The sequence below is a fragment of the Cercospora kikuchii genome (assembly GCF_019650295.1).
Source record: "Cercospora kikuchii DNA, contig_00004, whole genome shotgun sequence".
NCBI classification, from domain to species: Eukaryota; Fungi; Ascomycota; class Dothideomycetes; order Mycosphaerellales; family Mycosphaerellaceae; genus Cercospora; species Cercospora kikuchii.
The window spans coordinates 2,636,947-3,124,533 of record NW_025408585.1 but is presented as its reverse complement, the minus strand read 5'-3'; the positions used below and the strand labels follow the sequence as shown (position 1 = coordinate 3,124,533).

General features: G+C 52.9%; 180 protein-coding genes across 185 annotated transcripts; 90 read left to right on the top strand and 90 right to left on the bottom strand.

Annotated features, from left to right (window-relative positions):
- Positions 1 to 492: 492 nt before the first annotated feature.
- CKM354_000745200 (uncharacterized protein) lies at positions 493 to 1,635 on the top strand (the record flags this gene model as incomplete). The annotated part of the gene is made up of 2 exons (XM_044802800.1): positions 493 to 533; positions 588 to 1,635. The coding sequence occupies 2 exons, from the start codon at positions 493 to 495 to the stop codon at positions 1,633 to 1,635; spliced, it is 1,089 nt and encodes a 362-aa protein (XP_044658735.1).
- Positions 1,636 to 5,318: 3,683 nt separating this feature from the next.
- Positions 5,319 to 6,786, bottom strand: CKM354_000745100 (uncharacterized protein; the record flags this gene model as incomplete). The annotated part of the gene is made up of 5 exons (XM_044802799.1): positions 5,319 to 5,467; positions 5,521 to 5,655; positions 5,711 to 5,839; positions 5,894 to 6,522; positions 6,608 to 6,786. The coding sequence occupies 5 exons, from the start codon at positions 6,784 to 6,786 to the stop codon at positions 5,319 to 5,321; spliced, it is 1,221 nt and encodes a 406-aa protein (XP_044658734.1).
- A 2,315-nt stretch (positions 6,787 to 9,101) lies between these two features.
- Positions 9,102 to 10,708, bottom strand: CKM354_000745000 (uncharacterized protein; the record flags this gene model as incomplete). The annotated part of the gene is made up of 2 exons (XM_044802798.1): positions 9,102 to 10,127; positions 10,181 to 10,708. The coding sequence occupies 2 exons, from the start codon at positions 10,706 to 10,708 to the stop codon at positions 9,102 to 9,104; spliced, it is 1,554 nt and encodes a 517-aa protein (XP_044658733.1).
- Positions 10,709 to 11,271: 563 nt separating this feature from the next.
- Positions 11,272 to 12,699, bottom strand: CKM354_000744900 (uncharacterized protein; the record flags this gene model as incomplete). The annotated part of the gene is made up of 1 exon (XM_044802797.1): positions 11,272 to 12,699. One exon carries the CDS (start codon positions 12,697 to 12,699, stop codon positions 11,272 to 11,274), a length of 1,428 nt encoding a protein of 475 aa, XP_044658732.1.
- A 1,877-nt stretch (positions 12,700 to 14,576) lies between these two features.
- On the top strand, positions 14,577 to 15,466 carry CKM354_000744800 (uncharacterized protein; the record flags this gene model as incomplete). Its single annotated transcript, XM_044802796.1, has 5 exons — positions 14,577 to 14,644; positions 14,707 to 14,734; positions 14,864 to 15,061; positions 15,124 to 15,258; positions 15,317 to 15,466. The coding sequence occupies 5 exons, from the start codon at positions 14,577 to 14,579 to the stop codon at positions 15,464 to 15,466; spliced, it is 579 nt and encodes a 192-aa protein (XP_044658731.1).
- A 2,409-nt stretch (positions 15,467 to 17,875) lies between these two features.
- CKM354_000744700 (uncharacterized protein) lies at positions 17,876 to 19,098 on the top strand (the record flags this gene model as incomplete). Its single annotated transcript, XM_044802795.1, has 2 exons — positions 17,876 to 18,050; positions 18,101 to 19,098. 2 exons carry the CDS (start codon positions 17,876 to 17,878, stop codon positions 19,096 to 19,098), a joined length of 1,173 nt encoding a protein of 390 aa, XP_044658730.1.
- Positions 19,099 to 21,826: 2,728 nt separating this feature from the next.
- Positions 21,827 to 23,151, bottom strand: CKM354_000744600 (uncharacterized protein; the record flags this gene model as incomplete). The annotated part of the gene is made up of 4 exons (XM_044802794.1): positions 21,827 to 22,202; positions 22,253 to 22,588; positions 22,812 to 23,033; positions 23,102 to 23,151. 4 exons carry the CDS (start codon positions 23,149 to 23,151, stop codon positions 21,827 to 21,829), a joined length of 984 nt encoding a protein of 327 aa, XP_044658729.1.
- A 1,837-nt stretch (positions 23,152 to 24,988) lies between these two features.
- On the top strand, positions 24,989 to 27,675 carry CKM354_000744500 (uncharacterized protein; the record flags this gene model as incomplete). Its single annotated transcript, XM_044802793.1, has 5 exons — positions 24,989 to 25,440; positions 25,966 to 27,051; positions 27,107 to 27,353; positions 27,403 to 27,451; positions 27,500 to 27,675. 5 exons carry the CDS (start codon positions 24,989 to 24,991, stop codon positions 27,673 to 27,675), a joined length of 2,010 nt encoding a protein of 669 aa, XP_044658728.1.
- Positions 27,676 to 29,469: 1,794 nt separating this feature from the next.
- CKM354_000744400 (uncharacterized protein) lies at positions 29,470 to 30,169 on the bottom strand (the record flags this gene model as incomplete). The annotated part of the gene is made up of 3 exons (XM_044802792.1): positions 29,470 to 29,609; positions 29,669 to 29,940; positions 30,072 to 30,169. 3 exons carry the CDS (start codon positions 30,167 to 30,169, stop codon positions 29,470 to 29,472), a joined length of 510 nt encoding a protein of 169 aa, XP_044658727.1.
- Positions 30,170 to 30,865: 696 nt separating this feature from the next.
- On the top strand, positions 30,866 to 33,097 carry CKM354_000744300 (uncharacterized protein; the record flags this gene model as incomplete). The annotated part of the gene is made up of 1 exon (XM_044802791.1): positions 30,866 to 33,097. One exon carries the CDS (start codon positions 30,866 to 30,868, stop codon positions 33,095 to 33,097), a length of 2,232 nt encoding a protein of 743 aa, XP_044658726.1.
- Positions 33,098 to 34,141: 1,044 nt separating this feature from the next.
- CKM354_000744200 (uncharacterized protein) lies at positions 34,142 to 35,489 on the bottom strand (the record flags this gene model as incomplete). The annotated part of the gene is made up of 3 exons (XM_044802790.1): positions 34,142 to 34,256; positions 34,317 to 34,918; positions 35,070 to 35,489. The coding sequence occupies 3 exons, from the start codon at positions 35,487 to 35,489 to the stop codon at positions 34,142 to 34,144; spliced, it is 1,137 nt and encodes a 378-aa protein (XP_044658725.1).
- A 5,929-nt stretch (positions 35,490 to 41,418) lies between these two features.
- CKM354_000744100 (uncharacterized protein) lies at positions 41,419 to 42,226 on the bottom strand (the record flags this gene model as incomplete). Its single annotated transcript, XM_044802789.1, has 2 exons — positions 41,419 to 41,880; positions 41,930 to 42,226. 2 exons carry the CDS (start codon positions 42,224 to 42,226, stop codon positions 41,419 to 41,421), a joined length of 759 nt encoding a protein of 252 aa, XP_044658724.1.
- A 2,539-nt stretch (positions 42,227 to 44,765) lies between these two features.
- CKM354_000744000 (uncharacterized protein) lies at positions 44,766 to 47,003 on the bottom strand (the record flags this gene model as incomplete). The annotated part of the gene is made up of 7 exons (XM_044802788.1): positions 44,766 to 44,789; positions 44,838 to 44,956; positions 45,008 to 45,923; positions 45,987 to 46,039; positions 46,104 to 46,125; positions 46,316 to 46,480; positions 46,716 to 47,003. 7 exons carry the CDS (start codon positions 47,001 to 47,003, stop codon positions 44,766 to 44,768), a joined length of 1,587 nt encoding a protein of 528 aa, XP_044658723.1.
- A 304-nt stretch (positions 47,004 to 47,307) lies between these two features.
- CKM354_000743900 (acetolactate synthase regulatory subunit) lies at positions 47,308 to 48,488 on the top strand (the record flags this gene model as incomplete). Its single annotated transcript, XM_044802787.1, has 3 exons — positions 47,308 to 48,006; positions 48,110 to 48,329; positions 48,388 to 48,488. The coding sequence occupies 3 exons, from the start codon at positions 47,308 to 47,310 to the stop codon at positions 48,486 to 48,488; spliced, it is 1,020 nt and encodes a 339-aa protein (XP_044658722.1).
- Positions 48,489 to 49,312: 824 nt separating this feature from the next.
- CKM354_000743800 (uncharacterized protein) lies at positions 49,313 to 50,368 on the top strand (the record flags this gene model as incomplete). Its single annotated transcript, XM_044802786.1, has 1 exon — positions 49,313 to 50,368. The coding sequence occupies one exon, from the start codon at positions 49,313 to 49,315 to the stop codon at positions 50,366 to 50,368; it is 1,056 nt and encodes a 351-aa protein (XP_044658721.1).
- A 362-nt stretch (positions 50,369 to 50,730) lies between these two features.
- Positions 50,731 to 51,768, bottom strand: CKM354_000743700 (uncharacterized protein; the record flags this gene model as incomplete). Its single annotated transcript, XM_044802785.1, has 1 exon — positions 50,731 to 51,768. One exon carries the CDS (start codon positions 51,766 to 51,768, stop codon positions 50,731 to 50,733), a length of 1,038 nt encoding a protein of 345 aa, XP_044658720.1.
- A 580-nt stretch (positions 51,769 to 52,348) lies between these two features.
- Positions 52,349 to 53,440, bottom strand: CKM354_000743600 (ornithine carbamoyltransferase; the record flags this gene model as incomplete). The annotated part of the gene is made up of 1 exon (XM_044802784.1): positions 52,349 to 53,440. One exon carries the CDS (start codon positions 53,438 to 53,440, stop codon positions 52,349 to 52,351), a length of 1,092 nt encoding a protein of 363 aa, XP_044658719.1.
- Positions 53,441 to 53,819: 379 nt separating this feature from the next.
- Positions 53,820 to 56,651, top strand: CKM354_000743500 (uncharacterized protein; the record flags this gene model as incomplete). Its single annotated transcript, XM_044802783.1, has 2 exons — positions 53,820 to 55,527; positions 55,627 to 56,651. 2 exons carry the CDS (start codon positions 53,820 to 53,822, stop codon positions 56,649 to 56,651), a joined length of 2,733 nt encoding a protein of 910 aa, XP_044658718.1.
- Positions 56,652 to 57,757: 1,106 nt separating this feature from the next.
- Positions 57,758 to 60,679, top strand: CKM354_000743400 (uncharacterized protein; the record flags this gene model as incomplete). Its single annotated transcript, XM_044802782.1, has 3 exons — positions 57,758 to 57,776; positions 57,905 to 58,062; positions 58,115 to 60,679. 3 exons carry the CDS (start codon positions 57,758 to 57,760, stop codon positions 60,677 to 60,679), a joined length of 2,742 nt encoding a protein of 913 aa, XP_044658717.1.
- A 313-nt stretch (positions 60,680 to 60,992) lies between these two features.
- On the bottom strand, positions 60,993 to 62,015 carry CKM354_000743300 (uncharacterized protein; the record flags this gene model as incomplete). The annotated part of the gene is made up of 1 exon (XM_044802781.1): positions 60,993 to 62,015. The coding sequence occupies one exon, from the start codon at positions 62,013 to 62,015 to the stop codon at positions 60,993 to 60,995; it is 1,023 nt and encodes a 340-aa protein (XP_044658716.1).
- A 380-nt stretch (positions 62,016 to 62,395) lies between these two features.
- Positions 62,396 to 62,923, bottom strand: CKM354_000743200 (uncharacterized protein; the record flags this gene model as incomplete). Its single annotated transcript, XM_044802780.1, has 1 exon — positions 62,396 to 62,923. The coding sequence occupies one exon, from the start codon at positions 62,921 to 62,923 to the stop codon at positions 62,396 to 62,398; it is 528 nt and encodes a 175-aa protein (XP_044658715.1).
- A 547-nt stretch (positions 62,924 to 63,470) lies between these two features.
- On the bottom strand, positions 63,471 to 64,354 carry CKM354_000743100 (uncharacterized protein; the record flags this gene model as incomplete). The annotated part of the gene is made up of 3 exons (XM_044802779.1): positions 63,471 to 63,499; positions 63,551 to 64,248; positions 64,305 to 64,354. The coding sequence occupies 3 exons, from the start codon at positions 64,352 to 64,354 to the stop codon at positions 63,471 to 63,473; spliced, it is 777 nt and encodes a 258-aa protein (XP_044658714.1).
- A 764-nt stretch (positions 64,355 to 65,118) lies between these two features.
- On the top strand, positions 65,119 to 65,736 carry CKM354_000743000 (uncharacterized protein; the record flags this gene model as incomplete). Its single annotated transcript, XM_044802778.1, has 2 exons — positions 65,119 to 65,339; positions 65,400 to 65,736. 2 exons carry the CDS (start codon positions 65,119 to 65,121, stop codon positions 65,734 to 65,736), a joined length of 558 nt encoding a protein of 185 aa, XP_044658713.1.
- Positions 65,737 to 66,215: 479 nt separating this feature from the next.
- On the bottom strand, positions 66,216 to 69,326 carry CKM354_000742900 (uncharacterized protein; the record flags this gene model as incomplete). The annotated part of the gene is made up of 1 exon (XM_044802777.1): positions 66,216 to 69,326. One exon carries the CDS (start codon positions 69,324 to 69,326, stop codon positions 66,216 to 66,218), a length of 3,111 nt encoding a protein of 1,036 aa, XP_044658712.1.
- A 1,193-nt stretch (positions 69,327 to 70,519) lies between these two features.
- Positions 70,520 to 72,312, top strand: CKM354_000742800 (uncharacterized protein; the record flags this gene model as incomplete). Its single annotated transcript, XM_044802776.1, has 2 exons — positions 70,520 to 71,190; positions 71,241 to 72,312. 2 exons carry the CDS (start codon positions 70,520 to 70,522, stop codon positions 72,310 to 72,312), a joined length of 1,743 nt encoding a protein of 580 aa, XP_044658711.1.
- A 203-nt stretch (positions 72,313 to 72,515) lies between these two features.
- CKM354_000742700 (uncharacterized protein) lies at positions 72,516 to 74,240 on the bottom strand (the record flags this gene model as incomplete). Its single annotated transcript, XM_044802775.1, has 3 exons — positions 72,516 to 72,955; positions 73,021 to 73,351; positions 73,407 to 74,240. 3 exons carry the CDS (start codon positions 74,238 to 74,240, stop codon positions 72,516 to 72,518), a joined length of 1,605 nt encoding a protein of 534 aa, XP_044658710.1.
- A 544-nt stretch (positions 74,241 to 74,784) lies between these two features.
- On the top strand, positions 74,785 to 75,849 carry CKM354_000742600 (uncharacterized protein; the record flags this gene model as incomplete). The annotated part of the gene is made up of 6 exons (XM_044802774.1): positions 74,785 to 74,830; positions 74,883 to 75,366; positions 75,430 to 75,480; positions 75,537 to 75,585; positions 75,675 to 75,725; positions 75,775 to 75,849. 6 exons carry the CDS (start codon positions 74,785 to 74,787, stop codon positions 75,847 to 75,849), a joined length of 756 nt encoding a protein of 251 aa, XP_044658709.1.
- Positions 75,850 to 76,216: 367 nt separating this feature from the next.
- On the top strand, positions 76,217 to 77,206 carry CKM354_000742500 (uncharacterized protein; the record flags this gene model as incomplete). The annotated part of the gene is made up of 1 exon (XM_044802773.1): positions 76,217 to 77,206. One exon carries the CDS (start codon positions 76,217 to 76,219, stop codon positions 77,204 to 77,206), a length of 990 nt encoding a protein of 329 aa, XP_044658708.1.
- Positions 77,207 to 77,275: 69 nt separating this feature from the next.
- On the bottom strand, positions 77,276 to 79,077 carry CKM354_000742400 (uncharacterized protein; the record flags this gene model as incomplete). The annotated part of the gene is made up of 3 exons (XM_044802772.1): positions 77,276 to 78,566; positions 78,627 to 78,827; positions 78,878 to 79,077. The coding sequence occupies 3 exons, from the start codon at positions 79,075 to 79,077 to the stop codon at positions 77,276 to 77,278; spliced, it is 1,692 nt and encodes a 563-aa protein (XP_044658707.1).
- Positions 79,078 to 79,697: 620 nt separating this feature from the next.
- On the top strand, positions 79,698 to 80,216 carry CKM354_000742300 (uncharacterized protein; the record flags this gene model as incomplete). The annotated part of the gene is made up of 3 exons (XM_044802771.1): positions 79,698 to 80,004; positions 80,055 to 80,119; positions 80,196 to 80,216. The coding sequence occupies 3 exons, from the start codon at positions 79,698 to 79,700 to the stop codon at positions 80,214 to 80,216; spliced, it is 393 nt and encodes a 130-aa protein (XP_044658706.1).
- Positions 80,217 to 80,320: 104 nt separating this feature from the next.
- Positions 80,321 to 81,363, top strand: CKM354_000742200 (uncharacterized protein; the record flags this gene model as incomplete). The annotated part of the gene is made up of 3 exons (XM_044802770.1): positions 80,321 to 80,920; positions 80,974 to 81,143; positions 81,207 to 81,363. The coding sequence occupies 3 exons, from the start codon at positions 80,321 to 80,323 to the stop codon at positions 81,361 to 81,363; spliced, it is 927 nt and encodes a 308-aa protein (XP_044658705.1).
- A 370-nt stretch (positions 81,364 to 81,733) lies between these two features.
- CKM354_000742100 (uncharacterized protein) lies at positions 81,734 to 82,679 on the bottom strand (the record flags this gene model as incomplete). Its single annotated transcript, XM_044802769.1, has 2 exons — positions 81,734 to 82,519; positions 82,572 to 82,679. 2 exons carry the CDS (start codon positions 82,677 to 82,679, stop codon positions 81,734 to 81,736), a joined length of 894 nt encoding a protein of 297 aa, XP_044658704.1.
- Positions 82,680 to 83,463: 784 nt separating this feature from the next.
- CKM354_000742000 (uncharacterized protein) lies at positions 83,464 to 90,729 on the top strand (the record flags this gene model as incomplete). Its single annotated transcript, XM_044802768.1, has 3 exons — positions 83,464 to 89,457; positions 89,512 to 89,820; positions 89,881 to 90,729. 3 exons carry the CDS (start codon positions 83,464 to 83,466, stop codon positions 90,727 to 90,729), a joined length of 7,152 nt encoding a protein of 2,383 aa, XP_044658703.1.
- A 1,798-nt stretch (positions 90,730 to 92,527) lies between these two features.
- CKM354_000741900 (uncharacterized protein) lies at positions 92,528 to 94,591 on the top strand (the record flags this gene model as incomplete). Its single annotated transcript, XM_044802767.1, has 5 exons — positions 92,528 to 92,630; positions 92,683 to 93,359; positions 93,417 to 93,567; positions 93,627 to 93,959; positions 94,014 to 94,591. The coding sequence occupies 5 exons, from the start codon at positions 92,528 to 92,530 to the stop codon at positions 94,589 to 94,591; spliced, it is 1,842 nt and encodes a 613-aa protein (XP_044658702.1).
- A 949-nt stretch (positions 94,592 to 95,540) lies between these two features.
- On the top strand, positions 95,541 to 98,906 carry CKM354_000741800 (uncharacterized protein; the record flags this gene model as incomplete). The annotated part of the gene is made up of 1 exon (XM_044802766.1): positions 95,541 to 98,906. The coding sequence occupies one exon, from the start codon at positions 95,541 to 95,543 to the stop codon at positions 98,904 to 98,906; it is 3,366 nt and encodes a 1,121-aa protein (XP_044658701.1).
- Positions 98,907 to 100,501: 1,595 nt separating this feature from the next.
- Positions 100,502 to 102,118, top strand: CKM354_000741700 (uncharacterized protein; the record flags this gene model as incomplete). The annotated part of the gene is made up of 1 exon (XM_044802765.1): positions 100,502 to 102,118. One exon carries the CDS (start codon positions 100,502 to 100,504, stop codon positions 102,116 to 102,118), a length of 1,617 nt encoding a protein of 538 aa, XP_044658700.1.
- A 1,320-nt stretch (positions 102,119 to 103,438) lies between these two features.
- On the top strand, positions 103,439 to 104,752 carry CKM354_000741600 (uncharacterized protein; the record flags this gene model as incomplete). Its single annotated transcript, XM_044802764.1, has 1 exon — positions 103,439 to 104,752. One exon carries the CDS (start codon positions 103,439 to 103,441, stop codon positions 104,750 to 104,752), a length of 1,314 nt encoding a protein of 437 aa, XP_044658699.1.
- A 785-nt stretch (positions 104,753 to 105,537) lies between these two features.
- On the bottom strand, positions 105,538 to 106,125 carry CKM354_000741500 (uncharacterized protein; the record flags this gene model as incomplete). Its single annotated transcript, XM_044802763.1, has 2 exons — positions 105,538 to 105,553; positions 105,608 to 106,125. 2 exons carry the CDS (start codon positions 106,123 to 106,125, stop codon positions 105,538 to 105,540), a joined length of 534 nt encoding a protein of 177 aa, XP_044658698.1.
- A 1,401-nt stretch (positions 106,126 to 107,526) lies between these two features.
- CKM354_000741400 (uncharacterized protein) lies at positions 107,527 to 109,557 on the top strand (the record flags this gene model as incomplete). Its single annotated transcript, XM_044802762.1, has 1 exon — positions 107,527 to 109,557. One exon carries the CDS (start codon positions 107,527 to 107,529, stop codon positions 109,555 to 109,557), a length of 2,031 nt encoding a protein of 676 aa, XP_044658697.1.
- A 519-nt stretch (positions 109,558 to 110,076) lies between these two features.
- CKM354_000741300 (uncharacterized protein) lies at positions 110,077 to 111,207 on the top strand (the record flags this gene model as incomplete). Its single annotated transcript, XM_044802761.1, has 2 exons — positions 110,077 to 110,093; positions 110,157 to 111,207. 2 exons carry the CDS (start codon positions 110,077 to 110,079, stop codon positions 111,205 to 111,207), a joined length of 1,068 nt encoding a protein of 355 aa, XP_044658696.1.
- A 570-nt stretch (positions 111,208 to 111,777) lies between these two features.
- CKM354_000741200 (uncharacterized protein) lies at positions 111,778 to 112,716 on the bottom strand (the record flags this gene model as incomplete). The annotated part of the gene is made up of 1 exon (XM_044802760.1): positions 111,778 to 112,716. The coding sequence occupies one exon, from the start codon at positions 112,714 to 112,716 to the stop codon at positions 111,778 to 111,780; it is 939 nt and encodes a 312-aa protein (XP_044658695.1).
- Positions 112,717 to 113,230: 514 nt separating this feature from the next.
- CKM354_000741100 (ATP-dependent RNA helicase MTR4) lies at positions 113,231 to 116,522 on the top strand (the record flags this gene model as incomplete). The annotated part of the gene is made up of 2 exons (XM_044802759.1): positions 113,231 to 116,295; positions 116,342 to 116,522. The coding sequence occupies 2 exons, from the start codon at positions 113,231 to 113,233 to the stop codon at positions 116,520 to 116,522; spliced, it is 3,246 nt and encodes a 1,081-aa protein (XP_044658694.1).
- A 2,012-nt stretch (positions 116,523 to 118,534) lies between these two features.
- CKM354_000741000 (uncharacterized protein) lies at positions 118,535 to 119,422 on the bottom strand (the record flags this gene model as incomplete). The annotated part of the gene is made up of 1 exon (XM_044802758.1): positions 118,535 to 119,422. One exon carries the CDS (start codon positions 119,420 to 119,422, stop codon positions 118,535 to 118,537), a length of 888 nt encoding a protein of 295 aa, XP_044658693.1.
- Positions 119,423 to 123,589: 4,167 nt separating this feature from the next.
- On the bottom strand, positions 123,590 to 128,359 carry CKM354_000740900 (uncharacterized protein; the record flags this gene model as incomplete). Its single annotated transcript, XM_044802757.1, has 7 exons — positions 123,590 to 123,839; positions 123,911 to 124,780; positions 124,838 to 125,098; positions 125,154 to 125,838; positions 125,888 to 126,322; positions 126,383 to 126,575; positions 126,713 to 128,359. The coding sequence occupies 7 exons, from the start codon at positions 128,357 to 128,359 to the stop codon at positions 123,590 to 123,592; spliced, it is 4,341 nt and encodes a 1,446-aa protein (XP_044658692.1).
- Positions 128,360 to 128,536: 177 nt separating this feature from the next.
- Positions 128,537 to 132,215, top strand: CKM354_000740800 (uncharacterized protein; the record flags this gene model as incomplete). Its single annotated transcript, XM_044802756.1, has 11 exons — positions 128,537 to 129,235; positions 129,282 to 129,892; positions 129,948 to 130,058; positions 130,110 to 130,165; positions 130,399 to 130,432; positions 130,480 to 130,664; positions 130,712 to 131,555; positions 131,606 to 131,791; positions 131,844 to 131,994; positions 132,046 to 132,144; positions 132,198 to 132,215. The coding sequence occupies 11 exons, from the start codon at positions 128,537 to 128,539 to the stop codon at positions 132,213 to 132,215; spliced, it is 2,994 nt and encodes a 997-aa protein (XP_044658691.1).
- A 166-nt stretch (positions 132,216 to 132,381) lies between these two features.
- CKM354_000740700 (uncharacterized protein) lies at positions 132,382 to 133,485 on the bottom strand (the record flags this gene model as incomplete). The annotated part of the gene is made up of 1 exon (XM_044802755.1): positions 132,382 to 133,485. One exon carries the CDS (start codon positions 133,483 to 133,485, stop codon positions 132,382 to 132,384), a length of 1,104 nt encoding a protein of 367 aa, XP_044658690.1.
- A 927-nt stretch (positions 133,486 to 134,412) lies between these two features.
- CKM354_000740600 (uncharacterized protein) lies at positions 134,413 to 135,993 on the top strand (the record flags this gene model as incomplete). The annotated part of the gene is made up of 1 exon (XM_044802754.1): positions 134,413 to 135,993. The coding sequence occupies one exon, from the start codon at positions 134,413 to 134,415 to the stop codon at positions 135,991 to 135,993; it is 1,581 nt and encodes a 526-aa protein (XP_044658689.1).
- A 3,389-nt stretch (positions 135,994 to 139,382) lies between these two features.
- On the bottom strand, positions 139,383 to 140,057 carry CKM354_000740500 (uncharacterized protein; the record flags this gene model as incomplete). The annotated part of the gene is made up of 1 exon (XM_044802753.1): positions 139,383 to 140,057. The coding sequence occupies one exon, from the start codon at positions 140,055 to 140,057 to the stop codon at positions 139,383 to 139,385; it is 675 nt and encodes a 224-aa protein (XP_044658688.1).
- Positions 140,058 to 140,476: 419 nt separating this feature from the next.
- CKM354_000740400 (uncharacterized protein) lies at positions 140,477 to 141,856 on the bottom strand (the record flags this gene model as incomplete). The annotated part of the gene is made up of 1 exon (XM_044802752.1): positions 140,477 to 141,856. One exon carries the CDS (start codon positions 141,854 to 141,856, stop codon positions 140,477 to 140,479), a length of 1,380 nt encoding a protein of 459 aa, XP_044658687.1.
- Positions 141,857 to 142,972: 1,116 nt separating this feature from the next.
- CKM354_000740300 (uncharacterized protein) lies at positions 142,973 to 145,105 on the top strand (the record flags this gene model as incomplete). The annotated part of the gene is made up of 1 exon (XM_044802751.1): positions 142,973 to 145,105. One exon carries the CDS (start codon positions 142,973 to 142,975, stop codon positions 145,103 to 145,105), a length of 2,133 nt encoding a protein of 710 aa, XP_044658686.1.
- A 248-nt stretch (positions 145,106 to 145,353) lies between these two features.
- On the bottom strand, positions 145,354 to 146,665 carry CKM354_000740200 (uncharacterized protein; the record flags this gene model as incomplete). The annotated part of the gene is made up of 3 exons (XM_044802750.1): positions 145,354 to 146,032; positions 146,081 to 146,245; positions 146,310 to 146,665. 3 exons carry the CDS (start codon positions 146,663 to 146,665, stop codon positions 145,354 to 145,356), a joined length of 1,200 nt encoding a protein of 399 aa, XP_044658685.1.
- Positions 146,666 to 146,893: 228 nt separating this feature from the next.
- On the bottom strand, positions 146,894 to 148,039 carry CKM354_000740100 (porphobilinogen synthase HEM2; the record flags this gene model as incomplete). Its single annotated transcript, XM_044802749.1, has 1 exon — positions 146,894 to 148,039. The coding sequence occupies one exon, from the start codon at positions 148,037 to 148,039 to the stop codon at positions 146,894 to 146,896; it is 1,146 nt and encodes a 381-aa protein (XP_044658684.1).
- Positions 148,040 to 150,338: 2,299 nt separating this feature from the next.
- On the bottom strand, positions 150,339 to 151,809 carry CKM354_000740000 (ethanolamine-phosphate cytidylyltransferase; the record flags this gene model as incomplete). Its single annotated transcript, XM_044802748.1, has 2 exons — positions 150,339 to 151,567; positions 151,677 to 151,809. The coding sequence occupies 2 exons, from the start codon at positions 151,807 to 151,809 to the stop codon at positions 150,339 to 150,341; spliced, it is 1,362 nt and encodes a 453-aa protein (XP_044658683.1).
- Positions 151,810 to 152,191: 382 nt separating this feature from the next.
- On the top strand, positions 152,192 to 152,907 carry CKM354_000739900 (uncharacterized protein; the record flags this gene model as incomplete). Its single annotated transcript, XM_044802747.1, has 2 exons — positions 152,192 to 152,465; positions 152,549 to 152,907. 2 exons carry the CDS (start codon positions 152,192 to 152,194, stop codon positions 152,905 to 152,907), a joined length of 633 nt encoding a protein of 210 aa, XP_044658682.1.
- A 289-nt stretch (positions 152,908 to 153,196) lies between these two features.
- On the bottom strand, positions 153,197 to 156,124 carry CKM354_000739800 (uncharacterized protein; the record flags this gene model as incomplete). The annotated part of the gene is made up of 1 exon (XM_044802746.1): positions 153,197 to 156,124. One exon carries the CDS (start codon positions 156,122 to 156,124, stop codon positions 153,197 to 153,199), a length of 2,928 nt encoding a protein of 975 aa, XP_044658681.1.
- Positions 156,125 to 156,956: 832 nt separating this feature from the next.
- Positions 156,957 to 157,335, bottom strand: CKM354_000739700 (uncharacterized protein; the record flags this gene model as incomplete). Its single annotated transcript, XM_044802745.1, has 2 exons — positions 156,957 to 157,105; positions 157,167 to 157,335. The coding sequence occupies 2 exons, from the start codon at positions 157,333 to 157,335 to the stop codon at positions 156,957 to 156,959; spliced, it is 318 nt and encodes a 105-aa protein (XP_044658680.1).
- A 765-nt stretch (positions 157,336 to 158,100) lies between these two features.
- On the bottom strand, positions 158,101 to 159,792 carry CKM354_000739600 (uncharacterized protein; the record flags this gene model as incomplete). The annotated part of the gene is made up of 1 exon (XM_044802744.1): positions 158,101 to 159,792. The coding sequence occupies one exon, from the start codon at positions 159,790 to 159,792 to the stop codon at positions 158,101 to 158,103; it is 1,692 nt and encodes a 563-aa protein (XP_044658679.1).
- A 293-nt stretch (positions 159,793 to 160,085) lies between these two features.
- CKM354_000739500 (uncharacterized protein) lies at positions 160,086 to 160,604 on the bottom strand (the record flags this gene model as incomplete). Its single annotated transcript, XM_044802743.1, has 3 exons — positions 160,086 to 160,142; positions 160,215 to 160,446; positions 160,507 to 160,604. 3 exons carry the CDS (start codon positions 160,602 to 160,604, stop codon positions 160,086 to 160,088), a joined length of 387 nt encoding a protein of 128 aa, XP_044658678.1.
- A 1,021-nt stretch (positions 160,605 to 161,625) lies between these two features.
- Positions 161,626 to 164,273, top strand: CKM354_000739400 (uncharacterized protein; the record flags this gene model as incomplete). Its single annotated transcript, XM_044802742.1, has 3 exons — positions 161,626 to 161,856; positions 161,910 to 161,945; positions 162,117 to 164,273. The coding sequence occupies 3 exons, from the start codon at positions 161,626 to 161,628 to the stop codon at positions 164,271 to 164,273; spliced, it is 2,424 nt and encodes an 807-aa protein (XP_044658677.1).
- An 84-nt stretch (positions 164,274 to 164,357) lies between these two features.
- On the bottom strand, positions 164,358 to 164,693 carry CKM354_000739300 (uncharacterized protein; the record flags this gene model as incomplete). The annotated part of the gene is made up of 1 exon (XM_044802741.1): positions 164,358 to 164,693. One exon carries the CDS (start codon positions 164,691 to 164,693, stop codon positions 164,358 to 164,360), a length of 336 nt encoding a protein of 111 aa, XP_044658676.1.
- A 1,630-nt stretch (positions 164,694 to 166,323) lies between these two features.
- On the bottom strand, positions 166,324 to 167,091 carry CKM354_000739200 (uncharacterized protein; the record flags this gene model as incomplete). The annotated part of the gene is made up of 1 exon (XM_044802740.1): positions 166,324 to 167,091. The coding sequence occupies one exon, from the start codon at positions 167,089 to 167,091 to the stop codon at positions 166,324 to 166,326; it is 768 nt and encodes a 255-aa protein (XP_044658675.1).
- Positions 167,092 to 167,750: 659 nt separating this feature from the next.
- CKM354_000739100 (uncharacterized protein) lies at positions 167,751 to 168,653 on the top strand (the record flags this gene model as incomplete). Its single annotated transcript, XM_044802739.1, has 1 exon — positions 167,751 to 168,653. The coding sequence occupies one exon, from the start codon at positions 167,751 to 167,753 to the stop codon at positions 168,651 to 168,653; it is 903 nt and encodes a 300-aa protein (XP_044658674.1).
- Positions 168,654 to 168,959: 306 nt separating this feature from the next.
- On the bottom strand, positions 168,960 to 170,402 carry CKM354_000739000 (TOR complex subunit LST8; the record flags this gene model as incomplete). Its single annotated transcript, XM_044802738.1, has 4 exons — positions 168,960 to 169,681; positions 169,732 to 169,976; positions 170,300 to 170,321; positions 170,381 to 170,402. The coding sequence occupies 4 exons, from the start codon at positions 170,400 to 170,402 to the stop codon at positions 168,960 to 168,962; spliced, it is 1,011 nt and encodes a 336-aa protein (XP_044658673.1).
- Positions 170,403 to 173,357: 2,955 nt separating this feature from the next.
- Positions 173,358 to 174,386, top strand: CKM354_000738900 (uncharacterized protein; the record flags this gene model as incomplete). Its single annotated transcript, XM_044802737.1, has 1 exon — positions 173,358 to 174,386. The coding sequence occupies one exon, from the start codon at positions 173,358 to 173,360 to the stop codon at positions 174,384 to 174,386; it is 1,029 nt and encodes a 342-aa protein (XP_044658672.1).
- A 2,457-nt stretch (positions 174,387 to 176,843) lies between these two features.
- On the bottom strand, positions 176,844 to 180,161 carry CKM354_000738800 (exportin CRM1; the record flags this gene model as incomplete). The annotated part of the gene is made up of 2 exons (XM_044802736.1): positions 176,844 to 177,635; positions 177,726 to 180,161. The coding sequence occupies 2 exons, from the start codon at positions 180,159 to 180,161 to the stop codon at positions 176,844 to 176,846; spliced, it is 3,228 nt and encodes a 1,075-aa protein (XP_044658671.1).
- Positions 180,162 to 180,860: 699 nt separating this feature from the next.
- On the top strand, positions 180,861 to 181,343 carry CKM354_000738700 (type 1 protein phosphatase-activating protein YPI1; the record flags this gene model as incomplete). The annotated part of the gene is made up of 1 exon (XM_044802735.1): positions 180,861 to 181,343. One exon carries the CDS (start codon positions 180,861 to 180,863, stop codon positions 181,341 to 181,343), a length of 483 nt encoding a protein of 160 aa, XP_044658670.1.
- Positions 181,344 to 181,747: 404 nt separating this feature from the next.
- On the bottom strand, positions 181,748 to 182,233 carry CKM354_000738600 (uncharacterized protein; the record flags this gene model as incomplete). The annotated part of the gene is made up of 2 exons (XM_044802734.1): positions 181,748 to 181,896; positions 181,951 to 182,233. 2 exons carry the CDS (start codon positions 182,231 to 182,233, stop codon positions 181,748 to 181,750), a joined length of 432 nt encoding a protein of 143 aa, XP_044658669.1.
- A 358-nt stretch (positions 182,234 to 182,591) lies between these two features.
- CKM354_000738500 (uncharacterized protein) lies at positions 182,592 to 184,853 on the top strand (the record flags this gene model as incomplete). Its single annotated transcript, XM_044802733.1, has 2 exons — positions 182,592 to 182,691; positions 182,803 to 184,853. 2 exons carry the CDS (start codon positions 182,592 to 182,594, stop codon positions 184,851 to 184,853), a joined length of 2,151 nt encoding a protein of 716 aa, XP_044658668.1.
- A 3,135-nt stretch (positions 184,854 to 187,988) lies between these two features.
- CKM354_000738400 (uncharacterized protein) lies at positions 187,989 to 188,945 on the top strand (the record flags this gene model as incomplete). Its single annotated transcript, XM_044802732.1, has 1 exon — positions 187,989 to 188,945. One exon carries the CDS (start codon positions 187,989 to 187,991, stop codon positions 188,943 to 188,945), a length of 957 nt encoding a protein of 318 aa, XP_044658667.1.
- A 2,702-nt stretch (positions 188,946 to 191,647) lies between these two features.
- On the top strand, positions 191,648 to 192,563 carry CKM354_000738300 (uncharacterized protein; the record flags this gene model as incomplete). Its single annotated transcript, XM_044802731.1, has 3 exons — positions 191,648 to 191,686; positions 191,736 to 192,473; positions 192,525 to 192,563. 3 exons carry the CDS (start codon positions 191,648 to 191,650, stop codon positions 192,561 to 192,563), a joined length of 816 nt encoding a protein of 271 aa, XP_044658666.1.
- A 154-nt stretch (positions 192,564 to 192,717) lies between these two features.
- On the bottom strand, positions 192,718 to 194,494 carry CKM354_000738200 (uncharacterized protein; the record flags this gene model as incomplete). Its single annotated transcript, XM_044802730.1, has 6 exons — positions 192,718 to 192,941; positions 192,996 to 193,439; positions 193,491 to 193,732; positions 193,783 to 194,002; positions 194,052 to 194,363; positions 194,413 to 194,494. 6 exons carry the CDS (start codon positions 194,492 to 194,494, stop codon positions 192,718 to 192,720), a joined length of 1,524 nt encoding a protein of 507 aa, XP_044658665.1.
- Positions 194,495 to 195,373: 879 nt separating this feature from the next.
- CKM354_000738100 (uncharacterized protein) lies at positions 195,374 to 197,242 on the top strand (the record flags this gene model as incomplete). The annotated part of the gene is made up of 4 exons (XM_044802729.1): positions 195,374 to 195,473; positions 195,522 to 196,141; positions 196,200 to 196,817; positions 196,886 to 197,242. 4 exons carry the CDS (start codon positions 195,374 to 195,376, stop codon positions 197,240 to 197,242), a joined length of 1,695 nt encoding a protein of 564 aa, XP_044658664.1.
- A 259-nt stretch (positions 197,243 to 197,501) lies between these two features.
- On the bottom strand, positions 197,502 to 201,491 carry CKM354_000738000 (Elongator subunit IKI3; the record flags this gene model as incomplete). Its single annotated transcript, XM_044802728.1, has 1 exon — positions 197,502 to 201,491. The coding sequence occupies one exon, from the start codon at positions 201,489 to 201,491 to the stop codon at positions 197,502 to 197,504; it is 3,990 nt and encodes a 1,329-aa protein (XP_044658663.1).
- A 343-nt stretch (positions 201,492 to 201,834) lies between these two features.
- On the bottom strand, positions 201,835 to 202,198 carry CKM354_000737900 (uncharacterized protein; the record flags this gene model as incomplete). The annotated part of the gene is made up of 3 exons (XM_044802727.1): positions 201,835 to 201,860; positions 201,933 to 201,965; positions 202,021 to 202,198. The coding sequence occupies 3 exons, from the start codon at positions 202,196 to 202,198 to the stop codon at positions 201,835 to 201,837; spliced, it is 237 nt and encodes a 78-aa protein (XP_044658662.1).
- A 1,265-nt stretch (positions 202,199 to 203,463) lies between these two features.
- On the top strand, positions 203,464 to 204,475 carry CKM354_000737800 (uncharacterized protein; the record flags this gene model as incomplete). The annotated part of the gene is made up of 3 exons (XM_044802726.1): positions 203,464 to 203,695; positions 203,782 to 204,218; positions 204,275 to 204,475. The coding sequence occupies 3 exons, from the start codon at positions 203,464 to 203,466 to the stop codon at positions 204,473 to 204,475; spliced, it is 870 nt and encodes a 289-aa protein (XP_044658661.1).
- Positions 204,476 to 205,450: 975 nt separating this feature from the next.
- CKM354_000737700 (uncharacterized protein) lies at positions 205,451 to 206,166 on the bottom strand (the record flags this gene model as incomplete). 2 transcript variants are annotated; one of them, XM_044802724.1, is made up of 2 exons in its annotated part: positions 205,451 to 205,806; positions 206,046 to 206,166. In XM_044802724.1, the coding sequence occupies 2 exons, from the start codon at positions 206,164 to 206,166 to the stop codon at positions 205,451 to 205,453; spliced, it is 477 nt and encodes a 158-aa protein (XP_044658659.1). The 2 variants fall into 2 exon arrangements, with proteins under 2 accessions (XP_044658659.1, XP_044658660.1); XM_044802725.1 differs by lacking the exon at positions 206,046 to 206,166 and having other exon boundaries at positions 205,451 to 205,987.
- A 190-nt stretch (positions 206,167 to 206,356) lies between these two features.
- CKM354_000737600 (nicotinamide-nucleotide adenylyltransferase) lies at positions 206,357 to 207,367 on the bottom strand (the record flags this gene model as incomplete). The annotated part of the gene is made up of 1 exon (XM_044802723.1): positions 206,357 to 207,367. The coding sequence occupies one exon, from the start codon at positions 207,365 to 207,367 to the stop codon at positions 206,357 to 206,359; it is 1,011 nt and encodes a 336-aa protein (XP_044658658.1).
- A 242-nt stretch (positions 207,368 to 207,609) lies between these two features.
- CKM354_000737500 (uncharacterized protein) lies at positions 207,610 to 209,973 on the bottom strand (the record flags this gene model as incomplete). The annotated part of the gene is made up of 1 exon (XM_044802722.1): positions 207,610 to 209,973. The coding sequence occupies one exon, from the start codon at positions 209,971 to 209,973 to the stop codon at positions 207,610 to 207,612; it is 2,364 nt and encodes a 787-aa protein (XP_044658657.1).
- A 1,551-nt stretch (positions 209,974 to 211,524) lies between these two features.
- CKM354_000737400 (uncharacterized protein) lies at positions 211,525 to 212,298 on the bottom strand (the record flags this gene model as incomplete). The annotated part of the gene is made up of 1 exon (XM_044802721.1): positions 211,525 to 212,298. The coding sequence occupies one exon, from the start codon at positions 212,296 to 212,298 to the stop codon at positions 211,525 to 211,527; it is 774 nt and encodes a 257-aa protein (XP_044658656.1).
- Positions 212,299 to 212,379: 81 nt separating this feature from the next.
- CKM354_000737300 (choline-phosphate cytidylyltransferase) lies at positions 212,380 to 213,771 on the bottom strand (the record flags this gene model as incomplete). Its single annotated transcript, XM_044802720.1, has 1 exon — positions 212,380 to 213,771. The coding sequence occupies one exon, from the start codon at positions 213,769 to 213,771 to the stop codon at positions 212,380 to 212,382; it is 1,392 nt and encodes a 463-aa protein (XP_044658655.1).
- Positions 213,772 to 215,194: 1,423 nt separating this feature from the next.
- Positions 215,195 to 217,037, bottom strand: CKM354_000737200 (uncharacterized protein; the record flags this gene model as incomplete). 2 transcript variants are annotated; one of them, XM_044802718.1, is made up of 7 exons in its annotated part: positions 215,195 to 215,484; positions 215,536 to 215,625; positions 215,736 to 215,996; positions 216,049 to 216,340; positions 216,391 to 216,464; positions 216,527 to 216,845; positions 217,002 to 217,037. In XM_044802718.1, the coding sequence occupies 7 exons, from the start codon at positions 217,035 to 217,037 to the stop codon at positions 215,195 to 215,197; spliced, it is 1,362 nt and encodes a 453-aa protein (XP_044658653.1). The 2 variants fall into 2 exon arrangements, with proteins under 2 accessions (XP_044658653.1, XP_044658654.1); XM_044802719.1 differs by having other exon boundaries at positions 215,195 to 215,625.
- A 5,706-nt stretch (positions 217,038 to 222,743) lies between these two features.
- CKM354_000737100 (uncharacterized protein) lies at positions 222,744 to 224,843 on the top strand (the record flags this gene model as incomplete). Its single annotated transcript, XM_044802717.1, has 1 exon — positions 222,744 to 224,843. The coding sequence occupies one exon, from the start codon at positions 222,744 to 222,746 to the stop codon at positions 224,841 to 224,843; it is 2,100 nt and encodes a 699-aa protein (XP_044658652.1).
- Positions 224,844 to 226,573: 1,730 nt separating this feature from the next.
- CKM354_000737000 (uncharacterized protein) lies at positions 226,574 to 228,393 on the bottom strand (the record flags this gene model as incomplete). Its single annotated transcript, XM_044802716.1, has 2 exons — positions 226,574 to 226,596; positions 227,781 to 228,393. 2 exons carry the CDS (start codon positions 228,391 to 228,393, stop codon positions 226,574 to 226,576), a joined length of 636 nt encoding a protein of 211 aa, XP_044658651.1.
- A 553-nt stretch (positions 228,394 to 228,946) lies between these two features.
- On the bottom strand, positions 228,947 to 233,143 carry CKM354_000736900 (uncharacterized protein; the record flags this gene model as incomplete). Its single annotated transcript, XM_044802715.1, has 3 exons — positions 228,947 to 232,044; positions 232,102 to 233,068; positions 233,120 to 233,143. 3 exons carry the CDS (start codon positions 233,141 to 233,143, stop codon positions 228,947 to 228,949), a joined length of 4,089 nt encoding a protein of 1,362 aa, XP_044658650.1.
- Positions 233,144 to 234,135: 992 nt separating this feature from the next.
- CKM354_000736800 (uncharacterized protein) lies at positions 234,136 to 235,563 on the top strand (the record flags this gene model as incomplete). Its single annotated transcript, XM_044802714.1, has 2 exons — positions 234,136 to 235,140; positions 235,189 to 235,563. The coding sequence occupies 2 exons, from the start codon at positions 234,136 to 234,138 to the stop codon at positions 235,561 to 235,563; spliced, it is 1,380 nt and encodes a 459-aa protein (XP_044658649.1).
- Positions 235,564 to 235,785: 222 nt separating this feature from the next.
- CKM354_000736700 (uncharacterized protein) lies at positions 235,786 to 236,745 on the top strand (the record flags this gene model as incomplete). The annotated part of the gene is made up of 1 exon (XM_044802713.1): positions 235,786 to 236,745. One exon carries the CDS (start codon positions 235,786 to 235,788, stop codon positions 236,743 to 236,745), a length of 960 nt encoding a protein of 319 aa, XP_044658648.1.
- Positions 236,746 to 237,896: 1,151 nt separating this feature from the next.
- CKM354_000736600 (uncharacterized protein) lies at positions 237,897 to 239,297 on the top strand (the record flags this gene model as incomplete). Its single annotated transcript, XM_044802712.1, has 1 exon — positions 237,897 to 239,297. One exon carries the CDS (start codon positions 237,897 to 237,899, stop codon positions 239,295 to 239,297), a length of 1,401 nt encoding a protein of 466 aa, XP_044658647.1.
- Positions 239,298 to 239,540: 243 nt separating this feature from the next.
- CKM354_000736500 (uncharacterized protein) lies at positions 239,541 to 241,333 on the bottom strand (the record flags this gene model as incomplete). The annotated part of the gene is made up of 2 exons (XM_044802711.1): positions 239,541 to 240,898; positions 240,949 to 241,333. The coding sequence occupies 2 exons, from the start codon at positions 241,331 to 241,333 to the stop codon at positions 239,541 to 239,543; spliced, it is 1,743 nt and encodes a 580-aa protein (XP_044658646.1).
- Positions 241,334 to 242,878: 1,545 nt separating this feature from the next.
- Positions 242,879 to 257,146, top strand: CKM354_000736400 (uncharacterized protein; the record flags this gene model as incomplete). Its single annotated transcript, XM_044802710.1, has 2 exons — positions 242,879 to 243,322; positions 243,377 to 257,146. The coding sequence occupies 2 exons, from the start codon at positions 242,879 to 242,881 to the stop codon at positions 257,144 to 257,146; spliced, it is 14,214 nt and encodes a 4,737-aa protein (XP_044658645.1).
- Positions 257,147 to 259,644: 2,498 nt separating this feature from the next.
- CKM354_000736300 (uncharacterized protein) lies at positions 259,645 to 260,580 on the top strand (the record flags this gene model as incomplete). The annotated part of the gene is made up of 1 exon (XM_044802709.1): positions 259,645 to 260,580. The coding sequence occupies one exon, from the start codon at positions 259,645 to 259,647 to the stop codon at positions 260,578 to 260,580; it is 936 nt and encodes a 311-aa protein (XP_044658644.1).
- Positions 260,581 to 260,869: 289 nt separating this feature from the next.
- Positions 260,870 to 261,343, bottom strand: CKM354_000736200 (uncharacterized protein; the record flags this gene model as incomplete). Its single annotated transcript, XM_044802708.1, has 2 exons — positions 260,870 to 261,198; positions 261,268 to 261,343. 2 exons carry the CDS (start codon positions 261,341 to 261,343, stop codon positions 260,870 to 260,872), a joined length of 405 nt encoding a protein of 134 aa, XP_044658643.1.
- Positions 261,344 to 262,052: 709 nt separating this feature from the next.
- On the top strand, positions 262,053 to 263,020 carry CKM354_000736100 (uncharacterized protein; the record flags this gene model as incomplete). Its single annotated transcript, XM_044802707.1, has 3 exons — positions 262,053 to 262,211; positions 262,324 to 262,444; positions 262,557 to 263,020. 3 exons carry the CDS (start codon positions 262,053 to 262,055, stop codon positions 263,018 to 263,020), a joined length of 744 nt encoding a protein of 247 aa, XP_044658642.1.
- Positions 263,021 to 263,851: 831 nt separating this feature from the next.
- CKM354_000736000 (uncharacterized protein) lies at positions 263,852 to 265,357 on the bottom strand (the record flags this gene model as incomplete). The annotated part of the gene is made up of 2 exons (XM_044802706.1): positions 263,852 to 265,224; positions 265,324 to 265,357. The coding sequence occupies 2 exons, from the start codon at positions 265,355 to 265,357 to the stop codon at positions 263,852 to 263,854; spliced, it is 1,407 nt and encodes a 468-aa protein (XP_044658641.1).
- A 713-nt stretch (positions 265,358 to 266,070) lies between these two features.
- CKM354_000735900 (uncharacterized protein) lies at positions 266,071 to 269,421 on the top strand (the record flags this gene model as incomplete). The annotated part of the gene is made up of 1 exon (XM_044802705.1): positions 266,071 to 269,421. One exon carries the CDS (start codon positions 266,071 to 266,073, stop codon positions 269,419 to 269,421), a length of 3,351 nt encoding a protein of 1,116 aa, XP_044658640.1.
- Positions 269,422 to 269,743: 322 nt separating this feature from the next.
- CKM354_000735800 (uncharacterized protein) lies at positions 269,744 to 270,079 on the bottom strand (the record flags this gene model as incomplete). Its single annotated transcript, XM_044802704.1, has 1 exon — positions 269,744 to 270,079. The coding sequence occupies one exon, from the start codon at positions 270,077 to 270,079 to the stop codon at positions 269,744 to 269,746; it is 336 nt and encodes a 111-aa protein (XP_044658639.1).
- A 252-nt stretch (positions 270,080 to 270,331) lies between these two features.
- Positions 270,332 to 271,854, bottom strand: CKM354_000735700 (uncharacterized protein; the record flags this gene model as incomplete). The annotated part of the gene is made up of 2 exons (XM_044802703.1): positions 270,332 to 271,693; positions 271,750 to 271,854. The coding sequence occupies 2 exons, from the start codon at positions 271,852 to 271,854 to the stop codon at positions 270,332 to 270,334; spliced, it is 1,467 nt and encodes a 488-aa protein (XP_044658638.1).
- A 1,737-nt stretch (positions 271,855 to 273,591) lies between these two features.
- CKM354_000735600 (uncharacterized protein) lies at positions 273,592 to 274,095 on the top strand (the record flags this gene model as incomplete). The annotated part of the gene is made up of 1 exon (XM_044802702.1): positions 273,592 to 274,095. One exon carries the CDS (start codon positions 273,592 to 273,594, stop codon positions 274,093 to 274,095), a length of 504 nt encoding a protein of 167 aa, XP_044658637.1.
- Positions 274,096 to 274,659: 564 nt separating this feature from the next.
- CKM354_000735500 (uncharacterized protein) lies at positions 274,660 to 276,543 on the top strand (the record flags this gene model as incomplete). Its single annotated transcript, XM_044802701.1, has 1 exon — positions 274,660 to 276,543. The coding sequence occupies one exon, from the start codon at positions 274,660 to 274,662 to the stop codon at positions 276,541 to 276,543; it is 1,884 nt and encodes a 627-aa protein (XP_044658636.1).
- A 2,616-nt stretch (positions 276,544 to 279,159) lies between these two features.
- CKM354_000735400 (uncharacterized protein) lies at positions 279,160 to 280,260 on the top strand (the record flags this gene model as incomplete). Of its 2 annotated transcripts, none has more annotated exons than XM_044802700.1 (4): positions 279,160 to 279,909; positions 279,969 to 280,001; positions 280,070 to 280,153; positions 280,219 to 280,260. In XM_044802700.1, 4 exons carry the CDS (start codon positions 279,160 to 279,162, stop codon positions 280,258 to 280,260), a joined length of 909 nt encoding a protein of 302 aa, XP_044658635.1. The 2 variants fall into 2 exon arrangements, with proteins under 2 accessions (XP_044658635.1, XP_044658634.1); XM_044802699.1 differs by having other exon boundaries at positions 279,969 to 280,013.
- A 1,547-nt stretch (positions 280,261 to 281,807) lies between these two features.
- On the top strand, positions 281,808 to 283,773 carry CKM354_000735300 (uncharacterized protein; the record flags this gene model as incomplete). Of its 2 annotated transcripts, XM_044802697.1 has the most annotated exons (3): positions 281,808 to 281,828; positions 282,252 to 283,343; positions 283,444 to 283,773. In XM_044802697.1, 3 exons carry the CDS (start codon positions 281,808 to 281,810, stop codon positions 283,771 to 283,773), a joined length of 1,443 nt encoding a protein of 480 aa, XP_044658632.1. The 2 variants fall into 2 exon arrangements, with proteins under 2 accessions (XP_044658632.1, XP_044658633.1); XM_044802698.1 differs by lacking the exon at positions 281,808 to 281,828 and having other exon boundaries at positions 282,648 to 283,343.
- A 2,650-nt stretch (positions 283,774 to 286,423) lies between these two features.
- CKM354_000735200 (uncharacterized protein) lies at positions 286,424 to 287,260 on the top strand (the record flags this gene model as incomplete). Its single annotated transcript, XM_044802696.1, has 1 exon — positions 286,424 to 287,260. One exon carries the CDS (start codon positions 286,424 to 286,426, stop codon positions 287,258 to 287,260), a length of 837 nt encoding a protein of 278 aa, XP_044658631.1.
- A 694-nt stretch (positions 287,261 to 287,954) lies between these two features.
- On the bottom strand, positions 287,955 to 291,206 carry CKM354_000735100 (uncharacterized protein; the record flags this gene model as incomplete). The annotated part of the gene is made up of 1 exon (XM_044802695.1): positions 287,955 to 291,206. One exon carries the CDS (start codon positions 291,204 to 291,206, stop codon positions 287,955 to 287,957), a length of 3,252 nt encoding a protein of 1,083 aa, XP_044658630.1.
- Positions 291,207 to 293,090: 1,884 nt separating this feature from the next.
- CKM354_000735000 (U4/U6-U5 snRNP complex subunit PRP8) lies at positions 293,091 to 300,394 on the bottom strand (the record flags this gene model as incomplete). Its single annotated transcript, XM_044802694.1, has 3 exons — positions 293,091 to 295,595; positions 295,741 to 295,785; positions 295,844 to 300,394. The coding sequence occupies 3 exons, from the start codon at positions 300,392 to 300,394 to the stop codon at positions 293,091 to 293,093; spliced, it is 7,101 nt and encodes a 2,366-aa protein (XP_044658629.1).
- Positions 300,395 to 300,837: 443 nt separating this feature from the next.
- Positions 300,838 to 301,399, top strand: CKM354_000734900 (uncharacterized protein; the record flags this gene model as incomplete). The annotated part of the gene is made up of 3 exons (XM_044802693.1): positions 300,838 to 300,861; positions 300,948 to 301,085; positions 301,211 to 301,399. The coding sequence occupies 3 exons, from the start codon at positions 300,838 to 300,840 to the stop codon at positions 301,397 to 301,399; spliced, it is 351 nt and encodes a 116-aa protein (XP_044658628.1).
- A 1,894-nt stretch (positions 301,400 to 303,293) lies between these two features.
- Positions 303,294 to 304,561, bottom strand: CKM354_000734800 (uncharacterized protein; the record flags this gene model as incomplete). The annotated part of the gene is made up of 3 exons (XM_044802692.1): positions 303,294 to 303,868; positions 303,937 to 304,260; positions 304,312 to 304,561. The coding sequence occupies 3 exons, from the start codon at positions 304,559 to 304,561 to the stop codon at positions 303,294 to 303,296; spliced, it is 1,149 nt and encodes a 382-aa protein (XP_044658627.1).
- A 3,105-nt stretch (positions 304,562 to 307,666) lies between these two features.
- Positions 307,667 to 308,257, top strand: CKM354_000734700 (uncharacterized protein; the record flags this gene model as incomplete). The annotated part of the gene is made up of 1 exon (XM_044802691.1): positions 307,667 to 308,257. The coding sequence occupies one exon, from the start codon at positions 307,667 to 307,669 to the stop codon at positions 308,255 to 308,257; it is 591 nt and encodes a 196-aa protein (XP_044658626.1).
- Positions 308,258 to 308,790: 533 nt separating this feature from the next.
- CKM354_000734600 (uncharacterized protein) lies at positions 308,791 to 310,606 on the top strand (the record flags this gene model as incomplete). Its single annotated transcript, XM_044802690.1, has 2 exons — positions 308,791 to 309,175; positions 309,264 to 310,606. 2 exons carry the CDS (start codon positions 308,791 to 308,793, stop codon positions 310,604 to 310,606), a joined length of 1,728 nt encoding a protein of 575 aa, XP_044658625.1.
- Positions 310,607 to 311,988: 1,382 nt separating this feature from the next.
- Positions 311,989 to 312,768, bottom strand: CKM354_000734500 (uncharacterized protein; the record flags this gene model as incomplete). Its single annotated transcript, XM_044802689.1, has 1 exon — positions 311,989 to 312,768. One exon carries the CDS (start codon positions 312,766 to 312,768, stop codon positions 311,989 to 311,991), a length of 780 nt encoding a protein of 259 aa, XP_044658624.1.
- Positions 312,769 to 314,025: 1,257 nt separating this feature from the next.
- CKM354_000734400 (uncharacterized protein) lies at positions 314,026 to 314,529 on the top strand (the record flags this gene model as incomplete). Its single annotated transcript, XM_044802688.1, has 2 exons — positions 314,026 to 314,301; positions 314,365 to 314,529. 2 exons carry the CDS (start codon positions 314,026 to 314,028, stop codon positions 314,527 to 314,529), a joined length of 441 nt encoding a protein of 146 aa, XP_044658623.1.
- Positions 314,530 to 315,775: 1,246 nt separating this feature from the next.
- CKM354_000734300 (uncharacterized protein) lies at positions 315,776 to 316,649 on the bottom strand (the record flags this gene model as incomplete). Its single annotated transcript, XM_044802687.1, has 2 exons — positions 315,776 to 316,374; positions 316,433 to 316,649. The coding sequence occupies 2 exons, from the start codon at positions 316,647 to 316,649 to the stop codon at positions 315,776 to 315,778; spliced, it is 816 nt and encodes a 271-aa protein (XP_044658622.1).
- Positions 316,650 to 317,599: 950 nt separating this feature from the next.
- On the bottom strand, positions 317,600 to 319,164 carry CKM354_000734200 (uncharacterized protein; the record flags this gene model as incomplete). The annotated part of the gene is made up of 2 exons (XM_044802686.1): positions 317,600 to 318,585; positions 318,645 to 319,164. 2 exons carry the CDS (start codon positions 319,162 to 319,164, stop codon positions 317,600 to 317,602), a joined length of 1,506 nt encoding a protein of 501 aa, XP_044658621.1.
- Positions 319,165 to 320,151: 987 nt separating this feature from the next.
- Positions 320,152 to 323,275, top strand: CKM354_000734100 (uncharacterized protein; the record flags this gene model as incomplete). The annotated part of the gene is made up of 2 exons (XM_044802685.1): positions 320,152 to 320,547; positions 320,603 to 323,275. The coding sequence occupies 2 exons, from the start codon at positions 320,152 to 320,154 to the stop codon at positions 323,273 to 323,275; spliced, it is 3,069 nt and encodes a 1,022-aa protein (XP_044658620.1).
- A 2,406-nt stretch (positions 323,276 to 325,681) lies between these two features.
- Positions 325,682 to 327,195, top strand: CKM354_000734000 (uncharacterized protein; the record flags this gene model as incomplete). The annotated part of the gene is made up of 9 exons (XM_044802684.1): positions 325,682 to 325,708; positions 325,764 to 325,825; positions 325,885 to 325,952; positions 326,001 to 326,022; positions 326,073 to 326,108; positions 326,166 to 326,579; positions 326,654 to 326,891; positions 326,944 to 327,026; positions 327,084 to 327,195. 9 exons carry the CDS (start codon positions 325,682 to 325,684, stop codon positions 327,193 to 327,195), a joined length of 1,062 nt encoding a protein of 353 aa, XP_044658619.1.
- Positions 327,196 to 328,109: 914 nt separating this feature from the next.
- On the top strand, positions 328,110 to 328,883 carry CKM354_000733900 (uncharacterized protein; the record flags this gene model as incomplete). 2 transcript variants are annotated; one of them, XM_044802682.1, is made up of 1 exon in its annotated part: positions 328,110 to 328,883. In XM_044802682.1, one exon carries the CDS (start codon positions 328,110 to 328,112, stop codon positions 328,881 to 328,883), a length of 774 nt encoding a protein of 257 aa, XP_044658617.1. The 2 variants fall into 2 exon arrangements, with proteins under 2 accessions (XP_044658617.1, XP_044658618.1); XM_044802683.1 differs by having other exon boundaries at positions 328,380 to 328,883.
- A 342-nt stretch (positions 328,884 to 329,225) lies between these two features.
- CKM354_000733800 (uncharacterized protein) lies at positions 329,226 to 331,115 on the bottom strand (the record flags this gene model as incomplete). The annotated part of the gene is made up of 1 exon (XM_044802681.1): positions 329,226 to 331,115. One exon carries the CDS (start codon positions 331,113 to 331,115, stop codon positions 329,226 to 329,228), a length of 1,890 nt encoding a protein of 629 aa, XP_044658616.1.
- A 616-nt stretch (positions 331,116 to 331,731) lies between these two features.
- CKM354_000733700 (uncharacterized protein) lies at positions 331,732 to 333,175 on the bottom strand (the record flags this gene model as incomplete). Its single annotated transcript, XM_044802680.1, has 2 exons — positions 331,732 to 332,184; positions 332,237 to 333,175. 2 exons carry the CDS (start codon positions 333,173 to 333,175, stop codon positions 331,732 to 331,734), a joined length of 1,392 nt encoding a protein of 463 aa, XP_044658615.1.
- A 1,938-nt stretch (positions 333,176 to 335,113) lies between these two features.
- CKM354_000733600 (uncharacterized protein) lies at positions 335,114 to 338,284 on the bottom strand (the record flags this gene model as incomplete). The annotated part of the gene is made up of 1 exon (XM_044802679.1): positions 335,114 to 338,284. One exon carries the CDS (start codon positions 338,282 to 338,284, stop codon positions 335,114 to 335,116), a length of 3,171 nt encoding a protein of 1,056 aa, XP_044658614.1.
- Positions 338,285 to 339,370: 1,086 nt separating this feature from the next.
- On the bottom strand, positions 339,371 to 340,024 carry CKM354_000733500 (uncharacterized protein; the record flags this gene model as incomplete). Its single annotated transcript, XM_044802678.1, has 3 exons — positions 339,371 to 339,724; positions 339,782 to 339,932; positions 339,987 to 340,024. 3 exons carry the CDS (start codon positions 340,022 to 340,024, stop codon positions 339,371 to 339,373), a joined length of 543 nt encoding a protein of 180 aa, XP_044658613.1.
- Positions 340,025 to 340,269: 245 nt separating this feature from the next.
- On the top strand, positions 340,270 to 341,382 carry CKM354_000733400 (uncharacterized protein; the record flags this gene model as incomplete). Its single annotated transcript, XM_044802677.1, has 3 exons — positions 340,270 to 340,847; positions 340,899 to 341,135; positions 341,193 to 341,382. The coding sequence occupies 3 exons, from the start codon at positions 340,270 to 340,272 to the stop codon at positions 341,380 to 341,382; spliced, it is 1,005 nt and encodes a 334-aa protein (XP_044658612.1).
- Positions 341,383 to 342,071: 689 nt separating this feature from the next.
- CKM354_000733300 (uncharacterized protein) lies at positions 342,072 to 342,989 on the top strand (the record flags this gene model as incomplete). The annotated part of the gene is made up of 2 exons (XM_044802676.1): positions 342,072 to 342,276; positions 342,334 to 342,989. 2 exons carry the CDS (start codon positions 342,072 to 342,074, stop codon positions 342,987 to 342,989), a joined length of 861 nt encoding a protein of 286 aa, XP_044658611.1.
- Positions 342,990 to 343,668: 679 nt separating this feature from the next.
- Positions 343,669 to 344,977, top strand: CKM354_000733200 (uncharacterized protein; the record flags this gene model as incomplete). The annotated part of the gene is made up of 4 exons (XM_044802675.1): positions 343,669 to 343,868; positions 343,956 to 344,325; positions 344,385 to 344,695; positions 344,761 to 344,977. The coding sequence occupies 4 exons, from the start codon at positions 343,669 to 343,671 to the stop codon at positions 344,975 to 344,977; spliced, it is 1,098 nt and encodes a 365-aa protein (XP_044658610.1).
- A 307-nt stretch (positions 344,978 to 345,284) lies between these two features.
- On the bottom strand, positions 345,285 to 346,830 carry CKM354_000733100 (uncharacterized protein; the record flags this gene model as incomplete). Its single annotated transcript, XM_044802674.1, has 5 exons — positions 345,285 to 345,466; positions 345,533 to 345,695; positions 345,744 to 346,054; positions 346,111 to 346,445; positions 346,496 to 346,830. 5 exons carry the CDS (start codon positions 346,828 to 346,830, stop codon positions 345,285 to 345,287), a joined length of 1,326 nt encoding a protein of 441 aa, XP_044658609.1.
- Positions 346,831 to 347,431: 601 nt separating this feature from the next.
- CKM354_000733000 (uncharacterized protein) lies at positions 347,432 to 349,142 on the top strand (the record flags this gene model as incomplete). The annotated part of the gene is made up of 4 exons (XM_044802673.1): positions 347,432 to 347,473; positions 347,529 to 348,326; positions 348,385 to 348,614; positions 348,668 to 349,142. The coding sequence occupies 4 exons, from the start codon at positions 347,432 to 347,434 to the stop codon at positions 349,140 to 349,142; spliced, it is 1,545 nt and encodes a 514-aa protein (XP_044658608.1).
- Positions 349,143 to 349,224: 82 nt separating this feature from the next.
- Positions 349,225 to 349,997, bottom strand: CKM354_000732900 (uncharacterized protein; the record flags this gene model as incomplete). Its single annotated transcript, XM_044802672.1, has 2 exons — positions 349,225 to 349,291; positions 349,348 to 349,997. 2 exons carry the CDS (start codon positions 349,995 to 349,997, stop codon positions 349,225 to 349,227), a joined length of 717 nt encoding a protein of 238 aa, XP_044658607.1.
- Positions 349,998 to 350,706: 709 nt separating this feature from the next.
- Positions 350,707 to 351,812, bottom strand: CKM354_000732800 (uncharacterized protein; the record flags this gene model as incomplete). The annotated part of the gene is made up of 2 exons (XM_044802671.1): positions 350,707 to 351,226; positions 351,286 to 351,812. 2 exons carry the CDS (start codon positions 351,810 to 351,812, stop codon positions 350,707 to 350,709), a joined length of 1,047 nt encoding a protein of 348 aa, XP_044658606.1.
- A 612-nt stretch (positions 351,813 to 352,424) lies between these two features.
- On the bottom strand, positions 352,425 to 354,632 carry CKM354_000732700 (uncharacterized protein; the record flags this gene model as incomplete). The annotated part of the gene is made up of 1 exon (XM_044802670.1): positions 352,425 to 354,632. One exon carries the CDS (start codon positions 354,630 to 354,632, stop codon positions 352,425 to 352,427), a length of 2,208 nt encoding a protein of 735 aa, XP_044658605.1.
- A 193-nt stretch (positions 354,633 to 354,825) lies between these two features.
- On the bottom strand, positions 354,826 to 355,707 carry CKM354_000732600 (uncharacterized protein; the record flags this gene model as incomplete). The annotated part of the gene is made up of 3 exons (XM_044802669.1): positions 354,826 to 354,939; positions 355,000 to 355,048; positions 355,610 to 355,707. The coding sequence occupies 3 exons, from the start codon at positions 355,705 to 355,707 to the stop codon at positions 354,826 to 354,828; spliced, it is 261 nt and encodes an 86-aa protein (XP_044658604.1).
- Positions 355,708 to 355,877: 170 nt separating this feature from the next.
- On the top strand, positions 355,878 to 357,924 carry CKM354_000732500 (uncharacterized protein; the record flags this gene model as incomplete). The annotated part of the gene is made up of 2 exons (XM_044802668.1): positions 355,878 to 356,057; positions 356,110 to 357,924. The coding sequence occupies 2 exons, from the start codon at positions 355,878 to 355,880 to the stop codon at positions 357,922 to 357,924; spliced, it is 1,995 nt and encodes a 664-aa protein (XP_044658603.1).
- Positions 357,925 to 358,395: 471 nt separating this feature from the next.
- Positions 358,396 to 360,253, top strand: CKM354_000732400 (uncharacterized protein; the record flags this gene model as incomplete). Its single annotated transcript, XM_044802667.1, has 5 exons — positions 358,396 to 358,483; positions 358,541 to 358,748; positions 358,816 to 359,125; positions 359,193 to 359,458; positions 359,560 to 360,253. The coding sequence occupies 5 exons, from the start codon at positions 358,396 to 358,398 to the stop codon at positions 360,251 to 360,253; spliced, it is 1,566 nt and encodes a 521-aa protein (XP_044658602.1).
- A 368-nt stretch (positions 360,254 to 360,621) lies between these two features.
- CKM354_000732300 (uncharacterized protein) lies at positions 360,622 to 361,281 on the top strand (the record flags this gene model as incomplete). Its single annotated transcript, XM_044802666.1, has 1 exon — positions 360,622 to 361,281. The coding sequence occupies one exon, from the start codon at positions 360,622 to 360,624 to the stop codon at positions 361,279 to 361,281; it is 660 nt and encodes a 219-aa protein (XP_044658601.1).
- A 391-nt stretch (positions 361,282 to 361,672) lies between these two features.
- On the top strand, positions 361,673 to 362,461 carry CKM354_000732200 (uncharacterized protein; the record flags this gene model as incomplete). Its single annotated transcript, XM_044802665.1, has 1 exon — positions 361,673 to 362,461. One exon carries the CDS (start codon positions 361,673 to 361,675, stop codon positions 362,459 to 362,461), a length of 789 nt encoding a protein of 262 aa, XP_044658600.1.
- A 404-nt stretch (positions 362,462 to 362,865) lies between these two features.
- Positions 362,866 to 363,930, bottom strand: CKM354_000732100 (uncharacterized protein; the record flags this gene model as incomplete). The annotated part of the gene is made up of 1 exon (XM_044802664.1): positions 362,866 to 363,930. The coding sequence occupies one exon, from the start codon at positions 363,928 to 363,930 to the stop codon at positions 362,866 to 362,868; it is 1,065 nt and encodes a 354-aa protein (XP_044658599.1).
- A 363-nt stretch (positions 363,931 to 364,293) lies between these two features.
- CKM354_000732000 (uncharacterized protein) lies at positions 364,294 to 365,396 on the bottom strand (the record flags this gene model as incomplete). Its single annotated transcript, XM_044802663.1, has 4 exons — positions 364,294 to 364,338; positions 364,392 to 364,793; positions 364,846 to 364,942; positions 364,996 to 365,396. The coding sequence occupies 4 exons, from the start codon at positions 365,394 to 365,396 to the stop codon at positions 364,294 to 364,296; spliced, it is 945 nt and encodes a 314-aa protein (XP_044658598.1).
- Positions 365,397 to 366,206: 810 nt separating this feature from the next.
- Positions 366,207 to 367,150, top strand: CKM354_000731900 (uncharacterized protein; the record flags this gene model as incomplete). The annotated part of the gene is made up of 3 exons (XM_044802662.1): positions 366,207 to 366,624; positions 366,681 to 366,768; positions 366,820 to 367,150. 3 exons carry the CDS (start codon positions 366,207 to 366,209, stop codon positions 367,148 to 367,150), a joined length of 837 nt encoding a protein of 278 aa, XP_044658597.1.
- Positions 367,151 to 367,986: 836 nt separating this feature from the next.
- CKM354_000731800 (uncharacterized protein) lies at positions 367,987 to 368,943 on the bottom strand (the record flags this gene model as incomplete). Its single annotated transcript, XM_044802661.1, has 3 exons — positions 367,987 to 368,237; positions 368,289 to 368,519; positions 368,571 to 368,943. The coding sequence occupies 3 exons, from the start codon at positions 368,941 to 368,943 to the stop codon at positions 367,987 to 367,989; spliced, it is 855 nt and encodes a 284-aa protein (XP_044658596.1).
- Positions 368,944 to 369,670: 727 nt separating this feature from the next.
- CKM354_000731700 (uncharacterized protein) lies at positions 369,671 to 370,975 on the top strand (the record flags this gene model as incomplete). Its single annotated transcript, XM_044802660.1, has 11 exons — positions 369,671 to 369,784; positions 369,848 to 369,876; positions 369,919 to 369,999; positions 370,058 to 370,089; positions 370,141 to 370,206; positions 370,262 to 370,272; positions 370,407 to 370,506; positions 370,559 to 370,660; positions 370,715 to 370,725; positions 370,788 to 370,803; positions 370,863 to 370,975. 11 exons carry the CDS (start codon positions 369,671 to 369,673, stop codon positions 370,973 to 370,975), a joined length of 675 nt encoding a protein of 224 aa, XP_044658595.1.
- A 5,611-nt stretch (positions 370,976 to 376,586) lies between these two features.
- CKM354_000731600 (uncharacterized protein) lies at positions 376,587 to 377,078 on the top strand (the record flags this gene model as incomplete). The annotated part of the gene is made up of 2 exons (XM_044802659.1): positions 376,587 to 376,679; positions 376,746 to 377,078. The coding sequence occupies 2 exons, from the start codon at positions 376,587 to 376,589 to the stop codon at positions 377,076 to 377,078; spliced, it is 426 nt and encodes a 141-aa protein (XP_044658594.1).
- A 603-nt stretch (positions 377,079 to 377,681) lies between these two features.
- Positions 377,682 to 378,231, top strand: CKM354_000731500 (uncharacterized protein; the record flags this gene model as incomplete). Its single annotated transcript, XM_044802658.1, has 2 exons — positions 377,682 to 377,823; positions 378,053 to 378,231. The coding sequence occupies 2 exons, from the start codon at positions 377,682 to 377,684 to the stop codon at positions 378,229 to 378,231; spliced, it is 321 nt and encodes a 106-aa protein (XP_044658593.1).
- Positions 378,232 to 378,515: 284 nt separating this feature from the next.
- Positions 378,516 to 379,160, bottom strand: CKM354_000731400 (uncharacterized protein; the record flags this gene model as incomplete). The annotated part of the gene is made up of 4 exons (XM_044802657.1): positions 378,516 to 378,568; positions 378,617 to 379,023; positions 379,073 to 379,098; positions 379,152 to 379,160. The coding sequence occupies 4 exons, from the start codon at positions 379,158 to 379,160 to the stop codon at positions 378,516 to 378,518; spliced, it is 495 nt and encodes a 164-aa protein (XP_044658592.1).
- Positions 379,161 to 381,396: 2,236 nt separating this feature from the next.
- On the top strand, positions 381,397 to 381,894 carry CKM354_000731300 (uncharacterized protein; the record flags this gene model as incomplete). Its single annotated transcript, XM_044802656.1, has 1 exon — positions 381,397 to 381,894. The coding sequence occupies one exon, from the start codon at positions 381,397 to 381,399 to the stop codon at positions 381,892 to 381,894; it is 498 nt and encodes a 165-aa protein (XP_044658591.1).
- Positions 381,895 to 382,957: 1,063 nt separating this feature from the next.
- Positions 382,958 to 383,314, bottom strand: CKM354_000731200 (uncharacterized protein; the record flags this gene model as incomplete). The annotated part of the gene is made up of 1 exon (XM_044802655.1): positions 382,958 to 383,314. The coding sequence occupies one exon, from the start codon at positions 383,312 to 383,314 to the stop codon at positions 382,958 to 382,960; it is 357 nt and encodes a 118-aa protein (XP_044658590.1).
- Positions 383,315 to 383,945: 631 nt separating this feature from the next.
- CKM354_000731100 (uncharacterized protein) lies at positions 383,946 to 384,485 on the bottom strand (the record flags this gene model as incomplete). Its single annotated transcript, XM_044802654.1, has 2 exons — positions 383,946 to 383,977; positions 384,254 to 384,485. The coding sequence occupies 2 exons, from the start codon at positions 384,483 to 384,485 to the stop codon at positions 383,946 to 383,948; spliced, it is 264 nt and encodes an 87-aa protein (XP_044658589.1).
- Positions 384,486 to 387,795: 3,310 nt separating this feature from the next.
- Positions 387,796 to 389,629, top strand: CKM354_000731000 (uncharacterized protein; the record flags this gene model as incomplete). The annotated part of the gene is made up of 6 exons (XM_044802653.1): positions 387,796 to 387,900; positions 387,954 to 388,272; positions 388,322 to 388,613; positions 388,668 to 388,784; positions 388,847 to 388,865; positions 388,919 to 389,629. 6 exons carry the CDS (start codon positions 387,796 to 387,798, stop codon positions 389,627 to 389,629), a joined length of 1,563 nt encoding a protein of 520 aa, XP_044658588.1.
- A 144-nt stretch (positions 389,630 to 389,773) lies between these two features.
- Positions 389,774 to 391,602, bottom strand: CKM354_000730900 (uncharacterized protein; the record flags this gene model as incomplete). The annotated part of the gene is made up of 2 exons (XM_044802652.1): positions 389,774 to 391,324; positions 391,375 to 391,602. 2 exons carry the CDS (start codon positions 391,600 to 391,602, stop codon positions 389,774 to 389,776), a joined length of 1,779 nt encoding a protein of 592 aa, XP_044658587.1.
- Positions 391,603 to 392,270: 668 nt separating this feature from the next.
- CKM354_000730800 (uncharacterized protein) lies at positions 392,271 to 394,142 on the bottom strand (the record flags this gene model as incomplete). The annotated part of the gene is made up of 1 exon (XM_044802651.1): positions 392,271 to 394,142. The coding sequence occupies one exon, from the start codon at positions 394,140 to 394,142 to the stop codon at positions 392,271 to 392,273; it is 1,872 nt and encodes a 623-aa protein (XP_044658586.1).
- A 1,440-nt stretch (positions 394,143 to 395,582) lies between these two features.
- CKM354_000730700 (uncharacterized protein) lies at positions 395,583 to 397,219 on the top strand (the record flags this gene model as incomplete). The annotated part of the gene is made up of 5 exons (XM_044802650.1): positions 395,583 to 395,776; positions 395,826 to 396,213; positions 396,263 to 396,306; positions 396,356 to 396,686; positions 396,737 to 397,219. 5 exons carry the CDS (start codon positions 395,583 to 395,585, stop codon positions 397,217 to 397,219), a joined length of 1,440 nt encoding a protein of 479 aa, XP_044658585.1.
- A 520-nt stretch (positions 397,220 to 397,739) lies between these two features.
- Positions 397,740 to 398,328, top strand: CKM354_000730600 (uncharacterized protein; the record flags this gene model as incomplete). The annotated part of the gene is made up of 2 exons (XM_044802649.1): positions 397,740 to 398,035; positions 398,130 to 398,328. 2 exons carry the CDS (start codon positions 397,740 to 397,742, stop codon positions 398,326 to 398,328), a joined length of 495 nt encoding a protein of 164 aa, XP_044658584.1.
- A 394-nt stretch (positions 398,329 to 398,722) lies between these two features.
- On the bottom strand, positions 398,723 to 399,496 carry CKM354_000730500 (uncharacterized protein; the record flags this gene model as incomplete). The annotated part of the gene is made up of 2 exons (XM_044802648.1): positions 398,723 to 399,158; positions 399,222 to 399,496. The coding sequence occupies 2 exons, from the start codon at positions 399,494 to 399,496 to the stop codon at positions 398,723 to 398,725; spliced, it is 711 nt and encodes a 236-aa protein (XP_044658583.1).
- A 210-nt stretch (positions 399,497 to 399,706) lies between these two features.
- On the bottom strand, positions 399,707 to 400,994 carry CKM354_000730400 (uncharacterized protein; the record flags this gene model as incomplete). Its single annotated transcript, XM_044802647.1, has 2 exons — positions 399,707 to 400,684; positions 400,734 to 400,994. The coding sequence occupies 2 exons, from the start codon at positions 400,992 to 400,994 to the stop codon at positions 399,707 to 399,709; spliced, it is 1,239 nt and encodes a 412-aa protein (XP_044658582.1).
- Positions 400,995 to 403,428: 2,434 nt separating this feature from the next.
- Positions 403,429 to 405,727, top strand: CKM354_000730300 (uncharacterized protein; the record flags this gene model as incomplete). Its single annotated transcript, XM_044802646.1, has 4 exons — positions 403,429 to 403,505; positions 403,562 to 403,601; positions 403,746 to 405,266; positions 405,320 to 405,727. 4 exons carry the CDS (start codon positions 403,429 to 403,431, stop codon positions 405,725 to 405,727), a joined length of 2,046 nt encoding a protein of 681 aa, XP_044658581.1.
- A 260-nt stretch (positions 405,728 to 405,987) lies between these two features.
- Positions 405,988 to 407,454, top strand: CKM354_000730200 (uncharacterized protein; the record flags this gene model as incomplete). The annotated part of the gene is made up of 3 exons (XM_044802645.1): positions 405,988 to 406,100; positions 406,150 to 406,237; positions 406,297 to 407,454. The coding sequence occupies 3 exons, from the start codon at positions 405,988 to 405,990 to the stop codon at positions 407,452 to 407,454; spliced, it is 1,359 nt and encodes a 452-aa protein (XP_044658580.1).
- A 205-nt stretch (positions 407,455 to 407,659) lies between these two features.
- On the bottom strand, positions 407,660 to 409,840 carry CKM354_000730100 (uncharacterized protein; the record flags this gene model as incomplete). Its single annotated transcript, XM_044802644.1, has 1 exon — positions 407,660 to 409,840. One exon carries the CDS (start codon positions 409,838 to 409,840, stop codon positions 407,660 to 407,662), a length of 2,181 nt encoding a protein of 726 aa, XP_044658579.1.
- Positions 409,841 to 410,155: 315 nt separating this feature from the next.
- Positions 410,156 to 410,977, top strand: CKM354_000730000 (uncharacterized protein; the record flags this gene model as incomplete). Its single annotated transcript, XM_044802643.1, has 1 exon — positions 410,156 to 410,977. One exon carries the CDS (start codon positions 410,156 to 410,158, stop codon positions 410,975 to 410,977), a length of 822 nt encoding a protein of 273 aa, XP_044658578.1.
- A 693-nt stretch (positions 410,978 to 411,670) lies between these two features.
- Positions 411,671 to 412,455, top strand: CKM354_000729900 (uncharacterized protein; the record flags this gene model as incomplete). Its single annotated transcript, XM_044802642.1, has 2 exons — positions 411,671 to 411,792; positions 411,846 to 412,455. 2 exons carry the CDS (start codon positions 411,671 to 411,673, stop codon positions 412,453 to 412,455), a joined length of 732 nt encoding a protein of 243 aa, XP_044658577.1.
- Positions 412,456 to 413,701: 1,246 nt separating this feature from the next.
- On the top strand, positions 413,702 to 414,730 carry CKM354_000729800 (uncharacterized protein; the record flags this gene model as incomplete). Its single annotated transcript, XM_044802641.1, has 1 exon — positions 413,702 to 414,730. One exon carries the CDS (start codon positions 413,702 to 413,704, stop codon positions 414,728 to 414,730), a length of 1,029 nt encoding a protein of 342 aa, XP_044658576.1.
- Positions 414,731 to 415,512: 782 nt separating this feature from the next.
- CKM354_000729700 (uncharacterized protein) lies at positions 415,513 to 415,977 on the bottom strand (the record flags this gene model as incomplete). The annotated part of the gene is made up of 1 exon (XM_044802640.1): positions 415,513 to 415,977. The coding sequence occupies one exon, from the start codon at positions 415,975 to 415,977 to the stop codon at positions 415,513 to 415,515; it is 465 nt and encodes a 154-aa protein (XP_044658575.1).
- A 427-nt stretch (positions 415,978 to 416,404) lies between these two features.
- CKM354_000729600 (uncharacterized protein) lies at positions 416,405 to 418,676 on the top strand (the record flags this gene model as incomplete). Its single annotated transcript, XM_044802639.1, has 2 exons — positions 416,405 to 416,497; positions 416,556 to 418,676. The coding sequence occupies 2 exons, from the start codon at positions 416,405 to 416,407 to the stop codon at positions 418,674 to 418,676; spliced, it is 2,214 nt and encodes a 737-aa protein (XP_044658574.1).
- A 3,366-nt stretch (positions 418,677 to 422,042) lies between these two features.
- CKM354_000729500 (uncharacterized protein) lies at positions 422,043 to 422,597 on the top strand (the record flags this gene model as incomplete). Its single annotated transcript, XM_044802638.1, has 1 exon — positions 422,043 to 422,597. One exon carries the CDS (start codon positions 422,043 to 422,045, stop codon positions 422,595 to 422,597), a length of 555 nt encoding a protein of 184 aa, XP_044658573.1.
- Positions 422,598 to 422,691: 94 nt separating this feature from the next.
- On the bottom strand, positions 422,692 to 423,474 carry CKM354_000729400 (uncharacterized protein; the record flags this gene model as incomplete). Its single annotated transcript, XM_044802637.1, has 1 exon — positions 422,692 to 423,474. One exon carries the CDS (start codon positions 423,472 to 423,474, stop codon positions 422,692 to 422,694), a length of 783 nt encoding a protein of 260 aa, XP_044658572.1.
- Positions 423,475 to 426,407: 2,933 nt separating this feature from the next.
- On the bottom strand, positions 426,408 to 427,468 carry CKM354_000729300 (uncharacterized protein; the record flags this gene model as incomplete). The annotated part of the gene is made up of 4 exons (XM_044802636.1): positions 426,408 to 426,506; positions 426,572 to 426,773; positions 426,831 to 426,940; positions 426,989 to 427,468. The coding sequence occupies 4 exons, from the start codon at positions 427,466 to 427,468 to the stop codon at positions 426,408 to 426,410; spliced, it is 891 nt and encodes a 296-aa protein (XP_044658571.1).
- A 3,748-nt stretch (positions 427,469 to 431,216) lies between these two features.
- On the top strand, positions 431,217 to 433,204 carry CKM354_000729200 (uncharacterized protein; the record flags this gene model as incomplete). The annotated part of the gene is made up of 2 exons (XM_044802635.1): positions 431,217 to 432,659; positions 432,716 to 433,204. 2 exons carry the CDS (start codon positions 431,217 to 431,219, stop codon positions 433,202 to 433,204), a joined length of 1,932 nt encoding a protein of 643 aa, XP_044658570.1.
- A 749-nt stretch (positions 433,205 to 433,953) lies between these two features.
- Positions 433,954 to 435,216, top strand: CKM354_000729100 (uncharacterized protein; the record flags this gene model as incomplete). Its single annotated transcript, XM_044802634.1, has 6 exons — positions 433,954 to 434,209; positions 434,283 to 434,363; positions 434,426 to 434,574; positions 434,665 to 434,730; positions 434,794 to 434,862; positions 434,926 to 435,216. The coding sequence occupies 6 exons, from the start codon at positions 433,954 to 433,956 to the stop codon at positions 435,214 to 435,216; spliced, it is 912 nt and encodes a 303-aa protein (XP_044658569.1).
- A 232-nt stretch (positions 435,217 to 435,448) lies between these two features.
- On the bottom strand, positions 435,449 to 436,442 carry CKM354_000729000 (uncharacterized protein; the record flags this gene model as incomplete). Its single annotated transcript, XM_044802633.1, has 2 exons — positions 435,449 to 436,228; positions 436,326 to 436,442. 2 exons carry the CDS (start codon positions 436,440 to 436,442, stop codon positions 435,449 to 435,451), a joined length of 897 nt encoding a protein of 298 aa, XP_044658568.1.
- A 608-nt stretch (positions 436,443 to 437,050) lies between these two features.
- CKM354_000728900 (uncharacterized protein) lies at positions 437,051 to 438,694 on the bottom strand (the record flags this gene model as incomplete). The annotated part of the gene is made up of 4 exons (XM_044802632.1): positions 437,051 to 438,008; positions 438,066 to 438,230; positions 438,287 to 438,467; positions 438,529 to 438,694. The coding sequence occupies 4 exons, from the start codon at positions 438,692 to 438,694 to the stop codon at positions 437,051 to 437,053; spliced, it is 1,470 nt and encodes a 489-aa protein (XP_044658567.1).
- Positions 438,695 to 439,216: 522 nt separating this feature from the next.
- Positions 439,217 to 440,215, top strand: CKM354_000728800 (uncharacterized protein; the record flags this gene model as incomplete). Its single annotated transcript, XM_044802631.1, has 1 exon — positions 439,217 to 440,215. The coding sequence occupies one exon, from the start codon at positions 439,217 to 439,219 to the stop codon at positions 440,213 to 440,215; it is 999 nt and encodes a 332-aa protein (XP_044658566.1).
- Positions 440,216 to 440,559: 344 nt separating this feature from the next.
- CKM354_000728700 (uncharacterized protein) lies at positions 440,560 to 443,130 on the top strand (the record flags this gene model as incomplete). Its single annotated transcript, XM_044802630.1, has 8 exons — positions 440,560 to 440,603; positions 440,655 to 440,777; positions 440,841 to 441,672; positions 441,735 to 441,859; positions 441,916 to 442,064; positions 442,119 to 442,291; positions 442,352 to 442,532; positions 442,580 to 443,130. 8 exons carry the CDS (start codon positions 440,560 to 440,562, stop codon positions 443,128 to 443,130), a joined length of 2,178 nt encoding a protein of 725 aa, XP_044658565.1.
- A 45-nt stretch (positions 443,131 to 443,175) lies between these two features.
- Positions 443,176 to 444,156, bottom strand: CKM354_000728600 (uncharacterized protein; the record flags this gene model as incomplete). Its single annotated transcript, XM_044802629.1, has 2 exons — positions 443,176 to 443,672; positions 443,772 to 444,156. 2 exons carry the CDS (start codon positions 444,154 to 444,156, stop codon positions 443,176 to 443,178), a joined length of 882 nt encoding a protein of 293 aa, XP_044658564.1.
- A 550-nt stretch (positions 444,157 to 444,706) lies between these two features.
- On the bottom strand, positions 444,707 to 445,284 carry CKM354_000728500 (uncharacterized protein; the record flags this gene model as incomplete). The annotated part of the gene is made up of 2 exons (XM_044802628.1): positions 444,707 to 444,827; positions 444,881 to 445,284. 2 exons carry the CDS (start codon positions 445,282 to 445,284, stop codon positions 444,707 to 444,709), a joined length of 525 nt encoding a protein of 174 aa, XP_044658563.1.
- Positions 445,285 to 446,135: 851 nt separating this feature from the next.
- Positions 446,136 to 448,201, top strand: CKM354_000728400 (uncharacterized protein; the record flags this gene model as incomplete). The annotated part of the gene is made up of 2 exons (XM_044802627.1): positions 446,136 to 446,885; positions 446,951 to 448,201. The coding sequence occupies 2 exons, from the start codon at positions 446,136 to 446,138 to the stop codon at positions 448,199 to 448,201; spliced, it is 2,001 nt and encodes a 666-aa protein (XP_044658562.1).
- A 141-nt stretch (positions 448,202 to 448,342) lies between these two features.
- Positions 448,343 to 449,110, bottom strand: CKM354_000728300 (uncharacterized protein; the record flags this gene model as incomplete). Its single annotated transcript, XM_044802626.1, has 2 exons — positions 448,343 to 448,897; positions 448,997 to 449,110. The coding sequence occupies 2 exons, from the start codon at positions 449,108 to 449,110 to the stop codon at positions 448,343 to 448,345; spliced, it is 669 nt and encodes a 222-aa protein (XP_044658561.1).
- A 733-nt stretch (positions 449,111 to 449,843) lies between these two features.
- Positions 449,844 to 451,148, bottom strand: CKM354_000728200 (uncharacterized protein; the record flags this gene model as incomplete). The annotated part of the gene is made up of 1 exon (XM_044802625.1): positions 449,844 to 451,148. The coding sequence occupies one exon, from the start codon at positions 451,146 to 451,148 to the stop codon at positions 449,844 to 449,846; it is 1,305 nt and encodes a 434-aa protein (XP_044658560.1).
- Positions 451,149 to 451,889: 741 nt separating this feature from the next.
- On the top strand, positions 451,890 to 453,854 carry CKM354_000728100 (uncharacterized protein; the record flags this gene model as incomplete). Its single annotated transcript, XM_044802624.1, has 1 exon — positions 451,890 to 453,854. The coding sequence occupies one exon, from the start codon at positions 451,890 to 451,892 to the stop codon at positions 453,852 to 453,854; it is 1,965 nt and encodes a 654-aa protein (XP_044658559.1).
- A 446-nt stretch (positions 453,855 to 454,300) lies between these two features.
- CKM354_000728000 (uncharacterized protein) lies at positions 454,301 to 455,473 on the bottom strand (the record flags this gene model as incomplete). The annotated part of the gene is made up of 2 exons (XM_044802623.1): positions 454,301 to 455,001; positions 455,056 to 455,473. The coding sequence occupies 2 exons, from the start codon at positions 455,471 to 455,473 to the stop codon at positions 454,301 to 454,303; spliced, it is 1,119 nt and encodes a 372-aa protein (XP_044658558.1).
- A 1,173-nt stretch (positions 455,474 to 456,646) lies between these two features.
- On the bottom strand, positions 456,647 to 457,315 carry CKM354_000727900 (uncharacterized protein; the record flags this gene model as incomplete). The annotated part of the gene is made up of 1 exon (XM_044802622.1): positions 456,647 to 457,315. One exon carries the CDS (start codon positions 457,313 to 457,315, stop codon positions 456,647 to 456,649), a length of 669 nt encoding a protein of 222 aa, XP_044658557.1.
- A 2,185-nt stretch (positions 457,316 to 459,500) lies between these two features.
- CKM354_000727800 (uncharacterized protein) lies at positions 459,501 to 460,412 on the top strand (the record flags this gene model as incomplete). The annotated part of the gene is made up of 1 exon (XM_044802621.1): positions 459,501 to 460,412. The coding sequence occupies one exon, from the start codon at positions 459,501 to 459,503 to the stop codon at positions 460,410 to 460,412; it is 912 nt and encodes a 303-aa protein (XP_044658556.1).
- A 983-nt stretch (positions 460,413 to 461,395) lies between these two features.
- On the top strand, positions 461,396 to 462,045 carry CKM354_000727700 (uncharacterized protein; the record flags this gene model as incomplete). Its single annotated transcript, XM_044802620.1, has 3 exons — positions 461,396 to 461,672; positions 461,731 to 461,893; positions 461,949 to 462,045. 3 exons carry the CDS (start codon positions 461,396 to 461,398, stop codon positions 462,043 to 462,045), a joined length of 537 nt encoding a protein of 178 aa, XP_044658555.1.
- A 13,391-nt stretch (positions 462,046 to 475,436) lies between these two features.
- On the top strand, positions 475,437 to 478,574 carry CKM354_000727600 (uncharacterized protein; the record flags this gene model as incomplete). Its single annotated transcript, XM_044802619.1, has 1 exon — positions 475,437 to 478,574. One exon carries the CDS (start codon positions 475,437 to 475,439, stop codon positions 478,572 to 478,574), a length of 3,138 nt encoding a protein of 1,045 aa, XP_044658554.1.
- A 2,564-nt stretch (positions 478,575 to 481,138) lies between these two features.
- On the bottom strand, positions 481,139 to 482,230 carry CKM354_000727500 (uncharacterized protein; the record flags this gene model as incomplete). The annotated part of the gene is made up of 3 exons (XM_044802618.1): positions 481,139 to 481,790; positions 481,840 to 482,087; positions 482,144 to 482,230. 3 exons carry the CDS (start codon positions 482,228 to 482,230, stop codon positions 481,139 to 481,141), a joined length of 987 nt encoding a protein of 328 aa, XP_044658553.1.
- A 1,890-nt stretch (positions 482,231 to 484,120) lies between these two features.
- CKM354_000727400 (uncharacterized protein) lies at positions 484,121 to 485,752 on the top strand (the record flags this gene model as incomplete). The annotated part of the gene is made up of 5 exons (XM_044802617.1): positions 484,121 to 484,550; positions 484,608 to 484,732; positions 484,828 to 485,192; positions 485,244 to 485,373; positions 485,429 to 485,752. 5 exons carry the CDS (start codon positions 484,121 to 484,123, stop codon positions 485,750 to 485,752), a joined length of 1,374 nt encoding a protein of 457 aa, XP_044658552.1.
- A 671-nt stretch (positions 485,753 to 486,423) lies between these two features.
- Positions 486,424 to 487,092, top strand: CKM354_000727300 (uncharacterized protein; the record flags this gene model as incomplete). Its single annotated transcript, XM_044802616.1, has 1 exon — positions 486,424 to 487,092. The coding sequence occupies one exon, from the start codon at positions 486,424 to 486,426 to the stop codon at positions 487,090 to 487,092; it is 669 nt and encodes a 222-aa protein (XP_044658551.1).
- Between the last annotated feature and the right edge of the window lie 495 nt (positions 487,093 to 487,587).

The window sequence follows — 487,587 nt, the reverse complement described above, 5'->3', positions numbered from 1 at the left end:
CAGCAGCTCTCTCATCGCTGTTCATGCAAGGTGTTTACGGCGCGACATCGCAACCAATCGTGACTTGAACCGGGTTCTTTCTCCGACAATGCTCTTTCGGTTGCGAGTGAGCGCCTCCTCACTTCCTGTCTCTCTGAATGCGTCACGTCGGTGGGCTCGACCTTACAGCCACATCCTGGTATCTTGCACTACTGTTGTAACTCAGCGTCCGGCCCGTAAAGATGTTCTCCACTTCTGGTCTCGACGACAGCTGTCTGCCGACCCGGATGCGCCTCACAGAATGCTGGCCATCAACAACATGGGTTCGTCACGCAACTTAAATACTGCGTCTGTCTCTTGTCGCTTCACTCATTCGCTGCAACTCCAACAAAGTTCATTCCTGCACACTGTCCTTTGCTCAAGCACGCAAGATTCGTCAACTATTCGACCCAACGCAGACCGACACTTCACCACACCACCTCCCAATATCCCTTGCGGATTCTACTAGAAGCCATGGCATCCTCTTTCAATCCGTACCTTTCACAACCCAGCGTGTATGTCGTGGCTCACACCACCATTCACTACTCGATCTTAGCTGACCAGTATAGCAACCCCACTCTACCTCCAATAGGATCGTTGATGGAGTTGAGGAGCTACTTCCCATGCCACCGTTGTAGCTACAGATTTCCAGACCACAACCAACTCTGTGCGCACGAGGTCCATTGCACGATCGCCCAACCAACACAGCGTAGTAGCCGCCATGATTCGATAAACTCAAATCACTCTATCGTCTCCCCAATGGAATGGTCTGACACACGTAAAGCCCCTGCATCATCATGCTCTTCATCGGCTGCTTCAGAGAGTGACCCTTCAGAGATCATGTTCACACCCAACTCCAGCAGAGCGTCTTCAGTCTTCCAACCGCACCATGGATCACGAAGAACCTCACGTGCAGACGTCAAGGCAGTTCGCCGTCAACGTCGGCATTCTCCCGAGTCACTGCTCGACGACCAAGGAAAGAAAATCAAGAAGACCAAGAAGGAGCAGATCAACCGCAGCAACCAAGCTGCGGTCATGTACCGCATGGAGGACATGCTGGAGCAGTACTGCGGCTGGGCCAGGAATGAGCAGAGCGGTGGTAATGGTAACAGTGCCGGGTTGAACGGCAACAAGATCAATGTCCTTCGTGCTCAAGAGGCCGTTGCACTCAAAGTTATACACGCTGCCCGTTGCCTTGCCATTCGCTCTGGAACTCTGGCGAGCTTCGAGGCGGAGATGCAGAGTGCTGCCGATGCCGCTCTGGAGCCAGATTACAGACCTGGTCACGATACCTTTCTGGAGCTGCCTCCAGGAGAAGTACCCTGCAGCCACGAAGAGACCAAGTCGAAGAGGTGCTCTGCGCATGACCATCCTGACTGGCGCGAATGCCGCAAAACCCGTGCGGCGGCGATCATGAGGCGCAACGAAGATGCCTACCTCACCTCACTTGGTATCACACGCCAACAGGCCCTCTGGGGCTCTCAGCTCGGGTCGTCGCAGCTGAGAGCTACCGCACCCACGCGTCGTCCATCAGCACTGAACAATCTAGCGTCACGAACATCGAGCCTTCACATCAACGGTAGCGCTCAGCAGGGCAACACTTCCTTCCGCCGCTGAGGCCCGTGCGGCAACCAGTCTGTGACACATTTATTTGAGCGGATTTCAATCAAGCGATTTACATTTCATGGGAGGCTAGCAAGCGTGGGAGGTTCCTTTGCGGATCTCGAAACAAAAAAGTCATCACTTTCTCGGCGCTGATACCCTTGGGCGGCAAGCTGCATTACGCATGTATTTATTAGCATTTCGAAACCTTTGTCCTCGGTTGGGAGCGTGGGATGGCATAGCACAGATTTTTGGACAGGTCACAAAGTATATACGACGATGATGGGGTGGGCAAGCAGGATTAATTTTGTATCATAGGAGGAAAAATATTGGAGGACACAATTCACGACGATCACGACAGACGATGACGAAGACGAAGACGGAAGCGACTGTAATTCGGTGGCTGAAGGAAGACACTTCCGACGGATGGAGGAATCGGATGGACGATGTATATGACAGACAGCAATAGTCTGGTCGAGTGGATGGCGGGAAGTTGTTCCTGCAGCGCATGGTCAGGCGAGCAACAGAGTCTTGTTGTCTTGTTTGGCTGGCTGCAGGAACCAACCTACCACGACATTTCTCACACGCAGCGCGATAATGCGAAAATACCATTTTGTATCTGGTACATGCTTGGGCTCGGTTCCTGCTTTCTTCCCTTCCCTGGTTGAATGCTCTGCTTTGCAGGTAATAAGCGAGTTATCGATGATGGAACAGTAGTGCCTCTCTGGGCAAAACTATGACAGCGCATCGAACAGAAATGTGATTTGTTCTAGCTTCTCGCGCGGAAGAACGAGCGCATCGCCAAAAGGAACTGTCGTCTCTGCCCTCGTAGGCTAAGAGCACATGCCTATTCGCATCCGAACGCTAGACTAGCATCTTTCTCGTCGGGCCGCGAATTAGTGCGAGCGCTAACTAGGGAGTATGTAGCTAGAGGATCTGGTTCTTGCTCTTTTTGTGTCTTGTGAGCAAGAGAAATCGGTGCTCGTGCGGCCGCAGGAGATCCTTCCGATGATGATGTGGGGGCTGTGAGATGCTGTTTTGGGAAGGAGGATGAAGATGTACGATTGTCTCAGGGAATGGAGTCGTGGGTGCGTTCTAGAAACACATCGTTGGCGTGGACCTGGTTTCGGGTGTCTTCGCCACGAGGCGAGAACTGTGGTTCTGTGAAATGTTGAACGGGAATTGACATGCGGAGGCGTGCACTGCACGGTGGGTTCGTGGCATGTCATGCACTCGCGTATGCGTATGCGGATGCGTATGCGGATGACGACTTTGGTTGAGAGAATGTGCTGGGTGCCATGAACTACTGCAGCAATATCATCATCAGACTGGCCCAAGTGGTCGTTTCGCACGCACGCACGCGCGTGGGTGGGAAGTGGGGTCGAGAATCGTTTGTCAGAGGTGGAAGCGGTTCCGAAGTCCGGCTGAAACAAACGAGAAAGAGAAGTGTGAGATCGAGCCCTCTGGAAGAATGGAATGGCTTCCACGCGCGTGTTCGTGGACGCCTCATGGCTTGAAGGATGCCGGCACACGGGCCGGTAGTTAGTCTTGAAGGTTGTGGAGACTTGAAGTGAAGACATCACATCACTCGGCAGTTCCGATGCTGGTGGTGCTCGAGCAGGTTTAGTGACTTTCAGCGATCTCTGCGAAGAGCTTTGAAAGGATGTGATGAGCTCGACCTGGACCAGATAGTAGCTGACATCCACGTGTCATGTCCTTCTTCATTGGGTGGAATTGCATCCCGTGTGAGCCCAGCCGCGTTGATGAGTACAACGTCTAGCTGATGCGGACATCCGTTTGGTACTCGCGAGGAAGAAATCCGAGCATGAGAGGCACACAAAAAATGTCTACCTTTTTTGTCATGCGACTCAGACGTCTCTCGGAGCGAACACATCCAACAAAGAAGCGAAAAAGTGACGAGTATTGATACCAATTATTCGTTGGTTCCGGGCGCTGATGTTGTGATAGCGTGAACACGTTGGTTCTGCGGCTATCCGTTTGGTACAGAGTGCGTGGCCGCGGGATGTGTTACAGAAGATGCCATTGTTCTCTTCTCGTCCAGCCTCGACTAGCCCTGCTCGTGCATTTTCGGACTGCGCACGAGCTGTGGGTACACGCGAGGGACGATCCTTCAGAAGTGTCGGAGCTGATGCTGTGTCTCAGCAAAACAGACAGACTTTCTTTTGAGCTGTTCTGTGTCATGGACGACGTCGGTACCGCATATGTGCGCAATCTACTGCATAATGTGGCAGATCAGGTGCGCATGCCCGCATATCAATCGCTTGGGATTGTGGCTGCGGCTTGCAGCTCGAGCTGTCAATTCTGTTCCCTGTCACTCGGTTCTGCACGAGCCGAGAGCTGGAACAAGGATCGCTTTCACACTTCCGTGGGTATGGCTACAGGGAGCGCACCCAACTCCTGTTCCTGCGTTCGCGCCCACCGCGGACTATTTCATATGCGGGTCCGCATCGATTTTGTCTTGCACAATGCGTGGGGGAGAGGACTTGCCGCGCTGCCTCTGCTCGCATGTGGGATGTTGCAGGTCTTTGCGCTGGCCTTTGTGTAATGGATGGACAGCGGTGCATTGTGTGCCGTCGTAAAAGCTAGCCTGGTGCAAACATCGACGAGCGGCAGTCCGTAGGTCGAAAATGAATATGGCGGTGTTCGGAAGCAGAAATTTGTCAGCTCAACCGCCTCTTGATGCTGGAACATCGTCCACAGAAGTGCTGTCCAGGTCCTGGGAGGTTCTTTAGCGCTCAGCTGCCTTCTTCACCGAGCTTCGGTCAGAGCGTTGTTCTGTGTTGTGCCGTATTGTGGGTCGAGACTGTCGCAACGACTTTGAAAAAAAAAAGCCTCGGAAGTACCTGCGAATTCAGTGGGATCACGAAGTGGAAGTGACGGCGATGCACGACTGCACACGGAAGTGGCCATCTCCGGAAGATTTGAGAAAAAGGGCAGGCGCGCAGTATTGCTTGCCCTGCAGTCAATACATGCCGGACAAGTCGCCGTGCGGTACAAAGGCAGCGCAGCAGCAGCTCGGCTTGGTGGACAGAGTTCGATGTCGTTGAGGTAAATGTCTCCTTGCCCAATATGAAGCTGTAATAAAGAGAGCCTACTATCTTCTCGTCCGCCATCAGCTTTCAGTGCCCTCCAGTAGGGTAAGAGAAGAACTCACCTCCGCCGCTCCACACAGCTCTGGACCTTGCGCTGGACATATATACACGCTACCGTTTCTATCTTGCAGGGTAGCTGATCATCGAAGTCCCCGCCGTGCTGTACCAGGATTGTTCAGCTTCAGGCCTTCCGCCCAACTCACTTTGGCACAGGATCTGCTTCTGCTCTCCCGCACGGCCCCGCCGAGTAAAGTCAACAGCTTTACACCCATATCGTACCACTCTGCCTTTCCTTCAGCTTCTTCCATCATAACAAATCGCCGAAAATACACAGACGCCCTTCATCCAACCGGCCGGCAAGACAGATAAATATCAACAACAGCAACTCCTCAGGCGCCACGCATGCATGATCATTCGCTGCGTCTGAACCTCCAACACTTGGACGGGCTGCGCTTCGCGAGATGCAAAGGGGTTTGTCGAAAAAACGAAGAAGCAGGTCTAACAGTGCTGACAAGAAGACGATTTGTGTGTGGGTGTACACAGTAGAAGAAATCGACATATTAACTTTGCTTTCGTTCATCCTGTTCATGCGTTGCCGGGCTTCTCCTCGGTATCGATGTGCCAGACAACGTAATTCGGTAGACCGTAGACGCCATATCCGGCTGCCTTTGCCATCTTTGCGAAACCTTCCGTCTCGGCTTGGTTCTCGAAAGCATAGCAAGGGAAGTTGATACCTGAGACGCAGTTAGCACAACACCTGCAGAGACTTCCATATCCATGTACATACCAGATCGGTGAACATCAGCTTTCACCACGATGTTGACACCTCCGATACCATCAAGAGGAATCTCAACATCCTTGTTATCCCGCCAGTCGCCCATGCGGGCCATGTACTTGCGGCCGGTGTCGTACTCCTTGTAGCCTGAGACAGCATTAGCGAACTATCACGTGATGAGGCTGAACGACTCTCAACGCACCTTCAGCGAGCACGACGTCTTTTGGTAGGGACTTGGCCAGCTTAAGGCCCTGGTCTGACTCTTGCCAGGAGTTGTAGTCGAACCGGCCCTCGATGTCGCGTCCATTCTCGTATCGATGGAACCAGATATCTGCCCTCTGTTAGCTCTTTGATCTTGCAGCGGGTCCAGTCCCATTGGACGTACTGGGTACAAGAATGTCACGATCATGCGCGACAAAATCCTCAATGATTCTGCTTGGGCTGTCCTTGATATCCACATCACGCCAGTACACCCAGCTATGCTCCGGTTTCAAAGCAGCGGACAAGAGATAATTCCTGGCTTTGCCCATAGCTTTTCTTCGTGGTCCTTGTGCTGCAAAACCATGTCTGTTCTCAACGTCCTGGCCCACTGCCACGCCAAAGTCCTTGGAAACAATCATTGCACTCCTGAACGGCATATTGTCTGTCCGCGACTGTATCCTTTCCAGCTCCATGCTCAACACAGCCAACGTGTCATCTGTGCTATCGCCCACGAGGAATGCCAGATCGATGAGTTTATGGGGATACGTCAGCTGGGAGAGAAGGTCGAAATGTTGCTCAATGTATGGAGCAGCGTTCCGTAGTGGTGTCAGGATGAGGACTCGCTCCTCATTCGCAACAGCTTTCGGTGTCGATTCGATGGGGTTCAGGTCGATGTGTTGTATGCTCGAGCTGTTGATCTCGATAGGCTCGTGGTGGTTGAAAATGACCGGTGTTTGCAAATGTCCCGCCCATTGCGCCTGTTCATTCGGTGTCATCTGCATGGGCGATTTTGCGGGACCGAAGCAATAGAACCTGCCACAGCGGTTAGCGCCTGCTCGTGGCGTGCGGCGTGTACGCCTTGGGGCTGTATTCCCATCGGCTGTCCCCTCACACGTACTTTTGAAAGTCACCAGCTGTCCCCCTAACGCCGTTCCATATTAATATGATTATCCCCGCAATGGCTACGAAGAGCAGAAATCGCGTCCGGGTCAAGAAGTTCCATATCGCTCGGGTGGGAGGGAGTCTTGCGCGCGCACTCTTCCATGTCATGCCACCACCGCCCTTGGGGAGCAGCATTGCGGGCGCTGGAAGCTGAGCGCCTAGCGGCGTCGACACTCCGCGTACGCTGCTGCTTCGCTGGCGGACGGTCGGTTCAGCCACGATGGAGGATGTCAGACGGCACGCTTCGGCTGATGTGGAGAGCGGAGAGGGTGAGATCGGGATGGGAGTGCGAGGGTGAGCGGTGGTCAATGGGTGATGGAGTTTAACGAGCGGCGAGTGGTGCTTCTTGCATGGCCTCCAGAGCACAGTACAGTAGGGGTTCGAGACGATGGGAAAGCGCAGGCACGGGCGTTGTGCTTGGCGCTTCCAGCTTCATTCGCGGCCGTGTCGCCATCGCTCCGCACACAGACACTCAGCTGCACCACGATTACGCATTCTAGAAGCTACACCACACCCTCCACCCCCGGCTCCGCGTCCGTCGATACTCTCGCCATTGCGCAAGGAAAATTCCGCTGCCCTCAGCAGCGCTGATGCTCTGTCACAGATTGCGAAGTAATTCTCCTGCAACGCGTAACACTGCCCAGAAAAGCTTCGATGCGGCCACCGATAGCTTTCCGCGTGTGCAGATACTGGCGCGGGTGGGTACGAAGCCTCCGTGAAAATAGCATCATCAGAAAAACAACTCGCCACCTGTCATCTCATCCATCCGCGCTGACTGTGCTATGCAGCAGCTCGATATAGGACATCCGCTGGTCGACAAATTCTTGCAACAAGATCTGCGACAGATGTCGGAGAATATTCAGCCTTTTCGCGGCCTGAGACAAGCCTCATGTGAAAGGCTTGCATCCTTCATTGTCACACGCCGCCAGCAAGCACCTTGAAACGCTGCGCCGTCCTATGTGGTATAAGCAAGCACTGCCAATAGCATCGTGGACTCGTCAAGCTGCTGTTCTAGCGCGCCGTTCGCACGGGGCGGTTTTTTTTTTGGCCGGCTTGTGACCTACAACACGATGCTCATGCTGCACTGCTCGCTTGCATCGACGCCACTTCGTCCATAGTACGAAGATGCATCTCCAGTTCGGGAGCCGGTGTGTTGAGCATCTGCCAACAGCTCTTCGCATGCATCGGGTCTTCGTGAATTGGACTCGTGACTTCCAGACGGCCTGCGCTACCGTGAGCCACTTGCCCTCGCTCCATCAAGCCCATAGAGAAGATAGAAGGCCCTCGTTCACGGAGACCACAAGCAGAAGAGCAAGAAGAAGAAGTTCCCATGACCTCCATCGCATCCCTGCGTTGCCTCGTTCGTGGGTTCCACGGAAGCCGCGATAGACCACGGAAATCTTTGTGACGCTGTTGACAACACCCGGGCATGAACAGCAAAGATAGTCATGTGTACACCATATTTACACAGTATGGGCATATTACATTTGTCGAATCAATACCGGTGCTGTCCTCATACGCCCTATATTTTGTGCGCATAGACGCGGTTGATCGTTTAGCCTGGCGGCATTGACCAACATTGCCCCCACTTCACAGTACATCGTTGCTTAAACCGAGAGTTCTTGACAAGGCACATCCATAGCAACACGATAAATATGTAGTCTATTGAGTGATCCTTGACCTCTCCTTGGCCCCTTCCAAACTTCCTCAAGATCATCTTTCTCACAGCACATCAGACTCCAGTATAGCACCAAGCAGATCATCACCTAGACCACCAGACAGCATGGGTAAAACAGAATGGATGGCAAGACATTCACCTTATTGCAACCTCATTGCAGTCCACTGACCGAATTGGGTCCAGGTCATAATCCCCGACCACCCCAACTCTCTCGAGAACCGACTCCGCATCAGACCGTACGCCTCCTGCCTCTCACACACCACCTGCTACCTCCCATAGAACACCTCCTTCCTTCCTCTGTACACAAGCAACACTATCGCCACCCATATTCGATCTCCAATGCTGACGCTGACCCTCCTCGTAGTAATCACCTCGAAGGCATCAAACAAAAGATCCAAGATGGAGTAGTCGTATTCGGAGGTGCCTCACTCGAGGAACCAACAAAAGAAGGCGAAAGCCCAAAAATGAACGGAAGTGCTTTTCTCGCTGTGGCAGAAACAAAGGAGGAGATTGTGGAGTTGGTGAAGAGCGATGTATACTACAAAGAGGGAGTTTGGAATGCTGAGAAGGTAAGTTTGTCATGAAGTATATTTCTGAGGCTGTGCTTTACTCCTATGCTAATAACAATGTCTTGCTGAAACTAGATGCAAATCTTCCCCTTCCAAAGCGCCGTTAGGATGCCAATGAAATGAGGAAGTAGCTTCGCAGCTCTGCTCCGCTATAGAAAGAGACCAAAATGCCGGTCCATTACAAGATTCTCATAAAAGTGCCTTTATAGCTTCGCCTTGACTTGACCCTCGGACTTTAACATCGCATCTGCAATATTTCTCCTTTGGATCTTGCCCGTCGCTGTCTTCGGCATAACCTTCACGAAGAACACTTTCTTTGGTACCTTGAATTTGGCCACCTTCTCCTTCATGTACTGAATCAGCTCGTCTGCTGACAAGTTCTGACCTTCCTTCACCACGATGGCAACACCAACATCCTGCCCATACAGGTCGTCCGGAATCGCAAAGGATACCGCCTCGGCGACTTTGGGATTCTGCGCCAAGGTGTTATCCAACTCGATTGGGCTGATCTTCTCGCCTCCTTTGTTAATGAGTTCCTTGATGCGGCCTGTGATGATAACGTATCCATCCTCGTCAAGATAGCCTTGATCTCCGGTCCGGAAGTAGCCATCGGGAGTGAAAGCTTCCTGGTTGGCTTTTTCGTTGTTGATGTAGCCTTTTGTGACGTTGGTGCCTTTGATGGAGATTTCACCTTGTTGGCCACGAGGAAGTTTCTTGCCCTCCGCGTTAAGGATGACGACTTCCACGCCTTGGCCGATGCCGACAGAGCCCGGCTTGCGTTTGCCCTTGCTGGGGAGTGGGTTGGATGTCATTTGGTGAGAGGCTTCGGTCATCGCGTAGGCTTCTAGGACGGGGGCTTTGAAAGCTGCTTCGAGGTCGTGGAAGACTTTGGGACTAAGAGGGCTGCTGCAGCTGCGAATGAAGCGAATGTTGGGCATGGGGTTGGGCCATGCAGAGGGAGTTTTGAGAAGAATTTGGTGAATTGTTGGGACGGCCGTATACCAGTTGGCCTTGTGGGTCACGAATTGGTTCCAGAATGTGCTGGCGGAGAAGGCGCCTGGGACAATGACAGAGCCGCCTGAGGCGAGCGGAGCAAGGAAGCCTGCCAGGAGACCGTGGACGTGGAAGAGCGGCATGACGAGCATTGTGCGATCGGCTGGAGAAAGCTCGTAAGTGTTCTTGATATTAAGCATTGTCCTGGTCAGGTTGCGGTGTGAGAGAGGCACAGCCTGTCCGTGTGTCAGCAGTCATTTCTTTGCCCGTAGTATTTCGAAGGCCATACCTTCGGTCTGCCTGTCGTGCCCGACGTATGTAGCACAAGCGCAGTATCTTCCGGCTGAGCCTTCTCCAATGTGACATTTCCCTTTCCAGCAAGCTTGCCATTGTCCTTGACATCCAGCACGATCTCCCCCGTCTTCACATCCTGATAGCACTCTGCCACCGCAGCGTTATATCTCTTCGCAGCCTTCACCGCAGGCCCATCTGCCTGACCCTGAGGAACCAACACCAGCGCTGATGACAGGTCATCGATGTAAAACTCGAATTCGCTCTGCTTGTAAGCCGGGTTCAACGGCGCAGCAATTCCTCTCTGCCACGCCGAAGCCAGGAATGAAACAATGAAGGCATAATTATTCGGTATCGCAATCGAGACAGCAGCACCAGGCGTGATCCCTAACTTCGCAAGCTTCTTCTGGAAAGACAAGACATCGGCGTAGAGCTTCTGGTAGCTGATCTCTTGAACGGGTGGTCCGGGCACCACAACGGCCGTCGCGTTTGACGTGCTGGAAAAGGCGTTGGATAACGTGGACATGGTGGTGAAGTTTTGTTGGTGTATGATGGGAAAAGAGTGAATATAGGAAACAAAGAAACCTTCTCCTACTGCACCGGCACACTACCAATTTCCTTATCTAGTCGTGATGTCGCAATCGCGTGATGGTGTCAAAAAAAGTTGTTTTTGGCATTGATGCCGAAGACGCGGACAGCGGAATCCGACGTCGGCGGAAGCCGCGTGGGATTTGGCGTTCTTGCCCGATGACGATCCTCCAAAAACATCAAGTATGCGTCGCTATACTATCCCATTTAACAGCTTCTTGGCTGAACAGTCCGCTCACTGGTCTTTTGTCGCGCTCGACAGAAGACTTTAGGCTCATGTGAATCTGAAGGAGACGCCAGCCGTCCGCACAAGGAATTCCTCAAATCGATAGTTCATCGGGATCCAATTCGACAGACGCTGCACAATCAGGCAGTGTCGTGTTCATGTCGTAGTTCAAGATTATTGCTATGATAAGCTGGGAATGATTTCCACATTGACGCATACTCCAGCTCCTGACCTGCGCCAAATCATGTTGTCTCTCATCGGACTTGCCAAAACGCTCAAAACAATGCCTTCGCTGCCACACTCAAGAGCCAGCTCGCGTCCTGCCAGCCTGCACTTACTTCTCCTGCAGCCTTTTTGCCATCTTCTCCCAGCGGTGCAGGAGCACGCTGTTTCGTCAACTTATCTTTCTCCTCTTTCCTTCTTTCCTTTTCTGCTTCCATCCTCCTCTTCGCCTCTTCTGGCGTCTCACCCACCGTACCGTCCATCTCGGGTCTCCTGGCAGCATCAGGATCAACGTCATCATCTGTCGTCTCCGCTCCCTCATTCCCACCGAATAAATTGAAGTTCATGACTTTGTCAACAACGTTGCCCAACCCAAACCCTTCTGTCTGGCTTAACCTCGCAATCTCTTTCTCTTCTTCCTCCGTCTCTTCGCCACGCGTGTCTTCCCTCTTCACAAAACCTGGCTGCTCATCCTCCTCTGCCATGGCACCACCGCCCGCATAATTGTCAAAATATCCTACGTTCTGCGGCCGATCAGACGAGAATCTCCTTGGCGTCCTCGTGCCCACAGGACTTGCCAATCGACTTGTCCTGTTACTAGCAGGACGAGATCCATAGCGGCTGCCCCATGCACTGCGACTTTGTCTAGTGGACACAGGACTCCCCCCTTCGTATGCGTAGCCGGAGTTGCCATATGAAGAGCTTTGTTGCTGCATCTTCGCTGTACTCGCTGCAAGAGCGGCCATCTCTTCGTAATTGTCATCCTCGTCATCGTCTTCTGAGTCGGTAGGCGGCGCGAGGGATGTGGAGGTCTGCCGCGTTGTCATCCAACTTTGACCTTTATCTTCACGGACTAAAGCACTGGCCATGGCACTGGTATGTGTGAGCCAGCTATCGGCGGATAAATCGGTGTCATGGCGTTTCTGTGTGGGTGTAGCAGCTCCACTTCTGCGACCGCGAGGGTTGTATCTGTTGTTTCGTTGCTGCGGATGTAGAGGTACGCCTGGACCAGACAGACGGTGCGCGACTTTCCGTGCGTCGCGATCATGTTGATGGCCGTGTAGAGCAGCTTCACTTTTGGCTTTGGGAATCTGTCCAGAGCCAATGTCGACGCGTAGAGCATCTCTGCCTGGGCCGGAAGCATAGTTTGGGACATCACTCTCCACATCTGCGTCCTCACCGGTATCGTAGAGACTGCCTCTTCTGCTCAGCCCGCCACCTAGATGTCTCTTGCTGTTGCTCCTGCTCAATATGCCGGGTGTGGTGGGCGCAGATTGTCCTTGTAGATAGCTCGGGTGCTTCCTGACATATTCTGCTTCGCTCTCTGCATCATATGGCGTTCTGAGAGGACTCTTGACAGGCAGGTCGCCTTTAGAAGCTTCGTATTTGGTTGAGAGGGGTGCGAGTCGGAGGTTGGCGAGATTTGTTGTTGATCTTTTGGCTCGCGAACGAGATCGCGGTGTGCTGGCTCCTGAGGCCATGCTGGATGTGTATTGCGTTCTCAGCTGCTACAGGTTACATGGGAAGAGTTGGGAAGGCATGTACGTCGAGTTCACTTTCCAAGAGCAATGCTGCAATCATGCAGGGATCTCTCCCCACACATCTGGAGATGCTGCTTTCACAAGCCCAAGCCGAGGCCCGCGTAGCCAAACTTGGAAATTTGGGCGAGAGCGAACCACAACGATATGATCTTTTGATGCACGACGACATATTGCTGATTTGCGATCACTTATGAATACTATGGGCGAGTATGGCGTTGGAGACACGTGATGGGTTGCACAAAAGCGCGTTACTGAGTGCGGACCTGCTTAGGCATCTGCGCGGGACAATATATGCTGCCTGTAAACTACACGGCCTGTAACAAGCTCTAGTTGGGTTTAATACTACTTCCCTCCCATCTCGGCACTGAACAGACGATATGCGTCGGAAAATGCACTGGGCTTCATCATCCTTTGAAGCGCTAGAGATTATCTGGGGAGTGTTCAAGCCGATAGCGAAAAAGTCAACATCCGCCATCGCAGTGTCTTCTTGCCTAAGGGCCGTAGAATATTCACGACGCAGTATCTGCACTCGTGTTCGTTGTTCGAGGCGTTGTAGTAACGCTCCACGATGATCATAGTCACCGTTCGACTCGGGCTCGCGCTGGTTCAAGCTGCTGCTTGTGGCCCGCGGGTTCCATGATAATTACTGTGCATGCAGATTCGATCACACTGACAGTTGATGACTGCTGGCCACGCGGTGCGGCCCTCTCTCGGGGAAATGCGATGCTTGCAATTATGCAACTCCGCACGAAACATGGGTTGAAGCAGATTATTGCGGGTATGATTGAAGTCTTGGGGCTCGTGGTCTGCAGGAGTACTATGTAGATGTCAGACACGGATGAGGCATTGTGTATATGTCTCTTGTTCTTGATGCCTGGATGGACAATGAGAAATAGGTTTAGCACGTATTGCATTAACTTATGGTGGCTTGTTTGTACGAGCAGCAACTCGCAGAGTGTCGTATCCGAGCCCGTGATGTTCGCAGGAGACCAATGCTCGTAAAGAAAGAAGCTCTGAGATGAGCGAACAAGCATTTATCGACTTGCACACAGATGCACATCTGCGACGGTAGCCTTTTTGCATGAAGCAGTGGTCTGCGGTTGAAGCGCGGCAAATGTGTGGTCGTGTGCCTGAGGCGATACGAGTAGTGGGCTGACGAGTCTCAGCTAGACGGGGGTGGTGATTGTGGCGCGGCAGAAGCTAGAAGACGAGCAGCGCTGCCTGTTCGGGATGGAGATGTGCACGGTGCTGCGTCGCACGAGTGGCGGCCTCAATGGCGGAGACGGCGGCGACGGGTGTGAGTGGACGTGAGACGTGAGCTGGAAACAGGCTGTTGTGGGAAGCGTGTGCTCGCTCCGCGCGGCGTGGCTCGTGACCAGGATCTTGGTACTGCAACGTGCTTTCAAGCCGACGAGGCTTTCGCTGTTGCTATGGTGCTCTTCGCCAGCAACACGCCTGCTTCCAGCGACTCGTACGCTTGTGACAACAACAAGAGCATCGTGACATTGCATTGTCGTTCCAGTGCAGAGCATCACTGCCGCCATCCACGCCCGCCGGACAAACGCTCGAGTGCGGTGTGCAAGTTGTGTCTCGCAAACACAGCCCAGCAGCAGGAGCAGAGGCCAGGCGGGCGCTAGTACCCGCGGCGACAAGTTGAGGGCAGGTCTCATCAATCCATTTGCGACTTCCCTCCCTCACGCCCTCCCCGTCCACCGCCCCCAACAACACCACTCTCCATCATCGCCACCACCGCGCTCCGCTCTCGACCTCACTGTTCACTGCCAGCCGCCCGGCGCGCTCCTTGATCCGTCGCGCAAATGGCGGAAATCCGTCGCAAGCTCGTCATCGTTGGTGACGGTGCCTGTGGAAAGACCTGTCTCCTCATGTGAGTCTCCAGCATGCCACCGCTGCTCCATCCTACCGCCAGCATACTGACGACTGCGCCAGCGTCTTCTCCAAGGGTACCTTCCCAGAGGTTCGTCCACAACACCCATCCCGACCCCTAATCGCCGACCGCGTCATCTCTGCCGATAAGGGCCACCATCTCCGCCAGAGCTACGACATCCTTTCCGACCAGTGCATTTACTGACACTGCAGCTTCTAGGTCTACGTCCCAACTGTCTTCGAGAACTATGTCGCCGATGTCGAAGTGGACGGCAAACACGTTGAACTAGCACTTTGGGATACTGCGGGCCAAGAAGACTACGATCGTCTCCGACCTCTGTCATACCCAGACTCGCATGTCATTCTCATCTGCTTCGCCATCGACTCCCCAGATTCGCTCGACAACGTCCAAGAGAAGGTATGCGGCGACTCACGTGCCTCGCACTGCGAACATGTATGCTGATTGGCTGCAACCTACAGTGGATCTCAGAGGTCCTGCACTTTTGCCAGGGCCTGCCTATCATCCTCGTTGGCTGCAAGAAGGATCTCCGATACGACCAGAAGACGATTGAAGAGCTGCACAAGACGTCGCAAAAACCAGTGACACCCGAGCAGGTAAGCGATGCAAGGAGAAACGAATAGCAGCGACCCACACTGACACAACCCACTCCAGGCTGAGGATGTCCGCAAGAAGATTGGCGCTCAGAAGTACCTTGAATGCTCTGCCAAGACCAACGAAGGCGTCAGGGAAGTCTTCGAGCACGCCACACGCGCTGCTCTCCTTACACGAAAGAAGAAGGAGAAGAAGTGCTCCATCTTGTAAACTACTCACCACATTGCCATACCCAGCCGAACCACTGTCTTCCGAACTGTCTTACCTACCCTGATACCTCGAGAGAAACGACGGCAAATTGCAGCTGCATTACTCGGCCTTTATAATCTGCAGAAACGACCACAAGAGAAGCGAGCGAGCGCGTACGCATGGAGGAGAGTGTCTATTTTGATGAGTCCTGTCAACGGACGGTAGGCCGGAGCACACATATTGCGTAGATGACGCTTGGAGCGAAGGCCCTGGAACAAACGAACAGGACGTGTGAAGGCCCGAGGGAGCGGGCAGTTCAGCTGGCCGAACCCTCGTTTACAGGTCAGCAGCGGGAGTTCTCTTGAGGTGCCGTTTCCTCTTGTTCTTTAGAGTCATATCATGGCAATACTGTGCTGGCGTTACTACCAGGGAAATTGAATGCTGTTTTCTACCACTGAGAGCGTCCTCTGACTTTCATATCACCATCACTAATCAGGGAATGGAGGGAGCAGATGATGAGATGAGATCCTACGTTTTGCTTGACTCGTGTAGGCAAGGTGGAGGATCTGATCATGTGCACAAGAACAAGCGCACTTTCCGCGCGTTCTTTGCCAGACCTGAAGTGACCGGCGAATAAGGTGGGCAAAGCAGAGCACGTTCTGAGACCCAGTCCGCATCTGCAGTACGTTGTGTGGGAAGAGAGAATGTATGTTTTGGACACAATCGCGCTCATTTGTGGTCGGAGCAAGCACATGCTTTCTTGAAAGGTGCCTCGTGCTTGATCAGTTGAACAGGCAGTGAGCTTAATGAGGTCCTCAAATACACCGTTTTACCACCCAGGCAGTGCCTGAACATGTTTCTTTGCTATAGCAATTAGTCTGCCAGTACCATCTCAGTGAATATAACTGCATGCAGCGCTTGATCACATGCTGCAACAGTGTGTATGCGAGCGAATCCTTCAATGCCGGACGGCGAGCACCTGGACAAAGACCTCTTTCGTCCACCGACGACAGCATCGAAGAAGAGTCAAATGCTTGCCTGACTGTCACGCAATTCTCGCTGTCACGTTATCTTAAGTCGAGAAATCCGGCGGAACACACGACACTTATCGATCTCACAACTCATCACTCCACGATCAGGTACGATGAGCTCGTAGGGCTGAGACACTCTGGACGTTCTAGAGCGGGAGTCGCTCAGAAGCAGGCTTTCGGATCCATCGATTCGTGGGTGCGCCAGCCGCGGAGCGAGGGAAGACAACCACGCGGCCGTGAAGAAAGGTTGCCAGCATCACACCGTCCGTACACAGGGTATCGGTGATCCTGCTTGTGAAAGCCGACTTGCTCTGGAAAATCCGCACGCTTCCGCGTCCGCGACGCATCTGGCATTGACGTCCATACGACCGCTTCCTTGGATTGCGTCAAAGGGACCAAGAAAGTGGATCGTCCATCGCGTATTTCCTGCTTCGACCAGATCTTGTCCGTCGCGACAGAGTGCTTCGACCGGGCGATTGCCTTTTGCTGCCTTGCACGCGACCGACCTAGGTTCACAATCGGAGGTCAAGCTGGAGTGAATTTTCAGGCGACATCCTGGAACCTTCCCTGACGACACTCCCGCAAGAGCGTGCCTTCAGTAATCAGCAGTGGGTGAGCGGGCTAGCGGTGGTAGTGGCATAACAGACTGATTCACTACTACCGCGCGGGTTGGTAGCGGGCAACTAGTCCGCGAAGGCGCCCACCGCACGGCTCACTCCGAAAAACGCATTACCACAGTCGCGAGTGGACGACATCGCGAAATCTACGTGCACCGCGCGCCAGAAACGCAGCACACACGCACCAGACTGCCATTTCGACCATCTGCCCACAGCAGGAAGTGCTGGAGCAGCCCTTCGCCTTCCTCCTTCGCTCCTCCACCTCGTCTCGATCGATCACCGACACCACCGCCGTCGCTTCCCTGCCTCGACGGCGTCACGCGAGCCTCATACATCTCCAACACGACAACTCGGTGAAGGGACGCCTCGCGTACACACCACAATAACTCTCGTCATCATGGCTCTTCCTATAGCTTGACCACAGCTCCCGAAGGTGAGTCGCAGACTTGTTCCACTCGACACGTGCCCGCCTCTCATTGATCGCTCGGAGGGGCGGGGCGGGGTGAAGGGTAGTGAATGGCGATGGGCGTGACGCCTTCCGTGAATCGCAATACTGATTGTCTTCACAGGGCGGCATCAACCGGCCTTTTGAGACCTTGACCTCAAGTGTCCTCAAAAAGTCACCTCGCGCATACATACACCACATCCATTTATCAGAAACCGCATACACTAAAGCCATCGATCTCGCGGTATAGAGAGCCGAGCACCCAACCCCTTCGAACGAAGCCGCCGTCTGCAACACGTTCGCTCCATTGGCAAGGTCGACACTTTGATACCACGACATGCCATATCTGCGCGACAGCTTCCTCAGCGCGGTGGATCCCGCAGCAACGGTGTCCTCCTCGGACAAGTCTACAAAACACGACAGCTCCAAGATGAGCGTCACAAAGGAGAAGTCTTCTGCCATGTGCCAAGCCAATGGAGAAGTAGAGGGTACAGGCAATGCATGGGATGGTGGTATGTCGCGTGTGCGTGCTGCGATCCGCTGGCGTGGCTGACCGTAATAGTCCCAGCTACCTCGTCACAACCTCCAACACCACCAGAGTCGCGCTCGCCAACGCCTCGAGTGACTTTGATGCCATGTCCTGTGCGGCTACTACCCCTCGTGCCAGCACCCAACTATGGCACTGTGGTCGACAACACCATGTACCGCAGTGCATTCCCACAAGCTCGCAACATCGAGTTCATGGAGACGTTAAAGCTCAAATCGATACTCACCCTTGTCACCAAGACGGAATCCTGTAAGCACTACGACCAATTTGTTTGGCAACACGGCATCAACAGAAAGATACTCGATGTCGAACCGAACAAGGAGGGCAAAGTTAAGACCAACTTTGACACTCTCTGCGACGCCGTACTGTTCGCCCTGAATCCAATGCACCACCCAGTGTATATCCATTGCAACCAAGGCCGCCACCGCACAGGTTGTGTCGTCGCTTGCATCCGCAAGATTCAGCAGTGGCCGATGGACGAAATTCTCCTTGAATACAGGACTTACGCCGACCCCAAACCGCGCGATGGCGACATTGAACTGATCAAGAGCTTCGACCCGGAGCTCGTTCATCACTACGGTCGGCGTCACGGTCTCCTAAAGGGCTTCAAGAGAGACAGCAGAGAGCGCGTTGATTCATTCAACAGCGTCTACGAATTGGCTAGCTCTCTACCGTCGCATAATACTGCTTCGATTTGCAGCAGCGACTCGAGTGAGACAAGCGCGTCCAGCGACAAATCCGATGGACCTTTGCTTATGGCAAGCCGGTATTTATCGAGTGAGAAGATGGTTCAGGCTGGTGGGGATGAACAGGAGCTCAGTTCAAGCTTTCAGCTGAACTCGAGCGACCGTAGTTCTGGCATCGTGGTTCCTGGGCTCGATGGAGACGACGATCTGGCAGACACGTTACTGATCGCAAGCGGCGAGAGCGGGCGATGTTCGGACACTGAAGATGTCAATATCGTCGCCACATCTGCCACAACTCCTCCTATCGCGATTCGAGGCCGCTCATAGGAGAGCTCTTTGGCCGCTTCGCTGGACTCGATATCTGAGCCTCCTTCGAGCTGCTTTGACTGCGACCTCCTGCCAGTCGATCTCGAGGGGCGAGCACCTTTCCTATATTCAGGATCCTCAACACGGTCCCAACGAGGCTACGCGCACTCTCCTTGAATGACCGAGCGACAGGATCGAGTGGGCTGTGTGTCTCTTGGCAGTGACCAAGATAATCAGAATATTTCCTTTGTTCACTTGGGCTCAGTCGCTCCTCTATGCTCCTCCGGCGAGCTTGATGGGGTTTCGGGTTTTTGGATTTAGCGAAGGCGCTGGTGGTTCAGTGTGAGAAAAGAATTTCGCCTCCCTCGATATGGGTAATTTTGCATTAGAGAAAGAATACGGAACAGCACCATGCCGCGCTGCTGCTGCAAGGGCAAAGGAAGTCGCTTGGTTTCAGAGGAGGAGATGACGTGGATAGTTGAATGAGTATACATCTCAATGATACTGCTACACTGCTATCGATGCTATTGTGCTTCCTCCTGTTTTCAATTGTGAAGAGAAACGATCGTGAGCCTTTTTGGTCAAGGCACTGCAGCATGTACACAGCGGCTCCTCTTGCGAAAAGCTTGAGCGATTATGAACTTCGTCGCGAGAATATACGCGATAGCTCATCCCACGCTCAGGATTAGCATGCTCCTTACTCTACTGCCAGAATTTGATTGTGGTCTGGACGGTCTCTGTCGAAATGCGTTTTGCACCAGCGCCTGCTTGAACACAGCTGGGGGGTATATGCATGTGACAAGACCAGAAGAAGCACGACTGATAGTGGATCATCGGAGCTGCGGCGCTTACTTGGCTGGCTGCTGCCTCACAGCCTGTAACTTAGGGCCGTCTTGCATATACTATAGCTTACTACTCACCGCACCGATCACACGACAAACCGCATACATGGAATTGAAGGGTCGTCCGCGTGGAGGCATGGATGTAGTTAGGAATCACGTTATGCTGTTTCGTTCTTTCGCTTTCGCTCATTATTATGTATCTTTCATCAGCGGGTGAGTGCGTGTGCGGCGAAGCAAAAAAGTGGAGACCCAGGATTGTGATCGTGCATCCGCTTGTGCATGCAGAATTGGGTCAAATTTCAATATATCTTGTGCCTTGTCGGGTCCGGAAGTTATGTATGTATGCAATAGACCCTATCGTCTACTTTAGGTGTGGCTGTGCTGTTGTGCGTGCTAGACAAGGGGATTGCAGTGGAGTGGACACTCTTTTCAGGCTGCAATGTCGTATGATCTTTTGGCGATCTTTGGTGTGGATGGGAATGATAGGGCGAGTAGAGGCTAGGCGGCTTGTTTCACAAGATGGAGTTCGTTCGGGACTTTCTTGGAATTGAAATCATTGTTGTCTGCTGTGCCGTATCGTATGTTCGCCTCTTCTACAGAAGGTAATCTCGCCACGGCTCGTCCTCGATTCGGCGCGTGGGCTACGGCACGAAGACGGAAATCTGCTGTGTAACTCGACTTCTCTGGTAACTGGGATCGAGCACGCCAAACTCGAAGAGGAAGGTGACGCGGAGTAGGAGTCCTGCCCGTCAGCGTGCAGAAGATGATGGTGTCGTAGAGGATTCGATAGCACTGTAGTGGGGCCCCATGAAGAGACGGCGAAGTTCATGCGGGAATCGCCGAAGAATGTGGAGGTCCGTTTCCTCCTTTGGCCTGCGGGGAGGTTACATCGTCTGTGGCAGTGGAGAAAGCTGGTAAATCGGGACCTTTGGAGGTGTGCTGTATCAGCTTCGGCTTTTTGGTTTCGGGGTTCTGCACATCTCCTGCTATGAGGACGATAGGTTGATGTTCGGGGACAGTTGGAATGTGCTCTCCATGTCCTTGTCGCTAAAGACCTGTCCAACGTTGTGGAGCTGTTTGATGAGGAGCATCAATGGATCACTATTGATTCGCGTAATCCTGCTGATTTTGCTGCCATCTGCCGCTAGGAATGCCAAGCCACACCCCGGTCTATCACCATGTCTTAACGTTCGCCAGCTCTGCCTCTTGATGAGTCTTCAGAGCTCGTGGCTGTTAGGTCAAGCTTCTGTTCAGAGGATGCGTTTACGTTGTCCGAGGCATCACGTCGTGCAAGCTCCCGCGGACCTGCGGGAAGTGCGCCCAGTCTAACCCAATGAGGCAATGAGGCAGCAGTCGCGTGGTGTAGGCTGCATATCTGCAGAAGCAGAGGCGCGTTGTCGAAAGCTCTCCGCTGAGCTGTAAGTGGGCGAAAATTGGCGAGCGACGCAGTGCTGGTGCAAACCGTATTTGCATCCGAGGGAGAGGCGTTCGTGAGCTGAATGGCTGGCTAAGTCTACGACTTGATCACCGATTGCATCCGAGGGAGCGTCCACACAGTCAGGTGGGCAGAAGTCTGTTTCGCTGGAGAAGGTATCATTCATCTGAAGGAGGACGCTCTTTCGAGCATCGGCGCCAGGGTAAGAGGTGGCCGATGTGCAGCTCGTTCTGCACAGTTCTGACGATGAACTTCTTCGTAAGCCGAAGCCGCTGTGCTGATAGCGACACTGCGCAACGTTGCCACTAGGGTCCGGCAACCCATTGGCCTGTGCTCTGGGATATACCCAAGCATTGTCAAGCGTACCAGGAACAGATCACTTGTAACAAGACACCGGCCCAAGTCCTTTGTCGCACAAGGGGAGCTTCCGGAGCAGCTTCTTCAGCAGGCAGGAATAGATGACGTGCACCTTTCACAAGTTGCCTTGGCCTTGACCTGGTTTCCTGCCCGCCGCTGGAGGGGGCATGCGGATACCATACCCTTGCTGAGGCCTTGACTTCACCTCGTCGATTCTACCCTTTGCAAGGCTGATGCCAGGTACTACCCAGTCGCCGCAGCTGCACTGCATACCTTGCCATGCATACTTGCCTACGTTGGTCTTGCACTTGGGACACTCGAGGCGTCCATCCAGTTTACCCTGCTCTAGCTCTGGCCTCATCCAAGACAGTGGGTCCAAGAAGTAGTGTGCGCACGCTGTTGATGTGGTCATTCGATCGGGTGGCGTCCCGGACTGCTGATCTTGCTGTGGTTTGTGACTGACAACGTATTGCGAAGTGGCCAAAGTTCGTCTATTCCAGTCAATACCTCTAGCACCAAGATTGGAAGCCTGCTCACTCACCTGCACTTTTTGCATCGCATCTCAAAGTCTGAAGTACCAGTTCCAGAAGAGTGCTCATCCTCGAAACGAATCTTTTCTGCTTCGGGAGCTTGACCGCATGCTCGACTTAAGGCGACCTCCTGCAGATACAGCCAACGCTGATAGGCCGGGACTTCTTCTATATTTTCAGGTCTTCCCATATCGTGGTAAAGCTGCAGCTGTTGCCAGAAACCATCGTTCGGCTCACAAAGCGGTCTGCTCACACGCAGCTGTGCCAAGGCCTCATCCGGACTGAGTCCGTACTTGTGCATGAGGTAAGCACATACGCATGTTGCAGAACGGGACTTGCCCATGGCACTGCATTACCAGGTGTCAGTATGACTGACATTGCGTGGGATGTTTCTGAAGGTAGGATGAGAGAGTGCCGCATGTGGCACGTTCATGCGTGACTGCGTCGAGCCAGCGACGTGGTACATGAGAATCATGTTGTACGAGCGTTGCACTCAGCCACAAACCTTGCTTGCTCTTCATGCGGAAGGTGGACTACTTGAATAACGGAGCGGCAAAGGATGGAACTTACCAATGCACGAGCACGCCTCCACCTGCATCGAGTCCAGCCTGAATGAACTTGTTGCAGTCGTCGAAGTGCTCCAGCAAGTTTTCGTCGTCGACATCGTCGACTTCTACTACCTTGTGTTGGCAGTCCTCGAACAGTGACTCCTCCAGCGGTAGGCGGAGTACAGAGAGGACGTGCGTGATGTTCGATGCCTGTAGCGCTTCTTTTCGGCGTAGAGTGAAGAGCCTGGCACAGATCAGAGTCTAGACGTGGCGACGCAGGCGGCGGGCGCGCGGCAGGAGCTGTGGACGCACCCGCCAATGTACAATTCGAGATCGCCATGCACTTTGTCGAGAAGCGGCATCTTGGCGGCGGTGCTGTATGTGAATCGGAGATGGGCGACCTTGGTGGTGTGGTGGTGGGCAACGTGCAACGACGCTGCTGAACAAGGATGTGGCGGCTAAAAGTTTTGATCGATGACGCTAGTCCTCATAGGGCTGAGAGGTGAAGATGAGAGGGGAGATGACAACAGTGCTACAGAGGGCAGAGCGTACGGCGTCCCGCCAAGACCAGTGGCAGATACACACTGTCAGCAATACGACAGAGCATGTGCGTCTTTGGCAGAGCTGAGCTGAGCAGCTGTTGATGGCACACATTGCTTGCCTTTTTCCTTTTGCTTCCCCACGTTCACGCACAGCCAAAGGCCTCGGGTCCGGTGGGTGCATCGCTGTTGCCGGAGCACTTGCATGTGGCACCAAGCTACATGCTCACACACGGCCGCGTCCGCGGATGATGCCAAGCTCACTACTGGCTACAATTGTCGCTGCAGTAGGAGTGGATCATGGCGCCGTGAACCAGCCATCTCAAAGGCAATGATGTGCTCCCCGCTACTGTACTCTGCTGCTGTAAACCCCCTGCACTGCACTGCTCCAGTGAGAGCAGAGTCCAGCGCACGCGGCGCCAACCCTCGGCAGATTCGGTGCAAGCATGTTCTGCGTAGATTCAATAGCCGGGTCTAAGACCACGCCTCAGCTGGCGGATACAGTAGTCGAAGTTTGCGAGCAGCAACTAAAGTTAGGTGCTGCACCCTACATCACCATTTCATCCATTTTTCCGTGCTGCATCGCGATGGTTACGAGCGTATGCAGCGACGGTGGCATCGAGGCCCGCAACAACACAGTAGCAAACCTTGCTGGGCCGCCGACAGCCCTATTTCGTGCGTGCAGGAGGCGAGCAGCGAACAGGCGGTAAACATCCCGCGTTGCATGCGGCTCAAGACCAACGTGTGGACTGCATGCAGCGACGGCGGCCATGTCGCTTTGCCGGCAGCAGGGTCCGTGGTGGATCGAGAATGGTCACACCAGCAAGCACGTCGACGAGTGTGCTTGCGCAGCGTCGCGCAGAACAGCGCTTGCTCATGCTCTACTGTATACACTTCCCTAGCCGCGTAGGGCGTCTTCTTGCTTTGGCCGGAACAGGGCCTAGCTCCCACCTTGTTCGTGCGCTGCGATTCCTTAAGGCGTCGGCGTACAGCCGTGCCCGTGCTGCCCATCACCCTCTTCCTGTGTAACCTGACGAGCATCCTGAACAGCATCTCCCGCTCCGGGCCGACGAGCACGACGACCGTTTGCCAGCAACTCCCCCAGCGCAGAGAGGGCATTGCACGAGCGAAGCAGAGCTGTGCGGGAGGCGTCTTCCTTGCCTGGCGGCCCTGGTCCAGCCTACAGTAGCCGCAGCTCCAACGGGGGAGCACTTGTGGCTGTGCTGAGGGTATTTCGAGACGGTCAGCAGCAAGGCAAGGCGGGCATCCACTCAGCAGACCACTCACCCCTTCATCGCGCATGGCTGCGGACTCGCGGTAGGGCTGACGGAGCGAATCAGTGCGCGCTCCAACCGCTGGCGCACCTGCCGCATCGCATCGGCCCTTTGCACCTGCTGCTGCTGCTGTTGCGCTGCTGCTGCTGCTGCTCAGCTCGCACGCCCGGCCGGCATTTTGCACGTTGCACGGTGGCCCATTGCTCGTTGCAAGCCGCTCCGAGCTGTGACGGCGTGCACGCGCTTGACAGGACGCCGCTTGCCACACGCACTGCGGTGCATTTGAAGGCCTGACCTGACACTCGACAACCCACGATCCCACGGATGGTGGAGCTTGGGTGCTAGCAGCGTGTGCCGCCCATGAGCCCGCAACCTGTCAGATCAACATGTCTGGCATACCGGACATTCACCTCAACCACGAACGCTTCCACAGCCCGCCACGCCTCCACCGCGCTCCAGCGCCCATGGCGATCCCACGAGCGCAAGAGCAGCACGTCCCGCCGCCATTGCCTCCTCCATCCTTCCTCCCCATCTCGCCCAACCACGACCCAGGCTGGCAGTGGGGCAACGATCCGAATGGCTCGGACTTTGGACGACCAGCTTCAGTCAAGCCCGGCAGCAGTCTGCTAGGTGGGGCACCGGCGAGGACGTTTGGTGGCAGGGCGGAGAAAGAGAATGATGCTGCATACCACCACAACATCGATTGGGCACGTCGTGGGAGCTCCATCTCCACGGCGACCACCTCGACCGTTACGGGCAACATCAACGACATGGCAGAAAGTGGGAGCTTGACGCCGAGCGACGATGGCAGCATGTCACGGCCAACGTCAAACTACAGGTGCGTTCGTTCGTCTTCATTTTATTCACGCGTTGCATGCGTTCTGGGGAAGAGGCAGGTGCATCCGCCGTGACCTGACCCAGTCTTTTTTGTCTCGAGCTTCTCCAGCCCTATGTGCTTGACAACCATGTTTCATTTCCATGCACAACACGGTCACCGTCCAACGAGCCAGTGAAACTGGTGACATCGCTCGCCACGCGGCTGCTTCGTTGCACTGTCAACTCGCAGTGCGGTTCCGACGCAGCCACGGGTGGTGGCGATCGAAAAAGCGCATTCGCACTAGGACTGGGCGGAGATCTTGGAGCGGCGTCGCCGAATCTGGATGTTGAACAAATGTGCTTGGCTCTGGGTGCGACGGCACAGCCGAAGCCTCGAATCGTGGAAACCAACCACATACCAAGAACGGATCGACTGCAGCTGACTGGACGATGCTTTCTTCGCATGTCACCAAAGTTTCTATTGCAACGTCTTCTGCGTCCTTCAGTCCCTCTTGCACGGCACAATGCTAATGTTCGACAACTACAGGCTCCATGGCGAGAGACACCTCGAACAGCGCACGCTGGAAGCATCGTCAAACACTTATGACAAGCAGCTATTGAGTCGCATTGGAGGTCCCAATGGCCCGCCGACACCGAAGCGGACCTCGCTCTCCTATTCCAGCGGGAATGCACAGGAGACTGCACAGCTGGCCCACGCAGAGAGCGAGCGTCGGACTTCTCAGCTGTTGCGTCCGCTCTCGATGCCTGAGCGCCAGCAGCAACAGAGTTCGTTGGATTCTCCCGCTAGCTCGCGTTGGCCATCCTCCGGCGCAGTATCTCCAGGGTTCACCGGCTTCTGGCCTGAGGGTGGCCCCACAGAGCACAGCCGTTTCCAGCCTTCACGACACAGCAGTATCACATTCGAGGACAGCATATCGCAACGAGGGAGCTATGATGCGTCTATGTACGCACAAGAAGACTTTGTGGAAGATAGCCACATGCGCGATCTTCACATCCAGGACCGTCTTGATCGAAGTCCCGGGTCCGATGCACGTGGACAAAAACGCCGCGCATCATCACCACCGCGAGACCTCTCCCGGGAGGATCGCTCCTCGGTGAGCAGTGCTTCTACGCACAGTGAGGCTGCTCAGCGGCGATCTCTGTATCACCAGCCACGAATATCGCCCGCCTCTAGATTTCACCCAAACAATTCTTCGATATCCTCCGCGTCCTCGTATGGTCCAAGACACGGCTCCCTAGGCTCGTCCCTTGGTGGACTCAGCATACCCAGCACTGCTGCAACTAGCTACTCCTCAGGCCGTATCTCGCCTGGTGGGCTGTCTCCTGCCTTTGACCCCACCGATTCCAGGTTCAGTACGCAGCTCAAAGGGCTGAGCCCGAATTCAGCCATCGCTGCTCCTCACCAGAGAACGCTCTCGCAAAGCTCGCAAGGCCCACAACCGATTGCTTCAGCGGACAGTGCACCTCAATCACGCCATCATTCGGTGTCTCAAATCCACGGAGCATACATCTGCGAATGCTGTCCGAAAAAGCCGAAGAAGTTCGACACGGAAGACGAGCTACGCTTGCACGAATCGGAAAAGCAGTACACATGTGCTTACTGTCCGAACAGGTAAGATGGTTCAGACAAGCTCAGTGTACCGGATTGCTGACTTGTGATTCGCCAGGTTCAAAAACAAGAACGAAGCGGAGAGACATCAGAACTCCCTGCACCTGCGACGTCACAGTTGGTCGTGTGCTGCTCTCGCTGGTGTCGAGGCCGCCTTTCACGCCTCGTCCGCTGGCAGCGGACATGATGTGTGTGGATACTGTGGCGAGGAATTCCCCAACCCACCACAGTGGGATCTGCGGGCCGAGCATCTCAACCATGTGCACAAATTTGGCGAATGCAACCAGGCGAAGAAGTTCTTCCGGGTAAGTAGATCGGTATCCTGGTACTGACCGGCTGAACTGACATATTTAGGCTGACCATTTCCGACAACACTTGAAGCACAGCCACCAAGGCACCTCAGGTGTGTATCGACTTGTCACTCAGATACAACCCGCACTAACAGTTACAGGGAAATGGACAAACATGCTCGAGCTGGCATGTATGAAAGACGAACCGCTCCCCGAAAAGCGTGTTACGCAATCCAGCCAGGCTGCGCCGCCCGCAGTGCTGGTCTCTGCGAATAACAGCCCACCCAGCACCCAACCAGCCAATACGACAGGAGTGGCGTCCGTGGAACCAAGCTGAAGTCCACGCAACACCACGCCGAATAAATGAAACACTTGAGATCTGAAAGCCCTTGCAACAGCAAGCTAGCCTCGACCACGAGGTTATCAGCAAGAGCAAATTTCGGATGACCACGTACTGTCTGTCTACCACTCCGAGAGCTCATTTGGGTGCGAGCTCTACTTTGCTCGGGTACAGTGCTAGGATCGAATGACAAAACAGACCTCTATAGCTCGAACTCGTGGGGCAGATCAGCTGCGAAGTCAAGCGCCTCACTCCCACGATCGGAAGCTGACCCGCTTCCATACTGGTCACAAGTGCTCGAGTCGACAGCAGCTTGTGACCGTGAGCTCAGAATTTGACTCACGATGGCAACTTCCGTCGTGGAATGCGAGAGCATCGCGGCGGACACGCACTGTGATGCCGTCAGCCGCTCTTGGCAGGCTGACCTGCATCTTCCAGAGGACGAGCGGACTTCCAGCCACAGCCTCGTGAGCCTGCACCGAGAATCCTTGATCGCTTCCACGAGATTTAGACGTACAAGTTTGGGCAGCCATTGTGGCGGTTGACCTCTCGCGCAATGCAATCATACTTTACCACGGTCAATGGCGTACTGGAGAGGTAGAGGAGGAGGAGGAGGAGGAGGACCGCTGGCCTCGTAGCTTTGACCATCAGGATCGCAGGTGCTGCTTTAGCGCTGACATTCCGAAGCGGGAGGATCGATGAGACTTTTTCTCGCTCGCGTGAACGGGTGGAGGCACGAAGGAAGGGTTTGGGTTACACGGGTGATGGGTAGATGTACGTAAGCAAGGCAAGGCAAGCAGAAACAATGCATAGATGCGTGAGCACGCATTTTTCGGGGCCTTTGTTATTTCCATCTTGTCGTACGACGCAAGTGTTATATAGCAGGATGGCTTTTTTTTGGCCGTCAGATGTATAAGCTGCGAAATGCATACTGAATTGGGCAGTCGGTGAGCTCTCTGACGTGCATGGAAGTGCTGCTGCTTGCTGCGGAGGTAGCAGCTTTTGCGAGTGCTGCTGCTACTGCTAATGCTACTGTTGCTGCATATCAGGCGTGCTGCAGCGTGCCGTGTGCGGATATCACCGAAGACAACGAGAGGTGTAGAAGAGCAATTTCTTGGTCATGGTATGGTCATCTCATGCTGGTATACGCACGAGCTCTTGGGAGCCAAGAGATTGTATGCATGCACGCTTGCTTTAATTGAATGCTGGGTGGGCACGCCTTGCTTGCATTTCGGCTTCGGAGTGTCTGTCCGGCGGTGAGGTGCGTTTTGTGGGTTGAGTTGGTACCGGAGAATGTTTGTGGGGAGTGGATGATGTGGGAAGGGATGAGGATGGGCGGTTTCATGTACAGTAGCTGTTTCTGCTTGTTGGATTGTGCATGATTCAGTTAGTGTTGTCAGCTTGCATAGAAGGTGTGTCATTGGGGTTGACCTTGTTGACACCAAGTTTGACCTTTTGCTGGTTTGGACGTGGCAGGGGATCTATGACTTGTGAGAGTTTCACTCAGCAGATCGATGTTTCGGTAGAGGTGGGAGGACTATTATAAGACGAGCGCCTCGTTCTCGACGCGACGCGACTTGGGACGTGATTTGAATTGCTCTTTTGTGGAGTTATCATTTTGCCTACGCCCGTTATGCATCCAGATTGAAGTTTCCGAATCTACATATGATTCTCCCAAAATGGCATGGTAAAGTCCCATCAGAGATAGCCCCCATGAAAAGATTCCCCCATGCGCCGCAACGCAATGCTTTCAAGTAGATTTGAGGCCGATGGTATTTCTACCTTGTTTGCTCAAATAGCTAGCATCGCGCCGAAGGCGAGGAGTGCGCTCATGCCGAGCACGTCCATGCCCAATCTCACGCTCGAAGCGGCGCCTGTGGACTCAGCAGTGCTGCCGCTGTTGGTGGCAGATGGGTTGTTGGCGTTTGAGCCTGAGAGGAAAACAGAGGTCAGCCGGGTACGTCATGCAGCAGGTGTCTGGAGAACGTACCATATGTGGTGCTGCTTCCGCTGCCACCAGTCTCTGAAGCGGAGCTACCACTGCCAGATCTGGTTGCAGTAGGCGAAGAAGACTCAGTCGAGGTGGAGTCCTTGTCGTCGTCATCCTTGTCAGGGAATGTGACCTCTTCGCCATTCGTCTTGCAGATATCTGCGAAGTAGTCCTGCGCGGTCTTGAGGTTGTCCCCGCAGTTGTCGGACAGGTATGAGAGGGCTTTCTCGGAGCTGCAGATGGTCTTGAAGTCTGATGGGTCAGACTCCGTGCTGTAGAAAGTATTAGTTCGAATTCTCTTGCTCCCTCTGGTCTTGTAGCATATTCGCGCCCATTCTACGCGTCTTTCCTCCCCAAATGCTGGTATCCCACTCTCTTCTAACCTTCCCGGGATCGCGCTTACTTGACTGCTGCAATCACGCATGCTGGAGGCTGTGCTGCAATCGCGACCTGCGCGGCAACAGACAGAAGGGCAAGGACAGCGGTGGACTTGACAAACATGTTTGCCGATTATCGCGTCGTAGTAGGTTCGAAGGGTGGAGTTTCGTCTCGTGAGCTCAAGGTTCGGAGTAGGTGCGACCTGAAAGGAATGGCAGGCGCAATCGAAGAGGATCGTAAAGAACGTTGGTGAAGGAGTGGCAGCACGAATGCTGGGATTGTGTATGGCGGGTATAGCAGTGAAGTGGTCGTTACGTCGTTTGGGTGTGATCTTCTGCACCAAGAGACGGCGAAAGGGGCTTGGTACTCTGGGGCGCATGGACTCCACGCCTGCAGGGCTCGCGCCTGCACGTGCTGCGGGCACAGATCTCTCTTTCATCCTCGCGACGACTTCGCTTCTACGCTGACACACTTGCCATTTCCCTTTGCAAAATTGTCGAGCGTGATATCGAGATGGGAATGTCAACACCGGAAAATCAACACTTCTCTGGGACACGTCGCACGACAGTGACACTGCAAAGCGAGTATCTGCAGCCGCTCCTGCAGCCACAGTCGTGAGCTGTGCGGCCTCGAGGCAGAGACGGTAGGTTTGGGCTGTGCTGCGATCGTCGCACTGCTCTACGCTGGCGATGGCTGTGTCTGGCTGCGACTCTGCTCGCTCGTGTGTACTGATATGCAGATAAACACCCATGTTCTCCCACAACATGACCCCCCAATCGATATATCGCCCTGTGCAATTGGCATCTAGCGAAGCATGCCATGGCTGCAGCTCCTCCTCCGTCTAGTGGCTCGGCGCAAGGCTGCTTCACTCCGCCTGCCGCTCCCGAATCCAGCACATCGCAGAGTCGCTCGTCCCAACGTCCTTGGAACTCACTGACAGCGCAAGGAGAAAACACCGGCAGTCCTGGTACACAGAACAAGACCTTGCAGTCATTAATCGTAGACGCCGCGCGCATAGCTACTTGCAGCGCCTTATCTCCCACGCTCGCCACGACATCTCCAGCTTCTGCTTCGGTGAAATCATCAGTCTCAAGCTACACACCGGGCTCGACCCAGCAACAGCACATCGCCTCGGACCCTCAACTGCCCGAGGATAGACATGCTGCTCCCGAACAGCACGCTGCCATGGCTTTGATTCCCGAAGCCCGGCCTGATAACGACTTCCTCGGCTTCTGCCGTGGCGCCTATAACTTGCAGAATGGCGATCGAGAGGCCTCGTTACAGAAAGCCAAGGAAGGTGGAGCTTATTCACGAAGTGGTTCCTCGACCAAACAGACGAATGCCTACTTTCAAAAATGTCGAGAACAGAGATGCGCCTTTCGAAGCAATATTGTAAGCCCGGATCCGAATCTGATACGCACCAAAGTTCTCGAGTTTCCTGAACGAGGCATGAAAATACGATGGACCTTTCTTGCCAAGTCACACGTGCCGCAGCGCACTGTGATGCACAATATGCATGCCTACAAATGCATCTTTTGCGTCTACCTGAGCGCGCCAGAGCCTGCAGTCTACGCCGGAATGGACGCTTATCTTGACCACATCAACAGCGTGCACAGAGGACAGGAAATGCATCCCGTGGTGCAATACAAGACTCGCTGTGTGAGCAATAGGATCGCAGATGATCGCGAGGAGTTCGACATCAATCTCTGGCCCGCCAATGATGGCGACAATTCGAAAGTTTCACAGTGGCTCTCTGATGATTATCTTGATCGCAGTATCAGGCCAAGACAGGGCACAATGGACTCCAAGCACAGCCATCACCGCAGTAATGCCAAACCTGCGGATGCAGAAGACGAGTCAGACGAAGATGAAGAATCAGATGGAGTCGCAGGCGCGTCTATGTCTGCTCGCGCAGATCAGCTTTTCGCACCTTCACCACGCTTTAAGCATATCAACCCTGCTCTCAACCCTTTGGCACCGCAGCAGGCGGGAAGCAGTGCATGGGACGAGGCAGACGCGAATCCATGGGCCGAAGCATCGTCGGCTGGGCCCGCGCATCAGCCTCGTCAAACGAGCTTGGGTAGCCAGAGCATAGCTCCTGATGGAGACCAATGGTCTGAGCATTTGAAAGAAGTTTATGCACCTGAAATCCCACCACGATCGGAGCTACGGCCGCAGGAACCAGTGAGACAGATAGAGCAGGCTTTCTCTCAGTCAAGTCTTTCACACTCTGGCGACGAGAGCATTACTACCTGCCTGAACGATATCGTCCAGATCTATGCTGATGCGCATGCCATCTTGAACGATCTCGCACAACAAGCTGCACAGTCTTTGCGACTCCCTCCATCACCACTTCTGACATTCGCTGTCGCAGACGCGCCGCCGGAGATCGAGAAATTGCGACAGCGTGGCCTGGCATTGTTCGGCCCTTCTTTCGATGCTGCAGAGGACGCCGCAATCAGTCATCTCCAGCGCACATCGAGACAACTGTACAGTGGCCTATTTCGACCTCTCAGTCAAGCTGCAAGGAATGCGAATTTCAACGACTACACTTCACTTTTGCAAGTAGCAGAATACGGCCAGCAGACAACAGTGGCGTTTCTGAAGCAGAGACTCGCGACATTCAATGCCACCGGAGGCAGCAGCCCGTTAGCACCGCAAAGGTCGCCGCATTCTTTACAGCCTCCACTTATTGGATACCCTGGCTACTCACCAAGTCATTCGCGCGCCTCCTCACAAGACATCCCAAGGCTGAGCCATTTCTCAGATGACAGTCAGTCTGGTGCTGAATCCGAGCGCCAGCCCTCGATAGCATCAACAGGTTCACATCAACCTCCCACTCAGCTCGCGGTGCCAGATGGTCGAAGGCGCAGTTCGATGCTAGGCTTCCTCAAACACGGCGTGCGAGCGAACAGTGACCAGGGAAAAGCAGAAAGTCCCAGGAGTGGAATGTTGAAGTTGGATTTCAGACATCGGAAACACAGCGATGGGACAAGTCAGGGTGCGCCGAGGGCTGTTGAGTTGGATTCTACGCCTGTGCTACCACGATGAGTAGAGTGCCTGGTTAAGCCACATAATGAGAGTAATGCGCTTCAAACATGATACTTTTGAAGCAACAAGGCAGCCCAATCGCTCCCACCTTCTCACTGGTCGCTTTACGGAGCACTCCAATGCAGTCACTCACGAAGAGTGATGTTGGGGCGGCCTCACAGAGCTTCGATCTGAAGAGACTCTTGTCCTGGTCGCCGACTATAATCGCCATGACAATATTCGTGCTACGTGGACTCTAGAAACGATAGGAGTTGAGGTTGCCATGAAGCATTGCCTTGATGAAATTCAGACGCTGCAACCATTTGCACAAATCTCATGCGTCAACGACCAGTAAAGCTACAATATTCTTCAAAAGTGCGACACCAAACAATCGCTTTAAGAAGTCTTCTTAAGACAGATAGCCTCACACAACCCAATGGCATACACGCGACTTGCCTTACCATTCAAGCCAGTCTAACAGTGCCGTAAGCGAAAAATGTCCAAATCTCACCTAAGACTTATCATCTCACCCTGCCAATCCCCCAGACAAACCATCTTCCACGTCACCGGAATATTCAACGAAAGCCCATTCTTCACCGTCTCATCTCCAGGTGTGAAAGGTCCGATTTGCGCCTCTTTATCCTCGTCGTGGCTGAAGCTAGAGACTGGCGACTGGATTCCGAATGCAAAGTCAAACTTGAAAATGTACTGGTACGAAGTTTTCGATGCTCATCATGCCCCGTCTTGTGGGGTACTTCGTCGCTAGATCGAGGCAGTCGCAGTGCGGCATCCGTATCTGTCCAGTCGTACTGTCTTGTACTTCCAGACTGTGCCATTCCTTAATACTACTATCAACCAGGTCGTTACCTCTGACAACACTCAACTCAGTCTCTATCATGTGGAGACCGAACTGCGTAGTACATTATGCATCACCAAAGAAAGATGAGTACGGAAAGCACAAAGGGCCGAGCGAAGGTGGAGTCAGATTCATGTGGTAAATTACACCACACCGATCAATGAGAATATCAATCGACGATCAGGCTTCTAGGCTTCTCCCAAGAATGCCTATAGGTATCTTGACCCCCTGTTCACATCGCTCTCCTCATTCTGAGGCACATTGGGTTGCGCATGTAACTCATGTCGTGGTACAGGGGCATAGAAATCAGAATGTTCGGACGCCCTTTGCCATCAATTCAGTACAGTTCTCAATCGCATGTGGCACGGTCAAAGAAAGGCTTACAAATTGCTGTTCCGTGCATTCAACCCGGGAGGCGAATACGGCTGATACGTTCCCACCACTGGCGTAGAAGAGACAGTTTCCGGTGACTTGGACCTTGACTCCGCGCCGTACGGAGGAAGAAAACCTCCTGGCTTCATGCTCATTACACGATGTTCGTGTGCTGGGACATATGTGATGCCGTCGACTGTCATTTCGTGTGGGGCGTGGCTCTGCCTGTGAGCTGCGTTTTCGCCTTGTGTTCGGTGCATCGATTCTCGAAGGGCTTTCATTTGACCGCGATTCCGACCGAAGTAGAAGATGAGAGCACCGATAATCGCGACGATTGCTACGCTAGCTATTGCGATACCGACGATGACACCAGTTGATAGAGCCGGTCGGGAGTCGTTAGGAGCAGCAGCGCTAGTAGAGGCGGTGGGTGAAGCACTCGACGTAGCGGTTGGTTCGGGATTGGATTCGGCGAGGACACTTGCTGCGACAGCTGACAATGATGCAGAAGCCGATGCTGGAAGAGTTGCGTCCGGATACAGAACATATTGTGCCTCTTTGGCCATTTCGATTTGTGCTGTGAGATTCGTATCTCTCGTAGGATTGATGACACCGAGCTAACGAACGTAAATTAGTTGGTGGAACAAGCATTGGAATATTGTTGCTTCAGGAGTACATCGTGGAGACAGACATCGAAGGCGCATGTCTTCAAGCCAACCATGTATTCTCAAGAAACTCAACAATGTCAGTCCGCCGCGATCGACTTACCATGCCCCAAGTAACGCAAGAACCAGGCGCACCGCAATAATAGAACACAGGGTCCGTATTATTGATAGTCAAGTTCCAGTACGTCGGAAGTTCATTGGTCGCCTCTGCTTGTGGTGGTGAGGCGAATCCAGTTCGTCCATCGACAGCTCCACTTGCGACGCACGGCCATTCGTAGAGTGATTGTATCACAGAGTGATTGCCAGAGGAGAACTCAAACATAATCTTGTCGCCTGGGCTGGCGACGACCAGGTTGGGCACAAATTCATGGCTGACTTTCCCGACCGTGACCAGGTGAACGGTGATTTCGTCTTCCATGAAGATCCGATCGCCTGTGCCGTTGTTGGGTCCTGTTGCTCCATTTTGTGCATAGACGAGAGCAGTGTCTGCCAGTAAAAACGTGAGAATGTTGCGAAAAGCCATCGTCCTTCTGCTGCGCATGTCGATGATATTTTGCCAACGATGAAGATGAAACAACAAGTGCGAGAAACCCTGGATCAGGCATGGGAATAAAGGAACGAAGGCGTAAGCCTCGAACCAACCGCGGGTCAGATCCGAACATTGCCATGTTCAGCAACACGTTTCCGTCAAGCCTGGCGAGGGGCGTGCATGGCCAATGGCTCGGACCAGATCGCTTTGAGGTAAATCCTCCGTCGCTTTGTTGTTGTTCAGCTTGCGAATGTAGGATCGTTGAATTAGTGGTTCAGCCTTGCTGCTGTTACATTGCATATCTGCAAGCTGATAGGCTGAGTCTCGATCTGCATACTCCAGATCATCATGTCAGATGGAATACTGGCATTGCAGCGACTCTCTGTGCAATCATTACAGCTACCACAACAATCACATAAAGACAACAGGATGTGCTGACTCCAGTTCGGTTCTGAGCGATCAACACCCGTGAGCAACTCATGAAGAATCCGGGGCGGAAGTGCTCAGCCTTGCGTACTTGTTGAGGATCTGCGGCGAGGCTGTTCAGCCTTGCGCGATCCTCTATCTTATTTCTGGCTATCATCTAGACCAAGCGACCTGGTTTGCCGCAGGTATCATCTGCAGATCTTTGCCCTGCCTTGACTCGCACTGCTGCTCTGTCTCAATCCACTGCACATGGCAGTATCGTTAACAGCGAACGAATTGAGTGAGAAGGTCGCTGATCGTGGCTTTTACGAAGGATATGATGCAACGTGTTCCAGCAACGACCAAGGTGGTGTATAGTGGCATTTTGTTCGCTGCTAATTATTGGAAGGGTGACGATCAGGCTGAGTTTAAGGTTGATGGCCGGAATCATTGGTCGTGAGCAGCTCTTAAGTCGGGCTGTGCTGATCGTGGACATTGCGTTGGCAGACACTCTCGGAGAGAAGAAAGACCGTATAGAAATAAGCCATTGCTGTCCCTACGGCTCACGAAATACATCCCTAGGCATGGAGCATTTTGTTGAAGACCTGAGAAGAATCAAGAGGATTCAACTGCTCCAGCCAATCTTGAACGATGCGTCTATCGATCTCCCTCCATCAAAGCTTTGGTACATGACCGCTCAATGGGTCAGAAATGTGTAATTAATTGGAGACAATTCAGATCTAACCATCACTAACACGTCTGGCTAAGTTTCTCCATCGTTCGTGCACAGTCTGTCTTCGAGCATTCGGAGCTTCAATGGCTCGGGGATGCAACGAATCGGGGGACGAACAAAGTTGTGGGCAACTTTCGTTGAGGCTGATGGGTCGTTCAATGAATGTTTTCCGTTCAGTTTCCAACTATTTGGAAGCTCAATGGCTTAAATAACCACTGGATTTCATGGAAAGAGGCAAGATTCTGCCTCAAATGCTTAAACCCCAAAGTGCAACTGAGACTTCCCCTGATTAGTTACCCCGCTGTTCTCGGGCATATGGAGACTGGATGCCTCAGAGATCTGAAATGGATTGCGAGCAGGCACGAGTCTGACTGAAATTGCTGAGGATCATCAATGCTCTCTGCGATTCGTCCTCTGGCTTTCTTGGGGTAGATCAACATGGAATGACTCGAGACACTGGATTGGATTGGAGAAATTGAAGATCTGAATATGAGACTTACACTTAAGTCTCGCTCGCTGCTGTTCTCTGCCACTTGTTTCCCGTCGCTTCTCGCCCCGTTTCCACATGCAACGACTCATTGAAGCCGAATGAACTCGAGACACGTTAGATCTTGCCGAGGCTCCCGGAGGCTGACCGGTGCTCTCTGCGGCTTGTCCCCTGGTTCGTCTCCGCTAGATGTAGATTGCACGGCTCAGGGAAGTGGAATAAATTGGAGATGACGGTGACTCTGATCGTTGCTTCCACGCCCAAGTCATACCTTCCATCAGCTTCTGCCACTTATAATTTGTCCTTTCTCAAACCGTTCGAACATCCACTGGGACAGAAAAGATGGATTGATGAGAGTCACTCAACGTCAAACCTTTCAGTTCCTGCCTGACTTCCATTTCTGGTCACCCTCTCGATGCTTGATTCCCTGTTCATTCTCGGTATCCGCATATCAGATGGCCTAGACGGGTACCATGGTTTCGAAACAACAAAGACTTCACTGTTGGAAAATACGCCCAAGTCCCAATTCTTGTCACTTTCTCTCAATTCCTTCTCTGACCGTTCTCACGCATCTTGACATGAGGCGGCTTAGGAATGAAGTATAGCATGGAGAAAACCAAAGTTTGAGTATTCAAATTGCGACTAAGTCCCTCGTTCTGTTTGTTTCTGCCGTCGATTTCCTGATCTGTCGTGCAACATCCGGACACTTGATGGCCTAAGAAAGTGTTGCAGCTTGGAGGGAAATTAAATCTGACTCTCCAAATTTGACTGAGTCCCAATCCCCGTCACTTCCCAACGTTTCTCTCTCTCTGAATTCTCGCGCTTTCAGAACTCTGATGGCCCAGGAGAGTGTTATTGTTCAGAGAAACGTGAAAATTTGTCAACCTCTGCCATTTCCCCATACGTTCGATCTTGCATATCCGAACATCGGATGGCCCAGAGAAGTATTATAGCTCAGAGACAAATGGAATACGACTCTTCAAATCACGACTAAGTCCCAATCCCTTTCACTTTCCGACATTACTCTGTATCGAACGTCTCACAAAGCTGGATTTCAGATGGCTTGGGAGAATTTCATAGCTTGGAGAGAGACGAGGATCTGTCTTTCTCCGTGGATCTCTCAACCGTTCGATCTTGAATATCTGAATATTTGGCGACTCAGGGCAGCGTTGTAGCTTGGAGTGAAACGAAAAGTTGTCGTTCTCAGTCATGTTTCTTACTATTCACTCTCTTGCATCGAGGCTTTACGTGGCTCAAGGAGGCGCTGTAGATCGGAAGCGAACGACAATTTGCCACTCTCTGTCATCTTTTATCCTGGTCGTTCCACGTATCCCAGCATCGAATGTCTCAGGGAACAGCTATAATTTCGAGACAACCGAGAATTCTTTCACTCTCTGTCGTGATCTACTCGCCGTATTCCTGCGCGAGCCGACGTTGAATGGCTCAGGTGAGGTTCATGGTGTGGAGACAAGCGAAAATTTAGCCTTTTTGAGCGTTTCTTACCGCTGCGCTCTGTCGAACATCGACTGTTTCTTCCTGACGGTCTGTAGATCGAATGGCTCAAGCACGTGCGAGACCTCGGAAATAAAGGGAAATTTGACACTCTCCCATACCTTTTCCACGCTCAGTCTCGTGCGTTGGGATATCTAATGGCTGTGTAAAATGTTGAGACTCGGAGAAAGATGGAAACTCAAGCTTCCTGAATGGCCGAAGGTATGCTCTCCGTCCATCATGTTTCATCGCGTCTCGACCGTCAGCAAACGGGGCGGCTCGGAGACATGCAATACATCGGAGATAACCAGAGACCTAACCCTTTTGATCGTCCCTCCATTGGTATTTCTCTGTCTGTTCCTGGCGGTTTGCATAACGGATGGCTTCGAGATGTGGTATTCCCTGGAGAGAGGCGAGAATTTGACCGTTTCAATCGATCGTGACAAGTCATTTCCGCTGATTATTCTCTTTCTGTCCTTGGCCGTCTGCACACGCAATGGCTCAGGGACATGCAGGAAATCAGAGAAAAGCGGAGACTTGATCGTTCTGACCGTCTCTCCATTGATCGTTCTTTGTCCCTCCCTGACCATCTGCATATGGAAAGGCTCAGATACGTGGATACCGTCGGAATAAGCTGGGTTATGACTCTTTTGAACGTCTCCGAACTGTCATCTCTGTCAATTAGCGTCCGTGAGTTCCTGACAGTCTGCAGACCGGGTGGCCTGCAGCAGCACGATTTTTGCAGAGAAGCACATGATTCTGGACATTTTGGTCGATCCTAGCTGATATCTCTCCCGTGTACTCCTTAGCTGTTCCCGATGATCCACACATCGGATGGCCCGAAGCAGCATCTTCTTCTAGAGAGTAACGAGAATTTGGTACCCCAATGGAGCATTACTGGCAATCTCTAGCAGTGGTATCTGTCTGTTCTTGGCCGTCTGCATATCAAATGCCCTGCTGCAGCAAGCATTTCTAGAGACGCACGAGGATCTGGCCTTTTCGAACATCCATAGCTGGTCTCTCCGCCGTAAAATCCTCGCCTGCTCCCGACGATCTGCAGACCTAATAGCCCGAAGGAGCATGTTGCTCTGGAGAGTAACGTAAATGTGGTCCTTTACATGACTACAACCGGCCATCTCTGCCAGTAACTATTCGTTTGTTCTGGGTTATCTGTCCGTCAGACGCCTTACAGTAGCATGATATCTCGGAGAGTAACAAGAATTTGCCCCTTTTGATAGCTATGATCGGCCATCTCTGATAGCAAATACTCGTCTGTCCTGGTTCGTCTATATATCAAACGGCTTACAGTAGCACAAAATGTTAGAGAGTAGCGAGAATTTGGTCCTTCTAATAGCTATAACTGGCTATAACTGACTATCTCTGACAGGAAACGTGTGTCTCATCTTTATCGTCTGTATACGAAACGGCCTATAGTAGGTTGGAGTTTCGGAGAGTAACGAGAATTTGGTACTTTTGATAGCTATAAGTGGCCATGACTGGCTATCTCTGACAGTGAATATATGTCTGGTCTTTATTATCTGCATACGAAACGGCCCACAGCAGCGTGGAGTTTCAAAGAGTAACGCGAATTTGGCATTTTTTATTGACCAAATAGGCAATCTCTGACAACAGGTGTTTGTCTGACCTTGATCGTCTCCATATTGAACGGCTCACAGTGGCATGCATTTCCAGAGAGTAACGAAACAAGCTGGAGGAGGACGCGAGACTTAGTCGAATTCGATGCATTTGTCGGTGTATTCTCTTTTCAATGTCTCGCCGTTCGCAGTCTCTCGTGCATGGCGAAGGCCTGTCGCCTGGGGTTTCCTACCCCTAGCTACATTCAATGCTGCATCATTTCAGAAAATGACGGAAAAATTGGAGGAGGACACGATACTTAGCCAAATTCGAATAATTTGACGGTGTATTCTCTTTGCAATGGCTCGCCGCTCGCAGTCTCTCGCTCAAAACCAAAGCCTGTCGCCTGGGGTTTGCGACCCCTAGATGCATTCAATACTGCAATTTATCAGAGAACCACGGAAAAAGCTGGAAGAGGACGCGATACTTAGCCAAATTGGGCTCATTTGACGGTAAGTCCTCTTCTCAATGTCTCTTGGCTCGCAGTCTCTCGCGTCCGGCAACGGCCTCTCTCCTGGCCTTTTCGATCCCTGGCAGCATTCAACGCTGCAGCTTGTCAGAGAACGACGAAAAAAGTTGGAGGAGGACGCAAGACTTAGCCAGATTCGATTGATTTGACCGTGGATTCTCTTCTCAATCTCGCTCGGCTCGCAGTCTCTCGCGAAGGTTAAAGCTCTGCCGCCTGACCTTCCCGACCCCTGGCAGCATTCAATGCTGCATTTGCCTCGAGTCACTGTCATTTTGGCTGATAAAGAAGGAAGTTTCCAGGACAGGCACGTGATTGAATAGAAATTTTGCCTCTAGGAACGCTTCTAGAGAAAGTTGTAATCAGGCAACAAGGCTAGGGGATAGGCACTAAGAGCGTTCTAGAAGCAACAGACTAGGACACGAAGGCACGGAAAGTTAGGTTTGGAACACTGAAGTCCATTTTCTGCTGCAAATGCTAGGAGCGTCCTTGCCTCCAATACTGCGCCAAGCTAGTTTCGCTAGAACTCATCCCTAGTCAAGCTCTAGACGCTGTTTCGTACCCTTTTCCAAACGTGTGGAAAGCTAGTCTGTTGCTAGCACTCTCGCCTCATTTCAACCATCAGTCTTGTCTCAGTTCAACCGTCAGTCTTGCCTCAGTTCAACCATCAGTTTTGCCTCAGTTCAACCATCAGTCTTGCCTCAGTTCAACCATCAGTCTTGCCGCCCTTTCTACCACCCTTCTTCGTCGACTTCTTCTGTTTCGACACCTTGTTCTCTTCGGCCTTCCTGTCCTTCAATCGCTGCGACTTGGTGCGATACTTGAGCGCAGGGCCATAGTCTTTCAGCATGTCCGACATTGCAGCTGGCTTTGCGTCGCAGCTGGGAAACCAGGGCCAGTATCCTCGATCGTCCGCTTGGAGTCTCAGACCGGATTCGATGCTCAGCGGCAATATGCTCAGGCCTGAGACCTTGCGCTCGCCGTCCATATGACCCCATTGAGCTGAGAGGAACCGCACACGGTACTGGTTGCTGTGCAGGCTCGCGGTGATCTCGGCCGCGAAGTACTCAATGCCTTTAGCCTTGGGCTTGGCCAGCACCAACAGGCCCTTTCTGAGAGTCTCTTGCTTCTGTTGGCCCAAAGTGAGGAGTTGCGTACGGTATGGCTCCTAGTAAAGGTGAGCGGAAAGCTTAGTTGAGGACTCGATGGACACTTACATCGACAATGGCCGTGTCGGTACGGAACTCGCCACGCCGACGAGATTTGTCCGGATGCTCGAACAATGCGTATGATGTGTAGGAGCCAGCGCATGGCACTTCGTGCGTACCTGACTTCGGTTGGCCCTCTTCGAGAGCTGCTGCAGGAATGTGACGCAACGGGTACACTTTAGCGAAGTGCACCGACTTGTCCTCGCTGCACCACACAGGCTCGCGAGTTGGTTGCGCGGCGAAGTTGGGCACGAAGTACCACTCGGCGGGGGGATTGGCGCCCTTCTGTGGCTGTTTGGAAGCCATGTCGAAGGTGCTTTGATGTTCGACAATGTTGGTGTCAGGTGTGGAAGTTGCGGCGATGGTTCGAAGAGGGTAAGCAACAAGTACTCTGGAGGGGTGAACAGCGCGGGTGCGAGTGGGGCTTGGTTTTTATAGAGTCACGCGTCACTTGAGTGGCGTTCGTATGCGATGCATGTGGTTGACGGCGAACGCTGAGCTTTACTTCGCAGCCTTCACTTCGCGGACTTCAGGGCGCGAGCTTCGTAACACCTTAAGAACGCCGCGAGCGCCTGGAAGGTCCGCGCAATGTGCAATGATGTGCTCTGGCTCGCAACGAGGCATTTTGGCCACTGCCTCTCGTGAAGCGCGAAAGTCTTGGCATATGCATGTGCAAGTGAAGGTGAATGCGCATTAGCGCGTTTCACAGCTCTCGCCCGTGATGTGCGCGAGCACGCCAGCGCATGACTCAGCGGCCACTTGTTTGCCATAAATATTTTCTCTTCCCTCCGCGTCGCCCTCTTCTTTACATCCACCACCAACCCTCTTGCTGAATCTTGCTGGACCCCCTGCCACCTTGACCTTTGCTGCCGGACATGGTTCCGGGCTGGAGAGTACTTTCAGCTTTCAACCATCATTGTGTCTTCCCCTGCTTGTACTAATACGAGCCCCGCGAACCGCTCCAAAAGGTGTTCTCACCCGAGTCGAGCATTGCTTCCATCAGAGGTCAGCGGCGTGCCACGAAGACGAAGTCCAATCCTTCCGAGTGGTGAGGCTCTTTAAAAGTTCTGCAGGATGGTCCGCCTGCAGTCGAGTTCCCATGGGTCATCAGCAAGTTTCAAGAGGGTAGCAGGCTGGCAACTGCTTGTTCGTTCACTGAGGGCTTCTTGTCGGGTACTGGGGGCTTCTTGTTGGGTACTGAGGGCTTTTGAGTTGGCACTAGGGGCTTTAAAACACACACGATCAGAACCTGAAAGGTCTGCAGTCAGTCGAGGATACGAGGGACCTCCACCGTGCTTCACGCGCGCTCATCACATCTTCGGATGTTGACGAGAGAAGAGAACTCCACTGTCAGCGTGCCTGGAAGAGACGGGTGACCATCATTGCACTTCCGCACCTCTCTCGGCCGTTCGTATACGCTGGCAGCCGAAACAGACCGCCGCTCGAAGAAGGCCTTTGTCTCAACACAACCGCCTGAGAGATCGCGATTTCACAACTTCAACTCTCGGTGTCTGCCAAGGCAACGAGATGCGAAGACTCGCGAGCACCGGAAAGATTTCTGCCCATTCGGTTGGCCGACTGCTTGGGTCGTCGTTCGCTCTCTTCTTGTTCGTGATCAAACCCGGGTCACTCCTGTGGTTTGGCACAGCAGTCGAGCAGCACCACTGACTGCATTCAGCCTTCATGGCAGAGGCAGCACCACTGACTGCACTAGCCTTCATGGCAGAGGCAGTACCACTGACTACACTCAGCCTTCATGGCAGAGGTAGCTCAGGCACTCAATTTTTTGAACCAAACCATTTTTTTTATTACTTTTTCATCGTCATGATCGCAGGCGCGGTCATACGGAGAAGAGGCGACAATCTTCGACGGAGCCTTGACCAAGAGTCCAGGTTTTCAAGAGCGATGAGCATCTATGTTTGCGGTTTGCGACTCGATGTTCATGTGCGACAGTGGCGAAAGCTGGTGATGGGCGAAAACGCCAGTTCTTGAGCACCCGACATTCGACACACGAGCTGGCAATCGCTGACCGATGATGGAGGCTCTTTCTAGACGACCTCGATTCTTCCAGCAACTGATGCTAGAATCTCATCTGCTCGGCCGCCCGCTCAGTGACTACCGCCACTCCCACCCCCCCGACCCTTCGCATCGAAGTCCCTCGCCAACAACCTCATCACACACAGCTCTTCTCCTCACTCCAAACCGCCAATCCCGAATCCATACCACAGCGCTCCTGCTGCAGTCGCACAAAGGCTGTCTCGGGAGCAAGGCCCGCAACCGCAACCGCAAGCACACAGCGGAACGGGCGCATCGGACCAGAGAGAACATCCACTGGCTCCCGTCGCAACATTATCCAGCCAGACAGCAGATCCATTTCGAACGTCACGTTCTCCGATTCATTGTTCGCAACGAAGCGCAGCAACAAAGAGAAACACAACGACTTTGTTGGGACATGCTGTCGGAGATGAAAGATCAGAGGAGGCGCCGATGGGCCGAGCGAAAGAGAAAGACCGCCTCTCGGCGCGATTTCGACACACGGCTTGGCCGATTCTGCCGTTACAAGGCATACAAGGCAGAGGAAGATGGAACAACACGATGACACGCCGAACAAATGTGAACAGAGGTACTAAGGTTCAGAGGCATTTCTTTGACTTTTCGGATGCTGTAGAACATTGCAGTGTGCCAACTTTCCAGCGCTGATGCTTGGAGCAAATTTCAACTCCTGTTGCCCATATCTGGACAATGTGCTCTTCAAATAGAAGCACGCAGCTGAGGAGTGCTCTTTCCCAATTCCACACGATGCGCTCTGGGTATCCTATCCATATGTGACATGGCCCGAGCTGCACTACATGCCCGGTGGAGGAGGGACCTGATGCATGTCAGCCGTGTTCGTGTAAATCTCGTCGTTCGTACTTACAGCACTGTAGGGGTTGTATGCGCCTGGAGGTCCTGATGTAGCCTGCTGACCATCCTGAGGTGGCGGCGGAGGCACTCCATTGCTGTAGTCGACAGGGGTCTGAGACGGCTGACCATATCCTATGGCGTGTCAGCATTTTGTGAGTGTTGCAACGAAAGGGACGGACTAACCTTGGTACTGTGCAGCAGCGGCTGCGGCACCTGGCTGCATGTACTGAGCCATGACTGCGGCATAACCACCGTAGGCAGCGTAAGGATCAGCTTGCGGGTTTGCAGCATAGTATGCAGCCCAGGCCTCGTACTGCTTCTGCTGCTCAGCCGGATCTGTTGGCGCTGCTGCTGCGGCACCCTGCTGTGCTGCTGTTGGGGATTGTGCGCTACCATAGCCTTGTGCAGCTGCTTGAGCATACTGGTCGTATGGGTTCGCCTGCGCATAGGGATCTGGCTGGCCGGTAGCACCGTATGCGCCCCCGTAGGCGCTGCCTCCGCCATTCCCGTAAGCGCTGCCACCTCCGTACGAACCCGAGTTCTGGCGGTCGCCACCACGGCCGTGGTATCCGCCACGATCGTCTCCGCCATATCCACCACGTCCGCCTCCAGGACCTCGCGCAGGACGCTCCTTAAATTCTTGGTATTGCTGGCGCACGGAATCGAGCAGTGACTTGCACATCTCCTCAGCTGAATCAACCATGGCCTGCTCTGGACCTGCGACGTGCAAGTACATCTGTTCATCACTCTCGCGGCCAGTATCGTGTTCCATGAAACCACTTCCACGACCTTTGATCTGCACACGGCATCTCGTCTCTTGCTGAATATGCTTCACATAACTGCCTCCGGAGCCTACCACTTGCGCGCGCAAATTGAATCCTGGAATCGGTTCGAGGTCGATGGGAATTTGCTTCTCGGGCCATTTGCGGCGGCCTAGGTGGTCACGATCGGGCTGTTCTCGAGGCTCCTCGCGGCGACGGAAGCGACGTTCGTCGATCAGGTTCGGCAGCTCCTGCTGCATGAGCTCTTCGATCTTCTTCACGGCTTGCTCCAAGCCATCCTTGGTCGTGCTCGTAACGTGCAGGTAGAGTGGTGGATTCTGGTCCCCATGTTAGTACCGATCAACAAGCAGAGCCAGTTGCCCTCGATTGCCAAAACTCACCGCTGCCGTAGCCATGCTCTTATCGGGGTAGTAATTTCCACGAGTAGTGACATCTTTATGCGATCAGTCTGGGAACCTGTAAAGTCAAAAAAGCGTTTCGTGCGTGTGGGAGCGTACCGGCGCCAGTTTCCTCTTTAATCTAGATGTCACATTGAGGTCAGCAGATGCAAATGGGGGTGGCCGTCGGTGGCTGTGTTGCGCTAAGCGTAAGTCAAAGTGCTTCTCCTCTAACGTTTGTTTGCTACAAACCCAATGCTGTTGGTCTTGAGGTGAAGGAGGGGAAAACAGGCTGTGCCTAGGAGTATCAGTGGGATCAAGTGAGTATTTACCATCTTCTGAGTGCTGCCTTTAGTCAACGTGTAGCGATTGCGCAGGTCATTGACCTCGATATCCTTGATAAAGTCACCATCTTGCTGGTAAATGTCGTTGCTCAGAGAAGAGCCTGCTGCGGGGGCTGATGGCGACTTGGAAGCACCGGCTTCGGCTGTAGATGGCTGCGATGCGTCAGTGTGTACTTTTATATCCAATGCCCTGCCTGCTGTCAATCTGCCCAAATCGATCAGACGTGGAAAAGAGAAGGTCCAAGTGAGACGCTACAAGCTGGTTGCGCAAGAGGACGTCCTGGGCCATGCTGCATGACTACTACATGGCGCAGATGGATTCCGGAAGCCGGAATATGCGAGCATGTCTCCTCAACTGGCGTATGAACACTGCCATCATCGTCCTTACCTTGCGGATCGGCGGCACTTCGACCTGCTGAATGCCTTTGCTCTTTTGCAATGAGGCACTAATGCGGGCAGCTGCGGCTGCAGCAATCGCGGCCGGGTCTTTGGCCTCGTCCTTCTTCTCGCCGGCAGCTGGCGACTCCACGCTCTTCACAGGACTGCGCTCGCGTGCGGAGGCCTCTGGATCCTTAGTCGAGGGGCTGCGCGAGCGGCGGTCAAAACGCGACTTGCGCGGCGGCTCTTCGCTGGGCGCCTGGTCGAAGCGGGATCGCTTGCGAGGTTCCTCCGACATGGTGGGGTGTTGTCGCCAATCTGAGCAGTTGTCGACAAGTGGATGCTGTCAAGAGGAGGCGGAGCGGCGCATGGCAGGGCGGTGGAGAGATGGAACGGCAGAAAGTAGAGTGATGCTCGAGCTTTCCTCGAGATTTCGGATCGTGCAGCCGGAATTCGGGCCACCTTCCCTGTCGGCCGGGCTGTGACTCTGCAAGGTTGCAGCTCTCCGCACGCCGAAAGTCTGGCGTGAAAGAGTGTCTGGCGAGTTGTAGTAGCACAGCCAGTCAGCCATTGACACATCACCGCGCCTCACAGCCCTCACAATGGCCTCAAAACGTGCTGTCCAGCTGCTCACACGCCAGCTGCAGTCTGCTCCTGCCCGTCAGATTGCCGCATCGCAAGTCCGCCATCAGTCCTCATCGACGTCCGCAATCGCGTACAAAGCCCTCCATCGCCGCATCGCTCCGCTGCCCACTGTTGGCCAGCCAGGCTCCTCCAGCATCTCGCCTGCCGCCGCTGTCTCGTCCATTCTCTACGAGACTCCTCTACCTGACAAGGCTCCTCCCAAGAGACACGTCCTCAACTGCCTCGTCCAAAATGAGCCCGGTGTGCTCTCCCGTGTCTCGGGGATTCTCGCAGCACGTGGTTTCAACATCGACTCCCTTGTCGTATGTAGCACGGAAGTCGCAGATCTTTCGCGTATGACCATTGTGCTGCAAGGTCAGGATGGCGTTGTCGAGCAGGCCAGGAGGCAGCTGGAGGATTTGGTCCCGGTGTGGGCTGTGCTGGATTACACTCAAGCACCACTTGTGCAGAGAGAATTGCTGCTGGCCAAGATTAGCATCCTTGGACCAGAGTACTTTGAGGAGCTCCTGGCTCACCACAGGGAAATGACGGGCGATGCGACATACGGAAGCGTGGACTCCGCGGCTATTGGCGGTGGAGACCTTGGCAATATCGATGGTCAGCCAGAGGCTACCGCAACTTCACCATCTTTCGAGGAAGGCGTGGATATTGCATCGGTGAGTCTGCCCTATGCAGTGCTACCCACTGCGCACGAGGCAGCCGTGTAGCACATGAGAGAGGGCAACACTATCCTGAGTTGGGCACTGACTGCGACATCAGGACATCGACTTCCATCCACGAAACCTGGCTCCATCCGAGGCCCTCCGAATGAAGCACCAGCATCTCGAGACCATCACCTATCTGACTCACCAATTCGGCGGAAAAGTGCTCGATATCTCCACAAACAACTGCATTATTGAGCTCAGTGCCAAGCCGAATAGGATCGACTCGTATATGAAACTCATCTCGCCGTTTGGTATTCTCGAATCGGCGCGAACAGGTCAGTAAAATCGTCATCAATGGAGCACTATTCTGTGCAAGAAGCTGACTGCCTGCAGGACTCATGGCATTGCCTCGATCTCCACTCGAAGGCGGCGAGAGCGAACAGACGAAGGAAGTAGAAGAAGTCATGGATGCTGCTGCACTTCCTCCTTCATAGGCGAAGTTGGACACTGCGACATTGGCTCCTTTTTCGGAATCTTTCCACATCTTCGTCATATTCTGGTCATGGGAACGGACGGAAGACAGGCTCATGCATTGGTTAGCAGCGGTGTTTGGGTGTACAATACTGAATGTTCAGGGTTTGTCCCACAGAGGCCGCGACAAGCTGGAGCTGCTGTACATGGATGTAATGGATTCACTTCGATTCGGCAGAGTTACGGCAATCGAGCCTTCCAGGCCGGGTCTAACAGCACACTCAGCAGCACGCAGTATGACGTGCAACGCATCGTACTGCTCGAAGACATGCGCGTGGCTCTGCATGGACGTTTCTGGCCTCCGCAGACAAGAACCGTTCAACGATCTTATCTCGGTGCCTGAAGTCTGCCGACGGAGAACCCCGCACAATGAATCTCAAAGCCATGCCCATACCGTTGTGTGGTGGAGAGATGCAGGTACCTGAGTCTTCCATTTCTTTCCGTCTAGCCTCGGCACAACCACGTTTCTCTCTCTGACGTTGTTTGGTTGGTTCAAACATCCTCCATTCGTCCCTTCGCTCCTTCTAGCGCCGATCTTTACCCCAACTCGGCTCAATGTGGCGTCCTGTCGACTCTATTTGCACCTCATGGCACCGCCCACTGGCTAGCCCTACAGCGGAAGTGTCCGCAAGAATCTGGATGCCTTCGGACGTCCCTCAAAATCACATGCATGCAGCGTGGTGTCGCAATCCCGAGAACGACTTGTGGCGATGATACTTAAGTGACTGACTTCGTTTGTCTTCCATACCACTAAGCTCTATCGACATCACGCATAGTCACAAGCAAGATGGTAGTCGAACGAAACCCCAAGGACTCCATGAAGTCCACATGGCGCTCCGATCCAGAAAAGAAAGGCTGGTCCTTCCACCACTACCTCTACAACTGGCTCTCTATGAACCCCAGTGATCTGGACCGCGCAACACCAGTCCACCAAAAATCCGACAAGATGCCATACATCCCCGAACTCGAAGCTCACAAATGGGTCCTCCCACACGCTCTCTGGCCCTTAGCCCTCCACCAACTCTACACATGGTACTTCAGCAAACCACTCCACTGGATTCCAGCCTTCATCTTCTACTCTGTCGCCTACAAAATCAACGCCATCCACGAAATCAATATGATGCGCAACCTCGGCCACACCTACGGCTTCCTCGACGGGGACAAACACGCCCGCGACGAAGTGCCGGACCACGGTGTGAAAAAAGTCTTCCGCTCCCTGTCTTCCACCTCAACTTTCCGCCCCTTCATGACGGTCTTCCTCGCCTACCGTACCGCGTCCAGTCCCTGGGACTCTTTGAGTTTCATCTACCTTCCGCTGGAACTAGGCCTCTACGGTATCGTCCTCGATTTCTTCTTCTACTGGTACCACCGCCTCATGCACGAATCCGATTTCCTCTGGAAATTCCACCGAACCCACCACCTCACAAAACACCCCAACCCGCTCCTCACCTTGTACGCCGACACCGAGCAAGAAATTTTCGATATCGCTATTATCCCTTTCCTCACATACGTCACTCTCAAATACGTTTTCCGCTTTCCTATGGGATTCAGTGATTGGTGGCTCTGTCACCAATACATCGTTTTCACAGAGTTGTTCGGTCATTCTGGACTCAGAGTTTGGACGAGCCCGCCGAGTACGAATGGGTGGTTGTTGAGCTATTTTGGAATGGAACTTTGTACGGAGGACCATGATTTGCATCATCGGCAGGGGTGGAAGAAGAGTCGGAATTATGGGAAGCAGACGAGGGTTTGGGATGTGGTTTTTGGGACCGCGGGGGATAGGATTGAGATGAAGGATGGGATTGTGGATTGGAACAGTAAAGTTAAGCTGCCGTGGTGGTAGGTGATTTGTTTGGAGAGGAGAAGGAGGGAATGGAGTGGAGGATATACCCAAGATGTTTATAACAATGTGTTTCTGTTGTAGTTTTATTTTAGCGAGAATGAGGATATGTCTGAGAGTGTCATCAGAACAAGTTTGCTTCTGCAAGTTCAAATTGTGATCTCTGCACCACCTTCTTCTCACTTGCTCTCGATTCTTCGCTCAAGTATTTCTACCTGTGCGCTCAGTCAATCGGCGGCTTTGAACGAAACAGCTCTTGAGGTTTCTCTGCCAGCCACAGCATTCTAGCCTCTAATTGCCTAAACCCGCAGCCTCCATCCTCACTCTCGTACGGTGACACATGCACTTGACTTCGTCACTTGCACTCAACTCCCTACACCGCCTCTCTCTCCATAACTTCTCGCCTGTCCACTCGACCTCAGATCCAGAGCCTTACTCCTCCCCTCCCCTCTCTTTCCCAAGCCTTCTCCTTCTCTCCATCCATTCTTCTCGAGCATCTTCTTCCCGAACGGCATATGGATTGGAATATCTTCAGTCCGAGGAAGCGTCTCCCATGTCATGGGCTCATCATCATCTTTTCCCTCGGAGCTGGGCGTTCGTTGCTGCGTTCGTTGCGCACTGGTAGATGTGCTGGCCTTCGAGTGTGTGGAATGAGTAGATTTGGCAGGGTTTGACCAGCTCGCTTTCAAGTGGGATTTCGATGGACGAGTGAGATCGGCTTCCCACGGCGCGTCGAGTGGTAGGACTTGTCTGTCGAAGGGGGAGATGCGAGCCCAGGTGTAGGTCGGGGACGGATCGGTAAATTGTTGTTGGTTCAGTTCCTGCTCATTGAGGAGAATGTAACGAGGCTGTTTTCTGGGCGACTGCTGTTTGTCCTCATCCTGTCGATTTGCGCTTCGCGATGATACAGCGGGTGTCTCGCCTTTGCAATGCTCATTCGACGCCAGGGCTCTGGCATCACGGCGCCGAAGCTGAGCACGAAAAAGGGCTAGTAGCTCTGCGTCTGCTTCAGAGCTTTGCTCCTTTGAGACATTTGGACGTGAGAGCACTTGGGGCTCCGAAGGTAGTTGAGAGGATTGCACAGAAGCACATTCATGGTTGCTGCTGAGGCTGCCGTGCAGTGGGGAGAAAGGCGTGGCTTCTGGCGAAAAGAGGAAAATGCTGTTCTGAGCTGTTGGCTGACTAGGAGCGAAGCTCGAGGCTGCTGACGCGGTGAAGATCTTGGTCGCGGCGACAGGTCTAGGGAGAGGATGACCGTCTGTCAGTGATGGCTGCTGCGGTGGCCGCGCAGTCGTGCGAGCTGGCTTGCTACGCCCTTCGAAAAGGACTTCATTCTCTGGCGACGCGGATCGCGTGCCATAGTTGTGGGCCTTCCGTACAGTGTCAGATTCGCTGGAGGACATCTTTCTCAGGTGCAGCGAGCAACAGTGGTATAGGTGCGTTCGTTCGAGGTAGTAGTCAGGAGTTAGTAGTCGGCAGATGCGCGGCGGCGTCCAGGGAGAGCAAACGATCAAGAGTCTTGAAACGCGTCGGTCGCGCTGGCCGTTTGCTGATACTGCATTAGCTTCTTCTTCCAGATTCGTCGAGGCCACGACGGCGGTTGATCGGTGTGGGCAAGTGTTTCGAAGTGTATAGGGATATTGAACTTTTTACACATGCTAATACGCTACAAATTCTACGCGTGGCAGCAACGATTCCGATGACCATGGCAATTCGCCTCGTGACGACCTCCATGAGACCAGTCAAGCTCCAAATATGTCAAGCGAAAGCCGTCCAAGAACCAGCCTACAGATGCTTCGCGAAGCAACGGGACCTCTCGCCATCTGAATCAGCTATCGGACTCGACAGATTGCACCAATGTTTGCGGCTCCAGCCAGTATGCCAAAATCACAGGACCACGCCAGTTGAATGCTCAATTGCAGACAGTGCACTGGTCATTCATGACACTTGACTCGTAGTCCGTGTGGGATTGAATTGTCGCCTTTAAGGTGAGGACTTGATGTTTCCTTTATTCACGACGAAAGCCTCCAGCGCAGAAGTTGCTGCCCAAAGCCTGTTTTCGGCCTCCTGGAAGACGAGCGAAGCGGGCGAGTAGAAGACCTCGTCCGCGACTTCTTCCTGATGTCGTGGAAGGCAGTGCATAAATCGCCAATCTTGCTTGGCCCCACCACGCACAGCGAGGTCTTTTGTGATCTGGAAGCCGGCAAAATCGGCAAGCCTCTTCTTCGTCTCAGCCTCCTGACCCATGCTAACCCAAGTATCTGTGACCAGCACGTCGGCATTCTTGACGGCTTCCTCGGGAACATTGGTTTCCGTGAGCTTGAAGTTGGGATTGGTGCTCTTGATGATGTCCCGCATGAAGGCTGGGATCTCGTATCCTTTTGGTGTGGCCACGCTGACCTCTACGCCCAGCTTGGCGGCACCAATGGCAAGATCGAACAGCACGTTGTTCGCGTCACCAATCCATGCGATCTTCATGCCTTCCAAGCCCAAGCTCTCCTGATTCCAGCTCTTGCTCTTGCTACCAAATGCCTCTACAAGGGTCTGAAAATCGGCAATAGTCTGAAGAGGGTGGTAAAGATCTGACAGAGCATTGATGACAGGCTTGCTGCTGTGCTTTGCCAGGTCTGCTACATCGGCGTGAGCATTGACTCTTGCTACGATAGCAGAGACCATGCTGCTGATGACGAGGGATGTGTCGTAGAGTGACTCATTCACACCCAGCTGAATGTCGTTCGATCCAAGGAACATGGGATGTCCGCCGAGCATTTGTACAGCAGATTCGGTCGAGACACGGGTTCGGGTGGATCGCTTGGTGAACATGAGGGCTACCGTTTGGGCAACCAGCTTATTCTGAAGGTGAGCAGGAATGCTCCCCGACTTGACCGAAGCTTTGTATCTGGCTGCATTTCGAACGAGCGTCGTCAATTCTTGCGGTGTCACGTCGCTGATAGAGAGGAAGTGTCGGGGCGCGAATGGCGATTGTGAGGGCTGGGCGGGCGAGGAGTAGAAGCGCTTGGAGGCATTGGCCGCACGGCGCAGGGTGGAGGGACGGCAGAGTCGTGTGGGAGCCATTGTGCTATGCTGTAGAAAATTAATTGGAGCTGCAGCGTCGAGCTCCAATGCAGCGCGGTACTTGAGCTGCACGCCGCGCTTGGCGCTTCTGACTCCCTCCGCCGATCGTCTCCCCGCCTTCACATGATTCGTCGTCGCCCAGCATGATCCAACCGCAGCCGCAGTCGAGCAGCCTAGCAGTCTAGTCACTGATGCGAACCATCACCTGACCCGGTCACACATCTCCTACGCTTCCATTGCCCATACCCATCCTCGTACTTTCTTTGTTCCTTCCTGTCGCCGGCATCCTCGCCTCCATCGCATGAAGGCCTCCTCGACGAGCGTCGCACGCTGGTGACGTAGCGATCAGCCCGACCACGACACGAGCACGATAACCACCATGGCCGATTCGCGTCGCGAGGATGATGAGGCCCAGCAGCACGAGAGTGACTTCGGGGCGTCGGAGAATACACCACTGCTGCCCGGAGGTCAAACAGAAAGCACCGAACAGAGCCGACCGCAAAACGACTCCTCCGCCTCATCGCTATTACGAGGCATCCAAGGCAGCAAAGGCGGCCGCAAGAAGAAGAAGCTACGGTGGCCGAGCCTGATCGCCTTGCTGATACTATGCATTGTCGCTGCATTGATCATCATCTTCGCCTTCGTGGCACCGACAGCAGTTCAGCAATATGCTGCCGAGGCTATCGTATTCGAGCCCACGAGCCTATCCATCGACTCCTTCACCGCGACAGGAGTGCGTGCAAGAGTGCAGGGAAACTTCAAGCTTGATTCGACAAGAGTCAAGCAAGCCTCAGTGCGAAGGCTCGGGAAGCTATGCACATACATCGCCGAGGAGGTTGAGACAGGAGAGGGCAACATGGCCGTCTCGCTGCCCGAATACGGAAACGTGCTTCTGGGCGTGGCACATCTGCCCCCAATCAAGGCTTATATTCGTGATCAGCACATCACCGGTATCGACTTCTTGACTGATCTCGAGCCGGGTGATGTCGACGGAATCAGAGCCATTGCCAACGACTGGATCGATGGCCGGTTAGGATCATTACGCGTCATGGGGAGAGCTCAGGTCCCGTTGAAGAGCGGGCTAATCAGCCTTGGCCAACAATTCGTCCAACAAGAGATGACTTTCAGTGGCGACGAGATTCCTTCGATACCCGCATACGACATTAAGAAGTTGAACTTCAGGGAAGTGGATATCCCTACCGGCAAGGGAATGGCCGCAGATGTGTCGATCAAGGTACAGAATGACTTCCCAATCGACTTCACTGTGCCTCCGCTTGGCTTCGGTATCCTCGTAGACAACTGCGAAAAGAGCGATCCATATATCATGCTCGCAGATGCCATTACCGAGCAGATCCACATTCAGCCGAAGAAGAATGTCGTGGCCAATGCAACTGGAACTGTACGTGAGCTGCCTTCTGTCTTGACACAAGACTGCCCAGGCACGTCCATGTCACCACTCGACATGTTCCTCGGACGCTACATACATGGCAAGACTGCCACTGTCTATGTGCGCGGCTCTGATTCGCCCTCGCTCGACATGCCGGGCTGGATCACAGATCTGATGCGAGACATCACAGTGCCTGTGCCTGTGCCAGGCCGCACTTTTGGTCATTTGATCAAGAACTTTTCCTTGACAGACACACACTTCAGCTTGCCTGATCCATGGGCGGAGCCGGGCACTCCAGCCAGCAATCCACGCATCAGCGCCAATGTCCTCGCGACCATCTCTCTGCCGGAAGAGATGAATTTCAGCATAGACGTGAACAAGGTCCGCGCCGACGCAGACGTGTTCTACAAAAAGAAGAAACTCGGCCGCCTCGACCTCAGCAAATGGCAAGACGCCAACAGCAATCGCATTGATGCCCGCGATGACGAAGGCCCGACTCTTCTGGTACAGAGTGCTGTGAAAGATGCTCCGCTTGAAATTCAAGACGAGGACGTCTTCACAGATGTTATCCAAGCTCTTATGTTTGGCACGAAGACGGTGGTCATGACCATCAAAGCCGAAGTTGATGTCGGCGTTGACACGGCGTTGGGAGATTTTGCAATTCGGAAGATACCCGCGGAAGGCTCAGTTCCCATCAAGCGTAGGTCTTAACCTCGCCATATATTGCACACTGTGTACAGCATCATGATGCTACGACTGTACGTTTTCTAGAAGAGTAGATAGGCTAAGTATGCTATAGCTATCTCGCGACCTCAACCTCCTCCCGATGGCCATGATCCGCCAAAACATGGCGGGCAAGATCTCATAGGAGGTCTTAACCCCAAAATTACTGATCTCAACATCGTCAATACGACAAGATCGTCACTGACTATCGTTGCTGGCGCCAATGTCACTAACCCTACCAATTATACTGCGAGCATTCCGTATATCGACATTCACATCATCAAGAATGGCTCACTGCTAGGGCACGCCACGGCAAGAAACCTGTCAATCACGACCGGCCTCAACGCAGGTCTCTCAGTTGAAGCTGTGTACGCCCCACTCGACATCAGCGGCCCCGAAGCAAGAGCTGTAGGCCGTGAGCTCATTTCCCAATATATTTCCGGCTGGAACACGACCATCACATTACAAATGCACGAAAAGTCCATTCCCGCGAACCCCAAACTGAGCCGAGCGCTCTCACGCTTTCCAATCGAAGTGCAAGCTCCCAAACTCGGCGACGTCGCGCCTCCAGACGACGGCGATGATGACGGAGACAATGATCCAGAGGAACCTCCCGACGACCCATGGAACCCTGACGGCGACGACGAAGACAACGGCGACAGCAAGAAACGCAAATCTTCCTCCGGCCCACATTTCATCCGCGACGCCACAATGCATCTCCTCTCCTCTTCCGCTACGTTCCTCCTCTTGTCACCTCTCCAACATTCCACTCTCGTCATCACAGATCTTAACGCTACAGCTTTCTATAATGATGACCCAGCTTCGAATCCGGATTCTTTGGGAGATCCGGTAGGGAATATTGTGTATGATGTTCCGATTGCTATTCCGCCTGTTAAGGAGACGCCCGATGGAGAGGGTTATTTGACGCCGAAGTTGCCAGTTGAGTGGCGGTTGGGCAGTGTGGGGTATGGTGCTGTGAGGAAGGCGTTGGGTGGGGAGTTGAAGTTGGCGGCGAGGGCGGATGTGGGGGTTAGACTTGGGAGGTGGAGGGAAGACTTGTGGTATATGGGACAGGGGCTGGGGGTGAAAATTAGGTTGTGAGGTGGGAGTAAAGGGGTGGAGGACAGGACCGTTATGAAATCGTGGCGACGGGTATGTTGATGAAAGTTGTAAGAGAATGGCTTGGATACTTTGTATGGCGTAGCGGCGCACAACTGTGTGAGAGAGGAGTTTTGAGACATGATAGATCCTGTGTACTAGGCATATATAAAAGCCTGTGAGAATATAATGAGATGATCAATGAGCAACAGACCATGGCATCAAGCTTCATCTAAAGTACTCCAGCCTGAGCTGCGGTTCTGCGCATCCGACGCAGGGAGAATCCACGAAATCGTACATCTTGCAGGTCTCGGGTACGGCCAAACATTGACACGACACGACAGTTCAATCACTTATGGAAATGTATCTCAGCAATTAGACGCAAAATCCTCAGAGCCGATGCTCAGATTCTGCAACACGAGTGAGATGGTCTTGGCAGACCTTGGGGGTTGCTTTAGGCTACGAAATTTGAACTCGTGACTGTGGTGAATGCGATGTCGCCGAGCCTTCGAATGAGCCAGATGGGTCCCTTTCGACAGAAGGAAGAACGCTACCCTGAGCAGGTATTGCTGGGGGATGAGGGAAGGAGTTGCTAGGCCAAAAAGGCCGTTGATCGTGTGCAGTACGATGAGTATCGCTGAAAGCAGGTCGAAGCAGACGAGGGCATGCAGCGGTTCTTCACGGCAATCGTACCATTCTGTACGACAGCACAAGCCGACATTGCGTACTGTTGTTGCGTGGAAAGACGATGTCGGAGATGAGAAAGAAGCGCGTATGAGACGAGAATTTCATCACGATCTTTTCGCGCCAAGCCTCGCTTACAAAGCGCGCTAGCGAAGGCAGGCGTCGCGTGCTGCACGCGTTCAACGCGCTCCCATGTTTGTGGCAGGCGCGACGGACCTCCGCTATATCTTCTCCCACTTTGTCGTCTCGTTCTTCTTGCACGAACACCATCCTCCCACCACTCTTCTTCCCCCTCCTCAAGCATCACATACCCTGCTTGAGAGGCTCAAACTCCATAGCCAACCACTTTACGCCTTCTTGGTTGGACGCTTCTTTCGAGATATCCCCGTCACACTCGAGGCCAGACCTCGTTGCCGTTGACGACCATGTTCGTCTACAAGCGCGGTATGTGTACCACATTTCCACCTGCATGGAGCGGGGGTATGGAGGGCAGACAGCAGGCCTCTTCGCCACGACCCACGAACAAAGCCCGCCATCAGGCTCGAGGAACACCTAACTGACGCGGTTTTCAGATGGCCGCAAAGAGCGTGTTCAATTCGACAAGATCACAGCTCGTGTGTCGAGGCTCTGTTACGGTCTCGACCCGGAGCATGTTGACTCCACAGCCATCACCATGAAGGTGATCAATGGCGTGTATCAGGGTGTCACCACCATCCAGCTTGACGACTTGGTACGTGACGCGTTTCCACCTCCACCACTGCATGGCTAATGAAGACCTTCAGGCGGCCGAGACAGCGGCATACATGACCACCACACACCCAGACTACGCCATCCTCGCCGCACGTATCGCCGTCTCCAACCTCCACAAGCAGACGAAAAAGCAGTTCTCTGCTGTGGTCTCGGACCTGTACCACTATGTCAACCCAAAGAACAAAAAGGCATCGCCTATGATCTCAGACTACACATACAAGGTCGTGATGGAACACGCAGACGAGTTGAACTCTGCCATTGTCTATGACAGAGATTTCAACTACCAATACTTTGGTTTCAAGACGCTGGAACGCTCATACTTGCTCCGCATTGATGGCAAAGTTGCCGAGAGACCACAGCACATGATCATGCGTGTGGCTGTTGGAATCCACGGCGACGATATCGAGGCCGCCATTGAGACCTACAACTACATGTCGAACAAATACTTCACACACGCTTCGCCTACACTGTTCAGCGCTGGTACGCCGAATGCACAGTTGGCTTCATGCTTCTTGATCGACATGAAGGATGACAGCATTGAGGGTATCTACGACACACTGAAGACTTGCGCCATGATCTCGAAGAATGCTGGTGGTATTGGCCTGAACTGCCACAAGATCCGTGCTACTGGATCATACATTGCAGGCACAAACGGCACATCCAATGGTCTCATCCCGATGTTGCGCGTCTACAATAACACTGCCCGCTATGTCGACCAAGGTGGCAACAAGCGTCCTGGCGCGTTCGCCATCTACCTAGAGCCATGGCACGCAGATGTCATCTCCTTCATGGATCTCCGCAAGAACCACGGAAAGGAGGAAGTGCGTGCACGTGATCTATTCTTCGCTCTTTGGATCCCAGATCTGTTCATGAAGCGTGTCGAAGCCAACGCAGAATGGACACTCATGTGCCCCAACGAGTGCCCTGGTCTCGCTGATGTGTACGGTGACGAGTTCGAGGAGCTGTACACCCGCTACGAGAGAGAAGGTCGTGGACGTGAGACTGTCCGCGCTCAAAAGGTCTGGTATGCTATCTTGGAAGCCCAGACTGAGACTGGTGGACCTTTCATGCTCTACAAGGATGCTGCCAACCGCAAGAGCAACCAGAAGAACCTCGGAACGATCAAGAGTTCCAACTTGTGCACTGAGATCATTGAGTACACCGCACCAGACGAGGTCGCCGTGTGCAACCTTGCATCTCTTGCTCTGCCAACCTACGTCGATCTTGAGAACGAGCGTTTCGACTTTGAGAAGCTCCACGAGGTTGTGCAAGTCGTCACCAAGAACTTGAACAAGATCATCGAAGTCAACCACTACCCAGTGCCTGAGGCGAAGAAGAGCAACATGCGCCACAGACCAATCGGTCTCGGTGTCAGCGGTCTTGCTGATGCTTTCCTGGCTCTACGCATGCCTTTTGAGTCTCCAGAGGCCCGTCACCTGAACGTCCAGATCTTCGAGACCATCTACCACGCTGCGCTCACCGCATCGTGCGACCTTGCTAGCAAGCTTGGTCCCTACGAGACGTACGAGGGCTCTCCGGTTTCAAAGGGCGAACTTCAGTACGAGATGTGGGGCGTCACACCTTCAGACCTCTGGGACTGGGACGCGCTCAAGGCCAAGATCGCTCAGCACGGTGTCCGCAACTCCCTTCTGGTTGCACCAATGCCTACTGCCTCCACATCGCAGATCATGGGCTTCAACGAGTGCTTCGAGCCATACACTAGCAACATCTACTCTCGTCGTGTGCTTGCCGGAGAATTTCAAGTCGTCAACCCATGGTTGCTGAAGGATCTCGTCGACCGTGGATTGTGGTCTGAGAACATGAAGAACCGCATCATCGCCGACGGCGGTTCCGTGCAACGCATTCCGAACATTCCGGACGACCTCAAGGCGTTGTACAAGACTGTCTGGGAAATCAGTCAGCGCAACATTGTTCAAATGGCCGCGGACCGCGGTGCCTTCATCGATCAATCTCAAAGCTTGAACATCCACTTGAAGGAGCCCACCATGGGCAAGATCACCAGCATGCACTTTACTGGCTGGAAGCTTGGCCTCAAGACCGGCATGTACTACCTCCGTACACAAGCCGCGTCTGCTCCGATTCAGTTCACTGTTGACCAGGAGATGCTCAAGGTCGCAGACACGAACATCTCCCGCACTGGTGGTGCCAAGAAGCGTATCGGAACTGGTGCGTATAATGCAGTCAGTTCGCCGAAGCCTGCGGTGCCAAAGCCAATGTACGAGAACACGGAGCCACAGAAGTCGCCCATCGCGCCTGAAGACGTTGTCACACCTGCTGCAACACCTCCACCAGAGAGCGAGCGACCTCAACCTAAGAAGAGAACTTTCGGTCGCACATCTTCTGCTGTTGTCAACCCACCTTTCCCTGCCGATCTCGACGATGGAGACAGCCCAGAGACGCTCGCTACAGATGGTCTCGATGCTGTGCCCAAGCAAGAGCAGCTTCCCGAGCCAGCAGTCAAGACTGCTGGTCAAGAGGAGGAGAAGAAGGATCCTCGTGAGGGCGACATCTATGCCGAGGCCGTGCTGGCTTGCAGCATAGAAAACCCGGAAGCATGCCTCATGTGCAGTGGTTAGATGGTGATGATTGTGGATGTTACGACTTTTGTTGCATTGTTTGTTCATGGGATGGCGCATGATGGAATGACTGATGGACTCTGAATATGGATTGTTTGGGTGTTGTTTGTGATCGCTGCCGCTAATCGTTGGCATGCTGTGCTGCTACTGTATCAAGATATACAATAAATCATGTTTACTGCAAACCCTCTTCCAACTTTTCGAAGCTCTCGTTTGCTGATCTTCCATCTTTGCAGCTGCGCAGTCGAGGGAGACACAGAACTTGCTTAAAGCACCTTCTCTTAGCAAAAAGACTTTTCGACGCCTCAGCCATCTATCCCTTTCCCACCTCATGGACGATGCCCTTCGATGAAGCATCGTCCTTCATTCCCTCCATCTGCGTACCACCTGCCTTCTGTTGCTCCCGCTCTTCAACCTCCATCTGGCTTTTCAAATACTCCTGAATCGCCAAGATATCCTCCTTCGACCTCTCCTGTGCATCGTTCTCACACATCCTCACCAAAACATTTCCCACTTCCCTCTCTACCTGCGCCACCACAAAACTCGTCCCTTGACTGACAGGTGGGAGAATTTTCATGATCTCTAGAAATCCTAGAACTTGCGACAAGCATATCTGGCTTTCGAGGCGTTTTTGACGATCGCTGAGGGCGCGGAGCTTTTCGCCTTCGTGGAGGGGGAAGGTGTTTAGGAGGTGGAGGGCTTGGTGGGTGTTGGGGTGGTAGAGAGTTTGCAGGGGAGTGAGGATTTGGGCACCGAAAGTGTCGGGGTTTAGAAGGAGGCGGGCGTGGATGGAGCGGACGAGTTTGGTTGTTGTGAGGGTTGTGAGGAGGGGGTGGAGGGCGTGGATTGGCGAGGGGTTGCTGGTAGGCAAGGGTGGTGGTGGGATTGTGGGTGGAGGGTATGGAGCTGAGACGGAGGTGAAAGGTTTTGGTGGTAAATGAGAGAGGCTCATGGGGACGAAGGTATTGTGCGTGGGTTCTGGTTTTGGTTGTTGGTTCTGAGAACGTTCGACTGGCAGTGGAGGTGGTACTGCTCGGAAAAACGATGACTGTTCGTATGTTTGATGATGCCGGAGAGGATGGTTCGTGAGGTCGAATGGCTTTGCTGTATCCTTGTTCTCTTGGTTTCCTGTCATGGATCTTCTTCTTCGTGGTTTGTGTGTTGGTGTGTCCGTCTGCTGGACGGGATTGCTCTCGTTCAGTCTCAATGCACTCAGATTGGGCTCTTCGGTCATGGAGTCGCCGGCCTCCCTGTCGTCATCACTGGACGGTGTCAAGATCTTTGGACTTGACTTTAGGAAGGCTATGGCCCCTTCGCTGAGTTGTTGGTTACCCATCGAATGCAACAATGATCGATTGTTGCACCTAAAACTGAGACGTGCTGCTTTGATGTCAGTCAGAGGAGCGTAAGACAGATGTCTCAATCACTGTTATATGTAGCAATGCTTGTCACAAGGAATGCTCAACGGTCAAAGAAACATGTCATTCAAGTTAGTGTTAACAATATTTGTGAATGTGGAATCAGCAAACAAGACTCCCTTCGAGCTTTCTTCGATGTTCGCTGCATACTGTTACATGGCGACGAGCCGCTCAGAATCGCATTGTTTCGATTCAAACTCTAGACTACAGCGCACATTAACTCCACTTCGGCATCGCTAGACCAGCTAGTGACACACCAACCCATGTCCTTGCATCGAACACATCCATAGGTTTTTCATTACTCCTGATCAAAGTTGTACGATTCTCTCTTGCGTTTCAGTCCCACAGCTTCCCTGTCATCTTCCGCCATCTCTCTGGTGGCCCTAGCCAACTGGTCCTTCTCACCATCTGCTCGCTTCCTGTCTCGTGTTCGTTGTCTGATGGGACTGGCGGACTTCAAGCGTCGATTGGCTTTATCGATTCTGTGGGACTTCTTTGAATGGAACGGTGCTCTCTTTTTCTTGGACAATTGTGCCTCTTCAGGGTCCTCTTCAGCGGACAGGTTGTCGTGTTGTTGCTTCTTTGTCGACGAGCTTTCGTTAGGTGAGTCCGTGCGCGATGACTTCCTGTCGGACGATTCCTCGGACAATGATCTTGTGCGAGATGGCTCCTCGTTACTTGAAGCGTTGCTCATGGTTTCCTGTTCGATTGCATCGACAGGTTGTTCGATTGTCGGCGAATTTTCACAGCTGGGAAAAGCTTGAAATGCTGCTGCTTGTCTGATCAAGCGCGAAGGATCGCCTTTGCTTGGAATCAAGTCAGACATGGTAGTGCGGAGATGGCTTGAGTCTAGTGCTTGCTAGAATGGCGGTTTAGATTTTGCGAGTGAAAAATTTTGGGATTGTTGAAGTGAATGTTGTGTTTTGCTGTGAGGCCTGCCTGGGAGAAGAATTGTGAGAAATCGGGGAGCGAAAGGGACTGATATACACTCAGCTCTGACACACGCGTTACCTGTTCTCGATCATGGAAAGATCACGTTGTCGCCTGAGACCTGCCTCAGACTAGCATCAACACATGGCCATGCCGAAACAATCCTCGCGTTGGAGAAGGTTTGTGATTTTGCCGGCTCCTAGAGTCGCATTCGTGGTTGGAGTGGCTTTCCCTAGCCGCTCAAATGTCGCACTCGATGCCGCAGTGTCGCTCTCGGCTCCTGAAGCTGTCTCAGAAGCAAATGTGTATGTCTCGCCTTTGGTAGGACTATTATGACTCGCGCTATTTTTGTCCGAGACTGTTTTCTTTCTACATTACATGCAGAGTTCGAACCGGCACATTCGAGGATGATGCAGCTGAGTTCTACTTCCCAGTGCAGCGCCTCACATGTGTCCAACGACCAATCCGGAATCTGCAATGAATCAGCAAACGTCAGTGCTCAAATGGATATCCAGAAGCTCACCAATATGTATAGCCTGACCTGTCCAGCTCGTGTTCTTGGCAACATCAACGAAAGCCTGCGCACAATCGTCCAGCTTCGTCTCCTGCTTGAGCGCCGACGCGTCCGTCAATGCCTTAATCCTTTCATCTCCATATTTGTTCCCCCAGTCGGTCAACAAAAGTCCTGGTAGAACAGCGTTTATCCTGACTTTGCCGCCGCTCTTCGGCCCTTGTGTGTTGGCCATACACTTCATCATGTGTATCTGCGCGGCCTTGGTGACACTGTACGGCATGCTGCTTCCGCTGAGAGATTTCCCGGCAACGCTCGAAGTCATGATGAACACTCCTCCATCTGGGTTCTTCTGGAAGATGGGCATTGCCTCTCTCAGGAGAGCAAGATTGCCTTTGACGTTAGTATTCCAGCATTTGTCCCATTCTTCGTAGGACATTGATTCCAGATCATCGAACTTTGAGAACCTCGTCCAGCCGGCATTGCCAATGATGATGTCGAGACCTCCGAATGCTTTCACGGTTTCCTGGACGCATTTCTTGATATCCTCGACGACGCCGCCGTCTCCTTGGATGACCAGAGTCTTGACATTGTATTTCGATTCAATTTCCTTCGCGAGTTCCTGAGCTGGAGCTTCTTGACTGTGGTAATTGATCGTGACGTTGCTGCCCTCTGCCGCGAATTTCCGAGCGACTTCTGCACCAAGTCCTCTGTGTAGATGTTAGATTTGCTCATTTGTGATCTTCGTTATGTAGTGCATGCATGCCTCGAGCCTCCTGTAATCAACACGTTTCTGAGCTTCAATGAGTACGGCATTTTATTGTTGTCTGCTGTTATTAATCTGCGCCTCAGCAGCTAGAAGGCACTGTATATGCTAGGGTCAGTCAGCATGAAGTGAAGTAAGAGTGACCCCGCGTGGCACAAGCTTCGGCAATAACAACCTTGGCCGAGGATGCTTCGGAAACAACCTGGGAACATCACCTTGTGCTTCAACACTTGCCTAGATGCTTCACATGTCTTTAAGATGTAAAGAGCACCGCATGCTATGTCGAGATATTGATTGCAGTCGTAGCAATGGAATGGAAGATCTGGAATTCGCGTCAGGCGCAGAAGGCTGGAATGGCCAGACCCGGTAGGCATGACTGCGTCGCAGCCGATCAATACTTCAAGCAACAACACGCATAACGAAGACTCCCTGCTGTTCCTGGATGTCTCGAAGCAGCGGCACCTTAATCACGGTGATTGGACATCCCCAGAGGCCCGCACCCTATAAGAACGGAACGCGACCAGTCATGCCAAGCTCGATCAACAACACACGACCAGTGAAGAGCCAGGAGGCTGTAAACTCTGATATAAGTTTAACCTCAGGCTGCACTCAGCCTCGCAGATCCTATCCACACATACCATATTGGGAAGTACGATGTGTGAAGAGCTGAAGATCGTCCTGTTCATCTTGTTTAACAGATCCTGCCTTGGCAGTGGTATATTTTGAAACGCGGTGTCGGTTCTCAGCTGTTGTAAGAAGTTGTCTACACTCTGCAATCGACATCAATTATCATTTCTGAGCTGTGTTTTTCAATATGTCTGCCAAAATAATCTCCGCTTCCATCTTGTCTCTGCTCGCAGCCGGTGCAGCAGCTCAATCTGCCTCTGCATCTTTCGCAGCGACCAACTGCCAAGTTCAAGATGGTTCGCTTGTCTGTACAGCAGCCGGCGACCAGTATCGCGTGACCGACGACGTCGACCTTTCCAATCCACCGACGAGCTATTCGGTTTGCGAAGCCCTCTCGGAGACTACAATGTAAGAGCACTCCGTTCGAGCAAAAGGTATACCACAATGTATCTGATGAAAGATGAACAGAGAATGCGTCGGAGTCGACCAAAACGGGACACCAACTTCAAACGTACAACTCGAAGCTGTTGGCGCAAGCGGCAGTGGAGGCTCAAACAGTGAGAGCGCCATGCCAACAATGACCGAGAGCGCATCTGAGAGCATGACCACAGGTGGCGGAGGGTCTGCCGAGACAACAGCGATGGAGAGCGGTGCTTCGACGACTGGAACTTCGCCGTCTGAGACAATGAGTGGAGGAGCGAGCCAGAGCTCCGCTCCAGCTGCGGATGGCAACTCGGGTGTTGCGCTTTCTGCAGATTCGGCTTGGGCGTTGTTGGCTATGCTGGGCGCTGCTGCGATGGTTTAGATTTGGTGACACAGGAGGGGCGCAAAAGAGCAAGTGTCTCAGAAGGCAAGAGCGCGCAGACGTAGAAAACAATGTGTACAAAAAGAGCTCATATCAGGGTTGCGTAATCATACTTTGTTGATTGAAGAATATGTCACCGACCTGTCAACGAAGAATATCGTCAATGGCGAAGTCGTAAGCCTCTATAAGTCCAAAGTCCACACCGCAACATCGGCATTCTAATAGATTGACGGGGCTGCCCGTGCGCCTTGCTGCCGGTATCATGGCCGGCGCTGTGCATCTTGTTGTCGCTGCTGCTGTCTTTGCATGCGAACCTGTGCCTTTGCTGCCTCGGCGACAAGCTGATCTTGAATTCTCTGATAGTACTCGCGTGTAGGCTGTTGACCTGGACCAAGCTGCATTTCAATTGGTGTTGGGGCGAGCGATTCTGCTTGTGGCGGGAGCGTGCTGTCTGAAACAGTTGATTCTGCATCGCCCGACTAATCAAATGTAAAATCATCGAGCTCCCCCATGTCCATATTTAAGCCTGCAAAGATATCGTCATCCTGGTTGGTCATTGCATTGTTCTGTGCATTATTCTGTGCGTCGCCTACGCCCATGCCGAAATCTGCAAGGAACTGATTGTTTTGATCCAGGTTCATCGCATCGCCGTCGACAGTCAATTTAGCCAGCTCGTCAGCAGATGCGTTGTTGAGATTTGTCAAATCAATTGGCTGATCCATGCCTGACATTTCGGCATTCGAAGCCATGGCAGAAGCATTGGTGGCCATTGTCGCATCCACGTTGGAAGCGCTTGTGTTGTTGTCTAACGCGAGGCCTAGGTCTTGCATCATCTGATCGGTGCTTTGATCTTGCATGGGCATGGGCATGGCTATCGCTGGCATCTGCGCCGCAAACGACATTTGAGCTTGAACTCGTCGGCCGAGTCGTACCAGAGTCTCGGCGTAAGATTTTGCGAGGTCTAGAATGGCTTGAGCATCACCACTAGCGATACGTACGCGTGACCGCAATTGGCCCGTAGGTGAAGTCCAGTGAGTAGCCTGTTGCGCTCCCATTGGTACCGGTGCAGGCGCACAAATCAGAGATGTGCAAACGTCGAGAGCGATAGGAACGTTATTGTACTCAGTCTTGTTGACCTCTGCGATAATAGCATCCAACAATGTCTGGCTATCGAGCAACTGACAAGCTATTGCGAATGTCCTGTGCGTGTAATGCGGTGGCGGATTCGGTGGGCTTGTGGAAGTGGACGACCAAGCGATGAGTTCTCGGATTGCTTGTTGCACGCGGCCTTGTAGGCCCTTCTCGTCTTGCTGCCATTGATCTAGCTCGCTTTGGCGAGAGTGCAGCGAGCGTTGCTGGTTGAGATGGGGTTTCAGAAGCTCCAGTAGCTCATTTGCTTTCTTGTTCGGCTGCTTGCGGCAATATTCCTCAAGCGAGCAGTATAGCGGCGTTGCGACCATGGCGAGGACTGCGCGATGCATAGCTTGTGTCTCCGGCGCATTACTTGATGGATTCAACAATTTTTCGAGGACTTGTATGAGGACGTCGGCGTCATTGTGATCTTCCCAAGAGTGCTTGGCCAGCCACCCAAGGCCCATCACCAGGGATGGCAGCAGGAACGGCTCGAGGAGCAATTCCAATCCAGACTTGAATGTGTTCATCGACAAGACCTGGGAGCGACAGGCCAGGATGCTCTGCTCAAACAGTGTAGGAACGAGGGTGTAGAATGATTGAGGCGAGCACTGCCGCATGACCTCGTCACCGATGCCACTCGTATCTCCATGTTCATCTACGGCAAAGAGGCCTTCGATCCACTGGGTCAGCTGCGATGCTTGCTCCGACTGAAGCTCGCCGGGTGGTTTGCTGACAGTCATATCTTCTAGTAGCCTAGCAATGAAGCTGTCGCCCAGAATACCGATGTCGGCGAAGGACAGGTCATAACGATAGATGACGGCGAGCGTGAAGAGCAATATAGAAGCAAACTCTTCGTAGGCCGGGGTGAACTCGCTTTGGTCTTGATCGTGCGTCCAGTCGTTGAGAAGATTGCAGAGCGGCAGCAGTAGCATACCAGGCTGCGTGTATTGCATGACAAAGTCCATGTACGGTATCCTCCTGATCAGCTTGTCACACACTGACTTGAGGGACATTGTGTCTTTGCTCATGCACATATTGTTGACCGTCTCTACGACACATCCTGCGATTGCTCCAACATTGCCTTGCATACCGGCCAGCTCTTCGATGTGCTCAGCGAGCTTGCTGACATTGTTTGCGCACTGCGCTACCAGACTGTCTTTGTTGAGCTTGATGACCCTCGGTAGTGCCACTGATTCTTGCAGGATCAAGGCTACCGTCTGCTCGTTCACAAGTCCGTGCAACACGCAGGCTTGCAAAAATTCCAGTCTCGTGGTCTTCAGACTATCCCGAACATCTGTCGCGCCAGCAGAGATTGGAGGTAGAGGGTCCATAGAGATCATCCCACCCGGCATGAGCGCCATTTGTATGCAAGCATCTGCAGAGATCGCTGGCTGCATGTTATTCGCCAGAATCGCGATCAAGACTGGCAGTTTGTTGCAAATGAAGGAACGGACCACCTTTGCATTCTGGCGAGGTTCTTTCGTCAGCATGAAATTTGTAAGGACGTCGAATGCCGCAACAAGTAGATCCACGACAATGGACTGAGGGTTGTCAGAGGAACGGCCTTGTATGTACGTGAGTATCGTCATGTCGTCCGTCAGAGGTCGAGCAGCGAGTGCAGCGTTGAGCCACACAAAGATGCCAGCACGAGATCGCACCACGGGAAGCTCCTCGACTTGCGCTAGGATCTGCTCATCGGAGAACTTGTACTTCCCGTCGGCATCCATTTCCAAGTACGGTGGGACGTTAAGCAAAGCTCGTAGCCGCCCAGCCAGTTGTGAGTTCATCCACTGAAGCACATTCACGTCGTAATTCTGCATCTCATTGACAACTGTCGCCCGGCGTTCTTTCCACCATCGGTATTGTGTGACCTTTCGCATTCCTTTGTTTCCGAGTGTAGCCAAGGTGAGTTGTGCGAGAGCCTCATAGATGCCATTCAGTTGCGCATCCATGGTCTGCAGCCCGGAAAGTTGTTTGCCGACAACATCTTCACCAACCACTTTCAGCCATCGGTAGATGATGAACACCAGATCCTGTAGCGCGACGGCGGATGAAGGTAGATCGCTTGTGATGTGAAACTGCGTAATAATCATGAAAATTCTCTCCTCGCAAGTCGGCATGCTGAATTTCGTATTGGGCGAGGTCTTGGAACGGACGTAACTCGAAGACTTGAGGAGCGCGGAAAGCAGGTCACTCGCGGTGAAGTAGTCGTTCTTGAGCAAAAATTCGGCGTACTTGAACACAAGCACATCATCAGGGTTGCCGTTCGCAGCCCGAAATCCGAGCAAAGTGGTCGCAATGTCGCCAGACCGGGTTCGATATCGCATCTGAAGTTCTCTGAAAGCCTTCGCAAGCTCCTCAGGTCGGTAGCGCTTGAGAATGGCCTTTTTGAACAGCGTCTGCCACGTCTGAGCGGCGACGCTCTTGGGCGGCTCCATGTCGAGGTAACGTGGCATCTTATCGCGCTTCAGAGATGCGGCTTCTTGTTGTGTCGCTAATCTCGAGTTCTAGTTGTTTTTGTGGTCATCCCCGTGATGTCGTGTGGTGATGATGTGGTGGCTCATGATCAAAGGGCGAGAGAAGTTGGAGGTCGCGATTCGTGATTGAAGCAACGACCGCGATCAGCCTAACCGCATTTGGACAAGAGCGGACTTGGCTCCGCTGGCTACGGTATGGAGCACGTCGCCTGTCTCCAACTCGCTTCACTTCCACAGCACCAACACATCGCGACCGCCATCGAACGACAATTCTTTTGCGACTTGCACATACGGCTCTTGGAATATGGCACAATTCTTGGTCTTCCGCGTCTGTGAATGAGAAATAAGCCACAGATTTGGGGCTCGGGCTATATTTGACCGGAATCAACGGCAAAAGCAGCACGATGCAAGGAACATGTATAACACTTGGAGCATGTCCAGGATTTTACGAACGTGCCATCAATTCTGCCGCGTGTATGAATTCGGTCAGGCTCTTCGTGCAATGAGCCCGTCGGAGGCAGGCTTTGTCCCAACAACACAGAGAAGTGTGTAAGTCGTCTCATGACCTTGGGCACGGGCAGTCATGCCAGTAAGCCCGTACACATGTCACATAGGCATGAGCGACCTGAGCCTGATGAGAGTCTTGGTTGTTAGTACAGATGGACTACGGTTCGGAGAAAGTCACAATGTCGAGCTCGTGAACATTGACAACACCAGTCACGGAAACCGGTCTCGTCCAAGGCAATGATCAACGGTATGCCCATAACACGTGTCTCGCCACCTGACTGTGTCGTTGCATATCTGTCACGCTGCGTTGAAACGAAGTCAAAAGTCCTGAGCCATTCGCGTCTCGCTTACGGTGGTCGACAGGAAGCTAGCAATGCACAAATTTGGTCGACGGCGATGTATAGGCTCGACGCCATCCCGCTAGCGTGGCCAATGCAGCATGATAAACCACGCTGACGATGTGTCATTGTTGTGATAAGCAAGTGGGAAAAGAGGCAGGAGCGAATATGCATGCTTACGGCCGATCACCAGGCGATTTGGACGATCTCTTGGCAGAAGATCTGCAACTCATGCTTCACAGTAACATTTCGAGTAGGTGCACGGATGGGCTTTGACAAGGGGTATCTTGCTGCGTTCAACGTGAGCCGCACGCCCTGGATCAAACAATGCCATCAGCATACCTCAAGAGCCAACACGCACTCATGGAGTCGAGCTGCGGCACGAAGACTACTAACACCATGGAGAACGACACGAACGTAAAAGCAGAGGAAACAGCTTCCAAGAACACCAGTATCATGACCTCGTCAGAAGAAGCGGACCACACAAGTCAGAATTCCGAGATTGAATATCCCAAAACCTCGAAACTTGTTCTCATACTTTGCCTTTGCGCCCTTTCCATATTCCTCGTGGCTCTGGACAACACGATCCTCTCAACAGCGGTCCCTCGAATCACTTCCGAGTTCTCCAGCCTCGAAGATGTGGCCTGGTACGGCAGCGGCTTCTTTATCACCATGGCTGCATTCCAATCTTTGTGGGGCAAAGCCTACAAGTACTTCGGGATCAAAAGTGTCTTCTTGACAGCCCTGTTCGTATTCGGCATTGTCGGCAGCGCCATATGTGCAGCTGCTCCAAGCTCCGTTGTGCTCATCCTGGGGCGCGCCATTGCTGGTTTCGGTGGAGCTGGCATCAATTCTGGAACCTATCTCATCGTGGCACTTGTTGCTCCGCCAGCGAAGATGCCAGCTCTTCAAGGCGTCATCTCTGCGAGCTTCACGATAGCGAGTGTGGTTGGGCCGCTTTTAGGAGGAATATTTACCGAACAGGTGTCGTGGCGCTGGTAAGCTGTTCAGCAGCCGTATTCCAGAGCAAAGAGCTAACAGAAGGCAGGTGCTTTTGGATCAATCTCCCTATCGCTGGCGCAGTAATGGGTTTCGTGGCCATCTTCTTCGCAACTCCAGCCCACGCCAAACCGCCTGCGGCACCCTGGAAGGAGAAGCTCCTGCAGATGGACTTCTCAGGCGTGATCCTAACGCTGGGTGGTGTCATCTGCATTCTGCTTGCACTTCAATATGGTGGTGTCGAGAGACCATGGTCGTCATCCGAGGTCATTGGCCTCTTGGTGGGAGCCGCAGCAATTTTTGCAGTGTTCGCTGTTGTCGAAGTACGTCTGCGAGAGCGGGCTGCGCTCAGCATCCGACTTCTCCGCACCAAGACGATCGGCTTCGTTTGTCTGCATCAAATCACTCTGAGCAGCTGCTTCTTTGTTCTCTTGTACGAGTTGCCAATCTACTTCCAGGCAGTCGACGGCGTCAATGCAGAACAATCAGGGATTCGAACAATCCCGTTCATCGTCAGCAGCTGTGCTTCGGCAATTGTTGCTGGAGTTTACATGTCTGCAACGAAAGAATTTCAACCACTTCTCATTGTCGGAAACACGATGGCGACTGTCGGAAACGGGCTACTCTTCACGTTGGGTAGCAACAGTCCCGCAGGACACTGGATAGGATACCAAATTCTCGCCGGCTTTGGTCTGGGTCTAGGCGTTCAGACAGCGATCGTTGTGTGCCAGAGCGTTGTTGCGATAGCGGACCTGGCCACTGTAACGGCGACCATCCTGTTCCTACAGCTGCTGGCGGGCTCAATTTGGCTGGCTGTAGCGCAGGCACTACTGAATAATCGGCTGATGCAGAGATTGACGGAGAGCTTTGGGGCTGCGCGGGCTCAGAACATTTTTGCCGCTGGTGCCGCAGAGCTGAGAACTATCTTGTCTGGGGAGGAACTTGAGACGACTGTCGATGCTTACATGTTCGGGCTGAGGGATGCATATATCCTATGCATTGCTCTCTCCGGCTTTGCTACTGTTGTTGTCATCTTCATGACTATAGTGCATAGAAGGAAGTTGGGAAGAGATGTCAGGGATCAAGAAGCTGGGACAGATGAGAAGAGCAATACTTCGTAGCTCTTAGTCTGTAGCATGGCATAGATCTCTCATGAATCATGACTCATGAATCACGGCTCATCTTTGGTACCTCCTCGCTCGTATCGTTCTTTGCTATCGAGGATAGCTTAGTACCGGGACTGGGAGTTGTCAAGTTCGAATCCTATTTAGTGACAGCTTCCATTTTTAAAAATGGATCTACTTTTGACATAGACTACGGAGATCTAATCAAGACAGCCCTTTACAACCATTCGCACACCCTTCGTGTCTTTCTTTGGCATCGGTACAACGATATCAAGAGCGAAGTCCACATCATCACGAGTTGTTTGAAACAGTTCCAAATCGAAGCGTCGGAAGAGAGTGGCTAGAGCAACATAAAGCTCCATGTACGCCAAATTGAGGCCAATGCAAGCTCTCGAGCCACGGCTGAACGAAACCAGGTAATTCGACAATGCTCTAGTTCCGTCTGGGCCCTTGGGGTTGTTGAGCCATCTTTCCGGACTGAATGACTGTGGATAGGGGAAGACTTTCTCGTTGGAATGCATGTGGTAGGAATCCATACCGACAGTGACCCCAGGTGGGATGACATGTCCGTGGAAATTCCATGGCTGCAGGCGATTGACTCTGGGAATGCGTTGGACTTGACCATATGACAGTCGAAGACCTAAGAGGAAGCAAATGTCAATACGATCACTGGGTGATGAATGTGAACACTGAAAGGCTACTTACTTTCCGAAATCACGCCTGAAAGATAAGGCAGCTTCTCCAACTCATCCCAATGTAAAATGTCTTTAGGGTCTGGTATAGCGGTCTTAAGTTCAGCTTGGAGATTGGCGAGCACTGCTGGATCGTTGAGAATGTAGAAGGTGGCGACGGTAAGTGTCCATTTTGTGGTTTCCATGCCGGCACCGTTCACACTGATCGCTTCATCTGTGAGACGCTCGAGCGAAAGATCCGATTTGGGTAGTCGAGAGTCGATGATGTCGTGGAATAGAGTCGGTGTGGTGGAGACTTTAGTGTCTGTGCCGCTCAGAATTCCTCGAACCTGAGCACGAATACTCTGCGTGTAATGTAAGCTCTAAAAGAAAGCGGTTGTTTCGTTTGATGAAAATTACCTCTCTGAAGTCCAAGATGGGCTTGAAGGGGGGCAAGAGAGCACCAAGCACTTTGTCGGGAAAAGTACTCATGGTATCGTTGATGAACTTGAAATGTGCATTCCAATGAGCCCCCCAAGTAAGGTTTTGCAAGCCTTCTGAGAGAGGCGACCTGAAGTCAGGCATGGCAGAACAGTTGATTGGTCGACCGAAAGCCAGAGTTGAAACAGCATCCATTGTCAACGCTGACCAGAGGTCACCAGCATTGATGATCCTACCAGTTCCAGCGTACTCGTTGGCCAGACGTCCAGAAATCTGCTCCGTGATTTCGGACAGTTTGTCATGAAGACTTCGAATGCGTTGCTTTGAGAAGAAAGGATTCAGAGCTGCTCGGCGCTCACGATGTTGCTCGGCATAGGTCGTGCTGAATGTTGCATCCGGAATTCCAAAGCGATATTTAAACTTCAGAGATTTGTCCATTGGTCTGCTCAACGTGCTTGCACAGTAAACTTCACTGTAGAACTCTGGATCGTCGAGGTGAAGCTCTGTGGGGGTGATTCGAACCACAGGTCCGTACTTCTCGTGAAGCGATTTGATGTGTCGTGTAAAGGCACCTCCTTCTCCGCCATTTGCGAAAAGGTCGTAGTAGACTTCATACCAGTCCGATGCCGCTGCAAGTTTTGGGCCGGGAAATTTTGCCAGAGGACTAAGGAATAATCTGTAAATAACGAGTGCCAAACAGTAGATGGTGTAACAAGTGATGGTGATGGCAGCCAAATTCCTCATGCTGGGTAAGACCCATCGTCCTTCGACCAATGGAGCACTGTCAACAACACTGTAGTTGATTGCACCCATGTCTGCTATCTGATGAGTTCCTCAATCGAGTTGATAGTGCAGCAAGCACAATGGAATGATGCCTTATCATACGAATGCGTGCTCAACATTCGGTGTTGGTATACTGCCAAGGCGGTAGACGCATTCCCAAACCGCAATCAAGCAGCCACCGTCAGGCACAGGATGCTTTCTGACGGCGTGGCTTAAGCATGCATAACGCAGATAAGCTTGCAGCCGGTGAGCGAGTAGGCGGAAGGGTCCAGCACGTGGGAATGATGTCGATCCGCGCGGCAGCTCGCATAGCCGAATCGGGAAGGAGCAAGTGAAGTGGTATGTTAGGATCGGCATCTCGAACTGTTTCAAAGCTGTGTAAGCAAAGTAACGCATCTGCCTGAGGCCAATCGATCAGCTTGTACGCTCCCCAACGATGGTTTGTAATCGGACATGATGACGCTCCCGAATGATGGTTTGTAATCGGACACGATGAGGAACCTCATATTATTTGAGTGAATCTCAGTGGCACACTCTCAAAGCCTGTAACACACTTACTGTCGCTTTGATCAACATGGCTGGCTCTCCAACTGTTGTCTTCGTTACCGGTGCTGGACGAGGTGAGGCAAATATTGGTCAACGTATCTTGAACTTCGGCTGACACAGCGTGAGGCATCGGCAAAGCAATCACCCAGGCATATCTGCTTCGCCCTAATCACGTCGTCGTCGGCAGTGTTAGGGATGCGGCAAGCCAAAAGTACGATGAGCTCAGGAAAACGCCAGCCGCTGCAGGTTCCCGCCTCGTGCTTGTCAGTCTTGAGAATGCATCCCTCACAGATCCGCAAAGAGCTGTAGAGGAGGTTGTAAAAGCTGGAGTCTCGCATTGCGATATTGTGATCGCCAACGCAGGCATCTCCCCAACCCCAACTGGGCCCGATACAGTGGACATCAAAGACGTGATTGACTGTCTGAATGTCAATGCCGTATCCCCCGTGCTACTATACCAGGCTATCAAGCCGCTACTGCAGAAGTCGACAGCTCCGAAGTGGCTGACGGTGTCGAGTGCAGCCGGATCCATAGATCGACTGGAGGCTCATGGTGCTTCTATTGTTACCGCTTATGGCATGTCCAAGGCAGCAGTGGACTTCCTCACAGTGTAGGCCAAGTAAAGCCGATCCTTCAAGATTAAGAGTTGCCACTAACGCATGCTGGCTTGCAGTGCCATACATGCCTCAAACCCAACCTGGATCGCATTCGCAATTCATCCTGGGTATGTTTTGTGAACATTCGCTCGCCGGAGATGAACCGCACAATTGACTCACATAGCCTTGTGCAAACTGATATGGGGAACATGGGTGCAAAAATGATGGGTATGGTAAGTTGGGTGCTGCGGGAACCAGGCTGAGACACCAGACGGAGGCGCTCAAGGTTCAGTTGGTCGCTAGCCATGCTGACTTCGTCCAGGAAAAGGCACCGAACACCTTGGAAGAGAGCTCCAGCAAGACTATCGATTGGGTATGTGGCCAAGAGGTCCAGCAAAAAGCCTCAACTGACAATTGTGTAGCTTGATAACGCCACGAGAGAGGCTACCTCGGGAAAGCTGTGGAACGTTATTGATGGTACGGAGATTCCTTGGTAGGCAGGTGCGGAACGTCGCTGCGACGAATTGTGGCAGCGCAAAAGAATGCCCTATGTGCAACATTGAGGGATCTTCGGCGCTAGTTGCGTCGTTCGCCGAAAGCACAGCTGTCACAGCGATAGAGCACATGAAGAATATTCATTGGTACTTGGCGTTCCGCTGATCCCCCCCGATCCTCCCGCGTCCTACCGAAGCCATCCAAGCCACCCTTTACGTTTTGGCGCTACACGTGGTTAGGCTATCTAGCAATGCTACCAGCGCAGGTAGTATGGCGACTTCCTGGAGGGAGCTGCATGAAGCATATAGATAGCCTGCGCCGCACTCGAATCAAGAAATTGTTCCATGACAGTAATTTCCGATCGACACAATGCAGGTGGAGAGCTCATCTTCTTCTGGTGTCTCTGCTCGACGAAGACTGCAGAACCGGGAAGCACAGCGTCGCTTTAGAGGTAGGGCATGCCAGTGCTCAGCTTTGATATCGTTACCTGACCTCTGTACAGAACGAAAGGCCAAGGAACAAGAAGATACTTGGATAACGTCCTTACACTTTGATTCGGGAAGAGCTAGTACCACATGGCAAGGAGGACCAACCAGCGTGACTGGTAACCAGTTTGATGAGAACTTCGATCCATATACATTCCAAGAGGGTTATGTTGCTCATTCAAACCCGATCAATTCACCAATGCCCGAGCAAAACACATTCGATGCCGCTTCGCTGGGCTTTCCAGCGAATATGCAGTTTCAACAATCTGGTTACGAAACGCCTCCGTTCCGATTGGACGAGGGGACTGTAGGCCTGACAGAGTACCATGTTCCGCTACCAGATGCGTCAGACAGCATGTCAGATCGTCAGTGTTACAGCAACATCCCAACTCGTCCTGCCACTGGCCAGCGTCGTACGTCGAGAAAATTGGACGACTTCGAGTGCTCAAGAGTAGACTCTGTAACATCGATGGCCCAGCGCTACAACAAAGATTGCACACGCATCAGTCCAGGATCATCTCGCAGGCACTCCACGGCAACGACTCCCTCGAGCACAACGAGATCAGACGAAGAGGACTCCGCTCCGAGAATGCCTCCACTTCTCCATGCTGCAACTCGATCTCGCAATAGAGGGATAGCGACAACGCTATTGAAGCGTGGAGCAGTGGGTGTCAATGAACGAGATGATTCTGGAAGGACGGCCCTCCATGTCGCATCAGAATTGGGGGACGCAGCAGTAACTTCATTGCTGCTTCGGCACGGGGCAGATCCCGATGCGCGAGACAAACATGGACAGACGCCATTATATGTTGCTGTGTCGGAGGGCCATGACCAAATCGTTGAGATGTTGTTGGACCCCATAGAGCGTGCTTGAGCGGCATAGCGTAATGAAACTATAGAGACAAGAAATGGACAGTTGATCATGACTGGGATACGTGACAAATCATGCTGCAGAGTTGCGGCACAGGCGACCTTGAGAGTCTTCCTTCCACTGCTCGCTGCCAACGGAAGTCTTTCCATAGAAAAGACCGCTTGGATCGTAAAGTTGTTTAATCTCCAGCAGCCGAGCGTATGTCAGTCCGTAAAACTCTTCTTGCCAATTCGCCTGCTGCCAATTGCCTTCATTCATGTAGACCCCGGTATTTGGTGTCACTGTCTCGATAGCTGGCATGATGTCTTCGAAGAGCTGACGTTGAAGTACCGAAGCTTCAGCCCAATGATTTGTGTTGTTCCATGCTGCTGCGATGATCACGCTCACAAAGGCTTCTTTGAAAGCTGGCTGCATTGCGTTGTTCGCAATGGGTGCGGCTACTCGACTCGCGCCATTAGCGCTCAAAGCTCGATTGGCGAGAAAGAAATTGCCGTCTCCAACGACCTCGCGCAAAGCGCTGTTTATAGAAGTTGCATTCGCACGCATATTCTCCTGTGAGATGAGACGACCTCCTAGGACGGGTCCAAGGGTAGAAGTCTCCGTCAGTGGCCGGATGACTTCAGAGTATAGATCGTAATAGCTTCTCGATTCGGTGATCTGCAAATCGATCGTTTCTGGTCGCAGCTTCCCGGTGGAGGTATCTGACAATGCTGAAAGCATGGGTCGCAAGGTCTCCGAGAGCCTTTGGCTATCGAAGTCGGGGGCGAGTATGCCAACGACGCCCAATGAGCTGTTGGAGATGATATAGTCAGCCACTATGCCGTGGTCCGTGGTCAACGTCTGGAGCTGCTGATGAAAGATGTCAACTGCTGCCCAGTACTCATCGAGACCTCCAGCGTTCGTTGTGTTGATTGCCATCTCGGCAACTGCCAGCTGTCCATCAGGAAACACTCTTGAAGTCATGGAAATGACAACGCCAAAAGTCCCTCCCCCTCCACCGCTAAGCGCCCAATATAGGTCAGAGTTTTGAGTTGGCGTGGCAATAACGTAGGTGCCGTTGGCTGTCACGACTTCCCACTCAAGGACATTGTCAGCTCCAAAGCCGTATAGTCCCGTGAGGAGCGAGTGGCCTCCTCCTTGCGTATAGCCCCCGGCAGGAGTAACAGTTGGGCAGCTGCCCGCTACCAGTCGATGCCCGCGTTGCGAAACAAACTCTGCGGCATCGCCTCCCATTACCCCAGCCCCGAGCTTGACAGCAGGTCCTGTGTAGTACGGAGAATTATATTCAGATATGAAGGCCTTTTCGATAAGGTTGTGGGTCCACAGAGATAGGGCTCCTTTTCCGGTGCTCTTGCCATACCAGCTGGGTCGGATCAGTAAGTAGCTGTGCGAAGCAATGCCAGAAAGCCAAACCAGGACTTACTCGTGTCCCGAAGCCTTGATGACCAGCCTGAGGTCATGCTCACGAGCAAAGGTCAAGCCATTTTGCACATCGGAGGTCGTGCTGGCGTTGATTGCGTACGATACGTAGTTTCCGAGCTCGCATGGCAATGCGCGACCAGTGAAGGGCGAGCAGGTGTTGTTCTGGAACCAGGTCGCCATGAATTCGGAAGGCTCAGGCACCCTAATACAGCGTTAGCTTGGTGAAGCAGGAAGCGAGGGACGCAAACTTACATGGTATTAGGAAGGCCGAAGACCTGTTGCAACTGTGCACATTGCTCTGCATCGTACGTAGGATCATGACAGACTTGAGCCAACGGAGATGCGTACAGCAGCTGTCCACCAACACTGCTATTCAGGCTCGTCCACATCTGCGGAGACGGCCATGCTGCGTCTCCAGGTATGACCCTACAAGCTGTGAGAGAAGCGTCCATCGTGCGCGGTTTGAGTTAAGCAAATCCAAAAACAGCGCTGCTGAAGTGAAATCTCCAAAACTCGATGCATCCCCATCAGACAGTATTCTATGAGATACACGTGACTAGGAGTTCGTGTTCGCGAGCTCTCCTACTGGCACGAAATGCACAGTGGCAAGCCGACGGCCACGGAGACCCGGCATCCTGACTGCAGGTTGCTGACAGTATCCCGCTGTAGGCAAACTCAGCCTTGACGCGGATCCGTAGACCATGCTGGCGCCGTGTTCAGTGGCGGTTGGCGCGTAGGTGACTTGGTTGGGAGTACCAAGACGTGAAGACGAGATTAGAGTTGTTACTGCTCGCATTCGCGTTTTTTAGCGTCTTGGCAGTGAGGCCAAATTGTCCTCCTCGGCTCCTCCTCTAGCTCTCCGAATCCTGCACATAATCACATCATTCACATGTGACTGCTTACTTGCTCCAGGTGATGATCTTCTCCGAGTCATGATGATTGCAGATCATCTGCATCATCGAATCATAACCACAATTCGAATATGACGAGCATGGGTATGCTATGAAAGCCTCGACTCGTCTATAGTAGTAGACATTGCTCGCAGTAAGTCCATTCGTGCGTACGATTCATCATGCAACTCGCCAACATCAGCATTCCCAGCGGCGCTCAGGTGCTTATCGCTCTTCCTATCCTACTCTGTGTGTTGCAAACGTACCGCTATGTCTACAATCTATTTTTCCACCCACTTCGAAAGTACCCTGGACCGGTGGCATGTCGAGCCAGTACCTTGCCAGCAATTAGGCAGACTGTACGCGGGAACTATCTCTACTGGCTTAATGATTTGCACCTCAAATATGGCGAAGTCGTGCGAGTTACGCCAAATGAATTAAGCTTCACGGGCCCGAACGCTTACAGAGATATTTATGCGCACAAACAAGGTCGGTATCAGTCTTTCCAACATGGCAACATACTCTGACACTGTTCGAAGGCCACAGACTCCCGATCAAAGATCCGAAATTCTACGATTTCGCGAACGGCGAGGCTCCAGATGTCGTCAGCTCTGGAGAAGTCGACCATCAACGCATGCGCCGCGTGTTTTCCCATGCGTTCTCTGACAGAGCTTTGAAAGCGCAAGAGCCACTTTTCTTAACGTACGCAAACAATCTGGTCCAAAATATTCGCGATGGCATCGAACAAGACCAGGATACCACATTCGACCTCACGAAGCTATTCACTTACACCACTTTTGACATCATGTCCGACTTGGCGTTCGGAGAACCACTCGACCTGCTGAAAAACTCCAAGTACCATCATTGGGTAGCTTCGGTCTACAGTGTCTTCATATTTGGCGCTCTTCTCCAGTGCGTCAGGTATTTCCCTGCCCTAGAGCCGTTCTTCCTCCGCCATTTTGTGCCAAAAGACGTTGCAGAGAATCGACAGGTCAGCCATGTCATGTCCCATGCCCGGGTTGACAGGAGACTGGCCAAGGAAGAGCCTCGGGTCGACATATGGGGTCTTGTGATGGAACGTGAGGGCGAGACCGGTCTCTCAAGAGAGGAGATGTACAGCAATGCCCACCTCTTTATGATTGCGGGAACAGAGACGACAGCGACTCTTCTTTCTGGCTTGCTATACCATCTCCTGGATCGACCAGAGACACTGCGACGTCTCAAAAGTGAGATAAGATCTACTTTCGCGACCGAAGGTGATATTACGATCGAGAAACTCCCAGTGCTCAAATACCTCCAAGCATGTCTGGACGAAGGCTTGCGCATGTACCCACCCGTACCAGCAGCCATGCCTCGAGTTACAGTAGAACCAACTGTCATCGATGGCAATGTTGTACCTCCTGGAGTAAGTTACCACGAGCCCACGCCGAGAATAATCTCTGCTTACGAGACATACAGTTCAGTGTTGGGGCTACCACGTTATGTGCGTTCCGTAACCCGGAGAACTTTCATCTCCCCAGCGAGTTCCACCCTGAACGATTCCTCAATGAGTCTCCGCTGTTCGTCAATGACAGAAAATCGGCCTTCCAGCCATTTTTGACTGGACCTCGAGGATGTTTGGGCAAGAAGTAAGTCTTCAACTTGTTAGTCTGCAGTCGTGATTCTCTGCTAATCACTTTGAACTCATTCAGTATGGCATACCATGAGATGAGACTCATCGTAGCGAAGCTGCTTTTCAATTTCGACCTCACCTTGTGCGAGGAGAGCACAAACTGGCTCCGTCAAAAGATCTTTCTGACTTGGCAACGAGCACCATTGCATTGCCAAGCAAGGCCAGTAGGACATTGAGTCGGATGGAGTAATAATTTACCTGCATTATGAAACACATAGAGGGAGCCAGTTAGCAAATGTCACAGCTCTGCCTGAGAGTCATCCTTTTGCAATAAGTGTCAACAGCAGATCTTTGCGAAGCCGAGTTTTGATACCGCTTTGACATATGCCACTCTCGCACTCCGAGGTTGCGGAATTCGTGGAACTTCGAACTGCCTCTTCGCATGACGTTCACGTGTGATACAATAAATTGCCACTGCAGTTGTTGGGAGAAGCGAAACTTCCAGTCTAGTTCAGAATCACAGTTAAAGAATGCGTGCGAAAAATTCGGGGGAGATAGATATAGCTGCACAGTTGCCAGAGATTGTTCTTGAACTGTGTCCAAAGATTACATACACTTCAAACTCTGTCGAAGAAAGTTGACCTGGTTATCCAACACTCTCTCAGAGTCCTGCCCACTCATGATATTCATGTGAGCTTTACCAGGAATTGTATCGAGACGTTTCGGTTCTGACAGGATGTCAAAGATCAACTCTTTCTGCAATTCGGTTGGCGAAATCAAGTCCTTCTCGCCTCTCACCACCATGCTTGGTGTAGGACTAACAAACTTCAACAAGGGGAAAGGTTGAAATGCGGCGATGTGGTAGTAGCTTGAGAGGGTGGTTTCAGGTGCGAAACTTGGCTGCGCCTCCACGGCTTTCGCGATGATATTGAAGACGTCTTCATCTTCGAACCCGGTTCCAAAGCCAGCGGGCTGTTCGCCAGATTCTGTCAGCATAGGCAACATGGCTGCAGAATTGCCAGCAAGTCGAGATTCTCGATCCTTCATAGCTTTTGTCAGGACAGGTCGCCATTTTGAAAATTCCCAGACTGTCAATGGTGCAACGGCAACAACGGCTTTGGCTCGCTTGTCCACAGCAGCGGCACAAAGGGCTACCATGCCGCTGAAGCTGTAACCCCAGAATGCAATGCGGGTCGGATCGACCATCGGATTCCCCTTGAGGTATGTCAAGGCATCATGATAGTCTTCGATGTTCCTGACAGGATTACATTCGTTTCGTGGCAAGCCATCGCTCTTGCCAATCGTGCGAGGATCAAAACTCAGTACAGTGAATCCAGCTGCGTAAAAGTATTCGGCTACGTCAGCAACGATAGTCTCCTTCGTCATGTTGAACTGTGTTCAAATATCAGTACAGTTCTACAGCAGTGAGGACGGGTTCACTCACTCCGGGAGTCATGATGATCGCTGGTCCACGCTCAGCAGCCTCGAAGAGCCAGCCGCGTAGCGTTAACCCATCCAGTGTCTGGAACTCGACATCTTTGCGACCCTTCATCTTTGATTCTCGAATGGACAAGTACTGGTGTTGAGATCGATGGTAGTAACTTCAGTTCACCAAGGAATTTCTGTGCGGGTAGCTAGGCTAATCGTGATGAGACTATCGCAACATGGCAGTCGACATCGTTATAGCGCACGATGCATTAACAAATTGTCGCGACCATTCGGTGCCCGTTTGGAATGTCTAACACCAAGGCTGATTGTATGAGCAACCCGAGTATGCAACACTGCAGATTGTTGATCTCGTTGTTGATCCCAGGGTAAGCACAATAAATTTGCTTACGTGCAGAAGCGAAGCTTGGGTTTCGGCGCCATGTCGATCTTCCACGCCACAACCGGTGGCTGTCAGCAGGCGAAGCTTCGCCGATTTACCAGAATGGGCAGGTTACATGCGGAGGAAGTATGCGATAGTCCTACGTGAAATCGTGCTTCGTATCAACATGCGTGATTACTTTGCAGCCTGCGCAAAGTCAGCGTGGTCTTGGACAAGGCTCAGATTCCGAGCTGCGATGCCACAGTGCTGACCAGGACCATGTCGTTGGAAATTGACGCAGCATGTGCTGACCATGTGCAAGCCACGTGCAACGAAACATCGTAGGCGGGTAGTTCGGAGACTCGAGTGTGCCAATATATGTCTGAATGAGCTTCAACTTCTTGAGGAGGCCATAGAAGTCCATTTCGAATTCCTGTATCACACAAAGGCCTCACGGTCTCTGAATCAAACCTTTCGAATGCGCCCACAAAGTGCTTCTCTCTTGACTGACCGATAACACGAAATAATCATGTCTTCCACCTCCTCATCGGCATCAGCCTCACTTGGCTCGTCTCGAAGAAGCAGTGAGGACGAGTACGAATGGAGCAATACCCGAGACTTCGCATACCTCATCGATGGCGGGCGTCGTACACAAGTCCCAATCGCTGTTGTCGGCATGAGCTGTCGACTGCCCGGGCACAGCAGCTCTCCAACTAAGCTATGGGAGTTCTTACAAAAAGGTGGCGTCGCAGAAAACGAGCCACCAAGCACACGGTTTTCCCTTGCTGGTCACTACGATAAGACGACACGTCCCAGAACCATGAAGAGCCCAGGTGGCATGTTCATGGAGTATGTGGATCCAGCAGTCTTCGATGGGCAGTTTTTCAACACTAGCCGTGCAGATTGCATTGCCATGGAGCCACAGCAAAGACAAATGCTCGAAGTAGCATACGAATGTCTGGAAAACGGCGGTGTTCCCCTCGACAAGATTAGTGGCACCAAGACCGGGGTGATCGTGGGGACGAACTTCATTGATTACAACTCCATCCAGGCTCGAGATCCCGAGGACAGGGCCGACTCCATCACAATTGGTCTCTCTACCGCGCTGTTGAGCAATCGAGTTTCTCACTGGCTCAACGCGCAAGGCCCCAGCATGACAATCGACACTGCATGCTCAGCCAGTCTCGTTTCAGTAGATGTCGCATGTCGATATCTTGATAGCTTTCAAGCCGATGGCATGATCGTCGGAGGAACGAATCTTTGGATGAGCCCGGAACACAATGAAGAGGTCGGTCTAATGCATCAAACGCAGTCCGCATCAGGCAAATGCCACAGCTTTGACTCCAAAGCGGATGGATATGTCAAAGCCGAGGGCATTAATTGCGTATACCTCAAGCGTCTCGATGATGCTATTCGCGATAACGATCCCATTCGTGCTGTTATCAGAGGAACAGCTTCCAATGCATCTGGTCGTACAGCGGGTATCGCCAATCCAAGTGACCTGCGGCAAGCTGATGTTATCAGAGCGGCATATAAGAATGCGGGAATCTCCGACTTCACTGCGACGCAGTTTCTTGAGTGTCACGGCACTGGCACACTCGCTGGAGATCCCATTGAAGTGAAGGGAGCGGCGAACGTCTTCGCTCAAGGGCGCGAAGCGGGTCGCGAACTAATAATCGGCTCGATCAAGGCCAACATCGGGCATTCAGAAGCTGCTGCAGGTATCTCAGGTCTTTTGAAAGCTATCATGGCTGTTGAACGCGGGATAATTCCCGGCAATCCAACTTTTCTCAATCCAAATCCAAGAATCGATTGGGAGACTTCTCGTGTTCGTGTCAGCAGAACCTCGCTAAAGTGGCCTCGAGGGTCGACTGTGCGACGAGCCAGTGTCAATTCGTTCGGCTTTGGAGGCGCAAATGCCCACGCCGTTATTGAGAACATTCCTGAACAGAGAGCCAAGCATGTCTCTTCTTACCAACAGGTAACAGCCAGCTTTTTCGATGACGAGGAGGATGATGAAGAACCGACAATAGACCGCTCGGTACCACCCACTCTACTGGTGTTTTCTGCGAACGAGCAGGCATCACTCAAAAGCTATGCCAAAGCACTCTCGACACATCTGTTGAACCTAATGGTCGGCATTGAGCTGCCTCATCTGGCCTACACATTGTCTGAGCGACGCAGCAGGCTGTACCATCGTGCTTTCACAACAACGTATTCCAGCAGAACGAACATTACCGAGGATTCTCTTGTCATGGGCAAGCAAGCATCATCAGCGCCGAGGATCGGGTTTGTCTTCACTGGCCAAGGCGCGCAGAGATCGCAGATGGGCGCCGAGCTTGTGGAACAATTCCCACTCGCCAAGGTCGTCATTCAAGAGCTTGATAAAGTCCTGCAGGCTCTCCCTGAACCTCCAAGCTGGACACTGCTGGAAGAGTTGACGAGTCCACGCAGCGGCGAAGCGTTACGACAGCCCGAGTTTTCTCAGCCTCTTGTGACAGCACTGCAGCTCGCTCTACACGCTGTGCTACAAAGCTGGGGTGTACAAGCAACTGCAGTGGTTGGCCATTCGAGCGGCGAGATTGCTGCCGCAGCTGCTGCCGGCTTGATTTCGTCTGAAGATGCGATAGTTACAGCTTTCTATCGTGGCCAAGCAGCAAAGAAGACCACTGCAACGCAAGAGCCTGTGGGCATGCTCGCGATAGGCATCGGAGCCGAACAGGTCCAATCATATCTGCGGGCCGAGGACGGCAAAGTCCAAATCGCCTGCTTCAACAGTCCAAGCAGCTTGACCATGTCTGGCACAGTGGCAGCATTGGAGAAGCTGCGTGATCGTCTTCAGACTGACGGCCATTTCGCCAGAATGCTTCTTGTCGACTTGGCATATCACTCTGATCACATGCTCGAGATTGGCGAGACGTACGAGGAAATGCTGCTGGGTGGCAAGATCTGTCAATGTTCCGAGCCGAAGACCAACCCAGAAGTCCGCATGTTCAGCTCTGTGACCGGCAAGCTATTGGACACCGCCGAGAAAGTCGATGCTGCATACTGGAAGGCCAACATGGTATCGCCTGTCCAATTCTGCCAGGCCGCAACGGAGCTACTGAAGGACACTCAGCTAGGCGCTGACTTCCTGATCGAACTTGGGCCAAGCGGCGCCCTCAGTGGACCAGTCTCCCAGATCAAGAAGGCAATAAGCTCCGAAGCTCCATATACTTTCGCACTCGATCGTGGCTCAACTCAAGCTCTCTTCAAAGCTGCTGGCCATCTGTTCATCGCTGGAGGCGACATCAACTTGGCCAAAGTCAACAGGATCGAAAAGCACAATGCAAAGACTGTCATTGACTTGCCAAACTACGCCTGGAACCACTCCACTCGCTACTGGCACGAGACACGTGCAAGCAAAGACTGGAGGTTTAAGAAGTTCGTCCATCATGACCTACTCGGGTCCAAGATTGGCGGCACTGCTTGGCAAGCGCCGACCTTCAAGAAGGTTCTCAAACTGGCCGACATGCCATGGCTGCGTGACCACAAGCTGGGCAGCGAAATCGTGTTCCCGGCAGCAGCTTATGTGTCTATGGCGATAGAGGCAGTGTTCCAGACGACCATGTCGACAGTGTGGGATCATCAACCTCCTGCACAATACCGGTATCGCCTCAAGGACGTGAAGTTGTCTCGTGCTCTGGTCCTGGAGGAAAATGCGGAAACTCGCTTAACCCTCTCCCTCACTCCAGTTCAGGGTGGTACCTTGCGCACTTGGTATGAGTACCGCGTGTGCTCAGAGCAAGAAGAGCTCGCCATGGATCCAGTCCACAGCACTGGTTTCGTGTGCATTGAGACCGACTATCAACAGGTCACGCCATCTACCCGCGCCACTGAATCACTCGAGCTCCCTACACCAGCTCGCACATGGTACAAGGCACTTGCTGATCTTGGATACAATTTTGGACCTTGCTTTCAAAAGCACTTGAGAGTCGAGTCCACCATCGGCAAGCGAAGCACCAGATCCGATGTTGACTTGCAGCCACCGCCATCAACGGATCTTGGACAGTCACATTATCCAATGCATCCTGCCGTCATGGATTCCTGTTTCCAGACCGGCTCGCCATCGCTCTTCAATTGTGATCTCCCGTCATCGAATGCATCAGTACTCGTACCAAAGATCATTGACAGTATCGTACTTGAAGGTGGTCGTGCCCTGCCCGTGGAAGGTCGAGCTCTCTCGTCGGCTACCTTCCTCGGAGTGGGAAACAAGGATCAGTCGCGCAACTACGCCACAAATGTCGAGCTATACGACCCGGTCGATGGCTCTTTCCTATTCGAAATGAAAGGTCTCGCCTCCGCAGAATTTGCTGCTCGTGAGGAAGAAAATGCTCATGCCGTCACCCATCTGGCATGGAGCCCAGATGTAGATGCATTGTTCGCGTCTCCGTCAGATGCGCCGGCTTCGAAGTGGCTGAATGCTCACACTACCCAGGACGTGCTCAATCTGGTCGCACACAAGAAGCCCAGCCTGAGCGTAGCGGAGTTCAACTTGCTAGAGTCGGACGACTCAAGTTTGTGGATGCCGACAGCGACGGCTGAACATGCCATTCGTTCTGCCTGCTCGCAATACATCTTCGGCGTCAGCGATCCAAAGACTATCATCAAGTTGCAAGAGGCTTTAGCATTGCAGTCCCCAGCGCCGCAGTTCCAGCTCACGGATATCTCCAAGCCAGCTGCTGTGCCCTCGGATGTGAAGGTGAACCTGGCTATCCTCAAAGCAACAGGCTCTGAAATCAGTCCAGAATCGATTCTCGCAAGTCTTGTTACATCAGTTGCCCCTGGAGGCTTCATTGTAGCCAGCGGTATGAGCCAAGAGCTGATGAATTCGTTGGGTAAGACCATGAGCCTTTCCGATGGCGCAATACTCTGTCAGATGGACAGCGACAAGGCAGATCAGCGTCCAATTATCAAGCATCTGAGCATGATGCCTCCATCGGAGCGTGCTGATGCCTTGATCAGTGGTCTTCACAAGCAGCATTGGGTCATAGAGACCTGCTCTAATCCAATCGAAGATGTGAAGGGCGCCGACGATGTGGTTCTTGTCGTTGACGAGTTGTTCGACTCAATCGTTGACAGATTTGACGAGAAGCAATTTGAAATCATCAAAACGATGGTTGAGCGCCGCTGCACCGTGCTCTGGGTGACCGCCGGTGGTCAACTCAAGGTCACAGATCCCAACAAAGCAGCGGTTGTCGGTCTCTTCCGAACTGTTCGAGCTGAGGAGCAGGTCAAGCTGGTCACACTTGATGTGGAGTCTGCCGATGGCGATGCGACCATTGCTGCTATCTCTTCGGTTCTCGACAAGCTCTGCCTGTTTCCCAAGGCAGACCAAGGTCCTATGGATAGCGAATTTGTGGAGCGCGACGGCATCATTCATGTCAGTCGTCTGCTTCCAGATGACGCACTTTCGGCACTGCAGAGTGATTCGCTGCGAGCCCGGCCAACTATTACTGAGGACCTCCATGCAAGTAAAGTCATGATCCAGCTACGGGCCGAACGACTTGGCGACCTGGATTCCGTCCATTTCGGCGAAGCTGCGACAGAAGCCAAGGCACTTTCTCAAGGCACTATCGAGGTTGAGGTAGTATCTGCAGGATTGAACTACAAAGATGTGGTCGTGGGTATGGGTATCGTCCCGGGCGATGAGACTCAAATGGGTCACGAAGCAGCCGGAGTGGTTACCCAAGTTGCTGATGATGTGTCCAACTTCTCAGTCGGAGATCGTGTGGTCGTCTTCGGAAAGGGATGCTTCGCCAATCGTCTGCATACTACTCCTGATCGAGCACATCGCATCCCAGACGATATGTCTTTCGAAGAAGCTGCAACTTTGGCCGTCGTGTATTTGACAAGCATGCACTCTCTGTTCGACCTCGGCGGACTCTCGGCAGGCAAAAAGGTTCTCATCCATTCTGCAGCTGGTGGCGTGGGCATTGCAGCTGTACAGCTCGCTCAGCATGCAGGAGCCGAAGTGTTCGTCACAGTAGGCAGTACCGAGAAGAGAGCCTATCTCAAGTCGACTTTCGGCCTTCAGGACAAACAGATTTTTAACTCACGAAACACGGACTTTGGAAAGGCCATCATGACTGCCACTGGTGGGCGAGGAGTCGATATCATACTCAACTCTTTGACTGGAGACATGCTCGATGAGTCGTTCCGTGTCCTCGCCGACGGGGGCATTATGGTTGAGATCGGAAAGAAAGATATCATCGAAAGGAACAACCTGACAATGATGCCTTTCGATCGGAACATCTCATTCCGTGCAGTCGACCTTTCTCCAGAGCGAGCTCCTGATGCACTTGTCGCAAGACATCTGTCAAAGTTGTTTGAGCTAATCAAAGCCGGACGCGTCAAGCCGATCAACCCAATCCATCGTTTCTCCTGGACAGACATTCCTGCAGCGATCCGATTTCTGCGTCCTGGCAACCATATCGGCAAGGTCGTCTTGTCAGATGGAGCGGATGCGAAGATTGATGTTCCTGTAAGTCGGGGTAGCTGCGAAAAGCTCACGGAAATCTACTAACACCTTTTGCAGGTTCGAAAGGCTCAGACCCCACTTCGTTTCCGTGACGATGGGTGCTATCTCATCGTTGGAGGACTACGCGGCCTTTGCGGCTCCCTGGCGGTATACCTGGCCAAGTCTGGTGCTCGTCGTCTTGCAGTCATGTCTCGAAGCGGCTATGCGGACGATAAGTCGCGCGGCGTCCTGAAGCAGATTGCTGCTCTGGGCGCTCATATTGACTTGCTCACTGCCGATGTGACCAAGTCAGAGGACGTTAGACGAGCTTTCGCCGAGACCACGGTTCCTATCGCAGGTATTATCCAGGGTGCCATGGTCTTGCGGGTAAGTGACCGAGATTTTGAGTCATACATTCCGTGATCGCGGTGGCTGACGTTTGTGCAGGATCGTCCATTTTACCAGATGACGTTCTCGGAATATCATGAAGCCATGGCGTGCAAGATTCAGGGCACTTGGAATCTGCACGACGCCGCAGCGGAAGCTGGGCTACAGCTGGACTTCTTTACCATGCTCAGCAGTATCTCCGGCGTGATTGGAAACCGCGGACAGGCCAACTACTCGGCAGCAAATGTTTTCCTGGACGCCTTCGCGTACTTCCGCCGCAGCCAAGGTCTGAGTGCCTGCTCAGTAGACCTCGGAGTCATCGAGGATGCGGGAGTGATCGCTGAGAACGCGGACTTGCACAATCAATTTGATTCCAAGACTTTCGCAGGCATCAACGACGGACTTCTGCGCAAGATCTTGTACATGTCCATCTTGCAGCAGACCGGTCCAGCTCCACCCAGCAAGCAAGCAGCGACACAGATGATCACCGGGTTGGTGACGCCCCAGCCTGCGGACTCTGTACTCACGGACGATGCTCGCTTTGCTGCCTTGTTTACAGGAAAAGGTGACAGCGGTGGGTTGAGCGGCGCCAAAGGTGGCAATGCGGAGGTGCAGGCTGTATTGCTCTTACTCGCGAGCAAGACAGCAGAGCCAGCAGCAGTACTCAAGGCCACCATTGATGCAGTCAACGGATGCTTTGTGCGAATGCTACAACTTCCAGAGCCCATGGATCCCGCTCGTCCTTTGTCGGTCTACGGCATCGATTCACTGGCTGCGGTAGAGGTACGAAATTGGGTACGGACAGAACTGAATGCGCTGGTGACAACACTGGACATTCTGAATGCGTCTTCATTGACAACTTTCTGCGAGAAGATCATTGCCAAGTTGGCAGGCGACAAGGCAGAGTAGCTATCGAGAGTGATTGGGTGTGGCGCATTTGCTGGGGTTTGGTGTTGTCTGATCGATGGCTCTCCGGTGGCATTCTGTTTGGCGTTCCTCGGTTTCGGTGCAATAGATTTCTGCGATACTGTTAAACAGCATCAGTGACTTTTACATTCTTTTCAATACTCATTTCGCTAATTCCTCATATCAAGACCCGTCTACAATCTGATTGAGAATTGATTCCAGCTTGGGGTGTTTGTCGATAGCGCTATCACTTTTCGACGAATCCACAAAATCTCATAGCGGAGAGAAGCTTTGCTCAGATTCAGAGGCTTTTCGTTCTGGACACTAGCTGGATGCAGAATGGCCAATCTTCGAGAGCCGCTTGACGAGCTCCCAGACTTGCAGAACCACTCTGCCTTCGGCTTTGGAAGGCGGATATGTCCTGGCATGCACATCGCAGAGAGGTCATTGTACATCCTCATTGCACGCATTGCATGGTTAAGCTCAATACAGCCAAGGACTGACGAGCGGGGAAACCATATCTTGCCGCAGGAGAACGACTATGTGACCGGCTTCGACGTAGGTGTCTGCTTTTGGGACTCCGCTGTATGTCAGTCTGCGCCAATGCATACCAGTATGTCTAGGTGCAACCGAAGCCTTTCGGTTTCGATCTGCAGGCTCGGCCGGGGAGACAGGCAATCGTGGAAGAAGAGTATGATTCCGTGTGAGCATCGCGATGATGAAGCGAAGTGCAGAGAAGCTACTACGCCAGTTGTTGATGGCAGAAGGAGTCGATGTTCGGCGGAGAGAAGGAGATTGCGGGAGCGCGTCGGCTTCCCATCATTGTCGTGCACGGATCAGATGCCAAGAGGTCGAACAACCTCACTTCCTGTGCAACAATCTCCCTTCGTAAATTCTAGACATCTCTCGCATCGTAGAATTTGGTCAGCTCGCCCAAGACTCTCAGGACTATCGCAAAAACTCTCTGTCTTCCATGCGTCAGGTTCCTCCCGAACATCAGCAGCAAATTTGCGAGACGCGGAAAAGTGCAACACCTCGATAATTGTGTACAAACCCCAGATCACGCAGGACTCTGCTGGTATGCGAGAACGCACTTCCCTTGCTGCCTGCATTGTTACGAGCACATGCATCTGTAGCGTGGTTGGTCATCAAGTGAAGCGGCAAAACAAGTTTACCCGAATATCCTGATAATCCCGAGAGCTACCATTGTTCCCGCGGGCGACAGCACAAGCCTGAGCATTAGCCTCGTATGCAAATCTAGCTGATAGCCTGGAGCGCTCGTCTCCCTCGCTCTACCTTAGCGCCGAAACAGCATGCGACACGCGAGCTTGCTGCAATGCAGGCCTCAGATTCGTCAACGACTTCGGTCTCGGCTGGTTCAACTCGGACGCATACCCATCAAGGCGAACCTTGTATCACCACAAGCCCAGCCATGCAAGCTTAAGAGCGTTAAGCCGCCTTTCGGTCAAGCTTAAGTGGGGAGTCTATGCCACATGAACATCACTCTTCCCGAGTGGTGGAATCTGGGGTAGTATGGGGAGAACTCCAGATCAACAGCGATTCATTGCTGCCAATTGGTGGCAAACGTCTTTCACTTCCCGCCTCCACACACAAGTATGTGTACAAAGTAATGAGACATTCTCCGGATTGACAGCAGCCTCGTGCTGGTGGAGAATGGCCACGATGGACGAACAAGCCATTGAGCCATTAGCGCATCTGAGGAACCAGCGTGTGAACCTGCTTTGAGATATATAGCATAAGACATGTCGCCAACTTGATCCCGTTCATCAAGTTCCTCGAGATGCATCTTCCCACGCTCAGCATCCTCAGCCTCGCCACACATGTTTCAGCCTCGCTGTATTCTGCAGCAGGTGATGCACTTGGTATCAGTGCACGTTCCGCACGTACGTTCGATGAGACTCTCACGCAGATTCCTGACTGATGGACTATATGCAGGCGGCTATGCCCCAGATCTTGCCATCACCGGTGGAGTGCTCACATCGAAATGGGTCGAAGGAACGAAATACACCCAAATCGTCGAATTCGTGGTGACCAATAACCACCCGGCCAACTCCCTCACTCTCGCCGACACTTTGAACATTACTTTGAAGTCAAATAACCTAGAACTGGTTCAATCTGCCACCCTCACACGCTTGGCACCAAAGCAGGCTGCCGTAGTGCAGCTCGGCGTTCGCAATTTGCGCAACACACCTGCTGGCTCTACATGCAGCGGCACAATTGTTGCGACGTACGGACAAGGATATGGCCCTGTGATCACCAGAGATCAGACGATAACCGGTATTTGCGGCATACCAGACTACACTGCAGACACTGGAAGTCTTAATCATCACTGGAATCCTGACTGGTACAACAACGTGAAATTTGGTATATTCATTCACTGGGGACTTTACTCAGCGCCGGCATTCGGCAATGCGACGCCTGTTGAAGACTACTCAGAATGGTATTGGTGTCGCCAGCACGATCCAAACTACAGAACAAAGACATACCAATATCATGAGAAGACTTATGGCAAAGACTTCAACTACGATCAATTCATGGCAAACTTCACAGATACCGGCTACGATCCTGTAGCATGGGTCAATCTATTTGCAGCAGCTGGTGCTCGATATATGGTAAGCGAAGCTGGTGAAGGGTATCTTTCTGTTCTGAACAAAAACTAACGCTCGAAGGTTCCTGTCACGAAACATCATGATGGTTTTGCACTTTTCAACACATCGCCCCAGGTCAGCAGACGCTCGTCTATGTACTACGGACCAAAGAAAGACCTCATCGGCCCTCTGCTTGCAGCAGCCAAGAAATACCAGCCACATATTCGACGAGGTATGTTCCAGCAGCATGTGCCAAGCTGCGCCCATATCAGTTGCTCATGATATCTCCAGGAACCTACTTCAGCATGCCAGAATGGTACAACCCTCAGTATGCTCAGTACAAGAACCCCGACCCCAACTGGGCAGGCGGTTGCTTCGGAGCTGATAATGTCAACCCGTACACTAAAGCTCCACTCGAATACACCGGGCACGTCCAGGTGAACGACTACGTGACCGGTCTGCAACTACCGCAGATGAATGAGTTGGCATACAACTACGAGACCGAGCTCATGTGGTGTGACATCGGAGGAGCAAATAACGCAACCATTTTCGCGTCTAAATGGCTCAACTGGGCTCGCGATCAAGGACGACAAGTGACATTCAACAATCGATGCGGTATTGGAGGTAAGTAGATTGTCGCATCCTTGAGAAGGATCTCAATTGACGTTGTTGTCTTAGGGGATTTCCAAACTCCCGAATACGCCACCAACACCGACACCGTCGTCGCCAAATGGGAAAGCAATCGCGGAATGGATCCTTTCTCCTTCGGGTACAACTACCGCACACCCGACAGCGAATATCTCAACGGCAACGATATTGTCCAAAGCCTCGTCGATATCGTCAGCAAGAATGGCAATTTCCTCCTGGATATTGGCCCGAAACACGATGGAAGCATTCCAGATATCATGCAGAAAGGCCTCAGAGATGCCGGAAGCTGGATCATCCCGCATGGAGAATCTATCTATGATACGAGGTACTGGAGCGTTACTCCTGGAAAGGATAAGTTCCGGTATACCACCACGAAGGACGCTTTCTATATTCACTACTTGACCAAGCCAGGATCGACCATCACCATCACGGATCCGGTTCCGTGGTTGCCTGGTGACACTGTTACTGTTCTCGGTGGTTCACAGAATGGTAAAGCCGTGCAGGCTACGAAGTCGGGCAACAATTTGGTGTTGCAGCTGAATGATGCAATCATCAATGGCGATAAGTATGTCTGGACTTTCAAGCTTGCGTACACGAGCAATTATTAGCGGCGGAGAGATGGCTACGATCGGATTGTTAGATTGAAATATGTATATACATGAATCAATGCATAATGAGGGATGTTGAGGTCCAACGTGTAGGCCGGGTCGTCCAACGGTGCTGTAAAAGCTTGGCGGATGCAAAAAACTGTCAGCTTTACACCTTGGAACTCCGCAGGACAAAGCCATGGTGGTCAAGTTGAAACATGCAGACAGAGCATGTAATGTCTCATGGCAGCAATTTTCCGGTCGGCTAGACAGTGTCGCAGAAGTTGTTGGCCGCTGCGGTAGGTTTGCCCATTCTAGCTTGCACTATGTTCGACATTGCTAGTCCTTTGCAGTAGATTCAGAATGTGTCGGGAGGCAATGGCCACTGCGACGAAGCTCTTTGTTTCGTCTTTCCCATCACGCTTTGCCAGCCCAGCATAGAATTGTGTCGGATGGAGTGCTGTACAGCAGTCAGTATGCGCTGCAATCTCAACAGACCAATATCTCTCCTCAATCATGTGTATACTTTTACGAAAGCGTCATTGTTCTATATCGAAACACGGTCCGGCCGCCCCACGCTTCATTCACTTCGTTCTTTTCTTGGCGGCATCGGTCCGACGATTATTCCGGCAACGCTAGTTACGCGCTCGCGGGCAAGACAGGCTCCACTCTTGCTTCCCAGTCTCTGTTGTTTGCCCACTGCTCGCTCGACACTTGCTCGTCTCCAACGCCGACACTGTCAGAAACTGTAGGCACAACGCTACCATCATTCTCACCAGAGTATCGATCGTAGCATTGTAAGCCAGCACCAGCGTTTCTCCTTATCGAAACCCGCGACAACATGGACTCGAGGCGACACATTCATCGCATCTGAGCACAGAAGATCTCATCGATCTTCAACATCGACTTACTCAGCCGTGCCTGCCCCCTTCCACCACCTCATCACCTCCTATCGAGGAAGACCGAAGACATGGCTCGTCTCAACCAGACCAACTATCGCACCCACTCGAGCGTCAAGCCGACCGAGCGCGAAGTTCGTGCGTACCGGGTTGAACAAGCAGACCGGATACTTCTGGAACGAGTCGCCAATGTTCGTACCACCCTCATGCAGCCCAGAGTCGGCAAGAGATCGAGTGCCGCGCCATACGCTCCTCGCAGCTCGAGTTCGACCACCAGTACCTCCAATGCTGTCCAACATCATGCCTCAACAATCTCGAGCTACAGCGCCTCAACGTTTCAAAGCTCAACCCAGTATCAGCCCGCCCGGAGGCAAGCCAGACGACAGCAATTTCGCCCCTTAGGTGGCGTGCTCAACACCACCTACTCGTCGGCAGCTCACCTACGTGAGTCCAAGTTGTATCTCGACGCACTCGAGCGGACGGCGCAACACGAAGCGCGGATGAACGCCGAGTCTGAGGCGATGTTCCAAGAAAACAAGCAGAGACGTGAGGAGTGGGCGGAATGGACGAGGAACCTTTACCATTCGGGGGCTGTGAGGATGGCCAGCGAGAAAGCATCGACAGCTTCTGTCGCCAGCATCGCTCAGTCTTCAGTCATCGTCGAGCACGATCAACAGCTTGCAGCAGAGAGCGAGGGAGTGAACTTGACCGGACTCCGGCCCCAAGAGACTCATGGCGAACAAAGTCCACCAAGCGATCAAGTCGTAGCTCAGGAGGCTGATCACATCCAAGCAAGCGAGGCACAGCAAGCAGAACAAGTCGAGTTTGGTCAGGTAGGAAGCAAGAATGAAGAAGTTGCCCAGTATCCGCCGTTGTCATTTCCACTGAAGGTCAAAAAAGTGAAGAAGCAAATCATCGTCGGCTCAACATTGGCCGCGACTTTTCCAGCGGCATCTCGCCAAGTCTTCCAGCGAGTGTTGTATACCGACGGCACCCGTGTCTGGATCAAAGTTCAAGTCCAAGGCAATGGAATGGTGGAAGCTGAGGCTCTTGAGGCCTTGCCACAAGTTCGCAAGCGCTCTTTACTTGTTGAGGACGAGCTTGAAGAACCACGCAAGCGCCAGCTCACAGCAGACCATGCGTTCCAGATCGTCGAGACTCATATATTTGCTGATGAGATGCCCGCGGAATATCGGAACGAGGAGCGAGATGAGATCGATGGCTCCGTCGTCCACGTTGGAGAAAGCAAAGCAGCCTCGCCAGAAGAGCGTGATAAGAAATCCGCTGTCGTGCTCTTCCAAGAGGTAAGCACAGCTTCCAAAGATGAGCGTGGTCAGGTTGAGCCCGCTATCAGTTCCCTCGAAGAAGTCAAAAGCGCCTCGCAAGAAGTGAGCGGTGAGGCTAGTTCCGGTATCTTCCACGCCGAAGAAGTTGGAACTATCTCAGAAGAGCGTCATGAAGATGACACCGCCATTGTTTCCCACGAAGAAGCCGAAGTCGCTTTGGGAGAAGAGCATACTGAGGCTGATCCTGTCATTTTGCACGTCGAAGAACTCGAGGCCACCTCGGAAGAGGAGCGTCCAGAGGAAGTGATCCTAGACGATGCTACATCCAACGAAGTAGTCTCAGAGGACGAAGAAGAGGAAGTGATCCTAGACGAGGCTACATCCAACGAAGTGGTCTCAGAGGACGAAGAAGAGGAAGTGGTCCTAGACGATGCTACATCCAACGAAGTAGTCTCAGAGGACGAAGAAACAGACGACGAGTCAGACGAAGAAACAGACGACGAGTACGGAGAGGACCCGATCATCGTCAGAGGTGGTACCAATCCTTATTGGCGCCCACAGAAGGGGAAAAAGAAGATCACATCCCAAATCGAGAGCGACGTAAACCACAAGGGCGAATGCGTCGATTGCGGCAAGCAGACATACCGTCGCCCTCATGTCTGCTATAATCAATATCCGGAAATGGCTTCTTCCTATCCATGGTACGGTCGCCAGGCTGGAATTCATATTGATGCCGAGGGAGCCGAGAAGATACCATCGGCGCTGAGATACGCCCCTATGCTGACAGGACAGCGTGATCTCCATACGGCAGGAGACCCACGCGTGCACGATGATCCTTACGACGATGAATTGAATCCGCGGCTGTTTGATCCGGCTGTTGATCGAACCTTGCCATCGTGGGATGATGCCGAAGCGGGGCACGCGTGGTTGCGCGAGTGGCAGGAATTAACACGTCAGTTGGCAGTTATAATGGCGACGCAGCCTGGGACTGAGCCTGTGGTCCCTCTGGTTGGTAGAGGCACCTGCGTGTCAAAGGAGGCCATAGGGCTCGTACGGAATCGCCAGATATACGAAGCTGCGATAGCCATGAGAGAAGCAAATGCTCGAGCTCAGCAGAGCGCCACTGAGGGTGGCAACGACGTGAGCGCTATGAGTACTGTACCAGACAACGCCCCAACTGGGCCAAGAGACCAGACTAGCAGAGGCTATTACGCCGTTCAGGCCGAGGAGCTTGATGACGCAGCCATGGACACTGAGGCAGGAATTGAGATGTTGCCGCAAGCTGCAGCTGGCCTGGGGGTATTCCACCAGCAATTCCGTGATCCAGATAACGGAGCGAGCAGCCCTAGAAGTGGCTACTTTGGAGACGTGGACATGTCTGGCACTGGAGCCGTGATCGAGGAGCAACGAACGACTTGGAGAGAACGTGCGGCACTGCGAGAGAATGTCCAAAGGCGCGATGTTCTTCTGCCTTTCTCAGCGCCCACTGGTCCACGCAACCGCAGCGACAGCCGCCACCGCCATCAAATTGTCCAGGAATCGTCGAATACACACTCTTTAGGCCAGAGACAGTATTTCCGGCGTCCGGCTCAGAGTCCAGGAGATAAGGACGGCGATATCGACATGATCGGTGATACGCCGTCCTCTAGCCAAGCACTAGCCCGTCATGGTCGAGATCGACCTCAAGCTGGAGACCGCTACGGCAACATTAACATGCCCGATGCCTCAGCCGCTCCGCCTCAACCTCCACGACGGCAGAACCATCGTGCCCGTGGCCGTCGCCAAGATGTCGATAGCCAGGGTAATGTTATCATGAGCGATACCACAACCACTCAAAATCGTCAACCACTTCGGACGCGAGACACCAACGTCTCGAACTTTCGCCGTCCTGCTCCACAGCAACATCATGGCTCGCAGCGTAGCCTGAGCACCACGCCAACAACGCAATACGACCTCGAACGCGAAGAGAACACGCGTCGCCGAGAGGCAGCGAAGGCTCAACGCCAGGCTGGCACGAGAGGTGCCGATCGTCCACTGCGTCGAAATGCCGTACCGAACAGGACCGATGAGAACGACAGCGTCGGCTTGAGAATCAGAGGCGCTGCCAAGGAGCGAGGTGAGAGTATGCGTGATGCACGATACGCTGATTGAAATCAAGGCCGGATTGTCGAGAGTGAGGTCCACAATGGTGCCGGCATGAGGCTTGCTTGATGAATGAATGTCGCCCGAAGCTCGTATAAGACGAAGCCGATCAACGCCACTGATCTGAACGACGACTTGCCACCCTGCACAACAATGGCATTTGAGGCCCAGGCTGATCGGAGAAAATTTCCTGGTTGCTGGCCACCAGAAAAGGAAACGCCCGCCAGCATCTACGGCATCTGCTGGACTGGAGGAGGTTGCTGTAAGCACCACCACTACCTGCAGCCTGTCAGTATTCTTGTCATGCAACTGGGCCCAATAAGAGAATCGAAAACGAAAATACAACGAAAAAGAAACGCCAGAAAGTACAGTGTCTGTAGGGCTCGAGGAGGTCGCTGTAAGCACCACCACTTCCCGCAGACGTTGAATTTTGTTGGCAGGCAACTAGGCCTGGAGAGGAGAGCAAAATAAAAACAACACAAAGAGCCGCCGGGAATTGCAGTGCCTGAAGGGCTCGAGGAGGTCGCTGTAAGCACCACCACTACCCACAGGCGTTCAGCATCCTTGGTGTGACACAGGAACTTGAGACGAGAACGAAAACAAAAACAAAAGCACGACCAGAAGAATCGTGTCTGTGGCCGCTCGAGGAGGTCGCTGTAAGCACCACCACTTCCTGCAGACTTGCGTTCTTTCTGGCGTGAAAAGGCGGGCCAACAAGGAAGGCGAAACCGAAGGGAAGAAATGCAAGAAAACACGGCCGATATGATCAGATCTGCATTGCTTGAGGAGGTCGCTGTATGCACCACCACTTCCTGCAGATCCTCAGCATCTTTAGCGAGTGAGTGTGAAGTCGGAATGGGACCGCAGAGCGAATGTTAGCCAAATTGAAGAGAGATCGGATGAGATCGTGGTATCTGTGAGCTGGTGGGTCGGTGTAAGCACTCTATCTTGGTGTGCGGAGCTTGGACGTGTATTGAACAGGGAGCCTGGGTGTAGCTGATTGCTATGGGTTTGGCGTTTGAAGTTCTTGCTGTTGCTCGATGACCGGTTGGATTTTGGCGTCGTTCACGTTCCTGATGTCAAATTAATGGCATCGTCATGAATACTCTCTTTGTGTAACATTGTAATGATGCCATCTCCGACTCGTATTCGTCCATTCGAGCAACGCAACCTGGAAAGCTGACTTTTCGCCGCTCTGAACGGACTTTGCACGATATATGAGCAGTAGTGAGGCATTCCCGGTTCTGACAGACGCCATCGGCACGTGTCGAAGAGGTTTGACAGGTTATCCGACCAGTCAGGAGGAAATGTCGTCTCTAGTCATGGCGTGCAGGAAGCTAGTGCAGGGCTCTGTGCGTGGTCCAGGGGCAGAGTCGGCATTGGGGCCCAATCACCTCGCCTGTCCGGCAGTATATTGGAATAAATTATCACCGCCGCTCCCCTCAATCGGGGAACCGTTGTTGCTGGTTTGGGCCATTCGGAAGACGTTGTTTCAGCGCGCATACAGCGACAGTCCCAGGGAAGCGGCTGTGGGCCAAGGAGCAACGGCGGTGTGGAGAAGCGCCGTTTCGCAATCTGAACCGGAGCGGAATCTTGTTCCTGCCATGCCGCAGCTGGCGGGCTCCTCGTCGGCCGCGTCTTCCTCCTCCACCACCACCTCGGTCTTTGCGCGCTTCAAGAGACAGCAGAGCAACGGCGGCAGCAGCCATGCCAACAAGAGCGTGACGAATCTCAGTGTGGATGCCGACGACGGGCCAGTGGAGTGGAGAGGCGGCAAGCTCATCCAGCACGAGCGAGCGCCGCGCACCGCCCACCACCACCCGCACCGCCGCGACAGCAGCATCCTCAGCCTGACCACCAGCGTCACCGACAGCGCCAAAGGCTTCGGCGCCAATGTGCGGCGGAGCGTGAGCCTGCGATCCCACCGCACCAACGGCAGCACCAGCGGCTCGTCCCTGGGCAATAGCACTGCGAGGAGTCCGAGCATAATCACAACACACCAGTCCTTCACGCCATTGACACCGGATACCACGATTGAGCAACCCGAAGGCGAGGACAAGGCCTTGTCTCCTCCCTCACACGCGCCGCCTGCGCCTCCCATCGTCAAGCGGAAGATCTCCCTCACCGCCAGAGGCCTCTCCCACAAATTTAAGTCAACCGAGAACCTCCACCGTCTCCACAGCGCCTCAACTGCCGCTCCTTTCTCACCGCCTAAATCAGACCCTCGCGCCTCCATGCTGGTCTCTACACAGCCTGCCCATGCCCCTCTGGGCAGGAAGAACTCCGATCAGAACCGACCTGGTCTACAACCTCAGGCCAGCTTCACGCGGGACATCTCGTCCTCGCATAGCAATGGCGCGCCTCTACAGCCGGTGCCTAGCCTGCCCCAGGGCATGGCAGCAGCAGGACCTCTGAACCCCAGTACAATCTACACACAAATACACGAGACGTCAGCGAAGCGCATCGCGACGATAGATTACATGAGGAAGCTTCACGAGGGGGACATATTCTACTTTGGCACTATTCACTACTCGCAATCAGCGCTGCATGGTATGCCTTCGATGCACGCGTACAAGCTTGGACGGAGAGCGACGAATTACTTCTTGCTCGGCCACAGCCTGCCTGCGTTACTGGATCTGAACTCCAACACACCGCTGGAGTACTTGCGAGCACTGTCTGCTCTCCTCACCGAATTTGAGACCTACCAATCGCTCTGTGGATGGGACGCGAGCGGAAACGTGGTTAAGAACAGCCGTATGGGCGGAATGTTCAAGAGTGGCATACGAGGCAGCAAGGGCCGTCGCTCTAGTACCGCGATCGCGCCTCTTGACCTTTCCCTCGAGACGAAACCAGATCTATTGGGGATCGCGCACAAAGACGCCAACCCGCACTCTCCTTCTGATATGTCCTCGACTATCAACCCCACAGGCCACGAATTCCAGTTCCTCCTCACGCCTCACATCCCGTTCGAGCCAGATTTTAGCACGACGCTCGGGACGCTGTGCGATACTCTTATGGATGTGTACGGCAAACTCATGGATCTCGTTTCTGGGCCCGAGCATTGTAATCCCACACTCATTGACGCCTTTTCGAAAGCAGACAAAGCGATCAGGAAAATCATGGTGGCGAATGTGGCGCGAGAGTTTGAGGATACGACGAGAGCGAGCGTGAAAAGCGAGATTGCGGGGCTGGGCAAACTGACGCTCGGCGGTCTCATGTAGGACATGGGCTGCGAGCGTCAATTGGTACTAATGATGGAGAAAGGAGAGGAGGAACATGAAGTGGAGGAGAACGCGGAACTGCAGGAAGAAAGGCTTTCAGCGTCGCTGCATAGGGATTTTTGAGATTTTGCGCAATGGACACGACCACGGATATATTGGAACGACGACTATGACACGGGAAACTCGGCCAGGTGGATTCGCTGGGAATGGCTCTGGCTGTGTAATACTGGATGTGATACCCCTTTTCATTCTATCTGCACAAAGGCGTCTAAGGGAGTCGGCAACGACGTGGGATCTTATTGCGATAGCAGCCGCATCTGGTCGGGACACGGAAGTGCAGGTAGAGGCTGGACACGTAGTGGAGGACTGTTGTAAACTGATAAAGATAATGCACATATTCTTCGTCAACTTCGATCTCGATGATTGCAACTCCTACCGCTCAGTGCGCAGTGAAGATTACGAGAGAAAGTGCACAGGTTGCCTCCTTGCCCAGCATGTACATGTACCCTCGTACCCAGCAGCGTGTACCACAGCTGGCGGCGGACAGCGTTTCGTGGCACAACCAGGTCAGCTGCAGGTACGGATTTGCGCATTTTGCGCACGTGTGACGAGCGCGTCGAGCTCTGTGCATCATCGCTCCGCACTTCACCTGCACCTCGTCCGCGCAGTGTGGTATATGCTGTAAGCACTGCTCGGCTTAAGCCACAGTCCACGGCAACTCGGCCTCTCGCCTTTGCATCCGCTCGGCTTAAACCACCGCTCTGCGCTTGTCCCGCCTGGCAGAAGGGCACATGATTGGCACGGACGCCGAAGCCACGGCCAACCATGACCAAAATTTTCCAATGCCACTCAGCACTCGCAAAGCCGAATGGAACGGGTTATCAGCAGCGCCTCGCACAACGTTATGCCGCGCACTGCATACGACGATTATGTCTGCGTCGGCGTGGACCACGGCGCGAGCGCTGCGATATCGCTGCAGCCAAACCGCAAACGGGCGCGGAATCAGGCGGTAGGGCGCAAATAACATCAGAGTCGCTTCGAAAAGCAAGACGAGAAATGCGTGTTATGACTCCCCTTGCGGGGGGTTTATAGGTAAGACCGTGAACCGCCCGCTGCCACCTCGCCTTTGTCTGTCCATACGTCAAGCGCCCCTCTGTCTGCCCGCCTTCTTATTGTGCACTGCCGCCTTTTCGACACTGCTCAGTTGCAATTTCCAGCGAACCATTTGCCTTTTCAAGGAAGCCTAGACTTCACCACCAGGTGGCCTACAGTCTACTCAAAAGCGTCACTCACAGCACGACCCAGCAAGACATCACCACCATGGCACCAGTCGCTCTCACCCCAGATCAGTCGGGCACATCGACGCCCACCTCGACATCTGCCTCTGCCCTCACCCAAGCCGGCATCAAGCATGCTCTCAATGGCAGCGCCGCCGCCAATGGCTCCGAACAGCAGCAACCCCTCGACACATCCCTCATGACCTACACCTACACATCAACACCACGAAACGTCCCCGAACCAGACTCAGCGGAGACCAAAGCCCAGAAGACCTGCACCGACCACATGGTCTCCGCACGATGGACCATCGAACACGGCTGGGACGCACCTGAGCTCAAGCCATACGGCCCCCTTGCCATCATGCCCAGCGCCAGCGTCCTCCACTACGCAACCGAATGCTTCGAAGGCCTCAAACTCTACCGTGGCTTCGACGGCCGTCTCCGCCTCTTCCGCGTCTCACGAAACTGCCAACGAATGCTCAAGAGTGCCCGCCGCATCGCCCTCCCAGACTTCGATCCAAAAGAGTTGGAGAAAATGATCATCGCGCTTTGTGCCACGGATGGAGACAAATGGCTGCCAAAAGAACGTGCAGGACACTTCCTCTACATCCGCCCCACCCTCATCGCAACAGATGCCGCCCTAGGTGTGCAACGTCCCCGCGAAGCTCTTCTCTATGTCATAATCGCCTGCTTCCCAGATATGAGCAAGAGCATTCCACCTGCCTTGAACGGCTCCGCAAATGGCACACAAGCCAAGCCTGGTCTCAAACTCCTCGCTAGCAACGAAGATACCATCCGTGCCTGGCCAGGCGGTTTCGGTTACGCCAAGCTCGGTGCCAACTACGGTCCTTCTCTCGTCGCCCAAGGTGAAGCCCGCAGCCGTGGTTTCGACCAAGTCCTATGGCTTTTCGGCAAAGAATGCTACGTCACCGAAGCCGGCGCATCGAATTTCTTCCTCGTCTGGAGAAACCGCGAATCAGGTAAACTTCAACTCGTCACTGCTCCGCTCGAAGAACGCATCATTCTCGAAGGTGTCACTCGCGCGTCCATCCTCGAACTTGCGAAGTCAAGACTTTCCAAGAAGGTTGGCGATTTGGAGGAAGTCGAAGTTGTCGAGCAGAGATTCACAATGGATGATATTCTGGAAGCTGAGAAGGAAGGAAGATTAATTGAGGCTTTCGCTGCAGGGACTGCGTTTTTCGTTGCGCCAATTGGGTTGATTCACTTCCGGAATAAGGATTTGGAAGTTCCGATGAGTGAGGGCGAGACCGGCGCTTATGCAAAGGCGATTAAGAGTTGGTTGGTGAACATTATGTATGGCAAGGAGGAGCATGAATGGGGAGTTCTGGTGAAGTGATGTTGTGGTTTTGCTTCCTGGAGGAATTGATTAGTGAACTTTCCCGGCAGCTTAATGCTGGGGTTGGTCTTTGAACGGAAAAGTGCATTTGGATGGCGAATGGGATCGTTGTTGGATGGGAGCGAAACATATGACGGGCTTGCTTTAGATTTGTGAATAGTTTGGTATGCAAGCTATGAAGGGACATGACGGCAGAGTTCTTGAGTGGTTTTCCTCCTTCGTGCCGTTGAAACCATCTGTTGCAGATGTGTTCTGACGCTCTCTCGGCTTTGGTGGTGACGTTGGGGCCTTAGAGCGCTTCCCGTGCCCATGATTGTTCAGGTAAGTGGAGTGCGGACTTACTTGAACCAGTTGCCGCAGTAGGTGCTGCACCCGCCATGTGAAAAGCACAGCAACTGGATCTGGGAAGCATTTCAATTGCTGTGCATGCTGTCCTGCTGCTGTTGTTTGTCGGAACGAGGATGCGCGTGTAGGCCTACCGCTCGCATGTGGAGAAGATGGCTTGCCTTTGACTAGCAACGTATCAACACGGCCGACGACAAGAGATTGAGCGCCAGAAGCAGGCGCGCATGAATTCGGGAAGTCCAAAGACATGTCCATCCCCGTCGCCAAAGTTCAGCGCACCTTGAGCCAGTTCACTGTTGGGTCGTTGTACGTCGCGACACGATTGCGCGAAGAGAATGGGGTCTAAAGCGGATCGTTGCATGCTTTCCTCAAGAGTCGTGATTGCCATTTGGCGTAGCTTGCCAGGCAGTTGCGATTTCTCGACCTCACCTTCTCGATCTTCACGTCTGTTGCTCCCTATAATCTCGTCAACAAACCATAACCCAGCTACTCGAAAAGTCACCAACTTACCCAAACGCGACTTTGAGCTCTTTCACCGAGACTGTGGCGAGGTACACTGTGAGCACCGGTACGTTCCTCTTTTTGGTTTCACTTCCCTGAGCCTGGCCCATCACCTCAAACGCGTCGTCCGAGGACTCGTCGTCTTGCTCGCCGCCACCACCACCGGTGGCTGCGTTGGGACCCTTCTCACCTCGCTTGATCTTATTGTCGCCATGATTCCCACGTCTCGGAATTTCATCCAACCTGGAATTCAGAGCGGAATACTGGTACACAGGTACCCCTCTGGCCACCAGATCGCGCTTGGCGATTTCGACAATACTGATCAGCTTGCCTGCTGCTTTGGGAGAGGTAGCTGTGATCGCAACTACAACGGGCAGTGCGGCAGCGGTAGTGTCATCCTGGCGTGTGGTCATCATGACCAGCTTTCCAACCACGGCCGAAGTGCGGCTCGAAATTTGGGTTCCTGATGCTACCCCAAACTTCTCCAGGGCATACTTGCCCTGCAACGACGACTCTTCAAACGCCATGTTGCTTCAGAGTTTTCCTTCCAGCCTGCCTGCCTAGCAACAGCAAGTCGGGGTTTTGCGAGCTACGCGGCGTTGGGGAGAGTTTGAAACTCTCACTGCTGGGAGCTCTCGAGATTGGAAGCCTGGCGCGCGAGTCGGAGTGCAGAGCCAAAGAAAGGATTCCTGCCCAGCCGCGGAGGAGAGTTACTTGCTCAGAGTCGCGTCAACCACCACCGCGTGCTGGATCCGGTATTCCGGAATAGTGGTGCACTTATGGCCTGGAGCGAGCACGTGACGGGCGCAATAACAAACAGGAAAGCTGTCGCATGTGAATGCAATCGCGGAAATTTGCCAGTTCGATGTTGATGGCTTCCTATGGCTTCCGCGCCAGTCGATAACTCAATGTTGTGCTCAGACCGAGCTAAAGGCGATAGGCGAGAAGCCGGAAGAGCGAGCTGGCTGACGTGAAAGGCAGACACCCCAGCTTGCGACGACACGCCGCAGGTTGTCCATTCCAACGAGAGCGACGAGTCACAACATCTCGACCCCGGCCCATCGCGCAAACAAACACGACTTTTCCCGCCCTGCTGCGTCGTTTGTCGCTGCAACGACGCGGGCCTTGCTTACGAGCGCCGCTTGGCGATCGGCTTGGAAGCACGACAGAACATTCGGCGACGGTGGTCAGGGGGAAATAGGTGGTTATCGACCGTCCGAGGCAGCTTAGCCCCATCGCCGCTCCGCCCGAAGAAATCCAGCTTCGCGGCGTGGCGCAGCCCCCCCGGCAGTGGAATCGCCTCCTACTGGCCGGCGGCGTGTGCTCCCTCGCGTCCATGCTGGAGTCTATGATCTCAAAGCAACGGCATCTAGGCTGAGAGCGGCCTAGCGTCGAGCTTCTGTCGTGTCGACTGTCGCCTTGTGTGCTTCCTCCCACGACTTGCGTCGTTTCTTACCACCTCTGGGACAAACGTCCAACACCTTCGACTTTGTCGCAACACCGTTCGGCGGCGCGAATCTCCTTCTAGACTTCCTCCTTTCTACTTTTGCGATTCATAGAATTGTCTTGTGTTAATAGCGACTACTTCTAATACTTTACCACCTCGTGGCCGCGCGCTGACGACCTCCGAGCTTCATCGCCCCGGCCTGATCTCCGCCCCGACCTCACGCCCGACCTCGCCAGAGCTTGGAACGCGACGTTGGACTGCCGCCACCACCGGTCAACGCCTACCCGTGACTGAAATAAGTCACCTACCCTCGACTGGACCCTCCTCAGACCTCGACGGTCTCGCACAATCACTTGCGACACACTCATGCGACGCCGATAAACCCGACTTTCCGTCGCAAACATAATTGACAAGAGCTCTTTGGAGGCAGCAGCTTCTTGGCTTTCAGTGCGACGTCGCTGGAGCCTTGCGCGCCAACAACATGCAGAGCATCTTCCGTTTGCCCTGGTGCAGCGAGCACCAACTCAAGCTATCTGAGAAGGCGAATCTCGACAAGATGCGGCCCATGGTAGAAATACCGGTGTTGCAAGACTTGAAGAGAAAGCGCCCAGATGGCTCCGACGCGGTCTCTGCCGGACAAACGATGCCCATCTCGAAGAAGCAGCAAATGGACTTTGTACGACAATTCTCGCCGAGCACCACTTCACTTCAGGCTCCTGCACAGAATCCACTCAACTCTTCGACTCGATTCGCTTCTACGCCACTCCTGCCAAAACCAGTGGCTGCTCCTGCGACTGACGCCGACCTCGCGACTTCTACACCGGAAGTCAAGCAGCTCAGCCACCCAGCCGCTACGCAGCCATCCGCAGCCCTGCCAACTCCAGCTACTTCCACGACACCGCTACCAGTCAAGGAGACCACGCCTATCATTATGGATACAACGGTCGACAAAGCTGCCCAGCTCTCAAAGGCCCAGGTGATCATCGAGACTGAACTCAATATGCAGATCCTCATGAAGCACAACGAGCTGCGCTTGATTGAGCAAGAACTGGCCAAGTGCCAGATCGCGCTCGAGCAATTGAGGCGATGCGAGCTGCGACCTTATCCTGGCTCTGAGAAGCCTTCACTGGCGGCCTCAGAGGGTAAAGGTCCAGCTATCGCCACTCTTCCCGGACATTCTGTACCTTCGCATCCTGCGCCGTACGGTGTCACAGACGGCCCTTACTCGAAGCACTACGCGCAGTGGCTGCTCCGTGATCCACAGTTCGACTCGGTCTCACCTGAGGCACTTGCTCTGGCTGAAACACGTGTCCAAGCCTCTGGTCGGCCCGTTCGCAACAGCACTAGCAGCTTCCATGCTCCTCGAAAGTCCGCTAGTAAGACTCTTGGCACCTCGACCAGATCGTCGGAATCTCTCCACAGCCTGCCCAATTACCCTGCTGCGCCAGTCAAGGACAAGTCGCAGCCACTGGTGCTCACTCGCTCGACTGACGGGCAACTGGTCAAGCTCATTTGCAAGAACTGCCACCGTGGTAATTTCAGCAGCATTCAAGGTTTCCTCAATCACTGCCGTATAGCACACAAGGTTGACTACAAGTCGCACGATCAAGCTGCAATCGACTGTGGCCAATTGCTGGATGCGGAGGAGAAGGCGAATGTGCCACCTGAGACCTTAAAAACTCACGCCCCGAAGCCAAGTGTTAGCAGGGTGTCGGCATCGTTAGCCTCGACTCCTGCCAAGGTTCAGCCCATCGCAAGTGGCCTTGTTCATCCGTACATCTCGAACTCTCCTTCGTCCCGTCCAAATGGAGCGGCAAATGCGAAGGCTGTGCCGAATCTCAAGACTCCGGTCCCGTCGTCTCACAAATCGGCATCGTTCAAGGCATCTGGTCAAACTCCCATGTTATCATCCCTATTCCAGAAGCATAATATGAAGGTTGATCTTGATCAAGCAGTTGCAGATGCAAAGGAAAAGGTGGATCTGAATGCCGATGTTGAGTTGTTGTCTCCGGACACAATCTCCGACCCGAATTCGCCGGCCACTCCATTCGGTCCCGGTGCACGCATGCCGATGGGCAACCATGGCTATTTTGGGCAACAGCAAGGCCGCAAAGGCTTCGGCAGCAACACACAGCGTCCACGCCCTGCACCGATTGCGCCGGCGCCAGCTCGCGACTTCCACTTGCACAGCCAATTGTCATCGCCGCAGGACCTTACCTCCGCCACTCTGAGCCCGAACACGGCGGACAGCAACCCTGGCATGGTTAGCGATCACGAGGATGACGATCACTCGATATCCGAGGAGGATGCGCCGCAGATTGAGATGCCTGATGTGAGACCACCAATGGAGACTGTCGGCCGCACTTGCGGAGAGCAGATGGAACTCGATGTTGTCGATGACGTGGAAATGGGCGAACGTGGTGTCATGATTAGGAGGAATAGTATGCCTGGTAACGATTTGCACGGTTTCAGGCCTGCTGGGAGCCCATCGCGGAAGATGGGCGGTAACTAAGAATGAAGACATGGCTTTCTGGAATGTCTGGTGTTACGATATACATGTCGGAAATGGTGTGTGTCGTGTGCTGCGACTTGTGTGTGTGTTATATATGATAGAGGACTCTTTTGGGGCTCGCTTTGCTGCGTAGCTTTTCAAACCTCGCTCTCAGTCTGGACGGATAGCTAGATGCTTGATGGACGGAAATGAAACAACTCTACCCTCTGCAATTCTGCGATTACTTCTATTTTCTCATTATGAGTGAAGTGAGATTCAACTGATCTTCTCTTTTCACATGCTAGCAAAATGCATTGTTGATCCACCGCGTTCTGCTTGCAGTGTCGATCACGCTTGTTGATCTTGGGTCGCATCTTGCATCGGCCACTTGGTCTGGCGTTTTCGGCTGGCCCGTCCGAAACCGAGCGCCAAGTGTTACGTTCACTTTCGCCGTCGTACAGACCACGTTCCTACCTTTCTTCGCATGTTCGCGCATGAACAACACAGCAACAAGAGTTTGACGAAGACGGAACCGCGAAGATGGTTTCTTGGGGGACGTAAGTCAACCCATCCTAATCTCGAAAACACAACGCGCGCAAATACTGACCTCCATCTCACAGAATCCAATCCCTCGTCCTCTTCCTCGGACCACTCATCCTCCCCAAAGCAATAGCTTTCTACCGAAGCATCAAGAACCGGCCTTCGAATGCCTCTTCAATCAAGCCCTTGTCCTCCAGCGCCTCAATCGCACTCGGGATCCTCTTCACTTCTGGCGTCGTAGCTTTCCTCTCTACACTCCCCATCTTCGCACCCGAGAACATTTTCCGCCTCACTCAAAGTCGTCTCCACACTTCTGGCGGAGTTCTCTTAACTCGACTGGGAGCTTTACGACCTGTTACGGGAACCGATCAAAAGCTCCGCGAAGTTTTTGACGCTGGGGGATTAGAGGCGAGGTTATTGTATGTGAGATATGGACCTAATGTCTTGATCGAGAATACGCTGGGTCAAGTTGGGGAGATTGATATGGGGAGGAATTTCTTTCTTTATGCGCTGCCTGGACTTCTAGGACCGCATCTGGCGCATTTGTTTGCGTTGGGGATCGCGACGAGTGGGACGTGGTGTGGAACTGAAGGAGCGAAATGGAGGACTATCGCTGTGATTTTGGGGATGGTTGTTGCGGTGTTGGAAGTTTATTTTGTGGTGAATTATGATGATGCGAGAAATTTGAGGAGTGTGAGGTATAATGATGTGGATTTCTTGTTTTGGAAGATGAGGGTTTGGAGGGGGATTGGGGTTGCGGCTGTTGATGCTGGGTTGGGGTGGTGTGTTTGGGCTCAGGCTACGGGGAGGGCGTGGGTTGGTGGGGGGTCGGCGGGGGAGAGGTTGAGAGATCAGGTGAAGGTTTTGGAGGGGACATTGTTTAAGGCGAGGGGGGTGGGGGTTGTTAGGAACGGAGTTGTGAGGGATGCCGGGTTGAGGAGGAGGGTGGATGATTATTGGATGAAGGAGGGGGAGGTGATGAAGGATGTTATTGAGCAGCCGGAGGTGCTGGAGGCGCAGAGGAATGCGTTGAAGAGGATGAATGCTGCGGGTACGGCGCAGGAGGCGGAGGCATTTATCAACATTCTACTTGATGGCCCGTCGCCTCAGCAGCTACCTGCAGGAAGATAGCGAAGTTGATAGATTGTATGAATAGCATGTTACAATTGCTATTCTAGGGTCCAGCTAATATTGAGAGCAAACGTCCGCACTGCAATAACCCGTGGACAGGCAGTCATCACACATGTAATGTTTCATTACTGCTGCAACTCATCTCACCAAGAACAAGCCGGACTGTTGGGTCGGCGAGTCTTGGCAGCGTCTGGCCTTTCGGACACATCGTGTCGGCGTCAATGTGACTCCCACCCGACCAAACTTATCCTACACCACTTTTCCGGCCCTCCGCGCGTTATTTTACGGCGCCGGACATTGCAGCCTCATCTCCTGTCTTGGTCCCAAACATGGCGCTGTGGCTGCTGACGCGCCCACATGCAAGCCACTCTCTGGAGACGTGTTCAGGTCGAACGAAGTGTTCACGTGGAACACCATGGAATTGTCTGAAATGGATTGTGCAAGACCTCGTGTTCTGCCCGGACCACGTGTATGTGGTAACACTGGCTTGGACGACGGACGTCCGATGGCCATGTGCGGGATAGTCCTACTCGTACTGGGCGGTGTGCACTCATCCGAGGATGGCCGTGTTCACGGACGAAGGGAATGCCAGGAATTGTGCTTCTTCACAGGAGCCGGCTCGCAGCCTGGCAATTCGGGCAGAGCATTTTGCGTGTCCGGAATGTGGATTAACGACTGTCTCGTTTTATTCTCTGCGCTGTAGTACCGAGTCCTAGGCGCAGGGGCCGCCGCAGTCTCAGCAATACTGTAGAGAGAATTGGATATGGTAGGATCAGTCGTTGATCGCCTTGAGATGGTGGGGCGTGGGAGCCCTGGTAATGGCGAGATTTGTCGAACTTCGGGTGTGCTGGGTAGTGGAGATACTTGTCGAGCGGGAGGTGGGTATTGCACGGGCGACAAGCGTCGGGAGCTACTCCCACTAGATAGAGACAGCGGGGAGACCTTCCGGGATGGGACGTCCAGGGTGGTGGGAGATGGCGGCAACCAGCCACTCAGCGGGGGAGTGGTGCTGCTTCCGGGAACAAGACTCGAAGGCAGGGGTGGGACCTCTGGGATTTGAGGCACGGAAGATGGGGGTGGAGTGTATGCCTGGTATTGTGCATTGTTTTGATTGCCATTGCAGCCTCCGTTGTTGTTGGTGATCGTTGATGTTCTGGAGAGGCTGGCAGTATTCGCGACCGTCGTGCTTGGGGAAAGTGGCGATATGACATGGCTTTCCGTAGATGAGGAGCGAGTGCGTGTTGTGGGCTTGATCGATTTCAGTGTTGGCGAGTGACCCATCTGCGGACGATGCGAAGCCACTTCTTGCACAGGAGGGTCTCGTTGTTTTTCAAGGTCTTCATCGCTGACAACCTTGATTGTTGGTGGGAGAAAGAACATCTGAGTGCCCAGACTCTTATCAATGTTCCGTCGGCGTCGCTTGCGAACGAGATAGACAATTGCCAGAACAATAAGTGAAGCTACGGCTACTGAGCCAGTAGCAATGCCGACCACAACTCCATACTCCATGTTCGCAGCTGTACAGCGATAAGCGTGCAGAAACGAGGATTGCTGCGACTGTTACACAAGGATGCTGGAGGGGTGAAGAAAAGAACCAGGAAACCCAACAACCTCTTGATAAGACTCCTACGGCTCCTTCATATGCACTGACTGCTGCGCCGACGCTCCATGTGTTGGTTCGCATGGCGACGCAGTGGTGGTTCACGAGGCCGTGAGGGCGCCGATGCTGGGCTGAGAGGCGTCCAGAGGGCCATGATCAACAGCGCCTCCTCTCACGTGCTTCCGCCTCACAATATATCTGTTTATAGCATGCAAGTGAAGATCGGAGGAAGAGGAGGATGGCGATGGCGGAGGCTGAGCCAAGCACGAAGGTTCGCGCGGTGGTCTGTTCGGGAGGTGCCGTTGCTGGTCTTGGCGGTGCGCTTCAGGACTTTTTCCGATCCAAGATGAAGTGACCTGCAGCACGACATCATTACCTGGCACAGCCAACGGCCCTGCCACACCGACACCAGGCTGCGCGACGATGGACGACGACTTGTTCGACGTGTTCGAGGACAAGCCTCAGGCGGCCAACACCAAAAAGGCCGGCAAGAAGAGGTCACTGAACGGTGATGTCAAGCAGAATGGCGGCGACACGAGCATGACCGACGCTTCGAGTGTGTCGCCAGCAGCAGCCGGCTCGAAGACGGAGGCGAGGGACTTTGCTGGAGACGCCAATGGCAACACGCCAAAAGGAGACGACACCGATGCCCGCGGGCAGAAGCGACCACGACTGGAGGACGAACCCGAGCCGGTGGTGACAGACGAGTTTGAGACAGAACAGCAGCGCGAGGTTGCGGCGGCGGCAGGATTACAGGCACAACAAGAGGGCAGTGCCGTGACGATCAAGCATCAAGTGCGCCATCAAGTGTCCCTGCCGCCGGACTGCGAATATGTGCCCATTTCACAACACAAGCGGCCAGAGAACCCGGCGCGGACATGGCCCTTTGCTCTGGATCCTTTCCAAGAGGTTTCGATTGCATCCATCGAGCGCAATGAGAGTGTGTTGGTCTCGGCGCACACTTCAGCAGGAAAGACAGTGGTGGCAGAATATGCGATCGCGCAGTGTCTGAAGAACAATCAGCGTGTCATCTACACGAGTCCCATCAAGGCGCTCAGCAACCAGAAGTACCGTGAGTTCCAGGCAGAGTTCGGCGACTGTGGGTTGATGACTGGAGATGTCACCATCAACCCTACAGCGACCTGCTTGGTCATGACGACTGAGATTCTGAGGTCTATGCTGTACCGCGGTAGTGAGATCATGCGCGAAGTCGCGTGGGTGGTGTTCGACGAGGTACACTACATGAGAGACAAGACGAGAGGTGTTGTGTGGGAAGAGACGATCATCCTGCTCCCCGACAAGGTTCGCTACGTCTTCCTGTCCGCCACTATCCCCAACGCCATGCAGTTCGCCGAGTGGATCACCAAGACGCACAATCAACCATGCCACGTGGTGTATACCGACTTTCGACCTACGCCTCTTCAACACTACTTCTTCCCAGCTGGTGCCGATGGCATACACCTGATCGTCGATGAGAAGGCTGTGTTCAGGGAGGAGAACTTCAACAAGGCTATGGCTGCGATCGCAGAGAAGGCGGGTGACGATGGATCCGATCCAATGGCGAAGCGCAAAGGCAAAGGCAAAGACAAGAAGACGAACAAGGGAGGCCGCAAGGATGGCCCGACTGACATCTACAAGATCGTCAAGATGATCATGATGAAGAACTACAACCCCGTCATCGTCTTCTCCTTTTCGAAGCGCGAGTGCGAGAACTATGCTCTGCAAATGTCTCAACTGGCGTTCAACGATGAGTCTGAGAAGGCGATGGTGTCGAAGGTCTTTGACTCGGCCATCGAGATGCTGTCGGAGGAAGACAAGCAGCTCCCACAGATCCAGCACATCCTGCCACTTCTTCGTCGTGGTATTGGTATTCACCACTCAGGCTTGCTGCCCATCCTCAAGGAGACGATCGAGATTTTGTTCCAGGAAGGCCTGATCAAAGTCCTGTTTGCGACCGAAACCTTCTCCATTGGTCTCAACATGCCTGCCAAGACAGTTGTGTTCACATCTGTGCGCAAGTTCGACGGCATCACGCAGCGATGGGTAACACCCTCGGAGTTCATTCAAATGTCTGGCCGTGCTGGTCGTCGTGGTCTCGATGAGCGCGGTATTGTGATCATGATGATTGACGAAAAGATGGACCCACCAGTCGCTAAAGAGATTGTCAAGGGTGAACAAGACAAGCTTAATTCGGCATTCCATCTTGGCTACAACATGATTCTCAATCTGATGCGTGTCGAAGGAATCAGTCCGGAATTCATGTTGGAGCGCTGCTTCTTCCAATTCCAGAATGCAGCATCTGTCTCAGGCTTGGAGAAGCAACTCACTGAGCTTGAGCAGAAGCGTGCAGATGTGATCATCGAAGACGAGCCACAGGTGAAGGAATACTACGATCTCAGGCAGAATCTGGACACTTATTCTGCTGAGATGAAGCAGGTTATTACCCATCCGCAATATCTGTGCAAGTTCCTGCAATCTGGTCGCCTGGTTAAGGTGAAATACAAGAACTACGACTTTGGCTGGGGCGCGGTCGTTAATTTCGTCCGCGTCAAGCCAGGCCGAGGTCAGAATGAAGACGATGTCCAAGCTGGGCAGTCTGTCATTGTCGATGTGCTTCTCAACGTTGCTGCTGACAGTACATCGGTCCCTTCCAGCCAACTCAAGGACGATTTGCCACCTGGAGTCCGCCCTTGCGCACCTGGCGAGAAGGGCAAGATGGAAGTCGTACCAGTCATGAACGGCATCATCGACAGCGTGGGACACCTTCGCGTGTTCTTGCTTAACGATCTTAGAACGACTGAGCAACGAAACACCGTTCGAAAGGCCCTCGAGGAAGTGGCTCGTCGCTTTCCGGATGGCGTGGCGATTCTCGACCCGATCGAGAACATGGGGATCAACGATGATGGTTTCAAAAAGCTACTACGCAAGATTGAGGTGCTTGAGCACAAGTTGCTCTCGCATCCACTTCACAAGAGTGAGAGACTGGAAGAACTCTACGAACAGTACGCGTCCAAGATCGCAATCACGAGCGAGATCAAGGAGGCGCGGAAGAAGATGTCAGATGCGATGGCTGTTCTTCAGCTCGACGAATTGAAGAATCGCAAGCGCGTGCTTCGTCGTCTGGGCTTCACCAATGATGCCGACGTCGTTCAGCTAAAGGCCCGCGTCGCTTGCGAGATCTCCACTGGTGATGAGCTGGTGCTTTCCGAGCTGCTGTTCAATCGTTTCTTCAACGAGCTCACGCCAGAGCAATGCGCGGCCACCCTTTCAGCTTTCATCTTCGAGGAGAAGAGTGATGAGGCACCAGCGCTCAAGGAGGAGCTGGCTAAGGCTTACAGAGAGATCCAGGCACAAGCACGTCAGATCGCCAAGGTCTCGATGGAATGCAAGGTACTAGTGAACGAAGAAGAGTACCTTCAGTCCTTCAAGCACCAACTGATGGAGGTTGTGCTCTCCTGGTGCAATGGCGCATCCTTCGCCGATATTTGGTGAGTGCTACCTGAGCCCTTACTTTTTCCCGCTAACAACATCTAGCAAAATGACCGATGTCTACGAAGGGTCTCTGATCCGACTTTTCCGCCGCCTCGAAGAACTCCTACGACAAATGGCTCAAGCCTCCAAGGTCATGGGCTCCGAGGAACTGGAGAAGAAATTCGAAGGAGCCTTGGGCAAGGTTAGACGCGATATTGTCGCCGCACAGAGTTTGTACTTGTAGAATGCGTATCGGACATACAGGACACTTCAGCACGAGACCACCGGGACTGGATATGGGAAAGAGGCGTTCAATAAAATTGTAGTATGTAGTATCCGAACGATTGCTATTGCCGCGAAAGGCTTTAGCCATGCCGGGCCTGACCTTCGTGCCGGAGAGATTGCTGTGAGCCTTTCGGGGCTTGGTGCGATGCAATCTCGACGATGGTGCCGAGGAGGCTGGCGGGACCTTAGACTGATTTCTTCCTTGTTCCCACGGCTTGTCTTAAACCAAGTCGGACATCTCTGAGCAGGTCTACAACTGTCACTCATTATGCGGACTTGCCGCGACCTCCGCTACATAAGCTAGCTTGAGGTTCGCTGGGCGTGACGGTCAGGGTACGAAACTCGTCGTTAGAGTCGCTATATTGGAGCAGTGCTCGGGTAGGTCATCTTTCTGCTTAGGCTCTAGGTAGTTCGTGGACGGTAGGGCAGATGTGTCTGCCGAGGCGTCTGCTACGAGACTGGTCTACATGTGCGATAGCACGAATTCGACCAAACTTGGCTGGGTGCGAAGAGGTTGGAATGGCGAAGGAGGAAGTCCTGTCGGGGTTCAAATACCATCTGCATGGGAGACACAACAAAGACTCCAGGCCGAATAGTACCATTCACGAGCGTTATGTCAGCTGTCGATAAGGTTCGCCTATCTGGGAACAAGTTCGGACGAGTTCAGCAAGATGAGCCAGATGCTTGGGGTCTCTTTGCCCCAAACTTGGAGTCGAATGGATCTGAGCACGATGGCCTTTCTCGGTGTGGTCGCTAAGACTTGACTCGGATAGAACTCTCTTCTGATGCGCCCTATTTTGTCTAGTCTCAGCTTGGAAAAGCGACTTTCCTATTGTCGGGCGACCTCCAGTGCGGACTATTCTGGAGAGGCTCTTCGACAAGCCGCTTGGTGGCTCGCAGTCTTAGACTATCTCTGGCCCCTGAATTGGTTCTAACCTGAGATCTGGTCGATATTTGCACAACTTTGGAATGTATCGGCCACATCGAAACACGCCTCCAATTGTAAAGGAAAGCCATGCCGTACTTGAATGTTCATATAAGAGAAGCGTGTATCTGGAATTTTATGAGGCAGATCCAACCACTGTAATTCACAACTACAAAGCTCCAGTAGCACCGACCACATGAACAGCATCAATATAAGACGAGCTCCCATCCAATCCAGTCACAACGCCGAAGCTCAGATTGCCATCAACACGAGCTTTCCTGTCCCCCACTCGAAGTCTGCGAAAACATCGAAGGAGTCGCTCAAAAGTACAACCTACACGAAAGGACAAGATCGAAAATGTTCCAAGCATTCAGGGTTTCCATTTGTGTGAGCGGAACGTTCCAGGACGCCCATGCAGTCATCTACATCAGCAAGACCAAAGACCACGGTATCCGTTATCACCTCAAGAAAGCCGACCGCGGAGATGCAGGGTCAGTAGAACTTGAGGTCGCAGGGTGTCCCGCCCCAGTGTCTTCTCCGATGTATGAATACGAGACCTGCGTCCGCAACATCTTCGAGCGAGATTTCGAGATTTTGAAGACTTTGTGTGGCAGCGTGGATGTTCGGGTGACGAAATCGGGTGATGGCAGTATCCCGTGGGCAACGGAGGTCATGGAAAGAGCGACTCAGCAAGGTATCTGTTGGTGAGAAGAGAGTACAGTCTTCTCAAGCGAGATGGCGGAAGGGGTGATGCCTGCGAATACGTTGATAAATCCTATCACGCGTAGGAAGTCGCCGAAGAGAGCTTATTGGGCGGTATCTCAGTCCTAAAGGGCGATAAATGTCTATGCTTTCGACGTACGACCATACATACCTACGCAGAATATCCAAATGGGCTCAGCCCCGACCCCTTAGGGATCACCCCTTCCGCCATCTCGCTTGAGAAGACTGTACAACAAACTTGATAGACAATTGCTGGGGGTTACGATTCGAGGATACTGTGAGACCTGTCTCTAATTTTGTGGTTGTCTAGCAGCCGAGCGCTCCTATCTGTATCTGAGCCAATCGTAGTAGAACATATAAACCCAAAACTCGTCATAATACGGCTGCACGACTTTCTCGAGCTCATAGCTCCACCACGGAGCCTCGAGACCGAAGAAGATGGGCGATTCAACATACTCCCACCACTCGGGATAGAATCCGGCAATCTCCCAATCAATAATCGTTACCCGAAAGATTCCGCTGCCATCGTCGGGGTTAGTGCCCAGCTTCGTGAGCATTATGTTCTTTGGCGCGAGATCTGCATGGGTCCAGACGGTACGGTGGTTGCGCAGGACTTTGCGTGCCATGTTACATATGATTTCGGTAGTGGGTATCCACTGCTCGCCGTCCTTCTTCGCGCGAGCACGCTTCATCAACGACTCGACAAAATCGTGGTAGGTGGCGAAGGGGCCAGAGTATTCGGCTTTGTCTTTGGGATTTTGGTCAGGGAACATCATGAATAGATTGTGGATGTAGGGTTTGTTCCCCACGGATCCAAGGTAGCCTGGGTCAGGTATATTTCTGTATTGAGTTACCTGCTCGTGAACGAGTCGGAGAACTTCTTTTTTGTCTATAGGGGAGAGGGTGGGAAATGCTTCCGCGAGGGTCTGGCCTTCAATATAGTCGGTCATTATATACGGCGTTTGCTCGCCGAAGCCGTCGTCGAGAGGAAGGTAGCCATGGCCGTAGCATTTGGGAACGGCAAGGTGAGGGTAACTCGCAAGAAACTCCAGGTTCCTTGCTTCGTGGAATGAGGTTCGTCCTCCGTATTTGACTGCATACTTTCCAATCCGCACCACTTTGCTGCTACCCTCTTTCTGCTCGTCTTCGAAGATGATATCCTTGCAGGCGAGTATCTCCTCGGGGCCAGGAATGCTCTGAGTGTCAGCCATGGTCGTGCCAGAGGAGTGTTGTCAGTGTAGGAGCTAGTGCCAAGTGGGTTGTCTCCCGTGTTCGTGAAGTAAGCGGGAGGAACTCGATCACCATTAGGACAGTCATCGCATTTATCGGTCCCAGCCGCGTGCTCCCACACAAAGGAATTGCCTACTATCGCACGTATTTTCTTTGTGTCGACATCAATGCCAACGCAAATTCCCAGAACGACCTCGATTCGCTGCATCCGGCCGGACGTGGGACAAAGACTAAGCCCATTGCCTACTTCCCAAGTCAGACGCACGGTTGCTGCGCTTCGGTAGTTCTGAGGTAGTTGCGTTGCTAGGTCCTTTTCGCGGAGTATTACACAGCTAGAGACAAGCACATGAGCGAAGCCACGCGTCTAACTTGTAAGGTAGCCCATTGGCCCTGTTGCGTGAAGAGTGTACCACTCGAGGACTCGTTCGTATGCCTATCTGCCGCTCCTGGCGAGCAAGGAAGTGGGTCGACAACGATTCCTGGAGGTAAAATTGTTGCTGAGGTTGGACGCCAGGTCATCGTATAGGTGAGGCTCAATATGTGGCGCCCTGCTTCGAGTATGGCATGAGTGTGAAGATGCTTGACTGTTATTGCGGTCACCTACAAGTATGCTTGTTTGTTTGTCTTTGCAAGTCCGAACTGCTCTTCGCGAATGGAGTTAGTCTAGCTCGTGCAGGTTGATCCTGGATAGTAAATTTGACTTTACCTGTGCCGCTCAAAACACATTCTCGCTTATCCATCTTAGGCATGAGCCAGCAGTGGCATTTATGTCTGGGCACTCGGGTCTATGTGCGAAGGACATCAGCCAAGACGCCGTCATCGTCGTGGCTGTACGGCGCATGCACCTCCAAACACATGAGTCTGCCCAACTTCTAGGACTCACTGGCTTGCACTGCATGATCAAGCATCATTCGTTCTACGGGGTTCCTATTCGACTGGACATGTCGGCCACAGATAGATGTACGTAGTCAGCAGTTCAAAACCAACGAAATCGCCAACTGACACATCGAATAGCATCGTGTCCCAACTCAACATCTGCAGACCCAGCAGCCGAGATTCGTCCAGCATGGCTGGATTAGATCACCACGCCTCTATGCGGCTTCAATTTACAAGTTGAAATTCCTCTTTCGAACCTCTCTAGTACGTATCAGCAGTTCTCAAGAAGCCCCGGTGGGATCGTTGAACATGATCTGATGAGATATTTTCAGGCTGCTGCGTTGAAAACACAATCCAAGAGTCGAATGGCTGTTGGATTTATTGTCAGCCTGCAACCAACCCATTCGCTGGTTGCATTAGCGACAGCACGAATTTGACAACGCCTCTTGCCATTGCGTGTAATAATCCGTTCATCTCTGAGGCTGCCTCAGGCCAGGCGTACGACATGGATGCCGTTCATGGCCTTGGACTGCTGTTATTGTGTTGTGGGTGGTAGTGTCATGCGCAAAGTGCAAGATTGATAGTGAATTCAGGACGAGATGCTCGTCGCTTAATGCTCCAGTGCGGCATATGATTGAGGTTTCGTGGATGATGTGAAGTCAGAGCAGAATGGGCTCGGGCCCCGAGACAGGCGGAGCAGGGGCACGGCAGGGGTGACATGGGTGACTGAGGACCCAGGTCTCGGCGGGCTCGCGACATGTCTCCCAAGGGACCCAACCCCCGAACTCACTTTTCTAAAGAATTTGCAAATCTCGACAACGTCCGATAGCGGCGAGGCATGTAGTAGCTCAAAAGAGAGCTCTCCACGCGACGAGCCGCTTGGTGTATATTTCAGGCTGGCAATCACTGCGGCGGCGGTGATGCAGAGGTGTGTGTTCGTGTCGGCACGAAACTGAAGCGTCATTGGCTCGTCGTCAAGACAGCAATTTTTCTCGAAAATGGGCCATTTGACCCAGTGCTGCGGAGAAGATATACTACTTATGGAAGGCCCTATCATTGACGTTTGATGATGTGAAGTCAGCGCAGAGTGGGCTCGGAAATCGAGACAGGCAGGGGTGACTGATGACCGAGGTGTCGTGACGGCTCCGCGACATGTCTCCCGACCTCCGGACTCGCTTTGCAAAGAATCTGCAATATCTCGACGAGTAACGATAGTAGCGAGGCATGTAGCAGCTCAAAAGAAAGCCCTCTACGCGACGAGTCGCTTGGTGCGTATTTCAGGCTGGCAATCGCCGCGGCGGCGGCCATGCAGAGGTGTGCGTTTCTGTCGGCACAAAAACTGAAGCTTCATTGGCTCGTAGTCAAGACACTCGAATGTTCTCAATTCTGTATATCTGCCAAGTGCTGCGGAGAAGATATTCTACTTATAGAAGGCCCAAGCTGTCGCGATGCGGTCTTCGCTGCAGGAACACTCTTCTCTCACAGCCTCTCAGCATCACATTAGAACTTACAGTCCACGAACATCGTATTACAGCCAACACCGCGTAGCCTTGCCTACTACCATTCCATGTGCTAAAAGCGCAAGGCCAGAAGCAAGGCTGGCAGAGCTTGACATGCTGCATGCTTGTAATATTTATGTTGCGTCAGATGTTCAGTGCCGGTCAACCGTTGTCGATAAAATTGGTGAAGATTGAATCGCGCTAATGACATGTGGTGAGGACGGATTTACTTGTTACAGACCACGCGCAGGTTGGTCCAATGCGAATGGGCAAGCGGAGAGTACGTACGTACCAGAGGTTTGCCATCAATTTTACACGAAGCGGAAGAGAATGTCCGCAGTAAGTTAAAGGATGACCAGGGACAGCCTCAGAAGAAGCTGTGCTTTGCCGATGAACCAATCAAAATCGGCTTGCCAAGATGTGACTTCCGAACTTTGGACACATGTACGCACGACAGTCGAACATGGAAGGACTGTAGACAAAGTACTTTCCTGGCAGAGAGCTAATACCTCCTTCCAGTCCGGGTTATCCTCCTTGCCATGCTTTTCTCGATCTTGTTCGAACAAACTCATCCAACTCACACGATTCGTGGACCGGCAAGGCTGACCTCCGGCACTATAAGCACAGGATAGAACCGGGCAACATGGGCACGTCGGAACCTATGCGCCCCGGCTGTTCGTATACTGACTGTGTGGTGGCAAACGTGACTTGAGGACGGTTCATCCACATCACGGAGTGCCACGGGCGCAATGTCGTTTTGGCGAACTACTCAGCCTGTTACTTCCGTAGCTCTCCGGCTACAGGCAGGTCTTGGTTTGTCTGCGCCGACGCCGTAGCGAAGATACTTGCACCACGCCATGAGATGGTGCCTGCCAGTCGCGCCGCACAAGAGCTCGCGTCCGGCATCCTAGTTGGCGATTTGGGAATGTCACAAGCCTGTCGCATCTTCAAGCCACTGTGTCCCATGATAGACACAGTTCAGACATTGCGGTCTACCTGAGCCAGATGGCGGAAGGGGTGGACCTGATGTTTTGGGACTGAAAACACCTGGATTGTTCTGCTCTATCAAATGCGGCATACACATCTTGACCGGGCCGATTGTATATACCAAAGCAGATACTTTCTACCGCAGCTGGCACTACTGAGCACAACGAGGGAGTAGGCACCGAGAACTGGCCCTACTCTAATAACGAACCAATAAGAACGCCCACCGAGGGGGGACCAAGTCATGTAAGCATGCTAAGCTCAGACACACATTTGATCGATCTACGAGTCCTCGGCACGGGATTACTGTACACACGACACTGTGGCACACTGCCCATTGCGTGCATGCACGGCCAACAGTCGACCGACAAAGGCTCGCGAACATAATCACACGCCACGCGACACATGGACAGCTCAGGTGAAGTCTAGAGTAATTTAACAACATATAACAATTGACATTGTGTGGACACGTGAGCCAAAACGAAACACAAAAAGATCTACGGCTGCATTCGCAGTCCGCGCATAAACGCTAAGTTACTGCACATGTAACAATGATATCTGTGCACCGCGCATCGATTATGCGTGAAGCTTAGAGGAAAGGCGTCACTCCATCCGAGCCGGTCAATTCGGTCTATGGCCGCTCGGCGAACGAAAGCAGATACCTCTCGCAAGTTCAGTAACAAGTCGGAAGTCAGCACCTCGGTGGTTGCATCTTCTTCTTGGCAGTGTTCAAGCGTTGTTGCATCTTTAAAGTAGTCGCAGCTAACTCTTCCAACTATGATCCGTTGGCTACTTGAAAACGAACTTCTCTCTTCGGTGCCTCGCTTCATGCCTAAGGCGGTCATGCTGTCTCCTGAAGTTATTGCCGCAGACGGAACACTTGAATGGTTTCTCGTCCGTGTGAGTGCGGAGATGTGATCGAAGATTGGAAGGGCGAGTGAAGATCTTAGGACACATGGAGCACTGCAAGTTCGGGGCGGTCTTCGCCCGCTTCTCGTGTGTAGCTCCACGCTCAAGATAGGGTTCCACATCTTCAGCTCTTTCCTGCATTGAGCCCCAGTCCGCGTTGTGTGAGTATGTTCGTGCGAGTTGGGCGCAGGCTGGGCCAACTGAAATCTATCCGACGGTTCCTCAACCGAAGCAAGACGAGGATCCAGCACAATTTCTGATACAGATTCGGAGGGACTGGACCGACTTGAAGGACCCTCGTGTGGAGCTCCCACATGATCTGGAATATCGGTTTGCTCGTTTGGGAGTCTTTCCTCTGTCACAACTCTACCATGTTTCTTTCTCACGTGACGCGAGAGTTCTCTGGCAGCAGGAAAGCCAATGGTGGCATACATGCAGGAGAAGTATGGGCAGAAGTGCGAGCGTTCATGCTTGTCCACATGCGCTTTTCGTTCTTCAGCTTGACTGAAACCTTCAGAGAACCATTTGCAGTATATTCGCGGACATTTGAACACATTAGGCCCGTAGTGGTTCTCCAGATCTTCGTGCGAAGTCATGCTTTCCAGAGCGGCGCGGACGAGCATTAGTGTTTCAAACAGGTCCAACGTCTCAACACTGCTTAGGTTCGCCGAGTTGGTTGTCATTAGGAAGTGCATGGCCGACATTGTCTGCTCCACCTTATCACAGATCCCCAAGGTTGAGATATTGTCGCACAACTCCTCGATCTTCTTGGTCGGTTTCGCGCGTTTCCGTGGTTTCTTCCAGTGATGCTCAAAGAATGTTTCAAGTACTTGTACTAGCGCCCTGGGCAGGCCTTGCCCTTGGTCCGTGTCAATTGCATTTTCGAGATGCGTAATCCAGCAAGCCATAGTGTAGTCCAGAAAACCATATGTGCCTGCTTTCGCATAGTCGTACAGCTGTCTTTCGGTACACTGCGCGGAGAACGCTGGCAGAGTGAAGTAGTTGAGACAGAGCTCGGTCATCTTGCAGTGCTCGAGGTCCAGGTCCACGTACCCCTGATTGAGTATGTACCTTGCACAAGCCGATCAGCAACGCTCCCAGTGGCTTCCGGAACAGGTTACATCTTACTGTTTAGCACTATGATGAACGAAGTCTACGTCTCCGTTTGGCCGCTCATCCAACAAAGCACCACATATCCGTTTCAAGCTCACCCTGAATTGACGGTTTTCCAGATCCACGACTCCAAGCTCACTGTCGATTGAAACCGCAACTTGGATCTCGCGCCACTTGAGAGGCCTTATGGCGCAAGCCACCCAGGAAAACAATCGCTGAGCATTGCGGCTGAGCGGCAGCTTTGCATGTGTGACTCTTGTGAGCACACGCGCATATCTGGTGAGGATTCAGTCCCGGTATCTCGAAGGAAATCCAGCCTCGCAATACTTACATATCATTGAGTTCAACTGGGAAGCTCCTTAATTCGGCGAATAGGTCTGCCTGATTCACCTGCTCGTGGAAATTTTCCATGGCAACGTGCGCGAACAGAAACATGCTTTGCGCGCGAGATGCGGTCTCGGTCACGAGATAGTGGGTTTCCTGCCAGTTCAAATTGAACTTGGATTGAATCCTGTCGCCCCATGACTTGCAAAGCGCGCCGATGTCAGCGTTGTGCAGTTCTCCGCCTATACGAATGGCAGGTAAGCTCGCAAATAGCGATCGCGTTGATGCATCATCTTGGCTGAACATAATGCAGCGACAAGAATTCGGTCCAGATCTCGATTCCTCGCTATGTCTGATCCAAAAGTCGGCGATGTGTTTCTGCTCCTTTTCTGGGCATTCATCGATACCATCAATCACGACGCACACGTTGTCCGTAGCATTCAGACAAGCCTTCAGAGCCTCCTTAGCCAGCTTCGTAGTCCGAAGAACATTCTCTCCTCGTTTTGCTGCCATCTCAAACAGATAGTGCAGTAGTGTATCATCTTGTTGCGAGAGTTGATGAAGCAAAGAACGAGCCATTGCCAAGAAAGTATTCTTCTCCAAGTTGTCATGCTTAAAGTAAAAGAAGATGACTGTCGCAGGTGAGCCGGAGGAACATTCATCTACCACGAGAGAAGCTAGGACGGATTTTCCTGCGTGTCGTTAGCAGCACATCGACATAATGCTCGCTTCCGAGCCTACCTGCACCCGGGATAGCATTAACCCAAAGTAAAGGGGCCTCATCCGCTTCCACGTCATTCCATCTGCGGTAGCGTGAATCATCCAGCAGCCATCTCCCACTCCCTGGGCAACACTCTCGCACAGATCGACCATGATCTTGGTCTGACGTGAAGTCTGGAGCGGAAAGCCAGTTGATCACGTGCCCGCGGCGCCTAATGGCCTCATCCGAACTTAGTTGCTTGAAATGTTCCTCAGCCTGCAAGCCCGTTTGGCTAGTCTGCATAAGTAATTGTGCCAGTTGCGTATTGGTATGCGTGATATGACGTCGAGATTCATCCAGCTCAATGGACTGGGCGCGGTCTTGGAGGAGCGACTTGTATTCTCCCAGAGTAGTAATGAGCGCGCTCAGCTGCCTCTCAAGATGCTTCCAAGTGGCAGCGAAGAGCTGTTGCCAAGCTGAATCGAGTCAATAACAGAACACTAGTATTGGTACATCGCGGTATTTGCCTCACTCACCAGGCTTCTTGAAATAATGCAATGCCAACCTGTGAAAGCCGAACAACCCGTGGAAGAGCAACGCCACAAGGTCGCGTTGCTCAGAGTCGTTGCCTGACAAAGTTTTCACGTGGTTCGAGGCAGGCATACTTTGTCCAAGTCTTTGGTACAAACTCAATAGAGCGTCAAACGCATCGAGCGATGTGTGGGTAACCTAATCAATGTTAGACACGAGTTTCGTGGCCAGTGAAGCAAGCCTAAATCATTGACCAACCTCCATCAGAAACCTGGCGGACGCCTTATCCAGGTTAGTCAAATCCTGCGGCAATTCAGACACTGCGTTACACATACCCATATGTACGCGACGAGGTTTCGCACGTCAAGATAAAGGTCAGCAAGTTCCTCGTATGTGCTCGCTGTTTGCAGAAATATACGCAATCTGCTCATGTCACGCATGAGCCCCATTGTCCGTTGGTTCTTCTGTATTACAGCTAGTGATAATTCGAAGGTCTTTCTGTCAGTCATCGCATATTCCAGTATCTCTGCACCAGACAATTCATTCTTGAAAGATTGGAAGACCTGATCGAGTAGTCGCTGGCCATTGCCGATCTCGATGTCGTCGGCATGGCTGTGTCTCGGCTCTAGCGGTGGTTCGGGACCTTCCTCGGCTGCTTTGTTGTATTCGTATTCATGTTGGTCAGTAGTGGCAGCGCTTGAAACATTGTTGGATTCCATCATGTAGGATCGTGCGACTTGCGTAGCACTCGACAGTTCACTTTCGATATCCAAGCCACGGAGAGAAAGCATGGAGCAAAGGATCTCACAGAAGCGTCGGCCTTCGTGGTTCTGGTCTCCATTCGACGCGGCAGTGCCATTCGACTTCCATCGAGAGACAAGGCATGTAGCGGCTGCCTGAGTTAACAATGCGCGTAAAGTGCACTTGTAGTTGGGTTTCATCATCGAACGACCTTCTTCATCGAGTAATCCAACAAGAGCATAGACTTTGTCTCTGCGATCACGACACTGCTGGTGCTGGAACGCTATCAGTGCCTCGAAGAATGGCAACCCTGAAGAACCAGAGAAGGCATCAGTATCCTGCGAATTCCTTGCCAACCATTTGACGCGATTGTGGGCGAGTCTGACAGCCCATTGCCAACCGTCGCGGATCTGACCTTCTTGAGCGCTCTGTTCGGAGTAGTGCCTGGGCTTTGCGATTTTCCAGCTGTCCCACCAGCCGGTGTCCTCGGCGTCACTGAGGAATTGCTGAGAGCGTGGCAATGACACCAGACCAACAATGGCGGCAAAGTCGAACAAGAAATTTCCGCACCGAATTTCGACCACCTCGCTGAGCAGCAGCTCTTGCACAATCCAAAGTCTCCTCCAGTAAGCCCTGGAACAGAGAAAACTGAGCCCGACAAGTGAAGCTGATTGCCAGCATCCATGACGGAGGTCAGCATCTGCTAATTGGTCGCGCAAAGACTCGAGATTTTCTTCCTGCTCATCTGGGCAAAGTCCTAGCCACACGACAGTCCTAGACGCGTTGCGGTACACATCTGACATCACTTCAACCTGACAACCTCGCTCTTCCAAATCCAACTGGTTCAGACATATGGCGTCGATGCAGATTGGTGTGCGAAGGCCCGCGATCTTATCTGTTTGAAGGAAGTTCGAGAGGTTTGTGCGTACTGCAAATGGTTGACTGTCAACATTGATCTCTCGCACGTCTTGCTCTGTTCGAGCTTCGCCCCAGCAGTATGAAAGTGCAATATACTCAGTGGTTGGCAACTTTGAGACATCACAGATTTCCAGAGAGGCGTCTGTGAGTACCCGAGTATGGTCGCTGCTTCTGCCCCCGAGCCGCAATAGTCGGACCTGTACCTTTGAGTCTATCCATGGGTGACGAAAGGCACGGTTGTGGTGGTGATCTACATCGTTATCTGCTGTGTCATTGAAGCCGCTCAAGGCATGCTCAGGGGAGCTCTGTGAGTCTTCGGCCATAGTTGACGGGACGTGAGAAGTGCATCGCTGGCAACGCGAGTGGAAATGAGAGACCAAGGCTGGGTGCGGCCTCAGGGCGCAGCCTCAGCCGCCAGCCTTGTCGCGGCGCCCTCCTGCTGGGCAATGCGCGCCGGCGGTCCTTGCCAGAAACATGTTCACATCTGGCGCGGTGCCAATATGCATTCAGAAAGTGAGAGTCCCGCACAATTCATGGAGGACAGTGAAGGAGACGAGGAACAAGGCAGAAGTGATGGGTACCCGGCCAAGCGGCAGCGGCTCGTGGACTTGCCGCGCAAGGCCTGCTCTCTTTCGACAACACCTTCAACGCCGAAACATCAGACTGGTCTTACTGCACTGCCCAGTGTTGAGAAGATACAGGCATACTCTTCGACATGTCACATCATGCCGTCAGAGCCAAACGGCGACCACGCCGACGTGATTTTCGAGACTGCAGAGCGTCGCGCTATCGAGACTGGCCACCTTGAGCCCGCCGATGCATCTGGCGAAACACACGAGCGAAGTAGATTTGACACGGCTCTTCAGATTCCCCGGGATAATGTCTTGACGCAGCATGCCACGCCTGCACAGGAGCAAGAATTTCAGAACCACGCTCGCCTTGCTAGAAGTGTTGCGAGGGATGCTCAAAGCAGTATTCGGCCTCGAGGCGCATGGTCCAGCCAGGCTCAGCAGAGTTCAGCGTCTACGTCCGTCAGTAAGAGTCAGGACTTGTTGATTCACGCAGACACGTTGGAAGTTATCGACACTGAATTACCTGGGTCGGGAAGAGATACGAGCGCTCGGCTACCGCATGTTGAATCAGCGGCGGCCGGCCCGACAGCGACCGCAGGACGATCTGATCTTGTCTGCTTCGGAATGGTAATCATGTTCTCCGTCAGAATTTCATGGGCTAATGCTGATATAGATACCCCATGCTGCCTGTGATACGCTGTATATCTCCACACATGTCACTACAGAGGACGCCTCTGCGAGTGGCCCGGCGACAACGTATTTACGATTCAATCTCACGGTGAGAGACGGCAGGTTATTTGTCGGCACTCCATCTGGTCGAGAAGTGGCACATCTGAGCACTCGACTCACAAGGGCGTTATTAGAGATCATGAACCTGAACGGCGTAGGATGCGAGGTATTCGTGGAAGGGGGTCAGTTGACTTCATTTCTGGACGCAGCAGCAAGAACCAGAAACTCAAAATTTCTATACGTGGACATCCATATTCTTGGTCCTATAGAATCGTCTCAGCGGGTAGGAGTGTCTCTCTCCTTGAACGGGCTATATCTCCAAGATCCCCGGGTAACCTGCGATACGAGAGAATATTTCAATCCACAAGTGTTGGATCTGCAGGTTTCCCAGCCGGATATAATGCTTCACGAGCTGTTCATGGAGATGACCACAAAGCGACGCAAAGCAGAACAGGGCAGCGCCTGGAACACCGCGCTGGATGATATGTCACAGCATGCGCTTAATGCCAACGCGGTAGACGTCGATGTTGCGATCGTTACCACGCCCATTCTGCCGCAAGACTGACCCTCCTGTATTAGACGACGTGGTCGCTGACATGTATCTCAACAGGCACCAGAAAGAAGCCCTTGACTTCATGCGTCAGCGAGAGATCGGCGGAGAAAATTTGAATTGTAGCATGCGATTCTGGATTCACGATAGAACCGAGAATGACCGTGCAGTGTGAGTACTGTTCATGGACAAAGTATGAAATAGTTGCTCACTTACCAATAGATATCGCCACAAGATCACGGCCGACGAAAGGTTCCAGCAGCAGCTCGAACCACAAGGTGGCATCCTTGCCGATGAGATGGGCTTAGGAAAGACGCTGACTGCAATATCACTTGTTGTCAGCTCCCTTGGAAGAGGCAACCATTTTGCGAATCAATCTTCGGCGCAAACTGCCTCACAACTACCGGCTTCGTGCTTGCGTAGCAGGGCGACACTAGTGGCAGTGCCTTCCGTCCCCACGTCCAAAGCCTGCCTGTGTACCATTCTTGAAAATTTGCTGACATTCACACAGAGCTGATGGACTCCTGGCTCGCGCAACTTCAGCAGTATGTCGCTTATGGCATAGTCGACTGCCGTTACTGATGGTAGGCAGACACACTGGATCTGGCAAGCTCAAAGTATCAAGATACCATGGACACGAAAGAGCACGCCTTGCCGATGACCTGGTCGACAACGACATTGTCATCACAACTTATGGAACGATCGCGAAAGAGTACATCAAACCGCGTCGACGGGTTCTATACCACATGTGCTTTTTCAGGATTATTCTTGATGAAGGTTTGCCATGTTACCAACTGCGCTGGGGTTATGCTAAATGCTCACAGCACACATCATTCGCACACGACGGACCAAGCTTTTCGCTGCCGTTGTGGAACTGGAGGCAGCACATCACTGGTGTCTTACAGGTACGCCTATTTCGAATAAGATCGATGATCTGTATTCGCTTTTGCACTTTTGCCGAGTCCCGTTGCTTGGAAACGATCTGATATTTCGTCAACACGTCACGGTCCCGTCCGGAAAATCAGTCCAGCGCGGTGGCAACATCCTGAGAGAGACACTGAAGCCTATTTGCCTGCGGCGAAATATAGGCATCATTGGGCTTGCTCGACCAGAAGCCATTGAGAAAGAAGTCATATTTTCGCCGGCCGAAGAAAAGCATTATCATCAAATATTTGAGACAGGTAGAGGAGCCATCGATGCAGCTGTGAGCGGACACACAGGCAAATCCACGCGGATAATCATGCTCAAAATCCTGCTCGAGCTTCGTATCTTCTGCAGCCAAGGCACTTTTAGACAGAATGGCTTCCTGGCCGATGGCCAGCCTCTGGACTCCGACGAGCTTTTCACATTACTGGAAGAGAGCGAAGATGCTTACTGTGCTTCGTGCAATTCGAAAATCACTGGCATCAATCAGGATGATGACGATGGCGACTCCGGCGTGCTCGGAGATTGTTCTCATATGCTTTGCATGACATGCCATAACAGCCGAGCTTCAATCGGACCGCCGAAAGAATGCCCCATCTGCAAGCGGACGTTCGAAGTACAACTTGTCAACCCGAGCAGCGATACACCAAATACACCAAGTGCCGTGAAGAAGCACTGTAGCAAGTTGAACGCACTAATGCAAGACTTGCAGTCGTCACAGAATGCTCAAGCGTTAGAGAAAAGGTATATTGATTTTCCACCATGTCATTTCTGATGCTGATGTCTCGATCAAGCGTCGTGTTCTCGTATTGGAGAAAGACCATCGACCTCGCAGCAGATATCTGCTCTCAAAACGGCATACGAGCTGTAGTCGTTCATGGCAAGACTCTGCAGGCTGATCGCACCAAGATACTGGAGCAATTTGCAGAAGATCCGACAATATCTGCCTTGCTCATGACGATTGGTACTGGTGGCCTGGGGTGAGCTCCGCAACTTTGATTCAATGAATGCAGCATTTCTAACCTCGCTCAGCCTCACCATCAACGTCGCATCACGAGTTCATATACTGGAGCCGCAGTGGAATCCCTCCGTTGAGGAGCAAGCCATCGGCCGTGTGGTCCGTCTAGGTCAGGAAAAGCCCATTACGGTAATTAGGTACATTGTCAATGAAAGTATTGAGCGTGTAAGTAGCGAGTAGAACCATGTGAACATTTCGATACTGACTGGCTGGCAGCAAATTCAGGGTTATCAGAAGCGTAAGAAAGCACTCGCTGCAAGTGGATTCGGCCACCACAGTGACAACACGTCGACCGAGGAGACTGTACGCTTGAATGTGAGTCTGATTTTTGGAAACTTTGTACCGCACTCAGCTGACACCTTCTCAAGGCGGCATACATTGCTTAGCCTTATATGCTGTTATTCAACATGATATGAACATTCTCTACTAGAACTTCCCATTCACAGCTAACCACAAGAGCCACTGACTGTCTTCTACGACAAAATCCGAAATTGCCTAGCACCTTCCCTATCTATCATAACCAACGCCTATTCCAGTCGGAGACCTCCAGACTCATTTCTGTAAGAGTGGCGCAAGCCTACTCTTGAGCAACCAATCGCGATCAAAATCTATGCCCGCACGGATATACTCTCGCCCTGACTTGCGATAATATCTTGCATCGGCCTCGGTGCAATCCCAGATCGAGCACGGCATGAGAAATTCCCACATCGACCCTACCAGGATAGCCACCCTGCACAAGAGCGCCGTGTCTGCGATGTTGTTCCCCACCTTTTGGCGATAGGCAGTCAAGAAACCTTCCAGCAAGGCTCTCTCACCGCCATACTTTGCTTCAGTCACGATTGCCTCAGCGATCCACATCCGAAGGTCGAAGGCTGGGTCTCCATAACCGGCAATCTCCCAATCGACTACTGTAATGCGCGGTCGGCTGGTATCGTCGCTGGGCCTCAGAAGCGTGTTCATCGGTCTGAAGTCGTATGCTGTCAGAGTGCGAACTTCATCTGGAGCATGAAATGCGGCAGCCGCTCTTTCTATTTCCTCCGATGTGAAGCTGGGGTCTTCAGAAAGTCTGGTCCGAAGATGGTCTTCCTCCAACTTAAGGACAGAGTCCCTCGTAGTGCTATCCCATTGCTCCTCATCTGGATTTCCGCGACCAGCACGATGCATTACAGCAGCCCATCGACCAATCCGTGATCCAGCATCTCGAGCATCCAAAGTCTGATCTTTAATATACGCAGACCTGAGATCTGTCTCACCGGCCCAGCTCATGATGACCGCTTGATCTGTGCTGCTGACGAGGCGTGGGATTTCGACGCTGGGCTCTTCCGCACACACGCGTGCGAGTGTTGCTGAATCCATTGCTTTGGCCTCATTGGACATCCGATCTGGCGACATTTTGATCTCTGCTACACTTTTGGCTGTGTCATCGCCATATTTCATGATGCATGCCTGAGAGATGGAGCGAAGTGGTAGTGTTGGCCTCGAACTTGGTTTTTCAGGTGCGAGACCTTCCAATTTCCAGATGTAAGCAGATGCTCCTCCTTGCAATGGCGTGGCTTTTTTGCATTTCAGGTCGTTTTCGGCGAGGTATTCGTGTACCGACTTCTGCCATGACGGAGGGCGTTCAACCACATGGGTTGACACTTCAATGCTGCCCATGATTTCTATCCGTGAAAGGTGTTTGAGCAGAGGATCTAAATATACCCTGCAGACACCACTTTCTGGAGAAGCGAACATATATGATGCCTCTGACTTCGGCCAAACTGCATTAAACAGCTTTGCCTGCAAGCCAAGCCAGAAATGGTTATCGCAGTCTTCGGTGTAGTGCAATGATTGACACAATGACGAAGCCTTCGAGTGCTCGAGCGATAGACACCGCTTCAGAGGGACTAATGCGAGACCGCCAACGCATATCACATGCGACTGCTCATCTTGCATCATTGACATCGCACATATTCCAGGAGGCATGCAAACCTGTGTTTGCCTCTTTTGGGTAAGTGGTCGTGTGCAAGTGTGCCTGTGCTGGCAATATGCTGATCCTCCGATCCAAACAGAGCGATGGATGTACAAAGCAGCGGATCGCGCCTCGCGGCGTTGCTTGATCTGCAGATCTCGGACCACTCACCGACTCTACCAAAGCGCGAGGCTGCTGCACCAGCTGGAACATTTTGCAGCCGCTTTTCAACTCGTCATACGATCGGCAAAAAGACCCCAACTCATGCGCTTTGAGTTCGACCAATTCCCCCTCTGCGTGCAACATACGCCGTCTCAACGCGGAGCGACAGCAATGACTGTATGCTGTCGTAAGTGCCGTAGCGGTGCTGCAGCTGCCACAGGCAGGTCTCAGCACTGAGTTTCCGCGGCCATCTCAACTTCGCCTATATGGCCAAATATGCCGAGAACGCTTAACAGTGTTGGCGATTGAATCTCGACGATCAATGTGCAGAATGATGGTGGGACGCTGTGAATGCCCTTTCGCGGCAAGCGTTTACACGAAAGCATGCGTCTCATCCGTGCGGCCATCGCCTCACACTTGTCGATTTTGTCGTTGTTTCAGGCCTGCCGTCTCCTCTCAGCGCCGCCAACATGTCTAAAACGGAATCCGAAAATGCACGTAGAGAACCATCTTCAGAAGGTGCCAGCACATATTATGCATCAAGATTCAATGAAAAAGAAGATTCCACACATTCACAAGATGGAGCCAAGCAGCAACAATCAACAAGAGACGTCGAGAAGAACGAGGGAAACGATGATAATTCAGACGGGCAGGAAGACAGAGATCCCGACCTGGTCACTTGGTCTGACAGTGACCCACGCAATCCGCAAAATTGGTCAACAACCAAAGTCTGGTGCAATCTGGGCGTTATATCATTCTTTCGCCTCCTCACGCCTCTCGCATCTTCAATGATGGCGCCTGTCATAACTCTCGTACTGGACGATTTTGGCACGAATAATGAAACGATCGGTAGCTTTGCGGTCTCAATATACATCCTCGGATATGCAATAGGCCCTCTGATTCTTGCTCCACTGTCTGAGATCTATGGACGACTACCAGTATACCACGCGAACAGTATCTTGTTCACGATCTGGAACTTAGCATGCGCGCTCTCACCGAACATTGGAGCTCTGCTCGCATTTCGGTTCCTTGGCGGTCTCGCTGGATCTTCACCTGTCACCATCGGCAATGGGTCAATAGCAGATTGTGTGCGCAAAGAGAAACGCGGCAAAGTCACTGCAATCTTTACAGCTGGACCTTTACTCGGCCCCGTGGTGGGACCAATAGCTGGAGGCTTTCTGGGTGAAGCTGCCGGCTGGCGATGGAATTTCTGGTTGCTTACCATAATCTCCGGAATCGGTACCTGCGTCTCATTGTGCCTGCAGCAAGAAACTTATGCTCCGGTCCTGCTCGAGCGAATTACGAAGAAGTTGAAAGCCGAAACTGGGAATGAGAAGCTGCATCATCAATATTCAAACAACCTGACCAAAGCGGAGGTCTTCAAGAGAGCTATCACACGACCCTTGGCCATGCTATTCACCTCACCGATTGTGTTTCTGACATCGGTATACGTCGGACTTGTCTATGGATATACCTATCTGTTGTTCACAAGTTTTGAGAGAACCTTCCAGACTGTCTACGGGTTTAGTGGTCGTACCGTAGGCCTGACATACCTTGGATTCGGTGTTGGCTGCGCGATTGGCCTGTTTGCCTTGGGAGCACTGTCAGATCGGCTCGTGGTCCATTACTCAAAGGGCACCGAATGGAAGCCAGAGTTTCGACTCCTACCACTTCTTCCGGGCTCTTTAATCGTCCCGGTCGGATTGGTCTGGTATGGCTGGTCCGCAGAAGCTGGCGCACACTGGATCGTGCCTATCATCGGTACAGCGTTGGTCGGGCTCGGAACCCTGGCAATCTACATGCCTGTTCAGTCCTATCTCATTGATGCATTTACACTGTACGCATCATCTGCTGCGGCTGCAAACACAATTTTTAGATCGATGCTTGGTGCATTCTTGCCTCTTGCTGGCCCATCACTCTATGCGGCTCTCGGACAGGGTTGGGGTAACACATTGTTGGCCTTCATAGCTCTGGCTTTCACTCCAATGGCTTGGATTGTGTTCAGATATGGCGAACGGATCAGAAAGAATCATCCGGGAAAAGTCAGCTGAGTTGCAATTTCGCCGCCCGGAATCACGAATGATTGCAGGGGACACCAAGGACACCACACCTACCATAGACGCTAACACCTGGCATGATCACTAATCAATTGAGTTTGTTCGAAAAGCCGCAGAAGCGATGGGTCCCAAATAGAGAATATTTACCGCTGTTTTGAGGAACGCTGTTCACTATACTCACGCACTCGTGTACAGACTCGATCCCTGTACGGACAAATGGTACAACGGAATGAGTCAACCGAATGGGAAGGATACTAGGCATCTACCGCGAACGGACTACTCGGTAGCCGAATATTCGGCTTATGGCTAGTTCGACACTTATGCTCGCGTTCTAGAACTATACACCTGGGCGATCACGAACGCAACCCCTTTACCAAACTTCCTCACAGGTTCTACACCGGGACAAGACATTAGAAGCTCGAGAATAGTATACTCTCCGAGAATACAAGCCATGCGATGTCGAGCCACTGATCGCACGAGTAGGATATAAAAGGCCCATCCTCCTCAATGTCGCTCGAGCCATTACAGAAATCCTTCCACCACTCCCACTTCCACCCGATCGAAAATCTTGTCAAAATGTGGTTCACTCTTCTCATCGCTCTTCTCTCCCCATCGATCATTATTTCTGCTGCAGCTCAAGCCCGAGACCCCAGACGCGAGTGCCCTCCAGCGATGATAGCCGATTGCGACTCCCGGGGGTGGACTCTGAGAATTGAGGGAGGAGGTTGCTCGTGTGGACCATAAGATACACACACACACACACACGATGCTCGCGAAGATCAACGCTCCTCGATAACACAAACGTCAGTGCCACCATGAGTACTATTCCAGACTTCTTAGACAGGCGACTTGATCTAACATCTCGAAGAACTCCAAACGATTTTGGGCTGCGAAGGAGTCAGATATCGAGATCGAGGGAGTGACGGAGCTTTTACATCGAATGTAACCCGCTTGTGCGACTAGAGACGTCCCTATCCTAGAAGACATTAATGCTATCCGAGTTACGCTTGCAGCCCTTAATTCTCCATATTCTTCAATATTCAAATATGCGAAAACAGTATCCCCAGCCGAGTTCAACAAACAGCTATAAACTGGCCAAAAACCGACTGAACGTCCGGTGTCGAGGCATAACCAACGGCATTATCATACGCAGTACACATTGCCGTGCGGAGATCGAAAGTGTAAAAATTGCAAAAGGGAGCGTCCACGCACGTTTGACGGCAGGCCTCCACTGAAACTTGGGTACTCACTCTGGGTGGTGTCCCCCCTGAGCCCACGAAGGTGGGACGGACTCCGCACGTTTGCGAATAACTGTAGCCGCCTGTTTGTGGAAGAGGAAGACGTTCGTTAGCGTGATGATTTCTCTCGAAACAAGGAGGCGTGATTGCTTACTGTTGCAGAAAGTGCCGCTTGTGCAGCTCAGGCATGGTACCTGCGAGACAGTTGATGTGGAGAGGACGGTGGTGGAGACTTCGGATGTTGTGGCAGTCGTGATTGTCGATATAGTGATCGTACTGATGATAAACTCCGTGGTGACGGCGGTGACTGATGTAGTCGAAGTGGCCTGTGTCGAGACGGTCGCTGTGACTGAACTCGTTGTCGTCGAAGTTGCAGTGGTTGTAGCAGTAGCGCACGGTGCAGCTTTTGTCGCGCAGGAGCAGAACGTCTTGACTGCAGAAGCTGCCAACTTCTTGAATGCATCAGGAGTTGGACAAGGTGTGGCTCTTGCAGGCTCACGACGGCCGACGGGGGCATATCGTCCTGCTAGCTTAGGGCGTTGGATGAGGGTATGGTATTGCAAATCATCGCGAGCTGGCTCGACGTCCGGAGTGTCACGCTTGTCCTGCAAAAGTGTTAGTCGGTGCCTTCTGTACTAGCAGCGACCTTGACCAACATTGGTAGTAGAGCAAACGGTTGCAGTCGAAGTGAAGGTAGTCGATGTACTCGTCGAGGTGAAAGTCGTTGTAGTGGTAGTGCCGGTGAAGACGGTAGCTACGTGATTGAGATTGGCGGATTCATTGCTGTAATGTGATGTAGGTAAGTACTCACAAGTGGAGGTGGATGTTGCACTTTGCACTGTATCAGTCTGCACCGTCGTTGTCTCGGTTGTCGTTCCTTCAGCTGGTCAGCACTCACTCCAGATGGTACTTTTATAGACATGCTTACCGGTTGTGGTCGTAGAAGTCGACACTGTTGTGAAAGAGGTCGCTGTTGCGGTTGTCGTCGATGTGGTAAGGCAAGGGACTGCCGGAAACTTGGATGTGCAAAACGATTGCACGGCAGGAAGTTTGGACAATGGACAATGGGCGGAGGGCCAAGTAAGGATTTTTGTTGCACACGTTATTGCTACTGCCAACGGCAGCGACTAACGAGGCCGGAACGAGGGCCGCGATGAGAAGTTGAGTGTACATTTTGTACAAAGATAAACAGCGAAGGTAGCTGGACCGTACCCTTTGGCTGGATCTGCCGCAATTATCACTGGGGCATGTCGAATTCATATATGAATCGCCAGCTGGGTGCAAGCAAGCCACAAGACGGGCTGTTGGCTAAGCGGATCTAGAACAGCAAGAGTGTGCCGACGACACATCATTTACGCTCCGTCTCGTGGCATTGGGGTAAGACTCTTGGATTTCAGCGAAATTGGAGAGAGAGCGTGAACTGATCACTTGCAATGCAGCAGACATGCGCATTCATTCCAGCTGCACGTTGTGCTCCAAGTGTTTTTTTCTTCACAGGACAATGGCCAACATGCGCTGTAGCACTGGAGACTCGCGAATACTCGAGCGGTATTCAGCCAGCCTCAATCGCTGCAGGAGCTGTAGTAGAACTCTATTGTATCCTTAGCGTAAAGTGGCGCTGCTCCGCGGGAGGTGAGCCCGCTCGTAGAAATGCTGCACTTGGCAACCACCACTCATGTTGCACGACATGTCCTGTTCACAATGGCTTGCGTTCTGATGGTGACAGGACTCTGCGGCCGGTGTAGACTGAGTCCAAATCAAGCCCGTGCTGATGATACATACATGTGCTGCAGGATCCATGCCATGCACGCCTAAGAGGCGGCACGTGTTTCGGTCGACCCAGCCGAAAGAGGCAGGCGGCTTATCAGCTTGATGGACCATTCTGGCTAAACGGCGCCGAACTCACAGACACCTTGTCTCCCTTGGAGCAAGCGTGTCGCGTGGTAATAGACGTCCTACTTCCCACATCGGACCAGTGGATACAGCTCGAAGTTTGATCGTGCAGCTGAGGCAAAATCCTATCCAAAGCATGCCCACATACGGGTGAAGGCACGTGCGTGTAGGAAGTAGCACTCCTCCATATTGTTCACTACCTTCACTCATCCAACATAAAATCCCAATTCCTCAACATTTACCAACTCCCCCTCAAACCACAACCTCCGTCTTCAAATCAAACATCTCCGGCCTCGTACTCCTAAAACTCTCCCTCTGATCCAACCCCTCCCAAAACTTCGCCAACTCCGAATAGTCCTCCTTCCACCCCTTCCTCACTCCCGCAAATTCAATATGCCCAACCGTACACACAACCGCAATATCCGCGATCGTCATCACATTCCCATCTCCCAACAAATACTCCCCCTTCCCATTCTTCTTCTTGGCCAACTCCTCCAGCGCCCTCATCCCCCCATCAATCTTCCTCTCCTGCCTACTCAACCAAAGTTCAGACTGCTTCCCCTTCTCCCTCGCCTTCTCAAAATTCGCAAGAACAAACGCATCCAAAATCCCCTCACAAAGAGTTTGGATTTGCCGAGCTTTCAAATCAGTATCCAGATCGCCTGTCAAGAGTGAAGGAGCTTTATCGGCGTATTTTTGAATAATGTATTCTTGGATATGAGCGCTATCGTAGACAGGTTCTCTACCATCATCGAAAAGGAGAATGGGGAGTTTCTCGAGAGGGTTGTATTTTGGTGTTTCGGTCGTGTCGCTGTGCCAGGGGATTTCGTTGCGGATGGTGAAGGGGATGCCTTTTTCGATCATGGCGATGCGGTTCATTCGGGCGAAGGGGGATGGGGTGGCGCTGATGAGGGTTATTCCTGCCATGGTGGAGTCTTGTTTCTTGGAATTTGGCTGATGGAGGTGGTCGTTCAGCTGTTTTGCGCGTTGCATTCTGTTCGTTAGAAGTGAAGACAGGACTTCGAGGTTGTTGTACCTCTACAATTACTTTTGATCAGCATTGCATACGTCACATTGTTGGAGCTATCACTCCAGAGCTCCAAATACTTCGGCAAAGCGGTAGAATCTTCTTAGTGCTGTGTGTAGCTCGTTCCACTCTTTGGAAGAGCATTGATTTTTCAAAGTCCTACATTAGTGAGCGACTGAGAATTGCCTGAGAGCCTTGGCAGTAAAACGTCTCATTACCATAGTGCACAGAACCTATCAACAAGAACATTACCTGCCTCCGTTAAATGCAGCAAACAACGAATGGGTATAAAACGATATCAGATAACCAACAAGACACCTCAATAGTCCGCCTGATGCAAATTTCGGGTCTCAGTCCTGGCAATACCTTTGTACATGTCATGCCTCTCCACGACTCCCGGTTCTTTTGCAGGTCGCAGCACCGTGGTAGGACTAGCAAATGGTGTGTCGACCGCTTTTCCAAACGTCTCCACGACCATAGGTGGCTCGTTGGTGCCCTCACTTGTGTGTGTCTCCATCTGCGCGAGACGATTTTTGACATCCTCATCAAGCTCCAGTTCAGTGCCGACCGATTTGCTGCGAATACGCCCGAGGTTTGGTCCGACGTCAGACATGGAGCGAGGAGGGTCGAGATTGTCATCTGTTTGTGCCGAGGCCGGGCCACTGATGCTGTGACTGTGCCCTACGCGATGCTGATCCTTCTTGCCGAATGGTTTGAACAGCTTCAGCAAGCCAGGCTTTTTCTTGGGCTTTTCCTCACCGTTAGCATCATTGCCTGATTTGAGAAATTTGGCTTGCTCTTTGGAGACGATGTAAGATGACACCGCAAACTCTCGCGCCTCGCGGCTGATGTTGTCCAAGGCTTGCTGTGTGGCTACCAGGTACTCGGGATAATCAGTCTTGCAAATTTCTTGCAGCATGCGGAGCTTAGATATGTCTTGTGCAGTTCTCGTTCGGTCAGGGATAATATGCCAGCCAAACATTCGAATGTCCATGCGCATGGCTCTATCCACCTTTTCCTTCACATCAAGCAAGTTGATCAACGAGTCCACCTTTTCTTGCGTGAGGTCAATGAAATGGCCAAATTTCCCGACATCAGCGAGCATCCAGGGTGTGTAGGTCAGAGAGTTGTTCCGCCTCGTGTTGATGCGCGCAACATCCTCAGCGACCTCTCGGAGCAGTGCATATTTCTCTCGAAAGCCTTCCAGCCGATTCATGTCCATCGCTTGCTCGAGCACGGGTCCAAATCTTCTCGCCGGCTTCAACCCATACTTGGCCATCATTTCTTCTCGCGTGGTGGCAGCCGAGCGATCTACAATGGCGCTCAGTGTCTGCTCGATAGGTGTCCTGAGTTCGGGATCGTCCAGCCGTGCGTCTCGCGCATCGAAGAATGTCGGCTCCTTCAAGTCTGGATATGCCAAGCTGGGGTGTCTGGGAACTTTGCGATCTGTGACAGACGCTGGAGGCGATGCTATGCCCACCACTGCTCCCCATATCAACAGACGGGCCTGCTGCAGTCCCAGGCGTGTCAACTGTAGCTGCTCCTCTTTATCCCACTTCTGATTCGCGTGTATCAACCCAAATGCCTCGACACAGCTACTGAACAAGCTGGCGAGCGCAAAGGCGCCGGTGAGGAGGGCTTCATGTTCGGGGTTCTCTAGTTGTTCGACGTGGTCCGATTCTGTCTTGTCTGCGGCCATGGTGGTGCCCGTATAACTGTAGCAGTGGTGGCGTGAGGATGCGGGCGAGTCAGTGCTGTACGTCAGAAATCTCAATGGTGAAGTGACACAGATGGGCGGCGCACGAGGGCGGCAGTGGGTATATAGTAGGGCCGCAGGGCGTCATCGGCGCTTCTCAGTGCGCCATTTAGCAAGTGCGCATACTCAGCAGAGGCATCTTAGCTGTAGATCAGAGGTGCGGCGCGAGGGCAAAGACGGCGATGGTCGACAGGCGCTGCATGACGAGCGGGGGTGGTGGCCAGGGACAATTGGTGTGGCGTTCTAGACCTTGCCAGTCAGAAGCGCTGCTCGCTCTCGCCAATCTGGCCGACATGAGTCCGGCATTGTGGTGAACAGAAATCGTCGTTCTCAGCGCGAAGAAAGCGTGCACATTTTGCTTGCCAACCAAAGTGAGTGGATCGCAGACAAAGGGAGGCTGTTCGCCGCCAAGCTCGACGCTGGCGGCCACGCCATCGCTGCCTCGTCCCAGGCAGAGATTCCCAACGAGAAGGAGGGAAAAAGAAGTCTTTGTCTGAGGCAGCCCAGCATATATCTGGACCGTATCATGCTTCTCTCAGGCACACTCAACCTTCAGCATCCCGCCGTTCATGTTGCGCAACCTGTTCATGATCGCGGACAGTGCATCGGCAATTCCCGCAAGTGAGCCATTGGATCGTTCTTGACTGAATGTCAAAGTCAACGGACAACACAGGTAACACAAAGTGTTTAACATGTACTTCACGTTATAATGCTTCGATTATGCTAAGACAAGCCTTGCACAAGTGCTCGTCTTCACCGTCATCGGATCATATCTTATCTACGGCATGATCCGGCGGCATGTGGCTCACACAACCAGCCAGTGACGTGCTCCATTTCGGGAGCCGAGGCTACGAATCTCATTCTCTCGACCGTAAGAGCTGTATAAACATCGGCTCATCTATCTGTGCCTTGGCCCTTGGGTATTGCCCTGTCTCGTGCGTCGGTAAGGCCGAGGAACTTGCCTGCTCATCATCAGAAGGAATAAATATCTCCATTGTTCTCACCCGCGTGGAAGTCTTTCACTAGATCTTCACTTTTCCTTCACACCATCTATCCATCATGGCCGCAGAAATGCCACAGTGGGTCAAGGACCTGAAGCCGTCCGAGCCCCAGGGAACCGATCTCCTCGCTCAAGAGCGCAACAAGTCCAAGGTCAACAGTGCACAGCTCTCTGTCTTCCTTCACGGCAAAGAGGCTCTCGAGCGCAAGAACCGGATATTGAAGGTTCTGCAGGCAGAGCCAGTGTTCAACAAGGACAACGACTACTTCGATGGACGCGTGGACAAGTGGGAGAAGGGCCTGGCGAGGTCGAAGAGGTTGACAACGATCGCTTTCCAGAACAACTGGAATGATCTGGACAGACGGGTCGCAAACGACTTGATTAGTGAGCCATTGCCGTATGGACTGCACGAGGGCATGTACTTGGTGACGCTCCGTGGACAGGGTACTCCAGAGCAGCAAGAGAAGTACTTGAAGCCTGCAGAGGCATACAGGCACATTGGATGTTATGCACAGACTGAGCTCGGCCACGGCTCAAATGTGCGTGGATTGGAGACGACCGCAACATGGAACGCAGACGACAAGACCTTCACCATCCACTCGCCGCACCTCACCGCTTCGAAGTGGTGGATTGGTTCTCTTGGACGAACTGCCAACCACGCCTGCGTGATGGCACAGCTCATCATCAATGGCAAGCCATACGGCCCTCACCCATTCATTGTCCCAATCAGAGACCTGAAGACGCACCAGCTTCTGCCAAACATCTATGCCGGAGACATCGGCCCAAAGGTCGGATACAACACAATGGACAATGGTTTCCTGCTCTTCAACAAGGTCAAGGTGCCTCACGATGCTATGTTGGCACGCTTCTCTGCCGTCGATCCTAAGACGAGCAAATACATTCGCCCAGCTTCACCAGCACTCGTGTACGGCACCCTCACATGGGTCCGCAGCACCATTGTCCTCCAATCCGGCAGCACTCTCGCGCGTGGTGTTACCATCGCCACTCGATACCTCGCTGTCCGCCGTCAATTCCAAGACCGCGATGCACCACAATGGGAGAAGGGCGAGAACCAAACTCTCAATTACACAATGGTGCAGGCCCGTCTCCTCCCACTCCTCGCCGCCACCTACGCCCTCCACTTCACAGGCAAGGGCATGATGAACCTCTACGAAGCCAACCAAAAGAACATGCAAAAGAAGGTCACCGACCAAAACAGCAAGCGCTCCGCCGGCCCCGAAGAAACCACCCCAGGCTCCGACCTCCTCGCCGACCTCCACGGCACCTCCTGCGGTCTCAAATCCCTCTGCTCCAGCACCGCAGCCGAAGGTCTCGAAGTCTGCCGCCGTGCCATGGGCGGCCACGGTTACTCCGCCTTCGCCGGCGTAGGAAGCTGGTACGCCGACTACCTCCCCACCGTAACCTGGGAAGGCGACAACTACATGTTGACCCAACAAGTCGCGCGCTACCTCCTCAAATCCGCCCGCAGCGTGCTCAAAGGCAACGAACCCAACAACGACACAACCGAAATCTTATCCTTCTACCTCAAACGCCAGGACACAGGCGCCGCCTTCGACATCCTCGGCAAAGACGACGACATCGTCGCAGCTTTCGCTTGGAGATCCGCATACTTCACCTTTGAAGCCTTGCGAGCCCGAGACGAGGAGAAGAAATCTTGGAATTCTCTCTTGGTTGCATTCTATAACCTCTCTCGCGCCCACTCGCAATACCTCGTCGTGAAGAACTTCTACGAAACTCTTCACCACGCTTCCTCTTCATCCTCATCCGAGACAACCCTCGACCCAGAGACTCTCACCCTCTTGCACAAACTCTTCCGCCTCTACGCACTCCACACTCTCGTGTCTGAGAGTTCCGAATTCTTCACTTCGGCCGCGTGCACAGTCGCTCAGATCCGTCTCGCACGAACAAAGACTGTCATGCAATTGTTGGAGGAGATTCGACCTCATGCTGTGCGATTGGTTGATGCGTGGGATTTCCCAGATTGGCAGCTCAACAGCTCGCTGGGCAGATATGATGGAAAGGTCTACGAGGACATGTTCCATCGTGCTGCGCAGTTGAATCCACTCAACTCCAAGGTTGTGGATCCTTACCCGGATAGTCCGGTGTTGTATCGCAATGATGACACGACGCGGTATGCAAATATTTTGAAGGGCGGCAAGGCGAAGTTGTAGATCATGTTGGGAGGATCAATGTTCATGAAAGGATGTATTATTGAATCATAGCAAATATACACTGTTCGGCGTTGGTGCTGAGCTGAAGAATAGAGTCATTTTCATTGAAGCTACTATCAGATACGTCTCTCATAACGAGATTCCGTGCATACTTCCCATGTTTGTCGTTCACATAGCGAGCGACTCGTGCGACAAGTTTTCACTACCCTCAGTGTTTCTAATGCCGGGGCCAACCATCATCACTTCCCTTAGTACCCCAGTTGCTCAGCAACGTTGTAGTAGCCGCCTTTTCCACGCTCGGTAGGCATTGCGACATTGGTCATCGTCGCAGTCTCTTGTCCCTTACTCTTCTCGGCTTGCCAGTGAGCGCGGCAGTAAGGACAAGTCACCGGATGCTTCGCTTTCTCCCACTGCTTGAAGCACTGGGCATGAAGATTGTTGCCGCAGGAAGCCTTGCACCAGACCAGTTCCTCGCCCTCCTCGAATTCCATGAAGCATATTGGACAATCTCCATCGGTTGCCTTGCGATTGCCATCCTTCTCGCTCTCTTCGGCGACCTGAGCAGGAAGTGGAGGCGAGTTGGCGAAGATATCCTTCAGCTCGGAGTGCAGAAAGCTGTTGCGATACTGCAAGTGGTCTGGGATGCGAAGTACGGTGTGCAGAGCGTACAGAGCATGCTTGCAATGCTCCTCAGTGCCCTTCCTCTCGAATATGCTGACTGGACAGTTGCAGGTGACGATGTGAGAGACACGGATGGTGTAGACGTTTCCTTTGCTGCCGGAAATGAGAAGTGTTTCGACCGGGCAGTCATCGTGATGAGCGTGGCAGTCTTCTTCGACATCCCGACTGCGTTCCAGCACCACCATGCGCTCAGTTCTGGCTTTCTCGCGTGCCTTCTGGTACTTGTCCGAGTCCTCATCGATGTCACTATAGAGCGTAAGCAGAAGGAGTGGATTAAGTGGTAGTGTTACGCACGACAGGATACGAGTCTCTTCTTCGCCCTCCTCCAATCTCGGAATAGCCTTGATGCGAGCTTCGCCTCGTCTCTCAGCAGCATCGGCATGCCAATCAGGCTTGGAAGCCTTCTCTGGTCTGGGCAGCTCCCAAATCTTTGGCTGCTTGCGCATGCGTCCAGGGATCCTGTGCAACACCTTCGTGAGCAATGTGAAGTGACTGACTGAGTCCGTCCGCACCACAGTCTTACCATTCGATCATTGTTCCCATCGGAGCAGCGCCGTATGGTTGCCGGCCATCATTCTTCGCGCCTTTCTTCTTGGTGCTGGTCTTGCGCTTCTTCGAAGGTGGTGACAGTTCCTCGTCGTCCGTGAACGGGGCGTCATGTTGGTCCAGAGAAGCGTCGACGTCGGACTGCGACTCAGCTCTGTGTGCATTGAAGGCATCGACGTTGCCAGACTTCACAACTGGTCTTCCCTTTCGCTTCTTGCCGCGAGATGGCTGTGCAGCTTCTGCGAGCTCGGTCGCTTTTGCTTGCTCTTCGGCAAACGCCTTCACTTGTTTGCGAGCCCGACCGGAACGGCGAGGTGCTTCTTCGACTGCCATATTGAAGTGTTGCTGGTCGAATGAGGAGTTGGAATGGTGGGTTATGTTGGGAAAGTGAACTTCTGGCAGGAGCTCAAGGCAGAAGTGCAGTGGCCGTTCCTTCCCTTCCATTCACAACGCGTCGCCGCGTCAAATTCCGACGAAACGCACCGAAGACAAAACGGCAAGAGCGAAAATGCGACTAGAATTGAAAGAGCTCTACATACTGTTTCGCTGTAGCGGACTCTCTCATGTCTCCAGCCAGTCCAAGAACTCGGGCGTAAAGTACGAGACCACAATCGTCGCGCCGGCCCTCAGAATGCCCTCTGTAGCCTCAAATGCCATCGTCTTCAGGTCAAACACACCAGCCTTTGCGGCCGCGTGGATCATCGCGTACTCTCCGCTCACATGGTATGCAGCCACTGGCATGTTCTTGCCGATCTCCTTCGCGTCCGAAATGATGTCCAAGTATTGTGTCGCCGGCTTCACCATGATGATGTCTGCACCTTCGCTTATATCTCGTTCGATCGCCCTCCTTGCAAGTCCTCGTCCACCAGGCGGCAACTGGTAGCACTTTCTATCGCCAAAGCTGGGGCATGATCCTGCGGCATCTCTGAAAGGCCCGTACAGACAGCCGCTGAATTTGGCCGAGTATGACATTAGTACTATTCGGTGCGCGATGCCAGCCTCGATGAGCTTGAGCTTAATTGCCCGGATACGTCCGTCGTTCATATCGGAAGGCGCCACACAATGGGCACCAGCTTCGGCGTAGGCGATAGCCACGTCTGAGACCCGATCCACGGAAAGAGCGTTGTTGAGCGAGCCGTCCTCGTGCAGAATACCGCAGTGTCCATGAGATGTATATTCGCAAAGGCATACATCTGCCGTGATGAACATTTGCGGGAAGGCTTTTCTGATCAAGCGAATGGCTGAAATGACAGGGCCTTGCGGATCGTCTGCTGCGGTGCCCAGAGCATCCTTAGCCGTTGGCGCGAGAGGCACACCGAACAGGATCACGCTCTTCAATCCCTTTGCGACAAGAGGTTGTAGGAACGGTACGACCCTGTTCAAACCCATGCGCTTCTGGTTCGGCAGGCTCGGGATGCCGGTCATCTCATCTGGGTTGTCCGTGATGAAGAGTGGGTAGATGAGCATGCTCTTGGTCAACTGCCGCTCTGCTTGCCATGCTCTTGCCAATGGATGTGAGTAACCTCCATGAAGCTGGCTGGAAATGTCTCCACTTATGCTAACACTCGTGGCCGCTGTCGAGGCGTATGATCGTGCTCGCGAGTATGTGGATCGGGTGTCTTGCTGGGAGTTGCGGGATATGATTGTATTGTCCGAGTTGGGTCGTTCGCGACGGGACAGATCGTTGACCAAGTTGGAGAAGGACATGGCGGCGGTTGTCGTGCAAGTGGTTTAATTGTTGTGTATTGTGTACTCGGCGGGAGTCAAAAGAGGGACTGCCCCTCTTATGCTTGGTCTATTCCAATTGCGCTCGTAGCCGCGGCTGAAGAGGGTCTGCGTGGAAGGAATGACCTGCAAACGATTTGTATCGGTGTAAAAGTCGGCGAAGCGTGATGGCGACAGAGATTGAAAGGAGCTGAAGCGGTCTGACAGGAAGCAGCTGAGCAATGTTTCCCACTTCCTGGCCGTGGCGGTATCGTCAACTTTTGTGGTTCGAGATTGAGGCGAACTGCAGGTCAGATATTCGCGGGCGCCCATTCGTCAACCCTGACGCAATGCTGGTCTTCGGAAGAACCCTCCGCCGTGCCGCGGTCCTTCCACCACATCTCCGCGGCAGACCTCCTCTTCTTGACGGACTGCAAACAAACCAATGATCTCAAATGCCGCAGAGGTGTCTGAATCGATGCTTGCGTCGCTCCTATGCGTCAGATCAACATCCATCCTGGAGCAGATGAGGCAAATAGAAGAACTGGACACGCGATATCAGCTTTCATATGTGGCATCCTGGCAGGCATCTCTGCGTAGGCAATCTTTGCTCTGGAAAGCCTGTTATGTCAGAACGGCACTGAGACCGCTGTCTGCAATGAGAGCCACACCGGGATGCTGACTCCATCGGCCAGCAGGAGAGACCACAACATGCCCTTTGAACTGTTTACAACATGCTTGCAATATGCTTCACGGCTTCATCACGCGAGTTTTGATCGACCTGGATTCATCTTAGCAAATCTCACATGCCTCAAGCAATTCACTTCTGGCCAAATCCAGAAGTCTCCTCGGCCACCAAAGTTTCACAAGCAGGAACCCTAGGGCCTCGAGCAGGTCGCGTGGCTCTAAGAACACTCATCTGATAAATCACATGCCTTCTGATTCTTCAAAATTCACTTCTGTATCAGATGCTTCTCATTATTCACCTTCCCAACAAGCATAAAACTCAGTAGAACTGGCACCGATTGACCTCTATCATGTCGGACACTCAAGTTGACGCCGAGCCGCCTGATGCGGCGTCTTGGCCGGGCCTGGAGCTCATATCAGAAAAGTAAAGCTCTCCTCAGCTGAGCGCTCCCTATGCCACCACAGTCAGGAATACCTCGAGTAAGCAGCATTCGGCCAACGAGAGAGCATCTAATGTAGGGACGACTTGCCAGTTCTCCCCTGCTGAGCACTTTCCAAAATTTCTCGCAACATTATCTCTGCCAAAGTTGGAGCGGTAACTCAGGGTTTCCTTGTTGTCAGAAAGCAGCGCCTTTCTGCTACTGACCAACCTACAGATTAATCCTTCATTCTATCATTCACATGCAGACTTGATCGTACGGAACTAAGCTTTCAAGATCACAAGCTTCAATTCACTGCTTCCAAAGATTCAGTTTTCTTCTGATTTTATATGACAACTGCCATTCACTTGAGCATAGACCATGAAACAACTGATCCGACTGCAAAGCTACCGAATCAATTTACCATTTCCGTCAAGCGCTGTGGCTAGAGTGTGTTGTTGTTGTTTTCGGCTTTCAGCGTTACTCTCAGTGTCTTCCCACTTCATCAAAAGGCTTTCACTCACGCATGGTCTAAGTGTCAGTAGCAACAAGAAGCCATGAGCCTAGTCGGATGAGAGCCTAGTCGGATGAGAGCTAGCATCGCTGGAGTGGTTACATCACTGTCAGGAGAAATTACACCTCCCACATTTTTCCGCCTCTCTCACTCGCCTCTCAAAATGGGGCTCTACTACAAGGCACGACTCCCATCCAAGACAAAGGGAGATGCGGAGCGAGACAGGCAGCAGCCAGCAAGAAGCTCCGGAATCTGGGAACCATGCACGCCCAGGAGAGGCCAGCTTGCCAATGATGAACAAAACGTATTGATCTTGAGAGATAGGCTGCATTTGTTCCGAGTAGTATATTCAGTCTCAGAGCGCATGAGCCTCCATTCAGCAAGTGACTACATCCCATCATTTCGTTCGGGAAGGATTCTAGTACGACTTGCTCCTATTCCGTCAACGATCTTCTCTGCCCTACAGCTATGAACAAAGCTATCGAGAGCGCAGAATTTCAGCTGGAACCCTTCTCATGCAAAGCAGAAGCATTCGTCCTTCACAGCCTCGTTTCTTCCATTCTACACTCGCGCACTTGCAGTGGGGTATCATATTACACTACACTGTTGAACCACACACGCACAGTAAGACACACAACACTGAAGAACTCCTCGCTCAGCTATAACGAAACGCTAATGTCATTCACGCTCGAACACTGCCCCTTCCTTCTTCCATCTCTTTTCTCCTCTGTTCAGCTTCCCCAACACTCTTGACCCCCTTCTTCCTCTGCCGCTCCTCGTACTCGTCTCTTCGCCCCAAAATCCTCTGCACAATATGCTCCGCGTTGACATCTTGGAACTCATGTTCTGGTGTCTCAACAAAAATGCCCAAAGCTTTTGCGTCTCGGTAGGGATCGCCTTCTTTCGCGCTCGGCGGCATGAAAGCCGTAGGTCCGTGGTACACCGAATCGGGCCTTCGACTAAAGGGTAGAGATTCCAGGAATCCCACGCTAGGTGTGTACGGAGCCCCAAAGACAACGCCGTGCACATATGTGCATTGGACCACACAGAGGCCTCGTTCGAAAATATTCATGATTGGGTAGTTCGCTGCGCGGTGAGAGTTAACGATTTCGTCGTCGTGGACTCCTGCAATGACGTACGCAGGTGCGTAGTCAGATCCAGTCAGGTCGATTCGTTGCTGTACAGCGGCTTCGTTGTACCATCCTCGTATTTGCGCATTTTCTTCTTCCAGTTTGATGACAGTCTCCAGGAATGCAATGTGCCCACTGGAGAACAGATCGAACCCTCCGTCCACGTAAACCAGTCTCTGCCCCGGCCGCGGAGGTATTCCTGCTACCAAACTCGTGAAGTTCCCACTTCCAGTCCTGCTGTTATCGGGCGTGAAAGCGTACACGACAACGAACGGGTCTCTCCCATTAGGAGCAGCAGCGTATTCGATGAAGCGTTTCTGCATGTCTTTCCCATGCTGTCTCCTTTCCGCCTCATTCCACTCTGGCCTTCCTTCTTTCCCCTCCACGCAGTCACTCAAATTCTTAATGAAGTGATCTTTCGTCCCATCCAGCATTCTGCCCACGAGATCCGTCGTGCTGATTCCCGGCGTGCGAGGCACAATCTTCATTCTCCCTGCTCTCTTCACAAAACGATAGCAATCCTCACCGCTCGCATCTGAAGTGATGTCATCGCCATGCGTGACATATTTGCACCCGTAATGACTGATCCAGGGAATCGAAGTAACGTAAGGAGCGTGCGGGATACATTTCGTGCTGAAGCGGCAGGCATTCACGGCGGCAGTTCGTTCGGCGAGGGACATGACTGTGGGGCCCTTGTTGGCGAGGATGTCTTCATCGTTGTGCAGGCCCACGAGGAGCTCGTCGCCGAAGCGGCGCGATTGCAGCATGACACCTGCATGGCCTGATCAAAGAGAGTCCGCTGATCAGCCATGTATTCTTTTCTTTGCGGTTCTTGTGGAGGACAGGATATCATGCAGAATTTCATGTAGGCAAGTAATAGGCAGTAGTACCATGATGGAAGAAGTCAAAGCAGCCGTCGATCCATAACCGATCTTCCTTGATGGGCACGTCTTCTTGTGGAGGAGCAGGCCATTCGCCGGTGTCGGGCACAGTGCAACCTGTTTCGGGGTCTCGTTGTGGCATCGTGATGGAAGGGTGGAATATGTGTACGGAAGAAAGAGACGAAGCCGAAAGATTGGTACTATGATGGCGCCATGAAGTGAAGTACGTTTCTCGGTCGCGCACGCAAGCAGATAAGGGCGGTCAGGCTGGGAGATATGAAGGGATGGCGTGTGTCTCGGAGGTGGAGTCCTAGCGAAGGGGCCAAAGTCAATGCAATAGTGCAGGTGCCCCGCCATGCGAACAACACATGCAACGCACGGACCCTGGCTGGTCTTGCGTCACAAGCCAACTTTTGAAGTGAAGCACCACCGCCGCGTTACACCAGCTTCATCGACCAAACTTCACCAACACCGACATCGCCTCTCTCCTCCAGCTCTGCCGCGGCGACGGCAACTCCGCCATCATGCCCTCCGTCATCCTGGTCGTCTTCGTCGTGCAGCTCCTGCTGTCCCTCATCAGCACAGTAGGAGCGCAAGCCATCAACGACCTCGCCTGGTACCTCTTCACCCTCCTCCCGACCCCACAATCCCGCGCCGCCAAAGAGAATCTGAAACTGCGGAGCGAGGTCGTCCAGCTCGAGCGCGAACTTCGTGCGACCTCCGCGCAAGACGAGTTCGCCAAATGGGCCAAAATCCGCAGACAACACGATAAAGCGAAAGACAAGTATGAGAAGCAAGGTTCGTACACTCTATACATACACCTGCAGCGACTGCGATCTCGCACTCATAGAGCAATATTGACTTAACAATCTGCAAAACAGCATCCTCCCTCACCTCCTTCCGCTCAACCTTCATGTCCATCATCTCCAAACTCCGCTGGGTCGGCACCCAAGGCGTCAACTTCCTTCTCAACACCTACTACTCCAAAACACCCATGTTCTACCTTCCACAAGGCTGGGTACCCTATCACGCCGAATGGCTGCTGTCATTCCCCCGCGCACCCGTCGGGGGCGTATCCGTGAATGTCTGGGCGATTGCTTGCGGAAGCGTGATAGGGATGGTGATGGAATTGGTGGTGGCAGCATTGGCGTTGAAGAAAGGAGAAGGGAAAGCAGGAGAGAAGGTCAAGATACCGGCGAACACTCCTGCAGGCGTGGGAGGCAGAAAGAAGGAGTTGTGAGAGGACGAAGGACAGACTGTGCAAGCGTGCAGCAACAGTCGAAACAGCCAAATTTTGAAAGAAAGGGCACAGTGCACAACGACTCCGATGATGTTTCATGTTCATTCTGCCATTCTCATGAGCCCAATCCCCCAATCCCATAACATCATGACACCAGGACCTCATGAACAATCCACGATGCAAGTTTGCGCATGCATCAAAATTGCCTCTGCTCAGGCGACCAGAAATGAATGTCAAGCCCTTCCTCCAGTAAAAAAACCTCGACTCAAAAGAAACCCACTTCAACCGATCACTGCTGTTCCTGAACGACGGCAATTTCCTCATACCAAACCCCATGGCTCTCCCAATCCACCTTACGGACCCGCTCCAGCAAATCCACAATAACAGCAACATGCGGGACGAATTCCGCCATGCCGCTCGCGGCCAACTTTTCTGAAGCTGAGCTTGCAGCCCGAACCCTGTCCGCACTGCTCTCTGCCGAGAGACGAGACAGAATATGGGTCTTGAGTCGCTGGAACAAGACCTTCAAGACCGGATCTGAGAAGCGAACGCTATTGACTTGCTGTGCGCCGCTGGGAATGCTGACTTGAGCCACCTGCGCAAAGAATTTGTTGATGGTACTTTGCACAGAACGTTTCGTGCTCTCAGGCATGTTGTGCGCTGTTTCGAGGACCGAGAAAGCCTTCTGAGCGGTTGAGGGCTCGTCGGTATTCGTGCTCTCGTATGGCTCCGCGGAGAGAAGGGTCCATAGTCTATTGGCCTCGTTCTTCCACTGGCTTCGGACGTCACGCCTAAGGAGGTTCTTGGTGGTGAGAAGAATGGCTCCGATCACAGCAATCCTGATGGCTTTCGTGCGAAGCTTCTGCATGCGTTCCAGGTCCAGGTGCAAAGTCTCGGGACATGCCGTGTCGTCGAGCTCATTCGAGGCCAGGGCCAACTCCACCAAAGCATGGGTATAGATCTTTTGAGGCGATGGCCGATCAGCTGGGTTTCTGACATTCTCCGGATCTCGTCGATCTGACTCGGCTTCCAGAGCACGGCGGGACTGGTGCCACCATCGCTTGGTATTGGTGAGGGTGATCTGATGCGCCTCAATATCTCGCCGGAACATGCGTGCTTCATACCCAGCGGCCTCCTTCGTCAGCGTTGGAGCTGATTGCATGATCATGAAATTCGTGTAGTCGAGACTCAGACAGTCGACCATCTTCAATAGCTTGAAGAGCTTCTCAATCATGCCATCGAGCTCATCGTTCTCCGTACGCAACTCTTCAGCCAGCGTCTTGACTTGCTGATCGCGAAAAGGCGCACAGAGCTTGGGTAGGACGTTAGCCATAAAGCCGAAGAATCCAGGGTAGCTGAACACCCCCTGCTGACACTGCCGTTGAATATTCTCCAGGTCCAGTGCTCCGCAGAGCATCTTGTGCATGTTGCTACCAGGCTTAAGCATCCGCAAGAGCTTCTCCTTGATGTTCTCCGCGGCAGAAACAGTCCATCGCGCTCCATTTCCAGCTTCAAAGCCGACCTTCATACTTTCGCAAATGCTGCGGTACATCTGCTCTCGCAGTTCGCTATTCTTGTCCTCGAGTTTGTAGTCCTTGTCGATCGCAAGCTCGTGCGTTAGGACTCTGTTGCTCGGCATCGTTGTGAACAGCTTGTTGAGTTCGCCAGAGCCGATGGGGACAGGCGCGAAGGCATCTTCGACCGCTTGCTCAGAAGACACTGCAGCCTCAGAAGAAGGTTCGACACCTCGTGGTCTCACTTCGGCCGCTGGTCGCTTCTTAGGCCTTCTGCGTCGGCTCTCCCGAATGGCCTTCTTGATCAAGAAGTCTGCTCGGTCAGGACCAGCCAGCTTCCTGATTCTACTCAGAAGCATGACCTGATTGTCACGAATGCCTTCACGATAGTCTCTGGCGACCTCGCCTCGAGTATCGTCCTTGACGGTCTGCCAAATTGCGTCAAGCTCGACAAAGGAGGCCACCATGCCTTCGATTAGAACACTAGAATCTTGGAGCCTCCAGGCAGCAAACGCGGAGGTATACGTGGTATAGGTCTGGTTGAGAGTCTCATGCTGTGTCTCGTTGGCAGTGAAATTGTTCCACGTATCGAGTCTCGCAACAGAAGCTTCGAAAAGGCTGGTCAACTCTGAAGCTTTTGCGATTAGGTCCGACTCCTGGGCACCAGTCTTGTTCAGAAGTACCGAAATGGGATGAGCAACGATCATATACGCGCTCAGGAAAGTTCTGGTGTTCAACGCAGCATTTGCATCGTTTCCGTCCTGCAGGCCAAGGTGCATCAACATGTCAGTCGTGGCCTGGATGACCTGCTGACTGGCCACCAACTCTGTCATCTCTTCAAAGGGCGTATCCTTGGCTCTTGCAGCGGTCAGTCCGAGTTCTCTAAAACGAAGGACAGGCTGCTTCCTCCGGTGCAGGCGCCACGCTCGCTGAATCCGGCTCACGGCTGTCTCGAGATCAAGGAGCAAGACTTCTGCGATTTCCTCAACGATAGCATCCTCCTCCACATCAGCAACCTCCTCCAGCACGGCGAGTTTCTTCTCGGCACTATCCGCACGTCTCGCTCTCCTTGCCTGGATGTTGCGCTGGTACTCTGCCCTCCTTCTTTCAGCCTCAGCGTGCCGCTCCTCCATTTCCAGGCGCAAGCGCGTTTCTTCTGCCAGCTTGCGATCCTTGACCTCCTCTGCGATGCGCTTTGCGCGCGCCACCTCTTCGGCACATTGTGCTGCAACCTTTGCTAACAACTTCTCTTTGGCGGCTTGCGCGGCAAGGGCGCGTTCCTCACTGCTGGTGCTGTTGCCTCGTGGTGCAGCTTTGGCGAGCGCTGCTCGCAGTCGCACTTGCTCGGCATGGGCAGCTCGGTCGGCCAGGCGCGCCTTCCTCGACTCGATGATTGACGCCCGTCGCAGGTGTTGGGCAATCGTGGTAGACCGGCATCCCGTCGAACTGCGGCGCAACGAGCGGCCTGACGTGTGAGAATGCGCCTGCGACTGGGCTGATGATAGCGAATTCCTCCGAGAAGATGCCGCTGAAGACTTCCGGCGCGTCAGCTGGTTGCGGTAGAAGCGAGCGGCGATGTGAGGGGGAGGTGCGTAGACTTGTCGAGGCTCTTGGTCGGTCTCGGTGTCGTCGGCCATGTCGATATTGGTGTCGGCGGGTATGCGGTCCACGCCGGTGGGATGCGACATGGTGGTGTCTGCCATCCGGTAGGAATACTGGTCGACGTCGTCGGGTCGTCAGGTCAGCAGGCAGTTGAGTTGAGGAGAGGCAGGGTGGCTGGCACAATGACGCCTTCCAGCTGCGTGATCCTGGCAATCGCTTGCACGAGCTCGTGGAAGCCTGTCGACGGCAGATGACTAAAACCACACTTCTACTGCTTGGTCATCGTGAAACTGCATAGTAACGTGTTGGAGATTGCTGGGTCGGCGCCAGGGCTCAGCATCCGCTTTCACATGTTTCATGCGAACGAAAGCGGCAAGTCTTTATTCCACGCGGATCCCAAGCAGCGCATGCGGCCGAAGCTTTGGACGGCTTTGCGATCTGCGCGGAAACAGGTCCGTTCATATTCATAGACACATACCATGGTCTGTGCCAACTTCGCCACGTGCATGCACCATGGTACGGCGCTGGCTAGAACGAAACGATTCAATCGTCCCAAGCAACTGCAATTACATGAAAGAATGGTTCACTTGGACGAAATGGGGTGTCTCATTGCCGCTCCAGCCCGCTCACACCGAGGAAGAACTGCAGTCAGGAAGACGTTCTCCCAAAACCAACATCAAATCATCATTCATAGCTTATCTGTCGTTATCCAAGGCAGCTGTTTCCCTTTCGCATGACCACAGCTCCATCCATTACTCCAAATGTATGCACCCGGTAAATGGGTATTGCCAGATTCTACAACGCGCCATGTCCACCATGATCCGTATCAGGCGTGTCTTGCCTTGCTCTCCGCAGTGCTTTGCTCTTCCGCAAAGGCCCTACTGATAGAGGTTGCTCGGCAATGTCCTTGCTCATCTCACACTGACTTGTGATCTAAGGGATTGGCTCGTATCCTCCAGCCTTGTGCTGCTGGCGGTTGCTGAAGATGAAGTAGATGATGGCACCGACGATGGGAAAGAAGAAGACGACGATTGCCCAGAGGAGCTTGTGCGAGACGGGACGGCTGGACTGAAAGAGCTCAACTGTGAAATTGTCAGTATTTAGTCGTGGCAAGCCGGATTGCAGAACGCAGTGGATACATACCCCAGATGATGATGTCGATCACCAACACGATGAAGCCGATGATGCCACCACCAGTGCCGTATTGCCATGCGTCAGTCTTGGTGGCATGGAGCAGCTCGCTGTTCTCAAGCGGTGCGGCGAAGGTGAGAGCAGCCAGGCAGAGCTGGAGGAAGGCGTTGAAGAATGCCATGCTGAGAGAAGCTGTCGGGTCGACCGTCTGTTTGCTGCGAGTACTGTCGGGATCGCTGTTGTGATCAGTGTGCTGGTGTGGTAGAAGAGAGTAGGAGGGAGCGTGCAAGGCAGCAGAATATCACGGTAGTGCAGTCAGGTGTGTTTAGCTCGAACTATGGCGCAAGCAAGGCAAGCGAGCTCTCTGGTTTGTCACTTGCTGCATTTGGGGCTGGTGATGCGGCGGGCGTGTCATCGGTCACACGACGCCCATCGACCATCGAGCTTGCCGCGCCGATGTGGCTCGTGCTCTGCGCTTGCCGTTTCCAGCCGCTCCGCAGAACTTGGCCTCTGCCATTCGAATGGTACAACTGACAAACTCGCGCCTACGCGTCTGGCAGTGTTCCACGGCGGGACACAAATCCCCTCCTATCGACCCGAGTGATCACAGCGGCGAGAGCAGTGGGCTATACGATGACCTATCCGCGATAAGAGCTTCCCAGCCGAAGATTGAACAGCATGATGCAAGTGAGCTCTGCACATCAGCTACCTCGCGGCGCTAGCAAGACGAATCGATGCGCGGATAGCTGTATGAGGGTGCTTGAAGTGTGGTACCCCAACTCAGTCCGTGATGAGAGCTTCGAGACGCCATCGTATCGATATCGAAACTCAGCCATGGCATCGAATCCAAATCCATAACATTACCGGATACAGACACGAGCTGGAGTGATGAAGGACGCATTTGCAAGATACCACATGTGAATGTCCCCCTTGCTGGGCCACAATTTTATTCCATCTCTGCCCACTGCTTCCATATTGCGAGATGAACGGGATTCGAAGGATTTATCATGCTGAGCCGCCCTTGGCCTTGAGCATGCCGGTGTATCGCCTCCGCGCCTGCAGACGGCGGACACCAAGATGCATCACCTTGGCTTCTTCTGGTGCCAATATCTCTTGTGCTGGTTACATCCATGTTACCCAAGTCCTGCTGCGCACTGGTCTGCATCTGTGCAGAGACTTCGGGGTTGTCTATACACAATTTCCAGACTTGAGCTCGCCGCTGACAATACGAGATGAATGCGGACAAGTCTCTTCCCCGGCATGCTAGGACATAGCGACTACGCATGTTGTCGGTATACATATCGCAGTAAGCCTCGGTCTGTGTGTCATCCTGGATAGTGAAGGACGCAGCAAAGTAGCTGCCACGTCCAATCTCTTCGTAACATGATTCGCAGAAGTAGAACTCGTCCATTCCGTACCACCTTCGGCTCTTCACAGGCGAGGAACCTGGGCACGGCGGTAGCAAAGAGACGCGCTTCACGTATCGCGCGAAACCATTGGTATCTCCAACGAAATTCATCCTCCGCCATTGTAGGAGGTACTGCCGAGATCGCGAGGCTACTGCACTGAAGTCACAAATCCTCTCGGTGCCAATCGGGTACCGCTTCCTTCGCAAGACGTGTCCATATTCTGTGGCCGTGAAGAGCCCGGAGTAGCAAGCAACACAAACGTCGAACTCCTGTACCTCGACGCTGGAGTCGTCCGGATCTGGTAACACGTACCACTCTACATCAGCATTCGCTCCTGTTGAGCACACCGGTTCTGCTATCATCTCGCTGACATGTTCATGCCACAGGTCGTACCTCTTCGCCAGCAGTGCGTCGCTGCAAGCCCTGAACGCTGGGCGTGTCAAAGTACACGTGCATTCCGTCTCTGCTTCGAGGGGCAAGGAGTTCACTTCCTCGAACTTCCCAGCAACAGCCAGGCCACCAGCGTAGTTTAGGAAGCACGTCTCGCACACCATCATCTTCGCAAGCCGCTGCGGTCGAGCCGGCCTGAACCATCTGCTCGATCCTCTCATCACTACTGGTCCACTACAAGCAGGCGCCGCAAGGCTTCTTCGACAAGCGCCTACGAAGTCCTGCCATGCAGTCCTCGCCGCATATTGCAATAGACTTCTCCTGATGAATGGAACGGCCAGGTCGCAATTCCACATATCATCAACGCCATGTTCAGTTCGATCGCGCAAATAGAATCGTTCCGCCCACGACGTAGCAACAACCCAATCTTCAAAACAAGCCTCACATACCACGAATCCCTCCACTTCCCTCAAACCCCACCATTTCAAACCCTTCCTGCCTCGCACTCCAGTTTCCCCTTCACACATCGGGATCTCAGATCGTTTTCTCGCAGACGCTAGAAGCACATCTGCATTTCCAGTTCTCAGTGTCTTCTGCAGAAGCTGTTTCGCTCGCGCGGTATTGAAATCGCAATATGATGTCGTTCCTGGAAGTGGATCATCGTGGAACCGCTCGCATAGAGTGATGAGCAATGGCGAGGATGCTATGTATTCTGTGTAGCATTTGGAGCAAATCCAGAAGTTTGGAACATTGGTGAAGCGGTGCCAGTGGGTGGGGAAGTCTATGCCGTTTGGGGGTGAGGGGCAGTGGAGGAGAGCAGAGGATGGGAAGATGGACATTGTCGACGTTGCTCGTGATGTTTGTGTAGAGAGATCTTGATTTATTGGGCTTGACTGGGCGAGTGGGGTCAATGGTAGAGCTAGCTCGATGAGCTATAGCGTTTTGAATCGTTCATCGAGATACAGCAACTTTGAACAAGATTATTGGTATGGCAAGGCGCGCGATGTTGATCTATGAAACTCCGGGATTCTTGACGTATGGTGAGTCTCTATTTACGTACTTCTGTTTCGTGTTCCAGGTCATCATCATAATCCCCACTCTCATTCAATCCATCAACCCCCCACTGTTCCCATCACAACTTTGCCAATACTCCCGCCCTTCGACTCTCATTCGCAAGTCTCTGTGCCACCTTAAAAAAACCAGATCCATTAACATCATACTCACATACACAATTATAGCGACAGCCCAGCAATGAACTTACAAAAAACGTCTTCCCTCCCTCCTCAGTCTCAAATGTAACAGTCGATCCTTTGGGGATATAGATCACATCTCCAGGCCTTCCAACAAATCGTTGACCAGATTGGTCTGAAACGATAAAAGTTCCAGAGAGGACGTATTTGTATTCGGAGAAGCCAAAGGTCGTGGTAGCTTTACAACCCTTCTCGAGCGTGAAGAAACCGGATGTTATTGGGGCTTGGGGGTCTTGTTCGACGCTGCATGCAGGATATTAGGACTGTGAGATATGAGGCCGTAGAAGTGCGGCAAATGGGTACCTGGAATGAGTGTCCCCGATTTGGATATCTTTGTGTTCGTTGTATTGGTGGAGCTTGGCGTAGTCGCCTGCCGCGAAGTGTTTGAGTGTTGATGCCATTGTGAATTTGGCTGATGATGAAGTTGTAAATTGAGAGAGTAACGAGAGAAGGGATAGTCGTTGATTGCTTATCTAGCCATTCTGGACAATGCCTTTTGCGTGCTTGCAAGGGTTTCTAGAAGTTCATAAAGTCCCGGTGTGTAGTCTTTCCTAATTTGGCACTTTAATCCTTTCAAGTTGAGGACGTGTATGGAAGCACTTTATGTGGTCGCGTAGAGGTACTGCTTGAGTCCTCTACAATGATGTCTTCGGCTGTCGTGGAATAAGAGTTGTTTGGACTATGCAATGTTTTCACTCCGACTTCTACAGAGAACGAATTGTTCATGTCAGCCGCAAAGCAGCATCTCGCAATCGCAAAGCTGAGAAAACGAGAAGAACATTACGAATCCATCTGCTAAATTCCGGTACTTGGGAGCTTGCTGCTGAATAAGTGCTGCAATGTTCGACCACTGACAAAAGACTGGTACTACAGAGGCTCGCATCTCGCGGGATGCCCGGGTGAGGTTGCATTTCTGCCTTCGGTCGCCTCTTGCCATGCGCACGAAGCCTTTTACGCATCGGGGGCAACGGCAGCGCTCGTGTCGAAGCAGCCAGCAGGCATCGAGCAGACACGATCGGCTTGCAGATTGGGGAAGTTCTTGATGATCGACCGCAAATGAAGATGTCTCGAAAAGAACAAGCATTGGGTTGACCCGCCAAGCACCGTCCTCGGCTCGCGGCATTTCGCTCCGTTCTGTCCAAGCTCCTCTCCTCTTTCTCCCTCTCCGAACTTTCAACATCCATCTGGGGTTCACGTTACATCACCACCGACCATCATGGACGCACTTCAGCCGCCGGCCGGCAGATCAGCGGTCATTGCTCTTCTCACCATGCGCGCTTGGTGCCGTTCCACAGCATCCGTCCGTATTGAGGGCGGGGAACCCCGGTAGTGGTCAGGTACATGAAGCCTTTGATGGCCAAGTCTCTGACCCGCGAGATGCCTATAGTTCTTCCCTTCGGCTTTCTCGTGGTTGCTACCTAGATGGGTTTCCGACACGCCAAACTTGCTGCTCTTGCGAGCTCATTGTTTGCCGCCCACGGTCAAGCACAAGTTGACATCTTGTCTTTCGTCGATCCTCTCATAGGAACGACTAATGGCGGCCATGTCTTTCCTGGCGCAACGCTGCCGTTTGGCATGGCAAAAGCTGGGGCTGATGTGAATGTCGAGAATCAAGGCGGGTTCAGCACTGGAGATGTGACTGGGAACATCACGGTACGCATGTTCCAGCTGTCTACAATGCTTCGAGCGCTGACTATTGAGCGTAGGGATTCTCACACATGCACGATTCGGGCACAGGAGGAGTAAGTTTATCTTCTTTCAGCATCTTGCGCATTCAGATGATGATAAAACACTTCTTGGAGACCAATTGAAATTTCATGAAACTTACAAGCTGTATCAACATTTCTGATGAATATCATACATGCCCACTACTATGTTCTGCTAGTGTGTGAGTATCGGCTAACAGATCACAGAGTCCATCATTAGGGAATTTTCCACTTTTCCCACAGGCCGGCTGTCCCGACGATGATATCAATCAATGCGTCTTCCCATACGACTTGCGCTCAGTGCCTCGCATCAATGATTCCGTGGAAGCTCATCCGGGATACTTTGCTGTTTCTATGCAGACCAATATCCATACTGAAATGACGGCGACGAACCACACAGCTCTGTATCGCTTCAACTTCCCAGAGCAGCCAGTGGAGAGGAATGCCACACTCAGCCCGCTTATACTAGTAGACTTGATTGATCTGCCGCGGTCGAGGATCAATGGATCAATTTCTGTCGATCCGAGCTCTGGTCGTATATCCGGAAGTGGCGTTTTCTCCCCTAGTTTTGGAATTGGCAACTACGAGCTGCACTTCTGTGCCGATTTCTCCGGTGCCGACATTCGAGAGACTGGAGTGTTCATGAATAATCGTGCTGGAACCGAGCCCAAGAACCTCAGCGTTGTGATTGACGGGGTGAACAACTCCCCAGACCTTCTGCCTGCTGGCGCTTGGACGAGATTCGAGGCGCCCAAGGAGAATCGTCACATCTTGGCAAGAGTAGGCGTCAGCTTCATCTCTATTGATCAAGCTTGCCACAGCGCCGAGACCGAGATCCCAAACTTCGACTTCAATGCCACCTATGCAGCAGCCCAAGAAGCTTGGCGAGATACGCTTGGAGTCGTTGAAGTGAAGCCCGGTGGAGTTAACGAAAGCTTGCAGACTGTGCTCTGGTCTGGGCTATATCGTGCATCCATTTCGCCCCAGGATTACACCAATGAGAATCCGTTGTGGAACAGTACCGAGCCTTATTACGACTCGTACTACTGCATTTGGGACTCTTTCCGCAGCATTCACACTCTGATCACCGTTCTGGATCCGTACAGCCAGATTCAGATGATTCGCAGTCTCATCGATATCTACCGGCAGGAAGGATGGCTTCCAGATTGCCGAATGTCGCTGTGCAAGGGCTTCACTCAAGGAGGGTCCAATGCCGATGTTGTTATTGCAGAATCATATCTGAAATTGAGACAGTTGGCTGCGGACCATGGTGTTGACTGGAACACTGCCTACGAAGCTGTCGTCAAAGACGCCGAAGAAGAACCTCAGAATTGGGCGGTGGAGGGCCGAGGCGGTCTGTTGAGTTGGAAGACTCTGAACTACATTCCGACCGACGATTATGATCCGTATGGCGTGGGACCCTTCACGCGCAGCATCAGCAGAACTGTCGAATATGCCTATGACGACTACTGCATTGCAGAGATGGCTCGCGGAATGGGCAATACTGCAGACTACGAGAAGTACCTGGCCTCGTCAGAATACTGGAGAAACATGTGGAAGGCCGATCAAAACAGCAGCATCAACGGCACTGATACTGGCTTCGAGGGATTTTTGATGCCGAAGTTTCTCAATGGCACTTGGGGCTATCAGGACCCGATCTTTTGCTCCCTCATCCTGAACTTTACCAGCTGCTATCTCAACCCAGATGGACACGAGACATACGAGGGGAGCTCCTGGCTTTATTCTTTCTTCGTGCCGCACGATCAAGCTTCCTTGATTGCGACCATGGGTGGCGCCCAGACTTTTGTGGACCGTCTTGACTACCTTCATGAGTTCCCTGGTCTGCTGTATATCGGTGATGAGCAGGGCTTCCTACCTGTTTATCAGTACCACTACGCAGGACGGCCTGGCAAGAGCGCCGAGAGAGCACATTTCTACATCCCCTCACAATTCAACGACACAATCAATGGTATTCCTGGAAACGATGATAGCGGAGCCATGGGGTCTTTCGTGGCACTGTCTATGATGGGCATGTTCCCGAATCCCGGACAAGATGTCTACTTCATAACGCCGCCGTTCTTTGAGGAGGTCAGCGTTACCAACAAGCTTACCGGGAAGAAGGCCACAATTCGGAACATCAACTTCGATGCGGAATACCAGAACATCTACATTCAGAGTGCTACCTTGAATGGTGAGCCGTATACGAAGAATTGGTACTCACACTCGTTCTTCTTGGAGGGCGGCGTGCTGGAACTCACCCTCGGACGAAACGAAAGCACTTGGGGCACGAGACCGGAAGATCTGCCACCCAGCGTGTCGACTTCAGCAGGTCATGAACGCAACGAGTTCAATTATTTCATGTAACCCAAAATACAGAACTGATTGATCGTGAAACCTGCCAAAATCATACATCATTTCTGTCACTCATCATTCGTTTCTTCATATCATCTATCGCACCACCCCGTCACTTGCTCTCTTACTCTCCTTCTCTGCCTTCTTCTTCCTCAACTTCTGAAAGAAGCCATTCGGACCTGTTAGACCTGTCAAATTTCCGCCAGAACTCTTCCCTTCGTTGTCTCCCATTAATTTGTCTGCGGCGCCGGGTTCGCCGCTCTTCAACGCAGCCATGACTTCTGCAGCTTTAACGCGGGCTGCAGCAGCTTGATCAGATGGCATAGCTTGCGCGTCGAGTGTATTGGTATTGGGCGCGAAAGCGAAACCGGAGTCGTTCCAACTTGAGCCTCCGGAGGCCATGGTGCCTGGTGGATCTTTGCGGTCGGTCATAATTGCGAGTTTTGAGTGTGGGATCGAGTTCTGGGTTCCTAAGTGTCTTGAGAGTACTGAAAACCTGTTGCTTGATCTTCTCAAAGGCTTGTAGATCCAGTCGAAGTCTTTTGTATACTTCTTCTTGAGGCCGCTCGTTCACGTGCTTTGTTCGCTTAGTTGGTGGCTTGAAGGTAGTCGTGCTGACTACGCAGCATTCGCTTCGGTTCAAGTCTCGATGATGAAATGTTGTGTTTTTGAGATATTTCGCTCTAGAGATATGTCAACAGCATCGTCTCTAAAGTATCACTATATAGCATTCCTAGACTGTTGCTTTTCGTGCTATTTTGAGCCCATTGTCAATTTTTCCACGAGGGCACAGCGCGATCGGCAGGGTGTCACACGCGGCTTGGTGGTTCAAGGCTGTGCAGACGTCATGCCGGCTACCACATGGACTGTTCACGCGGCCTCTCGTGTTGTTTTGTGGCATCCTTCAGGATTGTCCATTGGCAGCAAACGTGGTCGATGAGCGTCTGGACCGAGCAGGGCGAAGCTGAGGCAGGGGCCGCACAGCCAAGACTGTTTTGGTTGACGGGACCCGAGCTCCTGGTACAGTCGTGGACTTCACTGCTGCATAGACAACAACTGAAATGAGAGCGCGTTGAAGAAAGAGCTGGGAACAAGAGATGAAATGGATGGTCTAGAGATGAAGATGCTTGCAGGTGAAGAGCTGAGGAGCAGAATGCGATATGACTGAGTGAGACTCAGAATGAGCCTCTTCAGTGGAGCACGCGTCGCTGTACAGGCGAGAACACCAGCGGTCTTCTCGATACGCCATGCAGTGTAGACTCGAGGCAACGCACATAGAGGGAATGCGTCCGCGTTCCAGTTCCTAGGCGCCTCACCACCCGCCATGACCACCGTAAATGGCCGGACGCCAGCCCACCAGTCGAGCGATGACCATTAGAGAAGCGTATGATGCGCTACACACCCAATGTCCATGTAACAAGCGGAAGAAGGAGCATACTGCAGAGCATCGCGAGACTTTAAGTCTGCGCACACCGAGGCAGGTGCTGTCGAGCGCAATTCACCTCGATTCATCCTTCACCATCGTACATCTCATATCCACCTACTACGACGTGCATGGAAGAGCTCTTTACCATTCTCGAAGGCTACAGCCTGAAGTCCGCGTTTGGCAGTAGTTCCAGTGCGAGAAGAAAAAAAACCTCGACTGCAACCCAACCGGCCACCGGTTCGAACCGCTGACCTGCGCGAAGTTCGCGTCAAAACAGCAAAACGACAAGTCGACGATCCTGTTTATGGGGATCTGCCGGAACTAAAGTCGACGATGAGTCGCCAACTTGTCTGAATAAGCAGTAACACTGCCTTCATACAATTGCTGACAATGCCAGGCTGTGAATCGGGAATCATTCGTTACATTGGCATATTCTGAACTTAGCATGACGAAATTCTACCATCGTGTTTCCAAGCTCTGCAAGATCTGTGTCTCTCTAGAAATTGCAGCTGGAAATGTCATCATTCCAACGCATCTTGCTCTGGATCGCAGGCCGTCTACGTGACAGCACATTTCACCTCAGATCTCATCCTCAGCCACCACCGGTCTTCTCAACCTGGACTGCGTCTTGAAATCTCAGCACGGGTCCAGCTCGCCATCGAAGAAAGCGTCCAAGCTCGCCAACTTCGCTTCCATTGAAGGAAATCCTGTCTGCTCCCAACCCTTCTCCTCCTTCGTCACCGACACAACAGCACTCACCGTATCGCGTCGAGTTCGAATGCGCGGACTCGGTCTTGGCAATCGTGAGGTACGCGGCTTCATGAGCAGCCCATTACTCAAGCCCTCCTTGGTCTGCTCCAATTTGAGCACTTTGCAAACCTCTATCTCCTCCTCAGCAATGGTCGGCAACTTTGAGAAAGACCCCGAAGCGACGCAGGAGTCTTTTCTGGAATGGGCGCCACGGCTTGCACGGTCTGCTCGATCGTTGACTTGTTTGGGGGCCACTGCATCGTCCTTTTGCCTGTCGCTGGCGCTAATCGCTTCGACGAAATCTTGCTCAGCCAGAATCGTCAAATTCCGAACTCTTTGCGATCGCTCCTTCGCCGATAAAGTGTAGTCTCGCATGATGGCGCGCATCTTTTCAATCCTGCTCTCCAAGTTCTGCGGACTGGCAACGACGGTGGATATGCTCGGGAGCCTGTGCTGTGCAAGAGCGATCACTGGAAATCGCTGCATTCTCCTCATGACTGGTCGTTCCATCGTGGGTGGCTCGGGCACTCTGAAGAAGTCGGCTTCTAGGGTATCTGGGTCGGATTTGATATTGGCCAGGTCTACCTCCATCGCAAGGAACGCTCCTTTGTCGGAGAATCGACCTCTGGCATGTGGCCGCAATGAGTTCTTCATGTCGTGGTCGCCTGACCTGGCCATACTTGACTTCACTTGAGTGAAAGCTCCAGCCTGTCGCTAGGTGGTGTTCAGTACTGTCGTTCTCTGCTGCGGAGGTGAGACCATAGACGTCCCCATCGCATTGATCAGCCTTGCGATGAGCACACCAAGTCCATACCGTTCGCACACCAGAGGGAGAAAGCGCAGAGCAACATGGTCAAGAAAAGGTGCTGTCGCAAGAGTGGATGAAGATCAGATGCTCGTTGCTTGCAGCTGATCAGATATGCTTGTGTGTGAATACGCTCGTTCTCAGCTGCTCGAATCCGCGACAGCTCATTCGGAGTCGAGTATTGCGACCAGTCTTCTACTGTTACGTGCATGCATGTGCGCGTAACAGTTTTCAATCCAGTGGCCTCGTCCCACGCAGAGCCCATAAGAAAAGCTGTCCTCTGTCCTTAGGGCAGAAGTGGGTCGAGCAACTCCGGCGCAAGCTTCGAGCCAAAGATAAAAAATATAGGTGCTACCCTCATAAGCTACAGCCCCTCAAGATTCTCTGGCCTCATTCACCTTGCTTAGCCACCAGACTTCCGGACAAGAAAGATTCTCAGGACACCGATTAAGAAGAGAGCATCTCACAAGTTACCAACTCCACACAAGCACCGAATAGAACAGCCATCATGCATTTCACGAAATTCCTTCTCCACTTTCTGAGCTTCATCCAAGCCATCAAAGCGACTCCTACACCTGTTGGCGACTACACCGACACTTTCGAGTCCGGCGTTCAAGAAGGCCATCACCTCCTTCGCCGCAACCCATGGCCAGACGCACTATACCCACGCGTCCGTGTAGTCCGCCACACCGGCTGTCGCCACAACATGACAAATTACGCCCACCTCCAAACCCGAGACATCCAAATCGACCGCTGCATAACCTTCGACGCAGAACTGAGAGATGCCCACAACGGCCGCGACAGATGGCTCGACGAGCTCAAAGACAAACCCCTTGTCACAAAAGAAGACGTCGAACGCGCCAACCACCCCGAAGATTACATTTTCTCCGGCCTATACTGGCAATTCCCCAGCGCCAACAAAAAACATCTCCTCATGCCCATGGAACGCTGCAACGTTACAGTCTTCTCCGAACCAAAATGTAAACTCAACTCCCGAATCGTCAAAATGACCAACGAAGCCTCCGACGTCTGCGTTCCCGCTATTGGCGGCAAATCCATCTTCGTGGACTGCTACTCATCAGACGAATTGAAAAGTCTCAATAAAGCTGGACTAGGCGCGACGGAGCAGTGGAAGAATACTGCGATTGTCAGGTACGGACCAGCGAATGCGACTGGTTATCAACAACAACTTTTGTTGCCGCCGATTGACAAGAATGTCAATAAGACTTTTGATTCGCAAAGCGAGGAGTGGCAGAGGACGTGTCAGGGGAGGAAGAACACGCATAAGGCGATTTTCAAGGAGCGTATCCTGAGGTGTGGCAGGAAAACTTTTGTTAATGGGGACGCTTGTGATTGGCAGAGTTTCGGTCATCAGTGGCTTGGGGACTTCGGTTTTGCTGAGAAGTGCTAGAGACAAGATGGCGCGTGGCAAGAGGATAGGAAATTGAAGAGAGAGCAACAGCTCACGCTTTGGGTCTTCTGATAGTCGTAGCAACGTCCATATTGGTGAAATACAGTTGGAAATCAAACCACATATCCCATTCCACGACTGACAACGATGCGGATGCGCACTTATGTCAGAAATAATTCGTACTGACCACTTTGTGTTCGCGATGCAGTGACATTGCCAGTGCCTTGTCCCCTGAGCAAATTGTAGTCAACGCCGTGGCGCCTGCTGCTCCCTCCATACAACTCTGTCCGCATCCATCAATACCGATCACCTCGTCTCAGAATAGTCGTTCAGTGCGACGCAGACAGCGCCACGATGGTGCCCGTTATACTGTCGAATGATGTTCTTACTCGCCAGCTCCCACAACCTCGCGTAGTGATCACTGCAAGCGGTGACGAGATATGCAGAATCTGCCGAGAAAGCGCAGTCCCACACCCAGCGCTGGTGGCCGTCAAGTTCATTCTCGAGTGGGAACGCTCCAGTATTGTCTTCACCAGAAGCAGGAATGACAGCACCATCTTCGTCTGTCGTCTCTTCTGGCGATGCGGCCTTCTCCAGATCAACAGTCCAGATCCTCGCGGTGTGGTCGGCAGAGCAAGTGGCGAGCTTGCGAACGTCCGGCGACAGCAGGACTCTTGTGATATATGTGCCATGTGCTTTGAATTTCGTGATCGGGATGAGGGTAGTCATGTCCTTGACAGTGACAAGTCGCCATACAAACACAGCGCCATTTGTGCTTGAGCTGACAGCAGCGCAAAGAAGTGAAGCGTCGGTGGCCACAGTGACTGAAGCGATACTTTTGTCTTCCTCTGGCACTAGCTGATGGCTGCACTTGTTCTCTGATAGATCCCAGATCCGGAGGTTACCTCCACGGTCACAGGAGATGAGCTCGCCTTGATTCGGGTGAATAACGACGTCGTTCACGGGGACGCCATGTGAGTAGTTGCGCTGGATGTGGCCACTGCGAGTATCCCAAATCTTCACAGTGCCTATCACATGTCATTAGAGACAGCTGATAGCATGTGAGTCGGTCACTTACCGTCTTCTGAGGATGTTACCATCCATTTGCCCTCACAGTGGAACGCAACCCCGGTGATGTTGCCCGTGTGGCCCTCAAATGTGAGTACTGCGGCGGGATTTGTGGACTTGATGTCGTAGAGCTTGACAGTATGGTGTCCTGCAGCGGCGAGGAAGCGTTTGTCTGGAGATATGCACAGCCGATTGACTTGAGAGTCAGGGTGCGGAATGGTCCGCGAGCAGATGCCACTGAGGGCTTCCCAGAAGCTGCATTCAGGTGTTAGCAAGTTCCGCACGGATCAATACTTTGACTGCCGCGCTCGTGAGCCTCTGCATGTAGATTGTCCTTAACTGGGGCGTATGGGAGGGCGAGGCCAAAACTTCAAAACTTGAGGAAGTAGAATCGGTGGCATTTAGTTCGCGAAATATTCGTCTTCGCGCAGGGTACTTAATGTGAGTCTCGGTTCGAATTTGCACGACCTTCTGCCCTCGAGATAGCGATCCAGCACACAACGAGTGTTCTTGCATGTTGGCCCGGACTGGACAGAATTTGCGATGCGTCTCGAGATGAGGACAATGCGACTGCTTACCGGATGGTGTGATCGTACCCAGCTGGCAGCCCGATCAGCCAACAAGTCAAAGCAGATACTCGCACGACATCGCCGACCTACCGGTACAGAGGATGACAGACATCTCGATGCGACCCCAGTCTCGATGACTGGGCTGGCTTACACTTTATGGAAGGCCAATCGCCGCCACCAGTCGCAATGTGGGCGGCGGATTCAATCCGTGGGCGACAAGGCTTCTGCGTCGGTGTGCTTGCGGCGCGCGTCGATTCCAAGAGGCCCAAAGTACTCGTTGCAATGCTCAATCAAGTGTTGTCGAAGGCGATGAGATGTGTTGTCTGCAGAGACGATGCACATCTGCGGGATGTGAGGGCCGAACCAGGATTTGGAGAGCGCGACTTGCTGCATTGCCAAGGCGCTAGTGAAGCTTAACGCGACTCCCACCTTTTGCACAACTTCGAAAAATGATGGGAAAGAACGACGAGGTCGACGCCGAGATATGGCAAGGCCAAACGAGGCAACACGTGAGAAGATTCGGTGTGCCAAACTTTCCGGACTGGAGAGAGAGCAATGAAAGATGAGATCCGGCACTCCAGAAATGAGAAATCTGCAGAAAGGAGGCCGTCCTGAAAAATCCAAAAATGAACGAATCACCCGAGGCCGAAAGACTGGAGGGCTGCGAGCTTTAGAGCTTACCTACCGGATGCTACCATCTTGGAGCATTTCGTCCCTTCATGAGCTGGCGGCTGGCAGATTCGCCGAGAGAAATCTCATCTTGTCTCGCCGTTGGCGGCTCATGATGCAACGAAGAGTAGGTGTCCTTCGAGTTGAGCTGGATCAAAAGTTCAGCCATCTGACACATGCTTGTTGTCGATGACAACGATGTATACTTGCAGCAGCTGTATTGCTGGTGTTGGCTGCTAAAGGAAGCTGGGACGGTCGAGATGTGCTGTCGTGGCCCTCTCTTTTCGCGCGGCCTTGATCGCAGTTCTGCAAAAGGCGTCATGGTATTGAGCTCCCACCATCAGCGTCGATTATATGCTCGCCTGATCTTCGTATGGACTACTCAGGACTTTTGCCAGCCGAACACACGCGACCTCTGGTGGTAACGGAAGAGCTATGTTGCCAGGACTCGGTCTCAAGCTGCTTCTGGGCTTGGCAGGATGCAATGATTGGCATTGATGATCGCAATAATTCACAGCACTGAAGCTTCATTGACGACATGTGTGACGAGCCCGATTATCAGAATATGCTCAGCATATGCTGCATTCTTCGACGACTTTGCCGGCTCTGATATGTCTTCCATGTCTTTCGTGTCTGTGGATTAGTGCGTAGATTGCTGAGATGCTGAGCAAATACGGCTTTGCAACATCGCTATACTTATGTTGAGGAAATTGGATGTGATCTCCTCGAACCCGCAGCGGCTCGGTGTCCAGTCCAGAGAACTTCAACTACTGCTCACGCGCCGGTATCAAGGCTATCCTCTGCGGCCACAGCCTGTGCCCCAAAAGCCCGCTCGTATCCCATCTTCAAAGCTACTGGCGACAGGTTGTTGCAGGAAACCACGTCCACTGCTCCTTGCGACGGACCGCATTCCATGTAGCCACCCGTCGACCGCGGAACGGGTTTCACGCCTTCGCCGTGGCACGAGGTAGGAGAAGTGTATGGTCCGCGACAGTGTTCGCGCGATGTAGCTTCTCCTTCTACACGTGTCTCAGTGCTCGTGAGCGGCCTGCTGCGCGCGCGCATGCGAATACCGGTCTCCGAGTATGTGTCCTCGCTAGCCAAGATCACGAGAGCAGTGGGCTGAACCCAATCGTTGGCAGCTGTGGGTGCCTGCTTGCAGCGGGCTGCATCTCCGCAGTGATGCTGGTGGCTGTCGTCGTGTTGGGCGCGCTGCTGTTGCGCGAAGGCTGCATCGAGCGCGTTGGAAGCACATGGCTTGACGGAGCCCCAAAGCAGGGGAATTTTGATGAGGTTCGTTCCAGCGCTAGCTGCGCAAGCGCCGCCGTTGATGAGTGTTGTCCAGCTGCGAAGTCCTGTCAAACACGTGTCTAGTGTGGAACCGCGGGCAATCTGGAGCAGAAGGAGATACGAGTGCAAGTGCATGGCGAGCCTATCGTGCATCTACAAGCCACCCCCACGGTGTTTCTGTGATCTTCATGGAAAAGCGGTTCTTCTCCAACCCATGGAGCCTACTGTAAAGCACTTGCAGTGCGGCACATGCTGACTTGCTCTTCGGCTATCAATTTTGAGTGGATGGGAAAGAACGAGCTGCTCGGATACCGCTCCTCGCCCGGACCTCGACTGCAATCACCCAAAAGCAGCTACTTGGCTGGTAGTTATGGTTCGAACATGGGCCATCTCTACCGCAGATGCCCGTGCTGCTCCTGCGTGGAGATCTTGGGACGCTCGACCAAGCGATCGGTTCGTGTGCTCGAGCTTCGGCACACGCTCAGCTCCGAACAGCTACAGCGCAACGTTCATGCGTCGTACGGCTTCCGGAGAAACGGGAGGATGATCGCGTGGCTCTGCTCTACATCACGGTATCCTCAGATGCACAGCTTTCTCAAGGTCGTGTTGCATGTATTTCTGGAGCGAAGTCGGACAGGGAGGCGCAGCTACATTCGAGTTACAGAAGAAGCGTTCCATGGAAACCTCTCTTGAAAATTTCATTCACCGGCCTCATTTTGCTTCACAACGCCGCCGACGACGTTGTCGACATCGCATCGAGACGCCGAGAACACGAGCTTGGAGTGCTGAAGCGTGGCTATCTGCACATACCCATATTGTAAGCCTTCGTAATGTGACATCGCTGTCATTGTCGCTGGGGAGAGAGTGGATCCCCTTTTCGCTCACCTCTTGGAGAGTACCAAAATTTCGAAAAAGACACAGTAGGTCGGACGCATTGCAACAATATATGCTACAGTGCCCCCGCCCTCTGGCAGTCGAATTACAGACAGATTTCTGAAGCCGACCACGTTGAATAAGCGAACACCACAGCTCTTTTCAACACACTCTCCAAAGCTTCAACCAACACCACGCCAAGCCAGTCGGATCGGGGTAGTCAGAACCTCACAAAATGTCAGCAGAGATGGACTTTTTCGCAGACTTCAACTACCGCTGCCCTTATTGCATGCGGGAGTGGTTTGACTCTACCCGCGCGCTATGTGAATGGTGCGTTCCTGAAGAATTTCCGCTTGGCGACTTCGATTTCGACCAGGCAGCCGCGCCAATGCAACCGCCCATGCTAGGGCAAACCTTTCCGGCCGTCGACGGAAACTACTTTTCGGGTGCTTCTGACTTCAACGCCCTGACCACGCCAAGCTTGCCTGGAAACCAGCAGGTCAATGCTCCGACTCTCGATGGAGCAAATTTTCAGGATCGCTCCGCCCTCGCCAATCTGACCGAGCCACGATCGGTCAATGCGCAGCAGGAGGCCACTTTGGCCTGGGGTGGAGACAACGCTGCTGGGTCCGCCGGCTTTCTTGCTGCGTCACCTGCAGCTGAGGTGCCAGGTTTCCTCACGCGTCCTCAGACAGCTGAGACGTTGTTTGGAGAGGGTGCGGTGGCGCAGGTGAACGCTCACCACTTGCTTGCGGGCCACGTGGGTGAGCAAGGTCACCAAGGGGTGAGTCCTTTGGCCACTCCGGCAGCTGCAGCTCCCGCCCAGGCCACCGGTAGAAGGACGACGCGGGCGCCACGGAGGACACTTGCCCAGAAGACCCCGGAGGAGAAGACGCGCCAGCTCCAGAAAAATGAGTACCAGCAGGGGCCCCAGCGCATGGCAAAGCAGATCACGAAGCTTTGCAAGTGGAACGGAGGCATGGTTCGGGACAAGCAACTGATAGCCAACTCCAAGAAAGCTGTGCGCGACTGGGCTCAGCAATATGGCCTCCGCTGGAAAGATGGAGACCATTTCTTCGAGCTGGCTGCAGACTCTCGTCCTGTTGCTGCCGCTCACATGCAAGCAGCCCAGGATTGGGTGTCCCAAGGTGGTGACCGGAAACTCTGGAAGACTCCTCAACACTACGAGGACGCCAACCTGAAGAAGCTCCCCCTTGCTTGGGTCACCAACGCGCACGGGCTCGGAGGCAGGCCTTTCGGATAGTCGAAAGCTGCCATCGTGACTCTGTGCGTGGCTGGTCGTCAAAGCCACTGGACATACCGACGAGTCGACCTGGAGCTTTGCTGAGCGACGGAGACAGATCCCGTGGGCGGTATCGATGTTGCATCGGTGATGCATACATACAAGCATCCCGATCACTAACTCTTGATCACCCTGCCTGGCTATCCCATACTGAGCGATGGCCTGCAGAGGTGTGACACATCACAGATCCATTTCCGAATGAACCACACCGACCGTGGTATCAGGACAAGAAACGGATCGAATCCGGAATCCTTCATGGAGCGGAAACACAGCAGAGCGTATTGACTGCTGTTCTGAGGGAGCGTATTTGACCCTCTTAACTGGATTCTTCTCTGGCCGAACGACGCCGACAGTGGCGCTAGGACAAGACATGGATCGACTCTGGATTTCTTCACGAACCGGAAACGCAGCGGAGCGTATTGACCGCTGCTTCGAGGGAGCGTATTTGACCCTCGAACTGGACCTTTCTCTCGCCGAACGACACCGACCGTGGTGCTAGGACAAGAAATAGGCCGACTCTGGAACACGTGAACGACCGGAAACGCAGCGGAGCGTATTGACCGCTGTTTCGAGCGAGCGTATTTGACCCTCAAACTGACGCGCACCCTGCCTGGCTATCCCGTATTTGGAGATTGGCTTGCAGTGGTGATCCTAATAACAAGACGATCTCTGCCTGGACAGAAGCGACTACGACACCAGAGCGCAAGACGCATCCCACTGACGATTAGATTGGCGCTAGAGGCAGTAAGTCGCGACACAAGGGCTACTGACATCCAGTGAAATCTTCGCACTCACGACCTTGGATTCAGCTGAAGTTGGTCAACCTGCCTGGCTATCCTACAGTGATGGCTTGCAGGGGAACTTCATCTACAGCTCTGCATCCGCGCGTCTTGTACTAACTGCGCCGTTCGAGGTAATGAAGCAAAGCGCGAGGCGAAACACAGCTAACCAGAGATAGCTTGTAAATGAAATAATGTGACAAACCTACGCCTGGCTATTCCGTCTCATTGGTGATGGCCTACAGTGAGTGCAGCTCGCTTTCTTAACTATCGTCATACTTTTCGTAACTCTGTATTTCTGAAACGCTGTGAGCTGCTTGATCTCTCGACAGAGCACTGGAACTTCACGACGACGAGCACGGAGACAGTAAGCGCTGGGCCTATGACTCCATGCAACTCGAGCGATGAATGCTACCGAGTGGCCAGACGATCCGCATTATGCAGATCATATCATTTGTGAAGCATTTCGTTTCTGCCCCTTTCTCCACGCGACTTGACGTTTGCGTGCCACGGTGGTTTCATCTCCTCCAAGCTACGCGATTTACCACCTATCAGAAGCATTTGAGTTCTTCTCTTCTTTCTCTGTGCAACTCGCTGTCTCTATGCCACCGTGTGTCCATCTTGTTCAGTCCGCCCGAGTCGCAAGTTGCCAGAAGCAACCCGGTTCTCCCCCCTTTCTCCATTTCGCTGATAGCTACGAGGCTTCCAAAGCGACCCAAGAGCTCCATTCGAACGAGCACAATCTGCCAGAGATATTTGAGACTAGACTCTTGACTCCACGCGGCAACCACAGTCCGAGCCACTTGATCTCGCCCTCAGAAAAGTTCTTGTACGTACAGATTGCCAGAAACTAATCACACTCCACAGTGTTTCCGTACCGATCAGCCTCTGGCTACGCCACTCCATATGACTACGACTAAGATTATCCACAAGGCAAAATTTCGGAGTCATCACGCTGGCTTGTGCTCGTCTCTGTTCCTCGAGCTCACTGCCTGCCAACATATCTCTCCTTCCACGGATGTTTCTTCTAGCTCTAATTTGGAAGCACGATCGTAGCCGGCCCATGCTCCATATTCACGGTACGTACAAAGCCGCTCAGTATCCCCCTCGGCAAGGTTTCTCAGCACGGAATGCGACAGAGTCATGAGCAGGAAGCACGAATGTAGAAGTACTTCACTTTCAAACTTTCCATTTCTCCGCGATCGACGCGCTATGCTATTTTTTGTTTGTTGGAAATCTACCGCTGTCGCTCTACATCTCCTACAGCTTGCCGCTCCCAACGGCAACTACAGTAGTCTCATGCTCTTTCGTCAAACTCTTTTCTTCTTTTGATCTTATAGTTCGGCCGTTCCGCGCGCATGTATCTCGTATCATCCCTTCGATTCGCCTGCGCGCCATCATTTCACTCTCTCCAGAGATGTCCCAAGGAGCAGTTTTCGGACAACGCAAGCCTACCTCTGACCGCACTCGTCGTGTGCAGCCGTCTCATGCGTGTCTGCCCTCGCTCTCTCGAGCTCTTTTTCCACAATTGAATGTATGAAAGGTATCGAACAATTTAAGCAACCCAGCCCAACTGTTCCAATGCATCATTTTCCGCGTCTATACTCCGCCCTTTGCTCAACTCCACTTCTTGATCAAGTCACAAGTCGTCTTCGTCAAGTTCCGAAGGCTTGAGAAGACCGCCGACCTTAGACATGCGCTCGCGCTCGGCATCCTTGGCGTCGCGAATTGCCTTCTCGCGATCCTCCTGGAAGAGCTCGGCATTGTCACCGGCGAACTCCTTCAGCTGAATGAGGAAGTCACGAAGGATCAGCTTGAACTTGGGCAGGTCTTCTGTGCTGTCGAAAAGCTGCTTGATGAAGTTGGTGATCTGTGCGGCCTGCAGGTTCGGGAAAGCATTGCTGAGCAAAGACGCGACAAAGTTCTGCAAGAAGTCTTTGTTGGTGGTGCCGGCGGTAGCTTGGTCTGGAGTGTAGATTGGCTGAGAGATCTTGTTGGCACCAACGAGCCAGAAGAGTCGGGCGAGCAGCATCGACTGGTACTTGAAGCCGGCCTTGTGGTCGGAATCGGTAAGGACGAAGAAGACGTCTTGCAAGATAGTGGTGTAGAAGCTCTGGAAGAAAGCATCGCACGTCTGCTGGTCAGTGTGGTTCGCCATGTTCTCGACCAACTCGATGCACATGTTGAGACCCTCGCCCTCGACAGCGCGATTGTCGTGCTTAGAAGCCCACATGCAGCTGTCAATGACGAGCTTGAAGTGAGCCTGGTCGAGCTTGATGAGGGCTGGAAAGCAACGCTGGTTGATTGCACGCAGCAGCTTGAAGAACTCGACACGATGCTCTGGGTATTCGGAGAAATCCTTGTTGATCATGTCGAGAGTGCATTCGAAGCAATTGTCGAGGATCGCAGGCACTTGTTCGGTCATCATGCCCTGTGGGGTCATGTCAGCGTCGTCGAGCTTACCTGTCGTCGCGAGTGCGCGTACGATCATGTATTTGCTAGTAGCCTGGGTCCAACGTACCTGAAGTTTCGTGATCAAGACAGTAATGACTGCCAGGACTTCCGCTTCGCGTGCATCTGGCACGTTATTCTTGTAATCGAGGAGGATTGCTTCAAGCAGCTGAGGCACAAGCGTTGTGTGCACCATCTCCAGATCGTCTGCCTTCTCGACATAGGTCGTGATAAGCTTCAGGATCTCCTTCTTGATGGTCCTCAGACCGCGAACTTTGGGCATCTTGGTGGCGATGTTGCCATCGCGCTGCACGGCCTCGTCGATGAGTTGTGATGATGCGCGGTACATGGTGAGCATGTCCATGTAGATCCGGCCAATTTGAGGATAGAAGTACGCTCCGATACTGCTGCAAGCTGCGACATTCGTCTTCATGATATTGCCGACGACCTTGATCGTCTCGGCATTCTGCAATATGCTCGGGTCCTGGTGGGCTGACTGGATGATCTGGTCCCAAGCAGCGTTGGGCAAGCTCATCAACTCACCGATCAGGCGCTCCTGAGTGTTCTTGTGGCCCTGTGCGCTGATCATGTAACCGCATGCCTCGTAGAAAGTATGGACCTGCTGGGGAGACAGATCGCAGGTGATCTTGCGCATGGTCTTGACAATCTCATCGATGAACGGTTCTGTCTCGCCAGGCTGTTGGATGACGAAATGCCGCTTGCACTTGTTGGCAATCTTGATGAACGTATCGCAAGCCATATCCTGCACACCCTCGTGCGTCTCGTGCATGAATTCGAAAAGCTTATTGACGACGGTCTTGAGGAACTTCCAGTGCGCCTTCAAGAATCGTGGGTATTGTCCAACAATGTACATGATGTTGGATGCCACAACAGCCTTGTTGTCCTTGCCGCGCTTCATTTCCGTAAGTCCCAACAGGTCTTTAATGACAGTGACCAGGAAACGCTTCTCGGTTTCTTCATTCATGGCACCGGAAATGGAACCGATAGCCCAGCAGAGCGTGTTGCAGTTGGCCCAGCTCCACTCTGTACCATCGACTTGGCGCGCCAACTTCTCGGACATGATCTGCTCGGTGTCGACGACGTCAAGATGTGTCAGGAACACTAGACATTCTCTCGTCGTCTTGTAGAGCTGGATAGTGTCCGACTCCTTGACGAACTCACGCACAATCTCTCCTTCATCGTTCTCCACAATGAGCACCTCCTCAGGGCGGACCATCTTCTCGATCATGACTTGTCGCAGGTTGGAGAGCACATCGGTGTACTTGTGCTTGCGAAGTGGGTAATTAGCCAAGATTTGTGGGTTCATCGCGCCGCCTCCATTTGCCATTCCACTCATGTTGATGAGTGGATTCATCTCTGTGATGGGAATCTGCTGCATTTCGTCGTACAGCTCACACACCAACTTCGTCCAGTACTCGAGGCAGATCTTGAAGATCTCGCGGTCGTCAATCTGACTTATCCGAATAAGGTAGAAGTGACCGTGAATCAAGAAGTCTCGATTCGGTAACGCCTCGATGAGGCTGAGATGGTTGCTGAAGAAATTGCACAAGAAGAGTGCGAGATTCTGGACAAATTCTTGGTCTCTGCCGTTGGAAGAAGCGTATGTCTGTTTGAGATCTAACGTAAGAGGAATGATCTTGGAGATGGTGGTAAGCGTCTCAGTAAACATTTCCACCAGCTTTTCGTTCCAGTTTTGCTCGGTCTGCAGGCTGCCAATCTCGGTCAAGCACTTGAGAGTAATGTTGCGGAACTCAGGCACCTCAAGGAAACGGCTGCGCAAGAGCTCGATCAGCGACATTTGGGTACCGGGCGGGGTCTCGAAGATGTAGCCGAGTGGAATCCAGTTCAAGAAGCGCAATAGCGTCTCGAGTGTGGCCTTGATCAGACTCGGTTGGTCTGCGGTCCGTAGAATCTCAGAGCAGAGCTGGTAGATGCTGGTAAACTCGTCGCACATGCTCTGCTTGAGCTGGCGCGTCTTGGTACTCGTCATCTGCTCCGCTGAGAAGTCGAAGACTTCCTCTGACAACAGTCGCAGAATGGCCATGTTGTTCTCGCATATGGGAAGGCTGCTGCGGCATGATGTGACGATCTCGTTGATGAAGGTGGGCCAGTTGTGCGGCCACTCTTGCTTGAGAATGCTGACCAGTGTCAGGTTGAGCTTGTTGAGCAATGCGCGCTCCTTCTTCAGGCTCTCCTCCGAGCTGCTCTGCTGGATGATAACGTTGACGACGAAATTCCGGATACCCATGCACTGGTCTCGCGGCAGCACCTTCCACCGCGTCATGATCACGTTGTCGAGCACCTGCAGCCCGAGGTACTTAGTCTGAGGGTATTGCGCCTTTTCGAGGATCTGGTCGACCATGAGCCAGGCATCGGGGTTCTCTTTGAATTGATTGAGTGAGGCTTGTGCCGCCTTTTGCTGGTCACCACGACCCTCGTAGAAGGCGCGCACCGTGGCGTCGAGCTCTTCGATTGTGGTCGCCATGTTTGTAGCTGGGTGTGGTGGTCACCACTCGAGTTCGGTGTTGGGTGTCTCGCAAGCAGGCGGGTGCTTTGAAAAGATGAACGCGCAGACCGCTTGGAGGGTGGCTAAGCGGGGTTCATGCAGCGGTGACAGCGGCGGGCGGGATAGTAAATTGCGGTGGTGGTGCACGTGAAGGAGAGGAGTCTGCCGGTGGTGGGAGCGGTGTTGAGTGGAAAGCTCTGCACTGTTAGTGTGCGAGAGAGGTGGGCGTGTTTGTGCTCTGGCTGGCCAAAGTGGCGGGTGCCGCGTGCTAGCGTGCGTGGAGAGGAGTGGAAAGCGTCACTGCGCGCGCTGCCACGATGACAAAGCGGCGGACTCGAAGCCGAATAGATTGTGCAAAGACCCGCCGTAACACTCGCAGTAATCGCAAGAGCAGCGGCGCGGTGTTGTCGGTGTTGCTGGGAGAGCGAGCTTGGTTGTCTGCTGCAGGTGGCTGTCCCAAGGCGGCTCTAGTCGATTCGATTTGGCGGCGGGGTTTGCTCTTCCACGTGCCCTGCAGCAACGGCGTCACTTTTGCTGCGAACAAAGGTTCCCTCCTGCCTACATCACCTAACCGACATTGTGCGAGGACAGCCTGCCCATGTTCACCTACGACTTCAGCACGTGTGTGTACTCGTAATACCACCCAGGACACACAGTAATCGCGAGATATATCCAACCATGGCTCCCCATCCCCAAACACATCTCTCCGCTGCAGGCTCTCGGTCCGGCACAGCGACACCTACATCGGGCAGTCAAACGATCACCGCAACTTCCAGCTCGCAACCGTCTGCCACACTCCGCCTCCGAGGCGCGTCACCCGCGTCTGGAACAGGCCCACGCGTACAGTGGGCTGAAGATGTCATTGACAACGAAGGCATGGGGAAGAAGAGTTCCAAAGTTTGCTGTATCTACCACAAACCTCACGAGCCTGGTGACAGCGACAGTGATTCTTCATCCAGCTCGGACGATGATAGCGACTCTGAACCCGATTTGAGTAGAGCGAGGAGAGCTGGAGAGGGGGGCAAGAGAGGGAGGAAAGGCAAGCACGAGCACGATCACGGCAATGGAGAAGGGAGTGCGAAAGATAGGAAGCCGAGCCCGAACGCGTACGAGAGGCAGCCAAAGTACAAAGGAAAGGGAAAGGATAAGAGCGAAGGCTGAGGATAAGGTTTCCATTCGGAGGATATTCTGTTTATTCTGGTCATCTTCTATGAGACTATCCGGACATCATTACCTGGGCAATCGACTTGCCAGGGCAGTCCGTGTCCACATCCGCTTGGCATCATAAAATATACGCCTCGCAGCTGTCTGGGTTCCGCGAGACACGACACTGGTGCTTCTACCAGCCTGTAGAGTCTGCAGATCAGGACGCTGGGATGTCGGTGTGTCTGGGGCCGGTAATAGTACCATCAGGCTACTCCGACAGCTTGAGCTCCTTGAACATAGAGTCGGCCATTGCAGCGGCAGCAGACAACAACACTGCCTCAGATCCGACTGCTGAGAAAGGCCGGCCATGCATGGGCAGTGAGAGTTTACGACAGGAATTCGCTTCGTTCGGCAGCGCCTCATTCACCGGCCTGGCTCTCCTGCATCGCCTTCTTTGCGTCTTCGGCCTGCTCGATCGGAATCCGGACCAGCGTCTGTGGCAGCTGCGGCTCACCGCTCGGCTCCGTTAGCTGCTGCTCATCGCCCTCTTTGGGCTTCGGTATGGCAGCTATGGCAGTGTCAGCAACAAACCAATAGATAGAACGCGGGATATGGTACATACCACTAGCCATGTGTATCGCTCTGAGCACAGTATTCCAGTTCGCCATGACCGCAGCCACAGCTTCCGTGCCATTGCTCAGCGTAGCCAGCTTCTCTTCCAATTGCTGCATTTGTCCTGCCAGACCAGCGGAAAGATCGCGTAGCTGCTTCAGACTTTCCAGCTCCAACTTCTTCTCGTTGATGCGCGATTGAATGACTGAAGACTGCGAGTTCGATGACCCGTGTCCGCCCAAGCCCGAGGATGGGCGCATCATGCCGGACGTCGGTCGCGGTGCATACGACATTCTTGCGTTACGGCGCGTCGTGTCGAAGTGGGTGCATAGAAGACCCTCCCCGCGTTTGCGCCCAGGAACGCGTTCAACCAATTGCTGAGCGTTTGGGCGGGATGAGCCGCAGCTAGCGAGAAAGCTTCCTGTTTCTCCTCACAACGCGCATCTGTTTACACGGCAGGAGCTGCACGATAAGGTTACACGAGGACTCGATACACAATTTGCGATTGCTGCGCCTGTCATATTCCTCTGGAAGTCTGGATACCCACCCGAGGACCTCTGGCAACCTTGCACACCACCATCACTACCACCGGTATCGAATTTCGCACAATCGATCATCTCATACGCGCGGGCGCACGCGCGAGTTTCGTGCATGGCGCGGTTGAACGAGCCGCCCATTGCACCTGCTCCGACGACAGCGACGAGTCTGGTCGCAGGCGTTGGCGCTGCAGGAGCAGAGAGTGTTGAAGTCTGTAAGTCATCCTCGTCGTGCCGACGCCCCCAGCCACACACATTTCAACGCGATGAAATGCGCACGAAATCGAAACCTCACAACTTGCCGCCAGCAGCTGATTTGGCCGAAGTAAAACGTAGATTTATTCGACAGAACCGCGAACTCGCAAAGAACAACTCGACGCAATCCCTACGCATCCGAAGCTTGGAGCTGGAAGTCAGCAAGCTACTGAGCGACAATTTAGATTTGAGGGAACAGGTGCTCAGTCTACAGAATGAGTTGTACGATGCGCGGATGCAGGCGAGCAGCGCTGCGGCACGGAGGGTTAAGCAGGATTTGAAGGCGAAGCTGGCAGAACTCAGCGGACTCATAGATGGCATCGATGAGGGCGATGATGCGGTCGAGGAAAGGGACCTTCCCGAAAAAGCTCGCATTCTCAGCCCGAGCAGACAACAGTATCGCGAGAGACAACCCTTGGCCGAGCTCATGCAAGATACGCAAATGCCAACAATCACCGAGAACAAGATGTTCCCAAGACGGACTCTGGAGGAGCTGGAGATCAGGGAGATCCGTCTTAGTGGAGGCAGTACTGCAAGTGGGAGTCCAGATCTGGGGCCACCACCTGTTGCACATTTTGACGACCTACCAAAGCTGAGCCAGGAAGACCCTGTGGAACCAGAGGATAGTGGCAGCCAAGTGGAGGAGCTGCTGCCTTCGATCAACCTCGAAACTCGCCGGAAGAGAAAGGATCCATCTCAACCACGGGAATCAAGGAGATCCTCGATTCTGGCACATAGTCCCGACAAGACTGATGATGCCCCGACTACCATACTCAAGACAGGTGCCAAGAGGAAGCTGTCTGATCGCGATAATGACAAGCCAATAAAGCCGCCTGCGCAGGGAGACTTCACGTTCAGCAGAAAACCTTCTGCGACGCAACCAGCACCCGAGGAGACAGAAGTACCAGCCGTTGCGATTAAACCACCCGTGGAGTACATTGAGAGACCGTCGTCGCCCGTAAAGCCAGGAAGGAGGGTTCTTGGCGACAAGAGCACCAATATGTCGCCTGTCAAGACTACTCGCAAAGTGACCGAGTCAGCGCAAGAGGAGTTGAAGAAACCAGTCGAATCCAAGCCTACCGTTGACCGTGAGCGTGCACCATCACGCAGCAGTCGAAGGCTATCCTCCATGTCGGCAATTCCGGTACCTGCTCCTCACGACGACGATGCACCCGCGATAGCAGAAATCGCTCCATCTCGACCTTCCTCCACCGAGGTGATACCCGAGACGCCAGCCAATCTCGATGTCTTCTCGCCCGCTACTTCGCAGCCGTCTGAAAAGAATGGAGGCCGCGATACACCTCCGCCGGCAGATCTTTCATCGATCAGTAACACCACAGAAGGCAGTCAGCGACCTTCTCGGAGGGCACGATCAGCAGTGAACTACGCCGAGCCATCCCTTGTGGCGAAGATGCGTCGACCTGACAAGAAGATGGCGGATGCCATATCTGGATTGCAGGATCCGCGACGGGTCATGAGCACATCTACTACGACCAAGAGAACTGGCTCGGGTGTTGTGAAGATTAAAGAAGAAGCCGCAGACGACTCATCATGGGGCGGCCTCCCGCATACTAGCAGCCTCAGCAGAGAGAGTATGGGTTCACCACTTCGGCATCTGACAACTGACGACCGGCCACACATCTCTCCACGCCCTTCACCTCGTGCATCGCCTGCCCGATCTTCGGCTGGTCTCTTGGGCGACATTGGAGAATCCATCGATGTCATACCCCGCTCCCCACGCTCATCCACAGCGGACTCCATCTCGACTCTACTCGCGAATTCTAGGAAAAGACGCGAAGCTTTAGATAAGAGGATCAGTCCGCCCCCGGACCAGGTTGACGCTGCGACCAAGAGGCTGGAAGAGCTCGACCTGTACGACTTCAAAGAGTCCAGCTCTCCAGCAAGTGTGGACGATTCGTCATCGACGAATGGCAAGGTCGGCGGAAGGGTGATTGCGGCACACAGACGGCATAGCAGTGTACCGAAAGCTACGCCAGCAGCTACGGTTACCGCTGCCACGGTCAAGAGCGCGAGTGCCAATGCGAATGCTGGGGCAACTGCTTCTACGACTGTCGGACACGGCTCGCGGATGGCGAGTAGAAGACGGAGTATGATGGTGTGAGAGGAATTTGACATTTTCGTTGATATTGCTGTTCAGCGAGCGAGCGACTTCTGTTTAAGCGATCGTTCTTTGCTTCTATTGCCCGGATTGCTGTACAGAGAAAGATTTTCCAAAGGGTCACTTATCGGAATGAATGGCGGAGAGAGTGATTAGAGAGGTGCGGGATACAGTGGCTTTGCTGGATCGGAGGGAAGTGGCTGGGAAGGGGGAGCTTTCATCGTTCTTATTTGGTTACACAGAAACAATTGAACGACCAAGCTCAATTCTTCAATTTGCTTCACACACTTTTCGCTGAGATGCATCCTCTCCTCCGGCCATGTCTCATTCGTGCGAACATCTGCTCGATGATTTGTGCTAGTTCTCCGCGATCGTTGAAGGTTTTTGAATGGACTCACTCCAATTCATCATGTGAAGCGGTGCTGTGCTGATGATTGTTTCCTTGTGCAATGTGTCTCCCTGATTAGAACCGGCGACAGCATGAGCTGTGAGGTCGCAAAGGATGTGTCTCGAGACTTTGTAGTGAACAGGAGAACTCGAGGGAGGGTTGTGGATTTGGAGGAGGGAATCGAAGGAAGTCAGCCTGAGATTCAAGTCGTTGGATGGTCGGGTAAAATTGTCTGAGTGGTGCGAAGTATGATATAGTGGTAGAGACAACGATTCAATGTTGTGAGAGACTGAATTAGGGGGAGAAGGTGATTGAGAATGTATGACCTCAGGCTTTGAGGGTCTGACGTTCCGGAGAGTGTGCAAGTGTTGGAGATTGTAATGTGGTCAGGCCGTGAAGGATTGTATTCGGACAGCTCGATTCCAGGGTGCGAATCGTTCAGGTTGCTGTAAAGTTTTGCGTTGGTCTGCTGTGCTTCGTAAAGGTGGGCTTTGCAGTGTTCAATAACATCGATGAGGGTACGGCGAGCGAGTTTGGCGAGGGTGGTTGAAAGGTCAGTATCTGTCGTGAGTCCATGCTCGATTGCAAGGTCGATTTTTTCGTGCATATGATGAAGTCGTCGATATCTGTGGGAGAGCACATTGTGATCTTGTGAGGTTCTGAGGTCTTGGGACAGTTGCTCACGTCTCTCTGTTGTCGGACGTCGAAGTGTTTCAATTGGTCGGCGCCGAGCTGACGATTTCTGGTTATTGTCGAGCACTCATTTGCAGACATGGCACAGCTTTTGTAAGTGGATTGACTGCTGTTGTGAATGGGCGACGGCAATGGTATTCTCCACTACATTTACGGCGGCAACCAGATGCTAGATCAAAGTATGAGTGCAGCAACATTGTTCAGTGTCTTCTGTGCAACTCCGGCTTCCGAGAAAGAAGCGCATAGTGTCGGAGCTTGCTCGCCCATAGAAGACCTGAGCAAAGCAGATCAGGTATCACGAAGCAGGTGACCATGAAAGTGACCAAGCTCGACGGAAGTGTTCACCACGATAGGCCATGTTCAGCCAGAGCAGAAACTCCTACCAGTATGCTGTTCCCTTGGAAGTATCCAATGCAGCATATCAACATTGGTCATTCGCGGCGGTCGTGCGGAACTCGGATTCGTTGCGCCTTCACCAGATTGAGCAACATTCATGCTGCATCGCGTTTGAGAATGTTCGAGAACCTAGCGACTCCACGCAATTCCTCCGCGACAGCTTTGAGATCAGATTGACCAGGTAGCACAGTTGTGCGATGAAGCCTTTGAAACTGTCATGTAGCTGTTGTGACACGGACTGTGTGATATGCTGGACCAGTTGTTGCAACACCCTGTAGAAGCAGTGAACTATGTGACCACGATCATCAACGGCGGCATATTCGAAGACTTGGCTCCGATGCATTTGGAAGCAACAATTTGCGATTCACGTGCCCACTCAGGATCTCATAAGACCCGCAACGCGTCGTCGATACCACCGGCGAGCCGGGCGGTGTGGTTCGGTCTTGGCTGAAGAACGGCGTGGCAAGATGAGGCTGTCATTGTCACAATTGCCTCCGAATAATAATGCTGCCTGTTGCGTGGACCCGGCTCGGGTGTTGAAGCGCCCGGTGGACCAAAGTGAAGAAATCGAACATCACATTGACCGCCCCTGTCTCAGTTCAGCATGACACATTCTTGGGTGGCACTCCAACGCGTTATGCATTTTCTGTGCACCGAATGATGCGCTGCGGGTACTCCGAACTGGAGCGAGATTCGTGCACAGAGCTGTGACATCTCCCAGAGCTTGAGTTTCTACAATGTTCTCCGAGACGAGTCGTACGCGCGCAAAGCCCCACCGCGCGCTTGGTCAGCGTTTCGAATGGACGCCATGGAAACACGAGCTCGGTCGAATTTGTAGGTCAACTGCCACAACCACAGGCCAGAGATTAGCAGAGTGTGCACAGGAAAAATGAGAAGATTGGATGTGCCAGAGAAGAGGGTGTGAATCCTGCTTTCGCTACTCCTGAAACGGTGCTTCGTGGTGATGGGGGATTTGCCAGAAAGATCTGGATTGAGCTCGTGTCGTGAAGCATCCCTGCTGGAGGATTGCGCGTTGCGCGTTTGACAACTGCTGGTCCCGGCTTCGTCCCATGTCTCGCGCAGCCCATTGGGTGGTGGACGCAAGCGCGCTCAGCTCGTGTGTCTCTCAGTATCGAAAGGCATTCTGTAAGCTCTTTGGTGTATGGAGAGAAGTGCTGTGATCATGCATCGGAATCAGGTTTCTGTGATGTCAGCAGGAGAGCAGATTCGTATTCAAAGTGCTTGAAGAGACCCACCGGACGACGCTCCAGTCCAGTGGCACGGGCGCGGCACGCGACAAAAAGTCTAAAATAGATGCTGGGCGGAAGTACGAGCCCGAACAACCCAGCAAGATGCTGCCCCAAAGGTGGCGCCCTGCGGGTTTTCTCTTCACGAGCTGATGCATCCACGACCATTCCTTTCTGTCTTCTCATCACCGACCTACCGACGCCATCTTCCATTCACTCGCTTGAAATCTATCTTGTCGTTTTGAAAGAAACACAAGACTCACCTTCGCTTGACCATCACTCATCACACTTGATCACCGCCTGAAGCCTACGTCAGCTCCGCCCGGAAGACCCGTCGGCGTTCGTAATTTTGAGCTTGCGGCCAATCGTGATCTTCCTGACTAGAGTCTGTTGAAGACCAGAATTGCTTGGCATATGACACCCCAACCACCCTACCAGGCCTTCCCAGCATCCGTCATGCTCGGTTTGTTCCTTGGATTCGCCCAGATTGGAGCAGACGAACTTCCTGGCGGTATTGTGCCAAACAAGAGACAGGTCGTTGGAACAGGAGTCACTACCAGCGCCGCCGAAACAACATCGTCAGAATCAGAAATGTCGAGCTCGACGAGCAGCGCCCCGCCGGAGGAGACGACGAGCTCCGCACCAGCAGAGACGACTCCCACGACGCAGCCAGAGACCACGCCGACAGCAGAAACGACCCCGACAACAGAGGCAGCGCCCTCAACAACGAATGTGCCGACTTCGATCGATGTCACCACCACGAACGCCGATGGCTCGACTGTGACTTCGCGAATCGCAACATCGACGGCAGTGGTACCGACCACAGCATCGAGCGAAGTCGTCGACCTGGGCTCCACCACAATCAATCGCTCCACCCTCTCTAGCGCCACCGTAGTCACCGCACCACTCGTAACCTCTCGAACCGAACTTTCGACCTACACTTCCGTCTTCACATCAGATGGCTCAGCTTTCACAACCACTGGCACGACTCAGCGTGTCATTGCCAGCACTACTGGCTTTGCGACGTCCACAATTGCACCTTCAATCCAAGACGGCGGCTCCAGCGGCGGAGGTGGCGGATTATCGTCCAGCTCGCAAAAGATCATCGGAGGAGTCGTTGGTGGTATTGGAGGAGCGATACTGGTTGGCGGCGTGGCGCTAGTAGCCTGGAGAATCTGGGGCAAGAAGAAGGCACAGAAGGAAGCCGCAATGGATCCATTCTATGGTGGCGGCGTCGATTCTCAGAATGACAGTGTGAGGAAGAGTTCGCCACAACTTGCCAGTGGGACCGGACTGGAGAGATATCAGCAGCCGCATAACAATCCGGGTGTCGTAAATCCTGGAAGTGTGAACACGGCGAGCAATTTCTAAGAGCGAAATCTCGATTGCTTTGCCAGAAAGAGACGACAGATCCATTCTTGGATTTTCTGATTTTGTTTTGCTGCAATTTGAGCGTAATGATGGGAGAACGGAATTGACATCATTGGAAGGCTGCATGGACAGGCGAGCTGCTTGGAAATAGATCGGATGGGAACATATTGATGAGACGAGATTGCATATTGAGAGGTGTCGAATTGTCGAAACGGCTGCGATGCAATAGAAGGAGAAGAGTTGAAATGACGATGAAGCAGGGGAGCGATCCCTCACATTCTCTTGTGGATATTTCCGGACGTATAGGAACTGGTAATCAGAAGAAGAATATTGAGATGATTGTAATGAGCCGGTCTTGAGGTCTTTCTTTGCCAGTTCGAGGTTCAAGGAAGGCGGGTGCGCAGGTGTGGGCACTTCTTGATGTTGCTGATGTTTTGGCAGGTACCTGGGCTGTGGAATGTGTTGGCATTTCCGTCATCGATTCTGGACGAGTTCTCGAATCGCTGGACGCATTGCCGACTTGAGTCGACTTGACTTGCTGCGAGCGAAGAAGGCGCCGGGTCTTCACCAAGTCCTTGTGGCTCAGCCGTGTCGCTGCTGGCTGATTGTGTTCCCGTTCATGTTCGGTTCTCGCTGCACGTCGTGGCTGAATTGGAACTGGTCAATGGGAGGTCATGATTGTTGCAGACGCGCTGTCGAGGTGTGTTGAGTTTGCTGTTGCCGGTTGGATGCTCTTTCCTTCTCTTGAAGTGTCTGTGCTCTGAGCGACGACTTCACCTCCTGTTCACCGCGACATCTAATGTCACCACAACACGAAAAATAAACCATTACTGGCCAGCGGATGACTCGTATATGCTATTGGGTTTCAGAGGTGGGATGGTATTTCACGGTATGGAGCTCACAGGTCACAGCCTGCTCTACCGCGGGCGCTGGCCCATACGTCCGGCCGCCAGACAAGCAGTATGCACACTTGTGTAATCGCATGTGGCTAACAATATTGGCTTGACGATACGTTGCCTGCATAGTGTATGTATCTCAGCTGCATTTTAAGCAGGATGGCCACCTGAAACCGACTTGTTCGTCAGTAATAGAAATGCCACCTTGCGAGCTTGCGAAGATGGGAAATATCACTCAGTGAATTCCCGGGTTCTCGACGACTGAACATTGGTGAACTTGCACAATCGCTGCTGCCCTGTGCTCTGGACTGAAAGGTAGACTGCTCGTAGACGAACTGAGACGCGTCCTGGCAATGGTCTGCTTCTGGCTTTCTGCAGATATATTTGACAAATATGGCACTTCCTTGCATCAACGTATTGCTCACCATCAAGCCAGCTCGTAATGAGCTATTGCTTCTGGGATCGTAAAGTTTTGACGATAGACATATGCTAAAAAGAATTTTTGCCTCAAATCGATGCCTAGACATATGTTTTTGCAGGCGCATCATCCGATCGGCCAGATATGGTCGCTGTCTACAGACTCGGGAGTCTTTGTCGGAAGTCTGAGATCAACCTGGAGGCATGGAGTAGTTCGATGTGAGATGATGAAAATTTCCAAAGTGAATGATATCCACAACAGTTTGCAAAAGGTATTTCTCGTCTTGCCCATGAACAGCAAGCTACTAAACAACAAAAAGAGTCGTTCCTCGCAGCAAAAAAGCAAAAAAGACAATCTGAATGTTGATGAGAGTGGCTAGTCTTGTTAGTTCGTGGTTTTGGAATTGACCTCTTTGGTAGAGCTTACGATTCGAACCCACGCCCTTTCGGACTAGCGGATTGAAACCAACTGAATGATTTCCTTAAGCTAGCGCCTTCTGGATGGTTGTTAGCGACTATTCGGAAGTGAAGAAGTCGGAGGTGAATACTCACAGACCGCTCGGCCATCTCACCGTGTGATTGGATGTAAAGTGGGCAGAATTTGTCGTATATAGAGGCTCAACATTGCTCAGAGAGCATGAAACTAGCCTTAGTCGCGACAATATCTTTGGCTGTGTAATGGGTGGGAATTCATCGGAAGTTTTTGCCTGTGCGTGGTTCGTGCGCCAAGTGAAGACTTGGCATTTTTCCATTCTGATGTCCCACAGCCATACAAACACCATCTCAAGGTCACCATATGGACTGCACAGCGCTCGCAATATTCGTCTCATGCCCCTGGGCACTTGCATGCAAACGTAACAGGGACTTTGAAATTTTGCATGCTCGTACATGAGGTAGCCACGAGACGAACACCCACGTCACGTCTCGTGGCACACGGTGCAAAGATGGCCCAGTCGAAGCAGACAGTGCTTCGTACACTACTCATCGATATCACAAAGTGCTCGAATTCCAGTGATTTGCTTCAACCCGTGACGAACACTGGACGCTGTTCTGACTGGGCGAATCTCAGACAACACTTTCCTTGCATGCAGAGTTGAGGCAGGAGCATACTGTATTACCCTACCCGGGGAGGAACTAGACATCGCCTTACCTTCCATACCCCGCCTGAACTTGAGAGCGATAGCAAGCTGTATGAGCTGCAGCCTCCAGATCTGCCCCACGGTCTCGCGATAGTTGCTCACGATGAAGCCTTGGTCCTGCATTGCAAGTCCTATTTCGGTCATAGTCCATTGCCGGATTGCCTCTTCAGTGCTTCCAGGTTCTTCTACATAACCAACATCAGCAGACTTCCCAATTCACCAACTCTTCAGTATCGTTTCATAGAGGATCATGGCTTCAATTGGACGTCTTGCTGGCAAAGTTGCCATAGTAAGTGAACGAAGTGCCATCCATGAATCTGAACTGATACCAACAACAGATCACAGGCGGAGCATCAGGCATAGGCCGAGCAACAGCCCTCGCATACACAAAGGAAGGCGCAAAAATCGTATGTGCTGATATCCGAGAAACCACTCGCTACAAAGGCAGCAACGAAGAAAATGGCACAACAGTAGAACAAGTGAAAGCGCTCGGCGGCCAAGCAATTTTCAGCCCTGTCGATGTCACCAAACCAGAATCTGTCGAGAGCTTGATACAATCCGCAGTGAAGGAATTCGGTAGATTGGATATCATGGTCAACAATGCTGGTGTCTCACTCGAAGCGAAGAATTTCCGTCCTGTCTGGGAAATCGAAACGGACATTTGGCAGGGAACACAAGATGTGAACTCGACAGGAGTCTTTTTCGGGACGAAGTATGCTGTGCAACAGATGTTGAAGCAGGAACCGCATTCTAGTGGTGATCGGGGTTGGATTATCAACACTTCTTCTATCCTCGGCTATGTTGCTGCAGAGCATACCGCAGCTTATTGTGCGAGTAAAGGCGCTGTGCTGAATTTCACCAGGGCTGCGGCAATAGATTGTGCACCTCATCGGATTCATGTCAACGGCCTGGCGCCAGGTTATACGCAGTCTTCGATGACAGGACCGTTATGGGCTGATCCTGTTGCAAAGGCCAAATTGGTAGAGAAGCATCCTTTCCGTGGTCTGGGCCAGCCTGAGGATCTGGCGAAGGCTGCTGTTTTCTTGGCCAGTGAGGATGCGCAGTGGGTGACCGGGGTGAGTGATGGTGCATCAGTCTGATGAGAACTGCACTGACTTCTTAATCAGCATACACTTCCTGTGGAGGGAGGTTACCTTTCGCGGTAGACCGCAATAGAGAAAGTATTCCTCCAGTAGCGATTCCAGAACAAGGCCAATGATGATACTTTGTGTATCATAGTTGCATTGAGATGCTGGAGAAATAGAATGCTTTCATTCAAACGAGCTTCACGCAACCTGAACACTATACGCAAATTGCAGCTCAATCAACCCTGTCCAAACGATCCACAACCATCTCCTTGGTGTCACCGTTTGCAGCAGTATCAGGCGCAACGATATCGGCTCCTCCAATTGCATCCTTGATGTGAAGAACAACCTTGGGCCCAGTGAACAAACGATCAATTTGTTCGAGCGACAAGTTGCGTGTCTCTGGGTAGAAGAAGTAGATCAACGGCAAGAAGCATGCGTTGAAGATGGCAAAATAGACTGTTGCTTGTCAGTGGTGTTGTCCACGAGCACATCATCACGGACTTTGCTTACTGTAAGTTTTGTATCCGATACTCTTGATACTGACAGGCGTGATCTCAACAACCAGGAAGGTGAAAATCCAGTTGCTAGCACTTGCCAAACTGGCAGCCTTCGTTCGAATGGCCAAAGGCGCGTACTCCGCTGGCAGTAACCATGGAATAGCAAGCAGACCGACAGCGAAGAAGAAGTTGAACAAGAAGAGCATGATCGTTGCAACAATGCCAGAGGAAGTAGAGCCATCCCAAACTGTTCCAGCAAGGATTGCCATGCAGCATGCTTGTCCAGCACAGGCGAAGAGCATGAGTTTTCGGCGGCCGAGTCTATCGAGGATCCAGATCGGAGGGAGTGAGGAGAAGAAGTATGCAATCCCGTTGAAGCCAGCGAGGAGTAGCGAGAGTGAATGAGATAAACCGACTGATTGCTGAAAGATAACAGGGGCATAGTAGGTGATGAGATCTGTATTGCTGTAAGCATTACGCAAATGACAATGTGTAAAGTATTTCTTACTGATGCCGCTGAGTTGCTGCATGAATTGGCCTCCAATACCCAATAGAGTGCGGTACCTGAAGCGCTGCCCGCCGTCTTTGGTCAAAGCTCGGAAGCCATTGCCAGCTGCCGCAGCACGTTCTTCATCAACAGCATGTTTGATATCCGCCATTTCGTGATTCACGGTATCTTGGTTCTCGGAGGAAAGACGGAGGCGTGAAAGAACGTCGCGAGCCTCTTCGAATCGATCGTGCGCAATGAGCCTGAAAATTCGTCAGCAATACGACCTGGCTGATGAAGGATCATGACTGACCATCTGGGCGATTCCGGACACGCGAAGAGTCCCGCAGCTGTGACCAGAGCAAATAAAATCTGAAGAGCCAAGGGGAATCGGAACTGAGATTCATTCTCGACGAAGCTCATCCCGTAGTCGACCCAGTAAGCAGTGGCGACTCCAAAGATGTTGATCGCAAGCTCAATGGACAGTCCTTTGCCTCGCTTCTCTGCTTTCATGAGTTCGGAGTGCCACACAGCTGGAAGTGGTCAGTGTTGTTTTTTGCCATTGAACCCCCATGAACCTACGAATTGTACTCGTGTTGATACCATTCCCAAGCCCAGCCACGATGCGACCGACAATCATTTGTGGAATGCCATAAGAAGCGGCCTGGAGAGCAGCACCAATGCTTAGAACAAAGCAGCCAAGCCATATGCAATTTCTTCGTCCAAGCTTTTCTCCAAACAAGAGACAGAAGATACTGCCGAAGAAACAACCAATTTCGTAAATGGCTACGACTGTGCCTTGGAGGGAGGACGATCCGGTGCCGGTATCCGTGGTGTCAATTTCTGGGAATTGTTTGGTGAACGCGACGCCTGTCAACAGGCCAGACATAACACCTTCGGTGCGTCAGTGGACGCGCATCTCAGCCAAATCCCATCATCCTACCTTGATCATAACCGAATAGAAGGAAACCAGAACCGGCCACGGCCGTAATGGCCCAGTTGAGAAGGCGACCAGACAGAGGCATGATGTTCAATGCTGTCGAGCGTGCAAGAGCCAGAAGACCGGGATAGCACTCCTACCTATACTTTTATGTCTATCGCGTATTCACCCGCATCATCGGCCTGCCCACGTTCGCCCACATGGCGAACCCTGGTCGGTATGGGGCAATTGATGGAGAAGTGTGGGTTGTGTAACCCTCTCAGGGCACGTTGGGCGCGTAAAGATTCTTCATCGGCATCCCGCATGCGTGCAAAGGTTGCGACTTCATGCTCCGTGCCTATCAAGGAAGATGTTCGGCAACGGTGGCCTGTGCTACTTGAGTTCACCATGGGGAAACTGGTCTTGTTTTTTGAGTCCTCCGCGTTCAGTTCTTGTTGGAGATTGGTCGAAGTTGGGGCCGCATGTTTGATGCAAATGCCGAAGATGCGCCTCGAGGTGCAGTACCATGTCCCGCTTGGTCGTCGAGGCAATTGGAAGCGCAATCCGACATGTTGGTTGGGATCCTAGGTGACGTCGAGACAAGAGTCAAAATTGTGGACAGCATTATGCTTGTAGTTGATTTCCATCTCTTGGCCCTACAAAATCTAGTCTGGCTGTCGAAGAAAGACTACAGAAGTACATACGTGAGAGAAGAAGTGACGATGCTCACTGCTGGCCCGAATTCGGAAAAAGGAAATGCCGATCTTGGCGACTATGATGCATGCTTTCCTATTCGATTACTCGCTAACCGAGGCCCATCACTCATCTTTACGCGCTATGGCCGAATATCGTTGGTACCTCTCAGAGGTGGGGAGGGCCGCAGTGCTGACATGTCCTTTTCATCATTGCTATTGCATAGCTAGTTTGTTGAAGGGTTGTACCACATACGGAGCGTTGCAGGACCGCCCCAGAGGAATCCATCAAGATGCCGACCAAGTCCTCATACGCCGATGTCACTGTCCCAGATGTAGACATTTGGGGGCTTATGTTTGATCGCAAAGATCGGGACTTTGGTGATGACCAAGGTATGTGCCGAGTAGAGCAGCTGTAAATCACATGCTAATTTGACGCAGTTATTTATCGATCTGCCCTAAACACAAAGAGAGCTTACACGTTCGCGGACGTCAAGGCAGCAGCTACAGCATTTGGAGAAGGCCTCTGCAATCTTTGGGACTGGCAACGTGGCGATACTCTCAATATCTATGCACCAAACGACATCGATGTCGGACCAATCATTCTCGGTGTCTTCTTTGCTGGAGGCATCGTGTCCCCTGCAAACCCAGGCTACTCTGCAGACGAACTTGCCTTCCAGCTCAAGAATTCCGAGAGCAAGGCCATCGTCACTACCAAGACATTCTTACCCTCCGCGTTGGAGGCCGCGAAGGAAGCAGGCATCGACCAAGATCGTGTCATCATCCTGGGCGAGGAGAAAGATGACACGCACCGTGTCAAGCACTGGACCAACATCCGCAAGACTTCAGGAGCGCAGCGCTACAAGAGACGAAAGGTCAAGGATCCCAGCAAGGACCTGGCGTTCCTTGTTTATTCATCAGGCACTACAGGTCTTCCCAAGGGTGTCATGCTCTCGCACCGAAACATTGTCGCCAATCTGAACCAGATCCACGCCATGTCGGGCACATACTACAAAAGTGGCCAAGACAAAATTCTAGCCGTGCTACCTTTCTTCCACATCGTAAGTCAGCAGATTTATTGAAATGGAGAAAATGACTGACCCTTGTCTCTCTCACTAGTACGGACTCACAGCCCTTGTACACCAGCCTCTTCACCGCGGCATCGAGCTCGTAGTCATGCCAGGCTTCGACCTCAAAATCTTCCTCGAATCTATCCAAAAGCACAAGATCACTTACATTTACGTCGCACCGCCGGTCATTGTACGACTTGCACGGGATGATACAGTGAAGAATTACGACCTCAGCAGCCTCCGAATGATGACTTCCGGCGCCGCTCCACTGACCAGCGAGCTCGTGGAGACAGTGAACTCAAAGTACAATATCAAGATCAACCAAGCGTATGGTCTCTCTGAATCTAGCCCGATGTCACATTGCCAGCCGTGGGAGGAGTGGCATTCTTCCATCGGATCTGTGGGCAAGATCGCTCCCAATATGCTGGCGCGGTATGTCAGTGCTGAAGGAAAGGAATTGGGCCCGGGAGAGACTGGAGAGCTTTGGATGGCAGGCCCGAACATTTTCCAGGGATATTGGAAGAACGATGCCGCCACGAAGGACTGCATAGAAGTCGTCGACGGACACCGATGGTTCAAGACGGGAGATGTCGGCTTCCAGGACGACAAGCACAATTTCTACATCACGGATCGCGTAAAGGAATTGATCAAATACAAAGGTTTCCAGGTAAGACGAGCCTTCCCCTTCTCCTTAATTCGATGTCCGTGCATGTACTGACCACGTGGGAACTCTAGGTCGCCCCCGCCGAGCTGGAAGGCAAACTTCTGGATCATCCTCTCGTCGACGACGTCGCCGTTATCGGTGTCGACGACAAATCCCAGCATACCGAAGTTCCACGTGCATACATTGTGCACAACAAACTCGGAAAGGACGCAGGTGACCCAAAGACTGGCAAACCCACGGATAAGGCGGCGAAGGATGCGGAAGAGATCATAGAATGGTTGGGCAAGAAGGTTGCGCATCACAAGAAACTGAGAGGTGGAATCAGGTTTATCGAGGAAGTCCCGAAAAGTCCGAGCGGGAAGATTTTGAGGAGGGTCCTGAAAGAGAGGGTCAAGGCGGAGGAGAAGGAAGGCAAGGCGAAGTTGTGATGTTGCTGCCGAGTTTAGGTCTTGTCTTTGCTGCAGGTGTTTCCGGCGACAAAGAATGGACGCGAGGCCGCCAGATCCTGTTGTATCCATGTATGTATCTGTGTATGTATGTGCGCGCTGTACCATTGAAGCTAGTCGAGCGTCTTTCATTTCAGCCAAGCCGGTGCGATTTTCAGTACAAATACCTCTTACCAGCAGACCACCGGTGATTGGAGCACAAATCGAGAGGGTTATATTCATGCTACAACAGCTTTTCAATCTACCTTTCCAGCAAGCCTAGTCTCTCAAAAGCCTTGATGACAGGCTTCTCCTTCCTCTTCGCAGTCAATGCCTCGAACAAAACACCCTCGCCACCCCACGGCCGATGCATCTCGGGCCCCAGGCCCGATTGCCCTGGCTGCTCTTGCTCCTGCGCGGTCTGGACTTGCTGCTGAGCACCATCATTAACCACGAAGACCTCATCCAAGCAATCCCGGCATGCGGCTTCCACATCTGCAAACGCAGACTCGACAGCAACAGCTCTTTCCCGCATACATCTCCTCATTAGTCCCTCAACAAGCCGAGCCACATCCGCGCCAGTCTCATTCAGCCTCTCGATCAATCTCTCGATCGAATTGACCAGATATTCCTCTTCATATACCGTACCCTTCTTTCCTCTAGCCCGCTTCCTCTCTTCTTTCCTGCGATTCTTGGATGTCTTCCGTGTCGCATCAGTTGCTACAGATCCGAGCAGATTGCTCTTATTCCCAGTGTACCGCGTCATAAAAGTTCCGGCGCTCGTAGTTGCATCTGTGGGAGCGAGGGAGATGTCATCGGGAATATCTACATTCGCTGCAGCGCCAGAGCCGTCGAGGAAAGCCATCGGGTCATCTTGTTTCTTTTGTCGGAGATCACGGAGGCGAGGGAGTTGATGTTGAAGCTGAGTCTTCATCTCGGCGAGGAGCTCAGTTGTGGCTGCAGAGGTCTCGATGAGACCAGGATCGATGACGGATTTGAGCAAGTCAAGTTGTTTGCGTTGGGTTACCACGCGAACAGCCTCTGCGAAAGCATAGGCTTTGCATAGAAGTCTGCAAGCCTCGTTGAGATCTTTGAGGTATTCGAGGTGGATTGTTGCAGCTGAAGTAAAGTCTTTCGACTCCTCGCAGCCTTCTGCAAGGTCGTGTGCAGCGGCGAGGACCTGCTCTTCAGGCATATCCGCTGTGCATGAAAGACATTCTCGCCACAGAGAACCCACGCTGCGGTATGCTTCGAATGCGGCAGAATAATTACCGATGTACTCGAATGCGATACCGGCTTCCTTGTATCGATTGCGCGAGAGCAGGAAGTCGGCATATATCCGCATCAGTTCCGTCAGTCTCGCGTTGTCGTAGCGGTAAAGCTCAATCGCTTGACTGTACAGCTCGTGCTTTGCAGCATAAGCTTTGACCTCCTCGAAGGCCTCGAGGGCATGCAGGTGGCCTAGAGCTTTGACATGTCGCTTTAAATCGTTGTCAATGGCGAATCGCTGACGTAGAGGCTCCATGTCCTTGAGCGATTGGAGATATGGTAAGTATTCCCGAGGGTCTTTCTGTGACTGCTGTGCCACAAGTAATGTGACCTCCAGGTCGTAGATGCCCAGCGCGGTGTCATAGAGCCTGTTCGCATCCGCCAGGAAGCAAATATGATCTACAGCTTGCTCCAGCTGATCCTGCTTGCCGTCTTTGCGAAGCGTCGAGACAAGCGCGAGACCGGCAGGAAGATCCGGAGGATCTTTACAGACATGCGCTGTGATGATCGACTGCAGATACGTCTCTTCTTGGTTCGAAAGTGCTTTGAGGAAAGCATCGCACACTGTGTTGACCTTTGACGTTGTCGATCCTGTCGATTGTGCGATATTGCCGTTTGTGAGCCCATTCACGCCTGATGGAGAGCCCTGCGACTTCAAAGTCTCCTTGTAGATCGTCTGGCTGACATCCTCCTCGGACAGCGAGCTGAGGAAGAGATCGATGTATTCGACTTTCTTCACTTGCTTGATGAAGAGCTCAACATCATTCATGAACTGCTCAGGCGCATAATCGTGCAAGATGTTCATATCCACTCTCTGTGTCCGGCAGATGAGGAACGCCCTCTTGTACTCTCTCTTGCTGATCTCATGTCGAATACCCGCTAGCACCAAGGCTCGCGGGTAGATTGTTTCCAGATTGCCTCGTGGCATCTGCAGAACGAGGGAATATGCGCTAGGCATGACTGTGACCAACTTCGCACCTCTTTCAATATTTCTGCACCTTTCATCTTTCTCAGGCTCATCAGGCGACACCTCGAGCTCACTGTGATTTTGCAAATGCACAAACTTCAGCAGATGGTTGCTGGTCGTGTACACAAGATGCGTATGAGTTACAGCAAACGAGGTGCACCCGGTGATTCTCAACTTCTGCAAGTTGCTCTGGACGTGCAGCAACCCGCCCGCTGTGAGACCGAAAAGGATGTCGCCGTCGTCGCCGTGCCACACTTCCACCTGTGGGCAGGCATTCGGGAGCGTACCGACAATCTCTTTCGTCTGAAAGTCATGAACCGCTCCTTTGCTATTCTCGAACAGTATCCGATCGTGATTAGTAGGTCTGAACAACGAGACAACCTCCGTCTCGATCCGCATATCCGATGTACCAAAGTCCGAGACAGTGCTGATTCGCGTGCCTTCTTCAGCCGGTGTCGAGGATGCCACAACTATTCCGTCATCCGCATCGAAGCAGAGCTGTCTTCCTGCTGTGCCGGGTGGCAGATCCAAGTGCAGAGACTCTAGTATCTTGGCTTTCCTAACCGGCTTCGCGCTATAATTGCAGTTCAGTACTGAAATCCTATCCGAGTGCAGCACTCCTACCCGCATGCCGCTTGGATCAACAGCCACATCTATCGCATTATCGGGCAGGTCAATCTCGTCAAATGCCATTGGCGGAGGTACGTTGGCAGTCCGCAGCGGCGTGATCTTCAGCCTTTTGCCATCAATGACAGCCGCGACACCGTAATCAAAAGGTGGCTTGACACTTCCTCTGGATACCTCGAAAGAGTAATTGAGCCATCGAAGATCCTGACCAGTATGAGACGCCAGCTGCAAGGGTTTCTCGGAATGCCAGTTCGTTTTCACTGCATCGTCTCCCGATGGCGTTATCAAGATCTCCTGCTTGAGGTAGTAGTGGTAGTTGCCCATCGTCCATAGCTGTACTCTGTCCTTCATACTCACGGCCAGGACGCTAGAGTCTGAATTCCACTGCAGGTCAATCTTTTGCCCAACAGTATCGCATTCGTCCTTGGATAGCCTCAATTCAAATTCGCCGTGCCGCAGACCATTCCTCTCGAAGAATACCACATCGACCCGGCCTTCTGCCTCCCGTCGCTGCACGCCAGCAATAATCTGTCCACTGGGCTTCCAAGCAACAGCACTCTCCAGCCCATCGACAGGTTCTGAAGCTGAGTCGAGAATACCTTCTCTCGAGTAGACCCGCACGACTCTCCTCCTCAACTTCTCCCCATCCTCTCGACCATCCACTTCCGCCACAGAATTCACAGCAACAAATTCGCCATCGCCTCTCCAGCTAACGGCAACACTCTCTCCGTAGTCAAATTGGCTCAAAATACCACGATCCATCACGTCCTTCACAGTCGGATCCTTCAGACCCTTCGCTCTCGCACCAGGACCCAAAAACTGCGTTTCTTTCTTTCCCCACCCAACATCCACATGCAAATTTGCACTGTGCAGAACATCTTCCGGACGAAGTTCAATCGCAGATCCGTCAGTCGTACTCTCAAACTCCCGATTCATGAATAGAATCGTTTGTGCTTTAGTGACGATGACGAGGAGTTCTTCATCCGGTGACCATTCCGCGGCAGAAATTCCCACGTCTACAGATCCGACAATCTCGATGAGGTCTTGGCCATCTTGAGGGTCTTCGCGAACAACTATAATGTCTCCGCCGGCCAGGATGAGAGATATGTTGCCTTGGTCCGTGTGGCTGTGGATGTTTAGAATTTTGTCGTATGGAAGATCTGGGTTTGGGGAAGGAGCGTCCCAGGATGCGACGAGCGCGCCATCGGATGAGAGAGCATTTTGGGTCTTATTGTAGCGCTTGAGAGTTATCGCTGGATTTGTGGGCGTCGGCCCAAAAGCGCAGATGAGACTTGAAGGGCCGTCCCAGGCTGTGGCTGTGAGTGGTGATTCGGAGTCAGAGGCGGGAAAGTGGAAAATTGAGTGCGAGATGTTGCGGAGGTTCCTCATGTTGGCTGATCAGAAGGGCATGTATTTAGAAGTCGTGCAGACGTGGATCTCATCGCATCATGTCGGGCTGGAAAGTCGTTGGACATTTCACAAAAAGTTCACATGCACGAATTGAAGTTCTGAAGTCACGGAGCCAATGCCGCAGCCAATCACGATGCGCAAAAGTGTCAGATAGGTGGGAGCAAGAGGAAGCGCATTGCTGCTTGGTCGTCATCCATTGACATATGAAATGGCTCTAGAAGTATCTGTACAGTGCCATTGTTTCTAATTTCCTGCTTTCCAGCCACTCCTCGATGCGCTTGAATACACAGAAGCTCACTACTTCCTTCCCAGTTCCGCTCGTCTATTGGTTCTTGTATGTTTGCCAGACTGTATACCTTGTCAGTGCCTGCCTACCTAATACTGCCTGGAGCAATAGGCGCAGCCCAGTCCTGCACTTACCAGCAATGCCGAATGGAAGTCCAAATCCAGTAGCTGTTCTCCCTGTCAGTGTCTCCCATCCCTCTGCTTTTGCTCTTCCATGACCCACCCATGAATGCCCAGTATCGGAAGGCAAAGAATCTGGTCAGAGGGTTGAACGGGATGTTGCTCCGTGGACCCTCTGGGTAGTGGTATGGTGAGCCGAATTGTGGGCGGGTGGTTGTGAAGTTGCGGCGGAGAGCGGCAGTTGGTGCGCAGCGCGCGATGACACGGGATTGGGCGAGCATCTTCGAGCTATATTAGCAGAGTCTGAGGTTTTCGGACTGAGGATCGTACTGTGGTGGTGTGGCTCGTCGTCTTGGTGAGAGTGGAGAGTGGGAGATCGTGGTGATGTTGCTGTGCTTCGACCTTCGCTGGTGACGGTGATCTTTCGGAAGGAGTGAGCGGAACCTCCCGCGCAGAGCCGCATCTCTTGTGTCTCTACAGCACTTCGACCAGCTGTTTCCAGTGGCACCGTGCCCGATCTGCCACTTGATGTGTAAAGCACAGTTGATCTCCGGTTTCGAGCATCGAGCGCGTTGGTCCTGTTGGGTCCTTACTTCACTGACCATCTCGTAAGCGCCACACGACCCAGCTGCTCAAGCGAAGAGCACGGTTGATCGGACGGTACCTTGGGCAGCGCGAAGAGCGCGCAGACCGGCTCAAACCCAAGAAGCTACATCCCCGAGTCGATGTCGACCCATCATTGGAATCAACCTTCGTCTTCACGCGCTCGAGCTGGTCAACAGCAGTCGGCCCCAGTTCCAGCGCTCATATGGCCTTTGCAACGCCCGGGACCAATAGAAGCAGAACAAGCTTTCAAGCATTTTCGCCTCACGGACACCGATAGCTACTCGACAAAGCTCACTCTGGGTACCTCGCGAAGGTTGCGCTGTGGCGCACAAATGTACCTGAGGCTCCCAAATGAGCAGGAAGCTGAAGGCACCCCGCAAGATATGATGGCGAAAATAATGCTCAGCCCGAAAGGGTTAAGTGACAGGAGCTGCTACTGGGGCATCCACCGTCCACCGCGTGACGGTATCGGCGTAATGAACTCAGACCAGTGCTAGCGGACTGTGGTCGTGCCGCAGAACAGTAGGGGCGATGGCCGCTCATCCACGACGCTGACAAATTGTAGCCATATCAATGTTGGAGGCGGCAACACTACAGCTGTGACGCTTGGCAGAGTAAGTCTTTGAGTGCTACGACATGACCGCTGTTTTAGGAGAGCAAAATCCTCACTTGCCTCCAAGACCGCTCGACCGCATGGTCCGCAAGACGCCACTGCAGTTCTGGCTGTTCTCGAGGCGCATGTGCTTTCTGACTCCGCACATGTCGAGCTGTGTTCCTCACTGCAGCTTCACTTCATTTGGCTGCCTGATACCCGACTTGCAAGCACACCACTTCTTACACTCTCTTGTCCGCTTTCCAATCAACCTCAACGACTTACACTACCCAGGCCTGACTGACGGATCGTCAAGATACAGCGAACACTTACTACAGCACTGCCGACATGGCCATCAACGATGTGTTTCCAGGCATCGAAGTCGCCGTCATGGTCGACGGTGAGCCACTCCAAGAGTACACTGAGACTGCTTTCGAGCCAGAGGAGAAGACGGTGACTCGCTACGTGGAAGCCAAGTCAAACCAGACCTTTGCGATGCGCATCAGCGTGGCCGAGGGTACACCTATGAAAGGCAATTGTCTGACATTTTACATCCACATTGATGGCAAGCGTGCCGCTGGTACGATCATAACTTCTCCCGAGGTTCAGAGTCAAAGTCACACCTGCACAGTGGAAGGCCGCTACTCACCATCCACTACGCTTCAGCGCTTTTTTTTTTCGACTCGTTGGATGTGGCAACAGACGGTAAGATGCTCGCCGAAGAAGCTGATCGGCTCGAAAAACTCGGCACCATCGAGGTCTTTGTCAACGAGGAGATCACATTGGACACGGTTGATCAGACTTACGAGACTGCCTCGGACTTAGGCATCGTGTCCGAAAAGGCATTGAAGGGCCGTGCGCTATCGCACAGCGTGGCATTCGGAGCGCCGACAGCCACAGTCGCGCCGCCATGCATAAACACCAAACTGGTGAACGAGTACGAAGAATTTGCCATGAAGATTGTGTTCAAGTATCGATCATTGGGAAATCTCAAAGCCGAGATGGTCATTCCCCGCACACCTTCGCCACCACCACTCGAAGAGAAGGAGCAGCTGAGTCAGGAGGAAGTTCGCGAATTGCAGAAACAGATGAGGGACCTGAAGGTACGACATTCTTGCGCCCGCGTTGGAATTAATGTGGTAGGCTGACAACCAGAAAGGGAATTTCAGCGAATCTGAAGCGTGAGCGTGGTCGGACGCCATCTGTGATTTCTAACAAGCGTGCCCGCAACATGCCGCGCGCTGGCGATACTGTGCTCAACTTGGAGGACCCTGGGGCTCGACAGGTTCCGACCGCTCACTTACCACCACGGAAAAAGTCACAGGTTGTCGATCTCTGCGGCGACGACCACTCAGACTGAATTCCAGGTATTACTTCATCCACGACACGATTTGCTACAACAGACCTGCGTCACACCGAGCACCTTTTAATCAGTAGGGAAGCACAGCGAAGCAACCAGGCACGCTGTCAGCTTCTTCCTTAATCTTCCACCGAGAACGACTACCCCGACATAATGGCCAAGCTCTTTACGCTGACGGCGGTCGTTGGGGCATCTCCCGGCATGACCATACTCTTACGGCTTGGCTCAAAGTCGTGGTGTCAAGGTATGGAAGTATCGACCCGAATAATTTATCAGACGTGGGCGCAATGCCTATTCGTACGAAGCCTTTCCAAATAACAGAAAGTTCAATATATGAAATTTGCCGATGCAAACGATTCCTTCACTAGAACCCCTCCTTCGCTCAGCTCCTGCTAGATTGACAAATGCCTGCGCCCCGCCCTTCTTCCCCGACGCGCCTACCAGATACGCCGTTCGAGAATGCCTATCGCATCATTTCCCCTCCTCCTCATCACAAGCCGATGCCTCCAAACTTCCAGTGCAGTCATGAAGCAAATGATGAATTGCACAGCCTTGCCAGTCACATTCTGCACACACGACGTGTCGTACGCCGAAAGGATCCGTGAATACCTCGTAACATTCTCGTGAAGGTAAAGTGTTCGACTCGTGATAGCAGTCGAAGTGAGATTCTGAAGTTGGCGGATCAGTTCGGGGATGTCGAGACATGGTTGGTTTTGCTGCGATTGGAGGATGCATTCTGTGATGGGGAATATCGAAATGTTGGAGGAGTAGAGAGGCTTTTGTACTACGATTGCTGAAATTGGTGACAGCAAACCGTATGAGATTGAGAGGTGAGATCTTCAGATATTGGTTTCACGAGAGATGAGATCGATCTCTGCTGCTCTCACCTGATCGCACTCCCACAGCACGACCTCGAAAATAATCGAGCAGAGAAACCCTCCCCACGTGCCGTGTGCTGGATCTCTCTCAAACGAATCATCTCCCCATAACCTCCGCCCCACTAGTCTGCAACTCATCCTCCTCCATCTCATCCCACCAAGCATCCTCAAACGGCACATCATCCTCATCATCCACAACCGCAACATTCTCCGCATCAGCGAAATACCACACCAACACCAAAGCACTCTGCCACTGCCCCCCAGCAATCCACTTATACTCATCATCCTCATACCCAAACGCCTCAGCAAACGCCCGATCCGCACAAATTCTCCTATGCGCCCCAAACCTATCCCCTTGTTTCTGCTCCAACCCAAACCAATAATCTTCCGCAAGCTCCATGATTTGCTCCGCGTTGGTAGGTGGGGGATATTTTTCGGACCAGAGAGCTGGAGCTATAAGATTTCGTTGTTGAGCTTGGATGTATTGTTGTGAGAGGGGTCCTCGGAGAAAGTTGAACCAGTGTCCGCCGTTTGAGAGGAGGCAGTCGGAACATGTTAGAGCGTCGCAGCTCCAGCAGTGCATGGGGACGCCAGGGTTCTTTTCTAGACATCCGGTGCATACCCAGCTTGCCATGTGGCGGCAACGATTCGCAACTGTAAATATTGTCCCTCTCGTCCGGAAGCTTGCATACAGTGGTGGTCTGGTTGTTTCAGCTGCAGATGGAGGAAGCTTGGAGAGCTACTTCTAGTAATATGGGTAGATGTGCATGGTAAGCAGATTGGGCTTCCGACGTGTATGCTGTTATACAACATGAAGTGGGAGCCTTCCAAGCTCTTATTGGCTCGTATGGCACAAAGAGCTCAGCTCGCGTGATTCCGGTGTAGACAAGCTCCTACGTGGCAAGGGAATTACCGGTTTGGGTTAGCGTGGCGAGAGAGCTCCAGGTGAGCAGCTTGCAGTTCATGTCGGCAATCTGAAGGCTTGTGGGTAGTTTATTCTCTCTCATGCCATCTTTGCTCCTCTGTCATCATCCTGGTATAGCTCCTGTCGCTGTACCCATTCTGCTACTGTTGGAGTGCACAAATGCTTGATTGTCTCCCAGTCTTGGGCTTTGGCAGCCTTCCGAATCTTCGTACTGCTTACTCCGGCTTTTGGGTTGGGGGCCACGAGCTCGACCTGCTTCGCCCATTCTGGCTTCCCGCCATCTTTTGCCATTTCTCCATCCTCAAGCTTCTGTGCAAAGGCCTTCTGCTCCTCGACCGTACCGTAGTCATCATCAGGACGTAGTGTGACACGTAGTCTATGTCCGGCATCAAAGTACGGGTTCAGAGCCGCGAAAGGCGGATCGAAGTCCTTATAGTATTTGGCACCAAAGAATCTCGTCAAGGTGTCGAAACCAACAAGATGAATGTGATGCGGCTTGTCTGGATACCATTCTTGGCCCTCTGTCTCAATCGCTTTTGACTTGTCTGTGTAGTACGGAAGCTTTGTGACGCCAATATCAATAGCTAAAGGGTCGTACTTGTCGGGTTCCTGCTGGAAAGAGTCTTGTAAGTCCCGGGCAAAGACTGTCATCATAGCAAGGCGTTGCTCAAACGAAGCAGGCGAAGGGGCCTTATCTGCGTTCATGATTGCAAAGAGTAGTAACAGACGATGAGGCTTGGCATTATGATCGGTAGTGGCTCGCTCCAATGCAGATTGTGCGAGCGTCTTGTGAGCGATCGATGGCGGGTTGAAGGAAGAATCTAAGATGAACAGCGTCTTTGGCGACCGGTCCGCAGTCGGCGCCGCTGGTTTCTGCGCTTCCTCATGTGATGGGGATATCGTCTTGAGTACTCGGAACTTCGCCTCTGAGCTCTGGAAGGCCTTCAGGCTACTTTCGAGCTCGGGCACGAGCTTGCTGAACGTGTGAAGTCTTGTACGCATTGAGGCGTCGGTCATCGTCGTCACGCGTCTCCCAGGCTTGTCAACGAGGGTCACTGGTCGAAATGCCTTTACTGTTTCTCCGACCATGCTCTGACGATGGAGTCGATGTCGCGGAGAGGAGAAGAGGCTCACAGTGATGGAAGGCTTCATTGACGAAGTGGGGGCATTATGCTTGGCGTGGGGCTCAGTATGGCCCGCTTCAGATCATATCATTACTTTTCACTTGCTTTTCTATCGTACACACCTCATAAGTGTCATCAAGCAGATCGCCCTCCCGATCCGCTGTATCTCTATCCTTTTTGATCTATTCTCTAATTCTCCAAAACTTTTTAGAAGCTGAAAAGCCCACTCCTTCTCTTTCCGAGAGGATAAACTACCAAGGCGCTCAAGAACAACCCAACAGTAATACCAACTGCAATTTGAATCATCGAACCCGCAACATTAAACACCAGCTCATTCGAGCTGGCTCCAGTGACGGCACCAATCTTTTCGTATCCACTAGCGCCGTTGATCGTGGAAGTCGAGTTATTGATCTCATTGGCGACGCGAAGACCGCTCAGCAGCCCGCCAGTACTCGCAAGACCTCCAGGTACTTGCGTGAAGATGGCTGGAACCAGAATAGCTGCCGCCACGCCATGACGGAAGCGCGAGTACAAGTTCGCTAAAGCTCCAACAGCAAACGCGCCCAGAGTACTCGCGATCTGCGGGCTTTTCGCGAAGCGCAAGCTGCTGTAGTAATTGACTACGTAGCCAGCACAAGCCACGATGACCATGATAGGCATCTGCTTCCACTTCGCCTGGTAGAGGATGCTGATGCAAATGACGAAGAACGGGACAAAGGCAAATCCGTATTCAGACGGAAGTGGGTTGCGGCATTCAAGATCGGACGTGGCGTTCTTGTCAATCAGGCCGTACAGAGCTGAACCAATGGTGATACCAAATCCAAGGAGCAAAGAATAGACCACTCCGTAGACGATCCGGATGGAGCCAGGAACGATGGCCCGTGCCTGCAGTTCCAGCGATGAGGACAAGAACATGTATCCGGGCAACAGCATGACAATGCCACCTTGTGCCAAAGCGGAGAAGCAAAAGAGACTGCCACCTCGAATTGTGCCAAACGCACGAGCCAAGAAGCTGACGAGCACAGTCGCGCTCACTTCGAACACATTGCTGTAAAGAGGTGACATGGGCGCCACAATGAGCTGCAGTGCTCCAACCAGACAGCCAAAGAAGAAGCAAAGCGGTAAGTCGATCAAGCGGGCGTTGAAGGAGAACGGAGCGGCTGTCACGCTGGTCATGCCGAACACGAAGACCCGGAACCAGGGGTGGAATTGCGGCTTCCTAGCCATCAGTTCGTCCAGTTGGCCAGTGCCTTCTTCCACACTCGTCACATCGTGAATGACCTCCTTGTATACCCGATGGACGTCCTTGAGTTTGCCCAGATCAATACCTTGTGCAAGTCGGACCAGCTTCACTTCCGTGGTGTGCGTTGTCGCATCATCAAAGGAGATGATCATGCAGCCAGGGATATACAAGAACTGGGCCTCGATTTCCAGTGCTCGTGCAGTCATGGTCAGATACTCCTCCAGTCGGTGAGTTGGGGCTCCATACAACATCAGTGCTCTACACATCTTGAGAATGAATTCCTGCCGAGCAAGAATGCCAGAAATGTGCATCTTGACCTGCGTTTCTTCTTGCTTGAAGAACGCGCTTAGACGATGCGCCATGCTCGAATCTCGCTTCTTCTTTGGCCGCGGTACTCTGCCGTCGACCTTTGGACCTGCCGGCGTAGCCAAACTATTGGATGCTCCGATGAGAGTTGCCAGAGTGTCCCGGGATTGCTCATTCTGTTCATACCACTTCCTTCGACCAGGAGTGCTCGTTCCAGAAGCGGACACGGAAGACTCGGATCCAGTCTTGCGGTGTCCAGGAGTGGGCGGCGTTTGCATAAGATCTCGCATGCTTCCCATATCAGATTGCTTGTGAAGCTTCAGAAGCTGGGAAAGCACACCCCCACGATACTTCTCCGGCTTGGGAACATTGTACGATCCGTCCACATATCCATTGTATATCTCCTCATACTGCTTCTGTGGCTTCTCGTCCTTGGGCGCTGCCGTCTCCTCGGGATCGGGACCTCTCTCCAGATCTGTAGCATACCCATCAGGCGCAGGATAACCTACCAACGTGTCATGGCTGTAGGTACGTCTATGTCCATCCTCGTCGTGGGCATATGGCTTCATCGCAATGTCTCCGGAATTTCCAAGTAGTTCAAAATCGCTCTCGCCGTCTTCTGTGTATGCTGTAGACTCAATCGAATTCCGAGAGTACGGCGGTGAGTCTCGTCTTACTCTTTCCGCCATTGCATTCCCTCGACTCTGCGCCTCAGCAGCAGCTCGATCTTGAGCATGCTTATCATTCTCATCATTGTTTCCCAGCGTTGGTACGTTCTCTTTCGACCTGTCTCGCAGTATGGGATGTGGCCGTTTCGAATCCTTGATTTGATCTTGTGTAATGGCAGCAGAAGGGAAAGTAGGCTCATGTGCAGCAGGTGGCGACTGCGCTGCAGCGCGAGAATTGAATCGAACTCGCACTAGTCTCTCACCACCCTCTCCCATTGCATACTCGTACTGAATATCCGGGTCGTCATCCAGTTCGCCCGGACTTGAAGGCTGTTGCGGCGTAGGGCGATCCATATTATCGGAGATGATGAAAGAATGAACGAGAGTAGCGTATCAAACTTACAATGAAGACCCAAGTGGCAGGTAAGACTGAATCGCTGTCAATGGGCAATCGGAGACCAGCGATGTGTACAGGCTTCATCATCTCTATATAATGAAACGGTTGTGGAACATTCGCGTTCCGTCCAGGGATCATGCTCAGGACTCATTGTCTACATGGGGTACATGAGCGTACGCATGTGAGTGATGCAAGTTCTTGGTTCCTGGATTCCATTTCCAGACATGTTTAGTGTAAAGAAGGCGTGCCGAGCGCAAGCTTTTTCTGGTAGTTCGTGTTACATAACACCTGCGCAAGCCGAGGATCGTTATAGGTGCCACTTGTCGCCGTCTGCCGGAGCATGTCCGGAAGTAAGGATGAATCCCTGACGCAGTTCGTGTCAGCGACAGCTACAAGAGTCTGGCCGCGTCGATTTCGATGGAAGCAGAAACGGATTTGGGCGAGAAGCTGGGCCCACGATTGCCTTCGGACTTGTCTTGGGAAAATTCTGAAAAGCGAGAACGCGTGTTGTTTTCCGACCTTCGGCTCGGCTCCCGGCATGCCGCGTTTTTCTCCACACAATGACATCTGGGGCAGGCGAAATGACAGAAGCAGCACCCACCGCCCGTATTCGTCACACTCTCTCCGCTCCACCTCCTCGTCACAGCAGCATGTTCATCAGCGATCGCGTCACTTGAGCTGTCGTGGTCTTCTTCTGGCCTTGCTGAACGCTGCGTTCATGACTCAGCTGTACTGCGTAGAGAAACGCCGAGAAGCTCGCCAGACGGCGTGCGAGAATAGACCACATTGTACTCACTCCACCACATTACGCAGATGCCCAAGCACAAATGTTGATCCCAATTGTCTCAGAACAAGCGGTGAATGAGAAGCGGTAACAGCCAATCGGGCCAACACAATCGGCACACGTTGACGAAAAGAACTCATTACGACAAAGTTCAGAGCACAACGGCTCCTTCAAATCGCGCCATATAAGGCTACAATCCATCAATTCCATACTGAGTACTATCGATGTTTCGGGGATGACAGTTGACACAAACTTCCAGAAAAAGCATCGTCGTCCCTGATGGTTGTGCAACACTCACGGGATCATTTAGCAAACGCTATATTCTCTTTGTTGCTAGCATGTTGCTGGAAGGTCGCAGGTTTGACTCAACCTACTTGCTTGAGGGAAGATGAATGATCCGTTGCCAGATCATAGTGATGGCATCTGATGCCAACACGACTCAGTCCACGACATTAACGAAGCACATAGTGGCAGGTGTTACCGATAGTACTGCAGTATACCGAACGCCCTTCTAGACCACAGCAAAAGAGCAGCAACAGCCACACATTTGAGGTTAAAAGCCCGACTTGATCAATTTCTCCATTTCCATTTTGATCCAAAGGCCTATTAATATGTACACCTCCGCCCAAACTTTTGGTTCCCTTGTGTTTCCTTTCCCATTACCATTGCCCAGATCACATCCACAAGTGGTACTCATCCATGCAGGCACACATGAACTTCCGCCTTATCCCCCAAACCCACCCATCTCCTCATCCAACTCCCCAATGGTCTTCTCCCAACTCCTCTCCGCCGCCGAAGGATCCGTCTCACCCTCCGTAGCATCACCATTCGACGTATCAACCTGCTCCACACCCGACAAACCCTCCATCCCCGGATCAACAAACCTCCCATGCTCATCAAACAAAGGCTCATCCAGAACAGGAACACCTCCGACATCTGCCATATCCATATTGACATTCAAATTGGCAGACAAAGAGTCCAGAATTTCTTGCTCCGACATGAGAGGCGGCACAGGGTCCAAAGACGAAGCCGGAGGCGGAGCAGCAGACAACCCAGGAACCTCCTGCCAAAGTCCCGCCCCAGGAGCAGGTTCTTTTCCTCTGGGCATGACATCCGCAGGATTGACTGTCATCGTCGCACCGGCATCGAGTCCAGCAGGAGCCGGCTGAAAGAACGAAGGATGAAGCGTAAGATTCTCCAATCTTTTCATAGTCAAAGAAGCTGAAGACTGAGAAGTAGCAAGAAGCTCGTCCAAAATATCGTGCGCTGCTGCGAGATTGGCAGCATGAGTATCGGCAGTAGCAGCATCATCAGCAGGTTTTGCAGTATTAGAAGTTGTAGTTTCCACCAAACTGTCCTGTCTATTATGTGAAGTGGAAGAAACAGGTGTAGCAGTAGTAGAAATGGGTCCAACTGATGGCGCGTGTGCCGCAGTAGGAGCGGGAGCCGAGAACCCCAAACCAGGAGGATACAGGATCGTCTTCGGAACCTGCATCATCGGCGGAGCAGGACCCCCGAGCAATGTCGTCGAAGACCCGGCCGCCGCCGTCCCAGGAGACACAAGAGAATCTTCACCCCCCTAAGAGTGCAACGTCTCCAAAGGATTTCTCTTCTCCACCACCGGCGTTCTCCCATGCCTTCCCCTCGCATCTCCATCCATATCTTCATCGTCCACCGGACTTCTCTCAGGCGAATCATTCGGCGACTGCGCTCTGCTGTCCGAAAGATTCCTCCTCTTCGATCCCTCCATCCATGATTTGACACCACCGATCAAACCAAATGCCACACCGGCCGCAAAGTCCAGATTCTTGCCGCGCGAAGGTGTCAGACTCCTGCCGCTGCTGCCCGCGGCAGTCTCAACTCTCAATCTATCAGAAGCCGAGACGGCAGGAAGCGGAGAATCGATGCCATTCGCCGTCCCACCACGACCATTCTTAAGGCTCGGGGTGGCCGAAGGAGCAGGACTGCTAGGCCTGCTAGGCTGCCACAATCTGTTCAACTCGGAGCTCAATTCTCTTCCAGTTGTGCTCCAGTTCTGTCGGATAGTATCCCTCAGATCCGAAACGTGTCGTTTGATATCCATCTCATTCTTCTTCAACCAAGAAATGTTCAACTCTTGTCTCGTCGTTCCTCTCTTCAGTTGCCGACTGATGTATTTCTCGTAATCTCGTACAATTTTGGTGATGATGCCAGTGGTGCTGACGCCTTCCGTTCGCTGTGTGACAAGGAACATGCCCTTCTCTTTGATCGGTGCGTAAATGTCGTCTCCTTCAGATGCGCCGTACGGCAGATCGTCGTGCGCGACGTAGTCGATGTTGTGCTTTTCTAAGAATGGGACGTCGATGATCCAAGGACAGTCCTCAATCACCTCGTCAACCCATCTGCAATGTCTGACGCTCTCGGCTCTTTCTTTGGCGCTCATGACAGTGAGACCCTTCCTCTTGAATGTCTCCTCGTCACCTGTGACGCCGACGATCAATCGAGTGTTTGGGAATGCGGTCTTCGCCTGTTGCAGAACACGCATATGTCCGAGATGGAAGAGATCGAAGACACCATCGGCGTACACGCGTACTGGGCGGTCGGTGGGCGGCTTGTTCGTCTTGTAGCCTCCAGCGGGATCAACCAGACCGGCTTGCGGAGGAGCTTCCATACGCATTGTGCCAGCTTCTCCCGACTCGCCGGTACCATCAGCTGTAGCATTGATGGGCATGGAGACGCTGCCTCCGGTCTGAACAGCCATCGTAGCAGGCTGCTTCTCATTGCCATTCATGCTCCGTTTCGAGTTGGCGCGAGTGCGCTTCGCCGGCGGATCCATATTGCTCTTGCTCTTAGCAGGGCTCGCGCTCACCGCTGCCGCAGCAGGTGCGTTGTCTTGCAGCTCGACGTCGAGAGGTTGCTGCTGCGAGTTCTCGACCTCTGCGCCGTTCTTCTCCGCGGCCAACGAAGCCGCTCTCTTGCGCTTGGGCGCCATTATATGTTTCGTGTCGAGGGGAGTATCGCGTCGAAGGTGCAAGTCCGATAACAAGTTTCCCCAAGCAGGAAATGGGCCGAGTTGTAGAAAGTAGGCGCTCCTCGGAAGCAGGTCCCTGATTGGCGTTTGTCTGGTCCTACCTGCCGCGGCTGTCAAGACACGCAGCAAGAAAGAGAACAGATGCGAGCTGGACGTAAATAAGAAGAGACAGAATTGATAGACAGCAGAATCCAGGAGAAGACAGTGGACAACACGTTGTGTCAGTCTGCCTCGCTAGCGGATTGCAATCGAATGACGATCACGCTTTGCCAGCACGCGTTCGCAAAAGCTCTCCCTAGTCGCTGTCTTAGTGTCGACGTTCCCGGCCGCGGATGTGTGCGTGCACGGCCAAGACCCGCAGGACTTCGCTCCGATAGATTGAACAGTGAATTGATGGAGATGACCAGGTCAACAACAGCTTTCACATTTCCCTTCAGCAAGACGACTGATAAACGATGAGAGCGTCGCCAAGTCACATCCCACCCACCAACCCCCAAGCAGGATTTTCACATGTCAAGCTGCAGTAGTCAATCTTCTGACTAGCTTCTGACGTTATCGAGCATCTCGACGCCGACTGGCAGGACGGCCAGCCAGCGTGGCAGCCCGACAGCCAACCTTGGCAGCAGATGCGTGGAGCCGATGGACGGCATCTGGCAGAAATCGATAGACCAACAAGATTCAGATCTCGACAAGCGTCACTTGTTACACATGGCTGTATACAAAGGAAGAAAGTATACACATTAGGTACGATTTTCACATGCTGATGCCGGAGGAACAGTCCGAGGCCGAGCACACGGTACGTACATGCAAGACACTGCAGTTTGTGTACGACCTCTCTCCAGGAAAAGCAGTTAAGCAGGCGACAGCACATCGAGTACAATCAGCGTAGAAAACAGGTAGCATTCGCTACGTTCCAACATGATATTTGTACTACAGCCGGAGTCAGTCAACCACTTCACATGCACAGTTCATCGCACCAAAAGAAACAAGCCTGCCCTCAATGCGCCCACGCGGAACGCATTCATCTCGTAAATTAGGAAACTCCGCTTTGAGTCTTATGATGCCACGTCGTCTCGCGTTCTGTGCTTTGGATTTATTGATTTTGTGGTTGATCGAATGCAGTAGCTCAGAGCAGATGTGTTGGAGGCGGATGAGGTATGGTGGACTGAGTGTACGGGAGGAGGGCAATGGCGCATATGGGCGTTGTCGCTCCGGTTAAAGCGAAGCGAGGAGAAGAGGGAGAAGAAAGATCGGAGTTCTTGAATTTGATGAGTTTTGTTGGTCATATTCGTGCTGGGTCTCGGGTCTCGTCTCGCAAAAGGGTATCAATTCCATGAAGAATCTTGCCTTGGAATGCAAACTTGATTAATGTCATTGAAATCCATCACTTCGTCTTCTCGTTGCCATCTTGCCCGCCGGATGCGCTCGCGCTCGGCTTGTCGTACAGGACAGGTAGGATCTTCTCTGGCACAACACCAGATTGGCCAGACGGCTGTTGCGTGTTGCTGTCTTGGCCGGCGGCGGGCGGCGCAGGTGTGCCCTCCCTCTGACTTCGGTCTTCATTGTTCTTCTGCTGGTTCCTCTGCACCGCCTCTTCGTCTGTCTCTTCCAGGGACGCGTCGTCCACTTCGGTCACTCGATCTTCCATGTCGACATCGTCGTCGCCACCGTGACCTGCCACAATCTCAGTACCGTCACCGAGAAGGATGATTCGCCCACCCCGACCTAGCATTCGTGTTCGTTGATCCATGTCCATGTCGTAGTCATCAGGTGAGTCGTCAAAGCGGTGGTGCATACCAGGTCCTCTGAGCTCGGCTGGGAGAATGTTAGCTGGTGGTACTGCGAGGGTCACAGACCTCGCCGAGCATGATGGTTGAATCACGGCGTCTGTCGATGGCGAGGGTACAAGATGGGTCATGACTTGCCGTATTCGGGAGGCGCGCAAGGCCCGTCTCCATTTGCGACTCGCTCGCCAATCTTCTTGTACCACTCCTCCTTGGTCTGTCCACGGAGCAGAGCAATGACAATCATAGTCATGTTGTCACAGCCCACGCCACCAGTTTCCGAGTTGGACGCCAGACAGTTGTCCATCATGTTTTCACAAATCGCGTGCAACTCCTGCTTTGCAGCAATGCCTCTTCGGACGAACTCCACGACCGCTTGTGAAGACTGGCAATCCCAGATTCCTGCAACAGTGTCAGCTCTTACTCTCGCAAGACCGTCCTCGATCCAGCTCACCATCGCAGGCAATGACGAGGAACTCATCCTCGACGCCCATCTCGTGCACAGTCACATCTGGATATGCCGTGACAATCTGCTGCTCCGGTGGAAGATCTGCACTCTTCTTGAACTCAAAATCACCAATGGCTCTGCTGAGTGCGAGATTGCCGTTGACTCTGCCAAAGTCGACAAAGCCGCCTGCTGCGCATATACGGGCCTTCTCGCCTTCATTCTGCGGCTTGTGGTCGAACGACAAAGGTTTTGCGCGCCCTTTGATTCCCAAAACCGATCTCGAATCGCCGGCATTGCCCTGCAGAGGTCAGTTTCTGCAGAATATGCTCTCCCTCTTTCCAGTCATACCACAAAGATTTTGTCGTGCGTGATGATGCCCACCGAAGCTGTGCAGCCCGAGACTTCCTCCTCGTATTTGGGGTCTGCGCATTTGTCAGCTTGGTCCTTCCTGCTGTAGGTTTTGCTCCGAGAAGTGCAGTCATACCGCTGAGGATTGCCCGATCAATGGCCAAAAAGCCATCCTTGAGCGCTTGCTCAAAGTCCTTGCTCTTGAATGAGTCCTGCTTTGCCACGATCTCGTGCAGGTGCTCGCCCGTATACAGTGCTACCTTGTCTCCTCCATGTCCGTCGTACACGCCAAAGAATGATATCCGCACGTCTGAAGTTGCCGGTTTCAGCTCTTTGTCGCCTTCGAGTGGTTGTAGGTCGAGGATGGCGGCGTGGGCGTCCTCCATGCTGATGCGCCAGCCCTGCATGGCACTGACGCCAAAGGCGACGCGGTCATCTTGGCCTTCGTCTGATTTCTGCGCACGTCAATGTGTCAGTCGCGGTGGGAGAAAGTAGTGTGTGGTAAGAGTCATGCCCCAGCGAGTCAACGGAGGGGCCGCACTGCAATTCTTCCCACGCAGGCGTCGTCGGCGGAGCGGGGCGGTGGTGGCGGCGGCGGTGAGGGCACGTACCTTATCCACAACGGGCTCCGAGAGCGTCTGTCCCATTTTGCAGGTGGTCTGCTCTGCGAGGTGCAGGTCGAGGGAGCAGGAATTTCGATCAGGACGGTATAAAGTGGGGGTGCTGTTTGACACTCGGGTGTTAGGTCGATGAGGTGGTTTGTGTTTGGATTTTCAGGCCGGTGTGGCTGATCTAGACGCGCAGTGGCAGTGTGCGACGCAGGGTAGCGCGGGCCTTTGTCGTGGGCAGAGTGCAGGCGGGCGGCGGCGTGCAATTGTCGTCGATCTGACGTCGGGGTGTTTGGTGGTGGGAGAGCGTCTGTGTGGTGCCGGGCAAGGCAGGCAGGCAGTAGCAGTCGCTCGCGTGCTGCTTAGTGGCTCGTTCGGCGCGACAGAAAGAGGGACGAAAGGGGCCTGTTCAAATGACGATCACGACGCTGCTCCGCTGCTCCACCCCAGCCCGCTCCCTCTCAAAGGATTTGCACGAATACCATCCCACCGCTGCCCGACCACCTCGCCACGGACGTCGTTTCCCACTCGGCTTCACCCTCCTCCCGACCGTGCAGAGAAAATCTTCAGCGCTTGCAGAGCTGCAGACGACGAGGCGGTGTCCAATGTGGCCATCGTACGTGAGGCTGAAGCCGGGTCCAGACACTTGCTTGCAGCTACCGAGGGGGTTGGCGCCTTTCTGCACCTCACCTCCATCCTCGATGCACAGACGCGTCTTGCACATGCACGGTGGCTGGTCCATACGGTGCCACCTGCTGCTCAAGGCTCCTCGCACTCAACATGCAGTCACAGCGGTCTGTTGAAGATATCCAGTGCCATTCCCACTGTAATGGCTTCATGGTTTAGTGATCAGATCATTGAGATACTATGATGGGCATCCTCGTGTCGCTCACAGACCACAGTTGGAACCGGCCACATACATGAGCGCACCAAGATTGGTGAGAGACGATCAACGCGGACTTATTAAAGGTTTCATGCACGACCAGTCGCGAATCACTTTCTGAGATCTTCCTTGCTTGCTTTATGCTCAATCCCTTCTCGATAAACAGCACATCTCTGTACGAAAAGCAATAGCAGTAGCTAAGTCACCGCAAACGCCGTCGTAGTAACAGCAGAAAAGCTTCAGCACCACCAGGACCGGACACATCGATAGCAATGACTCTAGCCTCAACTGCACGATCGCATCAACTGTGTTGCAGGCCTGTTGATAAATCAATGGGCGCATGGTCTAGAGTTCAGTACGGAAGTCCATCTCAAACGTTTCCAGATATGAAAGCCCCCGATTCCTTTTTTGCCGCTTCCTTCCACGCCGAACAGTTCTCGAAAACAAATATGCAAGCCGTATGAGATTCAATTGACCTTCATGCGACCACCATTTTGGTACATTCTTGCACAGCTCTTTCCGCACACGTCGCTTCGTTCGAAGAATTCGCATATCGATATTGTATTCGAGTGCCTTCATGCCTAGTCGCGCACAAGCTCATTGCATCCCTCTCCCGAACAAGAGCAAGCAGTCAGATGTCGAGAAGCCCATCTTGTGTGAATTCCTGCAGTGTCAGCCGCACGAATATCTCAATCAGCGTGCCCGGAGCAGAAGTATGCGATCATCAGCAATGACGAATGTGTTCAATGGAAATCTGTGCGAATTCAAACAGAATTGGCTATGCCACTGAAACTTGAAGAGAAAGAGTGATCACAACTTACCTCCATCCTATTGATCACATGGCACGGATATATGTGTGAAGTGCTCGCAAACCATCCTACCGTGTAACATGACACAGGTATAGAAGAGTCAATACGAGCAAACATGCTCAGATCGACTTCTCATCTGATACGAATGCTGTAACTGTGCTGGTTGTCAATACTGTACGAACATGCCTGGTCATATCCGATCCGAATTGTCTTTCACAAAAGATAATGCTCGAGTCAGAAACATCGCGCGGCGCTAGTGAACGTTGCCCACATCAGTGTGGGCGACGATGGAAGCTTGGTCCTGGTCGGGTAAAATTGCAGTGTAGAGTGGTCAAGGATGAGGCAATGGGCAATGGCCGCCGTTCTAGGAAGCTGAGGTGTTGGACGCGGACATAGGTCGTTTCCAGAGACGTCCAGTGACTTGAGCGTCTTGCAATACACGCTTCCTGCCTCTATGGCCTGTCTCGTGTGCAGCTGGTGAAAAAATTGCAATGGGTCGCCCACAATCAGTACGCTTTTGCGAGGTCCGTTCACAACCGCATCCTCTTGGTGACTGAATTGCCATTCTGAATGTCCTATGGCCCAACTTGTTTCTACAGTCCTGCTCACTTTGCCGGCGGTGCCTACTGCTTGTTGATGGCAAGCTTCGTCAGATCGAGAGGAGTCCTCAAGTGTAGATAGGTCCGGCCTCGTGCATTGTCCGCCGGCTGCCCGGGAGCTGCGCGGTCGAAATGTTTAGAGCACTGCATCGGGCAGTTGTCGACTCATGAGCATTTTCGCATTCATATTGGCCGCAGAAATCATGTGTGGTCGTTTGTCAAAAATACCGCGAAGGCGAAAGCAAAATGGTCACTGGCCACACGAAGGATAAACCACATCCGGTCAAGCTGAATAAAGTTTCCTTGCCGATGTTCTGCGGCTTGCATTGGGCTTGAACTCCAAATGCGGATGTGTAGAAATCATTTATCCGCATCCGGTGCTCGAGTTGTTCTCTCAAACAAAGTGTCGCGAATCGATTCGAACTCTGAGCAGATGGGGGCCTGAAATTCTTGACTTGCGCTTGGAGGGAGCAAGATGACGTGATAATGAGTATATGACAGGAGGAACGTGTGTTGAAGAGATCCGGTAGCTCTCAGACAAGCCGTATGATGAGCCGATATTGGGCTTTTCAGTGGCAATACACTGCTTGTTGGGTACGATGAAGTAAACAAGTCGATCACATCGCAGATGCGGAAAGACTCCGATGGCCATATATTATACCCTCCGTGGTATTACGACAGACCGGGGGCGAGACGGGGCGGGGTTGAACTTACAGTCTGGTTGTTGCCATGGCTAGGGTTCTGTTGTAGCACCGTTGAGCTCTATTGAGACTTTTATGCTTGACTCGTCAAAGTATCGACTCTGGTTGTTGTGTCTGTCCCACTCGATGGAAACATGAAAGCCGTTTCATGGTAAGATCTCAGACGATATGCTGTAGCCTGGCGGAAATGTCATCAGCGGAAGTGACGGTGGTGCTGGCTCCCGTGCTTCGAGTTCTGCAGGCCATCGGATATCAGGATGGCGAGCTGCGTACATGGCGTCGCAGGCCATGCCGCAGTCAGACAGGAAATGTGGAGGCAAGCTATTCGTCGTCAGTGGAGATCAGTCACGGCGGCACCACAGATGCGGTGCTCCGATGGTTGTTTGTCAGTGCACGGCTTGACGTCTTTGTATAGCTTCGCGCAGCCACACAGTTGCTCGCGGAACACAGCGGTGCTGAGATTGGCGAGGCGAGGCGAAAACAGCCCTAGCATTGATGAGGGACAGGTGCCGAGAGCATGGAATCCTTGCATCCGGTGGCAGAGTCGACGGACCGGACAAGGTCATTGTCGCACTCTTCGGCAGGCGGCGCGATGACGGGCGAGCGCAATTTCGGTGAAGGCAACAATGCAGCGCACCATCTGCTCGAATCATGGAAGAGTGCAGCGGTGTCGGCTGCACGTGGAAGCGTGGTCAAGAGTGAGGCTGTTGCTCGGGTGAGGGCGTTGGGTTGCAGATCTGCGTTCCCGAACAACCCCGTCGCGCCGTGTGCCGATGTCAGAGCGAAAAGCATCGAGAGTGCCGTGCAGCGCCATCGCATCGAAGATGTCGAACCGAGTCGCAGGCGGGTGCAATGTGCGGGAGCAGTGGCACTGGCACCATCTCCAGATGCACGCTGAAACTCGACCTCTGACAGGGCGGACTAGTGAGCAGGCTTGGCGGCGACGCGCAGCGAGTGGCCTCATCATTCGTGCGATGCAGCTGCACGACGACGGAGCGATGGCCACACGCAGCGAGCAGCTGCTATTACGTGCGGGTGGCCACAATGCATGTCGCGTGACGTTGGCCGTGTCGAGCGGCGTGGCCGGGAAGGACGTGGTGTTGTGTGGCGGAGTTCTGGAAGCTGCAGGTCGTCAGGTACACTTTGCGCAAGTTTGGCCCGTCCCAAGACATGTCCCAGGAGACTCCCCGCGATGCAGAGCATGGAGCGAGCGTGTCGCGGCCATGGAGTCTGACAATGGTTCAGCGGCACGTCATACGCCGAACGGCACAGCGACGGATGGGATGGGCTGCGCTGCGATGCAATGCAAGTGACGACGAGCACACGCGCTGCTTTGGCGAGTGAAGTCGATAATGAGGCTCTGCAGGGCAGGATCCGAAATAAACCAGCCACTAGCGCCTCGCAACTGCCGCGCCGAGGAAGCATCGGGGTTGGGTGATTTGCTTGTCCAGCATCGCCGGCGTCATCTGATGCATTCGGGCGTGTCTCGTTCGCCTCACACGCATATGCACCATCGCGCACCAGCAGCGGCGCGCTGCACCACTGGCTCGCCACGGACAGTGCAGCAGCGAGTGCTGCTCGTCGACGCTGCGGGCGCGCTGCAGCATCTTCTCTGCTGGACGAGACGCACAGTCTGCACCGCACCCACTCTCCGCGCGCTGCACGACCCAGGGATGGCGAGCACTGGCTAACCTGATCGATGTGCAACAGCCTGGGTTGGGGCTGGTCGACGAAAAGCCCGAGAGCATATGATGAGAAACAGAATCACAATGGGCGCAGATGGCAGTCGTTGGTAGGCACCCCCTTTCTGGCGCGAGGGCCAAAACGAGTTTCTTGGAGCAAGTGGGAAGTATGCGCAGCGTCAGCAAGGATGGGCCGGAATTGACATGTCTCTGGTCAGCGCGCTCGCTCGCCGTGCCTTGCTTCTGCGTGTCGCCGTCTGCGATCCCTTCTGCTCTGCGCATTCTTGCATGTACCACCGCCAAACCTAAACTCGGCGCAGCCGTCGAGCCAGTGCAGTGCTGTGCAGCGCGCAAAAGCCCTAGAGCCTGGCGACGCTACCCGGCCGGAGCGTTTCTTGTCTTCCATCACACCTGCTGGCTCGCTGCCTCCGCTACTGCGACTGTTGCTGCTCTCATCCTATCCTACCAACATCCATCCCGACCCATTCGTTCCTTTCGTCTTTCGCCTTTCGCCTTTCGCCCTTTTCTTCTGCACCACTCACCACCCCGTGTCACCACTCTCCTGCCTCCAGCGCCCAAACTGCTGCTGCCGCTTTCCTTTGTCGACCGTCTGTCCGCTCCCGTCCGCTGGTCACACCCATCCACCACCACCACCACCATCACTGCATTCGCGCTGCTCTGCTCGCACGCCAATCCTCTGCACCACGGCACGACCGTCACCTCGCCCATCCCGAGGACATCGAGCTACCACAGGTGAGCCACGCCCGTCCCTCTCGAATAGCACCCTCGCCCTCCCAGCCCTCGCGTCGGACAGCAGCTGTCGTGATGCAGCCTGCCGTGCCGTCATGGCTTTGTCTGGAGCACACTCGTGCCATGTACTGTGCTGACGAACCTGCTGCTAGCCTGCTGCTACTGCTACCACCTCGACCCGTCTGAGACACTCACACCCGTGGGCATACTTAATCCGATGCTCCATCCACTCGTACTACCGGCCTAATCCACTCTTCGCGGGTTTGTGAGGAAGAAAGTGAACGACAAGTTGCGGCACTGCAGGCGGTACACGCAGCAGACATGAAGGAGAGCCAGAATCACGAGTTCCGAGAGCCTGAGGGCGTCTCGTTCTCGAGTCCCACGCACGCACGTAGGCAATCGACATATGCTGCCGAGAAGGGCCTCGCCGCCGTGCAGGGCAAATCGCAGAAACAGCAGGTGACGGAGGCGCAAGATGGGTTGCAGGCGCCCGAGACAAATGGAATGGCATATTCGCCCGCCCAAGCACCCACTCCCTTACCTACCGACATCGACTCCGTACCGCCGTCTCCAATGAGCCTGTCATCAGCCGAACCAACCGACGAGGATATCAACTCGGACATTCGTGCCTACCTCAACGAGGAAATGGACGATGGCCCTCAGCATGCAACCTGGTGCTGGGAGCACGCCGATGCACGACCACCCATCACGCCCGAGAGCCTCGCCGAACTCGATATGCCCCGAATAATCAACAACCCGAAGCTACGACACGATGTGAACTTCGATCGGGAGCTGCATTTCCGCCCCAACCTGGACGGATCCAAGGGAAGGCAAAAGATGCTACAGGCAGATCAGTATTGGAGAGCATTGGAAGCAGAGCTAGTCATGTGCAAGCTGGTTCAGATCAGGAGAGCACAGTCACCGGAGAATGAGGTCTACTGGAGTCGAATAATGAAGGGCTCTCTGCAACGGCTACCGAACATCTTTGCCGCCATTCGAGACATACTGAAGACGCTGGTACCCGACTACGATCAGAAGGCTGTATCAGAGAGACTCGATGTGGATCACATTATGCAGCAAATCGAGAACGGAGTTTGTGACCTGATCGATCTCGGCAACTGGTTGGCCAAAGTACTCAAAAACCACTGTGCCCCCATGCGGGACACCCTGGTAGACAACATGCAACGGGACATCAAACGCGGAGCGATGGAAGGCAAGCACGAGAAACTGGTCAGCGGCCTGAGACAACTCATGACCATTCTCGAGGCTATGAAGTTGGACGTTGCAAATCACCAAATCCGACACATGCGACCTCTACTCATCGAGGACACGATCAATTTTCAGCGGAGATACAACAACCACCGAATCAACGTTGGCAAAATCAGCCTTCCCGACGCTCGATCGTGGTTGCAAAACAACCTATGCGATCAAAGTTCAGGCCTGAACGCACTGGTTTCAGGCTTGATCCGCGACATGCTCCGCAATGAGTCAAGCAATATGTGCCCTCAAACTTTTTACCTGGATGCTGACCGGATACGGGCGTTGCGAGTCGAACTGCACAGTCGTGTGTACCACCAGATCTGCTACGACGTCTTGCGCGATCTGGCATGCAGGCGAGGGACCTGTGAAGCCAATCTCATGCGAGCGAGAGAGTCTCTCCAGAGTTCAGTTTCTGCCATTGTCGGTGCCTCAGGTCGCTTCATCGACAGACTGGACAACATCGCTGTCGAAATCGTTCGCGTGCTACTGGTCACCGAAGGACAATACCCACCTTTCGACATCAATCTCCTGAACTACGCCGAGCACAGGCTTTCCGAGTCCCTTCATGCCAGTTCAGACTCCTTTGCACAACACTCGGAGGAGCTCCTGAGAAATCTTGTACCCAAGCTACAGACACGTGTGCGAAGCCATGTGACTATGCCTGCGCTCGATTTACAGGACATGCTCGTGCCAGCGCCCATCACTTCCAACCGGAATTCTATGGGATTTGGTGCTGTATGCGAGCCAGTGCCTCACACTACCGTCGGACCCATCGACGCCGATGAGGACATTATCCGACGATTCACACACATCCTCGCCCTCCACTGGCAGGTCTGGGGCGAGCTCGTCTATCAATGCGAAGAGCCTTCATCGCCTGTCTCTGACCGCGAGGATGATAGCAACTCCGAGCACGGCAGCGAAAGCACCATGGTTCAGTCCGCAGCACCTTCGCCGACCATGCCTGTGGCACAAGCTGTATATGCGCCGGGTAAGAAGTGGCTTCCTGTTAGTGTCACAGTCACAGACGTCCCGAGTGGCTTGCCCACACCCGCGGCCAGTCCCGATGCTTCGGGCGAGCAGGGTTCGACATCTGGTGATGCGGACACTCAGCCGAGTGACGATGCACCGGACGCATCACAACAGCAACGGCAACATGCCTGAGCAAACAACCATTAGCAACAAACACACGACACATTACACGCTGGACATCCAGCACAACACGGCTCGAAGCTTTACGAAGCAAAGAGTGCCGTGCATGCCTATCGGCTTAATACACTCGGGCTCGGCCTACTTCTGAATTTCTTTCCCATCATACTGTACACAAGCATGCCGCTGTGTTTCTATCGATCTATCTCGGAGCGGAAGACTGCCGATCCCCTCCAACGAGCAGTGGATACTGGCGATCATTGCATTTAGACTGGCAAAACGTCCAAGACAACATGGACTCTCGTTTCTTTACTCATTTGGAATCGGTTTTAGCGTAGGCGTTTCGGGGATGTACCGTTTTTCCAACGGGCGGGCGGCTGTTTCTTCACCCGTTCATAATCACCAATTTCTCTCACACGACCACCACAGCGCTTTCCGGACGGAACACCGCTGCAAACGGTCGGAAGGATCACTTGGGCATACCGAGGGTGGTCCACTCTTTTTTATCTCATCTGGGGAATCTTGTTCTGCATATGGGTACGCGATGGGCCTTATCAGAGGCTTTTCTGGTTTCACCGGCTCTGGCTCTGCTGTCGTTTTTAACTTATTTTTTGAGATTTGTTCTGGGATACCCGAATATGGCTTGCTGGGCGGAGGAGAGAAGGCAAGGGAAGAAGGGATTTGCATCATCAGTTTTCTGCTATTAATTTTGGGGTGGCATGTGTGATTTCAAGCAGCAAGCAAGCAAGAATGGAGATTTAAGGCAAGGTAGCGAGTGGTATCACAACACTAACTCACAACACTACTGTATGTGGTAGTATATTGTGATTAGAGAGGAATGGAGAAGAAGAATACTTTTTGTCGGCGGCGTTGGTGTCTGATCTTTTCGACTTTCTTCCGTGTTGACTTTGCTTGACCCGTTTGATCTTGTCCACTGGCGGCGAGAAATATCCGCCGCCATTGAGCATTTTCCCTACTTTGGTGCACGTCAGGCAAGGGCACCCAGCAAGTGAGGTCTGTGCTATTGAGTAATCATTTGATGATTGCAGTTCTAGATCCTTTTGTCTCCCGGGAACGCGGCAGTCGGAATTGTCCTTCCCCCTGCGGCTATTGCAGAATCCTGGAAATGGCGACAAAATTGCTCGAAAATCTGGTTCGGTACGATGCGATGCGATGGTCATCGCATGTGCCGTTCGGAGATGATGCGCCTTTTTCCATCCGCGCCGAATGTGAAAAGTTGTGGTTCTGTTAAGAGGGTGAATGGTTTGTAGGTTTGTAGGACGATCGGCAGAGGGATATATGGGGATGAGGACGATTGCCGGGAGATGGGGATGGGGATGTTTGGTGTGGCTATTTTTATGTGTGCAAGTGAAACTTAGGCAAGAACGATCTCTGGCTAGGCTGGGCAATGTCTATTTTCGTGTGGAGAGTGAAACTTATGGTATTTTTCTTTTTGAATAGTGATCTGTGGCGGTGTGGCTTGGTTCGTTGCAGGGGAGGTTAGGAGAGCTGGTTCTATGGGATGGGACGGCGTGGTATTGGTGACAGGGCTTAAAGTGTTCGGTTTTGGGTGATTAGTGATAGTGGTTGACTTCATGTCTTGTTGTTGAGATGTGGCAGGTGAATGTTATGATCGGTATTGGAAAGGGAAACATGATTGGGTGCGATGTTCTTGATCTTTTGTGTTGATGTTGTGCTATATTGTCGTGTGCTACCAGAAATCAGACCCACTAGATATGTTGCTTTTACGAACCGAAAGGAGGCATGACTGTCGTCAAGTCAGAGGTACTCTCTGAGATGTTGCGCGTTTTCAATTCGGCACCAAGACATCATAGCCTGTCAGCAAAGGTGCCTCATGCCAGTCCCAAAGCGCTCCATTGAGAATCCACGAACACACCAGCAAGGGAACAAGCACCGGCGCCAATACTAGCAACACTACTACCATCTCACCTATGATCATGCTCCAATCAAATGCGATTCCAATGCCTCGTAACCAACCTCCTTCTCCCCTACCAAACTCATCCTTTTCATCTCTGGGCTCAAATTCCCCTTCTCCTCTCGCTCGAAACTTCGTCTTGCGATCACCAAGGAGCTCATATATCGCCATCTCCGCACTTCTCTGCAGCGCATTTCGACGCTTTGCGTCCCAGCCCGGGCGATAGTAGTGCGAGAATGTCGGTGGGATATTGAGGATCGCGAAGCTGGTGTACAGATATAGTTTCCTGGGGAGAGAAGTTCGAGGGACGGAAAGCCAGTCTGCGAGTGTCTTCCCCATGAGCCGGCGGGATGCGGCTGAATGGTCTTGGAAGGTGAAAGGCGAGGGCCAACGGTTCACGACGCTGTATAGCACGGGAAGTGTTGCGGGAGTGGTGTAGATATCTGGTTTTGTGCCGTTGGCGGAAGTTGTGGCGAAGGTTTGATGTTGGATTTGGAGATATTTGGGAACATCAGCTTTGTTCATGGGGAAGTGTACCGCAGGTGGTGGGAAGCTTTCTCCTGCGAAAATGTTGACGATCGAGCAGGCGGTGAGGCGGGAACATTGGTGCCAGGAGGACATGTGGGCTCTGAGGATCTCGGTGTCGATGCCTGGGTGAGATTTGTGAGCATGAGGACCTCTTAAGAAGCTAATTCCACTGAGATGCTTACCCATGTAATATCCTATCACTTTTCAGAGAGCAGTGTAGTCTTCGCATTCTTGCAAGCTGGGCATGATGCCGACTTTCATCACATTCAACAACGGCGCGCCACTGAAGCTGGCTAAAGTTCCAGCCATGTCTTCCTGACTGAGCGGGACTCCATCCCGGTCTTCACGGTATGGAGGATCAGACAGCTTCGACATTTGTCCTCGAACTCTGGCAAGTAATCGACTACGCATCGTTGCATGGAGCAATCTGACACGGACAGCTGACCTCCAGCCAGAGTTATCAATTTCCATCGCGTCCTTTGACATACAATCCAGAACGAATTGTGTCGTTTCCATGAGTCGCATGTACGTGCGATCATTGCTTGCTTTTGAGATTCGCGGAGCTTCACCCTCTGGTGTTGAGCTCATGGGTGGCACCAGATAGCTTGTGAGATTCAGCAGCCTGGAAATGCTGGGTGATGAGAAGCCTGCTGCTAGACTGAACTGTAGCAACGAAGCCAGAATTTGTGGTGCGTAGCGATAGAATACTGCTTGTCCACGCAAGATCTGTTCGCGGTCGTAGCTGAATTGGGTCTGATCAATGGAGGTGAGCTGCTCCCAGAGAGCTGTCACCTCTTTTGCTGGCTTTGGTTTGTTCGCTGCAGCTTCGAGTCTTGCAAGTAAGTCTGATCCACCTGCATCTCCGGAAGGACCTTTGATTTCGTGTAGAGCTGCATCTGCGAGAGCATCGCCTCGAGAGCGCCAAATTTGCATTGTGCCGTCTGAGATGCAGTCTTTATCCCAGCGGAAGACGTGGTCCCATGCTTCAATGATATCTCCTGCAGCATAGTCATTACTCTCTTCTGGTCGTTGAGTACGTTTGTACTGGGCTTCAGGTACGCGGCCTTTGATCTTCGCATCTAGATAGAAGTATTGAGGCATGACGAGGACTGGGTGCTCGAATTTGAATAACACCTTTTGCACTGTGGTCAGTGGAATCAGAAAACTAGGTTGTGACGAGAACTACTGTTTCTTAATAATGCTGCTTGCAGTTGGTGGCAAGAGGTGAGGTGAGGGGGATCTCTCATGCAAATGCCACGCCACATGAGCTATCGCTGCAAGCCTCCAACTTTGATGATTTAAGTGTGGTGGGATCCAGCTGCAAGTCTCGCATCGCATCTTCGCACAGCAGACAAGCGAGCCGCATTTTCTTCTCTTTGCACTCTGTCGGGACCAAATTCGTATTCGATGTGCAGAGCTACCCTTCGCGAAAGCCGTACATCCGCAGGTATCGGGTAGTGTTTGGCATGTGAAGAATGGACTTGGCATTTTTTTCAAAGATATTACTGAGGTTGGCTTCTATTCAAAAACTCGTCAATCGGCAGTGTGGAAGTTTCTGGACCAGTACCGGAGGTACCTGCTTCATCTCGAAGCTCTATCATATTTTGTAGGAAATCGCACAGCAGTACCTTCCACCAAAGGAAGTTTGCCGAGCCTAATCGCCAAGCACTTGATGCAGTGCATTCGTCCGATAGCTCTCGCTGTCCCTCAATAACACCTGATGAGTTCCTTTTGCAGTGCATTTGCCATCTTCGATCACGAAAATGCAATCTGCCTTCTCGATGGTGTGCAGCCGATGGGCGATAGCAACAACAGTGACCTCGCCGCTCTTTCTCACATTCTCCAATGCGTCCTGAACCATCTTCTCAGACTCGCTATCGAGTGCTGAAGTCGATTCATCAAGGAGCAGAAGTCGTGGCTGACGTAACAACGCGCGAGCAATGGAGAGTCTTTGACGTTGACCACCGGAGAACTGGTTGCCATTGGGGCCACAGCGGGTATCGTAACCATCAGGAAGAGCCTTGATGGTATCGTGGATGTTTGCCAGCCTACAAGCTTCTTCGATCTCGGCGTCAGAAACATGTTCTTGATCTGGGCGAGCACCAAGCGACAAATTGAAGCGCAAAGTTCCTTCAAACATAACGCTTTCTTGTGGCACGAGAGCGATCTCGTTTCGGAAAGATGGCGAGATAGAGGCGCCAATGTTGCGGTCATCAAGAGTGATGAGACCTGATGATGGGCGGTAGAAGCGTTCAATGAGGGAGATAATGGTACTCTTGCCCGCTCCAGATGGACCGACCAAGGCGGCGAACTGGCCTGGCTTGATGTTGAGGTCCAAGCCTTTCAGAACTTCAGTGTCAGGACGAGCCGGGTAGGAGAACCGGACGCTGTCGAACTTGACGGCGGTGCCTCCTGTACGTGGAAGGTCGGGCTTTTCTGCGCCCTTTTCGATATCTTTTTCAGTCTGAGCTGCATAGCCAGTGCTTGCTGCTAGTTTCTTGGGAGATGTGTGAATATCAGACTTGGTCAGAGTATGATTCTGCCTGCCGATGTCGAGGAGATCCAGCAGTCGGCTGGCTGAAACCCGAGACTTGGAGAAATCCGGCGCTAGAGCGAAGAGTTGACCACATGTCTGCGCGCTGAAGAGCAAAGCAGGGAGTACGATGAAGAATTCCTTCTGGCTGGCGTATCCTTCGATGATGTTCCGCGAACCCCAATAGTAGGCCAGAGCATAGACAAGGTTAGCCACACTGTAAGCAGTGGCGAGCCACGCATTACTGTGCAAGATAGACTTGAGCGTAGCTTCGTATGGCTTCTTGAGAGCACGGTGGTAAATGTTGACCGCCTCTTCCTCCAACGAAAAGATCGAAATTGTACGAATCGAGTTGACAGATTCGACAGCAAGGCCTGTTGCGCTGGCAAACGCAGCACCGTGCTTCTCATGGAACTTGGCAAAGACACGCAATCTCATGATACCCGATCCTAGAAGCACAGGCACGCAAGCCAGAAGAACGATGGCGATGCGCCACGCGATGGCCAGTGAGAGCGCTACACCGGCAACGCTGTTGATAAGGATGGAGAAGAGCGTGCCAAGAATTGTCCCAGTAAGACCGGCCAGAGCATTGGCGTCGCTCGTAATGAAAGACAAAAGGCCAGCTGGATCTCGACCTTCTGATTGATGCCAATCAGCATCCTGACCGAGAAGTGTTCGGAGCGAGAGGATGCGTATCTTGAAAAGCGTGTTCTCGCCAACCAATCCAAACAATGAGCCCATTGTGAGGTTGGCAAAGAATTCGATGATAGCGAGAATGAAGAAAAGCAGACCCCAGAAGTGGCCGGCGGAGCGGATGTCAGACGGTTCCTCACAGGCACTGAAGCTGCTGATTGTGTGACCAAAGATGACGGCCTCTCCAGAATACGAGCCTCCAACGATCGTAGCGGCGATGAAGGCAACGAGGAGGTAAGTTGACTGCGACCGGGTCAAGTGGCCAACACCACGGATCGTAGACCATACGCCTCGCTTCTTCTCTTTGGCTGGCTTGTCCTTTGCCATGTCCTTCTGCTGGTCTCCAGTTGCAGTGTCCTTTCCAGCCTGGTCTGTTTTCTCTTTCGATGAAGCACTTGCGACAGACTGTTCACGGAGCACCGCCTTCTCGTCGATGACATCGCTAGAAGAAGATCTTGATGAGATCTCATCTTCGGGACCCCCAAGGAGAGCATTTGAAGCATCTGCTTCTTGGCTCTGGCTAACGGTCTGCAAACGGACCATACTGGCATAGACATCATCTTTCGCGATCAACTCAGCATGTGAGCCCTGCTCGACGACTTTGCCACTTCTCATGACAATGATGTTGTCTGCATGCTTGACTGTAGACAGCCGATGCGCAATGTTGATCGTTGTTCGGCCTTTGGCAGCTTCTCGAAGCGCCCCTTGGATCAAACGTTCACTCCTTGAATCCAGGGCAGACGTGGCTTCATCCAGAAGCAGGATTTGGGGATCGCGTACGAGTGCTCTGGACAAGGCGATACGTTGTTTTTGTCCACCAGAGAATTGGTTTCCAGAAGAGCCCACCTTGGTAGCAAAACCATCATCTAGTCGTTGAATAAACGTTATCGCATCGGCAATGGTTGCTGCTTTGATCACACGATCAACAACATCTCGAACAGCTTGTCTTTCTCCTTGAAGCACGCTCGCAAAATCGCCGCTCTTCTTCTCACGAACCTTTTCAGCGAACAGAGCAAGGTCGCCGTTCAAGACTGCATCGATCTCTTCGTGACTCGCGGATGAGTTTATTGAACCATGCGCGATGTTCTCCAAAATGGAACGATCAAGAAGACCTGGGTCTTGCTGAACAGTTCCGATGAGACCTCGAAGCTGGCCCACGTTCATCTCCTTGAGGTTGACCCCATCCAGAGTGACGCTACCGTCCACTGGGTCATATAGTCGAGCAAGCAGAGCGGCCACTGTAGATTTGCCGCTTCCAGACTGCCCTATGATGGCTGTGTGTTTGTACGCGGGAATGGTGATGTTCAGATCCTTGAGGACTTCGACATCAGGACGGCTCGGGTAGGAGAATTTGACATTTTGGAAGGTCAGACCGCCCTCGATGTGATCAAGTCGTCTTCCGTAGCTGCTGTCAGTGGGATCAATTGCCGGCTTTCGCTTGATTGCATTATTGAGTTTATCTGAAGCGCCAGCTGCAGTTCCGAAGATCTGCAAGAATGGAGCGACCTGGCTGAGGATGAAGGAAGCTACAAGACAGTCAGTCAATTATGCAAATCAACGCAAGGATTGAAGTCGTGACAAACCATCAATCAGCAAGAAGATCACAGTGTAGACTGCACCGATGCGAGAGCTGCCGTTTCCATCTTCAACAGATTCTGCTATTCCTTCACTTCCGCGCCAATAGGCCAGGGCGTTGGTGGAATAAGCGATAAAGTATAGCAGTCCAAGTTGCACTGCGGCTGCAATGGCCTTCTTGGAACCCTCTTTTCGGACGCCGCCTAGATACTCGGTGAATTTGGCCTCGAGCCGTGCGTTCGCTCCGAAGGCGTGGACGATAGTCAACTTGCTCAAGCTTTCTGAAGCGATTGAGGTAGCAAGTGCAAGCTGATCCGACACTCGTCCTGTGAAACGTTTGATAAAGTAAGATCCAACAAACGCCATCAAGAAGTAAGCGGGCACCAGAGAGACGAGAATACCAGCGAGCTCGGCATACTTCATGAAGGCCACAATGTACGAAGCAACAAAGTACGAGACGCTCGCAATGACGATTCCAACCTTCTCCGATGTACCCGTCTGGATCGAGTTGAGGTCGTTGGAGAGCCTTGACGATACATCCCCGGCAGGCAGCTGATCGAAGAAGGCCAATTCCTGGCGTAAAAGCGCTCGAAGATATCTTTCACGAAGCCGTCGGACTAGTCGCTCGCCAAAGATTGTCCAACAGTTGGTATAGATGTAGATGAAGCACCAGTTTGCGATCGTGACGTAGCAGATGTAGGCGACCTTCTGGATGACAGAGTCGCTGAGACCCCCCGTAGATGCCGTCGCATCTTGTTGGGCACAGTCGGCACTGTTGAGGTCGTTGATGAGTTGACCAAACAGGATACCCAGGAGTGGAAATGGAACGCCCGCTGCAATGGCTCCTACGATACCACCGATAAGGAGGAAGACATCCAAAGCCGTGAAGCCGGGACTGAACAGGAGCCGGAACCACGTTGTCGCCTCTCTATACCAGGGCTCCTTAGGCTGTTCAGGCTCTGTCTTTGCGACAGCCTAGGTGACAGCGTCAGTGAGAAATGTGACAGCTATAGGTTTACCACGTACCTTCTGCCTCTTGAAAATGCCCATTTTCGTGTTTCAATGCTCTACAGAATCAGGCTCGGCTAGGAGCCTCCCTCCATGTCGAATTGCACCACGTCGACATGTGACTTAGGAGACTAATGGCGCCTGGGCGCTACAATGTCGTGGGACAGCCATTGCTGCGGTATCGGCCTTAGGGCCAGCTCAGAGTGCGTCTGTCCCTTCTGTGCAAGGACTTTCTCCTTAGCGTGGATTTCACATGTCTATTGGTCGTACGAGAAAAACCTGCGCCGATCGTGCCTATGTGGGAGAGCACAAGCGAACACGCCACTGCAGATTGCTGCTCAACCGCCGCGCTCAAGCAACCGAGTCTGTAACATCGCGTCCACTTTCCTGCTAGCTGATCCGATGTTTGAGCGACGTAGTTGGCGAGGTATCGGGACCGTGTGCACGCCTCGTATAGGATCGGGTTTTCGATGAAAGAAAGACAATGTGGTCCGGATATCAGGGGACTTGGTATGACCACTGTGGCGGTAAAGGCGGCCCTGTGACGGCATTCGACGGCTTGTCGTTATTGGCATAGCTTTTCGCCCTGCGTAGCGCTTCTCAGAAATCGTTCTCGACTGCGACATGGTCTCTGCTCGTGGGGTGGGGTGGTTGGCAAAGAACTACTGCAGCTAACAGAGGTGGAGCTTAATGAACACCCCTGTCACTCGGTTAAGGACCGATATCTGATCCGTCGGTTAGAGCGGCGCACTATCTTGATCCGCCAGGCGCCACCCGAAGTGGTCAAGAGCTCCGTCTGCAATCAACACCACCACGGGTCGTCGTCATTGTGCGCTGATGGGTAATTTTGGGTTCCCGAGCTTGCTGAGCAGACGCGAATGCGAAAATGGCGTGAGGAACCAGCGCGGCACCGGGTGCCTCCATCGCGGTTGACGCGAAAGCTCCACGGCCGACAGCAGCAGCCCGAGTGAAGGTGAGTTCCCACGCATTCGTGGTTACTGTTTGCTCAAGTGTCTGCTTCAATCCTAAGAATCATGGATATCTCTCTGCCCGCGACCTTACGACTCCCACACCCATATCTCACTACATACCAAATAGACGAGGTCGATCGCAAACAGGCTCCCACGAGATATGGCGGCAAGCTGTTACGAATTCGCCATGAACCTCGGAGTACCGGTTCATCGCCGACACGGAAAGATGCCACACTTCCTCCAGTAGACCTTCATAGCAACATCTACTTCTCCGACCCCGCTCAGGACCAGCCCAGTGATGGTCTACCACCAGAGAGCAACAATTTCTTCTGGGGTCGAGTGAGAAGGGCTCCAAAGTCGGATCTTGTATGGAACGACAATTCTCAACCTACAGTGGCCCAGCTGTGGCTCATAGTATATTGCTTGTTCACTCTCCGGCCAGAGTTGGAATACTTCCGGGTAGAACTCAAAGGTTCTGGTCACCGCGAGCTGTCTGAAGAGCTCAAGCATGTTGGACTGGCTGTGGAACACCCTCTGCCAGAGAATCGCGAGGTACCAGCGAGGCCTGCAGAGAGCACTCCAGGAGCTTTCCCCGATGAAATTGTACTTCTCCGAGGCAACTTCTGGCAAGGCGCAGGATCGCCATTTGGTCCACGGCCAGTATGGGCTCCAGCTACTGCGACAGTTTCCGGGAAAGCCTTGGATCAGTATCCAGTCCTGCCGGTGGACTACGTCGCAGACACCAAATTTCCAGAACAGCGTGTCCATGCCTTCCATCCACGGAGACCTGCGAAACCTGCACCTGGGTCGATCATGTACAGCAGATATATCCCCCATCTGGATCAACATTTCAGTATGATTGCTCTGGATTACAACAATCCCGAACATCTTGGATTGTTCAATAAATGGCAGAACGATCCATTCGTGGCTGCGGGGTGGAATGAGACAGGGACTTTAGAAGAGCATAGGAAGTACTTGAAAAATTTACATGAAGATGGACATGTTATCACTGTGCTTGCGAAATTCGATGACACCTACTTCGCGTACTACGAGATATACTGGGGAAAGGTGAGCTTCACCGAATGCCAGCAATGATACAGTACTGACAAGCTCTAGGAGGACCACTTTGGGGTCTATTGCGACGCAGGCGACTTCGACCGTGGACGCCATGCGCTCGTTGGCAACACGTCATTCCGCGGTCCACATCGAGTCTCTGCCTGGTGGTCGAGCACAATTCACTACCTCTTCCTCGACGAACCCCGAACACACTGGGTGATTGGTGAGCCGAAAGCCACGAACTCGACAGTCTTGAGCTATGATTTGATGTGTGGCTTCAATTTGACGAAATTTGTTGACCTCACGCACAAGAGAAGCGGAGCCATGAAGGTCAGCAGGGAGAGGTTCTTTCAAATCTGTCCAGTGTACTGGAACGGAGAGACAAAAGTTGGCGGTACTGGTATACAATTGACTGCGATCCAGTCCAAGTTGTAAGGAAAGTCGATTGCAATGGATAGTAAGCTCTGTAGCATTGTATATCCAACATTTACGGATTAGATCTTGTGCAACGAACAACATAACCCACCAAGCTGTAAGACTCAACTTTATAGTGGGCCCGAAATTCTAGATATAAGGGTTCAGCAACTCCCGCCTTCAGCTTGACAATCTGTCCATACCTTCTTCAAATCACGTGTGACGACTCAGAAATAAGCCAACATGCCTGCGAACATTCTGTACCAGTATCCCGACAAACCAGCCTCATGGAACGAGCGCGATATCCTCATATTTGCTGCATCGATAGGCTGTGAACCTGACGAGCTGCAATTCGGCTACGAACTGCATCCTAGATTCTCAGCCTTTCCGACCTACCCCATTGTCCTCACATTCAAGCACAATTACACAACTACGACGTCCTTTGCAGACCATTTCTCAAGACACCTGACGCCTCCAAAGGATTTCATACCTGGTTTCCCAGCCCTAGACATCAAGCGAGTCGTCGATGGAGAACGAACACTGCAGATCGTCAAGGAACTACCCAAGACATCGGAAGGGACAAGATTCATCATCCGTTCCAACGTCATCGGAGTATGGGATAAAGGCGTGGGGAAATCGACAATCGTGAAGACGAGTCATGATCTCGTGGAGCGGGTTGGCTCTGCACAGCGAGAAGTCTTGTATGCTCGCATGACCGAAACCGCAATCTTCATGTCGCAAGGCGGATGGGGAGGGCCTAACGATGGCAAACCTGCAATTTCTCCTGCTCCGCCGGCAGATCGTGCACCGGATGCCAGAGTGAAACATCACGTTTCTCCAACCGCACATCTGCTCTACAGACTCAATGGGGATTACAATCCGCTGCATGCTACGCATGTGGAGGAGGCTGTTGTGCAGCCTACGCCGATAATGCACGGGTTGTATTCATGGAACGTCGCTGCGAGACTCATACTGAAGACATTTGCCAATGGAGAAGCCAACGCTCTGCACAGCTTTCAAGCCAGCTTTGCGAGCCCTGTGAGGCCCGGAGATATTCTGGAAACGGAAATGTGGGAGCTGAAGGAGGCCGCGGAAGGGGTTCGGACGATCAGATTCGAGAGCAAGGTTGGAGGAAAGGTCGTACTGGCCCGTGGATCGGCAGTATTGCATGATACCGACGATCGCACGAGGAGCAAGCTGTGAACGCGCGCGGCAAGGCGTGGCTGACGCGAGGTGTCGGTTTTGGGCAGAGCAAAGTTCTGACTCTCAAGATCATCAGCACACAAGGTTGGCCGAAACGGATCCTCCTCTTCGTGTTTGTATCGCTACGGCAAGCAAAACGCTCTCAGTAGTGGCCTGTCTGCATGACACGTCATGTGCCTCTCGAGCACAGTTGTTGCGTACCAGCGCCGAGGGACAGGCGTACGTACCTCGAAATTTCAGTTTCTAGCTGCATGGTGCACGAGCAAAGTAGTCGGAAGTTTGAAGTGCCCTAGATCCGGCACATTGCAGGTCTCTCACGGTGTCGCCCAACGCTATCTTGCGGTGTCTCGAATGCAAAAGCAAAAATCAGCTCTCGGCAAATGCTCAATCTCATTGCTCGAGTTTCTCGCGACTATGGCGGAATTTTTCCAGCGCACTAAGCGACTTCGGCCAGGTGGAGTGAGGTGGGTGGAGATTCAGGATCTAATCAGATTAGATCACAAAAATGTGGCGTCGTCGCGTGGGTACTGTTGCATGGCAGGCGTGGGTCTTGCGGTAGCCTGCAGTTTATTAGCTCAAGCGAGAACCTCATTAGCTTGATGCGCCAAATGCAGACGCTAGACTGTATGCGAACGCGGACGCTCTGAGTGATCGACATGCAGGTTCTTGTGATGCTTAGCCGTTTCGCCCATCGCGTTACCTCTCGATCGGCCTGGAGGATTGATTCTGTGTCTTGTAGCGGGATGTTTCTCGGCACAGTAGTCAGCGACAAGCCCACCGGCTGAAGTGGGCATACGAACATACGACAATGAGACGATGATTTCCCACAGCGAGTTGCATGGTACGTCAATCGAAGGACGTTTGGCAGTTTCGTCGGGATGATTCGTTCAATGAAAAAAACGAATCCGCCAAGTCGGACGAAGGACCCAAGGAGCTCGCAGCGATCGGTGAGCTGGCCATAGCGTGTAGAGGGTCCAAGAAACGTGCATCACGCTGCAGGCCTGTATCCGAGTCTCGGCAGGATCGAGCTGCTGTCGTACCACTGAGTGCTTGCCGGCCATGGGCTCCATTGGAAGTCGTCCAGACGTTGCAGCATCTGCCCTCGACAGCAAACACCTCTGAGGACACTGACAACCAGAAGCACAGCAATCATGTCCCTCGCATACGATCAAACAGATTTGCGCAATGAGCGACCTGCTCATCGACCATCGAGAGAATCCCCATCATCCCAGACCTACGATCTGCTATGTGTGGGATTTGGCCCAACTTCGCTTTCTGTTGCTGCTTCGCTAGCAGATGCGAGAACACAGGCACGAATCTTGTTCGTAGAACGGGAGAGCCACTTCAATTGGACACCGGAGCATGTATTGCCAGACAAATCAATCGGATCCAGCTTCCTGCACGATTTGACCACATTGGAAAACCCGCGCTCTGAGTTCACCTTCGTCAACTTTCTCCAGGCCACAGATCAGCTCATGCATTTCACGAACAACTCGAAAATGGTTCCCAGTAGGCGACTCGTTGCCGCATACTTCAAATGGGCAGCGGAGCGGGTGAACCAACGTGGCTGGATCCAATACAGCAAAGAAGCATCAAACATCAAGCCTGTGAAGGTTGATGCGCTCAACCGGGTGACGCGATGGGCGGCGGAAGTCATCGACGTCAAGTCTGGCGCAAAGTCGACAGTCCAAGCGAAGCGAGTCGTGCTTGCTACTGTTGCTGAACCGCATCTGATTTCCCCGTTACGAAGTCCACAGCTCCAGCACCTGATCTTGCATTCGAGCTCCTGTGCCCAATTCCTGCAGAAGTTGCCCAGTCTTCAGAAGACCATCAACATAGCAGTAGTCGGAGCTGATCAGGAAGCGGTCGAAGTCTTCAGCCACCTGCACACCTCACGAGGCAAGCATAATGCGACTCTGATTCATGCAGATTCTGCTCTGCGTCCAAAGGACAACAGTCCAAGGATTTCAGACATCACGACCGAACCGAGCCAGTTGATGCAGACTCCGCCGGAGATTCGACTGAGGCGTCAGAACGCGGAGGTGCATAGCTCTCCACGCGTAGATCTGCAAACACTCGAAAGCTTGTACGAGGCGCAATACACCCAGAGGCTCCAAGAACCGGATGCGACGAAATGGCGTTTCCGAATGCAACCATTGAGTGAGGTGGTCGGGGCGAAGCGCGATGGAGACCAGGTGCGTTTAGTGACCAGGAACAACAGGACCGGTGAAGTGACCACTGGTCCTGCGTTCGACCTGGTCATCTCTGCGAGTGGCTACGAGCGCTCTCGGGATGCTAAGCTGCTGTCCGCTGTCTCGCCGCTGTACGACACTGGCGCCTTGACGGTAGACAAAGAGTACAGGGTCAACTTCCGGCGCGATACTGTAGATCGGGCATGCGGCATATGGGTACTTGGAACGCTGGAAGATCCGAAAGAACGTGTTGACGATTTTGCGTTCATGGCGGAGCGTGGGGCCAGGGCGGCGCGGAGCATACGCGCCTCTCTGCGTCAGAACGCGGACGAGCACTTTGCGGGGTCTGCATTGTTGTAGGAAATAGCGGGTAGATTAGGAAATGTAGTCGGTGATGGAATAGAAAGTCCACAAGATGCACCCTTGCACGCGTCTTGTTGTTGGTAAAGTCTTGGCGCGTCAGCGTGCGGAAAGAGCACCTCACGAACTTCGTGGCACCAGCAATAATGACCAATTCATCGAACACTCATACACATTCATCACTCCATCTCCAGGACTATATACCGCAGCGCCCATAACACCACCGCAGATCATTAAAATACCTCACAGTCGAGCCCTAGGCGCTTCCTCGCTGCCACCGGTGCGCAGCAGCAGCTCTTGCCCAATTTTACGCATCTCGAACTTTTTGATCTTCCCACTGCCGGTCACCGGTATATCAGAAGTCACGCCATCTTCGCCTAGCCAGAAAATATGAGCGGGAGCTTTGTGACGGCCCAGATTCGTCCTGGTCCACTTCCGAACCTCCTCGTCCGACGGCCTCTGAGCTTCTGCGGCCCGTTGGAGGAATGCGGCAGGGACTTCTTGATATCGAGGATGCGGTAGCCCTACGACAATGGCTCTGTCAATTGCTGGGTGCTGCACTAACCGCTCCTCAATCTCCAATGGATAGATGTTTTCGCCACCTCGGATGATGATGTCCTTGAATCTCCCAGTGATGGAGCAATACCCATACTGGTCAAAGACTGCTTCATCGCCCGTATGCAGCCACAGAACACCATCTTCATCGCGGGTCATGACCTCTGCGGTCTTTTCTGGGTTCTTCCAATAGCTTTGTTGCAGCTGATAGCCGGCCATGCACAGCTCGCCACGTACACCCACAGGGACGATGTTGCCATCTCTGTCAACGATCTTTGCATGCGCATGTGGCATCAAAGTGCCAACGGTTGTTAAGCGCCGATCGATGCTGTCGTCCACGAATGCATTGAAGCAAGTTGGCGACGCCTCAGTCAGGCCATAGCTGCTCGTAAACTCAGTCATGCCAAAGTCATTGACGAGCAGCTCCATGAGATGGCGGGGCACCGGCGCACCAGCAATAATGCCGGTTCTCAGACGACTGCAGTCGAAGTTGGCGGGTCTCGGAAGACTGAATAATGTATCGAACATGGCAGGAACCCCATGCAGAGCAGTCGCCTTCTCCGTGGTAATGGCCTCCAATACAGAGGGGCCATCAAAAATCTCGGACGGGTACACGATCTTGGCGCCATGTGTTATGCACGCGAGCAAACCCAAGACTAGACCGAAGCAGTGAAACATCGGCGGAGGGCAGCAGAGGACATCTTCGTGCGTCAGACTCATACGATCTCCAATGAATCGCGAGTTGTTGAGCAGTCCAAAGTGAGTCAGCATTGCTGCTTTCGGATGACCGGTCGACCCGCTTGTGAACTGCAAGTTGCAAGTCTCATAGGGACTGATGCCGCCTTGGATCACCTTTACGGGATCTTCTGGAAGCCTAGCGCCGACTCGTATGGCATGCTGGTAGTCCAAGAAGTCTTCGCAAGCTCCGTCCAAAGTGATGACTTGCTGCAGAGCAGGTAGAGATCTTGTGTTGTCTCTGAATTGCTTGAGCATCGACCGGTTGTCTTGACGTCCAATGAATGGCGTTGCAAACAGTACCTTGGATTCTGCCAGACGTGTCAGCCTTCTATCGATACAGTGTCGACGCCAGCACTACCTGTATACTGCATGGCATATTCGGCTTCCGCAGTTGTGTACGTGTTGTTCAGAATGACGAGAATTGCCCCTATACGCATGCATGCAAAGAAGACAGATGCATATTCAGCACGATTTCCGGCCAAAATTGCAACTCGGTCTCCTGATTGAATTCCTCTGGCGTGCAGATATCTCGCAAGTTGGGAGCTATGGTCCTTCAGATCGTAGTATGTCCATCTCTCGGAATTCCATGGTGTTACCACTGCCTCTCGGTCTCCGTACTTCGACCATTGTAAGTCGAGAAACTCTCCCAGCGATAGTGCTATCAAGGGCGGGTCTGAAGGACCGTGGAATATGGAGTCTTGTCTCTGGTGTTTAGAGATCTCCTGTACTGCTTGGGTCAACATGTCGTTGGTTTGATGGCCACTGGAGTCGCTCGAATACCGGATCTAGACGATCAGATAACGCTGAATGTTCGCGAAGCCCTGATGGATCGACCTTAGACGAGCCAGCTTCAGTAAACGCATCACCGACACCGGCTTTGAGGACAATGCGCGCCGCCCTGAATCAAGCGAACTGCACGGGTGCTCGCATCGCTGTACTTCCGCGTGGGCTCGGAACCGCCTTGTGTAGGCTGTCGAGTCCATGGCGATCTTGTCTCGGCGCACTGTACGTGGGATACCTCGGCATGCAATGATGGACCTAGAAACGTCACAAACAGTTTCACCCAACACGCGGTAGCGTTGCATGTGAAGCACGCCCGAGGGGATCGCGTCGATCGGGTATTCAATTGGCGTGATGGTTCCACTGTTGTCTTTACAGCCATCCTTGCGTCAACGGCTTGTATCCACGTACGCCCCATTCCTGGGCTCCTCTGGCAGTTTGCTCGTATTCCGTGTTGAGGAACAATTGGCCTTGGAGTACCGACGGCCCGCCAGTCAAGCACCACCACACGGCTTATCTCGCCCGGTTCACTACTACCGGTCTGGTACGGCTGACGAATGATCCTTCAGGAATCGACCATGAGACGCCCATGACGTCGGAAGAGCGTCGATGGCAACATTGCTCGCGATTTTCTTCGGACAAGAGCTCGTCTCTCATGATCCAATGAAGTCAGTGGGGTTTTCTGAGGACCTGCCTGAAAACGCAACTGGTACAACGATTGCATCTTTCGCAACGATGGATAAATGCACGCACTAACCTGGGGCCCGCAGCAAAATATTAATCGAGACCCTCCTTCCAGTCGAGACTGAATCATGCACTGCACTTGAGGTGGAGCACAGCAAAAGAGCACTATTGCTAGGCTCGGATTTCTCTCTGAGAGACGGTCACTCTTTTGCCCCCTCGAGCGTCCCAACAAACAAAATTTCTACCGGCGGGGTGGGCAAGCGACAGCTTGCGCTCAGCTGTATGGTTGCAGTTGTTCCGCGCTAACAATCTCGCTACGGAAAATCAAGCACAGACTTGAACTCGAAAAGCCGAATTCGCTTAACAGGGATCTGTGCATAGCGTGCGCCACAGCCAAGCCCTATCCGACTGGCATTCTGCGGATAGATTATCAGATTGATAACTTTATGGAGACGTCCCACGTCAGTCTGCTTTTTGCAGATGAAGTGGGTCTTAGCGTGCTGCCCACATGCCGATGCTTCGCCGATGGACGTGCGCTGTTGGCAAGACGTGCCGACAGCAGGAGAATACCTGCTAGGGCAATCGTTCCGCATGCGCACTGTCTCATGACAGTACCGATCGCGGCCACATCGAATCGTGCGAGAAGCAGAACCGCGCATTCGCGATATGGCACGATGGACCAGGTCCGCGCACTGCTGGACGCGTAGAAGAGCGAGAAACGGTAGGTACAGGTGCCGCCTTTTACCGGAAGAGAGGAGCTGGCTCCCGTTATCAGATCTTACCGTCTATCACACTGAATAGAACATTTGCTACCATACGAAGCAATGGCGGCTTCTACTACATACAGATGCAGACCCACAAACTTCCCGCGGCTGGACACTTTCGAGCAGAACAATCAGACATCAGTAGCATCGAGGCAGACTCTACGAAGACAATGGACCTATCATACCAACCCAGCCGCTGCACCAAGAGGGAAGACTGCACTTTTACGATGCTACTCGCGCTTCATTGCGGATTTCACGGGCGAGTCAGAGATCTGCTTCCAGTTCTTGCTTCGTGAGCATGTTGACCGAACATCAAGCCCAAGTGTTGTGGAAGCGGAATTTGACGATCGAAGCCAACAGCAGCAAGAGAACGATAGGGACTCAGAATGCTGCCTCAATGTGAAGGAAATCGATCAGACTCAAGGTCCTTTCGGCTTTGGTTTGGAATTATTAGCGGACCTGGAGCACATGGATACGCTCGACCATGCGCCTCAATTGGATTGCGTAAGTCCTCATGTGATCTTAATAGCGCACTGCAGAGACTGATACTCACATTAGCCACTTGTGATCCAATACCATGCCACTCTTCTCACAGTGGTCGTGCATTATGACAAAGATCTGATTGATCAGGACTACATTGACGTGGTGTTCCAAGAACTCATCAAGCGACTGTCAGTGACGGCACCAGAAGGCACAGAAGAACTCCGTCTGTCTGTGCTGAATCATCCACCTCAGTCGCATCCATCAATCACCAGCCAGGGCGAAAAGCAGAAGAAGCCTGCCGACTTACTTCATGCCGGATTCCAGCTATCCGCTGCGTCGCACCCCACGCAGCTTGCTCTACACTTCTATGACGGACGTTCTGACAATGCTGGAGAAGAAGCATTCACTTACGCACAACTCGACAGTCTCACAACTGCGCTCGCGATCAAGCTCAGAAGACTCGTGCGAGCCTCCAGAATCCCACCAGAGCAGCAGATCATCATTCCAGCGTATATGGCAGGGTGTGTTGCGTTCTACGTATCATGGTTAGCTGTACTGAAGGCTGGTTACGCATTCTGTCCTCTTCCAGTAGATGCGCCATCTGAGCAGCTGCGTGGCATAGTAGAAGAGGTTGGTGCGTCGGTGGTACTCTGCAACGGCCCTCAGCTTGGCGGCCGTCCATGGGATGCCTGGTACTGCGACGATGACGAGCTTGCGACTTGTTACGATGTCAATGAATTCATCACACGCTATCGCAAAGGCTCGCTTTCGCCTATGCTATCCAATGACACTTTACCACAGGTATCTCCCTCGGACCTGGCCTATGTAATGTACACAAGCGGATCAACTGGAAAGCCCAAAGGTGTCAAAATTCACCATCTGGCTGCTTCATGTTCGATCATCTCGCACACCAAATTTCTCCCAACATCTTTCATCCGGGACGGCTTCCGCTGGTTCCAGTTCGCGGCGCCCACATTTGATCCGTCAATCATGGAAATCTTCGTAACGTGGTGGACTGGAGGAACTCTATGCAGCGCGCCGAGGGACCTCCTCTTGACGGATCCGGAACGAGCTGTGAACAAGCTGGCAGCCACCATCATGATGGCGACTCCTAGCATGGCGAGTGTCCTACGGCCAGACAGAGTACCAACACTTCGCCATCTCTGGACCATGGGAGAGAAGTTGACCCCGAAGGTCATCGAGAACTTCTCCTCCGACTCACCTTTATGGTCATCAGAAACCAGTCATACTCCTCGTCTTCAACGACATCGGCGACTACTCAATGCATATGGACCTACCGAAGCATCCATCAATTGCACTATCGTTTCAAATTTCTCGGCCTTCGAGCGAGGTTCTGTCATAGGCAAGCCCATCGACACCTGCTCTATCCTCATCATCGATCCAATGTCCAGGCAGCCAAAGCCTGTGCCCATGGGATTTGCAGGTGAACTGGCGATCGGTGGCCCCCAAATTAGTCAAGGATATCTGAACAGGCCCGAACAGACTGCTTCTGTGTTTGTGACTAGCTCAGAATATGGTCGATTGTACCGGACAGGAGATCGAGCCCGCGTCGTCAAGAACAGCAAAGGCGAGCTGAGCGTTGAGTTCTTGGGCAGAATCACCGCTGATCAGGTGAAGCTCAGTGGAAGGAGAGTGGAGCTTGGCCAGATTGAGAATGCTATTGCTGGTGTACCAGGAATCGCAGAAGTGGCAGCGATCGTTCACAGTACTGGCTCTTCCGATCAAGGCAGCCAGCAAGTTCTCGCTTGTGTTGTGCCAGATCATTCTGTGGCGCACGAAGACCTGGAGGCAGATTGCCAGCGAGCTGCCGAAGCTGCTCTTGCAGCATTCATGCGCCCTGCAATGTACGTGGTCCTCGAAGATATGCCACGCTCCAGGTCCGGTAAAACAGACCGGAAAGCTCTGGGCGTAATCGCAGGCAAGAGGTGGGCTGCCAGAGCTCAACCACATAGGAAAGACGATGAGCTTGAGCATCCGAGGAATAGTACATCAGAAGATCCTGTAATGGAGGCCATTGTGACGATCTTGAGCGACATCAGTGATGTCGATGTTAAAGACATACTTCCCACCACGGAGCTATTATCCCTTGGGCTGGACAGTCTTCGAGCAGTCCGCTTTCTGCAAAAGCTGAGAGACAGTGGTATTACCGGGTTGAACGTCGCAGACGTTTTGAGCAGTCGAACTCCAGAGGGTATCGCCAGTCGTGTTTCGACCGAAACCGGTGCTGACGCGGTACCCGAATCTCAAACCAATGAGTGGGATCAGGAACTTGCACAATACAGCTCTCAACATCTGGAATCATGCGCTCAACAACTCGAAATTCCTCTCGACGAGATAGAAACGGTCCTGCCAACCACTGCTACCCAGTCTGGTATGATCGCCAGCTTCTATCGAAGTGTGTCAAGGCAGGGAGGCTCGCCATCCAGAAAGAGCTATATCAATCACTCGATCTACCACGCAAGCCCAGGAGCCGATATTTCCAAACTTGAGCAAGCTTGGCGCAGTGCTCTTTCTGGGCCACAGATCCTCCGAACAGTTTTTCTGCCCGTGGATGACGACCTGGCTCCTTTCGCACAATGCGTTCTCTCACCGAAATCTGGTGTCGCTTCTTTGAGCATCCACAGATTCATGTGTTCAAATGCGAAAACCTGGAACACAACAATATCAGAGGCACAGAAGGAAGCGGAATCTGCCATCACGCTAAACAGGCCGCCTTTCCGTGTCTCGATCATACAAGGACCCGAGCACTCGGCGTTTCTCTTGTCTTTGTTCCATGGCGTCTTCGACGGCGGTTCACTCGAACTGATATTGCAAGATGTCGAGACAGCATATCACGACAAACCACGACTCAGTCGCACTGAGATCGGTGTCGCCGTCCACAAGCACTTCTCATCGGCCACTCAAGCAAGTGTGGATTACTGGCAGACTGAGTTCGGCAGTCATGATCCAGTACCGTTTCCTTGCGTTTCTGCTTCAAAGCCTGAGACACAGAACCAGGATGCGCAGGTTGAAGAGGTCATCGGCCAAGCCACAATGGAGAGTGTCTCCGCCGCAGCAAAAGCCGCATCTGTCTCTCCCCTCTCCATCCTGCACGCTGCTTGGGCAGCTATCTTGTTCTCATACACGGGAACGACTTCAGATATCTCATTCGGCAGTGTACTTTCCGATCGCCTCGAGGATCAGCTGAGTATCTGCCACGCTCCAACGTTCACTGTCGCACCTGTCAAACTCGGCCATACGGATGTCACACAGAAGACTCTCGAAAACCTGCTCAAACAATTGACAGAGAAGAACGCCGCATCTCTACCTTACATACATGCTCCGCTCAGCTCTCTTACTACTGCAGATGGCTCCCTACCTTACGACACGCTGCTCGCCTTCCAAGCATTCGACACGAAAGGTGAAGACGGCTCAATCTGGCACAAGGTTGAACATCCTGCAATGGAACATGACTTTGCAATCATGATTGAGATTTGGCCGACCTCCCGCGGAGCTTTACGCTTCCGCGGTACTTATACTCATCAGCATCTCGATCGACAGGCTGCACGTGTCATGCTCAGTCAGCTTGACGAGCTCGTTGCGGGTATCTGTGATGATGCTTCCAGAACTCTGCTGGACGTTCGTTGTAATCTGAGCCAACAACTGATGTCTGGCATCCTGGTCATCGAACAGCCAAATTTGCCGGAGTCTCAGCTTATCCTGCAGAGTCGATTCGAACAGCATGCAGCCACAACACCAGAGAAGTCAGCTCTGGTCTTCCGGAATTCTATCGATCATCCGGAGAACGATATCGAATGGTCGTATGACAAGCTCTCAAGGATGGCAACGGCTCTGGCTAAGACTCTCATAACGAAATTTGGCACCGTCATCAACGAACCTGTGATGATCTGTATGGAGAAGTGTCCCGAGCTTTACATTGCGGTACTGGCTGTACTCAAGGCTGGCGCTGGGTGGTGCCCAATCGACCCATACTCACCTCCGGCACGGCAGCACGCCATTATGGAGCGAACTGAAAGTCGGGTGCTTCTGCTTTCTGCAACTTCGTCCAAAGTTGAGAGATCCGCGATCCCAAATGGCGTCTCGACGCTCGAAATTGACCTTGATGCGATCGAAGCAGAACTCATCTCAGGTCCAAACATCGAACTCGGTGTCACGCACGATTCTTCCGGCCTTGCGTACTTGATTTTCACATCTGGAACTACTGGTCTGCCAAAGGGCGTTCCAATCTCTCATACAGCTGCCGCGACTGCGATGAATGCACTGGCAGAAGCAGTACCAACAGAAACATCAAGTGGCGAACTTCGATGCATGCAATTCTCACAATACACCTTCGACGTCTTCGTGCAGGATCTCTTCTATACCTGGAGTGTTGGCGGTGTTGTCATTTCCAGCACCAGGCAACTCATGCTGCAGAACTTTGCAGACATAGCCAACGATCTCAGGGCCACGCATGCGCATCTGACTCCCGCCTTCGCTGCTACACTTTCTCGCAGCAATATCAAGACTCTGGAAGTCGTCACTATGATTGGCGAGAAGCTCACAGAAGCCGTTGCAGCTGACTGGGGCCGCGATATGCGAGCATTCAATACTTACGGCCCAGCGGAAGTTACTGTGGTCTCGACACTGCGTCAATTTACTGGCCAAGCAGATACATATCACAGCTCCAATGTTGGTGTGCCGCTGTCGTCAGTTGGGGCGTATGTCGTCGACAATGGCCAACTTGCCGTGCGAGGCGCCATTGGAGAGCTCGCATTGACCGGTCCTCAACTGTCGTCTGGGTACTGGAATATGCCAGATGTAAATGCGAAGAAGTTCGTATGGAACGAACGACTACAACAGCGCGTCTACCTCACTGGTGATCTCGTGCGCCACTTGGCCGATGGCACAATCAATTACGTTGGACGAGACGATGATCTCGTCAAGCTTGGTGGGCAAAGAGTCGAGCTCGGTGAGATTGCATTTGCACTCAAAGATGCTGACTCGCGAGTCGAGAGATTCGAGGTCCTATTGTGCAAGCGTAAAGAGGCTGAAACCAAATCAGTCGTTGCTTTCTTGGCTTGTCCTTCGATTGCTGGTGCTGATGATGAATACGAGGCCATTCTTCACCCGCTTGCAAAGGACGTTGCAGCTAGCGCGAAGCAGTATGCAACTTCAGTGCTGCCGCCGTACATGATCCCCAGCAGCTTCGTTGTGGTCCCCAGGATACCCACAACGGCATCTGCTAAAGTTGATCGTGCCAAATTGACGTCGATCTACCATTCCATCGATCTCAACTCATGGGAAGACAATACAGGTGCTTCCGCCATCTCGACTGCGAAGGCGACTGACATACAGTGGCGTTCCGCGAACGAGCATGTGCTCCAAGTTATTACACAAGTTCTGCGCATTCCCGCCGAAAGTCTACGGCCCAACAGTAGCCTCGCAGCTATTGGCATAGACTCAATCGGCGCCATCAGACTGATTCCTAAGATCAACGCCCTTGGATATGGCCTATCTGTCGTAGATGCATTTAAGTGTCGATCTTTGGACGACCTTTGCACCATTGCGAACGCCTCCAGACGCGCTGACTCGCCGTTGGCGAGTGAGCAGCCAGAACAGTACGTTGAGGTAGGCGTTCTCCAAAGCTTCGATTCACGGTACTACCGAGCAGTTGCGAGACGCATTAAACAAGACGAATTCACTGTCGTCCCTACCACCGTGCTGCAAGAAAATCTGCTGGCAGAGTCGTTGAGAGATCCGCAAGCTTATTGGAGCAGCCACGTCTTCCGTCTCAATGAGGATGTTGATCTTGCTCGCCTACAGCGCGCATGGATCAAAGTCGCAAGGCAGACTGAGGCGCTACGCGCAGGATTCGTCCCCAAAGCTGAGCTTGGCGAAGAGTCGGACGAAACGCGGAAGGACAATTTTTCGTACTTGCAGCTCATTTATGATGAGCCGCAATTCGACTGGAATGTCCATGAGATCTCTAGCGACGTCTCAGAAGCTGCGCGGAAGCGTGTCAAAGAGGCTGCTCAACAGAAACATGACCAGCTATTCCAGCAGCCGCCTTGGGCAGTCGACATTTTTGTCCGGGGAGAGGAAAGAACGTTGCTGCTCACCATATCTCACATCATCTACGATGGACCATCTTTGGCATATCTGGAGAACGACGTCAAAGCTGCGTACGAACGTACCCTCAAGACTGCTTCGAGAGCATCCTTGTCTGAGGCAATTTCATCGAGTTCCGCTCTGGATGCAGACAGCGAAACAGCTATCGACTTCTGGAAGAACAGTCTTCGAGAGTTCGAATCACCTACTGCGCAGAGCTTTGCGACTGATGACAAGCTGGTTCATCGCATCAAGTTCCAAAGATGCAGCACACCTATGGAAATTCTCCGCAAAGTCGCGTGCGGATTAGGCCTCAATTCGGTTGTCACGATTTTCCGCACTGCGTGGGCACTGCTCCTCTCCGATCTTCTTGAGAGCCCGCACATCGTGTTTGCGGAGATTCTCTCAGACAGAGTCATGGACGGGAAGCTGACCGAAGTTTTCGGACCGTTGATGTCGACTGTGCCCGTGCTCTTCAGGCGACAGAAAACGGCAGCAGAGACGCTGGTACAACAGGACAACTTCTCTAGATCAGCTTGGCCTAATCGAAACATTCGCCCGAGCACTATCAAATCACTCCTGGGATGTGGTCCGAGCACGATGCTGTATCCTGCAGTCTTTGCTTTCCATCCATCTGCAACTCAACCAATTCAAGAGCACCAGGGACTGTGGAAGCGTCTCGAAGATATCACCAACATCGAGGTGGAGCACCCGCTAGCACTGAATGTTTGGCAAGAAGCCGATTCCACTCTGCAATTTGAGCTTGCCGTGGCGGACCATGTCCTCAGCGAAAACGAACATGACCTGCTACTGAGGCAGCTTGACTCAATGGTCACTGTTCTGGCTGAGAACTCGCACTCGCCAGTAGCTTCTCTGACAGATGGCTTCCCCGATGCCCTCATTTCACGAACAACACCTCGCAGGGATACTGCATGCCCTTCCACCAAGTCTGCGACATTCTACGTAGAGCACTGGGCTACTCAGCATCCGGACTGGAAGGCAGCCGAAATCGTAACCACGTTAGATCCTGACTGCACCGAAACGGAGTCGTGGAACTATGCTGAGCTGAATGCGGAAGCGAATCGCGTCGCACGTTTCCTTCTAAGTAATGGTGTCACAAAGCAGATGATCGGGATGTGCATCGGTCGGACGCTGATGTCGCTGGCTGTTCCGCTTGGTATCTTGAAAGCTGGAAATGCTTATCTACCAATTGATGAAGCCTTACCAGCGGAGCGCAAAGAGTTCTTACTTCAGGACAGCAACGCAGCATTTATTTTCACGACACCAGAACTCATCGACGGAGTCCAGATCCCACAGGCTTGCAAGCTTGCTAATGTAGAGGACATAGCATTCCTAGATGACCTTGCAAAGCAGTCCGCCGACGATGTGCTTCATCGTTGTGAACCTCGGGACAATGCATACTTGCTCTACACATCCGGTAGCACCGGCAAACCAAAGGGTGTGCTCGTCAGTCAACAGAATTTGGCATCTTTTGTCGAGGCTCAGTCCGAATTCATCTGCGATGTCACCACAACCAGAGAATTAGCCGGCCGTGGCAAATATCTTGGGCTCGCGAGTCGCGCTTTCGATGTGCACATAGGCGAGATGTTCCTGGCGTGGCGACACGGATTCGCGATTACGACGGGATTGAAGTCGATGCTACTGGATGACCTGGCCTTGTGCCTGTCTTCACTTCATATCACGCATGCCAGTTTCGTGCCGTCTCTCTTGGATCAGACTGGCCTCGATCCCGAGGATGCGCCCGATCTTGTCTTCCTTGGCGTGGGTGGCGAGAAGATGTCTCCCAAGACGAAGAAGAGATGGGGTTCACTGGCAAATGTGGGATTGATCAATGCCTACGGCCCAACCGAAGCCACTGTTGGATGCTGCTCGGGTCGCTTATATCCCAACTCCGATGCACGAGACATCGGGATGCCACTTGGAGACTCAGTTGGCCACGTTTTGATTCCTGGCACTGACAACTATGCTCTTCGTGGGATGCCTGGAGAGCTTTGCTTCACTGGCAGTTTGATCGCAAATGGTTACCTCAATCGCCCAGACGCGAAGGGGTTCGTTGAAGATTTCCGTGGTCAGCGCATGTATCGAACCGGCGATATTGTCAAACTGAGATATGATGACCACATTCTCTTCTTGGGGAGAAAGGATGATCAAGTGAAGATCAGGGGTCAACGTGTGGAGCTTGGTGAAGTTGCTGAAGGAGTTCGCGAAGCCTCTGACGAGCCAATCGATACTGCAGCTCTTGTCGTCAGACATCCGGAGCTCTCTCGTGACCAGCTTGTTGCTTTCACGGCGGCGTCTGGTGCCGTGAAGCGTAAGGGCGACGAGACTCCGCCTCAAATTGACGTGTCACAAGTACAAGGAGCCAACACGAAGTTGCGAGCCAACTGCCAAAAGTCTCTGCCAGTTTACATGGTCCCTGACGTGATCGTGCCACTCGATTACATACCTCTTGCTCCGACGTCTGGAAAGGTCGACACCAAGACTCTCGTCAAAACGATCTCGGAGACACCAATGAGCACTTTTGCTTCTGGTCATTGGAAAACAGGTCAGAAGTCTGCAGTCGCGCGAGAGTTGACTGAGTCCGAAGAGCGAGTGTGGGACATCATTGCCCCGGCGCTCAAAGACAAGCCATCCTCAGTCACTCCAGCGACCACAATATTCGAGCTTGGTATCGACAGCTTGTCAGCAATCAGTGTATTCTCGCGGCTCCGCAAAGCTGGATATGAGTGCAGCGTGGCGATGGTGATGAGAAATCCGACCATCGAGGCACTGGCACAAAGTTCGACCCGCGCGGCTGGCGAAGATGCAGAGAAGCACAGATTGGTTCAGTCTCAGCTTGCAGACCTCGAGCAGAGTCTGTTGAACAGCGACGAGCTTGAAGTGGAGCGTGGTCACGTTGCAGCTATTCGCCCTTGCCTGCCGTTGCAAGAGGTTATACTTGGACAGAGCATGCATCAAAACCCTGATCAAGGCAAAGGCGGAGCGTATATCAACCACATGACTTTCAAGATCGATGGCAGCATTGACGTGGAGCGCCTCCAAAGTGCTTGGGCAACACTGATTCAGGACAACGAGGTCCTCCGCACCTGCTTTCTGCACAAGAACGACTCATTCTACCAAGTGGTGCTCAAAGCTGAAGCTACCTGCACAGACTGGAGAAACAACAGATTTCCATCGACCAGATCTCTCCATATTGTTCAGCAGCAAGTTGAGGAAGATGTAATCCGCAACGTCTGGACGCAGCCGCCTTTGCAGGTCAATTACCTACAGGACCACGACAACCTATTACTGGTATCGATTCACCACGCTATTTACGATGGACACAGCTTGTACCTAATGTTCCACGACTTGGAATCCATCTATCACGACCAAGCCCGTGAGACTAGACTGTCATCTCAGCCGCTGGTCGAACACATCGCGCTACAAGATCAAGCACGAGCTCGGGCCCACTGGTCGACGCTCCTTCGAGGCTGGCAACATGCCAAATTACTGAGCGATGTGGGCAGAAGCAACTCAACACTACAAGAAGTTCAGCGTCATTTTAATGCAAAACTGTCCACCTTGGAGAGTCAAATCATAGGCTCTTTGGGTGTAACGCTGTCCAGCGTTCTGCAGCTTGCATTTGCAATTGCTCTCTCGCAGATGATGCAGAGCACAGAAATCATTTTTGGCAACGTCCTATCTGGTCGCACGATTTCGCTGGAGAATGCCGACAACATCATGGCGCCGTGCATAGCAACTATTCCCGCCCGTGTGACTTTCGCTGACGCACGGGAGCAACAGCTGAAAGAAGCGTTGAGCACTCTGCAGAAAGACAATTCTGCATCGCTGGAATTCCAACACGCATCTCCAAGAGACATCCAGCGCTGGTTGAAAGCAGACAGACCACTGTATGATTGTCTATTTTCGTTCGTGCGCAAGCAGCAAGGGGCGAGCTCAACAGAGCAGAATAGAAGCCTGTTTCCAGACGTGACACAGAATACCATCACAGTCGACTACCCGCTTGCGATCGAGTTCACTGCCAACAGTGAGAAGGACTCGCTTACTGTCGGTCTTGGGTACATTGCCCACGTTTTTCCCTCCGAGGAAGCTTCCTGCGACTTCCTTGAGAAAGTCGAGTTCTTGGTGGAAGCGATCCTTTCGCGAAGCCACGAGCCGCTGTCAGCTTTTGGAGTGGCAACCACATCCGATTCCACTGGTGGCTCAGCACAAGATGTACACTCCATGGACAGCACCGAGGAAAGTGCCTACAGCCCTCTCGAGCTCGAGCTGAAAACCCTTCTCGGTGAATTCGCCAAAGTCGCACAAGATCAAATTCGCAAGGACACGCCGTTCATTCATGTAGGCGTTGATTCCATTTCTGCGATCCGGTTTGCAAAATTTCTGAGAACGAAAGGCTTCAAGAAGGTGTCCTCCGCCGACTTGATCAGAAACAACCGCGTGCGCACATTGGCGCAGTTCTTGGCAGCTCAAGCTGTAGATGGAGAGCACCAGAGCCAGGATGACAAAACCAGGGTCGACGATGCAGCACAGGGACAGGAGCAACTGGTCAAGTCCACTCTCGTTAAGCATGGCATTCTCTCGGCTCTTGGCGATAACGACCTACCATCGGCTGAGAGCAGGGAGGACGCAATCGAAAGCTTCTACGCATGCACACCTCTCGTATCTGGTATGTTGACACAAAGTCTTGCTTCCGATGGAGCATATTACATGCATCATCACGCTTTCCGCTGCCACGAAGGCATCGACATCGACCGCATGAAGGAGGCTTGGCATCTTTGTATCGAGGACTGCGACGTGCTCCGTACAACATTCCACTGGCTTCCAGAGCTTCGCGATGCGGGCAGCCCATGGGTAGGCGTCGTCCACGAAAATGACAAAGGAAACCTGAAGAAACCAGATTGGAGGCAAGTCGAAGTCGAGAACGCTCATCAGTATTGGTTGTCGCTGTCGTCTGAGAAATCAGACTTCTCTCGTCGAGTCGAGAGTGGCGAGCCATTGGCGAGCGTGACAGTTGTGCAAGAGAGCCTTTCTGACGACAACAAAGCGAATGCGAAGCGTTCACCGGTCATCATTCTCACTCTACACCACGCGATATACGACGGTATCAGCATTGGCATGCTCTTCCGACAGCTGGCCGCACGGTATTTTGGGAACCAGATCCCGCCATCCATTACGCCCTACTACAAAGCCGCTCAAGCCATTGCCCGAGTCGCAAAGCCAGCAGTCAAATTCTGGGTCGAGCAAGTGAGAGGATATGAGGGTGCGCCAATCATCGATGATTCAGCATCAAGCGAGTTCCATCTTGCAGAACGAACGATCACGTCCGAGCCACGATCTTTGGAGTTGGCATCTTTGGGAGACGACATTTCTCTCAAGGATGTACTAGTGGCAGCGTTTGCCAAAGCACTAGCATGCCTGCACGGACGACGTGACGTCGCATTCGGACATGTCATGGCGGCGCGGACTGGTGTCGAAGTCCATGAGGAAGATGGATCAGGCGACACCGAAATTGTGGGCCCGTTGTTCAACACCGTTCCCTTCCGCGTGTCGATGAAAGACTCTCTGCAGAGCAACCAGGAGCTCGTACAGGCTGTACGCGAAGTGAACACCGGCTCTCTAGAGTATCAACACGCATCTCTAGCAGAAATACAGAAGAGCTGGAGGAGCGATGGCAACAGCAACATAGATCCAAGTGCTGCACTGATCGACAGTCTATTCGTGTACACCAAAGTGGACTGGAGCGCTGATGGACCTAGTTTACTCACCCTGGGCAAGCCGCTCGAATCGGACACAGCTCCAGTGCCTTCCGAATACCGCTTGAACTTTGAAGTCGAGCACCTTCCTGAGGGCGTGACAGCACGAGCACATGCCTCCATCCCCAAAGCGGAACTCGAAACGTTGCTTGATCATTTCCAATCCTCCGTACAAGATATTCTTCAGAAGCCCGAGCGATACGCAACGGCGTATCCAGAACAGTTGCGAAGCCTGCCGCTCAAGCTTCAATCAACTGCTTCAAAGAGCGTTGGCTCGGTGTCCTTTGATAAGCTTGCTGTTGAGCAATACGCAGACACGATCCGCAAAGCTATGGCGGAAGTCGCTCAAGTCTCGCCTGAAAGCATCACGCTTGAAGCAAGCATCTACTCTTTCGGCATCGATTCGATCGCAGGCATTCAGATCGCATCCCGATGTCGCAAAGCCGGTCTTCGAGTCAGCGTTGCGGACATTCTCAGCGGTGGCACACTTGGGCGAATCTGCGAAATCGTGGCTGGCAAGCTGAACAAAGCTGCCGACAGCTCGCAAGCAACGGATGCTGCTGAGCTCGTCTCTGAAGAGCAGACTCAGGCCGTTCTGACCCATCTGGCAATCGACTCGACCGACATCGAAGAAGTCCTGCCGCTGCTACCTGGTCAAGAGTACCATCTTCAAAGCTGGCTGCAATCAGGAAGAACGCTATACGAGCCAGGCTGGACTTTCTACTCGCGGACTCGTCTTGACGCAGACAAACTGCGCGACTCGTGGAACAGATTGAGGCAACGCAACTCTGTCCTGAGAACCACTTTTGCAGCAATTGCAGACAACACCATTTTCCAAGTTGTGTTTCGAGATGGTGCCATCAAAGATGACGAATTCGTAGAGGTCAAGAGCGACAAGAATATGGTCGAAATCGTTAAGGAAAAGGCACATGCAGAAGCCCGCACTCCATCAGACCTCTTCTCGCCTCCCATCCGAATTCGCCTCGTCAAAGCAGCAGACGGCGATGCGGTCATGCTTTATGTGCATCACGCTCTCTACGATGCATGGAGCATGCCACGACTCATCACAGAGCTTGCAAACATCTATCAATGTCATGAGCCAGACGCTGCACCTTCTTTCTCTGCACTGGTTCGCCATACGATACAGTCCCGTGACCTGGATGCAGAGGAGAGATTCTGGCGAGAGACTCTCACTGGAGCAGAACAGGCAATCATTCCATCGACTCCCGGGACGAGTGACGACCAGGACCGCAGTCAGAGCTTCTGTATGATCGAAAGCACGACGGCTCTTCTTGCGGATATTGAGCAGGTCTGCGCCTGTCATAGCATTTCACCGCAGCATGTCATGCTCGTTGCGTTTGCTCGCGCCCTGGCGAACGTCACTGCGACCTCCAGCCCCATGTTTGGCTTCTTCCAGCTCGGTCGCAGTACTGCATTCGATGGCATCGAGCACGTACTTGGACCCATGGTGAACACGCTTCCGTGGTGTGTGCCAGAAGTGCTCGAACGGGATGTTCTCGACAGCATTCGCAAGATTCAGCAAATGCTCAGCGCACGTGTCGCCTACGAGCAGAGTAGCCTGCGCATCGCTGTACAAGCCGCAGATCCAGGTGCTACTCAACTTCCGTTCAATGCGTACTTGAACGTCTTATGGAACAAGAATATCCTCGTGGGATCTGAGACTGCGCACGAAGAAGACAGCCTCTTCCAGCCTCTTGCATTGGGTGTTCCCACCGATTATTCTTCACCGCAGGCTCTATCAGGACGCACAGCGGTAGACGCAGTCGATACGAGCTTTTTGCAGTCGCATCAAGTTTTCGTCGATGTCGGACCGGGGGAGAAGGGCATCGTGTTCGGAGTGAGAGCGGATGCAGCGTTGATGAGTGTCGAAGGAATTCGTGACTTTGTTGGAAGTATTGAGCAAGAAGTCGTTGCTTGTGTGGATGCATTGCGAAAGTAGGATTTGCGGCGCATTGTGTCATTGGGTGGGGATGAAGCATTTATGAAGGCGCCAGTGGTATTTTAGATCCTCACTATGACTACTTACTATATCCATGTTTTAGCACATTCATCTGATCGAAACTCCACACGATATAGAGTCAAGGCTCGGCATGAATGGAGTTGCGCACCCCAGTAAACCCATTGGCGCTTAATCGCCCTCGTCAGACCGCATGCACTTCGGCAACGCGCCACTAGTCCATTTTCTAAACATCTATAATTACTGTGAGCACAGCCGCCCACACCAGGGCGGCATAAATGCAGAGGGCGATACTCAATCATAGAAGCGAGGTATCTTCCAGGAAACATTGCTGTCCACCTCTCCTTCACCTAACATTCACAGATCCAGCCAAGCACAACATGACAACAGTATCAGACCCAACTGCAGACATGCCTTCTCTGAGCATGGTCTACACTCGACAAGACCGTTTCGACAGTACTCTCAACGATGCACGGCTTTCCGCCGGTTGTTTCCTACAAGCTACGAGAAGTGGTATTATGCCCAAAGAAGCACACTTTCCTCTCGGACAACTCGACAATCTTCCCCACGAGCTCCTCATCGAGATCCTGCTCCACTGCGATCTCGTCTCACTAGCGACATTTCGTCGTGTCAACCGCCGAGCAACACAACTGGTCGACTCCACCGCCCAATACGGCTCCATCCTCAAGCATTGTCCAGACATAATCCGCGCTGTCCTCAGCATCCAAGCAACTTCATACGATTGCCAGACATTATATCAAACCCTTTGCACAACGCAATGCTCCAGCTGTGATCGCTTCGGCGACTACCTCTATCTCATCACCTGCAAAAGAGTCTGCTATGCTTGCTTCACCACGCGGACAGAATACTTACCTTTGGAAACCGGTCTCGCATCATGTCACTTCGCGGCGCACAATCCTCCTCAGCAGGACTCCGGCAAGACATTTCGCGACCACCTGCTCGAATCAAACATTCCAAATATTCTGAGCTTACCCGGGCGCTACGCTTCCACATGGCCCGAAGACCGGAGTAAAGTAGTGCGAAAGCGTGTCCGACTCTTTGATCGCAGAGCGGTGATGAACGGAGACGCTACGAACGAGCTTCCAATGCTGGACAGAACGACTGGAGAGCCGAGGAGGTTTATGGCGATTATTTCGGCGCCGCGTTTGTATGACCGGGGACGGAAAGCAGATTTGGGATATTTTTGTCTTGGGTGTAGAGATGGGAGTGATTCGAGGGATAGAGAGTCTTGGGGTAGGATCAAGTATGCAAGGGAGGAGATAATAAAGCATTTTGAGGCGTTCGGAGATGTGAGGCGTGTGAAAGGAGTGCCTGGGAGGTTCATGCATATTAGGAGGATGAGCTAGACCCCAAAAGCCTCAAGCCCGACCGCTAAGTGCTGATACCCTTCAAAGATACGTTTGATGGATGTATCGCGAGCTTCAGCTTGCCTCCTGTTAACATCATCACAGCTCCTTCTTGCGCATCTCATCTTTTCCTGGCGGCACCAAGTGCGTCCGACACATGTGCTCAGCCGCGGTGAGGGACTGCTTGGTGAGTGGGTCGCATTTGACGTTCGTTCCGACGCGCTTCTCACATTGGATGAACTCTTCTTGTTTTTCGCAGCCGCAGCTGTACTTGCGGTACTGTTGAATACACATCGTTTTGGGCTGGAGAGGTGATGGCAGACTTGATCTGAGGAACCTGGGGCATGTAATTAGTGCCGCCGACTTGGGAAAATCGAAACTCGCGAACTGCGAGGCTTACCAGGGAGTCTGAGGGCTTGGGAACGACGTTATGGCTTCTCTGGGCCAGAGGCTTGTTCGTATTGTGGTGGTAGCGCGTTATCGCCCAGCAGCTCAGTGCCTTTGAGGTCCCTGAAGTGCTGGCAGAGTCGCTGCACCTGTGGCTGAGTGTCTCGCAATGTCGTGGGCTGCTGTATATGATCCGTCCAATGAGTCATCTGCTGCCGAGCGTGGCTGATAGCATGCCTGGGCATCTTTGCCTTACCGTTGGCGCCTGATCTCACTTGAAGCACTTTTATGGGCTAGGCGATGGCACGTTTGTTTGCTGTGCAGCAGCGTGTCTTGGCAACCGGCCAGCAGCTGCCTTGAAGTTCAGGAAGGCTTCAACCTCGTGCACAACAGATCAACTTCCTCTCAGCGCGGCACGCACGACGAGGACAACAACCACTTGCTGCTTCACCTCAGCACCAGGCTGTTTTCGGCCCGGCACTTGCTCTCGCAGCTGGCGCCTTTCGATCAGTTCCTGTCTCCGCGTTCACGGAAAGAGTGAGTAGCAGGCAGAAGCAGGTGTCAAGGACTCCTTGCTCATCTTACTCTTGTCACAGAGCTGACCATCAGTGGTCAGCAACACTCACCTTCGCACCTTCGCACGTCCGCATACTGTCACCGCACAGTGTAGTTGCCCCTGAAGTCCCTAGTCCGCCGAGCAACTCATCACCAGCACCACTGGCCATCATGGGTGAGCCTCGAACCAGGAACACCCACGTGCGCCTCCTTGCCTGCCGTTATTTGGGAGACCCAGATGGTGAGAGCGACTTCCGTCTTTTGGTCGACGGTAAACACATCAAGTATGTCACGGCGCCACCAGAAGCCCTCCCAGAGAACCCTGAAGACCCGGAATACAACCCGTGGTTTGACATGACGACGGAGCGATTCGTTCTCGGCGAGTTTCTCCCACATATTCCAGCTGGTAACTGGAACCGCGGGTATGTCGCCAAAAGACCTGAGACGGCCGCCGTGCAGTTCGTGAGATTCGATGCCATCACGTTCGAAAGCGTCCGAAACATTTGGCATCCGACCCGGTTCAATGAGCAAGACTTGCCTGAGTTGCACTACGCTAACCGCGACCATGAGACCCTCAATGGGGACCATCGAGTCCAACTCTGCACCAGCCCGAAAATCAACGATGGCAAGCGCGTCATCGTCAAACGTGTTGTCTGGCCAGAGCCATCGTGTATGCGCGACATGGAAACCGAAACCAAGATCTACAGGTTTCTCCGAGGAAGTGGCATCGGACCGAAATTCCTCGGTCATCTCGTCGAAGGCGAAGAAGGCCGAGTCATCGGATTCGTGACCGAATATGTCGAAAACACGAGGATTGCTAAGGGGACCGGAAGATCTGCCAGCTTGCCAGAAGGCTTTAGCGAAATTGCACCAGCTTGGGATAAAGATGAAATATCCTCATCACGAAAATTTCCTCGTGCCAATGGGGGAGGGTGCAGAGGGCAGGGATGCGGTTTTGATCGACTTCGAGCACGCGATGCAGAATTGTTCGAAAGCGGAGCTGGACGAGGACATGGAGGCGTTGCGGCGGAACCTGCAAAAGGAGGACAGGTATCTGGCTCACAGGATGCCCGAATATCCCTTTACCGTGTGCTTCACAAAAGATGAGAAGTTCCTTCTTGATCGTAAGTGAACCTAAGTGTTCTATGCTCTAGCGGTATGTACACGTACCAGTACAGTGTTTCTTATCTTAGCATTTTCATGTCGCTCTCGATACTTTCCATTGCTGAGTTCATCTTGTCGCGAGGCATAATTTCTCCTGCCCAACGCCCGCCTAGCGAAATCTCTCATTGCACGTGGGACTTTCTTTCCCTCTTCCTTTCCGAATCGTGACTCAATCCAGCACGTCCATAGGTCCTCGCATTCCTTTTCTGAGGCTCCTGTCCATTTCACTTCTTCAACCAAACATGCTCGCGCCTCCACTCTCAATTGCATCAATTTCAGCCTGGCTCCACGCTGTCCGGTGGAATCTCTTTGGCAAATCGTTCCTATCAGCGAATTCTCCCTGTGCTACTTTGATCGGCCCTAACTCCTTTGCGCTCTTGCCGCCAATCGCGCCATAGTGATTCAATGGTGCGGCTGCGGAGCCAGAAGATGGTGCATTTGGCTTTTGTTGGCCGCCTTTGAGAGGTCCGTGTTGAATCGCTTGTTGTCGGTAGTTGGCGAATGATGAGGGAAGATCGTGGGATGGAGATTCGGGGTGTGGCTTCGGAGTGTGGTCAACTTCTGTGAAATGGACTTGTGGTTAGTAATTTGTCGATCGCAATGGCGAGCGTTTGCACGAGAATGACGTACGCTTAGGGATTGATCGCTTTCCCAAGAAGCGGATCATGGGCTGGCGGTGCTGGAAGAGCCGCCGTGTGGCCTGCATTGTGCGGTTCTGTGTGCGTGGATGTAGTTTGCGACGAGGTGTTCGAGGTATGGAAGGTGGTCGGGGATCCGATATCCTCCGTGGGGCAGTTTACGGCGTGTCGAATAAGGTTTGCGGTATCGCGGAAGGGTTTGCAGTGGTCCAAGAGAGAGTCGATGGAGGTGTGCAGGTCGACGAAGCTGCGTGTTGGTCGGTGTGCGCGTCAGAGAATGAAAGGGCGTGCGTGAGAGTAGAGGTGGAGAGTGGGATGTGCTTTGTAGAACTAGTTCATGTCGGTGATTGTCGGGAGTCGACAGGCGTCCATGCGCGCATGTGGAGTCCCCGGCGAAGCTTGCTCAAATCTGGCAACACGACGCGCGCGGCACATCATCGTCCTCTTCACATGCAACGAATCAAACTCTCTCGCCAGCAATTCGGCTCCTCGGATTTTGTGGGCATCCTCTCGAGTGAATGTTTGAAGCAGCTTGCACAATTGCCAGACACTTGCTTCAGCAACCCGATTCCTGCGGCGGCAGCAGCATTCTGACCAGCACGTCGGAATCGATCAAAAAAGAAGTCTATTCCGCCCGCTCTCACGCCATTGTGCCATCGCATCATCACTAAACATCTCCACTGTGTCGTGCGAATCCCTTCGCCCATATCGACCCCATATCTCCGAAATCGGGCTTTGCACCAACCGCCGGGTCATCCTCGACACATCACTACCATTATGCGGGAGTACTTGCTCTATTCGCAAATTCCGGCCGCGCGAGAGGAGCAGGTCCTGAGCATCCTGGCCGGGATCTCGAGTAATCAACCCACGCCCATCAATGAGCAGATTTTGCTGTATGCCCAGCTGAAGGCCCAAGAGGCTGCCGTTTCTAAGAGGGTATGTTTTCCAGTCTTGGAAGTCGTTTCAACCATCGTTGAGCAGCCGCCGTTGTTTTACTGCCGACAGCTGAGGTGCCCAATGCTTCACAGAGCTGACATAGTTTTTGCAGCAACCGCAGCCAAAAGCTACTGTTACACAACCTTTGAGCTACCATAGACTCGTACGTGGTTTTAATGTCGATGGCGATACTGCAACAAATGTTCAGCCATGGACTTTCCGAGCAGAGTCGGGTGAGTTGCAATTCCTACCCTTCAAATCTATTCTTCACTGTCGATCGACACTCGATTTCCCTCGACTCGCCTGTCCACAAGGTGACCGTTCCACTAACTACCACCCCCACAGTCCCTGACACCGGCATAACAACCTACATCTCCCGCAACACAACGTCTCAGCCCGCAACCCCAGAGCAACTTGCCCTCTTCAAGCAACCCCAATCCTACCATCTCAAGCGCCAATATGTCCAATCCGGCTCCCGATTTGTTCATCACAACCTCATCATTAAAGTAATTCGTTTCTACTCAAATCCACCAGAAACCTCAACGCCACCGCAAGATCCTCTAGCGGAGACCTCAGCTCCAAGAACCCCGAGCCAGCTAAAACTCATCGATGCAAGCGGGAGTTTCATCATCGAAGTTTCCATTTGCGTAGAGGATCCGACAAACAGTTCGTTGACAGAGGCAGCCGTGGCGGAACTGACGAGGTTCAAGTCAACACTCGATGGGGCCATTGATTTGATCGCGCCGGATCGATTGCTGTTAGATACGAGGGTTAAGGGCAATCCAATGGGTATCGCGTCGGGTGCTTGAAAGAGGGTGCGAGATGTCCACTAGGGAGGCCCCGGCACCTCTTCTGAACGAGACTTTATCAAAACATCCAAGGGTCACGAAAGAGCTTGCTGACTCCAAGTGGTCCGTGATGGCAAGAAAAAAAAACGTTCATTATGGTACAGCGATTCGCTTACCGGACCCTTGGGGGCGCAGAAGCAAGAGTTTCGAGAGTCACCATTGATGGCGAGAATGGGCACTGCGTTGCCAGGTTTCAAAGCAATAGCTCAAAAGGCCGCCTCAAAATCCACGATTCATGGTCCGATCAAGCGGAAAGGCCTGTGTTGCCAAGATACGCAGCCATGAAGGCAGGACGCGAAAGAGAGCAGGAAATGGTATCATAGAAGTCACCTGCATATGCAAAGGAAAGACTTGTGCGCGACAAATAAAAAAGAAGCGATTGATTGATTGATCGATCGATTGATTCCAATTTCCAGACTCCACGACTGTGCCATGCTGCCCGGGTATCGTGCTGTTGGTCCCCAATAATTCACCACGTTCCTCGCGCCTCGACGAAAGGACATCCTCTTGCATAGTAACACAGACTGATCGAATCGCAAGCAAAACTCCGGATCGAATACACGTACATCCACCCCATCAGCTCCCCATGCGCCGTCCTCAAGAATTCAGATATTCCGTTCTCAACACCTCCAGCCTTCTCGCTCGTAGCCGAGACTGCTCCGTCAGGTATCTCGTCCTCGCATGATCGGCCATCAAATCCACGCTGAGCGCCCTTCCCCTCGTTCGCCATAGAATACCATTCTCTTCGCCGCAATAGAATACGGCATCGCAAGGGACCTAATCTTGTGCTGGTTACTTTTTGGCGCTGCTGCCAATGGGATCCGCCGTAGCCTCGGCATTCTCCTTAGTATGTTCCGTCTCATCCCAATTGCTGCTTCGACGACTCAAGTCCAGCGTTCCGGCTGCGCTGCTTTGCCGCAAAAGACTCGGGGTATAAGCTTGACCGCCGATGCTGCCCGGGATACTACCATTTCGGACATGATGACGATCAGACTCATTGTTCAGGGCTCCTTTCGTATCGACACTTCTCACACTCGCGACATCGTGAATGCTCTTGGCATCGTACTGCGAACGCGCGTCCATGCCGCTGATCGATCGTGCGTCGTCTTTGATGTTCGTGATGGAACGCAGAGATTTGGCGTCACCAGGTCGGTTGTAGTAGGAGTTGCGCTCAGACTGTAAGGCAGATGTGTGCGTGCCTGGTAGTTCCCGGACGAGGCCAGACGAAGAGTACACGCTAGCGCGTTCCGCACTGGCTGATCCAGGCATGCCACCGATCGATTGACGAGAAGGGTCTTGTCCGCTGCTCAGCACACTCAGTGGCAGCGACTCGCGGCTGCCTCCGAAGGTCGACCCAGGGGCTAAAGCGCGCACTGACGCGTCTGTATCCATGCTTCTCCGCCGTCGCTTGCTCGAAGATGCCAGAGTCAGGATGCTGGCATTGTCCGAGAGCATGTTATTGGCCGTGGCCGAACTGTAAGTCGCAGGGGTGTTTGCGACCGAGGCGGCGGTAGCATCGGCATGCAAGTGTCGCGGAATTGCGGACGCAGTCATGGCCGCAGATGGTGCTGGCGACACTGGGTATTGATGCGAGAAGTGGGTGCCATTAGGTTGACTCTGACTGTTGTAGTGTGTATGTTGCGAGGAATTGTGGTGTCCAGCGGCATTGGACATTGACTGGATCGTAGTCAAGGTAGTCGCCAGAGAGTGATCGCTGTGGTTTGGCGAGCTGAAGGTACTATTCGCACCCGCCGTACTCAGTGCGCCCGCGCCCGTGGAGGTCGTTACCGCTCTGCTGTGTCCGGCATCGCTGTGTACTGTTTCTGGGTTTGTTGCCAGCGTCGGAGCTCCACTCTTGTTGCCATGGCCGTTATGCCCCTCATCCTCCTGCACTGAGCTTCCTGGGAGCGAGGAGAACGACGCGCTCTCATATTGCTCTCGTCCCGATGGGCTCAGCGAAGGTTGGCTTTCTTGATGCGGTTGATGGAAATGTCCAGATTGCGGGTATGGGTTGTTCTTGCCCGACGACGTGTTATTCTTCTTGTGCTTGAGGACATTTCCACCACTGCCCTTCTTGCCATTCTCTTCCTTCTTCTGATCGCCGTGTTTGAAATTGGTCAGGCGTTTGACGAAATTGGCGAATGGACGGCGCTTGTTGGGACGCTCTACGAGGAATGTGTCAGCGGTGGGTTTCCGGATGTGGAATGCCATGCTGCAGAGCATGATACATGCGCCTTCGTGTCAGAGGGGAGAATAGCGCTTACCAGGCGGCCTGCTGTCGACTTCGGCGGTGGCCATGCTACTCTGAGCGCACGGCGTCTGCCGGTGGTGTTGGCTGCGCTGTCCCGTGTGGGAAGGAGGAAGCCTGCTGCGCAACGGGGATGATCGGAGTCGTGCGGAAGGAGACAGGTGGTCGCTTGGCAGAATGAAGCTGGCGGTGCTGTGAACGAGGCGGGGAGATGCTGGCGAGCAGGTGCGGCGATGCTCTGGATCAGAAAGCTCGAGCTGTTTGAACCCTTTGAGAGCTCCCTGCTGCTCGTCTCCTGAGGATTAATTGGACACAACACGTCGTTTCGTTCGCTGAGAGGAAGATGAGCGGCGGCGGGCGGGGCGGAGTGATGGCGGTATGTGTTATCAGAGGAAGCAGTGGGCGGACAGCGGACAATGGGGTGGTGGGAGGGCAGAGGCCTGGACGCGCTGGTGAAAGAGCACAGATGGAGCACCCGCCATCTGCAAGCAAACTCCCTGCAGAAATCTGATGTCACGCTCCACGTGCTTGTGTTTCAGGCTAGAAAGCGCGAGACCCTCCTTAATTTGACTGCACCTCATCGTCGTCGCTACACACTGCCACCGCGGTCTACTGTCTTGTTTTCATTATCTGCCACCTGAGTCGCCGCCCATCGCAATCATCAGTCGTGGCTTCTGGTGCTTTCGAAGCAGGACAGCATCTTAGCGAGCATCATGCTACACTTCACGTGCCACTTTCCGACCAGGACGCGCCATCCGACGCCATGATCGGGCTGCCCGTGCCACCGAGGCGTGATCTTCAGCATGGAGAGCCCGCAGCCCCTGGGCCGCCCCGTATCTTGCCATTGAGCGCGGAAGCCGTCGCGCAAATCCACTCCTCGAAGCACATCACCACGTTGCAAGGCGTGGTCTGCTCGTTGCTTGAGAACAGTCTCGATGCTGGCGCAGACAAGGTCAGCATTTCCGTCGATTGGACGCGCGGTAATTGCTCGGTCGAGGACAATGGTACCGGCATTCTGTCAGAGGAGTTCCTCGAGAATGGCGGTCTAGGCAGGATGCACTGCACGTCGAAACGGTCTGCTGCTCGTCAGCAGAATGACCCGCTGCATGGTTCTACTGGCACTTTTCTGGCAGAGCTCGCAGCTATGTCACTGCTGGAGATCAGCTCGCTTCCCGAGAGGGGCACCATGTCGGGCACATTGACCATGCACCACGGCAAAGTCATCGCCCGGCAGGTGAGAGCTGCAGATACGAGCCTGGTCGCTACTATCCACCAAAGTCATGGCACGAGTGTTTCAGTTCGTGACTTATTTGGGAACATGCCTGTGCGAGTGAAGCAACGTGCGCTCTCCGCGGATTCGGGCAATGATCATGAGAAGGCTTGGCTCGAGCTCAAGCGCGATATAGCTGCTCTGTTACTTGCATGGCCTAGACCATGTTCTATCAAGGTACGAGAACCCGACGCAGAAGCGCACAGGGTCACGTTCAACAGCGGTAGTGCTGCTAGCCTCACCAAGCGAGGCCTCGGCCAACTGGAAGGTAAGTCCGTTCAACACGATCTGAGAGATACTCTGCCGGTTATTTTTCAAGCTTCACTTGCGCCCACGGAATCGCGAAGCAGATGGGTACCACTTTCTGCTTCTACGAGTCTGGTGTCTTTACGAGGAATGATATGTCTCGAGCCTTCGCCAAATAAACAATGCCAATTCATCGCTATTGGTGTTTCCCCGTGCGCTTGGAACGACGCCCACCACGATTTGTACCACGCAGTCAACAGACTTTTCGCAAACAGCAGCTTCGGCGCATCGGAAAACGGCCTTCGGCATGCCAATACTTCACCCAGACCAAACACAGTCCCGCGGAAAAGTCACGGAGAGAGAGCACAGAAGAGTCTCGATCGACATGCCATGTACGTCCTTCAGCTTAGCTTGCGCGAAGCGAACCGCGCCGTCGATGTAGACGCTGCGGCCACGAGCGAAGCGACTATGAAGTGCCTCGTGGACATTCTCGAAGCCGCAGTACACGCGTGGCTCGAAAGCAATCTCTTCCGTCCTCGAAAGCACAGAGAACGTAGAGATGACCGCTTTCGACCATCGACAGCCGCTACAGGGAGAGATTCACGAACAGATCCCGGACTCCCGATTCGACGCCCTTCGTCTGCGCGGTTCTCCGCCGGTGGTGCAGGCCCAGCAGACCTGGATGAAGACGCTGTCAAAAAGTATGGCCGTGTCATTGACCTGTCCACTGAGCTGCATGCCACTCGGCATAGCCCTGATCGACTTTCGATTGAAGAAGATGCTCGGCATAATCTGACTCGCCTGCGAGCAGGCCCACCGCGAAACAAACATCATGCCGATCCTGTAAATGCGAAGCCTTGCTCCGAAGCCAGAGACAGCTTTTTACGTGTTCTACCTGGCGCTTCTATGATTCACAAATCCAGCCCTGCGACGCCTTTGGCTAGCAAAATCCGTGCGCCGCCACTTCAAGCTGGAGATCTGAATTCGAAAAAGCCTGTCCCGAGCACATACGATCCCGAGGCCCCTTCAAGCGACAACTTTAGTAAGATTGACGAGGAAGAGCTTTTGCGAGCGGAACAGGCGTGGCAGAGTCAAGAGCGACATACATCGCCATCAGGAGAGGACATCACGACTTGGGCTGATCCCGTCAGCGGGCAGATATTCCATGTAAATTCGCGTACTGGAGTAGTGCTGCCCACCGACAAGAACGCAACTGACTCGCTCGATCGCGACACCGGCAACCTACGACATTATGCGGCCATCAACACCTCCGTGTCTTCAGCTGGCAAGCCGATCAGTTTATCTCGTCGCAGCGCTCTCGCCAAGGACAGGCCAGCAATAGCGTCGAGCGCTAAAGAGCCCTGGCTTCCTGGCTTCTTGAGAGAATGGAACAACCCAGTATTTGCCAAGAAAGACGAGGAATCTATAGCGACTGCGTCAATGTTTGGCCCAGGCCTCATCGAACAACTCGAGGAAGAGCTGAGACCTTGCGCTGGTAACAAATACCGTGAAATATTCGCGCGACATTCTGTACAGCGCAGTGTAGGCACGACCTTATCTCGATCCGCTCTGCAACACACAGAAGTCATCAGCCAGGTGGATCAAAAGTTTATCTTGGTTAAAATGCTGTCGCTAAATTCTGAGCGCCGTACAGAGAACGAGACGGATTCAGGCTCCACTTTAGTCCTTGTTGACCAACATGCTGCTTCCGAGCGTATCATTCTCGAGGAGCTCCTTTCAGAGATGATGGGTTCGTCGACAAGTGGTAATGACAACCAGCCGGGCGTCTCGGTCAGATCTGCATCTCTACAAAAAGACACTACCCGCGGCAAATCTCTAGTCTTTGAGATATCGGCCCGCGAGCAGGAGCTTTTCACTCACTATCGGGCTCACTTCCAAAGCTGGGGCATAACATACAACCTACCAGCGCCCTACCTCACAAGCAGTCTCGAGTCTCGGAATCACAACTACTCCGGAGACTCGGCGCATCGCCTCATCCTGACTTACTTACCTACTGCCATAGCCGAACGCTGCTCCAATTCTCCGGCCCTTGCCATCGAACTCCTCCGTACCGAAATCTGGTCTTTCGTCGATGGCGGTCGGAAACCTGTTCCCCCAACAAAGCCCCGTCCTGTTTCAGATAATGAAGGAGCAGATGATCAACCACCTTGGATCTCCCTCCTCCCACACATTCCAGCCAAGATGCTCAGCATGCTGCATTCCCGTGCATGTCGCAGCGCCATCATGTTCAATGATGTTCTGACCAAAGAAGAATGTACAGTTCTGATGAAGAAGTTGGCGACTTGTACATTCCCATTTGTGTGCGCACATGGGAGAGTAGGCATGGTTCCTGTTATGGATTTGGGGAGGAGTGGTGAGATTGAGGGATTAGGTGGCATTGCCGCGCGGGCGACGGGCAAAATTTTTGATGGCGGAGATGATGGAAAGCAGACCTGTAGAGGAGATTTCGTTGAGATAAACAGATTGAAGGAGTTTATGCGCGAGGCAAGGAAGAGGCAGCGAGGTGGCACTGGTGGAGACGATGCGGAGGACGAGGACGTGGAGATGTCCGAAGCCAGTCCGCATAAGTTTAGTTGACTTGAGAAGTGTGTGTACGAAACGACGCAACAGTCGCACCAAGATGATTTTCTCATTTCTTCTATGCCTTGCTCAATCCTGCCTGGGGTATCAGAGTCTATCTATGCTTCAACGCCTGAGCACTTTAGCTCTTACAGCGCAGTGCCCGCTCGAATCGCCCACGCAGAGTTCCTGTCTGCTGTCTGCTGTTTGTTTGCTATTCGCTACTCTGCGAGACTTCTGGTACTGCAGCTTTATAGGCGAGCTTATGGTTGAGCGTCAAGAAAAGTTTCTGCCTCGCCCATCTGAAGATGCGTTCCAAACTCGAAGACTGCGACGCGCACTACATCAAGTCGCGTGACTTTGGATGTTCCTGATACGGCTCAAATACCGGATCCGGATTCAGACCGGCGATGAGAGCCAATCGATCGTGATGCATGAGAGGTTGAGGGGAGAAGTGGTGAAGAAGTGTATCAGAGCGATTCTCCTCACGATATTGCTCGCCGTGCTGAAATGTGTCGTGACGGCTCTCGCATCGATAGTTAGAGTCGTATGAAGGTGGTTCACTGCTGCTTTCGATGAGCGCCAAGCGATCCTTATGAATTGGCATCGTGAGCCACTCCGGTTGCGAGTAGCGAGGCTTGGAATAGTCGTAGTTTTCGTATCGTGTTGCTGGCATTGCGGTGTGAGAATGATTTTCGTGGTCGGGGGAGTCAGAAGGTCTGAGACGACTTGTCAGTGTCCGATCCCTTCAAAAACTCGGGAAGGCAATGCCATTTTCTATAGATCGACGCCGAGTTCATGTTCTTAGTACTCACATCTCGCGGTCGTGTCTCAGCTGCTCTGGCAGTGCCGATGCACGGCCTCCTTTCTGTTGATCACGACAATGGTCGGCTGCTGGTTGTTGTCGAGGTTCCTGCGACTGCGCCTCCTAGATGAAATCAGAAGCTCCCCTCCGACGGCGAACCTTTTCTGGGAACAGATCGCCCCCGCCTGCGGCCGTTGTAAGTTTGTTGGCGAAGAGGTCCTGGCGCTCTTTGCTCGCGCCAAGGAATGACACTTCATTTTTCGCTCCTGCGCCCTTAATGCTGAACCCTGTGCTTGGCTCTGCATTGAGTCGTCCTGCTTGAGAACTTCCGATTCGTGCAAACAGGTCTCGTGGCTTGTCGTCGCGATCTGATCGACCTGGTTGGCTGTCGTAAGCACTAGCGTCTTTGCCGGCACTGATGTGGAAACCGCGAACGGCAGCCACTGCAACATTCGGATTGATCGTCTTGTTGTTGCAGGAGCTACTGCTAGCGGAGGTATACTCACCTGATGCTGCCTTCTTTGGGAAGAGATCGACTGGAGACTTGCTTCTGTTGTTACCATTGAGGGCCGAGGCTTTCTTACCAGGGAACAGCTCTGCCTTCATGTTCTGCTTTGCAAGGCGATTTTCGTCTTCTGAGCGTCGACGCGGTGCCGGCGGCGATCGCCTACGTGCAGTCTGACGATACGGCTGGTCTTCGCTGAATCCGAATCTACCATCTCCGTCGCGCGTCGGCGATCTACTCCTTGATCGATCTTTCAGTCTGCCGCTCGATCTATTGGCAAATAGATCCGCTTCCTTTCGTGGGCGCCTGCTGGAATCTCGGTTCGCGAACAGGTCTTCTTCAGAACGAATGCTCGGCCGCCGCGCTGGCCCATCCGGAGGTCGTCTTGCAGCCAGTGATGCTGGATCGTCATCGTAGAGGTTCACATCGAACGGCTTCTCCGCAGTTGGGCTACGCGTGCTTCGCGATCGCTCACGTCTACCATAACCTCCCCTGCCACGTCCACGTCCTCGGCCTCTGCCACGACCTCTGCTGAACTTGGTCTCCGGATCATGCTCAGGGTGGTGGAGGTAGTATGCGCTCTGAGCCGCGGCATTCTTCACTTTCTGATCGGAGACCAGGGCTTGCCGTATGCTCAATTCCACCTCGGGGTGTGTGATCGGGGCTTTGGCTGGCCGCAGTTCGAGTGGGTCCTCCACAATCGATTCTGATGCAGCTAGTGTGCGAAGCGCTTCTTGAGCAGCTTCTGCTGTGCTGTAAATGAGGTTCGCGCTATTGTCATTTACCCACTCCACTCTGCGGAATGCGTCGCTTTTGAAGTGATCGCGTGCGAAATTCTCGACGTCCTGTGTATTCATGTTGGACAAGCCCTCAATATGAACCTTGGTCGCGGCGATCTCTGTCTGGGAGAATTCGCCGTCTTCTATGCTGTCGATACCGTTCATCTGCTCGTTCTCGCCTTCTAAGGCCATTGATGGGCGCTGGGTCATATTGTTAGTCTCACGTGCTCATTGCTTGCTCTTTTGTGGCGACGCACCGCATCCAGTTCTGCGGCCGCCCTCTGCATTGCTGCCAATTCCGGATCGACCTCGGCGTCCATGTCGACGTCCATTTCGAAATCCATGGTGTCGTCGGTCGTCATGGTGCAGTGGGCCGCCTCCACGTCGGCGGAGTAAGGCGAAAGTGCGCGCGTCTTCAATGCGATCGGTGGTGTGGAGTTTTTTTTGGAGGTCGAAGAGGGATTCGCGCGCCGTCAGCAGGAACACGCGGCTGGACTCGGTCGCTGTCGTCGCAACGTTGGAAATGCGGTATCGCTTGTCGCGACAGCCGTGAAGAAGTGAGAGATTGGCGACGGGGTGAATGTGCTGATCTCCGGTTGGTCGATGCGTTTGATGTCACAAGCAGTGTGCTCTGCTTGCTGTCGTGAGCGTGGAGGTGAAGGCGCTTCAGCTGCCGATGAAGTAATGTGAGGCTGAACCCTATCGGCTACCGGCCCGAGCCCCAAGCTCCATGCATGTGCAGATGTGCAGCTCGTGCGTGCCAGTTTCGTGTCACAACATCAGTCATCATTGAAGATCGTGGAAACTTGATGAACACAGTCGCATATGGTTGTTATTGCGCGTGACAACTGACCGCTTTCGTCAATTGTAGTACAATTGCCCTGACCAGCGCGTTGCAGGAACCACTACCGCAGTCACGAAGAAGGAGTGGCGTCTCATCGAGCGTTAACTCGCAAACGAAACTGCCGAGGAGACCATCGACACCTTTGTGCAGCAATTGAACATGAGGTTTTTCGTCGAAGGCTCAAAGTTCGCTGCAACTCGGCGTCCGACAGTCACGCTCCAGACTGCTAGGAAGGTGCAAGAGACCTCGTCATTCTCGAGGGTCGAATACGCGACCAATTGCTGACCGAGAGGCGCAAATTGCTTGCGACCCTCTCAAGCAGAACGTATAGGCAAATTCCCGAGGCAATCCCATAGCCTCCGAAGATGATCAGAGCAAGGAAAATAGACCAGGATGTAGACATGTAGGTGCAGCGCAAGGTTGAAAAGATCAGGGCAGGGACCACCCACGGCCACCACATCGTTCAGGCGGCAAAGGAGATTGTGGCCAAATAGACTTCGTCCTTGCATGGCGGAGACAGCGGTGCAGCGAGCGTTGCTCGCATACTGTAGAGTTGATGCGATGTGGATGGCATATCGAGGACGACAAATCACGCATGTCAGTTGACGTGGGGGCAGGAGAGAGCATCTTTATTGCTCGTCGGTGAACGTGTCCTAATGCAGAGTAGCAATGGTATCGGCTTCGAGGATTTCGTTGCGTGCCAATGTACAGTAAGGTGTACGGTGGAGGCCAGGATGTCGAAGCAACATTCAACATTGTTGCATGCACTGACCACTTGAGCTTGCACATCGCCAATTCATGACGCGCTCTTCACGAGCTGCAGCGACGGGCCGAAATTCCGTCACTATGCTGCTGTTCCCACTTCTATCTCCATTGTATTGTGACACTCGTGAGACCATCAACGTAGCTGAATCACGAACAGGATCAGCATCGCCAGGATCTAGAAATGGCCCAAAGTCTGCGGCCGCAATCGTCCTTGGCGACTTTCTCTGCAGCTGTCCGCTGCTGCTGTAGAGCACATTCGACCACCGCGGCACCATGTGCAACAGCCATTGGGCAGAGATTACAACATGAGCGCATCTCACAGAGCAGAAAGAGCAGACATGTGGCCTCGATATCCCCAAGTCAGCGAACGCGATCTTTCAGCTCCACAGCACGCACACACGATCCTGCATCCTCACCGAAGTCACGTCCTCCGAAAAGTCGCGATCGCGGGCCCGCGAGCAAAGAGGACACGCAGACAGATTTTGCGGCCATGAACATGCTCGGTAACATGGCTCCACCTTCAACAGCTGTCGATGCATGCTTCGATGACGGCTTCGCTCTCGATTCCGGCCTCAAAGTCACCAATGCAGGAGTACTGCTCGTAGGAGGTGAAGCTTTCAAGTGGCGGCCATGGGTTCGGCAGGGGCGTAAAGAAGGCACGATTGGCGCTGGGTCCGCTGGAGACGACAACAAGGGCGTGTCGAGCGCGGCGGGGAAATTGAGAAACCCCAAGGGCATGTTCGAAGTGGACAAGAGTATATGGGGTGTGTTGGATCTGGTGTGGCCTAAGCCGGATCTGTTGATCCTGGGGACTGGCGAGAAGATTGTGCCAGTGAGCCCGCAGACGAGGAGAGACATTGCGGAGTTGGGCATTAGGATTGAAGTGCAGGATACGAGGAATGCTGCGGCACAATTCAACATGTTGGCTACAGAGAGAGGGACACAGCAAGTTGCTGCAGCATTGGTACCTGTTGGATGGAGGGAGGGAAAGTGAGAGGAATAAAGCGCGATGTGAGTGTGTCAGAGGCGCCTAGCAGACGGAATCCTCGCGTGCTGCGAGGCAGAAGCTAGAGAGGCCTCGCCAGCCTGCACAATACAGGTGGCACGGCATCGCACAATGAGTTGCCGTGCGATATTGTCTCACCAATTGTGGCGTGAGAGTATGTCAGCATGCCGGAAGCAAGCTGAGAGCATCCAGTTGCCACTTTTGTGCTAAAAGGCAGCTCCCGTGAGACGTGGACATGCAGACACGAGGTGCAACAAAAAGGTACTATATGCCATACATGTACAACAGTAAAGTATCAATGTAAACATAGAATGGTTCACATCTCCAAAATAGCTAGCGCAGCATCAAATGTCGCATTGTCAAGTCGTGATTGGACAGATCGTTGCCTTATGCGTTCATGGTCCTAAGTTTTCCACCTCAGCTACTGCTTCACCTCTTCTGACAAGTACTGAAACTTCGAGAAAGCATCCCTACTCGACCTCCAAGAAGCACTCCGGTTCGCGACATGCAATAGTACAGCCCAGCGATATATTACATAGATCGACACCCAACATGAATCCCGAAGCAAGCGGAAGCTCGGGCAAGCTCAGTATTCAAGACCACAAATCAAAGAAGCATCTAAAGATATTAATCCTTGGAGACTCCATCACACATGGCGGAGAGGGTGATTACACATGGCGATACCGATTGTGGCAATGGTGCAACCAAGAGAAGCTGCTTTATCCTGGAGATCCATTCAACGCCGAAGCTGGCAAGCGTTCGAAGACACTAGTTTCGTTCGTAGGTCCCTACACTGGCGTGAAAGGTCCCGATCCTCCCAATATTCCCCATCCGGCTCCTCTTCCCGGCGAAGACGATCCTTACAATCATCCTGCAGTCCACATTCCGTGGGGCTATGCGCACGATGTGAACCTGAAGTTCAAAGCTGGCTCACGCCACTTCGCAACATGGGGCTATCAAGCATTCCAATGCAAAGATACCATTGCAGACGTGGTGTCGGACTGGCAGCCAGATCTCATCCTCAGTCTTCTAGGCTTCAATGATGTCGGCTGGTGGGTTTCAGATGCGGATGGCACATTGGACAGTTTGCACACAATCGTGGAGAGAACACGAGCTGTGAAACCTGACGTTGACTTTGCTTTGGGTAATATTGTAAATCGTACGTATATGGAAGGGAGAGAGGATTTATTGGAGAACACGAAGAGGTTCAATGACCTGCTTCCAGTCAAGGCAAAGGAGTGGTCGAAGAAACATAGTCGAGTGGTAGCAGTGGATGTTGCGAAGCATTATGACTGTGGACCTCAGTATCGCGACTGGGCTCCTGCGGCATATGATGGCTTGCATCCGAGTGCGCTGGGAGAGTTTCAGATTGCTCAGGCGTTTTCAGAAGCTTTGCATAAGGACTTTGGATTGGGAGAGAAGACGTTGAAGGTTCCCAAGGATGTGCCAAAGCGCAATCTCCGCGATCCGAAGGATATCGTCTCGAAGAGTACGCCAATGGGTATCAATGTTACCTGGCCTGAAGTCTTTGGCGCTGCATATGAGATTCGCCATCGAGATCTACGTTCCGAAAGAAATTCCTACGAAGAAGACTCAGACGACTCGTGGAATATTATCCACTCCAACTCTCCTCGAATTGATATCGAAACCTCCAAAGACTCGCGTCTCGAATTACAAATCCGCTGCACACACGGCTTCGAACATGGTCCTTGGTCCCGTGTCTGCACGTGCTCGTGCACGCATACTCCCATTCCCGCTCCAACCCACATCAAGACCCGGCCGATTCGTGGCGGTTTTGCGATATCTTGGACACCTCCGGAGACTGATCGCGTGATTAGCCGTTATGAAGTCTTGTTTAAAGATGATGATCGTGGTGATGCGTTTCCTTCTTTGCAAGGCTCGCTTGGAACGAAGAGTGAAATTAGAGGCTTGCCAGAAGGGGATGTGATCGAGTGGATTATGGTGAGAGGATGGTGTTCGAGAACAAAGGGAGGCAAATGGGTGGATGAGACGAGCATTGGGCTAGATGTGACAAAGGATGTGGAGTGGGTGCATGGAGAATGGGGCCACGGCAGAGCTGTCAGGGTTGGTGCTGCCGGTGACGAGGGAACTACAGCCGGGAATGATCAACCGATGTCTTTGGCGAGACCACTGAATCTGAGAACAGAAGAAGCCGTTGAGGGCAATACTGTTAATCTTGCTTGGGACTATGAACACAGTTCGTCCGCAAAGAAGGATATCGCTGGTTTCCTGGTCTACGTCCGGGCATTGACGAATAAAGATCATGTTGCTGAGACAGACGGGCGTGTTTGGCGAGAGACCAAAGCAGATGTGTTCTGCATTGGAGGGAAGTGGAACTATGAATTCAGCGTTAGTGCTGTGAATGGGAATTGGGAAAGTGAGAGGTCCGGAGGCGTGATTCCCGCGAGAGAGTAGGACGAGAGAGCGCAATCGACAAGAGTATTGGGCTGGACTGGAAGGGCATTGGTGATGTCTGTTGATATACTCTGGACACATGTACAGAAGTTCCAAAAAGCGGAATGAGAAGGCCTTTTCGAATTTCTGTTCCTAATGAACGTACAGCTTTTGTTGTGGTTTCTTTCGTAAAGGATGAGGGATAGCCGATAGTTGTGGCATATGGAATTTATCGTGCACGTCACAGACTTTGCATGGTCGTCTTCTTGAGACCTCGTATGCTAATCTGGCGCCCTCGCGATGATGGTCGCTGGGGTTGCGCAGCTGTTTGTCAGCCGCGCATGCCCTGCAAGCATGGTTGTCTAGAATGGCACAGTGCTCCTTGCCGAGTACTTTCGCAGACACCGCAACGCTGGTCGTTCATGCCTGTCGAGTTCGCATCTTGCTCTACCGAATGTGCTGCCCTTGATCACTTACGCAAGGCGAAGTCGGCGGCGGTGTCATTCGTGCTAGCGCTCCTTTTGACGTGAGGCGCAAACGGACGTGCAGCTTGTAGCGCACGGCATCAGCGCTGCAAAGACGTCCAGCACCGCAGCAGTGGCAGTACATCTGGTTGCGGTGTTTGCAGATCGACGTGCTTGTGTTTTACCGCCCGGTGTCCTTGTAAGAATACACCGCCGGCGGGAACATTTGCTTCACAGTCTAAGGACATCCGCGAGATCACAGATGGTGGCGGTACTGTGGCGCTCAGAACGAGCGCCGGTGCTGTTTGGCTTCTTCATCAATTGCAGACTCGCAGTCTCGCATATGCTCCGTCTTCTAGTGTTAGCAGTGCTGTTAGAGCCCGCACTCTGGACAAGCTCTGTGTAACGCTCAATGTTGTGTTTGATGCCAAGAGGAGATTTTGATGGTCGCTCTCACAGAACGCCTGCGCACTTGGACTGCGTGTCGTCGCTGCCAATCCACCTTCGTTCTGCTCCTCTTCCGCCGACTCGCGATTGACGTGTCCAACTGATACAGTTCGTGGCAACATTCAGATCGTTCCGTCGTCCTGGCAAGTCTACATGACTCGGCTTGAAGCTCGTCCACGCGTATCCGGATCTGGTTGGTCCCGGGCGACACAGCCGTGCCCGGGCGTCACCGTATTTCTGGATATTCGCCACAGCACGGTGTGTCGGGGCAGCTTGGGCACATGGCCCAGCAGCGTGTCAGTGTCACAGAAGCTGAAACGCCATCTCAAATCATTGTGGTAGCGCACCTGAAACGACTCCGACAACCGAGCGAGGCCTGAACTGAGAATTAAGGTTGGCTCGGCGAGTGCTGCCTGACTCTCGTGACCTGGTGTGGCGGACATCTTCATCCTCCTCTCCACCACGGCACCACGGCCAAGACAAAACACCGGACCAGGCTCGCGCACCGCGCTCACTTGACATGGTGCAATTCATCCGCTTCCAGACAAACCCGGACGACCATCCGACAGGCCTGGAGCTCCATGCGATTCGAGGCGGAGGGGGAAAAGAAATGTAGCCTTCTCGATCGAACACGCCGTTACGTCAGGATCTCCGCGCATATTGAACATGCCCCTCGGCTAGCAATGAACCAGCCGGATAGAGCAGTCATCCTGGTCACGCGCTCCAGGCGACGGTCCAGCTTGTGCGCGCGGCCTGCTTGCGATGCGCAATTCCCCCGCTGTGCGAGCCGTCGCGCGCGGTGATTGCAGCGAATCGACGTCCGGGCTGCTCCCGCCGATACCATGCTGCAGCGTGAGGTCAAGGGAGAGACGACCCATTACTCTCGACCCTGCACATGAAAGGCCAACGACGAATGAGCGGACGTCGGCCCAGCGCGCTGACAGCGTCAGGCTGGCCCGGGGCGATTGCTGCTGCGAGCCATCACTCGTTCGCCAGCGCCCATCGCGATGAGGAATGGCATGGCAGCAGCAGCGTCGACAGTATGGCCCTACCCTCTGCCCTGCCACGATCGCTCTACCCCGCACCGCAGCACTCGCTCTGTGCGATCCCCTCGCTGCATTCCCAAATGAGACGTGAAGCCTGCTTTTTGCGTCGTCTCGACGACGTCAAATGCCCGTGGCCCTCGCGCCGCATACGACAGCGCAGCACTGCTGGGCCCCGGATGTGCATGCAACAAGCCTTTGCTGCCCCAGATCTCGCCGTCGTCTGCATGGACCTACGGCCGCTAGGCGGTGCTAGACATCGAGCTAGACGCAGCAGGCCACCATTTCGTTCGCGCCCACGCCTCCTCCAACAACAAGCTCCCTGTACTGGTTGGAGCTATCGCCAAAACTACCTCTCCGCTTTCGTGAAGCTTACCTCTGCGCTCGTCATTTGACGTCCACCTCTCACCTAATTGCCAAATCTGCCGTGCAGGACGACTAGCAGCAGCAGCAGCAGGACCGTCTCTCGTCGACCTCGTCCAGCGTCTGCTGCACATGCGCCGGTAGACGCTGCTGCTTCGGAGCCTGGCGGAGTTCGTGCTGTCGCACCGTTCGGCGACTCGCAGGCCAATGTCAGCCGTCCGACACATCTGAGAGCCATGCGGATAATACCTCTCGAGTCAGAACAAAACCGAACGCTTCCACAGTAGCCCTGCCCAGGAAACATCCGCCGCTCTGCCGCGATGTCGTATGTCACTCCTCTTGTTACCGACCCACTCATCACTCCGGGTCCACATGATCCTCATGTATCATCGCAAACACATAGGCACGAGCTGTGTAACAGCTACATGGCCAGTGCGAATGCTCTTGTAACTATGTACACTAACAACATTCCTTACAGCCATCAGCAAGTGAACCAGCAATCGGACGCGAAATCCAACCTGACGAACCAAAACACATACTCGGCGTCGCCGTCGCAACTCACATTGCCCAGCGACCTGCAGTCGATCCAGACCCATCTTGGTCTGCCCAATCCGTACCAACAGCAGTACTCGTATCTGGCCAGCCCACACGATCCCACCGGTTTCACATTTCCTCCTCCGCCCCAAGGATACCGGCCACACCAATTACAGACCCATCACCCTCCCCCGCCGCAGCACTTACAGCAAATCTCGCCTACCAACTCGCGCAAGCGTCGCGCGTCGGAACTCGAAGGCCTGCCGGGGTCTTCGAGCAGCAATGCGAGCGTCTTTGGAAATCCAGTCGGTCTGCTAGGCGGCCCGGGTGACCTTGACCCGGGTGGACTGGGTGGGCCACCACCGCAGCCTGTCGCGCCCACTCCACCGGTGAAGAAAGGGCGCACAAACACCCCATGGACGCCAGCCGAAGAGCAGAGACTCAAGACGCTACGCGATGCGGGCAGTAGTTGGAGTGAGATTGCGAAAACCTTTCCCACCCGAACGGAGGGGAGCGTGAAGAAGCATTGGTACAAAGTGCGCACAACTTGGACGATACTCTTACCAGAGCACCGCGACTGACAGTTTCTCCGTAGGACATGCACTATGCTGAGTTCGCGGAAGACGAGGTCAGCAATTTTGTTCGCCTCACAGCGATGATTAGTGCCAGAGATCGCATCAGCTAACGGTGTCGCAGAGTGCCGCACTGCTCCAAGCCATCAAAGACTATGAGAACAATAAGTGGAAAGTCATTGGCCAGAAGGTGGGCAAGCCGGCGAAGGTGAGGATCGATTCCCGGGCGCGATGACGACGGGTTGTTGGCGAGAGACTGACCTTCTTATGTAGGCTTGCGAGCAGTTCGCGAAGGAGCAAGGCTGGAAAGTCTGAAGATCAGCAATGGTTGCTTTGATGGTTGGCGCATATAGCATATGGTCTTATTGCATGCGCGCGCGCTTTTGGAAAGAGATACCCACGCGCAACTGGCGATGCGCGAAGCTTGGATTTGGCGTTCAATGTTCGTTTCGAGGGTCGACTTCACTCTTCCTTTCTCCTGAATGGCATGCGTCTCGGCGAGGCGTTTGGAGAGTTCATAATGGAATATGAACGCTCGGTAATGCGAGATAGCATGCGGACTTGATCTTGTACGGATACCAGGCGAAGGGTCAAAAAGAAGGCATAGGAATTGGGTGTTATGGCAGTGGGTTGCCGATGGGTTTGGGCTGAGTTGCAAAACAGGAGCATTATCGTGTTCTTACAGGCGAGTTCAACGACGGCATTGCGGTAGCAGACGACGGCACAGCAGTAGTATTATGGAGGGTAGTCAAAAGCCGCAGGAAGACCTGACGTTCTCATTCCAAACCGCCAGACCCACACTTCCTCAGCAACAACCACTGCTCCGTGCACTCGCAGCAATGTTTGCCACACGCACCGGGCGACCCTCAGGCACCGCAGAGCAGCACGCAGGCGTTTCATCGTCTCATGGCATGCGAGACATCGCTCTGAAACGGTCTGGGCACCACATGAAACGTAGCGGCCTGTGCCACGCCACGAATGCCGTAAAGATGGTCCCGAGCGCAGTTGAGCAACGTTCAAGATTGCCGAACATGTCAATCGTCTGTCAGGTGGGTTTCGCCATTCTCCGGATAGGGTGGCGAATTGGCGAGCGAGAGAGAAGTGCCCGGCGATCTTTCCACCGCGCTCGGCGAGAGCCCTTGCTCACACCGCCGCACAGCCTGTCTGTCGGATGTCGCAGCTGCCGACCTCACCTCTCACCTCGTCCTTTGGACCGCGAGGCGACAACGCATCACCAACAACGCTGCGCATCGCGTACCCAATGCATGCCAACTGCCGGCGGTAGAGCTGCATTGGGCGTCGCCTCATGCATACCAGTATACGTCAACAGCGTCGGGAAGCTGCCCGAGCACTGCCATTCGAGCGCCGCTGAAGGGTCCGCCCGCAGCGGCATTCTCTTCAACCCTGCCTATATCAGGCTATATGTGGAAATCATCGACACTGACTCGCAGACCCTCACGGCTAGCCCTCGCCTTCGAAGGGTCCAGAACTGGCTAGCGCGGGCGCCCATTGGCACCGCAGCTGCTGCACACTTTCGGAGGTCACGATGCACACCTGGACGACTGCGGAAGCGTGGGCTGACAAACTCATCCGGTGCTCGCGGCACAGAAGCGAGCGCAGGTGCTATCTTGCGGGCAAAGGCAAAACAAAAAAGCAAAGAACTGAAAGCACCGCCGACCTCGCTTCCTCGGAATTGCACAATCTTGACAGGAATATCCGCTTACGAACCAACCTGAGCTAAGCATACACCACATCTGGGGAGACTGGGATGTTGCTTTGAGAAAGCGGGTGTGAAACTATGAACAGCCGACGCTGAGCGGCAGAGCACTCGAGAAGGCACCAGTGGGCGTGACCTGACGGCCATGAGGCTCTGCGGCATCCTGGTATCGTGGACCCTTCAGCCCGCGGTGGTGGGTCTAGCTAAGCAGTACCTGCATGCGCACCGACGAATGCTCTGTCAAGCCCGCGACATCAAGGTTCATCCTCTGCACGTTGCGTGTTTCAGATTGCTGCACTCGTCTGTCTACTGTCCCGGGTCGAGCCAATCTGGCACCTCAAACGCCCAGGTCCGCTGCTTGGGTGTTGATGCAGCAGAATGCAGGTGCGGCGATCAACTTCATCATGGCGTTCACTGCCCAAGTGCTTATATGCCATGCCAGCCCTGCCCATATTCTAGACGGCAGATCACCTTTTCCTTATTATGTTTGCACGTCTTATGACCATACTCCCTTCACATTAATGCTGCCCTCCCGACTATCGTTGTAATAGCTCGACGCGAAAGCCTGTACTAACATTGCGCATTGGAGCGCGCACACCAAGCTCTTTACGATCACTTCACGACGACGGCCACGAACATCGTGTCGTCTCCCGTCGCTAACGACATTCACCAACCCGCGCCAGTCGAGGCACGCTGCCTGAGCGGAGAGCTCTGGCAGCCTCCATGTTCAGTAGCAGCTGTGGCGCGACCCTATGACTTCTCCTTCGACTTCAGCGGGCATGGACCGGAGCAGAACAATACAGAAGTCCCGCCGGTGACACAGGCCGAATACCAGCAGTTGCTGCAAGGTTTCGATCATTCGTATCTACAGCCACAGCAACCGCAACAAAATGGACAGGATTATGCCCAATATGGTTCACCTGGAGTTCTCCTTCCCGGAGAGCAGCATTATGCGCTCAACCAAGTGCAACCACAGCAACAGCAGATGCTTGCGCATCAAAAGCCTCGACAATTTTCGCAGGTATCCGCGGCGTATTCATCACACCAAGGCACACCTTACCAGAGCCCACCGAGTATTGCGCACCAGCCCAAGGGCATTCCCAATGCTCAGCCTTCCCGAAAGAGAAGCTACCATGAGGAATACACCTACGAGTATCCAGCTCTCCAGCAGCTCCAGGCTCATGCTTCCAGTGGGACTCAGATGCCGGTTGAACTCACACCTCAAGGGCAGCACGCCCAACTTCAAACCGGGGCGGTCTCATACCAGTATCAGCCACAAAGGTCTTCCTCTGCGCAGTCCCATTCACATTCGAGCACTCCGCAGCAGACGTATGCAGCGTATCAGCAACAGCAGACCGCACACCATCACCACCGTCTGCCAAATCAGCAACCTCCGAATAAGATCCAGCGCACCTTCGGCCGTGAGACGCCAGAAGATGACGAACACGGACCGCCAAGCGTTGTTGGGCAGCCTGGCATGCCCGAGCCGGCACCTCGACCCAAAGGCCCCAAACTCAAGTTCACTCCGGAGGATGATGCTTTGCTTGTCGAACTCAAAGAGACCAAGAACCTTACTTGGAAACAAATTGCCGACTTCTTTCCCGGCCGAAGTTCCGGCACACTGCAGGTTCGATACTGCACGAAGCTCAAAGCTAAAACCACAATCTGGACAGATGATATGGTAAGTGTTTGCATCTGGGCTATCCCCTCCGTCAACGTCGATAGCGATGAGGGTGTGGTCCTCTCAAGTGACTACGAACAATCTGACTGATTGATAACAGGTTCAACGTCTCCAAAGTGCCATGCAGGAATACGAAGCCGACCGTTGGCGCATCATTTCCGGCAAGGTTGGCAACGGCTTCTCAGCCACAGCGTGCAAAGAGAAAGCCATGGAGCTCGATGCACCCGAAATGGAAGACTCCGAGTTTGTACGACCTACTCCACAACCACAGCAAATGCATATGCATTATCGTCCACAATATCACGATGGTATCACGACAGCGACGAATCTCCTACAGCACCAAGACTCGACAGCTTCGAACAACACGGCAACTAGCAGTACGACAGGACCACTTCCACCTTCATCGCGTATCCACAAGCAGGACGCGTAATAGCCGTACGACACTATACCTATTACCATCCCATTTCACAGGGATGATCCACCTGGACCGAGAAGAAGAATTATTCACCACAGCGACAGCGTCACCAGGCGTTTGGAGAATAAGCGACAGGCGCGCGTGTACAACATCGAGCATTTACAACGGGAAAGTCTTTCTATTTGTTGAGAGCTAAATGGGCAGCTCCGACCTTGCTTGCTTTTTGCGTGTTCTGGTTTTACACGACATGCTGGACGTGTCGTTTCTAATGACGAATTGTTATATACCCCAAACCCTAATGATATGACCTTGTATTACTAGCAACGAAAGAGAAAAAGACGAAACGGGGCTCTATTGTACTATTAGCTTCGCGTCTTGAAAAATTGCGAAGGAAATTTTAGAGCGTAGAGCGAGCTGGGGAGTAATGTGGGCAGTTTCTCCCCCATGAGCTCAATACTACAGCATTACGCAGCAATGCAATGTTGTACTCAGTATAATACAGAACATGGCAATGCTCGACGAGAAAAGATCACACTCTGCTTGCATCTCTCTTTCGAGCGAATGAAGACGGCAAATTGTTCCATGATGCGCAGTTCAGCTGCTGGCCCGCACCTCAACTGACGATTGACGTTGCTCGGGCGGCCACGCATAGGATCGGCACTCACTCAGGGTCTTCGGTGACTTTCAGTTTCGCCTACTCTTTGCATCCTGAGATCGCCACTTGCTATTGTTAGCTGTAACAAAGTGGCAATCCTATGATGGCAAGTGTTGACAGGAGCATGAAAAATTGTCGACTGCAAGTTCTGTGCGCATGAGTGGGGTCCGTCGTCAGAGTTCTACGGTAATCAAAGTTTCGTTTGGTCGACCGGGCATCAACGCTGCAAGTCACTATCAGATTGATGACTGAACTGACCGGGAGACTAACTATTGAGCTGTCTTTTACGTTGGGGTAAATGTCGTCAATGGGTAGAGAATGGCCTATCATGATGAAGGAAAGTTGCTTGACGACGGCCGTACGCTATGACGACCAGCACCACCTCGAGACGGACCGCTCATCACAAAGACGTACACCAAGTCGAGATCTGTATCTTTAGCGTAATCTGCCTCGGTAGGTATGTGCCGAACTACACGGATGTTGAGCGCATCGTTACCCGGCTCGCTGGCAAGTGCCTGGAAGTGCCTGTTGCCAAGTAACCTTCAGGTCTCCCACCCTGCACAAGTTCTCCCGATAATGTTGCAAGGCTACGCCTGTGAAGAAAGGACGAATGCAAAGCAAAGTCGAATTGAATATGGAGAACTGGAAGATGAGTAGCGACAACCAGAACTGAGGAATGCAGCAGTAGGGCTAGCAGCAGACACCAGAGACACGCCTTTTCGGTCGTTCTATCCTCAGCCTGGAGCACTTCTGATGATACCCAGACATCGCTCTCTTTGCCTAATCAGGTCACCAGAAGATGTCGGATAACGCTAGCCGGACAATGCTTGGCTACCACCACCACTTGCAGTACCAACCAGATCCCTAGCCCAGAGCTGCAGTATCGCTCTCACGATCCTGAACCCCATCACTGCCCAGCCTTGAGCCCAAGCAGTGGACTTCAGATCGTGCTCCCTTTCCAGAAAGGACCCACGAGTGCGAGTGCGCACACATGCCGCGCTGCCTGAGAAGCGTGCAGTAGTCGACCGGTCCACCAGAGTGAAGCGGTCCACTTCGCAGCATGAGAGGTGCGGTTGGGCTCCGAAAAAATCTACCCCGTCAGTCATTCGCATCTCCCATGTCGATCGTTGCCGGCGTCATCGATGGAACCGAATGGTTGTCTGTACCGTTCGTGCTGGTGGATTTCGGCACATGAGACGCGAGCGGGTGCGATCAAGAAGGGTGAAGTTGAGGACGGGACGACTTTCTTTGGTTCACTGCCGCCAATCAGGAAGTCTTGGCGCTGTTGAAATGTGGCGTGTGGCGGTGCTGACTTTCCGAATCGGTATTGCTCTATCAACGGTTCGAGGCCACCGCGACCAGTTCACTCGGATTCCAATATGCTCATGGCATCAACAGAAAGCTGCTTATTCGATTTGCTACGACGATTGATACGTAACAACCACAACGAATGCGTCAAGATGTTCATGGTACACCGCAAGTGGCCTCACGCCGTCGCCCTGTGTGACTGCGTGGACCAATGTTGCCCCTTGGAAGCTACCACAACATCAACAGCAGCACCGAATGTCAAAATACCAATCTGGCAACATTAGGCAAGAAATTAGATGACTTTCCTCAAGACTTCGGGCCATGAGTCTGGTATGCCACTGCCTACTGGGTACCGCAGAAGGTGCGATTTGGCCTCAGAACCAAGAAGCTGCCTCCCATCCTTCTTTCTCCTTTCAAGAATTTTAAATACTGTCTCTACCTGCAAGTTCCTCCTTTCTCGTAGAACTTCTCACCATACTACAACACCAGCAAGATTCATCGACGCATTGTTCTACTCGCTTCAGAGCATAAGTCAACACACTCGATATCTCAACCCAGCAAGAGTAAAGACCTGTCTTCGCCCATCACGCAAGAACCAGCAAGCACGGTCGCTCCTCCAACCAAACCTCAGTACAAGACTTTCAAGGCGCAGACAGCGCTTTCAGAAAAACGATGGCTCCAATGCTGTGGACCAGAAACGATATGCTGCTGCTGTTGCAAGGGCGTGCCGGTGTTATGCCAGGGCATGCCGGTGTGATGATATACGAGGACATTCGACCACTACTCTCGTCTGTACGCTCGAACACAGCCTGCCGTATAAAAATTCATAACTGCCTCCACAAAGAGCCAAGTGTCTACCCGAGATACAGGGATATCATCGATTTCTATCTCCCCTCTCTCCAGGAGCTAGAGCGCCCGCGGAAACCCGCAAAGAAACCAGGAAAGTCCCAGGTCAAAGAGGACGCCCAGGCCTCGACGCAATCGCAGGGAAATATCACTGGTGCAATAAACACTGCTCAGGCCTCGACGCAGTCGCAAGGAACCATTGCTGGTGCAGTGAACACAGTCCAGCATGAGCATTCGAAGGAAGAGCCCGAGGACTCGGATGATGAGCCAGAGTATTCAGAAGAAAAGCCGGATCCTTCGCAATCAGCTCAACAGCACGAGCAAGAAATCGAGGACGAGGAGGACGAGGTCGAGGATGTAGAGATAGAAGGCGCGTCACTTCCCTCCTATCTCACCATCTTGGAGGAGTGCCTCAAGGAATGCCACTTCACCGAGAAAAAACCTCCTGCCTCTGGCTCCATTCCTGGACTCGGTCCGTTCCTGGGAGCCAGACTTAAGGGTAGAGACGTTGCATTCTTCCAGGCCGTAGAAGCACATTGCCTGAAACTTCAAGCAGTCGAGAAGACTAGAAAGCTGACTGCAAGGGAGAAGATGCGGCTGTGGGAACTCAGAGAGGCCGCCGGACAGCTGAAGTACTCGTACCACATCTCCCAGACGACGGATGAGAAGACACACAATGAAGACGAGGGATGAAAAGATTATGAAACGAGGACGATGGACGAAAAGACCACGAAATGAGGACGATCTTTAATGATAATGAGTAACGTGGCTTCTTTCGCTTTTTGACAAAAGTTATTGGTGCTATTCAGGTTACAGATTGGAGGGGGTTTTGGAAGACTTTTTTGCGCAGAGCCCAGACTGTTCATTACTCTACACAATTGGCTAATACAGTACATATGTAGTAATAGCAAAGAATACTACTCACTCTTGGAATTTACTGGTCTCAGCGACCATTTGTTCTCATAGACCAGGTCACACGTACTTTGATAGAAAAGTGTCCGTCCCTCGGATTTCACTTTGCATTGCCCCTTTCTTGCCCATTCCAAAACAATACAGAAAGCCAGGTCAATACAACACAAAACTTACAGAAGGAGGGAAGAAGCCAGCCTCGCAGAGAAATGATACGTTGATACATTCGTGCGAACTTCGTCAAATCGTTTCGAAAAGTACAAATGCCATAAGACAAGTCAAGTCATCATTCATCATCAGTCAAAATCTTCATCAACGCTCCGCTTCGTCAATGAGCTGAGCCGGTCGTCAAATGCCCCCAAAAGTTCATCGTTCCTCGTTTTCCAAATGTGGCAGCATCGCACTGCGGTGGCATGCCTTTCCTCTCGAATCCTTCCCGTTCCTAGTGACCATTTCCAATGGATCCAAAATCCTTCCCTCATGACCTCACGCCACCTTCATGATAGACCCTGGGTCCAATGCTTTCTCTTACTCTCATCCTCCTTTCCTCCGCCTGTCTTTCCGCTGCTCTTTTCTTCTTCGCCGCTAACTTCTTACCCAAAACCGAGAAACCAACATACTCGATCCTCCTGCCACCAGTGAAAGGCACTTTGAAAATGATCCTTCTTTGCTGCTGCGGCGGGCCCGAAATCGAAAGTCGTCGTAGAAGTTCTTCAGAATGCCGGTTACGGAGACTGGGCATGGAAGACGTCGATGAAGGTTGTCGATGCTGCTGGTCAGGAACCAGATCTGGCCGAAGGACCAAGCTCGGGTGTGAAGCGTTAGCTCTTCGCTCCACGTAATGCCTTCTGTTGTTCGAGCCGTGTCGATCGATTCCCAAACTGTTCCCCATCAAGAAGCCACCCGATCCACGGAAGCCCGGAAGCCGTTTCGACATGGCGCGAGGAAGAAAGAATGCTGCACTCCTCCTTTTCTGCTGCTGCTCTTCGCCAACATCGCTCGTGTCGCCACCAGCGGGCAGAGGCTCGAAGTCCTCTTCGTCTTCAACATCACTGTCATCACTGTAGCCCTCCCAAAAGTCCCTGGGCTGCCAGAAAGAACTCAAATACGTAGGTCTCTGCTGCACTTCAGCCTGCGGGATGCGGCGCGGAGGAGCAGACCTGCGATAAGAGTTTTGGCGGCCGAACGGGACGGGTTGGTTCAGGGCATCACTGAAGCGACGAATTCGGTCTTTCAAGCTAAGCGAGCGTTGAAGGTTGGGTCGTGGGGTTGCCTTCTTGCGGGCCTCTTCGCTGCCAAGTTCTCGCTCGAGCTCGTCAGCAGGCGTTGGAGGAATAAATTTTATGACAGGGGGCTCGGGTGCTGCGCGGGGGTTCGTAAGTGGGCTGTCAACACTATGCAGCGGCTTCCCGATCTCATCAGCGGGCGTGACAAACGCTTTGAACCGCGGACTCTTGATGTGAGGGATCGGATTGCCATCAATGTCGGAATCGTCCTCATCAATCGGCGGGTAGTCTGGGATGCTGACATGCCGCGCAGTCTGAACCACAAGCAGACTCTTATTGTTGTGTGGAAAGAAGGTCACACCCTTGGCCTCGCAGAGCTCAGCCTCCGACATGGCTGTGCCTGAGACTTGACTCATAGGTGTGATGGTCGGGTGCAGTGACCGATAATCCATGCTTTTCCGTCGCGGAGATTGTGTAGTGTTGAAGCTGACTTCGGACGATTCAGGTCGATCTCGCATCGTCATCCTCTCTGAAGTGACCAGTCGAGGGCTTTGCTGTGATTCCTCCTTGGACACATCGTTCATCAGTTGCTCTGTAATGGCAGGCTGCACAGGCTCGACTGGAGCAAGCTTCACCTCTGGCACGTGCCCAAGACTTGTTCGCCGCACTTCGTTATTGCGATCCAACCGGTTTTCCGCAGACGACCTTCTGAGCCGTGGTGAAGGCGGAGCTGCTTCTGCCTCCGCGAGAAATGCATGGGTGTTAATGCTCAAAGGCCGAGCCGAATCGCTGACAGATCGAGGGGTGTGATCGAGACTGCTGTGTCGAAGTGATCGTCTCAGCTTGTGCGGATTGCCCAGAACGCTAGCGGGTGCGACCTTCGGAGAACGATCTCGCATATTACTATACGAGAAGATCTTTTCGCCGGTTGATCTGCTCGCGCGGGGGGCAGGATCAGCACTCTTGCCTTCTGTTCCTCTTGTAGACGGACGTCCATTCGAGAGCACATTCTCCTTGGCGCTAGCTACATCCTCACTGTGTCCAAGGCTGCCCATCGCCCTTTTGTGGCGGAGGCGATGGCTGTCGGAGCTGCTGATCAGACTGACATCGCCACGAAGGGAGTCTCGCTTCTGCGAATGCCTCAGCTTGCGCTTATTCTCCGCCGGCGCGACAACTCTAGCTGGAACACTGCCATCAGAGATGGCGCTGTGTCGCTTAGCATTCTCCTCTTGGATCATCTTGTACACCACATTATTCTCTTCCAGGCTCTTCTCCTTCTGTGCCGTAGAAGGAGGTGTGGGGACGGTGTTAGCGGGAGGACTTGGTGTAAATTCCTTCGGAGGCTTGACTTCCTCCTCGCGTGGTGTCAATATTTGTCGCTCCTCAGCTGGAATGGGCGGCAGCGCAGTCAATGGAGCAGGGTCTGCATTGTCCTCTTTGATAACATCTTCTAGACGCTGAAGAATGTCTTTCCCCGATTCTGGGGCTTCCGGTGCAGCGGGCTGGAACACGGGCTCTGCATTCCTGAGAAATTCTGAATCCATTTCCCGGGGCGGCGGTGTTTTGGACATGCGCTCTGGCTTCTTCCATTTCTTAATGGACCCAGCGGATGCATAGAGCAGGAAATCGTCGGGTCGCTTAATCTCGTCGCCAGGCTGGAATGGTCTGCGTAGTCGAGGAACGGCCGTCACAGCAAGCTTCTGACTGACGCTTCGGGTAACAGGGGACGATTTAGCATTGGAATCGGATGTGCTGCGCTCATCGCTAGCATCGTACGTGACCGTTTTGTTGTCCTTTTCGCCCTCGCTGCCATCTGATTCGAGATGGTAATTTTTGACGCGCGCGGCTTTGTCACTATCGGTGTCGTTCACCGCACGCTCCTCGTCCTGCATGGCCAATACCTGGTTCGATAAGCCCATTGCGCGAGCCATGTCCAGCCAGCTCTGTTTTGGGGTGCTCTCGACTCCAGCGGGAAGCATGGTCGCATGCGCATTGCTCGCCTGTGAGGTGCGCCCTTCGGTAGCCGTCTGGAAGGATTCGGCATAGGAGCTCTCATACTTGGCCATTGCTGGACGCGGGATCGTCAAGCCATCGCCTCCGCGCGTTGGGGGTGACGGATCCGGTGTAGGCGGGCTGTTGCTCAGATTGACGGGCGTGCTAAGACCCGACTTGTGTCTTTCCAACTCATTCCTAACCCGATCTGCAAATACAGGCGAAGGGCTCAGCCTCCTTGGGGCGGAGATGGGGTCAGCAAGCTCGCTGCTGGTCATGGTGGGAGGCGTGGGAGGGAAGTCGGAGTTGTTCCTGCTCAACGGCTTCGGAGGTGTGGTGGCCATGCTGTCGTTCACATGATCGCTCTTCGCAGAGTCGTCTGAGGGGATGTCTACGAAACTGCCAGGCATTGGACGTCGCTCTGCCCGAGTCGTGGTCTGTTTCACACTACCATCCGCGCTGCTCCTCCCTTCCGTGGTGGTGTGCGCGCCATCTGGGGGTGGCGGGTCCATAGTGGGAGGTTGCTATCGAAAACGGTGGGACATGTGTTCGTGGCAGGAGGTTTTTCGTCGAAGAAGAATTACGGTTAGTGTTTGCGGAGAGTTTAGAGTGGGACGCCTGGTTGTTCCGAGTCAAGAGTAAGGTCTGGGCGAGAAGAAAGGTTCGGTGGTCGTTATAAGCTGGGTCGTGGGCAATCGTGTTTGAGAGTCTGTACAGGTGGGTGTATATCGTTACATATGCATCGGCTGGTGTCTGTCGTGGCACAATGGCTGGCGAGAGCCGAGTGAGGGCAGCGGATCGGTGGAGGTCGTCGATGGGAGCGGACAGTGGTGCGCGTGTGAAGCAGCGCGCAGGAGAAATGTGAGCGGGGATCTGGGATGTTGGCGCTGGTGGTGGTCGTGGTCGGCCGTGCAGGCCGGGCTGGGAAGCGTAGTCGTGTGCAAAGAGTGTCGCTGTCGGTCCGTTGCCGCGCGCGGTGGGCAGTTGGAAGGGGTGAAACGGCGTGGACGCGATGGTCAAGGTGTTGGTTGTGGTGAGACGGCGCGCGCCCGACCGCTCGAGGCGCAATGATGGCACCAGCACGACGCCAGCCAGCCCGTGTCTGCTCGCTCGCTCCAAGTCTCTCGTTCTCCAAAGACCGCTGACGTCGCCGGTCACGTGGAGCGAATCTTCATTTCCCGTCCCTCAGCCCCTTCATCATCACGAGTGTAGGAGATATACGACACGAGACGGGAGGCTGCGAATTTTCAGCGTGGTCTGGCAAAGCATCGGCGCCGGCGACGACGACGACGATACGACGAGGCCCGAGTGACTTATTATGCAGCGCGCTGGCTGCACTGCACGCATCCTTGGCCGCCGCAGCCTCGTGGTGCGTCCGCCCAATGATAATCCCAAGAAGTGCAGTCCACTGCAGCAATAGCTGCATTTCCGCCTGCAAAACGCATGTATTGCCCCCCATTCTGCCTGCTTTCTGACTGCCATCGCTTCGGACCAAAGGCCAGAGTCGGCTTCGAAATTTCTCCAAACCTGCCGTGCTTCCCCTGCCGTGCCACCAAATGTCGTCGTCCACTGCATCTCCCGGCATACGCCTGCGCGGAGTCGGACCTCCTTCGAGTAGTCTTCCAGAATCTACCCACCGCGCCACTACGTACCTCCCTCGCACACGAGCTTACGGGCGGACCTTCTTCCGGCCGCGCATGCTATCGCCCCGACGAGCGACCTTGCGAAATGACGGGCGGGGAGTTGGCAGCGATGGAGCCAGTTCAACCTCGACCATGTTCCAAGGCCGGGCAATATCATCATCGTCATCATTTCCCTCAGCATTGCCGTAGACTGGAAACTACTTGTTTGTCTGCAACATGTCGTGGGACTGCGATTGACTAATGGCACAGTAATGGTACCTGACGTGGCGTCGTCATCCTCACCTGAGCCCGCCTGGTTCGCGGGTGATGGCTGAATGGTTCTGCATTCAATGCTGTGCGAACTGCTCCTGCATAATCGATGCAGGCAACCTTTGCTCACCGCTCTGTTGGTACTCTCTGGTCATGCTCGGCCGCCGCCAATTCAGAGGCTTGACCATGGCTCAGCAGTAGCATCTGAGTGATGATCTCAGTTAGTCCACTGCTTTTACGCGACTGCTCCTGGGCAAATGGAAGATTGTACACATTGAGCACTTTTTATTGCCTACTATGCAAGACAAGCTCTAGATTCCATCGACGCAGCAATGTAATGTTACAACTGCAATCACCTTTCCCTTTCCACAATTCTCCCAGGCCATATCTAGGCGCCCCTTGAACGCCTTACGCTGATGCTGTCCGAAAATCATGTACACTCATCGCTTTTCGTTCGAGCTTTCCGCCTCATGCTCAATTCACATCTCCTTTTCCTAACCTCCCTTATGCCAGATTGTCGCTCCTGTCGACCCAAACATCCTCCAACTCAGCGAAATTTTGGAAATGGATGGGCCGATGCACATCATCATAGAATCGTCGCGGAATGCCCACTTGCACAAACACACGACCCTTCTCGCGATCACCAAAGCCAGATCCCAAGAAAGACCAATTCCATCTCTCATCCTCTGGCACCAAGAAATATCCTCGGATCTTGTCCGACAGAAGAAGCTGAGATTTCTCACCGAAAGCAGTAGAGAATCCGGCAGGCTGGTCGGATGACAGGTCCTTGTTCTCTGCGCCCCACTGGTAGCCTTGAGGTGTCAGAGACCAGGCAGAAAGGGATACGGACCCAGGTGTGAAGTTCACGGTCATAGTCACAGTCTTGCGATCCCATGATGGGTGAGCCGCCATGAGTTTGGCGTGCTGAGTGACGTCCTGTGCCGTCATGTAGTTGGTCTCGTTGCCTGCGGAAGTGTGGATGACACCCAGAGGCTCGAGACCTTGCAGCATCTCATTCTCCGGCAGGTTGCGTGGGAGCTGAATGTCCCGCGTTGAGCCAACTTGCGGCACCATCACGATTGTCTTGATTTCCTTGACTTGCTTGTTGTCCGGTGGAGACACACCGTAAAGGTAGCCAGCGACCTGCACACGAAGATCTGCAACGGCAATGAAGCGCTTCAGGATATTCTTTGGCATGACGTAGGTGAAGTGGTGTTCATCGTCGCGGATGTCTTCAGAGGAAATGTAGATGTTGTTGGCGCGGGTCCGCAGGTTGGACGTGGCGATGGCTCGCGTCCGCCACTCAGTCTTGGATGCAAAGGACTGCTGCTCGTATGCCGATGTTGTAGTAACAATCATCTCCTCGCCAGCCACGTTCTGCGTCTTGGTCGTAACAGCAGTAAGTTGAGCTTGATCCTGCTGCTGCTTCTCGATTTCTGCAGCTTGTTGACGTTGCATACTTGGTGCGGAAATTTCCATACCGAGAATGATGTCTCGGATTTCGCTGTTTGTGAGCGAGGAGGTGTTGACATTGTTCTTCTTGCCGTAGTCATTCAAGATGAGGTCACGCAATTGCACTTCGACCTTGACCCAGTCATCGTCGGACAGCGAGGGCCAGATGTGGTGTTCCTGCGTAATGACAGTCTTGTCGGGTCGCAGCAGCAGCTTCGTCTTATCCTGGTTGACGTGCAGTGCACGCAATATCAGGACCAGACGGGAGAACGCGGTATACGAAGAGATGCTCTTCAGCCATTCATCGTAGAGATTGAACAGCACCATCTGCGGCTCAGTGGCACGCAGAATCATGTCTCCTAGCTTCTCGACCTTCATGGCAGCCTGGAAAGGAAGTTGGAGCTCTGATGCACGAATGCTGATATTCGGGAAATCGAGCAAGTGCACTTCGAGTGGATCGAGGAGACCCTTTCGCGTGACAATGAGCTGCTTGGGCTGTTCTTCCACTGGCAAAGATCGGATAAGTGCAGCTACTTCTTCGGCCGTCTTCCACTTGGCGAGCTGACCAAGGCGCTTCTGACCAGCCCAGACACTGGTGTGAATGATCTTCAAGAACAATTGGCCAGTTCGAGGGTTGAAGATGAAGATAGCACCGTTGATCGGCTTGGTTGTCAAGTTGCCTTCGAACGTCTTGTGGATCGTAACACGGTAGACATTGGTGTCGTCGATGAAGAGCTGGATCTGGTTGCTGAACAGCTCTGAGTAGTTCTGAGAGTTGAGGAACTCCTGGTTACTCTCAGATGCGTACAGCTGCAGACCCTTTCGAATACGCTCGCGGAGCACGTACAGTGCTGGGTTGGCTTTCATGATCTTGGCCATGGCTTGTTGCACCAGCTGCTTCAGACCAGGGAAGTACTGTCCATAGGCAGAGTACAAGTTGTACGCCAAATCAATGCCGATCATCAAGCCGGTAGCGGAAGGATAAATCGACATGCTGTCGGTCGTGTAGTCCAGATACTTGGCACGGACGTATCGCTCGATATCGTGCGAATCGTAGTCTCCGTATCTGAGCTGTACATCGATCCAGAACTTGTTCGTAGTCGTCAGGCCCATGTTGTCCTTAGTGTCGTACAGCAGGCTTGGCTGGCTGACACTCCACTTATGGGACGCAAAGAGGAGGATATCGGCACAGGAAGAGTTCATCTTGTAAGACTTTCGAGGATGGATCGTCTCTTTCTGCACAGTTTCAATGCCCAAAGCCTCGAGTTCCTGGTCGAAGACTTGGCACAGATCCATAACCACGGACTCGTGGATCTTCTGCCACAAGTGGGCACGGAAGATCTGGATGAGCGAGATCTTGAGCGTTGGAATCTTTCCGTGCAAGAAGATACCCGTGAGATCCAATTGGACTTGGAAACCGACGTAGACATTGGCACGATTGATGGTAGGCGACCACCAGAGTGTGAACCGACGGTTTGGAATTTGGTTGAGACCGGATCGTTGGGCGTTCGTGAGCTTCTTGTATTTCATCGATTCTTCAAACCCGGAGGCTTTCTCCTGCGAAGCTGTTAGCACGGAGCCACTGAAGATGCAAATGTGCATGAAATCGAAGGCAAGCGGTGCTTGGAAGGAGTGCAATAGCAGACTTGATCGCAGGATCGATGAGGATGATGCGCTGCATGAAGGGGAACAATCTGCTTACCCAGAACAAGCCCTCCCAACTAGGAAAGGCTGTAGCTTTAAATAACTGCGGAATTTGTTAGCATGATAACCCAACATGGAACAGAGTCAGGAACATGACATACCGTGTGCTCCAGAATGGTCTCAACACCTCCCAGCGCTTGGATGACATCCGTCCGATAGGCATTGAGATTCCAAAGTTTTCCGTCATGCCTCTGGCTTGTCCACCAGAATGGATTGCTCTTCATGTGCTGATAGATCTTGAACTCCGTCCGGGCTCTGAAACCCTTGTCAAATGACAAAGTACTTCGGTCCTTCTGGAAAAGTGTGTTGATACGAGGCAGACCACGATCCCAGGAGTCTTCCAGATCCTCCAATGTCAGACGTCGGTTCTGTTGGTTAGCTTCAAGTCTCTTCTGCGAATACTCAGTCCACACGCGTTGCGAGTCGATGAACTCCGCTTCCCAAGGAATGATGTAACGGAAGATGTTGGGAATGAGGGTCTCTTCATCGTGACTCATGCCTGCGCGGAAATGGCTGACACCGCTGTCGGTCTGCTTGGACCAGCGCTTGTCCGAGGCTGGGATGAGAATGTGTGAACCAGAGATCATACCAAGACCACCCAATTCCTTGGGCGTGTAGAAGACGGCTGGTGGGAAACGCGAAGGCATCTTGGAATTCAGACCAATCTTGACACGAGTCTGAATCTTGGTCTCACACTTCACAATTGTATCAAGTAGCTCAACAGTACTCACTGCGGCTTCACGATAGTACGTGAACAGTGCAATGAGGGTCGTGTTCCACTTGTTGGCGATCTTGGTGAAAGTTGTGCTGCCGGAGCTCATCAAGATCTGACGAATTCTGTTGTTGAACTTGGCGATGTCCTCGGCGGTAACTTGCAGGAACGCATGGGCAGTGCGTTCCTTGGTAGCATTGTCAACAAGGGCCCAGACGGAGTCTTTGGTTGGGAACTCGTCGTTCTGGTTGCGGATTTTTGGCAGGATGCGAACCTCGAATCCGTTCATGGCAAATAACAAATTTGGGTTGTCCCTGCTGTACACACTGGCGAACGTGTCGTCCCACTCGATAGTGGTGATAGAACGCGGCAAGCGGTTCTTCATGTCCCAGAAGACAGCACGTCCCAGGTTGACATCGTGTCGCATCAAGCGCATGCGTGAGTCCCGAGGCCAGCACTTCTTGTTCTTATATCCAATGACGTTCTCGAAGTTTGGATCTGGCTGTTCGGTGAGGAAGCGTTGTATCAGATCACGCGACTCGTCAGCACTGAAGCGGAAGAAAATCCAGATCTTGTCGATGTAGCGGGTGTAGAGTCGAATGGGGTGACGACTCTCTGTGGCCCTGTCCCGGAACTGGAGGAAGTCGTTCGGCGCATTTGGCGGACCAGCCATTTCTGATGCACGCTGCAAGCCAAGCAACAGCAGATCGATGATCAAGCCGTAGTACTGGAAGACGAAGGCGCTGAACTGGAGTCCTCGAATCATACCATAGCTGTTGGTGTGATTCATGTCCTTGTAGTTCAGCTGAACATTGTTCTTGGAGGAGATGTAATCAGCCAAGTTGTGGTCCATGATCAGTCGCAGCAGTCTGTTAAGGAGCGTGATGTCGATCTTCTCATACACCTTGTCTAGTCTCGTTTCGAGCATGACATTGCATTCGCCTTCATCGACACTCCAGACATTAGACAAATTGTTGATGCCCTGCGCCCACTTGTAGGTGAGGAGAGGGGGCACTTCAGAGTCAGAGGGCTTGATCCACGCTGGGAACAAGCGCCGCTGGTCTGCTTGGTACCAAAGGTACTGGTCAAGATAGGCATCTGTGATCTTCTCGATGGGTTCGATATCGTAAACTGGGTTGATCGAGCTGTAGTTGTCGTTCATGTCGATACCGACTTCTTTGAATGAACGCTGCGTCAGCAGGAAGCGCTTGATGCGCGCCAGTGTCGTGCCAGGACTGTCATATGCTTGCTCAATGAGTGCAAGTTCCTCGCGCTGACTCTGGTTCAGTCTGCCCTTGACCGAGTAGGCTTCTCGCAGACGCTCAAGAGCCAGAATCAGAATCTTGGTATCATGCTTGTAGCTGACTGATGGGAATGGAATAGGCTGGAATTTCCTGCTCTCCAACCAGTGTACTGCAGTTGTGAAGATGGCGACACCCTCTTCGGTGCTGACATAGGGACCGTCTTTGAGATAGTTGTGCTGACGTTCCTGCTCAGCCTTCAACCACAGACGAGTCAATCGACCAAGATTCTTCTTGGCCACGGTCTTGTCCACGGTTGCACCACGTCGAATGCGCTCGCGGTTGTAGTGTGCAACGGATACCCACCAATCTGCTTTTGACTTGACGTATCGCAAAATCACATCTTCGATCGGCTTAGGCAGACCGGGCACCTTCCATGGGATGTTTGACTTCCAGCATCTCCATGCCTCTGACAAGTGCTGCAAGACCGTGTTGACCTTACTCTGCTTGATGCCTTCCGGCATCATGTCCATCAAGTCGGCCATGACAGATGCGCGGAGTTCGAGATCGAAGTGCGACTCAACACGTTGCTTAGTGACTGTCTTTGCCACACCTTTCGAGTGACGGCCCTCGAACTGTCTGCTGAGCAAGTTGCCAAGCCATCGCTCCAGTAGAGGGATGATGCCACGCAAGAAGAACAGCCAGACTCTCCACGCAGGAGCCCAGAAACCGCAGCCAGGCCCCTTGCCAACTGGTCCGCTGTTGAATCGGTAGTAGATCAAGTGCTTCAAGTCCTTGCACGATCGAATTTGGTGCATAAGCTTGTACTTATATCGATACATACCGGTGAGTTGGCCTACGTGGTTGAAGGCGTAGAGTATGCCATCTGCCAGCTGGAAGGCGTCGATGTTGCCAAGACGGTATTGCACTTGAGCATCAACGATAAGCTTCGTCAATCGAAGGATCTCACGCATCAAGTGGAAAGCATTTCCGAAACGCGATTTCTTTCGCTCTTTCGTTGTCAAAGTCTTGATAGGCTTCAGGTTGAAGTTGTAGTCCAGGTGGAGATAGGTCAAGTTCTTGCGGTGGATGAGCAAGTTCAGCATGTTGAAACCTTGTCGGCAGACCTGAAGACCGGCCTCTACCCAGTCGATGGTGGTCTGCTGGAAGAATTTCGTTCTCTTCAGGTTGCGCCCAAGCAATTGCTTGTTCTGCGCCTTGGGTGGTTTCTTGTGCAGCTCGTTCAAGACATATGTCTTTAGCAACTTCTGATAGGACACTCTGACCTTGACAGGCTGACCAGCTGGAACGTGCTCCAGATACCACTGCTTGACCAGCGGCACATCTTGAGCTCGCACCATTTTGCCTGACCGCCTGTCGAATGGATATGGCGCCCACCACAACGCGATAGCTGCCGCAGTATCGTCGTTGTACAGATCTTCATCCTCGAGGAATGGTTCGACACCTTCTGGCATGACAAAGCCACCATCTTCCTCGTCCGGCTCTTCATTGTTCCCTTGCCCAAAAATCTCGTCTTCGTGGCTGATTGTCAGGTTCTTCGGCATCACTTGCCTTGAAGAAATGGGATTTATGACTGGGTCGAAGTAGAAAGGCGGCAGATTCGGGTCCTCAGTCTTGACGTAGACTGTCTGCGGGTAGCTGTAGACCCCGAGCTTGACAGATCTAGGCAAGCTGTTGTACAGATATGGGAAGGCGACACGGTACTCAGTTCGGATTGGAGCGCGGAAAATGATTCGATCAATCGCGTTGAATTCGCCAAAATCTTCGTCGTTCGGGTCGATGTCCTTGTAAAGAGGTTCGAATCGTGGTCCCCCAGGAATCGCCACATTCAGCGCCTTTGCGGTCGCAAAGGCTGGCATGTCGAAGAGGTGGAAGTAATTCTTGTCGTTGATGTCCGACAATAGCGGGTCGCTCAATCGATGCAGCGTGGCCATCTGCGGTAATGATAGGTTCCACTCCTTGTAACTCGGTCCATTGACATGGCTAGTGTCAGAAAGCGGGCGATGATCGTAAAACCATTCGAACACAGGCTCGTCCTCATTCTCGTCCAGCTCCATCTGTATTGGCTCCAAAGGTTCGACGTCCTCGATGTTCTCGCTCCAAGAAAGCGGCGGCTCCTCGTCATCAAAAGGCGGAAATCGCATACGCTTGAAATGCCGTCGATCGCTCTTCTCTCGTCGCATGACCACCCACATCGTCGCCCACTGAGCGTGAAACACTGGCTCGATGACTCTCGGAATCTCGTTGACTAGTGTCAAACATCCATTGACGTGGTACAGGACCTTTACATCCCGACTGCTCTCCCATGGCATAGGCATATTTTCCAGCAGCTTCAGAACAGCATGTGGCATGAACTTGAGCGCTCCAAGATAACTTCTCTTATCTGCGCTGAACTTCTTTTGCGACACATCTCCAATGTCCTTGACGATCTTTCGCAAGTGCTCTGGAGGCATGTCCGCTTTCTGTGTTTCCACAAAGCCACCCCGTCGCTTCTCTGCAAAACGCTGCCTCTGTTGTCGCAGCCATTTCTGCTTCTTCTGCTGCAGCTTCTCCGCATGAGGGTCCTTGGGCGGCGCAAACCCAGGTGGCGGAGGGGGAATACCATTCGCTGAGAGTCCCGGCGGCGCTCCTGGAGGCGGTGGAGGTGCCCATCCCGGCGGTGGAGGAATGCCGGCCATGCTGATGGTACTATCAAGATGTCGTGCAAAGATGTTCGTTGCTGCGGCTTCTGGCGCCGAGCTCGCCTTTGGTCTGATGCTGTCCTGCTACGCCACGACGCGATCCCTCCAACTCCACGCGATCTTCGAGAAGTCAAAGGAGATGAAATCGGGACGCGCTGTGGCCTGCGCGATTGTGGTGGTGGACAGCGAGGTGGCGTTCGTGTCGTTCACGTCGCGCTGCCGCAGTTTTTCGAGATGCAGGATGCGATGCGCGATTCATGAAGCGGGCTGTTCCGGCTGCGTTGATTGGTCGACTCTGTTTCGAGCCTCCACCTCGCGATTCGGTCTTGGCACCCTTCGAAATCTTGCGCACAAGTCCTCCGCCCGTGAAGCGCACCGCAAGTCGACAACACTCCGCCGAACACCCATCCACCCAGCGACCCCCGACTTCGACAATCACAATGGGCTCCAACAGACTCACCTTCGTACGTGCGATTCGAATACCGACGATGCTGCGGCAGTGGCAGGAGTTTGAGGGAGTGTGTTTGGGCTAATTGGATATGTTGAACAGCGCCGCCGGGTGTCTTACAACACCAAAAGCAACAAGACCCGCATCATCAGAACTCCTGGTGGCGAGCTTCGTTACTTGCACATCAAGAAGCGAGGAACTGCACCCAAGTGTGGTGACTGTGGCATCAAGCTCGCAGGTGTACGTCTATCCCGGTCTACCCACCTCGAACGAGCCAGCACGACATGAAAGAGGACGAACATGCACAGAAATCAATGGGAAACATGAGGAAGATGGGACAGAGGACTGACGGAGGTGAATTATAGGTCCCAGCGCTCCGCCCACGCGAATACGCCCAGATCTCCCACCCAAAGAAGACCGTCCAGCGCGCATACGGTGGCTCGCGCTGCGCCAACTGCGTCAAGGACCGCGTCACCCGCGCTTTCTTGATCGAGGAGCAAAAGATTGTCAAGAAGGTCATGAAGGAGGCTGAGAAGAAGCAGGCCCGCCGATAGACGTCTCAGCTTTGATGCTCGGTAGGGAAGGAGGTGTATGGCGCACGAGGCAGGAATGGATGCATTGACACGACCACATCGCATGCATGGCCAGCTCGCATTTGAAGAAGCTGGGCCGTCGAAATGGATGGGAGCACATGACACGACGCTGCCTGGGCTGACATGCCCACTTGCGTATCCAATGCGCTATACTTGAGCTGCTGAATGAAATCCGTTCGGTCAAAATGAAACAACGCTGTCGCCCCAAGTCACGGCACCCACCACTAGACTCACTCGCGGTCGCTCACTTCCTGCAGATTTCATGATTATGACGTTCACAACTCTTGTCGATAGAGGTCGAGACGAAGTATACACACTGACAGACAGGTCCTGTTTAGCATCACGGTATTCGAAGCCTCCATGGCTACTTCCGTTGTCGAAAGCACGGCAACCGCAATGCTGTACCCATCACCCGGGCAATATGTCAACATGTACTTTGCAGTGCAGCGGCTTCCTTTCCTCTCCACAACATACGCTCGTTACTGCAATGGGACCACAACAAGAACAGTACAGGCAGGAACCCACTGCGCCACGTCAACAATGCCCTTCTCGCGATGTGCTCCATTTCTCCTTTCTCCGTGTTCTACCAAATTCAACTACAGCGACAGTATCGAGACCCAATCATTTACCAACACTGCAGCAATTACATCCGCTACTGGCATATCCTCAAGATCAGCATTATTGCAGCGCGGCCTCGACAGCTTGACTCCTCACCCAGGCCACGAAGGAGTTGTCTTACCACCACAATACTGCACGCTCTGGATCTCGCCTCATTTTGAAGCTCGAGGTGAGTCTCATGGATGTGATCGTGTGCTGGACCGAACTGATCACCTTTTGAGCAAGCCAGCATGGGTCTACAAAAGTGCCAACGTGCTCGTCACCGTCGAGAGAAACTGCCTCGTGAGAGTCGCCATGGTCCGCAGCGCCCTCGTGGAGTGAAACGCTCCAGAACCGGAAAGCCCCGACAAAGAAAGACCCGACACCCTCGCCGACGTCCGCAGCCATACTACACATACTTCGGCAACATGTTTGACGAGCCGGAGGGCTGGATGCATCGCAAGTATAATCGCATAACCGATCGTAAGTTGCGCTTCCGCAGAAAACATACCAGACGAAGTTGGAGATAGCTGACACCAATCTGGGAACTTAGTGCCACCAAGCGACATGCCACTGGCCGAAGTCATTCCGTATTCGATCCGCGGATCGACCTCCAAGACCCGGGCCTTCGGGCACGGTGGCAGAATCCCATACAGAGCCTGGCGGATACCCACAAATGTTCATCTGGATTGGGCTGTGGCCGAGAAAGGATATACATGCAGACAAACGGCACGACTCATTCAGGAGAACTAGTACCTCTCCAATGTGGAGGAGTAGAGGGTTAATGCTTGCCCGCTGCACATGAGAGAGCATTGATGGGCAGAAACTGAGGTGATGCTGGGTGCCAGAGAAAACATTCGGACGACTGCTCAATCGGCAGTAGAGGCAACATTCGCGACTGCAGATGATGACGAAACCAACTGAAGAGTGTGACGTGCATGTTCCAAAATCCCCATCTGTCTCATTGCAGCCATGTTGTTGGTCGATGCTGATAGCAGTACATCCCGACGTTTAACTGCTATGTCTTTGCAACCTCGCAGCAGAGCCGATTGTGGCCAGTTTCAATCAAGCACAACCGCGTTGTGATCATGCAAGAAGACGAATCAGATCTGGTATTTAGTCTGCGTTGGGCCAATCACTGGAGCTTTCTGGATCTGGACACTCTTTCGCTCACTCCATCAAGGTCAGTCCAAGACTTCGTGGTGATTCAACCTCACGTCTTCTCAGACTCAATTCGCCCCTCACCCATGAGGCGATCTCAGATTCCCAACTTCTCGCTCGCCATCTCCACCCCCTCGACCCTATTCTTGATCTTTTGAAATGCAATCTCTCTCGCAAAATCAGGTCCCGTGACAAAATTCGGTTTCGGATCAATCGAAAAAGGTGAAAAGCCGCAATCATCTGTCGCACCCAACTGATCCTTCGGGATCCAGTTCGCAGCTTCTACCAATTCCGCACAAATCTCCTCTGGAGTTTCCACACTCGGATCCTGCGGACTTGTCACTCCGATGAACGCTACTTGCTTCACACCATCGGCGTCTTCCCGAACATGTTGTCCGATTTGCTTGTACACAGAGATCTTGTCCTTTTCAGTGGAGAGCTGGATGAGGAAGTAGCCTGCGTTGATTTGGAAGAGTGAAGGAAGGAGGGTAGAATAAGGGACCTCAGCGGAATGGGCGCTATCGCAGTCACCGCCAGGACAAGTGTGGAGGCCGATGTTCTGACGCTCAGCTGGACTGAAGCGTGACAGGACACGGTTGTTGAGGTTGACGAAGGTCTGAAGGAGATTCTCGTTTGTCCATGGATTCCGAGGGTCATTCTTGGCTGTAAGGCCTGAGAAGAGAGAGAATGAGATCATTACTGATGTGAAAGAGCAGACAAGTGGGTGGGTGAGAACTTACGACCTTCAGTGAAATCGATCGAAACGTGTTTTGCTCCAGCTTCGAAACAGCCGCGAATATCTTTCTCGCATTCATTGACGAGATCATCTAGGAATTGCTCTTTCGAATATCCTTCGACTTCTTCTTTAAGCGGATACAAGAGATACATCATGCTGGGAGAAACTACTGCCGACTTTCTTGCTTTCCCATTGGCAAATGGCGCCGACTTCTTGAAGTTGTCGTACGCGTAGGCCTTGTATCTGAATGGCCCTCGAGCGAGACGAGGCAGCTGGCGACAATGGCCATCATCGAAGAAGGCCACAGTCTGACCACCACCCGCGAGACCTAAGATCAGAAGTCAGTGCCGAGGGACGTACATCATTGCTCATCACATACCATCTGCCAACCCAGTGCCGCCGAGAGTATCAGTGATAGGATATGTGGCGAACGAACTGGCACGTTGCTCGCCATCGGTGATCAACGCCTCTCCGGTCTCAGCCATACGCATGAGTGAGTCTTGTACAGCTGCATCTTGGACTTTCTCAAACTCTTCTTGCGAGATCTTGCCAGCGTCGTAGTCTGCGTACGCTTGCTGCAATCTCTGAGGACGAGGCAGACTTCCTACGACTTCCGTGGGAATAGGCATGACTGGCAGACGACCTTGATGGACGACTTTCGTCTAGGATACAAGGACTCTCAGCTCCAAGAAGCACGCGAAAATGTCCTTTCGAATGACACAGCGGAGGTGCATCGGGCAGCAAGGTCCGAATGTCCTTCGCCCTGGCCATCTCACAAGCCATCACGGTGCTTTTCAAGGCTGAGGGCATGCTTGCGGCATTGTTCAAGTTTGCTTCCAGCGACAAAGAAGAATTGGTCAAGTTCGAGAGGGCTTGAAGAGAAGCCGCTGTTCTGCCGGGCCGACTTCAACTTGGTGTCCCTTTCGCCGACAACATTGCTCTGTCCTTCATTCAGCGCCATCTGGCATTCATCGGACTGAGAAAGCACGATGTCAGGACAAAATGAGTACGACTCAGAGAGACTCCGGGTCTCATCGACTTCATTCACGGAGCTAAAAGTCTCTGAAGTAAGCGAACGAAAGAGACCGCTGGGCATCACCACGGACCCGCAGAAAACAGCGACAATCCTTCATTGTCCTCGCTCTATTCATGACTACAATCTCTCCTTCTCGACTTGAATGAGACACATTCCTACAATATAATTCCTCATTGTCGATGCTCGCTTTCACGTCATGTGTGTATCTAGTTCTGCTCCGGTCTCTCCTCCAATATCCGGACACTTGTTGCAGCGTTCGAGCTCAAGACCGATAGGAATATGCGAGGCTCGAGATGCCTATCGACGACCAGGTCCGTAGCTATGGCCTCGGCGGTATTCATGGCGATACTCGTGACGTGGTCGCTCGCCCGTCTGATAGCTTGCACGGCCGTAATAGCTTCCGTACATTCTTCTCCCGCCAAGGTAGGGTCTTGCGTATCCGCCGCAATGCGGTCTGTAGTAGGTGCGTCGATAGAATGGAAGGCACATTTCTGAGCTTCTGACTGATGCTTTGATGGTGCTAGTATTGTATTGCTCTGTGCAAAAGAGCTTCAATCGGCTTTCCAAGCAACTTTTGGTAGGACGATGCCGAACGTCATGACGAGGAGACCGATTGTACTTTTGAGTGTGCTATGAGGAATGGCTTTGAATTTCTCAAGTGATAACAGTCATTTGAGGCTGGGCCCGGGGAGCTGAAACAAGAATATATGACTATAGCGGCCTTGTGTCGCGCAATCAGTCATGCTTCAAGGTGAACCAGCACTGATCAACCTCAGCTCCAGGTCGGCACCGGTTCGCCAGGCATCCAGGACTTCGACAATGGGCACAGCCACGAACGCGGACCGCGAATCGCCAAAGATGACCTGGGTATGGCCACCCAAGCGCGGTGATGCGCATAACCTTCTGCGCTGCTTGCCATGGAACAGTCGATCTCCAACACAGGCAATAGAAGGCACAATCACGGGATGGCGGATTGGAATCTTGCTGAGCGCGATGTGGCGGATATTGCTGCCTGGTTGTCGTTGCCAAATGAGCTCGAAATGTGCAAGGCAGACCCTGTGTGAAGGCCACTGTTGGGTCAGTCTTCGACCGAAGACGCATCGAATAACCAAGTTGATGGCTTGCAGCATTGTCGATGGTTCAATAGCAGATCTGGAATCATTTGATACAATTAGTCATATCGTCATCGTACAAATACATGATTCTCCCAATGCCGTGCTGGTCAATCGCTAAAAGTGCAGTTCCCCCGGGCGCCAATGCTCTCTCGTGACTCTTCTCTCTAATCGTCTTACTGGACCGTATCGTGACATCGTTTTTCGTCGTGATGGATTTGGACTCTTGTCCAGGACTTTGCTATTGATTCGCAAATGTTTAGCAGCGACGGCCGCCGCCGAAACGCGATCGAGGTGGGCATGCTGCGCGTCCTCGTCCTCCGCCAAAGCCTCCCATCATTCCTCGACCTCCTCCCATCATTCCTCTTCCGCCTCCCATCATTCCTCCGCCTCCCATGCGAGGGCTGCCATAGCGTGGCTTCTCCACGACGACTGTTTGTGTGCGTCGACGGCGGAATGGCAGGCACATGATTGATTCTTTGAGTGTAAATTGGTGGTTGTGTTGTTAATGCTGTTTGTAGGTGATTTTCTTGTGGTTCTGGTTTGATATGAAGGCTATCGCTTTGTTGTTGATGGCATCAAACACTTACTTCCCTTGCGGTGTTATATACGCTCTCGTTCACTGCTCTCACCTACCTGTCTATGTCATATGCCATGATTGTTGTTCAAGAACATTCTTGGATTTCTTGACAGCGAGCCTGGACCGATGTCATTTGATCCCAGAGTGGCGAATGCTTGTTGGCATTTCTTGCGTTCAGACTGGCCAGCTCAACGACGCCAAGAGAAACGCTGTATGAGTGCGCAAGGGAAAGCTTGGTGTACACGTGGAACTGCGCCGCGGAAGTTATCGTTAAGCATTCAACTTGTGTTGAGTCCGCGGAGAGGTGAGATAGGGGACTGAATGACCAAGAAATTATCCTCGAACATTTCTTTGCCGACGTCAGAAATGGCAGGATTGAGAACGACGAGAAAAGGGCATTGGGACAGGTGCTCAGCGTTTACATGGCCGCTGCTCACACTATGCAACTGGATAGAGTGACGTCTTGTGAGGTGATGTTTGGCTGGGTGGTGGTATCGGTAGTCGTCGACTGCGTCTTCGTCGTGGACTTTGGTCGCTGTCTAGAGATGGTGTATACAGACCAGACACCGCTTCATGGCATTTGTGACGACATTCTGGACCCCTCTGCAGGTTTCAGCCCCATTTCCCCAGAGCTCGGCTGAAGTCAATTCTTGGTATGGCTCCACTAGCGCGGTGGCGGGCAACCATCACGACATTTATGTGGCACCTGCACACAATAGGCTCGCTGGCGAGCGATCTGTCAGGCACACGACAGCCGAAAGTGTCACGCTGTCAGTGTCGTCACTGTGCGGTGAGTCGTGGTAATGTTCGTAAGGAGGTGTCGTAGGTGCGAGACAAGTCATATTCAACTACAACAAGACTGCTGCACATCAGCGACCATTGAAAGCTCCTTACAAGATCCACGCTACAGTATACTTGACCCACTGCGAATTACTAGCGCCTGTTGTGCCTTGAAATCCTGTACCAAGGCAAACTCAGCTCGATCCTTCCATTCGATCCTCCACCAATGCCTTTCGACCCTGCGATCGCGGGCATCTGCGCGACGGGCGTGACGAAGCTGGTCGACACTGCCATTGGAGAGAAATGCATTCACCACGCCCACAAAATCGCAGACCCTCGCGAGAGGAGGGACTCATCGGGAAGTCGGTCTCGAGATCGTGCGTCAAGTTCTGCTAGCGACAGGAAGAGCGAGGAGGACTGGTCCAGGAAATCGTACTTGCGAAGTAGTCGACACCAGCAGAAGGCGGCGCCAGAATCCCGACGGCAGTACGAAGAGGAACCGCTCGACCATTGGTCGAGGAAGACGTATTTTCGGAGGAAGAAACACCAACAGCAACATGAGCCACGCGGTTCCTGGCCTGAGGCGCAGTATGAAACACCTGCTCCGCCATTGTCGAAGGAAGAACGACGAGCCGCCGAGGCGTGGGAGCAGCGATGCGACACATTTCGAGACGCGAAGAATCGCTATGTGCCGACAGCGCCCCATCCCGCTGCTCCGGTCATGTCGTGGGACGAGGAGCGAGTGTACTCGGATGTCGAGCGTGCTGTCAGGGAAGCGACGAAGAAGGCATCTCTGGAGCAAACCCGAGTACGATGATCAGATTGTTGTTGGGACGAGGCTAATTTCCATACCGTCTGAGTACTTCTCAGCACTCTCGAATCAAGCATTCTCTTGGGTCCCATCTTGGCGGGCTATCTTCTCTATACTTTCCCTCGTGCCTTCTTGATCTGCTCATACCTTCCAGCTTCTGCTCCACCACCAGCGACAGATCGCGCTTCCATGTGGTCGTCAAAGAATGCAGCTTCAACGCTGCCACAACGCGCTTCTCCTCCCTGGCAGCCGGCGATCCTGCACGCCGATCCCGTCTTCTCTCGGGGATAAATGGGTGACGTTGCATGCGTCACAATGTGGTATCCGACCACAGGATTCAACAGACAATGCATCTCAATGTATTCTATTTGAAATCTCCATCCTTCTGTTCAGGCTATTTCACCAGCGGAGCCGCACAGGATATTCAACAGCCGCGACCTCAAAGTTAGCTAGGATTGCGCGGCGGGATCCCTGTGGACGCAACGATATCGCGATATTGAGCCTCTTTGCTTCATTCACCGCCGTAATAGACCCCAGAGATGAAGACGGGATGGCTGCTCGCGGCCGCTTTGGCACTCTCAACATCTGCGCAAGCATACTCCTGTGCTCCCAACGCAACCACGGCGAACGCGACGTACCAAGGCCTGTACAAGGATCAAGTGGAGACTTTCTTGGGTATCCGCTATGGACAAGACACGGGAGGCACGAATAGGTTCAAGCCACCGAGACCATTTGTGCCTTCAGGTATGATCGAAGCGAAACACCCAGGCCCTGCTTGCCCTCAGCTACTGGGACTGAATGCGGTCCCGCCGTACTTGGGCAATGTAACAGAGACCTCGGAGGACTGTCTGCGATTGAACGTATATCGACCAAATGGAACGACGCATCACGATCGATTGCCAGTAATGCTGTACATACATGGAGGTATGCTTTCAACTGCCTGTGAAACACAGTCGCACCGCTAGAGCGGAGCATTACATCTGTCGAGATTAGCATGCTAACGAACAGCCAGGAAGCTTCAAGGTAGGCTTCAAAGACGACCCCATATCTCAGCCTGGAGGCATAATCTTGCAATCCGTCGCCCATGGCCACCCAGTTATCTCGGTGCAGATCAACTACCGACTCGGCATCTTTGGATTTGCTCAGTCGAATGCATTGAAGCAAGAGTGCTCTGAGAACGCCGGGCTACGCGACCATCGACTGGCGCTCGAATGGGTTCAGAGCAACATTGCAGCTTTTGGTGGAGATCCAGACAACGTCCTCATCCATGGACAGAGCTCTGGTGGTCTGGCAATTGGTATGCAAATGATGGCTTACGGTGCGAGCAAGCCGCCGGTCTTTCACAAGGCCATCGGACAGAGTCAGATCCTGGAAGGAGGCATTACCGCCAACTTCACTCGTGATGCGATGCAGGCTGTCGCCGACTATACGAAGTGTAATACCACTGAGCTGGACTCCGATGCAACATTGCAGTGCTTGAGGAACCTCACTACAGCCGACCTGTTCGATGCACAAAACGCCACGTCAACTCTTATGAATCTAGGAGACATCTGGTTGCCCGTAGTGGATGGCGATTTCTTGCCTGCAGCTCCTTCTGAACTCATCGCCACAGGACGTTTTTACAACGTAACCACCATGATTGGGTGGTGTGAAGATGACACGACATTCTACACACCCGCAACGATCACCAATGCGTCAGCAACCCGCGACTTCTTCAAAGACTATCTTCCTGGCTTCACCGACGCGAACTTGGACAAACTCCTCGACCTCTACCCACAATCCGACTTCCAGTCAGAATACTTCTCCAACGGAACCCTCGAATTAAACGCAGAAATCAGACGCGCAGGCAGAATCTTACGCGACATTCTCATGACCTGCCAGCCCGTCTACTTCGGAGAAGCCTTGGCGAAAGCCGGAAACGATGTCTACTTCTACGATCAGAACCAAACCATCATTACTCCGTTGCTCGAAACCAACTTCTCGTTGTACGGATATGGAGTTCCTCACACTAGCGAGCTGGCATACTCATTCGGCAATCTCTCACATTACGACATTTACGACTTTCCTTTCCATCCCAGTCCTGAAGACTACGCACTCGTTCCCAGAGAGAGTCGATCGTGGACTTCGTTCGCTGCATTGGGAAGGCCCTCGATTGATAACACAACTTTGCAAGGCTGGCATAAGGCGAATTTTGAAGATGAGAATTATGGTATTTATATTATCGGTGGACCTGAGGAAGGGTATGGCGGTGTCAACGGCAGTCATGCCGCGCGAGAGGCGTTGAAGAAGCAGAAGTTGAAGGAAAGATGTGGATTTTTGATTTCTCCAGAGATTGTTCGACAGCAGGAGTACTAAATGTAGGGCTACTGCCTATAGTCAACCTTGACCTCAATAACTTCGATGGCGATATGACCAGTCATGAGCGCGTGAGGATTTACGCATCAACACATTGATCATTTCACATATGAAGCCAAGCGCAGCAAAGTCCATCTATTGACATCGGTTGATTTTCGGCATCCTTACGTCAGCTACCTTTATGGACACAGAGCAGTCGAGAAACGCATTGCAGTTGGCAGATTTCCATCTTGGTTTCAATGAGTGAGTATGTGCGTAATAACAGTGAGAGACAACGTTATTCAACTGTTTCATCGATGATGTGGTTTCGGCGAGCGAGCTGAGCCCTCAAGTCGATGTGGGTCCACCAACGCCTCTTGAAATCATGTTCCAAATTCCAAAGTACACTTCGGTCATTGGTCAGCCACATTTCCAGCGAGTACCTCCTATGGTTATCATTGAGCTCAGATCTCTGGAGGGCATACCTTACGCAGTATCATATAGTGCAGAAAATAATATTGATGTTAGCTGGCTGGGTCGTTGACTAGTTCGAAATCGGACTCTCGAGCATAGGTTTTCCTACTGGGATCAACTAGCGAACTCTATTACAACCAGACGAGTTAGATCATGCGAGAGCCGATGTCGAGGCTTCTCAGACCGCTGCGAGGGCTCGCTTCTCGGAGCCGCTCGATCAGATCAGCATAGTGACAAGGGTCGAACGTCAAAGGATTGGCTATGTTATGAAGAGACGCTACTCAATGTCTACAGATGCGTTCCCCACACTTGGTAGAGGGCAACAGGGCGAAACTTCATACCCATGCCCTGCCCACGAGGGCAAGATGTGTCGTTTTGCGCCAGCATTGCGAATACGATGATACGATCGAAGTGTATATGACGGGAAGCATTCCTGGTGGTAGTCAGTGTGCGGACACCAGCGGTTGTCTGCAGAAAAGGTATCCACAGTCGGCAGAGGGCACAATTGAGAGTTGTGGCTCCACGCAGCACTGGTCAACTGCGGTATGCCACTATCCACGATGTTGAACCGCGCTCTCGGTGCCGCATGAACGCCACGGAGGCTTTGAAGGATTCGGAGACTGCCGTTTCTGTTGTTTTGTTGGGTGTCAGACAACGGACGCCAGCGGATGTTTGCATCAAATGTCCCCACACTCTGATCAGGGCTCTTAGGGCAGAAGCATATGGGTATGTGCATCGGCGCCACTGGTACTTCTGGACGTGACTTGGAGGAGGCTGTATCAGCGTCCCTCGTGTAGTGAGACGCGATTCTACTGGCTTGCCAGATAGAAGAGCTAACGAATGTCCGTAGTTTCGGGCCCCACAGCTCACTGAGGGCTGCTGTGCCTGCGAATACGGACCGATATCTGCTCGAGCATGATATAATACTATTATGGCTGGGATCGGAACGTCTTCTCGCGCACTCTCCCGGCGTCGCCCGTTGTGGGGACATCCAGTTCCAGTGCTGCTTCCTCGGTGAACAACTCGACAGGTTCTGGTGGAGGCAACTCGGACATATCTATGCCTTCCTTTTCATAGATGGCTGTGTTGTCTTTCTCATGGACATTTGATTCTGCATGCAACTCGTGGCTGGCTTTGATAGTATCCGCTCCTTCCCTCGCTTTCCTGCGCCTGAAAAGCAGGTAGAGCCCGAGTAGTGTCAAGATCAAGCATGCCACGGCTCCGATCACGATACCTGCGATACTTTTGCCTGACAAGCTGGTCTGACGGCTGGCTGGAGGACTTGCAGCGGCGGCGGTCGCATTCGGTAACCCAGAGGCATAACTGCCGGGACTTGCGGTCGTGCTCATATCATCCTGACCAAAGCTTGTTGCAGCCGCCAGGCTACCAGCAAGACCAGAAACGGTAAATGGATCGGAGAACTGCCCGAGCTGAGCACGAATTGTGTAGTCTGGATCCTTGGCCAGACAAGAAGTCACTCCATCACGAAACCACTGCGGGACTTGGGACCAGACTTGCGATGCACAGAGTTCTTGCTCATCGAAGCACATCAGATCTTGAGCATAGTACGTACACTCGCAGGGACCGGGCCATTGCGTGAGAGCTGTGTAAGATTTGGTGCATTCGGTGCGGAGTGCGTCGACGCGCTGGGCGCAGGATGCAAAGGTGCTTTGCACTGCTATGCATGGGCCCGTATACGATTCGGGCATTTTGCTGGCGGAATGCCTGACTTCAACGTGTTTAGCAGGTCGGTGGAAGGTTTGCGACTGAGGGAGCAGCCGGGCATAGTACAAATTACGTCGATCTTGCGGTCTCCACGAAGCTCGACAGTGTACTTGCGATGTCGTGCGACCCGAGAGAGTTGGTTCTGTCGCGCCATGCCGTCTGCTCCGTGGTCTCTCCGGCGTGAAGGCTTCGCGCACCGGTGAAGAGCTGGGACTCCATTCTGTCAGATCCTTCAAAGTGCCAGGGAGTAGAGCTATTCCACAAGACAAGTCTGGAGAACTGGGTCGATTTAGCACATTCTCGAAGACAGGCGGCTGCTGCAGATTCGCTCAGCTGTTGTCTGATGGGCACGGCGGCCATTGATCTGGTGCATGATGCGTCCCAGTGTGAATACGCTCCGACCGCATGTCTTGCAGCCTGAAGGGAGCTGTTGAAGTCATGTACGTTGCTCGATGTTGATGTTGATTTTGAAGTCAGTCAGGAGGAGGAGAGCGCGCAGCACACGCGTGAGAGCGACCATGACCGAGAGCCCTCGTCTCGAGGCTGCCAACGTCATGACCAGCACCTCTTCACGTTCCTCCTCCACACTCCACGGTAGACTGGAGCCACAAATCCATCACCAGAGCACCAGAATCACTCACACCTCAACAGTGCGCTGAATCCGGCTCAGTCATCTAGGGCGTGCTGCACACCCGGACGCCTGAGCTGTACTGACCCAGAAGCTCCGCGGGTACCGTGGGAGTTGGCCGCTCCAAGCAGGCTCCATGTCTTCCAAACGAGTCTGGAAAGTGTAATAACGGCCGTATCATGGGCATTGCGACTTGCTGGCTATCAGAATCACGACACGTACGACCGAATTTGTAATGTGAATGGATCTGCGTGCCACCTCGCCCATACGAGCGAACCTTCGATGCGATGCATATCGAGATTAGTGAACTTCCAGCCGCTAGTAACAATGCAGCAGCTTCATTATGCTCCACGCGACTACACAGTGCTACCGAGGGATCAAAGATGCGCGTTTGAACAGCAGGTCACATTTCTATATCAGTCCGTCATCGTTCACTAATCCCCGCAGGAGGGGCTCCATCGCAGTGGATTGTGGCTTCCAGCTCAGCATAGACTTTGGCTGAGGACGAGATATAAGAAAGGATGGGGACGCCCTTCCGGAGAGTCCAAAGCCCATTTGTCCTCCGAGGAACATAACACGCTTTCTTAGTCCACTCAGCTGCCCACCACCCAACATGCCGCTTTGGAGAATTTACGCACACCCACATACCTTTACCTACGACCAAAGGAAAGGTATCGCGCAAGCCGTCACCAAACAATACTCGATTCTACCGGCCTTCTACGTCAATGTCATATTCGTCGACGTGAAAGAAGAGGGTCTCTGGATCGGTGGAGAGACGAAGAAGAACTTCGTCCGCTTAACAGTGGAGCAAATCGCACGACAAATGCCGAATCCTGATACTGAAGCGGGCCGCAAGCAACGTACAGCATGGATGGATAAGATCAATGAGGTTCGTAACGAGCTCGTTGGGTCGCTGTACGTCTTGCATCGAACTAATTGACTGGACATGCAGACTCTGCGTCCATACATCCTTGAGCGACCTGAGATTGAGTGGGAAATCCACATCGCGGAGACACCGAGAGATTTGTGGCGCATCCAAGGCATTGATCCACCAGCTTCGAATTCAGAAGAAGAGAAGGCATGGAAAGAGAATAACAAGGCTCGCTCGTATTTGTGATGACTTCGCGAATTGGACGCTTGTGCTTCTGTACAAATACACATCTTGCGGCAATCAAAGCAGCAGATTTGATGGAAATCGGAGCTGGGGTAATGATCACAAAACAGGAATGTCAGAGCTATGATCTTCTCGCATAAGAAGAACAGGGAGACAAGTCATAGTCGTTCTTCTCCACAGACGATTACAGGACCAGTGCCTATAGTGCCAGAATATTACCTCCTAGCTTTCAAATGCCTGTGATTGGCAACCTGATAGCTAAGCTAGTCCTTTCGTCCCTACATACGTCAAGGTCTCCACAACATGCGACCTCGCCAGATCGAGTCAAGAGATCACAGACCAAGAGTACGAACATCATTCTGGAGGAGCAACAACGCTCTCGAAAAGCACCCCGCAAAAAAGAAAAGCCACTGTTCGCTTTTCGATTTGAAGTCGTACGGCTGCAACACAACAGCATATCCACAGAGATGCAGAAGCCAGCGGAGACAACCATGACTTCAAACACAGAAGACGAGAACCCGACAAAAACAGGCCAATGCCTCTGCGGCGCAATCAAATACTCTCTCACTGGCGCTTCAGCAAAACCCTACTACAACACAATCTGCCACTGTCTCAATTGTCGCCGAGTAAGTACAACACCGAAAACAAACCAGAAATAGTCTCCCTAAGCTACTACTTTTTCAACAAATGTAAAGACAAACCCAAACCATTTCTCACGATATTTACAGGTCACCGGCTCAGCTTTCCTCCTCGCCAGCATAACATCGCGTTCAGGCTTCATCGTCACCTCCGGAGCCTCTTCACAAAAGTCTTATCAAGATACTTCCACCTCTTCCGGAACAGCTCTTACACGCGTTTCGTGCGGAATTTGTAGTTCCAATCTTTTCGCTTTTACGCCGCTCTGGGATGAAATTATAAGCATTGCCGCGGGGACACTAGATGATTTTGATGAGAGTTGGGAGCCGGATACGGAGCAGTGGTGTGTGCATCGGGTGGGTTGGTTGGGGGACAAGGATTGGGGAGTAGATGGTGAGAGGAAGTTTCAGAGGGCTGTGAAGAAGGGATGATGGGGAGAGGGGGTGCAAGAGTTGCTGGAAGAGTCAGAGTGCTGTCCTCGAACGAAAGTCGCAATTTGGTATTTGCTTTTTTTTGGGGGTCCGTCGTCAATCATCAAGTTACAATCTAAGCTAATTCGACATTTCCTCGTATCCATATTCTCATCCTCTTGCGTCTACTTTCTTGCCATATTTCAATCCCACGTCTTCTCTCCGATGACCCAGCCATCGTACCATATGAAACTCGAATTCGGCATATCTGCCCAAGCCAAAATGTCTTTCTTAAACTGTCTCAGCCAGTTTTCGTCGTCTTCGGACTTTATAGATTTTCCGTACGTCGCAGCGAAGCTGGGCATAAGTGCTTTCGCGAATAGTCGCTTCTCTTCTGGCTCCATTAGGAGATTGGCGACGTCGCCTGATGAAACATGTTCTCTGTCAAAGCCGGCTTCTTGCATCCAAAGGGAGTTGATGAGGCCTGCTTCTGGGTGCGCACCACGCTGACGTGAGAGAGTGTGATAGAGCTCCCAGTTTCGTTGGATGGCTTGAGTCGTGGGTCGAGTGCATTGAGAATGCATGTCTCGTGTCGCTACGATGCCACCGGTTCTCACGACGCGAGACATGGACTTCAACGCCTCGACAGGCCTATCGAGATGGACAAGTAGTTGGTGACAGTGAGCGATATCGAAGGAACTGAGCTGAATGGACGATGGAAGGGAGTAGACATCAGCTTGCATGAACTCCACATTGGTCAGTCCAGCAGCGGCAGCTTGAGCTTTCGCGGCAGCAACGGAACCTGTGGGCCACCCTGTGTGAGCTGAATTGCTGAGACCAACGGCGTTAGAGAGACGAACTGGTAGAGTAGTCTACGCCGAGCACGTATCCATGTGGCGCGCGGCGCGCGAGATCGAGTGTGATTGACCCAATACCGCACCCAACATCGATGATCCGAGAGTCGCTCTTGATATATGGGATGATGTGTGGGGCATGAGTCTCGACAGTCCTTAAGTTGAAAAAAGCGTCAAGGTCACGAAAGTCGGGAGTGCAATCCTGATTGCTATCGTTGGACATTGTGCAAATTTCAAAAAGGCAGGACCGATGCCTCGAAGCTGTCCATCCAACGACCGATTTATATCGCATTTGATTCTTCGTGTCGATGTAGTCCAAGGGTCCGCACCCAGCAGCCTATATCCCTGCTCAACTGGGGTCCAAAGCTTGAGTCCGGAGTCCGGAGGCTGTAAACTTCACATTCATACTCATCTTTCAGACAAACACATCGTGGTTTTGCATCACGGTGCGCTGAATTGCCTTATACGCTCCAATCAGCGAACTCGGGGCTCAAGTGCCGCACAAAAGGCATGTACCTGCCTGTGCATCACTTGGATCCGTGCGTTTCCAGGCAGTATCATCGGCCATGTAGGTGATCCGAGCCGGTTTCCAGCCATGTTTCGCGGTCTAGCGTGGGTTGCTGCGTGAGACTGAAGTACAATGCACGGTCATGGTGCAATGAAGACAATTTTGAGCGTCGTGGACATCGGAAATGCTTCATGTTGAGCCAAAAGAGTCGCAAGATGGCAGCTCGCGTCTTGGACAGAAAATCTCAGCCACCAGCTATGGCCACTGCCCTGAGCGGGACCGGATTTCTTCCGCACTAAGTTCAGTATCTTCACGGAGCCATCCGAACTGTAACTTCAAGATGGATGTGCTGACTGATCTGCTTCGTTTCGCCTTATGTCGTGGCAAAGATCATGTCTGTGTACGAGCGGTTGGTTGAATGTGAAGGAGTGAAGTCTGCCCCTTTTGGGTTTGCAGTGCGAGGGATGTGGGTCTGGCTTCGTCCATTCGAAATACATCTCGCAAGCTGGCTTCGCAAGAACGCGGAGTACTGATTGACCGCGAGCCTGTAACCTCTTGTCACTATTGGCATAGCTTGCTTGGCAGGTCGGCAACGAGACACAAGGCTAACTGCCCAACGTCAGCATATTGTTGCAAGGAGATCGCGCGGCCGAAAGCAGGCCCATTCAAGCGGCGTAGACGAGGTCCAACAGGGTGGTGAGCAGAGCAACGCCACCTCCTTGGGTCTCCACTGTTCGGCCGCGTCCGCGATCATTCCAGTCGCCCTCTCGCCCCTCAACGGACCCTGTGGTAGAACTTTTACCTGCACTGCGATCCATGAGGGATGCCATAGGAATTTGGTTTTGCACATGCGGAGCTCCTGCAATATGTTGGCCGCCTGTTGAAGCCGACCAAGGTCGGTGTAGGAGCTCTGAAGCATTGTTGCGATAGTCCGTCGCACTTGCGGGAAGTGCAGCGGGTATATATTTACCGCGTGAGGCACCCCACCATCCGCCGAATAGTCCTTCAGAATTCCGCGTTGCGAGTGCGGCGCGAGCATTGTGCGCGATCCAAGGGGCATAGTCTTGACAGCTGGTCCGGTGAAGCGCAGCAAGCTCATTGTTAGCTGCAAAGGTTCTGCCCGGATAGAGCGGCTCTCTTGGCAAGGGCTCGCAGAACTGCCCGAGATGGTGTAGGTAGATTCCCTTGAAGGTTTGGGCATCCTGAGAACAATCGCGCTTGGCGTCACAGAAGTCTTCCAGGATCCCCGCTCGACCCAGACCGGCCCACTCAGAGGTCTCTGACGAGACAAGGTCTCGATCGAACGGCCATCCGGTCGCCTTGATGACGTTCCGCACAAGTTCGTGTCCGTCCTGCAAGTAGGTTGTGTTGCCAGTACTTTCCCAAAGTCCACGCAGGCCAGAAAGGATCACACCTTGATTATAGGTGTATACCATTTCATTCCTGGAGTCGCAGCTGGTTTCGTTCCGCTCGAGCCCCGAAATGTGGAACCCGTCTACATAGAGACCCTGCGTGTTAGTCATGTTGCTGTGCTTCAGCCAGCGGTACCCCTGCACTGCCGCTGTGAGGAAATGGGCATCATGTGGCTTGGCATGTTCGAGGTCGTTGGTGCGAACATCGTCGCTCTGGAAAGGAGATGCGTTGTCGTCTCCTAGGCACAGTGAGTGGGAATTGCTGGAGATACATGCGGTGCTCAAGTGGTGCTCGTACCGGGAAAGTGCAAATACATGCCTACCGAGGCCGCGATCCACAATTGATTGGTGATGGCATTCTTGTACGGCTCCAGAGTAGGATTCCATACCATGCCGCCACCGCACAGGCTCTCGTCCCAACCACGACTCGCCAAGTCGTAGAAGATGTGAGCGCGATGGGCGAAGGCGGCTTTGAACTGCACGCCGTGCCAGGGCTGGAACTGGTAATGCAAGCGAGAGTGCGTTTGCATGAAGCGAAGGTGCTGCAGCCATGCGAGCATTACCCACAGCATGTCATCAAAGGCCTCTTGCCTGACGGCGAAGGCGTCCTCACCGAAGTAGAAGGCGGTGGCCTGGCCGAAGTAGGTGTTGAGCTCGTTCTCTACATGCGGTGCCTCGCTGGCGTCAGCGGTACCTGCGTCGAGCGCCTTACTTAGCGCCGTCAAAGCAGACGCGAGGTGCGTGTTCATCACTGCTGCCGTCCAGTCGATGGCTGTGGGCCACGCACCCAACCAGAGCTCGAAATAAGACGACTGCATCACCCGGATTGCTTTGCGCAGGTCCTGCAGCGGATCGACGTGCAGATCGAGGCCATGTCGCAGGGGTGGAAGGCGTGTGTGCCATGCGGAGGGCGTGCAGGGTGCATGTGTTGTACATGTTGCTGTTGTGTCTGTTGGTGATGTTGCTGCCGTGGGAGAGAACAGTGAGGAAGCTGGAATTGCCCGAAGCAGCAAGAGCAGCGCGGCGCGCATGGTCGTCCAGGTGGCAGCAGTCCGTCTCGTCATGCGTCTGCAGCGTCGATCGAGCGCATCGACGGCCGGATCTCGTCTCTGCGGGCTGACCGGGGGACGGTGGAGGAGGTGTCTGTCGCACGCCAGCAGGTGTCACGGAGCCACAGCTGCAGCAGTGCCGACGGGAATCTCGCGATCACCCAGATCAGCCTGTCATGGGAGCAGCGGTGCGCCGCCAATGCCCACATGCACACGGCCGCGTGATGGACGTCGGCGTGGATGGAGGGTGCGACAGTCGACGGCAAGGAACAGCTTGTCCGTTGCGCGCAACCGCGGCAGCGAATGGGAATACCGCCGCCGGCGCCACCGCTCCGCATGAGTTCTAGTTCGCGATCGAATTCGAAGCTGTGCTACGGCTTATGCGTCGCGCACGCTGCTAGTGCGCACTGCTGTGCATGCGTCTGTTCGTCTGCTTGCCTACCTGCTCTCACCCATTGCTCGCTCTCTGACCGCCGCCAACGACCATGCCGGCGCGTGCCACCACCGCGCTCACCCTTCGCCCTCCCGACTGAACTCTCTGGCCCGTTTCCCAGCCGTTGCTGTCACCGCCCGTGCCCTCACCACAGTCGCTACATACCCCTCCGCATCTCTCCTCCATCCCTCGACGGTGGAGCAGCATTACGGCCGTGGCGCGGCGCGGAACCGGCTGCTGGATTGTGCTCTTTCATTCATTGCCCCTCCGCCGACGAGATCGCCCATCAGCGCCCTTTGAGCCTCCTCTCCCAACCACCCAGCATGGCTGACTCTTCGCGGCCCTGGGTGTCGAATCCTACGGCCCAGGCCATCTTGGACTACCTGCAGATCGCATATCCCATCATCCTGCTGGTGCTCTATCTGACCACCTTCACCGTCCGCAGCATCGTCACTGCCCGCAGCGACAGCGAGACCCTCCCCTCACAGCGCCCGGAGCAACTGGGGCCTGGTGGCAAGCCGCTGCCCAGGAAGAAGAACAATGCGGTCAAGAAAGAGTCGGACATCTCACCGGACCTCGACTTTGCGCGGCCACGCAAACTGCTCTTCGAATGGCTTTCGGTGGGCGTCATATTCTCGCTGAGTGCCAACATCCTCGTGGTCATCGTCCACGCCATATCCGCAAGAGATGAGGGCTGGTGGTGCGGTCAGGCACCCACGGTATGTTGCGGGAAAGAGCGATACACATGCGTGTCAGCACATACTGACAGGACAGATCTACCTGGTGGGATCTTTCATGGTCTACATCCTACTCGTCATTCACATGATCGACTCCAAGCCATCACCCACCATCGCCCATTTCCTAACATGGGCCGCCGCGCTGCTGATGGAGCTCGTCTTACTGGGAGCCTCCTTCGCCGCATATACTTCCGAGCACCGCGAACCGAAGCCCGGTCATCGCCACGGTGGCGAATTCCGGAGAGGCATGTCGGAATGGGAAGTCACCGAAGTGACCATCGACATCGTCCGCGTCTTCATCCTTCTGGCCCTCTTGGCATTCTACACTCTCTTCGTCTTCTTACATGATGCGTGGAAGCGAAAGCCCCAGTCAGAGCACGTGCTCAACACCGAGGAGACCACTGCCCTCCTGTCCAATGGTCATGCGGAGAACGGCGCAGCCAATGGTACCGCACACGCGTACGGTTCCACAAATGGCAAAGCGCACGGGCCAGCCGGCTATGGACATGGACGCAGTGGTCACCACGAGGAAGCACCGGCGGGCTGGGAGAAGCCAAAGCAGACGCCGACACGCAGCTGGTGGGAGTACCTTCGAGCATATGCAGTGTTCTTGCCATATATCTGGCCAGCCAAGGACCGGGCACTGCAGCTCAACTTTGTCATTTGCTTCGTAATTGTGTTTCTCCAGCGTGGCATCCAGATTCTGGTTCCCATCCAGCTGGGTAACATCACTGATATCCTGGCCGGAGACAACATCTACATGCCATGGCTCGCAATTGGTCTGTACATCATTTACCGCCTGTTCCAAGGCTCCAATGGGCTGCTGGGAGCTGCGAGACAAGTCTTGTGGATCCCCATTGAGCAGTACTCGTACCGTGAGCTCTCGGTGGCAGCGTTTGAGCATGTGCACCACCTCAGCCTGGACTTCCACCTGGGCAAGAAAACCGGCGAAGTGCTCTCTGCATTGGGCAAAGGCGCGTCGCTGAACACGTTCCTCGAGTCCGTGACATTCAACGTGCTTCCCATGCTCATCGATCTGGGCGCTGCCTTTGTGGTATTCCTCGTCAAGTTCGATGCCTATTATGCATTGGTGATTGTCGTGGTTACTTTCTGGTACATCTACATCACCATTCGCATGGCAGCGTGGCGAGCGGAAATTCGCCGACAAGCCACGAATGCGAGTCGGGAAGAAGACGCTGTCAAGAACGACTCAATGATGTCGTACGAGACGGTCAAATACTTCAACGCGGAAGCGTATGAGTTCAACCGCTATCGCGATGCCGTGAAGAAGTACCAAAAGGCTGAGTATCAAGTCACTTTCTCGCTCGCGCTCATGAATACGATCCAAAACTTGGTTTTCATGTTTGGACTGATCGTGGCCAGCTTTATAGCAGCGTATCAAGTCACCTCGGGAATCCTCAAAGTGGGCAAATTCGTTCTGCTGGTAACGTACATGACACAGCTGCAAGGGCCTTTGAACTTCTTTGGCACATTTTACCGGATGATCCAGAACAACATGATCAACTCGGAGCGCATGTTGGAGCTCTTCAAGGAGCAGCCGACCGTAGTGGACAGCCCGGAAGCCGAGACGATGCCTTCTTGCGAAGGCGAGATCCGATACGACGATGTACACTTTACCTACGATCAGCGAAAACCTGCGTTGCAAGGACTGAGCTTTACCTGCAAGCCAGGCACCACGACCGCGTTGGTTGGCGAGTCTGGAGGTGGCAAGTCTACAGTTTTCCGCCTTTTGTTCCGTTTCTACAACACGCAACAAGGAACAATTCAGGTGGATGGCAGGGACGTGCAGGGTGTTACTATTGACAGCTTGAGGAAACACATTGGTGTGGTACCGCAGGACACGGTGCTCTTCAACGAGACGCTCATGTACAACCTCAAGTATGCCAGGCAAGATGCCACGGACGAAGAAGTCTACGAAGCGTGCCGAGCAGCGAGTATACACGACAAGATCATGGGATTCCCGGATCAATACGACACGAAAGTGGGTGAGCGCGGGTTACGACTCTCTGGTGGCGAGAAACAGCGAGTTGCGATTGCTCGCACCATCATCAAGAATCCCCGCATTATCCTGCTGGATGAAGCCACTGCAGCGTTGGACACGGAAACGGAGGAGCATATCCAAGAAGCTCTCAACACCTTGGCACAAGGCCGGACCATGTTGGTCATTGCTCACCGGCTAAGCACAATCACCATGTGTGACCAAATTCTGGTTCTGCATCAAGGCAAGGTTGCAGAGCGAGGGACCCATCACGAACTGCTCGCGCAGCGAGGCCGTTATGCGAGCATGTGGAGGAAACAAGTCCGAGCGCAACGCGCCGCAGAAGAGGCCAAGGTTCTCAAGGAGAAAGCTGACAGGCTCCGACGAGAGAGCATGGACAGTAGCGCGGCCCGTCTCCGGATAGGCCAGGATGAAGACACACCGCCCAGCAGCGACGAGGAGGAACACGCACGCAACAAGCAGGCGGCACCTGAAAGCGACTTCCAGAGTGCGCTTTCGTTATCGCCGAGGGCGGCGGTGCCTCATGCGCAAATATCTACAGTGTTGGGCGGAGGAAAGGATCCTGGTACCGATGTCAAGCCACAGCTGGAAGCGTTGCGAAGTGGTACAGTGCGATCACCATCGCCTGTGGTAGAAGAGGAACATCACCATCACCAACACCATCCTGGGAAACCTGCGGGACACCCTTAGAAGAGGAACATGAGTACGAGTGGCAAGGTGCTTGGCGATGAGTGATCGATATGGACCGGGTGGCGAACGTTGGGCGATCAGCTCATCGGCGAAGGGTTGGAAAGTAATGAAGGAAACTACACCCTGTTCGGAGCAGGAGATTGCTGCTGCTTGCATACACTGAGCAGCGCAAGCATTATAGACGGATGGAAAGCGGACGTAGTGCGCCAACGTTCCAGCCTTGGTGTTCACTACATGGCGAGAAGGCGGGCGACGATGGACGAAAAGTATTATGATTACTTTTTAATCGTATTGTTGAAACACCTACCAACCTACTGAATCCAATAAACCCAGACCTGTCACGACTACGTGCTTACCCATAATGTCGGTGTCACATATACAGCGCAACACGGGTACGTATCTCGTCGCTTCAGCATCTTACAATGCCACCGCATGTGAAAGAGAAGAGCGGTGAAGAAGAGCGTGTAGTGCAAAAGACGAAGTTGAAAAACGACAGATCGGAATCGTGCAAGCGAGGTGAGATAGACATGGGAGCTGATAAGGGGAAAGGATGTCGTCTACTGAACAACGAATGGTGGAATTTCTCGTCTGGGGATCGGGAAACGAATGTGCAGTGCAGTGCATTGCCTTGCATTGCATTCTGTCCTTGTCGTGCATGCTTGATGGCTTGGTTCTTTCTGACATGCTGCATCTACGTTTCTTCTTGGCGGCCTGAGCGCAGTTTGGTTGATGGAGAGAACGGTCTATGGTTCCTGAAGGTGGAATGTTTGGTTCGACCTGTACAGATTCTCCGACGCATGGCAGTGTGGCAGACATGACCTCGTTTCTTCGGTAATGCCGTACAGGAACTTTGGTCCTCTCCACGGGAGGCCCGGGGCACGAAACCTTTGAGTGGTGGAAATTTGGTTGATAGCATGGCGGGGAGGTGTCCAACGGTTCTGTTTGCGTGGTGTGCGGATTCCGTGGAACGTTGTGCGGTGCTGACACAACGTGGAAGTTGCGAGCACCGTTTTCAGTTCTGAAGACCACATCTGATGTCACTTCACCTCAGTGCTTCTTGCTTCCAGCATGAACTCATTGACAGGACACAGCGATAAGTGTGTATGGTGTCTCAAAAATAGTGACTACTCATTCGGTAGTTTTTCCTTCGGCCTACCCAGATCGGTCAACATGTCGTATTCGAGCTTCCAGTCCCAGAAAGACCCATCGACATCATCACTGCTGTCCTCACATGGCCCCGGCGCGCCCGTCACGACCGTGTCTCCTTCGAAACAACACGAGCTGGGCAGCCAATGTCTCACTGCAGCCGTTGTGCAGCACCGCGCTGTGATGATGGTGGCCAGCGCTGTCGACCCAATCAATCGGACGGAGCTACGGGCACCTTCTCCACGATGCATCGCACACCTGACCCGAATGCGCTTCTAGCTGCATATTGCTCTCGCTCGCCCGGCCCAGGATCAACAACCTTCTATCCTTCTGCGCTCCATCGACGTCGCTGTGCTCCATGTTCCAGAAGCTGGCTTGCTGCCACAGGACGAGCCGGTCCCGCGCCCTCCTATGCCGTCTTCAAATGCGCCCAGCCGGCAACCCGATGAGGAAATAGCGCAGGCATATCGGACAAAGGTCCGATGGGTTTGCTGATCGCCAATGCCTGGCGTGACGCCAGGCAAACGGAAGCTGTGAGACCAGCTGCGCTACCACCGACAAGGTGACTCAGCACTGCTGTGCGACCCATTTCGCACTGTCTTTGACGCCGCAGATATACAGCAGAGGCAGCCCAGAGGTTGGAAGCTGTGGCACCTGCGAGCCATGGACTCTTTTTTCCGAATCCCTTCCACGTTTTGCACCGGCTCCCTTCCAACTTGATACCCGCTCCACGTGCGAGCAACTGACGACCCGACCAGCGCCGTGGAGCTGTCCCTTCGCTGCTGCAGGTCCGAGAACGAAGCACGCCGCGCTTCCGACGATTGCGGGCAGTCGACATATTTATCCTTGCTAGGCCGGCCAACGCACACACACGCCAAACGATACTTGACAAGGGCCGTGATTCGCTGCAACTCCCTTCTCCCTCGTACCAGGATACAGCTGCCGGCCCAGCCTCCCGCCTTTCTGGTTCACTGTTCAATGCCCTCTTCACTACTGCACAACATACTCGAGCGTACCGTCCCCTCGGGTCCAGCAGCTTCCATTCTCAAAATCTTCACAACGACACTTCCAAACACATCTGTCGACGCTGACCCGACGATCTGGTCTCGCCGATTTGGCACATCTGAATCAACCCTCTGAAGTGAAGTCATTGGTCGTACACGGAGACTTCGGAAACAGCTTCGAGATACGGAGCAAGATAGAGTGCTGTGGTGGCGGTTGTTGCAACTCCTGCCACCACCACACCTTTGACCTGTGCAGATGGCACTCTCAGACCAGATCCCTATAGTGAGGCCATCCTCAGCCATGTTTGAAGAATATTCATTGCTGAGACACAACAAAGGACGACCATTATTCTACTTATTCCAGTGACCAATATGGAGACGAGAATGATAGCTACACGTCGTTCGTGGTCTCCATCTGAAACTCAATAAAATGAGTCGAAATGCTGAGAATCGATTTAGTGCGAGGACGTTGGCGACAACGACGACCATGTATCGACATGAAAATGGGAGGACCTATCACGCATATCGTAAGGATGTGTCCTTGATTGAACGCGAAGTGTGCTAATCGTGAGTAGGAGACGGAGAGTACTGGCAACCGTAAGCCAGATCCAATGCTAGATCGACTCGACTGAACTAAACGGCCTCAGCAACGACGAGAAACAGAACAACCACGAAGCAATAGTGTACGATCTACAAGATTGGCTGTCCTGATATAACGATCGAAATCTGACACACCTCAGACACCACCTTTGCATCATGACCCTACGAGACAAGCTCTTCCTCGCACCGGTCACCAATCCCAAACGTATCCTCGACATTGGTACCGGGACCGGCATTTGGGCCACCGACATTGCAGACAAGTTCTTCGATGCGGAGGTGATTGGCACTGATCTCTCGCCCGTACAACCTGGCATGCAGCCCGATAATTGCAGATTTGAGATCGATGACTGCATGTCAGAATGGGTGTATCCCGAAAATCACTTCGACTTCATCCACATCCGCGGGCTGTTCGGCAGCATCAGTGATTGGCCGCAGCTGTATCAACGATGTTATGAGCACATGGAACCTGGTGGATGGCTTGAACAAGTCGAGTGGAGTATACAGAACCGAAGTGCGGATGGTTCACTCAGCCCTGATTCGACGCTGGCGAGATGGTAGGCCCACACGATTCCGTGCTTTGCTAATGATGCATGCTCACCAACAAATTGCTGACGGTCATGTGTGATAGGTCTCGATACGGCATCGAGTGCGGAAGACGGATCAACAAAACTTTCGAAATTGCAGAAAACATGGCTGGGCTTATTAAGGAAGCTGGTTTCGTAGACGTGGTAGAGAAGCGATTTAAATGGCCTATTGGGCCTTGGAGTTCGGACCCCAGACTCAAAGAGATCGGTAGATGGAATTTGTTGAACTGGGAAGAAGGAATGGAAGGTTGGGTGATTGCACCATACACAAGAGTTTTAGGGGTAAGTATGCCTAGCTATGGGCAATGAGTGTAGCGTGCTGACCCTGCAATAGTGGTCCGTCGACGAAGTGCAGGCCTGGCTGCAAGAGATCCGAAAAGCTTTGCGTGATCGCAAGAAGCATGTTTATCACGAGGTGTAAGTTCCTCAACTCTTGGTACGACTTCTTGATTCGCTTACATTATTGACTTTCAGGCGCTTGGTCTATGCACGCAAGCCTTTTGACCACGAGGTCACTGCTTCCACAGAAACTAATGGAAAGCACGAGGAGAACAAAGGTGGCGCATCAAGAGCGGCCTCTTACTAGCAGCGAATCCTCAACATCAATTGGCGTTGCATCCACACTTACTGAAAGCGTATAAGCAAGCACCACCAATTGGACGCTTTTCCAAATTTCAAACACATGAAGATATCCACTCATGCCACTACAGTCTACCCAGTGTGCCGTCGACTTCCAGAGCCTGTGGAAACACATTCGCGTGCACTAATCATACTTCTCAATGCTGTTGTATCAAGGATAAGCCCATTGAGCATCTGAGTCGCACACAAGGCCGCCAATATTTGCGAAGAAATTGAGCTTACCGGCATCTAGCAGAGAACCATCTCTGCCTCGACAAAAAAAGGTTTGGAAACACTTTTGCTGACACAAGCAAAAAGGCCGAATAATGCACCCAACAACATTCCGAGTGGCATGTCGTTGGAAGAGAGGTTGGTGGCGTGACTAAGCATCTTGAACGCGAAGACAAAATGCTCGAAGAAGAGCCACAAGCAGTGCCCTAAGTGCATGCAGTTTTTGGTTGCATGAGTGATCGTCTGTGTTGGACCCCTCCAATCCAAAGCAAGAAGTTCACGTGGAAGACTCGAGGCCAAGATGTCATGCCTGTTGGTCCATTGCCGCATTGGGCAAGAAGAAGGATTCCAACCAGCCACTGCACAGCAGCACTGCCATTGAGATCATCGCTAATCCTTCGAAGTGTCGATCATCTACGATGGTACCAGGATACCAACAAGTGAACAAGCTATCGTGTTGCTAACGTATAAGAAGCTCTGCATGCATCGGCCATCGCAAAGAGCATCCACTCTGAGGCCATAGGCATACCGAGCAGCGCGCATTGAAAGAAAAAAAGTAGCTATCTTCGCACGAAACGAAAGCTTGCCTTGGTTGCAAGATACCCATTCACACAAGACTGTCCAACTCAGCATATCCAAGCAAGAACGACCATGGCGGTCTCCATCCCCCGTCAACTCCTCACAAACTCCTACAAAGGCCCTCACTACACCCTCCAACCCGATGAAACCTCCTCCGCCAACGGCCTCATCCTCGCCCCCTCCGAATCCTACGTCAACGGAGGCCTGCTCTTCACTCTCCTCCCCGCCTCTAACAGCACCCCGACGAACCCCACTTATACCCTCCAAATCGTCTTCGAAGAACACCACTCCCGCTTCAACTTCACAAAATCCGGCACGGAATACACCACCTGGCTCCTCGACATGTGGGATACTCCTTCTCGCGACCAAGTCTGTCTTTCCGAACCCGATGGGACTACGAGTCAAATTTGGCATTTGGAAGAACAGACTCGACTACCCGAAGGTGCACCTGGAACGAAGTATTATAAATTATGGAATGATTGGACGGGGCCGGGGATGTGTTTGGATACGTATGCTGATGGACAATTTGCGGCGCACATGTCTGATAGGGCGGGGGATACGAGTGGGCAGTATTGGATGTTGAGTGGGTTGCCTCCTCAGCAACAACAACAGCAGTATGTTGCTCTTCCGCCGCCTCAACAGAATTATGCGCCGTATGCGGCTGCGGGCGCTGCGGCGGGGTATGCGCATGGGAATCAGCATCATGATGATGATAGCAGCAGCAGTAGTGATAGTAGTGATGATGATGGGCATGGGAAGAAGAAGAAGAAGCATAGTAAGAGGGATATGGCGACGAAGGCTGCGAAGGGGTATCTGGCTGGGAGGTTTGCGCAGAAATTTGCTTAGAGTTCATTGGGTATTGATAGCAAGAAGTCTTCAGCAAAATGAAGAAATGAGTCCCAGGAATTACGATGTGGCGATCTATTTGCACACTTTAAAAAGTATTCCATTCTCAGTGCCGATCCGGAACGCCAGCGCTAATACTCACACGTATGTCGATGTTATGCATTCTGTCGACAGAGCTTCCCACACCGTCGATGCCGAAAAGATGCTTCAGATGCTCCAGGTGCTCCCAGGTTCTCGATTCAAAGAAAAATGCCATGTTCAAGCATCACCAAGACTCCCAGACTCTCCAACCAGATCCCAAAGTGCATGACCCAAGACACCAATAGTGTGCTTCACCCTTTCCTAAATTCCTTCATGAACGCCACCACAGCCACAGTCTTTCCCAAAAGCAGCCTGATTACCAGCGCTCCTCCGCATGGCTCTAGTCCGATGATCTCCATGGTAGCCCTCTAGATGTGTCTGTCCATCCAGTCTCTCTCCATCCTCCGGCACAGTGCCTAGAAACTCCACATGTTTCCCCTTTCGCTCATGTGCGAACTTCTTCAGGATTTTGGTCACCCTCTCCACCTCCTCTCCAGCACCCAAGTAACTCTTCAAGAAGTTGCCGACATCAGTATTCTCGTGGTTTCCAACCAAGGCCCGAGCAGCAACAGGATCCGAAGAGTAAATGTTGACATCCGCGCCGGAATGGCCATGTGTTGACCAACCTGTTTGCGCGCGACGGGATATCATGTCGGCAAAAATGTACGATGCGGGAGCGGAAGCTGTGAGGAGAGATTCTATCTCGGCGGAGGAGGCGTCGTGGATCCCCAGATTCTTCTTGAAGAGGGAGTCCAAGAATTCACGCTCATCTTCATCGTGAGCGGAGTCATTTTCTTGCAGTTCTTTCTTGTGGAGCTTGGTCGTTCCACGATGTAAGAACTCATACCAGTTCTTCGCCGTGTGACTAGCAGAGTGTGAAGCATTGGCAAGGACACCCGGATACCAGAGATAGTCCGGGTACGTTTCGTGCAATTGTCTCGCCGCGGCCAAACCACCTGTTTCATGATCCGAAGTGGAAACCATCAGCGTGGGAGTATCCGACTCGTCGATGAATTCCAGCACGGCCTTCATGGCGTGGTCGTAAGCCAACACCTCGTGTACCTGCGCAGCAGGATCGTTCCCGTGACCTGCGTGATCGATTCTGGAACCCTCGATCATGACGAAGAAGCCCTTGTCAGAATGCTTTGAGGCGGCAGCAAGGAGATTGAGTGCTTTGCGGGTTGTTTCCTCCAAACTCGGGTATACGTCGTTCTCCTGCCTACGATCGATTTCGTATGGGATGTCGGTTGGAGCAAAGAGGGCCAGTAGCGGAAGTTCTGCGGTGTCACTACCCAGCGCGTCGAAGTCCTTTCTGTCCCCGATATACTTCCAGCCGTTCTCTCTCGCGACCTTCAAAGCGTCCACATCGTCGGCACGGCACCCTCCTTCGGTGGTGTTAGGTAGGAAGTGACATCGTCCACCTCCCATCATGAGATCCACCACTCTGCCTAGAGGATGCGTTTCTCCCAACATCTGCAATGCGATCTCGTCTTCCATTTCCCTTCTCCTTACATGGCTCGCAAAAACCGCCGGCGTGGCATCCGTGATGCGCGTAGTGACCACCAATCCTGTTGTGTATCCCATGCGCTTCGCAGCCTCCATAACAGAACCGCAAGGCTCGAAGTCCGGCAAGACAGAAATAGCTCCATTGTAGCTCTTTGCACCACAAGAGAAAGCCGTCGCTCCAGCAGCGGAGTCAGTAACGAGCGAACTTGAGCTGCGAGTTCGACTTTGTCCGATGAGATGTTGATCAATGCCTAGTGTTTCGCCCCAAGGCAGGTCCTCAACGTATTGTCTCCAAGATCGCGTCAGAGCGAGAGAAGTCGGCCCCATGCCGTCGGAGACCATGAAGATGAGGTTCTTCTTCCCCTTGCCGCCGTCTTTGCCTCCGCTGCCTCCGTTCTGTTGCCCATCATTGCCTGTTTGTGTAGTATGTTGCCAGATCACTGCTAAGACTACTACTGCGGCGGTTGCAATTATTGCCCAGATGAGGAGTCCTATCTCCCGCCATCGGTTGCGTGCAAGGAGTTTAGTGGTGCTTCGACTGTCGGTTTTGCCGGTTCGCTGGCCGGTCAGGAGGGCATCTTCTTCCTCGATGCCGCGTTCGGAGGAGTTCGTCGATGGCGGTCGGTGAATGACAGGTTCGGTCATGGCGTCGTCCGAGATTGAAGGTGTGTTCGCCGCTATGGTGATAGGAGTCGACTCCAGGCGCGCAACGACGGGCTGAGACACGCGTGCCTCTGTATGACTGAACGCGACTGTCTCAGGTTACCGGCGTTCACTCCTCTGATAAGTGTATGAATGAGAACAGAAGAGAAGAAGAGAAAAGGAGATGTTAGGTCTGGTGACTGGGATCACAGCGTGTGAGGTGTGGTGCAGCTGTCAGCAGGTTCACGGCTCGGTCAGATGAGAGGCAGGGTCCATTGAGAGGCGGATCCCACCCACAACAACAACGACAGCAGAGTCACAAGAAGAAGTGCACGTTGAAGTCTTCACAATGTATATTTGTCACACTCAAGTCTAGCTCGATCGAAAACTCGTCACCTCAGCCAAAACGCTATGCAAAGCTGTGCCGCCTCTAATACTCGTACCCGCTGTCGTATCGTGATGAAGTGAAGGAGAAGAAATAGGAAAGTCATAAGCCCATATCCAGTTCATGCCATCTCATAATGCCATGCGGTCCATGTCCAGTCCATCATCGTAACATCTGGAGATCGTACCGGGTTGCCTCCGTGGAAGGAGCGAGGGAAAGAGGAAGGGAAGGTCACTACCGCCCTTGACTTCTGCTCCTCCCCTCATATCGCATCCCTTCCTCCTCCCTCTTCTTGTCCTCCCGGTACTCACTCCACTTATTCTCTCCGGCATTGGCCAACAAGCCGCCGACAACAGCGCCAATGATAATATCACGTTGACGGTGTTGCTTGCCGAATTGTCTGCCTGCCAAACCTCCAGCGACAGCACCAGCCAAACCGACTCCGAGACCTCTACTAGAAGTGTCAAACGTTTGCGCGATCTTGTCCTGGAAGTTGTTGCCTCCGCCGGATCTGCTGCGCGACCGGCTTCGAGAGCGTGAGCGAGAGTACGATCGTTCGCGACCGCGTGAGACTCCGCTGCGGCGACTGACTTGCGAGCGGTCGAGGTGAGGATCGGAGCGACGCGCTACAGTGCCTCCACCGCCGTACGGCGCATCACGGGCGTAGCTGTCTCTGCGGTCGGCGGGCTGAGTAGCTGGTCAGTCGAGATTCATACGTTGCACCACGCCGGTGACGAACAACAAGTGGTCCTGCACCTACAGGTCCCCGATATCTCTCTGTCGTCTCGACATAGCGGTCGTAGTCGCGATCGTCGTATCGGTCGCGATCACTATATCCTCGGCCACTACTTTCGTACCTGCGACCACTTCGCTCGTCGTAGTCGCTGTCATCGTCATCGTAGTAGCGACTGCGTGGTGGAGGCTGGGCAGACCGTGAGCGCGTCTCGCCCTGGTATTGGGTGTTACCCCGGTAGTCGTCGTTGTACCCCGATGCCATTCCGCTGTCTCTGCGAGAACCAGCGTTGGTCGTTGCGACGAGCTGCTTGTTCGGCTTGTCGTGCTTTTCCAGAGTCCAGAGGTCCTTGTCGGGGAGTACGGAGGCTGGGTTGCGCGCAGGATCGTCTGTTTCTGCTTCGTACTCCTGCAAGACACGATCGTTGCGTTCGTTCAGAGTACGGATGAGAGCTGAAGTGTCCGAATCGTCGGCGAAACGACTCTTCGCAGCAGGTTCTAAGAGACTTGCTTGCTGGCGTCGCGATGCTGGAAGACGGATGAGCTGAGAGTTGTATGGATCAGCGTCGAGAGGACGGGCTGAACGAGTTAAGGCAAAGGCAGTATTGCGCTCAAAGTCTGATGACCTCACGCGTGAATTGCGGCCTTGCGATGCTGACCGGAGCCCTGTGCGGTTCGCGCCACCAGAGCTGCTGGAAGAGGACGAGGAGGCCGCCGCAGTCGCTGCGCGGCGCTGCTGCTGCTGCTGACTACTCCTGGACGGGGCGGCCGTAATGACCTGCTGATGATGGTCCGGTGGCAGTGAACGCGGCGGTCGCACAGGCCGGTACACGTCTTCGACCTTCTTGCCGTTGATGTACTTGCGGGCACGATCCCATCCAGAATCGAAGTGGTTGTTGACAGCCCAGCTCACAAACTCACCTGCGTCCTCTACAACGCCCTCCATCTCCTCGCAGCCGCCTTCTGCCCACTATCGAGCGACGCTGGCGGCGGATGGTGGCGGGGCAGCCCAACAATGACGTGGGTCTTGCAGGAGGAAATCTGGCTGCGCCCGACGCAAGGCGCAGGATTGCCCGACTTCTTCACCCCACGTGATGAGCGAATTGTTGGTCGGATTGGCCAGACCAGAATGGTGCGGCTCGCTGCAGGAGGGCGATGGGGCTGGCGCGGATCCGGGCGCGGCGACTTGGAGTCCTGCGAGCTGGGGATGCTGGACTTGCGCAGATTCTCAACCTCTTTTTGTGTCGACGGTGCCTCTCGCTTGCGGTACTTGTGGATGCTGGTGCTGGCAGTGTCGAAATGAGTGGTGTTGCTGGTGATGTCGCGGAGTGCAGAGTGAGCGGATATTCATGCACGCGTGAAGCTGCCTCGAGCTTGCGATTCCACGCGAGCGAACGACTCAGGTTGCTGTGCGCGCTCGACTCTAGCACAGGCGAAGGTGTCTGAATCCGGACGTCAGGTGCTCAACGCGAAGAAACACGCCTGTTCTGGCGTCGCTGTTGAAGAAAACGGCGGCTCGTCTTCTTCAATTGAATTTCCTCTCTGTTGGCGGCGCGGAGCGGATGGGAGAGCAAGGCCGGATCTGACTTTGTATTTCTCAAACAGAAAGAAACGAGGGTAAGAAGAGTTTGTGGCTGACTGACTGTTTGCGACTACACTCACTTCATCATTCACTTCCCTCACTTGCACAAGTCTGGCTCCTGTCGCGGCTCGATCTCAATTTGCTCCATTCGCTGCCGGCACCTATTCTTCCACGCTTCCTGCTTCTGCTGCGTTGGCATTAATGACGTGGGCTTGCAGCTGCCCATAATTGATTGGGCTCACGATGCTTCCATGGGGGTGGCGGCTACCGCTTGGAGCGATGAACGTATCTGGGTCAAGGCTTCCTTGCGAAAGCATCTCATCCATTCGCTCCAACGGCTCCAAGGACAGCGGTGTGCAAGGTGCTGGCTGATTTTTCGGTCCGTGTTCTAGGCATTCGGATCCCGTTCGACTATCCTCAAGGCTGTCACATGTGTCTTTCACTTGTGACGATGCTGCCTATACACACGGCATCTGTGGCAATCGCGGGTTGTTCTACTGTCCTCTCGCATCACCATGACCCCGAAGCGTGGGAGCAGATACCCATCAGGCCTCAAGCCCGACTCCGATTATTGAAAAAACTCATCTGCCAACCAAATAGGACGCCACTTGCTTCATCTGTGTCTCTCGATCAAGGATATACCACCTATCGCAACGCGGCAAGCTGATGCCGCCCAAAGCATAAAAACTCGGTCGTGAGCTTCACTGGTTCATTTGTGCAGGTACGGAGCTGTTGGCAGTTTGCCAGTATACAGGGAATACTTGCTCGGCATCTGTCTGCTCGCCGAGTCATTCCAACACTCGGGCCGCATTGTGAACGAGTGACAGCGTTTGAGATGTTACAGTTTCGATCATCATTCCGATAGCGATGGTTTGCTTTGTGAAGTTCGACAATGCGTCTGCGTTTCTCAACGAAGCCAGACCAGAGTGGAGATCTGCACGTTCTGCATTTGAACCATGGTGTTCAGCTAATCTGGACCTGGGACGAGATGGTCACGTTGTCGTCTTGGGTCATTGGTGCTGCATTATGCAGTCCGAGTAGATCGTGCTTAATGATGGAACGCTTGCATTTTTGGTAAGCCAGTCGGCATAGTCATTCATCGTTGCCGGCCTATCTGGCATGGTGACTGGCCTGCAGCCTCTCATTCTCTTTTTGATCGCTCATCGCTACACTCTACTGTGGAAGCTTGCTGGCCATATTGCAGGAAAGACCTATCTCTCGTGGTATCTCCTTGAGCTTATCCTTCGGATCGACATTGGCCGTGCTCTATGGTCATGAATTCTATCATCAGCGCATCAATGACTACATAATCCCCAGCTCGCCAAAGGCTTTCACAACCTCTTTATCAACGTTCACCAGCCACAGTTCCTGAAACTGTTCCTGTCCTCCACAACCCTCGATTGCTTTTTGTAGGTAATGCCGGATGAATTGCGGCAAATTGACTGTGTGCACCTCATCTCCCGTCGTCAAAACCCTTCTCCTCGCATCTTCTGGCGTTTCGGGGCCGTACTCTTCATTTGCGGCATTGTCTTTCCAAACCAGGGTATCACTTCCAATATCTGCTTCGTCTTCTCTCAATTCGAGTAACATACTCGTCCAAATCGACATGAGCGATTGTAAGTTTTCGAGCACGACGGGGAGATTAGTTTCAAGGAGTTTAGTGAGTGCCAAACACATCAGCTTCTTGCGTGATGGGTCGCCGATGTTCTCGAAGTGGGAAGTCCATTCTTCGAGAAGCCATTTAAGAGTTGCAGAGAGGTCGGGTTGGTTGAGAGTGCCTGATGCGACGGCTTGGAGGGTCGGTACGAAGCCTTCGAGAGAGCCGAGAATGGCTCGGGCGAAGATGGCGAAGTAGTCTGTTTCAACAATGCCATCAACGGGTGCTTCTTGCGCGTTGGGTCCGGTGCTACAGTGTGCGGTCCAGCTTCCATGGAGGCCTTGAAGCAGTTTGGAGAAGAACCCGAAGTTGCCGTTCTCGGGGTCGGTGGCCGATGCCAATGTATAGGTGACAAGGTACGAAGCATTGGTAAACTGGCCAAGAGGCAACGAGGAGGCTACATCTTGTCTTTGGACGAGCCTTAGGCTTGTCTCGATCACATTGCAAACTCTCCCATTCGCATCAGCTTTGAGACCACCGAGTAGGGCCGCAAGCGCGCGGAACATATCTGAGCGAACAGGATCTGAAAGCATGTGGTGTGGTGCTGCAAGCACGTAGGATTCGGCGATCTCCAATGCCTTTCGGAGATTCTCGGACCCAAGCTCGAAGATCTGGTAGAGGTACTGTACGAGGTCGAGCAGCTCCGGCGAAGCAGAGCCGTCGGGTGTCTGCGTGAGGACAGCGTGCCACAGCTCGAGCGCATCTTCAAGAAGATAGACTTGCGTCTCCGATCCGGGTTCTACTGCACCTCTGATGATCGGGACGACCATTGCGTGCAGAGGTAGTGATTCTGCTCTCATAGCATTGACTAAGCGAGCCAAGATCGTCAAGATCGATTGCTTCATCAAGTGCTCCTCGCCGGATTGATCCCACAATGGAGGCAGCAGCGTCACGATGCGATCGGCGTATGGAACGACGTGGACGTCCAATCTTTCAACAATGACGCTGATCGTATTGAGGAGTGCCATCTTCGTCTCTGTCAGCTCCACTTCTCCGATCAAAGTCATGAGCTGTGTCAATATTGTTTGAGCGTATGGTAAGAATGTCTCCGCCTTGAACTCCCAGTCATTGGCAATGTTGGCGAATTGTCTACCAGCAGTCACTCGCACAACTTCGTCATTTAGTTGATCCTCGTGATTCAGTAGATGCTGAAAAATCCGATACACGAGCGGTCGGCTCGCATCGGACACCTTGACTGAGATCCATTGTCCAAGCAGGACAGCTGCTCTTCGTCGGAGTATGTTGTAGCCAGGAGCTTGCTTCTGCACTTCCTGAACAAGCACGTCCCTGATAAAGGCATCAAAGTCCAGCTCCTGGTGCACAACGGATGCTGCCAGCCCGATCGCAGTATAGACTGAGTCCTTGAACAAGACGTTGTCGTTCTCAGGGTTGGCTACTGAGTAGAAGACATTTAGCAGAGGAGCGACAATGATCTCCTTGTAATTGATGGCAAGATCCAGGAACAGCTTCTCCGAGCAAGATCGTACTGAAAATTCCCAGTCCTCGCCATCGCCTTCTTCGCGCTTCTCCCACTCCTCAGGCTCTTCCAGCCATTCTCGAAGGTCACTCTCTCTGAAGACGAAGAATTTGGTGACCATAATTTCCATTGCCTCTCGCACAAAGTCCTGTGTGAGCAGGGTCTCCTTGATGATATCGGTCGCCTTATTCTTCTCCTCTTTGTCCCCTGGTGTGCGATACTTGAACGTCAACGCTGGGCTGTGCACCATTTTGGCGCATGCGCGGATGATGAGCAGACCTTTCAGGGCGATCTTCTCCATGAACGGCTTCTCGTTCGCGGAGTCGCCGTCAGAGCCGATCTTGGAAGACAAAGCAGAAGCAACGGCCTCCTTAGAGCCGAAGACGTTGCCGAGTTCTTTGATCAAGCCCCAGTAGTGCTGTGTCAGCTGCAACGAGTTGGGTAACAAGATGAAAGCCGCTGGTTGACTCTTGGCCATTTCGTGATGCAATTTAGCAAGCTGAACAGCGTGACGACCTACCAAACGCAGAGCGTCTCCTGAAATCTGAGGATTGGCTGAAGTAATGATGGGCAGGAAAGCGCCAAGCTGTTCAAGCGACAAGTTCCAGAATGCAACAACATCCGAGTCTCGGTTTGGATGCTCATATCCTGACACGAGCAGTCGGCGCAACAGTTTGATGGCGAGCAGACTTTGCTGCATCTCATCTAGGTTCATCGTGTTTTGCCATGACTGCACCAAACGAGCGTAGACGTTACCCACGACTGATACGATCTCTGGCGTAGCCGCTTGGAGATACTGTCTGGTGCGCTGCAACCGTCCAGTCGACAACTCCTTGACAATATGAAGCAGTGTGAGAAGTGATCGAGCGAGTTGTATTGGAGACGCATCTGCTTGACGGATTGCCGAAACGAAGATGGAAACTGCATCTGGCCAGTCGGCGGGATACTCATACCTGGCAATCTTGGCTACCACTAACGCAGCTTGCAGTGCGAGGCGATTGTCTTGCTGAGTAAGAACCGACTCGGGCAGTCTGGAGCGGATGGCTTGTTTGTCCTCTTTGGAAACTGCGTTCGTAGCTGTTCTTCGCCAATACTTGTCGATTCCATTTTTGAGTTGAATTATGGCCAAGTATCGGACCTCGACTGGTAGTTGCGGAGTCAGGTAAGCGCTTTGGAGATGCTTGTAGAAACCCGCCTCCTTCTCCCATCGTGCGAGCTGTTTTGTTCCAGTCTGAATTTGGGTGGGATCTGAAGATGCTGCCGACTGCAATGTGTTGACGAGGACACCTTCAAATAACGGTGCCGCCTCGCCAGGCACTTCAATGGCGAAAGACGGCATCTCAGGCGAGGATGAGTGGATGCATGTGTCAAGTTCTCATCGAGGGCGCTCTCCGCGATGATACGTTGGCTCGCCGGATCGGACCCTGCCGCCGCTAAGTCACCAGTCAAAATCGCAAATGTTAATCCAGATCCCTTCTTCACATTACATTACACACCCATGGCAGAAATTGGCAGTTCACGCAACTCTCTCGATGAATGCACTGCTGAAAAAATTGGGCAGAGTAAGTGCTTGTTCAAGAAGCAACGCGAATTGTCCTTCGGACACTGAACGCTGTCTCCCGTTACACGCAAAAATCTCCGAGACCTTCGCTGGCGAGCATGACCGCGTGGTACCATGCTGCCGGTGTAACTCCTGGCCAGCAGACTACAGACGTGACACTGGTATAGATGCTCGTGAGTTCTACGTTACGCATTGTTCTGTGCGGTCGAGGGACCACACATTCCCTTTCCTGCGTGCACAAGCCACGTTGCAATCCACATCTGATCATAGTGCGAGTGTGGGCGATCCTGAGGCACTTGCGCCTTGCAAATCCACAGGCTAGCTACGCAACAAGGAAGAGTGTCCGGAGAGAAATGGTCTCTAAAGCGGAGCCGCGTCAAGAGGACACAGCGCGGCGGCTCTTCATCTTTGTCCCTCCTCGCGTGACGCCTGACCGCTCTTGATTTTGGATCAAGCTCTTGATTTTTGTTGATTCTGTTTGATGTGTCATTTTCCGTCCTTATTCATGTATGTCTTACCTGATTCAAGCTCTTGATTTGCCCTGTCCTTGCCCTCGAATTACATAGCATCTGTTCTGATGATGACACGACTCGAGACTGCGGAAGTTCTGAAGGCACTAAAGGAAATACTGACTCTGACTACTCAATTACGACAAACGTATTCGCCATTGACGGTGCTCACGATCTTGGCGGCCTTCTGCTCTCCCTTCAGAGGCATCCCCTGCGTCATATTTATCGACCTCATGTTCTCGTATCTTCGAGATGGATAGCTTCGCGCAAGAGTGCCCAGGTCGCGGGAATTGCTACAGAGACATGGAGTGCAGCTGCCAGAGCATACTTGTATTCAGCCAACTCGTCCAATGTTTTAGACATATGACGGCTCGAGACTCGCGGCGCATTGCTTCAGGACTTTTTCGAGTTCCTGAACTCGCTTGGTAAAATCTCCCTGGTCTTGGAGTCGCAGATCAGACTTGTGAGCGTCGGAGACAGACGCATTTAACTCGTTCTGGCTTGCGGTAGCCTTCTCTAAATCCGCCTTTGTCGACGTGCCGATCGCGCGCTGCACAGCCGACCACTCTTCTTTGTTGAATGGTATGCCAGGGGTTTCCAGCAGACTCTCCGAGTACTCGTATACTGCCATAGCGCGCTCTGATGTGGCAAGGGCCTTCTTGCGGGTACTTTCGTCTACTCTGCCTGGGCCCGTGGCCTGTCTGAAAGCCTGTATTGGTCAGCACCATCATCAGATCAGTGAGCTTCTGCGTACGATTTCACGTACCGTTTTCATACAGTGGAACGCTGCTCTGTTCACTTGCATGGCGCGAAGCAAGATCGTGAGGTGGGCCGGGTCGCTTGCATTCAACTTCGCCTTCATCTCCTCAATGAGCTCTGCGGCCTTCTGCAACGTCGCGACCTGCGAGAGCTCCTTGCTATTTCGCATTAGACCATGGAGGACCTCCAGGAAGAACTCGAGGACCACATACCGCGCATCTTGATCTCCTGGGGCTCCCGGTTCCGGCATCATGCTTCATCTACCGTTCGTTTTCGTGACTTGATACTGTCGAGTTGATACTGTCTAGGAGCTTATGGTCCAAGCACACCATTTACTGGAGATGCATGTGATTGCATCATCAGCTCGACAATACGACCCCTCGTGAATGCATCAGGCAGCAAACAGGCCTGCGGCCCACCCCGTCCCCTTCGACTAGGCAAACTTGTGTTCAAACACGCTTCAGTCCTGATCTCGATCATCGTTGGCAACGCATCATGGACAAACCCTACTCTTTCGCCGACTTCCAGGAGGACGTGGCGAAGACCACGGAGCAATACATCGAAATGTACAGCCCATCACAGAAACCTTTCGAGCTGGCGCCTCTCGGAGAAAACTCGTCGCTGGCTGATTTCCTCCAGCGGGTCGCACTCCAAACCCAACCTATTCTCGAAGAGTTCACCAACAACCCCTTCACACTCCCGTGCCGCACGCCTTTTGCGCATAATTACCAGGAAGGCAGAGACTTGCAGAAGCTCGATGATAGTCTGATGAGAGAACACGAGGGACGAGCTCTCATCCCGGCTAGAAAGACACACTCTGCACAAGCTTATCCGTCCGACGTCAAGCATTTGAACCAGCTTCGAGCAGCCAGGCGTCAACTCTCCGTGTTTTTGAAGGGATCGCTGTCGCCCAACGACATTCAAGCCATTATCGAACCCTTCATCGAGGGCACGAACGCCGAGAGCCTCCAGGCAGCCGAGATGGAAGAGGCCGCGAAGATTCATCGCGCCACGTGTGACATTCTGTATCCTGTTATGTTCAGGTTATATTACTTCCAGGGCAAAGATGTCTGGTAGGATGACTCGCACAGCATGGCTTGTACTCAAACGCTGACAACGTACAGGGAATCTTCCACGATCGAACAACGCCGCATCTTGTATCGCCAAATCCGCAACCAGTCGCCTCTTGCGATAGATGAAATGATTTATCCAACCGAGAGCAAGGTAGTCGATTTCTGTGGCATCCATGCGAACCGAACATCGTCATTGGCGAAGAAGTATCGAGATTTCTGCGAGTACAAGTTCTTGCGCCTGTGCGAAGCTACCATGTATTACCGTGTCTGGAAGTTCGACGACTGGAAGTAAGCAGCTAGATGTCAAGCATATCAGTGCGGTTCAGGCTAACACTTGTACCGCAGAGAGCCAGTCTATGATCTATTCAAGACCGTCCCAATGGACGCCACGATCACGGACGAGATCGGGCTGTCTTTGGATATTATGGACATTCCAGGGAATCATGGGGGATTGCTAGGGATGAACCGTAGAAAGAGGCCGATCCCACATTATTTCGGGTCATTCAGCCTTAACGAGTTCAAGCGGAGGGCATAGGTAAGCTGTCTGGAGCATAGATTAGTCCCGGTGGACTTTTGGCGAGCCAGGTGTGCATGGAAGATCCTGCGCGTGAGACCCGATAAGCCGTATCATGATGTGAGACATGAGTCGGGGAGTCTTGCAGTAATTTCGACGCGATGCTCTGGGATGTTGCTGCAGTGCTTGCTAATGACAATGCATCAGTATGGCGGTTAAGGGAAGGCCGTCTTGGTGGCGGATGTTGAAGGAAGGAAGAAAGATCAGCCAATGGTCAGGTGATGCGACTTCAGCGCCACCTCGTGATGCTTGATGCCATGTTCCTGTCTCCGCACAGCTCACTCGCCCTCTCCGCTTCTAGTCAACCTTGCCTGTCACACCGCGCGCGTCCTTATGTCTACATCGCTCGCCGTTGCCACTCTTCACCACTACGATTTCCCATCGAGAAACCACCACTCATCCCTCGATCTTGCAGCCGTCGCGAAGATGGCTGCTTGAAAGACAGGTCACGCGACGATGGCGGGGCCTTGCAGACTGCGGCATTGCGTCTACACCCGGACTCATTGAACCAACAGGAAGAGCGTGCGAGTGCGAGAGTATCAAGATCAGCTTCTTTCCTTCGGCGCGATTGCGATAGGCGTTCCAGGAATCACATCGTACAGAGTCCATCCAGCTGATCCGGGCCTTACACGAGTCTATACCTATTTACCATGGGCAGACATCGTAAAGGGGTGCCCTCAGTGGCATCCAGCGCCATTTCATCGGCCATCTCCTCGCGTATGACATCGGCAGCTCCGTCCCGAGCTTCATCGCCACGCCCGGCGATCAAGCCGTTCCGCTTCTTCGACCTTCCGGCCGAACTGCGCATCAGGATTTATGAGCAGGTGCTGTGCACCAGAAAGCCATTGGACCTTGGTAAGCCATGGGAGTGGCCTCCGCTGGGGTAGCGGGCACTGACTGGTAGCACTGCAGACCCTTCGAACTACCGTTTCGTCCATCCACGACTCTCGATCTTCCTCGTCTCACGCCGCATGTACGAAGAAGCCTACCAGATCTTCTATGGCCAGACGATCCGCCTTTTCCCACATCCATACCACGGCAAGTTCTTCAACACGAAGAAGCCGCTGCTTCAGCGGTTGCCGGTGAAGTATCGCGAGGTCGTTACGAGCATCGAGCTCCTACTTGGGCCTGGTTGGCACAAGCCGCCGCGCTGCCACAATGTGCTCCCAGCACTCGGTCTACGCGATTGCACCAGCCTCCGAACGCTGAAGATCTGGGTGGATTGCGACCCCACTGATAGCATTTTCAATGGTTTCCGGGGTCCAAACGCGACAGAAGATACCTACGTTTGGTTTTGCGTGAACATGCTGCACGGCATACTCGAGCAGGTCCCCAGCATGGAGACTGTTCAAATCGACCACGATGAGCGAGTCAAGAAGCAATCGCCATTGACGGCAGCTTTGAAGAGAAAGGCGGAAGAATTTCACAAGAGATTTGGTTGGGGACCTTGCAGAAATGCAATCAAGGACAAAGATGTGGTTGATATACCAGGGTTAGAGAAGGCCATGGCGAGCATGGGCATCTCCAACGTCAACGAGCCACCAAGAGTGGTTGAGATCCTGGCATAGGATGGCGAGTGCCAGGCGTAGGGCGTCAGATATTGAGGACTTCGGGTCTGACTTGTGCTGGGCATGGTTTGTGGTTGTGCATGGAGACTCAAGCTACACACTGTTACTGTAGCCACATTCTTCCGGATTTGTAATTACATTCGACGTATCTTGCACGTATGAAGATGTGGGACGCGGCCGCGCGCGGGTGACATTGCATAATGGGAGCTGGTAGGATCTCCGTACACCGCTATCGAGCTTTTTCCTGCATGTTGCTTTGCTGATACGGTCGCCCATTAACCGCACAGCGTCATGTTCTTCTCCTATAAATGTCTGCCTGCCGCTCGACAGTATATTTCGCGAATCCCGCCTTCTTACAATCAGTGAACATTGATTAAGGTAGCCGAGGCATTCCAAGCCGGCGATAGGCGGCGATTAGCCTGGCATTAGCCACACGTCTTACGAAAGTGGGCTGTCGCTATTTTACTTCCGAGCAGACAGATAGGAATCGTCGGTGGGGCATCATCGATTCTCGTCAAATCTCCTTGGAATACAAAAGCTGGCTGATATTCGAAACTTGTTGGAAGCCAGAAGACCACCATCCCTTCCTTCACTTGCTCTTTCCTCACTTACCTGAGTGACTAGCAAAAGTACAACCCACCACGACAAAGCCAAAAGACAAAGCATCATCTCGACAACCATGGCGGGCTCCACGGATTACAGCTTCGAAGGCTGGATGGGCCTCGACAAGTCCTCTGCTGAGGGCAACATGGTTTGGCAGAAATTCCCGAACCCCAAGACCTGGGAGGAAACGGATGTCGATATCGAGATTTCGCATTGTGGAATTTGCGGAAGTGATATTCACACGCTGCGGTCCGGCTGGGGACCAACTCTTTACCCGTATGTGCCCCTCAATAGCCACAAGCCGCCACCCGAAAGCTATGCAGCAAAAGGCATTGAGCATGGATGCTAACATGAACCGCACAGAGTCTGCGTCGGTCATGAAATCGTCGGCAAGGCTGTCCGCGTTGGATCGAAAGTCCCAGCGAGCAGGAACATCAAAGTTGGCGATCGCGTGGGTGTCGGAGCTCAAGCTCTTTCGTGCCTAAAGCCCGATTGCGAAGAGTGCGAGGCTGGTCTTGAGCCTTACTGTCGGCACAATATTGGTACTTTTGGCTCCAAGTATCCTGACGGCTCGATCAGCTACGGTGGCTACGCGGATTATAACCGGACGGACTCGCGCTTCGTCTTTCGCATCCCAGATGGAATACCGAGCGCGGCAGCGGCTCCCATGCTGTGTGGAGGTATCACGGTGTACAGTCCATTGAAGCAGAATGGTTGTGGACCGGGGAAGAGGGTGAGCATTCAAATCCACCTGAGAATCTGCTGATGTGTTTTGTTTGCTAACGACCATAGGTCGGCATTATTGGTGTCGGAGGTCTAGGACACTTCGGTGTCCTATTTGCGAAAGCTATGGGCGCCTCGAAGGTCGTCGGTATCTCTCGGAGAGCTGACAAGAAAGACGATGTACTCAAGATGGGAGCGGACGAGTATATCGCCACCGAGGAAGACAAGGACTGGAACAAGAAGCACGCTCGCTCTCTGGATTTGATCGTCTGCACTGTTTCTTCTCCATCGATGCCGTTGTCGAAGTACTTGCAGCTTCTCCGCACCAAGGGCGAGTTCATCCAGGTCGGGGCGCCGGAGGACAAGTTGCCTGATATGAAGTATGTTTGCAGTCAATGACCCTGTGAATTCTGTGGGACGTGATTATTGACAACCTCTCTTATAGTGCTTTTGCTTTCATCGGCAAGGGCGTCAAGCTGGGTGGCAGCATGATTGGCTCCCCTGCAGAAATTGAGGAGATGCTTCAGCTTGCTGCGGACAAGAACATCAAGCCTTGGATCAACGAGGTGCCCATGAAGGATGCCAACAAGGCCATTGTCGATATGGAGGCTGGAAAGGCGAGGTACAGAATTACCTTGGTCAACGAAAAGCACGCTTCCTAAACGTTGGACTTAAACTGTAGTTGCTGGGAGTTTCTCATTGAAAATGATCAACTCCCGCAATTCGGCGAGGTCAAAAAAGAATTTGAATACGTGCAAATGCATCATCAAGGCGAGCAAAAAGATTGTGCCCACAACTTATCATGACGATAGACTAGGAAGCAAGCCTTGTGGCCACTAGCTACTGTCACTATGTCCATCAAGGTTGTCCATCAAAGCTTCCAGGCCATCCATCAATCGGTCGCCTAATTCAGCGCCATTACCAGTACCTTGCACAAGAGTGTACACAGGGGCTAAGTTCCACTCCTCACTACGGGCAGTTCGCCAACCAAGGATCCTGAAGAACTTCACGAGCGGTCTTCCGATCCTGCGGTTGCCATTTGAGCATGGCACGCAAAAAGGACAAAAATTCCGCTTTGCTTTGGCCATTGAGACATGTCAAGCGATCTTCGAGCGTATCTGGAGAGAGCGGTGGATTATTCTTCCATTTGCCTATTGATACTTTGTTAGTCTTGCGATCGGTCGAGAGTAAGGTGGAAGCAAGCATAATTTCCTGACCTTGTTCATCAAAGACTCTCCAAGCATGAGCACTTTGACGTTGCATTTCCACGGGCGGATGGCCTAGCAGGCCAACCATCTCACCAATGTGCACTCGATTGTTGTGATAGCCTTCTTCATCGTGGCCGTCAAAGAGATGCGAAATTTTTATCATATCCCAAGCCTACCAATGTCAGCTAAGCTGCGGAGCCGGACGAGTATAGAATCTTACCACACATGCCGTATTCCAGATGTCTACTTGATGATTCCAAGGTAACTGCAGCAGTATTTCTGGAGCCTTGTACACTTCTGGTTGGATTTCTTTGTAGGGAAACCTCGATCCGATTCGAGCTTCTCCGAAGTCACAAAGTATTGGCCGTCCGAAAGCGTGCCCTTGTGGATGTGATAATTTGCGTGAACCGTAGATGGTTCTCCTCTCATCGATTACTTTGCGTGGCACAGGATTAGTTCGTTCATTCTCGGCGAAGGTGGAAAGGACGCTTGTGTCCTCGATCTCCAACATGATATTTGACGGCTTGATGTCTGGTCACTCGTGTTAGACACGAGAGAATGAGTCCTGTTCACAGTAGAAGACAAACCACAATGCGTCATACTCGCCTCGGTATGGAGAAAGTCCAAAGTTTCTAGCAAAGAGAAGATTGAGCCCTTGACAAGGTCTTCAGGGAATGGCCGCGGAGATCCTCCAAACCTTTGAAGGTCGAACAAGGTAGTATGTAGAGGCTGGTGGACGAGACAGTAATGCCTAGAGCCATCTGTAGCAGGTAGATGAAACCAGTCCAGCAGATCTCGAATGCCGAGTCGGCCAGGGTGGGCAGATCGTATTGAACTCAAGTGAGCGTACGCCACCTGCTCGAGATGTACATAGTGTTGTGAAGTCTTGACGTAGACTTTGACTGCGACAAATTCGTCATTGCTACGAGTTCGTCAGCGAGGAAGATCTGTTTGCGAGCGACACAGATGTACTTTGTGTCTCGACAGAGCCAGACAGTAGAGTTGGCTCCGTATCCCAGCTTGCCCACCACAACATATCGTGACTTTAGAGTATCGCCAATGTGTATTGGGTAGAACTGTTCGTGGCTGTACCCAGGCAGTCTTTCCTCCTCAAAAGGCCGTTCCGCCTGCTTGGTTGAGGTCGTTGAAGCTCTTCGTATGCTCGTTCTACAGGTGACAGAAGAGAAATTCCGGCGACTGCTCAGCACAATATTATGGTAGAGCGCCTGGAGGGAGTATTTTGCGACATGCGAAGAGTAAGAAGCGAAGAAAATACGGGGACATGTTCGCTGTAAGGCCGGGTTCATCGTCACGACAGGTGATATGACATTTTTGTGCTTCCTTCATGGTCATGGCTGGATATTCCGGACATGCTCAGGCGAGTGGCACAGCAGCGAACTTGTGCGGCTACACCCGAATTGTGAGAAGACGCGAGTCTTGCAGTATAGAGACGGCTTATGCATCTCCGCGATACGACGGCGGGTAGGAGAGAGGATTGAGTTTCTTGCGCAAGTGTTTGTTTCGGAGGGTCGCCCAGTGGGCGGGCGGCCTCGTGGGCTCGTGTCGTTTTGCCGTCGACAGATAGCCTATTGCGAAGTTTGCCGGGGTTGTTGATGGGGGAGGTCAATAATTGATTAGAAGTTCGCCGCGGCAGTCTCATCAAGCGCTGTGCTCGCTGATCCACTTTTCTCATTCGACAGCCAATGAACATGCTTCGATTAGTCTTTTGAGCCTGCTTGCTGACCCTCGCGTTCTACCTCGGCCGATGGAGGGACAATCGTCTGGAGGTAGAGATGTTCGCGAAGATGTTGTTGTATAGACCCTTTCCGTTTGATTCAACTTCTCTTTGTGGCAAAAAGTCCCGTCTCCAGCACCACAGATTCCAGCCATAACACACATTCATTCACGATGGGAGGAGGTCCAGCATTGACGCGACAGGAAGTCGCCAAAGTAATGCCACACACGCCTCGTTGGTACTCTTGCCACTGCTAATAGCTTGCCACAGCACACTGCCGAAGAAGATACTTGGCTCATCATCGACCACAAGGTCTACGACGTCTCCGATTTCCTCGAAGCCCATCCCGGAGGCGAAGTTGTCCTTCGTCAAGTCGCCGGTCAGGATGCCACCGAAGCCTTCTACAACCTCCATCGCCAGGAAGTCCTCACACAGTACAAATCGTTATGCTTGGGAACATTAGATAGCGAGAAGGAGGAGGTCATCACACCACAGCCAGGCGATCTGAGCAAGGTTCCTTACGCTGAGCCATTGTGGTTGAACCCAGTCTTCAAGAGCCCTTACTACAACGAGAGCCACAGGAGATTGCAAAAGGAAGTGAGAAAGTTCACCGAGCAGCACATCAAGCCTGAGGCCAGAGAGAAGGAAGAAGATGGAACCACGATATCGCAAGAGCTGATCGACAAGATGGCCGAGAACAACCTTTTGGCGTGCCGATTGGGACCCGGGAAACATTTGGCGGGCAGAGAATTGTTTGGTGGTGCAGTCAAGGGCGAGGATTTCGATTACTTCCACGACTTGATTGTTACCCAGGAGATCGTGAGGACGAACATGAGAGGTTTCCAGGATGGAAACATGGCTGGTATGACCATCTCTTTGACTGCTGTACACCAGTGGTGCAAGGATGATGAACTCCGTGAAAGAGTCTCGAAGGAAGTGCTTTCAGGAAAGAAGAAGATCTGTCTCGCTGTCACTGAGGCATTCGCCGGAAGTGATGTGGCAGGTTTGAGGACGACATGCGAACTGAGCGAGGATGGACAGCATTACATCGTCAATGGCACGAAGAAGGTGAGTGCAGCGGCAATAAATTCTGATTATGTGTGGCCAATACTGACGGTCACGATAGTGGATCACCAACGGCGTTTTCTGCGACTACTTTGTCACTGCTTGCAAGTCGGATAAGGGCTACACTGTGCTGCTCGTCGAGCGAGATGACAATGTCGACACTAAGCTGATCAAGACTTCATACTCGACCGCTGCCGGCACGACATACATCGAATTCAATAATGTGAAGGTACCAAAGAGGAACATTCTCGGACCAGAGCACGCCGGCTTCCAAGTCATCATGGCAAATTTGTGAGTAAACGCGTCATGCTTCGAATGTTCTATCAATAATAACACGAATCCAGCAACCACGAACGCTTCATGATGTGTGCCATGGTCTCCCGCTGGTCCCGCACCGTTCTCGAGGAATGCCTCAAATGGGGTCACCAACGTATCGTCTTCGGCAAGCCTCTCATCCAGCAGCCAGTCATCAGAGCCAAAATTGCAGCTATGATCGCCAAAGTCGAAGCCTGCCAATCCTGGATCGAATCTATCACGTACCAAATGACCAAGATGTCGTATGCGGAGCAGTCCAAGCAGCTCAGTGGTCCTATTGCACTTTGCAAATTCTACTGCACGCGTTGCGCGCACGAAATCGCGGACGATGCGACAAATATCTTCGGTGGAAGAGGTATCACCAGGGGCGGAATGGGTAGCGTGGTCGAGATGTTTAACCGAACAAATAAGTTTGATGCAATTTTGGGTGGCGCTGAAGAGGTTCTGGCTGATCTGGGTGTGAGACAGGCGATGAAGTTCATGCCAAAGGGGGCGAAGTTGTAAACTTGAGTGTTTTATCTAACTCTAACTCGCAGCATCAATTGCATGTATATACTTCTGATGTGTTTTTGCACAAGCCTACTGATTATGCTGGAAGACCTCCTTGGTAGCATTGGCTGGTGAGTGGCGCTTCCGCGTAAGTGTCATCGGCACTAGAAGAATGTCAGATGTTGAACTCAATTTAGACATAGACGGCAGGACCACTTACCATCTTGGCACAAGCAAAAGCTCAGCGCATCCTTTTGGAGTCGTTCTCGCAGCATTGCGGTAGAAAAGTCTAGGACCATACAGCTCGCCGTCCGTCCAGCAGGTGAAGAACGTTCCGAACTCGTCATTCTGGTCGGCTGGATTGTCGTAACGCACGTGGAAGATGCCCTTCTCTCCACCGTTGTCGATGCTGAATCCAGGTGTTCCGGTCTCAGATCCACAGTTTCTGTTACTCCAGCCCACATTTCTTCTGCCAAGCTCGTCTACTTCGTTGGGTCCAGAAATGAGCATGCTTGCGAGGTAGGCGTTGAGAGTAACGAGAGTGTTGCAGTCTGGGTCAGGATTGGTGGCATTCACACTCCATCTCCGATAGCCGCACTGGTCTGAGCCATAACAATGCGTTCCAACATAGCTCGTGAAGACGTAGCGGTTGAAACAATCAGTAGTGTAGCCACCGGTCTGGGAACCACTTGCTGTTGCCAGTGGCTGTCGTCTGTCGATGTCCCAGTTCGTTACACGACCCTCGAGCTCGCCGGCAGTAATTATCGGCCAGAGCACGAAGCTTGTTGACGAGGAGAGAGCTTGTGCTGTGACTGAGCTGGTTGTTGCAAGGACAGTCAAGAGACTGCTGAGAATGGTTGAGGATAGCATGATGGGCGATTTCCTGTGAGTGGTAGATCTTGCAAGACTTTCAGTAGTTGATAGAAATATGACTACTTACACATATGGCTACCTGCCTGCCTGTACATCGGACGAGAATCAATGCCGGTCACCGCGAGAGATTTCGTCTGGTCGTACAAGGAATGCTAGAAGGATTCACACTTCTGCGAGAGTGGCCATATCAAGGATCTTGGTGGGTCTTGCCTCGCTCGAAATAGCAATTTCGATATAGCTTAGCGCAATATAATTCTCTTCGCTTGCAGAGATGGGATCTGGCCACTCTTGATTGTGAAGGTAAAGCCAGACCGGCACCGAAACATGGCCGATAGTGAGCACCTTGCTACTGCAACCCATGCCCGGGAACACAAAGCGAAGGATTGTTTTGTGGTCACAGTGGATAGAAGACGGCATGTTCGGAGACTCGATGCCTTGGCGGACATTGACGAGCCGGGCCTGCTTCTTCGTTGTTATATGGTGAGCAGATGGACGATGTAAGAGAAGAAAGTGCCATCGTGATCGATGAGAACGGTGGATGGGTCGAAGATTCGCAGAGCGATCATGACACAGAACAAACAAGCATCGGAACTTTGACCTGGGCTCATGCTTATGGCACGCTAGCGAATACAATGATGCAGTAGGAAGTATTTACGACAGTGGAGAAGAAATACATGAAGGCCAGGAATAGACTGAGTTGAGAGTTCTACCTGTTGACGATTCTATACGCTCGATCCAAAGCCAGTTCCGAGCGAGAAAGAAACGTCAATCGCTCTTGCGGACTGACATAAGCCATCCTGTCAATGGAGAACTCCACTTTATCCCTTGAAAGCCCAAGCTCTGCCATACTTTGCACCATCATTGCCAACTCGAGATGTTGAGGCCCACGCGACCTTGGATCCGTGTCGAAAAAATCCTCGACGGGGCTCTGAGAGTATTGTAACCTGAATGACTCGAAGCTTTTCTTTGCACCAGGCGCATACTTCACAGTCCCGAGCCACCTCTGCACATGGGAGAGCTTGACCCGGTCGATCATGTTGGCAATGATTATTTTGTTGTAGAAGTAAATGCTGAGATACTCGTGTCGGATTTGTCGACATGTTTGAGCAATTTTCGGCACGATGGGTTCTTTCCAGTCCAGCTTCACGGTTTTGGGCAGCTCGGCGATTGAGATGGCGTATATTTGGTTCCTGATCTCGGCAGGGAGGTCCAGGAACCCAATGACACTGCCTGAATGTTAGAGAAAGCTGAATTCTTTACTGAGAATGGGTTGTTCCTGACTTACTGGCACCTTGGTGTCGTATTACTGACAGCTCCAAGAAGGATTGGGGTCCTTCCGCTGGTCGTGCTCGCAACGGCTTGTTGGTGTTTCAGCCGAGTAGCATCGTCTCGCCTGAGAACGTTCTCCAAAGATGACGTGGCTCGAGGAAATCTGTCAGTGGCAGTCTTGTTACCCATGAGCAGCGACAGAGCCGCGCAGACGATTCTGCAAAGGGCAACTGCAATTCTTATCCATAGCCCTTGGCCACCAGATGCTTTTGCTGGTACTGCTGGCTGAGTTCCATGGTCGAGCTGAACGTCCGCCGGAGCAGCCTTCGGAGAAGATCGAAGGTATGTGAGACTTATTGCGCTGAGCACCTTCGAGGCTCTATCTGCAGCCCTGGCAGCCTCACGGGCACGCCATCCAGCCTCTATACCCTCCCAAGCCTGCTGTTGTGCGATCTCGATTTGACGTTCTTGAAGCAAGAGAGGGATCTGATGCGATGGGTAGAGGGAACCCGTCTTCGATTCGTCGGCATATAAGAGAGACATGTTGAATTGTATAGGGCGCTCTATGTCTTTCGATGTTGGGATGGTGATTTGGGGCGAAGTTGGTATGAGGCCTCCGGCGCAAGTTATTGCACTGAGGAAGAGAAGACGATCTTGATTAAGTACTCCAAACGCGGGCTGAGGAGTGAACAAGTGCAGGTGGCGTTCACCAATCGAGGGCCGAGCCATCATCTAATACATTCACCTATTCGCGAGTATAGCGACAAGCATTGGGTGGATGGTGGGTATAACGAATCAACATCGATGGAAATCGATGCTCCAAGTTTCATTTGCTCATCCCAAAGAATTTGGTATGTAGGCCTTGTAGAGACAATGTCGAAGAGTGAAGCTGAGGAAGAAGGACGGCCCATTTGGCCCTCTAAATATCCCAGAATTGTCAAGTGATTGTGACCTTTGCCGAGAACGTTGGTTTCTGCTGCATTTGGCACGACAAACGTCCTCGCTAATCGTTGAAAACCATACAGGTTGCCGCAAGCAAGCAATTGGAGTGTTTGGCAAACTACCTGGTCAATTGAAGCCTCCGAAAAGTCTCAAGGCATCGCGATCACGGTTTTTCGAACCATGGCCGCGAACAATTTTCGAACGCTCAGCAGATCATTCGGGTCTAGCCCTGCGACAGGTATCGACAACTCCCTGCAATAGCTGCAACCAAGCAGCATTCACGCCCCAACATCTGAGGGAAGCCAATAGTTTGCATGCTTGCGCCAGAACTCGCTCAGGTCCGCGTGCAGCGTAGAGGTCTCCGACGCCGGTAAGATGTGCTTGCATATTGTGTCCGTTGCGGATGAAAGTCTGGACGAGTTCGTCATCGGTGGGACGATCAATGAGTATAATCTCGCACGTAGCGTCGTCACTGCTGCTATGCTCTGCTTCATTTTCATCAGCAAGTTGGTGCTCTGATTGTTGTGGTAGATGGTGTCCATTTGCGGTTGATGGTTGTGTTCCCGAGCTGCTTGGCAAACTCTTGCTCCGGCTGGAAAATGTGCCGAAAGCCCAGAGAACCAGAGCAGCCAGACCGACGGCCGGAGCTTCGTGAAAGGCATCGATAGTGTATCTGCGGACGTGCCAGAAGACCACACCTGCATGTATGGCAGCCAGTCTTGCTTTGTACTGATGCTGAGCAGCCCACCGGACAATTATCTGCTGATCTGTCCTCGCAGTATCGAGGTGCGCCGTGCCATTCGCCACGTGCTGAGCCAGGCTTACAATGTTTTCGTATGGAGTCAGTAGTACCGTCCTTGCAAGGTGTAAATGCAATACAGTAGGGTGCTCAAGGCCACTAGCTTGTCCAATGGTAGCGTTCGCTTGCCAGTGCAAGATGTCGAGAGCATCGCAGGTCACATTCTGCCATTTGACGAAGGCCGGTACGCCAGGAAGCCACACTGGGGTCGGTGGCAGCACGTCTCCGCTCAACTGGCGGCTTGCTGTAGGTGTCCATTGGCTGAGAGGGTTGCTGAAGTAGCGTGCACACTCCCAAATTCGGTGGTAGAGACCGTGTATCGTGATGATTCGTGCAAACTCGCCTCGTTCGTGTGGTAGTTTCTTGTCCACGTATAACTCCTGCAAAGCAGTGCAGAGGTCAGGCTGTCGTGTGTCAAATGAGCGGTACGACTGCCATTCCTGCTCCGTCTCTGCATGCCACAGCTTCTCGTGGCATGGTAGAGGCAAAGTACTGTCTCGTAAAGAAAAGAGAGGGCTCTGCTGGAACTCATACGCGAGTTTCGCGTCCAGTAACCAAGCAGCATGAGCCAGTCTCAACTTGCTCTCTCGCCGTACCCAACTTGACCATGAAATATTACTCGTTGGACCAACAGTCGCTAGAGCGACATCGGCGCCGGCTTGACGTACACAGTCGGTCACGACCTCACCTAGTCTTGACCGCATCTCCAAAGCAGATTTGATCAGTCTTGTATCGCTCCCGTGTGCTGCACCTACAACGTGCAAAACTTCAACGCCACTGCCAACCAAGTCTCTGGCCAAGGTCGTCGAGGCATCTTCCCTGGCGTAGAGTATGCAGCGACGTGTCATCTCGTGGAATGAATCCGCCAGTGATGCTGATACTGCGCCTTCAGGCAGATACTGGCATCCGAGACTCGCCATAGCCAGCACGAGTATGCTATTCTGAGGACCAGTGTTGAGCGTGCTTCGATGCAAGAAAGGCAGAATCTGATCGAAATGCTTGAAGTACAGCCCCAGAAAATGTTCGAAGACTTCCTGCGCGGGTAAAGCAATTGGTTCATAGGACGGCCATGGCTGGGGACATTCGATACAATGCTGCCGGTAGAGGTTTTGGAGGTCGTTGTAGGTCGCTGAATTGATCCTGACGAAGTCTTCCGCACCAGCAAGCAGGCCATCGGGTATCCGTAAGGACAAGCAATGCAGACTCGTCAAATCGGTAGAGCGCCTCGTAGTAGAGGTTTTGCGTCGTTTCACTCTAGGGTGTCTCGCAGGTTCACCATCCACATAGTAAGCTCCAGGCTTCGGCAATGGCTCGTTCTGGCTTCCATGACTCGTGATGCTGTCCGCTACAGCATTTGAAGACGACGAGAATATGCTCTCCGGAGAATTGCTATGTACCTGAGATTGATTCGCGACATGTGAGTGGGGAATTTGTAGAGATTGCGTATGGGGCGTCGCTTCGACAAAGCCCTGTTGATTGGCGATGGTATTTCCGAATCCAGGGAAAGGGCTGTAGTTGCAGTGAGCAAGATCGCCATGCTCCAGGACTTCGAGCCAGTTTGTGCTGGAGACGACGTTCTCATGCCAGAAATCGAATCCGCCAATCATACTGCCATCTGCCATGTTTGCGGTGCTGTGAAAAGCGCTCTGCGGAGGTGGTGGTTGATTACCGTGGGTCTGTGGCGGATATTGAAACTGATGCGTGGCCGGGCTCGGAGACGGGGCAACGGTCTGGCCAGTATTCGATGGTGTTGCCTCTGCTCCTGCTGGATAAACACATTCGTTTGCCCGCTCCTGACAACGAGTGCATTGGACATCACCAGAGCACCGGGCCTTTGCAGCGGCGCATAATGTACAGGCCCTGCCGCCCCGGTGTAGCAGAGAGGGCGTAACATTGGTATGTGTGCTCTCGTGGCGGTTTAGCGCGTCTCTGCGAGGATCATCAATGAGCCTGTAGTCAATATGAGCGTTAGTGGACGCGTTCGCATACCGCCTGACAAAATCCTTTGAACAATACTGGCACTTGAAGGGCTTCTCCCCTGGCACATGAATCAGCTTGTGCCGGCGAAGATGCTCAGCACGGCCGAAAGCTTTCGAACAGAAGTCGCATCGGTAGTCCTTCGGGTCCGGGACAACCATCGCTACTGCGTTCCGTGCATCGTGAGATTGCTAGAGACGTGTGGGTTGACACGAGGATGAGGGTGCCAACACCCCCAGCCCCTCCGGAGGGTGGCGACTTTTGACTTTGCATTGGTTCACATCCGGAGCCAAAGTCTTCCACCACTGATCACGTCCGCAGCTCGGGCCTTCCCGGATCGCTAGACAGACGCATTTGGAGCATGCTAGTCGCGTGGCGGATAGTGTGGAGCATGAGTGAAGCTGTTATAGAAGCATTTTCAGTCAAAGTGGAAGAAGAGGAGAAAGAGCGACAAGCGTGCGTGTGAAGAGACGTCACGCCGAGAAGCTGGAACACGTGACGTCTTCTTCTTGGCGCCTCCGATTCTCATTTCTCCTTGCCCGCAACATCTAACTTCTCTCGCAAACATCTTCAGGCGGCGCTTCATGCAGCACCAGCTGGGAATGACTACGTCAAGACCTACAAGGATAGCATGAGACTGCCGAAAATACGTAGAAGCACGTATCTGCCGGCATCATTTGTCCTCTGAACCTCCGGAGGAGAGGCGCTAATTGGAGCCATCGCTTCGCCGCATCGTCACCGCCGGCCATGGCGAGCGCTGTCGACGGCATCATGAAACAGAGTACACGTGGAATGGTGGATGCTGCCATCTTCACCTCAATCTGTGCCGCTTTCCATACACCCTGCATTTTCCTGGCAGTTCATCACATTCTTTCACCATTGCATAGACTATGGCGTACCCGCAAACGACCTTTGCGCACACTACAATTGACGAACATTGTCTCATAGGCCGAAGGCAAAAGGCGGTTTGTGCAAATACTCTGATATATCAGTTACAGGTGCTCAAGCAAACGGGTCGTTATGACGCCTTCAAGCTGAAATGGCACCCAGTCTACGACGAGCCGCCATTGGTAAAACAATGCACATTTGTGACATCTAACTACATGCTGACTACTCTTTCAGGTCTGGCCTATACCAAACCACCTTTTCTGGGACTCTGATGTGGCCAAATGGATTGAGGGAGCTTGCTACTTTCTGAAGCAGCACAGTCTCCCTGAAGTCGAGCAGGCAATTACAGAACTGGTGGAGATGATCATTGGAGCACAGCAGGAGGATGGCTATCTCAACATCCACTATACCGTCGTTCAGCCAGGAAAGCGTTTCTCGAACCTCCGAGACATGCACGAGCTCTACAATTGTGGCCATCTGATCGAAGCCGCATTAGCTCACCACGATCTGTACCACAACGAAAAGCTGATGCGGCCAATTTTGAAATACGTCGACCTTCTCTGTCAGACGTTCGGACCTGGCCTTGAGCAGCTCCACGGATACCCGGGCCACCCCGAGATCGAGCTTGCTCTACTTCGTCTGTACGAGCGCACTGGCGACAAGAAGCATCTGGCTTTGGCTCGTTTCTTCATCACCGAGCGAGGCACCAAGAGCCAAGAGGGTCTGAATTATTTCGACTGGGAATCACTCAAACGTGGCGATGATCCCGCGAAACGACCTGCTTTTTACCCAGAGCCTCGCTGCTTGTGGTATCACCAGGCACATGCACCAATTGCAGAGCAAGAGACCATCGAAGGCCATTCAGTCCGCGCAATGTACCTTCTCACCGGCGCCGCCGACCTGGTGCGCTTAGACCCTCAATTCTCAGGCACAAAACTGGAGCGAGCAATTTACCGACTTTGGCATAACATGACACAGCGAAAGATGTACGTCACAGGCGGTGTAGGGTCCATCAAGCAATGGGAGGGATTTGGCCAGGACTACTACCTTCCTCAAGGCACCGAAGAAGGTGGTTGTTATGCTGAGACGTGTGCATCAATCGGTGTAATGATGTTAGCGCAACGTCTATTACAGAACAAACTCGATGGGAGTTTTGCCGACGTGATGGAATTGTGCCTATTCAACACCGTCCTTACCTCAATGTCATTTGATGGGAAAGCTTTCACCTATGACAACCAGCTTGCATCCTGTGATGCCGATCTGTCTAAGCGCTGCGATTGGTTCACGGTCTCTTGTTGTCCGCCCAACGTGTCAAGATTACTTGGGCAGATTGGTGGATACGCCTGGTCATACAATATCGATGGCACAAAGTCATCGGCTTCAGTGGTCGTTCACTTGTACGTGGCAAGTACGTTGCAGTTCTCGGTGGTCGACAAAGACGTACGAATCACGCAAAAGACACAATACCCCTGGGTCGGCGACATAGATTTTGCACTCAGCAACACTGGAGTTGAAGTTGAACTGAAGCTGCGCATTCCTGGATGGGCTTCATCTCACACGCTTGAACCACCTTGCAATGAAGCGACACTGGCCGATGGGTACCTCACTCTGCCTGCGAAATGGCTGGCAACTCATCAGTCCTTTCGCTTATCAGTCCCGCTCAAGTCGAGATGGATTGCCCAGCATCCATTTACCAACCAGCACACTCTCTCTCGAGCGCGAGGCCCCGTCATATATTGCGTAGAAGACTTCGACAATTCTTGGGTCAATGATCACTTTAAGAGCGTCTATCTTGACCATGAAGGCACCTGGGACGAAACGGAAACAACAGACGACGCTACTGGAGACAAATATGTTGCGTTGACCTTGCACAATGGTGCGAGAAGACTTGACCCAAAAGTTGTCGCAGGCAACCCCGTCATCGATGCGAAGCATCTTCAAGCCCAGTTGGAAGCATCGGAGAGGATAGAAACACTCAAATTCGTACCATACTTTTTCCGAGCAAACAGAGGTGGCAAGGGGCACATGCGTGTTGGTTTGAAGCGATAGATATACACAACAACAAACAAGACAGCACACGAGCTCTGCACAGCCTCCATCACCATCTTCCAACACCATCGCGTTGTCGCAGTGTCATACAGTCCAAGACCTCCAACGGGTGCCGTCGCTTTGTCCGCGGTAGCTCCATGCACTGACGTGCACAAGCACATCCGGATATTGGAAGCCACATGGCATACGGAGGTAGATAAAGTTGGAGACACAGTCGGTCATTGGCTGAGGTTCTTGGCTTTCACCCACCGGCCCCACAGCAGCGACGCCATGCACCGACTACTGTCTCCCCCAGGCCCTTCTCCGCATTTCACTATGTATCTCAAGCTTCTATACAGCTTCTATATGAAGACTTATATCAATATGTCGCCGCTCGCAGGAACTTGAGAAGCATAGTACCATCTGGCAGCGGCCGATCTTCTTCTGCAATACTGCGCAACAAGGCCAGGTACAAGTCCATCGGCAGCCATCATGGGTCTTCTGGAGAAATTCCTCCCCAAGGAGGATCGGTTCGCCGCTCTTCTGCTTTATGGCATGATCTTTAGTACCTGCTTCAATGGTGAGTGCTCTTCGGCATTAAGTTTGCTCTCCTCAGACCTCTGCTGATGGCGAATAGGTTATGATGCGGGTATCATGACTGTTATTCTCGCGGACGAGCAATTTACGACCTACTACAATATCGACGCCGACAAGCAAGGTCTGGTCGCTACTATACCTTGGGCCACGACTGGACTCGCACAGCTGTTCGTCGGTGGCATATTAGCGAGCTGGCTTGGAAGAATTTGGGCGTTGAGGATCTCCATCCTGTTCATGTGCTTGGGCGTGTGAGTGACTTCGAATTTTCCCAGACGTAAAACAGCACGATTGAGAAGTAGCTGACATGGTCCGCAGTGTCGTTCAAGTCGTTCCAAACACCTACGCCGTGCTCATCGTCGGCCGTCTTATGACCGGTCTGGGCTTCGGATGCGTATACATCGCCTCGAATCTCTATGTCGCGGAATGCTCCCCTCGCAAACTTCGAGGAAGTTTTGTCGGCACTGTATCGCAATTTGGATACCAGCTTGGTACTCTTATAGCTTTCTGGGCTGGATATGGGATGTCTTTCCACAAGTCGCCTTACAACATCGCCTGGAGAGTGTCGAATCTCATTCAGATTCCGATCGGATTGATGTTCGTCGTTCTGACATACTGGTATCCCGAGGTAAGCCCACTGCTCGAAGTCAATGGTCCTCCTGGAACGACAGAACGATGAGCTCATCCTTTTTCAGAGTCCGCGCTGGGTGCTATCGAAGCATCCTGACGACCCATCGCGAGCGTTGAACATTCTCGCCAGATTGCGATCTGGCTCGCCCTCTGAACCTCGCATCCAAGCTGAGTTTCACGAAATGGTTGCATCGCATTCCTATCTTGTCAGCAAAGGCTCTGAGACAGGCTATACTGCTCTGCTTCGCAATCCTGCTATGCGCAAACGCTTGGCTTATGGCTTCTATGCCATGGCCCTGCAGCAGTTTGGTGGCATCGCGGCCTTGACAATGTTGGTACCTCCTTTCTTTCTTGCCATCGATTCCCGTCATGGTCGTCTTCACACTTCGGCTCAATAGCTGGAGACTTCTGCTGACATGTCGAGACGTACAGGTACGCAACCTTGATCTACAAATCACTCGGCTGGGACGATGGCTCTCAAGCCTTGGCAATAAACGGCATACAAGCAGTCCTTCAGCTCTTCATCGTCCTGGTGAACACTTTCACTGTCGATAAATTTGGCCGGAGACAACTTCTAATTGCCGGCTTCACGATTCAATCCATCGCTCTACTCATCTTATCCTCATTAACGACAAGCTTCCCGACGAACGACAACAAAGCCGCCGCCGTGGTCGAAATTGCGATGTTCTTTATCGTGGGTCTCACGTACTGCTGGAGTAACGGACCTATTCCACCTGCTATTGCGAGCGAGATCTTCCCGCAACATGTTCGAGACAAGGGATTTGGACTCTCGTTATTGGGGCAGACAATTTGTCTGATTGCTCTGACACAGCCATGGCCGAAGTTCAATGATGAAGTAGGGCCGAAGAGTTACTGGCTGTTGTTTTCATTGAACGTCGTGGCACTGTTATCAGTGATTACAATCTTGCCAGAGACGAAAGGAATCAGTCTGGAGAGAATGGACAAGATTTTCGGGCAAGTTGATGCAGTCGAGGGAGGGGAGCAAGAAGATGGCAAGGAGGTGCAAGAGATGGAAGTCAAAGGATTTGAGCAAGCGAATGTCTCTGGTGACATTGAAAAGGTGAGGGCGGTGGATCATGTCGAGATTGACACGAAGGCATCGTAGTCGGCTGTTACTCGACGACGCTCTGCGAAGCAAACCGCAGAGATGAGCATGCGGCCAGAATCAAAGCCAGTTATACATTGCAAGTCTCCTCCACGCAGTCAATCCCGCGAAGGCTGCTCTCGATGCTCCTTGCAGGTGGCTTATCGAATGTGGCTTGCACAGACTTCATGGCTTATGCAGACCCCGCCCAGCTGAGGCTCTTCGTCGCGCAGCTGCCAGAGCCTTGGAGAATGCTTAGAGGGCGCGAGTCCCTTACTGAACAACACCTTGTCTTCGACATCAATGAAACTATTCAATATTAGGCCATCGATCTTCTGTAGTCGCAATTTATCTTCAACTTGGTCGACAGAGAAACAAGGTCATCGAAGATGGGCTTCGGGCGACGACTACTTGACAAGACAATAAAGGCCTACACAAATGCCCCAGAAGATGTCTGGTTCTCTCGCGACATCAACAATCAACAACTCCAGCACTGGATGATAATTGTCAAATATCATAAACTTGAGCTTGTGCGCGAGGCAGAAAACAGCTTCCGCCTCCAACACGAGTACGAGCGTGGATGGACCCCTCAAATCGAAAAGGACAAGCCGATCACAAAGACTCGAGGCCATCGAGGGAATGGCTTGGACTGCTGGGTGTTGTGTGGAATAGGCTGGTGTCACTCTACCGACCTTGTCGTCGACAAGTACATTTCTGCAAAATGCGCCGAGTATCCACCAACAAAACGATTTACCTGGACGCAATGTCAGCAACTCTTGCGTGAGATTGAAGACATGGTCATCCACAAACGCGATGATCAGAACTGGAACTTTTTCTGGAACAACACAGATGTGAGAAGGCAGACTGTTGACCAGCTTCCTGCACCGGATGTCTTTCGCCAGCCGCAGACAATGGCTCAGGCATCGGGTAATTCTGGACCAGATGTCAACATGTTCAATAAGTATCAGAGCAGTTATTTGGCAGCACAACAGCAGAACATGGCCATGAACAACCAGCTTATGCAGAACCAGCAGGGACCGGGTTATTAATACGGTGGTTGATACCAAGCGCTGCCAAGGATGAGCCGTCTCACCGTGTCTGCCAGTTCGCGCTGTCAACGTGATGTCCAAGACTTCTTCGGACCTGCATCTCCTCCGTTGCACTTTACCAAGTTCTTGACACGTCGTTGAGCTCGCCTCTGGCTATTGCAACAATACAATGGCTTCATATGCGACTGTCTTTCTGATTGGTGGAACAGGCGGCTTGCATACATATGCCCCGGGTATCGATGCACCGAAGTGCAGATGCATGCTCAGATGATCGTTTGGGGGACTGACGGCAGTCCGGACGTCTTCTGCCCAGATAGATGGTATATTTAATCGTCAGATGCCGCAAGCGCAGAGCGAAATTTGATCCTTCCAGCAATTGCCCGACAACAACATGAAGCTTCTTATTCTCACGCATATCTCTGCCCTTTCACTCTCTTTGACGGCAGCAAGTCCTACCTCACAGTCAACGAGAGCTGAGAAGCCACCATTCTTTCTCCTTGCCGGCGATAGTACTACGGCAAAGCAGTCAACGGGCGGTGGAGGCTGGGGTGCAGGCTTTCTTAACAAAACGTTGAAATCTCGTGCAAGTGGCCTGAACTATGGGCACAATGGTGCAACCACTGTATCATTCCGCGATGGTGGTGATTGGGACACAGTCTTGAGCCAAGCAACCTCTCATATCGATGACTACAAAGTCTACGTAACGATCCAATTCGGCCACAACGACCAGAAAGCAGACAAGGGCATCAGTATCGATGACTACAAGACCAATCTAGGCGTATTCATCGACGAAGTCCGCGAAGTCGGCGCAGAACCAATTCTCGTTACCCCATTGACTCGGCGGGGATTCAGTGGTACTCCGCCAAGGATCGTGGAGAATCTGGCTGCGGAACGGAATGCAACGATCGATGTTGCGAAGAGGAAGTCGAGCAAGTACATTGACCTGAATCTGGCGAGTACGAATTATTGTAACGCTATTGGTCCGGAAGCTTCATGGCAGTATAATTTGATCAATGCGACCATTGATGGCGACAGGACGCATCTAAACGATTATGGCTCTGTTGTTTTCGGCAGATTGGTCAGCGACCTGTTGGTCAACAAGTATGGCAAGCAATTCAAGGAATGGACTGTGAAGAACAAGACTTTGAGCGCACTATTGGCGAGGGGTATCGCTGCTTGAGCGGGCGAGGGTTGTTCATTCACCTTGTATTATACTGTTCAAGACCTCAGGCTGGACTACCTCTGCTACTCAAACATTGCAAAGCACTCATGAACCGAACCGAGATGAGGTCACACACGAGAGCAGCTAAAGAATCTGGAACTGTTTTTGAGCTTCTTCGTGCGCGTGTCATGGAAGTCTTTGATCAAACGTTGGAACATATCTTGGTACAACGGCTTCTCATCTCGCTTCTCTCTTGAGTAAGACATCTCTTTCAAATGTACCTCGTACGGCATTTCGGTCTTCTCCGTAGTCGAGTGTTCACACTACAGAGAAGGAGATCTCAAGAAATCAGATTTTGCAGTACATATGTATCGATTGGTCGCTAATCGCTTTCCAATTGTCGTTTACTGATCGAGGCCTCATTACTTTCCCTCATGAACATTGACCACCATCTCCACATTCGCCGGCGGATGACTCAACGCCCATCTTATTCCATCATGCATCACTTTATCCCAGTTCGTGCTCAAAGACAATTTCTCTGCAAACCTTCGGAAGCCATGCGGCACACCTTTGAACAAATGCACATCCGTCGCCACACCGTTCTCTGCCAAGAGTTTTGCATAAAGCAACGCTTCGTCTCGCAGTGGATCTAGTCCCGCGATGCCGAAGGTCGTAGGAGGAAGACCTTGTACTTCCTCAGGCGAGGCCGCGCCGACATTGACTATTCGGTCTTCGATGCTAGGCTTTTCAGAGAACAAGAGGCCGTTCATAAGATTGATTCTGCTTAAAGGTAGGATGGGTGCGAATTCGTTCTCTTTGTAGGACGAGACGCGGGGATCTCGTAGTTGTTTGAGTTGATGGTCATAGGAATCAATATTTGCGAGTGCCGGGATCATCAAGACTTGGCCTTTGATGGTTTCATAAGACGGAGCCTTTTCTCGCTTCTTGGTCAAAGTGAGAGCGGCTGCGAGTTGGCCTCCGGCTGATATACCTCCAACGACAATGCTCTTGGGATCTCCAGCGAAGCTGTTCGCGTTCTCGATGACCCACTCGAAAGCATCTTCGGTGTCATGCCATGCAGTTGGATAACGCCATTCAGGAGTATGTCGATAATTGATATTGAAGACAACCACGTCGGATGCAAGTGCTATGCGAGAGCATGTCGCGTCTTCTGAGTCCAGCGTGCCAAATATGAATCCGCCGCCATGGAAGTGGATGTAGATTGGCAACGTGACATCTAGTGGGATGCTCTTGGGTCGATAGCTGCGAGCTGCAAGGGCCCGTCCGTTTCGTGCAGGCACAACGTGATCCTGAAGCACGGTTTTCTCCCCGAGAATAGCCATTTCCTTTCTTGATGTATCTTCGCGACCTTGATTCGTAGCTCGTTTGAGCTCTTCAATTCCAGTATCAGCCGCCGGAGCGGGTAATGTTCCCAGCAGATCCAGGAGCTCCTGACTGGCACCGCCATACTGCGAGAAGTCGCACATGTTGCTGTTGTTGTCGGGTTTGAAACACTTCTTTGCGCGTCAGAGTTGACCTGACATTGGTGAGAATTGTGATGCAGTGTAGCTTCGAGCTGCCCCGCAATTTAGGCACTAGACCGGCTAGCTGACTATGTGTTGCTCTGGTAAGAGGTTGGGTCGCACGAAACAAAGGGAAAAATTTACAATCAAGTCTCTCTATTACGCCACGCAGAGAACAACAATCTAGCAATATGTACACAGGTCACTGTTCATCGAGCTCATCATCTTTGGCGCCCCAGCCATACTGGCTCATAGATCGGTGATCGTAGAGAGTAATTGTCGTGGTGATTGAGTAGGCCGTAAATTGTCTTTGTCGGCAGTTCAAGCTTAGATGTTGATCGGAATGCAAGGAAGACCAACGTTGATGTCACCCTGTGAAGGTAAGTCAGCATGAGTCTGTAGCAATTAGACGGGTGTTATCTTACGTTCTGGGTGGTAGGGCAGCAGAAGCTGTTTCCAGCGTTGCAGCCGTTTCCGAGAGCAGCGGCAAGAACCGGGATCTGGAGGGAGCAAGAGCCACCAAGGACAAGGCTGAGAGCTGAACCTTCACTGGCAGTGTTGCAGCAAGAGACGGCATTGCCGACACCGCACTGGCTGGCAATGGCAGTTCCGTTGTTGGCAGGCTCGTCGACGATCACCTCGTCGTCGTCAATTGGGTCGACAACGTCTGGGACCTCGTCGTCAACTGGATCACCACCATCGTTGTCGACCTCGTCGTCGACCGGTGGCTCCACATCTGGGATCTCCTCTTCTGGGTAGAGAGGCTCAGCACGGCCCTTGGGGTAGGCAGCGGCGGCGTCGTAGGTTGGCTTGGCTGGGTCGTAGTACTATCAAATTTATTAGCAAGCGCTGAAGCTGAGAAGAAATCTGTAAGCTTACATGGGTCAGAGTTGGGTAGGCTGGCTTGTCCTCCACTGGGTATGGCTTGTCTTCTGGCTTGTACACAGGGTAGGCCTCCTTGGCTGGGTAGGTTTCCCTACAGTATCTGCTTTAGCATGTTTACTGGAGATCACTGCACGATAGACTCACTTTGGCTCATAGACCGGCGTCGGCTTGTAGACCGGCTTGTCCTCGTGGTAGACTGGCTTATCCTCATGATAGACTGGCTTGTCCTCGTGGTAGACTGGCTTATCCTCATGATAGACTGGCTTGTCCTCGTGGTAGACTGGCTTATCCTCATGATAGACTGGCTTGTCCTCGTGGTAGACTGGCTTTGCCTCGCCGTAAGTGGCCGGCTTCTTGTCGTTGCCGTATCCGTATTGACGCCTGGTGACACCGCCGAGGCCGCCGAGGGCACCGAGAGGGCCACCCTTTCCGCTGGCAGCGCCAGTAGCAGTCTTGAGGAGACCGCCGGCAACGTTGCCCTGAGGAGCGGGAGCAGCAAGGGCACCAGATGCCAGAGCGGCGATGAGAGCAGCGCTGAAATGCATTTTGATTGTGTTTTGCGTGTTGGAACGAGTGTGTGGTAAATGAGTGTGAGATGCGCAAAATTCAGAAGACTGCTGTGAGAACGCTGGTATTGATGCTGATGCTGATGAGGAAAAGGAAACCAGAGTCCAGCACCTACCTCTTGATATAGCTTGGGACTCAGGAGCCGTGATGGCCCAGCAGCAAGAGATGCATGGTCGGCGCCGTTCCCATCATCGAGCGTCTCATCTATCCAAGCGCGGTCGACGCGTTCCGCATCGAATGGTAGACGTCGAACAGGTCCATCTCTGGGAGCAGCTGCAATTCCGGACGCAACGGCTCCTGCAGTATGCGGCAATCCAGAGCGGCGATCGGGAGCAGTTCTTGGTACGACGTGGTTTCCAGCAGCCTCGACATTTCCACTCTTCGCTGCAGCTGTTTCGCATGGCAGAGCGATCGTCGGCAGCAGACGCGGGTGCGTGGTGATGAGAGCGTTGCTTGCTGGACACGAATAGCAACTGGTGAAGGTCGTCCAGTCTTGGCGCGTCCCGTCCCACCGCTTCTCCCAGCGCCGCTCGGCTCTCTTCCACCGTCCCCAAACCTTCCCCTTCGCGCGGAGACTGGAACGCTCCAGATGGAGTTAGCCAGCGCCATGCACCACCATTCGGGCAATGTAAGCGACACTGGCGCCAGCATGTGCCTCTGGGCCTCTGAGACAAATGTTGCCCATTCGATGTCTTCTTCGAGGCGTTGGGCACACCTCATCTCGATGGAGGTAGGTCACCACCGATATTACAACGCACGTCCGAGGCATCATTAAGAGACGGGAGAGCATGGCGGTGAAGGAAGCGAGTTTGCTGAAGGCGCCGCTGCTGGTGGAAGAGGAGAGCAAAGGGGAGAAAGAGAAGCTATGGCAGGTCTTGATGAGGAGTCCTGGGACAGATCAGCAGCGTGCTGTGCGACTGTACTGCTTGCTGGGCCTCAATGTGATCCTCTTCCTGTCCTCTCTAGCGCTCTACATCAGGACCATCTCGTTGCAGGGCAAGCAGACTGCCACTCTGCCGCCATGTGTCCACCGAACAGACATGAAGGATGCTCGCTCGGCGATCGAATATGAGGAACAGGAATATACTGGGGCGCTGGTCTATGATCCGGAAACCCATACGGCCGGCCGCAAACACGATGCTGATGTCGAGTACTTTGGCCCGCCGACGCCACTTCTCGACGAGAACTGGCACCAATTGCTGCATGGTAGGCCTTGGACACTCTGTGCTGAGGATCTGCACGACTGACTCGTTTCTCTTCAGGCGAGATACCGACCATGACAGATGAGGAGGCTAAGCCCTACCTTCCTGAGCTGCTGCGCATTCCAAAGACAAAGTCTTACCATTTCGAGTACGGAGCCCACGATTCTGGCCGACTGAGAGTTGCTGACCTCGAGAACAGGCCCGATATGTTCCACACCCTGCACTGCCTGAATGCCGTCCGCCTGGAAGTATCCAAATCGCTCTACAACACGACCTACGTTTCACAACATCACTCCACTCACGCCAGCCTCCCCGAAGGATGGGATGCAACGCACCTCGAACATTGTCTCGATCGATTGCGCCAGAGCGTTATGTGCCATGGCGACTTGACGCCCTCACCGCTTTATTATTGGAAAGGATTCAATCTTGCATTGGGCAGAACTGGGAGACGAACTTGCCGAAAGTGGGAGCCCATCAGAAAGTGGATGGATGAACGTGGCAAGAGAGGAAACGTACTGGAATCATTCTAGACGCCTAGATACAACCACAATGCATTATGTTTGCACCGGTGGCCGCTGCCATGCGAGCGTATCCCAGTATAAGCTGCACGCGCCAAGCCATTGACGCTGCGACCCAAGCTGGATCGAGGCTGTGAGCTCTTGCGCACCAGCGATGATGCCAGTCCAGGCTTCGATGCCGTACAGGACCAGGCAATGGAACGGATGCCACAATACGAGCGACCAGCTTTGACGATGCAGCCGCGACCCGACAGTCCACGCGCATACAGCACTGTCAACCCAGCTGTTAGCGCCGTGAGCTGTACCTTGAAGACTGCTCTGATACGGGCTGATATGTGGTCATGCTCATCTGCAATGTCGAATACGGATCTTGGCCACTTAGCTTTGGAATGTACCTTGGCATTGCAGCACGCCATCTCGCGTCTGCATATGTATAGCTGCCGTCAAGCTCAGCTTGCGCCTTCGCGGTTTGCAAGGATCCCGTGTAAGCGATCGCATCAAAGGACAGCGAAGCGCAGCACAACACAACACCGCCCCATCAGCATGCGAGGAGTACGCCGAATACAACGACTGTAGCAAATGCGGGGCAAAGCAAAGCGTCTCTCGGTGATCCGGTCTCGGTGGTCTGACACATGAAGGCCAATCTGTGAGCAGCAACACGGATGTCAATCGGAGGCGCGGCAGAATACGAAAAATCGACCTTCATGACGTCAGCGCTTGCTTCTTTCTCACAAGGGTCGACTGCAAGGTCGCATTGAGAGAATGTCGTGAGAACACAGCGAGAGCGAACAGTATTACTGAGCTACCGCTAGAACGCTGCACAATCTATAGACACAGCCAAATCGCCTTCACGGAACGTGGTCCAAGATTTTGTCTCCTGGCCTTGGCATCTGGAGGAAATCATCTGGAACCTCAACAGGCAACTGCCGCTCCTCAGCCCATTGCCTTATGGCGTCGAAATTCTTGCAGACGTGTTTGGTGTTGAAGTCCACGAATGCTTCCGGCTCTTCCTGGTCCTTCGGCTGCCACCACACTTGTCCAAGCACTCCGATGTCAATCTGACACATTAGCTGCTGGCGAATAATGTCGAGACAGTGTGCTACAACACCAATTAGCTCCATTCAAGCAGTGAAAAGACAGTTACACCTACAGACGTGCAATTGCACTATAGGCTCTGAGTTAATGAAGGCGCCCTCTCCTTTTGCTCGGTAATAGTCGATGTTGTAATACAATGACTTGCGGACTAGGTTCAGACAATGGAGCTGGTGCAGGCCTTCGACATTTGCAGGATAGCCGCCACCGTATTTTTCATTGATTTGGACTTGTTCTGGTCTCAGCCCGACGGAAGAAGCGATATCTGCCGGAACACGAACTCCTCGGTCTACGAGCACTGGTCAGAAGATGTGGCGGTTCTCTGTAAAAGCTCACTTACAATCAATGCCCAGCGCAGCCCAAGCCGCGTCAGTCTCGTTGTTGCCCTTTCTGCGATAGATGTTCTCCTCCATGAAATTCCCATCGAACCGAGTTTCGTGAAATGTGATATCCACATCTCTGGTAATCGGCGAAGGAGCGAAACTTTGGGAAAATGCAGGCCCTCTGTTTTGCCAGCTTAGAACTACCACGACCGCAACTCCCGCTGACAGACCAATTGTCACTGCTAGAAGCACTGCGAATAGACAAGCCCAGCCGATGTTCTCTTTTCGAAGCAATTGGCTTCTTCGATGATTTAGCGGAATTTGGCCAGAGTCGCTGTAATCATCGTCGGAAGCTCGCCCCTCGCTTTTCATCAAAGGTGTTGATGACATTGTCGTTGCAAAAGTTGATGTCGTGGGAACGAAAGACGACAAACATGGGCACGGGACAAGTTTTACACCTCTAGGCTCAGCTCCAATATTTTGCTCTTGCATGACGCTTCCTTCTGGACTTTTGGCTCCTGGAACACGAGCTCCATTTTTGGACGTCAGATCTAGCTCCTGCAAGCTGCTCACACACTCCCAGGTAGCATCGGCTGAGCTGTACTTCGAGGCGTTAGCTAGACCTGCAGGACCGTGCATCGCTAGCGCGGATCCTTAGCGTCTTTTATTCCGTAGTGCCGTCTTTACGGCTTGGACGAAGCCACGACCAAGCGATAAACTTAGATCGATGTACTGTACCTCAATACAGCAACAACACTGGCGAGTCGTTGTCATCATGCTGCATCCTGTCGTATAGGATTGCCCCGCGCCAGTGCGGCGGCTTGGAGGCACGCAGCGGCAGAGGCGAGGTTGCATCCACAAGGTTTCGATAGTCATCGAGGTGGTCACGAAGGGCGAGACGGGCATGACGTGCTGGTAGACCGACCAGAGGATGAGCGGGATCCCGCGGCGAGGTACGCGAGCTGAATGGCATCCCATAAAAGAGGCGACCGCTCCCACGCTGTATTGAGAAGTACCATCGAGCAAACCAGTCTCTCAGCATCACAACAGTATCCTCGACTCTTCAATCGTTCTTCCATTGCTCAATTCGCCAATAATCACTCCAGACTCATTCACAATGAAGGCCACCATCCTCGCCCTGTTCCTCTCCGCCACTGGCGCGCTCGCCGCCCCAGTCGCCGAGCCAGAAGCTGAAGCCGCTGGCGCTCAAAAGTACGAACACTATGGCAACGTGAGTAGTCTTTCATCCAAGAGTGACCTTCCACGATTGTGATGCTAACAGAAGCGAAAATAGTATGGGTCAGTCCAGCTCATGTTATATTCGTATCTGCTGTGTTGGCACTGACGATCAATCGCCGCGAGTAGTAAATATGGCAAAGTGAGTAGTCCTACTTTCAACTTTGAGCAGTTTCCGGCAAATGTGATGCTAACAGAGTTGAAACAATAGTACGGGTACATGGATCTGACTCTCGATTCTCTGCATGAATTCTAAACATCACGGCAGCAAATACGAGCACTACCCAGAACATTATGCTTGTAAGAAGCTATGAGAAAATCGATCGATTGGATATTCTAACGTCGCCTTAGCATATGGTCATTATGCACGCGATGCTGAGGCCGAGCCTGAAGCTGCTGGTGCACAGAAGTACGAGCGTGAGTAATAGAAAAGAATTCCACATGCAGAGACTTGGCTAATCATGTCGAACAGACTACGGAAACGTCAGTTGACCTCGAACTTCGACTTTTTGACATCTTAACGCTGACATTGATGCGAGTTTTAGTATGGCAAATATGGGTTCGTTGATATCCTTTGATCGTCGGATGAATTTCTGCTAATGCTGAATGCCATACAGCAAATACGGGCACGCCTCCGAATAGCACTCCTCATCGAAGGCATTGACGCTAACAACCTCACCAACAGCAAGTACGAACATTATCCAGAGCACTACGCAAGTGAGTAAAATCCCAACATCGAAAAGCATGAGAGTGAAGCCAACGCTGTTAGACTACGGACACTACAAGCGCGAGGCATCGAACGAAGACATTGACGCCGTCCTCGATGCTGTGTACGCGCTAAAGGAGAAGCGAGAGGCAACTAAGTATGAACGTGAGTCAATTTCTCTTCACTTGATGCCAGACCTTGGCTAACTTTTCTCCACAGACTACGGAAAGGTTAGTCATGCTTGAGAACAAAGCTGTTCAACGAATGTCATGCTAAACTGTCCAAAAATCAGTACGGCAAGTACGGTAGTATGTCGCCTCCCATCTATCAACATTGACGATGAACTATTTCACTAACGCTATATCAGAATACGAGCACTATCCAGAGCACTACGCTTCATACGGTCACTATGCACGTGAAGCCGAAGCCGCTCCAGAGGCTGCACCTGAGGCCGCACCTGAGCCAGAAGCAGAGTCTTAGAGGATTGGGTCGATGGGTGCGATGCATGAGAGACACGGTTGAATATTTGGCATTTGAGCATGAAATGATTAGCAAATCACGATCCTTACGAGCTTGACGACATAGAAGCAATGACATTCATTAATTACTATTCGAGAATTGTGCCCCTCTGATCAGCGCTCGCTGCCATTCTGATCAACATCCGCTGCGTCTCGATATTGGTCCAGAGAGCATGTCGGCCAAGTTCTTGGCCATCTCCAGCATCTATGTAGCTACTTGAGCTAGACCGAAGCAGTGCCGTCGTTCTAGGCTGCTATAGATCCATGGTGGCTGTTTGCATCTATGTATAGCTGAGCAGGTGAAGTCGCATCCTGCAGAAAAGCGGAGAAATTGCTTGGCACAGCAGCTCATTGGCGTGCCTTATGTTGCTTACACCACCTTCTATGCGCCTTTTATTGAACTTTGACAACTTTCTTTCCGCCCGCCTGAAGCGGGAGATCATCACTAAACAGCAAATGCATCAGATCAGCTGCCTCGCGAGTGATGACAGCTACATTCCCGAGCCCAAGACGCTTGGTGGCTGGCTGCGCTCACCGGAAGATGAGCTGGACGGTGAAGCGATTGAAAGTTTGCAGGCATGATCGCGAAAGCGAAAGTCAAAATACGACAACGGCAGCGGATGACCCTTCTACAGTATCTCTTCTGCTTGCTTTTCATATTGGAACAGATTTCGACTTCATCATATTGCATTAGGCCGCTTTTCTCCGGATTGCGTCAGTTCCTGCATTCGACACTTGCTACACCGCAGCAGCACAGAAGGATGCTGACGACCTGAACCAAGCCCACCGGTGCGCGGAAGTGGACACTGATAACTCGCTTTGATCCCTGCCTCGTGGTGGCGCAGACTTGGCTGGCTGAGTACGCTGCTTGATGCGAGCGAGGCGGAAGTATCTCGCTGCCGCCGATCCGATCCCACGTGTGATGTGGCAGCAGCTGCCAAGTGTGGAATAGCGTCTGCAGCTGACTGCAGCTTGCCAGCACTGCTTCTTCATGCAGATGATCCAAGACTCTGGACAGCGAGGAGTGGAAAGCGCCCTTCTTCCAGGCGCGTTCGGGGCACAGTGCCTCCACGGGTCGAAACGACGTGAAAGCTCCAAGCAATGATTTGCAGAAGCAGTCCCATTGGCTAGTTGACGGGTTATCCATATCTGTGTGAGCAGCATTGACTCCAAGAATCTGTCTCGTTGGGTGCCCCTTGGCATGCAGATTGTCGCGGTACCGAACTGGAACTTCGCGGAGCAAAGGATGAGATTCTGACATTCCTCTCTGGTCTTGGCCGTAGTGGCATACCGTTGGGTGTTGGAAACCAAGCGGCGGGTTGCTTCATCGTTAGTCTTGAGACATCCTACGCTGCTTTGTTGTCGCTCGTCAAAGCCAGAGATTCCTCGAACTTTGCATTAATGTCCGGACGGCCTGGGCTTCATCCACCTCAAGCTGCTCCATGGAACCAATCAGCCTGCATGCTCGCTTACTTCTCCCGCTGCATTGACGGGAAGTGCAGATCTTCCTGGATGAATAGGGCGAGTCAAAGCACCCGTGCGCATGCGAATGCGAATGCGTGATGCCTTGAGCATTCCGCTTGCATCAGGACGCTCTCAACGGCTTTGAGCTGACCCTCCCATGGTAGCTACGCTGGGAATGTGGCCAGAAGAGGCATATGCTCCAATCAGGAGCTTCACCCAGCCCAAGTGGCTGTTTAAAGCACTTGTCCTAGATTCTTCAAAGATTGGCAAGGCCTTAAACGTACGGTTCGTCGTGAATTGCCCAGTTCACAGGCATGGCAGCATCTTGCAATGCTGCATTGCGGGCGGATTATACTCTTGGCTGATTTGATGCTATGCGAAAGAGCATGCACGAGGACATTCTGAACGCTGAGGGCTCGCAGGACATATTTGCTTCACGACTCGCTCACGATCCTGGAGCCTGGAAAACAAGCAAGATTCCCCGACCACCAGGCACGCACCACCGCGCGCCTTTCAGAGCGATAGGTGTTATGTGAGCTGCATGGTCCGAGTGGGAAAAAAGCCTTGCTTGAAGTGACTGCAGTCACACACGTTCATGCATTCTACGATGAGACACAGACTATCATCGGTCTTGTCTCGATTATGGACTGATCGTCTCCCATCGGCTTCGATTTCTATCCTCTTCGCGAACACTTTCCAGCCGTCATTAGCCGACAGTCTCGATCACGAAGGCCCTCGGTTGAGCGACTAGCACACCCACGGATGCTAGTGAGGTCAAAGCTGCTGCAAGATTTGAGGCGGGAAATCGATCGCGAGATTCTTTGCAATTCAGGACGATATCTCGCTTCTGAAACGCATGCGTTTGTGCTCACCGCTTTTCCAGCTGTTGCAGCGTGGCCGCAGGTATTTGCCGAGAAGGATGAGCATCACACGATACTGGTTTGGTCTGGCCCTATTTCCCGTTCCGTGCTCACAAATCTTTACACGGCGAGTCATAGACTCGCTATGAAGGCAAGACTCGAATCTTGGTTAGTGTCGTCCAACCTTGTGGTCTGCGTGTTTGCGAGAAACAGCTCACAGCGACTGTGAGCATCCCAACTGCAGCTTCTCTGCTATCTCGTACGTCGAGAACCACAAGTGCATAACGCTCTCGTAACTTCGGACTTCCCTCACTGTACATCCAGGCTCGACTTTTGATACGAAGCACATCGCTGCCTGTGAGCAGAGCTAGATTCGAGAAAGTACTTGCGAACGGTCCTGACAAGAAGCAAGAGCATTTCCTCACCCGTGCTATCAAAGTCATTACCAAACTGGACGACCTCGTGCACAAAGGCAACCCAGTAGTAGCCAGGGCAGTAGAGCTCGCGCTCGCAGCCGCTCTGGCTGGATTTGGCTCAATGCAGACTGTGTAGCCTTCGCTGAACTACACACGGGCTATGCCAAAATCCAGCAGGCGTCCGAAGGACTTTATTACGGCCTAGAGAGTCTGGAGCTCGCCTGGGAATACGCTATGGAAGGGTCTCGTGCCGTAGACTAGGCAGAGCTATAGTCAATATGCCAGATTTCCTCTCGAAAAGCTTCGAACGTGACACGACTACTGGGAGCAAGAGTTAAGAGCCGCTATCGATCGGACAAGGAAGGCTTACAACAGCAAGCATTAGGCGATCGAGACTGCAATAGAGGGAGACTGACGAGTATGCAAAGAACTTAGCACGCACAAAAGTACAGTCCGAGGTGCGCAGAGATGTGATCGAACAGGCAACGATGCAGCCGCAGTGACCCTTTGGAGCAGATGGAACAATCATTTCTGGGCAAGCAATATGTCTCGGGAAATATCTTTGCGAATTTATCGGCCCTGTATGCCCTTCGAGAGGCAGAGATCTCTAACTTTCACTGAGAACGTCTTCTGACGAGCAAATGGTTCACTTTAAGTGACGAATGCACGGAATGGAAACCGCGCCTGATGTCTTTCCTGTGCATCGATTGCTTGCTCTGCTTGCATTGGGTCCAGCTGTTGCCATTGCTGTACGGCGTGTAAACCGAGAGGTGCGTCGATTTGAAAGCTGGCTATAACATCGACTATACGACGAATCCTGTCCGTACCGCCTGGTCACGATCAAGGCAAGTGGCACTTGCGAGCCACATGACTGGGCCAAGCTCATATACGCAGCGACCACGAGAGGCAAAGTCCATCGCGTGGAAATTATCGGTGGACATTTCGTGACCCCAGTATTGGTCCAGCGCTTGTCAGAGCTCTTCCCGGCGCTCAAAGCGCTGACTTTGATCGACTGCGCGTACTACAACCTCAGCTGGGCTCACCAGACACGTATTGACGCTTTTGCCGACCTCCCATTCGAAATCGCAGTCGACTTTGCGCAATCCTCCCCTCAGAACCAGAGTCAGTATACCATCAGCAGCGAGGGCTACGAGCAATGGAACAAGGCAAAGCCCACAATGGCCATCGCGCAATGGGCCAGTACCGCAAAGTCGGAGAAGAACATCTTATGCCATCATAACATGGTACGGATGCGCATAAACATGCTATATCACTTGAACAATTCCATGAACGCGCCGTACTTCCGCCAAGAGGTCGAAGCTATGGTCAACGACAAAGGCCGGAACCGGGCGACCATTAGTATGGCCACTTTGAATGGTGTCCTCGCTGGCGACGAAGCGGCAACAGAATCCTTCCTGCTGATCGCTTCCATACTCGGAGAAGTTACGCTCGGTCCGCGATTCACAGCAGACCAACTTGTTGAGTGTGCAGGCTGTGGGCCCAACTGGGCTGCTCTTTCCGCCCCGCTGTCGATGATGATGAAGATGGGGAAGAAGTCCCAATGCACACCCACATGGGCGTTTGGTTCAACGACGTGCAACGTCGGGCTACGAGAACGGCTGAAGGGGGCTGGTGCAACGTATCTCTCGCGGTCGGCGCAGCAGAGCTCCATTACGATGCCCTTGCCAAGCTTGCAGATGGTGCTGAGATACAGGCTGAGGACATTCGAAGCATAGACATGTCTTCAATCGTGGCCCTCCCGACCTCTAGGCACGAAATGACCAAATTCATGGCGGATCTGCCTCACGACTTTTCTCTCGTCCATCAGCAAAGGCAGCCCATGGATTCGATTGCATGGAGACCAGAAAATGCATAGCGCATAGCAATGGCAAGAGCTTTGCTGAGTTCCACCTCTCGCTAGAAGCCATACCGGTTGATCTGAATGATCGGTTGCTGCACATCCGACTCGAAAGCGCGGATGTAGACTTTCAATCTGCGGCAGTCGTTAGTGTTTTCCAGCAAAGTATCTCACGAGCTGCGTCGCACACATTACCATGTGTGCGAGCGACGCATGTGACGTACGAGCCTACTACCTCAGTCATGGCAGCACGGTGCTATCGCAGTCCTCGCAGTATCTTGAATATCTCCGGCGACGTCAACATGAGACGACGCGGAATGCGCATAGCATTTTAGTGACGTGTTGTCGCGAAAGTGAGAGCTGAAGGGAAGCAACAAGAGGGAAAATGAAGGAGAAGTGAAGGTGGCTGCCAGAGCACCATCAATCAAATGAATGCGTGCGCGACTCGTTACTATGAAGCAAACGGCTTTTCAAACGACTGCGCTCTCGGCTTCGCGCCAGTGAGGGCTCCAGCTCTTCTGCCACAGCTCCTTCGACAATAGCGCCAGCCCACGTTCGTGCGCTCCTGCAGCTTCCGCTTCGCCAACCTCACCAGACTTGGTAGCATCAGATTTTCTGCCACGTCGTTGCAGAGCCTGCGCCACCTCGCTCCCATCAAGTCTTGGCACACCTCTTCCATTATTGGTCATTGTGCGCTGAGACACGACTTTGGACTCCAACACCAGCACTCAAATCTCCAAGATGGCGTCCACAGGATTCGCGAAAGCCAACAGGCGTCTACATGAGCTCAGCGACCTACACAATGAGATCGTCTTCCCCTTGCAGAATTCCAGCTACACATGGCTGGAATCACGCACGCAGCCTACCTCTCGTTCATTGAAGGCGAAGCACCAAGCAGTAAACACTGCACACGACAAGCTTCTCAAGTCCTTAACGAAGACGACACTTCGCATCCCAATTGTCACCCCGTTCGCCATGGACTTGAACCAAGAGACAGGCTACGAAGCACGGGAGACCCAGCTCCTCAAACTCCATAAGGATGTCGAGATCCAAGTGGCTGGCGACACGGTAATTGGAACCCCCTCAACGAGAACGCCATTGCTCCGCACAAATGCTAATGAAGTTCAAACCTAGATTCAAGAATACGCCATGGGACACCTTGAGAAGACCCGCCGCGCGGTGACCCATTGCTACACGTACCTCTTCGGATGGATCAACGCCCCTGAGATTGGAAAGATCATCAGAGCCTGTTCAAAGAAATCGATCAGGCACGACCTCCAGACGGAAGTCATGAACGAGGCCACACCGACACAGCACGCAACCTGTGATGTAATATCCATCGCGATGTATCGGCTGAGCAAAGCGGTCGTAAGCATGCCAGGTTTCGTCTCGGCAAACTTTCAGCGCGACATCAACACTATTGCCGCAGAGTCGAGAGCTATTCTCGATCGGACCACAAGAGGCTAGGAGGACGCCGCGCATTTGAAAACGCTATACAAGGAGACACTCCATATCAGGGCAATCTCGAGCACCTAAAGGGCTTGCGAGGCTTGAATGCCCTGGTTGAGGCCCGTGCGGACGAGCTGAAAGAGGAGAAGGCTGCAGCCGCAGCTGCTTTGGCCAGACTCACCACAGGAAACAGCGCCGATGACGAAGAGGTGGTCGGCGAAGTGGTGGAGCACCCAGGCACCCCACCACGTCGTCGCAGACGTCGTGACACGCAGCGGAACCCAACAGATGGCGAAGAGTTGGCATGGCGCATATGCTGTCACATGCGGCGAATGGTGGCGCAAAACGTGCATGAAACCACAAGATACTTCGGAACCAAGATAGAGCACGCGTGAAGCGTCATGTGGTGAGATGCATGACTCACGTAGATTTGTAGCTCTGAAACCCTCACTTCACACTTCACTTCACTTGCATGCACGTTCGATTCTCAGGCTTGGCACAGCTGAGTTTTGCCCCGCCCGCATGTCGCGCCTCACCATTGCTTTTCTTCAACTCTACCAACTCTTTATTTTCCTAATCAGGCCACGAGAGGTTGATTGCCGGTAGAAGACGGCGCCTCCGATGGACTATCAACACGAGCAAGACGATGGCATCCCGAACTTCCATAACTCCTTGCTGGCCGAAAGCGCGAGTCTTGACGTCGATCCCCTCATCAATCGCGTCACGACACCAATTTTCATCGTCACGGGCGCCAAACGCAATGGTAAGTCCTCGTGTGGGATTGCTTAAGGCAAATGAAGCTGACCTCGTTTGAGGCACCAACTTCAGAGCCACCTTAGCACGTGAAGGAATAAAACTCTGGGCCAACTGAGCCAAAAACCGTAAGGAGAAGGTTCGCAACATCGTCAGACCTTTCATTACCACCCGTAGCTCCATCAACAATTGGCCAGATGATGAAGATGATGCAATCCAAACGATCGCTGAGTCCACAGACAACGACATACGCAAGCTCAAGCGCAAGTACGGAGAAGATGCTCCGGCGCATGAGGATGGAGGCGCGAAGACCATAATCCTCGCAGGCGCTTTCCGGTACCTGACCTTGTCGACGGCCCAGGTCGATCTGGCGATCAATTTGACACACAACGCAACACAGCACCAGATCCGCGATTGAAGCATCGATCTCGGGAAAGGGGTGCTCGGAGGAAAGGCTGTCATACGCGCGCTCGTCCTACACGTAGACTTTGCTGTCAGAAGGCCTCTCCCCTCTCTGCACCGCAGCGGGCGACCATGCGGCCCGGAAGACCCACGCCCTGGAGTGAATGGACGTTAATGCGACTGAGACTACAATCTCCAACCCTCGAAGCGCGTCTCGTCGTCTTACACTTACTGCGTGAGCCAGTGCCTTTGATCCAAGTCGAGGAGGCATTGGAACCACAGAATGGGACATCTCCTAACTCACCGAGCTGCGGGGCTAGGCTCAGCAGGGCCGAGTATGTTCTCGTCCCTGCCTGCCACTGTCAGTACAGGCTTTCTGTGGAATGTTCGATGCCGCCTACTCACCAGACAGTCGCTCCTACGCTGCGCGCGGGCTGGCTTCACGACGTCTTCAGACTTCTCATCTGGGAGCGACACCACCCATGGCATCGGTCCCTCACAAATCATGGTGAACAAGTGTCGGAAGTATTGCCGCCATGCTTGTTCGGCCTGTGTCTGAGGGCCTTGGTTCGAATACACGGCTGCAAAGTCAAAAATCCTTCCGGCGTTGTCGTCGAAGAAGCCGCTCAGTGTTCCGATGGGGTACATCTCGAACATTTTGTACCACAGTCCGATGTGCTGGTGTACTGGGGCAGTGTTGAAGTTCTGGCGCCCGACATTTTGGACCACCAACAGAACGCGAGTCTCCACCCAATCCATCGCCCGTGTGGCGAAGTTGCCGGCGAAGTTGCCGGCGAAGTCCAGGAACCTTTTCGTTATCAGCGGACGATTCGGAAGAGATTTTACGTGCATCTTACCAATTGCGAAGTGGGTTCCTGTTGATCTGCACTTGTTCGGCCGTGTGTGTTGAATTGATCGCAGGGTTGACGTGTTCACGAGAGACATTGATGAGTCGCACGACAGCACCGTAGACGACTCTCTTCGCGGCACCATCTTCGTGAGCTGGCAGACCTTCCTGGCGTTTGCGCTTGGGGGTATCTTTGACGTCTAGGACGTCCCATTCGCGTGAGTGCGCTTCGCTGATGTCGCCCAATGCATTGACTTTGTCGTTGGGCCACTCTGACAGGGCATATCTGAGGCAAGAGAAGGGAAGAGTGGCATGGGATAGGCTTTCCGACTGGTGGGTGAGGTTGACCTAGTGTTGGAGTCCCTCCTTGGGCAAGCGGTGTTCGTAGTTGGCGCCTGCGATCATGTGAGCTCTGCTGCCCATCAACAATCCGCACGTTATTACCATTGCAGTCCGTTGAGGTGACGAAAAATGATGGCGATTTCACGCGGCGCAGCAGAGGGTTGGCCGCTAGGTTTTGTTGTTCGATCAGGAGCGCTCTATGGTGCTGCAAGCCAAGTGAAACCACCACGAGAAGGGCAGCGGTTCACCAAGCTCCGTGTCCAACTTTCTTTTACTACTTCCCTCTCAGTCTATGCACACTTACAGACCAGACCGACGTTCATCGTCATGGCAAACAAACGCGCATTCGCTACGCCACCCTACACTCTGAACAAAGTGCTCAAAAAGCGCGGAAGTAACCAGCTGCTCAGGGCGTCCAAGCCTACGCGCTGCATCACTTGTCCGAAAGAATTCTCACGCGCATTCATACCGCCCTCGTGCGCCACTACAACTGGTCCACCTTCGAAGCTCAATGGGGCCGGCAGGCTACTTTCGAAGACTGCTCAGATACGGAGACGAACAACGATGCGACCACAGCACTGTGTAAGTCCTACGCAAGCACTTGTTACGGTCTTGTAAGCTGAGCTAATAATTGTAGCGGCCATTGAGAAGAACCTCGACATTGCGCACACCGACATCACCCTTGCGCTGGCCGACTTCCGTGAGCTAATCGCTCGGTACATGGGTACGCGCGGCCACGGTCCTGCAGCTGAGACCTGTGGCTGTCACCGAGAGTTGGCAATCACAATCCTCGACGCCTTGACTGACTACGGTCTGTACACGAAACTATGACCGCTTCGATTCACTGGCGGACCTCTGCCACGCGATCCGCACCTTTCCGTTTCCAAAGTCAGTTGGATGCACCATCCTTGTGCCAATCTACGTCGAAGCGCGCCAGAGGTATGTTAAGCTCAGGAACGATACCTTGCGTTTCGAAAGCAATGCCATGTGCCTTTCCTGCATCAAACGAGGCTATAGTATCGCCGGCTTTGGAGACTGCGCCTTGCTCGACGAGGAGATCAAGAACATGAGCAGACACACCGGTGAGGAGCTGGATTGAAGCTTGGTGAGGACAGCTTTGGGAACAGGAGATGCGGGATAAAGACAACGCAGAAGACACCGAGACATAGCATCTTGCAAGCAAAGACACGATATGCTCTGCACAGGGATGCAGAGTATTAACGGCACAGACGTGGATAGCGCCTCGAAGACAACAACAGCTCCTTTACTGTGCATAGTCTCAACGATGCTTCTATCTCACGTAGAGACAGCTGCGAGAATGATGAAATACCGGCCACGAGATGGACGACATGCAATTGTCAAAAATCAGCCCACATAAAGGAATTGAGCTTTTCACTGTGTGTACATTCGATGTCATGGGGAAAGCTGGAAGTTGCATCGGGAATAAATTATACTTGGTGATACAAGTGATGGTTGCGAGAATACTGACTGAAAAATCTAGGATCTAGCAGTATGCCCACCACAGCCAAGCAGGTCCCCTCTCCTGCTCATCTCACAAATGCAAATCACTTACGCTCAATGTGCGTACAGTCGCAGCGGCAGAATGTCAATGAAGACGATTGTTGACCTCTCGGATCGACCCATGTCCTCAGACCGTCCGAGTACTAGATCGGTTGCGGAAAGAGACATTTGTTTTCGATGCAATCGAGACATTCAGCCTCTCCAAACCACAAATTCTCGCAAATGGCACCCCAACACTCGAGCGCGGCTGCACCCTACAATCTCAACAAGGTATTGAAGAAGCGTCGAAGTGACCGGTCACTTTCCGCTAGCAGACGCAAGCCCTGCATCTACGCAGCTTGCCAGACGTCAGCATGAACTGAACGAGTTGGTATGCTTACGCTTATTCGTTGTTGCAGGAAGAAACTTGGCGTGGAGTTGCGGTATCACCTGATCAAAGTACACCGCTTGTCGGTCGCGGAAGTCGAGAATATGGGCAATCTCGACAATCATCCCACGATCGACGCACACCTCGTCTGCCATCTCACGACACGCAGTCGCAGCCTCGTTGCATTCAATAGTCTCAAGGGGTTGAGGGCCCATTACAACAAGATCCACAAAGACAAACAGCGCTCTCTATCTCAGGAGGAGGTGGAAGCCAAGAGCGATGAAGCGTTGCAAAAGCACATCTACGCAAAGCCGCAGAGCTTGTCTCCTACTCCTAGTCTGGCACCTTTGTCCAGCTTCGATCGGAACATCGCTTTGACCAACAATCCGTCGGCAGAGAAGAGACGTCGCCGCCGAGCGCCTCTCAAGCAAGTTGATCCGCAAGGCTTCGCCGAGATGAATGCCACACTCACCAAAGCCCACCGAACCTGGCGTCAGAGGAAGCTTAGTCTTGACGAGGATCAGGCAGTAGTGCAGCAGAGCGGCTCTCAAAGCTCTTGTGATGACCAGGAGTACAGTGAATTTGAAGGATGTTCGGATTAGGCATTGTGATGGGACGATGAGTTGTAGACTTTGAGCGCAAGATGTTTCTCGGTGGCGATGTGCTGACGGGGTGGAAAGCGTCGCAGAAGTGCCGGAAGAGGATTGATTGGCAGATGCGGGACCAAGCTTGTATCAGCTCCATCGACATGCAGTTCCCATGGCGTTCCAATTCGGGGCTGACGAAAGAGTGGTCGTACTTGCTGCGTGGGCTCCGAGCAGCAAGTGCAGGCGTCTGCCTGTCGGGTGATACTGCTCTTTCTGAAACCACGTCATGAGTCTTGCAAGCCCACACACTAGCGGGTCAGCTCTCTGTCCTTGTGGTGCTACATCTGACAAGAATCATTACTGCCGCCACCATGCCCCGGACCTCCACCAAGGCTGGGCACGCAGCCCTGCTGGATCACGAGCCACGAAAAACCGTCACACCTGTGTTGCGTCGCTGGAAGTGTCCTCATGCCTCCTGCAAGCGCCATTATCAAATTTGGTTAGCATTGTTGGCTCGAGATTCTTCCTGTATTGCCTCGCGACGCTGACAAGTCCCAGGCCTGCCTGTGATGGCGAGATGAAGGTGGCTTTGTCGTTCTGAGCACACGCGTCTGGTAGCTGGCGCCTGTGATCGTGTCGGCTCTGCTGCCCATCGACAATCCGCACGCTATGATCCTTGCCGTTTGTAGAAGTGGCGATAGACTACGGGGTTACAACGCGGCGCAGCAGAGGGTTGGCCGCGAGGTTTTCGTGTTCGATCAGCAGCGCCCTATGGTGCTCCTTTGAGCTATAGGCCTTCTGTGTCTGTGGTTCTGGTGCCATGTTCGGGTTGATGTGAGTGGCGGCGGTGGAGTGGAATAATGAAGAAAGTGAAAGATGGAAGCGAAAACAAATTGGATGTGCAAAACCGCGGCAACATTTGCACATGCATGCCAAGACTAGAGCAAACACTAATGCATAAATGGGGCTATTGTGGATCTGAAGTGAGCGATTGTGATGGCGATTGTGAACGCTCACTGGCAGTCTTGTGCCCACCTTCACTCATGTCTCAATTTGAAGCTCGTCCTTGAGTTGTCGCTCAGACGTGTGGCAACGCAGGATGTGATGTTGACAACAAATCAGCCTCCTCAGTTCCTGCCCGTGGACGCTTGAATGCGCCACTGATGGTGATGCCGTACTCGCCTTGCGGAGCGGACTCGTTCTCACCTGTCGTTAGTGCTATCAATGCCTGCTCAGTGGTTGCGAGTTCTTTCTTGAGTCCATCTGCGTGCATTTTTGAATGCAGCTCCAGCTCCTTGAGGCTGTTGGCGAAGTCCGCACGTCTTTGGTACGGCAGCTGTTCCGTTTTTGCGGCCTCCATGCTCTTGCATTTCTCCTTCTGGGCGTCAGTCGCAGCGTCGAGAGGGTCTCTGAGTCTTTTTGCGATGGCGCGCATGTGGTCTTTGAACGAGTCTGACAGATGGCCGGGCATGCTGGACATCGCCCGCTGCACGAGACTTCTGAATACGAGACATGTAATTGCAGAGAAATCGTCAGTCTGTACGGGCTCGGCATGAGTCGCGCGAAAGGAGCTTTGCGCACTGGAAGAGGATCGCACACGGGAGTTCGGCGAGTGGACACGGAGCCCGTCATGGCTCCCGAGCTTCTTGGTCGATGGCTCATCATGGAGGCGGGAGGATAGGGCAGAAGGCCCGTCATGAGAACTGAGCTGCGTGGCTGAGAGGCCATTGCGGGAGGGGGTCGGGCATCGCTCATACTTTGCGAGCGGGGCGAGTGCTTTGCGACGCCTCACAGGCCTTCCAATCTCGTTCGACGAGACGAAGATCACAGCATCGGACGAGTTTGTGATCGGTTGTTGTGACTGATGTTCCTCAGCGGAGCTTTGACCAGTAGAGCGAGCGCGACCAGCAGAAGATGGCCTGCTCTTGGCCACGGCGAGATGCCTGGACTGGGGGACAAGAAGTTGGTGTATGACGACGTGAAGCAAGGGACTGGAAGTCAAAGGTAGGCTCGCAGCGCGAGGAGTACGTGGGAGATATTGCAATGCGAAAATAACCTGTTACTGATCATGTACACGGCAGCATTAAAATGGGGCTTTCTGCCATTTCCCATTGCTTCTAGCCCAGATTTCGGCCGGCGTGGTAGGTAGCCTAAGCCAAGTCTTCAAACTCCTCGTTGATAGTGGAGCATTCCGCACAATTCTCGACCTCGTTGCCGCGTCTGTTGCACGACAGGCAAACTCGGCTCTTCTTCAACTTAACCACGTCGTTCGAAAGTGCCTCCAGTTTCTGCTCGGCAGGCACCAGCACGGGGTATGTGAAGTGCTCGCCATCGAGCGACAGCGAGCACAAGGAGATGGAGTCAAACAGCTCACGGGAGGTGAAGTGTGCATCGACGCTGACGCGCTGGTTGGCAAGCTGGGCCAGGATGGTGACGGCTGTCTTGTGCAGGCAGTCGCAAGTGTTTCCATCTACGGCCTGGTGACCAGCGGGACCCAAGTTTTGACACAGGCTATTCTTCAGCTCCTGGATTGCGACAGCGGTGCGCACGCAGGCGTTGTCAAGGTGTGGCAGATATTTGATGTGCTCTGCTAGTTCGGCTCTCATGTCTGCAGACCTTCGTTTCCCCAGCACATCTTCAGCCTCTTGATCCAACTCTGATTGTTGGCAGACCTGGAGATTGACTTGCTACTCTAACACGTCCGACGCGGCCCATGCGCTCGAAAGAGCTGGTTTCCCGCTCTCGTGTCCAGCCTTTGGTCCTCTCGAGAGAACGACAAAGCATTGCTCGGCATGCAACATGCTTGTGCCTCGGGAAAAGCTTTGCGGCGTGATCGGCCTCTTGTCGCATTTCGAAGGCAGAGAGCTTTCTTTGCCGCTGGAGATGCCTTCTTGCGAGACGTTGCAAGATGGTGTTCGCCGTGCACTGTGAAGGTTCGTCTATATGCCTGATGTCCAGAAACGATGTGATTCTTTCACTTTCCTGTTTGCTCAGAGCGCATCCATGTGGACCAGAGCTAGCCAGATTGGCTCGGAGACTCGATGCCAGCAGAGTGTGGACTGAAATCTTGGGTTCACGGCTCATGAATATCGAGAACGGCGGCAGTCCCACGAATTAGATCACCTTCTGTAGCTCCCAGTGCCGAAAACGAGATGCATATAGGGCCGGTTCGGATGAGACTCGAAAGCGGGAAAGCTGTCTTCCTGATCGTTGAGAGATGCTTCGAGCCCACTTCACTGTGCTTCTGGCTCGTCCTGATCAAGAGCTCGCTTCTTCTGGCGCCAGTTCAGATGGGCATTGCTGCTTTGGTCAGTTGTTTCCCTTGCTTTCTACCATCTTCGGTGGCGGACTCAAAGCGCAAGGCACATCTAAGTCTCTGGCACTTCCATTACACAAGCTTGATGTTGTCATCAGAAACGATGATGCCGCTGCTATTAGGGAATGTGGTCCAATGGTAAGATACTTCTTTGGAGTGCTAAGCCGCGTCAACTGTTACGTACCAACGCATAATGCGAGGGCGTAGCGTCCAAGAAAGGATGCTGGTTCGAGTCCTGCCTTCTCCAATCATTGTGCATCTGCTCGTTCGTTCTGCTTCCCTTTTGCTTTTTGCGCTTCTGCGAGGGTCCATTGTAGAGGACTTGTCCAGCTCTCCAACTGGTTCATTCTACAAGCATTATGTAGCGGCCAGAAACAACAGCTGTCACTGTTCAGGGGATGTGGTCTAACGGTAAGATCCTCCTTGGTATGGGCTAAGTCCCGCGTTTGTTGCAAGAGTGCCTAAGCGCACAGATCGCCTAAGAGCGAGTATAGTGCCTAAGCGCACAGTTCGCCTAAGAGCGAGTGAGTGCCTAAGCGCACAATTCGCATAAAGCGAGTGCAACAACACCAAGGAGGGATGCATGGTTCGAGTCCTGCCATCTCCAATCAATCTTTTGCAACTCTTTTGTGCTTTTCTTCGTCCGTGTGCTTTGCGCGTTCTCTGCGCAGAGTCGCTGCGCTTGGTTGAGTTCGCTGCCCCCGCTTTTTGTTTGCCTTTGCCTTGACTTTCAACTGAAGCGCCGGCTTCCGCTCGCTCACTCTGTACAACAGTCTCAGCAGTCGTAATGGGGTAATGCGCGGCGGTTGAAGTGACAAGTGGAGCTTTTGTTTGCTGGAAAGTGCGATGCAGCAGCGGCCCGCACGTACGCCTTGCTGAACTTTGGGACTCTGGCAAACGTTTTCTGGAATGGTCTTGGACGCATGAGGACGGTGCCGAAGTGCAGACTGACCGCGGAAAATCGGCAGTCCTCACTTGTCGAAGTTCCATCCGCATCGCGACCTGTGAGGTTTCTGGAAAGACCTCAAGCCTGCCAGCCTTTTGAGCGCGACTCCACCAGGGAGCAGTCATCAGATGACATTCAGTTGCCCTCTTCACGGTCCTGTCCGGGGATGTGTTCTGTTTACAACCCTTAGCACTCGTAGTCGTAATGTGATGTGATGCTGTGTTGTGTCGCAGCTGTGTTGATGCCTCAGGCCGCTAAGAATTCTCTCGCGAAAAAGGCAGCGACCGACGCGGCGGCCACTACCATCACCATCACCATGGAATACCTCAAAATCACCATGTACGCAGCAGATGATGCCACGGATCTGACCTGGAAGAGGATCTCCTGATCCTTTCCGTCTTTTTCCGAGAGGCCCGGCGCGAAGCGTAAGCGCGTGCAACTCCTTGGTCTGAGACTTCGAGAGTATCCTCGACCACTTCGATTCAGTTCTGGAGGGGAATTTGACAACGTTTTGAACTCGGTTTTCTTGAAGGGGCTATGTCTGAGAACCTTAGGGCTGCACGCCGGTCCAGTCTCTTTCTGCTCGCAGGCATTGGGCTACACTCGAACGCTCTGCAAACCTGTTCTAGACGTGAGACGACCGCATGGCGAACACGTTCTTCACGGATGTAGTGCGACAAGACTTATGGATCGCGTGGCTCTTTTCTGCGATTGAAGACTTGTGTTGCGCTATCGAGCGAACACATCTAGAACGCCATTGAGCGCTTTCACTGCAAAGATTGTGCTTCCCTTCGATCGTCTGCGATCTTGCTGAGTTTTTGGGCAGCGTCTTGTATATGATGAAGGTCATCTGGAATCTGGAAGTGCGCAAGGGCCGCGGATTCAGTCGAAAGCAGCAGGGATCTTCACTATGTTTGTGATGGCTCTGGTTCGTGTCGCACCGATTCGTGGAGATGCTTGGCAAGGATCGGCCTGCCGAAATCATACTTGCGGCGGATGGATTTCGCCATGAACACTTCTCTGCCGCCGTAGCATTTTTCAGCCAGCTCGAAGGTTAGACGTCGATGGATGACTTTCATGCGAACTGTGAGAGAGCAAAGGATTCGGACTGACCCCACAATATCCGGGCGGAACATAAGTCTGGGCCAGGCCTGAGAGGGATTAGTTCCACATTCTGGTTGTCGACCCCTTGCATGGAGCTGAGCGTTGAATGGTGCCAAGGTATGCCCCATCTCGTACCGCCCACCCTTCTTTGTGCCGTTCAGCCTGACAGCCAATCTCTGTGCCGAGTAGCTTTCGAGGCCGTCCATATGCAGGAACCTATAACGAGTCGCGGTTCTGTGGCGCATGATGCATCCATTTTGGCTGCCGCGGAGCTGCCGCACTCGTTGTGCAGAGCCCCGAGAGCCTCTCCGCGTGCTGTAACACGAAGAAGATGCCCCTGTAACCTTTAGGAGGCTCCGAGATTGCCAAGTATATTGATTGGGGTGGTCCACTAACCCTGCCAGCTGGACCTACTCTGCCTGATTTTCCGGCAGTCTTCAACCAAAGCCTCAGAGAATTTCCGCGCGAGGCTGTGTCGGAATCGCAGACCGTGCGCTCGTATGCTGCGTGAAGTCCTAGTTTGCGATACTCCATCTCAACTACTGCTCAGATGGTCAAAGCGGTCACTATGATCCGCCCGTCACGCCCATCACGGCCTGCCACGCTGACTGCTGCAACTCTTTTTGTGCTGCTCATTCTGTTCTCAGTCACATTTGTAAGTAGTCACATCTCACAGATATTGCAACGCAAGACTTATGCCGTCATCAGCGTGAACCATTGAGAACTAGAGCTGGAGAATTGCTACCACGACCACAAAACGATGGCACCCAGATCACGCCTTACAGCAGCAGGCTGCATATCCTCCTGCCAGCTTCCAATCCCGCAGTCGATATGTGCAAGACCTTATTGACTGGCTCGATGCTTGGGTACCCCACGCCGACACTTATTGCTTGGAACGAGACATTCAATCGCGAAGGCCTTCTTGGTGGTGGTAGTCACGTTGCCAAAATCTCGCGGGTCTTGGAATGGCTCGACAATTTGCCGCCCGAGACAGACAAAGATCTCATTTTCATGATGGACGCTTATGGTATGACTGCAGGACCTCTCGACTAATTAACGCACTGACCACAAGCCAGACATCTGGTTCCAACTTCCACCAGAAGTTCTAGTCGAGCGATACCACATGATCAATCGAAAAGCCAACAAGAGACTTCGAGACCGCCTAGGCAGTGCGTATTATGCTGAAAATATTCGACAGACGATCATCTTTGGTGCGGGCAAGCGATGCGCTCCCAATCAAATGCATACTGTCGCCTGTTATCCTATTCCGGACTCTCCTTTGCCAGATGATCTGTACGGAGCCAATACAGATACAGTCATGGGCAAGAACAAAGTCACAAGTCACAGACAGAGATACCTCAACTCTGGGTAATCGTCAATCGTTCTTTCCAATGCAGATACAGAGTCTGATGAAATGTGCAGGTACATTATGGGACCAGCAAAGGACATGCGACTAATGTTCCGACGGGCATGGGAGAAAGTAGAGGCCAATCAAGACCACGACCCATGGGATAACGGGAGCGGTGGTTCTGACTTCATGTACGTGACCGGCATGTTCAACTACGTATTTTAGCGCCATTGACTAACAGCGAAATCTACAGGTACCATGGATCTGATCAAGTATGTTTTTCTTTTGGACGATATCAGACCAACATCACACTGACCTCCAGCAGTCAATATTCGATACCGTATGGGGCGAGCAAGAATTCCAGCGCGAAGTGATCCGACGGAGACACCGAGGATGGGTCGACCGCTTACTCAACCGTGCCCAGACAACTCCTCATCATATCGAAGGCACGCTCGTTCAGGATCCTTTAAACCCGCCTTTCACTCATCAAACCATGGAGCACAAAGCGGGAAAGCCGGACGAGTTCGGGATTGGCTTGGACTATTTCAGTGACCTCGGGCAGCAGACAGTAAACTCCGAAGACGATACCCAGTATCTCGTGCACGGCTATAACCTTACTGGACAGATCGAAGCACGTCCGAAAGGACTCTTCAACTGCCCATCTCGAGTGACTGGAGAATTGCCTGAGGACGTGCTGAAGACATCGCCTCCCTCGACTGTGAAGGAGTCTTGGAGCCAGCTACCACTGTTCACCAATCACTGCCTCAATACGATACCAGTGATGATCCACCACAATGGAGACAAGGGTGCCCGCTCATGGCAGTGGCCCAAGACATGGATGCAGCCTCACGCACGGCGCCAATTCGAGGCCATACTAGGTGACGAGAGCAACGTCCTCGCTGCGGGCAGATCAGCAGGCGGTGCGACTCTCCCTACAGGCGAGTATCTAAGTTTCCAGGAGCTGTGCACGCAGGACTTCGAATACGAGCTTTTCAGAGATGTCGATCCTCCGGAAACCCCGCCGAAAGGGTGGTAGTATTTTACTTGAATATCACAGCGCAGGCGTACAGACGATTGTACAAAAGACATAGAATATTGCACAGGTGCAAAATACAGTAAAGATATCGATTTATTCAAATGGCTGTCAGTATCTTGATCTGTCTGCAACAGGCAGCATAACTTAATGCACGTCTGGTAGAATCCACTCGCCCCTCCCATCTCTAAATACCTCCTCGTGAAATGGCCTGCAAATTTCATCAAATTTGATCCACCTTGACTCAAAATCGCCATCCTCGGCATTCGCTGAAGTAGCCCTTCCGCCACCTTTCCATCTCTCATCCGGCCAGTACTCTCTCATGCTGTCTTCATCGTAACCTCCATAGGCGATCGGCATGACCGGTTCCCAGATATGTGCATCATACAAATATCTCGTGTAGCCTGCGTACCACGTCTCGTTCCACCATGTCTCGCGTAAAGCTTTGCGTCCGTCTCTGTGTGCATTGTGATGGATGACCGCGGGGACGATTCCAGTCCAGATGTTCGTGAACAGTGGGACTTCGTTCCATTTCATCCAGCGCGGGAATTTGGGGTCGTGGTTGAAAGTCCAGAAGGGTGGTTGCGTATCTGTGATATCTTTTGCAAGGGTCTGATTTGTGACTCCGTAGGGATGTGTTGGAGGGACGTTCTCTCGCTGTTCGGCGAATTCGAGCTCAGTTGTGTCGTTCCAGTGTAGCCAGGCTGTGTCGTCTTCGGAGAAGACTGTGTTGAGTCCGATTTCCATTCTGTAGTCGAGACCGATGCCGAATTCGAAGTTCTTGTCTGGGCGGAGGGCGGCTTTCTTTCGGACTTCTTCTACGTGGGATGGGACGAAGGGGTGGAGAGGTTCGTATCCACCTTCAAGCTTTTCTTTCATCTTCTGAAGATTGTTGCGCGAGTCTTGGCGTAGGGCCTCACGCCAGACTTCCTGGTCTCCCAGAATGTGGGAGAAGATATACTGATCTGAGCCCATGTTCGCCTCGAATGGATCATTTGTGAGGAGGTCGCGGGCTTGGTTGAACATTTTGCGCATTGCCTTTACAGTGCCCATTGCCACTCCAGAATTAATGAATCGCGGGCGAAATTTGATGAAAGGGTTCGCCTCGTTTCCGATGTCTGTGTCTGTCTCCGGTCCATAAACATCTTCAGGGAGACTGGAAAATGGGACAGCATAGCAAGGCGGATCCTTCTCAGTCCATGGCCAGCAGCGCTTTTGGCATCCAAAGATAATTTCTTGATGAATGTTGTGCTCCTTCGCAGCGTTTCCAAGTTCCTTGGCTATGCGTTCGTCTGCTCGCTTGTTGACAGCAAAGTAGCGATCTACCAATGTCTGGGGCCGGAGCTGAAGCCAAATATCATAGCCATCTATCATGAGCACGAGGTCATCGTCCTTTGCCGGGTCAAGTGAATTGAAATACTGTGCTATTCCAGTCACCTTCGCCAAATGAGAGCCGCCTTCGACATACTTCGGGTCGTCAAAATCCTCTCCCCAATTCACAACAACAGGATCCGGATAGCCCAGGATCCCTGCGCTGACCATGACTTTGCAGAGGTTGACATCGGCCTTGGATGCTGGCACCACGAGGTGCAAATTCGCTGGAGGGTTTTTGCTGATTGTATGGTTCTGTTTTGACCCAGAAATATCTGTTACTTCCTTTACGGCTGTCGCAATTGATGTTAAAGTCGGTGATGAAGGCTAGAGAGTATGAGTAATCGGCGTTTCGCAGCTGGAGTATGTATACTGACATGGAGAATGTACACAATGAATAAGATCCACGTAAAAACCAGGAAGAAAAAGGGCTTGCCTTGCAGCATGACGATTGCTCTTATGCCAGTCCTCGAGCCTTCGTCTTGGTCAGTACCAGGATTCGACGTGTGGCCTTCATGAGACGTCAGAAAAGCGGCCGCTTCTTCTGCCTTTTTGGCAGCAGCTTCTGAAGCAGCCGAAGACCACGACCGCTGCCGCATGGTCATACTGATCCCTGTCCGTTGCCTTCCGGGCTGTGCAGTATCGTGTCGCAAAGTTTATCAAGCCAAGGTTCCGGCACAGTAGGCATCGAATATCATATCCAAGTCACACAGCACACCTGGCGTAGATGAGCACTGCTTTGGTGGGAAAATTAGATTTGGGTCCACGACTTCTCCTGTGCCACCCGGAAAGGTATTAGCGACGGGAGTCCTGCATGACTTTCGCGGAAAGGGTGCTGCAGCCACAGAAAGTAGACTTCGAAAAGTCGGATAATCGCTGCTGGCCAAGACGTCGGTCGGTGTCGGGGTCGAGATTAGAAGCAGGCGCACTAAGACACGACGGATCACTCGCCAATGAATTTCTGGGAGCCACATTCTGCAGTGGTGCCAAGACAGCTCGGTACTGGCCTGCCGGGCTTGACCTGCGTACCGTGGCGCCGCCGAGGCTGCTGAGGACACGTAACGGCTGAGACGGATGCGTCGCACAAGCTGACTGGATGGGTGACACGAGGTCAGAAATGGCAGACATGTGGTGGACGCTGAACGAAGATGTGTGATGGAGAATCTGATCAGAATTTAATTGATCTTGGCCGTATACCCCGCTAGGAACGCTATCAAATGGAACACAGATGCTGAGACTAGAGAGTACACCTGTCGCTGGACAGTTTCGCGAATTAATGCTCGCCAGGCTGTGCAGCCTGCCGTTGCTGAAAATCCTGACCTGCTAATCCTTCTGCTGCTCCTCCCGGCGAGACACCTGCTGCTGCTTCTTGAGGTTGTCCTTCGAACGGGAAGGCTCCTTCAGGAGCAACTTGTTCGGCCACAGGCTCGGATCCGGAGGGCGTTTCGTCCACCGACGGAGGAGGCTCAAGTGGGCGTGGTTTGGGAATAAGCGGCTCATGTTTCTGTATCTTTGTCGGATGATAAGCCTCATCGTCGCCTGGCTGGAACAAGACGTCTTCAGTAGCCTTGCAAAGCCGCCGCCAGCTTAGCCAGCCGCGTCGGTCAGTCCATGCACCTCCTTTGCCTCCGTCGACAATCTCCTCTGCGTCTTCCACAGGCTCAGCATTATACCAGAGCAGATTCGCAATTGGCTCCTTGGAGATGAGCCTCTCATCAAGACTGTGAGTCGCGACCCTCAGCTCAGCTGCTTTCTTTTGGAACCACATCCTGCGCCACCAATACTTGCGGAAGAACTTCTCTGCTGGGTTTCCGGTGACGTGCAGTAGTACAGGATGCTGGTGTGTCAAAACATTGTAACCAAGTTCGACGCTTTCCCAACCGGCCGGTGTTGAATTTGTGTTGTTCAAGCCAGCGTCCAGAGATTCAAATGGTGGCCGTGAAGCCAGAATATCCTCACTGATGCTGATTTCCCATGGGTTCACTGGGTCATGACGTGCATCCGCTGGTGGAGACCAAGAGTCTGTCTGTCTTGTGAACGCAAGTTGGCCTTTCCAAAACGCCAGAGTCTGGAACATTGTGGAATCGTAGTCTATGCCGATATGATACTCTGTCCGTCTACCGAAAGTTATGGGCTCTGTACGAATCAATGTGTTGTTGTTTGGGTCCTCATGGTCGTAGTACACCCTATTCTTTGCCACTTCCAGCAAATCCGGCCTGTTGAGCAAACGCTGGTATTCCTGGTCTCCAAAGAGGTTGGCAAAGTAGAATTGATCAGAGTCTGTCACATGATTAAAGTGAATTGCCTCCAGTGTGGCATTGAAAATATTCACGAGATCTTTGACGGTGCCCAAAATTGTACCGCTATTGAGCCATTTTGGGGGATTCTTGTCGCGATTCTCGTTATCGTACACTGGCCCAAATGCTGAGTAGGACATTGTACTTTCTGGTACTGCCCAGCAGGCAGGACGGCTGAAGTCTACAGGCCAACATAACTTGTCTGGCCCGAATACGACACTTTGGTACATCTCCTGCTCGGCAAAAATTTGTTCTCCATAGCGCTCAATCGTTCTCGCGTTTGCAGCTGCATTAATGGCGAAGAATCTCTTGAGGAGGACGTCTGGCCGTAGTTGAAACCAGATATCATAGCCGTCTATGATCAGAACTAGGTCCTCCTGATATTCGTCCGAGGCTTCAAGTTTCTCTAGATAGCGGAGTATGCCTTCCACCTTCGCGAGGTGCTGCACATACCCATCAGTAGCTTCGTGATCGCCATAGTTGATGAGCACCGGTGTCGGGTAGCCCAAGATCTGCGCCGAGAGCAGCAATTTGCATAGTTCTGAGTTGGTGCTGGTGGCCGGTATCAGGAGGTGCAGGCGGCCTTTGCCGATCGGAGGCTGTTGATCGAGCTGGTAATTTTGTACTGTCGTATCGTCAAGGGCAGCTAGAGGCGACGAGGAGCCTGAGAAGCCGTTGTTGTAGAAATAGCTCAGGCGGAAGCCTCGTATCCAGAGCCATGCGACCAAAGATGCAACGATCGTAGTGGCTACGACTTTCGCAACCTTGGATGAAAGTATCCGCCAAATTTGTTGGCGGCCTCCTGTGCTCCCGTACCCGGTGAAGCCACGTAACTTTGAGAAAATCATCAGCGCGACAGGTCGCCAGTCCGCTGTGTGATGAAGTGTCGTGGAAGAAGTTGCATCTCCTGGAGTGACGCCGTGTCTGTGGTCCGCGGCGCGAAGTGCGTCCAAGCAAAAAGAGCCCGCCTTTCCAGCAGAACGGATCCGGCCAAGGAGACGGAGACGGCAGCTAACTAGCGAGTGCTGAGATAGCACAAAAAGTGCCTTGTCGTGTGTGGCGGCGGGAAGCTCTGCCCTACGAGTGCTCCCGACGCGCGGTCTGCCACACCCAGTCCCACCCTCGCATCCTCCGTGAGCCCCTTGCTGTCGTTTCTCTTCTCGCCGACTTTTCCGCGTCGCCACAGAATCGCCCGGCTGGAGAGGGGCTGAAGAGTCCACAGCTATGCAAATTCGGACATTGCACAATCTTGCCATGCCATTTCGCTTTGGCATCGACCGGGCCGATCCGATCTGCACAGAAGTCGTGGTCGGGGCGGACCGGCTATCTGTCATAAGCCCTCTCCCTCTCTTCCACCCTACACGCTTCACAGACACGCTTATCATCGCTCTGCTGGCAATATCCTCACCGCGAACACGGTCCTCCGGCTCAAGGTCCTGCCAATGGCCTGCTCACGCTCGATTCTGGCCTTTCGTGACGATGCATCTTCGACCATTCAAGCGCAGCAGGCAAGATTGTCTCACGGCCAGCATGTGCTGTAGCTCTTCAAAAGTAGCACGAGTGTTGTGTTGTGAGCTCCGTGCACGCAGTGATGACGTACCGGGCGCTGCTTCAGGCGTCTACAGAGGAGCAACAGTGTTCAAGTCTGCCCACATGGCTGTAGAGACAAACGTTATTATACATGTCCAGCGCAGCAGATGCAGACCAAACGGGACAGTGCGGCGCCTGCTCTTATGCAACGATCGTCTACGCTGCTAAGGTTACGTATCAACGGCTTCATTACTTTAGCGACACCACATATTTACCAGAACGACTGCCGTCTCCATCGCCAATAGATCAGCACAACCTGGCCACACACGAGCGCCAGGCGGCAGACTCGGGGTCTACCGCACGTGGCTATGACTGAAGAGAACGTGGCAAGTGGGAAGGTAGAGCAGCATCAAGAGCTGAGAGCACAGCAGAGACTCCGCATGCTACCCTCACCATAACCTCGGGCGATCATCACTCTTGGCCTTGGCATTAAGCCTCCTACTCATTTTTACCGGGCTCAGCCAACAACTAGCAGAGCCGCAGCGAGTTGCTATTCGACAGCAACCTCGTGCTACCCGCGTTGGCACTACGGAACAAGCAAGAGATGGACAAGATCATCCTCCGCATGGAAGCATGCAGCTTTGCTTCGCCTAAATCTCTCGGCCATGCTGACATGCCCGCTCCCTCAATAGCCATCTAATGTCTGTCTTGTTTCCTGTTTCCCAATTTTCCATCCCTGCTCACATTATTATTGGAAAATGGACAAATCGAAGGAACTGTCAGATGGCTATCATGCCGAGACTCAGTCCGAGGATCTCGTGGTTGCTCAAGACGAAACATGGGAAGACCCACGAGTGAAGAAAATCAAGCGGAAGGTGGACATCAGATTGTCCGCTATGCTGGCCTTGATGTATATCGTCAACCAGATTGATCGAAATAATCTGCCGAACGCGTGCGTACATACTACCCGATTCGCTGGACAACTACTAATCATTTTTTAGTGTCATTGCTGGCATGGACGACGATCTCAACCTCATCGGCAACCGATATCAGGTCATAGTATTGGTCTTCTTCCCTACATATGTTCTCTTCAACTTCGTGGCTACAGTCCTAGCGCGCAAGCTCGGTCCTCGGCCCTTCCTCGCAGGTATCACTTTGGCCTTTGGTTTGGTCGTCGTTGGATTCGGCTTGGTGGAGACTTGGACGCCTCTGATTCCCCTGCGCGTTCTCCTTGGAATGTTTGAGAGTTGCTTCTTCCCGTCTGCGATCTTTCTAGTTGCCATGTGGTATACCAGAAGAGAGGTTGCAAAGCGCAATGCCTTCTTTTATCTAGTTGGCAACAGCGTTGGTGGTTTCGGCGGCGTGCTGGCATATGGATTGCAACAAATGGTATGCGTTCGCCATCACGTCCTGTTGCAAGAAGCTGACTTCTGTGCAGGATGGAGTTGCAGGACGTCCGGGCTGGCAATGGATCTTCATATGGTAAGTCGATACTGCCACTGCTTAAGACTCACATTCTAACTCCGGGTAGGGAAGGAATCATGACCATCATTATTGCTGCTCTCGGCTATTTGTTTCTGATCGACTTTCCCGAAGAAGCTTACAGAACGAAATGGTTCCTCAAGGAAGACGAGATCAAGATCATGATCGACAGAGTTCAGCGCGACAGAGCAGATGCCCATGTCACGCCTTTCAACCTCAAGCACTACCTCTCGCAAGCCAAAGATTGGAAAATTTGGTTGTTCGGCATCAACTTTGGGATGTCTGGTGCGGTAACTTATGCCGTCAGCTACTTTCTCCCGATCATTCTGAGAGACTCGTTGGGATTCAGCGTCGTTCAGTCGCAATGTCTGACTGCTCCAGTACGAACCTCGTGAAATGTTCTTACGAAATCTGCTGACGCTTCTCGCAGTGCTACGCCTTCTCATTCCTTCTCGGCTTTGCGACAAGCTGGGTTTCCGACAAATACAACATCCGTGGCCACGTGCTCATCTTCAACGCTCTCCTCGAGATCATCGGCGTAGCAGTTCTCGGATATGCCGAGCAGCCCTACGTCCGCTATTTTGGCGCATTCCTGATTACGGCCGGCTGCAACTCGAACGTGCCAGCAAGCATGACATATCAAGCCAATAACGTGGTCGGCCAGTGGAAGAGAGCTTTCACCTCCGCGACGATCGTGGCCTGGGGCGGTATTGGTGGCGTAATAGGCACCGTGGCCTTCCGCTCGCAAGACAGTCCAACTTACAGACCTGGCTTGTATACGTGCTTCACTTGTGCGAGTGTGACGATTCTGAGCGTGGCTACTACGACAGTATACATGTGGCACAAGAATCGTCAGCAGGCGAAAGGGTTGATCATCATCGAAGGAGTGCCGGGATTTAGGTATACTCTGTGAGCATTACGTAGAGCAAACATAGATTCTATCGAGCTGTAGATTTCCAAACATCGTACGAACATTTGGAGCTTCACGATGTTTTCAATGCGTCGACAGCTCGCGCTACTGACAAGAGCAAGCTCGTGGTAAAAGGTCCGGATGCTCGGACAAGCTTCATGGAATATGCTTATGCGCTACTGCACTACATCATCACTCATAGATCTACAGACTCTTGCCGCCGATGGGTTTACACTTTCGCAACAAGCTTATGTTCTCATCATCATCTTCCCTGCCACCTTCTGAGCTGTCAGCTCGGGCAAGAGCTTGATTACTATTCATGTGCATGGAAGCAGTGGGTATTTATTGAACGCATTTCCTCGAGACTTCCTGTGCAATCTTACAAACACTCGATAAGTCTGACAGCGTCTTACTGAACATCAGGGCATTTTATATCAATCTCAAAACCAGCATACGAAAGTCAGTCTCATACACCTTCTTCATTTTCGACTTCACCTGTTCTTCGTATCAACATTGAGAAGACATGCCTTTTTACGAAGTCCGCCACGTCGACCCATTGTCCCAAGCGCAGCAGGACTCGCTCGCAGAAGCTCTGACTACCATCCACTCGACAAAGTTCACCACACCACGCCTATTCGTCAACGTGGGGTTTGTAGATCAGAGTAAGGTCAACACGTACGTAGCTGGAAAGCCCAGAAAGGGCAATTCCATCGCCGCGAACGTGCGTGTGGGACCAAGCAGGACGCAGAAAGACTGGGACCAATTGTGCGAAGAGGTTGTGGCCGCTTGGCAGAAGATTGTACCGGATGCAGAGTTGAGGTGAGCAAAGCCCATTGTATTTCTAAGACTGGTGCAGTGGGTTTCATGCAGACGTTGGAACATGAGTGCTGATCACTATGTTTTGATTATGCAGAGGAGTCTTCATCCTTGGTTCAATGACTGCGGGCTGGGAAGCCGGCTTCACGATGCCATCTGCAGGACAGGACGTCCAGTGGCTGAAGGACAACTGGCAAGCTTTTGAAGAGAAGGCCAAGGCTGGCGACGAGGATTTTGCAGATATGCTGATTGACATCAAGCAGAGAGGGCTGCAGCAGCAGGCGAATGGGAAGTGAGGTACGGATGTTTGGCGCAGGCTGGAGTCTCTGTGACCACAAATTTGATCAATAATCTGCTCGCACTAGTTGTTCGTATCTTGCAAGAATCTGCGCGTTTTGGCGTTTCAATCTGCTCCGTAGCGATCCACCGTGTTCGCCAATATACAGTGAAGACTGAGAGAACCTGCACGCGCATTCTGACACGGACACATGTTGAACAAGTCGGCTTCTCATCCAAGCTCGGTCCGGTCGGGCTTCCATTCGAAGCACGTGTCAGGAAATATGCCTTCCCACATCGGGAGGAGATCCTCGAGTTCTCAGCTTCAACTGCAGATACTGCCTCGCCGCAGAGAGCCGATTGAAATGAAGGCTCCTGCCGACGCGGCACTGGACCAGCTTCACAATGCGCAAGTCAGTCATCCATCCACCTCGCATTCGTAGTCGCAAGCACCACTCTCTGGTCTTCCAGCAGCTTCCTGACTTCTTCCCAAGGCCGGTCTGCGAGACAACGGACCATGTTATTCATACTCGATATCACAATCCTCACTGTGCTATGCCGGCCCGAAGCCCATCGCTCGGCAGGCGTCAGCTTCCTGGGAGGCACGAGTCCACTGTGCACGAACTTCATCCACTGCAGTAAGTTGGCCCAGTTCGGTTCGCGGTCACCGTATCGCAGATAGCACTCGACGTATTCCTTCGCTGGCTTGGCGCTATGGGTCTCCAGGCCGAGATCTCGTAGTTTGCGCGTGAATCTTGCCAAGAGAGTCGAGTCGTAAGAGTTCATGTCAATGCGGAAGGAGTTTTCGTAGTAGTAAATCTTGAGAGCTTCATTTCGGATCTTCTTACATCTGTCAAGTGCAGGTCAGTGTTGTGGAGCTTTCCAGGAATCGCGCAATGAAGATGGGACTTACGTCTGCAGCAGCGCTGGCCGCTCGTGGCCGAACTCTGTGACAATTATGCGATCTTCTTCACCGGCGGTGTGCAGTACGAGCCGATAGATGCGGTTTCTCAACTCTGCTGGAAGTTGCAAGAGGCGCGAGGGCGTCGGCAAGACATGTGCCGTTTGAGGCTTTGCGCCCATTTCCGGCTTGGCTGTCGGTGCTCGTGCGAGCTCCACTGACGCGACATCACTGCCCGCGACCAGCAGGTCGTGTGTGATCGGCACTATTCGCGTCATGTCAGCCATGTTGCAAAATGTCGTGTTTGCTATAGAAACGTTTGTGGATGTGGATGTTGAGTCAAGCGCCAGCCGAGCTCCCAGCTCCGAGGTGGGCTGCAGCTCAGCTGATCTCGTTTCAGGCAAATGCCACTCACACTTCACCTTCGTGTGCACCATGCATAATACTGGTTTGCATACACAATAATTCAGACATCCAGTCAGCACTTACAATGCTGTCTATCTTGTAATCTCTATAGGAAGTCTGTGGCTTTCATCGGGGGTCTCTGCACCGCCGACCTTGCGACCGCCCTCCTTCCTCTTAACTCGGCACCACAGTCCAACCTCCTTGTCCATGATGAACTGCCAAATCACCCCAGACCAGCTGTAGTGGCAAGGCAAATCTGAGTAAAACTCATTTGCGATCTGATTGAGCTTCCACAGCCTGGTCCATGGAATGGCAGGAAAGTCATGGTGCTCGTTGTGCAGACCGACATTGTAGGTCACCAGGTTCAGGATTCCGTAGTACGAATAGGTTTCTGCTGGTGGCGGCGCCAGTTTTGCGGCCTCTGAAGACATTGCCTCTTGCGATCTCTGGTGTTGCGAGAAAACATAGTGCTCCGCAATGAAGTGTCCTGCGCATGGGTGCAGGGACCCTGCCAGGAAAGAGCTCATGATGAAGTATCCCAAAGCCTTCCCTCCAAAGTTCTGCACAATCAGATAGTCGAACAGCAACTGCGCTGCGATATTCAGTGCATGTATCTTCGTCAGTGGTAGATTGTACACCATCATGGGTCGTAGGGCATAGAAGAGGATCTGGAACGTCGCAAAGAATGCCTTGCCTGCAACAGAGTCCAGGAACCAGGCTTCCAGCGCAGTGGGCAGATCCGTATCCAGTCCGTCGACGCCGAGTGACTTGTGATGAGTCAGGTGGTAAGGCCTAAAGGAGGCGGAGTATGGGATACCAATTGGTAGATTGGCAACAATTGCAAACAGCCTGTTGGCAAGCGGAGACTTGAAGGCCAGGTTATGCGAGATCTCGTGTATCGCTAGGAACAGATTTTGGTTGGCCGTAGCGCCGATCACGTATGCTGTAAGCAGAAACGGCCATGACAGCACTGGACTGTCTCTGAGCGCATATGCACAGGCGATTTGAAGACCGACTACCGCAAGAACAAGCGGAATGGTCAATGGCTCAGGTCCGCAGAGTTTGAGAACCTGTCCTTGGTCAGCAAATCCGCTGTCAACTGGATCGTGTCGTACGCACCTCCGGATGCGCCTTTATTATTGCCTGCCTCCTCGTTCTGTGCGGCTCTTCTGTGTATGTCCAAAAGAAGTCATCGTTGGCTTCTGCAGCGGGTGAGACTGATGCCTGCTCTTTCTCGGATTGGTGGCGTGTTCGGTGGGTCGAGTGCGTTTTCGAGACGGTTGCGGTAGTGACTGAAGATGACATCTCGAGGGCGAATGAAGTCTCGGTCGCAATGAAGTGGACGGTGAAGCACAGAGACTGCGAAGCGATGTTCACCATCAAGCTCAATATTCCAGAAGGCGGTCCCTGGATTCATCGCCCCACTAGGGGTCGTGCCAAGACGCTAGCGCACGCGACCTGCAGCCACTTCACCTCCCGTTTGCCGCCTTCACTTCAGATTCGTTCTCACCTCCACTTTCACCACCGCTTCGCCGACCATGATGGAGTGCTCATGTACCTCAAGGAAGCCATCTGGCTAATTCTTCTGGTTTCCTCTGGCCGAATCTGCAGTGCTACTTGGGCTTATGCCGGCGCACTGAAGAACGCCAGTTCAAACCATCAGTAGAGCTCTCATCCGGCACTCGATCATTCACGTTGCGGACAGGGAGCCTCAGTGAGCCAGCGTACAGGATAACCATCCAAGATGGGACTTGTGCTCGGCAAAGTAGCGCATCCTAGGCCTCGTTTCCGTGAGCCAAGATTGTCCGTTTCAAAGGAGTCAAAACGACGCAAATACGGCATACACAGATAGACGCTCGATTGGAAGCCTAGTCGTCCGCTGAATCTCAGATACCGACGATCCTGCACAACAAAATGGCTTCTCCATATCCGGCCACACCAGGCCATCTGCCGACCATCTCTCATGATTATATTCCTGGCCTGTTGACCTGAAAGAGATGCTGATCTCGAACCCACAAGCTGCTCTGCATGTCATACTTTGGTCCTGTGGTGCATCGAGCTTTCGGACCAGCCCGGATACGATGCAAAATCAGCGAAGCCGTTAGCCAGAACAGAGCTCTTTCGCCCAAGACGGCCACGCCGCGCGAGAAGTACAGCTGCTATCTTTTATGGGTCGCCATGTTGAAGGCGCAAGTCGCAAGGTCCTTGGTCGATGTGCATGATGAATAACTCTGAGCAAAAAGGTGATCTCGGCGAAAGGCACATCATCGCAAAAAAGTGCACCCGAGCAATGGGTGGGAGCGCGAGCGGATACAACGAAGCACCTCATGTTGTGCGCCAGGATTAGACGCGCGATGTCGACGTCAAGCAAAAAGATTTGCCAAAAGATCGGACGGATTGGCGATGCCCGAAGTCGAACTCGAACACTGAACCCCGCTGGCAAAACAAAACAATAGCACGCGCGACCCGCGCTTCGAGTATGCAGCCCTTTCGGACGCCTCGGAATAACAAGATGCAAGGATTTCATGGCGGTAGAACTTGCGTTCTAAGCAGTCGCTGTGCATTACTTGTTGTGGTTGTCGACTTCACGGAGCTCTGGCTATTGAGTGACAGTTCCGCCGAACTTTCTGTTTATGAACGTCACCCATTAAGCTTCCCGCAGCAACACCGATCCCGCCGAGCCTCCGTCGCCAGGACTGTTCACTCCACCACCTCATAGCTTTGGGTGTTCTGCAGCCCCGCCAGGCAATCCAGAGTGCAAGCGACGTCCAGGCAGTTGTCGGTCCAGAGCACTCAGCGGTGCGTTCAAACTCGTTCGCGCATGTTCAATATGGGTCTGGCCACTAAGGGCCGCTCGCGTTGTTCGCTGACGCACGTGACCGTTTCGCATATTTCCATGGCAGTCATGGTCGCTCGAATCCTCTGTCGACTGCTCGAATGGCCGACCGCGATGTGGTCGATAATGCATTGCTGGGTCTGTTCAGCATCCGCTGCGCTTTGGCTGGGCGTACTTGATCACCACAGCCTTGATGGAAGTAGATGAGGACTGCAGTGGATTCAGGTTGGAAGTCATGCGCAATGCTTGGCTGGCTGCCGAACAATAGCATCAATGACCTCCTGTCTGCTCTTACGTGCACGCACGGACTTGGTCACCTGCCCGAGAAGGCTTCTTTCCCATGCAGCTGCGAGACACTCAGAATCAACGTTTCTGGATACGACTCGCCGCGGACGTCCTTCGTCCCTGCGCTTTTAGTGACCACCGTCGCAAATTCCACCTCCTTCATGCGCAGCACCTCAGCCTCGCAGCGTACAATATCTCAGGTTTCGGGACCGAGAGAGACTCTCTGAGGGGCATACCTCGAGGGCACAACACAAAGCACATGTCCAATCAGGACAACATTATCAATCACAGACGGGCGTCAACTGAATGCGTTACTTCAGTATTGACCGCATATGCACTAAGCAAGTGGAGGTGGTTGTGCCTCCGCAATTTGTAGTCTTTGGCGGGCTGAAGATTTTCGAGCCGGCGCCGGCGCTGACGGTACGGCTGTACTTAGTCTTGAAAGCCAACCTTCATGGTACAGATACACCTTCACTGCTTTGACTCTGCAGTGGCAGCCTTTTTTACATCAGATATCCAAAGCTTGAGTCTCCAATCTACCAACTGCCGTATTAATATGGTGATTTTCATCATAACGAAAAGTGGTGGGACGGGTCAAAACGCACCGAGATCGCATCCTGCATCTACCATGCCACATCGCGTCCGCGCACATCATGCAGAATGGACTTTATGCATCTTCATCAACATCCAACAATGCCGCCAGCGCGTAGTCATGATAGACCACGGCAAGATCCTGTGTCCTGCCAACTCTGTCGCAGCAAGAAGCTGAAGTAAATTGGAAGCTGCAAGCCTGGCTGGTTCAGGGTTTTCTGATTATTTTTGATAGATGCGATAGGCAGTCACCGTGCTCAAACTGCAAGAGTCGCGTAAGTCAGAACTCGGGGCGGCACACAGTCCGACTTCCGCACCAACTCATCAATCACCACTTAGAGAGCCGGATTTGTCACTATGATATTTCGTTACACACATCTGACACACGCGTATGCTGACTTTCTATCCACTGCTTACAGAAGGTTCATTGCGAGTACCGGGGTGAGAGGCCGGCAAACTCCACAGCAGCTTCTCACGAAGATGGCCTTCGAGCTGAGAACCATGCTATCAGAGCTCGACTCGATCGGCTCGAGCAAGCGGTATTCCAAGCCCACCACCCCATAGCCGCGTCAGCTACTGCGGGCTCCGTTCGCGACTCCTCGAATGGCACGCCCAACGTAGCAAGAACGGAAGCTGCTCAGGCAGACGAAGACTCCCACTGGCTCGAATCTGTGGGCGCGCCATCTGACACTATTTTGCCGCGCTTCGCCGACCGCGTTGCGATCCGACTCGAAACACTGGAACAATCTCTAGCATCGAGCCAACAGGCTCAGGTCTGCACTATAAGTATGCCCGCCTATGATCTAGCAATGAGTTTCCTCGATGCATACGCAAAGGAGCTAGATGCCATGCAACACATTGTACACATTGACAGCACTCGTGATGCGATCAATCGGGCTTACGGTGATCTGGAAGCCGGGCGTGAAGTTGATCCAGGAATACTCTGCCTTATACTGGGAATTTGTGCTTGCCTGACATTCTACTGGTCTACCACGGGCCGGTCTTGGGGCACTGAAATGTTCCACGAATTGGACTCAGCTCACAAGGCGGCTGCTCACTGGGCAGAGCAAGCACTATACGCGATGCAGCAGATGCATCTCACGACTGCCTCGTACACCCTTGAAAGTGTGCAAGGCATGATCATGCTGACGTTCCTTTTCTACCACATAGAGGGATTCACAGCACGAGTTGGGCTGATGCACTCTTCTGCGATCACCATGGCTCGCTCTCTTGGCCTTCACAGAACGGACGCTCCCCAAGCAGTGACTGTGACTTCCAATCAAGCAGAGACCATCGCCAACGAAGTGCAACGAAAGGTCTGGTGGCATTTGGCGTGCACGGACTGGCTCTTGGCATTCATGGGAGGCCCTCAAGAGGGCACATATAGCATGAGCGCCCGCAACGTGCATGTGAACCTTCCTCGAAACCTCAACCCAGAAGATCTTAACACAAGAGGGCCAGATTTCGCTCGACCTTTGAGTGAGCCGACTGTAATGTCTTACTACCTCCAGAGGATTCGACTCGCGACCACTTGCCGCGAGATTGCAGACGATCTATGGACCAAACTCCAGTTTACCGACCCCAGCGACATTGACCCTCAGACGATACTCGCTCTTGACCTGAAATTTGAGTCTCAGACACGTGAACTTCCATTTTTCATGCGTCTGGACACTTCATTAGCGCAGCTGAAGGAGTCATACGGAGAACAGGCGGCAACAGCAATGGATGCTCAGCGATTGTTGATACATTTGATGCTTAACACAAGACGCTGCAAGCTGCACATGCCTTTTCTTGTTAGAGTGAAAACGTATCCATGTTTTGCAGCATCTCGTGCTGCCGGTTTGCAGGCTGCGCGTACCGTATTTGAGGCTCGTCGGCACGCCATACAGAACGACAAGTCGCTGGTAGCACAGCAATTACGCCTTGGTGGCCTACTGCAGGTATGTATAGTGTTTTGAGCCCAGCGCAAACCCAGTGTCTGATCGTTCTCTAGCATCTCTTCTTTGCCACAATCGTGCTAGTGATGGACCTGTGCATCAATAGGGACGAGATCGATGGCGCAACACTCGTAGAGGTGCGCGAGAGTCTGCAAATAATGGACGATGCAAAAGAGTCCTCGCCCATGGGTCGACGCTTTCACGAATCTCTCCTGAACATACTCCGAAAACACAACGTGGTTTTGCTCAACACGACTCAACAAGCGCACAGTCTCGGAGCTACCGAGCCAGCTGCTAATGGGTCCAACGGCGTGTCTGTTGACCTTCCCAACGGGTTCCCAGGTATGGAAGCCAATGACATCGATTTCGACAGCATGTGGCAAGACTTTATGAATGCTGGCCCGACGCTCGACGCTCAGACCTGGGATGCCATCCTATCTGACCTCGACATGCAGCCGATATGAATCATCGAATGCGTTTCTCGAGTCCGCAACAAGACAATGCAGGCGAAGAGTGGCATGCGACCCTATTAAATGTGGGTCTGATCGGCATGTCATTGGTCAAAACATAAATCCCTCTCGCCCACACAATGAATCCTTCCATGGACACTCCGAAGCAATTGAATATTGCGAGCATTATTTATTCAATGCAGCAAGCAGTGACTTGTTCAGCAAACAATAGCCAGCGATTGCTCACTTGTGTCACAGCCTTCGTTTGAACAGTCATGGACGCCGAACACAGCGACTCAACGACCAAGGACGTCAAGATGTCCGACAGTGTCGACACATCCCGGAACAACAGCGCAGTGCAATCGGAGAGTCACAAATCAGAACTCAGGTACGTACACCGCTTTGGGCTAGCTGAGATTCTAGCTGAACGATCGTAGCTGGCGGTCAGTGTCAGCATTGTGCGGCAGCGCATTGGCGTACTTCATCACTGTCGGCTTCATCAACGCATATGGCGTCTTCCAGCAGGTATGCTTTCCGTCGCCGCTTGCCCAGAACTCACCAGAGGCATAGCTAACACGAAACAGTACTACACCGCCCACTACCTGCCCACGTACAGCAACTTCCAAATCTCATGGATCGGTGCATTCGCCAACTTCATGGTCTTTGCATGCGCGGTCCCCGCCGGAATCCTCGCAGATCGATTCGGACCTACAATCCCTATCCTCATCGGATGTATTCTCGAAGCCGTGGCCATTTTCATGATCTCGCTCTGCCGGGAATACTACCAATTCTTCCTCGCCCAAGCTGTCCTTCTCGGCGTTGGAATGTCATTCATCGCGATCCCGACATCAACGATCGTGCCATTATACTTCGAGCGAAATCGAGGTCTTGCACAAGGTCTCTCGATAGCCGGATCGAGCTTGGGAGGCATCGTTTGGCCCATCACCTTGGACCAGATGCTAAATAAAGATAACTTATCCTTTGGCTGGACGATGCGAATTATCGGATTCGTTTTGCTTCCTCTAATGGCGATCGTCCTGCTCACTGTACGCAAACCGATCCCGACCGCCTCTGCTTCCTATCCCGTCGGCGCTGCCGTTCAGCAAGAGGAGAAAGGAGAAGCCAACACGACCAAGAAAGTCAAGAAAGACCTCACACCACTCAAACAACCACCCTTCATCCTCCTCTGCATCGGCCTCGCAATCGCCTACTTCGGCTTTTTCACCCCTCTCTATTACATCCCCGTGTACGCCGCAACATCGCTCCGCAAATCCGAAGACTTCGCCTTCCACCTCGTTTCCATCCTCAATGCGGCTTCGATGTGCGGTCGTGTGATCCCCGGATTTCTCGCAGATCATTACCTCGGTCACTTCAACACTCTCGCCATATCTGCGACTATTTCAGGAGTGGTGACGTTCTGTTGGACCACGGCAACGAGTTCTGCGGGCCTTGTAGTTTGGGTAGTCGCGTATGGCTTTACTTCCGGGGCAATTTTGAGCTTGCAATTGGCTTGTGCGACGGTTTTGACCACCGAGAGGCCGGAGTTGAGGGGAACTGCGGTGGGGTTGACTTTGGCGAGTGTGAGCCTGACAGGACTCTTTGGGCCGCCGATTGCGGGAGAGTTGGTCGAGAGGGGATACTTCGCGCTGGCAGCTTTCGCGGGCGCGGCTTTGCTAGCTGGTGGAGTGTTATTGGGTATGGCGAGGTGGACGAAGAAGGCTGGTATCTGGGTGAAGGTCTGATTAATGGGCTGATCGCTAGGACAGAAGGACGACAAAGTCATGGCCATGCTGGGTTCGGTATAGATGAGCACGGCGCACCACATATCTTCACTCTAAATTCCGTAGTAGCAAGGTTCAGAGATCGAATGGAGTGTTGAGAAGTACATTCATTGGTATCATACGTAAGTTCGCTGTGAGAAAACGGGATGTAGAGTAACAGCAAAGTCTATCGCTGCTGCTGTCGCCGCCGTTCTCTCATCTCGGGTCGCTGCTCTACCCGCCTTTGTTCTCGAGGTTGTTCCTGCGGTCTCGGAGGCTGTTTCGTCGTTCGAGCTTGCTCAATCTCAGGAACAGGATGTTTGGAGGCTTTTGTACTGGCCTCCCGCGCCTCACGCACCTCTTTCCTGCTGAGTTGGAGTGTCTCCGCGTACTCGCCGAAAGCTAGCAGGATCTCTTCCAGTCCCTTCTTGAGCACATCGAGCAGCTCGTCGACCTCTTTCACATTCCGATCTCTTGCGTCCAGAAATTCCACGTCTGTCCAGTGCGGCGCCATTTCCTTGACAAACTTCTCGATTGTCGTAATGACGGATGTGAATGTGCGCATGATGGTTGCGATATCTTTCTGTGCCAGACCGAAATCATCTTCTTTCAGCGAGAGCACAGCCAATTGACTAAGCGACTGGGCAGCATGTGTGATGTTCGTCTGCTGGCTGATAGGCGCGCCAAAGACCACGGAATTGACCCTCTTGGCAAAGGTCTGGCGAAAGGGAATGCCTACGGGCGTCTTGAGTAGCTCGATCAGCTTGCCACTGGCCTGTTTCTCGAGCTGTTGTGGGCGAAGGCGCTCTTGATACTCTTGAGGCACGACCTGATCTCGACTCCATTCGATGGCTCTCTGAGCTCGTGGGAGGATGGGATTCTGAGCACCGGGTTGTTGTCCAATCGATCTTGCGAGGTTGCCGACCGTGTTGTAAAAGTCCGGCTTCTGCCTGGTCTCGAGCATGCCATCCTGTATGACCTGTCGATCTGCGATTCTCTTCATCGCTGTGTCATCCTCGGGCCTTGGCATGACTGGCGGCTGCACTTCGTGAATCTTGTCTGCTTGCAGCTTCTTTTTGTACTCTGCTGGAGCATTTTCCTCTTCAATGCGTTGTTGCACTCCCTTGATCTCGCCCAAGCAGAGGTTGCACACCTGCGACCACGTACTCCCTCCTACACGATCGACTTCAGTGTATATAGTCTTTCTTCGATTCTCGAATTGCGTAGTGATAAGATGTAGCTCCCACAACGCAAAACTCTTGTTCGTCTCCCTCTTGCTCTTCAGACCAGTCAGCAGGCTGCCATTCGGGTCCTTACTCTTGTGAAGTACGACGCCTCGTGCATCCTTGATCTCGCTCGTCAAAGCCTGACCCTTCCTCAGCGGCGGCTGAGCGGTGAAGATATCAAAGGCAGCGTTGGAGACTTCCCACAGTGAGACCAGCATGAAGGAAGAGAAGGATGCCTGCCTGGTCAGGCGGCCAAGGTGTGATAAGCCAGTCGGTCTGTCGTCAGATTGCAGCTGCGAGTAGAAAATTCGAGCGAAGCTGAAGGTCAGGCTCCAAGCGATGCGTCGCAGCAAGCCATAGTACAGCGGGATAGGTAGGATGCATACGGCGACGATAGTGAGATTGAAGGATCTCGACACGATGGTCCTGGTTCGGGCGACCATTTGCAAGAGAGCTTCAGGGAGCCATTTTGCGTTCGGACCAAGCACTTCCTTCAGCGCAGCAACATCGTACACCTGCTGCTTGGTATCGTCTCCAATTCGCACCTGATCATAGTCTCGCCAAATGTGAAGGAAGGTCTGAGAAATGGCCAAGCTGACAAACAAACAACGCAAGGCTATTGAATTCTCATTCAGTTGCGGACGTTCCCACTCTTTGCCAATGTCGACCAGGCTCAGTTCGGCATCGCTCGATCGCGTCCAAATGTAGATCTCGCCAAACATGAAAGCGCTCGTCCAGTACCAGAACACGATGGAGAGGGTCTTGGCCAAACCCTTTGTGCCCACCATCTCATACACAGCTTGAGCAGAGCTCGCGCTGGTTCGAGCTCCGAGATGCATGTTCGCCAGACGGACGATGAAGACCATGAGGCATGGAAGGAACAGAAGCGTAGCGCGAATGCCTGCAGGCCCGAGGGGAAACCATGACCAGAGGAAGTGTCTGGAGTTTGACAGCCACCACGAGTCGGCGAGGCAGACGAGAAGGGCGAGGCCGGCGGCGGAGCAGAACCGGCGGTGGAAGGCGGGGGTGAGGAAGTCCTTGTAGGCTTTAACGCGCCCTTGCTGAACAACAGGCGCGGGCGGTGCAGCGAAGAGGTTGCTGCGGCCTTTGTCGGCCATGGTCAAAGTGAGTGTCGTTGCCATTGCGGAGTGTTGGCGCGGGGCGGAGCGTGATCAGATCATCGTGGATGGAGCGGGGTCAAGGAGCGACGGTCATATCGCGCGTGCCAGGCAGCGACAATATTGTTGCGGACGAACAAGATTTTTGGTGGTGTTGGTTGCTGTGCAGAGAGACGAAAGCCGCGCGATGGCACGTGCTCCAAAACACAGCACTCCAGTCAAGCTTTCGCGGCGATCGGCAGGCACGTCACATGCGCTACGTCCACCAGGCATCTCCATCTGGTACACGGTATACATACCTCGACGGCAGCACAACCCTCCTCTACCGCCGTCGCCACCATGTCCTTCAATGACTCCTCAAATCTCGAATCTCAGCCGACGACATGGCGCCGCAATGACGACCCACAATACGCCGACGACCCAGAGTTCCAGCGCTATACTGACGGGCTCTCCAACAAGCTCTTCTCCTTGACATCGAACATCTCCCGCCTCAGCAGCCAAATCGGACTGCTCGGCACAAGACGAGAGACAGATCGCGTACGGGAGCGGCTACAAGATCTGCTCTCCGAAACACAAGATGCCTTCAAGGAAGTCGGCGAAGGCTTGAAGAAGGTCCAGGGCTGGCATGACCTGAACCCCACTCAAAAGTACACCGCTGGCAAACTGGCGACCGAGTTCCGAGCATCTCTCGAAGAATTTCAGACACTTCAGCGCAGCGCACTAGAAAAGCAGCGCGCATCACAGTCCGCCGCCAAAGCTGCTTTGGACTCGGAGGGCGTTACGTCTCCTGGAGGAACACAATTGACCGGGCAACAACAGCAATTGCAGCAGCAGGAACAACTACGGCTGGCGGATCAGAATGAGGTCGACTTTCAGGAAAGTTTGATCATTGAGCGCGAGTCGGAGATAAGGAATATTGAAAGCAGCGTGTCGGAGTTGAACGAGCTGTTCCGGGATGTGGCAACCATGATACACGATCAAGGCGGGCAATTGGACATTATTTCGGAAAACGTCACGCAAACGAGGGACGATACAAGGAACGCGGACCAGCAGCTGAGGACAGCTGCGAGGCATCAGAAGAGCGCAAGAGGGAAGGCGTGCTGTTTGTTGATAATACTCGCCATTGTCTTGGCTGTCGTACTTTTGGCCGTGTTGGCGTAATCTTGGGACGCACTGTACAGAGTAATTGATGTGTTGCATAGAGACGAAGCTAATGATATCCCAGAGTGATCACAGTCTAACGCGATGCATTTCTCATACTGAGGGTCGCAATCCGGAGCGCGTTGCTACCTACGTCCTGATGCACTGCTGACCACCAAATCTGAACATCACAAGCGATCTTCCATGACTCTGAATATGCTCCCGGCTCACTTGAGCTTGCATGTGAACACTTACTTCCGCAGGCAACAGACCTCGATCGAATGCAAGTATTTTCGCACATGATAGTCCACCAGACTGCAGCCTTGACGTCGCCTCCGTTCGCAGTCAACACCCGAAAACTACCGCATCAGACTCACATGATGGTGGTACTCTTGCACATGAGGACTCACTCTGCCCATGCATCGAAACTCACCTGGATAGCTCGGCAGACAGGGGCCTTGACCTGCGCTCAACTCGCAGCAAATCTTTACAATCTTACCACCACCACCTTCATTCGCATCTCACCAGGTACTCATTCGCGCTACGACATTTAGTCCAACGCACACCACTCCAGCGATCTCTCAAGAAGACCTGTCGCCGAATGCTCGACTTTAAGATGCCGCTGCATCATCAACAACCACTTTCGACGAGGGAGTTTAGCCAGGAGTAGGTCCCCGGTCTTCCAGATTTTATGTACTTCTTTTTCATAAGCTAATGTGGGCAAGCGAAATTTCCGACCAAAACCAGTCCGCCGCTTGTGAAGAGTATGGTGACTCCTTCTTTAAGGAACTTCTTGAAGCCGCTGGTATGAGCGACACTGAGTGTGATGACTCCCGGTATGAGCATTCCTCCTCCCTTTTCACGAGCTACTTGATGCTAATCTTCCCAGTGAGTCCGCAATTGGCAACATTGCAACTTCAGGAGAGAGCATCGACCCAGGAACGATTCATTCCGACCGTCGCGACAGTCTACTTACCACGGACGACCTGAAGGTCGAGCCTACTGCCGCTTCCGTGGTCTTTGGCACATACGAGCTGCTCGAGCAAATTCTCCTTCAATCGGACAACGGGACCATTCTTCGTCTTCAACGCACCAACAAGGCCTGGGACCACGTCACCAATCGCTCCCAGGCGCTTCAGAAGAAGCTGTTCTTTAAAGCTGAGGTGCCACACCACGGACCTTTCAAGGGAACTATCCGCTGGAATCCCTTGTTGCGCCTCAAGGTCATTTATCGCCGAGACAAGCGCTCAATCGAGCGGCGTACTGGCCAACACGGTGAAAAACGATATGTCTATAGGGTGGAACTTCAATCTAAGCCACGAGGACCCGCGTACATCAGCGTCCCACGCAGATACAACAAACGTAGACTCGAGGAGAGTTGGCGGCGGATGCTGCTTGTTCAGGGATGCAAGCACACGGCCAAGATTTCTATTTATGGGGCAACGGAAACAGTGATAAGCGCTGGAACAAAGATGGGCCAGGTTCAACCAAGTTTCTAGAACGAAACGATGAGTTCTCAGGCATAGTCCTGTATTGATACCGCGAGCTGTGAACCTTGGAGGTTCTTCGTTCTTCTGGCATAACATTAGCTGCGCGAGAGGTTGGTTGCGACTCATTCGTGGCAGGTAGCCGTATTTTCGACAACCCTCTGCGGCGCAGCTGTGCCTGGATACAAGCAAATGAGCAAGCAGTTCTCTTTTTTCTCCTACAAAGATCTGCTTTGCGCCAAAGCTGAAAGATGGCTCGTCGGGAAATAAGATGCAGAGTGGCTAGTTCCACCGATGCGTCTTGTGATGGACATCTTGCCATACAGCAAATTTCATATTTCAGAATCACCCAATTTGATATTATGTTTTCGTTTTCTTTTCGTATCATATCTCTATTCTGCAACGTTATACGATTCGTGCTGCCCACAGCCAACTGCTTCTTTCGAGGACAATTTTCTCCCCACTACGCATGAGGCCACCACAGAAGGACGAACACGGTTGACGCGGTCCTCGAAACCGAATTTCTGGAAGATACACGCATCACTGTGTCTCGGAAAGCTCTCCCTGGCGCCTTGTTAGTTCTCCGGCATGCTAGGAGGCAGAGAAACCCTTCGTCTTTCCAGAGAACGAGTTTCCTTCTCGCGATTACGCCCAGAAAACGCTTGGCTCGTAGCCAAATTCGTAAGCGTGGAAGCGTCCATATCTGCGGGGAAAGTATAATTCCTGCCTTCTCGCCTCTCACGGTCTTCTATGGCGAATGTTTGGATCGTAGTCAACCTCGTAAGCGTGGAAGCGTCTACCTCTCCAGAGAAAAGTATACTTCTCGCCTTCGCACGATTGTTCTTACGAGGGCTCGACTCGTAGCCAACCTCAAGAGCGAGGAAGCATGCATGTCTTCAGAGAGAGTTATGCTTCTCAACAATGGTTTTGAGAGACCTCACCCGACTAGAAGGTCATTTGAGTGGTGAAGTGAATGGCTTCGCATGTGAGAGTCTTGGCACGTGATCGCGGCCTCAATCACTTTTCTGGTTTGTCCTTAAAGTAACAAGTCCTTGAAAGCAGAGATTTCACACTCGTGCTGCATCCATATATACGGCACCTATCCCCTCAACATGTCGAGCACCGAACACGAACATTCACATTTCGAGTTCACAAAGCGATCGACCACATCTCTCAGAGACAGCAAGCCTTTCGACGCCACTGCGTTTACGCATACCAAGACTATCGAAGACAGAGCTCTCGCAGAGAGACCGACAAGATGGAAGATCTCACCAGATCTTTCGCGGCCATGTGCCTCTCCGGGCCATCCAAGAGCGTCCTGGACGACAAGGACGCATACCAGAAGACGACGGAAGCACAGAAGGACCGCGAATACTGGGAGATGTTGATCAACCGCCACATCATCTCCGCCGACACGCCATACGACGTCGCCATGCTGTTGTACGGCAGCGCAAATGCGTACATCACGCCTCTCCTGAGACGTCACCGCTGGATCGCCATTGATGACTCGGATTACGTTCGACTGCTGCCATCCATCGTGCTGGCGTCTCACTTTTTTGAGAGCCGCCGCGCGATGGTCTTCTGGCATGCACTTTTCGAGCATGGTGGCCTCCCGGACCCTCAGACCGGACTGGTTACCTTCGGCCGTATGGGGAATGACAAGTATACCGAACTCTCACCAGCCGACCACGACAAGACAAGAGCTCGACTGCGATCGCTCGAGAACATCGTTCTCAAGTGTGACCACGAGATGCGAACCGGCTGTGATTGTTTCGGCGAGACGATTTCAGAGCCGATGAAAGGAAAGGATCGCTTTCATCCAGGAAGTGCCATTCTTAGGCTGAACGGGAAGTATGTTGACGAAATCGATTTCGCAGGAGGAGCAAAACACGACGTACTGCGACGAATTTTCATCATCGCTGCTACGATCGTGCACGAGCTCGCGCACGCTATTTGCACCGCGGCTCGATGTCCATGGAGCGAAATGGCGTGGGAAGAGGACGGATTCGTGGAGATGGGGTGGGCATTGGAGAAGTGGTTGTTTGGAGGCCAGCCGATGATTCTCAACAAGACGTTGCAAGCTCCAGGGTTTGACTACTGCGTCGCGACAGAGACCTTGGAGTTGGTGACTTTGGGAATGAGGATGGATGACGATCGCAGCGAGGGGGTGAACGCTGGGCGAGCGCCTGTGGAGACGACGTCTGGGAAGACGCTTCACAGGCTGGAAATTGTTGATGACGCGTGGCTTGACGAGATATTTGATGCATTCTTGTACAGAGGCGACTAGATGGGGATTTTGGGGTGCGGCTGTCGGAGAGAGACCAGGAAGAGAGGACCACCTTGGGGAGACTCGAGGGTAACGGCAGGAGAACGACAGAAGGAGCCGCTGGCGGAGCATGGAACTCCAGAGGTTGGAGATGGGAAAGGAAGGCTGCAGGTCGCATGTGGCGCATTCTTGTACAATTAAGTACAGATGGGGCCTTGGGGCGCGGATGCTGGGTATCGACGAGGAAGAGAGGACCACCTTGTGGAAACTCAAGGGCAACGGCAGGATGAGAGGCGGAGGGACCATGGAGGAGGGACGGCTGAATATGCGTTTGGCGCATTCTTGTACAGGGGTGGACAGGACGGATTTTTGGGCCGAAGTGGGGGAGATCGAGGATATGACCCTGGTGGAGGGATCCGAGATCTTGTGATTATTCGTTCAGACCAACAACGCCGAGCGACATTCAGCATAGCATTGTTCGGATTGTAGAGTATTCAACGGGGAAGCATCGCGCTTCAGAAGGCTCAATTATCACATCACTTCCCAATTTCACAGTCTCCGTGTCCTGAATTGGAGTATTCCTGCTTTACATCCACTCGCTCGCTCGCTTCGCCGGTATCCTGAGAGGTGTCCAGCGATGAGACCTAAGCCTTGATTTTGATCGACGTAGCTCTATCCCGTAGCGTAGACGGTGGGTTTTGTGTATGGCTGTCTGCAAATGCCCATGTGCTCCGAGCTCCGCGCCCCCGAGACCGACGTCCAGATATCCTGAGCGCAAAGCTCATGCCCTGCGCTGGCGTTCTTCAGCCATTATCGCCCTTCTTTCCTTTCCGCATCAGCGACTTCAGCTTCTCCTCCTCTTCACTCGTTGCCTGGTCGCCGCTTGTCTTGGCTGTGGACAGCTTGCTTTTCTGAGATCCGCCCAGCACTTCTCTCCCCAGCTCAGCCACGACGCCTCCGCCAGTACCTTCCACCCTCTCCGCTTTGCCATGCCGTCTACGATGCTCTGCCAATAAGCTCAGACCCTCGCCGCCAGTGTCTGCATCTCGGTGTCGCTGGGCATTGGCTTTCGCTGCCCGAATGCTTGTCCTGGCGTATACGAAGAGCAGACATGCCATCGTGAAAGCTGCTGCTGGAGCTACGATGGTCCTGCTGTTGATGCGTCGTGGAAATGGATTACGCGGAGTCGGCGGTGCACCAGGTTTGGCGGGCACAGAGGCCTCAGTCGTGCCGCCTGGGCCACGAGGCTGAGAGAGTCTGGCGCCCATGATATCGCACTGATGGAATGAAGTGTGAAAACCAGAATCCGGATGTTACAGGCGGGTGAGAGTGTCGGCTCGTGTCGAGGTCATCGAGATGGGTCGTGCGGGTGTAACCATAAACCTGTCCCGTGGAGCATCATACTGCAAGTTCGTCGAGTCTGATAGCCCATCCTTTCAACATGTCTGCTGATGCTGATCCGGATCAAGTTGAAACTGGTCTTTAGAACGGTCCATATACAGCAGTACACGGCCGGCATTGTGGTGTTGATCTTGCCGTGAAACCCGAGACCGAGAAACTGATGTCATGACTTGGGATAGTCTCGACTGAGCATACACTTAGCACGAAGCCCGTCCTGCATTACTCTTTCCTTTGTGTTCAGATGAATGATATAGAAATAGATCTCGGTGTAGACCTGATGAGGTGGTGAGCTCAATGGCTGCCAGCACGGCCACTGGTCTTGCGATCACGAATCCCTTGGTCAAGTACAGGGCATTGCTCGCGACTCGTGCCATTGCTCCTGATCCAGTATGCACGAACGGCGGGCCACCGTGGCAGGGTGATTCGTTGACTGACATAGTGACAGGCTCAGCATCGATTAGCAATCCACTTGGCAAAACTCTATGATCGTCTCAAAGACTACGAGCCAGAACTGGAATACAGCCACAAGCTCGATCAGATTTCCAGAGCAGTAAATGCACAGCGCCGATATGGATCAGGCTCAGAAGACGATATCGTTCCGAGACGAAGCATCTGGCGCGACCTCTTCGCGGCTAAGGAGAGAAGCGACACATTGGCACTAACTCGAAAGCTAACATCTCATGAGTCGGCGCTGCAGATGGACTCGCCGAAAGGCCTCATGCTACACGGAGAAGTCGGAACTGGAAAGTCGATGCTGATTGATTTGTTCGCAGACTGTTTGCCAAATCGAAAAAAGCGGCGCAGTCATTTCAACACCTTCATGCTGGAGACTTTCGCCAAGCTGGAAGCATTACGGTCCGACCGCGTGAGAATGGAAAGATCCAGTCTCCCCTCTCAGCTGAGTTTCGCGGAGGAAGATCATTCGCTGCTCTGGCTAGCAAAGGAAATGATACAGGCATCACCCATATTGTTCTTGGACGAATTTCAAATGCCAGATAGAGTGGCAAGCAAGATTTTGACAAATCTGATGACCAGTTTCTTCCAACTTGGAGGGGTATTGGTGGCGACAAGTAATCGCATGCCTGAGGAATTGGCGAAGGCTGCTGGTATTAGCTATGCGCCACCCGCCGAGCAAAGGAGTTTTGGGTGGCAGTTCGGACTTGGGAGGCGACGACAGGCATCTGGAAGGTATGGCAGTTACAACGAGTTCGCGGCATTCTTGGACGTGCTCAAAGCCAGATGCGAAGTGTGGGAAGTGGAGGGCTCGAGAGATTTCAGGCGACTAGAAAGTGGCAGTATCGCACCTGTAAAGGACATCGACTCGCCCGAAGGGGATAGCTTGGACTCCGGATATGGCTCTGCCGATATTCTGTCACCTTCCGCTGCTGAAAATATCGATTCCGCCGAAAAGCCCGAAGCCCAGCTACCCAAACACTTCGATGTGGCAGCAGAAGGTGCTACAACGTCCACCGACGCCGCTATTGGGGAAGCGCTCGGCGGAAAATCTATTGCTGCTTGGGCACCAGCCACAATGATTGTGTATGGCCGAAAAGTAAAAGTTCCCAGGTCACACGAGGGTATCACCATGTGGACCTTCGACGAACTCTGCAAAGGAACATACGGTCACGCTGACTACATTTCCTTGGCTTCGACCTACCATACTCTGGTGCTGACAGAAGTGCCCGTACTAAACTGGCTCATGAAGAACGAGGCACGTCGCTTCATTACCCTTCTAGATGCTCTGTACGAATGCCGCTGCAAGCTGTTCGTCTCAGCAGCCGCAGGGCCTGACGACATCTTCTTCCCCGAGGAGAAGAAGCGAGCTGAGGAAGGTGACAGTGGAGACTCAGTCTACTCTGAAACACTCTCTGAAGTCTACCAGGATGCAACTGCACCTTTCAGGCCGAATGTGTTGACGCAGAATCCTAACTACAGCGAGCCGGAAAACGAGCCGGACTATACGCATGCTCGGCTTGCCGGAATCCTTCAGGCCGATGCGAAAAGTGATGCACTTGAAGACGGCACGCCGATTTCAAGAGGTGCGGTCGGCGGCTCAACAAGCAGCCCATTCGGTCGGTCATTCGGCAGAACCGATGCGGAGCTCGAACGGAAGCCGATCGATCCCGATGAGGTACGGTACTCGGCTCGACCAAACTTTCAGAAGACATCAGCGTTCACTGGAGAAGATGAACGCTTTGCATACAAGCGTGCCCAGAGCAGACTGTGGGAAATGTGTTCCGCCCGTTGGTGGCAGAGGGATGAACCGGGTTGGCATCGTCCTACCCCCAAAGAGATTCGCCGCTGGGAGGGTCAAGAATATGACCCTGCAGCTGGTGCAGAGACCTTCACCGGTACTACGGAGATTCGCATGGGAGCTTCCGCTGAAGATACCACGCGACCACCGGAAAGCTTCAAAAGATATGATGGCGGACCGTTCAAGCCGAAGCTTGAGCCTGCGCGCAAAATCAGCTGGGCGCATGCTTGGGGCCTCGGAGAGTGGGGGAAAAGAGCTGGAGCATGGGGCAAGGGTATCGATGGATTGAAAGACCGAAGAAGTGAGAAGTGATAGATGCATTCATGCAGGTAGTTCACCGCCACTCTATGCAGTCACAGACTACATGGAACTGAATGAAGCCTGAAAGAGGAATTGCAAATTGAGTTCAATGCAAGCGTGACAACGAAGTGAAATACTTCCGTTTGGCGCACCCCCAATATGTCTCACGTCTGCCGAAGGGTAGTCTGGAAAATGAATGCTGATCGTCGAAAGACATATTCCACTGTACGAAGTGGATGAACCAGCAAGTTGTGCTTAACAGGTATAAATGTGCTGGGATCTTACGCAAGACCGGACTTCGCCTTCCGACCCTAGACAAGCGAATTTACTCAACTCGGCAAAGACGCGCTACTAGGGCACTCTTCTGCATCGTGATAAGGCATTGGGTCTGGAGCTCTGCGGAGGTAGGCCCGAGTGTGGAGTCTCATACAGAAGATGGAGTTCTTCGCTTCTTGCTACAGACTATACGCTCTCAGAGCAGACCACCGCATTGATTACCTTTTGTGCGACGCGATCGATCATAGATCGGTACGGTTTGGTGTTACACAACAGGGTACACGACTACATGACCCACGTTGTCTGCCTTCATTTTAATCCTTCGCGTGGCTTGATCTGTGTCTTCAATGGAATACCTCGTCTGTGCGGCTGTACGGCCGACTCCGTCAAAATGGTGATTTGTATTGACATGGGGTACGGTGTGGTCGCTTACGAAGAATGAGCAAGCTGCTGCATCGGTTGAAACGCCACGCAACGGAGGATTTCCTTCGTATTGACAATGCAAATAGCTCAAATTGTGACTTAGCGTTGGCGCAGGATAATGTTTCAAATGATGTTCTTGCGGAGAATGGACACCCGCTCTTTGCAGAGACGTGGGAGTAGCAGTATTTGCCAAGGGTCCGACGTGAGCGTCATCCATGGTTCTGCTCTTCAGCGCAAGGAAACCCGGAAGTCAACAGCTCCTCTTGCCAACCGCACGTCTACAGACCCCAGATGTCCCTGCATTTCCACGTTGAGCCCCGTCACAATCATATGCTCCACAAATGTAGGCTCTCGTGCGGGTGAAATGTTTCGAGTTCCGCTGCTGCCCCATACTACGATCCATGCCCTATCATTGCAGTTCAAATGTTGAGCGAGCACATCACTCTTTCACTAGTGCTTGCAATGCCGAGTTCGCGTGCCCAAGCTAGCATCCTCTGGTCTTGACAATTTGCGGGATGCCGATTTGGATCTGGGCAGAGCCCGGCGTCTGATGGGATATCTGTTGAGACGGGCTTGTGCGCTGATCTGCAGAACGATGGAGGATTCCTCTGCCGAGCTTCGGAGCACTTTTGCTTGACAACGGTGTAATGTCCACAGCCAGTCCAAGTAATGAGGTTGAGGTAGCACATTGTCCTGTGACTGTATTAGTTGTGAGGCAATGCTGCGGAGGTCAATGGCCCACTATGTTCACGCTCCGCCGTTGAGCTTTCGGAATATGTTACTTGGCTGACGAATATAACAAACAATGCACAGCTATGTTTTACGTGAAGAAAGAGGTACCATCGTCGAGCTAATATACTTGCCCGATCAATCAGCTCAGCTCGGTCAGAAATGGTATTACCGAATAGACTGTGTCGATTGCAACCAGGCACCGGGGGTCACGAATCCATCGCTAAGTCTTGGTCAAAGCTCCCACGGTCCTGCAGAATGAGAAGACGTGGGATGCTCCGCTGCAAAGCTATGCGCATTGCAACATGTAGACTTCCATATAGAGCTATCCGGTCCGGTCTCAAGTCCGATGGCTTCTGCTGCACAATATCGAGGTATGCCGGGTTCAAGGACTATCCAATTGTAGCTTGGCCTAGGCCTGTTGACCTGAATCCTTGCTGGCCCCCAACTGCTCCATGCGCCGTTCGCGCCGACCTGACAGTCAAGAGTAGTAGGTCGCTGAAGTTGACTTGTTCAACTGGCGATCTGCACGGGATACGCGGGAAGGCGGCTGTATCACTCGTGGAAGCTTGTCGTTGAAAGTAGGTGGACTGGATGAGGCGATGCCGGATCTAGCTTGGATTTGATAGCCCTCGTTAGGTAGCAGGTAGACTCAATGCAAAGGTCTAGACCTCCTAGCCGAGGTAGAGTGCCTAAAACATTGGCGCTTCTGGTTTAACGAGGAAGACTCGGATGGAGTTGGACGTTGTCCATCGTCACTGCGTAACGTCAATACTCAAATACCTTTCGTGCTGTGCGAAACATCTCGTATTAGTCCCATGTGCGAGGAGAATGACGCGTCGCCGACTCGGGCAGCAGTGCAGATGTGTGTTCATGCCAAAACCGCCGATAGCCGTGATGCCGGTTTTGCAGAATGCGCGAATGTGCAGCAGTTGCGACGTTCCCACAGACGTCGGAGCACTGTGGCATTGCAATCTTTGCTCGCGTTGAAAGAGAGTCGGTGTGTGTCGGAGCCCAGTCTGGCCGAACGCTGAGGACATATAGCTCCCGGAGACCCTCAGTCTTGAGTTGAACCGCAATATCGACACATGCGCAGAAGCCTGTCATTGCTTGTCTCTTCCTCATGATACCGAGTGGTGTTGTGAACGCCATGGTATGAGGCTATCGAGGACAATGAACAGTATCCCGTTGGAAACACTCGTGCTTCAAGCATGCTCTGGGAAGACTGGATTGCAGACCTGATGAGAGTAGCTGGAAGTTCGAATAGGCCGGAGCACTCAGCCTAATTGTCGCCTAATTGTCGCAGACATGATCTCAGACTGCAAGAATTCATGGTCGTTGCCGCAAGATGCCGGGACGCTAGTGTGAGCACAGCATGCGAAAGGACGCCGTAAGATTGTCACGGTGCTGTACATTTATTGACTGGAAGTCTTTGGTGCAGACTCATGCAATGCTCCATGAGTATTGACGGCACACGGAAGCGGAGCAGCACAGGAAGTAGAGGCAACAGCAACAGTTGATCGAATTTACCCACTCGGGATTGTTTTGCGTTGGCGTGGGCAGGAGATAATAAGCCCCAGCGGCGGTTCTTTCGCAGAAGCCGGATACTGATTGCCATATGTGATTTATGCAGGAAAGACATTGAAGCTGCAGCAGTTTGAATAAAGCCTTCGACACGCTCTGCACTCAGGAGTCAGAGATGAGTCGGCGTTGCTGGTTTCGCGTCATATTCCATCGGTAGCAGCTTGTGCGCAATCTCAGGCTCTCCAGACAGCCGGGTGTGAATCATTGTCTGGCGAAAGACAGTCGGTTGTCTCAAAGCAGAGACGACGCCCTGCGGTTTGTGCAAGCAAGCGCGTCGATGTTCGCATGAATCAGTATAAAGGTCGTCTTCCTCTATAATCCTTCCAGACCAAGCATTACCCAGCCTCTACACTCGAAATTGAAGCCATGCCCGGATCCTCAGGATCAGAATCGACGCTGGTGCTGGTGCCCTCAAATTCCACAATTCTAACACTGCTCATCACCACGAGCCACGATTCAGTGCTTGTCGTGCGTAGTCCTCAGGACGCAACTGACATCAGAAAAGCAGCAAACCTTTGGCTTCCATCGACGATAATCGGTGCACCAGCGGGAGAGGTGGAAATCTGGCAACGTGCAGCAGGACTGGTCATGGCATGGACCGGTCTTAACTACGACCAATTCACGGTGTCGCATGAGCCTGTGATGCGCGACTCGTTGCCTTATCCACTTCCACCTCTAAGCTCGCAGATGGAGGACCAGAAGCTTCTCAGCACAATATTCCTTCGAGTGGGCCTTCAAAAGCCCATATATCGCATTCGCGAATTGCATCCGGCAGCAGAGCTGCTAAGCGATGAGCGTAATGATGATGGCATTGGATTCGAGCTGTACAGGCTGACGAAAAGTGAGGCGAGATCAATCCGGGCGCAGAGCATTGGCGCGATGATCCCAGTCCGCAAACTCTTTGGCATGACGAGTGGCTAGTCGCTTGCTAGCTCGCGTGCCTCGTTGGAAGCAAAACATGCTAGATGCGTGCGAGTGCGCAAGTGAAAAGGTGGAGGAAGTGACACTTGTACCTTCAAACGAGCACACCCATGTACTCCGCTCTGCCTCCTTCTCGCTCTAGCTGCGGCCATTGTACCAGGAAGCGATCGACCACGAGCTCAAGCAATCGACCTGACAAGCTCAGCTTTTTGACTCTCGCCCAGCTTTCGACATAGATGGTCCTCATCTTGCCTCTCCAGTTGCAGCCCCATACTTCGAAGAATCTCAAGGCCAAGCTCGCGAAGACCAGAATAGTTCCTGTGGCCGGACCGTTCACCAAAATGAGATCCGGAAAGTCCAACTGCCCGATTCCGCCAGTGTACTGTGACAAGACCGCTGCACATGCGAGGAAGCATCGGAGACATGAGAAAGGTGTCGTTAATAGACTTTGATGAATTTGCCGTGCTCTCGGAACAAATTGAATATCATATGTGCCTCGACCGCCCTCTTCCCATCGCGCTTTGTAACCTGCCCTCTCCTCGTGCAATCTTTCCAGCTTCTCTTCAAAGTCTTTGGCCCGCTCCGCAGAAAGAGAGTCCCCCTCGCCAACCACCCACGTTCTATGTCTGAAATTGTTGAGGTCCAGTCTTGAAGTAGTATCTTCCTCGTGCATGCTCCGCTCCAGCATTGCTATCATCTCAGCCGTATGTCCTCCGGAGCCGAGTACGACGAGTAGATGCGTGGGTCGATGCCCATCGCGGCGAGACTGGCGACTGGGCTTTGGGCGAGCTGGATTGAGAATTGTGAGCAGGCGAGAGATGAGGAAGGCAGAAGAGGCGAAGAGCAGCAGAATCCAGAAAAGAAGTGACTTGGCCATCATGCGCGACGTGCTGTTACCGAAGGAGCATACTGTGTCCGTTGTGAATATGCATCGAGAGAGCATGTGAAAGTGAGGTAGCAGGGAACACCCCTGTCAGCGGCCGGCGACCGGACAAACTATTCGGTCTTGGCATCGAACCAGATGCATCACATATCGCAACAAATCTGACCTGTCAGTCTACAGTAGTTTGCATGCTGCAGTCCATCATGTCCAATACCAGAGATCACAAATATCCTTCCCGACAGCAGGTGACAGATCTCGCCCAGGAGCTTACGCGGGCATTATGACTCGAAACACTCGCGGAAAGAGCCTTCAGAAAAGAAGGAATGGAAGGCCAGACTACTGCAATACCGATATTCAATCTATGTTGACCATGGGCTCAAGCAATTAGTTTCAATGCAGCGACGCAACTTGCCTTCCTGCCTTCCATCCACGGACGGTCTCAGCGAGAATGCTTTGGTTCGGCAAACACTGCATTTTGCAGGAACCGGCTTGTCGTCGAACCATGAGTACTGAGGGCGAAGACAAATCCCGCTCAGGAGTATCCTTTCTGGAATGCTCTCTGAGAGGGATGCTGGGTCCTCCAGGCGTTGCACCGGATTTGCTTTCACAGCGCAGCAGTTCTCTCCCAGCCATACGCAATAGTCGAAAGTGGTTCTCATCAGCTCGGCAGAATCTTGGTCAGATCCCATCAACCGCAGTCTCGACCCATTTCCTTTCTGGTCTCTTGCCGATGAACGCGTCGAGGTCTGGAAAAGTCCGAAAGAACCCCTGCGTGAGCGTTGCCAATACGAGGAAGACTGCTGTCACAGATGCATCTACTGTCTAGTCTGCTCAATAGTGGACACATCTTGAGCCGGCGTCGTGGGACTCAGTGGGAGAAGTCGATCCATCGTATCTGGCGTGGGATATCTTCGGTATCTGTGACCTCACGAACGGGCTTGTGTAGTTGCAGACGACATTCGAAAGGTAACCCGCAACAACGTACATTGCGGATCCAGTTCCGATATTTACTTTTCTGGTCATGTTCATGCTCGAGCATGGGGTAACCTTTTACCAGTCAGCATTTCCTGACGCATGGCATGAGCCTCTCCATCTTGATAGATCCGATTCCAAACGATCGGATCGGGTGCGCGCATCACAGCAACAGACCGGCATTAGCGTCCTTTAAGCATGAATGTTCCGACAAAAGCCCCAACGCCAACGCATGCACCTGGATGAAAACATCAAGAAGATGCAGCTCTAGTACAGAACCACAACTTCGAAACGTGCCGTGTGACGCTAAATGCATGGTCGGAGATTCGTCCGCACACGGTCCTTTTGCCTGGACTGGCGGCCGCCCAGCATGCCGAGTTTCAAATTTCACATATGTCATCTATGATGAACCTGTCACGACCGAAAGCAGCAGATGCATTTCGACCTTGCGGCACATTGGATGAAACTAGCTAGACAAGCGGGGGGGTTGGCTGGCCTGCGAATCATCTTCACACTAGTCAGCCTTGACTGTGAAGTCAACCCGTGCCTCTCACGGAAGATATATTGCTATGCAGATTTACGCAGCAGCAATATATTTCTTCAGCAGCTGATTCCGCTCCGATCCGACGCAGAGCGTGATTTGCCGAGGGCACAAATCTCACTGTTTCCGAAACGAGGTAAAACTGCCGACAGAGCTGCTTTCCCCTCCCGTGTGTCGAAGCAATCGTGCAGCAGTGTTGGCAGGCTTGCAGGCTGATAGTACAAGCCACTGTCAGCCACATTCTCGTCAAAGCATCAGCCTAAAATCAACATCACAAGCTCTGTCGGGACCGAGCCGTGCCAAGAACGTGAAGACACAACCACGCAGCCACTTCAGTACAAACATGTACGTACTATTTCGAAGCGGTACCCTAAAAAGTGGACTCCAACAAATGGAACGGATGATCGTCCACTAGATCAACAGCCACTACTTGTTAGTCGACCAACGCCAGCACGGTTCAGGGACTGCTCGCTCGCTTCATCATCACAAAAGTGGCACAGTGGCGCGTAGAATTGTTTAGCTTTTGATGTGGCGAGTAACTGCAGAGCTGGTGGAGTTCCAGAAGGGAAGTCTTACACATGCCAGTTGTAGCATAGTGCCGTCTGAGCGGCACAGATGTCTGTTCCTGACCCAGAAATGGATTAGGAGGCATCGCGGAGCAAGGAAGATCGTCAAAAGACTACGTTGACTTTCATGCATGTCATCAAATGGCGAAATCTACTCGCAGCCACTGGAAAGGGAGTCGTGTGCTTGCTCGACATGTCATGGTTTGTCATGTTTATCAAGACTTACTGGAGCCGATGTGGTATATAGATTGCGTGGGCCTTGTAGCGACTATATCGCCCATGGACGACTTGGTAGGATGCAGGCAGTTCGAGAGGGCAAGGCAGTACGCTACTACTGATTTGAATGTCTTGTCGTTGCGTTGCCGCGTTGCAGTCGGCTGTTTCTGTAGGCTGGAGTACTTGCGTGCTCTTGCAATATCGATGGGCCCATCGCCAATGCTGCCAATGCTTTTCTTCTCGATCCTACTGGCGGGATCGCACTTTTGTATACGATCCGAGGATCTGACGAGCGGCGTTGTGTCGGACAGTCACAAGCGTGCTCTCCACCTCAAGTTGCGGACGTTCATCCCAATGTGATGTCAATTGCTCTCAACGCGTCGACTTCAAGGCAAGCATGACTCGCCTGAAAGATGTTGGATGTTGAAGTCTTTTTTTATTCATTGATGGATTGAAGCCTGTCTGTTTCCTGCAGACCATTGAATACAGCCCCCAGACATGGAATAGAGCCAAAACTCCAACAGCCGTTGCCAATCTCGATCGAGTTCTGACGCCTCAAGATCGAGTAAAAGTACAAGTTGATTCTTTTTCAACAGTGAACATTCTGCAAATGAAGATAACTTCCTGTGGTATCAAGTGCGACTCTTTATCGTTTTCAAGTCAAATTCAGTCCCATGTAAATCCTCTGTGCGAGGTGAAAGCTGTACAAATCGTAGATATTCGTGGTATTCCTGTTGTCGAAGTATTAGTTACTGAAGACTTTTGTACGCGTGTTCACGGTACTCACCACTCATACCCTGCAAGGCGCGTTATTCTTACACGTCTGGCAAGTGCCAGTCTCCAAATCGACGGTTCCAGAACACTGATAGCATCGTGTGAGACGCTTCTCAATCTGTTGTAACGTCGTGCTCATGAGGTCCACCCGTTGAGTCAAAGCTTCTATCGATTGGCTGCAAGATTCGACCAAGCTGACAAGTCTTTCAACTGAATTGTCTTTCCTACAGTCGGGGGTCAGAATGATGACAAAGGCTGAGAGGCAGTATCTGTGAACTCACTTCGTAGGCTGAACTTCTCGGTATTTGCATTCAAGTTTCTGCTCTTTGCATGACTGGCAGGGTGACTCGCCATCACACTTTTGTTTGCGCTTTCGGCATTCCTCGCATGCCTGCTTTGATCAGCGGGAAGTCAGTGCGAGGGCGCCCGTTGAACTTACAGTTGCCGTACGCTTGGCCTTTTGTCTCGGCTGTACATGGCTGGGAGTGATTGGCACGGCGGGGAATTTTGTCGTTGTCGGCCCATACACCTGTGGTGGCGGTGGAGTCGCTGGTCCTAGTGATGCATTGCACGATGATGATGCGCTGCTAGAGCCTCCAAAGGAATCGCCCGGTGCGTGGATATAGCCTTCTGACATGGAACGGTTGGGGTTGCCATTGAAGTTGTACATGTGATTCGCTTGCAGGTAGCCTTCCTCTACGTACCCGACATCCGGAGATGATGATGGGAACGGGTTGCTGAAGAGGGTGTGTTGGGGCCCAGGTGGTGGTGGAGGTGTGTAGTAGCCTCCACGCGACATCTCGTGGTATGCCACCGGTACTCCATCGAAGGCAAGATTGGCATCAACGTGGTCAATCATCTGTGTGTAGTTGCGCTTGACTCCAGCGAATTGTTGCTCCATCATGGCAATGGAAGGCATGAAGATCGATCGAGATCGAAGAGCTGATAGGACCAGTGTGCTGTGCTCGATGATAGACTCTAACTGTGAGCAGGTTGCCGAAACAAACCGGAAGTGTCGTGGTCGTGGGAAATTTGAGGTGAAACAGTCGTGATGTCCAAGGGGAAGTCAACGATGGAACGGCTTGAGTATCTATATGGAGTGCTCGAGGACAGTACCCGCTCTGCTGGAAAGGATACCCGGCCTCGCTGCAATGTCCCCAGATGTCTGCATCCAGAAATGGGCGAGCGACCAAATGCGATGTACGGATCCAGATGTGGCGGTTTAGCACCCTGCACCGGAACGCCTACAGCATCATGCACGAGCCTTGGGTGATCTCCAGAGACTAGACAGGATGCTGGGACAATGTATGCACAAGACCCGTCTGCAGTTGCATCTGCCAATGGGTTGACGTGCCAGGACGGTGCAGGAGGCGCGGAGCGCAGGTGCATCTTCGGCTTGCCTGGGCTTAAGCAGGTAGAAGCATGCATCTGGGGACCACGGTCGCGTCGAGCCGTCGGCAAAAATGAAAATAACAGGATCCCAATAGCAGGTATCGATGTGGGAGGCTCGCTTCTGCACAGGGATCTGCCTCGTCATTCAGTACCACCGCTCAGGGCAGTTCTGTACCTGCATTGCGCAACCACCCGCCTGGTTCATACCGCCGGATGGGACCACTCTCGCGATAGGCGAGGAGAGGACGACCAGCCCAGGTGCACTGCTTGACGATGGACGAGGTTGTTGCGATCGACATCGGTATCCGAAGGTGGTCCAAGCCTGGGACGAACCCACACGCCTCCGTCATTCAGGTCACGATACAGCACTGCCGTCAGGCTTCATGACAGAAACAGGTTTGTCATTTTTTGGCGCCTGTCTTTTGTCTGCGTCCAGAAAAGACGACGTGCAGCAGACTAGGCTGCATTGTGTCCAACAAGCAACGACCTGGCCGCCGGAGCACTGTATGTGTTTTCAAGACTCGTCGCCGCCGGCGGGGCTCTCTTACCAGCGTGGAGCGATCCAAGCGAGACGCCTCTGCAGGAAGAAGCGCCAAAATCGCATCTCTTGAGCTAATCTCACAAGCTGCGGCGGGCTGTGGAAGAAGGTGGGGCTGCAGGATGGCGTATTTGTCAATGTGAGCCACTCAGCTTTATTTCTGCAGCGCAGCTGGCGGGCCGGCGACGACAGCAACCAATGCGCAATCACTATTCTCAGCGGACAGAGGCCGTCTCAGCTTTGGTGATGGGACCAAAGAATGTCGTGCAGTAGCCGCAAGCCACGCCCTGTTGCTTAGCGGCGATGTGGAGTTCCGCCGACCTCCACGCGAGGCACTATGGCTCTGGCCGCAAGCCTGTGGCCTTACAACCACGTCGTGTGCTGTGACAATCATGAGAGGCCTCCGCAAGCTCCTGGTTGATTTCTTCTGCCGCACAATCGTATGCGAGCTCACTGGGCCGATCTTGGCCGCCGTGGCACACATGCTGCAGCTGCAGTCGACACGTTCAAGTCGTTGTCACCCACTGCCAGATTGACTGCATTGCATCGTTGCATAATGCATGATAGAACACACATATCTCGTGCGGCTGCCCACGTGAAGAGCATCTCACACGATAGGTCGTGGCGGGCTAGCCACGTCTACTCGCCCACAAGCAATGAGTCTGGACGACGTTGACTCTACCACCCGTCTGGACAACTGCTCGTCCACCAATTTAAGCGACGAAAGAGGATCGGAGGATTTCCTGCTTCGGGTAATTGCGTCAAGAGCACGTCGCTTTCGCAGTGCTGCTCCAGAGTCGCCTACGCCGAGTCCCGGGAGACTAAGCCACTAAATCGATCGTGGACTGTATGTAGTCATCAGAAGCCTTTGGGAGTTATTCCAAACTCCCGGTCCGATGTGCCACCTCCAAGATAACTAGAGTGCAGAAGCCTTGCAGTACGCCTGCTTATTGGCAACAACCAAGTACGCACGGCACAGTTGCATGACGCCACTATGGATCCGACAGTCCCCCGAAGTGTGCCATGCCGCCACACTATAGCGCGCTGCGGTTGGGGCGCGACCCTCGAACGCCTTCTTTAGTGGCAGCTGCTGTCAGGCGGGTTTTGTGAGCGTCACTTGAGCGATCGCTGATTCTGAGCCATCTCCCATCGTGCTGATCCGAGCGAGGTCGCAGTTTTCAATCTTTTGCGGCATGGACTGGCTAGTTTGCGTCGTGCCCAGAACAAAATCGACCAACCACTGGATTCGACCCCCCAGACACCCAGTCGTCCATAGAGGGTGGGAAATGCTGGTCACCGACAATGTTCAATCGCATCAGCTGGAGCATCTAAACCAGTGTCATCTCGTTGGATATGCATGCTGACTGCATACCATTGGGGCACGTCGCCGAGCTTTTGAGACTCGTATCATTATTTGCGATGTGACATAGGGGCATTTAACGATCTCCTTGGAACTCCCGATGCGCAAGGCACTTTCGGATCCTCTCCACACAAGGCACTCCAAAGGCTTGAGGGCAGTGACGACGTACTGCATCTGCATCGTTGCCGGCATAGGATATGAATCTCGCAGCACTTAGCACTATCGCGATGCCATGCACAGAAATAGTGACGCTTCATGGTCTCGTTGACGAAGCCAGCCAGCCAACGTGGCGGAAAGGGTCCCAGGGACCAAGTTGACTGCAGATGGCGGGCTGGTCTTGCTGTTGTACCCCTGTCTGACGCCTCCGCCTGCACAGCCGGAACACGATCCGTCCCAGTGGGTGAAAATGTCCGAGTACCAGTCTTCCGCTCAATTCATCCCAACGCACTAAGTTTACTCTCCTTGCGAGCATTGACCGCAGTGAGGCCTGGCTTGTTCAACGATATCAATCCTGTGATGCAGTACTGCCCAGCGTGAACGATGGCATGGCCAGTGAGGATCTTATCACTGAGGCAACCAGAAGCACAGCACGATACGTTGTACTCTGCGTGTATGCTCAAAGAGATGTCTGTCCTGTACGTTTGTCGTTGCATGCGATGCACTCCAGTCATCAAGCAGGTGCCCGTCGCATGACAGGTTGGGCGCACCAGCTGAGTTGCCACTGACGGAGTTGCTCGTGCTGGACTGAATATCGCCTGGCCGCCAAATTATGCTGTGTAACCAGCAGAACGTGGGTTGGCGGTCACGATGCAATAACATCAGCCACCGCATGGTCTAGACGGCGATGATCTCAACGTTGTCGCTTGCAGACGGTTGACTTGGACTTGGATGTGTAGGAGGTAGTCGCCCAGCGGTGTGAATTGGGCCAGAATGCATGTCGCTGGGTGGAGGAGCGCATTCATGCTTCGTCGTTGAGTTCCCGATTGCGAGCCATGTGTTAATGGCAGTCGTGGACCAATATCTGTTGCAATCTAGGCCGTCTTGAAGGCATCTTGTTTTCAATGTTTGGTGTTCCAGCACGCAGCTGTACGAAGCGAGGCAAGGAATCTTACTGTACCCGTCTGCCTCAGGCTGCCATTGCCATGATTGGATGAGTGTGTCAGAAATCGTGGCAGCACTTTCCGCCTCCATCTCATGCCATCACCACTTGCTCCTCTCTTCTCCTGTAGCACACCAGTGTACATTGCGCTCCCAATAGCCATCGACAGTGTCAAAGACTTGGGTCTGTCACACCCGTTCAGGCCCGCGGCAATGGAGCCCTCCGCAGCCTATGCATGTGAAGTTTGCACGAAACGCAAGGTCAGGTGTAGCAAGACGATGCCGACCTGCTCCAATTGTCTCAAGAGCGGCACCGACTGTGTGTATACATCTCCGCTGCCTCGCCGCCGGAAGCGACGCTTGAGCGGTGACATCTCTGCAAAGCTGGCTGAGTATGAGCGTATACTGAAACACAATGGCCTATTCCCGCTGGCGGAGACGAGAGACTCGACTCCTCTGGACACTCAAAACAAGCCAGTCGCTTTGCGCTCCGCTCAAGGCGCGACGTCACAAGCGGGAAGGCTGGTGACGAGCACAGGAAGCACTCGATATGTGAACAGTAATCTGTGGGACAGTATTGACGATGCTGAGATGCAACAAGCGTCGGAGGATGACGACGAGCAAGCAGTAATGAGCGGCATGGAAGACAGCGCCGCTGTCGAAGACCCGTTTTCACTTGCTCTCATGGCTGACCACCGTACCTTGTTGCGGTATCACCCCGACCATAGCCAGGCCCTTGCCATGTGGCGCACATATCTCGAGAATGTGGAGCCGCTCTGCAAAGTGTTGCATGCACCCATTGTTGGGAAGCTCATCGAGAGGATTGCGCTCGACCTCTCAATAGTGACCAAGGCGGAGGAGTGCCTTTTGTTTGCGGTCTACCACTTTGCGGTATTGTCTATGACGGATACTGAGTGTCTCAAGCAATGCCGACAGCCGCGGGAGGCATTACTGAAGAGGTATCACTTCTGCGTACGACAAGCTCTTGTGAATGCAAAATTCCTGAAGACTACAGACATGACCATCATGCAGGCATATGTTCTCTTTCTTCTCTCCTGCAGAACTCACTACGACCCGTCGACATACTGGATTCTCACAGGGGTGGCGGCCCGCATATCTCAACGCATGGGGCTCCACAGGGACGGAGAAGCGGCTGGATTGCCTCCCTTCGAAGTCCAGATGAGACGTAGGCTGTTCTACCAAGTGGTGCCTCTGGATGGCATGTCAAGTCGAGAATCGGGCGTGAGCGACGCGTCAACACCAGATCATTTCGATACGCTACCGCCTCTCAATGTCAATGACGATCAGATCTGGCCCGGAATGACAACAAAACCAGTGCCCCAAAAGGGCGCCACAGAAATGGTATTCTGCCTCTCACGTTCATACATTGGAAGGGCTTTCGCTGCCAGCAAGCAACTGAGAGACGATGATGAGGTGCAAAAAATGATCTCTCGTACTGAGGACGAAGTGGAGGATCTGTATCTGCGCTACTGCGAGTTCGCTAACCCACTTCACCTGCTCACCAACATGGCGACTAGGTCAGCGCTGAATGCCATGCGATTACGAGTGCGATTACCACGACTGAATGAAAGACCGGACACCGATGAAAACAGGAGGGAGAGGCTGCGATTATCGTGCAAGATCCTCGACACTGACGCGGCAGCTCATACTCACTCAACGTTGCGGAAATATATGTGGTACATTGGACCTCTGTTCGCTTGGGTAAGGCGGAAGCAACCTCACATGTCCAACGTGTGACTGACAAGCGAGATCCATAGGGCACCTGGGACGCCTTGATTTCGATTGTGACTGCTCTCCAGAAACCCGACTCGCTCTCTCGGACCGAGACAGATGACATGTGGGACAAGGTCCAACAGCTGTTTGCGAATCACATGGATCTGATGATCAAGTCCAAAAGCGCTTTACAAGTCGCCATTGGGCGCCTGGCCCTCAAAGCATGGGACGCGAATCCTCCATTGAAGCAAATACCGCAGCCCGAATTCATCGTGGCATTACGCGCATCACGAATATTCCAGTATCATGCCAAACGCGCCATGGCTGAGACAGTGGGAGAGGCTGCATTCCACAATGTTACATCGAAGTACGCACCTTCCGCACCGTTCGATGCCAATGCAACAACGCTCGGCCACTCTCCAAATATCGACTTTGATTTTGACTACGGAAATCTCCTTGACGATAGTTCACCAGACTGGGTGTTCTGGGATAACCTGATCAAAGATTTCCAGGCACAGGGAGCACAGAATTAGCATCAGATCTTCCTTGAGTGCACATCGCAGTATCACACTCGACCAGTGCAGCCTTCTCGTCGGCGAGCGGCGACTGTGTGTGATATCATTCATGTATGCCGGATGACAATGTCGAAGGTGGCCTCGGCGTTAAGAGAGCATACTGGCCCGGATCCAGCCCTAAGTCTAGTCCATTGATCCCTGCCATCTCATTCCCGCTATAAGCCGACTCCGCTGTCAAACCGAGCACCCGGTTCTGCCTTCTTGTCTAGTCTACAGATCGTCTCCAGGAGGCGTGCTGTAGGCTAGATTTCAATTTTGACCCACTGCCCCTTCTCCAAAAACGACTTTCGCAAGATATGCACAACGTGTGTGACGTGCTTCATCGAACGTCTGGAAATCGATGAGCATTGGAGCTTTTGACCCGACTCGCATACTCGCAGACTTACTATCGAGCACCAGCGACCGCGGAAGAGCACACTATTTTCAGCCACATGGTGACATCTTCGGGACCACGTATACCGATATGACACACCAGGCTTGACATGTGGCCATGCCCCATGGGTTCACTTAATACACAACGACTTAGCGACATTTGGCTAGGGCTGATCTATTCAGACAAAGACTAGACCATAGGGCCATAGCCTTTCGATCTGCCCCGTGGACATCAAAAGCGGTCACAACACCCTTTGAGGATCCTTTCCGACTTCACCTGCACTCTTCACCACACACCAACTTCAGTCACTCCTTCAGCACGCCAATTGCTCATCATGGCACCACGCTCGCTTCTCCTTGCGGCTCTGTCCGCCTCGACCTCCTTCTTCGCGCAAGCCGCCCCAGCTGCGCGCAGACAGGAAGATAACCTTGCCCGAGACCTAGCCACTTTGAAGGCTTTCGCGGAAACTATCACCGAAGACCCGCAAAACATCAAGGCCAACTGGACGGCAGCCGGAGACGATGTCTGCCAGTGGGCTGGTGTGACTTGCGCTGAGCGTCCGGATGGAGTCCTTGCTGTCGCTGGTATCGGTAGGTAGTTGCTCTGAAGATTTGGCAGTGCCAGAAGAAGACACAGTAGGTGCTAACAAAATCGCACATGCAGACTTCAACAACTACGAATTCGGCCCGGCCCTGCGAGCAGATCTTATCCTTGACAAGCTCTTGGATATTACATTCTTCCATGGTGAGGACGATCCTACAGGATTAGCTTTCAATCACAGAAGAGCGTTGCTGATAACACAAAAGCAAACTCCAACTCCTTCACTGGAACACTTCCAGATGTCTCGGCCTTGAAGTACCTATACGAGGTCGATTTCTCCAACAACCGTCTGTCCGGAATGTTCCCATTGGAGATCCTCAATGCTCCATTGACATTCTTGGATCTGAGGTTCAACGCATGTCCCACCTTTCCGCCAACATAGCAGCACAAATGTTGTTGCGAACGAGGTAAATTTTCTCCAAGGCAGAGCTGACTGGAAGTGTAGAACTTCATCCGCGAGCTGCCAGAGAAGCTTTTCCAGATGACTGACCTCACCGTCATTTTCCTGAACGTGAGTCTGCCTACTGCCGTGCAAGCTTTTCGAGCCGGCGATCGTTGCTGACAATTTCAACAGAACAACGCCTTCTCCGGCCCAATCCCAGACATAGGCCCAACCTTCAACACCTCATACATCACTCTCGCCGTAAGTCATCGCATCGTCTGTTCTTTGACTGACCTCCAGGAACTAACGCGTCTTCTTTAACAGAACAACAACCTCACCGGACCCATCCCAGACTCCTGGGCCAACAACCAGGCCCTTACCGAGCTCCTCATCGCAAACAACACTGAGATCACTGGCGTCATTCCTGACAAGCTTTGCGCTCTACCAAACGTCACTCTCATCGATGTCAGCGGAAACAGCGGCATGACTGGTCGCCTCGGACCCAAGTGCAGACAGTATGCAAAGGAGGCCGACCGAGATGCCAAGAACCCACCAAAGGACAACTCGACCATTGCCAGAATCTTCAACATTGAGGGAACTGGATTGACTCTTTAGATGGAGGTCTGTAGATGAGGTGATTTCTCAGAATATTGGAGGTAACTCCAAATAAACAGAAAAGAGTGATTTGAAGAGGGCTAGCACAGAAACAACGTAGCTTTCGAACGTGCATCGTTCACAACAATCCATTTGCAACCTCAGTCGACTCTATTGTGCGTCTATTTTTCTATCGTGTCACGTGTAATGCCGCGGCACATACATTTCTCAGCGCTCAGATCAAGCCATGTTGTCATGCCTTTGCCACACCCAGCTCACCCAATGCCTTCATCGGCCCATACTTCTGCCAGGCCTCATACTGCTCCTCGCTCCACGTATACACCAGACCAATCATCCCAGCCGCATTCCCCGCAATCACAGTATCCTTGCCCTCAACTTGAATCCAAGCCTTCGCTCTTGGGATGACAAGCAAATGCGTTCTCGTAAGGAGCACATTGTGAGGTGGTACTTTTCCGTCCTCGATACGCAAGTTCAGCGAATGTCTGAGCTTGACATAAAGCTCTTCCAATCTCTTCCCATCTGTCTTTCCATCACCGTCAACCTTCATAGCTCCATGCTCAAATGGCGCACCCGCAACCTTCTCAATCTCCCCTTCCCCGTCATTCCTCAACAACGAGAATAAATTCTTTCTCCCATGGTTCGCTCCCAAAGGCTGTGGTATGCACTGCAAATGCTTATGCCCCACAGAGCTCCCCGATTCAACACCACAATTGAACATTACCATATACTTATCACCATCATCGCCACCGCCTGTCCGCAATCTCGTCAAAACTTCCCATCCGGCATTGAAATCACCAGCATTCAGCGCATCACTCTGCGGCTGATACTCATTCGTCGGTAAGACAAATTGTGGACGAACGACACAGAACTTGTTCAATATGAGTTTATGATCTTTGCCGATAGGTCCTAGAGTCCAATCGCCTTCGCTTGCTGGAAAAGCATTCTTGGTGGGGGTCTTTTGTTTTGTGTCGATGGGTTTCTTTTGTAGGCTTGTTGCGATGCGGAACTCGAACTAATGGACAGGAGGATCAGATCAGAGTTATCTAGAGACCTCTTGTCAAGAAGACGACACTATTTGGGCCAAGTGATGAATTGGATGGCCTACTTACGTCAAAAGGTTCACTGGTGATATGTCGGGGTTGATTCTCGTTCCAGAGGAGCTCGCCTTTGGCATGTAAGCGGTCGAATTGTTGGAGAGCCTGGCTTTCGAGGTCGGTGGAGCCCATGGTCGCTGTATTGAGCTCGAATTGGGCAGGAGAAATGGATGACGATTGTGTTTGTTGTTGCGTCGAGGAAAGTTGCGGAGCTCATCCCGAGGCTTTTGGGAAGGACGATCGCCCGGCTTGCTGGGATCATCTTCCCTTCCTTCCCTTCCCTTCCCACTCCCACTCGAACATCTGCATGCAAACCACTTCCTACACGCACGCTATCAGAGCAAAGGCCAATCTGCCGCCCGTACATCGCGATGCATCGATGATACTGCAAGGAGGACGTTCAGCGCTGGAAGACGACCTCGAAGTTCCAAGGCAAGTATCAGGGCTTCAAGCTCGGGCTAAGAGGACTTCTCCGTCCGCAGAAAGTATGGTTTGCATGCGTGCGCTCCCGTCTGGAGCCATCATGGCTTTCTTGGGGAAGCGGTGTACGACGAGTATTGCGACTTCTGCAAAGCGCGCATGACATCAGAAGAACACTTGGCTCCGTGCAGGATGCTAATCGTGAGACAATGTATGGCTTCCTCTCGGCGGCAAGCATAACGACATCAAGGCTGGCACAGCACAGCAGGGGAGAACCTGATACGATTGCGTCTAACATATCTGTCAAAGATCGAAGTTGTCTACAGCGAGAACCTGAAGCCTGGATCCTGCCTCTCGGTGAGATCAGAGTCTACTGAGATGCCTAGAGACTCGTCGCCAAGATCAAGCTCCATCTTCTGATCTCTGTTCCTGTTGCTGACCCGACCGCTGATGTAGTACACAATGTACGTAATGATGAGACATCCGGTGGCCGTGACACTGGTTGCGCATCCTTTCGAATACCGGGGCGCGTCCTCACGTTGCCAGAGCTGCGGTCCTGTGATGCAACCAACACAGTAAAACACGAAAAACACAGCGCTCACGACGGACTTCTTGGTGTTCCCTTTGACGTTGGAGGCCATCAATCCTACGGCCTGGCCGAGTGGGGGCGCTGTGCAGCCTGCGAACCAGGTGCTCGCCACAATTCCCCACGAGTTTTCCGAAGGTACAATGAGCAGGCAAAGAGCACCAAGCATTGGGGCCAGAGTGAGAACAACGCCGAAGAGGCAGCGTGTATTGGGGAAATAGGTGGGACCCAAAGCGCCGATCCAAGTCAGGCAGAAGGCGATTGCCCCCCCAGGGAGACCGACAAGCATCGACATGAAGCTGGAGAAGCCGAAGCCTTTGATGACCAGAGATGAGAACTTGACGATGGGAGTTGGGAGGGTGATGAAGAGAGCCATGCAAGCATAGATGGCAGTGCGAGGGTCTGTGAAAGCGTCCTTGACCTGAGCCCAGTCAAAATTGGTGTGGTCACGGGTGGCACGGTCAAGTGCCAATCGTTGCGCCGCCACGACGCGCTCTCTTTCGTTGAGGAACCAGGCAGTACTGCAGTCTCTGGGCATGAATCCAATGAAGGCACAGCCAGCGATTATGGTCAAAGCACCGCAAACGAGGAACATGAGACGCCAGTTCTCGATGGCAACGTTTGCGTAGCCCAGACCGTACATCATCAATGCTCCGACGATTTGCGAGATACCGAACATCGAAATCCAGGTACTGCGGAACGATTAGCGCTGTTGCAGTCTGTGCAAGACTGAAATGCACAGCACTTACGCAATCCGAATGGGGTGCTCGCTGCGCTTGTACCAGTTGCTTGTGATGATCATGAAGGAAGGTGAGACAGCGCCCTCAGTGAAGCCAAGAAGGAAGCGGACAGCGCCAATGGAACCAAAGTTGTTTGAAGCGCCAAGGCACATCTCCACTGCACCCCAGAGAATACTGGAAGAAGCGAGGGTCAGTATCCAGTAGTGAACTTTCTGGTCGCGCTCTCTTACATTGTTACTCCGACAAATCGGACTATCGGAAGCCTACTCATGAGGTACGCTGCAGGGTACTCCGAGACAAGCTGGCCGAAGTAGAACAGGGAGACTGCCCAAGAGAATTGATGACCGGAAAGGCGTAAGTCTTCCTGGAGTCCAAATACTGTCGCATAGTTGATGCTTTGTTTGTCAAGATCTATCGTCTTGATGTCAGCCTTGGGGAAGCCCGGGCGAAGTATGCTTGCGATGAGACTGACACTGGAAGAAGTATACAACGGCCATCACCGGGAGGATGACCCGATCGATCTTGCGCAAGACGGCTGTTTCTTCTTCGGGAGTGAAGTCGTAAGGCGCAGCATAGTCGACATCTTTGGTCTGATCGATATCTTCGACAGTCTGTGATTGTGGTGCCTTCTCGGACATGATGGACTCTGGTAAGCTCGTCGACAGATGATGGGATTGATGGGTGAGGTTGAAACCGTCAGGTCTGTGGCATGAGACCGAGCAACAGGAGGGGAAACAAGGGTACATTTATGGCCTTGCTGTAAAGCATGGGGAGTATGGCCCAGACGCCATGTCTCCGGATTCTGCACCCGCACGTGGAAGAAGCTTTGTGGGGATTCGGCAGTAATCATCGGCCTAGCGTCTAGATGCGCGCAAAGGTGCGTGTTTTTGGGTTGCGGAGCACATGTGAGGACTTTGCGCAGGTCTCGGCTCGAATTCCCGCACAACGCGGCTTCCACATCCGCGACTTGCCTCGCCAACTTCACGGCGGACGACGCTCCCGCGTGCAAGTGGTTCGTCGGCCAGTACACGGCATGCATCCTGTTTCATGGCCAGCCTCGCGAGTTGATAAGATGTCCCACTCGATCGCTTCGGACTCCTGCCTGACCCAGCTAGATTTTGGCAAATCAACGCTGAGAACCTCGCTCACTTTCAAACAAAATGGCGCCTTCACGAATCGATACTCCACCATTGCAGTCCACCTCCCGCTCGGAGACGAGTCTCCTCGCGAGCAGGCCCAAGCTGTATCTACTTGAGCAGTTTCCGCCGGCTGTAGTGAAGCATGCCCAAACGCTCTTCAATACCATTCTTCCCTCGGACCCGCAGGTGCAACATTGGAAGGACGACGCTGATGCAATCGTGGTTCGCGAGCTCAATGTGTCCCGAAAGGACATCATGGCTGCGCAGAAACTCCGAGCGATCGGCAAACAGGGAACGGGCATCGATATCATTGATCAAGAAGCCTGCAGCGAGCGCAACATTCCGATTCTCAACACACCCGGCGTGAATGCACAGTCGGTGGCAGAGTTGGTCTTGGCTCTGACTATGGCTGTAGCGCGTCAACTGCGTCCCATCGTGGCACGGCAGGCGGCAGGAGAGGAGGTTCGCAAAGAGCACTGCTGTGGCACGACACTCTCGGGCAAGGCGATTGGGATTGTGGGCATGGGAGCGATCGGTACAGCGGTAGCACGAATGTTCCGTGGTGCGTTTGGAAGCACCGTCTACGCCTGCGATCCCTTCGCACCAGCAGACGCTTGGAGCGATATACCGCACGTGCGGGTGGACACTTTGGAGGAGATGTTGCCACATGTGGAAATGCTCACGATCCACGTTCCGCTCAACGCGAAGACGCGCGGCATGGTGCGCATGCAGCACTTGCAGCAGATGCGCTCGAGTGCAGTGCTGATCAACGTCGCTCGCGGCGGCATCGTGGATGAAGATGCGCTTGCAGAGGCGCTCGAACAGGGGTTCTTGTTTGGAGCTGGACTGGACTGCCATGAGGTCGAACCGCCGACACTGCAGCGGTATGGGCGATTGTGGGCGACGAATCGTGTGGTGAGCACGCCGCACATCGGAGCGACAACGGGGGAGACACAGGTGGCGACAGCGACGGCCGCCATTGATCGTGTGTATCGATATTTGATGAGACCGGAGTCGTAGGGAGTAATTCTAGTTGTGAAACCGCTGTTTCGTGCCTCCTCCCTTTCTCTTCTTTCTCCATGCTGTCGCCCGAGCGTGATTCCCAACATGGCGAGATATGTCTTGTGTGATGGGACGGGCACAAGCATGTACCTCCTCCAACGCTGCTGCTGCCGCTGCTGCTGTCGCCGTAGATGCCTCAGGCACCAAGCGGCCGTGGACTCATGTTGTTCCGACGTGCAAACACTACATGTCCACTGTCGCAACAAGACCCCGCTCGGAGTCTCGTGGTGGCGCTGGGCGTGGCAGGACGTACATGGCCTGCCGTCACGCTCTTGGATGCGTCGAACACGCTCGCCTGCATCATGCCACGAGCAAAGGACGACGGCGTGAAGCGCACGGCGCATGCGTAGGTGCACTTCCATCGCATGGGACGTGGTGGATGCGCTAACCATGGCAGCTGCACCGCCTGTCGGGACCGTAAAATCAAGTGTTCGGGCAGTCAGCCATGCAGGTATTGCGCCCGCCGAGGCGCAGAATGTGTCTTTGTCGACGACGGCAAGCGGAAGCTCTACTCTGTTGCGTGAGGAGGTCGACACCTACACCACCTACCGCCGTCACGCTGACACCGGCCGTGCTGGTGCAGATATGTCGAGAAGCTGAGAGAAGCAGCCCAGCGGGCAACCACGCCCAGACCCCTTCCAGCTTCGCAACAGCCCGCCGACCACGCGCTCGATGGCCGATTGTGCCCGTCGACACAGGTAGAGACGACGCCAGCAGCATCTCACACGCCTCCATCTGCTCCAAAGCCAACGGCGCCCAACAAGAACCCTGCTCCTCGCCAGAGACGTATGGATTTACCCTCCCTGCGCCAGCCCAAGCATACTGATCACAAGAAACCTGCAGTGATGATGCCTGACACCACGCTGTCGTCAAGCCTGAATTTCGGGTCGAGCATCCTGAGCCTCCCTTCCGACCGAGGAGCGACTGCAACCACACCCACAACCGCAACTCCTACAAGCGTGCCGCAATCGAGTTCGGAAATCATCCGCAACCGTGGACAGTACAGTCTTCGCGCTGCAGCCACATTGCCGCCGAACAACTGGCCCGAGCAGGAGCGTGCACAGCACTACGTCTCGTTGATGCTTACCTCCATCGGCCGACTTCAGCATCTCGTCGATCCGAAAACTCTCAACTCCAGATTGCTGAAAACGTATCGCGTAGGCATGCCCGACGTATGCGCAGAAGCTCTATGGTATGTGGAGCTTCTGCTTGTCTTCGCAATAGGACAGTTGCTCGAGGGGCATTCCACCGCCGCGCTCGGTCGGCAGCCGGGATGTGTATATTTTCAGGAAGCAATGGATCTTCTGCCCAACTTGTATACTCTGCGAGAGGCTGGAACTCTCGGCATTGAAATTCTGGCCCTGGTCACCTTCTTCTTGCAGTGCTCTAATCAGAAAGAAGACGCTTATGTTCACGTATGAGGCGTCTTTTGGCCCGACGGCAGTACCTCCTTGCCCTGCTGCTGACATTGGAACAGTGCGGAACGGCTTTGCGACTAGCCATGGTACATCGTTTGTACAGACAAGATCATCTGGCGTCATTGCCTGTCTCTGAGCGAGCCCACCGCTGCCGCTTGTGGTGGACTGTCTATATGCAGGAAAGGTATAGGCCTTTACACACAATTTGAACGTCAAATCAGGCTGAGTAGACAATTGCAGGAGGCTGGCCGCTGCCACTGGTCAACCGGTGACCGTGGAGGACTACATGATCACTGCAGAGATGCCAACGCCCGTGCCAGGGTTTTCCTCGCCAGAACCACTCGTGGTCAACATAAAGCTGGCCAGAGTTACTGGTGATATCATGACAAGTAGATGCTGTCTCCGATTCTGCCTCGAGACAACGTGCTGACGGAACGTCGCAGATATTTATGGCGCAAAACGTCTAACAGACAAAGAATTTGTATTGAGCATCCAGAAAATCCTCTCCACTCTCGACGACATTTCGAATGCCATGCCTCTGGAGCACGCCCTTGATCTATCGCAAGAGCTTTACGTCACCCGCACATCGGCGACGCTCCATCTCATGCTCTATCAGGTATCGTCTGTCCTTCACCTCTCCGCTGTGCAAGTGTTGCTAATCCTGGATGCTCAAAAGGCGACAATGCTGGTGACACGGCCGATCTTGTTGTACTTGGCGAAGCTCAAGTATGAAACAGGCGGTGATAAAGAAGCGCCTGCTGTTACACCAGTGCTACTCAAGATCTCCAGTATGTGTGTGGAAGCTGCTGATCGCACTCTGCGCGTCCTCTTTGCACTCCAGCAGCAACAAATCCTCGGTATGTGTTGCAAGCTATGATGTGGACTGGTCTGACAATTGTCACAGCAAAGTTCGGCTTCTTCGATCTTGATGCAACCTTCACCGTTGCCTTCATCTCATTACTCGCCGTATGCTTGTCTCCACCTGGTAGTCGTACTGCGTCCAGCCACGATGGCGTCATAGGAGCCTATGAGATCCTGGGTCATTTTGCGGCACATGGAAACGAGGCTGCTTCGAAGCGAATGGTCGACGTTGAGAAAATGTGCGAGAACCTCGGTATCCAGATCGGCCACCTCAAGCGAGCGCCGCCCGGACAGTATGCCGAGTATAACATCGACGAAGCAGATGCGGTTCATGGAGACAGCTCATGGCCCCCGAGAGAACAGGTGGCAGACTCTGCGACGCAACAGGACGGCATGAGCATGGCCGGTCACGAGCTCGATGGTCCAGCTTTCCTAGATCAAACCCTGCCAGAATATCTGGACTTTGAAGATGCTTCTTTGGCTAATCGCCTTGCAGAAGAAGGCAACTCACTCGGACTAACTGGCGTGATTGATATGGACTGGGAGATGCTTCTACAGCCCAATCTTTGTGGTAATTCATGGGATACGCTATGACAATGCTCGTCCTTCGATTGACAACCTGACATGACTTTCCCCACGCTAGGACTTCTGCAATTGGAGGCCTCGCAGCAGATCATTGTTTGCCCGACAGCCCTGTACCAGTAAACCCACGTCCTGCGCTCCGACTACCCAACGAGCACCAAATTCGTTGATCACCCTGGAAAGGATGTCCGCCCGATGATACAGACCAGCGATACCCATAATCTTGCCATTCTTGCGACATGCATCGCCCACGGTGCGCAGAGCCTCGAGAAACTCGGGAGCATCCCAGTCACCAAGAGTTCCAATTTCCTGGGCGAGGTCGTTGGATCCCACGAGAAGTACATCGGCTCCAGGAAGTGCTGCGATATCATACACATTGGCCAGCGCATCCGCCGTCTCAATCATGATGAACATGGTTGATCCGTGCGCATTCATCTCTGCCAATATGGTGGATATGGGCAGTGGAGAGAAACAGAACTGCGGAAAACCAGCACTAATTGAACGGCAACCGATGGGTGGGTACTTGGAGATGTTGATCGCGCGTCGAGCGTCATCTACACACATTCGCCAACAACATGCGTCAGCACACGATTTTCCCTGGCTCTCTTTTCTCTTCGAAGCATTTCCGAAAGCAATCAAAGCATCTCACTTACCAACACTATGAATATGTGGCACGATTAATCCCATCGCTCCCGCATCGAGAACTCTCTGCATAAATCCGTAACCGCATTGATGCGGTACGCGTACAAAGGGTGTTATGCCCGCTGAAACTGCCGCGATGCAGAGTTGGCCGGCATCGCGGATGGTGAGAGTGGTATGTTCGAGGTCGATGAAGAGACTATCGTAGCCTCCGGATTTGGCAATTTGTACGATTTCGGCTCCAGGTATGATTTTGATTCCGAAGGCTGTGCAGATTTCGCCGCGGGCTGCTCGAGTGAGGAGGTTGTTGGGGGCGATTTTCGTCGTTGGTGATGATGGGGTGGTGGAAGGAGGGGACTGTATTGAGAGAGAAGAGTGGAGAGCTTCGGATGCTGTCATGTTTCTGTCAACACCAATCGATATCGGGAATTGTGTGTGTGTCGATTTTGAGCCGGACGGAGTTGGGTGCAGCGAGAATTTGAGGTCGGATGAGATGAATCGGCTTGATCATTCGGCGTTACTGACCAATTATACTTACGATCAGTCGCTGCTTGAGTCCGCGCGGTGAGTGAAGCGCTCGCAAGCATCTGGACATTGTTTTCAAGTTCGGAAACAGCAGCCGCGCCGCAAAATTCCGCCCAACCCGCGCGACGTTCGGGAAGTGAAGCCGTGTGCTACAGACCACATCGGCGGGCGTCGAAATGCTTGGTGCATTTTTTGGAAGCACAATCTGTTACTCGCAGTCGTCTGCACACCGTTTGTGCTCTTGTCTGGCGCGTGGCTCTCAAGAGGAATATTATCGGCGGAACAACAAGATTTTTCAGTCAAAGCTGAGCGGAACAAATCTGAGGCTCACTGTGTTGAGCCTTTGTCATTACATCGTATATCATCGGTACAATTCCGCCGACGAGAAGTGTACGACCACGTCGTGCCTCGTGGCGATTCCACCTCAGTGCCCGTCACAATGGTCGGCGGTCGGCTGCCAATCGCCTATCACGAAGCTCCCCAAGAACGTTCCTCCAAGTATTGACAAGAAGTAGCCGACATTCATTGTCATGACAGCCAACATGCTGAAGAGACAAGTTAGACATGAACAAGACGTCACAGTTTGAGGACTACTCACAGCAAATAGCTCACGCCAGCCAGCACCGTATCGAGCACTGCCCGCGCCAACGCCTCATTGATATTCCACGGCCTCCTGCTCGCGAATCCATAGAGCAACAGCTTGCCATCATCGCCACCAGCCTCCGGGCGCAAGATACTCGTGTCTCGACGATGCGCCCACAAGGCGAGCAGAGCCGGGAAGTTGGTTCGAACAGCCACGATACCGCGGAAGATGGCTGCCAGAGCGATGAGAAAGATGCAGGTCCCGACGTATTGCCCTGAGGTCGAGGGTTGCCAGGCGTTGGAGTAGAGAGCCGTGGTGGTGCTGGTGAAAAAGGTCATGAGCATGTGCTCCATGCCCATCATTGTCATCCCGGAGTCGGTGCTGTTGCCGTCCATGGAGCCATGCATGCTGTGGTCCATGATGGGCGGTGTTGGTGTGCAGTATGTCTTTGTTCAATGACAGAGCGGGAGAAATCTCAGTGTGCGTCTTGGTGGTGAGGGATTCTTGCGTGCTTGTTGACAACTTGATAGGTTTTCTTTGGCCTGCTTGAAGGTTCCTGAATATTTTCTGGCGTGCACGCGTTGTGCGGTCGACGTATTGTAATGTGGCCTCGCCGGAGTCCGGCAAGCCTGGCAACTTGAACAACGGGTGCGGTCAAGAACTTGCTCAAAGTGGTGCCAGGACAAAGGAACGTCGCGCTGCACTCAAATGTGCTCTGTCTTGCTCATCACCAGACGGAATCTCCCACGCGGTGTCATCTTTTCCCACGCGCTGCTGATTGCAGAAGGTGCTTTTGGCCGCGTGGCAAGAAGCGCATGGCAAAGCCCGCAAACTTGCTCAGACCAAGCACACCCAAATCCTTGCCAATGTCGCTCATTTGCCCAAAACAGCACAAACCACGGCCAACGCCCACTGCCACTGGATGCGAACGAGGCCGAATCCGCAACTTTATGCTTGCGAATTGCATCCCACGCGACAGATCAGAGCCGACAAAGTGTTCGCCAAAGGTCGAGACAAGAAAATCGCCGCGTCGCCAATATGAGCACATTTTCCCCGTGCCACTTGAGTGCATTTGAGACGTGAGCACGTTGGAGCGCATTGATGAGACTGCTTCGTGTCTGACGGGAGCGACACGGACGGAGTGTGATTCTGCTGACCTTTCCGACCACAACTTCACCTGTCGATATACCGGAGCGTCGGACGACGGATGCACACCACACCACGTGTCTGGCAACACAAGATCTAAGCTGTACTCAGCACCAACTTCACCATGGCGCACTCACACAGCCATAGCATGTCCATGGAGCCATGGCTCACCCAACCCGTCATGCTGCATTCCTCGCGAGCCTACGAGTGCTCGTTGAACCTCACCGAACAATGCGAATATCAAGTCGGCTACTGGAGATTCTGGTATGAGCTGGATCACCGCTACGCTTTACCGACAGTGGCACTCTTCCTGTCAACCATCATGCTCTTCTCGATTCCATTTGTCTTCGCCAACCTCCTTCCTGGAGCGCGATCAAGATCAGGAGCGGGAGGAAAGCTGCTTGCTCTCAGTCGATATGCGAGCTACAAGTCGTTCCGGATAGGCAAGCTGAACTGGAACTCCGCACCCGTCGGTGTGCTCTTTCTCGGTGCAGTGGGCGCAATATTCTTCTTCGCCATGACGCTGGGCCCGAGACCGTACTACTGGCCGAACGAGAAGGACCCGGAGACAGGAAAGGTTACACTGTCATTCGGCAACTCGCCTCCGATCGCTTCGCGGACTGGCTGGATGTCGCTTGCTTGCCTGCCTTTCATCATCGCAACGTCGAGCAAGAGCAACATGATCACAGGCTTGACAGGCGTCTCGCATGAGAAACTTCAAGTGTTCCATCGATGGATCAGCTACGCCTGCTTTGTGCTTGCCTTGATCCACACCTTTCCTTTCATTGTCTTCCGTGCTTGGAGAGGAGATTTGAGCACGCAAGCGACAACGACAATCTACTACTGGACAGGCATTATCGCCTTAATCTCGCAGGTTCGTGACAGGCATTCGCGAATTCGTCGCGCTCGTAGCTGACTCTAGCTGACTCTTTCGCCCAGGCCTGGCTGACTTTCGCCTCCTTCTCACCACTCCGCAACTATTCGTACGAATTCTTCAAATTCTCTCACTTCGCGGCCGCTCTTATCTTCGTCGTATTCTTCTTCCTGCACTGCAACTTCCGTCTCTCCTCATGGGACTACTTCATCGCAACGGCCGTCATCTTCACCCTCACGTTCCTCCATTCGCAGTTGCGGATCTACTTCCAGCATGGAATCAAACAAGCGACAATCGTGCTCGAGTCGAACGGTTTCGTAAAGATCACTATCCCAACACAGACGACATGGCGAGCAGGACAGCACTATTTCGTTCGATTCCTCGGCATGCGCCCAGGAGTGGCTGCGACGAGTCACCCATTCAGCGCAGGCTCTTTGCCTACCAAAGCGCACTTCTACGAAGCCGCACAGAGCGAACTCGTATTCTATATTCGAGCTCAAGGAGGTCTTACTGCACGCTTGGCGAAACATGCAGAGAAGTCTCCCAATGCGAAGATGTCGGTAATGCTGGACGGTCCTTACGGAGGAATCGATATGCCCAAACTCGCATCTTGCAGAAAGTCTCTAGCTCTCGCTGGTGGATCTGGAGCAGGATGGCTGCTACCCCTCGTCGAAGCTTTCTTGAGAAGAAGGGATTGCGTCTCTGCGGGATGTGAACCAGAAAACGGAAAGATGGGAGAGATCTGCGGCACTGAAGGTCCGGAGATGAGAGTTGTGTTAGCGACACGAGATATCGCAACGAGAAATTGGTTCGAAGAGAAGGTCGAAAAGTTGTTGAACAAGAGTCTGCTAGGATGTTGTCCGACAGGATTGAAAGTGGAGATTTACTACACAGGCGAAGAAGAAGACAGACTCGAGAGCGGCCAGAAGAGCACAGCACACGCAAGTGGAATACAGCGACTAGATGGACAAGACCCAGAAAAGGGAGCCGACACGGAAATCTCTTTCCAGCAGCAGCATCAGAGTTCATCGACGTCGAACTCATCGGACTCAGAAAGTGAGAAGGGAAAGACTGGAAGCCTTCTTTCGCCACTCGATTTCTCGTCCCGACCGGATTTACCCAAGATCATCGCCGAGGAAGCAGAGAAAGACGCTTCGAGCATGGGTGTCTTTTGCTGTGGACCGTTGAGTATGCAGAGCGATGTGGCGAATGCTGTCGCACGGGAACAGTTGAAGATACTGTCAGGTGGGAAGAAGGCACAGAAATCAAGAGGTGGAGATGTGTATTTGCATATGGAGCATTTCTCGTGGGCTTGAGATATTCAGACAGAAAAGAAGCAGTAGATATTTAACAGAAGCAAGGTCTCGATCCAGATCTATCTTGCAGAGATCGCAAGACTCTTGAGGAACTTGAGGTTTGCTCCTCGTCCATTGAGACCGATGCTTGTGCAGCAGTCCCTAATCATTGACTAGACCAAGCAGTGAAGAATCCCTGTCGAAAGCGTTTACAGCTTCCTCCTCCTTCTTATCTAAAGCCAAGGAAGCCTTCAGATGGTCATCTTCCAGATCATCGCGAGCCCGCTCAAGCTTGGCGTTCAGAGCATTGAGCCTCACAGTGTGCTTGGACTCCAAAGCATTTATGGCCTCCTCGTGCTGGCGATCCAGCTCTGCTTCCTGCGCTGTGAAGCTCGCAACCATTTCATCGCGTAGTCGAAATCGCTCCTCCAGCCTCCTCGCCTTCTGGTCCGCCAGGAGCTGCTCGATGAACTTGGGTCGGCCGGCCTGTTTTCGATCCAGCCATTCTGTCTGAGTTTGAGCGTCGACATAGTCTGGATTAGCTCGCCGTCCCAAGAAGTCTTGTTGAGGTCTGTTCACCAACGCAAGTTTCGGGTGGGTTGGTGGCAGCTGGTAGAGACCGGGGTCTGGTCGTGCTGCCGGAGCTATCTTCTGTGCTTGCAACTCCCAAATTCCATGTTGAAGCTCGTCATAGAGCTGTTCTAGGAGCTCAATCTGCTGGCGTTGAGAATGTACTATTTGCTTTTGTGCTTGAAGGGCTTCCTCCAGTTCTTGGTGACTTGAGTCGGGGTATTCAGGAGTTCATCGTTCACTGACACCAATGGCAGGCAGCTTCTGTTTCTTTGGAACTGGGATTATCTCGTTGTCGTCACCCACACGAACCCTCTTCCATGCCTGTGCCGGATCACCGAAGTTGCGGTGGGAAGTCATTGGTGCGCCTGCCGACAAGAGCTGTGGTCGTGTCTTTGATGATGATTCGACTTGAGTAATTTCGAGAAAGCAAAGCCGCAATTGAGCACGGTAGTGCCGGAGCTGGAGCTGATGATGAAACTGATGATATCCTGGGAGCAGTCGTCTGCTCAGCTGTCTCACTTCTCTGTCTATCTGCTTGTGAGCCGCGTCACGGGCTCCTGCGGCCGCCTGGTCGTGGCCAAAAGATGTTGTCGGAGCGGATCTGTGATTTTGAGTCGTGTCGTGTAAGCGTCAGATTCGTGTTAAGAGCTGCAGGTTGTGGTCGCGAAATGTTTGATCACATGCTGTCTTCTTCATTTCACCTCACTGTCCGACCCACAGCGTTCAAAGAAATTAGCATGATGTCTTGTCATTTTCCAAGTGATGTGGCTTGAGAATGCGTTCGAGAACAGTGATCTCCCTCTTATCTCTTTCGCGGAAGACGATTGCGACGTCCCAGGTACCATTCTTTAGCTTGACGGGGCAACATGGTTCAAACTCGCGCAGACCACCCAGAGCTCAACTATGTCCTGTCCTTGCGCTTAGAAAGTCTAGCATGGGCATCTTGATAGAGCATTGAAGAGATGGCCGCGGGGTCAATTTCAGCATTTGAGATGAGCAAAGACTTCGAGGATATGTGCCACTGTCTCTTGTCGGTAAAGCCCAAAACCCTCCACTGTGCCTGGACGCATCCGCGCAGTGGTCGCCTCCATCAAATGCCGTCCTGCTTGAAATAGACCGGCAAAGTCATTCCGTTGCCAGCAGAGGCGCGAGGGAAGATACCAACCACATTTGCACAGCCATATGCACTCCAGTTACCACTCGCATGATTTATCCAGTTCGCGTCGTACCTCATCTTAGTGGTTGTTCGGCCTGCTTTCGTGTATCCAAAAGTACACATGCGGTTGCTTATGTGTCGGAAAATCAGCTTCCTCTCATGACTCGACCCACTCAGGACTTCTCCTTCCAGTACCCTCAAGCCAGAATTGTGTGCATCGAGGGTCGACGTGACTTGTATGCGAATCGCTATTTGGTAATCAATGACTTCGGCTGTGTTTCCATCGTCCGGAAGGGCCACGCAATTGAGTGGGAGAAGAATTGTTGTGCGCTCACGCGGAACCCATTGGAGAGCGAGAGATAGCTGTAGACCTTTGTTCGTCATGGATGAGGGTGTACGTTTATGGATTTCTCGGACTTCGACAACCCGAGTGCCCGCGAACGAAGCAGGCGAAGGCGCGAGTAGTCCCTTCCAGCCTCGTGTGGCAGTGTGCCACGCGAAGATGCTTTCGTCCTCTGTCTTGCGGAGGATCTCAATCTGCAGTCGCATGAAAGCTTTTGTTTCTTCCCCGTATAGTAGAGGCATGTTCACGCCGAACAAACCCAATAGACAATACGCAATATCTTCTACCCGGGTTGTTCTCCGCAACGAGGCCCAGCGCATCCGTTCGGCCACGCTGGCGCTGCCTATCACGGAAGGATCATGCAAGTATGCAAGAGAAACGCCAGTGATTAGTGATACTGTTCTGCAGAATGAGCTATCACGGGCTTTGAGGCCAATAAGTTTGAAGTCAGAGTTGTAGAAAGTGGCGATAGTAGAGGCCAGTAGCTCTTGCAGTGTCCAGCCCCTCGTGAACCACACGCTTTTGCTGACTTGTGCTTTAAGCTCTGCTGTATCAGCAGGACAAGCATGGACATCTGGGAGGAAGACAAAGCATTGGCGTGCTTGTTGATAGTATCTGAACATGGCATTCACGGATTCGGTCAGCTCGGCGCTGCTGCGTTTGTCGATGCAGCAAGTATCAATCCATAGCCATCGAATTCTGCGAGCGCGGGCCATCCTACAGCCTTGGATGATCTTGGTCCATCCAGTGCCCACCCGATCCTTGACGGCAGTGTCCAGGAATATCTGAAACGAGACTTCGTTGCTCGCCCAGCGATGCGATACGATGGCGTAATCGGGAACATGGTCGCCCTCGAACTCGCAAAAAGCGATGAAGGTGGTATGAATCAGGCGCATGATGGCCCGATATAAGAATGAGAAAGCACCTCAGTGCTGAGGTGGCAAGAGCATGGCCGTGGAGCTGCTCAAATACTTCACATTCGTATCATCAGCTCGAGGTACGTATCAGTGCTTTGTGTAACCACACAGCTGATAGGCGGCCCTTGATCCGTGCATGTGATGTATGACCATCATTGTGAAGTTGTGAGGACTGGCATTAAGTGCCGTGCGTGCTCAAATCCTTCCGTCTCGATATCCGGACAGGCCTCTCGGGAAGTCAAATGGGACTGGTGAGTAACGGTCACGAGGCGCCGATTCCCGCCCCATGAGCATGCGCATTGTCGACGCGAGACTTTGCAATGGATATCAAAAAGGCAATTGAAATGGTATATGAGATATTCGTGCGTGCAAGAAGAGCAAGGAGGAACAGAAGAAGTAGGAATGGAATGGAGTCAAATATTTGATTTGGCTCGATTCGACTTGATTCAGCTCTTATCTCGGGTAGATCCGCCCTAACCCTGCAGCTGGCCAATGCATGGAGGGGCAACTTTTGGGAGTCGCGATGACTGTGATCGCCGAGACCAGCTCGAAACACGTCGTCGGCCACTTCTTTGACTTGACAATACCACTGCTCATACCAAACTCGCTCACCGAAATTACTTCAACTACAAGTCTTCACTCCGTCCTCACGCTCTCGCCACTTCCCTCCTCCCCGCCTACACCGTCCAAACCACTCGAAACCCACGCCGAGCACGCGACATGAGCACGACAGCAGATGGCAGCAAAAAGGTGATTTTGCCAGAAGATGGAAAGCGCAATGTCCTGATCACATCGGCTCTGCCATATGTCAATAACGTCCCTCACTTGGGCAACATCATCGGTTCGGTACTGTCGGCAGATGTCTTCTCGCGCTACAGCAAGGCTCGTGGAGTGCCTACGTTGTATGTCTGCGGAACAGACGAGTATGGCACAGCAACAGAGACGAAAGCCATAGAAGAAGGAGTCACGCCACAGCAACTATGCGACAAGTACAATAAACTGCACAAAGAAGTCTACGACTGGTTCGAAATCGAATTCGATCACTTTGGCCGAACACCCACCCAGCAGCAGACCGACATCGCGCAAGACATCTTCCTCAAGCTGCACAAGAATGGCTACTTGGAAGAGCAGACCACAAAGCAGCCATACTGTACACAGCACAACTCTTTCCTCGCAGATCGGTTCGTCGAAGGAGAGTGTCCGTTATGTGGCTACAACGATGCGCGAGGAGATCAGTGCGACAAGTGTGGTCATTTGCTCGATCCTCTGGATCTGAAGAACCCACGCTGCAAACTCGATGGCGCGACACCGGAAGTGCGCGAGACAAAGCACATGTACCTTCAGCTGGACAAGTTGCAGGATAAGACAGCACAGTGGAATGCAAAGAGCCAGATCGAGGGATTGTGGAGCGACAACGGTATCAACATCACGAATGCCTGGATCAGAGAGGGGCTGAAGCCTCGAGGAATTACGAGAGATCTGAAGTGGGGAACGCCAATTCCGCTGCCTGGATACGACGACAAGGTCATGTACGTGTGGTTCGACGCCTGCATTGGGTACGTGTCTATCACAGCAAACTACACAGAGCACTGGGAGAAGTGGTGGCGGGATCCGGAGAACGTTCAGCTGTACCAGTTCATGGGCAAGGACAATGTGCCATTCCACACTGTCGTATTTCCATCATCGCAGCTGGGAACTGGCGACAAGTGGACCATGCTCAACACGCTATCGACAACTGAGTACCTGAACTACGAACGCGGAAAGTTCAGCAAGTCGAGAAATATCGGTGTCTTTGGCAATAGCGCAAAAGAGACTGGCGTTTCTCCTGACGTGTGGCGATATTTCCTCCTTCTGCGACGACCTGAAACCTCCGACACCGAATTCGAATGGGATGCTTTCATTGCCGCCAACAACAACGAGCTCGTCGCCAATTTTGGCAACTTTGTCAATCGTGTTCTCAAATTCGTCAACTCGGCAAACTACGACAGCGTCATTCCAGCCTGGCCCAAGGACAGCCTACCGGAAGATGTGTCTACCGGCCTGAAGAAGCACATTGCCGATACGAACGCAAAGGTGAAACAGTACATTGCCGACATGGACGCTGTGCATCTCAAAGCTGGTCTGATCACTGCTCGTGAGATCTCATCTCTTGGCAATCTTCTGCTCCAGTCGAATCGACTCGACAACAACCTCTTCACGAACGAGCGCGCCCGATGCGATGCTGTTGTCAACATTGCAGTTCAGCACATCCATCTCCTCGCTTCCATCATCGCACCCTACATGCCGGGCACAACAAAGAGCATTCTTTCACAATTGCAAGCGGAGCTTCTCATCATCCCTGATGACTGGCAGGCGGAGAGCATTCCTGCTGGCCACAAGATCGGCAAGGCAGCACATTTGTTCAAGAACATCAAGCCTGAGCAGGAACAAGTCTGGAAGGAGATGTTTGGTGGTGATGAGTTGAAGAAGGCAAAGGAGGAGGAAGCGAAAAAGAAGGCGGCACGAAAAGCTGACAAGGATAAGAAGAAGGCCAAGAAGGCTGCTGAGAGAGCGGCGGCGCAGGCAGAGGGCGTTGGCGAGGGTGTAGAGGCTTCGGCGAAGGACGGTGCGGAGAAGCCTTCTGCGGATGATGCGGTGAAAGAGGTGACAGAAGGGGTGAAGCAGGCCACATTGCAGACGTCCTAGTGGGCGGTGTTGAAGTATGGCTTTTTGTGTTTTGCGTTCAAGAAGTGGAATGTGGTGGCGTTGCGTCGTGTTGGGATTAGCGATGATGGTGGCTGTGAGTATGAATACTTTTGCCGGCAGGATGATGAAGAATGGAACGGATTATGCTACAGTAGCAAGCGGCAAATGGCCGGTGCGACAGCATCGTACCTCCAAGTGAAAACATCGATCTCGAACTCCTCGACTTCGTCCTCCTTCTCAGTCTACTTGATTCGGTCATCACGCCTCCTTGGCTCCTTCACGTACAACAACGAGAAACTCCCGCGTGTCCCTTTCCTGCCACGGTAAACGTCGATCTTGTTACCATACGCCGTGCGGCAATGTAGCATTGCCTGAGACGATCGCCAGCAAACTTCGCCACACTTATTTCTGCTCTTTGCAACAATGGACGTCAGACTTCCACTCAACTAGTCGTATACACGGCGTTCCACATTGTCATGTCCACCCACACGCCAGTCCGATACCCTGTCCAGCGCCTCCCACAACCTCTCACACGCCCACCGCGCCTCCTTTCCCTCCTTGCCGTGCTCATGAAAGGTACATGGATGCCACTTGCAGAGCTCTACTCCGTCATCCTCATCGTGTCCTTGGAGCACGCAGTCGTGATTCGAAGGACAAGTTCTACAGTCCCAGAACGCCATCATGGAGGTCATGCATTCGGCCAAAAACTCGGATGGGCAGCCGGTAAGAAACTTGATCATGGCTTCGCGGCGACCTGTGAAGCTCTTGGCTCGGATGCATGTGCTGAACCAACCACAGAGGAGCCTACGGAGTGGACATTCGGAACGAAGGTTCTTGACTGCGTATTCGATGCTCTCAGAGCGCCCGGGGAAATGTTTGAGCTCTACAAGCTTGTACTGGATTATGTTGATGATCTGGTTGCGAAGAGCCACAGTGTCGTATCGATCAGCAAAGACGTAGATTTCGAATAGAGAGCGGTATGACCATGTGATTGGATCCCTTGGGTCTCGGACTGGGGTATCTTGCGGAGCAGCTGTGGAGTTCTCAGCAGCATTTGAGCTCTCACAGCCTTGAGTTTCCGTGTCTGGCATTTCCGGAATGTCTTCACCTTTGCTTCGCTTCGCTGCGGGCTCGTCTTCAGGGGCTTCTATGGGCTTGTCAGTCGATAAAGGTTTAACAATGTGAGAAGCGGATGTCTGACCTGTGGCAGGACGCTTAGTGCCAGGGGCTGCGATGTAGCCATAATCAGACGCAATCGCCGGAATACCATCCACATCATCTGCATACACGAGGCCCGTGTGCAGCCAAGTGATGAAGAGTTTCATCATAGCGTGAGTAACGTCTGCGTCTTCAGCAAGTTCGAGCACTCGCGTCTGCGTTTCCTTCATTTCATTCAAGAACGCCGCCTCGAAGTATTCGGATTTGGCACAGATGAGAGCTCGTGGAGCTCTGAAATCCTTCTTATGGCCCTTATCTAAAACTTTGATGGTGATTTCTGGCGACTCGAGGAGGTTGGGCACGACGATCGCTGGCGCCCGAAAGTGCAGAGACATGTTGACTGCATCCTTCTGTGACGGTAGTGTCGTGGCCTTGGGCGACGATGGCAGTGGCGAGGACATCTTTGTGAATATTCCGCTGCTGATTTTCGAAAGTCAGGGGAAGAAAGCAGGTACAAGACCGGAGAGCAAATGTCTGGCTCGAGGAGTCAGTGAATAGACCGCGTGCCTTCACTAGTCGTATCGGCGGAAGTGAATGAGGCGTGCCAACCTCGATCCATGTGGCACGGGATGGCTCGAGAGGTCTCGTAGTGAGGATATCGACTTGTCTCGGAGAACGTCAATTGTGTAGCTAGGTGGCTTGTGAACCGATATTCATGATAGATTTGAGTTTTGGCGTTGCGAAATACTGGGGCAATATATTCAATTGTTGAATGCGTACCGGCAAGGAGAGATCGTCCAGATTGGAGTTCGTGAGATCGTCATCAATCCACAGGGCAGTGCCAGTGACGACGGGGATTTTGCAAGCCGGTCATGATAAGTTCGCGGGTCATGGAATGACGGTAGGAAGTGAACTGTCCAGATGACAGTGTACATGTCGACGAGTCCATGGCAGACCAAGAAAGTAGCTCTGCGAAAGCGGTAGACATAGCAGCTTCCCTGTCAGAATTTCTTGCAGCTTCTGGATACATCTGAGGCTCTCGTTTATTGATAGGCCTGAGCATTCAGACTCTTTTGACTGGAGCATGTGATCTCCATTACCATCAGTCTCCGATCTTGGGCGGCCCTGGGATGAGGCCGAGGGGTTCTCGTAGTAATAGCTAGCGTAACAAACCATCTCAATTCAACACGACGCGTATATGCATTCAATTCATCGTTTCAAATCGTCCAAGCGCGATGATGTATTGTCAGCTGATAATGTGGTGCTGAGATAGAGGGGGAAGGGGCAGGGGAGAAAGTTCTGGGCCTTCAGAGTTTCTGCAGCTCGGGTTCGGGACTATTTAGATAGAATTAGCAATAATAAAAGATAGCACAGATAATTGACAATAATTGGCAAGAATTAGACATATTTGGACGGTAGTTTGAACGCCATTTGTTCTGGTCTTATGGTTACTCAGCTATGAACTCTGGAAAGCCGATAGTGGAGTTGACGATATCTTTCTCGCCTGTTGCATCTAAGTAGATGATATTGCCTGTGCAATCATCATTGCTTACCATCTCTGTTTTCTATTTCCTCCGACACATCATTCCATTGGTGCTCTAAGCTCATTCCACCATTTGCCTTATCACTTCCTATTATCCAGCTACTATTCTGTTCCTGTCATGGCTGCGGATGTTCTTGACGCGCAGAGCCACTTCAGCACCCATTCCGCCATGTCCGTTGCGTGCAGCTGCTTCTTCCCAAAACCATCTGTTCAGCCGATGCGCTAACGGGTCAACGATGCGTGCGTTGTACTCATCATGCAAGGCACGAATGTTGACCAGTGCGGTGTGATGGAAGCCGCGAGCATTGACTGTGACGTTCTTTGGAAGGAGGAATGGGTGATCTCCAGGCGGAAGGCAACAGTTCGCGTAGGCCACAAAGTTGCGGCGAAGAGCGAAGCCGAGTCGAACGACCAAAGGATTAGAGCCGCCACCAAAGCGGCCCAGGATACTCCCGAAACTGTCAGGCCAGACAGAGTATCCACAGATACCTCTGACGACGACCGTAACTTCCTGGCCTTCAGCATGCGCACGCTCGAGGAATTGAATCCACTGTGTTTCGGCGGTCGAGTTTGGCGACTTGTGCCACATTGGCTTAGGATGCCCAGCTGCTTGAGTCCCAATGAAGCTTGTGATCGATGTAGCGAGGGGCGTACGCGGTAGACTGGAGTCTTGTAGCTCTTCTTGTTGTCGCGTAGCCTGCCAGTCCAGACCTACGATGATGTTCTCGAGATGCGTTCGACCGATGTCAAGTGCAGTCATGTTTGAATCGTCGGATCGCGACCAGACGGCCATCGAGGGTCCTTTGGCATTGTGATCTGCGGCGGGTGCACTCGAAAGGGATTACTTTGACCCATACTTGAGAACAGAGATCGATCCATTCTCTTGCAGTACCCGACAACCTCGCTGAGCTAGCGAATCGTCCAGCTCGGATTGATGGGAGATCTCAATGGCCTCAAGATCTTGGGTCAGAGTTGGCGCCTCCTCGCGAACGCTGGTTTCATTGTCCTCTCCACTGCTGCTTCCTGAGCCATATTCCTCCCAGATGTCCTCAATCTTCTGACCACAGTTCATGCACTGTCTCATGGCCTTCTGCACCGGCTCTCCGCATCTCGAGCAGCCTTGTTGTGCCATGGCGCCTGTTACGCGAAGTAGCTACTGGAGATTCAGCTGGGCCGTTGCTTGTTTCCCTGTTGGTGGCGGCAAATTTGTATGTGTTGATAGGTGCGTCCCGGCAGCGGGGAGATTCTCGAGGAAGGAGAAGATGTCGACCGTAAACGAGCTGGATGCAGTGAGGAACTTCGATGGGGCCGGCGCCTCTCGGTTGCGAGCAATGCTCGAAAGTTGCACAGCGCGTTTCAGCAGCGAGAAAGCTCTCGAAAAGGGAGGGAAAGGGGCTGAGCTTGGCAGCGAATTTGGCAGTGCCACAAGACTGACGCCACCTGCTCGGAGTCATTCACCTCGCACACCATATCCAGTACGATTTCACAGCAAGAGCAGCGCGATGCCCTCCTGCATTTTGAAGATGCCGTACCTCACACCCGCACTGCATGCTCTTGTTGACCCGGCCAATTGACCAGCCTAGCCAAACAAGTCTCTCGCCGACCTTGTTCAGTCAGTGACGGATCTCCTTCCAAGCGTTGACACCACCGTCCTGGAACAGAAGAAAAAGTAGGGAGCGAACACGTCAATCTTCGATATCACCACGGATCAGCTAAAGCAATGAGCCCAGGAGGGCCGCACAGAATAGATTCAAAAGCTCGCCGTGGAACTACAAATTGAGTTCTATAGATATCGCGCGGAATTGCCTGAGAGAAAGGTGGACGATCGAGACTCGAGACAACAAGCTAGCTCTCCCAGTCCACGTCAGAATATTAACAGCATCGCACCGTCTCAAGTCGATCCAGCACTCCCTGCCACCCAGAAGCTCCAAGTCTGGAACGTCGATCTCGAGTGCGGCTCCAAGATTGCAGATGCAAGAGCTTTGTCGGACATTACCTCTGGGGTCGCAGCGTGTCACCAGTATCTCGTAAGTTCTCCTTCCATTGCAGCGTGAACGTGATCTGACATATGTGTCGACAGCTTTGCAGAATGTACTGCAGGTCGCTGATCATCTTGCGCTACAACAGTGATCGGATTAGACGCACGTTGGAGGATGCCTTGAAATTGCTGCGTGCACAAGATTCTGCGACTGAAGCGTTGAGAGCAAAGGAAACGCGGCGGATCAGGAAGGTAGCGACGATGGTAGTCAACAAGTGGCTAAAGTCTCTGCTTCGGATCTCCAATCATCAAGTAAATTGCTTTAATTATCGAGCTCCATTCCACTGGTGCTACTGAACATACCGGCTGCTTGCATATCTGGTCGACGAAACGTCTCGATGCTTCGCCCGTCGTGTTCCTCAAACTCCTCAAGCTGTGTGAAAGATGCTATTCTTAAGTATGACCCTCGTAAGGATCGAACTCTACGCACATGAATGCTAAATTTCTCCACATAGAGCAGGGATCGATCATGGGACGAAGAAACTTCCGAGTTCTCTTTTGCATCGCCTGTCAGCTCCAACGACTGATCGTGAAACTCGGAACAACGAAGGACGACACTTTACTTCGTACTGTGAGAGGTGTCAGGCTTGTTGAATCGATCACAAAGCTGTCTCCACGACTTCTCTCAGTCGTTGCCTGGTCTAGGCATGCAAGCATATTCAATTCAGGTGAAAGCCCCACGTTCTCCAGCGGGCCAACCAACTTTGCTAAGTGAACAGCGACGCTTTGGCATTGAGTTTTCGCCTGCACACGCGCAATAAATTTCGATAAAGAATCCACGTGCTCTTCTTTCTTTCAACATCGCACACGTATCGATCACGACTGGGAGGCGTCCTCGAGCAACATCGCTTCCGACAACTACCTCTGTGGCACTTCCAACCGCGAAGCTTCTGCTGCCTTATGCGTGATGGGTTCCTCCGTACTCAACGCCTTCTGGGCCAACATCGCCGCCAACAACGCGCGTCGCATTGAGGCGTTAAAGCCCAGACTCGACATGCCGTATACCAATGGCGCATTCGACAACAAAACCGATGAACAGAACGCGAAGGGAGAGACTGAGAGAACACAAAAATGGCCAACTCACTATCTCAGCGCCGAAGAGGCCATTTATCTTGACGTGGAGGAGTCCGAGTTTCAAAAGAGAAAACATTCCATGCACATGGACCGAGATCCTGGTGCCTTCATGCGTTGGTACATCTACACCATGGGGTCGATTGAGCTTTGGCACACCTGGCCATCGGTCTCGCCATTCTTCAGCAAGCTCAATCTCCCCAAGTACAAGGAACAATGCGTTGAAATCGAAGCCAAAGCTGGACGAGGTGCGATGAGATTCACATTCAGCTTTCTCGTGCGCACCATCGCGCGGACTGGCGGCATGGATAAGTGGAGCTCTTCTCAATTCCAAGATCGTTACCACATTTTCTCGGCAAGCTTCGACGAGAACCCCTACTATTTAGCCTGTGGAATACACGAAGAGCAGAAGAGTGTGGAATTTGCAAGCATGTACGGTCTTCGACCGCAGGACAAGAAGGAGGAGCTCGCTCCGTACCGCAAGCTCAACAAGATCAAATTCCTCCGTCTTGCTGAGGCCGCATTTCAGCATTGCTTCAAGTATGGTGACGGCCCACTGCTCTGGGCGGTGCATGAAGCATGGAAGAGTGTCGCGGTAGATTCTGCGATCGTCGAGCTGGGGCTGGCAGCTGAGCCAGAGAAGATTCCTGCTACGCTGTTCGGCCAGCCTCGCCCGCACAAGCGGCAGCGAACGACGTACTACCAGGGCTCTAGGCCACTCAGAGAGATCGAAATGGGAGGAGTTTGAAGGCAGCGCCCTCATCATGGCTGTCGCGAGTTGGATCGAGCAGTTTCCATACGCCGCAGGTTGCCTAGATCAAGATGGCAATGAAATCAGAGCCATGAGGAATGTGAATCGGTCGATTCATGAGACGCCGATAGGTTGTCCATCAGTCAAGGTCTTGCATCGTTGCCTAAATACACAATTGAGCATGAGGCTCGCCTGTTTGTACTGCTCCGGCTCGCTTTCTCTTTCACTGTCGGCAACTTCTTTCCGTGCACCATGGAACAGAGGTATAGCTTTGAGCAAAGGCCATTAGGAGAGAGCGATCCGAGGCGCAAGCGTTTCAGTGAACACGAACGTAGAATGCGAATGGCATCTTCGAGCAAAATAACTTGCGGAGTAACGAGTGAAACAGGTTACTTTGGATATGTTGTATCAAGAAACGAACGCCTTGGACCATGTGCAGCTCCTTGTCTTCCTTTGTAGGCAATGACAGAACTTCGGCGTTGCTCACACCCGGCTGCAGTTGTTCTCTAATTCGCTGACTGATTTCCTGTTGATTACGTGTAAGCCTCTCAATCACGGCAACAGGAAATTTGAGCAATATCTTTCGACACAAGGCAGTCGTTTCTGAGTAAATGGGTGTTCGGCTTCTCACAAGTCGTTTTGTCGAGTGTCAGGAGGCGATGTGCTCGGTTGCGAGCTTGCTTCTGGTAGCATTGCTTAAAGTACCTGGCTGGCACCAATTTGCGAATTCGCTCCTCTGCTGCTGTTTTGGGCGGCGTCGCTGAAATCTTGGGTCCAAGGTGAGAACGTGGTCTCTCAAAGACGGATGCCTCTGGAATGTTCTGGGCGTTTACTGGTTGAGTGGGCTCTCATTGTTGTTTGGGCGATTGTCGACTGGTGACTGAAGGCGTTGGGGCCCTGAACGTTTGCTGAATCCAGAATATATATGCCACTGCTACTGCTATCAAGCTGCAACATCAACGTGTGCTGCACTTCCGAAGATGGCACCAAAGAACGACACTGCATCAATGTCAAGTCCGAAGCCAGGCCAGATGGACACAGGAGCCAGCAATGTCGACGACCTTCAGCCCGTAGACAGCGAGCTCATCGAGGAGGAAAAGATGCTCCGCGAGCAAACAAAGAAGCTCATCGAGGAAGGGAAGAAGCTCGCCGCGAAAAACAAATTGCTCAGAGAGGCCATGATCCGACTCTGGGCTTCGCGCATGCGTCTTCCGGAGGGTTGTCCTCCAACCGAAGAAGAGACCGCGGCCAGTGACAGTATGTTACTCCCGCCGCCGTGAATGATATGTGACTCGACTCGCTAATCCGTGCATAGCCCTTTTCGACTCGGTCGAAACCCTGTTCAAGGAAGCTGGAGAGGAGGAGCGTTTCAAACACATTCGTGAGCTCGCTGGTTACTTCGAAAATATGACGGCTGAGGAGCTGGCCGAATACAGCAAGCAGGTGGAAAAGCTTGGTCAGTTGGACGGCGACGTGAAGTATGGACATCAAATCGACGTGCCGGCTACAGAGCCCTGAGCTAATATATCACAGGATCGAGGCTCTTCGGAGCCTTCTAAAGACACCTGCACAGCACAAGGACGAGCGTCGGGCTGGAGCGGGATTAGGACTGAAACAGCAAGAATCTTGAAGGGGATGGAGAACATTTTGCTGATGCTTTGTGCTCTGCACAGTATTGGCCCCATCTCTTGTGATTTCAGTGTTAGAAAGAAGGAAGCAGATGGCAAGTGCGGTAATAAAACACCTCGAGCTTTGAGCTGAGGTCACTGTAGAGTAGCTTTGCCAAGTATCTGACTCAGCATGTACCAGGACACGCCGTCTTCCACCTCCATGTACAGTCTTTTCCACGAGAACCTCCCATCTGGTCTCACCAATCACACGCCATCGTATTCTGAGCCGGCCGTGCATGTGACTGAGTTTCATGTTGGTTTCAGTGTGGATCGTAGACGTGCGATCACTGCACATTGCATAGCGACACGACGCGAGCATGTTCGGGCGCGTTCACAACACGTGGAGGAGGCATGAGGGACACCTTGTATGAGACGGGATCTCACCCGAGGAATGGCAGAAATGGTGATCAGGTTGCAAGAGCAAGGCAAAGGCAAAGGCTGCGTGTACGGGGCTTTGATCCGCCGATAGGGTCTGCAAGAGATATGGATGCTTTGAACAAAGGCACTGAGAAGTGCTTGAGATACAGGCGTAATCGAAGAAACCCTACTCCGTCATACCGTGGGATGTCAAGCTCAAAAATACCCGGTCCTAGCAGCTGGCAATGGACAGCGGATTCGATTATTGCATGGTGCCCATCAGATCCGAATCCTGTGCGTGCATGACCTGCCACCATCTTGTAGCACCCCACCCACTGGAGATCTTCTGTTGTACTCATTCGGCCCCACTACCGTAACCTGCCAGAGACTCCAAGCTCCTGCATCATATGTCCAGCCCAGCTGCCACAATGCAAAGAAGAGATCCGGCTCCTTGTGCGAGGCAGATATCCAGCTCTTCATGCAAAGAAGAGGACCAACTCCCAATGCAAAGAAAGGGTCCAACCACAAATGCAAAGAAGAGGTCCAACACTCAATGCAAAGAAGGAACTGAGCCTCCAAGCCATGCAAAGCGGAGGCTCAACACCAGGGTCATGACCAGGCAAACCACTTGCGCTCGCTGCGACCTTGATACACACCGTTCCCATCGCCAGCTGCTAGACACCAATCGGGAAAGGGGGCGTTGAGTTCCGCCACTTGTCTTCTCTTTCCCAATCCGTCCTCTCGGTGGCAGCTGGTCAGGGGCTCGTTGTCCATGCTGTGTGCTGTGGCATACCTCCACAGCTCGCTTCTTGAGCCGCCGGCGAAGCGTACGTGTTATTATGGTGCGGCAAAAACGCCTGTAGAGGTGGATGTACACCAAGGACACCACTATCGGCAGCTGTTACATATTGCAATTGCGTTCCGATGCTCTTGTGATGCTTGTTGATCAGACCACGGTATCCGTTCAGCGAACACCATGGGAGTGGTTTTTGCTGAGGTGCGGCGAGCCTCGCTTGACGCGGATCCAGTCTAGCGAGCGGCGATCGTGCGATGAGGGCAAGCTGTAATGCGAGTGAAACATCGCTTCAGATGTGAGACCGTGTGTCCACAACCACGTGAAAAATGGCGCGCTTCAAAGCTTTTTGGGCAGATGGCGAAGGATTGTGAAAGACCGTGAAGTCCCGTCGCAAACTATCGTGTCCATACATCGCCAGCAAGTGGAGGGCACAGTCCGATGGCGCAGGAATCCTTCCACGCTGTGCGAGCGATTCGAGCTCGCTTCGGAGTCGTCGTCGTACGGCGACCGAGTGGGAGCCGCGATTGAAGCTGCTGGAGTGATGCATCGACTGTGAAGATCGTCAGCGGAAGAATGCGCGCAACCACTGCAGCGCTTATCCATTACCTCATCTGAAGAACATTGAGGTCGAGAGTCTCGATTCTACTCTGACGGCCAATGGCTCTTCGAGGGGAAGACGATGTGTGGTTGGCATCGCGCAACATGATGACTGTCTGACCCCTGGCCAGTGCGCGTGGGCTCTGCTGTTCTGTCCTCGCTCGATGAGTCCGCAAGAGGGTTGGAGACTCCCGATGTAGCTCCGGCGGCTTGATTACGCCGCGCGGTCGGAAGATGCGCCAGCCGCGAGTCAGCGTCATTTCAGAATCATATGAATGCCGCGGTGATGCTCACAAGTCCGTGATGTAAGTGGCCGGCGCGGTCACCAGAAGCGCCACACTGATGGAATAATGCTGCCCGTCCGCTCACCTGCTTCGCGTGGTTGAACCGCGAGTTTGCGCTGCGGCTGTATGATGATGGGATTCGCATAATTCGCCGTGTGTGCGAAGTTTGAAGGAGGTGTGTTCGTCCCCCAGGACTGATACAGACCTCTTTCCCGCTTCGTGTCACAGTGAACACAATTACAACTTGTGAGGCCGCAGCAGTGGTCCATCGATTTAGCCATGAGAGCGGTTCATGCGTCCGTGTTGTTTCGGAGCGGATTGGGCTTGCCGAGGGCACTCCAGAAAGCATCGACAACCATGACAGTCCTCCGTTGCTCGCTCTGCGTTCAACTGTAGACATTGCGCACTGGCACCGTACCACTTAAGACTTGCCACTGCGCTTAGCCATCTCCCGTGGCTAGCGGAGTCCTGCGTGCTCTCGCCGCTTGACAAGAGCAGCAAGGATATGGTCGGACTTGGGCTGAATCATATGCCGCTGACTATTTCGGCTTCAATTGAGAGCACTGTGGACATTGCATAGGTTCGAAGGACTTCGTCTCCGCCACATGATGGAGGAACAGCCGCAAATATCTTTTCGAGCTCCCTCGAAGATGCGCGGCTCCTGGTCTTGCGCCCTGCGAGCACATTGCTCTGTAACATTGCTGTCTCAGATAGTATTGCTGTCCGCTGTTTGCTTCTCTGTCCTGACAGACCGGCCACTCTTGCAACAGGTCTTCTGCCTCCCCTCTCAGCCCCGAGCGCAACGGTTGACCCCCCTGTTAGCCTGATCAGGCTTGTGGCTCTACCAATGGGTGCGCGACCGACGGCTTGCTCGATTTGGGCTCACACTTGGGCGCGACAGCTCCGACGGCCGGCTGTTTTGGTCGCATTCTAAGGCTTGCAAACATGCAAAATTCATCTCTGCGCCCACCAACGCCCTGCAACTCCTGAAACTCGATCTGCTGCATCTTTAGAACATGTAAATTATCATCGAGCTTCTTAAGACTCTGTAAGCTGGCTGATTGTGGCACTCTGTGCCTCATGAACGTGAACCGGCCAACACTGAAGCCGCACCTGTCCGCAAACCTCAAGTTCGTCTGGCTGCGCAAAGGTTCCCGGCGTAATTTAGGCTACACGACCTTTGAGGGACGCTGTCGTGGCCATTCCCAATGCTTTCAAGGGTCGCGCGGTCCCTTTGCGCTGTGTCGTCGTGTTGCCGTTGTTGCTGAGGCCAAAGTGCGCCCGAATGCAGCAAGGCCTTCTACCTCACGGAAGCTGTTACAGCAGCACCACTGCGTGTGGGACTATCGATATTCACATGGAGCCTCTGACGGTCACTTTCGAATTGCTCCACGTCATTCGAGGTCGATGCGACGCCTCGTTGTGTTGTTATAGCCGTGCCGGGCAAAAGGTGCTTGCAGCTGCGAGTCCCTCCGCCGCCGAACCAACGCAAAGGTCAATAAAAATGCAAAATTCATTCGCATTCGCAACACTACCCCACAACACTCAATAGCGATTCGCCGGAGGTGCTGTGATCAAGCTCGTGCGGATGACATCAGAAAGGGTATGTGCCGGGGGCAGCAAAAAGACAAAAAAAGATGTCTTCGACCATGAAGGTTGAAGGAGTGCTCGGTTGCCTGCCGACGACGGCGACCAGTAGCTTTCGAACGCATTGCGTTCGTAATGATGCATGCCCAAATCGACCACCTTGCCCACACCATTCCAAATTCCCCAATTTCCGCCGCCGCCGTGTTTCGAACACAAGAGTCAATGGAATGAGGCACTCACCTGATGGTTTTTTTTTGGCGATGATGTGGTGCTTTGGCAAATGGGTGCGCTCTCATGATGATGACTAAGGGAGATTTCGAAACGCTTATAGCCCTTGGTTCTGTCGGAGCGGGATAACGGTGATGGCGGGGCTGGCTGAGTGAACGGAGGCTGGCGTGCCTGGCTGGCGTCGACCCTCTCGGGCCACAACACCACCAACACCACGGGTGAGCACGAGCGCACACGCGGAGGAAGTTGAGATGGTCCTGTAGATGGATGCACCGTGGTGTTTGATCGTGTAACACGCTGTGTTGTGGCATGGGACCATTTCCGGGCAAACTCAGGCTGGGAAATGGACTTTGGCCGTGGCTGGCATGCCACTCCTCCCACCGTGCCAATACCCTCGGCGCTTCTATCAGATCGCTCAGACGCTCTGATCCATCATTTGATCAACTAGATGATGGCAGTGTGGACAGCGTGGTGGCATGCGCCGGCGAAGCAGCGATGCAGCACAGGTGGGCGCAGGTCTAGTATCGCGTTTCTGCGGCCACAGCTTCGTCCATAGCAACACCACAGTCGCCTCTATCGATGTCTGAGACCCTCGGCGAGCGTTTCTCAAGCTTTGTAGAGTTGAGAGAGCCATAGCTTTACAGTGAGGCACACGAGGTGGCGGTCTGCAGCCATGGTTGCGCGAACGGCCAGTCCTCCATGCGGAGCGAGCCTGATGGCAAAGACTTCCGCCTTCGGCATCAACGATAAAGACCCTTCTCGCTCGCCGTGAGGTCTCATGCGTATCTAGAACCCACACAACATTGCGCCGAAGCAGCCGATCAGTTGTCTCAGGTCGCAACCCTCGGTATGGCGCTTTGAGCCTGCCATGGGGCATCATCCCTGGCGGCGAGTGAATCGCACGGCGGTATCACCACCAGCAACAACACCACGAAGACCATCGTCACGAGGACGGCTCCACACGAAGAGCCTACCGCTTGTCGAGCTCAAGCGACCGGCGACTTATCGGACGCCATGAGAGCCATCGTGGCGATTTGCGACCATCATGGGGCGAACCAGTCCTTGCGGCGTGGACTACGACGACCGTCCCAAACAGCATCCCTACAGCATTACGGCGATTACAGTTCTCGAACGATGACCGAATGCCTGAATAACGACGAATCCGTCCGCCGAACGACCACGATGATCCTCGATTAATGGCGGACCTCGAATACGTCCACGACGGATCGCCGATACCCGCGAGTGACGTACTCCAGCCGCCATGGCGAAACAGTCGGCGCGAGATTGTAGGCCGGAATACTTGACGTATTTGTTTGGAGGAGGCATAGGCCGCCAGCGGTCGGCCTCAACTACGCATAACACTGGCGGATCCACGGTGATCACGGCCCATGAGTGTCGAATAGAGGGCTAGGAACACGCGCATCCATTCGTGGAGCGAGCACGACGATACATGAACGATAGCGGACCTCGATGACATCCGCGGCGGCATACCGGCGCTCGAGGAACACCACCCTCAGCGGGACCCCAGCGCTTGAGAACACCACTACGCTTTTCGTACCATGGCATTTGCCAGCATAGAGCAGGCGCGGTGGCAGCGAAAGAACCACAGCGATGGAGCTTTGCGTGTAATACATCATCGCAAGGCACTCGAGGCACTCGGTGCGTGTCGGACACAGTCTTCCACATCGAGCAACATGGAATGAGGCCACGGTCTCGAGGAATATGATGGGTCGAAGAGAAGACATCAGCTCGCCCATTGAAGGTTGGCCATCGGGCATGGAAGCGCTGGAACCATGTTCCCGAAGGGTGAAGACAAGCCCAGTGCTGCAAGGTCCGCACCGTAGATACGAGCTAGCCGGATATCAGATATCATGGTCCTGACCAGTCACGGTGGTGGCCATGGCCTTTCTCGGCGACGAAGTCGAGAGATCCGCAATTCGGATGTTGGTACCAAACTAGACAACGCGATCCAAGTCCGGATGTGCCAGCGCTGGTTGCGACACATATCTTCCGTGAAGAAAGTGAACTTGCGGAGTGCCTTGCAAGATGGCCGTGTCGCAGCTTCAAACTCACGCGACTTTCTCTGTTCGCTGGTCCAGAGACAACGGTCATTGAGCCTGAGACCATAGGTGTCCGAATATGGCTGCGTCCCATAAAGCTGTCAACCGCAAGTGCAAGCTTGAGGATGCGGAGGGCAACTCACGTAGAGCAATAGCATGCTCTGCGCTAGCTCTTTGTCAAAGCAACTAAGAGATTGGACAAGGAAGACCATGTCCCAGCGCTTCATCACTTGGAGATGAACAAAGGATGGGTCATGAGGCACCCTACCTATCTCCGATCTGGACTGGGTACATGCTGCCCGAATGTCTGCCAATCGTTTCTCGACCGCGGCGGCGGTGAAGACCTCAACCGATTCATCTCCAGTGAGGGCAGTCAAGAGCTTGGAAGATACTCACACTTCGACTGAGATTACCCAGTTTGTTGAGTTCTCGCTGGCTTCTGGGATTTGGATCTGCGTACACAATTTGCGAGCGTGGGGATCAGATCATCTTTCAGCTGTTCAACATACGCTCAATGGCTCGGGAACCTGGATGGTAGCGGACCTTCGTCGCATGGGTTCCGCTGCGCTGTACCTGCGTAAACGTGTGCTGGTCTTCGTAATACAAGTGGCTGCCGAGAAGTCATCATGGTTCGCGTCTTGTCTCCAGTCCATGTGTCCCTACTGGATAGGATGGTCGAGACTTTTCCCATAGCTCTGCTGTCCGGGGGGTCCTTCGACCCAGATTCTCGGCTTTGATTGACACCGATATACATTATGTGCTTCGGCCTCGGGCACAGATGATGGCCATGTCCTTTGCCGAGAACATTATCATCGGCATACTTGCAGCATCGCATTTCATCAGAGTCCAGCTTCGCCCAACATTTCATGCTGCGAGCGCCTCGTGCAAGACGGTATGAGCTCACCAGGAATGACGCGATTTGGCTATGCTGCCATGAGTATCATTGATTGATCCAACTGGAAGTAATGCAGTCACCCAGCGTGGTTGCTGAATGAGTGGATCGCAGACTACCAGCCTGAAATGAAGTGACGTCTTGCTGCAAAGATGAAGTTGAGGTCACTTTGGGCTGGCCTCCCTTGTCTCGGTGCTCCGATTGCATTTTCGCGACGTGGAAACTTTGACTGCTGGGATCTCCGCCACCTTCTGAGCCACGGTACGAGCGTGTACAAGCTCAAACCTGGACCATATTTCTTCGCGAGTGTGCTTCAGCTTGTCACATCGGTCCCTAATAAAACCAGCGAACACAGTATCCACATTCTCGTGGATCCGCCTCTCCATCTCTTGTATGATGGTTTTAATCACTTATCTGATCATCGAGGTGTATCTTCCATCTCTCTTGCTTCCGGATGGCTAGAGTCAGGACCAGCTGTAGGCTGGCTCTTCCTTCGCTCGGCCAACAACATTCTGAGCGAGAACAGAATTAAGGCACGCCCACCATGTTTTCCATGGCCATACTCGAAATGTGGTCTCTGGCAGGCTTGCGGATCCGGCCTCTGGCTGTCTCTCACCGAGAGACCACAACACATGTCATCCTCCTGCTAGACCTCGTTTCAGGCCTAGAGATATTGCTCCTAGCTTCCTCGCTCTTGAGCTGCAACCCTGCCGCAAGCAATCTCTCCTTGTTCTCTTCCTGGTACTCCAGAAATCAGACGGATGTACCTTCGCAAGCCGCCAGCGACAGCTGTCGTCAAATGCCGTGCCGATGCTCAGTCCAGTCAATCGCATACTGAGGTTGCCACCACGCAGGCTCTACGAAGTCCCGTGTGTTCGAACGAAGATGTCGGAACTTTATCGGACGCATGTCAGGGTGGTTATACGCAACTTGAATGAGCCTGCAGCCTGCAGCGCATTACGCTCGCCGATGCACTGGCATCTGTTTGCTGATCGGTAGCGCCACTGCGCTCCCACGACATGCAAATCTTTGTGCGTGGCACTCTGCCATTTTGTTCGATTGCCGTCCGAGAGACTGTACAGCAGACATTTACCGTGGTCGTCCTATCTGTGCTCCAGTGTGTATCTGTTTAAGCCAGCTCTTAAACAACTCCGCAGCCCTGCTACTGCAATACATGGGAATTCATCCTTGCCCAGCGTCGAAGCGCTGCCGGGCGCCGCTGTGTCCTGGCAGCACAATATGCACGGTGCTACACAGTTCATAGACTGGTGTACTGAGCGACATGCGACAATGCCTACACAGCCTTCAAGCTCCGTCCGCTGATTTGCTCGCCCAACTCTTCCGCTGCATTTAATCGCTGGAGCAGGTTGTCCAGGCCTGTACGTGCTGAAGCAACGCCGACGACTGGCGCCCGACACCACTTGTAGCCATCAAGCAAGCCTTTGCCACACCTTACAGCTTCAGCTGGGAGTCTTCTCGTGGACTTCCCCACGGCCTGCTGTCTCATCGAGGATGAACGATAGTGTGAGCCTCGTCCTCTCAAGGCTTATCAATGTTCGTTCGCCTTCGTCATCCGCAGCGCTTGAGCCTGGCCTTCATATTGTCGTATTACCTGATTCTGTGCTGTCTTTCGCGAGGGTATCCCAAGCAATTTCCGTGCTATTTCACCCCATTCAGGATACCTTTTCGATCGACGAGGTTGCGCAACGTCTATATGGACCGAAAGGGGCGATCGTGGTGCTGGCGGACGGACATTGGCCGGCGGCCTCGTGGTGGACGGAGTTTTGGTCTCGTTCGTGAGGCTGGCGAAGCCTTCGTTGTAGTCCATTTGCGCTCAATGGCAGTGAAAGGTTCGATGGCGGTCGTCGTGCGCGCATGGCTCTCGTCGCCGCGATCGTTTTCGCTGTGGTGGTGCTCGTCGCGATGGTGTTCGCCGCGGTCATGGGTTTCGATAGCCGTCAGCCCTCATACCATCCATCCATTCATCACCATGATTCGAGGAGAAGGAGGCACCTGCCCGCTTCGGCGGTGATGGTATGGTCAGCCGCAATGGCACTGTTGCCATAACGAACGCATCTGTTCTGCAACGCTCATGGTTGTCAGCGCTATGGTGAGGCGTTCAGGATACCATTGCGCATGCGCATCTTCCGCTTGGGGCCTTTGGTTCCCATCAACCATTGCCGTCGTCGCTATGCGCTTTGTCGATCGCTATCCAGCCAGACATCGAATCTGAGTAGGCACTGGAAGCAGGGAGATGCGTCCCCAAGCTCCGAAATCACGTTGCGGCGGTCGGAGGAGGCTTTGAGCGCCTTTCCTGCAGTCTTCACGATAGTCAGTGTCGCATGACGCCGCTCAAGGTACCATTGCGCGTGTCCAGCCTCGGTGTCTGCTCCCCAAGCTGTTGGAGCTGAAGCCGCCGTCGTCTTTGTCGTTGTCACGCGCATCTGTGATGGCTCCTCAGCCAGGTCGCAACACCTGGATCGGCAAAGGGAGCGGAAAGATGCACTCTCAGGCCGTTGAATATCAGTTTCGGCGGTCACAGAAGGCTTTGTGAGCCTGTCCTGCGATGGTCGTCATGATCAGTGTTAGTCAATGCCGCTCGAGATACCACCGCGCGAGGCCAGACCTGTGGGCAGCGTTGAGCGCCGAGGTCATCCTTGCTCTGCACTGGCCGCTACAAAGGCAGATAGAAACATCTGGCCAGGCACTGGCGGCGCAGCGACGGTCACTCAAGCTCCAGCGCTCAGTCTCCAGGCGGCCGTGGTAGGCCCGTTGAAGCATGTTCTGCAATGTCTGCAATGTTCAGTACCCTTTGGGACTGCTCGAGACTTCATCGCTCGTGCTAAAGCTCCACACTAGACACCTGGACAGTGCCATCGTCGTCTTTGTCACCGCTGCCGCCGTCACCGTACGCCGTACTGGCCGCTTCCCAGATACAAAGCGACCCCTGAGTGGGCAGTGGCTCAGCATCGACGACCCCGGTAGCTCAAACCTGCGGTCTCAATAGCTGAAACACATTGTCCGGCCTGCGCTGGGTATCGTGAAGCCACGGGACACACAGCATGGGGCCCGCCCTCAAAGGCATCGACAGTCACGATGTGGACAAGGAGACACCGCTACCACATCTTCAAGTGTCGATGCCGATGGAACACATTGTCATTACGAGCCTAAGTGAACATGAACCTGCTGGCACTGCTCATAAGTGGCTTGTAAACCACGCAGCCAACGCTCCTGAGGCAACGGGCATTGTAGACTGGCCCGTGATACATGCGGACGAGACTCTTGACACGAGCATGAGCTATTCTCGCGGCACTGGTAGCGTAAATCTGCACCCGTTGGGCGTAATGTGGCTCCAAGAAGCATACAACCTCATCTCCCTGCAATCGCACGCGCGACATACACGATGAAAAGGCGGGCACCCACCAGCGGCAGCGGAAGACTGGTAGCACCCATGGGAGTCGAACAACTCCCTTGCTCCAAAGAATAGTCTCCAAGGTACTGCCAATCCGTAGACCAACAGACGCCTGGAAGACACTTGATCGTGGGCTCTGGCAGTGGCTGGCCTGGGGAGAAAAAGAGAAGTCGCTGGAAAGCTCAGAAGATGGCCTTTTATGCCTACACGACGCCAAGGAGCTAGCGTGCGGATCATAACACAAGCGCCTGAGGTGTCGATGAAGTCGTACGTGCCAGCTTTGCCTTCATGAACGATTTGTCACGCCACGCACATACGGTCATATCAGCGAGTACAGTTGAGGACCATAGAGCCACTGCGAACAAGCTCGTGTAGTTTTTGCTTCTATCTGGTGGCTGAGCAAGGCGCGAAGCAATGGTTTGGCTGGCAGCTGAAGCCGTCGCAATGAACGACAGCTTCGCCAAGCTCTCTTCAACTCTCGAATGGCAGCACACGCTGCACGCTGCCGATCGACATCGCCACCACAGCCTTTGTCGCACTCACAGTGTCGGCCACGGTGGTGCACTCTTGTCTCGAAGCCCCTGCGACAATGCAGTTGGCAATGATGAAAAGAGATCGGGCGCTTGCCGGCGACAGTGCAAAGGCTCAGCAGCAGTACCCTTGAGTTTCAAAAGATTCCCCTCGCGATGCTAAAGCACCCGAGAAAGTGTGTTTCTCAAGTACCTGACAAACAGAAGACTGTTAGTGCAGCACCTGAACAACGTCGATGACCATGCATGGAGCAATGGTAAAGGCGGCTCTGGCGCGGCAATTGGCAGTCTGGCTCTGGTGTCGGGTCCTGGTATCGGCGCTGGCGGCCGGCTGGAGAGAAAAGGAAGAGAGTTGAGCGAGGAAGAAAGGGCTTTAAGTACTATGGCAACAGCAGAAACGCGCTAGCGACGGGGTCACCCGCACGGCTGTGCTTGCCTCAGGGTGCCTTAGACGGATCATCTACGGCAGGTAGACGAGTGAGGCTCGGTCCGGTTGCTGTGCAATGATTGTGTGGCGCTGGAGCTGTCCTGGCCGTCCGAAGACCCAAACAGCTTCTCGTGCCTTCGATGTTGCAAGCTGGAGGAGTCCAGGGCATGATACGCGGCCACAGAGATACAACATGTGCTCCGTGAGCGCGAGCCTGCGAGAGGAACGTTCCCGGTGAGCAGTGATGATCGGCTTGTGGCGGTGAGGACTCTATGTGTGCCGTCATCAGCAGGATCATGCACCACCTCATGCATGGACGCACGACACCGCTCAGTAGACTCCACCCGTGATTATCAGCCGCTGATGACTGGATTAACGTAGCTTCCCTCACGGTCAGCCCCTCATGGTGTGCGGTTGGGCGCTCTCGCGGCCATAAGCACATTCTGGCATGTTCCTGGGCGAGAAAGGCTATGAGATCTTTGAAGCCACCTTTTTGAGCAGCAGCCACACTGGCGACTTTCTGGAGTGTCACGGTAAGGTGGTAGCGATTCCAAGCCTTCTGGGCATGACAACGTTGAAGGAATTTCCGCCGACGAGCAATAACGAACCGTCATATTCATGGCTGCTGATTCCCATGTTGACGCTCCGCCGCACGCTTTTGGTGCAAGGCGCTGCTCACTTCAATGCGCTCATGCACTTCCGCCAGCTTTGATATTTACAGGTCGTGGCGACTTTGCTTCATTCGTTCGGCCGACAGCGTTATCAATGACGCCGCCAGTGGATGAGCCTCGAGTACTGCAGGTGCATCTGATTGGTGTGCAAGCAGCTCTGGTGGCTCGATTCGGACAAGGCGAGGCGCCATTCAGATCAGCAGAATCGAGAGTCCTCCGCTGGCACTCAATCTTCATGTTGATGGTCATTGCGAGAGGCACCCGTCCGCGACTCCTACGCCTTGTGGCTGACAGCAATTGCTCCACAGTTGCCAGCAGTCATTGACTCCCTCCTTTCCACGCCCTCGGACATAACTGTACTCGCAGTCGCGCACCATCGCAACTTCCCACCGCAGCAGCTTCCACTCGGCCATTGCAAAGGCCAGACACTCGACAAATGCGCCGCTCGCCAGCGAACCGCAATACAACATACCTCGAACTGCCACTACGCAAAGCGGCACCCGCCAGTCAAAGAGAGAGACAGGTCACTACCAGTGTCCGACGTCGAGGGCACAGCTGGGCCCAGTACATGAGATACTGCAGCAACACCAAGATAGACCAAGACACAATGCGTGCTGAAATCAGAGGTAGGTCGGCCTGGTAAGGACATTCCTTTCAAATTTTACACTGCCCGTCCTTCCCTTCACCATCTTCAATCCAGCATTTTCGACCTGATTACTGGGGGCTTAGGCGCAAGATTGGCTACGAGCGTGCTCAGAGCACGCGCAGCCCAGAAGTAGGTAAATCACGAGCGAAACTGATACTGCGGCGAAGCAATGATCGCGGCTACCCTTTGCTCACTCCATGAACAGTTTCATTTCCGCCTTCCTACCGTACCGATTCCCGTTCTAACCGCACAAACGAGCCATGAACACATCGCACCTCTCATTTCGTGGATGGAAAAGACGCCCCAGCATTGTGGAAGAGGTTACGCGCATGCAGGACGGCGCTTGCTCCACCATGCCTTGGAAACTGTGCTGCGTCGGAGAAAGATCACGAGCGAGAGTTCTTCATGATAGATCGTGCAGAATGGAAAAGCGGCTCGTGAGAGGAGTCAGTCGGGTCCGATGGCTGCTCACAGCACAAAATACGCGATATCGAGCAGAGTGGCTTCCACAGCACTAGCAGCGACATTGAATGTGTCTCGTACAGCACCAAGTGATCGTCAAGATCCACCACACGACATGAACAATGCGGGGAATGTGAAGTTGGGGCAGCATGAACGACCCACAACAGCTCCTCACAATTGGAGGAAAATCCGCAAGCGCCAGCGGAAAAGTGATCTTTATCCGCGCACCCGATACCGCCATATGCCGCCCCAGCGCCACACAGAACTCCCGCCCCCACAATCTTCCATATAGACCCAAAGCAGGTTGTGTCTGGGGACGAAAAAGTATCGCAATCACGCTATAGTTCAACTCTATACATGTTCAGCAGAAGCCAAGATCATTCACTCATTTGATCCAGCATCATGGCGGCACAAGTCTTGAAGCAACCACAAATCCACCAGAGCACAAGCAAGAGCGCTGTCAGCATTTCAAATGAGGAGATCAAAGCTCCAGTGTTGGAGGATGCTACCCCAAGAACAGTTGACGAATTGATTAAACTTCGGACTCTTCAAAAAGGCAGCGACGATCCGATTATCAGCTATCCCAACGAGGGCACACAGTACATCGACTATTCGATCAAAGACATCGATCATCTGATCGAGCAAGCAGCATGTGTTTACGCAACGACAGTAAAGCAGCGATTAAAGTCCAGTGACCCTGTCCAAACAATCGCATTTCTTGGCGACTCAGATCTTGGGTACCTCATTTCATTCCTCGCAATATCTCGGCTTGGCCACACAGCACTTCTGCTCTCGACGAGAATCACTGGAGAAGCGTGCGAGCATCTCATCAACTCTTGCAAAGCGACAACTTTGATCATTCATCCTTCATACGCTCCGGCAGCAGCATCGATCAAGGCCAACATCCCGGCTCTCAAGCTCGCCAATATTCTCGACAGCAGAACACTGCAAGGTCAAACAGCACGATTGCCACAGGCTTACCTTGACCTTGATCAAGAGACTCGCAATCAATCCTTCATCATCCACTCCAGTGGCTCTACCGGTCTTCCGAAGCCCATTTTCCAAACACACAAGGCATCGCTGTACACATACTCGGGCAGCTTTGGTCTTGTCGGTCACATCACTCTCCCGCTATATCACAATCATGGCATCGCCTGCACATTTCGCGGAGTCTACGCTCGCAAAAAGATTTACTTGTACAATGCACGACTACCCTTGGCTTCACAGCACCTCCTTGCCACCCTGCGCGAGCACCCAGATATTAAGATCTTGTACGGAGTGCCGTATGCTCTCAAGCTGCTTGCCGAAACAGAGGAAGGGTGCCGACTGTTGAGTCGATTGGACATTGTCATGTTCGGCGGGTCCGCATGCCCAAAACCTGTGGGCGATAGTCTGGTTGCCAACGGCGTCCATCTCGTGGGACATTATGGCGCAACCGAAGTTGGACAGCTCATGACTTCGTTCCGTGATTTTGACAACGACAAGCAGTGGGATTGGCTCCGCGTTCCAGAGTACTTGCTGCAATTCTTGAGTATGGAAGAAAGAGGTCCGGGACTGTGGGAACTCTGCGTCAAGAGAGGCTGGCCATCGAAAGTGGCGACGAACCGTGATGATGGGTCATATGCGACCAAGGATCTTTTCGAGAAACATCCTACAATGGAGAACACTTGGAGATACTACGCGCGACTGGACGATACAATTGTGCTGGAGAATGGCGAGAAGGCAAACCCTCTGCTGGTGGAAGGCATACTGAGACACAACCGGAATGTGGCGGAAGCCATCGTCTTCGGTGCCGGAAAGTCGCAGCTTGGAGCGTTCATCCTCCGAAAGGCCGAGAGCGACCTATCTGATGAGGACATCATCAACTCTGTCATGCCTGCTATCGAGGAAGGAAATCTCTCGCTGCCGGCATACGGTCAACTATCAAGAGACATGGTTCGAGTTCTGCCAGCAGACACGGAGTACCGGAAGACGGACAAAGGCACTGTGATTCGTGCTGCGTTCTACCGGGACTTCGCGAAGCAGATCGATGACATGTACGTGGAAGAAGCCAGAGGCTCTCTGAGACTGGAACGACAAGAACTGCTGGCTTTGCTGCGCAAGGAGGTCACTTCGAGGTTGAGGATCGAAGTCAACTTTGAAGACGATACGGATCTGTTCAGCTTGGGGATTGACTCTTTACAATCGATTCAGATTCGAAGTGTGATTGTCAAGACTCTGGATCTCGGAGGCGCGGAACTTGGAAGAAATTTCGTCTTCGACTTTCCCACGCTTGAGCAGATGGCTGATGAGCTTCTTCGACTACAGTCTGGCAAATCACAAACACAGCAAATCAGCATCGAAGAACAGATGGCCGCATTGGTGGAGAAGTACAGTTCATTTGAGACACATCAGCCCGTACAACGCGAATGGGATGGAGACTACATTGTGGTGACAGGAGCAACTGGATCTCTCGGAGCTCATGTCGTCTCTCGTCTCGCAAACAAGGACACAGTGAAGAAGATCTACTGCCTCGTCCGAGCCTCCTCGCTATCCGCCGCACAGACACGTGTCGAAGAATCGCTTCAAGCACGTCAACTCCACAACACCATATCCTCGCAAACCTGGCAAGACAAGATCGTTAGTCTCCCATCAGACTTCAGCTCCATCACTCTCGGCCTCACAGAGGAACAATACACTTCCGTCGCCTCCAACGTCACACACACCCTTCACCTGGCCTGGTCCGTCAACTTCAACAAGAACCTGCAAAGTTTCAGCGCCGACTGCCTTGGAGGCGTGCAAAACCTCATTAACCTCTGTCTGAAGTCCCAGCGTCCCCAGCCTGCCACCTTCAACTACTGCTCCTCCGTCAGTGCCACGGTCCGCACACCTGGGGGCTCCGTGCCCGAGACTCTTCCTGAATCATTCGCGTGTGCGCAAGGAATGGGCTATGCACAATCGAAGCTCGTGGCAGAGAACATTTGTGATCGAGCGGCAAAGGCTGCTGGCATCAAGGCGAGGGTTCTGCGTGTGGGACAGGTGATTGGAGACACCGAACGTGGAATCTGGAACTCAACAGAGGCTATTCCGATGATCTTCCAGACAGCGAAGACAGTTGGAGCGTTGCCAGCACTGGATGAGAGGCCTGCTTGGTTGCCCGTTGACACAGTGGCGCAAGGCTTCATTGACATCAGTCTGGCGGCTGCTGAGGAGCCTTCAGGGTCTGCTTCTTTCACGAATATTGTTAACCCGAAGACGTTCCACTGGACCGAAGATCTTTTGCCGCTCTTGAAGGAGGCCGGAGTGGAGTTCGAGACTGTAGCACAGAGAGAGTGGATCAAGAGGCTAAGAGAAAGCGAGCCTGACCCACAGAAAAATCCTCCGATTAAGCTTGTTGATTTCTTTGCTGGGAAGTATGATACTGAGGCGAAGAGGCCTGGTCTTGAATATTCCACAGAGAACGCTAGGACGCTCTCGCCAGCGCTAAAGGAAGCTGGTGTGGTTGACAGAAACCTGGTGGAGAAGATTGTGAAGTACTTGAAGAGTGTCGGCAGCTTGTAAAGCGTGTTGTTCGTGGCGTTCCGGGGATTGGTAGATGCATAGGGTTCAATTTGGTATCCTCCATATTACTGCCTCTCAATGGGCATTCCAGTATCCTCTTGGTGTTCCAGTCCTTCTTGACCATCGTTCAACAGCTTGCTCTTGATCTCTCACAACCTCGAACTTCTCCTCTTTCCCAACCTTCCATGTCTCACATGGCACTTGATGGTATCTCTGATCTCCAAACAGTTGTGCAGGAACTCAAGAACACGCATCTTGTCTCATGCGCTGCCTTCAGTCAACTATAAATGAAAACTGGTCAGATCGACGATTGCCTTTCAGAAGTATCGCAACGATGAAGACACACAGATCGTACTGAGCGTTTATCGTTTCTATATACATTTTTCTCATCACCGCCCTTTCTCTCTAAAATTAGCTGCTACATTCTGTGCTACGCGCATGTGTGAAGTGTCGTTGCAGACTGCGCCTCAGGTTGGACGCTAAACGAGGCGGAAGGCTTGAACTGGCGTGAGGCTTGGCTATAGAGTTTGAAAGCCCCCAACTAACGTGTTTGATAAGCAAGCCGGACAGATAGGCATTCCGGACAACTCCATCAGGTGGATCAACTTTAACACTTGATTTCTCAGGCTATAGGAGTCAGAATTACACTAAACTTGGATCAATTGAATGCTCAGAAGTCACTCTATCTGATGGACAACCTCTTAAGTTGTGACCTTGAATGCCACACTTGCTGCAGGTTGGTTTGGCTCTTGGCTGTTTCTCAATCTGACCAACTAACTCCATTGCCTGTCGTGCCTGTGCTTGTTGACTGTCTCTGAGTGCCAATTCATCAGTGTCAAGACCAAGGGTAAGCTTAATCTTCTTCCTTGGGGCTCTGTGAGACTGTAATTCCTCAATAATAGTCTTCATGTTGTTATGTTCAGCCTGCAGTAATGTCATAGCAGCTTGTGACCTTTTGAACCCTTTTGATAACCTGTCCACTGCCTCAATAATAGAGGTTGGTGAGCTATTTTGATGACTGATAACCCTAGCCTTGATCTTGCTTGTTTGCCTCTCAACCTGCCTTGGATTCTGAGGGGTATTCTGTGTGTCTGATGAACAAGGTGGTGGTGGAGTTGGTGTTTTTTGACGGAGTGTCAGCTTGGATAATACAGCCTGTGGATCCAATAGCAATAAGCCTGAGCCTCTAAAGGCTGCCTTGATATTCTGAGAGGTAAATGCAGCCTCACAGGCAGGCTTGAATTGAGGTAAGAAGTCTTCCTTGATCAGGTAGTGATATCCAACCATGCCAAGCCTCTGGATTCTGGCTGAATATGCCTTCTTCAATGGACCAAAACAGCCAACATCCAAAGGCTGTAACAAGTGAGAAGAGTGTGCAGGCATGCAGAGGGTAATAATGCCTTGTTCCTCACAGAATGACTCAAACTCTGGTGTCATATGGCTGTCATGGCCATCCAGAATCAAGAGCCTCTTCTGACCAACAGTCCTGTGCTTGGTATAGTCGTCAAAGTGCTGGATCCAAGCCACTCCATGATCATATGAGGTCCAGCCTTTTGGACTAACTCCAAGCTTCCATGTTGGTGGCAAGGAGTGGAACCAGGCCCTGTTTATTTGCTTGCCAGAGAAGATAACATATGGAGGCACTGACCAGCCTTCTGCATTAACACAGGCAATAACAGTCTGCCACTGCGTTGAATCAGAAACCAAGGCCTTAGGTCGTTGCCTACGCTCTGTGGCAGTGACAACCATAGTATTCTGACAGTGTCCAAGCCTGAATCCACTCTCATCAAAGTTGTAAATGTTATGCAGGGTAATTCCATGGGTAACAATCATGTTATGAACGAGCCTGAACCACTCTGTGATAACCTCTGGATCCTCATTCTTGGCCCTCTGATTTGAGAGCCTCCGTGACAGCCGTGTTTCTAAGCCTGAGTAACGCTTGACAAAGTTATGAGCCCATCTTTGGCCAACCTCTTGTCCATTCCGTGCCTTGGTTATTGAGGAGGCCCAGCTTCTGATTACAGCCTGTGTTGGCGAGTAACCACGTGAATCCAGATCCAGAATCTTCTGATAAACAACCTCTTCTTCAATTGGAGTCAAGGCTCTGTTTGGTGGTGGTGTGCCAGCCTTTGGCAGCGCGCCATTGAGCCTGTCACTTAAGGTGGAATGAGCCACATTATACGCGCCTGCAGCGCGTCGCACGCTTGGAAAACGACCTAACAGGTAATCACGGATAGCAGATTGAATAGCCTCTTCTTTTGAGCAACTCATTGTGAGAATTGGTGGAATAATGGACGCGTTCTGACAGTGGTGCTGGATACGAGGTGGAGTTGTCCGGAATGCCTATCTGTCCGGCTTGCTTATCGAACACGTTAACAACTGCTTCCATATTTGAAGAGAGATTTGATTCAGAAACACCGCGGGTAGGATTCACCGACAGGCATCAGTCTTATTCTTTCGTTGAGTCGATGAAATCAGTACCTGTGATAGATACATGCAATCATGACGAGACATTTACTTTGATTCTGTATCTATTGGCCTCTTGCAATGAAGAGTTCTGCGATCTAGTTCTTGAACTTCTTCTTGTTGGCCTCAGCGGCATCCTGCGCAAACTTCTTGAAGTCCTCACCCTTGCCCTCCTCAAAGATATCCACGCCCCAGTGCTTAGGGTAGTTGAAGCGCTTGCCCCTCTCCAAAGCATTTAGTGCCTCAAAGTGTTCTTGTGGCAGTTCCTTGATCTTCAAGTTTGCAGCGATTCTTGAAGGAGTTACAGATTTGGGCAGCACCACTTGACCTCTCTGCACAGCCCAGGCAGCGAGCACAGCACCAGGATCCATCTCGAGGGCCTTAGCGATTTCGTGTACCTTCGGGTCGTCAACGGTTCGTGGCTCGCCGGTTTGGTTGTTGCCCAGAGGCGAGTAGGCCTCAATGATGATGCCTTTTGACTTGGCGTAGTCGAAGAGCTCGGGTTGTTGGATGTAAGGGTGGGCTTCGATTTGGTTGACTGCGGGGACGACGTCGGTTCTGGCGAGGAGGTGCTCGAGACGGCGCTTGTTGAAGTTTGAGACACCGACTGCCTTGACTTTTCCGGTCGAGAGTAGCTTCACCATAGCGTTGTAGGTCTCGGCGAGCTTGTCATCCGTTTGGTATTCCTCGTCGATCTGGAAGACACCTTGCTCGTCAATCGGGAAGAACTTGTCGCCTGCTTTGAAAGCACTGTTCATGGTTAGAGAATTTCTAAAGCGTCTTGCTTGCGAATACTCACACTGGCCAGTGCATGAGGTACAAATCGAGGTAGTCTGTGCCGTAGTCCTTCAAAGACTTGTCCAACGCAGCTTCCACATCCTCAGGCCTGTGCTTGCTATTCCACAGCTTTCCCGTCAAGAATATTTGCTCTCTGGGCACACCAGACTTCTTGATGCCAGCTCCGACTTCATTTTCATTCTGGTAGATTGCAGCTCCATCAATGTGGCGGTAGCCTTGCTTCAGTGCCTCTTCCACTGCATTCTCCACCTGCGAGACCTGAGTAAGTGACTGCATTTCCAAAGGCTACGTTTCTGAAGTTGTACCTCATGTGGGGCAGCCTGCCATGTTCCAAAGCCGACAGCTGGGATTTTGGCGCCGGTGTTGAGCACAAAGTGGTCTGGGATAGGCATTTTAAAGATTGTGTGAGAGAGTAAAATGTAGAGAGTGCGAAAATTGTGGGCGAGTATGGAAGGTCAATAGAAATAAAAGAGTTCAAAGGCCGAATGGTGGGCAATTGTCTTCACAGCCCCTCCATTGCTTCAGCTACCTTGTTGGCGATAGCAGATGCCCCCATGGGTCTGCCGATACAGCGCCGATGTCGTGCTTAGAATGTTCTTCAGAGGACCGCAATTTATCCGATTCGGAAATGGAAAAGTAGCCAGTCATAAGCCGAATGGGCTTCAGCGACAGCTTGTGTGGAGGTTGACGCACAGGCGTTTGGACCGAATCTGGTCGAGCATTCGATGTCTTGCGCAGGCGAAAGCGTGGAGTCGCTTCATGAGCAAAGTGGATTTATCACAAATCCGCGGACCCACATGCAAATCCGCCTGAGGGGTGGAAATCGTGGCACCGCAATGGTATGTATATACTGGAAAGAGTCAGCGCTGCTCACCCCTTCATGATGCTCCCTCATCTGTGCCTTCTGCACAGGGCAATCGTTTGTCGCAGTGGTGTATGTTCATGACCATAAATTATGTGATGTGTCAAGTCCAGAAACACGCGAGACGCGTCGTGTCAGGAGTGAGTTCTTGGCAACATTGCCGTTACAGTTGCCGTAGATGAACAGCTGCAGGGTGAGCAGAAGCGCCATTTCACTGTTCGCCCTGTTCTTTGTTCTTGCAAGAGGTAGTTGTGGTGGATGTGTGTTTGTTTGGTGCCGGTCGTATCGAAATCGAGATGTCGGCGTCGGCGCCGAGGTCGCCGACCTCAGCTCTTACAGCGTATTTGCGGATGACCTAGTTCGTCGATGACTAACACTCGCAATAACACCCACCAGACAAGCGAGGTAAGCTTGCAAGCGAAGTGAGCAATCGGAGCTGCCAGCTTGCTAGAAAGGCGACGACGTGCGATCACAAGCAACCAAGGCGTAGACACTCAAGCAAGATTGGAAGTGTTCTTTCCCGCAACGAACGAGCCCGAGGCGAGAGAGTCGACAGTATTTCCAAGTCTGATGCCATGCGCGATTTTAGAGGCGATTTGGACGTCCTCTGTGGTAGTCGAACCCTTACCGACCCGGGCTAGGCACGATTGTAGCCGGGGTAGTGTCCAGTGCCGGCGGGGAATGGTGTTGGGCTGCTGATCGACAATATCTTTTCTGCTGGTCTGCAGCACCGCGCGACGAGACTGCTCTGCGAGAGTTTGATGGTCTCGTGACTCTGGACCAGATCAGTCCAAGGCGGCTCTTTTGCTGGGTGCAAAGTCGGCAGTCAGACGGCAGACTGTGCCGACATCACGGTGCGGCCAACGTGTCGATGAAGAGCGAGCGCACTGTTGCCCCTGGAGTGCCTGGTACCTGACTGCCATTCGTGGCGCGCCGCGACGCCGCCCTGACGCTTGCATGCACAGTGCACGCTTCCCCGTGCGGGCCGTGTCGAGGGCCGACTTCTCCAAGCCAACACTGGAACGCCATCTGCCACCGAACGACTCGTTTTATGAGACTCTGCAACGCTCTCCGATTGTATTCGCAAGCTGCGACCGGTATGCCGTGTCATTCGGGAGCAGTCGCGTTCGCATCGCGTGTCAGCATCGCATTTGCCGCGGAAGACAGTAGCATGTGCGTGTCGATCACTGCTCCACGCGGTGCAACTACTGCAGGCCATCTCGCCCTGCGCACGAAGCTTACAATTTACTAGTCTGCAATCTCACGTTAGGACGCGAAGCCACCAAATCCTGTGCGGAGTATGCAAACAACGGCAAAGGCAGTAGCAGCAGTCTAGTATGCATAAACCACGACCGCCACTCCTCATCCTCTTGTGCTCCATCCTACTATTGCAGGCAGGTCATGCCTTCATCAGTACACAATGCGGCTTGCGTATGACCTGCTGGTGTTCTTTGCCGTAACAGCACAGGCTAGCAGATCATGGAACCTCACGGCCGCCCTCGAACTCCCGCCCTGCGTCCCAGCATGCGCGCAACGGATCCTGCCCGAGTACAATTGTACACTGCTTGACGAGACGACACTGTTGCCCACCGATTGTTATTGCGCGTCTGCTGGACCTCTTGCGGACAAACTGTCGAAATGTGTGCTCGAAGAATGCCCGACGCTGGCAGAGGCACTCGAAGGCCTGAAATTCCAGGCTCTCGGTTGTGACTATCCACGGGACCGAAATAGAGGGCCAGTGCTGCTGGCGACAGCAGTGTCACTGTTCACAATCACGACATTATTCTTGATAGCGCGCTTCTTGTCGCGCTGGCCACGCTTATCTGGCGCTGGTCTGAGCTGGGACGATGGTAGGTCGGACAAGCTAAGGCGGTAAGGAGCAACGAGGGCTGACACCAGGCGCGCAGGCATCGTCTTGGCTTGCTACATTCCCGTCGTGGGCATTACAATCGTTGCGGTTCGCCTCGTAGACTATGGAAGTGGAAAAGACTCGTGGATGTTGCCCGTTGAAAACGTTATGGCAGTCGCGAAGGTTAGTCGGCCAACACCTAACATGCGACATGCTTTTCCCCAGAAAAGGCTACAGGTTATCCAAACCTTGACGCATGCTGACGGATCTTACTGCAGTGGTTCTGGGCCGTACTCCCCATATATCTGGCTGCAGTATTCTTCACGAAACTGTCCCTTGTGGTCCTCTATCTCCGCATCTGGCCCTCCGAACCTGGCTGCAGATCTCGCTTTCGAATCATCTGCTGGACGATAGCAGCAGCGCTGGTGGCGACAGCTTTGGCTTGCATCTTCTCAATTATCTTCGCTTGCCATCCCATTCGCAATTCCTGGAGGTATGCGGACGAGGCCATGGGAACATGCACCCACAGAGTGGATGCTGGAATTGCCTATGGTGCATTAAACGCCACATTCGACTTCATCGTCATTGTTCTTCCCATTCCGAGACTACTTCAGCTCAATGTCTCTGCGAGGCAGAAGATTGGGTTAGTCAATCTCCAAGCGTACAGGGATGGCCAATAGCTGACAACTCACAGAATTTGCTCCTGCTTTCTTGTTGGCCTGATTGCCACAGTATGTAGTCTCATTCGCTTGACCCGACTGGACGGACTATACACCGGAAGGAACATTACTTGGGACTATGTGGATGCAGGATTGTGGAGCCTGGTAAGCGAACGCCACCATTCCCACATCCAACCACTTTACTAACACATCCTCCCAGATCGAAGTATACTGCAGCATGATTTGCTGCTGCATGCCCTCCATGGCCGGGCTTATTCAACGCTGCTGGCGCAGCGGACCATGGACTACTAACGATAGTCGGCAGATGCCGTCGTTTGAGATGATGTCGGCCACCGAAAAGGAACGTGATAGCGGGTTGTTTGCTCCTGGCTACAGGGACATGATCCCTTCGCCGACGAAACTTCTGCGAAAGAAGACTTTGAGCGATAGTACGCTCGGTGATAAGCCTAGCCCGAATGTGTGTGAGAAAGAAGTTGGGTTTGTAACCTATATGCCGACGGCACAGCTGCCGCCGGAGAAATGATGTTGATGTATTGATATGTTGTATGTAATTGAATGAAGTTATGATTGTCAACACCAGCCTGATTACTACATCGAAGATTTGTTGTGGTTGGCTCAGCAAAGTGGCTTGAGGTCTGTTTCGTTGCGGAGATGGGACAGATTCTCGCCCGTTTTGTGATGTCTGGTCTCTGGTCTCTGCAGTGGAAGGCAGCAGGAAATCGCGGTCCGCCAAGACTTGTCCTGGACAACGCCTTCGAATCTCACTTTGAGACCTCTGCGTGACAAAACTTCTCTCTGGCATCGACACCGCCGTTTCTGCCTTCTTGTTTGCCCCAGCCTCGAAGCCATCTGCAACATGTCGACGCCACTGACTTCCATAGCACAAACTCAGGCAATGCACGCAGCTCGAGTAGAATCAAACTGGGCGACGGCTTGTTGACATGCGCATGGCACATTGGTTGTCATCCGATACCCTTGAGATCCATCACCTGCCATCCAAAGACCATCATCAAAGTCTTATCAGTCCGCTCACAGTCCTCCTGCTGCCAGAATTGGAAGCACAACTTGCGGCGCAGATGTCTTGGCATGCTGTGCCTCACTCTTAAGCGCCCTTCCGCCGTGGTCTTTTGCTTCCCCACCAACATCGGCCAGGCAATCCACTGTCAGAAGGCAAGTCCCACGAACGCAGTGACTATGTCCAACGCATCCAAAGAAATTGCGACAGGCGAGATCGAGCCTTCACGAATACAAGGAATTCCACTAGATGTCCTGCTGCTCTTGTTTGAGCAGCTCACCGAAGACACACGGACTCTGTGTGCCATCGGGCTCGCCTGCCGCGACTTTAGACGGCTATCTCTTCCCTTCTTGCTCAGAGATGTGGATATCAGCTCGCACAACAATCGCAGAGTCCCGGAGCATGACAACATAATGGTGCGAGAGGCTTACGCGGACTATGATGGGGATTATCGACCCGAGAACTTAGTCCCACGACAGCATGCATTTCTGCATCTTTTGAAGGATCGACCTGAGCTGGCACCTTATGTGAGGAGGTTCACATGGACATTGGTGTGGGGTGAGATCGAGGAGCTGGTGGCGAAAACAAGCGGAAACAAAGATGCCGGTGCCCTCAGCCAGAAGATCATGCGATCCACCGAAGCTGAAACGTGGAGTATCTTCAGTCGAATGATGAATGTGCGCGATCTTGATCTCGCATCTCTGCACCATGTAGCTGTCGCCAGCATTGTTCGCGACAATCCTCCCAAGCTCTTCCCAGCGGTGACAGAGCTGCGTCTGGTCGGCTGGATGCATCGTGGCCTCGCTAGTGCGATCATCACCACTCTGGACCCCAAGCAGCTGCTCTGATTCCAATTCGACTGTCTGCAGGACGAAGGCTCCATGCCAGGTGGCTTGCCGATGCACTTCGAAATCGCGGAAGATCACGCCGGTTCAGCAGTCACTAGACTGGAGATAGCCAAAGTGGACGAGAAGCTGTTTCAGTGTCAACAAGCTGGCGAAGTATTCACATTCCCCGGTCCAATGTGGTATACGATATGTCTGCTTCGATCCCGCCCTCTAGAAAGACTGGCGCATCTGAAGATCAAGTTACCGATGTGCGAAATGAATTTGGATGTCCGCAATTTACATACAATGTTTGATGAAGCAAAGGTACTCATTTCAATGACACAGAGGACACTGAAATCCCTTCAAGTCATTGTGGGTGAGTTCGAAGAGGCCTACTATCCGCGGCCATCATCTGGATGTGGAACATGTCCGTCCAGAAGGAGGCAGCCCTGGTACACTTGGATCAATGCATGTTTCCTAAGAGAAATCGCTCTCGCTCTCGCACAGGGAAACTTC